At 53.7% G+C, this 493,030-nt stretch overlaps 144 protein-coding genes across 144 annotated transcripts; 80 read left to right on the forward strand and 64 right to left on the reverse strand.

The window, feature by feature from the left end:
* Window positions 1-2,618: 2,618 nt before the first annotated feature.
* Window positions 2,619-5,066, forward strand: NECHADRAFT_38204 (uncharacterized protein; the record flags this gene model as incomplete). Its single annotated transcript, XM_003051480.1, has 1 exon — window positions 2,619-5,066. One exon carries the CDS (start codon window positions 2,619-2,621, stop codon window positions 5,064-5,066), a length of 2,448 nt encoding a protein of 815 aa, XP_003051526.1.
* Window positions 5,067-5,843: 777 nt separating this feature from the next.
* On the forward strand, window positions 5,844-9,531 carry NECHADRAFT_122473 (uncharacterized protein; the record flags this gene model as incomplete). Its single annotated transcript, XM_003051481.1, has 2 exons — window positions 5,844-6,015; window positions 6,164-9,531. 2 exons carry the CDS (start codon window positions 5,844-5,846, stop codon window positions 9,529-9,531), a joined length of 3,540 nt encoding a protein of 1,179 aa, XP_003051527.1.
* Window positions 9,532-10,424: 893 nt separating this feature from the next.
* On the forward strand, window positions 10,425-12,506 carry NECHADRAFT_99917 (uncharacterized protein). The gene is made up of 6 exons (XM_003051482.1): window positions 10,425-10,561; window positions 10,626-10,720; window positions 10,773-10,794; window positions 10,855-11,091; window positions 11,138-12,137; window positions 12,189-12,506. Exons 1-6 carry the CDS (start codon window positions 10,520-10,522, stop codon window positions 12,431-12,433), a joined length of 1,641 nt encoding a protein of 546 aa, XP_003051528.1. The 5' UTR covers window positions 10,425-10,519; the 3' UTR covers window positions 12,434-12,506.
* Window positions 12,507-12,671: 165 nt separating this feature from the next.
* On the forward strand, window positions 12,672-13,936 carry NECHADRAFT_38692 (uncharacterized protein; the record flags this gene model as incomplete). Its single annotated transcript, XM_003051483.1, has 2 exons — window positions 12,672-12,791; window positions 12,854-13,936. 2 exons carry the CDS (start codon window positions 12,672-12,674, stop codon window positions 13,934-13,936), a joined length of 1,203 nt encoding a protein of 400 aa, XP_003051529.1.
* A 94-nt stretch (window positions 13,937-14,030) lies between these two features.
* Window positions 14,031-15,236, reverse strand: NECHADRAFT_59834 (uncharacterized protein). Its single transcript, XM_003051936.1, has 2 exons — window positions 14,990-15,236; window positions 14,031-14,789 (listed from the first exon to the last, which is right to left on the reverse strand). The coding sequence occupies exons 1-2, from the start codon at window positions 15,151-15,153 to the stop codon at window positions 14,255-14,257; spliced, it is 699 nt and encodes a 232-aa protein (XP_003051982.1). The 5' UTR covers window positions 15,154-15,236; the 3' UTR covers window positions 14,031-14,254.
* Window positions 15,237-15,487: 251 nt separating this feature from the next.
* Window positions 15,488-18,225, forward strand: NECHADRAFT_37641 (uncharacterized protein; the record flags this gene model as incomplete). Its single annotated transcript, XM_003051484.1, has 3 exons — window positions 15,488-16,141; window positions 16,188-16,550; window positions 16,606-18,225. 3 exons carry the CDS (start codon window positions 15,488-15,490, stop codon window positions 18,223-18,225), a joined length of 2,637 nt encoding a protein of 878 aa, XP_003051530.1.
* Window positions 18,226-19,222: 997 nt separating this feature from the next.
* On the forward strand, window positions 19,223-21,872 carry NECHADRAFT_104001 (uncharacterized protein; the record flags this gene model as incomplete). The annotated part of the gene is made up of 5 exons (XM_003051485.1): window positions 19,223-19,452; window positions 19,543-20,180; window positions 20,228-20,796; window positions 20,849-21,025; window positions 21,075-21,872. 5 exons carry the CDS (start codon window positions 19,223-19,225, stop codon window positions 21,693-21,695), a joined length of 2,235 nt encoding a protein of 744 aa, XP_003051531.1. The 3' UTR covers window positions 21,696-21,872.
* Window positions 21,873-22,012: 140 nt separating this feature from the next.
* On the reverse strand, window positions 22,013-22,395 carry NECHADRAFT_38673 (uncharacterized protein; the record flags this gene model as incomplete). The annotated part of the gene is made up of 2 exons (XM_003051937.1): window positions 22,013-22,206; window positions 22,311-22,395. 2 exons carry the CDS (start codon window positions 22,393-22,395, stop codon window positions 22,013-22,015), a joined length of 279 nt encoding a protein of 92 aa, XP_003051983.1.
* Window positions 22,396-22,842: 447 nt separating this feature from the next.
* Window positions 22,843-23,854, forward strand: NECHADRAFT_39118 (uncharacterized protein; the record flags this gene model as incomplete). The annotated part of the gene is made up of 3 exons (XM_003051486.1): window positions 22,843-22,925; window positions 22,978-23,147; window positions 23,193-23,854. 3 exons carry the CDS (start codon window positions 22,843-22,845, stop codon window positions 23,852-23,854), a joined length of 915 nt encoding a protein of 304 aa, XP_003051532.1.
* Window positions 23,855-23,991: 137 nt separating this feature from the next.
* Window positions 23,992-24,938, reverse strand: NECHADRAFT_39130 (uncharacterized protein; the record flags this gene model as incomplete). Its single annotated transcript, XM_003051938.1, has 2 exons — window positions 23,992-24,459; window positions 24,516-24,938. The coding sequence occupies 2 exons, from the start codon at window positions 24,936-24,938 to the stop codon at window positions 23,992-23,994; spliced, it is 891 nt and encodes a 296-aa protein (XP_003051984.1).
* A 272-nt stretch (window positions 24,939-25,210) lies between these two features.
* Window positions 25,211-25,948, forward strand: NECHADRAFT_38279 (uncharacterized protein; the record flags this gene model as incomplete). Its single annotated transcript, XM_003051487.1, has 1 exon — window positions 25,211-25,948. The coding sequence occupies one exon, from the start codon at window positions 25,211-25,213 to the stop codon at window positions 25,946-25,948; it is 738 nt and encodes a 245-aa protein (XP_003051533.1).
* A 140-nt stretch (window positions 25,949-26,088) lies between these two features.
* On the reverse strand, window positions 26,089-30,415 carry NECHADRAFT_92487 (uncharacterized protein; the record flags this gene model as incomplete). The annotated part of the gene is made up of 2 exons (XM_003051939.1): window positions 26,089-30,235; window positions 30,297-30,415. 2 exons carry the CDS (start codon window positions 30,413-30,415, stop codon window positions 26,089-26,091), a joined length of 4,266 nt encoding a protein of 1,421 aa, XP_003051985.1.
* Window positions 30,416-30,953: 538 nt separating this feature from the next.
* NECHADRAFT_68087 (uncharacterized protein) lies at window positions 30,954-36,724 on the reverse strand (the record flags this gene model as incomplete). Its single annotated transcript, XM_003051940.1, has 3 exons — window positions 30,954-31,321; window positions 31,372-35,099; window positions 35,150-36,724. The coding sequence occupies 3 exons, from the start codon at window positions 36,722-36,724 to the stop codon at window positions 31,201-31,203; spliced, it is 5,424 nt and encodes a 1,807-aa protein (XP_003051986.1). The 3' UTR covers window positions 30,954-31,200.
* A 1,428-nt stretch (window positions 36,725-38,152) lies between these two features.
* NECHADRAFT_39138 (glycoside hydrolase family 5) lies at window positions 38,153-40,468 on the reverse strand (the record flags this gene model as incomplete). The annotated part of the gene is made up of 2 exons (XM_003051941.1): window positions 38,153-38,276; window positions 38,319-40,468. 2 exons carry the CDS (start codon window positions 40,466-40,468, stop codon window positions 38,153-38,155), a joined length of 2,274 nt encoding a protein of 757 aa, XP_003051987.1.
* A 1,624-nt stretch (window positions 40,469-42,092) lies between these two features.
* Window positions 42,093-43,583, forward strand: NECHADRAFT_38606 (uncharacterized protein; the record flags this gene model as incomplete). The annotated part of the gene is made up of 2 exons (XM_003051488.1): window positions 42,093-42,248; window positions 42,324-43,583. Coding segments are annotated over 2 exons (1,416 nt in total), but the record flags the coding sequence as incomplete, so codon positions are not given.
* Window positions 43,584-43,722: 139 nt separating this feature from the next.
* On the reverse strand, window positions 43,723-44,283 carry NECHADRAFT_78710 (uncharacterized protein; the record flags this gene model as incomplete). The annotated part of the gene is made up of 1 exon (XM_003051942.1): window positions 43,723-44,283. One exon carries the CDS (start codon window positions 44,281-44,283, stop codon window positions 43,723-43,725), a length of 561 nt encoding a protein of 186 aa, XP_003051988.1.
* Window positions 44,284-46,854: 2,571 nt separating this feature from the next.
* NECHADRAFT_92490 (uncharacterized protein) lies at window positions 46,855-48,916 on the reverse strand (the record flags this gene model as incomplete). The annotated part of the gene is made up of 8 exons (XM_003051943.1): window positions 46,855-46,967; window positions 47,025-47,937; window positions 47,990-48,116; window positions 48,176-48,455; window positions 48,507-48,537; window positions 48,595-48,623; window positions 48,676-48,807; window positions 48,850-48,916. The coding sequence occupies 8 exons, from the start codon at window positions 48,914-48,916 to the stop codon at window positions 46,855-46,857; spliced, it is 1,692 nt and encodes a 563-aa protein (XP_003051989.1).
* Window positions 48,917-52,435: 3,519 nt separating this feature from the next.
* Window positions 52,436-55,758, forward strand: NECHADRAFT_106029 (uncharacterized protein; the record flags this gene model as incomplete). The annotated part of the gene is made up of 4 exons (XM_003051489.1): window positions 52,436-54,166; window positions 54,215-54,718; window positions 54,938-55,404; window positions 55,461-55,758. 4 exons carry the CDS (start codon window positions 52,436-52,438, stop codon window positions 55,756-55,758), a joined length of 3,000 nt encoding a protein of 999 aa, XP_003051535.1.
* A 294-nt stretch (window positions 55,759-56,052) lies between these two features.
* On the reverse strand, window positions 56,053-58,140 carry NECHADRAFT_38229 (uncharacterized protein; the record flags this gene model as incomplete). The annotated part of the gene is made up of 7 exons (XM_003051944.1): window positions 56,053-56,309; window positions 56,364-56,505; window positions 56,560-56,904; window positions 56,952-57,054; window positions 57,154-57,311; window positions 57,355-58,037; window positions 58,086-58,140. 7 exons carry the CDS (start codon window positions 58,138-58,140, stop codon window positions 56,053-56,055), a joined length of 1,743 nt encoding a protein of 580 aa, XP_003051990.1.
* Window positions 58,141-59,117: 977 nt separating this feature from the next.
* Window positions 59,118-60,146, forward strand: NECHADRAFT_25359 (uncharacterized protein; the record flags this gene model as incomplete). Its single annotated transcript, XM_003051490.1, has 2 exons — window positions 59,118-59,682; window positions 59,761-60,146. Coding segments are annotated over 2 exons (951 nt in total), but the record flags the coding sequence as incomplete, so codon positions are not given.
* A 2,622-nt stretch (window positions 60,147-62,768) lies between these two features.
* Window positions 62,769-64,423, forward strand: NECHADRAFT_78715 (uncharacterized protein; the record flags this gene model as incomplete). The annotated part of the gene is made up of 2 exons (XM_003051491.1): window positions 62,769-63,288; window positions 63,339-64,423. The coding sequence occupies 2 exons, from the start codon at window positions 62,769-62,771 to the stop codon at window positions 64,421-64,423; spliced, it is 1,605 nt and encodes a 534-aa protein (XP_003051537.1).
* A 1,040-nt stretch (window positions 64,424-65,463) lies between these two features.
* Window positions 65,464-66,325, reverse strand: NECHADRAFT_38852 (uncharacterized protein; the record flags this gene model as incomplete). The annotated part of the gene is made up of 3 exons (XM_003051945.1): window positions 65,464-65,833; window positions 65,886-66,213; window positions 66,247-66,325. Coding segments are annotated over 3 exons (777 nt in total), but the record flags the coding sequence as incomplete, so codon positions are not given.
* Window positions 66,326-68,579: 2,254 nt separating this feature from the next.
* NECHADRAFT_78717 (uncharacterized protein) lies at window positions 68,580-71,026 on the forward strand (the record flags this gene model as incomplete). The annotated part of the gene is made up of 3 exons (XM_003051492.1): window positions 68,580-70,172; window positions 70,218-70,503; window positions 70,551-71,026. The coding sequence occupies 3 exons, from the start codon at window positions 68,580-68,582 to the stop codon at window positions 71,024-71,026; spliced, it is 2,355 nt and encodes a 784-aa protein (XP_003051538.1).
* Window positions 71,027-71,080: 54 nt separating this feature from the next.
* NECHADRAFT_59843 (uncharacterized protein) lies at window positions 71,081-72,439 on the reverse strand. Its single transcript, XM_003051946.1, has 2 exons — window positions 72,301-72,439; window positions 71,081-72,169 (listed from the first exon to the last, which is right to left on the reverse strand). The coding sequence occupies exons 1-2, from the start codon at window positions 72,401-72,403 to the stop codon at window positions 71,373-71,375; spliced, it is 900 nt and encodes a 299-aa protein (XP_003051992.1). The 5' UTR covers window positions 72,404-72,439; the 3' UTR covers window positions 71,081-71,372.
* A 641-nt stretch (window positions 72,440-73,080) lies between these two features.
* On the reverse strand, window positions 73,081-75,668 carry NECHADRAFT_104004 (uncharacterized protein; the record flags this gene model as incomplete). The annotated part of the gene is made up of 5 exons (XM_003051947.1): window positions 73,081-73,751; window positions 73,800-74,741; window positions 74,790-75,129; window positions 75,182-75,486; window positions 75,552-75,668. The coding sequence occupies 5 exons, from the start codon at window positions 75,666-75,668 to the stop codon at window positions 73,167-73,169; spliced, it is 2,289 nt and encodes a 762-aa protein (XP_003051993.1). The 3' UTR covers window positions 73,081-73,166.
* A 412-nt stretch (window positions 75,669-76,080) lies between these two features.
* Window positions 76,081-77,877, forward strand: NECHADRAFT_37767 (uncharacterized protein; the record flags this gene model as incomplete). The annotated part of the gene is made up of 1 exon (XM_003051493.1): window positions 76,081-77,877. The coding sequence occupies one exon, from the start codon at window positions 76,081-76,083 to the stop codon at window positions 77,875-77,877; it is 1,797 nt and encodes a 598-aa protein (XP_003051539.1).
* Window positions 77,878-79,624: 1,747 nt separating this feature from the next.
* On the forward strand, window positions 79,625-81,122 carry NECHADRAFT_37929 (uncharacterized protein; the record flags this gene model as incomplete). The annotated part of the gene is made up of 2 exons (XM_003051494.1): window positions 79,625-80,015; window positions 80,068-81,122. The coding sequence occupies 2 exons, from the start codon at window positions 79,625-79,627 to the stop codon at window positions 81,120-81,122; spliced, it is 1,446 nt and encodes a 481-aa protein (XP_003051540.1).
* A 6,106-nt stretch (window positions 81,123-87,228) lies between these two features.
* NECHADRAFT_38211 (uncharacterized protein) lies at window positions 87,229-90,277 on the reverse strand (the record flags this gene model as incomplete). Its single annotated transcript, XM_003051948.1, has 3 exons — window positions 87,229-88,779; window positions 88,924-90,150; window positions 90,206-90,277. 3 exons carry the CDS (start codon window positions 90,275-90,277, stop codon window positions 87,229-87,231), a joined length of 2,850 nt encoding a protein of 949 aa, XP_003051994.1.
* A 499-nt stretch (window positions 90,278-90,776) lies between these two features.
* NECHADRAFT_78724 (uncharacterized protein) lies at window positions 90,777-91,712 on the reverse strand (the record flags this gene model as incomplete). The annotated part of the gene is made up of 6 exons (XM_003051949.1): window positions 90,777-90,890; window positions 90,954-91,079; window positions 91,131-91,235; window positions 91,278-91,389; window positions 91,497-91,622; window positions 91,681-91,712. The coding sequence occupies 6 exons, from the start codon at window positions 91,710-91,712 to the stop codon at window positions 90,777-90,779; spliced, it is 615 nt and encodes a 204-aa protein (XP_003051995.1).
* A 716-nt stretch (window positions 91,713-92,428) lies between these two features.
* NECHADRAFT_78725 (uncharacterized protein) lies at window positions 92,429-93,162 on the reverse strand (the record flags this gene model as incomplete). Its single annotated transcript, XM_003051950.1, has 2 exons — window positions 92,429-93,018; window positions 93,138-93,162. 2 exons carry the CDS (start codon window positions 93,160-93,162, stop codon window positions 92,429-92,431), a joined length of 615 nt encoding a protein of 204 aa, XP_003051996.1.
* Window positions 93,163-94,585: 1,423 nt separating this feature from the next.
* On the forward strand, window positions 94,586-99,136 carry BRD2101 (SAGA complex protein; the record flags this gene model as incomplete). The annotated part of the gene is made up of 3 exons (XM_003051495.1): window positions 94,586-95,630; window positions 95,679-96,835; window positions 96,884-99,136. The coding sequence occupies 3 exons, from the start codon at window positions 94,586-94,588 to the stop codon at window positions 98,066-98,068; spliced, it is 3,387 nt and encodes a 1,128-aa protein (XP_003051541.1). The 3' UTR covers window positions 98,069-99,136.
* A 473-nt stretch (window positions 99,137-99,609) lies between these two features.
* On the reverse strand, window positions 99,610-101,133 carry NECHADRAFT_38396 (uncharacterized protein; the record flags this gene model as incomplete). Its single annotated transcript, XM_003051951.1, has 3 exons — window positions 99,610-100,600; window positions 100,659-101,023; window positions 101,083-101,133. 3 exons carry the CDS (start codon window positions 101,131-101,133, stop codon window positions 99,610-99,612), a joined length of 1,407 nt encoding a protein of 468 aa, XP_003051997.1.
* Window positions 101,134-109,845: 8,712 nt separating this feature from the next.
* On the forward strand, window positions 109,846-112,805 carry NECHADRAFT_99925 (uncharacterized protein; the record flags this gene model as incomplete). The annotated part of the gene is made up of 7 exons (XM_003051496.1): window positions 109,846-110,008; window positions 110,060-110,263; window positions 110,314-110,396; window positions 110,457-110,729; window positions 110,782-110,938; window positions 110,992-111,236; window positions 111,288-112,805. 7 exons carry the CDS (start codon window positions 109,846-109,848, stop codon window positions 112,803-112,805), a joined length of 2,643 nt encoding a protein of 880 aa, XP_003051542.1.
* Window positions 112,806-113,561: 756 nt separating this feature from the next.
* Window positions 113,562-115,201, forward strand: NECHADRAFT_59858 (60S ribosomal protein L3). The gene is made up of 5 exons (XM_003051497.1): window positions 113,562-113,617; window positions 113,682-113,767; window positions 113,854-114,010; window positions 114,063-114,736; window positions 114,789-115,201. Exons 1-5 carry the CDS (start codon window positions 113,612-113,614, stop codon window positions 115,039-115,041), a joined length of 1,176 nt encoding a protein of 391 aa, XP_003051543.1. The 5' UTR covers window positions 113,562-113,611; the 3' UTR covers window positions 115,042-115,201.
* A 182-nt stretch (window positions 115,202-115,383) lies between these two features.
* Window positions 115,384-116,283, forward strand: NECHADRAFT_102521 (uncharacterized protein). The gene is made up of 2 exons (XM_003051498.1): window positions 115,384-115,797; window positions 115,851-116,283. The coding sequence occupies exons 1-2, from the start codon at window positions 115,419-115,421 to the stop codon at window positions 116,093-116,095; spliced, it is 624 nt and encodes a 207-aa protein (XP_003051544.1). The 5' UTR covers window positions 115,384-115,418; the 3' UTR covers window positions 116,096-116,283.
* Window positions 116,284-116,749: 466 nt separating this feature from the next.
* Window positions 116,750-118,252, reverse strand: NECHADRAFT_38392 (uncharacterized protein; the record flags this gene model as incomplete). The annotated part of the gene is made up of 1 exon (XM_003051952.1): window positions 116,750-118,252. One exon carries the CDS (start codon window positions 118,250-118,252, stop codon window positions 116,750-116,752), a length of 1,503 nt encoding a protein of 500 aa, XP_003051998.1.
* Window positions 118,253-120,431: 2,179 nt separating this feature from the next.
* Window positions 120,432-122,220, forward strand: NECHADRAFT_92505 (uncharacterized protein; the record flags this gene model as incomplete). Its single annotated transcript, XM_003051499.1, has 3 exons — window positions 120,432-120,494; window positions 120,527-120,824; window positions 120,887-122,220. 3 exons carry the CDS (start codon window positions 120,432-120,434, stop codon window positions 122,218-122,220), a joined length of 1,695 nt encoding a protein of 564 aa, XP_003051545.1.
* A 1,643-nt stretch (window positions 122,221-123,863) lies between these two features.
* Window positions 123,864-125,930, forward strand: NECHADRAFT_38994 (uncharacterized protein; the record flags this gene model as incomplete). The annotated part of the gene is made up of 3 exons (XM_003051500.1): window positions 123,864-124,338; window positions 124,507-125,334; window positions 125,365-125,930. 3 exons carry the CDS (start codon window positions 123,864-123,866, stop codon window positions 125,928-125,930), a joined length of 1,869 nt encoding a protein of 622 aa, XP_003051546.1.
* Window positions 125,931-126,841: 911 nt separating this feature from the next.
* Window positions 126,842-130,460, reverse strand: NECHADRAFT_38476 (uncharacterized protein; the record flags this gene model as incomplete). Its single annotated transcript, XM_003051953.1, has 3 exons — window positions 126,842-127,287; window positions 127,354-129,717; window positions 129,809-130,460. The coding sequence occupies 3 exons, from the start codon at window positions 130,458-130,460 to the stop codon at window positions 126,842-126,844; spliced, it is 3,462 nt and encodes a 1,153-aa protein (XP_003051999.1).
* A 6,210-nt stretch (window positions 130,461-136,670) lies between these two features.
* On the reverse strand, window positions 136,671-140,459 carry NECHADRAFT_37787 (uncharacterized protein; the record flags this gene model as incomplete). The annotated part of the gene is made up of 10 exons (XM_003051954.1): window positions 136,671-137,565; window positions 137,642-137,738; window positions 138,477-138,694; window positions 138,768-139,127; window positions 139,179-139,387; window positions 139,439-139,603; window positions 139,651-139,703; window positions 139,759-139,780; window positions 139,934-140,181; window positions 140,258-140,459. 10 exons carry the CDS (start codon window positions 140,457-140,459, stop codon window positions 136,671-136,673), a joined length of 2,469 nt encoding a protein of 822 aa, XP_003052000.1.
* Window positions 140,460-141,404: 945 nt separating this feature from the next.
* Window positions 141,405-142,513, forward strand: NECHADRAFT_59861 (uncharacterized protein). The gene is made up of 2 exons (XM_003051501.1): window positions 141,405-142,173; window positions 142,227-142,513. Exons 1-2 carry the CDS (start codon window positions 141,416-141,418, stop codon window positions 142,405-142,407), a joined length of 939 nt encoding a protein of 312 aa, XP_003051547.1. The 5' UTR covers window positions 141,405-141,415; the 3' UTR covers window positions 142,408-142,513.
* NECHADRAFT_59863 (uncharacterized protein) lies at window positions 142,464-143,735 on the reverse strand (the record flags this gene model as incomplete). Its single annotated transcript, XM_003051955.1, has 4 exons — window positions 142,464-142,616; window positions 142,665-143,352; window positions 143,406-143,522; window positions 143,574-143,735. 4 exons carry the CDS (start codon window positions 143,733-143,735, stop codon window positions 142,576-142,578), a joined length of 1,008 nt encoding a protein of 335 aa, XP_003052001.1. The 3' UTR covers window positions 142,464-142,575.
* Window positions 143,736-144,975: 1,240 nt separating this feature from the next.
* On the forward strand, window positions 144,976-147,739 carry NECHADRAFT_37937 (uncharacterized protein; the record flags this gene model as incomplete). The annotated part of the gene is made up of 3 exons (XM_003051502.1): window positions 144,976-145,705; window positions 145,815-146,777; window positions 146,916-147,739. 3 exons carry the CDS (start codon window positions 144,976-144,978, stop codon window positions 147,737-147,739), a joined length of 2,517 nt encoding a protein of 838 aa, XP_003051548.1.
* Window positions 147,740-148,817: 1,078 nt separating this feature from the next.
* Window positions 148,818-150,827, reverse strand: NECHADRAFT_92512 (uncharacterized protein; the record flags this gene model as incomplete). The annotated part of the gene is made up of 2 exons (XM_003051956.1): window positions 148,818-149,950; window positions 150,008-150,827. 2 exons carry the CDS (start codon window positions 150,825-150,827, stop codon window positions 148,818-148,820), a joined length of 1,953 nt encoding a protein of 650 aa, XP_003052002.1.
* Window positions 150,828-152,762: 1,935 nt separating this feature from the next.
* On the forward strand, window positions 152,763-154,929 carry NECHADRAFT_92513 (uncharacterized protein; the record flags this gene model as incomplete). The annotated part of the gene is made up of 7 exons (XM_003051503.1): window positions 152,763-152,994; window positions 153,042-153,081; window positions 153,244-153,263; window positions 153,315-153,462; window positions 153,513-153,586; window positions 153,644-153,775; window positions 153,827-154,929. 7 exons carry the CDS (start codon window positions 152,763-152,765, stop codon window positions 154,927-154,929), a joined length of 1,749 nt encoding a protein of 582 aa, XP_003051549.1.
* A 700-nt stretch (window positions 154,930-155,629) lies between these two features.
* On the reverse strand, window positions 155,630-156,475 carry NECHADRAFT_92514 (uncharacterized protein; the record flags this gene model as incomplete). The annotated part of the gene is made up of 3 exons (XM_003051957.1): window positions 155,630-156,044; window positions 156,093-156,399; window positions 156,463-156,475. 3 exons carry the CDS (start codon window positions 156,473-156,475, stop codon window positions 155,630-155,632), a joined length of 735 nt encoding a protein of 244 aa, XP_003052003.1.
* Window positions 156,476-157,022: 547 nt separating this feature from the next.
* Window positions 157,023-157,751, forward strand: NECHADRAFT_102522 (uncharacterized protein). The gene has a single exon (XM_003051504.1). The coding sequence runs from the start codon at window positions 157,107-157,109 to the stop codon at window positions 157,689-157,691; it is 585 nt and encodes a 194-aa protein (XP_003051550.1). The 5' UTR covers window positions 157,023-157,106; the 3' UTR covers window positions 157,692-157,751.
* Window positions 157,752-157,832: 81 nt separating this feature from the next.
* NECHADRAFT_73562 (uncharacterized protein) lies at window positions 157,833-158,451 on the reverse strand (the record flags this gene model as incomplete). The annotated part of the gene is given in 3 exon segments (XM_003051958.1): window positions 157,833-157,963; window positions 157,980-158,187; window positions 158,242-158,451. Coding segments are annotated over 2 exon segments (383 nt in total), but the record flags the coding sequence as incomplete, so codon positions are not given.
* A 386-nt stretch (window positions 158,452-158,837) lies between these two features.
* On the reverse strand, window positions 158,838-161,091 carry NECHADRAFT_37842 (uncharacterized protein; the record flags this gene model as incomplete). Its single annotated transcript, XM_003051959.1, has 2 exons — window positions 158,838-160,519; window positions 160,572-161,091. 2 exons carry the CDS (start codon window positions 161,089-161,091, stop codon window positions 158,838-158,840), a joined length of 2,202 nt encoding a protein of 733 aa, XP_003052005.1.
* A 297-nt stretch (window positions 161,092-161,388) lies between these two features.
* Window positions 161,389-162,165, forward strand: NECHADRAFT_78744 (uncharacterized protein; the record flags this gene model as incomplete). Its single annotated transcript, XM_003051505.1, has 3 exons — window positions 161,389-161,427; window positions 161,544-161,647; window positions 161,700-162,165. 3 exons carry the CDS (start codon window positions 161,389-161,391, stop codon window positions 162,163-162,165), a joined length of 609 nt encoding a protein of 202 aa, XP_003051551.1.
* Window positions 162,166-162,563: 398 nt separating this feature from the next.
* On the reverse strand, window positions 162,564-166,315 carry NECHADRAFT_38788 (uncharacterized protein; the record flags this gene model as incomplete). The annotated part of the gene is made up of 4 exons (XM_003051960.1): window positions 162,564-163,486; window positions 163,537-164,991; window positions 165,058-165,636; window positions 165,685-166,315. 4 exons carry the CDS (start codon window positions 166,313-166,315, stop codon window positions 162,564-162,566), a joined length of 3,588 nt encoding a protein of 1,195 aa, XP_003052006.1.
* A 1,882-nt stretch (window positions 166,316-168,197) lies between these two features.
* Window positions 168,198-169,526, reverse strand: NECHADRAFT_99932 (uncharacterized protein). Its single transcript, XM_003051961.1, has 2 exons — window positions 169,107-169,526; window positions 168,198-169,054 (listed from the first exon to the last, which is right to left on the reverse strand). The coding sequence occupies exons 1-2, from the start codon at window positions 169,295-169,297 to the stop codon at window positions 168,370-168,372; spliced, it is 876 nt and encodes a 291-aa protein (XP_003052007.1). The 5' UTR covers window positions 169,298-169,526; the 3' UTR covers window positions 168,198-168,369.
* Window positions 169,527-170,438: 912 nt separating this feature from the next.
* NECHADRAFT_78747 (uncharacterized protein) lies at window positions 170,439-172,251 on the reverse strand (the record flags this gene model as incomplete). The annotated part of the gene is made up of 8 exons (XM_003051962.1): window positions 170,439-170,821; window positions 170,875-171,054; window positions 171,104-171,287; window positions 171,340-171,543; window positions 171,594-171,698; window positions 171,759-171,842; window positions 171,981-172,071; window positions 172,217-172,251. 8 exons carry the CDS (start codon window positions 172,249-172,251, stop codon window positions 170,439-170,441), a joined length of 1,266 nt encoding a protein of 421 aa, XP_003052008.1.
* A 2,763-nt stretch (window positions 172,252-175,014) lies between these two features.
* NECHADRAFT_38065 (uncharacterized protein) lies at window positions 175,015-175,579 on the reverse strand (the record flags this gene model as incomplete). Its single annotated transcript, XM_003051963.1, has 2 exons — window positions 175,015-175,431; window positions 175,541-175,579. 2 exons carry the CDS (start codon window positions 175,577-175,579, stop codon window positions 175,015-175,017), a joined length of 456 nt encoding a protein of 151 aa, XP_003052009.1.
* Window positions 175,580-175,844: 265 nt separating this feature from the next.
* Window positions 175,845-176,945, forward strand: NECHADRAFT_59871 (uncharacterized protein). The gene has a single exon (XM_003051506.1). It carries the CDS (start codon window positions 175,914-175,916, stop codon window positions 176,757-176,759), a length of 846 nt encoding a protein of 281 aa, XP_003051552.1. The 5' UTR covers window positions 175,845-175,913; the 3' UTR covers window positions 176,760-176,945.
* Window positions 176,946-177,000: 55 nt separating this feature from the next.
* On the reverse strand, window positions 177,001-177,818 carry NECHADRAFT_73563 (uncharacterized protein). The gene is made up of 4 exons (XM_003051964.1): window positions 177,670-177,818; window positions 177,339-177,452; window positions 177,213-177,276; window positions 177,001-177,156 (listed from the first exon to the last, which is right to left on the reverse strand). The coding sequence occupies exons 1-4, from the start codon at window positions 177,721-177,723 to the stop codon at window positions 177,122-177,124; spliced, it is 267 nt and encodes an 88-aa protein (XP_003052010.1). The 5' UTR covers window positions 177,724-177,818; the 3' UTR covers window positions 177,001-177,121.
* An 892-nt stretch (window positions 177,819-178,710) lies between these two features.
* NECHADRAFT_99935 (uncharacterized protein) lies at window positions 178,711-179,419 on the reverse strand. The gene is made up of 2 exons (XM_003051965.1): window positions 179,041-179,419; window positions 178,711-178,990 (listed from the first exon to the last, which is right to left on the reverse strand). Exons 1-2 carry the CDS (start codon window positions 179,359-179,361, stop codon window positions 178,856-178,858), a joined length of 456 nt encoding a protein of 151 aa, XP_003052011.1. The 5' UTR covers window positions 179,362-179,419; the 3' UTR covers window positions 178,711-178,855.
* Window positions 179,420-180,371: 952 nt separating this feature from the next.
* Window positions 180,372-184,487, forward strand: NECHADRAFT_68119 (uncharacterized protein; the record flags this gene model as incomplete). The annotated part of the gene is made up of 4 exons (XM_003051507.1): window positions 180,372-180,580; window positions 180,635-183,628; window positions 183,674-184,223; window positions 184,274-184,487. The coding sequence occupies 4 exons, from the start codon at window positions 180,372-180,374 to the stop codon at window positions 184,316-184,318; spliced, it is 3,798 nt and encodes a 1,265-aa protein (XP_003051553.1). The 3' UTR covers window positions 184,319-184,487.
* Window positions 184,488-184,893: 406 nt separating this feature from the next.
* Window positions 184,894-186,047, forward strand: NECHADRAFT_99937 (uncharacterized protein; the record flags this gene model as incomplete). The annotated part of the gene is made up of 2 exons (XM_003051508.1): window positions 184,894-185,047; window positions 185,106-186,047. 2 exons carry the CDS (start codon window positions 184,894-184,896, stop codon window positions 185,954-185,956), a joined length of 1,005 nt encoding a protein of 334 aa, XP_003051554.1. The 3' UTR covers window positions 185,957-186,047.
* Window positions 186,048-186,099: 52 nt separating this feature from the next.
* NECHADRAFT_68123 (uncharacterized protein) lies at window positions 186,100-187,939 on the reverse strand (the record flags this gene model as incomplete). The annotated part of the gene is made up of 4 exons (XM_003051966.1): window positions 186,100-187,066; window positions 187,120-187,378; window positions 187,432-187,493; window positions 187,634-187,939. The coding sequence occupies 4 exons, from the start codon at window positions 187,937-187,939 to the stop codon at window positions 186,218-186,220; spliced, it is 1,476 nt and encodes a 491-aa protein (XP_003052012.1). The 3' UTR covers window positions 186,100-186,217.
* Window positions 187,940-191,595: 3,656 nt separating this feature from the next.
* Window positions 191,596-193,037, forward strand: NECHADRAFT_37658 (uncharacterized protein; the record flags this gene model as incomplete). The annotated part of the gene is made up of 2 exons (XM_003051509.1): window positions 191,596-191,641; window positions 191,737-193,037. The coding sequence occupies 2 exons, from the start codon at window positions 191,596-191,598 to the stop codon at window positions 193,035-193,037; spliced, it is 1,347 nt and encodes a 448-aa protein (XP_003051555.1).
* Window positions 193,038-194,225: 1,188 nt separating this feature from the next.
* On the forward strand, window positions 194,226-195,278 carry NECHADRAFT_102527 (uncharacterized protein). The gene is made up of 2 exons (XM_003051510.1): window positions 194,226-194,901; window positions 194,950-195,278. Exons 1-2 carry the CDS (start codon window positions 194,275-194,277, stop codon window positions 195,121-195,123), a joined length of 801 nt encoding a protein of 266 aa, XP_003051556.1. The 5' UTR covers window positions 194,226-194,274; the 3' UTR covers window positions 195,124-195,278.
* Window positions 195,279-196,565: 1,287 nt separating this feature from the next.
* NECHADRAFT_78755 (uncharacterized protein) lies at window positions 196,566-198,206 on the forward strand (the record flags this gene model as incomplete). Its single annotated transcript, XM_003051511.1, has 3 exons — window positions 196,566-196,568; window positions 196,622-197,843; window positions 197,893-198,206. The coding sequence occupies 3 exons, from the start codon at window positions 196,566-196,568 to the stop codon at window positions 198,204-198,206; spliced, it is 1,539 nt and encodes a 512-aa protein (XP_003051557.1).
* Window positions 198,207-198,560: 354 nt separating this feature from the next.
* Window positions 198,561-200,021, reverse strand: RUVBL2102 (TBP-interacting protein; the record flags this gene model as incomplete). Its single annotated transcript, XM_003051967.1, has 2 exons — window positions 198,561-199,752; window positions 199,801-200,021. 2 exons carry the CDS (start codon window positions 200,019-200,021, stop codon window positions 198,561-198,563), a joined length of 1,413 nt encoding a protein of 470 aa, XP_003052013.1.
* A 1,498-nt stretch (window positions 200,022-201,519) lies between these two features.
* On the forward strand, window positions 201,520-203,805 carry NECHADRAFT_99940 (uncharacterized protein; the record flags this gene model as incomplete). Its single annotated transcript, XM_003051512.1, has 2 exons — window positions 201,520-201,534; window positions 201,710-203,805. The coding sequence occupies 2 exons, from the start codon at window positions 201,520-201,522 to the stop codon at window positions 203,588-203,590; spliced, it is 1,896 nt and encodes a 631-aa protein (XP_003051558.1). The 3' UTR covers window positions 203,591-203,805.
* Window positions 203,806-205,644: 1,839 nt separating this feature from the next.
* On the forward strand, window positions 205,645-208,049 carry NECHADRAFT_92522 (uncharacterized protein; the record flags this gene model as incomplete). Its single annotated transcript, XM_003051513.1, has 2 exons — window positions 205,645-206,156; window positions 206,237-208,049. 2 exons carry the CDS (start codon window positions 205,645-205,647, stop codon window positions 208,047-208,049), a joined length of 2,325 nt encoding a protein of 774 aa, XP_003051559.1.
* A 1,038-nt stretch (window positions 208,050-209,087) lies between these two features.
* gpd1 (glyceraldehyde-3-phosphate dehydrogenase) lies at window positions 209,088-211,084 on the reverse strand. The gene is made up of 4 exons (XM_003051968.1): window positions 211,058-211,084; window positions 210,346-210,499; window positions 209,600-210,284; window positions 209,088-209,543 (listed from the first exon to the last, which is right to left on the reverse strand). The coding sequence occupies exons 2-4, from the start codon at window positions 210,472-210,474 to the stop codon at window positions 209,341-209,343; spliced, it is 1,017 nt and encodes a 338-aa protein (XP_003052014.1). The 5' UTR covers window positions 210,475-210,499; window positions 211,058-211,084; the 3' UTR covers window positions 209,088-209,340.
* Window positions 211,085-214,902: 3,818 nt separating this feature from the next.
* NECHADRAFT_38236 (uncharacterized protein) lies at window positions 214,903-216,321 on the reverse strand (the record flags this gene model as incomplete). The annotated part of the gene is made up of 1 exon (XM_003051969.1): window positions 214,903-216,321. The coding sequence occupies one exon, from the start codon at window positions 216,319-216,321 to the stop codon at window positions 214,903-214,905; it is 1,419 nt and encodes a 472-aa protein (XP_003052015.1).
* Window positions 216,322-217,259: 938 nt separating this feature from the next.
* On the forward strand, window positions 217,260-218,536 carry NECHADRAFT_78761 (uncharacterized protein; the record flags this gene model as incomplete). The annotated part of the gene is made up of 3 exons (XM_003051514.1): window positions 217,260-217,262; window positions 217,318-217,641; window positions 217,697-218,536. 3 exons carry the CDS (start codon window positions 217,260-217,262, stop codon window positions 218,534-218,536), a joined length of 1,167 nt encoding a protein of 388 aa, XP_003051560.1.
* A 443-nt stretch (window positions 218,537-218,979) lies between these two features.
* Window positions 218,980-219,638, reverse strand: NECHADRAFT_78762 (uncharacterized protein; the record flags this gene model as incomplete). The annotated part of the gene is made up of 3 exons (XM_003051970.1): window positions 218,980-219,049; window positions 219,103-219,384; window positions 219,478-219,638. 3 exons carry the CDS (start codon window positions 219,636-219,638, stop codon window positions 218,980-218,982), a joined length of 513 nt encoding a protein of 170 aa, XP_003052016.1.
* Window positions 219,639-220,697: 1,059 nt separating this feature from the next.
* NECHADRAFT_99942 (uncharacterized protein) lies at window positions 220,698-224,244 on the reverse strand (the record flags this gene model as incomplete). Its single annotated transcript, XM_003051971.1, has 7 exons — window positions 223,971-224,244; window positions 222,834-223,691; window positions 222,059-222,385; window positions 221,559-221,836; window positions 221,143-221,521; window positions 220,806-221,075; window positions 220,698-220,749 (listed from the first exon to the last, which is right to left on the reverse strand). Exons 1-7 carry the CDS (start codon window positions 224,123-224,125, stop codon window positions 220,698-220,700), a joined length of 2,319 nt encoding a protein of 772 aa, XP_003052017.1. The 5' UTR covers window positions 224,126-224,244.
* Window positions 224,245-226,391: 2,147 nt separating this feature from the next.
* On the forward strand, window positions 226,392-228,128 carry NECHADRAFT_99943 (uncharacterized protein). Its single transcript, XM_003051515.1, has 2 exons — window positions 226,392-227,076; window positions 227,132-228,128. The coding sequence occupies exons 1-2, from the start codon at window positions 227,005-227,007 to the stop codon at window positions 227,792-227,794; spliced, it is 735 nt and encodes a 244-aa protein (XP_003051561.1). The 5' UTR covers window positions 226,392-227,004; the 3' UTR covers window positions 227,795-228,128.
* Window positions 228,129-228,712: 584 nt separating this feature from the next.
* Window positions 228,713-229,232, forward strand: NECHADRAFT_78765 (uncharacterized protein; the record flags this gene model as incomplete). The annotated part of the gene is made up of 2 exons (XM_003051516.1): window positions 228,713-228,853; window positions 228,951-229,232. 2 exons carry the CDS (start codon window positions 228,713-228,715, stop codon window positions 229,230-229,232), a joined length of 423 nt encoding a protein of 140 aa, XP_003051562.1.
* Window positions 229,233-230,094: 862 nt separating this feature from the next.
* On the forward strand, window positions 230,095-230,505 carry NECHADRAFT_78766 (uncharacterized protein; the record flags this gene model as incomplete). Its single annotated transcript, XM_003051517.1, has 1 exon — window positions 230,095-230,505. One exon carries the CDS (start codon window positions 230,095-230,097, stop codon window positions 230,503-230,505), a length of 411 nt encoding a protein of 136 aa, XP_003051563.1.
* A 1,088-nt stretch (window positions 230,506-231,593) lies between these two features.
* NECHADRAFT_78767 (uncharacterized protein) lies at window positions 231,594-232,200 on the forward strand (the record flags this gene model as incomplete). Its single annotated transcript, XM_003051518.1, has 4 exons — window positions 231,594-231,665; window positions 231,714-231,766; window positions 231,827-232,116; window positions 232,166-232,200. 4 exons carry the CDS (start codon window positions 231,594-231,596, stop codon window positions 232,198-232,200), a joined length of 450 nt encoding a protein of 149 aa, XP_003051564.1.
* Window positions 232,201-233,108: 908 nt separating this feature from the next.
* Window positions 233,109-234,263, forward strand: NECHADRAFT_78768 (uncharacterized protein; the record flags this gene model as incomplete). Its single annotated transcript, XM_003051519.1, has 1 exon — window positions 233,109-234,263. One exon carries the CDS (start codon window positions 233,109-233,111, stop codon window positions 234,261-234,263), a length of 1,155 nt encoding a protein of 384 aa, XP_003051565.1.
* Window positions 234,264-235,082: 819 nt separating this feature from the next.
* NECHADRAFT_78769 (uncharacterized protein) lies at window positions 235,083-236,811 on the forward strand (the record flags this gene model as incomplete). Its single annotated transcript, XM_003051520.1, has 3 exons — window positions 235,083-235,263; window positions 235,316-236,685; window positions 236,743-236,811. 3 exons carry the CDS (start codon window positions 235,083-235,085, stop codon window positions 236,809-236,811), a joined length of 1,620 nt encoding a protein of 539 aa, XP_003051566.1.
* A 2,107-nt stretch (window positions 236,812-238,918) lies between these two features.
* NECHADRAFT_68129 (uncharacterized protein) lies at window positions 238,919-241,067 on the forward strand (the record flags this gene model as incomplete). The annotated part of the gene is made up of 3 exons (XM_003051521.1): window positions 238,919-239,023; window positions 239,084-239,225; window positions 239,278-241,067. The coding sequence occupies 3 exons, from the start codon at window positions 238,919-238,921 to the stop codon at window positions 240,792-240,794; spliced, it is 1,764 nt and encodes a 587-aa protein (XP_003051567.1). The 3' UTR covers window positions 240,795-241,067.
* A 706-nt stretch (window positions 241,068-241,773) lies between these two features.
* Window positions 241,774-242,637, forward strand: NECHADRAFT_78771 (uncharacterized protein; the record flags this gene model as incomplete). Its single annotated transcript, XM_003051522.1, has 6 exons — window positions 241,774-241,776; window positions 241,833-241,843; window positions 242,028-242,211; window positions 242,268-242,341; window positions 242,390-242,438; window positions 242,497-242,637. The coding sequence occupies 6 exons, from the start codon at window positions 241,774-241,776 to the stop codon at window positions 242,635-242,637; spliced, it is 462 nt and encodes a 153-aa protein (XP_003051568.1).
* A 260-nt stretch (window positions 242,638-242,897) lies between these two features.
* Window positions 242,898-243,726, reverse strand: NECHADRAFT_102529 (uncharacterized protein). The gene is made up of 2 exons (XM_003051972.1): window positions 243,515-243,726; window positions 242,898-243,466 (listed from the first exon to the last, which is right to left on the reverse strand). The coding sequence occupies exons 1-2, from the start codon at window positions 243,623-243,625 to the stop codon at window positions 242,966-242,968; spliced, it is 612 nt and encodes a 203-aa protein (XP_003052018.1). The 5' UTR covers window positions 243,626-243,726; the 3' UTR covers window positions 242,898-242,965.
* A 308-nt stretch (window positions 243,727-244,034) lies between these two features.
* On the forward strand, window positions 244,035-246,056 carry NECHADRAFT_38896 (S-adenosylmethionine-dependent methyltransferase superfamily domain-containing protein; the record flags this gene model as incomplete). The annotated part of the gene is made up of 1 exon (XM_003051523.1): window positions 244,035-246,056. One exon carries the CDS (start codon window positions 244,035-244,037, stop codon window positions 246,054-246,056), a length of 2,022 nt encoding a protein of 673 aa, XP_003051569.1.
* A 2,661-nt stretch (window positions 246,057-248,717) lies between these two features.
* On the reverse strand, window positions 248,718-251,420 carry NECHADRAFT_37789 (uncharacterized protein; the record flags this gene model as incomplete). The annotated part of the gene is made up of 1 exon (XM_003051973.1): window positions 248,718-251,420. One exon carries the CDS (start codon window positions 251,418-251,420, stop codon window positions 248,718-248,720), a length of 2,703 nt encoding a protein of 900 aa, XP_003052019.1.
* Window positions 251,421-254,012: 2,592 nt separating this feature from the next.
* On the forward strand, window positions 254,013-255,232 carry NECHADRAFT_78775 (uncharacterized protein; the record flags this gene model as incomplete). The annotated part of the gene is made up of 3 exons (XM_003051524.1): window positions 254,013-254,200; window positions 254,256-254,424; window positions 254,477-255,232. The coding sequence occupies 3 exons, from the start codon at window positions 254,013-254,015 to the stop codon at window positions 255,230-255,232; spliced, it is 1,113 nt and encodes a 370-aa protein (XP_003051570.1).
* Window positions 255,233-255,244: 12 nt separating this feature from the next.
* Window positions 255,245-256,535, reverse strand: NECHADRAFT_68132 (uncharacterized protein). The gene is made up of 3 exons (XM_003051974.1): window positions 256,353-256,535; window positions 256,139-256,262; window positions 255,245-256,091 (listed from the first exon to the last, which is right to left on the reverse strand). Exons 1-3 carry the CDS (start codon window positions 256,410-256,412, stop codon window positions 255,382-255,384), a joined length of 894 nt encoding a protein of 297 aa, XP_003052020.1. The 5' UTR covers window positions 256,413-256,535; the 3' UTR covers window positions 255,245-255,381.
* Window positions 256,536-257,607: 1,072 nt separating this feature from the next.
* NECHADRAFT_68134 (uncharacterized protein) lies at window positions 257,608-259,623 on the forward strand (the record flags this gene model as incomplete). Its single annotated transcript, XM_003051525.1, has 2 exons — window positions 257,608-258,606; window positions 258,660-259,623. The coding sequence occupies 2 exons, from the start codon at window positions 257,608-257,610 to the stop codon at window positions 259,584-259,586; spliced, it is 1,926 nt and encodes a 641-aa protein (XP_003051571.1). The 3' UTR covers window positions 259,587-259,623.
* Window positions 259,624-260,047: 424 nt separating this feature from the next.
* On the forward strand, window positions 260,048-262,794 carry NECHADRAFT_68136 (uncharacterized protein). Its single transcript, XM_003051526.1, has 6 exons — window positions 260,048-260,219; window positions 260,279-260,302; window positions 260,355-260,406; window positions 260,458-260,472; window positions 260,526-262,430; window positions 262,488-262,794. The coding sequence occupies exons 1-6, from the start codon at window positions 260,105-260,107 to the stop codon at window positions 262,603-262,605; spliced, it is 2,229 nt and encodes a 742-aa protein (XP_003051572.1). The 5' UTR covers window positions 260,048-260,104; the 3' UTR covers window positions 262,606-262,794.
* Window positions 262,795-262,930: 136 nt separating this feature from the next.
* Window positions 262,931-263,533, reverse strand: NECHADRAFT_78779 (uncharacterized protein; the record flags this gene model as incomplete). The annotated part of the gene is made up of 1 exon (XM_003051975.1): window positions 262,931-263,533. The coding sequence occupies one exon, from the start codon at window positions 263,531-263,533 to the stop codon at window positions 262,931-262,933; it is 603 nt and encodes a 200-aa protein (XP_003052021.1).
* Window positions 263,534-264,223: 690 nt separating this feature from the next.
* On the reverse strand, window positions 264,224-265,300 carry NECHADRAFT_92531 (uncharacterized protein; the record flags this gene model as incomplete). The annotated part of the gene is made up of 3 exons (XM_003051976.1): window positions 264,224-264,818; window positions 264,877-265,174; window positions 265,285-265,300. 3 exons carry the CDS (start codon window positions 265,298-265,300, stop codon window positions 264,224-264,226), a joined length of 909 nt encoding a protein of 302 aa, XP_003052022.1.
* A 1,242-nt stretch (window positions 265,301-266,542) lies between these two features.
* On the reverse strand, window positions 266,543-267,505 carry NECHADRAFT_78781 (uncharacterized protein; the record flags this gene model as incomplete). Its single annotated transcript, XM_003051977.1, has 1 exon — window positions 266,543-267,505. The coding sequence occupies one exon, from the start codon at window positions 267,503-267,505 to the stop codon at window positions 266,543-266,545; it is 963 nt and encodes a 320-aa protein (XP_003052023.1).
* A 272-nt stretch (window positions 267,506-267,777) lies between these two features.
* Window positions 267,778-268,253, forward strand: NECHADRAFT_78782 (mitochondrial 37S ribosomal protein RSM27; the record flags this gene model as incomplete). The annotated part of the gene is made up of 4 exons (XM_003051527.1): window positions 267,778-267,816; window positions 267,866-268,071; window positions 268,131-268,180; window positions 268,231-268,253. The coding sequence occupies 4 exons, from the start codon at window positions 267,778-267,780 to the stop codon at window positions 268,251-268,253; spliced, it is 318 nt and encodes a 105-aa protein (XP_003051573.1).
* A 1,475-nt stretch (window positions 268,254-269,728) lies between these two features.
* NECHADRAFT_92532 (uncharacterized protein) lies at window positions 269,729-272,044 on the forward strand (the record flags this gene model as incomplete). The annotated part of the gene is made up of 3 exons (XM_003051528.1): window positions 269,729-269,788; window positions 269,838-271,466; window positions 271,517-272,044. The coding sequence occupies 3 exons, from the start codon at window positions 269,729-269,731 to the stop codon at window positions 272,042-272,044; spliced, it is 2,217 nt and encodes a 738-aa protein (XP_003051574.1).
* Window positions 272,045-272,836: 792 nt separating this feature from the next.
* Window positions 272,837-273,653, reverse strand: NECHADRAFT_78784 (uncharacterized protein; the record flags this gene model as incomplete). Its single annotated transcript, XM_003051978.1, has 3 exons — window positions 272,837-272,998; window positions 273,054-273,470; window positions 273,525-273,653. 3 exons carry the CDS (start codon window positions 273,651-273,653, stop codon window positions 272,837-272,839), a joined length of 708 nt encoding a protein of 235 aa, XP_003052024.1.
* An 884-nt stretch (window positions 273,654-274,537) lies between these two features.
* NECHADRAFT_38804 (uncharacterized protein) lies at window positions 274,538-276,447 on the forward strand (the record flags this gene model as incomplete). The annotated part of the gene is made up of 3 exons (XM_003051529.1): window positions 274,538-275,208; window positions 275,280-276,287; window positions 276,339-276,447. The coding sequence occupies 3 exons, from the start codon at window positions 274,538-274,540 to the stop codon at window positions 276,445-276,447; spliced, it is 1,788 nt and encodes a 595-aa protein (XP_003051575.1).
* A 112-nt stretch (window positions 276,448-276,559) lies between these two features.
* On the reverse strand, window positions 276,560-278,903 carry NECHADRAFT_78786 (uncharacterized protein; the record flags this gene model as incomplete). Its single annotated transcript, XM_003051979.1, has 11 exons — window positions 276,560-276,647; window positions 276,872-277,032; window positions 277,084-277,313; window positions 277,362-277,404; window positions 277,454-277,712; window positions 277,780-277,929; window positions 277,982-277,989; window positions 278,048-278,217; window positions 278,260-278,317; window positions 278,371-278,470; window positions 278,707-278,903. The coding sequence occupies 11 exons, from the start codon at window positions 278,901-278,903 to the stop codon at window positions 276,560-276,562; spliced, it is 1,464 nt and encodes a 487-aa protein (XP_003052025.1).
* A 1,233-nt stretch (window positions 278,904-280,136) lies between these two features.
* Window positions 280,137-281,017, forward strand: NECHADRAFT_78787 (uncharacterized protein; the record flags this gene model as incomplete). The annotated part of the gene is made up of 2 exons (XM_003051530.1): window positions 280,137-280,391; window positions 280,454-281,017. 2 exons carry the CDS (start codon window positions 280,137-280,139, stop codon window positions 281,015-281,017), a joined length of 819 nt encoding a protein of 272 aa, XP_003051576.1.
* A 1,251-nt stretch (window positions 281,018-282,268) lies between these two features.
* On the forward strand, window positions 282,269-286,273 carry NECHADRAFT_59892 (uncharacterized protein; the record flags this gene model as incomplete). Its single annotated transcript, XM_003051531.1, has 4 exons — window positions 282,269-282,427; window positions 282,496-284,613; window positions 284,758-285,666; window positions 285,726-286,273. The coding sequence occupies 4 exons, from the start codon at window positions 282,269-282,271 to the stop codon at window positions 285,816-285,818; spliced, it is 3,279 nt and encodes a 1,092-aa protein (XP_003051577.1). The 3' UTR covers window positions 285,819-286,273.
* A 2,092-nt stretch (window positions 286,274-288,365) lies between these two features.
* On the reverse strand, window positions 288,366-290,309 carry NECHADRAFT_38663 (uncharacterized protein; the record flags this gene model as incomplete). Its single annotated transcript, XM_003051980.1, has 1 exon — window positions 288,366-290,309. One exon carries the CDS (start codon window positions 290,307-290,309, stop codon window positions 288,366-288,368), a length of 1,944 nt encoding a protein of 647 aa, XP_003052026.1.
* A 7,260-nt stretch (window positions 290,310-297,569) lies between these two features.
* On the reverse strand, window positions 297,570-298,221 carry NECHADRAFT_102531 (uncharacterized protein). Its single transcript, XM_003051981.1, has 4 exons — window positions 298,100-298,221; window positions 297,939-298,048; window positions 297,804-297,885; window positions 297,570-297,744 (listed from the first exon to the last, which is right to left on the reverse strand). Exons 1-4 carry the CDS (start codon window positions 298,100-298,102, stop codon window positions 297,724-297,726), a joined length of 216 nt encoding a protein of 71 aa, XP_003052027.1. The 5' UTR covers window positions 298,103-298,221; the 3' UTR covers window positions 297,570-297,723.
* A 272-nt stretch (window positions 298,222-298,493) lies between these two features.
* NECHADRAFT_78790 (uncharacterized protein) lies at window positions 298,494-299,041 on the forward strand (the record flags this gene model as incomplete). Its single annotated transcript, XM_003051532.1, has 2 exons — window positions 298,494-298,554; window positions 298,617-299,041. The coding sequence occupies 2 exons, from the start codon at window positions 298,494-298,496 to the stop codon at window positions 299,039-299,041; spliced, it is 486 nt and encodes a 161-aa protein (XP_003051578.1).
* Window positions 299,042-299,995: 954 nt separating this feature from the next.
* Window positions 299,996-301,639, forward strand: NECHADRAFT_92536 (uncharacterized protein; the record flags this gene model as incomplete). The annotated part of the gene is made up of 2 exons (XM_003051533.1): window positions 299,996-300,003; window positions 300,265-301,639. 2 exons carry the CDS (start codon window positions 299,996-299,998, stop codon window positions 301,637-301,639), a joined length of 1,383 nt encoding a protein of 460 aa, XP_003051579.1.
* Window positions 301,640-302,575: 936 nt separating this feature from the next.
* Window positions 302,576-304,170, forward strand: RUVBL2101 (TBP-interacting protein; the record flags this gene model as incomplete). Its single annotated transcript, XM_003051534.1, has 4 exons — window positions 302,576-302,719; window positions 302,778-303,545; window positions 303,620-303,951; window positions 304,038-304,170. The coding sequence occupies 4 exons, from the start codon at window positions 302,576-302,578 to the stop codon at window positions 304,168-304,170; spliced, it is 1,377 nt and encodes a 458-aa protein (XP_003051580.1).
* Window positions 304,171-306,076: 1,906 nt separating this feature from the next.
* Window positions 306,077-308,200, forward strand: HMGB2103 (uncharacterized protein; the record flags this gene model as incomplete). The annotated part of the gene is made up of 2 exons (XM_003051535.1): window positions 306,077-306,392; window positions 306,522-308,200. The coding sequence occupies 2 exons, from the start codon at window positions 306,077-306,079 to the stop codon at window positions 308,198-308,200; spliced, it is 1,995 nt and encodes a 664-aa protein (XP_003051581.1).
* A 683-nt stretch (window positions 308,201-308,883) lies between these two features.
* NECHADRAFT_92539 (uncharacterized protein) lies at window positions 308,884-312,938 on the forward strand (the record flags this gene model as incomplete). Its single annotated transcript, XM_003051536.1, has 2 exons — window positions 308,884-309,276; window positions 309,327-312,938. The coding sequence occupies 2 exons, from the start codon at window positions 308,884-308,886 to the stop codon at window positions 312,936-312,938; spliced, it is 4,005 nt and encodes a 1,334-aa protein (XP_003051582.1).
* Window positions 312,939-313,057: 119 nt separating this feature from the next.
* On the reverse strand, window positions 313,058-314,226 carry NECHADRAFT_68145 (uncharacterized protein). The gene has a single exon (XM_003051982.1). It carries the CDS (start codon window positions 314,055-314,057, stop codon window positions 313,224-313,226), a length of 834 nt encoding a protein of 277 aa, XP_003052028.1. The 5' UTR covers window positions 314,058-314,226; the 3' UTR covers window positions 313,058-313,223.
* A 587-nt stretch (window positions 314,227-314,813) lies between these two features.
* NECHADRAFT_92541 (uncharacterized protein) lies at window positions 314,814-316,670 on the reverse strand (the record flags this gene model as incomplete). Its single annotated transcript, XM_003051983.1, has 6 exons — window positions 314,814-314,921; window positions 314,975-315,657; window positions 315,802-316,096; window positions 316,150-316,197; window positions 316,251-316,439; window positions 316,584-316,670. 6 exons carry the CDS (start codon window positions 316,668-316,670, stop codon window positions 314,814-314,816), a joined length of 1,410 nt encoding a protein of 469 aa, XP_003052029.1.
* Window positions 316,671-318,765: 2,095 nt separating this feature from the next.
* Window positions 318,766-321,073, reverse strand: NECHADRAFT_92542 (uncharacterized protein; the record flags this gene model as incomplete). Its single annotated transcript, XM_003051984.1, has 3 exons — window positions 318,766-320,058; window positions 320,121-320,912; window positions 320,978-321,073. The coding sequence occupies 3 exons, from the start codon at window positions 321,071-321,073 to the stop codon at window positions 318,766-318,768; spliced, it is 2,181 nt and encodes a 726-aa protein (XP_003052030.1).
* A 396-nt stretch (window positions 321,074-321,469) lies between these two features.
* NECHADRAFT_99952 (uncharacterized protein) lies at window positions 321,470-323,306 on the reverse strand. Its single transcript, XM_003051985.1, has one exon. The coding sequence runs from the start codon at window positions 322,772-322,774 to the stop codon at window positions 321,674-321,676; it is 1,101 nt and encodes a 366-aa protein (XP_003052031.1). The 5' UTR covers window positions 322,775-323,306; the 3' UTR covers window positions 321,470-321,673.
* Window positions 323,307-327,580: 4,274 nt separating this feature from the next.
* Window positions 327,581-329,405, forward strand: NECHADRAFT_104023 (uncharacterized protein). The gene is made up of 3 exons (XM_003051537.1): window positions 327,581-327,948; window positions 328,008-328,384; window positions 328,442-329,405. The coding sequence occupies exons 1-3, from the start codon at window positions 327,765-327,767 to the stop codon at window positions 328,829-328,831; spliced, it is 951 nt and encodes a 316-aa protein (XP_003051583.1). The 5' UTR covers window positions 327,581-327,764; the 3' UTR covers window positions 328,832-329,405.
* A 311-nt stretch (window positions 329,406-329,716) lies between these two features.
* Window positions 329,717-331,814, reverse strand: NECHADRAFT_38678 (uncharacterized protein; the record flags this gene model as incomplete). The annotated part of the gene is made up of 5 exons (XM_003051986.1): window positions 329,717-329,939; window positions 330,008-330,233; window positions 330,287-330,863; window positions 330,917-331,411; window positions 331,467-331,814. 5 exons carry the CDS (start codon window positions 331,812-331,814, stop codon window positions 329,717-329,719), a joined length of 1,869 nt encoding a protein of 622 aa, XP_003052032.1.
* A 3,164-nt stretch (window positions 331,815-334,978) lies between these two features.
* Window positions 334,979-336,214, forward strand: NECHADRAFT_92545 (uncharacterized protein; the record flags this gene model as incomplete). Its single annotated transcript, XM_003051538.1, has 4 exons — window positions 334,979-335,134; window positions 335,190-335,563; window positions 335,665-335,878; window positions 335,930-336,214. The coding sequence occupies 4 exons, from the start codon at window positions 334,979-334,981 to the stop codon at window positions 336,212-336,214; spliced, it is 1,029 nt and encodes a 342-aa protein (XP_003051584.1).
* A 142-nt stretch (window positions 336,215-336,356) lies between these two features.
* NECHADRAFT_92546 (uncharacterized protein) lies at window positions 336,357-337,836 on the reverse strand (the record flags this gene model as incomplete). The annotated part of the gene is made up of 2 exons (XM_003051987.1): window positions 336,357-336,949; window positions 337,008-337,836. The coding sequence occupies 2 exons, from the start codon at window positions 337,834-337,836 to the stop codon at window positions 336,357-336,359; spliced, it is 1,422 nt and encodes a 473-aa protein (XP_003052033.1).
* An 812-nt stretch (window positions 337,837-338,648) lies between these two features.
* NECHADRAFT_38764 (uncharacterized protein) lies at window positions 338,649-340,628 on the forward strand (the record flags this gene model as incomplete). The annotated part of the gene is made up of 1 exon (XM_003051539.1): window positions 338,649-340,628. One exon carries the CDS (start codon window positions 338,649-338,651, stop codon window positions 340,626-340,628), a length of 1,980 nt encoding a protein of 659 aa, XP_003051585.1.
* A 300-nt stretch (window positions 340,629-340,928) lies between these two features.
* Window positions 340,929-343,731, reverse strand: NECHADRAFT_99954 (uncharacterized protein; the record flags this gene model as incomplete). The annotated part of the gene is made up of 5 exons (XM_003051988.1): window positions 340,929-341,943; window positions 342,001-343,250; window positions 343,304-343,464; window positions 343,524-343,551; window positions 343,615-343,731. 5 exons carry the CDS (start codon window positions 343,729-343,731, stop codon window positions 341,157-341,159), a joined length of 2,343 nt encoding a protein of 780 aa, XP_003052034.1. The 3' UTR covers window positions 340,929-341,156.
* A 1,772-nt stretch (window positions 343,732-345,503) lies between these two features.
* On the forward strand, window positions 345,504-347,212 carry NECHADRAFT_68157 (uncharacterized protein). Its single transcript, XM_003051540.1, has 2 exons — window positions 345,504-346,485; window positions 346,539-347,212. The coding sequence occupies exons 1-2, from the start codon at window positions 345,710-345,712 to the stop codon at window positions 346,930-346,932; spliced, it is 1,170 nt and encodes a 389-aa protein (XP_003051586.1). The 5' UTR covers window positions 345,504-345,709; the 3' UTR covers window positions 346,933-347,212.
* A 334-nt stretch (window positions 347,213-347,546) lies between these two features.
* On the forward strand, window positions 347,547-349,391 carry NECHADRAFT_68161 (uncharacterized protein; the record flags this gene model as incomplete). The annotated part of the gene is made up of 4 exons (XM_003051541.1): window positions 347,547-348,205; window positions 348,260-348,568; window positions 348,616-349,083; window positions 349,133-349,391. The coding sequence occupies 4 exons, from the start codon at window positions 347,547-347,549 to the stop codon at window positions 349,389-349,391; spliced, it is 1,695 nt and encodes a 564-aa protein (XP_003051587.1).
* A 1,921-nt stretch (window positions 349,392-351,312) lies between these two features.
* Window positions 351,313-353,560, forward strand: NECHADRAFT_92551 (uncharacterized protein; the record flags this gene model as incomplete). Its single annotated transcript, XM_003051542.1, has 4 exons — window positions 351,313-351,390; window positions 351,451-351,903; window positions 351,953-353,057; window positions 353,106-353,560. The coding sequence occupies 4 exons, from the start codon at window positions 351,313-351,315 to the stop codon at window positions 353,558-353,560; spliced, it is 2,091 nt and encodes a 696-aa protein (XP_003051588.1).
* A 979-nt stretch (window positions 353,561-354,539) lies between these two features.
* On the reverse strand, window positions 354,540-355,571 carry NECHADRAFT_92552 (uncharacterized protein; the record flags this gene model as incomplete). The annotated part of the gene is made up of 2 exons (XM_003051989.1): window positions 354,540-355,372; window positions 355,439-355,571. 2 exons carry the CDS (start codon window positions 355,569-355,571, stop codon window positions 354,540-354,542), a joined length of 966 nt encoding a protein of 321 aa, XP_003052035.1.
* A 3,785-nt stretch (window positions 355,572-359,356) lies between these two features.
* NECHADRAFT_39020 (uncharacterized protein) lies at window positions 359,357-361,512 on the forward strand (the record flags this gene model as incomplete). Its single annotated transcript, XM_003051543.1, has 7 exons — window positions 359,357-359,453; window positions 359,947-360,422; window positions 360,482-360,845; window positions 360,902-360,914; window positions 360,968-361,091; window positions 361,144-361,223; window positions 361,278-361,512. The coding sequence occupies 7 exons, from the start codon at window positions 359,357-359,359 to the stop codon at window positions 361,510-361,512; spliced, it is 1,389 nt and encodes a 462-aa protein (XP_003051589.1).
* Window positions 361,513-362,825: 1,313 nt separating this feature from the next.
* On the forward strand, window positions 362,826-363,140 carry NECHADRAFT_78810 (uncharacterized protein; the record flags this gene model as incomplete). The annotated part of the gene is made up of 1 exon (XM_003051544.1): window positions 362,826-363,140. The coding sequence occupies one exon, from the start codon at window positions 362,826-362,828 to the stop codon at window positions 363,138-363,140; it is 315 nt and encodes a 104-aa protein (XP_003051590.1).
* A 182-nt stretch (window positions 363,141-363,322) lies between these two features.
* NECHADRAFT_99958 (uncharacterized protein) lies at window positions 363,323-365,657 on the reverse strand. Its single transcript, XM_003051990.1, has 2 exons — window positions 365,098-365,657; window positions 363,323-364,336 (listed from the first exon to the last, which is right to left on the reverse strand). The coding sequence occupies exons 1-2, from the start codon at window positions 365,384-365,386 to the stop codon at window positions 363,771-363,773; spliced, it is 855 nt and encodes a 284-aa protein (XP_003052036.1). The 5' UTR covers window positions 365,387-365,657; the 3' UTR covers window positions 363,323-363,770.
* A 3,275-nt stretch (window positions 365,658-368,932) lies between these two features.
* On the forward strand, window positions 368,933-370,459 carry NECHADRAFT_92554 (uncharacterized protein; the record flags this gene model as incomplete). The annotated part of the gene is made up of 2 exons (XM_003051545.1): window positions 368,933-370,315; window positions 370,346-370,459. The coding sequence occupies 2 exons, from the start codon at window positions 368,933-368,935 to the stop codon at window positions 370,457-370,459; spliced, it is 1,497 nt and encodes a 498-aa protein (XP_003051591.1).
* Window positions 370,460-370,559: 100 nt separating this feature from the next.
* NECHADRAFT_78813 (uncharacterized protein) lies at window positions 370,560-371,880 on the reverse strand (the record flags this gene model as incomplete). Its single annotated transcript, XM_003051991.1, has 3 exons — window positions 370,560-371,497; window positions 371,552-371,729; window positions 371,815-371,880. 3 exons carry the CDS (start codon window positions 371,878-371,880, stop codon window positions 370,560-370,562), a joined length of 1,182 nt encoding a protein of 393 aa, XP_003052037.1.
* A 1,013-nt stretch (window positions 371,881-372,893) lies between these two features.
* On the forward strand, window positions 372,894-375,725 carry NECHADRAFT_78814 (uncharacterized protein; the record flags this gene model as incomplete). Its single annotated transcript, XM_003051546.1, has 4 exons — window positions 372,894-372,912; window positions 372,954-373,126; window positions 373,180-375,625; window positions 375,682-375,725. The coding sequence occupies 4 exons, from the start codon at window positions 372,894-372,896 to the stop codon at window positions 375,723-375,725; spliced, it is 2,682 nt and encodes an 893-aa protein (XP_003051592.1).
* A 4,019-nt stretch (window positions 375,726-379,744) lies between these two features.
* Window positions 379,745-382,067, forward strand: NECHADRAFT_99959 (uncharacterized protein). Its single transcript, XM_003051547.1, has 5 exons — window positions 379,745-379,867; window positions 380,319-380,442; window positions 380,495-380,678; window positions 380,728-381,470; window positions 381,522-382,067. Exons 2-5 carry the CDS (start codon window positions 380,362-380,364, stop codon window positions 381,591-381,593), a joined length of 1,080 nt encoding a protein of 359 aa, XP_003051593.1. The 5' UTR covers window positions 379,745-379,867; window positions 380,319-380,361; the 3' UTR covers window positions 381,594-382,067.
* Window positions 382,068-382,185: 118 nt separating this feature from the next.
* On the reverse strand, window positions 382,186-383,529 carry NECHADRAFT_68167 (uncharacterized protein; the record flags this gene model as incomplete). The annotated part of the gene is made up of 2 exons (XM_003051992.1): window positions 382,186-383,122; window positions 383,174-383,529. The coding sequence occupies 2 exons, from the start codon at window positions 383,527-383,529 to the stop codon at window positions 382,387-382,389; spliced, it is 1,092 nt and encodes a 363-aa protein (XP_003052038.1). The 3' UTR covers window positions 382,186-382,386.
* A 1,288-nt stretch (window positions 383,530-384,817) lies between these two features.
* Window positions 384,818-385,528, reverse strand: NECHADRAFT_78817 (uncharacterized protein; the record flags this gene model as incomplete). Its single annotated transcript, XM_003051993.1, has 1 exon — window positions 384,818-385,528. The coding sequence occupies one exon, from the start codon at window positions 385,526-385,528 to the stop codon at window positions 384,818-384,820; it is 711 nt and encodes a 236-aa protein (XP_003052039.1).
* A 4,558-nt stretch (window positions 385,529-390,086) lies between these two features.
* On the forward strand, window positions 390,087-391,661 carry NECHADRAFT_102532 (uncharacterized protein). Its single transcript, XM_003051548.1, has 2 exons — window positions 390,087-390,397; window positions 390,463-391,661. The coding sequence occupies exons 1-2, from the start codon at window positions 390,341-390,343 to the stop codon at window positions 390,952-390,954; spliced, it is 549 nt and encodes a 182-aa protein (XP_003051594.1). The 5' UTR covers window positions 390,087-390,340; the 3' UTR covers window positions 390,955-391,661.
* Window positions 391,662-392,897: 1,236 nt separating this feature from the next.
* NECHADRAFT_78819 (uncharacterized protein) lies at window positions 392,898-393,539 on the forward strand (the record flags this gene model as incomplete). Its single annotated transcript, XM_003051549.1, has 1 exon — window positions 392,898-393,539. One exon carries the CDS (start codon window positions 392,898-392,900, stop codon window positions 393,537-393,539), a length of 642 nt encoding a protein of 213 aa, XP_003051595.1.
* Window positions 393,540-399,379: 5,840 nt separating this feature from the next.
* On the forward strand, window positions 399,380-402,118 carry NECHADRAFT_38535 (uncharacterized protein; the record flags this gene model as incomplete). Its single annotated transcript, XM_003051550.1, has 2 exons — window positions 399,380-399,772; window positions 399,836-402,118. 2 exons carry the CDS (start codon window positions 399,380-399,382, stop codon window positions 402,116-402,118), a joined length of 2,676 nt encoding a protein of 891 aa, XP_003051596.1.
* A 672-nt stretch (window positions 402,119-402,790) lies between these two features.
* Window positions 402,791-404,083, forward strand: NECHADRAFT_78821 (uncharacterized protein; the record flags this gene model as incomplete). Its single annotated transcript, XM_003051551.1, has 1 exon — window positions 402,791-404,083. The coding sequence occupies one exon, from the start codon at window positions 402,791-402,793 to the stop codon at window positions 404,081-404,083; it is 1,293 nt and encodes a 430-aa protein (XP_003051597.1).
* Window positions 404,084-404,345: 262 nt separating this feature from the next.
* NECHADRAFT_104028 (uncharacterized protein) lies at window positions 404,346-406,947 on the forward strand. The gene has a single exon (XM_003051552.1). It carries the CDS (start codon window positions 404,534-404,536, stop codon window positions 406,790-406,792), a length of 2,259 nt encoding a protein of 752 aa, XP_003051598.1. The 5' UTR covers window positions 404,346-404,533; the 3' UTR covers window positions 406,793-406,947.
* Window positions 406,948-407,384: 437 nt separating this feature from the next.
* Window positions 407,385-411,286, reverse strand: NECHADRAFT_38874 (uncharacterized protein; the record flags this gene model as incomplete). The annotated part of the gene is made up of 4 exons (XM_003051994.1): window positions 407,385-407,414; window positions 407,468-408,101; window positions 408,154-411,059; window positions 411,128-411,286. Coding segments are annotated over 4 exons (3,729 nt in total), but the record flags the coding sequence as incomplete, so codon positions are not given.
* A 1,984-nt stretch (window positions 411,287-413,270) lies between these two features.
* Window positions 413,271-414,738, forward strand: NECHADRAFT_92562 (uncharacterized protein; the record flags this gene model as incomplete). Its single annotated transcript, XM_003051553.1, has 2 exons — window positions 413,271-413,419; window positions 413,478-414,738. 2 exons carry the CDS (start codon window positions 413,271-413,273, stop codon window positions 414,736-414,738), a joined length of 1,410 nt encoding a protein of 469 aa, XP_003051599.1.
* Window positions 414,739-427,897: 13,159 nt separating this feature from the next.
* NECHADRAFT_102533 (uncharacterized protein) lies at window positions 427,898-429,323 on the forward strand. Its single transcript, XM_003051554.1, has one exon. It carries the CDS (start codon window positions 428,207-428,209, stop codon window positions 428,672-428,674), a length of 468 nt encoding a protein of 155 aa, XP_003051600.1. The 5' UTR covers window positions 427,898-428,206; the 3' UTR covers window positions 428,675-429,323.
* Window positions 429,324-437,015: 7,692 nt separating this feature from the next.
* Window positions 437,016-438,713, reverse strand: NECHADRAFT_78826 (uncharacterized protein; the record flags this gene model as incomplete). Its single annotated transcript, XM_003051995.1, has 2 exons — window positions 437,016-438,041; window positions 438,084-438,713. The coding sequence occupies 2 exons, from the start codon at window positions 438,711-438,713 to the stop codon at window positions 437,016-437,018; spliced, it is 1,656 nt and encodes a 551-aa protein (XP_003052041.1).
* A 2,752-nt stretch (window positions 438,714-441,465) lies between these two features.
* On the forward strand, window positions 441,466-443,555 carry NECHADRAFT_78827 (uncharacterized protein; the record flags this gene model as incomplete). The annotated part of the gene is made up of 4 exons (XM_003051555.1): window positions 441,466-442,226; window positions 442,287-442,664; window positions 442,724-442,871; window positions 442,911-443,555. 4 exons carry the CDS (start codon window positions 441,466-441,468, stop codon window positions 443,553-443,555), a joined length of 1,932 nt encoding a protein of 643 aa, XP_003051601.1.
* A 399-nt stretch (window positions 443,556-443,954) lies between these two features.
* Window positions 443,955-444,416, reverse strand: NECHADRAFT_78828 (uncharacterized protein; the record flags this gene model as incomplete). Its single annotated transcript, XM_003051996.1, has 1 exon — window positions 443,955-444,416. The coding sequence occupies one exon, from the start codon at window positions 444,414-444,416 to the stop codon at window positions 443,955-443,957; it is 462 nt and encodes a 153-aa protein (XP_003052042.1).
* A 666-nt stretch (window positions 444,417-445,082) lies between these two features.
* On the forward strand, window positions 445,083-447,236 carry NECHADRAFT_99966 (uncharacterized protein; the record flags this gene model as incomplete). The annotated part of the gene is made up of 6 exons (XM_003051556.1): window positions 445,083-445,107; window positions 445,161-445,227; window positions 445,287-445,495; window positions 445,548-446,138; window positions 446,191-446,828; window positions 446,883-447,236. 6 exons carry the CDS (start codon window positions 445,083-445,085, stop codon window positions 446,967-446,969), a joined length of 1,617 nt encoding a protein of 538 aa, XP_003051602.1. The 3' UTR covers window positions 446,970-447,236.
* A 145-nt stretch (window positions 447,237-447,381) lies between these two features.
* NECHADRAFT_78830 (uncharacterized protein) lies at window positions 447,382-448,020 on the reverse strand (the record flags this gene model as incomplete). The annotated part of the gene is made up of 1 exon (XM_003051997.1): window positions 447,382-448,020. The coding sequence occupies one exon, from the start codon at window positions 448,018-448,020 to the stop codon at window positions 447,382-447,384; it is 639 nt and encodes a 212-aa protein (XP_003052043.1).
* Window positions 448,021-450,879: 2,859 nt separating this feature from the next.
* Window positions 450,880-452,451, forward strand: NECHADRAFT_78831 (uncharacterized protein; the record flags this gene model as incomplete). Its single annotated transcript, XM_003051557.1, has 3 exons — window positions 450,880-450,934; window positions 450,996-451,451; window positions 451,514-452,451. The coding sequence occupies 3 exons, from the start codon at window positions 450,880-450,882 to the stop codon at window positions 452,449-452,451; spliced, it is 1,449 nt and encodes a 482-aa protein (XP_003051603.1).
* A 14,438-nt stretch (window positions 452,452-466,889) lies between these two features.
* On the reverse strand, window positions 466,890-468,195 carry NECHADRAFT_99968 (uncharacterized protein). Its single transcript, XM_003051998.1, has 2 exons — window positions 467,808-468,195; window positions 466,890-467,745 (listed from the first exon to the last, which is right to left on the reverse strand). The coding sequence occupies exons 1-2, from the start codon at window positions 467,953-467,955 to the stop codon at window positions 467,132-467,134; spliced, it is 762 nt and encodes a 253-aa protein (XP_003052044.1). The 5' UTR covers window positions 467,956-468,195; the 3' UTR covers window positions 466,890-467,131.
* An 897-nt stretch (window positions 468,196-469,092) lies between these two features.
* On the forward strand, window positions 469,093-473,426 carry NECHADRAFT_68183 (uncharacterized protein; the record flags this gene model as incomplete). The annotated part of the gene is made up of 7 exons (XM_003051558.1): window positions 469,093-469,195; window positions 469,253-469,968; window positions 470,023-470,226; window positions 470,549-470,927; window positions 471,031-471,407; window positions 471,458-471,859; window positions 471,915-473,426. The coding sequence occupies 7 exons, from the start codon at window positions 469,093-469,095 to the stop codon at window positions 473,424-473,426; spliced, it is 3,693 nt and encodes a 1,230-aa protein (XP_003051604.1).
* Window positions 473,427-478,203: 4,777 nt separating this feature from the next.
* On the forward strand, window positions 478,204-481,539 carry NECHADRAFT_99970 (uncharacterized protein; the record flags this gene model as incomplete). Its single annotated transcript, XM_003051559.1, has 3 exons — window positions 478,204-479,948; window positions 480,025-481,108; window positions 481,165-481,539. The coding sequence occupies 3 exons, from the start codon at window positions 478,204-478,206 to the stop codon at window positions 481,534-481,536; spliced, it is 3,201 nt and encodes a 1,066-aa protein (XP_003051605.1). The 3' UTR covers window positions 481,537-481,539.
* A 3,325-nt stretch (window positions 481,540-484,864) lies between these two features.
* NECHADRAFT_122482 (uncharacterized protein) lies at window positions 484,865-486,161 on the reverse strand (the record flags this gene model as incomplete). Its single annotated transcript, XM_003051999.1, has 3 exons — window positions 484,865-485,053; window positions 485,117-485,332; window positions 485,364-486,161. 3 exons carry the CDS (start codon window positions 486,159-486,161, stop codon window positions 484,865-484,867), a joined length of 1,203 nt encoding a protein of 400 aa, XP_003052045.1.
* Between the last annotated feature and the right edge of the window lie 6,869 nt (window positions 486,162-493,030).

Genomic DNA, 493,030 nt, shown 5'->3' on the forward strand with positions numbered 1-493,030 from the left:
GGTGCCAGGTTCAGGAAGAGGACTCAGACGGCACTATTGTCATACGTCGTATACGTCGTGCGGGTCATCACAACATGATGGTAATTTTCTTTTATTTGTTCCAGCCTCAATATGGTCCAGTAAAGTCTCTTATGCGAACTTTCAAGTAGTGTTTTCCAAGTAGCATCTCTCGTCTACCTGGGTAGCGAGAATGTCAGAAGCATCCATGCGGAACCTCTCATTCTGACATAAGCCAACCGCAATACTACAACATCAAAACCTCGATAACAACAGACTATAAACAGATGTCTTGAAGAGGTATAAACTTTCAAAGACAATTTTGTCAACCTCTTCCCGTATTACAACCGCATAAGGGCAAAAAACGTCTTCATGGCAATAAGGCAGTCAGTGGGGGTTATGAGAGAATTAAAGACGCCTCGCTCCCAGGCGGACTTGTTGCTGCCTAGGATTGCCGAGTGTTGATATCGAGCTGCGTGAGGCTCAGCGAGATGAGGAATGTTGCCGAGACCGATACACACCAAGTCCCAAGCCACCTCCTATCATCTAAGCCAGACGCTCAAGAGCACTCAATAAAAACAATCGGAAGCAGCCCCGAGATCGTGTCTCCCTAAATACGACAGATGTAATGAACAATGGGTTTCTAAGCCCTACTCAGTATACCGTAGCGAGTAACTTGAGACACGGGTGTCAAGATGGATCCAGCCAACGTAAGAATACCAGAGAGTCAACGTCCTCGGCCTTCTACCGCTCATTGATGCTCCCATCATCTACCAAAACCAGCAAAGAGAGTCATACGGCGGTGAAAAACCGCACATGGATATAGATATAGATATCTTCCCAGTCAATCATGTGACTATCAACGGCATCGCCGGCATCAACCGAAATATGGCTCGGCAGTGACTTTTACATGAGATCCACAAACTCGTTGCCGAATCCCCACGCTACCTGAAGAGAGGAGACAGTTTCCCAGGCAGTAGCGGAAGCTCGGGAAGGGAAAAATATGACGAAAGCTAAGTTTAGTATCAAGGGTTTCCGAGCTGTTGTCGAATTAGAGCTTTATCCACATACCAAGCTGGGGCGGTGTGTGGAAAAGAAAGTAAACAAAACTGGCATGGCATCTCGGAGAGTAAATACAATCTAGAACCGACAGTTCTTGATGATGATGTAAGATACATTTCACAAAAATACATAGAACACGTGCGAGAACGTGTGGCACATATCTGTTTCGTATACATAGGCGGGCGATTATCTTCAACACCCAGCAACACTCTCCGTCCATTAGCGTTCAGCCAACTCGGGCGAGAACAAGACGTCAGGTTTCAGCTAGGCGCATCGCCAAGAGATGGAAACCCAGACAACGAGTTCAGGCGGGCAGTACCCGTCCAACGTGGATATGGAATGCAGGTGGCAGGCCTCTGGACAGCAACATCCTTGCCCACCATGCGAGATTGCCTGGCATGCAACAAGAGGGGCTCCCGCAGCTGAGACACCCTGACTAGGTAGCGATGACGAGCCTGAAACAAGTCGTCACGATGTAAGAGGGATGCAAGGATTCGTGGATGCCTCTTGGGAGCGGCACTGGAATGTTGTCTCCTCACGGGGCAGGGCAGGGTAGGACATCTTCAGCAAGCGCCGTGTCATGGGGGACGGCGCTTGGATGAGCGGTCGAGCGGGCTATTATGGCTGCCGCAGACGAAAAGCGTCTGGGGTTTCAAGGTGGCCAGCTGAGCTTTGGTAGATGCCATAGGATAAATGATTGTGATGAGGGTTCCATTCACTTTTAGCGCAGTAAAGAGATCCCTGCTTCCCGTGCCCGTTAGTTACCTACTGAATAGCGCCAACATCGGACCTCGGTGTTGAGCGCCACACACGCGCTTGGGAGCTTCCCGCCCGTCGTCAGAGCTCGAGTCTTTGTGCGATGAAGAAAGAGCCTTGGTACTCCCTTTGATGCAGATAAAGTGAGTGCTATACTCCGTACTGTGCATGTAGATGTTCTCCTCAAGTTTATACATGAAAGTGCTCCAGTCTTGATCTCCATTACAAGGGTCCTCAGCTGCACAAATCCACTACAGCACAAGTTGGACAAGGCTCCTGATTGGTCACTCCTGTCTCACAGCTTCCATGTTGGGCTACCAATGGATCCCTGCTGACAGTAGGTCGTCCGATGGACTTGTTACCGTGGAAACCGTCAAAACATTCAACATGGTCTCTTATCCCTCCCAGAGCTTCCTGGCCTACTACTCTGGCCTACGAACCCACTCTTGCTCTCCATCTCCATCTCTAGCATCACAGCTACCACTTTGAAGGAAGCAAAGCTTCTCATCATATCAAACAAGAGCAAAGAGAGATCCATCTACAAACAAACAATCCATCGCCTGAAAACGGTGTTGCAACGCATTTCATCGATATACAAGTCGACCGAGGCTATTCACTCGACCGAGCACGACCAAACGCTTTCCCAAGCTCGGCATTCATTGCTTGCTTGCGTGAAGTAAAGTAAGTTGCAGAGGGAACTCAAAAGGGATTATCTAACATTGCCCAGCTTCGAACCTCCAGGTTCCCAACGGACACGTTCCGACCAACGAGATCATTGATCCGAATCCATTCCTTTCGACAATATGCGGTCCGATCACTCGGCGTGTCACGCCCAGATAAGGCAGCACCGTCGTCAAAACTCAACGCCCAGCGGCTTCGAAGGCGCCAACGTTCCAAACAGACTCCCGCGAAACGTTCGACAAGCAGCCCAAGGCCACCGACGGGGCCTCAGCCTCGATATCCGAGGACATCACAACATGGCATCGCCAGCAACACGGCAAGCCTACGTGAGTAATACTAACAATGCAGGACTAGTGAACTATACTCAAGAACAGTTCCGAGCCCGCGCCGGCTCCCATCAGAACCCCTACACAAATCTGACAGCAGCAGCAAATGCAAGTGAAAGTTACCTCACCTCGCAGCAGGCCCAGTCGTTTGAACCGTTTGACCCCAGCTCCATGTCCTTCCAGTCCTATAACCCAGAACTAGATGCGCTACTGGGCAGGGGCCAAGCAGCCTACGCCGACAACATGTCAGCAGGTAAGGGTTTTGATGTCTTTGACAATAGCAGTGCCTTTTCCACTCCCACCTTTGCCAACTTTGCCGAAAGCCCCTCGGCCCCGGGCTGGGTCTCAGAGGGAGACACCTCGAGCACGCGGAGGAACTCGAGGCGCATGAGCAATGACCTCATGGACCGCGCCGACAGGTTCGACCTGAACGTAGATGGCCTCCCTCGGCCCATGACTCCCCCGAACCAGAACCTACAGAGTCAGTCTCTCGGCTGGTCGATGCCACTGCGCAACGAGGCTGACATGGAGGAAGGCTACCTCCCCCCGACACCGATCGAAACCCCCCAGGACCCGACCGTCAAGGACGAGCCCCGCCCCAACCGCTTCGCCAACGGCTATGATGAGTCGATGGAGGAGACGGTCAAGCCCGTGAGGAATCGAGGAGCGAACCCCAGAGTCCAGAACATCTTCCAGGACATAAGACAACAGTCTGAGCAGACTCCGTCTCGTTCGGCACAGCCGAACTCCATGTCCGGGGCTGATTCCTTCTCGATTCCTCTCAACTCTCGCGACTTGATGAGCATGAGCAACTTCAATGACGAGTTCTTGAAGATTGAGGCTTCGTTCGATAGGGATGCGCCCAACGGCCTCCCCGTGGACCAGCAGTTCCCCCAGCGAACCACCCCCAGCACTCCCCAGACGACACACTTTATGCCATTTGACAACACGTCTCTTGACAACAAGCCTGAGTTGCGACCCTACCCTCTAAACGCTCACACTCTCTCCGCCATCCCCATGCAGACGCCATCCCGCCGCCAATCCCCTCATCATCGCCGAACAGACTCCGTGGCAAGCCAAGCAAGCGCTGCCAGCATCGCCAGTATCAACATTGAGGATACCAAGACTGAGACGGGAGTCAGCCAAGAAGAAATCACCCAGTACATCAGCGGCCCCGACGCCAAGAATGGCCGATGGTTCTGTCTGTTTGAGGGATGCGGCAAGGACTTTGGTCGCAAGGAGAACATCAAGTCACACGTCCAGACTCATCTCAACGATCGCCAATACCAGTGCCCGACTTGCAAGAAGTGCTTCGTTCGTCAGCACGATCTCAAGCGGCACGCCAAAATTCACACGGGCATCAAGCCCTACCCTTGCGAGTGCGGCAACACCTTTGCTCGCCACGACGCCCTGACTCGACATCGCCAACGAGGCATGTGCATTGGTGCCTTCGATGGCATCGTGCGAAAGAGCGCCAAGCGAGGCAGGCCCCCAAAGAACCGCCGCCCAGATATGGAGACCCGTATCGAGAAGTCGACTCGCACTCGCAAGAAGAACATGTCCATTAGCTCAACATCGTCATTCTCGGCGTACTCCGACAGCTCCGTTGTCAACTCACCCGAGAACGACCTGGACATGCTTGACGACGCCATGATGGACATTGGAATGGCATCGCAAACCCAGACCCTTGCTCACATGTCGTCTGCTTCCATGTCCTCAGCCCCCATGTCCTCCCTCCCCTCCGCGTCGTTGAACGACTATGCCTCTTCTCCCTCGGCCGTCAGCGCACACTCTTACGTCTCCCCTGAAGCCCTGATGGAAAACACCCCCCCGAACAACTACGTCTCCCCTGGAGAAGTCATGGAGAGCACCCCAGCGAACGGAGGATCTCCTACCAAGAGCAACGCAAGCCGATCCAACACACCCCCCGCACTATCGCAGTCGTCATCACCGCCTCTGCAGCCGCAGAGCTTCTTTGATGTCGACAACACCCTTAACACGGATGACCTGTCCACACTCTCCGGAACCAGCACTTTGATGACATCAGCTGCCATGGCCGGTACCCTTCCCCTAGTCATGAGCGAGCAGGACCACGATGCGCTCCTTCAGTTCTCCAACGACGATAACGACTGTGTGTCGCTATACCGCGACCCGGAGATGCTGATGATGAGCAAGCTTGAAGAAGACCTTGACAACAACGACCTGTTTATGAACAATGGCGATGACTTCTTTGGCACTTCATAACCTGTCTTGTCATGTGTGTTTTCTCTTCTTCTCAAGCCAATTAGCCTTGTACTTTTCACATTTTATCTACACCATGTGTTGACGACGCTCATGTACCGGTCCGGTCATCATATCTAGGGTTCATCACGGGAGAACATAAAAACGGAGTTTTTGGACATGGCCTACGTGCCTCTTGTACACTACCTAAGGAGGAGTAATCTGAACGGAGGAGGAGGACGAGGAGAAGGAGAAGGAACAAGGTATAGAAATGGGAGGACGGATGGAGTTTAATTGGATGTCATGGGAATCATTGGGTTTCAAAGGGAAAATATGGTCTCGACACGGCCGAGAATGGAGTTGATTGGTGAATGCTCTTTGGTAAATGGCATTTGAATGGAACATTTTTGACGACAATGATTCGAGTTGAGTTGATTTGAACAAGTGAAGACTTGGTTATAGTTCAAGAGACGCGTCATTCTGATATTCATATTTCGTCAACTGCATATGTAAATGTGAATACTTTGTGATAATTCGGAGCCATCATTAATTGCTAGCATGCAAACAACTCACTGCTTGTCCTCGTTTCGTTAAAACCGGACATTTGTTCGTCTGTTTGCTCTGATATGCAATGCGTGTTGTCGTTGTTCATGCTTACTAGTAACCTACACTTCTCCACTGTGAGGCAGCTTTGAAAGCCTCTCTCCACAACAACAACTACCACGCATAGAATCATCTTGCACACCCCATCTTCAGCTTCCTTTTCCGATTGGCATGGCAGGAATCTGAGAAGCATCCATCATGCTGACTCCTACCGTCGCCAACAAAATCGGCTTCTTTTACGCCGCTGGCAACACCCCAGCAACCAGCCTGACAAGATGTGTGCCGCAAGGCCAAGATGCCACCATCTTATCCTTAGGCTGTGGTGACTTGCGCAACATCTTGTATACCGCATACACCGAGAAAGGGCTTCGTGAGTATTATTCGAGATTCATGATACCCTGGCCATACTGATGGAAGCTAGCATCGAGAAAACTCGACTTCACCTGTTGTGACTATGATGAGAAGATCGTCGGTGAGTTGGCTACCCTGTATCATGACACATGGCAACCGTTGACAAGACACAGCTCGCAATGTCTTTCTTCTCTCCTTTCTCCTTGACGGGGATTGCAAATTGAGCAGTGATAAGCTATGGGATGTGTATTATCATCTCTTCGTGGATAGTGAGACGGCTGCTGCTGTGCTCCAGCAAGCCACCAAGTTGGTCTCCATGTCCAAGAACCTCGAGGACTGGAACAAGAACATCTACGGCCGAGCCATCAAGTTTTGCGATGCAGACACCCTCAGAGATGTCCGTCGCGTATGGATCGTCATCAAAGACGCCGCGGAGAAGTGCCAGGCTGGCACCCACTGGAAGGCGTTTGAAGAGAACGTTCAGCCCTCTCGGGACTGCCGCTCTGCGATGCTCGGTGAGGAAGGCATAAACATCACCGCCATGCGTTCTGCTGCTCCTCTGTCTCTACAGGCTGGACCCAAGCTGTGGGAGATGTCTCAGCAGTATTGGAAGGACGGCACTGTGACGCCCAAGGGAGCTGATGAGAGTACCCCGAACCCGCTGCTTGCCTCCCTTCTTTCCGAGGACCAGCTCTTGCATTACGGGACTGACCCCATCCTGGGATTTCACCTAGCTACAGGCTATGCTCCTCTTACCGAGTCATCGCCGCTGAAGCCCCAGAACCCTGTTGAAGGGTTCCCTGCTACGGCTGCTGCTCGAACCCAGTTCAACGACTGGATCGCCGCGTTCAAGTCTGACTTTAAGAAGAACGTTGTTATCCGCTTTGCTATCTCGGATGCTCTGACTCTCTGCCATAGCTTGCAGACTGTAGCTGCAACAGGAAAGTCGGCCAACCTCTACCGACGAGTCTGGGACGCCCGTCCGTTGATTTTGGATGTCAAGGAGTATGGCAAAGCCGGCTCTGGACCGAAGACTTTCGATATGATCGACACCTCAAACCTGAGTGACCACATTGGTGCCCTGAATCTTCTCATTGCAGCGGGCCCTCTGCTCAAGGATGAGCCGTGGGCCTCCCTGTTTACCGAGTTGTTGATCAAGCGACAAGGGACTCTTCAAAACGCCTTTGAGCAGCTCATCTGCGGACACGCACCCACCATCTCGCTTCTGCTTGGCTTCAGCCCGGTTCAGTACTGGACCAACGCCAAGGCCGAATCGCATGTCGACGAGATATTCTTGGGTCTCATGAACAAGGGGGCCCAGAGGGATACCCAGGTCCGAAGTCGACTTGCTTGGAAGCGTGATACCCAGTTCTCTGGCCAGGTGCGTCATGGAAAGCTGCACATCGAAGCGAAGCAGCTTGTCAAGCTCCTGTCACCGCTGTACGACTACATGTTTGAGGCCGAGAACACCTCCAAGGCTCTAGAGAACGCCCAGACTCGGATCAGTACCTACACACACTTCATTCGCACAAGCTTTGCTGCATTTATCAAGGTTGTAATGAACCGAGTTGCAACGGACTGGCCGACCATGTGTTCAACTTTGGTCGACACGATTGCTCAGGATCACAGATTCTTAATGGCCAGCAACGGCATGCAGGATCTTTGTCTTCAGCTTCATCTTCACGGAGTCAACACCGAGCCCTGGTTGCTGCAGGAAAACAGAAAGCTGCCAGAGAACGGAACATTCAATCTCTGGAAGTCTCTGCCCCCCGCTGTTGCCGTCACCGTGGTGGTTCCTAGAAGCCAAATTGCTCGGCTGTATAAGCATGATAACGAACAGCTCAGACTCGCGTCGCCGCCGCTTGTCGGATCGGTTAGGTCGAGTCACGATGCGACAGAAGCATGGCAGAACATCTTTGGAGACATTCAGATTGTGTTTGGAAACCTCAAGACATCCAAGTTACCGAACGAGGATGACTTCCAGGTTACAGTTGAACCAGACAAGGATGGTTGGGCGGGCGACTCCCCTTTGATCGCATCGTTTTACGTACCCACGTCGACTCTGCAGAATGAGCCCAACACAGCCTTGGCTGGCGTCTGTGTTCCACCGACCGGTCAGAACTCCGTGATCTTTGGACCGATCCTCGGCATGAACATGACTGTCTTTGAGACACAGTTGGATGATAGGTCTCAAGTCTTTGTGACAAAGTACCTGCCTGGACAAACAGGTTACCCCTTGATTTGCGGTGCTCTCAAGCCTCTTGACAAGGAAACGAACTCGGGCCAGAACGACAAGACGACGAAGCTGATGGTTAATGTTGCACCTTCCGAGTCCAAGATCACCACCATCACTGGTCACTTGGACATCACATCGACCAAGGGTAAGGCGCTCCTAAAGGAAAAGGCTCCTATTGAGCTGCGCCAGGAGAACCCCTTTGTCATCGACATTGTCTTTGGGAAGAACAAGCTGGTGTGCCCTGTCAAGTTCCCAGTGCCTGTAACCAAGACGGGTATTAGGTCACGCGTGGCTCGAACCACGGGCTACATCGAAGTGATTGCACCATTGGCTGAGCCTGCGGTATCTGAAGAGCTCTTTGATCTTGTCTACCCGGTGGAAATCTCTTCCTCTGGTGTCCCAGCTACGCTCAACACACCGCATTTCAACCTCGACAATCTCCCAATCATTGATCTGCAGAAAAAGGACAAGACACGTTGGATGACCACGCTCACCTCTTTGCAATTCTCAACCCGAGAGAAGCATCTGCGCGAGGTTAGGGATGACAGCGGAATCTCGGATAACCCAGTCGTCAACCTGAAGGAGTCCATCTTTACCATGTTCATGCTCGCCTCGGGTCTTCAGGGAGGTCAGACAGGCCTGTTTGCAATCACCCATCCCGATCGAGGAGGCATTCACATGCTTGTGTTTGCGTCCGCTATTAGGCTTGATGGAGACGCTGCTTCGGTAGTCCTTGATGCTGCCATCATTCCCTTTACCATGGACCTCGTCGAGTCTGGTCGAATGGAAGCCTTCCTCTTGATACTCCGAACGCTTGAGTGTGCCTCAATCACTGTGAACGACGCCGAGCTGGCCCTTTGGAAGAAAGTTCTCCCTTCGTTCGTGGAGCGATGCCGAACTTGGCCCCACGGCCGCAAGTGTGAGTACAAGGGAAAGGGGGCTACTATCCCGTTGAGTCTGAAGGATGGCGAACAAGTCATCTGCTCGTGTGGCAATGGCCGTCTCCCCAAGGACTTTATGTCACTCCCCGAGTGGGACAGCGCGGCTCCCAATGCTGTCCGTGTTGCAATCAGCCCAACGTATGCGGTTCCTTTCGTTGAAGAGGTCATCGATGCTTCCGAAATGCCCAGCATGGAACAAGTGACTTCGCCAAAGGACCGATGCAGAAACTGCGGAAAGCCCGAGAGTGATAGTGTGACGCTGAAGAAGTGTATGCGCTGTCAGAGGGCCAAGTATTGTTCAGGAGAGTGCCAGAAGAAGGACTGGAGGAAGCATCGTGGGGAGTGTGACGAGTCTTAGGAGTTGCGGTGGTTCTGAAATGGTGTTGAGTAGGGGGTACTATGATGAGATCTGATGTGAAAAGCATGGAGTATGGGGGCGATATTGTGTCAAGATGATGGGGGCGATTGGAATGAAGTGTGAATAAGTAGTTGGTGTATTGGACACGAGCCTCTTGATGCCTCCATTTCCACGACATGTACCTTTGAGTTTAACATCTGCCACTGCCACAACCGTTGATGTGTGCTGCAGCCCGAAAAGCTTGATTTTTCTGCGTATATAAGCTCCACGTTTCTCAAGCCTTTGTTCTTTCTTTTTCTCCTCCTTCATTCCCATCTGAGCGGGCAGCTTGTTCTTTTCATTTGTACACGAAAACAGTCGCGCCAATGATGAACCCATAAAATGAAGCTATCCAGCAGGATGGCACTAGTGTCTCCAAAGCTGCCTGCTCGAATAATGGGTGCTGAGGTCCAGAACTATTTTATGCCGTGTTGCCGTTGTTTGCCATGCCTGGACACGCGGAAGAGATGCGGCAGCTCACCCACCTCAGGCATCAGCCATGAGCTTCGCTAGAGAGTAGGTAGTTGGTGTGTTAAACACGAGTTGCACACTTGATGTCAACACTGATGAACAAAGCTGATTATAAAAGACGGTAATTAAATATCAAGATGTGAAATAAAGAGACAAAGAAGAGTATGGACTCCCATGTTAACAAGTGCAATGATCTTATACGTTCTTATACATTCGGTGAGTCCAGAGCAAGCCAAATGCTCCTTTATGATTGGCCCCTCACCGAGCCCATACCCCTCGGTGCCCTCACCTTACACCGCCTTCACCCTCTGGAGGGGCAGAAAAAATGTCCAGCCTAGCACGCACAGGCAATAGCACAGCTGCTCGCTCCAGCTTGTGGGATTACGAAATCGCAAACCTCCCACTATCTCAACCTCTCCCCCCGACCTCATACCACTCGACATAGTATCCGCGTGTATCGAGCGCCCCGATCTCAACTATGTCGGCTGCGCAGCTTCTCAACCCCAAGGCCGAGTCCCGAGTGCGTCCCTGTTATACCCCCCGCAGACAAGTGGCCTCGCCGCCTGCTAACCCCGTTGTCGCAGAGGAGGGGCGAAGCTCTCAAGGTCAACATCAGTGCCGGTGAAGGTCTTCAAGATGTCCTCAAGTCTAACCTGGGCCCCCGAGGCACCATCAAGATGTGAGCGCCACTCATGTCACTTTTTTCTGCGCTCTGGCTGACCCCTTTGCAGGCTTGTCGACGGTGCGGGACAGGTACCGTTGCCTATCCAAGTGCCCCTCAAAAACGACCCCTTTACTCACCGATAACTACAGATCAAGCTGACCAAGGATGGCAACGTTCTTCTCCGAGAGATGCAAATACAAAACCCCACCGCCGTCATGATTGCCCGAGCAGCGACTGCGCAGGACGACATTTGCGGTGACGGAACCACCTCGGTCGTCATGTTGGTGGGCGAGCTCCTGAAGCAGGCAGACCGATACATCTCTGAGGGACTGCACCCTCGTATTATTACCGATGGTTTCGAGGTTGCCAAGATCGAGGCCTTGAAGGTAAGTCCTGCGATCACACCCTCAAGACCGTAGCTCAACGTCGCAGTTCCTCGATTCTTTCAAGCTCCCCAAGGAGGTTGACCGAGAACTCCTCATCAACGTCGCGCGAACATCGCTTGCCACCAAGCTCAACGCCACCCTGGCCGCCAAGCTCACTCCCGATATCGTCGACGCCGTCCTCGCCATCTACCAGGAGCCCGCGAAGCCCGATCTGCACATGGTTGAGATTATGAAGATGCAGCACCGAACAGCCTCCGACACCCGGCTGATCCGTGGATTGGCCCTCGACCACGGTGCTCGACACCCCGATATGCCGAAGCGACTCGAGAACTGCTACATCCTGACCCTCAACGTCAGCCTGGAGTACGAAAAGTCGGAGATTAACTCTGGATTCTTCTACTCGAGCGCCGAGCAGCGCGACAAGCTTGTCGAGAGTGAGCGCCGATTCGTCGATGCTAAGCTGAAGAAGATTGTCGAGCTCAAGCAGGAGCTGTGCGGTACCGACGGCTCAAAGAACTTTGTCGTTATCAACCAGAAGGGTATCGACCCCCTGTCTCTCGATGTCCTCGCCAAGAACAACATTCTTGCTCTCCGACGAGCCAAGCGAAGGAACATGGAGCGTCTTCAGCTTGTTTGCGGTGGTGTTGCTCAGAACAGCGTTGACGACCTGTCTGAGGATGTTCTGGGCTGGGCCGGCCTCGTCTACGAGCAGACTCTCGGAGAGGAGAAGTACACCTTTGTCGAGGAGGTCAAGGATCCCAAGTCGGTGACCCTCATGATCAAGGGTCCCAACCAGCACACCATCGCCCAGGTGACAGACGCCGTGAGAGATGGTCTGCGAAGTGTTTACAACATGATTGTCGACAAGTCGGTTGTTCCCGGAGCTGGTGCCTTCCAGGTCGCCTGCGCCGCCCACCTGAAGAGCGATGCCTTTGGCAAGACAGTCAAGGGCAAGGCCAAGTGGGGAGTTGAGGCTTTCGCCGATGCCCTCCTTATTATTCCCAAGACCCTGGCTGCCAACGCCGGTCTTGACATTCAGGATGCTCGTAAGTGCTTGTCTTTTATCGAGGCATGAACAGTGGCTAATGATATTACAGTTGCGGATATGCAGGACGAGCACGCTGACGGCGCCGTCGTTGGCCTGGACCTTGAGACTGGAGCGCCCATGGACCCCGAGCTGGCCGGCGTCTTTGACTCCTACCGAGTCCTCCGAAACTGCATCGCCTCCAGCTCGAGTATCGCATCTAACCTTCTTCTGTGCGACGAGTTGTTGAAGGCTCGACAGATGGGCAGAGCAGGCGGACCGGGGCCTGGCATGGATGGACCTAACGATCACATGTAGGAGATACCACGTTAAAAAGAGGCTAGACAAAAGGCTCTGGGGCGTAATTTACATGATTACGACTTGTATCCTTAATATTTCAACTGCTGTGATCCAATATCTTTTGCCAGAGTGCGTGTATGTCTGTTATCAGGGGTTGTAGGTACACCACGCTAAGCCCCGCATTCAACGTCAACTCCAAGAAAAAAAAAATCTTGACCCCGCCATCACAGCCCAGCAACAACCCAATATCACAACCATGGCTTCATACGATTCTGATTCCTCGGACGGCGGCGAGTTTGAGGAGACGAATGTTCTTCTGGGGTATGCCTCGAAAGACGCCGAGGAAGACACCATCAGCAAACTCGGTGGCCATCCTGTACGTACTTAGGCGCCGTGTAAGAGATGTGTATATCTTTCGCCAGACTAACTGGTAGCTAGGAATGGCTAGATTCCGAGAGCGCACCCAGCGCAGCTTATGCACGATGCAAAGTCTGCAAGGATCTCATGGCCTTGATCCTTCAGCTTAACGGCGAACTACCTGAACGATTCCCCGAGCACGAGCGACGTCTTTATGTCTTTGCCTGCCGTCGAGAGACTTGTCGGCGCAAGGAGGGCAGCATTCGCGCCTTGCGTGGTGTGAGAGTATGGAAGGAGGAAGCACCTAAGGAAGAGCCCAAGGAGGAGAAGAAGGAAGAGACAAAGGAACCAGAGAACAAGGGCCCCGGTCTGGGAGAGACGCTGTTTGGAGCCAAGGGTCTTGGAAGTGCTTCTGGCGCAAACCCCTTCTCCAGCGGCGGTGCGAATCCCTTCAGCTCCTCAAGCAACCCCTTCAGTTCCGGGGCACCAGCGAACCCTTTCTCCTCCTCTCCACAGCCCGCAAAGCCTGCATCACCAGAACCAGCTACCGCCACACTCACAAAGACCTTTGCCGAATCCCTCAACATCAAGGACACACCAGCAACACCTCCTCCCGCCGCTGAACCCTGGCCCGCGCTGGATGCCCGAACAAAGCCTTATCCTACCCTCTACCTCGCCGACGCAGACTACGAGACGCTCGACCCCACGCCTAGCAAGGTGCCGACCAACGCTCGACTCGAGGACGCTGATGCTGCGGAGCCCTCTGTGCTGGATCGCGAGGCCTTCGAGTCCGCCATGGACGCCACCTTTCAGAAGTTTGCGGACCGTCTGGCGCAGAACCCGGATCAGGTTATTCGTTATGAGTTTGCGGGCACGCCGCTGCTGTACTCCAAGAAGGACGCTGTTGGTGAGGCCCTGACCAAGGGCGCTATTCCTCGTTGCAGCAACTGTACTGCCAGGAGGGTGTTTGAGGTCCAGCTGACACCAAATGCCATTGCTGAGCTGGAGGCAGATGATTTGAGCCTTGAGGGTATGGAATGGGGGACTATTATCGTGGGCGTGTGCGAGAAGGATTGCTCGCCGCGTGGAACACCAGTGGGAGAGCCTGGATATGTAGAAGAGTGGGCTGGCGTACAGTGGGAGGAGTTGTCCAAGGGCAAGTAAATGTTTAGATATGCCAGTGAATAAGTCAAGGGATCAAAAGCACAATAGACGGCGGTAGCCACTTTCGTTTCGTAAGTGAACCCGACCAAGGGTATTCCAACAGATCGCAAAGTTCTATGGATGCTCTAGATCCTTGGATGCTTAGCAATAACATGTTCATGTCCGATTAAACGCCTAGATTTTGTAACCCCCTCCATGCTGCCATGCTAGCCTAGCCAAGCCATTCCTGCCATCCCGCATCATGAAGTCGTCAGTTCATGCCAGGTCCATCGACGAGGAGGTGCGCAGGAACCCTTTCACACGCTACAACAAAAACCCTTAAACGGTGTCTTCCCATGACCGCCGGAGCACCCTGGAGAACTGCTCCACGGACACGTCCTCGCGGATCTCAGCCTTCTTGGCTTCGTTGTCAGGGTTCGAGGGCACCTTGACGGTATCGTCGTCCTCAACAGACCAGCCAGCAACCTCGGTGACGAACTTCTTTGTCGCCTCCTCGTTGTCGAGACCCAACCACGACTCGAGGTGGCTGAGCTTGAGCTCGCGGAAGGCTTGTGAGACGAGGAGGGCGATGCGGTGGCGGATGAGGTCCTCAAAGTCGGGGATATCGGCGATCAGGTCGGCAACCATGTCGTCGTCGAGGTCGGCCCAGAAGCGGGCGTACTGAGCACCTTCAAGCTCGCCGTTGAGGGAGCGGAGCTTGGTGATGGCCTCGCCGAGGTCGCCAGTGGCGACGGATGAGGGGTTGATGAGATGGAGGGCGAGGGAGAACTGCGACGAAGGGAACTGGGTCATGGTCTTGACCAGGATGTTGGTGATGACCTCATCCTTGATGCGGTCGGGGTTGAGCTGGTAGCTGAGAGGGAAGTTAGCCTCATTCGGCAGGGGTGACAGTGACAGCTAGGGATGAGGCGTTGGATATCTCAGATACACTATAGGTGACTTCATTTGTGGCCAAGTTGATTCAACCCGCCACAAGTCAGGTAATAGGAAACGTTGACAAAGCAGTCATCATATAACCCAGAGCAAGCACATATCAAAAAGTCGGGCACTCACAGCTTCAGCAGCGTCCGGTTGGCATTGCAGTCAGTGAACTTTCCCTCGCATTGGTCCTGCAGGTACGTCTCGAGAGCGCCGACAGCCTCGGGGTTGTATCGCTCGAGGCCGTTGATGATGTCGGCGATCTCGTTGGGTCGCTCAGGCGGGTCTTCTCCGTTCATGATGGGCGAGTGGTGTCGTTAAAGAGGGGGAGGGATGTCGGGGAGGAAGGTTCTCGCGATGGTGGGGCAGAGGAAAGATTTCGATGGTTTGTGTGAGGGACTCGTTTGTGGGTGCCAAAAGGGTTTAGCGTCGAGTCGCGGGGCTGGTTCCTGAGATTCGAGGAGCGGGAGTCGGCATCACGTGGCTTCGCGTGCGCCGTCGTCATAGAGGTGCGCGTGCCTGGCGTTGGAGTTGATGGACGTGAATGGATGCATCCTGGACGACTTTGGCTGTTTTGTCTGCCCTTTAAGACATTTACGGTTTAACCTTTAATATTGAGCGGTGATAATCACCATGCCGAGTCCGACCAAGAAGCGCAAACTGAACAATGGCACTCAGTCAGCTGCGCCTACACGAGGGCTGGAATACTTCTTTTCCAAGCAAAGACAGCATGGTTCTGCTTCCAATAAAACCCCAGAGACCGAGACTAAAAATGAGACAACGAGAGATGCCCCGGAGAATCTCACAGACGAGGAACTGGCCAGAAAACTCCAAGCTGAATGGGATCAAGAAGTTGCGAATGAACGACAGGCTAACCAGACCGGAACTCGTTCAACGCCAAGCGAACAGAATGAATCAAAATCCAGAGACGAAAGTCCTGCTGCTTCAGAGTTGAAGCCACCAAAAGCACTTCCGACAATGCCCAAACCCAGCGCATCCGGAGACCCGAAGAAACCTACACTCGGTCTACAGTCTGCTGGCATGGCTGAAGATACAATTTCAACATCAATACCCCTAGACGAGTCCCCTCTAACTTTTGAGCCATCCAAGTATATCCCCCAGCTCAAAGAACATTGGGCATCAGAAGGCGGCAACGCCTCCTACGCCCTCCTTACTCGCTGCTTCGTCTTGATTAGCGGAACAACAAGCCGCATAAAGATCGTGGACACGCTGGTCAACTGTTTAAGAGTGTTGATAGAAGGGGATCCGACAAGCCTATTACCAGCGGTAAGTTCAAACAGCCCTCATCTTAGGATTCTGCTCACTCCCATAGGTCTGGTTGGCGACTAATTCAATATCGCCTCCATACATTTCCCTAGAGCTGGGCCTGGGCGGATCCGCCATATCGAAAGCGTTGCGAAACGTTTGCGGACTTGACAGCAAATCTCTAAAAGCCATCTACGACAAACACGGCGACGCCGGAGACGTGGCTTTCGAAGCAAAGAGGAAACAGAGTTTCACTCTAAGGAAGCCAAAGCCTTTAACAATCAAGGCTGTGTATCAGTCTCTGGTCAAGATCGCCAATAGTCAAGGACAAGGGAGCGGAGAAGCAAAGCAAAGACTGGTGGATCGACTACTCCAGGATGCCCGTGGCGGAGAGGAGAGCCGATTCATTGTGCGAACTCTGTGTCAGCATGTAAGAACACGAAATCGGAGCTATCAGCATTCTGTGGTTGTTAATGAGACTCTAGTTGCGTATCGGGGCAGTCAAAACAACAATGCTCATCGCCCTCTCGAGGGCTTTTTTGCTTTCACGCCCACCGGAAGCAGATTTCCCCATCAGATCAGCATCTGAGTTGTCCAAACTAAAAAAGGAGGAATTGGCTGAGATCTGGGGCCGAGGCGAAGAGCTCGTCAAGGCTTGCTTCGCTAGGCGTCCTAACTACGATGACCTGGTTCCAGTTCTCCTCGAGATTGGCATCTCAGAAGAGCTATTGATTCGCTGTGGCATTGCTCTACACATCCCACTCAGACCTATGTTGGGAAGCATCACCCGGGATCTGGCCGAGATGCTTACAAAACTACAGGGAAGAGACTTTGCTTGTGAGTACAAGTATGATGGACAGCGTGCTCAGATCCACTGCGACGAACATGGAAAATCCACAATTTTCTCTCGGCATCTTGAACTAATGACAGACAAGTACCCCGACTTGGTTGAGTTGATGCCAAAGATCCGCGGTGAGGGCGTCGATAGCTTCATTATGGAGGGCGAAGTGGTGGCTGTCGATCAAGCGACCGGGGAGCTCAAGAATTTCCAGACGCTCACCAACCGAGCCAGGAAGGATGTCGCCATTGGGAGCATCACTATTGATGTCTGCCTGTTTTCGTTTGACCTGATGTATTTGAACGGCCAACCTTTGCTGGACCGCCCATTCCGAGAAAGACGGGAGCTTCTGCGGTCACTCTTCAAAGAGGTTCCTCACCACTTTACTTGGGTAAAGAGCCTTGATGCTACGTCAGCAGACTCGGAATCTGTCTTGGATTTCTTCAAATCTGCAACGGAGAACAAGTGTGAGGGAATAATGGTCAAGATTTTGGATAACCTGCCTGCACTGCCATATGTTGGAGATGCTGAGGAGCAGGAGCCCGAAAAAGCCGAGAAGCCGGCACCAAAAGCCAAAGCGAAGGGCAAGGCCAAATCAAAGAACACTCCTGGTGAGAACGGAGGGGAAACAAAGACCAAATCTCGTCGAAAGCCGTTGCTGGCGACATACGAACCAGACAAGCGACTTGATTCGTGGCTCAAGGTCAAGAAGGACTACAGTTCCAGTTTTGATACTCTGGACCTCATCCCCGTTGCTGCTTGGCATGGACAGGGTCGTAAATCGAAGTGGTGGTCGCCTATTCTCATGGCTTGCCGCAATGAGGAGACTGGGGCCTTGGAAGCCGTATGCAAGTGCATGTCTGGTTTCACGGATGCCTTTTACAAGGCCAACAGGGAGTTCTATGATGACGGAGAGGAGAGCGAGGAGCCCAAGAACACAAGATCACAACAGCCGAGTTTTGTGGAGTACTCAGGCCCAAGACCAGATGTTTGGTTTGAGCCTCAGGAGGTATGGGAAATGGCGTTTGCAGATATTACGCTCAGTCCGACTTATACGGCAGCGATTGGTCTAGTCAGTGAGGAGAGAGGGCTGAGTCTGCGGTTTCCGAGGTTCTTGAAGAAGAGAGAGGACAAAAGTCTGGAGGAGGCGAGCACAAACGATGTCTTGGCTGGACTGTTTCGGAAGCAAGAGGCAAAGGCGTCGTCAACGAAAGAGAATAAGAACGGAGGCGAGGAAGTGGAAGAGGCAGACGAGGTTGAGGAGTGAGCGGCAAAGAAGTCTTGAATTAACCATGATGCCTGACCCAACCGGACAATTTTTGTTACACCTCGACGAGTGTCATATGTAAGGCTATTTGCCAGCATTCAGCTTTTGAGCAATCAGACTAAAGATGGCGACTGATCCCATGAAGAGGACAGCATTGTAGAACTGTTTATGTGAGTGTCTTGCCATCGGAATTTCCAGCTCAACTCACCGCCTTTCGAGAGATTTCTCTCTCCTCATCATCAGTTCGAGCCTCAATGAAGAGGCGACGGAGGTTTGGTAAACTGGCCTACTGAGCTGTGAGAGGTGCAAGTTGGAGTGTGAATAGAGCTTGCTCACCATTTTAGGGGGTATGTTGCTTCAGGGCATCTGCATCTTCTCGGGCAGAACTGAAGTAAACTCGACACCGTTACAAAGAGATAGAAAAGGCCGTTAAATATTCTATCAGCACATAGAGAGCCCAGCCAAGGGTCTCTTGTGATGATATAGATACTGTATTCTCGAGTTGGCGATGTCGGGAGGTGACTAAGCCATGTGCGGCTAAAAATAATTGTTAGCGATTGAAGCCACGCTGCACGGGAACGGAAATCAGGCGGCAATTTAGAGTTAGGGGGAACCTGAGTTGGCAGTGCCACTATGTCCACTGAGCGGCAGGGCCCAGGCTGCGACTTCAGTGGGTGGCAGCCCGTCCACATCCTCGTGGCCTTGGCGTCCATCTTCAGTGACAGCTGCGTCTGCCTCAACCACACCCGGTCATCGAACTCCTTTCTTACGTCGCCTTTTCTCGACGACGACGCCTCCCATCTTTTACGCATCCTCCGATAAGCAGAATCATCGGCGGATGCGGCCTTTTGCGCTTCCGGACAGCTAAAAGGAAACACTCGCCTTATCGAATTCGACCCCCGTTGTCACCGCCGCCTTCTGGACGTCACAATCCCCGTCCTCCTTCAGCTATCTCTTCCGCCACGTGCCCCTCGACGATCCTTGAACTCCCTCGACGATGGCGGTGAATCGCATCCGCGGCGCCTTTGCCGTGCCTCGCAAGGGCGAGACCTTTGAGCTGCGCGCCGGCCTGGTCTCGCAGTATGCCTACGAGCGCAAGGAGTCGATCCAAAAGACCATCATGGCCATGACGCTTGGCAAGGATGTTTCGGCTCTCTTCCCCGACGTGCTCAAGAACATTGCAACGGGCGACCTCGACCAGAAGAAGCTTGTATATCTCTATTTGATGTAGGTGGATGAATCTGTACAGCTGCTGGGCCTTGCTTGAGCTTGGTTGGGATTGTGTTCGTGAGGTCAGGAGCTAACAAGAGGACGTAGGAACTACGCCAAGTCGCATCCCGACCTATGCATTCTCGCCGTTAATACCTTTGTCCAAGACTCTGAAGATCCGAATCCACTGATACGAGCATTGGCGATCCGAACAATGGGATGCATCAGAGTAGACAAGATGGTGGATTACATGGAGGAGCCCCTGAGGAAGACCCTACGGGACGAATCACCATACGTGCGCAAGACGGCCGCCATCTGCGTCGCCAAGCTCTTCGATCTTAACCCGCAGATGTGCATCGAAAACGGCTTTTTGGAGATGCTCCAGGAGCTGATTGGTGACCCCAACCCCATGGTCGTCGCAAACTCGGTGACGGCCCTGTCTGAGATCACCGAGACGGCGCCTGAGACGAGGGCATTGATTGTTACACCTGTGACCCTGAAGAAGCTCCTCATGGCCCTTAACGAATGTACCGAATGGGGACGAGTTACCATCCTGACTACTCTGGCCAACTACGGCGCGACGGACCAGAAGGAGTCAGAGCATATCTGTGAGCGTGTGGCACCTCAGTTCCAGCATGTCAACCCTAGTGTGGTTCTTGCTGCGGTCAAGGTTGTTTTCATCCACATGCAGGCGCTTAACCCTGAGCTCGTGAGGTCATACCTCAAGAAGATGGCCCCTCCACTGGGTATGTCTACCACAGTGCCTTGTTGGAATTTTGACTGACATGTATAGTTACCCTGGTTGCTTCGGCACCCGAGGTTCAGTATGTCGCTCTGCGAAATATTGATCTCCTCCTCCAAGCCAAGCCCGATATCCTGAGCAAGGAGATGCGAGTCTTCTTCTGCAAGTACACTGACCCACCATATGTCAAGCTTCAGAAGCTGGAGATTATGGTGAGGATAGCAAACGAGAGTAACTACGAGCAGCTGCTTGCTGAGTTGAAGGAGTATGCTCTGGAAGTTGACATGGACTTTGTCCGAAGAGCCGTCAAGGCTATCGGTCAGGTGGCCATCAAGATTGAGAGCGCTAGCGACAAGTGCGTGGCCGCTCTCGAGGACCTCATCTCCACCAAGGTCAACTATGTGGTTCAGGAGGTGATCGTCGTCATCAAGGATATCCTGCGCAAGTACCCTGGCTACGAGGGTGTCATTCCCACTCTGTGTCAGCACATTGATGAGCTGGATGAGCCCAACGCCCGCGGTTCGCTGATCTGGATTGTTGGTGAATATGCTGAGAAGATCAACAATGCCGACGAGATCCTAGAGAGCTTTGTCGAGTCGTTCATGGAAGAGTTCACACAGGTGAGTAAGATTCACTATAAAGCCTAGAGACAAACGCTGACTGAGCACGCAGACACAACTTCAAATATTGACAGCTGTGGTCAAGCTCTTCCTGAAGAAGCCTGGCAGCAGCCAAGGCCTTGTGCAAAAGGTGCTCCAGGCGGCTACAGCGGAGAACGATAACCCCGATATCCGCGACAGAGCGTATGTGTACTGGCGTCTGCTGTCCTCGGACCCAGAGATTGCCAAGGTAAGGGACTTTAGAGTGAAGAGTTGATGCAATTGCTAATAGCTTTCAGAACATCGTTTTGTCTCAGAAGCCTACAATCACAACCACCATGACTACCCTCCCCCCTGCTCTGTTGGAGCAGCTCCTTACTGAGCTATCGACTCTCGCCTCAGTATACCACAAGCCTCCCGAGTCGTTTGTTGGCAAGGGTCGTTTCGGTGCCGACGAAATCCAGCGGGCTGCCATCCAGGAGCAACGGCAAAACGCCGCCGAAAACCCCATCGCGGCATCCGTTGCTGCAGCCAATGGCTCTGGTAGCGGTTCATCCCAGAACAACATTGAGAACCTACTGGATATCGATTTTGATGGTGCGGCCCCTGCATCTCAGGAGCAGAACAGCGCATCTGCAACCCCTGATCGCGTGGCAAGCCCAGCATCTGGTGGCCCCTCTGGTGCTATGGCAGACATGATGAGCATGTTTGATGCGCCGGCGGCTTCAAGCAGTGGCGCCGCACCTGCTGCTGGACCGAGCAGCGGTATGAACGACCTGATGAATGGATTCGAAGGCTTGAACTTTGGAGGTGCCAACACCAGCGAGCCTCTTCCAGCGGCGATGCAGCTACAGCAGGCTCACGGCGGGGCGCTGCAGCAGCCTAAGAAGGACAGTGATGATTTGCTAGGCCTCCTGTAGAAGCGCAGTATGCCGGAGATGTCTGTCTGTTAGTTCATAAAGGAGTTGGAGAAGCCCTTGGGTGGGAAAAGAACATTGACACATGGTGCTGGCGCAAAAGAGATGAGATGGATGACCAGCCAAATCGTCTTGTTATCGCGTTGAACGCTTGCCAAATAAAGAGCCTCTAATTATCAAGTCGATGAATTTGTTCCTCCTCGTAGTGTGTACGGCGGCATGCCTTGAGCCGGCCCCTGTACGGATATCTCGTTACCCCAACCTCGTGATTCATGCGTGTCGCGTGCCCATTTTTTCGTAAAGCCCAAGCCTATTTTCTATCACTGCATCTCGACGTCGTTGGCCTCGTTGGCCTTGGCGTACTCGTCCGGGGTCTGACACTTTGCGGTCCAGGCGTGGATGTTGGCGATCTCGTCCTTGAGGGCGGCGTTGACGAGGCGATGGCGCTTGAGGGAGTTGAGGCCCTGGAACTGGGAGGAGACGATGAGGGAGTTGAAGGCTTGTCCGCAGCCGCCTTGGCGGTGAAAAGTTAGCGACGAAATCCTTTCCGGGATCGGGGAGAGGCTGGGGCGTGGAGGGGTAAAACCATGGAGGGGTTGCTCAGGCAGGTTTACTAACCAGACATGTCTGTGACTTCAACGTGAACAGCACCGAGACGCTCCTTGATAGCCTCGCGCATAGTCTCGTCTGTGATTTGTGACATGGTTTGTGTATGTGGTCAAGAGTTGCAGAGTAAAAAAAGGAGCGTGTGGGAAAGGGAGTCAGAGTTGGCGATGAAAGATTGATTGATTAGATATCATCGTGGGGTAAAGGTAGAGTTTCTCGGCAGGTGCACCGACCATTTGATCGGACAGTGTGTGTTTCTCTCAAATTGACACGGTATGAGCTCATTGGACCCTTTGCTTTTTTGGTGCAAGCTGCATATGAGGTAGGAGGTGATACACTGACCAGTCAACACCTTCTCTCACGGGCTTGTTCTACTATGAAAGGCTCTGTTCTGAGATTGAACCGTCAATTTATTCTTCGTTCAACTTCTTCTGCATCTGCTAGATCCATATTCTCAACTCGGTTTACGCCTCTGAGCAGATCCTGCTCCTCTTGTCGTGGTCCAACTTCATCTCAACCACACCTTAACTCATCCTCACCCAAAATGCCCGACTCTGGAGCTTGGGGTGCTTGGCAGGTTGAGCCATCCACCTTTACCAAGCTTGTAGTGGATTCCATGCAGAAGCTGTACAGCCCCTCTCTTCACCGTCAAAGTTCAACATATACTGACAGATATCAGGTACCCCGAAGAGCTAGCTGACGGAGCTTGGGACAATGTCGGCCTACTTGTTGGCAACTCGGAGACGGACGCTAGGAAAAGGAGTCCTCGTGTCTTGGTGACAAACGACTTGACCTTTCAGGTTGCCGTTGATGCCATTGCCCAGAGCGTGAGCGTCATTGTCAGCTACCGTATGCTACCTCTTCATGTTTCTGAACCTGGTTAACACTCCGTAGATCCCTTCATTTTCGGTGGTCTCAAGTCCATCACCAACAACGACCCTCAGCAGGCAACCCTTCTTCATCTGGCCAAGGCTGGTATCGCCGTCTACTGCCCCCACACGGCAGTTGATGCCGCTCCCGAGGGCCTCAACACCTGGCTCGCTAATATCGTCGCTGGGTCACACAAGTCGGAGCGGTCCGTTGCCATCCCCTGCAAGACTGCGCCCCAGACCCATCAGGGCGCGGGTTACGGTGCCATCGGCCGTTTTGAGGAGGAGGTTGCCCTCCCCGAGATCCTCATCCGTCTTGCCGATAAGCTCGGTGGTCTCCAGCACTTGATGGTGGCCTCGCCAGTGGGTGCAGAAGTCAAGACCACAAAGGTCAAGAGTTTCGGCGTTTGCGCCGGTAGCGGTTACGACGTTCTAAAGAAGGCCAACGTTGACCTGCTGGTGACGGGCGAGACGAGCCATCACTCTGCCCTACGGGCCATCCAGCAAGGCCGCACTCTCGTCCAAGTGTTTCACAGCAATTCCGAGCGCGGATACCTTAAGGAGGTACTTGGACCCTTGCTGGAGGAGCAGTTGAAGAAATCAGTGCCCGAAGCTGAAGTGGTGACAAGCGAGTATGACAAGGACCCATTTACCATTCTGGACGTGCACGATCTTGAATCAAAGTGATGCAAGGGGCGGTCTATCAAGATACCATGCGTTGTGTCATTATAGGCGAGGCGGTTGGAGTTGACATCTCATGGTTGGGCGTTGGGTGATGAGAAGATTACTATTAAAAGCATTGGGTATATTCGATCCGTCATATATCACCGTTCATCCCTGGATACTCGACTGTCCCTCGATAGTCGTCCGTCCCTAGATAGACGCTCGTCTCTTGATATCCTCGGACTCGGTGTGCTGCTCTTGAGCTCTGGCTGCTTCAAGGCCTCGTCGCCTTCTTGGATGCACTCGTCGACGTCGCTCCCGCCGATGCCCTTTTCTTTCCACGACTCTAGCAACTTCCTCGGCATGATCCATTCTCTCCGCGCTTGCGCAATCTTGCCCTCCTTGACTAGATTTCGTATCCTCTCTGGCGTCGCTAGGACCTGTGCTGCCAGCTCCCTTGTACGCTGCTGCCTCGCCTCTGTCTCACGTTTCTTGCCTTGGTCCGAATCTGGTGCTGGGACCGTCTTGCGGAGGGCATCTCGTATAGAAGATGCTTGGCTGTAGATCTGGGCGATGGCGGGGTCGAGAGTAGAGGCCATTGGGTTTAAGGGGTCCATATTCGCTCGCATCTAAGGGGTTCAAGTCAGCATGTCTATAGTATCGCAATGGTAACAAGGAGATGTACCTTGCGGATAGTCTCAGTCGCCGTAATCAGCTTGCTGTAATTATCATAGACCAGGGCCTTCTTCTCCGCATCGAGCGCCCGCACTTCGCCTACGACGCGCGTGTACAGCCTCAGCAGCTCCTCGAGACTGCTCTCTGCGACAACCTTGCTGACATGTTCCTCGGGATCAAAATTAGGTCCGTCGAGTTCGCTGGCTGGCACCTCCGAGTCTGGTATCTCGATTCTTGGGGCCTGTGCTCTTAAATTGTAGTACTCTCTAAGGGCGGCTCGGTTGGAGGACGTCTTGCGCGGTTGAGGAGTGAACGCGGGCGCTTGGCCGAGGACGGGAGATGCGATGGCCGACCGGGTTGTCTCGAAGGATGGACGTGTAGATGATGTTGGCGTCCTACGGGGAGGTTCGCGAGGAGAAGCGATAGTAGACATTGTAGCTGACGGTGAATGAATTCGATAGTTGGCGATGCCCTCACTTTGAAGCTGTCTAGATCCAAACGGTCGAGGGGGGATGTACGGGACAAGGCTGAGGCTGGGGGGACACGGTGGAGGCCTTCAGTGGATGATGCAGGGGGTCGAGGCGCTAAGTTATAGGGGCGGGTCCACTTTCAGCCGCCTGGAACGTCATTGTTCAGCGAGGCTGCAAAAACACCAACAAATTAAACTTGGTGATGGTGCAACCTCGAGTCACGACAGCTTTAAAAATGGACCTCAACGGGCAGCTTAGAGCTTCTATACTAGCTCATCATCTCCCATATCCATCTACAACTTTTTTAAACTCTCTCATCACGGCGAGGTCTCCTCCACCTCCACTGCCTTCTCTTGTAGCAACGGCAAAGGCCCGCCTCCTAGCAGCAGACATCACCAACAGCACCCTCATAAACACAGCCTCACTACAAAGTCTACCACCAGATGCAGACTCGCCTGAATCTCGCGAGCGCCGTCTCCCGAGGCCTGTACACGTGCAGGTTCTAGACGTGGAAAACATCTCGCTGAGTCGATGGGAGCAAGTCGAGGAGATGGAGGCTGTTGCGAGGGGAGAGACGACGCGTGGGAGAGAAGTTGTCCGCGTCACGGCAGAAGACGACGATAATCCTGAAACGCAACAGACTCAGCGTCCAACGACAGCAGCAGCAGCCAACGCGAGGACAGCGAGCAAGAAGGCAACGCATAGACTCGTGGTGCAGGATTGCAAGGGCGTCAAGCTCTACGCCCTAGAACTAAAGCGTATCGACGGCATCGGCGTTGGAAAGACACAAATTGGCGAAAAGATGCTCCTTAAAGCTGGAACGGTACTCGCCCGTGGAATTATCCTGCTAGAGCCCGAGAAATGCGTCTTGCTGGGCGGCAAGATCGAAGCATGGCAAAAGACGTGGGCGGATGGTAGATTGGCAAGGTTGAAGGAGGAGATTAGACAAAATGAGCAGCAACAGGCATCATGAAAGTAAGGTCTTGGGCTGATGTGTTTGGCGTTATACAGGTAGATACCCCCTTTTCTACATGATAAGACATGATTCTTTTTCCCGCTATCCATGACATAGTTCATGATCGTTTCTTCATACAACAAGACCAACTACTTTCTTTAGATCCCTTCAGTTGCGATGGCCAATGAGTTCCATCCACTTTGCTCCCAAGGCGCCAGCACCGCCGCTGTCTGAGCATCACCAGCAGTTTCAGTTCCAGCATACGCCTCGGCCAAATCTTGGGCCTCGAGTAGACCCCATGGAGGAATACCCCTTGCTGCAACCTTGAGCGCCATCTGCGCTGCGTGTTCATCTCCCGCAGACTCTGCCATAGCAGCCCAACCGTGTGGCAGATCAGGATACAGCATAATGTCCGTCTGGATCTGAGTCTTCATGTCGTCTTCTGTCTTGCCTTCTCCAAGCGTGGCAATCGCACGTAGTACTTGACCAATCTTGGATTGCTCTGAAGCCGTCACCTTGTCGTTTGTGCGGAGGCCGTGTAGTTCCTCCACAACTGCCTCGAGACTATCCTCGTCATTGTCGAGCAGGGCAATGACACCAAGTAGGAGCACCGACTGAACATGATCAGGCCTGCTCTCAATCACCTCAAACAATGCTTCCCGTGCCCTATCCCGCGAAGCCTCGGATCCTTGGGCCCAGAGAACCTGGGCCAAGAGGCAAACTGCATCTGGGTTTCCATCTGACTCTTCCAGAGCAGACTCGAAGCACAAGACAGCCTCATCGAACTGACTATCAAAGTACTGCGCGAGACCAACAGTCAAGTGAGCAGAAAGTCGTGCCTTTTTACGCTGCTCACTGGAAAGCTCGTTCTCTGCCTCCTCGCTGCTAAGACCCAGCGCTAGCTCACCACACTCAATAGCCTTTTCATAAGACCCGGCCGCAAGGTAGGCTCTAGCTAGATCCGTCTTGGCCAGGGCAAACTTGGCAAGGCTCTCAGATGACTCGGTGCTCTCATAGTCAGCCTCGATTGTCGACGAGATCTTCTCAAGTGTATCGACAGCCCGTCCGCTCTCGTGTGTACGTTCCTGAAGAAGAGTTGCCAAGTGTCCAAAGGCCAAGTCCTGTGGCTTGAGACTCTGGAACTGATTGAGTGCAAAGAGGGGTTGGATGAGGTTCGCCACGTTGAGGTCGTTGGGAGTCACCGTGAGGATGTGGTCAAACATGGAGCTCGAGTAGTGTCGTCGAGTCGGTTCAGAGGATGAGTCTGCAATCTCCATGGCATGAGTGAATAGTCCTCGGGCTTCCTTTGCATCACCATGCAGAAGAGCCACGAATCCCTGTCCCAGCCAAGCATGTGCGTAGTCGGGATCGGTTGACTGAGCTCGCGTAAAGACCTCGTTGGCTAGTTGAATATCCCCAGACAAGAGGGCGAGAGTTCCCAGGTTTGTCCAGGCCGCAGGGCTCCTCTCATTGAGGTAGAGACTTCTCGCAAAGGCGTGCTGAGACACCGAAGGGTTGATCTCGCTCGTCACAACACCCAGAGCGTTCCAGAACTCCGAGTTTCCAGCCTCCAATTCGATGGCACGCTTGAAGCACCTCACCGCAGCTTTGACGTAGTTGCTCGACTTCTTCCTAAGTTCTGAGGGGAGGCAGACGTGAGCACGGTGCTCTGCCCATCCCAAGTTGTAGTAGGCCACCGCCTGAGCGTGACGGTCGTTAGCCGAGATGTGCACTCCTTGCTTGTGGCACAAGATTGTAGCATGGATGCATCGAGTGAGGTCAACACCTGGCTGCTCATCGTCTGCGTACAGCCCCTTGGCAAACACCACCTCAGTGCCCACCTTGTCCACGCTCGCAAAGATCTCATAGGCCACTTGCGAGCTGCCTTCAAGCAGTTCTCGGATAGACTGAGTGGGAAAGTCCTTGGTACGACTCTGTACCAACGAAAAGACCGAGCAAGCATCAGCCACGGCCTTCCAAAAGTTGAACGTCTCGAGCACGCCGCCGTTGGTCGCCTTGGCAAACTCGATTGTGTCAACAGCAAGCTGAGCTGCCTTTCCAAACAAACCCTTCTCAACAGACGTAAGGGCACTGTCCACCATTGTCTGCATCAGAGCGATAATGACGCCTTCCTCGTCGGGATGTGTCTCTACAACCGCCTTGTACAGAGAGACGGACTCGTCGTATTCACCGAGTTCTCGCTTAATGTTGGCAAGCATGTACTTGGTGAACCATGTGTCTCCTGAGATGTCTGCCTCAGTCTCCTCCTCGAGCCTCTGGGCGTTCAGAATAGCCTTGGTGGCAGCGATATGCCGGCCAGAGTTGTGATAACTCTCTCCGAGACCAACCCAAGAGTGGTAGTCCTCGGGGGTTATACGAAGCGCCGCCTGGAATGACACAATGGCCTTGTGAAAGTCTTGCTTGTTGAGCTCGGCGACTCCCAGCGCTGCAAATGGCCAACTGATACCCTTTCTCTTAGATCCAGGCGGTGGCTTCACCTTGCCCGATTCAACAATGCGGCGAGCGACCAGCTCAACTCTATCCCAGTCTCCGTCATTCGCAAAGGATCGGGCCAGCCGTTCGGCTGCAACCACCTCGGCGTGTGACAACTCCAGTGCCTTTTGGAAACATCTTCGCGATCTGTTCTTGTCTTTGGCGTAGTCGGCGTAAAAGACACCGAGGTATGTGTATGATGGCGCGTGGTTGAGGTTATTGTTGAGTGCACTCAGCCAGTAGGCGTAAGCACACTCTCCCTTGCGCTGTTTCCGCGCGGCCTTGCTTGGGTCGATGTTCCAGACACAAACTCCCAGACGATGCTGAGTCTCGCCCAGCAACTCCTTTGAGGCCGCTCCTTGCTTCTCTAGGGGCTCAAGGCACTCTTGAAGCTCTTCTTTCGCTGTTTGCCAATCTCCCTTGAGTGCCTTGACCCAAGCGGCTTCCGACTTGACTCGGATGTTGGCTTCATCGCGTTTCAATGCCCGGCTAAGGAAGTCAATGGCCTGGTCGTATTCCTCCTCTTCTTCGTAAATGAGACCAACGCCAATCAGGGCAGAAGTAGAAGTAGTATCTCGCTCAAGAACCTTGTCGAAGAGGTTCTTTGCTTCCTGGTGATGTCGCGGGGATTGGTAGTACACCAAGGCTGTACCAAGGGAGAGGTAATAGGCATCTTCAGTGTGAGTGAATGATATGCCTGTCTTCTTGCGCTCCTTGACAAGGAGGATAAGTGCCTTTCGCATCAGTTCGACAGTGGTCTCATACTCTCCAACGTGAAGCAAATACTGGCCCACCAGTCGATAGGCAAAAACAGAGTCGGCAGTGGTGATACCTTCTGTCATCATGTTCAGACGATCCTCGTCGGTCAGGGGAACAACAAGGGTAGGCACTCCACCATCCTCGTCATCTTCGCTCTCATCAGACCCGGTACCATCTGGTGTTGCTTTCTCTTGGGGCTTTTCTGGAGGAAAGGGTGAAATCGGACTCGTTAGGAAGCTCGTGATAACCTTGTAAAGATCACTCTCAGGGAAGAATGAGCAATACGCCCTCAGAATGTCAACATCCCACTCCTTGGTCTCCTTCTTGTCCTGCCACTCTATTGCGATATCCCAGGCAAGTCTGTAAGGATGCTTGATGGCAACCATGCCATTGGCAATATCAAGCACCTTCTCGCGCTCTTGGCCCTTTTCAGCACCAGCTGGCGCAACGAGAAGTCGGTCGTAGCAAAGCTGCAAGAGCTTCTCCTCATACGTCCTTCTGAGATCATCGTCGCTTGTCCAGTTGATAAGCTGCCGGTAGACGTGTTCAAGCTTGCTTTGGCTGTAGACCTCTCGCTTGGCCTCGATGGTGACCTCGGATAGCTTTGCGCCCAGTTTTGTCCGGCGCTCTCCAATGAGGGTGTTTATCCGATGCTTCTCAAACTTTTCGATCAGGTGCGCAATGCGCTCGTAGGACTTTGCGGGATGCGGGAATCGGCCCTCGAGGATGGGGTAGAGGGGGCTCTCGGGAAGCTGTATCCAGAGAGCGTCGGCGTACTGTAGCTCGTCGCCGTGAACACGAGCAAAGTCGACAAACTTGTCTACCACGTCTTGGGCCTTGTACAGATCCTCGGCAGCGTGGTAGATCTGGGCTAGGTTGACGACAGCTTGCTGGTAATCAACCAACTTCTTGGCGTTTTGCTTCTCAAATAGCTTGATCAGACCCTGCCAAGCTTGTGCCTCCTGGGGACGAAGCCATGTCGCAGAGCGATAGGTCTCTTGAGCCTCATCGAGTCTGTCCTTCTTGTCCAAAGCAAATGCCAGGAAGATGTGCCTTGAAATAGATGTCAGTGTGGGTTACTCATGGCGGGGTAAGCTACCAGGCCCTCACTCACCCTTGGTAATTCTTTGAGTCCTTCTCTATAAGCTCTCGGGCCTTGCTCACTGCATCGTCAAACTTTTGCTGGCGAATAGCATCGTTGATGGCTTTGAGAGCTGCCTTGGTTCCCGACATGATTGCCCAGGCTGTGTTGTTTGTGGGAGTAACCCCACCACGGGCAGTCGATTCGTGAGGTTCAGGGTGTGATGATCAGGCAGGCGGGCTTTTTCCAGTGATGAGTCTTGAAGGCGATATCCCGAGAGGGTCTAATATGCTTTATAACAGTTTGTAAGAGAGGTTGAAGGGAGAGACTGAAAGTGAAAAGGTAGAATATGAGATGCTGTTGTAGGTAGGCAACGGTTGGCATCGCCCTACAGCTGAGAGTATTATGTCATTTTGCTGCATATCGATAACCGAAGATACACCGTCTCAAGCCAGCTCCACCCCCACCAGCACAACCACAAACACCATCAACCTCTGTCACAGGTATCACAAGACAAATAAATTTACCTTGAATACGAACTCACATTGGCTTGTACCTTATTTAAGTCTCCGCCATGCATAGATTACGAAAGCAAGCAATGAATTCACGTTGGATCTCATAAAGCAAATTCACCTTCTCGTCACAAAGTGACTACAGGAGACTCGAAATAGCTTCAATATCATGACAAGTCCTACAATCAATTCATTTCATTACCCCCAGTTGTAGCTATCTTGACAAAATAAACAACGCCACCGGTCGGAGTTCAAGCCCATTTCCCCATGTATGCGCCGTCGCTCTCTTGAAAAGCGTGCAATCAATCCAATTCCACCGCCAAACATGTACATACAATGCAAAAAGCAGTAGCAGCAGGAAACAACCAATGCTTTAAGACTGACGAAAACCCATCTTTGAAACAGGCTGGCAGTCTATGGCTAGCTCACTTGAATGACTTGATCTTGGCATACAACACCGTATCGTAGAAATTGTAGTTGGGATCCAGTTCGCAGAAGGGATGTTGAGATAGAAGCACATCCGCTGTAGGACGGTCGAAAGGATTTCTAGCAAAATTGTTAGTCGACGCTTCCTGTATCTGCCAGGGAGAACTCACACTTGGAAACAATCCATCATGAATGCCACGGCCAACGGGCCAAGAGTATCCTGAATGTCCTCGGGAATTGGTGGCCTCTCGCCGTTGGCAAGCTTGTAAATGGCACCAACCGCCTCTTCTTTGGCCCATGGCCGCTTGCCAGCAAACATCTCCAACACCACACAGCCCAGACTCCAAATGTCAACCTTGGCGCTGTAGCCCTCGCCTTGAGACTGGATCACCTCGGGTGCCATCCAAAAGACTGAGCCCTGCATGTTGTTTGTCTTGTCGTTGCCGTAGATATTGTCCGTCTTTTTGGAGATACCAAAGTCACTGATCTTGCACGTTCCGTCCAGGTCTAGCAAGATGTTGTCGGCCTTCAAATCGCGATGCAAAATACCTTCGCGATGCAGATATGCCAGACCAGACAGTGTCTGCCGCGTCAGTGAAGACACAACAGACTCCTCAAACTTGCCGTGCTTTCGAAGACATGATCCAATGCTGCCACCGGAAATATACTCAAGGAAGATGCTGATGCTTGTCTCCTTGCGCTCGCAGCCAAGATACTGCACAATGTTGACGTGATCCAGATGTTGCATAGTGTCGATTTCCTGGTCCAGAGCTGCGACAAGCTCCTTCATCCTGTTCTTGTCTCCTGCAGCGGCCTTGGGATTCACCTCAACTTCCTTGACAGCCAAGAACTCTCCAGTGGTGGCATTCATACCGAGGTACACACGACCATAGGTACCCTTTCCAATAAGCTGACCCTTGAACCACCTAAACGTTGTTTGTCGCTTTGGTGCCGTCTCCTGGGGGATCTGTGGCATGATTACGCTGCCGCGCCTGTCTGGTCGAATTTGCACAATGTTGGCGTTGAACATCTTTGTACTCTTTCGGCGCATAATGTTGCCTGATGCTTGTCCCAGGTTTGTCGAGTTGGACCTCTTGTTAGCTTCGTGAGCTCCACGAGCTACTTCTCGGATAGACTTCATGCGGCCGAGACCACCAGACCGTCGAAGACTCCTCTGCGCCACCGATGTAGGTCGCTGCTGGTCCAGAGCCTTGAGGGTTGATTCATCAGAACCCAACGTGTCGTTGTCGTTGTATAGGGATGGCTGTCGGGCCGGGGGTATGGCAGGCGGTGGTTGTGTTGGGGGTGCTGGTGCTCCTGACAGCGGAGCTTGTGCTGTCCCTGTGTCACTACTCTCAGTTCCCTCAGCGATAGGCGACGGAGGCATCCCTCCCTCGGCGCCATCCTCCAATACGGGTTGATCGAGATCAAGGTTGGGGAAGAAGTCGTCGAGGTTGTTGATAAGGGCATCCGTCGGAGGGCGGTTAGCCCAGACGTCCTTCTCAATGAACGACTTCCGCCGACCAAGTTTGCTTTCCTTCTCCTCAGATTCCCAGCCCTCGGATCGAGGGGTTGTGGGCTTGCGGCCACGGTCCTCGCTGCCCTCTGATGTCGGGCCGTAAGAGACTGTGGGGGACAAAATGGTCACAGACCGGTGCTTCTTTGCACGCGATGTTTCCACGGTTAGACTAGGCTTCTGGCTATGGCCGTTTACAGCGCCATTGCCAGCAGGCTTGCCCTTATTTCTGCTGGCCAGAGGGATCGCAAAGAGACCATCATCAGAGTCGTCTCCGCTGTCGTCATCAGCCGGTGGTGGCGGCGCTGCAGGCTTGGAGAATTGAACGTCCGAGTCCTCAAACTCAGTGTCAGGGCCATGCGATGGGCGCCGCTGTGGCTGCTGCGGCTGCGGCGGTGACCTCTGGGGGAATGTCGTCCTCGTCCGCATCGAGCTGGGGCTCATCTCCGCCGGGGATGATGCCCTTGGCACTGTTTCATATAACTTAGCTTCTGATACACCTGCTGGCTTATCGCCGGGCGGGGGCGTTTCGCTGGGTGAGTAGTCTGGTACGACAAAAGGCAAGTTCCCCTTGCTCCAGGTTACAGAACCTGGTGTCGCTACCGAACCACGACTGCTTCGACCCATGTTGTGCTGAAAGAAATCAACGCTAGAGTTGTTATCCTTACCTCCGGGGATTGGCTGCGTCGACATCCGGTTGGGGGATACACCACGATTATTCTTGACATTGGACTGTCCAATCGCGCTCAGGTTCCTTCCCATACCTGCGAGCGCCGCTCCAATGCCAATGCCGCTGGCTTGGGGCACAAGCTTGGCCTTCTTGCCCTTCTCCGTCATCTCGCTCTCTCCAGTGACCATCGGCGGGTGTCTAGGCGTAGGATAGCCCTCGAGGCTGCTGCTGGATGATCGTAGGCCCTGGCCTGACTTCTTACTCAATGAATTGGCCTTGATCAATGTGGCAGATGGGTCGCTGGGCGGTGCGGGGGGTTTTCTCTGAGGGAAGAGTTGATCAGGGCGCTTGTCTTCGTAAGGCGATTCTCGAGGTTGGTCAAAATCGACATTTCTGCCGACAATACCAGGGCCAATCGACTCAGATGGGCTGCTCTTTGCAGCCTGCTTCCTCTTGGCAAGATACTCGCGTTGCTTCCTCTCCATCTCGGCCCTGTAGGTGCTTGCCTCTTGTGCAAGAGTCTTCTCAGTCTTCTCGTCAATCTTGTCATCTGTCAGCGTGTTGGACCGAGACGTCGGCGGCGATGAGCTAGATCGCTGCCTGCTATTTCGTTGCGTGTCATCGGGTGATGTTCCTGGGGCAAGGTAGCCAGGGGCCAGCGAGGCTGGAACATCTGCGGCCACAGTCAGGCTGTTAGCAGGGGGTACTCCAGGCGGAGTAACGAAAAACTTTAGTGTTCCAAGAGGATCACCCTTGACTCTCTTGACCGTCAGAAGACTCTGATCGTCCAGAGGATCCATGTGGTCAAACTTTCCAACTTCAGTGAGATAGATATAAGAGTTCTCAAAGTCACCCAGACCCAGATGCATGCAGATGACTTGTCGGACCTCTGCAGGAGACTCCGCCTCAGTAATGTCGCACATTCTGAAGTTCCAATAGTCCATGGTAGCCAGAACATAGGTTCTGACTGGGTTAATTCGTCTTGGTCGTTGATGTACCATGTGGGCGTTTCTGTCATCAGGCCCAAAGCCCGTTCCTGGATGATCTAGGCTGGGGTCACTGCCGTTCATTCCTCGTACCCCTAGTCCCATAGGCTTCATGGTACCTTGCGGCGAAGTTGGAGAGTCCATCTCTTCTGGATTCTGCCTCTTCTTTCTTGACAGGAAACTGAGGAAGCTCTTGGAGTCTTTGGCCGAAGCTGGTGTCTCGCCGCCCGCTGACCTCTCTCCTGCTTCAAGGGGAGACTGACGGGACCGAATGTCGTGACTTCGACCACTATGAACCATATCTCCCAAATTCATGCCTCGGCTAAGCATGGTTGCAGCATCGGGGGGAACTCCAGATCCATAAATGGCGGCACTCGATGAGACCGAATCCAGACTGCTCCGCGATCGATGTCCACCTTTGATTGTGTTGGGGGACTGTGAGAGTACAGGTGTAGTTGAAGATGTGAATAGCGCTGGCGGAATGCCAGGACTGCCATTGGGGCTCGCTGATCGTGCGGCAGCTGAACGGAATGTCGCTCCCTCGCCCGACTCGCTGACGTTGGGGCTGTGGCGACGAGCACCGTCTGTATCGACATGCTTTAGAATATTTCGATGATTTGAATCTGCGGCGATATTGGTGCTGCTAATGCTGTTAGGCATTGTCGTCGCCCTCGTCTGCGAGAAGCGCCGAGTGCTAAAGCCAGGGCCAGGTGCCGTAAGAGGCGTCTGCAAAGAAGTCAGCAAGCAACATTTAAAAGCTAATCAGGGGAACAAACGTTGGGCGAGTCCATGGGGTCAGTTCCAGCACTTGGTAAGTTGTTCCCATGTCCGCCATTGAGGGACTCCTTGTGGCCGTGAGAGCTCGAGATCTTTGACGCATCAGCTGGTCGGCCAGTCACAATGCTCCTGATGAGCCGTCGCATTCTCTTGCCCTCCTCGCGCTCACGGGGCTGGTCCCAGCCGGTGCCGCTGTTGGTGCACTCCTGGGCGAGTCTAGGATATACTTGCTGATGCATCATGCCAAAGTTTCCGCGGCCGCCGTGACCGCTGCCGAGCTCAAGGAATTGTGTCCCCTGCAAGTTGAGGGCCTTGAAGGTCTCCTGCCAATCCTTGGAGAACTGGTTCTTGGCCAGCCAGATCAAGACGGTATCGAGGGGCCACTGGGAAGCAACCTCCGGTGGAATGGCAGTCGCGTTGGACGAGTTGGAAGCACCTCGCAGCTGAGTGTTAGTAGCCGAGTGCAGGCCGTCCATAGGAGTAGTGGCATTTGTGTCAGTTCCGCTTTGAGGCGTCGTGACTGGCCATGATGTCTGCGAGTTGGCAGTCAGGGTTCCGTCTTCCAGACCAAAGGCGGGGATACCAACGCCCTCTCCGTACGTGTCGCCTTGCGGTATGTAGGTCGCACTCATGGCCTCAGTCGGCGGGGGCGGAGGAGGGATAGAAACCGTCTGCCCAGCGGCGATCTGGGCGTGCAACTTGGGGTTGTACGGCTGGTGCTGGCCGGGCGGCGGCGGCGGGATGTTGAAGCCAGGCCGCCCGTCGTACATGCGCCCAAATGCGCCGTGCCACGGAGGCTGCTGGCCGAGGGCACTCGCCGGAGGCGGACCGGGAGGTGGGGGGATCATTACGCCGGAGGCGCCTGGCGCGGCGGGATATCGAGGCGGCGGAGGCGGCAGGTTCATCATGGTTCCCATCTGGCCGGCATTCGGACCTCCCATGGGCGGCGGCGGCGGAGGGACCTGGAATGGCCTCGTGGGATCGGCGCCCGAGACATGTCTCTGGCCAGCCGGATACATGTTGGGCGGCGCGGGGGGCAGCCCGCCTCGAGGAACAAAATGGGCAGAGATCTGAGGATCAAAGAGGGACGGCGACGTGAGAATTCGTGGCAGAGACGGAGGCGTGTGCAAGGAGGAGGAAGCGCTGGCGGTCGACGCTCGGGGACGTAAGCTCGAGGCAGATGAGACGGGGTGGAGGAAGTGGGCGGGTGCGGAGGTCGTCGGCAGGTCGGAGGAGGATGAGCCCAGCGGCCGGGGGGGCGAGCTCACGGCCGGGGCGACAGCGGGAGGGTACGAGAAGGAGGACGGAGCCGTCGAAGAGAGGGCATAGGCGGGAGCGTGGTCGGTGGAGGAGCCGTCGACGAGGGCGAGGTCCTGAAGGCTGGGCCGCGAGAAGGACTGGAGTCTGGCCTTTGCCAGAGCCTGGTGAGACGCCGCTGCTGTTGCTGGTGGTGTCGTCGTCGTTGTCGCTAGAGGTTGAGGATGAAGGGCCTGTGCCTGAGCCTTACCCGGAGCCAGTGGCAGGTCGAAATTGGCAGCGGGACGGGAAACCCGTCGCAAGCTATCGCTATTCATGGCTTGTGCCTGCGGTGGAGTAACATGGCGTGGAGTTGAGTGGGTCGGATGGACAAGGATACCGGGGCTGGGCCGGGCCTGGCCAGGATGGGCGCTGGAGGAGTGGATTGAGGATTGTTGTTTTTTGTTGTTGATTGAGTCGGGTGTTGATGGTGTGTTGGTGTTGCTCGGCGGACGGGGAGAAGGATCAGATAGAGATGGATGGATGCCTTACTTTTACCTACCGCACAGTAGCAGCAGATCTGCGGCCGGCCTGCTTATCCTCCGAGTCACCACGTGTAATGGCTCAGATATGAGTCGCAAACTCAAGAGCCCAATGTGTTGTACCACCGATAGATTGGAGGGCGAGGGCGCTCGGCCCCGTGGCATTGGCGACTCTTTCAAGCCCTTATCCTCCAACTCACGTCCCCTCAAAGCAAAGGAACCCAGCCACTGCTCCGTCTCGCTCGCCCGCAGGCGCCTGGCGCTTGGCGACAGTTGGGATGGTGCGCGGACAGGGTGTGATAGAGAGCACTCGCGGACGTGTGCTAGCTGTGCGACCTGGTGGAGGGGGGTACCCTGGCGAATCGGGTCCGTCCAACTGGCTCTGAGAGGGGTGCCGCCAGTTGTACGGCCGTTTGCTGACGGGGGTGCTCAAGGTTGAGAGGCATACAGCAGATGTGATCGTTAGGTGCCTCGCAGGAGAGGAATGCACGCAAGCAAGCAAAGCCTCGGGGGTGACGTTTTAACTATCAACTCAACCTCGCCATTCATTGTCCGACTCCGACACAGCCTCCGTAGTAGATAAGGCAGCGAGCCCCTTGTCTCCGCGTCGCCTCCAACAGTTCTCAGCCCTGGCTCGGCTCAGCCTTTGACCCTTAACTGACGCAAGCCCCCCTGGATCGGTTCCAGGGCACAAAGTCAAGCCAGACAAATACGAGGGGCCGCTGACCCAGATTTAAAGTCGTCTCAAAGCCGGAGGGCCACTATTCAACCCAAGACATTGGGTCCTGGCCTTCTCCACAGACCATGACCATGCCATTGCCCGCCGGCCGAGCAATTGGTTTGCAAGTCGTGGTGGCGTCACACTAGGAGGTCCGCAACATCAGCAGGGAGTCTACCGAAGGCCAAGTTCGTGATGAAGACCGAGATACAGACTGTAGTGGGCTGGCTACAGCACTTCAGACCTTGCTGGCGCCCTCCGTCGTTAACCCATGGATCGGCAGCTCTCTTCGTATCCGGTCTTGAAATCGTATCGCTAATTTCCCAATGTCTTAGTGGATTGCATGTGCGGACCAGTATCTCTAACGTTGCTTTATCAACCTGTGTAGTCGTGTAATTCCACCTCTTGTTCAAACCCAAACTCCATACGCATCTCAAGATGCTATCAATCACCAATACCCAAACGTGAATTGCAGTAACCAAGCCTTTACCCCTCCTCTTAAAGCGTTACATGACGCTGCAGCTGCCAAAATTGTATCCATAGCCCTGCTGGCACTGTTCCAGATACCCTGCCTCCTCATCAGAGCCCACTGGAACATTGTGCTTTCGCACCAGGCCCGAGATCTTGAGGCTCTGCTCTCCCTCCGCGTGCCACCACTTGAGCCTCTGTAACGTTGTTCCTTCGTCATCATCCGTGCTCAACTCCCACTTGCCAGATGACACAGCCACCTCACATTGGTCCTTGGGGAAGTGATACTCCGGCAGGAACACAACAGTGGGCGCCTCGTCGGGCGCATCCTTTGGTGCCTTCAACTTGAGCTCATATGTGCCTTGTCGCAGATTGAACCCAGACGAGAGAACATCGCCATAAACTACTGTAGGGGTAGGCCGAACAAAAGCTTCAGCGGCACGGTATCCGGGGGCATTGGTCAGCTGGGGATCCTTTGTAGATGGCGCCGAGCTGATGGATGGATTTGTGATTGTTCGCTTAAGGTTATTAGGTGTAACAGTCCGATCGTCAGCCACGTCTTTGCTGGCATTGTTGGTGGCGTTTGTGGTTGCCGTCTTGACGAGGTTCAACGATGACTGACCGAAGTCTGGCACAGGTGATTCCGGCAGAGGTTTGTCGTCTAGCGACAGGATCGACAAGTCCTCGCCGTTCCAGAAATCTCCTCGCTGGTGTTCGTTCCTCGCACAGTACACCCATAGGCAATGGCCCTCAAGTCCTGCCCCCTCAACGGCAAAGTAGTTGGCATCAAGAGCTGCTGACTGGCTAGAGTAGTCACCAGTCTTGTATGCCTTCTTGTCATCCATGTCATAGGGAATGCCAAACTCTGTCAACACACAAGGATGCTTTCCGGTGCGGTCAAGGCCCTCTTTCCTGAGTGTTGCAAGCTGTTCCTTGAGACAATTGCGAATTGCCGTCTCTCCAATTCTGATAGCCAGTGCTGGATGCCAGTATTTGCCTCGCAACACACCCACCACGTCGACGTTCCATGTGCTATTCCAATGTTTCGTCATCAGGGTGATACCATCGTAATAGTGAGGAGTAAAGGCCATTCTCGGGTCGTCGTCCTCGGTTCCCTTGATCTCGGGCGGTAGCTCCAGTGTGGGGAACTGCATGAGCATGATGCAGTCCTTGTGGATTCCTCGGCATGTCTTGACATATTTGCGCCAACAGTCCATAAAGTAGGTGTTGGTAAACTCGGGATAGTCAATGGCCTTGCCGGTACGTGGGTTCTTGGCGAAGTAATCTTTCCGGAGAAGCGTATCTGTCTCCATGTCCCAAACACCATGCTGTGCCCAGATACACTCGCCGAGTTTCCAGCCTGGATCACGCTTCCATCCGTATCTTGAGTCGTCATAGTCGACGGGCAGCCAGGCAATCTCGCCGTGGGGGTCAACGAGCTTGGTTCCAGTCTTGTAAGGGCCAAGTCCTCCCATGTCCCATGTGTCAACCTCGCAAGCACGGCCCATGCCAGTTAGGAGGGTTTGCCACATTGTTGGGCAAGTGCCCTTCTTCAATGGATGCTCCTTGGGGATCACGCTGAGATCTTTATAGCCCGTCATGCCCTTGTTAGGCTCGTTCATGCTCTCCCAACCAATGACAACATCATTCTCAAGGTCACCAGCCTCGTGTATCCGTTGTGCCAGATGGCCACAGGCATTCATGAAATGGTTCTGGAGATAATCCTGGATGTTGACGCCATCAATGATGCACTTCGGGGCAAAGTCTTTGCCAGCAAAGTACAATGTGAAGATGGTGCCGGCAGCAAGTCGATAGTAGTTTGTCGACCAAATCATCTTGGGAAACTCGTCGGGGTTGGGATAGGTGTTTTGAACGATGGCCGCCTCTGTCGCAGCAAAGCTCTGGGGGTTGAGTCCGCAAGCGTACAGAGTCCACAAAGGAGCGCCGGAACCGCCTGTAAATCGAGACCAGACATCTTGATGGGGGTCCATGAATATGTAGAACCCATACTCCTTGGCTATCCTCAGGATATCAATCGTGTGCTGAATGAACTCCTCATCGTAGTGTCCAGGCCCAGCCGCTTCGATCGCCTCCCACGTGAAGATGTAGCGAATAGTATTGAAGCCGTAGCGCTTCAGTCGCGCAAAATGCATTCGCGCGTCTTCCTTTGGAAACGGCCGCTGGTGAAAGGTGACATTATCGCCGTCGAAAAAGTCGGTGCCGACGTGAGATGGTTGATCGGGTTCGCTAGGGAGTTTCGAATCGCCAGCAACGTTGATGCCGCGAAGCACGACTTGACGCCCATAGCTATCGCGGAACTGACCGTCCTCGATGAGTAACCGGAACGTAGACATGGCTTGTCCAGTATCGACCGCTTTGTCGAGAGCGTGAGAGGGAGGTTGGGCGAGTCGAAGGGGGGGATTTGGGGGACAAGCCAAGCTAGCTGGGGCAATGCTCGATGACGTTCAAGGCGCTGTGAGCATTTAGTTTAGATGAAAGACAGGGATGCTTGGATCCTTGTTAGTCAGCCGGATATAGGTCCAACCTAATAACTGATGCAGTATTTCTGCACAAAAATCTATGATAAGAACAGTCGGATCTACGTGAGTCTCAAGAGTTGGGAGAATGAGAAGACAACTGCCACTCCAAGTTGTTTAGGTACCTTCTCTAACCAAGGTCATGAGGGCTCGATGAGCGGTCTCGTCTCAACTCCCCCACCTTCCGGAGCCCGGGGTTTCCCAAGAACCCGAACATCAGCCGATGCGGTCCATGGTTCCGAATTCGAATGCGAGAGCGACATGCCATTCGAGAGGGTGACAGAATGAAATTGAGCTCTGATCTGTTTAGGTGTCATGCGGAATGGTAGAGATGTCTAACCGATCGCAGACAGTTTGAGTTGAAGAATCATGTTAACAAGAGCAGCGGGGAGCCGGAGCCGAGAACACGCAAAAAGAGTTCATAACGTATTCGAGCCGGACTCCGAGGCTCCAAACCCAAGGGGAAAATAACCTCAAGACGAAAAAAAAACGAGTGTCGGAGAATTAATAAGAATATTCGTCATGCGATGGGGCTTTGTTAGATGAATCTGGCGCTAACATGCAGTTCACCGTTAGTCAGCGGTAATTGGTGTGTAAGCATTCTTGACCTCGAGTTCTAAAATAGATGGGATAGTCGTCTTCGTCTTGCGGAATCAGGGGCAGTCGTCATTTATAGGTACGGGGGAAAATAGGGTCGTGATTTACACGACGACGGTCGGAAGCGGAAAACAAGCAGCTTGCGAATCGCTTCGTAAGCTCATTTAAACCCCACAACCCTCGTCGCGTGCTTGCAGCCCATCATCGGCTTCCATCTCACTGGTATCGTCGTAGCCGTCGCTGAATGAGGATTAGTGGCTTCCCGTCGCAAATCGGACATTTTTCGCTCCAGCAAATCCGAAAAACCCACGCCCGTTAACTCCGCCGACTTAGCACTCCCCTCGCTCAACCAATCCCCATTTCATTTCACTTTCACATAAACCGACCAGCCTCATAACTTGACAAGAGCCTGTCTCGTCTTCTCTACGCTTGCCCTTGATAGGATCTGCATGAAGCTGTCTTATAGATCTCGCAAGATCATCAATATCTGACCCACACCTTCGGTCTTTGTTCTGGAATACCCGAGGTGCCGGTCGTGGCTGAACTAACAGACAGACAACCCGACCATCCCCTGCATCTCACGACGCCCATCTTCGGCACTCTGATCCCGAGTCTTGAGTTGTCAGTATCATCCCAGGGCCAAAAGATATCGACTCTTTGTCTTGATCTCTCGGGGTCGCCAAGGTGAAGCAGTCCGGCGCTTCCGCCGGGCACCTCTAAGACATCCCCGGCTTCTCGGGAAGATACTCACATCACGAAATCTGGCCAAACAGCATACCAGAGGGCCGGTGTATCAGCATCAGGCATCTCGGTGGCCTTGGCTGCATCTCCTGAAGCTATCATTCACCGATACATCCTTCAGGGTGTCGCGCGGGAGCCCATGACGCCTCAACCGTCTGGTCCCGAGAGCCTCTCCTCTGCAAGGGTCTCTAAGTTGGCTCGAAGACCTCACCGCAAGTCGAGAAATGGCTGCTTCAACTGTAAGAGGAGGAAAGTAAAGGTTCGTCTCCTTCGGTTTGGCAACCACCCACGACTTCCGAGCCATCCAACTACAGTCCGGTGCTGACCAAGCCAGTGCGACGAGGTGAAGCCTGCTTGCGCCAACTGCGTGCGCTTCGGGATTCCCTGCGATTTCGCTCCCTTGCCACCAACCGGCGAGGACCCGTCATCGTCAAGGTCGCCTCCTGACTCCAGTGCTGTCCAAGGAGAGCCCTCCACGACGCCGCGCCGTGGTCCGGGCCGGCCACGAAAAGATTGGGCCGCCTTGACGAGACCGCTCCCGCATCAACCGGAGCGAGCCGAGACTTCTCCGCCATCCGCCGCCGCTACTCCGGCGTCTTCTTCAACAGCTTCAACATCAATAGCTTGTCCTTTGAACGTTGCCGATGCTGAATTCCTATTCCATTTCATTACCCAAACCGCTGGGACGCTGCACGACTCTGATGATCCTCGAAAGAGCATTGCGGTTTTCTGGGCACGAAATGTTCCCGAGATCGGATTATCATACCATTTTGTCCTCCATCTTGCGTATTCTCTAGCCGGATACCACCTTGGTTATCTAGAACCCAAGGGGACAGAACGCCATGCTCGAAATCGCACCCTCGCCGCGCAACACGCGGAGCTGGGATTGACCGAGCTCAACAAGACATTGACCAACCTAAACGAGACAAACTGCGGTGCCCTATATGTCGCTTCCGTACTTGTCTGTTATTGTACCTTTGCAGCAGGACCTACTGGTCCTGAAGACCTCCTCCTCTGCAGCGTGGGAGACGTCGCTGCGCAGCGGTGGTTACCACTAATACACGGCGTGAGATTGATTCGACAATCCATTGAGCCTGCGACATTATTCACGGGGCTTATGTCTCCCCTTGGTGGTGGCGCCGATCCAGAACCGGAGGACCCGAGGCCCGAGTATCTTGTCAAAGGATTCCCTCGCCTCCAGTGGATTGAGCCTCTCGAGAAGCTGCGGGCATGGATTGCATCCAACGAAACACCGGATACCGTGTTATTTCTGAGAGCTCACAAGTCACTCTGCGAGATTTACGAAGCCAACTATGGTGATGTGGACGGAGTTTACAACGGCCCAATGACAAATAAGCTTGTCTTTGGGTGGTTCTACCGCCTGCAGGATCTCTTTGTTGGATGTCTCCAGCGGAAAGCACCGCCGGCTCTTCTCTTATTGGCGTACTACGTCCCTTTGTTTAATACGATGACACGATCATGGTACATGGATGGGTGGGCGGCGCATCTTCTCGATGCAATAAGGGGATTACTCAGTCCAGACTTGTTGGGGTGGCTAGAATGGCCTCTAGAAGTGTCCAAGCAAAGGGCATGAAGACACGTAATCATTGGAGTTTCGCACCAGCGTATAAACAAGTTAAACAGAACAGACTTAAAATATCAGGATTCCACTTCTGCTTATGTCTTGGCTCGTCCCCTGCAACTTCTTGCGCCCCTATCACCATGGTCCAATATCACACTTTGGCATATGATGGCGGATCAAGTGCCACTTTCGCATCCTTCTCTTTGGTGACATTCCCTTCATCGTTGAGGTTCTTCTTCTCGGCAATATCCACCTCTTCCATGGCTTCCTCGGCTGTGGGTTGTTTCTGCTTCTTTCGTCCACAGCACCAGCAAGCTTCCACGGCTGAAGCCAGCCAGAGGGCCAAGTTGATACCATCAATCGCCACAGCAGCTTTAATTCTATTGATGGAGAACTTTTGGTCCATATCCGTGCTGTTGGATATGTTTTGGGCAAACACTGCGACAGTGACAAGCCAAAGGAGGCTGATAACACAATCCCAGACCACAGCTCCAGGGCGGGGAAGGGCGAGCCACCATTGAGCTATTGAGCTCAGGGCAGCTAGAACTGCGGTAACTTCGGCATAGATCCAGCTTGCGTTGGCATGTGTATTGGTTGTGGACCAGTTGGCGACGTCGGCGCCGTAGAGTGCTGCGCTGATGACGGCGAAGATGAATTGGAGGCCGCGGAGGGTGACTTGAGCGACTGCTCTGGGATGCCATTGGCGGGCCATGTTTGTGATTGACAATACAATGATAAGCAAGGTTTTTATGAAACAAGTTATTAATGTTGTGAGATGAGAGAGGAGTCTTGTTTGCCTTGATGTCCAGCTTATATGAGAGGTCAAACAGACAAGGGGTAGGTTCATTATATACCCGTCAACCCTCCAACCCACCATCGCCTCTTCCGTCATGACGCGCAACCTTTCTATTTTAAAAGTCTCTTCTTTTTCTAGAAGCTAACACCTCCAACCAACAAGAAGATCGTCGTTCCGAAAACTTATCCTGAATACGAAAAACCCCTTGAGGGGTTCCACCCTAGCCATGTGGGCCGGCTGCATGAGGAATGATTCAGGGACTTTTGATGTTTTGAGTTGATGCCGATCTTTTCTAGAAATATCGTATGAGAAAAGCCAGTTGATCCTTCGTAGGACTCGGGTGCTCCTAGTTTATCCCAGTGGCATGATACTTTTGAAGAACTGGTCCAAGGTCCAACAAGGTAAGCTCGACAGGTTGAAGCAGTGGTTGATGTCATCGTGCATTCAAGCAGCTCTAATCAACCTGTTCCGACAACTTTTCAACAATCTGACCGCCCCATAGAAGGCTCTCCGTGGCAGACTTGCCTCTCTCGAATCCCTGACAGACCAAGGCGCAACAGAATGCCCAGAAACGACCACCTGGGTTCTCAATAACCGATACCAGTTCACCAAGGTCAAGATCTCGATCGCGGCGAATGATGCACATCCCATAGTGACTTGTCTTGCGAATGACGGAACCACACATCGGTGGTGGTTTTCCAATCGAAGAAAACCAAATCTCTTTCGAGTATCCAGACTTGGGCGCCTTTTCAATCATGGTGATAGAAATGGGGAACCAAACCTTGTAGACGGGAGGTATCTCCCGGTTGACTCTCTTCCATCCATTAATTGAGGGGGGTTCGGCTGGCGGATCTATCCAGCTCTGTTGACGGACAAAACTCCCATACCCAGGGATCTCGACCTGGGACTTTATAGAGAGCAGCTTGAGGGAACCTTGGATTCTCACAAACTCGGCTTCGTTGCTTCGGTTGTAGAACTCGGTGTCCCTTTGCTTTTGGTGGTTACAGCAGTTACATGTTTTGAGACTGTCGCATGTAATCCGACGGCTACTTCGTGAGCGGTCTAGGAGCTTGATGAGTTCGGTATAGGCGATGTACTTGGCCCATTGTCGAACGGAAGCTCCAAAGCTTTGAGTAAAACAGATCTCGGGAGGATAGGTTGTCAAAGGTCTTTCGGCGTGCCGCCATTCGGCCCATGAATGGAACAGTTGGGCCTCACAGACTGGATCATGAGCCTCGATGTCGTTGTCAAGAAACAATCCGCGTGAAACGTAAGAACAAGGCATAATGTCTAGTTTGAGCAATCCAAAAAGAGCAGTCGTATCAGTAGTTGCGATGGGAATATGCTGTGGTTGTTTCTGAAGTTGGCCTCAAAATGAGAGGTTGAAGTACTGAGCACAAAGTAAACAATGGCAACCGTCCATCAGTTTATATCAGTCCCTCTTAGACTTTCCAGCAGATAAACAGACGGAAAAGTTCACCTCCCATGACTTACACATAAGCTTTAGGCGGGCACATGTTGAACAGGGATGCGAAATGAGAGTTTAACCCTACCAGTAAAATTTCAATACCAATTCCGGTGCCGATTTCCATAGGGACATGGCAGTAACACTTAAAAAAGGAGTAAGTTCATCACGGATTGTATCCAAGAGTCCGTCCCAGTGAAGCCTTGAGAGTAAGCACACAAAATTCAGGGCACCAATTAACCACTGCAAAAGTCAATCTCGCGCTATGTTTGAAGAGTCTATTGCTTTCCTAAGACAGTGTTGTTATTAATATGTTTCGCAAGCTTTCGAGGCCTTTGCTTACCAACAGTAGTCAGTCAGTGAACACCAATATTACCTGTTCGAGTCTTGCTCTTGCTATGAGGCCATTTTCAGCCAATACAGGTCAGTATCAACTTATTCAAGTGACTTAAAAGTCACGACTAAACTCAATTAACTGAACTTGATCTTCGGTAGATCCATCGTTCACCAGTTGAGGGCTTACCACGAGTCCAGTGGGGCGTGAGGGCATCTGCACCAAGCAGAGAGCACAAAAAGAATGTCCACTAAATCCACCCAGCGCAACTGAATATTGTGTCCTAGATCAATGGTCGCGGAAGGGAGCACAGGAGCAGCTTGGATGAATGAGCACATAAACACTTCGTATCGCCATGCAAAAAGATGATTTGAGCCCATGTGCTCCCCCGGGAAGGCTCGAACTTCCGATCTCCCGATTGTCTGCAAGTAACAGTCGGACGCTTTAGCCAACTAAGCCACAGGGGATTAAGCCAATTCTGTGATCTCATTGGTTGGGATGCAGCCGTGAAGATGCATCCTATGGTGGTTTAGCGGACACGAAACCCGAGGTCGACGAAGTCTAAGCCTCACTCGTACTACGAGAATCTGATACCATGGTATTGTCATGGGCTTGGTAGGTTTTCAGAGCTGAAATGTGCTCATCAGTTAGAAGCAAAGTGAACTCTCCCACGAGTGCGCAGATCAGATCACAATCTCTTCGGCAGAGGACAACACCACAATGGTGGAAAATGGTTCATTGCCCGACCAAGGCAATCAAGCTTCAAAGGACTAGACATGGCCAGGACCGATGCCATGCTATCTCATGCAACAAGTGACAGCCGCACATATTATGTCTGTTTCTCCTTGTCACACTCACCAACCTCGTTTGCCCTCTCGATTTCAGCCCTTGCTCCAATCCACTTCTTCCGCTTCCCGTCAAAGAGTCTCCATGCTGCTGCTGTCTGTGGTCCGTCCATTAGCATCTTCCAGAGAGGTCTTTCCCTCCACCAGAACAACCATCCCTTCCATCCCCATCCAAGATGCTCCTCCACACCCATTCCAGCTGTTCGGTCAGCCCAAACTAGCCACTCCCGTGCAGGCACTGAGGCTGGGATAACTGTCCCTCGTTGTGCGAGTCTACTGATACGCTGTTCTTGTTGGTCCATCCAGCGATTCATTTCAGGCTGTGGAGGTAACTTGGAGTGTCCTGCCCATACCTGAGCAATACACATGCTCGTCAAGTCAGCCAGACAGAATGCGCTTGTGATGAACCAAGCACAGCCAAGGAAAGCGAGAGAGTCCGGTTGTTTGAGGGAGAAGACGTTCTGGTACAGGCGCGGCAAAGGACGATCCTTGGATCCCCAAGCCTTGAGCCAGGCTATGGATGGCTTGGCTGAGGGGTCTACTTGAGGATCCAGAATGTTGAAGCCAGCCTTATATCCCGTGCAGCAAATTATGGCATCGGCTTCCACCACTTGCCCATCTGTCAGCTCCAACTGGGTTGGGCCTGTGACCTTCTTGATCCCAGGAATTGTTTTGATGTCCCCAGCACGTAGTCTATGGATCAATGTGTCCGAGACCACCGGGTTTGTCACTTTGACGGAGGGTGCTGGGTCTAATCTCCACGCTGGATCGACGTCCCCAAAGGCTTTGCTCATAATTGACTTGGCCTTTCTGTTGAAGAGGGTTTCAGAAAGGGATGGGCACCACCTCTCGAGAAAGCCGATAATAATTGAGAATCGATGAGTGAAGCCTTTGGATCCGGTGACCTTGTCGATATCACGGGGAAGCTTGGCAGTGTGTAAGAGCAGAGCTTGAGGAATGAAGTAGTAGAGAACTTACGACAATGGCGCCGTGGTTATGGGAGATGCATATGCTCGAGGCGTGTCCAACCAATATGTCAGCAATATCGCTTCCCGTGTTGCCAAGTCCCAAAACAACGACTTTCTTTCCAGTAAATGCTTCTGGCCTACGAGCTATTAGACATCGAGGTTTTACAACACTGAAAATTGATGAATTTATGCTTACCGCTTGAACGATTTTGAGTGGATAATCCTCCCAGAGAATAAGCTCGATTCGTTGATCTCAGGCATGACAGGGCTCAGATGCGGCCCTGTGGCAATGACGACTTTGTCGAAGTACTCTGAGGGCGCAAGTTCAAAGTCCAATCGCCATCTGTTAGATTCTTCTTCTCTTGCCACGTGCTTGACTACAGTGTTCAGCCGTAGGTGAGGCCGTAAGTTGAAGTGGTCGGCATAATTCTCGAGATACTCATTGACCTGTTTTGCAGGACAGAAGGGGGGTGTTCCTAGAAAGGTCAGCACACCGGAATCTTATGTACATGCGTATCAATACATACCCTTTTGAAAGGGAAAATCTGTATAGCAACCCTGGGCATTATAAGATATTTGCTTGGCCTACAACAAGAAACGAGTGGTGCTACTAACCCGAGCGATAGAGACGTTTACAACAGTTGCTAGAATCCTTCAGAACCACCACCACAACATGCAATTGGGTAGTAAACTTACATTCAAGCACGCTCAGAGTGTCTTCATCCTCAGTAAAGTGCCAAAGCCCTCCAACATAGTCATTGCGGTCGAAGCCCGTGACGTTGAACCCTTCCTCTAGCAGATTCTTGACAGCGACGATCCCCATGGCCCCTGGGAAGCGAGAACTCAAAAATCAGTGGGGGTTCGACAAACCTGGCGATCTGTACGCACCAAGGCCAATGACTGCAATCCTCTGCTCCTGAGGGCTCGAAGTTGCCATGGCTCAAGCTGACTTCAAGAGGACGACAGCGCTACCGAAATTGACGAGGCAGTTGATAAGGGCGGAAAAGAGGAATAATTCGGAAAAAGAAAGTGACATGATAATGGATCTGGGTGCTAACTACAGGGTGACATTAAAACCACCAGCAGATTCCCATGGGCCACGCAATTCGGCAATCCTTCCGGATCGAAGGTCAACAGGGGGTTATATCCGATAGCGTGTGCGCCATGTCTCCATGTCACCATTTTAGCACTCAGCTCAGCTCAGCTTTTGTCAGTTTCAGCCAGCCAGATCAGAGGCGGGCCCAAATGTGTGGATAATCTTTTATCATTGTATAAGCAAATCAAGCAGTAATACGATTCTCCTTTCCTGGCTATCTGGCACGTCTCTTTAATCACAGCTCTCTGCATGATCCCTAAGCGATTGTTTCTTAGCTTGGCATGCAGAGAAACGTTACAATTGCCAGCTCCGCTCTCGCAGATCCGGTGATCATCTCAATTTGGTCAACAGAGCGAACCAGCCATGACCGTAACGAAACAACTGGACTCTCATTTGTGGATACGCAAACGGATTCAGTAGCATCGTATGAGTTGATCTGACTAAAGCAGAACTCTCCGGCACTATTGAGTTCTGATCAAGCCCAATAGCGATGTTAATGGAACAAAGTTAGTTCACCAATCGCCCACACAGCTTGAGAGTTTATGAAATGATTTTATGCCTTGAATAATGCATGATCCACTGCAGAAGGGTTCGTATGAGTTGCGGTCAGATCGCCCTCTCTCCCCACACACACATCATAGCCCCTGGTAACTCACCATCATCCAACAACAAGTAAAGCTTCTCCCCGATGGCGCAATTGGCTAGCGCGTCTGACTGTTAATCAGGAGGTTGGTGGTTCGAGCCCACCTCGGGGAGTTGATTTTTGCAGTTCTTGCGGACTGATCTCTTTTTGCCAGAGACAGTCTGGTTCACTTTTTTCGTACATTATAGAGACGCAGTCTGGTTCTTGTTTACACAGTGGCCCTCCACAATTGCCATAGCCGAGAGCATGAGGTCTTGCGATGCAGCTTGGTTGTCGTGCTGAGTTTGCTCGGAAAGACAACAAGCTGTGTCAATCAAGTTAGGTAATTGATCAAACTAACAACAAGCAAGCTTTGAGCAGATCAAATGATCTCGGTTTATTAGAAAGTGTTTAACTGCAAACAACATGAGTTTGACTTGTCGCCTAAGCCCTGCCAACGCAGCCAGTTCAACAACACCTTATCTTGCTCGTGATCAAGTCAATCCCATAGCGACACGAGGAACAGTTACATTCCCTTTCATATGGTCAGGACATTCGTTCCTGCCACTTCTAGGTGAATTTCAGTCTATATGTAGTAGACATTTAGGCTCAGAGTATCGCTTCCGCTTCAACCAAGCATGCATCGAGTCACCCCGATAACAATCTCCCGTGACTTAAAGAAAGCTAGCCCGATTCTGAACACTACGGCAGTATGTTTACTTTCATCCACTTCATGTCGTTATGGTGTTTGTATGCAGTATGATGTCCTGCTCCTGGGCGATCGAACCTCTAGTTGCTAATGTCATCTCAACTCTGCGATCGACTACTTGTCCTGCCAAACACCACTACAAATTTTAGCCAGCCCCCGACAAGGACAATACCCAGCATGATACGATCGGCTCCTTTATTCTATGGGCTGATATATCGAAATGCAATGAGGCCGTGTTTCAGTATAGGGTACCCAACACCACCATGACGAACGCATGCCAACAACAGCTTAACTAGGCGACATAGATCCATGTCCACACTGGCCAAGCTAACGGCCAAGCGTGCCAGACTAGAGCAAAAGTGTAGACTTGCCAATTGCCTAGTGCTGGCTCGTGCAAGTCCTGGTGATGGTGGGTAGTGTCTGGAAGCTTAGGACACAACACCAAAAATAGTGGCCATCCTCAAAAAATCAACTTGAGCTGAATAGCTCCCCCGGGAAGGCTCGAACTTCCGATCTCCCGATTGTCTGGTAATAACAGTCGGACGCTTTAGCCAACTAAGCCACAGGGGAGATGATTTAGGCTGTTGTTGTTGAGGTCCGAGGTCCACTAGTACAGAGCTATGTTACAAGCGGTGGAGCAGCAAGGAGAGGAGTGCTCCGTTTTGTTGTATTATTTCCTGGGCTATATGTAGTAGTCATGTTGTGTCAAAGATCATATGAATTTCATAGACTGATTTGAAGCAGTGATCCTTCTGGGCTTGGCAGAGGGAGTTGAGTCTTAGACATTTGCATCGGTTATGGGATGGATGTATTTATTGGCCAAGATCGGATGAAAGCATTCTCCCCTTGCGGCATACAAGTCTTTAATAGGTTGCGAGGGCTCCTATATCTCAGCCTCTTAAGCCACACGGGGAGCTCGACAATTGTCTCGGTTTACCGGCACATGTTCATTCGGAACCTTCAACAGCATCTTCAACAGAGGCACGTGCCAAGAACTGCGCGGCAATGGCGTTGACAAAGAGGCACGAGCCAGATGGTGGTAATTCCCGTTTAGGCATCGCTTCAGGGCCAGAGATTCAGACCCCCTGGATTGTTGGCAGCGAGTGGAGTTTGAGGTCCAAGTTGACGTCGGGAATAGGGGACTTCGGTGCTTGAGAGTGGAGAGGTTGCGCGTCTGCAGGAACATGATGCGTTTGTAGACGATAATATGGAGTCGAGGCGGTTGTGAATAAACTATGAAGCACCTAGAGGAAACAGAAACACAAAGGCCCGTTTATTCACTTCATTGTTTATTGTTTGGCCAACACATTGACCTCTGGTGTTCCTTGGTGTAACACAAAATACTCGAGTCCTGTGCACGTGTGCTACTTGCAAGTATCATAACCGGATCAAATACTTGTCAATTATCCGCGTACCTGGCTGCAACATCATTCCTTTCAAATAACCATAACAGCGGAATACCACCTCTAAATTTATCCTTTTGCTAGGTTTAGCGTTTCTTCTGCCGCTGCAAAAACGTTGCTGATCCATCCGCGACCCCCCCTAAACGTCCCAGGCACGGGAAGTCCCTGCTAGAGGATGCTAATGTTAGCGCAGGAATAGGGGGCTGCTTCGGGCCATTCAACCAACCAGCGCCTGCAAAAAGACGTCCCTCTTTTGCCAAGAATCAACTGCCTTCCCTCGTTGGCTCTAGATCCAATCTGACTTAACCGTCTTGCAGCAGACCTACGCGACCACTCTCCCTCTCTGTGTCCCTTGCGCCGTTCCTTCATCTTCGCTTTAGCCTCTTCCTGTCATCATTCTTTCGAGGTCAACCGTTAGCCTCTGTCTTGTTGCATCTTTGCTTGCTTATAGTACAGGGGGGAAGCGTATTGAAGATCTATAGCTACGGCATGCTGCTCCCAGTGTAATACGAACTTCCGACCAACGAACCCCTTCTCTACTCTCGAGACACTCCATCTCGACTCACATCTCCCACGTCGATACAAGCCTCGAAAAGCCTCGCCTCGGCGAGCCGCGATCCGCCGCAATGCTTCCGCTACGTCGACGTGGTCGCTTCTACACCATAATCTCCGTCTTTCTGGTGTTCATCCTCTACCGATACCTCCAGAACTCATGGGCACAATCGGCCGAATACAATGCGATACAACAGCCTCCAGTACCGCCTCCAGTCGCTCAGCCCCCACCGGTTATTGAAGGCTCTAAGGAAGCCTTTGAGCCCGCCGTTGTACCGCCGGTGCTAGAGCTGCCAAATTCTGAAGGCAAGGACTCGGATTCCATCCCGAGGCCCGCCGTACCCCAGGGAGACAGCAACTTGCCTGAAAAGGTTGAGATCAGCGAGGACAAGACTCTTCCAGAGAGCAATGAGGCTATCAACGAAAAGGTCGAGACTGCTGGCGAGACTCTTCCCGATCCCGAGAAGCCTGCCCAAGAAAACGCCCAAGCTCAAGCCAATGCCGGCACCGAAGGAGTCAAGAAGCCCGAGGAACAGACCTCTCCCGAGACACCTCCCCTACAGGTCAAGGATCCGCCCGTTACAGCCGATAACCCAGATCAGCCTCGCGTCAACGTTGATGGTTCCAAGATTCACTGGACCAAGCCCAAGGAGAACTTCCCTCTCCCCGCCGAGTCCATCATCCCCATCCCAACTGGCACAGCCCCCGACATGAATAGAATCCAATTTGACTTCCAACTCGAGGATGAAGGAACCAGGAAGGTCCGCCTTGAGCGAAGGCAGCGTGTCAAGGCGGAACTGGTACGTGCTTGGGCTGGTTATCGCAAGTATGCCTTTATGCATGATGAGCTCTTGCCTCTGTCCATGGGGTTCCGCGAGACCTTTGGTGGCTGGGGTGCAACTCTCGTTGACTCGCTTGATACACTCTGGATCGCCGATATGAAGGAAGAGTTTGATGAGGCTGCCAACGCTGTTGCCAAGATTGACTTCACTTTTACCGATCGCAACGATATCCCCGTTTTCGAGACCACAATTCGTTATTTAGGAGGACTTATCGGCGCCTACGATGTCAGTGGCGGTCCAAACGGCAAGTACAAGATCTTGCTTGACAAGGCCGTTGAGCTTGCCGAGATTCTCATGGGAGCCTTTGACACGCCTAACCGCATGCCTCTTCTCTATTACCGGTGGCGCGCTCCTTACTCGTCTCAGCCTCACCGCGCCAGCGTTGTCAGCATTGCAGAGCTTGCATCACTCTCGATGGAGTTCACACATCTCGCCCAACTCACGGGCGAGGCCAAGTACTATGATGCCGTTGCCCGCATTACCAACGCCCTCGTCAAGATGCAAGAGGACGGCACCGAGATTCCGGGTCTTTTCCCTGAGAAAATCAATGCTTCGGGATGCAACAAGACAGCGGCTACTCTCAAGCAGTCACTTAGCAAGGAGGCGCAGGGACAGGTTGAAGGTGCCGACCTGACCAAGCAACCTCAAGGCTTCATCCCTGGGGGTGACAAGCAGCAGGCTGATGCAGTAACCCCTGCACAAATGCCTCAGGCGGATAGCCGCTGGGAAGATAAGCTGCGTCGCCGTGATGCGCCTCCGGCGCTCCCTGTGCTTAACGAGCCATACAAGGTTGAAGAGCAGGAAGAGTCCAAGCCTGTTACTAACCAGCCCCCGCCTCTCGCTGCCGACGGGACTTCATTGAACTGGGAGTGCGAGCCTCAAGGTCTTGTTCCTGGTTCCTATGCATATGGCCAATTTCACATGGGAGGCGCACAGGACTCGGCGTACGAGTATTTCGCCAAGGTAAGCGGCATGTTTGAGCTGTAACAAACATAAGCTGACTGGAAATAGCAATACCTTCTCCTGAATGGTCTCGAGCCTAAGTACCGCAAGCTCTACGAGGATACTATTGATGCAATCAACGAGTGGCTGCTCTACCGCCCTATGGTCAAGGAGGATGGCTGGGACGTCTTTTTCACCGGAAAGATGACCACTTCCAAGAAGGGCGACAGCGAATGGTCCAAGTCATATGAAATGACGCATCTTACATGCTTCATCGGTGGCATGTACGGACTGGGTGGCAAGATTTTTGGACGTGACGGCGACATCGACAAGGCAAAGAAGCTAACTGATGGCTGCGTGTGGGCTTACCAGTCTACTCCTACTGGCCTCATGCCCGAGTACGCTCACCTGGTTGCATGCCCCGCCCTAGAGAAGTGTCCATTCAATGAATCGACATGGTATGAGGACCTTGACCCGTCCTTGGAATGGCGCCAGAACCAACTCTCCAAGTGGAAGGAGGGTGAGGAGCAGCAAAAGCTTGTTGAGAAGGCTGCCCCTGAAGTTGCTAAAGAGGTTGCCCCCGAGCCCCTGATCCCAGGCAAGGCTGCACCCGGGGTTGCCAGAGCAGCTGACTCCGAGGCCGTGGCCCCCAAGGCCAATGCAGCTGAGGAGGTTGACCTCAGCATTGGAGCTGAGCCCTTGATTCCTAAGCCTAAGGAAGTCAAGAAGGCTTCTGACCCCCTGGTTCCCCAGCCCAAGGAGAATACGGCAGCTGAAAAGCCGGCGGAGCAGCCGCACAGGCCTGATGACCTGAGCACTGGCTCTGAGCCCGTTGTCAAGGCTGAGGGTGCTCCAGCTGCTGGAGAGGGACTCTCGAAGCCTGTCAAGCGAGCTGGTATCCCTATGCCTGAGCTGGACCGATCAATGGAGGAGGACGACTCGGAGTTTGGATCAGAGCTTCCTGACTCTCTTAAGGCGAAGTTGGGTCTGAACAAGGACGAGACTGAAAAGACTGAATCGAGCGAGGCCGAATCGGACAAGAAGCCGGCAGCTGCGCAAGAAGGAACCAGCACCAGTGGCGGACAAGTCCCTGCCGTGCCGGACAGCTTTGCGAACAAGCATGCCGAGCAAGTCGCAGCTCCTAACAACCAGCCACCAGAGAAGCCCCTGTCTCATGAGGAGTTTGTCAAGGCCAAGCTTGAGAGGGAAAATCTTCCCCCAGGATACACCGACATTATCAACAAGTCGTATATCCTCCGGTAAGTTATAGTTTGCTTTCGGTTGCTTTATTGAACTTTGACTAACATGGATGCAGACCTGAGGCAATTGAGTCTGTTTGGTACATGTACCGTATTACAGGCGACACTACGTGGATGGACAAGGGTTGGAAGATGTTCCAGGCCACGGTCACGGCGACTCGGACAGAGTTTGCCAACAGTGCTATTAACGACGTGCTGAACAACGCAGAGCCTGGCTTGAAGGATGAGATGGAGAGCTTCTGGATTGCCGAGACTCTCAAGTACTATCTCCTCCTCTTCTCCGAGCCCAGTCTCATCAGCCTTGACGAGTGGGTGCTCAACACCGAGGCACACCCTTTCAAAAGGCCATCCTAAGCGCTCGATGCGTGTTTTGGAAACAGGTTGGGAGGAATGAATGCCATGTTTTGGAGGTGTTGCCGTTATGATTGCGAGGAAGGGGAGTGCTGACAAGTTGTACTAATTACTGGGAAAGGTACCATATGACCAAGCACCACGGCGTTTAGGAAAATGGATGGGATGTTATAGTATGGTTAGAAAGGTAACCGAACTGGGTATAGTAATGTCATTTATTCCAAGGCAGCTGGGGAGTGTCGTGTCAGCAACCTGTCTATCATTGATGGGAATGACCTCTCTGTGCCTGTTACAGTTTCAACTGCTCGACATTTGCTCCCCTGCAGCGTTCCACTGGACAGCGATGGGCTGATGATTGCCTGAGAACTTTGTACCGCCAAACCATAGCTCGAACCTGAGATCTGCTGGGGCTACGATGACACGGACGTCGAAACGGCAGATGTAGAACTTGACACCACGACGGAAGCAAGTTCCTCGCTTCTCCTTGAGAACGAGCTGGTGCTGTTGAATACCGGCGAGGTTACTCTTTACTGAGCAGAGCTTCATTGCACCGGCTGTGCATGTCAGTTAAAGATGGACCCGGAACTATCGACTAAGAATCAACGTACCTTGCCTGAGGCTTCGTGGCAGCCAGTCTGATTCGTTGTTGGAGACAACGATCTCGGCGTCCCAGGCTCTTGTCGTATCTCCCTCCTTCAACCTGATCTCGAAGCTGTGGACTATGGGAGCATCAGGACTGACTTTGTCCCCCTGATATATGTCAACATGCCTAGTCTTGGGAGTCGTCGAACAGACTACACTTACCTTCTTGATCAACCACTGGATCTGATTCGTTGCCCACTTCTTGCCCGCTTCGAATGGATCTACCCGGACGTCCTCGTCAAAGTGCTTGGCTGGCGAGTACACCTCTTGGACTATGACGCCGTAACTTGCGCGGGCAATCCAATCTGTGAGGACCGACTTGTTTCCTGACTCCATCATCTGCCTCTTGTTCTCTAGAACGCCGCGGGCGACGACGAGTTGTGGCTCTTGTGAGGGAATTACAACAATGTTGCGAGCGTTCGGGTGTTGGAGACTTGTTAGATGCTGCTGAAGCATCTCGCGTACGTATGCCGAGCTCCCTAGGCCTCCCGAGAGGATGATATACTCCTATCATGGTGTCAAATATGGCGGAGAGCCAAACAGATGGGCCTTACCACTTGTTCCCTATGCCCCTTTTCTGCAAGCCAGTCGAGCCGGTCTCTTATCCGCCTGGTGATGGCTTCTATTTGGACGTCAAACAGGGCCTGGATTTCTTGTCTGGTTCGTATTAGCCACCAATTCATCCCTCACCGGAAAGAGAACTGACAAGGAAAATAGCATCCGTCCATTCTCGATTTGGAGTCCAGCATGGTTGACGTCGTATCCCACACCTTCCATGAGTATCCTGTATACTTGCTGCATATACACTCGCTCGCCAAACTTGTGCTTGACACTCTTGAAGCCAGGGCTTCGCGCCATCCGTGCCGGAAAGTCGATGGGTAGTTTGAAGTCTGGGTTTGTAGCCAGCCGCTGAGCTACGAGCCTGGCAAAGGCGCGGTCGATGAGGGATGAGCCTACACCTACACCACTGACAGCAGCAACTGGGGACATTTGCGGGAAGCTGGCATCTGTCGAAGTGACGCGCATGAGGGCCAAGTCTGTTGTTCCACCACCTGCGTCTACGGTTAGGAAGATGTTGTTTATTTTGAGGTCGATGGCGCCGGCCTTGAGAGTCGCAACGGCTGCGGCTTCGGATTCTGTGAGATCTACAAGAGCCGAGTGTCGCGGGCCTTCGATACCGAAGCCGGCGTCGTGGATGGCGCCCTTGAAGACATTGGCGATGGCCATGCTCGTCCAAGTGGTCGGGACACTGAACAGAAATGTCACAGCCATTGACTTCCAACCGCCAACATGTTTGATACCCATTCGCATCTCAATGCTGTCTTTGAGATGAGAGTATACCTTTCGAAGGTAGTCGCTGACGAATTGACGAGCTTCGTCGACGCTGCGAGGCGCGTTGGACAGGCCCTGCTGCTGAGCGCCAGCGAGCATATCCGGATCGAGGAAGATCTTGAAGAAGTCGCGACGTGTCTTGGTCGGCGAAGTGTCGTCGTCGTCGGCGCACATGAAGCCCCAGGAAGATATGCTCCCGTCGGCGTTGTATATCAGCGTCGTTGGAACCTTGCGGTCACCTCGGTCGTCGCTACCGGGCCAGTCGCTGACGATCTGGACGGGAGCTCCTCGCCTCATCCAGGCAACACCTCGGACAGTGAGCTTGAGTTGATCTCATGGAGACATTGGGTTGTTACCTGTAAAGGTGGTTCCCAGATCAACCGAGATGGCCAAGTCTGGTTGCTCCTCCATCTTTGCTCGACAATCTTGTCTGTTCGTCCTGACAGAAGACAGAAAGAGTATAGAGGAGAAGCTCACTGCCGAGTTTCTTGACGAGAAGCCTAACGAGGCTGGCGGACCTTGTCACACACTCACACTCACACTCACACCCCCTCCTGCAGGCTGGCTTGGCAGTGACCAGGTGCATTATCATGGTGAGACAACCCATGCTCAGCCTGGTGTCGAGACTCGCTTTGCATTTGGATGCCGGTGCGGTGGCTTACAAGGGGGGTTTTCAGCTCCAGGAGGAGACGGGGCAGAGTTTGGATTTGTCCGTGAGGGCTGCCTGTTGCTGCTTGTTAAGATTGGCATAGACCCAGGCTGTCTTTAATTTCTGTCGATTCCTCTCTGCTTTCTTGCTTCCATCATCTTCAAGCATCCCCTTTAGGTGGACAGAGGCTTTCTATCCACTCACTGCCTATTGGTTTCAACACGGCTCTCATTTCTCCGTCCTCTGTTCTTGGACACGTCTCCATCCCTTCTTGCTCTGAATTCCGGCTTAGCGAGCCAGTTCCTCCTCAGCAATGGTTTCCTCAGCGGATGAAAAGGCCAAGAAGACTCCAGAAATTGGCGACCTCTGGACTACCGGTGGAGTGGTCTGGGGTTATAACTCGGTGCTCCCGGGACAGGCAGCACAAGCGAGGAACGACACGGACAACAAGATAGTCAGTACGACTCTTGCAGCAACTGACACAGCAGAATACTTGTGGGTATTCGTCTCTAGCGCCCCACCAGAGACTTCGGCGGCAGCAACCCAAAGCGATGCAGGCTCGAAAGTGTCGTCCGTCACCCAAAATGAAGGTTCTTCCATAGCGGAATCGTGGACAGCTGCAGCATCTTCAGAACCTGATGGCGACGGACTTCCGTCTGAGACGAACCCGGAAACGAATTCCGCGAGTGATCCAACATCAACATCGACATCGGCCTCAGCGGAAGGCGAGACAAAGTACAGAGGACTCACCGACGGAGCAGTTGCTGGCGTTGCGATTGCCTGTATCCTCGCTGGCCTCGCTCTTGGTGCCGTTGCCGTGTTTCTCCTCTTCCGACGACGCCGAAGACAGCCCCAGACAAACTTTCACCCTGTCAGCAATGGAGGCATTGAGCCCAAGAACGACGTGATGGTGACAGTCACGCCCTCCAAGAGCGACGTCGACCTCAACCAGTTCCTCCTGGATACAATCCCCGACAAGCAGATTGCGGGAGAACTCCACGCCCTGTCAGAACTCCTCTACCAGCACGTCGAAAGCCACTATCATCGCTCCCCAGTTCATCTCGACGCACAAACACTGGCTCAAAGCCTCGCCCACGTCGGTTACTCCCCAGCCGCCTCGGGTCTCGACGCAATGACCGTTGTTGCGCTCTGTCTGGAGCCTAGCAGCCGCCCGGTCGCTATACGCCATGTTCTATCACATGTCATCTTCAGCAGCCTCGACTTCAGCTCGGGAAGCAACATGGCGATGCTCCCACCAGTCGTAAGAGAATTCCTCAGCACGATCCCCTCAGCCGACAGCAACAGTACAGCTCTAGGTAAGAATAAACCCCCTCCCTTTGACGTGATCTGCAGCAAGTGGCTGACGCATTGTCTTCCTTCAGCGACATCCCTCGCGCTGTCCAAATGGCGCAGCCTGTCAACCTTGCTCCTTCATCCTACCCCAGCAGACCGGACGCCTCTCCCCGTGCCGGTGGCGGAGGCTTCACAGCAGGCTGGCGGTCTGGCCAATGAGCTCAACTCCTTGCTGCGTTTCTTTGCGCCCCAGGACGCCGCGGGGAGCCAGGAGCAGACAAGTCATCTGCAGGCTGTGATTTTAGAATGCACCAAGCTCGGGTACATCTTGGTGTCTCAGCCTAGTGACTGGAGGTTTGTCTTTAGTGACAAGCAGAGCCGCAGGGTTGTGGTGTGTCCTGGGCTGGAGAAGCTGAGTCACAGTGATGGGACCAGGTACAGGTCTCCAAGGGAGGTTGTTGCAGTTGTTACCATGCCTGTCTGAGAAGGGTAACCCTTGACTTGTTTCCAGATTGTTGCAGGGCTTTGTATGTACCTAACTAATACTGTCTTTCCTAATGTGGGAATTGTGATTTGGTGATAACTTCAGCATCAACCAATGAGCTGAGCAGTCACAACTGCACACTGTGGAAAAAAGCCTAGCCGTGTAACCCAGACGCCCAATGAGTTATCCCGTGTTGTCTCGACTGATGTTGTCTTGGCCTTTTTCAGCCCTGGGCGCCATCCCATGTATGCATACCTACCTGACCCCCGCCCCAATGCCTATCCATGTACTCTACATAGACAAAGTCAAGTAGGGTGACTCGGCTGCAGAAATACTACATTAGTCTCGAGAGCTTGTCCTCGAGCTGAGCTACAGAATCACTCGTGTCGGGTGAGTCTCCCCGATCCCCCGAGCCTGATTTTTATTTCTAGGATATACATGTACATACATTATGCAACTCAGCCACCGCCTTGTTTCTTTTCTTGTATTGGATGGTAAATGTGCAAGTATCGCTTTTTTTTCACGTACTAGTCCATTCCCCCCTCCCGCTGTAGTCTTTACAGTTCTCATGGTGGAAATGGGAGAGCGTAGACTAGATGCTTGCGTCTGTCAAGCATAAGCACTCAAATCAGATATAACGTACTTGATAAGCAAGTGAGCCAGTCAAGCAAGTGTGCCACTTTCCCCTCCCCCTCTAGATAGAAATCGCAATAAAAACACCATAAACCATTTAATCAATTAAAACTACTCACTATACCCTTCCCCAGATGTCTCAATCACTACCTGACAGGTCCTTGCATTATGGCCGGGCTTGCCGCATACACCACAGCGCCGAACACCCGGTCCGACCGACCTTCCTCGACCACCACTCCTCGACGATTCGGCCACTACCTGCGCATCCACATCCATTTGATCAATTACTTGCCTTCCTTCTTCTACCGTCATTACCCCTCTTTTCTGCAGTCTAGTCCTTTTTGCCCTCCGCCGCCGGCTTAGTATCTTATTTGCCTCTCGAAGGTCTTTGTTCTCAGCGGTCAATAAGGCAACCCGATGCATAACAGCCTTTGTTCCCTTCGCAAGAGACTGTAGAGCCTCTAAAATTGACTCTGGGGAGCTACTTTGATGCCTTCTGATCCGCCTTTCGAGGTATTCAGACTGAGATCCGGCCTCAATCACGGTCTTTGGGGTCCTTGAAGCCCAAGGGGTCGACGGCTCAGCTGCCTCCTCAACCGGCGTTGGCGTCCGTAGCTGAACATCAAGCTTTGAGATCACAGTTTCTGGGTCAAGAGGAACAAGCCCAGCTCCTTTGAAAGCCCCCCTGATATTTCTTTCCGTCATAGTGGCCTTGTGTGCGGCGTGGAAGGCCGGAAAGAACTCCGTCTTTGAAACGTGGGTTATAGAACATCTGATCAGATGCTCTATTTCTCGACCATAAGCCTTCTTCAGCACGCTAAAGCACCCGACGTCAAGGGGCTGGAGCAGATGAGAGGAATGAGGTGGCATACAAAGCCGGATGATCTTCTTTTCCTCACAATATCTCTCGAATTCGATGGAGTGGTGACTTTCGTGGCCATCAAGGATTAAGAGACGATAGCGACTATTTGATCGCTTAGCTGTACACCGGTCAAAGTGCTTTAGCCACTCTAGACCAGTCTCATTATCGGTCCAGCCATTTTGGGTCGTCGCAATGGCCCAATCGCCCGGGAGGTTGCTTTCTCGGTACCAGTTGGCGAGGTGATATTGGCCCGCACCGATGATGAACGGCTGGATCGCCTGGCCTTCCGCATTAATCGCTTGAATGACTGTAATCCATTCCCGGTTTCCAGGCTGCACTGATTTCGGCTTTGAACGCCTTTCTGCACCTGTGACAACCATTCCGCTTGCAATCATGCCCATAAGAAAGCCAGTCTCATCAAAGTTATAGAGATCATCTGATCGGATGCCGTACTTCGCGATTGTATTCGCCACAAGCCGAAACCAATCGCGGATAATGGTTGGATCTTCGCATTTGGCTCTCTGATAGTCGTATTTACGAAAGAAACGCGTCTTAAGGTCTGGGTGTCGCTTGACGAAGTTATGAGCCCAACGCGTGCCAACCGGTGACGCGTCGCGGTCGGCAAGCAGTTGATCAGCCATATCTTTAACAGCACGTAGCCGGGGAGGAAATCCTCGCGAATCTAGGTCGAGAATAAAGTGAATAATGATCTCTTCCTCTAGATTAGATAGCCGACGTGATTTCTGGATAGTATCGCGTCGAGATTGAATGCCGTGCTGTCGGCGACGTAATGTCATTCGATTAACCTCATATGTATCTGCGGCGCGTCGGAGGCTTAGTTTTGGGTTATTTTGAAGGGCCCGAAGGGCAAGAAGCATTCTAGCCTCACAATTAGACTGTGACATGCTGGGTGGTTGAGAATTAATTGATCAAATGGAGAGGATGTAGGTTGAGGGATTTTTGGCACACTTGCTTGACTGGCTCACTTGCTTATCAAGTACGTTACTCGAATCTTTGAAAGTGACAATACTCTTCACCTCAATACCTGTTTCAAATCACACCAGACAATTAAAACACAAACCTAACAAGGGGTTATCCCCCTAGCTTTAAACATAACAATGCCGAACCCCTTCCACGCAACATACAACTTTGTCGCCTGGACCCTCGACCAAGGTCAAGTCCCCAGCGACGTCCGTCGAAGCCTCGAGCTCGTTCGAACCTGTGACAAAGACCTCCAACACCTCATCGAGCTACGAAACGAATGCCTTCCCCGTCTAGAGCGTCGTCCCCTCGTCCTCGCCCGCGTCCACTCCATCATCGAAGCCGCCCAGGCGGGGCTCGAGGAGGCATGCGCCATCGTCGAGAGGTGCAGACCTGAAGCTCACAGCGGAAAGACACCGTTTGCGAGTCGTGTTGCGTGGTTGCTTGTCGACTCGGGCGAGTTTAGGAATTTGGAACCTATTGTTAGTCGGCATCATGATGCTGTGCTTGCGGAGCTCAACTTTTTGAGGAATATTGCCATGCTTGCTCCTGTTCCTGAAGTTTCAAAGGAAGAGGGGAGATGTGTTGTACAGAAGGAGGCTCCTGTTTTTGACAATATTGCACTCTTGGGGGATATACTGGGAGATATATCAGTTGGTGAGTTGAAGGCGGAAGCACTACGAACGACTCAATCTAACTCGCGACAGAAGCAAAACCTCTACCTCCGATTCCTTCAAGTCTAACTCCAGCACCGGTCTCGCCGCCCCCCGTGCCTATCAACCAGCACCAAGGCTATCCAACTGAGCCGTCGAGTTCACACATGCCTTCACCACACATGGTTGGTCTGTCCCCTGACTCTTCAGCGCCAGAGATTCTCCCCATGGGTATGAACCATTCGACTACGTCAAGACCGCAGCAAATCCCGGGCCCGGGATTTATCTCTGAGGACATGACCGGCTTGGCAAACCTCCTCAGAGACACACTAGTCTCTCCCGATATAACATCTCCTCAATATCCTTACACTGCTCTGCCTAATCGGCCAGTGACAACATCTTCCAACCCCATGGACAGACCAACACGCCCAGGGGCGATCACACCTGTACAAACCGGGTCGAACCATCGTCCTTCGTTCTACAACACAAACGATGGCATATCAGACATGGGCCCTGATCGTAGCCAACGGGCAAGCATCGGCTACACACCTTCAGTTTCCTCATTTGCCTCTCAAAGCTCACCACCGCCTTTGAACAATAGAGCATCATCATCTACGCTCCCAGTGTACACCTACGGCATGACACAGCACCAAAACACATCCTCAACAACCCTCCCAGCACGTTTCACATGGGCCAACTCTTCCTCAGTGACCGTGTCCTCCCTCCCTCAGACGTTCACAAGATCCACCATGTTCATGGACGGCACCGGCTGGGGACAGCAGCCCATAGCTGAGCTGGACAGTTCGCCGTATCAGATGGTACCTGTCGTCAGGCTCGCAAGCGACGCAGGTTACCCAGGGAGCGACAGCAAGAATCCAGTTGTCCAGTTTGTGAAGCAGCTAAATACGATACCCATTGAGCTCTCGGCAGCTACAGACTTGTTTCCCAAGACATCTCTGCAAAGACAATCTGCACTATCTGAGGGTAGACATGGTCGAACGGTCAATCAGCCGGAGGGACTGCCCTCGGAACAGTTTAAAGAACAACCCATGGAACAACCCAGAGGATTCGACCGAGAAGCAACAAATGTTAGCCAGCCTATTAGGACAAACAATTCCTTTCCGATAGAACGACCTTGATGGTGGTTAATGAAAGGGGAGGCGTTCAGGAAAGACAGTCAATCTTTTTGTTTTAACTCGTACTGGGGATCTAGCAAGAGCTGTTAGATCTCGAGGATGCATCACGAATGAAATGCTATATGGATAAGCTTGAGAGCTGCTGGTGTAAGTATCAAGAGGTTGTGGGTGGTTACATGATTTCATGTCACGACGAAATAATGACAATGTGGTAGTCCTTTTACAAGTTGAATACCTATATTGATGAATGCTTTGACAATTTGGAGCTATTTATTATCTAAGAACTTGATTCAACTTGACTCTTCATCCCATTAACCCTCTTGAATACCTTCAACACAACATCACATTAAGACATCACCAGATCTTCACACTAAATCATCAAAGGAACCAAAATCATCAAATCAGACCCAAATCTCAATTTCTCACGCGCGTCAAAAACTTCTTGATAATACATGCTTATGAACGTTTCCCTTCCTCCTGTCCTGGCGCGTCGAGATACATGTCTCTTGTTGATTCGTGTCGCATCTTTGCCTTGTCGTGGTCCCCGATAGTTGAAAATTTCTCATGGCGCGTTCATCTCCGTCGTCTCTTGTCTCCAAGATCCTTCCTTCTTCTCTGTATGGTGCGGTCTATATGCGAACAAAAATCCATGTCTCGTTCGCTTCGTCTGCTCGGAGGACAGGTACAAAATGACAAGCCTCGGGAATAGGGCTCTTGTTTTCAAGAGCCATCCTTCGATTAATCCAAGAGCAAGTCCCTGCCAACCAAGCAAAGCGTCATGGTGCGGTGTCGTGTATATACCGCCCAAGCCGAGGTTGAAAGGCCAAATATTACCACCGATCGCTTATCATTTTCGAAAACAAATCATTTCCTGAAACGCCGATGCCGATGCCGTTCGCCCGTTTACCCGTCTTTGATCTTACCGTGGGTAGTCGTGCCAGATGATGTACTGTCGACTTATGTACATTCCTTCGTTCTTTCGTTCCTCTTTCGGTCACTCAATCCTCAATTGTTCGCGTTGATTCCACACTATGCGATGTATCCTATACCATCGAACTCAGGACGCTGATACTGAGGATCATGATGAGTAGACCGATTGTTACCACGATGAGGAGTGCGAATGAGAACCAGCCCAGTACCATGGCACTGGTTCCAACGCCACTCTTCACCGCGCCGTTACCAAAGTCTTGTGCGATGACTGATGCGGCGACGGATGCTGTGTGCTGCCATAGCACGGAAACGAGGACGAAGATGGCGGCAATGAAGATCAAAGCGAGCGCAATCTGCGAGACGGGGCGAGACGGGAAGGGCTTGACTTCGCGGTCAGAACCCTCGGAGTCGACCTCCTCATGCCAGCCGGGAAAGGTGGCGAGGAGCAGGAGGCAGACAAAGGCGAAGATGATGGCAATAATACTGAGAACCAGTTAGTTTACAGCTCCCAAAGAATACTGAATCAGAAACTCACATCAGGTAGGGAAAGACAATCATGTCCTTGAACTGAGCAGCCAGCCAGATAAGGTTAAGAGGGTCTTGGTCGACATCGACCTCCTTCGCAAGAGCAGTCGCATTGTTGCTGCACAGCCATGAACCACCATCGGGGTTGATGCAGATACCAAAGTAGCCAACTCGCGCTTGGAGTCGGGCGTCACCGGCGATGTTCTCGATAGCTGTGTGCACGTTGTAGTCGACTTGAGCTGTGTCGGGCTTTGCGGTATAGGACTTGTAGTAAATGGATAGTAGGAAGATGTCAGGGATGAGCGGAGACGATGATGAACAGCCGGCGAGTAGTAGTGCTATCTACGGTTAGTCTTGTCTTGGATTCTGACGCTGCTGAGACTCACATAGTAGGATAATGGCGATGGCGATGAGGATCATCAACACATGATGGTAACCGAGAAATGGCAGGGCACCTAGTGAGGTTCAGTTAGCCATGTGCTTGCGAGACACCGACATTCCAGCTGAGCTGGTGCCTGTCTGGGATGGAAATCACTCACTGTACCAGCCAACTCGCACCTTGGGCGGCGCCGAGGACGAGCTGGTGCTCGTCTCGCTGGAGCCCATTTTTTGTGATGATGTACCGTTCCTCCCTCAAGATGTTGTGTCTTGCAAGTCAAAACGGAGATAACTCTTCGTCCCCGACCAGGGACTGGTGTTGAAGTCGCGCAAGAGGCCGCCTTTCAGCGAGAGAATCTGAGGTCCCTATGATTTCCTTGCTCTTTCTACCAGGACAGTTTGCCGCTGGTCCTCTATTCCGTCAACTTCCTCCACTGGGTCAGTACCGGCAAAGTTCGAGCTGTCTCGGGAGAGCAGGCGAAATGCTGTCAATGGTGGAATGCGGGAGCGACGGGTCGATGTCTTTCGGAGTCGACGCTGGAATGCGCGAGAGGGCTGAGACGACGATGGAAGAAACAACGAGCGAAAGTCAGGCCCTAGAAGTGAGACGTTCGTTGGGAGAGAGTAAGTTTTTGTTAAAAAAGAGAGTTGCCTTTCGGTGAGCAACGCAATAAGAGCCTTGAGATCAGTTCACACTTTCTGCAAACGAGGGTTAATACTTGGAAGTAAGTTTCTTAATCCTCTCCAAAGTCGATGTGATTCCTTTGGGGCAAAAGGGAGAAAGAAAGGAGAGTCAGTCAGTTAGTTCCAGTCCTAGTCAGTATGGTATGGTACCGAGGAATTGGGCGAATATGCGATGGCTGGGAGAGAGGAATTGGGTGAGGTTGGGTATGCAGTAGGTTTTGACCAACCTCTTGACTTTTTGGGGAAGTCGACGAGTCAGATGGGAGCTCTTTCCCGCCACGTATTTACGGGCCCTCGTTGGCAGGGTGACGTGACGTCGCGACGAGGTGGGGCCATTTCCAGGTCCGTGCGGACATCTACGGGCACCGGGCAACCCGCACACCGGCGCCGTAGAGGCCGGGGTCATGCTGCTTCAGGCAAGGCTTCACGTTTTTTTAGTCCCCGAGACCCTGGAGCTTCCGGAGTCAGAAGCTGGACCTGCAGAAGCCTGCTGAGCTTGCCCCCCTCCCAAGCTCGGTCTTGAATCAATGGCGTTCGTCCCTGCCTGGGGCGCTGCGCTTCGCTTCGTCCCTGGATGGAGGCTTGATCCCTGAACCCCTTACCATCTCTGATCTTACGTAGTCGCTTCGATTCGTCTACCGCCTTGTTTGCTTCTTGGCCCCCCTGGAGGTCCTGGCCGCCCAGCTTCCTTCCTATGTTGGCCAAGGATTACGGCCAGCAGCAGCGGGTCTTGATCTCTATGCGGTTGTCATGACGATTTGGCGCCGTTTCGGGCCTGGCTGGCGAGCTCTGCCTCACCCGTGTAATTAATTCATTCTGTATCCTGTAGCTGAGCTGCAGACTCTCTCTCAATACGGGGAGAGAGGGGAGGGCCTCATGCACCCGGTGTCGACGTGCGTGCTGAGCATTGATTCGCTGTCTGTTTCCTCTTGGGCCTCCCTGCGCCTGTATATCTACCTCGGCACTCCGTATCCCTTGCCAATGTCAATGTGCCTGATTCATTTGCCCCGTTTCCTCCAAGTAAGCGAGGCTTGAAAAATCTCCGCCGTAGCAGTCTAGTAGCTTTGGCTGCTACTTGGCTGCTGCCTCCCGAAGCCCCGAAGCCGCGAAGCCGTTGACGAGATGACGAGTCCTTCATGGCGGCTCCTTTTCCAGACCGCCTTCAGATATTGGAGGTCTATCCGTGATGACCTTGTGTTATAGAAAATAGACAAGATCGACAGGATGTGCAACTCTTTTTCTCCGGCTCAACCGGTCCAAGATCGAGTCCTTGAGTGAACTGAGATGCAAGTCATCATGACAGCTCTCATGGCACAAGGCCCCAGCCACCAAGTAAAAAGTCTATTAGCCACGTCCCGATCTCGCAATCTACTTGCTTCCACGTCATTACCCGATTTCGACGAGTGAAACCAGTTGATTTCCACATCGATCTCCATTGCATCGAATCAATTGTTCATCCCTTCCTTTTAAAATTGAAACAGTTCATGCTGGTTGATTGACAGCTTTCACAAGAAACAAGATGCATTTATCCGCCACATGTAGTTATCCGGTACCGCGGGGCTAGCTCTCCCCACGTCATCCTCTGTAGTAGCAACGTCGCGCGATGAATGAGCTTCATGAACACGACACATGCATGATCAAAATGGCCACCGCAGCTGCAAATAACCAGGGCACGTCGCTCGACATACGAGTCGAGGACTTTCTGGACGACAAACTTCAGTCGACCACGGACCTGGAAAACCTCGATACACTACTGGCCAACGTGGAGCTCCAACGCAACCAGTTGCAATCCCAGCTTGACACCGCCGTTAAGGAGCTTGAGGAAACTCGACGCACAGCCGATGACCGTCAGGGCTCACTCCTCGCCCGCATAGAAGAGTTTCAACAGCTTCAGGACAGCATCGATGTCCGTGTCAAGATCACCGCTGCCTCGGATGCTCCGAATCAGGCTATTGGCCGGCTTCAAGCGCCCATGAAGAAGCTTCAGATGGTTGAGCTGGCACAGAAGTATCTTTACCTCCTCCAAGATGTCGAAAAGTTCCGCTCCGAGGCACGGTCTCATCTGCCTCAAAGTCCCAAGGCTGCGTTGGAGCCATACGTCAACCTAAAACAGCTTGCGCACAAGCTGCGAGGCCTGCCTGGTCAGGAGGGGTTACACCTCGTCGACTATGTCGAAAAGGTAACCGAATCTCTCTGGAACGAGATGAAGAGCACCATGTCGGCAGAGCTCGAGGCTATCCTGAAACAGAGGAAATGGCCCAAGGTTGACCCCCAGTCCGAGATGGACGATGAGTGGATCAACTGCTTCGAGAAGCTCCTGGATCTTCAGCTTCCCGAGATTGAGTATAGCAAGGGTCTTGTGTCGCTATTGCCGTTCGATACCATGACATCCATCTTTGTCTCCGAGTTTCGTTTCCACTTTCTCAGCGACAAGGCGACGAGTAGCCCCCAGGCGTTTGGCACGCACGCCCTACCTTGGTTCCTCGCCCTCATTGAGAAGTGGGAAGACTTTTTCCGGGACAATCTTGGATATCTACTCACGGCCAAGTTTCAGGATACTTCGCTGGCCACCAACCTGGCCTACATCGATCCTGTTTCTGCACTCATTACATCGGTGCTGCCCGTGTTGAAGGAAAAGACATCTGCAGTGGCAGCCGAGGCCGTCAAAAGCCCGGCCTTTTTGAGCAGCTTCATATCCCAATTGATGAACTTTGACGACACCGTTCGCTCCAAGTTCAACTATGACGGTGGTGATGCTGAGAACGGTTGGCCTGGCCTATCGGCGCACATCTTGGATGAACATTTTGACACCTGGTTCAATGCCGAGAAGGAGTTTGCTCTGGAACGATTCCACACTATCATGGAATCACAAGATGCCCGAAATATTGACTACGACTATGCGGTTCAAGGGAAGATGAAGCCAACCTACGCTTCTGTGCAAGTCACGGACCTTTTGCGATCCGTGACAAGTCAGTATGAGAGGGTACGCAGCTTCAAGCACAAGATCCGCTTCTTGATTGGCATACAGCTTGAAATCCTAGACGGTTACCATAGCCGTCTCCGGGACGCTCTTCAGGCATACCAGACCATGTCTTCGACGCTTGGCCGAACCCTGGGCGGAAACAAGGAGGACCTTGCTGTTCTTGAGGGAACAGGTAGTTTCGAGGTGTTGTGCAAGGTGATCGGCAGTGCTGACCACATTGTCAACACATTGAAAGACTGGAGCAATGAAGAGGTATGTAATTCTGCTCTTACTGCTTGATGATTCTAACAAGTTTAGTTCTTCGTCTCACTGTGGGATGAACTGCAGACTCGCGCAGCTCAACGGAAGAGCAACATCACAAGTACAATGAGCTATGAAGATGTCAAGGACCGCACCTCTACGGCTGTAGGACAGAATAATGAGGACGGAGCCCTGTTCGACGAGACAGTTGCAGCGTATAGCATGCGCCGCAAGGCTGCTGAGGAACTTCTCGTCGGCGCTCTGGCCGAATCTCATGGGAAGGCCTTCCGGGCCTACACAACCCGTGTTCAATGGACAACCGTTGGTGAGGCGGCTATTCTTGGTATGTCTCTCTTAATCTCGCTTTGAAGCTCATCTAACATGGCATAGACGAGATGTCCATTACCCAAGAACTCGACGAACCACTTCGTATCCTCCAACGCAACTTGGACTTCTTAGCTAAGCCCCTCTCTGCTGCTGCTTTCCGCCGCGTTTGGCGTGACGCCCTCCACAAAATCCAAGACCATCTTTGGCAAAGTGTCCTTCTTCGACAGAATTTCACCACCTACGGAGCAACCCAGTTCCGTCGCGATGGCGATGCCCTGGTTGCCGTTGTTGAGCGATACATTCCCGGTGGTTCATCTACGCTCGACAGCTTGACTGAGGGAATGAAGCTTTTGAGTCTCCCTGTTGAGGCTGGCGAAGGAGGCGGTCTTACGCTCAAAGAAGCCAGCGATCGCGTCTTCACGGATAGTGATGAGGCACGCAAGGTGCTTGAAGAACTTGGGCTCAACGAGTTGACACCTCACAACGCAAGAAACATCCTACAGCGGCGCGTTGAAAACAATGAGAATGTAGGATGGTGATGAGAATAGATTAATTGGGTATAAGAGACGACACCGATTCTTCAATAGATTCTTAAAGAGTCATCATGCTAGACTTGTCATTATATCTTTATCCCAGATATCGAAAGTCAATCTACCCGCTCCATACAACTTCCTCAAAGCGTTGAAACAAAAGCAAAGGCTTGAACCCCGTTTGCATAGGTCATCATCTACCGTTCCGTATCGCCAACTGGTCATGTTGAAAACCCTCTATGATATCTCTCACCAGCGCTCGTCAATGTTGATCTAATCGCCGTTTCCAGTCCCATTTTGTCGCATTAAAATTCACCAAGCAGAATCCCACTCCTTTTTTTATACATCTCCTTTTTTAGTTCAGAGCCCGCATGGTCATCTCGACAACAGCAAAGGTACCAGCGCTCACAGGCATGGCCCTCAGCAGGGTAGGGCCAATACCCTTCCAGAAACCGCGAGCACCCTCGGCACGCCATGTCTTGGAGAAGCAGTCGCGCATGGTGGTGTAGCGCTGGTTAGGACCGAAGCCGTCGGTCTGCATCTTGCTCTTGATCACATCGAAGGGGTAGCTCGCGAGCCAGAGGACCTCACCGGCGAGACCACCGTAGAAGGCGATCTTGTAGGCGGGAATGTCCTTGCGGTCGATCTTGTTGCGGGCGGCGTCCTTGTTCATCATGTACTCAAAGGCAGTGAACCAAGCGCCGTAGGCAAAGGCCTCTCGCCAGATGGTCACAGCCTGGCCGCGGTAGATGCCGCGCAGGATACCGTCGTGGGCGCCGACCTTTCGGATACAGTCGCCAGGGCCATCGTACAGGCGAGCAGCTCCGTGGGGCTGGCTCTGAAGACGAATACGAATATGCTCGATAGGGCCCGAGAGGACCGAGTTCGCAACACCGGCAAAAGCACCCGCAGCGCCGTACTGGCCGTAGGAAAGGTCAGCGCCGCCGTTGCGCTCCTGGAGGAAGCGCTTGGCGCCGTTGAAGGCTCCGAACTGGACCGACACGCAGGCGCCGATACCGATGAGCGGGGTCAACGTGCCCTTGTAGAAGGCGAGGGCGCCCTCATTGCGGTAGATGGAGGTTGCGGCGTTGAGGGCGGACGAGTACTGGGTTGTGGTTTGGAGTCGGACCTTGACAATGTCAAAGGGCTGGCCTGTTTGCCGTATCTGTTAGCGATTGAACTTGACAATGCATCTTAGATCGCATCTCTCGCTCGAGCCAGCTTCTGGTCCTTGTTGTGCGCAGTTCGCAGCATGTTCGCAGCAGCATTGATAAGAAACTTACCGATCAAGACTTGCGCAATTCCTCCCACGGCTCCAGAGAACAGATCCTTGGCCGTCTGAATGCCGCTGCTCTGCTTGGCCACCTCCAACTCGAGGGCGTCCATCTTTGCGGTCGAACACGGAGAAGAAGAAAAAGAAACAACTCCGGCCTCAAATGCCGACCTCTTTGCGCAGGGACTTTTCTCGAAAGCAATTGGCAATCGCAACAAGGCAATTCAATCGCAAGGGGGTAGAAAAGGACAGTAAGCTGAAGGACCCTGAAAAGATTGCGAAAAAGGAGGAGAAAAGATAGCGAGCAGAAGGCGCTGATAGCGACGGGACACAATCTGGGGTTGTTGCGGAGGGCGCCCGGCAAATGACGTGCTAGGATTACAAAGCCCCGTTACCGGCGCCCGGACTATCGGTCCCCGAGTTGATGTAGTTTCGGCGACCAGATACCGTGGTACAAGCAGATCTCGGAGCGAGGCCGTGGTCTAGAACAATTTCTTGCCTCTTTCTACACTCTATCGGTGTCTGCTCCGGGATGCATCCAGTTCATTGGCGCCCGCGTTTGAAGTACCTCTCTATCTTTTCTTCTTCCAGTTGGAGATGGCGGGGAAGGAGGTCTGGAAGTCGGCAAACTGGCGAATTAGGAAGGTGGTCCCGAAATCGGGGTTTAACACCGGATCTCGGGGCCTTATCTTGACAGAGCCGCATGCAGCCGGGATGGCTCCGTTGCAAGCCGTTGCACTGAGAATATCACGGAGCTCTTCTCTATAATTCGAGGTCTTCGAGTTTGATCCTCCATGAAACCCGATACATTGCTGGTCTAGATTCGTAGAATAAGCAGCATTCGCTTCTATGCTAATCACAACTCCCCCATCTCTTTTAGTACCGTCTCACACCCTGCTTCTCATCTCTCACATCATTCTGCGCCTGCGCATGCTGCTCAATCGCCTCCATCAGCTTGCCCACCACCTCTGGCTGATTGCTGAATGCCGTCTGGAGGATGTTTTCCAGCTCAGTCTCCACCTTGGCGATCGGCTTGACTCCAGGTTTCCGGTTCTGTGAGTCGCTCATCAAAGTACCCCAGCGTTGTGTGAAGGCGTAGATCGAATGTCGCAACAGTTCATCCAGCTGCTCGTTCATGTCTTCGGCTGTCAATGTCTTGGCTGTTACCGAGGGAGTGCCCCGTGACCACAGACCACCACCGATAATGTTTGAAATGAATCCAACCCAATTTTGAGGGCTGAGTGTGTCCCAGATATGGGTAAAGTGCTGCATAGAGGAAGCGTTGTTCCTGATATCGCCAATCTCTAGAGAAACAAGTTCATTCTTTATAATGAGCAAGTTCTTGACCATGAAAAGGTCAGGATCAGTGCCTGCCTTTAAAGATTTTATCCTGGTCTCTGCGCGTTGCAGTACCTGGATCGTCTCCCGTACAATCTTGAAGACAACTGAGCTGTTCTTAGCCTATAGCATTGTTAGTCTGGTCCAAGAGGTATCAGCTGGAAGACATACTGCTCTCTCCTTAGGCATGCAATGCTCATACATGCCAAGAAGCTTAATAGCCTGCTTCACCAAGGGGTGGGCATTTGAAGACGCTACACCACCCACCACAGGGCCAATCTTTAGCGAGGCATCCTGAACTGGTGCCCTTGTGATTGATTTTGTAACCTCCGCCTCAAAAGCATTGTCTGTTAATGTCCAGAGATGATGCGCCAGGAGTTGCGAAGTGTACTGTTTGCATTTGATGAAGTACGGAGATTCAATATCATCCAGATCGGCTCCAAAGTATTCATTAGCAAGCAACCCAACCACATTGCAGGTAGTCTCCAGTGGTGCTGTATGTAGCACTGTTTGAAGATTGGTCACCAACGGCGTCAAATTGCCTGGATGCATGATGGATGTGTTGGTGGTCTTGATAGACTGGAAAACCGAGTCCGTCGCCTGGTTCCACATGGGTTCCACGTCAAAGAGCTTCATAAACAGACTCTCCTCGTTGTACATGCGCTCAAAGCATTGCTTGATGAAGTTGCGTGATGCCGTCTCAGCTGAGAGGTCCTTGACCTCTTTGTGAAACTCTGCAATATCAGACTGCGCCATTGCCTTGAGGTCGCGGTCTCTGGTCATCAGGTGCGTATAGAATATGTTGTTGGCAGTATTCGCGTACGTCTCAAAATGGGTGCAAGACTCGTTCCGCTGGCCGTAGATATCGTATGCGCGCCGCACAATTTGTCGCACATTGGGGATCAAGCCATAAGAATCGAGCATCATCTCTTGGAAACGACCATATGCGAGAGCATGGCGAGCGGACTCGGATTTTGTGCCAGTAATTTGGCGACCAATCTCAGATGAGACTCTTTCCAATGTGTTCTTGTAGCCGTGTTCAAGCAGGTGAAGTGCCTTTGTGAGAAGCGCAGTGTATCGAGCAAGGTAGGTATCGCGGTCACGGTATGTCTCCTGAAGGGTGTTAGTTCCGGTGATCCTACTCATATATAGAGCCCTTACATGTTTCTCCATAAAGACAATGCACGCGTCAATGTTCTCAACCATCTCACCAAACGAAACATCATCCACCAGCCGACTGGCGCCGGGGGCATTGAGACGCCTTGTCGCATCATCGAGGTAGGCATAGTAATGCAAATCGGTTCCAACTTCATCAGCCAATTCCTCCAACCTTCGTTGTTCATTGAGGAGATCTTCGCATTGTGCTTGGAACGTTGATGTTTGAGCCTCGACAGATCCAAACGAGTTCGAAAGGGAGGTAAGGAGCTTGAGTGTCGCATTGGCATCTTCGATGAGTCCGTCCAAGTGGCGTTCCGTCAAGGTAAGCTGATCGCGATATAACCTAAGCGCAGTCAGGTCTAGGTCAAGGTGCGGCCGTAGAGCAATGTTCATACAGGTATTCTTGTTGGCTGGCGTCGAGTAATTGTTCATCGTACGACTCGAGACCTTTTGGCTCATGCAATTCTGTCTCAACACCAGAGTCGGGGAGCAGCAAGGCTTCCCATGATCGATTATTCTTATCCGTCTTCCTGTGTCGTGGCCTTCCGTCCTTGGACAGTTGTTCTTGCGCCACTCGATATAAGTCCGAGTACGAGCTCGCTCGACGGATGACGGTAGGTTCAGGGGGCGTGTTGGTATTCTCGATCTCTTCGTAAACGTTGGGCATTGGCGCTACGACCTCGGATATCTGTCCAGGTTCCTGTGACCATCTTGTGAGCTTCACCAACATGGTGGGGGTGCGAATCCAATACGAGGGAGACCTACATTGGGCTGCTGGAGCAGCGACTCCTTTCGACGATGTCCATGACTCTGACTGTGGCTACTCGAATGGCCCCGACTGCCCAAGTCGGGCATGATACTGTACCACGAATCCTCGTACATGATGTCGATAGAGCTCCCTTGAGCTCAAACGTCGAGATTCGCTGGGGTCTTCTAGAAGCCACGCAGCAGGCGTTGGAGTTCAAGTCGGAGGCGTGAGCTCCGAGGCGCCGATGGCATGGCATGGCGGGACGGCGTGGGGATGTCCGTGCGCCCCGCTAGTCCCTGCAGTGGCGCGTGCTTGAATCTGTGGCTGAAGCCCTTTGTGGCTTTCATGACATCGACCTGCCACAGTCCACAGAATTTTGCTGACCTCCAGTACGGTTAGAGCTTCAGCTCTATGACCTCACAACCTTTTTTTCCTTTTGATTAGCAGTCGACTTCACTGACGACAATTTCAATGCAACTTGTCCCTTTCATGAAAAAAGCTTCCGAGTTGCATTGAGTTGATTGTCTATTGTTAAGCGTTCACAACATGAACGCTTCTCAAACTGCTCTTCGGCGAGCTGCCCTTCGCCCCCAGTTCATCGCCACGACTCAGCACCAATGGGTTCGTCACGCCAGCAATGTCCCCCGGGGTCCTCGGCGCCGCGGAGGTAAATTTGTTGGATTCGCAGCCATCTTTGGCGCAGCAGCTGCTGGAGCTTACTACTATCCCACGCTCAAGGAACAATTTGCTTCGCCTCCCGAGACTCCGGCTAAAAAGGTTCCCTCCAAAGCCGATGTCGAGTTTGAGAAGCCTCGCAAGAAGGCACGTTCCAAGGAAGAGAACCGAGATCTTATTAGCTCGCAGCATCTCCAAGTCAAGCATAGCTGGGAACATCCTGGCGTCTACGCATGGGGTTCCAATATCGGCAAGGTTATCGACCCCAAGTCGAATGATAAATATGTGAAGCTACCTCACCGAATTGCCTATTTCGATGACCAAGTACTTCGAGACCTGAAGCTCACATCAGTTTTCGGCGCTGCTGTCACAGAGAAGGGTGATCTAGTTCAATGGGGACTCGGCTACAACAAAGAGGACCCCTCTCCCGTTGCTACCCTCACAGGAAAGGACCTTGTCAAGATCGACGTCTCTTTGGATCGAATCATTGCCCTGTCTCGCAACGGCAAGGTTTACTCTATTCCCTCTTCTCGAGATGACCAAGAAGGCGGTCTCAAGGAGGAACAGCAGAAAAGTTCTTGGTCCATCTGGGGATCCGGTGGTGGAAAGGAGAGAATCAACTTTCGAAACCTGACACCATCTGGTCTTTCTTACGGAGAGTCTGTGACCGACATCAGCAGCGGTCTGGAGCACTGCCTCATGCTCACATCCAAGGGCCGTGTCTTCTCTGCTGCGTCCAGTGCTCTGGAGTTTCCTTCCAAAGGTCAGATGGGTGTCCCTGGGTTGAGCTGGAGCAACCGACCCAAGGGCCCATATGATCAACCCCATGAAGTTATCACTCTGAGAGGTTTTGATGTGGCTCAGGTTGCCACTGGCGATTACCATTCGGTCATTCTGGACAAACTTGGACGCATCTTCACATTTGGTGACAACTCCTTTGGGCAGCTTGGAATCGATACCGACCATGGACTCTTGACTTCTGACACACCAGTCATGATGCCTGTCAACACACTTTACAGCAGCAGTGGACTTGTTCCAACAGTCAAGACTATCGCTGCAGGCGGAAACAACACCTTCTTCACTGTGGATGCAAAGGCAACAGAGACGCCTACCAACTTGAAAGCCCTTGCCCCGAGCAAGAGGCTCCCTTTGTTGACTGCAGACCTGTGGGCTTGTGGCCAGGGAGTTTATGGCACATTAGGTACGGGGCGGTGGTCGCATGTCTCAGCCAAGCCGACCAAGGTCAAGAGTCTCTCGTCCTTGTTCGAATTTGACGAGAAGACGAACAAGATGAGCCCCATCAAGCTCAAGTCTCTATCTGTGGGCTCTACGCACTGTTCAGTCATCATGGACAACGTCACCGAGACGTCCGTTTCAGGCTCAGCGAGTGCCAACGCAACCAACTGGGGATCCGACGTCATGTTCTGGGGCGGAAACGAACACTATCAGCTGGGCACGGGCAAGCGAACCAATTTGAATGCACCCGCGTATATCGGGGCGTTGGACAGCGCGCTAGAGGCACGCAAGGACAACAGCGCTGACTTTCACCGGCTATGCGTAACACCTCGAACAACGATTCGCCTGGATGGAGGCAAGGGCCGCAAGGTGTCTCTTGAGCAGAAGATTGAGTGTGGCAAGTATGTGACTGGTGTATACTCTTCTGTCTAAGAAAGCAAAGCAGTCTGTGGCGAGGAGGCTACGAGATCCTGCAGACGAGAAGGATCGATATGTTGTATTTTAAGACATCTAATCATGTACTTGTAAGTCCCGGTTGGAGGACACGAATGGGGCGTTGGGGACGGATTTTGCAACGATCCAACTCTTCTGTACAAAACTTGGCACAAGATGCCTTGAAAATTGACACACCAACTCATCTGAGTATGGATATTGTACATTCGTGATGCACGCATGTTGAAGGAATGGTCACGAGGCACCTGTTGACATGTCTCACCATAGATGGACCTGATACGTGGTGGACACTACGAACCTATCAAGGGAATGCAGCCAGCACGAATGAAAGAGAACGCCATCGAGGATCCAGATCGATAGGATTCCGCACGTCTGCACCTATTTTTGATCACCCCGCGCACGCAACCTCTGAAACTGCCGCGAGAGCCAGCGAACCGAAAGTTAAACAGGGGGGGATCCGACGTTTCCAAGAAAGGGAACTTGGGCCAACACGAGTCTCACTGGCCGCGCAAGCACGAGTGGCCAAGTTCAGGTGGACGTGATGTGCATGTGGCGACGAGATCGCTAATATCATGTAATCGGCAAGAAAGGAGAGGCGCAAGGAGTAGAATCGTTTTGTAAGAGGCCACTTGTTGAATGTTGAATATCCACGTTAATAAGAATCGGAAATGATGAGAAAGGGTCCCCAGCCTAAAATAGAACTACTTTTAGACAGCTCGCGCCTAAAATTATCCCCGGCCCTGCCCTACGGTGGTGGTACAGCAGTAAAACAGGCAAGCAGGAGCCACAAATAATTCTACCAACGTGCCTTCGGTATTTCATGCCTATCCCAATTCCCGAAGACGGCTTCGGAAGGAGCTCTTGCCTCTCATCATGTTGGTCTGGTCTGCATGATCAAACAAGTCGTGCCTGCCCAGAACCACGGGATCGGGGGGCATGAGCACGTGCCGCGAGACATAGTAGTACGCAGGACAATAAACAGGAAGCCATTTTCTGCAGAACACATCATTTACAGGCCCAACCTTACCCATGACCAGATTCACCCGGTAAACCTGGTCTCCACAAGAGGCGAGGATCGGATGCATGTATTCTTGGAACAGGCGCAGGGACGGGTGTAGGCAAAGGCAAAGGCACAGACGACTCTTTCCACATTCACGGTCGCGGCCACGGTCACGTTTCTGTTGCAGCTGTTACCGCCGCCGTGACTGTGACTGTTGCTGCTGCTGTTCGTGGGCCCGTCTTCGTTGGCGCCGCATCGGGCAGTGAGAATCTCGACCACCATCGCGACTCACCTCGTCCGTTCCGCCGTCATTCTTGTTCTTCTTTTTCTTCCCTTTCTTCTCCTCTCCTTCTTCTTCCTCTTCTCCCCCCTCTTGTTTCCTCCCTTGCCCTTCCTCTCCGTTCCTTAATCACGTTTGATTCTCTTCTCACCCACCTCCGTTTCGCCGACGATTACGCCACTATCAAACGTTCGGCCCAAGTTCAAGATTACTCAAGCACCGTCTCTGCCCCCTCCTCATTGACGCGGATCCGATCCCTGCCCGACCTCCACCGGCGAGAGGGACCCGACGCTTTTCCCCTTCTTGCGCGCAAATCTCCTTCTCCTTTGCTCCCGGCAACTCGATCATCCCGACCCCGATTCGCGACATTGTCAAGTCCTGCTCCTGGCGTCTTGCGCACCTTTTCATCAAGGACGTCGCATCCGTCTGCTCCGACTTTCGGCGCCATGGACAGGATTCCCAAGTTCCGGCGCAAACCCAAGAACCCCACGATCGAGACTGCCGTCGAGCGCTCAAGCAGCGACACCGTCGATAGTATCGCCAGTTCCGAGCTTCAGGCCGCAAACCTTCAGCTGCAACAGCAGGGACTACAGATTCAGACCCAGAAACCCCCTGCGAAGCTCTCCAAGAGGGCTGCCTTCCGAAATTTCCGTCTGCGCGGCTCGACCAAGCGAGCCCGCGATAGTCCTCCTGTCGAGTTGCCTTCTAGTCCTCCTCCGGCCGTCGTCACCCACGACGGCATAAAGAGTCGGCCCGCCACGGCGGAAGGTGTTGCGCTGAGCAGGCAGGATGGCACCGGTCCCCGGATTCCTGCCTTCTTGGACTCTTCGATGCAGGGTATGTGATTTTTGGTGTTATACGCATTGATACAAGTACTGAACCTCATCAGATATCGATTTCAAGTTCCAGGAATTGACGTGGGCCGAACGTGATCGAGTACTTGAAGGCAGCAGAAACGAAGCAGACGAAGACTTCAAATGGGGACACTTCAAGCAACTCGATGTGGAAGAGAAGGGTGTCATGGACCGTTACATCAACATCAAACCATGGAATCACAACCGTATTAGGTTGCAAGTTCCTACGAACGAACTCGACTACGTCAATGCTTCCGAGATCGTCCTCACCTCGCCCTCGGACCCGAGCCGGGAGCCACTCCGCTATATCGCCATGCAGGGTCCGACCCCGCCATCCATCGAATATGTCTGGCGTATGATCGCTGAGCAGATGGCGTCGCCTGCCGTGATCGTGCAGCTGACCACCATGTGTGAAGGCGGAGTCATCAAGTGTCACCCATACTTTCCCGACAACGAAGACCAGCCAACATTGATTCTGAATGAGCATGATGCATGGGGCGATGACTGGCAGGGCGAAGTTACGTACGACTCATATGAAGAGCTTGCGGATGGTGCTATTGAGAAGCGCAAGCTACTCTTACAGCTGAAGGACGAAGATGAGCCCCGAGTCGTGTGGCACCTGCTCTACCGGTTATGGCCTGACTTTGGCGTACCCGAACTTGAAGATCTCGATGGCTTCTTTGAGCTCATGCGACTATCTCGGGAGCTCAGCGCACCCACCAACCCACGCATTATTCATTGCAGTGCTGGTGTGGGCCGAACCGGTACTTTCATCACCCTCGAACACCTCATGCGCGAACTCGAACTGGGCACGTTTCAAAATTACGATGAGCCCACTGAAGGGCCCGATCTAGTTTATGAAACGGTCGATAGCCTCCGAGAACAGCGTGTAGGAATGGTTCAGGGCAAGCCTCAGTTCTTATTCATCTATCAGGTCATGCGGAAGCTATGGCAGGACAAATATGGCGTTGATGATGAGGGCAATGAGCCCGCAGCTAAGAGGCTCGAGGTAGGCGATCCGTTCATCGATGATTCACTACCGGACCCCAAGCAAAGCAGCACGAACCTGGCGATTGGGGTTGCCAAGTAGCTGAAGGGTGGCCAAACTTGGTTTCGAGGGCGGCAGGCGTTATACGGTCTGGGGGTTTATTGCAGTAATTAGCAGGAGTTGTGGGATGGATGATCCAGGTTGAGCTGGGCTGGTCTTTGAATCATGATATCTTCGGTGTTGCATGCTTGGGAGGTCTCTGGTCTTATTTTAACATATACATATGTTTCGTAGCGGGCGCAACGGTTTCCCATCTGCGCTTATAGAAGAAGGCCTCTTCTGGGAAGAGGTGATGGGTTTATTTTGTAGGACTAGGCGAGGAGATTGTAAAGGAACCGAGGTTCACGGGTTCATGATGATTAGCATAGAATTACCATCTCGTACTGAAAGGTTTCCATGATGCAAAGATTGGAATCAAACATGTTTTACTCTTTAATGTCACCTTGGTACTAACAAAGAACGGGTTGTGAACAGGTCAAAGAAATCTATTAAGCTGTTTTGCGATGTGATCAAGAATTCTAGTCGATGCTATTTTTTCTTCGCTTCCTTTGCAGAGTAAAGGTACAAACTAATTATTTTCAGCTTCGGAAGGAATAGACTGATATGTTTTTTGAAGATTGTTTTCTTGTTCTTGTTCAATATTTCAAAAACCTCCTCAATTATACAAAGAACCAAACCTAAAGCCCGCTGAGATATATATCAAAACATTTACAACTTCAACTTCATTACCACAATACCTAGGAGAGAAAACAATCTTCCAGAGATTGTTGCCACTCTTCTATGCGCTAATCACCAGCGTCACCGTCTCCTTCTCGGTGACCGTGGCAGTAGGCTGGTCCTTTTCCGTCACCGTCACGGTAAAGTACACGGACACGGTGGGGACGCCGTCGACCATGATGGTGGTGGCGTGGGCGTCGTCGCCGGTCCTGGTGATGGCCACCTTTTCCTGGCCCTTCTCGGGGCTCTTGGTGGTGGTCTTGTCCTTGTCCTTCTCTTGGGAATCGCCGGCATTAGCTGCTTCCGTGGCCGCCGGGGCCGGAGCTGCGCTACTTTCCAGGCCGTCGATGGGGATGAGTTCGATGGGCGTGGGCTCATCGCTGGAGGGGGCAGAGGTTGGCTGGGTGTCGCCGGGCTCCTTGATAGACTTTGTGAGAGTTGTGCCGGGTAAGGGGGCGGCAGTGGGCTGCTCAACAACGGGAGCGGATGTAGGTGGTTGTTCTTGAGCGGGTTGAGAAGGCTGCTCAGCAACGGGTTGGGTAGGCTGAACTGGTTGTTCCTGAGTTGGCTGAGTAGGTTGAACTGGCTGCTCCTGGGCCGGCTGAGTAGGCTGTTCAGCAGCTGGTTGGGTGGGTTGAACAGGCTGTTCCTGAGCAGGTTGAGTTGGCTGAGACGGCTGAGCGGGCTGTTCTTGAGCTGGCTGGGAAGGCTGCTCAGCTACGGGTTGTGTTGGCTGTTGAACAGGTTGCTCTTGAGTCGGCTGGGTAGGCTGAACCGGGGCGGGTTGAGTTGGTTGCTCGGGGATAGGCTGAGAAGGCTGCTCTGCAACAGGTTGCGAGGGCTGTTCCGCAACGGGTTGTGTGGGTTGAACGGGCTGTTCCTGGGCAGGCTGAGTTGGCTGTTCCGGAACAGGTTGGGCCGGCTGGGTCGGTTGCTCTGCAACAGGTTGAGTGGGCTGCTGAGAGACAGGCTGTTCTTGAGCTGGCTGACTCGGTTGCTCAGGGGCTGGCTGAGACGGCTGCTCAGCGGCGGGTTGAGTGGGTTGAACCGGCTGTTCCTGGGCAGGTTGTGTAGGTTGTTGAGAGACAGGCTGCTCTTGAGCGGGCTGGCTAGGCTGTTCCTGAGCAGGTTGAGTTGGCTGAGCAGGCTGCTCCTGAACAGGCTGGCTTGACACATGGTTGATAGGAAACTCCGTCTGCACGGGAGCAGGCTGAGCAGGCTGCTCGCTGGCCGGCTGGCTTGGCTGTTCCTGAGCGGGCTGAGAAGGCTGCTGGGCGGCAGGCTCAGTGGTCGGCTGAGGAGCGCCATCGTCGATAGTGACGATAGTAGTGACAGTCACCACGGGAGGGTTAGGCTTATGCTGAGCCACCGATGTAGTTGCGGGCAGGCCCTCGTCATTTCCATTGCTCGGTTGGCCGTTCTCACTGTTACCGCCACCACTGCTGGGGCTTCCACCCAGGATCTTAGCCGCCGTCGTTGGGTCCTCACAGGCGATTCGAACACCTTCAGGGACATTGGACATAGGTAGAGCAAAGCACTTCTCTTCAGCGTTCCCGCAGGCCCGGAGGTCGTAGGCACCGGCGCTGTTGCAGACGGCGATCTGACCGCTGATGCAAGCAGCCTGGCCAGCCATGCAGGCGGACTCAGGGGTTAGACCGGCGAAGTTCTCATTGTACTCTCGTGCCTTGACCACGTTACTCGCGTAGGCAGCGGCGGGGATGGTACTGGTTCCCGTGGGAATACCACCGGGGTTGACAGTCGGCACAGCTGGGTCAGGCTCTCCAGTGGGAACAATCTTATTCGCCGATGAGGTCTCAGGGGAGGATGGGTCCGAGACAGCGATGGTGCTGGTGGGAGGAGCAGCGGCGGGCTTGGTGTTGGAGTCAGGAACTGAAGGCTGAGCGGCCGCAGAGGATGTAGCCGGAGCATCAGGTTGCTCCTGAGCAGCAGAGGTGGTAACCGGAGCACTGGGCTGTTGAGCCTCAGAGGTCGGGGCAGGATTCTCGGGCTGTGCTGGCTGCGAGCTCGGGGCCGGAGTATCAGGCTGCTGAACCACCGAGGTCTCAGCCGGAGCAGTTGAAGCCTTGGCCTCAGAAGTTGGGACAGGGTTGTTGGGTTCCGCCGGCTGAGACGTGGGGGCTTGGCTGTCGGGCTGGGCTGCTTCAGAAGTCGTAGCAGGTGTTTCGGGCTGAGCTGGAGCGGCAGATGAAGTTGGGACACCGGGCTCGTTGGGCTCAACCACGGAAACAACACTAGTAGTAGCAGTAGCAGGCTCAGACACAACTGCTGAGCCTCCAGGGGGCACGACCGTGGAGAAGGCAGGGGCGGGCTCGCTGGGCTTGGCGATGGACTCAGTAGACACGGCAGCAGTGGAGCTAGGAGGATAAGCCTGAGATGTCTCAGCAGCAGAAGTTGCCTGCTCAGGAGGAGGCATCGTGTTGAACTGCGGCTCCGATTGGGTTTGCTCCTCGGCTGGCGCGCTCGAGGTAGCAGGAGCGGAAGGCGCCTCAGGGGCTGTGGTCTTTTCAGCTGGAGCAGACTCGGTCTTGACTTCAGACGAAGGCTTCATGTCGCCGAGGTCAACACTAGACTGAAGGCTCTCTGTGCCTGTAGCCTCTGGCTTCTGAGCAGACATGGTGGGAACCTCTGCGGCGGCGGTGGTCTCACCCACAGCGGGCTCAGAACCAGGAGCCATCTGACTGGAAGTCTCAACCTTGCTCGTCGTCTCATTCTCGACGGGGGCAGATGTAGTATAATTAGGCTCCTCGGCAGAAGAGGACGCGGGCTGAGTGTTGACGGGCTCCTTGGGCACGATCGAGGTTGTCAAGATGGGGACAGAAGAAGCTTGTGTGTTAGACACAGGCTCCTCAGGCGCCACTGAAGTCGTCTCGGCGGGAGCGGAAGGCTGCTGAGATTCAGACTCGGGCTGCTTGGGAACAATAGAGGTTGTTACGATCGCAGGAGAAGACTCTTGCGTGTTGCCAGCCGGCTCCTCAGCTACGGCTGAGGAAGTCACAGCTGGGGCAGAAGACTCTTGTGAGTCGGATGCAGGCTCCTGAGGTACAATAGAAGTCGTCAGAATCGCTGGAGAAGATTCCTGCGCGCTGCTGGCGGGTTCCTCAGGCGCAGCGGAAGACGTTACGGCCGGAGCATAAGACGTCTGAGGATCGGATGCGGGCTCCTTGGGGACAATAGAAGTCGTTACGATAGCCTCGGAGGGGTTCTGAGTAAAAGCAGGTTGCTCCACAGACTTTTCTGAAGTCTCCTCGGCAACTGTCGTCGGCGCGGGAGCATCGGTGGTCTGGTCGATGGGGATAACCTCGACAGGTTCTGCAGGGCCCTCAGCATCCTTCTCGCCGTTCGGAGACTGAGAGACGAAGGATTGAGGGATGTTTATGTCTGAGTCCAGAGTCGAGAAAATGGGTCGCGGGGTCGACTCGCTGTCTTGGCCTGAGCCATCGGACCTAGAAACCTCGTGTAAGTCATGATGCTTCACACTTTCGCAGCAATGAATACATACCCATGGTCAGCCGCAGTAGGGGCAACTTGTGTGTTTTCATTTCGAATATCTAGAAAAGCTCCAGGAGCTCTTCGGGCTCTGCCGATACAGTTAGAAACGCCGTGTTCTCAGTCACCGAGTTCCCACGTACATTCTGCCAGTCCAGATAGGGCCAGCCTGGGCGGACTGAGCAGCTAGAAGAAAGGACAGGGCTACAACGAGCCCATTCCTGTTGTACCGCATTTCGGAAAGTATTATACGGACAGTCGAAGGGAAAATATGAGAGAGGGTAAAAAAAAAGAAAGGAACGTGTTGGTCAAATCGACAAAAAGGTTCGGCCGTGTAGTTCGTTCGTTCGTCGGGTTAAATTTCGTTTCGTTTCGAAAGGTATAAGATCCAAGATTCGTAAGTGACACCAAAGGTCTTTTTCGACCTCTTTTCGCTTTCGCCTTCCCCAGAGCCAATTAAGTGTAAAACGGACTTGTTCTCGAATCGATCAAAGGAGGTTCGCGTCAATGAGTCAATGTTCAACAACAAAAGAACTCCTTGGTAGGGAATAGAGGACGACTTTGTCACAGCGGATGACAAAGGGAGCTGATACACTAAAGAAATGAAACCTTTTTTGAAACAGCCGTGAAAGAGAGATTGGTGATGTCAACGTGTCGTGAAAGAGAGATGTTGAACAAGAGATAGATGAAAGAGAGTTGCACAGATAGATAGGAAATAATGAGACAAAAGGAAACAGAGGGAAAAGAATATTGAGAGGAAACCATTCAGAGAATATCTCGAGGTGTTAGTGAGGTATGTATGCCCGCTCTGCTGCGCTGTGACCTGACCCTTGACCCCCCGGGGCCAAGACACATCGCCCAGCATCACGACAACGGCGGCAGCAAAACTCGTCTCATGGGGCGTCGGATACCATCTCATCGTATCGTGCAGCGAGAAGCTTCACCCATGCCACCTGGTGGCCAGTCCATCTCGCCTTGTCCAGTCGCCAGTCTCACGAGGCGCCCAACCCAAAACAGAGCCTGGGGTTCCTAGGGACCCAGCAATGAAACTGTCGGACAGCTCTGGACCAATCACGTGTCGGGCTCCTGCCTTGAAAGCTTAAGCGCGCTGTTTCGCAACTTCCATGACCCCACACGCGCGGCTCGCTATAATTGGCACCCCTGCCGCTAGCGTGGGTTTTACCCAGGTTCTAGGGTACCTACATTAGGGCCCCTCCGGTAGCGGCCAGCATTTGGCGTGCTCTGTCGGCCAATCATGCCTTCCCCACTGTACCTGCGTTACGGGCGGCTCTGCACAACCCCAGCCCAATCGATTACTCCCACCTGTCGCATGCCTGATGATGCCCTCACCCCGAGCAGATACGATGGCTGGGCCCCCTCAAACATTAGCCGGAAAAGAACAAAGGTCAGGCCTTATTCGGGCCAGTCGACCCATTTGTGGCTCTGTGGCTAACACGCTGGCCTGCGCGGTCTGGACCGGATCAACCCAATCAATTCCCCTTTTGGTTCCCTGATCCCGGATGCATATCCTGAATGGTTACGGATGTCGAGCTTGTCGTCCCCCGAAAAGCTTGGCCTGACTCCATCCTTCGCCGCAAACTGTCATAGCCGCCCAAGGCCCTTCACCGTAGACCCAAACTACCCAGTCGAGGCTGAGTCTTTTTAGCATTGAAGCTACTAAAGACACGAACATGTCGTTTCTTCTTCTGCTCTGCCGTTGTTTCAGCCCTTGCTTGGTTCCATTCCATGGATGCTTTGCCTGCTTTCCTCATGCTCATTTCAGTTCATTTCGTACAGTATTTTTACGCGTCAGGAACGCCACCCGCGTCTATATGCCACCGTTCAGATGCTCCCAGCGTACAGTTCTCCAGGTATTCTAGTAACAGCCACACCGTCTATACCAATTGCGCCTCCACCATGTCGCCTAATCAGACCTATAAGCCTTTTTCCCAAGGTCTTTCAGGTGTTGTGGATCCAGAGCCTCTCGCTTGGTCTCTGTCCAGTCCACCTCTAGGTCGCCAATGTCCATGGCCCAGCCCTCATTCTCTGCCCGTCGCGTCGTCCTTCTTCGCCGTATCCATCGGAGAACCTCGCTCAGCTCCCGATTAGAGTTACTGTGATGCCGTCCGTCTAGGTACCCTTCCACCGTTACATCGTCGGGCCACTCCCAATACACCCCGTGTGTGTTAAAGTCGGTTAGTACCTCGTCTAGCTTCGTCTGTGTTATCATGGGCTCCGCAAACGCGCGGAACACACACAGCGTCTCAAGCATGTCCAGATCGCGGGGCATCTCGTTCAGATCTTCCATTTCCTCCCGCAGCCTTGTAGGGCTCCATTCTCGGATGAGCCATTTCATCACCTCGGCCATCTCCTCAAACTCTCCCGCAAAGGCCAGCGCCAGCATCAGATCGTGAGCGTGTGGTGCCATCACGGGATCTCGACGTGCTCTCATGCCATCGAGAAGCGACACATCGGTAATCTCCCCCTGCCGCACCCTGTCTTGCTCCTGGAGCACTAGGCCGTAAAAGAAGGCCTTTATTCGTGAACCAGCCGACCTGATCAGGGACAGTGCCGAGTCATCCCACACCGGGCTCACCTTTCTAGGCGCAACACCCGCCTCCTCAGCGCCAATGTCGTATAGAACGGCGAGCGCGCTCAGGTCAGCACTATTTGTTTCCACAGCCGCCGACAGCTTCTCCACCTCCCGTCGCAAGATCTTGCGCAGGGTTAGTGTGAACCGGTTGAACAGGAGAAGCGTCATGCCATGTGTAGATTCAATGCGATCCACAAGGTGCAGCAGCAATCGAAGCTGGGCTTCGAGGCTAAGCTTCAGGCCATAGTGATGCTGACCCAGGTTCTTTAGGATTGGGGCCCAAATATACGAGGCCCAATTCTGGTTTTTTCGGCTGAGACGGGCCTCGGCCAACCTAATGGCACGTAGCATATTCCGACCTCTGTAGCTGGCATTTTTGGAGCAGACATCAATATATGCCGAGAAGACAGGGAGAGGAATGGTCTTGAGTGCATCAGCTATCGGGCTGGGTGATGTCAGGTTCGCATAGTTCTGCTGTTGAGTGCTAGCATCAAGCAGATACTCGTGGGCCTCATCGAGACTGTGAGCATTCGCCACCAGAATCGTGAGGCACTGTTCGTCTGGCCTGAGCTTCTGACGTCTCATCATCCCGTAAAGCTCCGCCGGTGTCGGGGGTTGCAGCCGAGACTTTTCGAGCTCCGTCAGGTTGGCCTCCTCTTGCGTGGGATAGTTGAGCGTAGTGTCTCCTGGTAGACTGCCTGAATCAGGGTCGGCTTCGCGAGCAAAGAGCCTTTGAAACATGGCAGCATATTCGTCCAGACCTGGTTTCATATCAGGCTTTGGGGGGTGCCTGAACCTCTCCCATGCTTCATGAGCGTTTCGTGTTGCCTTGATAGAGGCCGCCCAAGCAGCGAGGTCGCGATCTGGGCCAAGCTGCCTCCGCTGCTGGATTGTAGGTGTCCCATCATGGGCCATACCTTGCAGAGCATCGAGTGCAAAGTCAACTTCGCCTTTAGGAAAACCAGCTTCCTGCATCATCATTCCTGCCCGAACCACCCGGGTCCAGCTGTCGTCTGGCTCCATAACCTCGTCCATACCGTCTCCCGGTTGTAGATAAGGCGGCCAAGTCTGTGAATGGCGTCTTGCGCTATGGATCTCGTCCCTGTTCTTGGGCATTCCGGCCAGCACCGCTCTGATTGCCTTGAATCCGGTCCTGTCCACCAACAGCGCCGTCGGAAGGCCCCCGGACATGCCCAATAGAATCCGCTGGGCCTCCCAAATGTAAGCGTAGGGTATTGACTTGCGCTGTGGTCCAGAGCCCGTACGTCCAGCCACAGCATTGAGCGCAGTGTTGAAAAACTTGCATTGAGCGTGATACGTCTCTTTGGAATTTCCAGACTTGGCTTCATAACGCATGATGAAATCCGCCGCGGCATCGGCCAATTCCATCAACCGCCTCGGCTCTATTCGTCGACAGTGAAAAGCCAACCTTTCCATAATCTGTGTGAAGTCCTCTGGTGCAAACTTCCTCATGGCTGTCGCTGCCCGACCAGCGTACTTGTTCACAGCAGATGTGGGCTCAACCTTGTCGGTTGTGTCTCGTAGTCGCTCCTTGACGTATTGAATAATGCCGTCCAGAGTCGAAATTTCAGTGAAAGAGGAGCTCAGCCTCAAGAGATAACTGAGGATAAAGGTGGGCTTCGGCTGATCATCCTCCAAGAATAGCCGGCACCTCTCTTCATCAGTTTCGGCAAAGAGAATGTTCATGTACTTGTTCAGATTCTCTTCTGTGTGCCCGTTGTGATGAAGGACGCTCATCAATTTGTCCCATTGTTCCTTCGGAGGGAGTAAGTCGGCGATGTCCTCGTTATTCTCTGGATCGGCCTCGACATGTTGATACAGGTTCATCTGAATCAGGACAATCGGTAGGCGCATGCTGCGGATAGCGGCGATTTGTCGTTGCATGCTCCGGTTCGGTCGTTCGGTAGCAAGATACTGGCGGAGGAGAACAGCTGGACTCTGATCGCTCCATCCTTTCTGCATCTTCAGTCTCCGTTCGACTTTGTGGCGCAGGTAGTTCTGCTCGAATACCGGTCCGGTTCGACGAGTCTTCTGCACTCGGTTCGATTCATGGCGCTCCTGGTCTTCCAGTTGATCGATAACTTCGCGCTTCTTCTCGGCGGCGAGCTGTTGCCTCAACCCAGGGATGGGGCGGTGGTCCCAGGTTCGGCGGCCGCTGAGTATCTCAGACTCGATGCTGTCCGACGTCGACGCATATCGGCAGGTTTCGTATGGGTGTAGGGAACAAGCAATCTACGAACAATTGCTGTCAGCGCAATGCTCTGCCGAGCAAGGATCTCGAACGTACCTTGGCATGGATTGTCACATTTTGCGACACCTGCCACCCTCGCCTCAACTCCCGAGTGGCGCTTCTCAGCATTTCTCCCTCATGTCTCCGAAGCCGGAAATTTTGTATCGGAGGGGATAGGGCGAGCGAGACTGGGCTGTCCGTTCGTGTAATCCGGGATCTATTGATGGAAACAACTCGACCGCGGGACGTTGAACAATTTGCATGCGCCAATCGGGGTTATTGGATTACCAGGTCCCAACTTTAATTGACAGCCAATCCTGACGATGGAAGTCAAGCTCCATCACTCGGCTTCACGAGACGGTACTCGGCCGAGAAGGATGAAACAGAGAATAGGTAGAGTCCCTTTATTGGGGTTTTCAGGTTCCATGTCCATTTATGCGTTGGTTTCATATAGATTCACCAGAAATCTGCCTTTTCATTCGCAGACCTCTTCCGATTCATCTCATAGCTCCCAAGTCCAAAAGAAAACAAGGTAAAGTCACTTTTCCTTTTCCTTTTTTACTTCTACTTTTGTATGATATGGCTTTCCGTAGATACACCAGGAACCAGCCTTGAGTGTTTTTCTCTCTCAGTCATCTTGTGACTCCTTGTTCTTCTTGCTCTCCTTTTCCTCCTCGACCTTGTCCTTTCGCTTCTGGACCACCTCCCAGTTGTATACTCTAGCAATAGCGACCTCCATGGTCTACAAGTACTTGATTAGCAACTATACTGTGGAACATGGGCGTACATGTGTGAGTATACATACCGTGATCTGTTCACGAAGAAAGTCCAAGTCCTCCTCGCAGTTCGACAAGCTCAGCTTCGCCGTCGACAGCTTCGAGCCTAACAGCGTCTCGGCCTCATCTATAGGATATGACAGCATCACGTTGGCCTAAACCGAGTCAGCTTCATACACATGAACGTGTCACGTGTGTGACTGTACCCCAAGCCAGATGTAGACCTCCTCAGTCGCGGGGATATTCGCCTTCGAATACAGCGTGTCGTTAAGCTCAAACGTCGTCTCTATCGGCTTATCGTCCTCCTGCGCCTGTCAGTCATGGGTATCTTGAAGCAGTTGCACAGTCCCAACCTTTCTTAGCTTGAGGAATTTGACCGAGTCGAGGGTCTTCTGAATGTCGGGAATCTTCTCCTTGAGGCCCCCCATCCGCTTCTGCAGGTTCATCTCCATAAACTGGTACTTGCTGCCCGCCATCCGTCGTCAGCACCTATCCCATCTCCGCGCCTGGGTCCCCCAAGACCTGCGAGTGCCCTCTGGCTTCTGTGTCCGTCCGGATCGTCGAGAACTTACGAGATCATTTCTTGGAAGCTTCGCAGGGTAGGTTCGACATCTTCTCGGGTGGTGACGTAGTCCTCGACCTTGTCGACGAACGGGGCGTAGGGGATGCCCCGCGGATTGGTGGGCGTAGCATCTTTACTATTCAGAGTCAGCGGTTGCAGGGGAATCGAGACATGCAGCTCCTTTGTGCGCTCACCTCGACGCCGCCGCCTTGCCTTGTGTCGCCATGTTGCTTGTATGGACCCGTCGAGAAGGGCGAGGTATGGAAAGCTGTTGTTGGGCGAGTACAGGTGGGTTTTGCGACAAGGTGACATTTCGTCAGTGGGGGGTTGACCGAGGTGGGGTTCACCGAGGTGAGCGGTGAGGAGGGGTATTCTCATGGAGCTCAAGAGTCTACCTATTTCCAGGTGCCTGCTTGTAGCTACACTCTACTCGTATTCTATTCTTCTGTCTTAAAATTTAATTGTTTAATTTTGGGATCGAGAACATCAGAGGATCTACTCAACATCCTCAATACCACATAGTAAGGCGACTACGCCAAATGCCCGCTCTCGTGCCCCAGCTGGGAATGGAAAACAGCTTCACTTCATGGGATGGGCTATTGGGAAACGATTCAGCAGACTTGGAGCAGCAATTGTCAAGCCTACAGTCTCCGAGAGGAGATTTTCCACCCCTCTCTCTAGAGTAGTCTTCCAAATATTCTTAGCCAAATGAATCAATGTTGGTAACAGTATATGAATGCAATGAAGCTCCATTCTCAACCCAATCCCCTAACCGAAAATAAACCCGCTATTTCTCGTGAGCTACCACCAACGCCTGTCAAGAAAGTCTTCAAACAAGCAGATGACGTGCGACCCAATCGGCATAAACTCGTGTAGCATGATCCAGCGCAATCGTGAGTAAAAGCGCATCCACCAGGACTAAATCACCAAGGAAGAACCACCTTAGTCCGTCCGCTTCTTCCCTTCTCCCAAGTCGCCAGTTTCAGCACTTTTATCACCACCTTGGGCCGCAGTATGGGCCTCGGGGCTCTCCTCCTCGTCCCAGTCATCATCAATATGGTTCTCATCCCAGTTGTCAACCTCCTCCTCCAAAGTTCGAGACCGGCTAGGGGCCTCAACGACGCCAGTCTCCTGGCCCTCCCCAAGCTCGACATCACCCTCGTCCTCGCCCGGGACGGCAGTGTACCGTCTGCGTTGTCTCTTTCGCTCGAGCATGCGCTTGTGGTACCAGGTGCAAAGACCAAGACCAGCAAAGCTTCCAAAGATATTTGCAACAATATCATACAAGTCGAAGTCCCGGCCATTGTCAAGGAAACCCTGCACAAATTCGGAGCCGACGCCGAGCACGAGGGTGCACACGACCAGAGTCATGTTCAAGGTACGCCGGCGGCTGGTGTCGACAACCCAGTAGAAGACGGTCGTGAGGACGAATAGAGTGAAAAAATGGAGCACTTTGTCGTTGACATATTGACCGAGTTGAACCGTTGTCAAGCCGGCGTAGGCGGCGATAAGTAATAGTAGCACGAATGCGCCTAGGTGACTGTCAGTTCCATACAAGCCATTCCTAGTCCATGCTTGATTCACGATCGGTAGAGGACAATCGAGCCCAACCCCAGCAGAGAATCAGCGCGAACATGTGGTGATGACGTACCTGCAAAGGGAAGTCGTATTCTCATGGTGGATAACTGGAGCTGAACAAGGTAGAGTTTGAGCAAAGCCGGGGCGTGACGTTGAAGCACGTCAGTCTTGTGCACTGAAAAGTGTTCTGATTGAAGTTGACGCCTGAACGGATAGGTAGCGTGTGGTTGACTGGAGCAACTCTTCAAGAATGAAGGTGGAGGGACGTGAGGGCGAGGTTACGACAGCTATTCCGGCGGAGAGGCTGGGATAGAGCTGTGGCCAGGCACAGAACAAGGGAGCTGCCACATTGCATCTGTGGCTTGCATCAGGCCATGTGGCGGTGCAGGTCCAGAACGACAGGGATTGCACCAAAGGTACCAATTGAAAGGTAACAAATGGGGTCGATAACGCGGGAATTCGATGCAAGCCGTGGCAGCCCCAGGCGCAGTAGCTCCGTTTTTACTTGGCAATTTGGTGCCTTTTCATACTGGTGCTGGTGATCTCATGGACCCCATCCCACTGCAAGGCACTTCCCCATGTTCCCAATCTCGTGTGTGACTGGTTGAAGTTGATCTGGGGTGGAAGAAAGCTGGCTTTGTTCTTTGGGGTCAAGCTGCTGCGTTTGTATGCTGCATCCGGGGGAAAGACGTTAAGAATCGGGCATTATTGATTGTTTGAGGAAGCATCAATGAGGAAAATAGGCAGCGGTGAACCCAAATTATCCAGGATAGGATAAATAGATGCTGGGCAACCCAAGCAGTCAACATCAATACCAACAAGGTGCTGGAGGTGCAGATCCTGTGTGCGTCTCACGTGACTGTTCCAATGACCAAGATGACAAAGATAGCGGAGGTCCTTGTACATCATCGGCCCCGAAACGGAGCCCCAGTCACGGAGTACGGAGTACGTCCCGGACAAACGACCTGAGGGGAGACCGTGCCGAGTGTCGTTTAAACGCGTCAAGAAACAGGTACGGAGCAGTGATTCAACAGGCCGAGGACTGTTTTCACAGCGTCAATCGCCCTACAGCACCTCACTGTGCCTTGGCAGGCGTCCTCCTGAGTCGGCCTCTCCAGGTCCTCGGTACCAGTACCTTTCCCCCGCGAGCCCCCGCGAAAGTCAGCACAACCGCCCTGGAAGACCGCCTGAAGAGGCCTAGCAGGCTCCCAGTCCAGCGCGCGCCAGCGGCCAGCTCAGTCAAGGAAAAGTCTCCGCTTCGGGAAAGGTGCAAGCCTCCCCCCAAATCCTCAACCTCACCTCTTGAACAGACGACAAAACGGCCCATCGCGATTCATCAAAACAACGCCTTCCCCTTGGCTATTCGTCGCGAAACTCGGCCCGCCATCTCTGTCGATGTCGCTCTTTTGTCCCATGCAGTCTTGATCCTCCCAATCGCCCTCGGTCCGGCCGCACGCGAGCGCATCTCGTTGCGCATGGCGACTCGCGCCCCGTCGTCGCTTCCATCGCCCCGGGCCCATCATGTCGCTCCCCAACGGCCAGTCCGTCTGGCATCCTCCCTCCTTACAGCATGCAAACAGCAATAGAAGTTTACCGCATCTCGATGATGTTCCTGCGCGCACGCAGACCCCCGTCGATAACTCGGTCACATTGATGCCTGAGGCACCACTTGATATCGAGGAAGAGAATCGACGCGCCCTCTTCGCCGATCTGTATCGCAAGACCGAGGACAAGGTCGCGCTGCTCTTTGGCGAGGATGGCACATACAACTATGCCGCGATCAACGCTCTCCGCCGCCTGCCGGCCCCCTCCGCCACCATTATCCCTCCCGCGACCGATCACGAGCCCATCAAGGAGCCTCCGCTCAAGAAAGCAAAGCGAGCCATCGATGAGGATGACTACGACGACGATGACGAAGAAGATGATGAGCCCGCGCAACCTGCGCCCAAACCGCAGTCTTCCGCCGCCGCCGCCAACACTCTACTCTCCCCCTCGAAATCAGGGAGCTCGCCAGTTCACTCGGTGACATCACCCGGCAAGCAGGGCGACAAGTCCAAAGACAAGCCCGGCGAAGATGCCATCAAGAAACTGGAAGAGGCTCGCACAGCTACCGAAGAAGCAGCGCGGAGGAGCTTCCACACCATATTCCATACTCTCGAAAATGACCGTGCGGCTATGCTTGAGCAGCAGCAACTGGAAGACTCCGAGAAGCAACTCCAAGCCGAAATGGATCACAACCATCACCCAAATCACAGCCACAACCATGCCCCGAATCAAGGTTCCCTCAGCAGCGCGAATCTCGGCGCTTCAAGTCTCACCCTGAAGCATCTCATCGCCCGGATAGACATGAAGCGAGACCAAGTTCGCGCCTCTGATGCAGAATTGAGACTTCTCATGAATGAGGTCCGCAAGAATCGGAGTAAATGGGCTAGCGAGGAGAATGTGAACCAGGAAGAGCTCTACGAGGCCCTAGAAAAGGTCTTGACGGAGCTCAAGGCGCATACCGAATACTCAACTCCCTTCCTGAACAGGGTCAACAAGCGAGATGCCCCGAACTACTACAACTGTGAGGCACCAAGCCTGGCCACGTCCCCGCGCCGCTAACATTTCCCAGTCATCAAGAACCCCATGGACCTCGGAACCATGACAAAGAAGTTGAAGAGTCTAACATACAAGTCCAAGGCCGAATTCGTCGTGGATCTTAACCTGATCTGGGACAACTGCCTCAAGTTCAATCAGGACATGAACCACCCGCTACGACGTATGGCGAATGGGATGAGAAAGGAGGCAGAGAAGCTCATCCCCCTAATTCCCGACCTCGTCATCCGCTCCCGGGCTGAAGTTGAAGCCGAGGAGCGGCGAAAACAGAACGGCGGCGATGATGACGGCGGAGACGACTCTGACGATGAACCCATCATGTCGTCACGCGGCCGCAAAGCCGGCTCAAAGGGGACAACCAAAGCCCGAAAAGCACATAACGAGAAGGAAGATACACCAGCCATTGATCAAAAACCCATATTACAGGTCAACGGTCTTCTCGGAAAGGTCAGGGAGGGCTCTGAAGTAGATGGGAGCAACGGGTTCGCCACTCCAATCGCTGGATCAATCACACCAGGCGGTGTCAACGGCCACTCGGGAATCGCAAGCAACGCCGATGCCATGGATATTGATGGACCGAGCCTCAACGGAATGGCTTTGAACTCGGCGTTTGGAGAGGCTGCTGAGCAAGCATTCGAGGACGAAGAGTACAAGGTCTGGAAACAAACGACTAAGAAAGACCGGGCTCTGGTGGCCAAGGAGCGATACCAGCTCTTCAAGGACAACAAGTTCAACGTCGAGGCTCCTGCATTGGTCCGTACCAAGAACGGGATGCGACGGTTCTTGAAGCGCCAGAGGGAGGCAGAGGCACAAGGCATCATCACGAATGCCCAAGCAAACTCAGCCGCCGTGGCCACAAAGGACGGGGCGACAAAACCAACCGAGACCCTGGCTGAGGAGATTGAGGAGGAGGCGGAGAAGGTGATCCCTGACTATTACGATGCCCAAAGCAACATCCCCGACATCCACCCAAAGCTCCAGTGGATCGAGGATGGAGAAGGGCAAGTCATTAATCAACACGAGGACTTCCTCCGTCTGGTTCCCGCTGGGGGTTTCGTTGCGCCGCAGGGTCGCTTAACCAAGAAGATGGACGAAAACATCCACCAAATCCAGGAAACAAGAAAACTCGCAACAAGGATTTCGGTGATCAAGCAGATGCAAGTTCAGACTCAGGTAAGATTCTTTTGACTTGCAACAATGGGCTCTACTAATGACGCTTAGGTGTACACGAACCAATTCCCCAAGTCCAACTCGGACCCCTTTGTTGAGCAGGACATTGAACCGCATTTCATATCTGATGATGGTCCTGTAATGGCGCCCGAGGTCTGCCAGAATGCACTCAAGCGTTCCATTGCCAAGATTCTTTATCACACTGGCTTTGAGGAACTTCAGCCTTCTGCCATTGACACCTTCACTGGGGTCGCATCTGATTACTTCCAAAAGTTGATCCGAACATTCAACGTCTACAACCAGTCAGAGAAGAAGGCAGCATCGGCCGCAGAAGGGTCCAAATTCCAGCCTCGGTTCACCCCAGAGGAGGTAATCCTGCACACGTTGGATGAGAACGGCCACGACATCGCCTCCTTGGAAGCGTACGCCCGGGATGATATTGACAGGCTCAGCTCCAAGCTAGGCGGTCTTCACGAGAGGATGAAGATTCACCTCACAGATCTACTCCGTCCCGCTCTATCTCAGGATGCGGGCGCTGACGGAGTAGGTGCCTTCAAGGATGGCAGCGACCAATTCGTTAGTGGCGACTTTGCTGAAGATCTGGGCGAGGACTTCTTTGGTTTCCGAGCCCTGGGTCTGGACAAGGAGATGGGACTCGACATGATCTCTGTGCCCCTGCATCTATTGCAGACCCGGGTGCGCAACCAGTACCAGATGCAAACCCAGACGACTGGCGAGGCAACAACCGATCTCTTTGATCCCTTGTCGGCTTCAGACCCAGTTACCAAGGAGAACATTCAGGACCAGATCGGACTGGTCAAGAACTTCTTCCTGGCTAAGCTGCACGCTAATGGCGATCAGCCTCTCGTTGAGGATGAAGACCTTCCAACCAAGCAGAAGAAGCCCCGCCCTCGTCTGGGTGCAAGTGGAAAGATTGTCACGGCTCAGAAGCGATCTCCTAAGGAGCAGATGGCGCTCGCCAAGAAGAAGAAGAAGATGGAGGCGGCAGCAGCCGAGGCCAAGGCCAATGCCTCGCCCGACAAAGGAGCAGCCTCCAATACTCCCGGCAAGAAGAAGTCGATGACGGCGACAACCGGCACAGCGCCCAACCCTGCGGTGCTCGCCCTCGCCCCCAGCATGGAAAGGCGGGACAGCACTCAGAGCCAGGGCAACGCCAGCCAGACGGACAAGGACGACACCATCGGCATGATGAGCCCGGAGAGCATTGCACAGTAGGCCAAGCAGAGCTTCCGGTAATTCGCATCGTGGAGGAGAGAGGGCGTTTGTTTACCAAGACACTGTTGCTCGCAACCTTGAATACGATGTGTGCTCAGTTTAGTCCATCCATCTTTGTGAGAAGATGGATGCGGCAGGCCATGTTTACTATTACGCTCAGTTCAGACCATGTTATCTGACAGCGAAACCAACAAGACAAGAGAGCGTGCAAACCCCATCGAGCTTCTCTTTGATTCACAATAATCATGTATTATTTTCCCCTGCATCTATTTACTCTCAAACATTTCTCATGCCTCCAAATATGGTGGCTGTCATTCGAAAGCTGGCATTGTCGCCTCTCTCCTTGCCTATTATCTCAGTCGACTCATACCACACATGCGTTCGCGGCCTTTATTTCATCTTCAGAAGGCTTTGGTAAACAAGCAGTATCTACACGACACAGGGAAGATGAGCAAACCCTTTGAACGACTACAACAGCACCAAGCGAGACGGACTTATTCGAGATGGCCTCTTTACCCCCTTTTTTTCTTTGCTCTTTTTTCTCTCTCGACATAGGCCATTTGGACAAGACAAAAGCAAAACGTGGAGGTGGTCGGTTTGGCATTCTTTTCCACAACTGCCCGGCGCACGGAAAGGCTCACGCCAGATGGAAGAAGTGAAGCGAGGCTCTCCGATGTTTTTTTTTGTTGTTGTTGTCCGACAACACCCCCTTTTTATTTGTTTTTTTGGACTTTGATGAGACCCAGGTGGGCTCTTGCATTTTGTTATATACGACGAATGGGTGTGTCTTTTTTGTTTCTCGTTTGCTAGAAGGAAACTGGATAGCCTGGCTAAAGAAAGGTCGGGCTAGGATGGAATGGACGAATGAAATCGTGATGGAATGGATCGGATTTGATTGATGTAACGCACGGCTGGGAGATTCAACGAACAAGATGATGGATACCTTGAGGAGGGGGATGGAGATGGACGGCCGTGCGGGTTTGAAAGCTGTTGTTAAAGGCAGCGCGTTCCAGAGGCTGCTTGCTTGCTTTCTTGATTAGAATAGGTAGGCAACTAATAAGCCTTGAAACAAACAACACGATTCATATGTTTGGTGATGTGAAGTCAGTACATCACGCTCATGATTGGACACAAGAGGGCACAGAGTTGCTGAAGATTGTTGTATTCAGCTTCAACTGCTTCATTAAGAAACAGTATGACTTGGTCCATCCGAGTCCCTTGCAAAAAGGGAAGCCTCAGACGAACTGATTTGAGAAGATCAAGACAATCCTCCTTGATATCAATAACTTGTTAAAAGAAACCCAACTCCCACCACCTGTTTTTCCAGCCAAATCCATTTTTTGTTGAAGGATTCCCTCTTTTGATATCCCGACCCTTAAAGACCATATACGAAAAGCAAACTAAGGTATTGCGCCGTGATGAAATGCATGCTGTTGAAAACGTTTCGCCGTTTGCCTCATCCATGTTAAATGCGTACGTGTGTGTGTGTGTTGAATTAGACACCCATCATCCCAGGGTCATCTTGATTGACTCGAGACATCTTAGATGCCGGCATCCAGACGCCAGCCCTCAACGGGGAGGGGGAAGGCGTTGCACCAGGCGGCAATCTCCTTCTTGAGCTCGTTGATCTTCTCAACCTCGCCGCTGGCGACCTTGGCCTTGAAGTCCTTGAGCTTGTTGGCCTCCTTGGGCAGGGCACCCTGGACCTCCTTGCAGATCTTGATGGCCTCGTCAATGTACTTGGCGACGCGCTCAAACTCCTTCTCGCCGAAGCCACGCGAGGTCATGGCGGGGGTACCGATGCGGATACCGCAGGGGGTGAGGGCGCTCTTGTCGCCGGGGATCGAGTTCTTGTTGCAGGCAATGTTGATCTGCTCAAGGACGGCCTCGACACGGGCACCGTCGAGGCTGTGCTGGCGGAGGTCGACCAGGACCATGTGGCTGTCAGTGCCGTCAGAGACGAGCTTGTGGCCGAGGGTCTTGAAGGTGTTCTCCAGGGTCTTGGCGTTGGAGACGACCTTCTCCTGGTAGGCCTTGAAGTCGGGGCTGGCAGCCTGCTTCAGGGCAACGGCCAGGGCAGTGATGGTGTGGTTGTGGGGGCCACCCTGGTGACCGGGGAAGACGGAGAAGTTGATGGGGTTCTCGAGGTCGTAGAGGGTCTCCTTGCCGGTCTTGGCGTCGACGGAGCGGACACCCTTGCGGAAGAAGATCATGGCACCACGGGGACCACGGAGGGACTTGTGGGTGGTGGTGGTGACAATGTCGGCGTACTTGAAGGGGGTGGGGATGACCTCGGCGGCGATGAGACCGGAGATGTGGGCCATGTCGACAACGAGGTAGGCACCGACAGAGTCGGCGATCTTGCGCATACGCTCGTAGTCAATGAGACGGCAGTAAGCAGAGGTACCGGCAACCAGAACCTTGGGGCGGTAGAGGATGGCGTTCTTCTGGAGGGTATCGTAGTCAATGATACCGGTCTCGAGGTCGACACGGTAGGGCATGGTCTCGAAGTAGGTAGAGACAGCGGAGATCCTGAATATCATCATGTTAGTCCAAGCTCAACTGTCCAATTGAGTCTGCCGTCACTCACTTTCGCTGGGGAGTCTGGTAACCGTGGCTCAGATGGCCACCGTGGGGGAGGTCAAGACCCATGAGACGGCCGTGAGGGGGCATGATGGCCTGGTAGACCTGGAGGTTGGCGGGGGATCCAGAGAGGCACTGGACGTTGACACCCCACTTCTCAGAGTCGAGGTGGAAGGCCTCGAGGGCACGGCGCTGACAGAGCAGCTCGATCTGGTCAATGTGCTGGTTGCCACCATAGTAACGAGCACCGGGGTAACCCTCGGAGTACTTGTTGGACATGGGGGAACCAAGAGCGTCGAAGACGGCGCGGGAGGTGATGTTCTCGGAGGCGATGAGAACGATGGACTCGCGCTGGCGCTGGATCTCATCCTTCTACGGGGGGTGTAAGCCATTGTCGCCGTGTCAATCAATGCCAATGGGTCAAGACGTACCATGATGGAGGCGACCTCGGGGTCGGAGTCGAGGAGAGACTTCTCGAGCATCTGGACAGAGGTGAGTCAGTCATTCGATATATTTGGAGGGGCAATGGAGGGGCAGGTGTAGCTTACCTTCTTGTGCGACTCGGAGAGCGCATAGTCGGCAGTAAGAGGAGCCATTGTGATGGATTGAGAGATCGAAGCTGTCAAGATGTTTCTTGAGAGTGTGGTAGAATGGGATGAAGAGAGGATGAGAGGGGAGGACAAAAAGGTGTGGGAGAGACGAAGGTAAAAGTAGTAGCTCGAGGAAAAATTTCGTTACGGCTCCCGAGCGAATGCGGCCACACAGAGACCGCACACGGTAGAAAACCGAACGGGAGCGGCGGGGTTACTTGGAGGTGCGGGGTCTTTTTTATTGGCGGGGCCTCCGATGGGCGGCCAGGATGATTCACAGGCGAGGGTAGCTACCCTGTAGGCTAACGGTTTGTTAGCTGTTTGGATTGTTTGTTGATATGACGCTGATGTTTTCTACTGTTTTCGTCTTGTATAATATTCATTTACTGGTGTATGTTTCGAACTTGTGCCGTGTCTTTTTCCAACTGCCAACCGCTGACTGTGTGTAAAGCTTACCATCACGGGTGCTGACTTCATCATCTTCCACCCTCACTCAACCTCAACAACAACCGCCATGCATCACTGCACATGCCGAACCACACCAATCCATCACTCCAACACAACATCCCAATGACACGTCGAGCAAAGCAAACGCCGAACTACGAAGTTTGTCCGCATCGATTTAACGACTTGACCCGAAGCTGTTGCAGCTCAACGGCGTGCCATCCCGCAAAGACCGATCACGTTTCTCCAACATGAAGCACCCCGCGTTGAGCTGAGCAACGTCCACACCGACGAGCCTCCCTCAGCCCAGCCATTGGAAATCCACATTTCTCACCCCAGCCAGAGCTCCAGACACTAAACATCTGCGCCCTTCTTGAGCATCATTGTCTGGCTCCCAGTCATCCGAATAGGGCCTAGTCCCCATTCAGCCTTAGTCGGTGTGGCTCAGTTGGTTAGAGCGTTGGTCTCATAATATGACTTGACCTCAGGTCAGGGACATCCAAAGGTCGAGAGTTCGAGCCTCTCCACCGACAAACCTTTTGCCGATGGCCCGTATGGGGTCGTTTCCCTTTTTCGTAGGGTTGTCAACTCGCTCCCATTCTTGAGAGCGTTCCCGAGAGCCGCTCCCCACAAGCACCAGGTTCAACAACCAAGTGCCCAGTCGGTGTGGCTCAGTTGGTTAGAGCGTTGGTCTCATAGTATGATTTGACCCCAGGTCAGAGTAATCCAAAGGTCGAGAGTTCGAGCCTCTCCACCGACAGAAACAAGCTTGTCTACGCGACAAGCGTCCCTTTTTGTCGTTGCGAGCGACTGAGTGAGTGACCCTGCATCTTGTAGCGAGAGACACCATCTCTCGGCAACCGCTGTCGGGACCACTGGCATCAAACCAAATGCCAGTCTCAGCTAGTAGACGGGTCGATGGCCATGTCTCACTCCGTCTCTCTTTTTTGTTCCCCTGGCCCCAAAATCATCACACCTCTCTGTTCCACAACTGTATCATTACACAAGCCAAAAGGACAAGGAGGCTTCGGGCAAAGGTGAGACAGGTAGAGATGTGCAGCATGTACCGTGCGGTACAGCGCGAGGCAAGGGAGCTGGGGCTGCTCTGTGGCTGTCAGAGCCGTGGATCTAGATTCAAGGGATGTGTACGGCAGCCCTTCTTTATCAGTTTCGGACCAACCGCCCCAGTGGCGGTCTGTTGTCTGGTTCCTGGTGCATGACAAGATGGCTTTTTGGCGCCGGAATGTGATTTCCAAAAGCCATCACCGCCCCAACGCACGGGAGATGTAGCCGCGGAAAAAAGCAAGCCACCAAGAGTGCGTCAGGTGCTGCCAATCCGGCCAGTTTCAGAGTGTGCCGTTTTTAACAGAGTTCAGCCAGTCCAAGTTTATCCAGAGGCAGTTGTCCCTGAGTAATTGACATCGAGACTCTGAGCGCGTTGACTGAACTGTCGAAAGAGAGGTTGGCCTCCCTGTTACCATGCCGACTTCAAAGTGGCGGCGGCTGATCTGAGACTCTGACGAACATGATTCTAGAAAGACTGGGGTCGTCGTGAGAGAATAAAACACCATATTCACTAGCCATTACTCAGGTTAGAGTTCCCGAGGCATAGGGGGATTGGCATGCCAGTGCCCAAGGGGCCCTTGGCTATCAATGGGCAGCAACATTTGCGTGTCTGAGGAGATCCCGAGACCTAACCCAGATTCACTGAAGGGGGGAAGGGGGGCAAGAAGAAAATAAAAGAAGAGAAAAATGATGAAAGCCTATCTGACTCAATAGACATAGAGTCCAATGGCACAACAGTTGAGAACTCCGGAATATAGTTGACATTGGTCGACAGGCATCTAGTCACATGACTGTGTGACAATGAGGAGACAGCCTCTTCGATGCTGAGGATGAGGTGCTTCTAGGCGATTACGCTAGCACACATGAACAGCTGTGCACAGTTAGTGGGCCGGTAGTTGTCAGAGACGGCCTCCAGGCGTGCGTTAGCGGACCCCTCGGGTCTTTGGGGTAGGTCGGTAATGAACGGAGCCGTTCAGGGACTCGGAGGCGATGACGGAGCAAGCTGTCCAAGGACCGTCTCATCTCGAGTCGACCAATCCGACCTCTCGACTCTCGAGGAACAGACTGGTCCTGGCGCAGGCTGCTCGCTGCGTTCGGACTCCATGGGTACCTACCGTCCGTCCCAAGCGTGGAGAGACCAAGCATGGAGGCTGGGGGCAGGGGACCCAAACGGCTCTGCTGACCCGTTGCCGGTACGGTACGTAGCCTGCCTGTCGAGACGGCAGCCCAAGCAAGCAAGAGAGCTGGCGCGATCTGTCGGGTGGAGAGATCCCTGGTGATGAATGTCTCCCCCATGTCCTGCAGGGCCCAGGCAGGTCCAGTACGTAAACGTTGGGCCCTGGCCAGATTGGCAGATCACCTCCCATCGGATAATTAAGCCGTACAGGCCGAGGCGAAGGATGATGATGAGGGTGTCGCCTACCAGGGCCAGGTGAGGCTCCCGGGACTTGGCTTCATTAGAGTGCCAAAAACCTCATCGAAGCCAGCAAGAGACGGGCATCTGTTAGGATAGCTGCGTTGCCGTCCGCACAGCTGCGTCGAACCGCGCCGAACACGTGTGACTCCCCCATCCCCGTCTGCTCGTGAATCCACTTTTTGCTGATTTCCATGGTGGTGGCCACGCCCACCAGGGCTGGGCTGGCTGGCTGGCTGGCTGGCTGGCTTTTGCTGTTGGATCACCTGGGGAGGCCCGGGCCGGGGCGACTTCCCCCATCTGGTCTTGTCGACTTCTGGCGCCTCTGGCCTATCCCATTGCAGAGCCAGACGGGGGAGAGAAGACAGCAGAACCAACCGAACGAGGAACCAAGCCTAGTGGGCGGGCATGAACTGGAAATGCAAGAGAGAATAGTGGGTGTCGAATCTGACACAGGCAATGACGGAGAGGGTAGCCCTCCTTGTTGGGGCGTCCCCTGAGCGAATGGGATGGGATCGCCGGGGCTTGCAAAACACGAAGCGCAGACAAGATGAGGAAGAAGAAAAAAAGCAAAGTTCGCATGGGAGGGACGTGGGATGGATGGTGGTGGTGTCGTGCGTGCGGCACAGGCCAATTTTATCAGCTAGCACATTTACAGCACTGGCCGTTGGGCAGTCAGTTCCTGGGCACGCTGAAACGAGCACAGCTCGTGGGGAAAGAACCGAGGTGAATGGCCAGGGCGATATCTTGCGCCGGGATGGAAATGACCGAGCAGATGCAGTATCGATGCCAGAGTTAGATTCATCGTAACGTGAGGAGCGAGGACTTGGCTGTTGTGCGCCATAGGTGGTACTATGTAACGTTCACGGAACGGCCACGGAAGCCGACTGCAGACATCCAGGGAGCCTTATTTGGTGGATAGAGTTGACAACGCCAATACGGCCCAGTCGCTCCAATATATGTGTGTTCAACTCTTTGCAAAAGAATAAACATAGTTTCGACATGTATGTTCTAGGGTAGTTTCACCACTCGGGCCCATGTAGTTGTTTTCGTGAAAACCGAGAAAAACGCGAGCCGTAAATATCTCTGGGTGAACTACGGGTAAAAAATCGTGGGGAAAGGCAGAGAGAGGCTGGAGCATCCATACCCAGGTAAGCTGTACCACCACAACATCCACATGCAGACACGCTCAAGCTCCAGCAGCTGTGCGTTGTACCGCCGATGTGAAATGTCCCCCGCGCAATGTGGGATCTGGCGGTTTACCTCTACGTACGTACGTACATATTTTCAAAGCAAAAATGGCTACGTGGTTGCGACTAGCCTGCAGTTACACCTGCACACCTGCGCTGCATCGCGCCGCGGTGCACACTGCACTGCTGCACTCTGCATACTGCACGCTGCTGCGGCAGCAGGAGACTTGCAACCGATGGAGAGACAGGGCCTGGCCAGCGGTCGGGAAGGGGGTGGAACGTCCATCCGTTCGATAAACGACGACGACGTGCTCGCGCAGCAGCTTTTTTCAGGCATCGGGTGTTTGTGCTTCTTTGGCCCAAACACTATCGTCGTCCAGTCCATCCGTTAGTCCCACCCAAAGATCACCTCCACTCATTTATCCATCCTTGCAAGGCCGGTACGTACCAGAGGAAGGTATCGGCGGGCAGCCAGCCGCCGCCCGCAGTCCTGCATCAGCCATGGATGGATCCATGGATGGCAGCGTGGGCAGCCCCCCCGGCCCAGACAGACAGAAAAATATGCATGTCCACACCTACCACCGGCATCATCATCATCATCTCTCCTTCCCCACCCTTTCTTCCCCACTACACAGCTCTGCGTTCCCACAGCTTTGTCCAGCGGCCCCTGTTCAGAAGGAGCCACCCCTAGCTGCCTTAGTCTCTCTTGTTCACACGCCCCCTCCTCCCCCCCAAGCGTCCTTTTCCCACCCTCGGCCCACTTTGTCACCTCCCGTCCATCTCTATCCATCGCATCGCATCGTCACCTCCATCCTGTCTGTCTGCCTGTCTGCCTCTCACCTCTGATTGCTGCCGTGGCTACCCATCCCCATCCCATCCCCATCAGCGAGCAACGAGCCTCACCTTTGCCCGTGACCAACCCTGGTATCCACCCATCCGGCATCCATCCACCCGTCCACACGAATCGACCTCGCACACCACACCTTTGTCCATTTTTCGCCCTTGCACCCCTTGTCCCCCTTGGTCCCCTGTGGCCCGGTTTGCCCTTGATCCATGGGGCTCGTTGCAGCCCTGGCTCCCTTATTAGCTTCCCGGCGGCTGCGGTCACAGTAGCGACGCCGACTTCGAGGCTCTCGAGACCTTGCTGCTGTTCATCCAGGCGTTGCTAGCGCCCGGGGTTTCTTTGCAGAACACATGCATAGGGCACGCTTCTGTTGAGTTGACCTTATCCAGGAACCAGCCATACGACATTTTGCATCCATATTTCATACACGACTCGAGGTTAAAGTTGGAGCAGCCACGACACGATGCAATTGCCTTGTCGTTAAACCTTGCTTCATCCAACAAGCGCACTGCCGCCACGGCGCCTCACCTCAACCGACTGACGGCATCACACCTGGAGCGAAAAGCTTGTCTGCCCTTTGAGGCACGCCGGTCAGCCAGTGTTCGCCTCTGCTGTTAGAACCCTCCTGTCAGCGAAACCTGCGCGCTGAATTGCGGCTGAATCATGACTTGTCCACTGATCACCTTGTCATCTCCTTGCTTGCGCGGGACTGCCATTATGTACTGAGCTGGGATCTAGACCAATTATGATAAGTCTCTTCCTAGGCTCACCAAAATTAAGATAAGAAATTAACATATTCTTGTATGATTTTTATAGAGGTTCAGATAGTGCTCTAATAGTGGAGATGGGTACGCTCTGGCAGTCCTCGCGCAAGCAAGGAGATTCGCGGATCCCGTCATGTCGCGCTGTGAATCTCTACGGCTCCGCTCATTACGACGCGGCTCTTGTGAGCGCGATCCAATCTCTTCTGATCCCAGAACGATGCGCGCTTGCGGTTGAGATTCATTGTGGCTTTTCTCGAATTCCCGAATCGAATTACAAGCATCAATTCGATATTCGAGACCTTTGGTGCTGAAGGACACTTGTGCGATAAGTTGTCGACATCGCCCAGCGACGACGATCTCCTCGCACAATGCGTCTCTCCTCGTTTGCTTGATGACTACGCGACGCAAACTGTGCGGCTATGTACTCATCAAGTAGGTTTTACCAGCGCGGCATCCGCATTCAACGGGGACGTGCTGTCCTTGGTAAATATATCGAGGCACGGGTCCTGCTCGTACGTTGTAGCATCCTCGTCATTGTCACTTGACAGGGCCATGGCGCTACCTTGGGCCCGGGAACCCCCTTTTTACTCCCGCTCGTTTGTTTCCCTGGTCAATCTGATTCTCCCCCAGCCCTCCAAAACCAAAACAAGCCGAGGCCATGCTCCGAACGGCTTACGAGAGAGATGGCCCGAAACACGTGGGTGACTTCCGGAACAGCTTAGCGGCGACCCCGGGAAGCGGTGAAAAGATTGGCCATTCCCCTTCCTGCGTGCCCGAAGCCACCACCGCCTCGATCCGGCTGTGGCCATCCAGCCTCCCCAAAGCGTGCTGCAGTCCACCATCATCCTCATCGTCGTTGATGGTCGCACAGCTCGTTTGTTTGCCGGGTACCGTTCTGCCGCTATCATCGCCATCGCCTCTCATGGTGCTTTCTGGAAGCCTGTGCTGGTGCTCGCCTTCGCGTCTTGGTAGTCCGTTAACTATGGATATATGGTTGGAATTTCCAAAGTCTGAATGTGCATTCGGTCACATCAGGCCCCGGAGGATGCAAGAGAGTTGCTCTGATCAAACGATGAACAACATCTCGTTGCGCCACGCTATCTGCGACAAGATACGCAGCACAACAGTGCCTCTCCCTGCCAAAGCGCACAGATAAAGCGTCCCTGTTGCTCTCTACCTCTGCCGTTGTCTCGCCTCCCTGTCCTGCCTGACTTTGACAGGGCAGCGGTACGTACCTGTCTCCAAGGGTTCTTGGCATTTTCAGATGCGCCACGCAGAGCTTGGACGTGCATCTTGGCCGGGTTTAATCGCCCAGCGGTGCGGTGCTGTTTCGCTTGGCACCGAGAGATGAACACCACAGGGCGGCCAGGGCATCGATGCGCGACTTTATGCCTTCATAAACTCGACAGCCTTCCACTCGCTCGCTTCACCATTGCATCTGCGGGAGAGCATATGTACGACGCGCATTGGACGTTGTATGTTATGAGATACCAGCATCGATGCTAGTCTTGTTTGACTCCGTAAAATGCCCGAATTTTCTCAATCGTCAGCGCCCTCCCCTGACGAGCGGAGATCTCCCCAAAATGGATGGATCAACGACTCATTTAGCCAGCCGCTGGACGTTTCTTTGTTTGGCCCAGTCTGGATAGGTATCCCATGGAGGAGCGTCGAATGTCTGTCTTGAAAGTGCAAAGGGATAGAAAGAAAAAGCAGCGAGCTGCCTGAGCAGGCCCGAGATTGTCACGGCTTACCCGCCGATCACTCCGCTGCAGACTCCTCGAGTCCTCACAATGTCTCTTGTGATGGAGAGTTGTGTGTGTCTGTGTCTGTGTGTCAGCCGCCTCCAGTGTGTCCTGGAGCCTCAGCGATGGGCCTAGGGGCCCCCAGGTGCCGAACGCGCCACTGACCCGTCGCAGGCGAGACAGGACCCGAGAGCTGCTCACATTATCTCATACCTGCGAGGTACGGAGGTACTTGGGATGCCGCCGCCACCACTCTCGGCCGCTGCACCTGGCGCTGGCTCTGGCGCTGCCACAAGGACGATTTGCGGGTACAGCTGGGCCAAGGCCGGTCCCGCTAGGCCATCCTTCTGGGGAGGGCATCGGGAAGTGAGCGACCTTAGCTTGCGGGCTGGAACTCTGTGTGAGAGCGTGCGTTGAGAGGACGGGGAGGGTGTGTGGGTGGGCGCGTGCGAGAGCTCCAAGGTTGCCCCAGTACGTATCTCCGCATGGTTCTGTTGACGGGTCCAGTGTGGCACTCCCAGGAGGGCATGCCCAAGGGCCGTAAATAAAGTAAAATCATGGGTTATCCTGGGTGGGGCCTCTTGCCTAGACCCCTCACGCCGGCGTGCGTCTAAATTTGCCCGTTCCTTCCTTTTCATTCATGGGTTAGGGGAGTTTGCGAGGCCAGCGCAGGTCCTTCCTCCACCATCCTGTGCCTCTTCCCAACTCCTCACTTTCTTCCTCTCCCACCCATTCCGTCGCCTGCGAACGGCTTCATCGGTGACCTTTCATTCTTCTCCGCCAGCGCCCTGGTATGGTCTACGCTCCATCGTACTCGACTTTGACTTCCTTCTTGTAGCCACTTGCGTCTCCATTGGTGGTAGTTTTTTCCCTTAACCTTTCGCACCTGTTCACAGACATAGCCGCGCCGCTTAATACCGGTGTCGCTTTGACCTGACTTTGTCACTCACATACACCTTCGAGGCATTGACGAAGGTTGTTGGGCATCACAACCATCGCGCATCCCCCACAAGTATCGCAAGGTGCCTGATTCACGATCGAGTCAGAGCACTTGGCTTCGTATTAATACTGCTAGCTGTCGCACGTCGACTTGCTGCCCCTTGCAAGCTGTATCGTCACCGCTGCTATCACCACCAACGAGATGGCGAACCATCACGCGTCGCCAACCCTGATGCAGATGCAACAGCATCAGGGCCAGGTGCCCCCTCCTCCCCCTCCTCCTCCTCAGTCTGGCGTCCAACCCGGCCCCTATACGCCTTCACCTGGCATCGCGGGCATGAATGAGCTCGTCTGGATGCAAATAGGTTTGTCGTCGCGTCGCGTACCACTCGACACACTTGCTCACATCTATACAGGCAGCTTTTCCGAATTGCTGCGCGTTCCCGATGAAGCCATGCAGGCGTATGAGCGCGCTCTCACCGCAAACCCGAACTCGATTCCTGCCATGAACGCTATAGGAATGCTACTCAAAGGGCGCGAAGCCTTCGACAAGGCGCTCGAGTTCTTCCGTGCCATCACCCAGATCGACCAGAACAGCGGCGAGGCATGGGGAAACCTAGGTTTGTTGTGTGCTCCTAGTGTGACGGCGCAAAACTGACTGGCGCGACAGGTCACTGCTACCTGATGACTGAAAATCTTCAGAAAGCGTACGATGCCTATCAGCAGGCCCTTGTCCATCTTAGAGACCCGAAGGTATGATGATTCACTGTGACATTCTGTCGCGCTTTGCACCAGAAGCTAAACGTTGTCTAGGATCCCATGCTGTGGTACGGTATTGGTATACTATACGACCGATATGGCAGCTATGACTACGCCGAGGAAGCCTTCTCCCAGGTCATGCATATCCAACCAGATTTCGAAAAGGCGAACGAGATTTACTTTCGGTTGGGTATAATATACAAACAACAGTCAAAGTATTCTCAGAGTCTTGATTGCTTCAAGTATATCGTCAACTCTCCCCCAGGACCGTTGACCCAGGAAGACATCTGGTTCCAAATTGGACATGTTCATGAACAGCAGAAGGACGTAAGTGCATATTTATAATCGCACACGCAACGACAGAACTGACATTTCATAGTTCGACAATGCCAAGGCTGCTTACCAGCGAGTTTTGGACCAATCTCCAAACCACGCCAAGGTCCTCCAGCAACTTGGTTGGCTGCATCACCAGCAGAGCAACACGTACGAGAGCCAAGATCGTGCAATTCAGTATCTTGAGAAGTCGGTTAACGCAGGTATGATCATCTTGATGCCATTATGATTCCGAGTCAATGCTGACATGATATAGACAACCAAGATGCCCAGAGCTGGTACCTGCTCGGCCGTTGCTACATGTCGCAGCAGAAGTACCCCAAGGCGTATGAAGCATACCAGCAAGCTGTCTATCGCGACGGAAAGAACCCTACCTTCTGGTGCTCGATTGGTGTTCTCTATTACCAGATCAACCAGTACAGAGATGCACTGGACGCTTACTCTCGAGCCATTCGCTTGAACCCTTACATCTCTGAGGTTTGGTATGACCTTGGCACTTTGGTATGCTTCACCCTTCTATCTTTCAAGAAGCGCAGACTAACACAGGCGTAGTACGAGAGCTGCAACAACCAGATCACTGATGCTCTGGACGCATACCAGCGTGCTGCAGAGCTTGACCCTGGCAACCCTCACATCAAGGCTCGCCTCCAGCTTCTCCGCTCTGGTGGTACCAACGGTGGCCCGCCTCCTTCTGCTCCTCAGCCGGCCGATGTCCACCCGCAGGCTTATCAGGCCGCAGGCCCTGCCGGACCTCCTCAGTGGGGAGGCTCTGCTCAGCAGGCACCAGCTTCTGGTCCTCCCCCCATCACTGCCAACCCTGGAGACCCCTGGGTAGGCAGGCTCTCCAACATTAACCCTCCACCTCAACCTCCCAACCCCTACGAGGCTCGTGGAGAGCCCTTCCGTGGAGGCCCTGCTCCTCCTCTGCAACGCCAGCCCAGCCCCCAGCAGGAGCAGCAGATGCGCCAGCCGTACAACGACCCGACCCGGAATGGGCCTCGTCGTGGCCAAACTCCTCCTCCTCCTCCTCCTCCAAGCCATCAGTACTCTCAGGGACCTCACCCCGCTCCCCCGCAGTCTCAACCGCCGGCCCCGGCCTCTGAGCGCCGAGTTGCCAACCCCAACTGGGGTGGAGCGACACCTTCGGCATCGGCCCCCCCTTCCAGCAATGTCAACGGCCCTAATGGCCCGAACGGCATGGCTCCCTTCCGCCCAACTAACAGCCCTCGTCCCGACGGACGCCCTGTTCACGACAACCGCATGCCTTCGCCCAAGTCAGCGTACCCTCAGCACCAGGCCCCACCCCTGTATCCTCCTCATCCCGAGATGTCTGGCCAAGGACCTCCTGAGAATGGACCACCCGGACCCCCGGGACCACCTGGACCACCCCCTCCTGCTGTGGCCGAGGCTGCCATGCAGCGAATGGACGAGCGACCTCCCTCGGTGGGACCTAAGCGCATGCGGGAATGGGAAGAGGAATCTGCCGCTAAAAAGCAGGCCAACGAGGAGAACCGGGTTCGTCTGGATGACATGCGACACCGAAGACCCTCCACTCCCCCCCGTGATGCCTATCGCCGCAATTCGTCAGAGGCGCGACGTGTGGAAGACCAGCGCCGAGTGGATGAGCCTCGTCGTGCAGAGGAGCCACGACGACCGGAGGAATCTTCTCGTCACCCCAGCGACAACTACCATCCCTCTGATGCTGCTCATCACCCCCCAAGCCACGCGTCGGGCCCGAACCATCTTCCGCCGATGCAGCAGGGCCACAGCCCCATGTCTGGAGTTGTGCATGAGAAGTCTCAATCTGGGCCAGTCCCTAAGGAGGAGCGTCCACCAAGCCTTGAGCATGCTCCCCCTGCCCGCGCAGCACCCCCGGCGTCTGAGCCTGAAAGGGCGGCAAGGAAGATGGAAGTTGACGAGAACTACGATGACAGCGGCGAGGATGAGAAGAAGACTGGTATCGTTACTAACGGCTCCGGTCCCGGCTCGGCTGCGGGGGATGTTAAGACATCAACGCCGGCCAACGCCAATGTCAACGGTGTGTCGGGGCCCACCCCAAAAGTTGAATGATTGATTGGGAGCTTTGATCTTGCCCGAGTTACGAGTTGAAGAGTCCTTTCACAGTCGATTAGTTCTGTCATTTTTCATGTATACCACCACTTTCTTATGGGGGCGCGGTTTCATTTGTGTGGGCAAAGCGAGGAGGCCAGGGACAGAACTATCAAACCCGGGGTTACACGGTCTTTTCTTGGCTACATTTCACTGGCGAACAATATCATTACACATATCAATCTCGTTGGTTGGTGGCTCCGTAGTAACTATTCAATTCAAAAAGTCGTACCTAAACAGTGCCCATGCTCATAAAAGTCGTGATCACAGACACTCACACGATTAGGAAAACTTGAGAGTCGAGGTTTGGAAGTGGGAAGAGAATGTTCACGTGACCTTCTGTTCCTGATCAGGGTTAGGCCATCACCTCGGTGAGGGAGGTCTTTTTGGTGGAAGATGGAAGGCTTAGCAGGCCAGACTGTGCCATTGAACGCCCGCGAGGATTGAGATATGTGGGAGCGTGATGTATATGTCCTGTGAGAATATGAACCTCAGCTAATACATATCCTTGGTATTCCTGTCTCAACGTCGCTCAGGTCGTCTCCCACCTTTCTTCGCAGTTTCTCGGTGACCTCTCGGTGAAGCATTTTGTGGGGCTCAGGTCAGAAAGCCCAGTGATGCACGGGCCACCCACTGTTTTTTTCCAAGCGTGCTCGCTTAAAATTTCGCCCACACTTTTTATTTGAACCCTCTTGCCTTTTCTCTTCACGCAGGCTTCGTCAACTCAGGTTCCTACTAACCCCCTCAAACCACACAGCCCGCCCAAGATGAGTGTAAGTTTGACGACGACGACGGCGACAATGGCATCGTGAACAGAGACTGACGATAGATGAATAGCACCGCAAGTTTGAGGCTCCCCGCCACGGCTCCCTGGCTTACCTGCCTCGGAAGCGCGCTGCCCGCCACCGTGGAAAGGTCAAGTCGTGAGTATTACTGAATATTTTTTCTTCTTGCGATACCTTTCAGGATCCCAAGAAACAATGCAGTGGCTAACGCATTGGCGCAACAGCTTCCCCAAGGATGACCCCAAGAAGCCCGTCCACCTGACCGCCGCCATGGGCTACAAGGCCGGTATGACCACCATCGTCCGCGACCTCGACCGACCTGGCGCCAAGGCCAACAAGAAGGAGATTGTTGAGGCGGTTACCATCGTGGATACCCCACCTGTACGAACAATGCAGCCCGCTTGGCTATGTGCCTATGGCTAACATCTTTTAGATGATCGTTGTTGGTCTTGTGGGCTACATCGAGACTCCCCGCGGCCTTCGATCCCTCACCACCGTCTGGGCCGAGCATCTGAGCGACGAGGTCAAGCGCCGCTTCTACAAGAACTGGTACAAGAGCAAGAAGAAGGCCTTCACCAAGTACGCCAAGAAGCACTCCGAGAACAACGGTGCCTCCATCACCCGCGAGCTCGAGCGCATCAAGAAGTACTGCACCATCGTCCGTGTCCTCGCCCACACTCAGATCCGAAAGACCCCCCTCAAGCAGAAGAAGGCCCACCTCATGGAGATCCAGGTCAACGGTGGCTCCGTTGCCGACAAGGTCGCTTTCGGCCAGGAGCTCTTTGAGAAGCCCGTAGACATCTCCTCCATCTTTGAGCAGGATGAGATGATTGATGTCATTGCCGTCACCAAGGGTCACGGTTTCAACGGTGTTACCGCTCGATGGGGCACCAAGAAGCTTCCTCGCAAGACTCACAAGGGTCTCCGAAAGGTTGCTTGTATCGGTGCTTGGCATCCTTCCCACGTCCAGTGGACTGTTGCCCGTGCTGGTCAGATGGGTTACCACCACCGAACCTCGGTCAACCACAAGATCTACCGCATTGGCAAGGGCGATGCCGAGGACAACGCCGCCACCGAGATCGACGTTACCAAGAAGACGATCACCCCGTATGTTTTCCTGTTACTGACACATATAAAAGACATGCTAACAAGTACTCAGTCTGGGTGGTTTCGTCCGCTATGGCGAGGTCAAGAACGACTTTGTCATGCTCAAGGGTTCCATCCCTGGTGTCAAGAAGCGTGTCATGACCCTGCGAAAGACCATGTTCCCCCAGACCTCGCGGAGGGCTCTGGAGAAGGTCAGCCTCAAGTGGATCGACACCTCGTCCGAGTTCGGACACGGTGCTTTCCAGACCCCTGCGGAGAAGAAGCAGTACCAGGGTACCCTCAAGAAGGATCTTGCCTCCGCCTAAAGCGGTGGCTCGTTTCCTTTTCTGTCTTGACCATTTGCACGGTGTCGAGGGTTGGTTCGTTCGCCTTGCGTTTGGGGCTGGGTTAGGTTAACTGGCATGAACGTAAAAAGTCCAGCTAGAGGGACGGATGCAAAAAATTCTAACGAGATTCCCAATGTTAACCATGCTGTCCTTGGTCAGTGACTTGTAGTTGCTTGATTGTACTGTTGTGCGTGTATGTCGTAGTGCCCATGGACCCATTTGCATGATGTCGTTGTCTGTTGTGGCTGGTTCTTTACTCATCGTCGCCTGACGTCACCCCCACTTGAAACTTGTACATGCATCATCCTCTTGTCCCACTACCTCAGCTCCCGCGCGACGCCTCCAATTCCTCCCTCATGTCCCTCAAAACCTGCTCTCGGCGCTTGTTGAAACTTCACACAACCTCCCTACCTCTCTGCACGCAGTTTCGCTCTCAGTTCCTCATCCAAAACACCATCTACCGAGCTCACACAAGACCCCTCAGCGGAACTAGATCCTTCAACATGTCCAACGACGACGACTACATGGCCTTCCTCAACAAGGCGAACCAGGATACAGGCACCGACGCGACTACACAGCAAAAGTCTTCCGTGTTCAAGGCCAAGGATACGGGTAGCGAGGTACCCAAGGAGATCCGCAACGTGTGCAAGAGCGCCGTCTACGTCTCGGACGCCGACGAGCCATTCGAAGAGGTCTCGCTCAAGTGGGAGGGCAAGAACGGACTACCAACTGAATGTGAGAGAACCTCTTCTCGATACTACACATACCTAAGACTGACCTCGTTCTAGCCGAGTTTGCCAAGCTCATCAACCACTCCTCCCCCGACTCTGTAGAAATCAAGATCCTCGACCCCCTCAACTGGGACTCGCAAGGCCAGTACACCAACGTCATCGAGGCGGTGCGCGAAGCGTCCAAGGGAAACGACGTGCGTGTATACCAGATCGTCCGGGATGCCACGAGGGTCGAGTACTGGGTTGTCTCGCACGCCGATGGCAGGCTCATCGGCGCCAAGGCACTGTCGGTTGAGAGCTGAGATGGAGTTGTATCGCTTGGGATGGATATGGGAGCCTCGGGATATTGATTTTTGCAAACGCTGATTGTGCATATGAGGTTGCTGGCCTTGCCGGGCTGGTTGCCTGCTCTCTCGTTACCTACTGGCATTCTAAACCTTAATGGAATGCACATCTTGGACGAGATTCACGAATAAATGATTGAAACATGAGAAAGAACTTTGCTATCCCAAGAGTGAATTTCTTCCGAGTAGATATCGATCTGGCTGACAGGATGCAAATGGCGACCGAGACCACGGCCGTGTGTTGAAACATGCCTAACAGAACCTGTGCAATAATCAGTCACATCTCATTTATTGGCTCGTCGACAGTAGCCTCGGCGTGAAATAGGAGGCGGGTCGGCAGCTACGAGTCTTCTCTGTCTCGTGAAACAATGGGCACATCCTGCTGATGTTCAAGTTTGATGCTAGAGAAAGTAATTTCATTTATCGTATTGCTCATTTGATTTCCTGCCGCCGCCACCCAAGGTATCTACAGTCATTACCAAAACATCCCTAAAATATGAATAACCAACGCCAGATACCATACGTCCTGAGACCGTTGGTAATATGAACATGCGTGTATATGCTTAACCCCGCCTGATGTACATAGCCTTCCCTCTCCCATAGATGCTTCATCTACTGGCGAGCAAGTCCAAGGCCGGATGCAATATCCACATCCAATAACTCTGAAGGTATGGGTGTATCGTCCCTCTTCCCATCAAGGCTCAATAAGTCTGATGGGATGGGCGTATCTCTCTTCCCGCTTGCGTTCAACAACTCTGCGGGAATAGGTGTATCATCTCTGCCTCCCTCAACATTTAGTAAATCCGCCGGCACCGGAGTGTCCCTCTTGTTGTCGACATTGCTGGACGGCTTCTGGGGAGCAGTTGGAGTCTTGAGATCCACGTCCATGTTGGCATCATACTCGTCTGGCACTGAGAGACAGCTACTCGTGTCAGACATCTCCACATCGTGATCAAAGCTCTCGCTTTCGGAATCGGCGCTTTCGATGCTTGGTGTTGGCATGGTGGAGTATGTGATTTGCGGGATTTTGATGGCAGTGAGAGGAGTCTTGACCTCTTCAGCTGTCTTGGGCTTTGCAGCTTCTGCTCTGAGTGCGGCGATAGAACCTCCAACATGCTCATCGTCTTCCTCATCTTGGCCAATGGTCCAGACCCAGCGACGCTTCTTTTCCTTTCTCTTGCGCTTCAACACACCCTTTGGTCCTGCTCCTGCCGGCGAAGTCCCTTGTGGTGAGGGTGATGTGCCGGTGATCAACATGCCCAAGCGGCGTTTTGTGTCTGTAAAGGGTCCAGGTGTCTGTCCGCCGTCCTGTATTTCGTTGGGAGTGAACGCCAAGGCGAGATCCACTGCATTCTGGGGCATAGGGGGTAAGCATGGGGGAGAGTGCGGTGACGCCTCTTCGACGAGAAGGTCAATGTGGGACTTTGTGTATTTGTTGGTGATGATCTCCTGAGTGAGAGGCTTGCTGTAGCCGACTCTCCTGTTTGCCTTTTCTTGCAAACGCCGAGATTGTCGTCGAGGAGAGAAGGGAGGGATGGCGGTAGGCGGAGGAAGAGGTGAGTTGCGCAGGATGCTGTGAAGTGATCGAGGATGAGTGTACGGAGCCTGTAGAGCCACGTCGGCAAGGCTCTGTTGCCGAAGAGGAGAGAGTGTCTCGGATCGTGAAGTAACCTCTTGCCCATCTGTTGCTGAAGTGTCGGCAGCCGAGAAGCTGAAGGGCCTGGATGTGTGTGAGTCGACTGGGCCAGCGGATAGAGGAGGCGTGGCCGTCATGGTGCTTGGGTAGTTGATCTCGAGACGGGTTGGTGAGGGGGCATTCTCTGACGAAGGAGTCTCCGGGTATGAAGCAACGTAAGGTGTGACAACTCTGTGCTTGGCGTCCATGGGTGTTGTGAGGCTGAATGCCTCGAGTGTGTTGATGGCGGTCATGGGCTCAGTCTGAACTGGCGTCGACCTCTCAATAGTGGTAACGTAGACATTGGAAAGCGTGTTGAAGGCAGTTGGGTCCTTGGGGTCCACGGCGTAGCTCCTCGATGACCTTGTGGTCGGGCTACATGATGTCTTGATCTGAAGAGAGAGCCGAGGCCTCTTGGATGGTGCTTGTGTAGAAGCCATGGCCGGATGTAACGGGGGACGAATAAGTTGGTATACGCCAAGTCGACAGAGACATCCAAGAAATGAAAAGAGCAGATTCTGTCGGAAGTGGCTGAGACTATACAACCAACAGACCAGCACTTGTACCCGAGAGACTGGAACCGCCAGGGATCACAAGCAACAACGGGATGTCAAAACGGCAGAAACAACACGAGCAAACGGCGAGAAACGAGGGCCTTGCGTCTATATAAGACGGCATTGATCAAAGCGCACATCTCACTGGGCCGGCCGCGGAAACGAGAGGGGGGTCAGGGCGCCCATGCTCTCCTCCACCAGCCCCGACACAAAGACAAGCGCCCCTAGCCATGCATGCAGTGTGATATTTCACTCAAACTAAACGCGGAAGGCGAAAGTTGAGAAGGATTCAGCCCTGGGGCCTCTGGCTTGCCAAGAGCGAGGTGAAAGTGACGGGGGTGTTGCATTGGCGTCTCCTCTGGTTGGCTCGTTGAAGCCTCGAGGGGGGGAGCGTTGAAGGCGCAAGCGCCCTGGTTGAAGAGTCACCCTTGTTGAGTTCTAAACAAGGCCCAATCACGCGGCTATCAGGTCGGCTCTTTTCACTCCCACTGGCGTCTATTCCCCTCTTGCAACCCTCCCCTCCCTTAGGCGACATGGTGGCTTGGCCTTGAGGGGACTGACAGAGTGACTGGTCGTCTGCTGCCTCTGATCGAGTCTTCCAGCGTCTTCTGTGGTGGATTTTCACCTTCGATTGTTGGAGCCAAAACCGGACGAGTTTCAGTAAGCCATGAGCAAGGAGAGGAGATCTGACGGTGCATTTGGCGAGCAGATGACGGTGGGGTCAACCTCTGCTCAGCCTACTGACACGATGATCCAAGCCATGATCCGGCAGGGCTTTCCCATGTCTTGAGTACGCCAGACCTTTTTTTGTAAAATTACGGATGGTCTAGGGCTGACTGGTAGACGTAATCTGTATTTTTGCGACTGTGGCTGCGTGTCCTTGAGCGAGTGCCGACGTACACGGATATCGATCAATAGGGCAGACTTGAGAAACAAAAACTGGGTGGTGGGAAAGTCAAAATGCGGTGGGCACGTCTGTCTGTCTTGCTCAACTGCAAGACCAGCGACATTGCAGCCGATGGGTCCAACTAGACGTCTCTGTGCATCTTGGGCGTCAGGTCGGCGGCTACAGCGCAATCGTGGATGGTCGAAACGACCCAGCAACATGTAGTGGGTGCTTGGCTTTTTTTCTTTCGCGTGCAAGGGTCAAGAGCGGGGACAAGACCGAGACCGAGACATTGACTTCGGAAGCGAGCCGGGGAAGGAGGGTGACTGGAGAGTCTTTGCCAGACATGGCATCGCATCGCATCGCGTCTATCGTATCTGTCTGACCCTGCTGCACTAATGACTGGCATCAACATGGAGGTTGGCGTCGACATCTGACCTGCTGCTCCATGTCTTTGCTGGGTCATGTCTCAGATGACACTAGAGGCCATTCCCTCGCAGCTATCTCGCATCCGTCTGGCGGGTTCATCCTGCAGCTCGTCGATCACGATTGAAACACATGTTGGGCGCGCTTGTTGAGACGTTGGAGGTTTGGCGCGCTTGGGGGCGGTGACTTGGCTCTAGGATAGTCTTGGTGACAGGCAGGGGCCATCACCGCCAGTTGAAATACAGATGAACGTGTTTTGGATTAAAATCCCATCATGTTTGGAGTAAAGAGATTGATGGAGCATCGCCAAGATCAAGGTCTATCCGTGTATGGGATGAAGCTGCACGACTCTCCTTGGACGCTGAGTGGTCGGGGCCTCAGGCACAGGCAGCTGCAGCGGCCCGAACGGGCAGGCGCAGGCTGGACCTCTGCCAGTGGCTCTGGGCAACAACGGGTACGGGTACGGGAGGTACCGTGAATTGAGAGATGATGGATGCTTCACCAATTACAATCAACTCTGTCTATCTTCATTATAAGTGTTTGCTGATGTGAATGTATTCACATACAAAACCAACATTCTGTTTGGCGGTCAGAGTCAAGTTATTGGATCCTTACCAATCTCTCCCCGTCTCCTGTAACCTCTCCCGCGCAAGACAAATCTCGCGGTGCACGCATCCCGTCTGCATGGCCCCCATCTCTTCAACTCGATGAATCCCGGTCAACCATGGAGACTCCGAATAAAAAAAGGCCTCGATGGAACAACGACCGAGTCATTTTACAATTCGTGCGTCTCACCTCCGATCCGTCGCAGCCCCCGTCGGCCGCTCGTGCTTACACATCAGCCATAGGATTACGACTGCTTCTACGCCCAGGTCTTTGAGAACAAGAACCCGGCACTCAAGAAGCTACCGGTGGGCGTCAAGCAGAAGAATTGCCTGTCAACATGCAACTACAATGCTCGTGCTCTTGGCCTCAAGAAGCTCATGTCGGTTTCCGAGGCCAAGCGCTTGTGTCCGGAGCTTGTCCTGATGGATGGTGAGGATCTCACGCCATTCCGCGATACGAGCAAAATTCTCTTCAACTATTTCAAGACCTTTTCGTGGAATCACAAGGTTGAGCGCCTTGGGTTTGATGAGGTCTTTATGGGTATGTTGTCTCGCCAGGCTTGCTTAAAATAGGTAGTCTCAACTAAGGCCACGACCCGCCAGATGTCACAGATATCGTCGAATACAACCTGCTTTGCCTCAACAAGGCATCCCTGGCAGACTCGTTCTTTTGCCTTTCGAAACAAGATCCGGAGCGGGGCTTTCAGTGCGATCTGACTAGCATCGCGGGCTGTGTCCAGGACACAGCCTCCCAGGACCTTGACACTGAGAGTCCCGCTTACCTGCGCCTCCTCCTTGGCTCGCATTTTGCCCAATTCTTGCGTCTCCAAATAGAAGAGAAATTTGGGTTTACGTCAACTTGCGGCATAGCAACCAACAAGATGCTCAGCAAGCTCGTGGGTGGCAATAACAAACCGAGGAACCAGACGACGCTGCTGGCCTTGACCCAGGACGAAGCTATCGCGTTTCTGGATGACCATAAACTTAGAAAGATACCTGGTCTGGGCTTCAAAATAGTCGAGGTTCTCGGGGGTCATGTGGGTGCTGACATGAGTGCGGCCATGCCAGAAATGCCAGAAATGAGAGACGTGCCCGTGACTGTAGGCCAAGTCCGGCTTCATCCCAACATCTCACCTGGGATAATAGAGACTCTACTCATGGGTCCTGGTGCTGAAAAGGGTGTAGGGTCTAGAATATGGGGTCTACTTCACGGCGTCGACCCGACTGAGGTCAAGGAGGCTAGCGACATGCCAAGCCAGATCAGTATCGAGGACACCTATAAAGGCTTGGAAACTGTCCCGCAGATTACAGAAGAGCTCCACAAACTGTCTTGCTCGTTGGTTAGGAGAATGAGGGTGGACCTGCTGGTTCCCGATCAGAACTCTGACGTTCCAGGTTCTCAAAGATGGATCGCCCGGCCAAAGACGTTGCGTCTCTCGGTCAGGTCTTGGGCACAACTACAATCAGCCCAAAGCCACAATTCCGGACGGGTTTCTAGATCAGCACCCCTTCCAAACTTCGTCTTTGATGTTAAAGATGACATTGATCGCATCGCAGAGCGGCTCGTTTCGGAGTCGTTGCTCCCACTTCTGCGGCGCCTTTCGCCCGAAAAGGGGCACCGGTGGAACTTGCAGATGCTCAACATTTGTGTGGCGAATATGGTGGCCGGTGCAGCGGATGACAAGACGGGAGCAGGCAGGGACATATCTGCCATGTTCAGGCGTCAGGATGAAGTGCTGAGGCCGTTCCAGGTAATTCCAGATCAGGAGGATGAGGTAGAGGAGCCTGCGAGATCGGAGGATGAGTGTGACGATGGCGATGAGGAGGCGACGGGTTGGAGCATGGAGGAGAATGTTTCATGTCCTATCTGTGGACATGCGATCCCCCCGTTTGCTGTAGCGGCGCACCAGAGATACCACGAAATGGGAGAAGAATGAAGTTGTCGTGACTTTGTGCCATGTGTTCGGTCTGCCGCATGGCCATGACAAGGACCAGCCAACATCGTGTACGCACTCATTCAACCGAATCAAATCGAGAATGATGTCAGGCACGTCAAGATCGGATACCGGTCTTTCTTTTTTCTCATGGGCAACGGCAGGCGAGTCGATTCGATTCGGGGCAGGCCCTCTTCCGTCCGGTGTCGTGCTCACCGATGCTTCTACCGAAATTTGGTTACACAACACCATGATTGCTTGGGTGAGCTGGCACCTCGACTTTTCACGACGTACGGAAAACAAGACCGAAGCCTCCTGCGTCACTAATGGGTGTCGTGGTGCTATGGGAGTTTGGGTCGAGCTGAGTGTTGAGGGAGCTCGTAGTTGAGATTCGAGCTCAGCAAGGCTGGTTAGAGCTATACGTAAAGCTATTGACATTTACTATGTATTTACAAGGCCTATGTAGTCTTCTTTATCCCTCGCTTAGCCAATGGCCGAACTGAACAAGCTCCGTTCCCTAGTCGCACAAGTTGCGGAGATACAAGCCCCCTATCTCGCCACTTGCTTGTCAGTAGACTAGTCAAAGAGCCGTGACGAGTATCGACAAGCATGAATGAAACCACGAACAGACATTGTAGCAAACAAATTCACGCCCAGAGTTTCACTGGCGGAAGAGAGTTGGGTGCAAGTGACTCGGTCTTTGATGACTCTGACCAAGCAATGCTATCTCTTACACTTCACAGATCAAAGCATTGAATGAATGACGACCTTGGATGCATCGTACATTGTGAAACTCCCTTATCCGCGTTTGTCCCGTAGAGAGGCAGCAGAAGAGAGTACCAGAGAGCCGGCAGCATCATGTGGTCACATCCGGCAGCCAGCTGGCAGCACTGGCAGACAGCCGGCAACGCAACGCCAGCCCCAGCCAAGGAAAAGGACCAGAGAGCTGGTGAAGCATCAAAGGTGCACCGCATCGCCCCGATATTCTCTCCTCTTCCACTCACCTCGTCTCCCTCCTTCCGATCCTTCCCTTTCACCTGTCACTCGCGGCTTCTGGCATACCCAACCAGATATTGGGGCAACCACCCACCCACCACCATCGCATCGCACCTTCCATCATTTGATGTGCGGTCGTGCCTGCCTTTACCTGCTTTTACTCTCTGTCTTCTCTCCCCTTTCTCTCCTCTCCTTCTCTTTATTCTCCCTTGTACCTTCTGTTTATCGGCGAGTCCGTTGCTTCCTTCCTGTTTGCGTTCTCCTCCCATTGTCTCCTTCTTTCATTCATTCATCCCAACGGAGAGAGACCCTCTCCTCCTTGTTTACGTCTTCTGTCCGACCCTCTTCAATCTCGTGAATGAGATGACTTCTATTGGCAGCAACTCGGTTTGCAGGAGAAAGAAGTACTGGCTGCTTTTCATCTGATGATGCAGCTTCTGCTTCTCCCTGGACTTCCAAAGCTCGACCTTTAGCAACTTGTTCGCCCTTGGTCATCGAGGTTCTCGCGATAACATCATCTTGATCACTCAGAGTCCTTCCGTTATTTGCCTACAAGAGTCTACAGACGATCGGTCGTCTCCATCAGTTCAGGCTCTCGCATCTCCTATCTTTGCTCAGCACTACACCAACTCTCCTACGACGGCGGCATCATGGGTCGAGGCGGTCGAGGAAGTCCGGCTCCTCGCCGTCCCGTTGACGTGACCGGAGCTATCTCACCTGTTGAGAGAAATGATTTGGTTACGCTGATCAATGCTATAACCGAGAAGCTTCACAACGACATCAGTATCATCTTCGATTCTCCTCCCGTTACCCCCATTCTTGGGGATCAGGACATTGGCCATCACCAATTATTGGCCCTGTCACTCCGCAACACAAAGGAGAATGCCAACCCCAAGCTTTCGTCCCAAGTCAAGAGAGCAACGCAGGTGCCTCAGCCAAGTCCCAAGGTAACCGAGTCTGGAGAGAAGGGAGATGCAGAGATCACGCCTCAACTCAGGGAGCTCAAGAAAGAGGCTCTCCTCTTCTACCGAAAGTGGCAGACGATCACCATGCAGCGTTTCCGGGACTTGAGTGTCATGGAAGCCAATGCTCCTCAAACTAATATTCGTGGGCGTGGGCGTGGCAGTACTCGAGGTGTAAGAGGTGGTCGCGCTGGCCGCGGTGGCAGAGGCGGTCGTGGAGGGCTTACAGTGACAACTGGCAAGTCGGAAAATGAAACTACTGGTTCGTATACATTCTACTATTTCTTGGTTCCAACTATACTTATAAGTCATGGAAACTAACGCGTGTTAGGCCCTCTCAAAACCCCCTCAAATCACATCGACCGTGACCTATCTCGTCGATTCCCACCAATCCCGACCTCGCTCTGGACACTTCCCGTTGAGAAACGAAAGCTTTTGCTTCATATTTCGCTTCTCATGGTACTTTCACTCCAAGAGTACAGCGCCTACGCCCGTCTCCTTCTTCTCAACCTCACTTCTTCTCTGAACCTTCCGTTGAAGTTCCTTCAGGAGGAAGAAAAACGCATTGCGCAGGGATTGAGTCAGCTTGCTGTCGACGTGGCCGCCGAGCAGGCCACTGAACAAAAGCAAGATGAGACCAAGCCTGTTGGGAAAACCAAGGCGCGCTTGGCTTCTATGACCGGACCCTTTCGACTCGGAGCGCAGCTCATTGCTGCAGGTATTGGGACTACCCACGGCGGTCATGGGCTAAGACTGCCTGCGGCTGCGGGCTTGTTGGGGCCCATGTCTGACAATGGCATTGCTGCAGGCTCGTTGTTTGGAATCTATGGAACGAGACCGACTGGCAAGATGATCGAGTCATTCTCTCGTGAGATCCAGGACTTTGGCATTGTTCCCATCCGAGGCACGCCCGAGGACTACGTGGACGCCAAAGCCATCCCAGCCAAGAGCCGACGACTCCGAGTGATCATCGCGGTAAACGGTTGGGTCACCGAGAAAGAAGACATTGCTCGACCCTGGAAGTACCTCGGTGACCATGCAGAGGTTTACGTCCTGCGGTGGGAAATGAGTGCTCTTCAGAGTCTGGGAGGTGCGCTTGAGACTGTTGTCCGAAGCTCAGCGTGGGCAGTAGCAAAGAAGGCCGTCACTTCGCGAACCAGTAAGTCATAACCTCAGAAGTACGAGCAAGCCGGTCCTAACATTACTATAGTATTCACGAGTCTCATTGAGGCATCTTGGCCTGCAGAGCTTATGAAAGTCAGCAAGATAATCGACAACCCCTGGAGCATCGGCATGGTTCGCGCTGAAAAGGCGGGTGTGGTGCTTGCAGACGCCATCATGCGCAGCAAGATCCAAGGTGATCGTCCCGTGTCTCTGATGGGTTATAGTCTGGCGGCTCGGGCCATCTATGTCTGTCTGATGGTCCTAGCTGAGCGCCGTCAGTTTGGCATCGTCGATTCGGTCGTGTTGATGGGCACACCTGCGCCCTCCGAGAGCCGAGTTTGGTTGACGCTGAAGAGCGTCGTGTCTGGCCGCCTGGTCAATGTCTACTCGGAGAGTGACTATCTTCTTGGCTTTTTGTATCGCACTTCGAACATCCACTTTGGTGTGGCGGGCCTTCAGCAAATCCAGGGCGCGGATGGTGTTGAGAACCACAATGTTAGCGACCTTGTGAAGGGACACTTGCGCTATTCGACCCTGACTGGCAAGATACTCAAGGATATTGGCTGGGAGGACTTGAGCATGGACGCCTAGAAGGCGGACAAGCCACGCAGGACCGCTTAGAATGAGGTAAGTGCTGGCCGTCATGCGAGGTCCCAACGGGGAGGTATCATTGCTCGGGGGTAGGCAGTTGGGGAAGAGGAAGAGTAGCCTTTTAGTTTGATGCGAGGATGAAGCTTTGTGTAAGATTAACAGTTAGCCAGGACATTCTAGGTATGCGTCCGTATGGCTCAAGCACAGATATAAACGTCTTATGTAAAAACCAGTCAAGCCCAACCCAGAGTGCACAGCACCACCGCCCCCTCGCTCCTTGTATGCTCGCTCATGCTGATGGATACCATATGCTTACTCCAGTGTATGCCTCTCTTTCTCCCCCTCTCTTCTGTATGCTCCAGACAAGAAATGCGAACCAAGCAAGGCTTCGGGCCAGATTGAAACAGCCCGGGGAATCCAAAACACGTGTCTATCGGGGGCGCAATGTCCTCTTTTTTTCTCTCTCTCTCTTTCTTTGCTCTGCTCCATCTTTCTTCGAACAGGCTCACCCTTCAATCTACCTCTTCTTTCCCTTGGGTGGCTTCTGTTTGTTTGTCCCTTCTCGTCGACATCCCTTCCCTTCCCTTCCCTTTGATCTTGTCGACTCCATCTCGTGGCCGGCCAGCTATACACCACTTTTCGTTGCTGAGGTGGTCGTCATCCTAAATTACAAACGTGGTATCGTACATGGTGATTTCTCCCTTTATTTTCCATTCTTCATCTTTGTCATTGGATCACCCCCCCTTCAAGGCTACCTTTGAGCGAAAAAGGGGGAGGTGTCACACCATTATGTGTATGGGTTTCAGCATCACCGACGGAAGGGGGCTGCTGGTTGGATGATCGGCTCCGAGCTCCCGGGCTCTTTGCTTCCATCAATAAAAGAAATGTTCTCCTGTCGCACATTCTATGTCTCAAGTTGGAGGGGTGGTGCCAAGCATGCTGGGAACCTGCTTTCGGATCAGGCCACGGGCGCCTCGTGGCTCGACACGGGGCATTCCCTGGATGGAACGGGGTTCCCGCATGAGAGACCGGTCGAGGCGGGCGGGAATACGGGTCACCACAGATCGGTACTCGCCCGGGAAGTTGCCCTTGGGCAGTGGCACTGAGGCTGTCCGCCAAATGTGGTCGGATGTGTCGCCAAGGAAATGCGGCACCTTGCCGCCGCGGTTGGGAGGAGCAAAGCTGCCGGCGTGCAGAGAGGCACCGTGAGAGGCTCGGATGGTGGAGAGACGGGAGAGACCTGTCGACAGACCGGTCCTGCCTCGGGCTCTCTTGGCCATGATGATTTCGTCGAATAGACGGATCGCCGATGCATTGGCGGGGTGGATCTCTCGGTCATGAATAAACTCGTTGAAGCCTTTTTAGTTCCAGATTAGCATCAGACCGTCCAAAGGTTAAACATATGTGACGTGGCTTGACTTACACTGTGTTTCTCGCATCATGACAGCGTAGTCGTGCTGCTCGTACGGGAGACTCTTCATGAAACCCTCCATATCAAAGGCGTACAGCTGGCCATTGCTCTTTTGCTGACGCGAGGGCCGTCCAAGATATTTGCGGTATGTGTACAACAAGCTCGCCTGGCATCGGACAAACGCCGCCCGGACGCGGTCTGCATGGAAGGCCTCGGGACAGACAACGGAGACGTGGCCGAGGCATCTGCCGTGGGAACAGGTCTTGCAGGCATTGCACATGTAGATGCCATCTCCCTCGGCGTGTTCGTTGCAGATGGTGCAGATGGATGTGTTGTCCCTGGGGATCCAGTTGAAGCAGTGGCCCTCAACCCAGACAGTTGTCTCCGTGTTCCGCACAGGCTGGATCTGCATGCTGGGCATGATGGTTGACGCGGCCAGTGTCGACTGTGCGTACGTCGAGGGAGCGTAGCCGCCGCCGCCGCCGCCGCCATATCCACTTCCGCCGTATCCGCCTCCATAGCCTCCTCCGAACGATGTCTGGGAGTCCACAGAGATGGCCGAGATGGACAGGTTGGCCTGGTGGCCATTGAGGAACGGGAGGCTCGGTTTATGGAATGGCTGGTGCTTATCCAGGCCAAAAGACGAGCTGCGTCGCATCTTCTCTTCTCCGAAATGTCCTGATCGCTTCTCTCGGAGGGTGGCTGCAAGCGCAAACCCGGAGTCGCTTCGGGACACTGGAGTTGAAGGCATGGGAGGGAAGTTCATCGAGACTGGAGACACCGAGGACTGCGGGCTGGTCTTGCCAGACTTGCTAGTGCTGGGTCTGTCCGATCTGCCATTTTCCACCAAGGCGGTAGCAAAAGCATTGAAGACTGGCGGCTGGATCTCGTTTGTCAGATCCGCCTCTCCAAAGCCCGAAGAGTTCTGAGACACCCACTTGCCCAAGGTGCTCTTGGAAGTTGGTGACCTGAAAAGGGCGCCATTCTCACTGGAGAACGCATCGTAGGGGAATGACTCCATGGCATATGGAGGAGGTCCTGTCGTGACACCATATCGAAGCTTGTGTGGCGCCGCAACCTGCAGCAGGGACATGAGTTTCCTGCGGGCTTGACGTGGGAGGCGGACCGGCTGCGAGGTGGCATCGATGGTATCCTTGTCCAGGTCGACCAGGACATAGTCATCCTCGGGCAGCTCGATCTTGTCGTATCGTCGCTCAATGCCTACAATATAGGGGCAAGGCGCCTCGAGGGCCGACAAGAGTCGTGCGGGAAGAACAGGGATGAAGATGCTCGCCCACTTGAGTGGATAGAGCAGATTAGCCAAGGCATGACATGCAAGGTGCAGCATGCTCGTGTGAGACGAGAGAAAGATGATGCGGGATTCCGACATGGCGTACTCGAACAGCGCAACAATGTTCTCCAGCGACAGACACCTGAACAGAGCATAGAGATCAATGGTTCGTGAGCCCGGGAGCTCGTTCTCGGCCTCCTTTCGAGCATAGAGCCGTAGCTCTCGAACACCCAGCTCAACCTGGGTCTTGGATCCCAGGGGGTTGAACGCCTCGGTGCACAGGTTGACAACGTACCGCTCCAGGGGCTGCCAGCGCCCAACCTTGGGCGAGCTCGGGGGTATTCTCAGCACACCGCCGTCTGTCATGGGCGTGACAATGGCCTTGAGCCATTCCTTCCAGAACGACATGTTGGCCGGGTCTCGTCCCAGAATACCGTAAGCACGAGGTGTCCAGAGTCCGCTCTCGCCGGTGGTGAGGCCCTCAATCTTGGATGCAGCACCATGTCTCAGGGGCCGAAGCATATCCGTCATGAGGGTGATCTTTTCCTCCACCGTGCTGATCTCGTCTTCAAGCCTCTCACGCGCTGGAGAGCCTGATGGGATCGTGGGCAGCTTGGCGAGAAGCTGCGAGAGGTGTGTCCGCTCACCAGCCAGTCGAACTCCCAGGCTCGCTGCTAGCTCTCGCTCCTCTTCAGACATGTGGCTCTGTCGCCATTGCTCGCACCTTTGTTCCACCTCCTCGGCGACGTCGGCAGTCAGAGCAGTCCAGATGATGATGGTAATACCGTACAGCTTGCTGTTATCGTCAGAGGTCATGGTGAAGCCGTGCCATGTCGATCGTGGCCGATCATCCGAGGACACAATCTGAATGTCGTTGGGAAAGGCAAACATCGGCACGTAGTCGGGGAATTTTCCACGCCTGGAAATCTCATCCATAGCCTCCTGGGGAGGATATCGGTCAAGTAGAACAGGCTCATATCGTCGCTTGAGGGGGTGCATATCAGGATCGGTGTTGAGGGGCTCGGGCGGTGGGATCACAGAATTATAGTTGCTGAGACGCTTCGCGGTACGGATCGAGGCTGCATCTGCAAGTTAGCCAAAGTTACAATACAAAGGATGGGGCGCACAAACAGGAGCGCCGAGAAGATGTAAAAGACGAACCTGCTCGGCTTGCACTCGCTCTGGTGCTGGGTTGCTTGCGCAAGCTGTTCATGTCCCTAAAACTCATCTTGCGGCGGATGCTACCCTTAATGCTTCTGAGAGGACTCAGTCTGCCGCTATCGCTCTCCTCTGCTTTGATCCTCTCGGCTCTAGGGTTCACCATCGGTGCCCGAGCCTGGACTTTTGCGCCAGCACTGAAGGTCAGATCCTCGAGAAAGACCTCGCGCTCGGCCGCAAATTTGACAAGGGCCTTATCAAAATCAAAGTCGCCCATGAGCATGGAACCTTCGCCCAGGATGCCGCTGGGGGTACCGGTGGAATTGGCCCCTCCATTGGTTGCACCGAAGTTGGGGGGATTCACAGGGCGAATAGTGGCGCTACTGCGGTTGCTCTTGGTGTTGCCGTCGTTCTCCTCGAGTGTGTGCACAGAGAATCGGTCGGTGAGAGATATCCTGGAGAGTCGGTTGGAGGAACTGTGCCGCGAGTGTCGTGCGTTGACCCTGGCCTGGGAGCCGTTGGCATAATCATCTTCAGGCTCGCCATCCTCGGCGATGGTGGACTCGACAGGAACGACGGGGACTGGCTGCGACGCGGGGTCGTGGATGGACACCGACTCTACGCCGGCGATCCAGAAATAGTCGGCGAGAGGGGTCGAAGAGTTCTCCATGACATGTCAATTGTCGCTATTAGGCCGCAAATGGGCAAGGTTGGAGTAATCGGGGGTCGTGAGGGCGGAGAGCGGCGGGGGAGCAGTCGTCGACTGTGCTGCTCGTCTCGCTCTGCTCTGGTTGGGGTGTGAAGAGGTCCGCGACCGACAAATTTCAGGTTGCTGGGGTTTCGGTTAGGCCATGGACGACAAGACCAGCAGCGAAAGACGGATTATCGAGCGAGGGCGGCAACGGCGGCGGTAGGCGGTAAGGTAAATTCAAGCTTGAGCGACTTACTCTAGGCGACGGGAAGCTCTATGCTAAGTCTGGCTGGCAGAAAGAACTCGACTCGATGCGGACGTGGACGAGGAGGGGCCAAGGTCGAGAAACTGGCGAGGTGAGCCAGTCGCCCAGCGCCGTTCGTTCGTTCGTGAGCGAGCCAAAAGTTGGGTCTGGGGCGAAGGGTTCAGGTTCGAATGATGCAACCCAAACAACAGCAACAGCCCAAGTGAGAATAAGGCACGACACGATTAACACCGGGAATCCGAGCCGAGTGAATAGGGAAAGGAAAAGAAGAAAGAAAGAAAAAAAGAGAAGTTGATGATGATGGGAGAATGAGATGAGCCCGGGCGGATAGAACAGGAGAGAGAGCGAGAGAGACGACGAGGATTTGGCGTCGATCCGTCAGTCAGTGCCAGTGCTGGGCCTGCTGGCTGGTGCTTGGTACCTGCTTGGTACTGGTTATAGGTACCTACTGCCTGAGCTCGACCCGGACGAGGCCTGGCTGGGACGTGGACGCCCGTGGATAGCAGATGGATGGGTACGGGGTACTTGGTGGCAGCGGTATCCGATACATCCACGTCCAATCCACCCAAGGCGAACAAGCAAGCCTGGGCCATCAGAAAAACGACCGGGGTGTCTGACGCAGGGTGCCTTCTTTAGTCGTAAAATGGCGGATTGTAGGGTCCAGTTCCGTCACCTCTTGGACGCCTTCGGCCTCTGGGGCTGGAGCAACGGCAGCCCGGGCATTTAGGCGACTGATAGTCCAGGGGCTTCCCGGGAGGGCTTCTAGGGGCAACCACCCACCAAGAGCGTCCATACCAAGTAGGGCTGCAGTGTGGTAGGGGGACCGATTTTAGGGGACCACTGAGAAATGCGCCTGGCACCAGTCCATTGAGGGCGTGATAACCTCCTGGAGTGAGCTTCCCGTCACCCACCATCCATCATCAGTTAGGGCCAACCACTGATGAGACTCACCGCTGGGTTCGGGCTCTGGGCACGGCAGCATCACCACCACCACCACCCACCACCACCACACCTAAACACAGCGCATACCTGACAAGGGGCCAATGCCTTTACACCATCTGCATCCGAGTCAGCAGCAATGGCCGTCTCGTTCCCGTCGCCGTAAACCCTGAATGAAATGGTACAGTGTCGGAATGTATCCGTGCCTTTTCTGACGGTTTGATATCCGTAGGCGGCCGCAACCAAGAAAATGGGCGTCGATCTTCAGAAACACGCCGTCCCTACGCACCTTTCGATGATGCATCCATCCAGATCACATCTGCCCATCCAAACAGTGCAGCCCAGCACTTCCGCTTACCAACAACGTACAGTACCGACCGTTCTGCTGTGCGGTGCCGCCTGCGCCCGGCATCAGGTAACCCCCCAAACCAGCTCGATCCAGGTACCATCAGCCTCAGGGGGCCAAGCCAAGCAAGCAAACCTTTGCGCCAGCGGCTCCACGGGCCATGATGGATTTCTGTGGTGCTCCGTTGGTGCATGCATTGGTTCTCACGGCCGGGGTCAGTCATGTACCATGGTCCATGGCTTGTATCTCTCGTGTGGGCGCTTCTCCCCCACCAACCCGTTCAGTTCGAGGTACCTGCAGAGTCGCGCGTTTATCGTGCGGCAGAGGAGGTACCTCATTCTGTCTCGTCCCAGTCTGACCTCCATGTCTTGTCTTTCCCCCATGGACGAATCCCACTTGGTCTCCGTCTCGGCTCCATCAGCTAAGGCAAAGGTGCTCCGTGAGCTGAGCGAGGTGAGCCAACATAGCCAGAGGTCATGACGAAGTTGGTTGGGCGATGGAGTTGGTTGGCCGTTGGATATGGACATATAAGCCCCAAGTTTGACCCTCTGAGATATGCTTGATCGTGACCATGAGACCATGCAACGGATACTACTCTGCGGATGATATGAGCGTCAACCGCTAGTGGGTGCACCTACGACTGTTTCCGCCTCTGCCTCTACTTCTGCATCAGCGACACTAGGAACATGCATGCTTTGGGCAGTAAGTCGGCGAGACGGCACCCATCACGGCTCGATGGCTCTCTCAACCGATGAGTTGTTCGTCCTGGGCTATGACTCCCTCGCGCCCGATACGGCCCTGCTTGGATTATGGTCAGCACAAAAATAGGTGTGGTGTGGTGCGCTGTCGTTTCGAGGCAAAGCCACACAGCACAGCACAACACACAGGTTTGCTTGTGGTTCCGGATCACTGATGAGAAACTCCCTGCTTTCACTGGGATCCAATAAGTGATTAGTCGACCGACAGCACTACGATGCAGTTGTGGTTGCAGCGCCGGGTGCAGTAGCAGAATCAGGAGCTCGTACAGGACCCATATTTCCGGGTCCGGGCCCGGGCTTGAGTCCCAGTTTCTGCTCCCGTTGCAGGCAGGCAGATCTGAAGTGAATGGAAAGGGCAGGCAATATCACCCCGGAACCACGGTTGGCGCGACGGCTAATGCGGTGCAGTGCATTAAAGTATTGAATAAGGCGTCGTTTGTGCTCCTTTGGGAAATACAACAAGAAATGGATGCATGATTATGAGCCGGATGCTGAAACCCGGGGTGGGAGATGTGCAGTGCAGTGAGTGACTGTTGTTGAACCAAGTCTGGGTCTGGGTCTGGGCATGCCCTGTCGTGCCTGTGCCTGTCCAACGCTCCTTCCTGCCTGCCTAGGAAATCGACTTGCCAATAAAAACCCGATTGGAGCTGGCTGAGCGCCTCGGCTGGCTAAGTGCGCAGGTGGGCACGCAAGGCGCTCCTTCCCCCATCTCAATCCCACCCTCACCGTTCTTGTGCAGATGGGGACGCCCCAAACGCTCCGTCGACATCAAAGACTGTGTCTGTCTGGCTGGCTATGGATTTGCAGCTTGTGCTTGCATGGTCGTCCTTTCCTCTTTCGCTTCTGTAATATTTGCTTTTTTTTTTCTTACTGTGCTTTCGCTTCCTTCCTCCATTTCGCCTCCTTTTCGCTATTTTCACCTTCTTTGCTTCTTCTTTGGAACAAACTGTTGAAGGCAGCTGGGCCTACGTCAGTTCTAGTCTAACGAGGCTAACAGCCGACCCCCAACCTAGCGCGGTGGGTTGATGATGGCGTCCTTTTTTCATACCGCCCCTCGACTCTCTGGCTCCCTCTCCGCAATGACAGAGATGACCCAGGCAGCCAAAAGCAGATAAAGGAAGTGAAAGTACACAGTACTTGGGCTTCATCCCGCGGATGTGAGGCAGTAACTTGCTTGTTAGCTTCATCTGCTAAGCAAGGATAAAGATGAACTGAATTGGGCTTTCTGCACGTGCGTGCGTGGGCAACCATGACTGACATCCATCCCAAATCCCTGATCGACGTGAAGTTGCACGAGGGAGGCAGGTACGTCGTGGGATAGTCGCGCTCGAGGGACCCAAAGTCGATAAAACCCTGCAGATCACTTCGAATTCGGGCATCTCCTGCCTCTTACACGACGCCTGCTTGAGGCACAGCGATGATTGGCCAGTCTTGTCAGATACTGATTTACAGAGCAGGTGCTGCTGAGCTTCTCTGTCTACGGAGCATCCACGGAACCTCAACTCTTGTTGCATCCGATGTTGCTCTTCAATACGAGCCCTTCTCCTTTCTTTCTGACGCCGCCCCTGTTATCTCCCTTCTCCCATAATCCACCTCATGTGCGACCTCGAGACCGTGGATAAATCGGGCACAGAATCGTTTGAGGGGCCGCCGCCGCCGCCGCCGCCGCCGCCCTCGTCGGTCCTAGTCCAGGGGCTACCTGCACCCAAGACAGCCCGCCCAGCCCAAAGAGCGCGCCAACGCCAGGTCGCCCTAAGCAATGCGCCCCTGACGGGCCCTGGTGGGAATACGAAAGCACGAGCCAGGCTCTGATGCAGGTACGGAAGACGCCAGAGACGCAGCGCAGCGCAGCGAGACACGCGAGAACGAGACCGACTCTCTCCACCCATGGAAGGATGATTTGTTTGTGTACATGGTTCGTGTTGTCGGCCAATCTGATCCCCTCGTCGGCCTAGGTCCGGCCAAGGAAACAGTATGGATATCGGGAACAGAAACAACAGCCTGGGGACATCAAGACGAACAACTCCCTTGTCCCGATGCGATGGTCCAGGCTCTCTCCCACTGCCATCCCGTCCGTCACCTTGACGCCTCAATTGGCCTCGGCCTCGTGGAGTCACAGGCACGCACACGCCTCCTATTCATCTTTAGACGCCAGTCGGTAATCGGATTGGCCGCCTACCAAGCGCGCCATGGTGTTGTTTGAAAGATTGGATTCTCTGCCATGGCAGCCAGACCCGACCAGATAGCTGACCAGGCCATTCTCTCCAGGTTGAGTGAGCCACGTCTCCTGGCCTTCTATCTCTAGTGCTGATAAGTCAGTGTATTTTGGACACTGACAACTCATCCTGCACCAAGAGGACCACCACACATGGTCCACCAAGCTGTGTGTCTTGCTGGATCAACCACGTGGTTTTTGTCCCTTGAGCATTCTTTTTGATTCCTTGTGCTTCACCCAAAACTGCTCATCCTGCTGCATCTGCGCTAATCAAGGCACTCTGTTCGCCCGTCTGGGTAATCATGCTCATGCACGTCTCCGCATGAGGTGCGCTCAAGCACACTTTGTTCAACCTCTGTCTACCTGACACAAGACGGCGCGCCTCAAGATCGTGGCTGCGCCCAAGTTTCCGATCATGGCAAACCACTACCTATGCATATCTCTGGTCTGGTCGCTGATCGGCGTCGGATATCCATCGCGTCGTCTTGTTTCAGGTCGCTCTCCACGTTGGACCGTGTGTTACCCTTTGGTTCCCTTCCCTTGCGGGTATCAGAGATCTTAGTGTGAGGCCCTGTTTCGCTTGGTGTTTGCTCACCCCTGGTAGATCGCCGCCGCACCGTTGGAGGCGAGTCAGTGCCCTTACGGATATCCCAGTCTCCGACTCTCGAGTTGTGCACTTTCTTGCTCAAGGTTGAAACAATGTTGTCAGCGGAGAGAAGAGGATCTACAGGCAGACAAACATTGTCTCCCACCATGGCCATGACCGCCAGAACCCCTGCTCAGTGTTCCTACTACATCCCTTTTGGGAAACCCGGTCCAGAGACGTGGGATCAAGCTTGAGACGGGACGCACGACAGGTCGCATAATATCTGTTGTAATATTATTCTATTCTTGGCCACCTATGGAGTAGATTGTTAAGCATGGCATGGCATGGCCTTGTCTTCTGCAGTCCCCAGATTCCCATGCTGCTTGCTGCACGCGTCATGGCTTGTCTATTTCGTATCATATCACCCAATACCAGCAGCCGGTGGTTTGGGACGGGCTGACGAGGGTGAACCCGGCAGTGGGCTCACCACTGCCTTCAACTCCCGTCGTCGACGTACCATCCATCCCCAGTTATTCTGGCTCGACATCAGTCATCCATCCATCCATACCTTTTATATGCCCACGTACAACTGACAGAAACCCCGAGAGAGACCATGTCCTTGACGTTGAAACTCGGACCCAAGCAAGACTTACAAGTCCCCAAAAAAAGAAAGAGAGAACGCCCCATGTCTCGCACCAACTGGCCTTGTGAACCCTGTGTCCACTCCCCCATCTCTCGGCCGTGACGTTACCCCTGTCGTTTCCTTTCCCTTGTCTTCCCTGCTCGAGCCTCGAGTTAAGGTTCGAGACAGGTCAATATGCCACTGAGACCGAGTTGTCGGAAACTGGTTGGTGCTCTGCCTTTACTGTGCATCCTTCAATATCCCTACACCCTCTCTCTCCTAGCGGTTGTGCTATTCTTGTGCCGTGTTGCTGACAGTCCGAGACCTGAATGTCGCAGTGCGTGAACCCGTCTGCGCCGCGGCACAGCTCGCAGGCAGTAGAACGAGATCACGGGATTGTCCTGATGGTTCCAAGTTGAGAGGCCCGGGTCAAGGTTTGTGTCTCTGCCGTGTCGCCTTCACCGTGCCACTCGCGTGCCCAGCTTGCCGGTTGACAGGAATCCTCGGTTACCCATCTCGCCCCTCCAGCCAATGCCCAGTGACCCAAATATGATCCTCCCGTCGGGTGTCACTTCAACGTCGCCTCCCGGCGTCCCGGTGCCGCTGCTGTCCTCCACCACGAAACACACCTGCTCCACCTCGCCCGGGTGCAGCACCGGCTTGGTGCTCCCGCTCGCCTCCCAGTTGCAGTCGCGGTACCGCAGTCCGGGCTCTGTATCCAGCACCACCTTTTCCAGCTGCACCACGTCCTCGCTGCAGTTCTCCAGCTGTGCTTCAAGCGCCCACCGCCGCGGCTGTCCGTCGCCGGCCGCAGCCTTGAGAGGTCCGACCTTTGTGCGCACAATCAGTGACGCCTTGCAGATGAACTGATAGAGCTTGCGGAACGTCCTTGTGCGCCCACTCGTCTCAGTCGCCTCGTAGTAGCTGACCGTCACCGCCAGAACGTGGTTGCCCTCCTCCTTGAGGTCGAATGAGACGACCCTCTGCAGTGTGCCGCCAGAGTCAAGGTCCGCCTCGGGTTTGTCGGTGGGCGGACCGAGCTCGAGGCGCTGGACGGCACCTAGGCCGGGCGTCTTCATCTCGGCATCAATGCGCACATCGCGGATGTTCTTGGGTACGTCCGGCAGGAGGTCATTGTTGGCGCAAAGCGTGCAGCTAAACGTCTCGCCAACGTATGCCGAGCCGAACGACACGGGGAGGTTGACGATGGGGCTGAGGAGGAACGGTGATGGGTTCGATGTAGTTTCGGAGCGGTAAGCAAGCGATGCCGGAGCTGGGGCTGGCTTGATGGTCGCGCCTATCGAGGAGGGAGGGTCTATGGGATACTGAGTGACGAGCGAAGGGCGTGATAGTCTTGAGCAGCACCATTGCGAGTTAGACCCGAGGCATTCACATGGAGCCGCGTAAGATAGACAGGAGCATAGCTCACCGGAGGACCTTGAGGGAGATGGAATGAGGTTCCTTGACGGGATCGTGGGAGGGGTATCGCTGATGGCTCATCTTGCCATGTTGCAGCTCTAAAGCGACTATAGGGACGGCACAGAGTTGTGGTCTTCGTGTGTTATGATGATAATCTTGTCCTGATCAAAAGAGGTTGGAGTTGCGATGGTGCTCATGCGACCAAAGGTTGATCTTATCGATAAGACCTGCCCCTCACCAGCCACACTCCTTCAATCATACCGAGCTACATGCGAACAGTCCGAAGCGCTTCTCATGAAGTCTACAGATTCACTACGAGTACTAGAATGATATTAAGCAGATTAACCGTCCTAGGTCGTCATAGTTTGATGACCCCTCAATTGGGTCAAGTTGATACGGCCAGGATAGATAGATAGTCTCAACCTGTAATAGTTATTTCAAAAAACAATCTTTTGCAACCTACTAGAGAGCAAAGCGATCGGTGCGTGCTAGCTTGCACGGCGGCATCCATTCCAAACGACGCGCCGAGACTGTTCCCTAAGTACCGAGCAACTAGAATTCGCATACGAGAACCTGAATCAACGCCCTCTTTTTTCGTAATGCAAGCCGGAGCGTTTACGTACAGAACCAAGGCATTCCAACACCAGCAAGCAAGTCTTTCTTTTCTTCAAACGAGGGCCGTGGCCGTTTCTGTGAGGGGGGAGGGAGGGGGCCTGGGGGCGTACCCTTCAGAGGCCTGGAGGAGGGGGAACCTGCAAGGAGATGTTAGTCAGTTGCTGCACGCGGCACAAGATGCATTCAAGCTGCTCGAGAGTGGACGGAGTCCCACTCTCTCGGGGTTCCACATACCGCGCCGTAGCTCCCTCCAGCCGCAGGGGGAGACCCGGAGGGTGGAGGTGGTGGAGGCGCCGAGCTGGGCGGCGGAGGCGGCGGAGGAGCTGCCTCACTCGGGGGCGGAGGAGGCGGTGAAGCCGATTGCCCAGGAGCGCCTGCAGGAGAGCCCTGGCCCTGTGTTTGGGCTTGTGCCTGGGCTCCATAGTACTGCTGATACATGGCGACATAGCTGCAGAACTTGGTTAGCATCGGTCAACCGGAGTGTTGAGTCAACACCAGGGGTTTGAAAGAGGGGTACTCACTTAGCATATCCGCCATAGGCTGCATAGGGGTCTGCTCCTCCATAGTACTGGGCGTACTGAGCAGCGTAATCGGCGGCATTGGTAGGGCTGTTGACACCAGGAGGTGCCGGGCTATTGTTGGAAGCACCGCCAGAGCCAGAGCCGTAACCACCATAGCCGCCGCTGCCACCATGAGAGCCGCCATAGGAGTTATGGGAACCTCCGTGAGAGCCGCCATGAGAATGATTACGATCACCTCCATAGCGGTCACCTCCATAGCGAGGGGGGCGGGTCTTGAATTCTTCATACTGCTCCTTGACGTTGGCGATCAGATCCTCGCAGAGCTCCTTAGCCTTTTCAACCATGTTGGCATCAGGTCCGCTGATAACATGTTAGCCGACTGTGTTGATATATCCATGGAGATTCTCTTACGTGACGTGGAGGAACATGTCCTCGTCACTTTCTCTATTCGTGGCTGCTTCCAAGTAGCCGGATCCTCGGCCCTTGATCTGCACACGACAACCAGTCTCTTGCTGGATGTGCTTGACATAGGCACCGCCATGTCCAACAACCTGAGCGCGAAGGTTGAATCCATGAACGGGCTCTAGGGTGATGGGGATCTTCTCCTCGGGCCATTTGCGCTGTGGTATATGTCAGTTTGTCCATCTTACATAGTGTCTGTAGTTTCTCACTCGTCCAAATTCGTCTCGTTCGACTTGCTCCTGGTCTCGTCGGCGGAAACGTCGCTCATCGACGAGCTGGGGTAGTTCCTGCTGAATTAGCTCATTGATTTTGGCGACAGCAGACTCCAAGCCTTGCTTGGATGTGCTTGTGACGTGGAGGTAAAGCGGAGGGTTCTATGGAACTGTCAGCGGCATGTCTCTTAGAGTGAAAGCACACTTACAGCAGCTGTGGCCATGCTCTTATTAGGATAGTAATTGCCGCGAGTGGTGACATCTTGCAAAGTCAACATGAAATCCTACAACGACAGTGAAAGGAATTAATTGCGTACCAGCGCCGGTGTCGTCTTTAATCTAAATCAAGCGGGAGTCAGCAGGAGCAACGAAGGGGGTGTCGAAGCGAGCTATCAAGCTGTGTAAGCATGATATCCTCGATTCGAGTGAAGTGCAAGAGGTAATCCGACATGGCGAGTCTGGGAGGATCAGTGGATTTCAAAGAGTATTTACCATTTTCTGCGTAGACCCCTTGGTGAGGAGGTAGCGGTTCCTCAAGTCGTTCACTTCAATATCCTGGATATAGTCGCCATCTGCGACATACATCTCCCCGTTGAGCGCAGGGGCTGTCTTTGAGGAGCTTTGCGAAGTCGGCGCGGGAGCAGCAGGGGAGGATTCGGCGGGCTTGATCGGAGGGACATCGACGTGTTGGATTCCTTTGCGAGCTTGGAGCTGCGCATTGATTCTAGCCGCAGCGGCAGCTGGGGACAGGTTAGACAAAAGTTTGGAGAAAGAAGCGGTCGCGAGAGTGGCCGCGAAGCACAACAACACACGTACCAGCAGCGGCGGCGGCATCGCCAGGTGACTTTTTAGGATCAGAACCTCCATCATTTCCGAGGGGACTACGGTCCCTGCCGGGCTCAGTTCGACGCGCCGGAGGAGATCGAGAGCGACGGTCGAATCGCGAGGCCCTCTTGGGTTCTGGTTCGGTCTGGTCGAAGCGCGAGCGCTTCACCGTTCGGCGTTCGGTATCATCCATGGCGCGCGAAGCACGTGTGTGCTCAGTACGAGATTTGGCCGTCTGTCACGAGTCGTGTCTGCCCTTGTAGATCTCTAGAAAAAGATTCTATGACGAAGTATCCGCGTCGGCGTGTAATGATGCGATTCTTCGAGAGTCTGCGTAAAAAATCGGTAACCGAAGCGCTCGTGTATCGAAGTGGAGCTGTTCTCGTAGATGCGAAAAGAAAGGTTGGTTGGTTTGGTTTGATTTGGTTGGTGAGGGTCTTTCCCCAGCGCCAAAGCCAAAGCCTCACAAAGGTTGTCGTCTCATGCACGGACCTCCCGCCAGCCTTCCGCCACACGTGGCTGGTGCGAGACATGCGTCGGCGCGAAACCGGCGCCCTCGAAAGCGGGCAGCAGTTTTGAGGCCGAGATTGAGCACAGGCTTCAGTGTAAAAGGTGAGCAACAAATGCGTCCTCATTGGACAGTTTGTGTTGCTGTGGCGCAGCCTTGCATGGGTTCGTGGACAGATCTGGGGAATCTGATGGCAGTTGGATTGAGAGCTGCACATTTGTGCGACCAGACAGCAGCAGCCATTGTGTGGTCACATGGACAGCGTCACCTCTAAAAATTTGATTTTTCAAAGTTCAGAAACCCGTTAGATTGCCTCTATCAACCCTTAAACAGCCTTCTCACCAGCTAAAAGCTCCGTCCATCCGCTGGACTTCAGCACTTTCGCGGGGCTGAGATAACAAGCTCCAGCGGAACCCCCCTGCTGAGCTGATCCGTGCCCGCAAACCCCGACCGTCTACCCCATCCACACCTCCTCCGGTCACCGGCCTATCGGTGGCCCATTGATTTTTTCGGCCTTTCCCTTTCCTCCCCTTGAGTCACGATCTCTATCCATCCTTTGCCGGTCCAATTGCTATTTCTACCGCCTCTGGGAAGCATCTTGTTCTGGCTAGAGAACCATACCGTTCTCCTGTCTCTTCAAGATGGCCTCTCTACGGCCCTTGGCCGCGTCCCTATGCAGGGCAGTCTCCACGAGGGGTGTCGCCTCTGTGCGGCATAGCTCCTCTTCGACCTCTGCCATCGCCTACAAGGCCCTTCGCCGTCGCTCTGCGCCTCTGCCCGTGAGCGACAGCCCTCCAGTCTGGTCTGCTCAGGCCGCCGTCTCCAACATCCTCTACGAGACCCCGGTCCCTTCTACCGCTCCTCCCAAGCGCCACATCCTCAACTGTCTGGTCCAGAACGAGCCCGGTGTCCTGTCCCGTGTCTCTGGTATTCTGGCTGCCCGTGGCTTCAACATTGACTCTCTTGTTGTGTGCAACACCGAGGTCAAGGACCTGTCCCGCATGACCATTGTCCTCACTGGCCAGGACGGTGTTGTCGAGCAGGCCCGCCGACAACTTGAGGATCTCGTTCCCGTCTGGGCTGTTCTCGACTACACCAACGCTGCCCTCGTCCAGCGTGAGCTTCTGCTCTGCAAGATCAACATTCTTGGTCCCGAGTACTTCGAGGAGCTCCAGGCCCACCACCGCGAGATCGCTGCTGGTGACCTCGACGTCGACTACGCCCACGAGGCCATCGAGCGCAGCCTGTCGGATATCGCCAAGGACTTCCACCCCAGCAAGCTGGCCATCAGCCAGGCTCTCCGACACAAGCACGAGCATCTCAAGTCCATCACCTACTTTGCTCACCAGTTCGGTGGCAAGGTTCTCGATATCAGCACTAACAGCTGCATTGTTGAGATGTGCGTCATCCACCCCTTGCTCTACCTTTTCCATATACTGACATTCTCTGTAGTTCCGCCAAGCAGTCCCGTATCGACTCTTTCCTCAAGCTGATTGCCCCCTTCGGCATTCTCGAGTCTGCCCGCACTGGTCTTATGGCCCTGCCCCGATCACCCCTGACTGAGGCTCCTGAGGAGGCCATCATCAAGGAGGCTGACGAGGTTGTCGACGCCAGCCAGCTCCCCCCTGGTTAAGTCACGATATCATGGATGGTGGCCCGGCCCCATGGCGTCCGGCGAGGAAAGGATTTGGTTTAGTTGATTTAATTCCAATGACTATTTTGTTGTTCGTACGCCAATGCTCCGCCTCCAACCCAGTGTAGAAACAAAAAAAAAGACACCAGACATGTATACATTTTCCGTTTAGAACTTGCCCTTGTTCACGACAAAGCCCTCAAGAGCGGCTGAATATTGTCAGTTTGAGCCTGATAAAGATTGTGATAAAAACTTACAAACAGCGGCCCAGAGACGGTTCTCGGCCTCGGGGAACACCAGAGATCGGGGGCTGTAGAAGACCTCATCAGCGACCTCCTCGGGGTGTCGAGGAAGGCAGTGCATGAACTTCCAGTCCTCCTTGGCACCTCCTCGCTTGGCAAGGTCGTTGGTGATCTGGAAACCGGCAAAGTCCTTGAGTCGCTTCTGGGTATCGGCCTCCTGACCCATAGACACCCAGGTATCAGTGACCAGCACGTTGGCGTCCTTGACAGCCTCCTCAGGCACGTTGGTCTCGAGGAGCTTGCCAGGGGAGATGACGCCCTCAGCAGCAGAGTTGATGAGCTGCCTCATGTTATCAGGGATCTCATATCCCTTGGGAGCGGCAACCGAAATGTCGACACCCATCTTGACGCAGCCAATAGCCAGGTCGAAGAGGACATTGTTGGCATCACCAACCCAGGCGACCTTGAGGCCATTCAGATCAAGGCTAGCTCCCGTGCTGTTGCTAGCCGGGAATGTCTCATGCAGAGTGAGGAAGTCGGCAATGGTCTGGAGAGGGTGAAAGTCATCGGAGAGGGCGTTGATAACAGGCACGCTCGAGTGCTTGGCAAGAGTAGCGACATCGGAGTGAGGTCCAACTCGAGCAACCATGCACGAGGTCATGGAAGAAATGACAACAGATGTGTCATAGAGGGATTCGTTCACCTTATCGAGTGTTAGCACTAAGTCACGTTGATGGTCACAATTAAACCACTCACACCAAGTTGAATATCATCCTTGCCCAGGAACATAGGGTGACCACCAAGCATAGTTACAGCAGCTTCAGTAGAAACTCGGGTACGAGTGCTACGCTTGCTGAACATCATGGCAACAGCCTTGCCAGCGAGGCCACCGCTGAGCATGCTATGAGGAGCTCCGCCCTTGACAGCAATCTTTCGGGTGTTGGCATCACGGACCAAGTTGGCAAACTCGGTAGGGGTCAGATCAGCAATGGTCATGAGATGCCTCGGGGTAGTGGCCTGTGAGTAGGCTCGCTTCTGAAGGCCATTGACGGCACCTCGAGCGATTCGGAAAGCAGTGGACTTCATGGTGAGGGGACGGACTGGCGGGGTCAGTGAGAGGCTTATATGATCTCTAGGAGTATGAGACTTGCAGATCAGATGTCTAGATGTATCAATGAAAAGAATTGAAAGAGTTTATGCGAGATCGAGTGACGAAGTTTTATTGAGCCAACAGCTGGAGGAGTCATGCTGCATGCAGAGAGCAAGCTCCCGGACCGCGGATTGGCGTCTGCCCAATGAAGAGCCCTAAGAGCTATCAAGACCCATTTTTATCTTTTACTCACGTACTCCGTACAAATCTCTGTAATATTTTATCACAGCTGTTTTATAATCGTAGAGCTCTCCCTAGCTTTTTAAGGCATATACGGCATCTTGAAGATATTACAATTCTCATATTCAAATGCACTTTTTACTTGAAGTCGATATACAGAGCCATCACCGAGAAGCCGGATTTCCAATGGCGATGGCCCTGTTGGTCCACTAACCTGCACGCTAATGTGGTGACAAGGGCGCGCCTTCTGCAGCGCAGTGACAATGAGGTCCCTGTTTGTTGGCGGTGAGACGTTGCAGGGAAGGGTGAGAAGCATGAGCTGAGATTTTGGGGAGTTTCTGAAAAGTGAGTTCATGAAGATCATTATTGGTGTATGAAGAATGGAGAGCTCAACATATTCAGTCATCCCATCTCCCGTGTCACGTGCCCGCTGACGTCAGAAACCCTAAAATAACTTGAGTGCTGGGCTACTACACACCAGAGATGGCATGGGTTTTGAAGCATAGGATCACTCCTCTCAACTAAATACCTACTATACCTTTTCGTCTAATATTTGCAACACTCACCATATGACGTCCTCACATGAGAGGGTCTTGAGGGAGGGTCACCGAGCTCGGAACAGGCCCCAACCCCGATCTCCAGGGCCAATCGCCACGCGAACTTTCCTCTTTGGGCTTGGTGTGGGGCGCGGTTCCTGGCGCGGGCCATTGCGAACCAATCATACCCCGTACCTCCCCACATCCTTATCAATCCATTCCCACCCTGCAACTTCACCATCGATGACGAGTCGCCCGTGCTAACTTGCCTCCATCAACTGTCTTACACCATCACGTTGTTGCTCATCATCTTCCATTCTCTCTTCTGTGGTGTTTGTGACACTTCATCCTCACATCTATCGGGTTACCTCATAGCCGCGACCACTTCAACGACTTACGCGCCTTGTGCGCACCTCAGCCCCATCACATTAGGCGGCCTCACCACCGACAACAGCCCACCATGACCGCCCCCGACGAAACCGAGCCTCTCCTCTCGCCAACGCAGGAGGAGCAGCCCACCGAGAATTCTCCTCTCCTTGGGGATCGCGATGATCGACATAGCGAGGTTGACGAGCATGAAGAACCCTCGACCGAGCCTCAGGCTCAGGACGCTAAGAGCACCCGGTCATCATGGCGATGGCCTTCGATTATCGCCATGGCCTTCCTCGGCATCCTTGTCATTCTCATTATAATCCTCGGCTTCCTTGTTCCTCCCGCCGTCAAAGAGTATGCCGAGAAAGCCGCCGTCCTCGAACCGACAAACTTGTCCATCGAGAATATCACGACCGATGGAATCCGAGCACGAATCCGTGCAAATGTCTATCTCGACGGCTCACGTGTCGACAACCTGAACTCTCGTCGCATAGGAAAGGCCGTTACCGGTATTATGCGAAAGCTTGAGACCAAGGAGACGACCGTCCGAGTTTACCTCCCCGACTACGCCGAAGCTCTTGCCGGCACCGCCGTTATCCCACCTTTGGTTGTCGATGTTGTGAATGGACACACTAATGAGTTGGACTTTGTGGCCGAGGTCAGCCCCGGCAAGGCCGAAGACATCCGAAAGATCGCAAACGACTGGTTGGATGGCAAGTTGAAGCAGCTCAAGGTGGTGGGCAAGACCCAGGTTCACCTCAAGTCGGGCATCCTCCCTCTTGGAGCCCACGATGTGGCTGAGACCATGGTTTTTGAAGGTCAATCTCTCTACCGTTCCTTTGCCTCTTTGTACTTGGGCCAGAAAACCCTACTTTAATCAAATCAAAAGTGCTTCCCTTGTTCAGAACTCGACTAATATCCTCACAGCCAACAAGATTCCGTCCATGCCCGACTACAAGATAGAACGTCTCGATCTCCATGATCGCCCGGTAGACGGTCACGGACGGAAAGTAATTGAGGCAGACGTATCCTTGACTGTGCACAATGACTACCCAGTGTCATTTGAAGTCCCGACTCTCGGATTTGAGGTCCTAGTTCCCAACTGCGACTCGTCACTGCCCTCTATCAGTGTTGCAGACGCCATTACCGACCCCATTCACATTCGCGCCAAGGAGGACGTCAAGGCAGATGCCAGGGGAGTCATCCGTGATATACCAGAGTCCCTTACACGGGCGTGCCCTCATACCAAGACCTCTCCCTTGGACCACTTTATGGATCGCTATCTTCATGGCGAGGAAGCCCAGGTCTTTGTGCGAGGAAAGAAGCTCAATGATTCAGATACTCCAGAATGGATCTCGAATATCCTTGAGAGCATCACTGTTCCCGTCGAGTTTCCTGGGCGATCATTCGACAACTTTATCCGCAACTTCTCACTAACAGATGTCGACTTTAAACTACCAGACCCTTTCGCTGATGCCAACGACCCCAACAGCCAACCTCGGGTTTCTGGAACGACACAAGTGTTGGCAGCTCTTCCGCCTGAGCTGAACGTTGATCTGGCGGTCGAGAAACTCCGCGCCAATGCGGACTTGTTCTACGAGAAGCGCAAGCTCGGCGAGCTCAACCTGCGTCACTGGGAAAAGGCCAACTCTACAAAGATCCAAGACGACGCGAACGATGAAGTCCTACTCAACATCACCTCAAGAGTAGTCGACGTACCCTTGACAATCACCGACGGCGACGTATTCAGCGAAGTGATGCAGAAGCTACTCTTCGGCGACGAGGATCTCATCCTCGATATCAAGGCCGAAGTCGACGTCCAAGTCTTGACCGTCCTCGGAATCTTGACGGTCAAGAAGGTTCCCGCAGAGGGCAAGATTCCAGTAAAACGTTCGTCTTCGTTGTGGTAATCTCTTGCACCCCCCTCGAGGATCACAGTCCTCCATCACACACACACACACACACGCTGAAGTATTTCCTTGACGTGCCTCGCAACTCTGTCGATAGCCACCGCTGACCAGGCTGTAGGAGTTCCTGGAGACACGCTCAGCAAGCTCAATCCTCAGGTTGGAGAGATTGAGATTGTCGAGACCTCGGAGACGGGCGTTCAGATGAAGGGTCTTGTCAACATCACCAACCCTACGCCCTACACAGCCGTGGTCCCCTATTTCAACATACATATTCTCCATGATGGTCAAGTACTCGGAGAGGCTATATCCAGGAACGTCGATTTCGGTCAGGGCGTAAACACAAACATTCTCGTCCACGCAACTTGGGATCCAGCCCGGTTTGGAGGAGACAAGGCACATGAAGTTGGCCGGAAGCTACTATCAGACTACGTCTCTGGCAAGAATACGACTCTCACAGCAAGGACGCATAAGGGAAGTATCCCCAGTCTGCCTCTTATTGGAGACGCTCTCTCCAAGATCAACGTCACTCTTCCTACACCACGGATAAGAATTCCAGGCGAGGATGAGAACGAAAAGCCACGGTTCATCGCCGATGCCACCTTTCACATCCTATCATCTACAGCCACTTTTACTCTGCTCTCTCCTTTGCAGTACAACACTCTTTATATCGAACACATCAACGCCACCGCATTCTACAACCACACCGAACCAGTCGGTCAGATAATCCACGACTCTCCCTTCCCAGCAACACCAGGACGCTCCCAAACTCCGCGTCTCCCTGTGGAATGGTCCCCTGGAAGCGTGGGCTACGGCAAGCTCAAGGAGGCACTGGGCGGAACGCTCAAGCTCGACGCCGTAGCCAACGTGACCGTCAGGCTCGGGAGCTGGACCGAGAGTCTACATTACCGGGGCAAGGGCATCGGAGCAAAAGTCAGCCTGTAAATGTGTGACTGCGACTATCTCGAAATTGTTTTGGAGTTGGCGGCTCTTTGTCTTTGGAGTTTGGGTAACTATTGATCCACGATGGGTTAGCGTTTTTAGGATGAGTGTGTAAACACGGCTCGACAGAACATCGAGATTCAAGAACTTGTTTTTTTCTTTTCTTTATAGTAATTGCTACCATTATAGACTCATACTGTTTTCGCTATCCATGGAAATCAGCATCAGAGACTTCCGATTGGGGCTCAAGAGTTTGTTCATATATCAACAGCTTGTTCATAGCTACGAGTTCAAGCCTGAGCTTCAGCACAGACCTTCGTTCAGTCATTGGTTCAGAGCTATTCACATGTATACCAAAATACAATAGTTAAAGGGATGGACAATGGCCTGCCTCATGCTATCCTTCTACCAAGGGTATAAGAAGGGCACAGTGCCAGTACAGTGAGATGGGTTTGACTATTCGTTTACGCATCATCTTGGACACAGCACAAGCATTCTATACATCAAATCCACACTCAAGCATCCAACACAAAGTCATGCCTTCAACCACAAACAGCCAAAGCTGCTTTCACGCTTGCAAGACAGCCGGGGAGGTGTCGAGCAAGGGTGAGAGCCAGCGTGGAAAGAAGGGCGACGAGACAGCAGCTATGCAAGAGGAGCTGGAGGCTATGTTATTGGCGGCGGATGATCTAGGACAAGAGATGGACGAGGATCAGGACGAGATACTCGAATACTGGATCTCGGAAAGGTAAGAGTCTAGCTCTGGCTGTGTTGTTGACAACCATCAAGTGATGAGTGGAATGGAGTAAACAGGAGAGAACAACCTGTTGGTGGTAGAAAGTAGAAAGCATGTCGTGGTTAAGAACTCTGGACATTCACGCAATAGACCTAGACACAGTGGTTAGGTAGATAATCAAGACGGCACACATACCTGGAGCTATCTTCACATGGTGTCAGCAGGAAATAACAAACTCAGTGAGCACATGAAATAAGGGTAAAGGCACCTTTTTGATCTGAAACTGTCCATTGCCCGGTATTACTATTCCCAATAATCCTGTGTCGTCATAACCGATACTCTTTTTTACGCAAGTCGAACACCTGCTTCCCGACGCTTCTTGAGTTGCTGCTGTGCCGCCAAGCTCATGCCGGCAGACTGGCTCGCGTCAAACATGCTCTGGGCTTCGCGTCGCTTCTCGTCCTCGATCTTCTTGAGGCGCTTCTCCGTCTTGCCCTTTCCGCTTCCCTTGCCGTGGAACTGGTGGCTGAGATGCTTGAATGCCTCCTTCTGGTCGAGGGCTCGTCCGTGCTCGTCCGTGTACTTGAGCTCGACGTTGGGCTTATATCCGGATGAGAACAGCTCGGCCATGCGTCGTGATTGTTGCTGATCGCGCCATGTGTTTTGCTGCCGAGCCCATTCCTCGCGATCACGTACTGACATCCTGTCGAGTTTACCGCTCATACGGTCACGCTCACGCTGGTGGCGTGCCTGATCATCCAGCTCTTCCTCCAGACGTCGCTTCCTGGCCAGGAACTCTTCTCGGTCTCGCAAGTTGCTGTACTCGGTATCACCACGTGCATCTTCGACGAGACCACGCTCTCTTAGCAGCGCTAGAGCGGCGCCCATTCCCTCTCCAACAGCCTTTTCTTCTTCAACACCAGTCTCGTCCACTTCGTCGAGCGCCGACGTTGCTGGCTTCTCATCTTCAGGCTCATGTGCGTTGTCCTCCATGGGATGATCCTCGTCGGGTTCTGGTGATTTTGATACTGTTTTTGGCTTGCGAGGTTTACGCTCTTCGTTCTCGCCAGGCTTGCTTAGTCCAGCCACAAACTCCGATACCTCGCCCAGAACAAGTCCTCCCTCCTCTTGCTCAGCGTGTTCCGGCTCATCTTCTTGTTCCTTGAGCTGCTTGGCGATGTCCTCTGGTCTGGTCTTCTTCCGCTTCTTCAAGGCTTTCTTTCGTTGAATTGCGAGCGATGCCTGAAGATCATCGTCGTCCACAAAAGTATCGTCTCCTGTCTTTCGCTTCTTGCTAGCTGCGCCGTTACTGGAATCGACATCCATGGCATTGCTGTCAGCAGGCGCTGTATCTATAGGAAAGATGTCATCCTCATCAACAGGCTTTTGTCTTGTTCCCTTGTTCTTCTTGCTCTTCTTGGGCTTCTTGACCTTGATCTTTGAAGGATCCAGGTAGTCTGAAGAAACAGGGGCATCACCTGTGGGTTGACACGTTAGTTCTAGATTTAGATATTCATGGTTTGAGAAAAACTTACCAACAATGTCATCAAGACTGACACTCTGGATCTTCCGCGCCTTTTCAGTCGGCTTATCCAGAATGTCTGAGAGCTCTGCGATGGCACCATCCATGTCGAGGGTGAACTTCTTGGTTTTCTTGCCACCGATTTCATCGTCGTATTGCGCAAGAATACTCCGTTCACCTTCCTCTTCATCATCATGAGGGTTGTAACCAGGCTTCTTCTTCTTCAGGTCAAGCCTCTCGGAGAGCTTTTCGGCCTCTCGCATGTTCAAGTTCTCCAGCTCATCGCCTTCGGCTTCATTCTCCTCGATCGTGGTATCCTTGAGCGTAAGGATCTGGTCGTCTCCGTCCAGGAAATCAGCCGTGTCGTGCGCAACCTTGATGCCCGCAAGGTCCTTGGAGGTGTACTGGACTGCAGCCGCAGCAGCAGCTTCGGCCGCGGCCAACTCCTCTTCGAGCTTCCTGGTCTTGGCAATCTTCTTCTGTCGCTTCTTCTGGCCCATGAGCCAGTCCTTTGCGCTCACATCGCCACCCTCTTCAGCTTCTCCGAAACCTTTGCCTTCAATAACAGCATGGAGTTGGGCCTGGTCTCGCGCTTTCCGGATGGCGGCAGCCTTCTCTTCGCGTTTGCGCTTCGCATTCTCAGCCTCCATGGCCTTGTTGTAGTTGTCGTAGGCCTGAGCCTGGCGGCTCTCGAGCGTGCTGGCCACTTCGCCATCGCTGTCGGCGTCATTGGACTCTTGCTTATTCGATGTGTCAGCTCCCGGGACAGGCAAGGGCTTCATGCCCAGGGAGATTCGAATGCGGTTCGTCTCTTCAATCGTCGCGGCGTCCATCGTTGCTATCGTTACCCTACGCGAAGGCGACTTTCGGTTTTGATCAAGGATATGAATGCATTACGATAAAGAAATGACGGGATGGAGCAGGCAGACGCGCTTGAAGTTGGCACGGACCACTTTGCGGCTGCGAAAGCGGATCGGGCATCACGTGATATGCTTCCAGAATTTCCTTTATCAAGGCCGCGATGAAATTTTCTTTCCCTTCTCTTTTCCTTCTACAATCACGGATCTGTGCCCAGCGATCCTCTTCTCTTCGGAGTTAGGGTCGATTGCTGTGCAGCTCGATAATTCTAGGGAGCCATCAACTTGCTATGGTGTCAATCATCCTATCGACAGGTCCAAGAGTAAACGGGTGCTTCTGGCTGCTTCATTCGCTGTCGCAAGACGGCTTGAGTGATTTGGCTGCTGCATCCGAGACGCTATATTCCACCCCCCTTTTCCGAGGCCGTCGGTCGGTGAGGTTGGGGAAAACCATGGTCTGCCTACATATTTAGACTTTTACACCCATTTTTACGTGATGTCAGTGTTCTGCCACAACGAGAGATGTTCAACTCTTGGCAGGCAAAGGTCTAGCCTCGTCCATGGGCAATGTCAAGCTGGGTCTCCGACTGGTCACTGTCAAAACGCCGTTGTTCCGGCCTGCCGGTTGCGTTCAACCCCAGACGATGCTGATCACTTCGTCGGACCGACGCTTGGTGATGATGCATGGCTTCGGGTCTTGGCCTGAATCTGGGGACAATGTCACCTCGGCAGGAGTAGAAACAAGCACTTTCCACGATCTACGGCCCGTCTTCGGTGCTGAGACCCCAGATGTGACTAGGTTGCATTTAGTTGAAGTCGGAGTCTCCTGTGAAGGGTTTGTCATGAGCACGTTTTTGGGAGTTATTGGATGGAACCTGCGACCCCTGTTGAACGGCTTGCATGCATAGGGTAGCTCGTCTAAGCTGTCAGTGAAGCTTAACATCGAGTCTAACGATCCCTCCACGCGGGTCAAGGGAAAAAGAGACACCAGTACAAACATGTTGGCTTGTCCTCTTCTCAAGATGATCAATAGAGTATAAGAAGAGTAGATAAAACAGATCTAAGACACTACCTTTATCACGATTGATTTTAATCATTTTGTTGGATCTTCTACAAATTCACTCATTATACTTGAACGGAGCTTCGGAACTTACCTTGATGTTCTCGTGTCTTGCTTTTTCTTGTCCTGCCTGCCCCCGTGCCTTGCTGGTGTGTGTTACACTCGGCCATTTGAAGCCGAGCAATATTTCATCCGTCCACTCACGCTTGCTTGTCCTGTCAATATTCCAAGTTGAATATGAATATCATGAGATCGTGCAGATTTGGTCGGCGGCATGTGAAGGAGGGCGGGTACCCCACACTCCTCCACAGCTGCCGAGCTCTGGCCCTCTCACATCCATCACCTGAACATCACTGGAACATTTCGTCACATGGTCTCTGGCTGTAGACAATGTCTCAGTGTTATCCGCCGCAAGACAGTCAGATGAGACGTTTTGGGACAAGCTGTGAGCTTCCATGGCTTGAAGAGAAAAAAACCACCACGGGTCGATGTTGACGATGGTTTCTCACTCTGCAGCATACCCCAGGTGAAGACGACTATAGCACAAGTTTCCACTTCCATAACGGCTGGGGATCGTATGCACCGTTTACTCGGCCTCATTCTAAACATTCGGCCCTTTGAACCACACCTCGCTATCCCGCAACGGCTCACGATCACTCCCCCATGGGCGCCTCCGCATCTCCCCATTCGCATTCCGCATCTAACCAACTTGGACGTGGAGAGATTCCGTATTCAACCCCCTGGCCGACATGCCCGCCGTCTATAAGATGCTCACGATGGACCTCATCGATGTTGACGAGGCAGTCTCAAGCCTATCCGTCAACACAACAGCTTCTCTGATACAGCCCTTCATGTATATCCTGTCTTCTACTTTCCTCCTCGGCTCCCTCGCTCTTCAGAGCGTCTTGGGTAGACCGGCGGATAAGATCCAAGTGAGACAATCTGGCATCGAGGACTTTATCAAGTCCGAGAGTCCGATTGCCATCGAGCAACTTCTGTGCAACATTGGTTCCGAAGGTTGCCATGCCAAGAATGTTCCCGCTGGAATCGTCATTGCTTCACCAGACACACAAGATCCTGACTGTGAGTCCCGTGATCCGAAATGTATAACCTCAACTAACAGCTGTCAGACTTTTATACCTGGACTCGAGATGCTGCTCTTGTCTTCAAGTATATTGTCGACAGGTTTATTCACCAGTACGATGCTACTCTCCAGAAGCGCATTCAGGAGTACATTGCCTCTCAAGCCAAGCTTCAGGGCGTCTCCAACCCCTCTGGATCCCTCTCGGATGGCTCTGGCCTTGGTGAAGCCAAGTACTATGTCAACCTAAGCCCCTACACTGGTGGCTGGGGTGAGTTGACACACGAATGCTGTGACTTACACAAGTACTGACAGACTCTAGGTCGACCTCAACGTGACGGTCCCGCCCTTCGAGCCACTGCCATGATCACTTATGCCAACTGGCTGATCTCCAACGGCTACACTTCTACGGCTAATGACATTGTGTGGCCTGTTATCCGCAACGATCTTAACTACGTTGCTCAGTACTGGTAAGCAAACCCGCTTATCCATTCATTACTACAAAGACTAACCTCCATAGGACTCAAACTGGCTTTGACTTGTGGGAAGAGGTCAGGGGCAGCTCATTCTTCACGACTGCTGCTCAATACCGAGGTTGGCTCTAGCCATGCCAAGTCTTACTCTTAGTCGCGATGCTAATCCATATCACAGCTCTCGTCGAAGGTAGTGCCCTTGCCAAGGCGCTCGGCAAGTCTGGCGACACCTATTCCAACATCGCGCCCCAAACACTCTGCTTCTTGCAGACCTACTGGGTCTCGAACGGTAAATATGTCGACTCCAACAGTAAGTTGTACCCCCAGAGACTTTACTACGTTGTTTACTCACAACTCCCAGTCAACGTGAATGATGGCCGCACCGGCAAGGACGCCAACAGCATCCTCGCATCTATCCACAACTTTGACCCCAGCATTGGCTGTGATGCTGCAACATTCCAACCCTGCAGTGACAAGGCTCTCGCCAACCACAAGGCGGTCACCGACACTTTCCGTTCCTACAACCTCAACAAGGGCATCGCACAGGGAACTGCTGTAGCTATCGGAAGATACATCGAAGATGTCTACTACAACGGCAACCCCTGGTATCTCACCACACTCGCCGCGGCTGAGCAGCTGTACGATGCCGTCTACGTCTGGAAGCAGAAGGGATCCATCACTGTGACTGATACATCTCTGTCGTTCTTCAAGGACCTGGTGTCGAGTGTCTCTACTGGTACATATGCCAGCGGTTCGACCACTTTCCAGCAGATTATCGATGCCGTCTCGACTTACGCCGACGGATACGTTGGCATTGTTCGAAAGTACGTGGGTCCAAACGGTGCCCTCGCTGAGCAGTTCTCCAAGGACAATGGAACACCCATGTCTGCCGACGATCTGACCTGGTCATATGCTGCTTTCCTCTCGGCAACTGAACGCCGAGCTGGAATTGTTCCTCCCACTTGGCAAAAGAGTTCTCCTTCGGTTCCCAACAGCTGTGGATCAAGCACAGTCGCTGGATCATACACATCGGCCACGCAGACCTCGTTCCCTCCTTCGCAAACCCCCCAGGACGGCGTGCCAACTCCCACCGGGCCAACCCCCACCGACGGAGGACCTACTTCCTCCCCCACAAGCTGCGCCATCGCCACATCCGTCGACGTCACCTTTGAGGAGGTGGTCAAGACCGAGTACGGCGACACCATCAAGATTGTCGGCAGCATCGCCGCCCTGGGCAGCTGGGACACCACGAAGGCCATCTCCCTGAGCGCCTCCGAGTACACGGCGTCGAACCCCCTGTGGAAGACGACGATCTCCCTCACGGCTGGCCAGGCTTTCGAGTACAAGTACATCAACGTCAAGAAGGACGGCTCGCTGGTGTGGGAGCGTGACCCCAACCGTTCTTACACTGTCCCCAAGACTTGTGAGACTAAGGCTACCAAGTCGGATCAGTGGCAAGGATAAACTTGGGGAGTGATCCGGGACCGAATCTAAACCTGCTTTAACGCCGATAGAAAGGAGTAAGGGAAATATCTCTATCCCTTCTACAGCGAGAGAGATGGTGGTCGAGTCTTGGACAACATAACCGCACTATGTCATGACACAAAAACACGTTCTGACGACGCAACAAAATTTCAACATACTGCACAAAGATCCCATCCATTCGTGTATATAGTCCTCCTTTTTCTGCCCCCCTGGAACGTGTTGTCGGCTCAGGTCGACCAGGCCCCTATTCCACGACTCGCAAGAAACGTCGCTACGAGTTGGCTGTTAGGGACCTCAATAGGGAGACAGGATACTTTCTTCACCCGTTCATAGTTATTACTGAATGTCTATTTATGTCCCCTTTCAAGTTATTTGCTGTTTCGAGTTTGTGAATATTCGGCGGTTTTGTTGGGAATAGGGGCTTTCATCTCTCAGATTGACAATCACCCATTCGCAACTTTCAAAAATGTTGATAGTTTCTTCTTGACATGAATTCATTTGATGTGTCTATGCCTGACTTGCTGCCTCCCTCCAAAACGCATGATAATCGTTGACACATACAAGTCCCATCTCCCCTCCTCCTTGGATAACAATCCCGACGGGTTTGCTCCATGTGATATATCCCAGTCCATTTGGCCCGTTTGTCCCTCGTTCCGTGTTGTCCTCCATCTCTTATCCTCTACGCAAACTCATCGTCCGCCTCCTCGATAGAGTTCTTGATGCGCACCAGGATAGTCGTCTTCCACTTGTCGAGCTTGCTGATCTGGTCAAACTGGAACAGGCGGTCGGTGAACTGCTCCTGGCTCTTGGCCTCGATGGCCTCGCAAAGGTCCGTCAGGAGCTGGTGCTCGCGCTGGGCGGCGAACGAGGGGTCCATGTCGCGGTACTTTTCCAGGGCGCGCTGGGCCGCCACCAGGTCGCCGCTGGCCAGGTGGCAGATGCCCGCCTTGAGGAGGTAGTCCTTGACGCTGTACTTCATGAGGTTGTTGTTGATGGACTGCTCCGCCACGCGCTCGTACTTTTCGATGGCCTTGTAGTAGTCGCCCTCGATGGCGGCCACGTCGGCAACCTTGAGCCAGAGCTTGTTGGCAAGACTTGGGATGTTAATAGGTACCCATGAACAAAAGTGTATATTAACTTACGCCGTGGCATTATCACCCTCGTACCAACTAGCAGCCAGCTCGTAGCACTCGAGCGCGCTCTTTGCGTCGCCGAGATCCACCTCGTACAGCTCACCCAGGTTCTCCTTGTGAGAGGCAGCGCGGCGGAAGTTACCCTTGGCGCAGTATCGGTCGACGGCCACGTTCAGACACCTGGCGGCGGCTTGGGGATCGTCCTTGCGGTAGGCCTTGAAGGCATCGACGAGGGTGTTTGCGGCGTCATCGGGCTCCTTGAGCTTCTCGGTCTGGATCTGTGCGGCCTGCTCAAAAGCCTTTCCGGCTTCGACATCTTTTCAAGTTGCCTAATCAGCTTGCGTTCGGTGTGTATCGGCTAAAGGTAGCAAGGACGCACTCTGCTGCTGCATCTTGAAGGCGTTGGCAGCCTGGGTAAAGAGGTCGGCGGCATCTTGGTACTTTTCCTCTCGTCCACCAAAGAAGCTGAAGCCGCTACCTGCGCCCTGCAGGGTCTTTTGGGCCTGTGAACAGAAAACGTGGTCAGTATTCGTTGCGACTCGTGTGCTTATGGCGTGTCGGGTGTTGGGGTCGGAGACAATGGCGGGGGAGGGGTTACGGAACCTTTTGGAGGAGGGCTCGAGGATCTTGGGCCATGGCTGTGAGGATTCGCTATCTGGGTATCAAATGAAGTATGTCAAAGTAGAAGAGGAAAAAGAATGAGCCACGTTAGGGTAAGTTTGGCTTTGGGGATGGGCGATTGAAGACGTAGGTATCGAGGTAGAGTTGAGGCTGAGCTATGACGACGGGGTCGCCTGAGCCACATTTGGTTTGGCACAAGTGTCAGAGCCCGGTTAGTGGGGGTTGGGTCTGCCTTTACCGGCGCATAAAATAGCCGCCGCCGATCCCTTCAAAGATTGGAATTGGTATCACGAGAGATTGATAACTCAACGATACACTCTCAATCACGATTAGAAACTCTGATGAACCGACGACATTCAGAGAACGCATTGGAGTTCGACAATTGGCCTACGATCAACCACAATGGCACTCTGCTCATCCTGCCGTCTCGCCCTCCGGCGCTCCATCACCACACGATCTATAAACTCAGCGACAACTCGCACCTTGACGACAAATTCAAGCTCGAAATCGACTGCCGCCTCCATCCTTGAGAAGCCCACCTGGTCCGTCCGCAGTCTTCTCCCCTCATCACCCTTATCGGCACCGGCAGAGACCATCACACCCGCCCAGCTCCACCATCTCCTCCGTCTATCGGCCCTCCCTCTACCTCCAACACCAGCCGACGAAGCTGCCATGATCAATACGCTACAAAACCAGCTGCAATTCGTTCGCGCTGTGCAGAGGGTTGACACCAGTGGTGTAGAGCCTCTACGGGCCATCCGCGACGAGACAGACGCAGCCCACAGCGAAGTCACCATAGGACTCGCCGACCTGGATGAGGCATTGAGCAGTGAGGTTCTCGTGGGTCATTATCAGCGCGCGAGGAGGGTTAGGGATAAGGTCGAGTCGGAAGCTGAGAAATGGGATGCTTTGAGTACCGCGGGTAGGACTGCGGGAAGTTATTTTGTTGTCGAGAGTGGGAAGAAGGATGTTGAGGGGATAGAATGATAAAACACAAGTTGCAGATATGATACCCATTTGGACAACAAAAAAAGCATTGGCATAATTATATCATTCGCCATGTAATTGCACGCTCTTGAATCTAGAGCATCCGCCCTCCACCGAAATACCCTTCTAATACCGTGTGTGGTGTGTATGAACCCAGAAATCTATACTTCATATCATCATGGCCGCTCACCACCATCCTTCCCCTTCCCCTCAGACCGCCCGCCATCCTATGAAGACGTACCCTCGGGTCCATCCTTTGGTTTCGGCTTGGGCACCTTTTCGTACGCGTTGGGACTCGGCGCCCTCTTCTCTTTACCCTTCCCGCTCTTACGCCCCCGCCGTCCGTGGTCGTGTCCGTGTCCGCAGCTCTGTCGCTTGCCGCCCGCCGGTCGCGCGCCTTCGGGTTCCGAGTCCGAGTCTGAACCGGAGGACGAGTCGGAGGAGGATTCGTCGCTGGATTCGTCGACGGGCTTGGGTTTGTGATAGATGCAGCACACTAGAGAGACAAGATGTTAGCACGTACTCGAGAATATCCGTAATCAGAACATACCCTTGGAACTCTTCCGCCCGAGACCCTCGTTGTCCACAACGTCCTCTGCCCACTGCACCGACCGTCCATTGGAAGTATGTGCGCCTCGAAGTCTCAGGATCCGCGGCGCTGACTCGCCAGTCTCGGGCTCTTTGGGGGTCTCGGTCTGTGTCTGCGCAGGGGCCGGCGCATTGCTCTGTTGCTGCTGTCGTTGTGACATGATGTATTTGCTCATGTGATGGTATTCAAGAGTAGAGAAGGAGAAGAAAAAAGAGCGTGGGATGAGTTGGACGAAATATTTGTTTGCAAAAGACCTTGTCACGCGCTGGTTATGGAAGCGGATGGCAAAGGAATGAATCGTCGTCGGTCATGGAGGGGCTGAGCCCAAAGAAAAAATCCGGGGTTCGCCCCCACGTCATCTCCTGTCAATGAGGTGATGTTTAAGCCACTCACTCATAAAGTGCATATCCTTTTCTTTGAATGCCTTGTTTTCTTTTAGGTGTGTTATACAAATACTACTACAGTCTATGCTTTCATGCAAATAGTATACATGTGACATTATACAGCGTCAAATCTTACACTCGTCGTCATTCATCATGACTTCCTCAGTCGTGCTCTCATTCAGAGTTCATCTGGGCTCCTCTCCTCTCCGCCTTGGCCTTCTTCTTCTGCCCCTTCATGCTCCTTCGTGGCCGGCCTCTCTTGTGCTCCGCAAGCACTCGTGGTTTGTTGTTCATCCATCCGTTGATGGGTCGACGAGATCCAACGAATCGACCTTCAGGGCTGTAAACGTCGACGGCTGGCCAGTCCGGCTCCGGCCCCAGCTGTGGCTCAGGTTCCCTGGTTCTCACAGGTTTCACGGGTTTCACCACAACTGGTTTGGTATCCCTCCTTTTCGCCGCAAGAGCCAGGAAAGGATCAGAAAATTCCCCCTTCTGTGTCGCTCGCTCTGCAGGTGGTGGTGGTGGCTCTTGGGGCGGGGTGATCAAGGGCCTAGCGACGTCTTGAGCCCGTACCTGAGCCACCAACTCAACGTAGCCAACACCCTCGATGAGGATATCAGTCGAAACCACTCGGAACGGTAACCGATCAACCGTCAGTCCGACTGCGTTCTTCCTTGTCAGGGGACCCGCTCGTATCTTGGTAACGTCGTGAGACAACTTGAAGGTTCCAGCATGTCGCATCTTGTCTCCAACACCAGGGAGCATAATACTCGGGACGCCAATAGACTCGCGCGTCTGCTCCTGGAAGGCAATCGCCTTGTCAGTCTGTGTGAGATGCTCCTCCAAGGGTGTAAAGTTGTAGGCGAGGAACACCGTGTTGGGGTTTTTGGGTGTAATGCGAATAAGTCCTCCTCCGAGGATAAGCGACTTCCCTGGCTTCATAGAGATCTGCTCAGGGACGATCCGTTTCTTCATGATCATGGATTGTCGGCACTCCTCCTTGACAAACAAGTCCAGGTCGCTTCGTGCCAGACCCGGCAGATCAATCAGCTCGCCCTTTCCGTTTCCAAATGGTACTCGAATCGGCGATGCGGTCGTTCCAGGGAGTGACGAAACCAGTGGCATATCGGGATAGTTCTTGGCGGGCTGCGCCGGGGGCAGCAAATCTCCAACGTCCACGTCTTCCCAGTCGCCTTCTCCGTCTTCATCGACAGCAATTGACTCTGTGTTGACGGCCTCCCGAGGATATGTCGATACCGATGCCCGCTCCGCATCTTTGCCCAAGTTCATCCTACCCTTGGGGTAGACAGCTTCAAAGAGCTGACTCTTACCCACGTTGACCTTTCCAACCATCCAGCCCGCACCACCACGACGCCAGATATCTTCCTTGACATCGTTGGTCCACCATGCTCGTCGCGCACTAACACACTTGACGTTGCCCAGTCGCACACGGCCTCCAAGCCGACCCAAAGCGTCTCGTAGCGTCTCACGCAGGTAGGGCATCATTGAATCAACAATCTCCTTGGTAGGTCCCAGCAAGTCTCCACGAGTGATGATGAAGCTTAGTTCTGTTTGCCGATCCTTCTGGTACTTGCCCGATCGTGATCGTCTGTTGCGAGTCCTTATGGGGATGTCTCCAAGCAAAACATTGAGTCGTGGGATCAGTGACATGGGAAAGTCAGCGGCGTCGATAACGTGGTAAATGTGGTTGTATTTGTGCGGTGACTCTTCGATCGTTTCGCGCAGCGACTCAACCGTAGGATGGTACATGGTGACTTTGGCAGTATCGCTCGTAGTGCTATAGTGCTGCAAATTGTGGCATCGGTCGCATACAGGTTGCTTGTCCTGAGGAGGTGCTTCTACCATATATTAGTTTCAATTGCATCAATGGACAGGAAATATACCCACTGGGAGCAGCATCGCCCTCTGTCTCTGCCCCAGACATCATGAGGGACGGTTTCAAGCCAAGCGCCTCCAGCTGGCTCTGATCCAACGTCTTGAGCACATCATCCACAACTCCATCCTCTTCGCTCGCCGTGCGCTTTGGCTCATATGCTTCTGGGTTCAACCACTTCTTGACTCTTTTGCTATTCAAGTCAAAGTACCCCAGCAGCTGAGGATCAGCCGTTTGCGAAAAGGCGCCACATCCTGTACAATTCAACGGAAGTCGTCTCCGAGGCTCTGCGGGAGCTTCTTTTGGGGGCAATTCGGTTTCGGTAGCGGGGGCATCTTGAACAACCGCCTCGGTATGGTTGAATCGTCGAGAATATAGTGTCGTGGTTGTTGAAGACGGCGCAGCTCTGGGCGTTCTGATATAACGAGCTGATCCCACCGCAGGACACAAGAAAAGAGGAACACTCGATGAAGCAGATGCTTCACCGATGCTGAGTGCCCGATTAAGCCATCGGGCCGACAATGCTCTGTGCATTGCGTTTCCAAACAGCTTCAAGGTTGAAGATGATCGCAAACCAAAAAAAAAACTCCCGACTTGGAAGAAATCCGCATCCAAAAAATTCCATCCCACTACGAAGATCCTTGGCACGCGACATGTGCGGCGGCCCCACTTGAACATTTCCCATCCCGGGTCAATGCTCGGCCCGCACTTTGTCGAAACGCAGCAGGGTCTGGTCGATTTTACTGTCGACTTTTCGAAGCCATCGCGAAAGCCTCTGGATCTCGGAAAGAACATTAGCGCATTTCCAATCGAGGGTTTGCGTGGTTCAAGATGAGGTCTCTCGGCGAACGTCTCAACACACTTCGTAGGGTAAGTCAATTGTGCACAATGCCTTGAAGAATAGACCGCTGACAAGCTTTACAGAAGGTAGATATATCTCGCCATTGAACGACCGAAAGACGACCCAATGCTTACACCGTGTACAGCTAATCAACATAAAATGCGGTCCCGGCGCTGCAGTCCTCCCCCCGGAGGTAACTAGAATACACATGGACTTTGCCAAGAGCCTCAAGGGTCATATGGGAGCCAAGTTGGTCACTCGGTCTACACAAGCATATCATATCTAACGTCCCTTCCAACAGAAAGTTCTGGCGAGAGAACCTCCCCCGGCTAAAGTACCACAACCCCTCGGTCCCCATGATCGTCAACCGCCACGCCCAAAGCGAGAACAAGCCCACCCTCTCCATCTATCTCCGCAAACCCGACGCATCCTCTCCACCCCCCGCGACTCGCAACCAGCCCGCCTCCTCGCGCGACAACCTATCCAAGGCCGCTCCCCCTGACGCCGATGAGAGGGTCGTGACCATCGACATGAGCGAGAAGCACTCGTCGCACATCCTCGAATACGTCCTGGCCGAGACCCGTGCCGTCGTCATCCAGCCCACCAAGGAGGAGATCCGAGAGCTGCAGGAGATTGAAGCCATGCGCAAGCAGGCCGAGGTCGACAGGGATCGCATGAGGGAACTCCGGGAGGAGAAGAAGCGCGAGGAGGACATGCTGAAGAGAGCCCGGGCAGCTGGTGGCGTTGGCGAGGAGGAGGAGTCATGAACATGAATGACGACGGACCAGAAAAGATGGATATGACGCTGTACAATAAATGTATTACTCGACGCCTTGAATCTGGCGGGTGTACAAGTTGGGGATATAAAAAATACCACCAATGTTTGTTTGATCTGTTAAGAATGGGTTGATGTTGAAGCATGATGAGAAAATGATCAAATTTTACCTATTGGGTTTTACCTTTGGAGTGATATTTCACAACATATTTCATATCTGCGTTTTAGTGTATTCAGGGCACTTGTAATGGCTTGAATTCATGTTCTAAACACCACATCATGGCGTTGATGTAGTTCGGTATAGTCTATATATGCGTTCCCAGTTGAAAACCCTCCCAAACTCCATAGATGAAACGGAATGCCAATTCATAATTTCGTCAAGTGTATACTTTACTTTAGTCCAAAGCCCTCACTCTCACGGACCGCCGTCCACAGCAACTTTTCCAGCCTCTCCTTGGACTCGTACCGTGAGAGGGACAGCATGTTGAAGCATGTTCTGGCAATGGGGTACCTGCCCTCATCTTCTCCGAGGCAGGAAATCTTGATCGGTAGGACAGCGGCACCCATGGCAGGGATTCGGTCACTACCAGTAATGAACAGCAACAATTTGCGCTGGTCTTCAGGCGAGGCCGCTTTGAATGTCTCCCAGAACCAGTCGATAACAGGCTCGGAACCATCTGGCTTCTTGCTGCCCCAATTGTCGTACTCGGCAACACCCCGTAGGGAATCAATATCGAGGGCCTCATCTGACCCTCGCACAAGAAGCTCAATCTCTTCCGGTCGGAACAGAGACAGAGCATTACCTCCGCATACAGTGTAAAAGCCCCTCTTGAAAGGCTCAAACTGCCTCGTCACGGACACATCGATGATGTACCGCACGTAAAGGTCCACATATTCTCGCCGATTATTGTTTGTGACGGGAATGCGTTCACCTCCTGGACAAAGAGGAACCTCGACGGTAGTGCCATATTTCTCCGTCTCGATGACAAAATCGAGAGCAAAGGTTTCCTCCACATTACCCTCATACTCGAGCAGTTGTCGAAGTCCCCGAGCCAGTCCAGGTCGATATTCGGCAAGATCCTCGAGAGTATATCGCATAGGTGGCCTGGGGTGGGAAGAGGCTCCTGTACCCTGAGTTGGAGCCGATGCAATGAGTTTCCGGAAAGCAAAAGGTGGAAGAGCCAGGTCCAGAATAGTCGAGTTGTAGATAGCCAAGCCCATGACAACACCAACCAAGAAGAACTGATCTGACGTCTCGAACGAGTTGGGGTTGAAATAGCAATGCTGAGAGTCCTCGTCATAGATAAACATCCCTGGAACAATGTTAGCTTGATTTAGCGACAGAGAACGCAGTTCCTCTCACCATGGTCGGGATTGAAAACTTCTCTGACGAGGAGCAAAAACCATTCCTTGCGCAAGCCGCCAGCATCAACTCCCTCCTCGCCCTTGAAAGTAATGCGAAGGCCTTTCTTGATGTCCTCGCTCCCGCTTCCAATGACCTCACTGACAGCCTTTAGACTGTCGTCGACCAAGCAATCTCGTCGTACGTTGAGTTCGAGGAACTGATTGATGGCCTTGCGACTCATGATGCTATCAAAGAAGGCGTCTCGGGCTTTGCTCTGCATCTGACGACGAGCATCATGCTCAAGGATGTGGTTCTTGGCCCAGATGCTAAGGAGGAATGGATACTGGCAGAAGGAGAATTTACCTCTCCGAGCTTCCCAGTTCTCAAAGTCGGCGATCAGATCAGTATAATCAATCATGGAGTTATAAAAGTCGCTCGTCGGCAGCACCTGTCCGTGAGAATAAACAGTATCTCGACTCGATCCGGTGCCGTTCTTGCCAGTGATCGGCGGTGCGTCTTCACTCCGCCTCCCATGAGAGAGGTTGTTGGCAGCAAATAGGAGAGCCAGAACTCGTGAAGAGGCCTTTATCTGCCAATCGTCGCTGTACACAATCTTCTTTTCAGGCTCCTTGGTCTTCTTTGAGGAGCCAGAGCGGTTGATTTCGTCATAGAGATAGGCCCCCGAGCGTCCTTCTTGCATCTGTGGGATCAGGCCAGCCGTAATGTCAACTCTGACTTCTCGCTTCTTATCCCTTTGGCGCAGCATGCGATATGTGAGGAAGCCAGAAGCCAGCTCCTTCGTCCTTGTAAATCGAGAGGGGTGATGTCTCGCGAACCAAGTGATCAATTGGTTGTGGCATTCAAGCGACGAATTAGAGATCAGCCCAACGATGCGTTTGATGATTCCAGAATGTTGGCCAGAAAGGAGGCCACTTTCAGGAGTGCCCGTTTTCCCAGCTCGTGTGTCTTTTGCTGCTGGTGGCTTGGGATCTGGCTGGAGGATGCCGCCAAATGATTGATGGTCTTCGTAAAGGAGTGGGTTCTCAAGCAGTATGAGAAGAAACCGCAGCTCTGCAGGGTCCTTCAGGGGCCTTCCGGGTCGCTTAAGGAGCATTTCAGTTGCTTTTAGTAGCACACGTCGAGCATGCTCTTGGCCCTGCAAAAGATCTCGCTCGAAAGACTGCAGCTCTCGTGTAGTAGGCGTCTGGAAGTCATCAGCCCCAGAGAACTCTTCATATACAACGAACCAGCCAGCGGCAGTATTGACGACAGCGCTGTACCAGCCCATCAAATCGCCCCAATTCATCTGTGGGGTCTTGGTAATTGCTGGAACGCTTGAAAAGCTACGCTCGTTTCGATGTGTTGGTGGTCTCCGAGATCGCGTCTCCTCCTGGCTGCCAGTCCACCACGTTCCATTCTCTGCAAAGTCGCCCAGTAGAAGCAGTTTCGGATCAAGATCAAACGTTCCATCGTCTCCTTGGGGATTACTTCGTTCCTCTCGCTGTTCGCGCGCTTGCCGATTTTCTGAAGGTTCCCGACGATGCTCTCGTTTCTCTCGAGGCTCGTGTTGTGCTACAGGCCTCCAGCGGGTTGATTCGCTTCCACCTCTTGGGGGATGGCGATGATGATGGGTCATGAATGACGAGTTGATGCATTCGAATGAGCCGAAACAGGCAACCAAGTAGTCTTCTAGCGGCTTGAATATTCGCTTGGGATCGCTGTCGTCTGTCATTGAGGGTGGAGTGTGGTCCTTGGACCCATCGCCTGACAATATGTTCTGTACTGGGGTTTTTTCTGTGTACGAAGACGAGTAAGATCGAGCAATAGGCGCAGAATTCGTGCGCTGAGCGCTGGCTCGTAGGGTCGGCTCCTCATCGAATGTATAATGCGACACATGTATAGTGGGAGATTTAGAGGGAGCCGATACCTCCCGTCTTGAATCTATCACCACGGGTTTATGGCCAGCAGCTTGCATTCGGCTGCTAAACGATAGTCTATTCTTCGAATGATTTTGAGCATCGTGTGCGGGTTTAGGAACTCGATGTAGTTTCTTGGACAAGTACGAACGAATGCATTGCTGAACAAGTCGTCTCGTTTGTTCGATCGAGATATGCGGGACTGCATCGCTATCAGCAATTGATCCAACCCGTTTCCGCGAACGCCTACCTCTTGCCGGAGAGGGTTGGGGTGCGCCAGGGGGGCCTTGGCTTGCATCGCGGCGCGTTCTCGAGGTGACATTGTCCGCACTTAGCGGCTCCAGGTCATTGACAGTGGTACAGATGGTGCACTTGAAAACCTTGAGGTCCCTCGGCCACCGCACTAGGGAACCACAGGTCATGCAGTTTCCCGTCGCAAAGTCTCTGCTCCCTGCAGGACCCCCTCGAGTATGGGACGCATTCCGGCCGTGGTTCTTGGGTGCTTGTCGAGGCATTGCGGCGTCATCATCTGCAAAGCCCAAGTCGGGCGGAGGCGCGCCGACGGAGTTCTGCCTCTTCTTCTTGCTGCTAAAGAGAGAAGGGAAGGGCTGGCTCATAGAGCGCGTGTGCTGGGGTCGGCGAGCAGGCTTGGACGGTGGTCGCGAGGGGTGAAAGTCGGATTCGTCGGAGCTCGAGTCGGCGTTGGCATTGGAGATGGACAGGTCGAAGTTGCGACCGTTCGGTGTCGGTGGCAGCGCTGTCGAATAGACTGCGTTGAGAGTCGTGGGCGTGTGTAGGGCGGTGTTGTGGATTCGACTGATGAGGTCACCAGAAGAGTTGTTGTTGGGTTGAGACCCACGACGAGTCGACCAGGGAGCCATTTCCAGGGAAGCCGCCGAGGATCAAGGGAGCTGGTGTGATGGTCACGGGACGATCGTCTAGTTGGGGGGAGAGCCCTTGAGCTCGAATTTGCCGACGGTGACGGGAAAGAGAAAGATGATGACTTTGGAAAGAAAAAGAAGAGTGTTTCTTCTCCCTCAAGAAAGCATCATCAAAAGTCTGAGAGTCCAAAATTGGAAGCAAGCCTCGTCGACGCCAGGTACGCCAGGATGTCAGGGGAACCGGGCATAAGCAACGTCGAGGGATACGGTACACAGACGTTCAGTTCAGCTTTGTCCCCTTCGAGTTCCAGGGATGGATGCAAAGAAAAGGTCAACATTCAGGCGAAGGAGTAGTGAACCGATATCGTTAAACAATCCCGCGGATGCGGTTGGTGAAACAATGGACAAAAGCCAGCTCAGTACAAGAATAGCTTGCTCGACGTGGTGATGATACAGTGGGCTACAGTACAAGTAAGGCGGCCGACCGGCTTCCGGCTTATCAACTGCGACCAAGATATCCTGGCTTCTGGTGAACGAATTCGTCCTGAGCGTCTTGCGCGTTCCGCCGTATCCGTCATTCACAGGCATGAGAATCCAATCGAGGGTCGGGTTTAAACGCCCAGAAGCAGGGGGTCAAGAGGAACCGCGACGAATACGGACGGGCATTGCCAAGGGGACGTGGAGTTCCAAGCGGCCGCTCAGGAATGAAGTGGACAAGCAAGATAAAAATGCAGGATTGACATTTGCTTATCCGAGCTTGGACGGAGACGCACCATGGGACGGGCTCCTCCTTGGCTGCTACCGGGGAATGCGCTTATACACGATCTCGAGTGCAGCGTTGGACCTCGTATTCTCCCATTTTCGCTTCATTTATAGTCTCGCCCAATGAGCGTGAGAGTTGTCACCGCATCTGGACTTGCTACTACAAGGGTAGTATCACGACAGTTTCAATGATAGTTGCCCGCTCATGACATCAACTGCACACTCCCTAAAGGGAAACTACTCGGAGTAATCTCCAGGAGATGCTGACCTGCAAACATGGACCAGATTCAAATCCCGGATCCGAAAAAAAGAGACGAGATGAAACGAGATGCAGGGGCTTTGTTAAGCCATTGACGATCCCCGCAAAATTACCCCTGGCGGCGGATGTTTGTGGCGGCCGAGGGACGGGCCCGTCAGCCAGTGGGCGCCAGCGAAGCGGCCGAAGCCGGCAGCCGGCCGGGTCTTGAAGGTTGTTGTCTATCACCTCACGATTCGTGTCTAATCAGTGATTCACCATTTCGTATTCTTCCTTGTCGTTTATTTGGACGCAAATGATATGGTGCCTTCTTGACGAGTTACCTGACACGCTCGTCTCAACGGATTAGCCGAGGACAGATTAATCTCCATGTTGGTAACCGGCTTTCGGTTGCGTAAAGTATGACGGCCATAACCTACCACTAGCGGTTCAACTCCCAAGCATACAGCATCTTTGCAAACGTAATCTTGGAACACTGTGGCGTGGTAACGTGATACTTCAGAGTCCAATCGGCGATTTATCCTCTGAGTTGATGAATCAACACGTAGAACAGGGGTTAATCTTGACACAACAGGACAACATCAACCCCAGTAGGCCGCAGGGAATTATACGGGCTGCGCATACGGATAGTGACTGGATAACTCTAACCCATCGACAGGATTCTATTCGGATATCCACAAACACCAGATAAGCTGAGTTTCTAGTTAACCTTAACTCAACTGGAGCTTCACAACACGAGAAACTACCCTAGAGACTGGGCCCAAACACACAAGTCCGTGCAGTTTTCATGCAAGGATTCAATCTATGTTTGTGGAATCACTGTAGGCTTTTGCTCTCGTGCATTCAATTGCCTTGTAACCGAATGGCTGTGATCGCTTGGTATTCATGCTAATAGATATATCCAGAGTGTGTCCAACTCACCGTCGTCAAAACCAGTCCCTTGTTATCCAAGCCTACACCGCAACGCCAAATGAACGCTCAAACAGTTCCGCCCGTGCCGGTCATGACGCGACATGTTTCCCGAGATCATGTCATTTCAATGCTGGAGCAGCTCCGCAAACTCCGGTTTCAACCCAAAGATAACATCAATCTCCTTGATCGTCTCGCTGCACCACGAGCTCCCCTCCACACCGACTCCCACCAGCCTAGCCATATCTGATGGTGCCACCCCAGGTCGCGTCGTGCCATGCAGCGTGTAGTCGGCCTGCCCCCGGACAATGTTCAGATCGCCCCTCAGCTCTGCCATGGTTTCGCCTCGGGTGTTGCGCAGTTCAAAGATGCAGCGACCGTGATCGATCTCCATAGGGCTCAGATTATCTAGGCGAAAGGTCGCCACAATGCCATTATCACTGGAGCGTGATAGCTTCTTGAGCTCCATTTGCGGCCCGTTCATACACTTTAGTGGGATATCGAGACACATTTCGCAGCCCGATGAGGTACCCAAAGCTCCGACAGTGCACCAGCCATTATCGAGCTGGAAACTGCTATCGCTGTCGAGCATGAGGCTTCGGATGAATGTTCGAAAGGCTGTCATATCGGTAATGTCGATGCGCTGTTCCTTGACTAGGACCTTGGTACCCCAGAAGCTCGTCTGGACTTCAGGCAACTCTACCGTGCCAAAGCTGAAGCCATTGAAGGAAAGTTCGACGTCCATAGCGCCGATGATACTGGAAATGGCACCAGAATCGACAAGGCGGCTCTCGATGGCAAGGCAGAAGGAGCTGGCACACGAGTCAACTAATGCCATAAACTGCTCACAGTGACAATGCTCACCTTTCAGAAGCATTACTGATCTTGATCTTGGTAACTTCGAGGCTCGCGCGGTCCAACAAATACTGCATCACTGTGTCCATGATGCCAAACGGGGAGAAGCGTGCTCTCTGACGACGAGGCCTCGGATCAAGTCTTGAGTCGAGGATCGGCCGGGCGTAGGCCTTAAACAGCGGCGAGTCGGCGATGTTCATGGCGGTTGAACTGATGACTCGTTCAAATGCAGTCTCGTGCTTTGGTATCTGAACTCAAGACCGGAATCCCCGGGTTCAGCAGGAGAGGAGAGGTTGGTCTGGCGCGACTCGGTCTAGTCAAGTATGATGATTGAAGGCGTTGGTCAAGTTGGAATATGCGTGCGTGAAGAACCGCAAGAAAGCAAACACCAGGACGGATTGATTCTGGGCAGTGCAGAGTAGACAGCCTGGAAGTGCGAGACAGGTGCAAACAATGAGCTGAGAGTATGAACCAGCGTCAACCTACATATGAATGTCCACGACCCAGCCATCCATCCAACATTATCAGCTGTCCTCCTGCATAGCCCATCGCTCATCGCGCAAGACATCGACAAGGGGCATCCCACTCAACCCGGAGGCTCCCGCTGTCTCTATACACGTACAGCCATGCATCCATGCTCTGAGGTTGGGATACTATCAATGCGCCCTGCAGTTGAACCAACAGGCGCAGAAAAGCTTCAGCATGCAGTCAAAGTGGCCTAGCGGGACTAGGATTCACCACCAGATGTTCACTCTTGTGGCTATGACAGCTTAAAAGGAAGGCCAAGTCATTTAATCTGATCTCATGTCAGCTTGAGAATTGGGTTCCAAGCTGCGCTCACCATGTTTCCGCATCTTATTGGGTGGTTCGGGCCTATTTCTAAATCTGATAGGATCCTATAAGCGGCCATCTCACAACTGAGTTGCCAAAAGGAGCAAAAAGAAGACAAGAAGAGCCAAGGTATTCACCGCTCTCGTTCAGCCCCTTCAGCTCAGAACATGGCCTGACTTGCACAGCATGGATCTGGTCTTGAAATCATGCCAAGTAGCTCCACCGCAGACATACATGCAGATAGATGCAGCTGTCTTGCGGGGAAGCATCCGTCAAAAGAAAAGACGAAAAGAGGATCCTGAGTCTATTTGAGAATGCATGAAGAAATACAAGTGCTAATGATAAAAGGCGTCTCTGGCAGCCTAGGCACCTGCAGGTATTATCTGTATCCGATCCCACTTGCTCCGTTAAATCATCGTGCAGATTCCCCCCTCTTACATGAACTGGAACCATCTCGGAAGGAACAACCCGGAGAACAAAAGTCAAACGACAAAGAATCAAGAACGCCGCTTACGAGGATGTCTCGGGCTTCTTTTCCTCTTCTTCGGGCTTCTTCTCTTCAACCTCGGGCTTTTCGCTTGCCTCTGTCTTCTCCTCAGCCTTCTCCTCGACCTCGGGCTTCTCGACCTTCTCCTCTTCGGGCTTCTCAGCCTCGACGGGCTCGGGCTCAACAGCCTCAGGCTCGTCACCAGCCTCAGCCTTTGTGGACTCGGCAACCTCGACCTCCTCGGGGGTGACCTCGGGCTCCTCATCGTCAAAGACGATGGCAGCCTTGATGGCGGACTTGTTCTTGATGCTCTCAAGAGCCTCACCGAACTGCTCGAGCTTAAAGGTCTTGTTGACGATGCCCTTTGTCTTTACCTTGCCAGAGTCGAGGTAGTCAATGGTGGCGGCTGTAACCGGGAGTCAGCAAACAACAGAGAACAGGAATCGAGGCATGACTTACGGAACATGTAGGTCTCGGAGAACGAGCCCAGAATTGTGATCTCATCACCAAAGATCTTGGATGGGGGCCAAGAGACACGGTCGGCGTTGGCGTACACGCCGTAGACGACCAGAGTACCACCACGTCGGACATAGTTGATGGAGTCCTCGAGGATTCTGACGGAGCCGGTAGCCTCAACAACTATACAAATGTTAGTTCCGGAGTGACTGTCTACCCAAAACAGACCTACCGATGTCAAAGCCATAGGGGTTCTCCTTCTTGAGCTGAGCAAACTGCTCATCAGGATTGGATCGCGAAAGCTCGATGTACTGGTCAGCAGCCTCGAGGCTCTTGGCCAGTTCCATCTTCAAACCACCGGGCGCAGCAACGGTGACCTTGCAGCCACCGTTTTGTCGGAGAAGCTGAGCAAGCATCTATAACGTCATTAGCCTTCGAATGGCGACGACTGTTGAAACTGCAACCTACCAGACCAGTAGGGCCAGCACCGAACATGAGAACGTGGGAGCCCAGCTTAGGTCGGATCTTCTCAAGACCGTGGCAAGCACAGGAGGCGGGCTCAAGAAGAGTAGCATCGACCCAGGAGAGGTTATGAATCTTGAAGACCTTGGCCGCGGGATAGGCACAGTACTCGGCGAAGCCACCGTTCATTGTTACACCGTGGGCGTTGAACTGCATGTCGTTAGTATTGTCATTGGTTGTGAGTTTCCATTATTACTGACGTTCTCGCAGAGAAGAGGCTGGCCTCTTCGGCAGTAGAAGCACTCATTGCAAAGCTCACTGTTGTCGGCAGCGACACGGTCGCCAATAGCGAATCCATTGACGTTCTAGGTAATGCGGGTTAGCGAGATCTGCCAGACAAGGTCTATCGAGATCGAAACACGAACCTTGCCAACGGCGGCGACGACACCGACGGTCTCGTGACCAGGAATCAAGGGGAACTTGGCAATGAATTCACCCTCATGGATATGCTAGTGTGATTGTCAGCCCCTGTTTGACGATCATGTTCAGTGCCGTGAGTTGGGGTAATCACCAAATCTAAGATCCGAGGTCAGCTGCTACATATCCCCTGTACGAAGCGGTAGTATCGACTTACCAGTTCCACACACACCGCAGGCCTTGACTTGAACGAGGACGTCATTGTCCCGCATTTCAGGGAGCGGGACGGTCACGATGGAGAAATCTTCGGGCTTCTCATATCTATATTCAGGGTGGAGATCGATGTTAGTCAAGGGGATGTTGGAGTCCAAGCTGTCGAGCTAATGGCAAGCGAAAGGATGACCTTGATGGTCTCCATGGTGGGTATATAAAGCTACGAGTGCCTGTGTCTAGGGTCTTGACATACCTGAGAGCCTTCATTTCTGTGGGAAGAGTCGCCATTTTGACTGAAGAGGGGTTGGACGAGGTGGGATGGAGGTGAGTGAAGTGATCAAAGGCGTTAATATCGGGACAGGTGCTGACGACGAGGTGTTAAGGACAAGTCAAGTGTCTAGGGATATGTGTATCCCTGAGCTTGCTGAGTTGAGAGAAGAAGAGGAAGCTTGTTGACTGAGCCAGATATGAGATCGAAGCGAGGAAAGGCGGGTTTTTGTTGACGAGAGATAAAGACAAGATGGGGAGATTATCGAAGGACAACGGGTATTTCAACAACCGGGATACGCTCATTCCCGAGGGGAAAGGGAAGAGGACGAGGCCCAGAAGTCGCCAGGAGTCGCAAGGTATCGTCGGGACTCGCAAGGAGTCGGCCAGGAGCCCATGATTCCAGGGGTATCTCGCTCTGCCCACCTCCACGATGCCCGGCGAGACACCGAGCCACCGAGCCAGACATCAGGAAATGCCAGGAAGCCATGGCCCAACATGGTGAAAGCATCGATCTGCCTCCCACCCAAGCGAGTGGTTCGTGCTGCTCCGCACCAGTAGCAGTGCGGCCATGTTGGAGGGCGCCCAATCTCGACCAGCATGGTGGGCGCTGAGTGTGGAAGAGTCACCTCATGGTGAAAGCTCGAGCCCGTTTTCCCCAGTCCAACATCCCCTGATCCTGTCAAAGCCCTCGGTCCTTTCGACCGTATCGTCATGACGCCTCCAAAAGGGGGAGATATCGGGAAAACAAGGAAGGGAAAATGGCTGCAGCGTGCCTCTTTGAGTGGTTTCCACTGCAACAAGCTCAAGTCAGCGTTGTCATGGCAGAAGTTTATCATACGGGGTCGTCTCTTTCAGGTCTGTATACTTACACGGACAACTCGACTCCAACGCCTCCTAAGCTCGGGCCAGCAACAACGACAATTGTCACGGCTGGGTACCTGCTTTCAACAGGCTTACCTAGGTAAGCAAGTATGAACTGCAGGCATATGCACCTCATCGCCCATGGGGAAGCTCCCTGGCTCGGTTTCACCGAGACACAAACATGGCGATACATGCATGATACAACAGCCAGGTCCAGACCGGCGCAGCCTCTCAATGCAAGGCAAGGCGACACAGGGCTGGGCGCGAAGACGCATGGCGACCCAAGGTAAAGGCAAGGTCAGAAAGGCAAGGGAAACCCAGGACACTCAGCCGAGCGGCCGTTGGTAGTAAACGGGCGTTGGACGGTGGTCTGTTTTCTATAAGCCGTTGCCGTTGCTCTAGACGCCGTGAGTGGCCCGGACCATGGTGCCGGTATCCGGTGAGGCCGTGAAACCCTCCGGTGAGGTGAGAAGGTGAGCCGTGGGCAACGGTATCGTACCGTTTTGTATCTTGTTTACCGATTTCACTTCGTGATGTGGATTGTCATATCAACGACGTAACCCTCGGCGCAGCAGCATTCTGGCTTCTGGTTGGGTGCTAGCCTGGACAGGGGGAGAATATGCCTCTCACCGAGGATGAGAGATGAGCCCGTGGCAGCATGCGGAAGGCGATGCCTGCAAGTGGTGAGGCCTGCAAGCGGCACATACCCCTTTTGCATGATTTGCGGAGGTGAGCATGTCGATGTGAATGATTGAGGGCATTCCCACGTATGACCCGCCCCAACGTCCAACTCCCCCAGACTCTCACCACTTATACACCCTGGTAAGTGGCGGAGATGCTGTTTTGGGACTTTGCGCCTCCATCTTCACCAACACACACACCTTGGCTCATGTGGAGAGAACATGTAAAGCTTCGACTCGGAGCCGCAGAGCAAGTTCCATTTTCAGCTCTACTTCCATAGAATAATGCGGAGAAGACGCATGGAATAATCTGGATGCTCCTGATGTGTCCCTTTCCCCAGGATTTCACCTACCATTCGCGGCTCCGCATGTTCGAATCTCACCTTACTCGCCGCCACAGCCTCGAAGCAACACAGCTCGGTGGTGTGTTCAAGGTGACGGCCAAGGTGTCCTTGAGGTGTAGGCCTCACGAGAAGAACGTGTTTAAACGGAGCATCTGACGTAAGAGTCAACCCACCGTCCGACACTTGCACTCTACCCCGAATAATTAGCTACGATTACCCCGAGCGCAATGCCAGCTGCTGCTCTTGTCTTGTCGTGTCAAGCACGTCTCGGACGCACAAACGAGTCCTCGCCGTTCAGCCGAGAATGCTTCTAGACGTTGCCTTTCCAGTGAGTCCCGAGCTTCCTTACCACACTCATCGAGGCACGTACCGATCAAGGATCAAGGGTGAGTTCACGGTCAGGTCACTCAGCGGACACACCTTTCTCGCAAAGAACAGCGGGACGGATCGTTCCCCTCGGACAGTGTCCGGTCTAGCAGGCAGGTAGGCGACAGAGGTAAGGTAGGTAGGTGATATTCGTATCGTTCTTCACATGGATCACTTTAAAGATTTGACGTCTTCACGTTTATCTCCCGAGCAATTATCTCGTTTTGACGGCGGCAGCAATCGACCCTGATGCAAATGATTTCCGAGGTTCTAAACCCTCAAACTCCCATGGTGTCTGTCTGTCTCCCACGCAACCTGTCACACGAGCCAAACCCATGGTGAAAATTGCCCTCCATTTTTATGAGTACATGCCGATACCGTTTGCCATGCAGCCCATTTGTTCACCATCGCAAGGAAATTGGGTTCATTTAAGAGGGGGGAGCAGCGCCACGGCCACGGCCGTAACCACCACGGCTGTAGAGTATTGTTAGCCAATTGCGCTGTCATTCATGTCCGATTGTTTAGGAAACTCACAACTGAGGAGCGAACTCGCCGGGAGCACCGCCCTCCTTGCCCTCGCCAGCATCCCTTCGTCGGTATCCGCCCTCACGGTCGCCTCGGTCGCCACCACGGCCACGGCCAAAGGGTCTTCGCTCGCGCTCGCCCTCGCCGAGCATGCCACGGGGAGGAGCGTGGGATCGTTGTTGCTTGATGTGGGTAGCAGGAACGATCTCAGCGGGGAGGTGAAGCCATTCGCGCAGGTAGTCGAGACCCTCGGGGGTCAGGGTGTAGTAGTAGTACTGCCACGAGAACTGGGTCTTGACGTAGCCGCGGGAGTTGAGGGACTGAAGAGCCTTGATAACGAACAGGTTCTTGGTGTCGATATCGGGGTGCTTGGGAAGGTTGAAGTCCTTCTGGGCGACGAGGACACCCTCTCGGAAGAGGTACTGACGGAATTGTTAGTCTTGGGTTGTTTTCTTGTGCATTTGCCAATTCGCGGCTCATTCTCTCGCGGGCGGGAGCTGCTTGCGGCGGCGCCGGGTGAGTCTGTATTACCTCGTGGATCTTCTTGCGGTCGGCCTTGGGAATCAACATCGTGGCGGTATTGCTGCTCGTCGAAGGGGTCGATGTTGGAAGGTGGCAGGTTTCGGAGGGACGAAGGCAGATCTCAAATTGGATAACTTTTGTGGGCGGAAACCCTACTCTGAAATTCGACGTAGCGAAGTGGGGGTTTGCTGTGTGCCCGTGGCTGGTGGGTTTGTCACGTGCCGATGAGGTTATCGATGTGGCTGGTGAGGTGGCACCTAGAATCGCCATCGGCCTAGTAGCTTTGTCAACCCAGTGTTTTTCTGGTCAACATCAGGCAAATACTTACAACACCCTCCGATTCTCCTCTTGTCGACTTTTCACGATCCATACAAGCGCTAGAATGTCGTCGCGAAACCTCAACGTGCTGGTTACCAGCTTTGCCGGTCTCGACTTGCCACCAACACTTGTCCTGCCTCTTCCTTCATCAACTACCGTTACAGAACTGCGAGATCGCATCGATGAGCGACTGCCAACAACTCAGTCCAGACTCATCCTCACAACTCTTTCAAACAAGCAACTACCATCAGCTTCGGAATCGCCAATCTCTGAATACCTCTCGACAAGCGAAGATGAGTTCTTGTCGTTGCGACTGGCAGTGCCGCTCTGCGGTGGCAAGGGTGGTTTTGGATCACAGCTGAGAGCTGCGGGTGGTCGCATGTCTTCTCGGAAGAAGAAGAACCAAGAAGACCACGGTTCTAGCCGTAATTTGGATGGCCGACGGCTGCGCACGGTGAACGAGGCCAAGGCTCTGGCTGAGTACCTCGCCATCAAACCCGAGATGGAGAAGAAGGAGAAAGAGAAGCGCCGCGAGCGCTGGGAGCAGATTGTCCAGCTGTCTGAACAGAAGGAGGCCGAGATCAAGTCGGGCAGCAAGAGCCGGCTTGACGGCAAATGGGTTGAGGACAAGGAGGAGAGCAGCGAGCGTACCCGAGATGCTGTCCTGGCTGCCATGAAGGCCGGCAACTACAAGGACAACCTACTCAGCACCTCTCACGAGTCAAACTCTACACAGACGAGCAATGAGCAATCCGGCTCGGATGAGGAAAAGGGTGCCTCGTCTCAGGGATCAACACCGCCCCCAGTGGAACAAACTAAGCTTGAGAAGGAAAAGGCGAGGACATTCTTTGGATTTGACGAGGATGATGAGTTTATGAGCTCCGACGATGAAGAGGCCGAGGGAAAGTGATATTTACACCCTTTTCATGAGTTTGGTCTCTGGTTGCTATGGCCGGATGGGGCCGGCCAATGACAACCGGGATTAATGGGATTACGGCGCATGGGGACCCTTGGTGTTTTTTGGGATTTGAATTGCCAGCGCTTCCGGTTGAAGTTTGATAGTTCACATGATACCAATAATAGTCCACTCAATGGCATGAGTCAGCAAAACGTCACGATATCCATGTCATTGATTCAAGGGATGAAGGATTCGGACAAAAGTCAGCGTTTACGAGGATTTTATACAGCAGGCAGCTTCACAAATGATACAATTGCAGTGTGTCTGCTCTGTCTCTTCTAAACCATCCACTACTCCAAGACTACATGTCCAACTTAAGCGTCCAGCTTGACGGGGAAGTTTCCGGCCTCTGTATGATTCGTTAGTATGCCTTAAGGGAGTCGAGTTGTCCAAGGGGGAGCGTACCGCGCTGCTCATCCCATCGGTTGTACCAGCCGGAGGGGCAGAGGGATCGGTAAGAGAGCCAGAACTAGGGGCCAATTAGTAACCGGGAGCTTCGAATAGGTTCTCGTAGTGTTCGGCGATGCGTACCTGGCGGCAGGGCGCAAAGTCCTCACCCTTGGCGAGGATGCACTTGTGGTAGTCGACGTAGTTTTGCCAGCAGTGCTTGGTCTGGTTCTGGTTGGGAAAACGGGCGTCGGTGCCTAGGAGGTCATCATGTCAGATCTGGTGTAGTTGAAGCCATTGGCGATAGTGCAATTGAGTATCGATCGCGCGTCGGGTCGTCGTCGATGGTCGTCGGTCGTGGAAGGGATTGATTGTTGCTTACCAGCTGCGCGGAATTATTAGCCTCGGGATCGAATCAGGTCATTTTTTCGAGGGCGGCGCTGGCAGCCGCCCCAGCGGGATTATTAGGGAACGTACCAGTGACAAACTTGAAGGGCTTGGTGACAAGCTCCTGACCGTCTTCCGCCATTGTGAATTGGTTTCGAGAGGAATTGACTTGGGGAAAAGGAGGGGAGATTTGTCTAAGGTCAATGCCGGATGGAGCTCGGTGCGGGCGGTTTTGGATGGAGAGAGGTTGATGCGTCGACGTTGTCCGGCTCGAATCAGGTGGTTCGATTTCCCGGGAGAGAGCTTGGGTTTGTGCCTCAGGCCGTCACGGGCCAATGGCGTAAGGCACCCAACCCGGATTTGGTGGGTCCCGCTGGCTGGCAATTGCTTGCACATCAGATGTTCGTTCGGCCAACTCCAAACACTCCCTCCCAAGGCCGATAATTTCCAATTGAATCACCTCCTCTGGACCTCTCACAGACCCTCCCCACTCATCAAGATGCGTTCCACCGCTGTTCTCCGGATGTTCAGGCAGACGCCTCGCATGCTGCGACCCGTTCCCGTGAGTGCAATGGATGGAATCTTCGGTTATGACATCAATCAGTGCTGACCATGTTTCCGTCTCGCAGAAGGAGGACCAGGCCGGTACGTGAAACTAGGGAGCTCCCGCCGAGCCTCTCTCGGACCGCTCGAGACTCGAATACCGACTCGAAACTTGTTCAATGGGCTGGGAACTAACCGAATCTATAAAGGCCACACCGTCTCTCAGCGACTCCGAAAGCTCAAGCAGATCCCTCCTGAGCTGTACCCCCTCGGTAAAGCCATATCTTGCCCCATTGAGTCCTTTTTCCATGCCCTAACAACCCGTACCAGCCGTCGTCGTTGGCTTCGCCCTCAGCGCTGCCACCTACTCCATCAGCCGCAAGTTCATCGTCGACAAGAACCTCCGCCTGTCGCGACAGGGCCCCGGTTCGCGCGCCGAGCACCACGGCGAGGCCCACGGCGAGGAGGAGAAGCAGGAGCACTAAGCCCTTACTGAAAGACTGGGGAGCCTGCCGGGGAATTGGAAATGATTACTCGCCAACGGGGGGCAGTACTGTACATGTCGGGAGAATGGTAGCAGTGAATTCCATCAGGCATAAATCTTGAATATTCTCGGTGATGATATATATCTCATGCCCTTCCAACCTGTAACCTGTGAATCCAATGCCTCAAAACGCCCTCGCTATGCTAGCCGTAGAGTCAACACCAAACCGAATTTTCCCTTATCTCTTTCATTCAGGTTTCGGCCCTGCAACGTCGAGTCCCTCCAACCCTTGCATGGGGTCAGGGCCAGAATCTGGCACTACCTTTGCATCATCTCCAAGCCTGTCATTCTCATCCGCCGCATGCTCGGCCAGCCATCCTTCCTGCACGCTCAGTCAGCATCGAATGAGTGAGAGGGGATATTCAAACATACCTTTTCCCAGATAGCAGTCTTACTACCCAGTCCTTCGTCGGCGCTCTTGGGTGCCTTGGCCTGTGAGACCTTGAGGATCCTTCCGAAAAACTCCGACTGATCCATATTGTCGATTGCCTCCTTCGCATCGGCGGCGTCCTCATACTCGACATACGCGAATCCCCTGTGGGCTTCTCCAGAGTTTGGTGCTTCGGGCTTTGGCAACTTGCAGTCGACAATCTCTCCAAACGGGATGAAGGCGTCAAGGATGTGACCTGTGGTGACAATCTGGGAGAGTCCACCAACGTAGACGGTTGCCTTCCATCGAGCTGCGTCTGACATTGTCGTTTTATATGAGATTTGGAGACGATGAATATGAGGAGTCGTGGTGAAGATCGTGTAAAGCTGTCGTCGTGAATCTCATACAGCTCTGCTGGCGGCTCAGAGCAACGGTTACTTGGTTGTGGTAAGCTCCGTGCTCGTCACGTGATGTGTAGCTTGAGACTCAAAGAAACAGCTTTCAGTTTCAAAGTCAATTGTCCATCAAGGGCAGTTTAGAAGAAGCATTCTTGCAGGGCATCAATGTAGAATCAATTTAAAAACTCCAGATATAATCCAGAAATGCCCATGAAGAAGAAGGCTGGGCTTGTTGGATCCTCTTAAGGGCTGCATATCATCAAGTCAACCTCTTACAAGTGCTCCCTACCCTACTACGTACATATCACCCACCACCTAATAGCGTATAAGAGAAAACCCTGGCTAGCAAATAGTCTCATCAAGGCAGGTTGCAAAGAGCGTCAAGAAAGTCAGTTCTGTGGCTGCAATATCGACGGTATGAGCCGACGATCGCTCGGGTACCCCTCTAGCCTGTATGGGCGTTGACCCTGAAGCGCCATGACAATGGACAAGGAACAAACAATAAGCTCTGCTATCATCCAACTTACATCTGACCTTTCCCATTTCTTCACTGCTTCCAAAGATGCCACGGTCACAAGAATTAAAGCCCCTAAAGATAGCTCCCAGCTGAGTCATCACGTGATAGCTGGCCCACCTCGAGGACAGCCGACTACTCAGGGGCACGGACGTGTCCGCTGTTAGGAGCTCCTGAGCATGGAGGGCAGCCTGCAATCTGGCATCATACCTCCCAATTAAAGACAACCGACAGCCCAACCTCGCCCTGCTTCGATCAACCTCGAAGCTATACTCGCGGGCAGAGGCAACAACTTCTTTAATACCGCCTGGCCCTTGTCTAGCCAGAATTGTTTGGTTTTTGTCTTTATAACATTGACCGCCACCTCTAAACGTCATCCTGAGCTGGTCCTTCGTCGCATTAGTCCCCCGCCATCACCATCATGGTGCGCCTTCGAGAGATACCCCGAACGGCCGCCTTCGCCTGGTCGCCAGGTGCCGGCAAGCCTGTCTTGGTCACCGGTACTCGTGCCGGCGCTGTCGATGCCGATTTTTCTGACGAGAGCAAGCTGGAGCTCTGGGATCTTGCTCTGGACGACCATGAGCAAGGCCTCGAGTTGCAACCTGTCGCTAGCATCACCACCGACGCTAGGTAGAATTATGCCATAGAAGCTGCAGGGAAATACAACATGCTGATCTAATCCAGGTTCTACGATGTTGCATGGGGTCCCGCCAACGATGATCACCCCAAGGGTATCATTGCAGGTGCTCTCGAGAACGGCTCATTGGATCTTTGGGACGCCGAGAAGCTCATTGCTGGGGACTCAGATGCCCTGATCTCACAAACCTCCAAGCACACCGGCCCAATCAAGACAATACAATTCAACCCCCTGAAGCCGCAGATCCTGGCCACGGCTGGCGCCAAGGGCGAGCTCTTCATCTACGATGTGAACGACATCGCAAACCCCTTCAGGCTAGGAAACACGGCCGCCCGATCCGACGATATCGAATGCCTTGCATGGAACCAGAAGGTCTCTCACATTCTTGCAACTGGCGGTAACGGTGGTTTCGTGACCGTGTGGGACTTGAAGACCAAGAAAGCTTCATTGACTCTTAACAACAGCCGAAAGGCCGTCAGTTCCATCGCCTGGGACCCCAACCACTCCACAAAGCTCTTGACGGCGACTCCAGATGACAACACACCCGTCATTCTGATGTGGGATCTCCGAAACTCCAATGCTCCCGAGAGAACACTCCAGGGTCACGAGTCAGGTGTCCTTTCGTTGTCATGGTGCTCACAAGATAGCGACCTGCTACTCTCTTCAGGCAAGGATAACCGCACCATTGTCTGGAACCCCAACACCGGCGAGCGTTATGGCGAGCTGCCTGAAGTGACAAACTGGACTTTCCTCACTCGATTCAACCCTCATAACCCCAACCTCTCGGCGACTGCCAGCTTCGACGGCAAGATCACGGTGCAGACACTACAAAACACCAACCCCGACACATCCAAGGCCGCGGCCGAGAAGAACCTGGATGACGAAGACTTTTTCCGCGCCGCTCAAGACCAACCCCAGGAGGCATCCTGGACCCTGGCCAAGGCTCCCAACTGGTTCGAGAGACCCATTGGCGCCTCGTTCGGTTTCGGAGGCAAGGTTGTGGTGTTCAAGGCCAACCCTGTCCAGGCTGGGCAAAAGCGATCTTCCAAGGTCGTGATTACCAACTTCTCAATCGATTCCGATGTGTCCTCTGCCACCGAGAAGTTCCAAGAGGCCATCGCTTCTGGTGATATCTCTTCGATTTGCGCCGATCGCATTGAGCAGGCCAAGTCTGAGGAGGAAAAGGCCGATTGGCAGGTGATGGAGACTCTCGTAGGCGATAACCCTCGCAGCAAGATTGTCGATTATCTCGGCTTTAATGAGGAGGAGCTTGCCAACGGCAGTGTTAAGGAGGAAGCGGGAGAGGCTGATGATGATGCTGAGGCCGAGACCAAGGAAGATGCCGAAGACAAGAAGAAGAAGCGTGTTTCTAGCTTCTTTGAAGGCGGCGAGGCCGAGGACGACGATTTCCTGTCCAACCTTGCTGCTACCAAGGACGCCAAGACTGACAACCCCTTCCAACTATTCAACGAGTCTGATAGCCCAGTTGAGAAGGATATCACTAGAGCTCTGATGCTGGGCAACTTTGCCAAGGCTACTGAGCGTTGCTTGAAGGAGGAGCGCTTCGCTGATGCATTCTTGATCGCCAACTGTGGCGGCCAAGAGCTCGTTGACAAGGTCCAGTCTGCTTATCTGGCTCGCAAGAGCGGCCAACCTAGCTATATGCGCCTCCTTGGCTCTGTCATTTCCAAGAACCTTTGGGATGTCGTTTACAATGCCGACCTTGAGGACTGGCAGGAGACCATGGCCATCATCTGCACTTTCTCTGACCCCGCCGAATTCTCGGATCTCTGCGAGGCGCTGGGAGACAGGATCAACGAGGATGGTTCCCGAAAGGATGCTTCGTTCTGCTACTTGGTTGGCTCCAAGCTCGAGAAGGTCGTGTCGATCTGGGCTGCCGAGTTGGACGAGGCAGAGCAGGCTGGCTTGAAGGAGGCATCTGGAGATTCTACCTTCTCCGTTCATGCCAAGTCACTGCAAAACTTCATCGAGAAGGTCACCGTCTTCCGCCATGTCACCAAGTTCCAGGATGGCGAGAAGGGACTGAGCGCGGACTGGAAGCTCGCCACGCTGTACGACAAGTATACTGAGTATGCTGATATCCTGGCTGGCCATGGTCAGCTTGAGACTGCTCAGAAGTATCTCGACCTTCTCCCATCCAACTATCCCGCTGCGGAACTGGCCAGGAACCGTGTACGACTTGCCACCAAGAAGCCTGCTGCTCAACCCGCCGCCAGAGTACCAGCATCGTCGAGCCGCACTTCGTCCAGAATCCAGCCCGCCATGGGCTATCAGCCTCCCCAGCCCGTGTCGGCTCCGGCTCCTGCTCAGACTGCGGCCAACCCCTATAGCAGCATCGCCCAGAACCCGGCTCCTCGGTCAACTGGATCACCAGCCCAGCAGTACATGCCCCCGACAAACGCCTATCAGCCTCAAGGTGGCAATGCCTATCAGCCTCAGGGTGGTTACGCACCACCTGCTCAGACTGGTTATGGAGCCCCTGGTGGCTACCAGCCGCCCGCTCAGCATGGATACGGTGCTCCTCCGCCCATGGCCGGACCTCCTCGAAACACGACACCTTCTTCCTCTGTGCCACCTCCTTCTAAGGCTAAGAACATGGACAACTGGAACGATGTTCCTTTGGTCACTAAGGCACCACCAGCACGCAGGACTACTCCGAGTGTCGGACCTCTGACCTCGCCTTTCCCTGGACAACAGGCCTCTCACCCTCCTCCTCCCCCAGGAGGCCCAACCCCTTACGGACAGCGAGCCGGAGCCACTCCTCCTCCACCTCCTCCTAAGGGACCAGCTCCTCCTCGAGTCACGTCGCCCCTGGCCGCCCCTCCTCAGAACTTCCAGCCTCCTCCCCCGGCTGCCAGCGCTCACAACCCGTACGCGCCTCCCCCTCCAGCTGCGGGTGCGATCCCGTCGCCAATGCCCCATGTCGTCCCTCGAACGGCGTCTCCCTACAACGCCCCTCCTGCCGCAGCACCTCCTTCCAACCGGTATGCCCCTACTCCGGTAGCGCAGCAGCAGCAGCAGTTCAGCCACCCCCCAGGCTCGGTGCCGCCTCCAGGTGCTGCTAGCCGTCCCCCGCCAGCTGGCTCGTTTGGAGCGCCTCCTCAGCAGTCGACTCCCCACAACCAGTACGCACCCTCTCCTTATGGCGCTCCTCCAAGCCAGTCCTACGGTGCTCCCCCGCCCCAGCCTTCCGCACCTCCAACCGGGCCTCCTCCCACTGGACCTCCTCCTATGAACCGACCTGGCCCTCCCGCTGCCTCTTCTCCTAAGCCAACTCCTCCACCTCAGCCCGCCGCGCCGCCCAAGGCCCGACACCCTGCAGGTGACCGATCACATATCCCTCCCAGCGCGCAGCGTCTGGTGGACATTCTGAGTCAGGATATGCAGCGAGTTGCTGTCAAGGCCCCCGCCAACTTCGCCCCCCAGGTCAAGGATACGCAGAAGCGACTCAATATTCTGTTCGACCACCTCAACAATGAGGAGCTGCTTCAGCCCAGCACGATCGATCAGCTTACAGAGCTTGCACAAGCCCTTGAGGCCAAGAACTACGATGTGGCCCACAAGCTGCAGGTTGAGGTTCAGCGAGACAAGACGGAGGAGTGTGGTAACTGGATGGTAAGTTTATATGGTCCCGTGAATTGTACAGAAGCTAACTCGAATACTAGGTTGGTGTCAAGCGCCTTATCAGCATGAGCAGGGCTACGCCGTGAGTAAGTGTTGGAATACACGACATGTCTTAATGTAACTTGCTTGTGGACAATCACAAAGGATGTTGGTGAGGGGGTCGGATGGTTTAGCGGAGGTGTATGATTGGGAATGACATTCACGACGACACCTAGGCTGGACTCTTTAGATTTAGAAAAGTATATGATGAATGCGGTGCCTTTATGTAATGTGTTGATGAGCGTGGTGTCTTGATTTGCTGTTGTGTCCTCTCTCTTGTACAGACGCTGATGTGTGATACTATATAGCCCGTTGAGCTGTTACTTTTTTGGATTATCGTGAGTCTCCTATGTGAGAAGCAGTGAGACGCCACACAAACCAACTACTAGAAACCTATTCTTTAAGTAAAGGTAGGCATTCAAGGGAATTCTCGGTTTCCGTTGAAATTAATTTAGTGAGACTCTCATCTAGGGTAAGTCGGTATCCTCCACCGCCAGCTGTCACCTGGTCCCACTAAAGCTCCCACCTCCGCCAAGAAGTACACACCACATCATCGCCCTCCACATCTTGACCACCACAAGCTCTACTCCTCCTCCAAGAGCTCTCACAAATTACCGCCATCATGTCCGATACGGCACAAAGCCCCGAAGATGCCGCCGCAAAGAGGGCGGCCGAGCAGGCGCGTCTGCGCAAGGAGCGACGAGAAGCCAAGATCAAGGCTGGTGGCTCTGCGAGACTGAACAGGATTACTGGTCTTGGAGGTCGTCTTCCAGGAGGTGAGTGACGGTTCGAGAGTTGAAAGAAGAAGAATCGCCGCTGACACCAATGTTGTAGAGCCGGAGCCTGATACTGCGACCACGACCGCCACAGACTCTCCCGAAGCTCCTACAGCAACACCCGCAGCCGCTACAACCACTGCATCTTCTGCTCCAGCAGACCACGCCGACCCTGAAGAGGTTGACATCTCTGAGCACTACTACGAGCCCAAGCGCACTGTTTCCGCCCGCGATGCATCCCCGACGCCGGAGCCTACCATCTCCGAGGAACAGCTCCGACAGATGATGCTCGGCTTTGAGCGTGGCAATGGCACTCCCGCCCCGGGCACCCCTGGTGGTCTCGATGAAGACCCTATGATGAAGATGATGTCCCAGCTTATGGCCGGCGCCGGTTTCCCACCGGGCTCGGCGCCTCCCTTCCCCGGTATGCCGGGCGCCGTACCTCAGCCTCCTCAACCTGCTGCCCCTGTCCGGAGCACGTCCACAAACCTCTGGCGTCTCCTCCACGCACTCGTCGCTCTCGGCCTTGGTCTCTACATCGTAATCCTCACTCCTTTCACTGGAACAAAGGTCGAGCGTGAGCGTGCTGCTCTCGCCGGCACAACTCCCGCCGACCCCCTGACCGCCGCCGCGGAGCCTGAGCTCGAGACAGAGCTTGAACACCGCAAGCAGCTATTCTTCTGGACGTTTGCCACGGCAGAGACGGTACTCCTCACGACACGCTTCTTCCTCGACAAGCGGGGTACACCTCCGGCGGGCATCGTGGGAACTGTTGTGGGATTCTTGCCGCAGCCGGCAAAGGGGTATATTGAGATTGCGTTGCGGTATGCACAGATCTTTTCGACTGTGAGAGGGGACATTTTGGCGTGCATCTTTGTGCTGGGGGCTGTATCTTGGCTCAAGGGATAACTTGATGCTTCATGAGGAATAAGACGTCATATTTTTGCATGGTTTATGGAGTTATGAATGTGCTTTGAGAGTCATCATGGGCTCAACTCTTATTGTCTTACTACGTGAATGTGATGTGCCTCAGTGCTATCTTGCCATGAAAACGTAAGCACAATAATAAATTACATATTACAAGACTATATGACTATGTAGACAGACCCCTTTTTACATCCTCCCACGCCGGGTATACCCAAGGAAACCAAGAAAGAAAGGTACAACCCCCTATTTCGCGAGCACCGTCTTCAGCAACTTGCCAAAGACGCCCCGAACTCGATCGGGGTTTTCCATAACACAAGTAAATACAATAGCGTTGCTGGCTGCAAAGACAAGAGTCTCCCTCCACTGCTTATCCAACGGATAGCGCCTTGGCAGCACCGTAGCCATAGCACGCGGGGCGACAAACAGAGCAATATCCTTGCGTCTGCTGGCTGTCTCGATTAGAATGCTCCAGCCGCACAAGAGGCAGCCGGTGCCAACACAAATACCCCCATCCATCTTCTGGCGTCGCTCGATGGTTGTGCCACCGGGGAGGCGGGGTCCTACACGCGTGCGGCTGAGACAAACTCCGTAGTAGAAGAGAGCGATGAAGGTTGCGAGGAAGCTGGACGAACGGCAAGAAGAGATGAGGGCTCGGCGGAAGGCCTTGTGAGACGGATTCCGGAGCGCAAGGGCGAGTGTCAGGGGCAGGTATGTAGCCATAGACCACTTCCAGGCTCGAAAGAAGCGGCTGACAGCGTGGTATTCGCACGAAGGGCCAGAAGCCATGTGCACCATCTGGCAGGGGATGGGCACAACCACTGCAGGATCTCCCCAGGCAAGCGGCCACTCGTAGTCGACACACATCCCCTGTAGTAGGGATGACTGGCCCGTCTCCTTGCCATACTGGAACTCGCCCGTGTGGCAACGGCGAAGAGCCTCGATCAACCGTAAATCGACAGATGCAGCCGAGGTGATCCATTTGTTGTAACTGCGGGGAAGACGTTTGGGATGGTAGAACCAAGCCCACATGACAAGACCCGACGACGCGGCAAACACGAGGGGGTCAACGAATTTCGACACGAAACGTTCGGCCTAAGGGAGTCAGAGGGATGACATACTACAGCCAGACGGAGTTCAGGGGTTACCTTTGACCACTTCTTGGAAGCCACGCGGCAGGCCTTGTGCCTCGACCATAGATCGCCGATCACAACGTCAAGAGCGCGAGTGACGGCGAACAACGTTAGGTCCAAGGTTCGACCAGCGAACTTGACCTTTTGAGGTTCATCACCAGGGGAAGAATCTCCCTTTGCAGGCACAGTCTCTTCATATGCTCGACTTTCGTAACAGTGTAGTAGGCGAAGGCCAAACCAGCCAGCAAGGAACGTGGATAGCCATCTTGCTAGCCTGGAGAAGTGAATGTCAGACCAGAGTTAGAACGCCAAGAACTATGTTCTCACCTTGAACGAGCTCCTTCAGTGAGACCCTTGGCAGCTTTTTCCAAGATGCTCTTGATAGGTTCCTGTTGACCGGTTAGTATCAGATGAGTTGGATAAAGGCAGGCTTCTAGTGAGTCAAAGCTGCAAGGCACCACTTCTTCGGCACAGAGAAGGACCCGTCTTACATGTGAAGACTTTGAAGGATCAGAAAGGGGTCAGTTACCTGCAAGAGAGTGCCACCACCAACCAACACGGCACAAAACGTTGGAAAGCGCTGGAGGTTGAACCCTGTTTTCACAATGTGAGTTGCAGACTTGACAAAGGAGCTGTCATCTGAGTCTAGAGACAGTTGGTTGGCTGCTTTTCGTCTCCTCTTGGCAACATGTTGTAGCACTAACGTCAACAGCCGAGGAGCCACGGCAGACGCATAGCCCAGGAGATAAGCGCGGATCAGAGGCCGGAGGATCTCGGGGACGGGATCGAGCCTCAGGGGACCTTTGCGAGCAGGGCGCACATCAAGGGAAGCCATACTCCCCCCGCATACAACAGCAGACCGAAGCAGGACTACGGGACCTGCAGCCGGTGGGATTGATGAGGCGAGGCTAGTATGCGGAGGTGGCACTCAGGAGGTGGGTTCCTGAGAAGACGTTGGCGGGGTTTCTGGATACGGATGAGCGGTCAATTCAAAGACCCCTGTCGAGTGTAATGAGGATGGAGAAGAAGAGGGTGTGAAAAGGAGGTTGACAAGAGGATTAAGGACTTGGAGTGACGGCGGAATACAACCGCATCATGCACTGGGCAATCTGGACCTCAGGGCTTGAGACAATGGTTGCAGAAGTCTGAGATTGTTTAAATCAAACAATGAAAGATCAGGAGTTTGATCAAGAGAACTTCCTCTAAGGGCTGTGGAGTTGTGGAGACGAGTTGCAAGGCCGTTGATCATGAGCCTCGGCTCAACACCGAGGCTGCGTGTGAAAGTGGACAATCATGACAAGAGGATTCGATTCCAACGCGGCATGCTCGGAACAAATACAGGGGAGCTGAACTCTCGGTACTCGGGAGTAAAAGGCCTTGCCACTGCGGGTATGAGATCGTAGGCCCCTGGCAAGGCTGGAGGCGACAGGCTGGCATGGAGTCGCGAATCGGAGGGGGGAGGTATAGGAGTGTGGATACTGCGACTAACCTGGGGAATGGTGTTTTGAGGGGTAGGCCTCGACTATGAGCCGTACAGATGAAACGATCGCCGCAGGAAGGAATATGAACTCGGCGATGGTGTCAAAGACACGAAGAATCAAACGGATGATGGCCGAGCTGGAGGTGTGATGATGCCAGGAGGGGCGTGAGAGCCAGGTAGATCAGGGGACCGTTTAGAATCTGATAGGACACGAGGATTTCGTGTGTATGGATGACAACGCAAGGCACAGGTCAAGTCAAACTGTAAATGGCGTGGAGGCGGCGGAGGAGAGCTTGCTGCCAGTGCAAAGACGGGATGGAAGTTGGATGTAGGTGGTTCTGAGAGCTGAGATCATCACCGGCCATGCAGAGATGCATGTGGCCTGAGTTCCGCTTTGGTCACAGGCACGACGGGTACCTGCCCAGAGGCTCTGGGGTAATGAGGTGTGACGGTTAAAACGGGTAAAGAGCATGTGTATATTGTGAGACTGGCACGTGTATTTTGGTTATTGATGAACACATTGGTGCTCTCTATCTAATTTGAAGCTATTCCAACGTCCAAATACTTCATGTCCTTTTTACTCTGCCAATTTCAAATACCTAACAGTATTACCATACCCTGCTTATGCAGTGTTACACCCCGTACTTTGACATCCCCATTCAGCTAAGCCGACGCATGAAAAATTCGCACCCAATTCCGTGTATGTGGGGGAACCAGCAGGCACGAAATCATCCAGAAGCACCTCGACGAACAGGGGAAGCCAGCCCCACGACGAATTTCGGCCCTTGGACGGTTTTCGGCTCTTCTTCCTTGCCTGGATGCCCCGTTCCCGTTACAGAATGGTTCAGGTCATTCCGTACCAGGGAGGAGGTCTTGCTCCCCTACTCCCCGAGATGTCATGGAGGTGGTCCAAGTGGGAGCCATTCCCCTGCTGGCTGTCGCCGGTGTCATGCTGGCACGGCCCGATCATGGTCATGGGCTGGTCACGAGACGATGCAGCAAGCCATCAGACCAGGCCCATCTAGCCAGCTTTGACTGACGGGCGGCAGAGGCGTGTATGGAAATTGAGAGTTGGTTCTTTGGGTGATGCTTATTCAGACGGGATGGCATAACCTTTGTCTATCTGCCGGCAGACGATAGTCCCGGGTCAAGTGACCAGACATCTACCGCGTTCTCTGCCTATCATCAATGCTACTGTACACCAAAGATGACTCGACCTTCTCCAACCTCTTTATCGGCAAGTAAGAAGCCCGCCCGCCTGAGGAGGTCGTCAATAAAAGGTGGCGGAGTCGCCCGAGAGCTTAAAGAGCTGTAGCCAACGCCTGGTTTGCTACTGGAGCTGAGTCGTGAGAGAGCTGTTGTTGGCACTTGGGAAGCATGTGATTGTCCCCTAGATGCATATTCAAGCCAAGCACACATCAGTACAGTAGGTACGTCATGGCAAAGCTTCACTCCATGTTTCGGCTGTGTCGGGGGACATGTTGACGAATTCGGCTGCTGCAGTTTAACGATATCGACTCCGCTCATAAATCTTGTTTCGTTCTCTCGTAATGAATCCTTTTTGTTAGATGAATAAAGATTGATCAGAACTCGGCGAGACTCTTAACAAGGGCCAACAACTTGGAGACCAGAGATTTTTAGTCGACGTCGAATGTGGAACTTGGTGGGAGATGCAGGTGACCTCGCGACCCAGGGAGGGGGAACATGCTCTGTCAGGATGCAGCGCCAGGTTGGAGTCCATGTAGATGGTACTTTTTCAACAATCCTCTCCCAAGTTCCGAGGCTGCTCCACACGGCTGAGTCTTCAAAGAACCTGCCCAATTCGGATCCAAACTGACCAATTGACCCGCCGCAGGGGTCTAGGTCGCCCCTTCCCCAATATGTCCGGTACGCACCGACCAAGTATTAGGTACCAGTAACCTTGCAAGCCCTGCCACTTGCCCATAACGCTCCCGTCGACACAGCAGGTGCAGGTGGGCTTTTCGCCTTCCACCCTTGCTTGTCCTTGTCCTTGTCCAGGCCTTTCCTTCCTCTACCCACTCCTCCTCCACCTGCACCACCACCACTACCACCACCACCAGCTCCATCCATCCCCATCCCTCCATCATCCTCACCTGGACGCTCGCTGCCACCCGCTCCTCACACAGCCCTTTCTCCAGCCTTTTCCGGCGAAAAGCGCTTCGTTGTTCTAAGCATTTGAGCAAGAGTAACATCAGGCTCCAGTCCCGACTTCTTGTCTGGGACAGTGGAGGTGATGTGATGCATTGGTGTAGGTCCTAGCACATGCGCCATCCCTTCTGTTCCTGTTGCTCTCTAGTCGCTCTTCATCCTCACTAGATCTGCATATACCATCTTCCACGTTTCTTCTCTCCCACAACCGCAAACCGACGCTCCTTCTTCCTCTACTCTGCCTACATAGTTGTCGTACTCCTGGAAACCTCGTCCATACCTGCATCATCAACTACTTCGCTCCTCGCCGCAAGCCCACCACTGCATCTGGATCAAGAAGTCTAGCTCAAGCCTCCCCAGTCGCCAAGCACCCAAGACTACCCCACGAACCGCGTCCTGCCGCAGACGAGTTCACCTGATCAGCCTGATCACCTTCCGCGCCTCTGCCTCTGCGACTTCAAGTTTCCAAGCTCCTGGCTGATTTTCGACTCTCGCCCAAGTTGCCTCGCCCTGCGCTTTGCCTGAGGCGACTTTCAGTTTTGTGTGCCTTCTCGTTTTGAAGGCACCTGCCACTTCCGTCGTCGCGCTTGTATCATGTGTTAGGCACTTACTCGTAACTCGATCTTTCCTGGCACTTGCACGCTTCATGTTGGACGACGAACCACGTTCTTTCTGCTATCGAATTCAGCATCTCTGGCAGCCATCGCCCATCGCCATCCCGATTCAGCAACCGTACCTCTCCCACCGACTCTGGCCGCTGGCATCCACCCCAGCTCAGCACATCGCAAGAACCCCGATACTACAAAGACGCACCCATGCTCGCCGTACAGCAAGCTCCGAGGATGGGTTCGTCGCAGCCGCCCTCAGATCCTTTTCTGCCTTTTGGCTGTACGTCAACTAACTACTCGCCCCCATACCCAGCATTGTCTTGTTGCTTCTCGGAGAATATGCGAACTGTTTGCTAACTTGGAATGCGACTTTAGACACCCTCGACTCGACTCAAGATCCTCCTCTCCCCGATCCGCCCGAGCCCGCGCCCGGCGATCCGCTCCTAACAGACAATGACAACAGACTCCTGGACTCGTTCTTTCAGGACATCAATGCTGATCACTACAACATGCCCTCGTTTGGCGAGGGACTCAACTTCAGTGACACTTGGCTTGATCTACCACCACAGTTTATGGGGACTTCAACTACTTTCGGCCATCACCCAGGTTCTTCCCTCCCTGAACCAACAGGCCAAGGGCTTCCCAATAACCTGGGCGACTTCCACGGCATGATGCCTATGGAACCAAACATGATGCCGCCGCCTCCCCCACCGCCACCTCAGTCACAGCACCAACTAGACCACCAACTAGATCATCGACATACGCCCGACGACGTTCTTCATGCCGCCGCGACGCTGCTTCATAATGGATCCGCCCAACGGCAAGCTTCTAACGGAGTTGATGCATCCCTGCAACGACGGATGACAGCCCCCATAGTGGGACACCTTCAACATCAACCACTAGAAGAGTTTCGTGAAGAGCATCGACGCAGTGTAGCGGCCAGCGAGCAAGAGCACTACCCAGACTGGATGTCGGGACCACAGGAAAGGCGTCAACATCGAGCACCACCGGCTGAGTATCAGTGGGGATCTGACGCGAATTTCAGTCGAGTCCAAGGGTACATGCCAAATTCAGAAAAGGAAACGGCGGAATCTTTGACCAAGGAGCAGCTCAAGTACCTCGAGTGTTTTGAGCCGAGCCAGAGTGCCGATAATACGCGACCCAGCAGCCCGGTCCATACCAAGATGGCACCCCCTCAAAATAGGTTGGCACAGGCCGTAAAGCCACTGCCAGAGACAGACGCGCCACCGCGCAAAAGGCGGAAGAGCCGGAATAGCAAGGAAGGACCGGACGAGGATGCACAAGACGAGACAACCGCACCAAAGTCGAATAGGAGACGAAAGTCCAAGTTGGAACGGCTGGGCTCAACATCTTCTGGACCGACAGATGAAGTCTCAACAGGCAAACGTCGAAAATCCATGGCTAATGGGGCCAAGGCAGCGCGGGAGAACCTTACAGAGGAACAAAAACGAGAAAACCATATACGAAGCGAGCAGAAACGACGAACACTCATTAAGGAGGGATTTGAGGACCTCTGTGACCTTGTGCCTGGGCTTCGTGGAGGTGGATTTAGTAAAAGCACAATGCTGACAATGGCAGCAGAATGGCTGGACGATCTGCTCAAAGGAAACGAGGTGCTGTCAGCTCAACTGGCGGCTTTGGAAGGAGGAAAATAAAGTCGGTGATGCCGGGTGTGGTGGCTCTGGCTCAACGACAGTGATGAAATATTTTGGACTGGGGGATGGAATAGGCTGGAATGGACTAAACGGAATGGCAATTCCGGAACGGATATGGCGTTGATGAATGGGACTGATGAAATTTCTATATGGCGGGGGGCTCGTGTCTTAGTCGAGGGGTTCGGCTGTGGACATTACCTATTGTATACCCAAGGTGAGAGGTGGGCACGGTGTAATGGCGGTAATCATTCGTCTTGAGGGTAGAGAGGCTGGCTCAAATGCCGTGTTAAGGGGAGATGATGGAGTACACAATTATATGGCATGGCATGGATTCATGATAAGGGCGAGAATGAAAGCTGGAAGTTCAATTACGAAGGACCTAGAGTCTAGATGGCAATGATATGAGATACTCTCCCGTCGACACATGACGGTTACCTACCTAGCTGTCTGTCTGTCTGTCTGTTTAGTTGCTTGCTTAATGAAGGATTGCCAAGGGGGATGGTGAAGCGAGCCTGGGCAATCCTTCAGTTGATGGATGGATGCAATATGGCGATTCGTGGGCTTGGGAGGCTGAATTAAGCTCGCATAGTAGGTGCAGAAACCTGGGGCAAGGCTTGCAGGCATGGATTTCTCCGATGGTTGAACGGATCATGATTTATGCAGCTGACTCGATTTTGCTAGTTTGTGAGTGAGACTCTGCGTGGTGTTGAGTAACATCAAGAGCGATTGGTGTTGTTGAGAGCTCAACATCTGAGCATGTTGGCTTCAACATAATTGTCAAACGAAGGTCAGAGGATAGTTTAAGGAATACACAAGTAAATGCAGCGTGTATTGAGCCGGTTACAGCCCATGTTTGTCGCAGAATCATCCTCTTTCGCGCGCGGTAAGACAAGGTAGCTTAACGGGCCTAGTGTTTGATCGACACTATACCCGAGTTGAAGGATCTGGACTGTAATTAACCTCTGGTCTAGGGAGCAAAGGACGATTGGTTCTTAAGATGTCTTGTACGACGGAGGAAATAATTGTTTCTGTTTGCGATGCACGAAGGATGGAGATTGGTAAGCCTTGAGGATGGATGCGAGGTTTTGAGAAGGTTTTCTTTGACAGGGGATGGAGGTGAGACATGAGCATTTATCAAGGTATATATTATCTAGATTGTACTCTCTCTAATAGTCAAACAAACAATCAGGTCTCTACTCTTTCTGTTCTCCATTGACGCTGGTTGTCATTCATCGCCATGAAGTTCTTGTCCACTCTCGCTGGCGCCCTCGCCTTCACGACCACTTCGGCCTCGGCCATCGCGCACCGCAACACGGAGCGAACATGTATCACACCCGGCGCCATCCCCGACCTCAAGGGCTCCGACATCCGTAATGTTGGAGTCGTGCTCTTCCAGGCTCTCGACATGATCGACGTGTTCGGGCCCCTGGATCCCCTGCAGCTCGTCTCGCTCAGCGTCCAGCAGCTCAACCTGCACCTCATCGCCGAGACGCTTGACCCCGTCTCAACAGCGCCCGTCGCCATGAACAAGTTCAACTCGAGCTTCTGGCCAACTATTCCTCCCACGAAGACGTTTGCCGACGATCTTGACCTCGACCTGCTCATCGTCCCTGGCGGACCGGGAGCCCGGAACCCGAACCTCGGAGCCGTCACCGATTACATTGCCAAGATGGCGCCAAAGGTCAAGATCCTCATGACCATCTGCACGGGTTCGGGCATCGCGGCGAGGGCGGGCGTGTTGGATGGACACTTGGCTGCTACCAACAAGAATGCGTGGGCGACGATGAAGGCAATGGGGCCCAAGGTGAACTGGGTGTCGCCGGCGCGATTCGTGATTGACGGCAAGATCTGGTCCTCATCGGGTGTAAGTCTTTTCCTTTCTGGACTGAGTAAAGTGTGTTAACGTTAGCAGGTCACTTCTGGCTTGGACCTCATCTTTGCCTTTATCGAGACTTTCTGGGGCGCTCAGCAGTCGCAGCGAATCGCAAGCATCATTGAGCATGTTCCCCGAGCTGCGACGGATGATCCATTCTCACAGCACTTCAACATTACACCCACCGAGGCTCAGCCATGTCCCAAGGCATGAGTTTCTCATACTGGGTGGTGTATAGCTGAAAGGTGTTGACCACCTAAAAGTGTCTTCAATGTAAATATTTTGCCGAGGGCTTTAAAACCTAGACGGGATAGAATTAAAATAGAAAATAGAAATATGGCTTGTTCATAGTAAAGAATTATCGGAAAGTTCGGGCTTGGTGTCGCATCTCGTGGTCGTCTCTTGTATCATGGAATGTGGGCCATGGCGTACTCAGCCTCAGTCCAAGGATGGGCGATTACGTAGCTCCGTGCTTTGAGACAGGTGACAAATTGATGAGATGATGGGCAGGGGGGCGAGATAGAGTGCTTAGTGGCGAGTGTATCGTTTGATTCTTAACAGTTGACGGAATTAGAATTGTTTGTGGTGTAACTGTGGTTGAAGAGTTATCTTGACTGTTGTCAAAATGGAGACGATGTTGATGAGTGCTCATCTAAAAGTCAACAAGCTTTAATTACATTACCAACCCTTTTAAAATGCCTCAATCTCCAGGTATAGATGCCTAACAAAGAGCGGATGAACTGCACCTCATTAAACAATCTCGTGTCGAGCTAAAGAAGAGAAGGGATCCCAGTTGAGCTGAGCATCAAAGCACACACTAAAAGCCTCTCTACTCTAACCTTGTTATCCAATAACCAATCGATGGAGACGCAACCGGGGGAAAAGTGACGTTTTTCTTAATTCCCCCGCGCTAACCTTGTTCCTGCCACACCTTAATTCGAGCACATCCGACTCTTCTTTTTTAAATCGTATCCCCAAATAGAGTCAAGACAGGAACAATAAGTTTTTATACAGTTACAGAAATGGTATTGTGATCATCTCGCATGTCGCATTCACGGCACTTCTCTGAGCTGAAGCCTTGTCTTGCCTGGGATGAAATGACCCGCCTCGCCAAGACAGGGTCGTCGTGGCCTTGAGAGGGATCGTCACACCACCAGAATCCTTCGGATCGAAGATATGGAGACAGCAGATGGGTCCTGAAACATCCTCTCTGCATGTTTTCTGCTAGAGCAAAGCCCTTCTGGGCGGAACTGTCCCCTCTGCTAAGCTTCCTTCGCTTGCCAAGTTCCCCAAGACCAAGTTGCGAGGAAGCCAAGTCCAGAGCCAAGCAAACGAGTACGTATGCTCGGGCTGGCTCCAGCCATACACATTCGACCGCCCAGAGGGCTGTGTAGATCTACCAGGGGGTGCACTGGTCCTCTCGACTAACACTGTCACTACCCACCCGCGGTATCAAGGTTTCCATGGAAAGCCCCCGCAAGTTTTTTATTAAAAATGTCACCCGTAGCCCGTCTACTTGAGTCCGGCAGACGTTGTAAATGGTGATCTCTAATGGGGCAGGATAATACCCAATTCCTCGGTCTTTACCTGCTTGAGAATAGGTTTGCTCGTACACTGTTGCACAACGAGTTTGTTCTGTGACACTCGAATCAAACATGGTATATCTGTCGTTATCTATACTCTTTTAATACTCAAACTAACCGTGGCTCAGCGCGACGATGAGAGATATCCCACAGTGGTCGACCCACCTCCGGATCACTCTCTACCAGAAGTGGTCACTGGTACTCAAGTCGACCCTCATGGCCGCGACAAGGTCGTGAGCGACATACAAGACCCCGGGATGATTCCAACATATGACGACGCGCAAAAGGAAGTTGCCGGAGGAGACAAGGAAACCAAAGACATGGCCGGCGCTGCCGGTGTAGGAACCAGGGGCGGAGAGGCAGCAGAGTCTATCGAAGAAAAGGGCCCTCGTAGAATCTTTGGCATGAAGAGGCGCAAGTTTTTGATTGTGCTTGCTGCAATCATGTTCATGTTGGTTGCTGCCACCGTCGGTGGTGCAGTAGGTGGCACCCAGGCCAACAAGGGTGACGACAATGGTAAAGAGGATGGAGGTGGTGGAGGAGGAGGAGGAGATGGAGATGGAGGAGACGGCAATGACGATTCAGCACCGACTACTACAGACACTGGTCCTGTTCCTCGAAAGACGGGCCCGATTGATGCCGACGAGCGTTTCCTGACTGCTGTTATCGCGGCAGACGACGATGACGAGAACTTTCAGGTGTTCTACAACGACCTCAACACAACAAACATTCTCTACCGCCGCATGCACGACGACGTTGGAGGCGCCGAACACACTCTTGACCTGGATATCGAGCCCAACTATGGCACACCTCTTGCGGCTACTCTCAGACTCGCTTCGTCCATCATGACTACTCAGCTGTTCTACGTGACGACGGAGGATAATGAAACGCAGATTGCACAGGTTACTCTCAACTGCGGAAACCTGAATGTTGATGATGATGGAGATGATGACAACGACGATGACGGCGAAGACGGCGATGATGATGATGATCAAGCTGGAGGGACTACGAATAGTGGCACAGCAGCCTGCGCAGTCACATCCAACTCCATCATCTCGGCAAACCTCACTAACGGCGTCCACCCAGACTCCAAGCTAGCAGCGCTACGTCTAAGCAACGACTCGACCCGCGTCTACTTCCAAGCCAGCGGGACAAACATCTGGGCTCTCAACGGCGACGACGCTGACGCTGAAGGATGGGTCGGGTCTAACCTTATGGGCGGTGTCAGGGCTGGTTCTTCTATTGCGGCGACGAGGTCTAATGCGACTGATGTACACGTCTTTTTTGTTGCTAACTCGACGGGATTCATGAGGACATTCAACCATGCTGATGCCCTTGACTCCGATGATTGTAAGTCATCTGCGTATAAGATACATAACTCATTGCTTACCTCTTCTAGCACAAGTCGTCGACGATGAGCCCGCCTCCTCCTGGCGAGCATCAGCATTCTTCGACGCAACCTACATCCCATCCCTAAACTCGTACCGCGTCTTCTACACGAACCCCTCATCCGGGTCTATCGTTTCATACTCTCGAAGCGGAGCACAGACAGGCTGGACGTCAAACAGTGACAATGCATGGGGTCGTCCGGCAAGTGGCATCACGGCTGTAGGATGGGAGGATAATGTTCGTCTGTTCTACTACCAGAGCAGTAGCTTGACCATGTCAGTCAACGACGGCGATGATTGGGATGATGCAGAACCTGTACTGTGAGGTTTCGAATGAGGAGAGGGATATGTTGAGTAAAAAACATGTACGAAGGGCGTTCTTGGGGGAGTTATACCAGATAATCAGGGGCAAGGAGGAGCAACATGATGTGCCCTTTAATGACACCACGAGATATGAAAACATGTATTTTTGATATCCCATAGAAGAATGACAACCTTCTTTCTTTCTTGAACTCTCTTTTTTTTATAGCTTTAGACGCGCGGGTCCCATTCTACGCCAGATCAGTATGGTACAATTATCCCTGACACTTCACACACGCCCTTTGACCACTCCGCGCACGCACGCACGCGTCCACGTCCCAATTTCCCTTAAACGCCAGGCTCTACTCGCCGACAAAATTTAACTGAGATCCATCTTCTCGCCGTTGCCTGCGGCCGGTGCCGCGCCAGTAGCCGAAAAGTCCACAGCGCCCGTGTTGCCAATCAGCCGCTTCTCCGACTCGCTCACAAACTTGACACTGCGCGCTGGGTCGTAAAAGAGCTGGAAGCTGCGCTGCACATCGCCAATCTCAACCTGCTTGGCCCTCCGCTTGGCTGACACGAGTTGCGACGTGGTGATGAGGTTGCTGGCATATCGGAGGCCTGCCTCTTGGCCGATCTTGGTCAGAAGCGCAAGCGCGTCGGGGTGAACGTCAACCTCCTCTTCTTGTGCTCGGATAGAGAGAATCTGCTTAATCTCCTCGGGGTTGTACATGTGTGTGTTGATGATGACCACTCGGTCGAGGAAGTCCAGAGGCAGACCGTGAGGGCTGCGGTAATCAGTGCCACGGATGCGTGAGTTGCCCCGGTTGCTGGCCATGATCACCACAGGCGCCAGGTCGTCCTCCAGGGCTCGGTTGATGTATGAGAAGCACTCAATATCGAGCATGTGAACTTCGTCCATGAACAGAACACCGGGGACGATCTCGGCCTTGCCCTCCTCCTTCCACTCGCCGACCTTGGTGTTGATCTGGTCTCGGATCTCGCTGCGGATCTCTCCTGTGTCGCCTGAAAAGAGGGCCAGGAAGCCTTGTGTCCTCGAATTGATAACATCAATCTCGTGCAATGTAACAGTGTGCACCACCTCCTTGCGCTTCTGAATCTCGCCATCAGGGCACTGCAGGAACTTGGTGTCGACACCCATAGCATCGTAGTCGCGTGACCGAGCGTAAGATCGGCCGAGCTTAGTGATCTTTCCAGAAGACTTGTCGATCGAGATGATGTCGCCGGCCATAACGCGCTCCTTGGTCATCGCATCAATCATCTTGCTGCCCATGTCGTAAACAGCCTCCATGTCGGTCGTCTTGATAGTCAGCTTTCCCTGCTTGGCGCTGCCCGTAACACTACGGTCAATCTGAATCTCCACGACCTCTCCCTCCATGATCTCACTCTCCTCCTTTATCCGGACGCCGATCGACTTGCGGAAGGCTTGGGTGAGGGCTTCGGTCTTGGACATCTCGAGGGAGAAGATCTCTGACGATGCGAGGGTTGTAAAAGGGACATCGGGGCCGAGGGACTGCGCCATTCCCATTGCAATGGCCGTCTTTCCGGTGCTTGAAGCATGTCAGCGCGCGTCGCAAAAACAATGACGCTGAACCAACCTGGGAGGACCGGCGATGAGAACTGCGCGGCCAGCAATCTTGCCTTCTTTGATCATCTGGAGGATAACGGCAGCAGCCTTCCGCGCCTTCTCCTGTCCAACAAGACCCTGAGAGGCAGCTCTAGGTTCCAGGGTTGTAGCATCGACGCCGAGGCCGCGAATGTGGGAATGGGCTGCGATGAGGTTCAGACCTCGAAGGTCCTTAGACTCTGACACGGTCATCACGGGCTGTCGTATGCATCGTCAGCGATCAATCGCATATTAAAACAAGTCGCAATACTCACAGCAGCCATCTTGTCGCGTGTTTTGCGCAAAAAATGTCTGGGATTATGAAGTGTTGTAGTGCAAGGCTATGGCAATGACAGAGGAAGCCAGCAGGATGAGGCTGGAAGCTCGCGAGCTCCTGTTGCACCTGGGAAAAAAAGGCATGCACGCGGCTCGCGCCTAGCTGCGCCACATTCCTAGCGCGCACCGCCACATCTCCAAAGCTCCAATGTCTCTTACCTACGGGATACCTAAGTCAGTGACAAGAGCACTGTGTACGGAAAAGCGTGGTACCCCATCTGGCTTTTCGGATGGAATAGAGACCTCTTGTGAAACCTTGGGGCTTCCATCTGTTGGAGAAACAAAAACGCCATGCGCTGTTTGTTCCACAGACCGGAGTCCAACATGCAGCTTGCCTGTGCAAGGGTCTCTAGGCTCGTTTACAAAGTCACTATTGTAATAGTACGTACTGCGGAACGCAGTTCAACGGAATGGAACTACCTGGACCTACAGTAAAGGCTAGCCGAATTAGATTGCACAGCAACCTATTCGAAACCTCATTAACCGGCAATGACAAGCTTAGATGCACCTTCCCGCTCTCTCGTTGCTCTCATACGATTCCTACAAGCAGCCCGCCGCAGCTTCCTCCATGATTCCATGACGGCTAGGGGAGGGGGGGCCAGCTGGATGGATGCCGGCAGGTGCGAGGGACCGCACTGGCAGTGGCGGCCAGTTGGCGCCTGCCTCGCTCCCCAACTCGCAAACCGTCCACCTCCACTGAACAACGCTTCCCACCTTTCTTTGTCTTATGTTTGCTCTTCTCCCTTTTCTCTCTCCCATCCCATCACCATCCATCTAATTTCCTCCGTACTCTGATGATCTCCTTGCGATCATAAGCAGATCCTTCCTACATTCTGGACTCTTTCTTTTATAAACTTTCTCCACAGCGCGACGCGTTTATCGTTGCTCGAGCTACGCCCACAGTCTAGCGCGCATCTAATCCTTATCCCTCCCCCACTGTATCAAAGTTCCTGAGATATTGCCCCAAATATTCATTATTGCGCTACCAATCTCCCTACCCTTTTCTTTCTTCATCTGCGCCTTCATCCTCATTACTTCGCCGGATGTTGGCGTCCCCAATACACTGTCAGTGCCACGATGGCAGGCGTATATAGGCGACTAGATAATCACGATCGCCGAAGATCCTCGGATTACTACGACCGCCGCGACGACCGTGAACGAACATCCAGAGACGTCGATTACCGCGATCGAACCTCGGATCGATTCCACCGCTCCCCACCAGAACCTTCCTCAAGACGTGGCTCATACGAACGAGACGAATCGGTGCGCTCACGAGACAGGGATAGAGATAGGGATTCAGAAAGGGACAACAAAACGGCCCATGAATATTCTGTCATATCTCCTGTCGAGAGGTCTCTCTCTCGAAACTCCAGCAATGCCTTTGACCAAGGTCAGTACACATTGATGTCGGAACAAGGACACAACAAGGCCATGCTAACTCGTGCCTGGCAGGGTCGAGAACACCGTCGTCCGCGGCAGGTGGCACATCTGGGCAGCGCTCACACGCCTCTGATGCAAAGCCATTAGCAGAGCTTCTGACCGAGAGTGTCCACTGTCGTATGCAGTTGCATCGCGTAGAGACGAGACTCAAGCAGGTCAAAGCTGACCTAGACCGCGCGCCTTCTAGGCCTTCAGACTTTGCATCAGCAGACGAGGTGCTCCGGAAAGAAGTGACCAGCTATGAGACTAGTCGAAACAAGTATAAGCATCAGACTGAGAAGGCCGACCATAGATTGCAGTCAGCTCTCGATGCCTACTTGAAGAAGCCACAGGCCGCCAGCCCCAACAGTCAAGCAGGTGCACAGTCGCCACAAATTGGCACGTTCCCTGGCCTCGATGCGCGACTCATGGAACTACAAAGGTCGACCTCTACGTTGTTTAACACACAGTTGACCACCGAAATTGGCAAAGTCAAGGAGTCCATCAAGGCACAGAATGAAACCAACGGGTCTGAGGTTCAGGACTTGAAGAAGAATCTCGACGAGGAGAAGCGCAAGAATCAGGTCTTGGAGGAAAGGCTCGATAGGCTCGAGCGCAGACTCGAGGGCATCAACACAGGCCAGGGTATCCGCATCACAGCAATCGATGAGAAGTTCGAGAAGAGGATATCATCCGATGAACAGGCATTACAGAAATTCCAGGAATCGACCGAGAATCATTTCAAACAACTGGCAGGCCTGGGACCTTCTGCTTCATCTGTTGCAAATGCCGACATCTCAGATCAGGTCAAGACAGCTGTTACAGAACAAGACAGTAAAATCTCAACTCTTCAAAGTCAACTTGAGCCCGTCCTTGAGAGCATTAAGCGACTGGAGGACAAGTCAGAAAGCCAGTCCTCTCAGTACTTCACGACCAAGGACGCAGATGAGGTTGTGGCCAAGGTGGAAAACCTGAAGCAGATGCTTGAGGACCAGGCCACAATCGCAGGGGAATACCAGCAAAAACAAAATTCTCTAGCCGAGGATGTCTCCTCATTGCAATCCACTATCAAGGAACAAGGGGGGAAGCAAGAGTCTCTTGATGGCATTGCCTCCTCTCTGGGGTCCACTATCAAGGAGCAAAGTGAGAAGCAAGAATCCTTAGCAGCGGACGTTGCCTCGCTACGCACTATCACATCGGAATGGCCGAGTGAGGAACTAAAGCAGCTTCTGGCAGAATTGCCATCAGCTAAGGATTTAAGGGGACTTCTCGAAGACCCGCCAGTGCCCAGAGACTTGAAACGTCTTGTCGAGGAGATGCCACCTGCTGAGGACTTAAGGAAACTTGTTGCAGAGGTTCCTAAGATAAGGGAGTCGCAGACACGTGCGAGCCCTAGGTCTTCTGAGACACCTATGGCAGAGGAGAAAGTATTGCAAATTATAGAGACCAGGGTCCAGGGAGTGGAGGGCATATTAAGGAAGGCGTTCTTTGCGAAACTCGGGGAGTTGGCCAATGGATTTGGGGAGGTCATTGATGGAGAGCGCAACAGGGTGAAGGGGCTTGAGACAGGTATCAAGAAGTTGGACGAAAGGGTCTCGACACTCGAACGGGCTGTGGAGTCGGACAACTCGGGAGAGTCGAGCAAGAGGGGAGTTGAGGAACTCTCGGGCCGTCTGGATAAGAAGTTTCAGGAGCAAGCTGTCGAGATAAACTCAATCCGGGGCAACATCGCCGGGCTGGGTCGAGAACTCGAGACAGTGCGCGGCGCTTCCAAAGGAGGGCTCGATGACGTGCAGATGCAGTTGACGCATCTCAGCGACTGGGCCAACAACCTAAGCACAAAGAACTGGTATAGGGAGGTTGTGCAGCAGATCCAGGCTCATGTACCGACGCACGTCCATGGTCAGCTTGACAACATCTCTTCGCGGGTGGAGGCGATTGAGAGACGGTTCAACGACCCTGACGGCTCCAACAAGAAGCGCAAGGTGACTAACGGAAGCCCGGTAGTGGTTAACGGCAACCATTGAGGTCGGGTGGCTTTTTTTGTTGGAGACGTGTGAGTGTGGCGGCGATATATGTGTGAGTGAAGCCTCGAGCTGGCGTTCCCATGGTAGCTTATGGTTGCTTTGTCTTTTTGGAAGAGGCTGAGGAGGAAATTGGGAAAAGGAAGGATATCGGCGGAAAGGCATATACCCTCATCATGAACACGGCGTCGCGTTAATATTCAAGCATTGTCGACTGTAGGACAAACCAAGTGTATGTATGTTTCTGTGTCATGTTTCTTGCTGTCTCGAGCAGCTGCGTAGTGATGCAAGTGAGACTCTGAACGCGGGGGACGTGAGATGAGGTTGGAATTGAGCGGGTCCGATGGCGGCTCTGGCTCGGAGCCGAATGATGCGCATTAGGATGCCGGGGAAGCGCCGACGGGAGAAGGCGTAGCAGGATAAGGCTGATCAATGAGTTGATAGAGGTGGAATTGTGCACATAAGGTTCTTCTGATGCCGTCTTTGTTCGGACCCTGGTGCAAGATGTTAGCCCGTTTCTTTGATGAATGCAAGCGCAGACCTGACAGGGCACGTGAGCAGATAAGCTCTTCTACCAAGACAATGGATGCATGGGCGAGTGCCGCTGCATGTGTGGTTCGAGGAGAGACGGTGGTGGGTGATGTGGAAGGTGAGACGATCGGTGCGATTGTGTCAGAGGTGGAAGGCGCAAAAACTCAATGGGGATAATAATAGGGCATCGGACGATGTGAAAGAGTACCATTTTTGGGATAGAACCACAGTGTTTCGTCTCTTTTGATCCTTTATTGTCAACGTACCCTCTGCTTCAAACGGAACATTGCCGCTGCGTTTACAGTGTAAATGCCCGCGCGCGTTGTGCCTGACCAAACAAACGACGAGTCAGCCATTTCTCGTGCTGCGTACACCCGAGCCTTTCTCTCCTTCCGTGTATTTCACCAACTTCACTCAACCCTAACTTTGATTGATCCATCAACACATAAAACAACAAAAACATCGTCATCGTCATTCAATCCCAGCACTTTTCGTCTCAGATTGTCTGTCTGTTATCACAGGGTAAGTTACTCGACTGACGTGCTTACCCCAAGCGCGCCCTGTCATGGCTCACGCCAATGCCGTCAATAGCCCGCTAAGAAAACGTGAGAGACAGAGACAGCCGGCACGGCACCCCCTGGTCTCCCCCCTCAGCCACACACGGGACCTGCCCAGACTGAGGGAGCCACAAAAAGTCCACGTCCATCCATCACTGGCTGACACTGACACTACTACCGCCATCTACCGCTACCACTGCCGCTACAACTCCATCAGCTACAGGGCCTGGCCTGGGCACTCAGCACCTGCACCTCCACGCCCCCTTGTCTCTCCTGCCGTCGGGTTCCTGTTTCCACCTTGACGCCCTCGCCCTTCTCTGGATCCGATCCGGGGGAAACAAAGCGACCGCCCTCAACAGACGAGGCCAGACCGAGACCACTTCTTCCAGGTACAGCACAGGGTGACTGACCTTGTTCATCTCCATCGCGAGCCGCATCAACGTCGCTCGCTACCTGCATATTTTCCCTTCTTCCTCATCCCCCTGTGCAATCGCTCTCTTTGTCTTTGTCCAATCCCATACCATTGTCGGCCCCTACACGGAGCTTCTGGGCTCTGATCCACTGCGCCGTCCTTCCCCAGCGCGCCATCATCTTGCGACTGGACTCGTCCATCGCTCGGCCCCGGTCTGCTGTGTGTTTGGTTTGGTTTGGTTCGTGCCGCCCCGTCAGGTCCGCCATCACCACCAGCATCATCATCACCATCGCGACGACCGGCGAATTAACGCCCGCCATCGCTCAACCGAGGCACTCTCCGACTTTCGTGTTTCGCGTCTCGTCGACCTAGATCATCGCATCCACACTCCCTCGTCACCTTCGCATCCACCGCCCTCGCTGCTATCGTCGCGTTCTCGGTCTCCCTGCGGCTCCCACGCCCACGCCCACGTCCCCCCGCGCGTCACTTGCGATCGCCCACCTTGACTCTTCGCACCGCCCGTCTTCGTCCTCCCGGCATGCCCACGTCCACGAACAATGGAAGCCGCGGCGAAGACGGTTCAGCAGCTCACCCAGCGCATCCTGCCCGAGAAACCTCACCACCTCTCCTACTCCCCCGACTGGCGATACCACATCCCCGCCAACGAATCCAGACAGAAGAACCCTGAGGAATGGGAAAACACCCGTCTGCAGTATTCGACCCTCGTGTCGGAAGCCGACCGCGGTGTCCTCCTCACAAGATCATACTACGACATGCGTGTCGAACCCCAGAAGCCGCCCCCTCGCGACGTGAGTATCCTCGCAAAGGGCGGCGGCGAGAAGAAGAAGTTGTCGCTCAGCGACTATAAGAATAAAAAGACTTCGGGTGTTGCCTCTGACACCTCCACCCCAGAGCCACCCAGCGCCCGAAAGCGAGATGTCGAGCGCGCACATGCAGACTCCAAGTCTATTCACGAGATCAGGAAATCGGATTCCCATCGCACAAGGGATTCTCATCCTTCTCTCGATACTAAACCACAAAAACACAGAGAAAACATTGTTGACATGAGGTAAGACGACATATTTGATACAGCTCCGTGCCTGGATTGAATTCGGCGCCCCGAGGGCTCATGTACTGATGTCCTTGCAGACTACCTCCGAAACCGCCAACGCTTCCGCCTCGGCCCGTATCACCAGACAGCAGAAAGCGTTCCGCCAACATTGACGACGACCACCGTTTACAGAAACGGCACAGGCCAGACCTGCCTCGTGCAGCCGAAGATCGGCCGCGACCTTCCCGCGACGAACCCCCACGCCGCAAGGAGCGTGATTCTCTGGCGCCTTCCGATTACCCTTCTCGAGACGGCAAACCAGCCAGCTCTTCATCGCTCACTAATGGACGTAGTCTACTCAAAAGCTCCAATGCGTCTGCCGCAGCTCGCAATCCCTCGCCAGCTGGGCGCGCACGGGGTGACTCAGTCAACGGCGTCCGACCCAACGTCTCAGGAAGCACAAAGAACACGCCAAACAAGAATGACCAATCTTCGCGATCGTCGGTACCCCCTCTGCTGTCGCCACTTCACTTGAGCTGGGACAGCCAGAAGGCGGCCGATAAGGGAGAGAAGAAGAGGGCTCGAGAAGACGCCGTAGATGGCACACGACCGACAAAACCCAAGAAACCCGAACCACCACCTCCTCTGAAGGCAAAGAACGACGCCAACAAAGACAAATCCCCTCTTCGACTACCTGCGCTACTGTCCCCAACCCTACCAAGCGCCCTGGAAGCAGAGCTTTCCCGAAGAAAGGTTTCTGCCAAGGTATCAGATGTGAAGGCGCAAGATGACAGAGACAAGGATGAGCGAGTTGAGAAGCGGAGCGAAGAGAGACCGAAGTCGACGACGGCCAGAAAGGCGCCTGTCGAGCCAGAAGAAGAAGCCTCGGGCAGCAAAGAGAAGAAGCGGTTGATTGTGACTTTGCGGATATCCAAACGCATGCGCCAGACACTAAAACGAATCCTAGCCCTCCCAACCGGCAAACGTGAACGCTCGGTCAGCACTGAGGCGCCACCTGCTCAGGCCAAGAAGCGTCCCATCACATCTGAGAACACGGGTGACACAATAGCTGTCAAACGACCCCGTATGCCGTCCGTCTCGAGTCTCCCACCGCCGCCTTCAACACCGTCCAAGAAGGGCACGACTGCCATGTCCCGTGTCAGCTCGAGCAACTCACAAGCTCATACCCCTGGCGAGATAACCAACGCAACACCTGTTCCCCCCGGATCGTCAGATCGTCCAACCACCAACGGTACCGATGCCCCTCGAGGCGAGAAAGCCGACCCCCGGATGACATTTGACAAACATGTTCGCTTCTCAGACTTGGGTCGGCGACTTAAGCATGAAGGCGATGTCGCGAACAAGCATAGCATGAAGCTTGCTGCCGGTGACGCGCGGGCTAGTGAGTCGAACCGCAAGAAGTACTTTGCCCTCGCGGTAGAGAGCACCATTGCCTTTATGACCAGTTTCCACCTCCTCAACGTCAGTCGCAACCTACAGAGCAAGCCGTGTGATCCAAGCGGCTGGTCCAGCTTGATCAAGATGGTCGACTACCTCTCGAAGGAGATACGTCGGGACTCGCGGCGATACCCACCGATATTTGCCCTTGTCCTGATACTACAGGCTGTGGCGGCGGACGAGTTCATCAAGTCATTCAGCAACTTCGAGCATATCACCAAAGAGGAGATTTATCAGCACCAAGCCACTCGCTTCCGCAACTGGCCCACGGTGCGCGAGGTCTACGACACAGTTGACAGTTCCAACCTGCGAGCGGACATCACCCCTTGGTCTACCGTCGACGAAGTCTGCCAGGCATCGATGCGTGTCATTCGGCAGTGGTGTGTTGACGAGAATGTTGATTGGACTCCCGAGTTTAATCCCAGGGAGGCCAGCATCAGAGTCAGCCGATGACCAGATACACCGGGCTTTACATACCCTCGCGCAGAGCATACACTACAGTTATTCTACGACCAAGACTTGATTACATGTATTATGACCACAATTACAACATCCATCTGCTCCTCGTAGCAGACATACACCGAGGGCTTTCCCGGAAGAGGGCTTATCACCAGCCTTGACTTGATCGACAGCGCAGCAACCAAACACTGGTATTGCAGTAGCGAGCGAAGCAGCATACACAGCGCATCGACAGCATTGAGAGTACGTCATTACCCATATGGCTAGCTCTTGTCGCATGGTTATGATTCTCAACTCGCAGGGCTGGAATTTTGTTGAGATTTTGTTGCATTCTCGCTGGACCTCTGACGGTCAACGTCCCTCATGAGAAGCAAGACTTTTTGATTTGTACAATGATATCCCCCGGATCAAAACGGAAAGCGATCTATTTATTTCATCACACTCACGGGAACACGGGAATTCAGTGTCTGTGTGTTTCACCACGGACTTTTATTTGTTTTTGGCAAGGGGAGGAGGGTGCCAGTGGAGTTGAGGATCAAAAAGGAGGCTCGAGGAGTCAGGAGATAAACGATCCACGGCAACGAGAGAGGCAGAGGGAGGGAGGTACGCATGGAAGGCATCTCAGGAGGAACTTGATATCATGGAACACGCAGGCAGGCATGTAATCCGCATGGGCTGCGGAGATGGAGGGATACGACACGAAGAGTATCCTCTTGGCTTGGTGGAGGAATCAAGGGTTGGCAATGTATTGGTAGTGAAACCAAGGCCAAGATTATGAAAAAAAGATCTCGAAAATCTCGAAAAGTCTCTGAAATTATGCGGTGACAGTATGTACAAGTTAAGTTGGAGTTGGTCATGACCGGGGACTTCTTTGATCAACTGAAGTTGCCTACCCCCTTGTCCCTGATCGAGTGGGGCTGACATGTGACGCGATCTCCAACGTCGCTCAGAGGTGGGGTAGCAAAAAAGTTAGGACGAGAAACAGCATCACTCAGATAGACAATCATCACGGAATTGCAAAGGGAAACATCATCTCAATGGGAGGGATGGATCTATTTTTTTCTGTCCACGGCTATACTAAGAACACTCTGCCTAGTAAGGGACTTGAGCCGATGCCAACATCTTGGTTACACCCCCTCCGATATTTCTCCCAGGATCGAGTTTTTGGTATTTTTTTACTTTCTTCGTCTCTTTGAGTCATTAACACACGCGGCAGGCGCGGGTGGCCGGCCAGCCACGGCGAATTAGGTTTGGTTTTGCTTCCAGCCCCTTGAGCGATCTACGCTTACTTGGAGGCATCGACCTTGGCGACGTAGGCGAGGAGGTCGAGGACACGGCGGGAGTAACCCCACTCGTTGTCGTACCAGGAGACCAGCTTGACAAAGTTGTCGTTGAGGGAGATACCGGCCTTGGCATCGAAGATGGAGGAGTTGGTGTTGCCGTTAAGGTCAGAGGAGACAACATCGTCCTCAGTGTAAGCGAGAACGCCTGTAAAGTCATGGTTAGCTCTTCGTTGCATCATGTCACATGAGTGGAAAACATACCCTTGAGCTCGTTCTCGGAAGACTCCTTGATGGCCTTCTTGATCTCGTCGTAAGAAGCACCCTTCTCGAGGCGGACAGTCAGGTCGACAACGGAGACGTTGGCGGTGGGGACACGCATGGACATGCCGGTGAGCTTGCCGTTGAGCTCAGGGATGACCTTGCCGACAGCCTTGGCGGCACCAGTGCTGGAGGGGATGATGTTCTGGGCAGCGCCACGGCCACCTCGCCAGTCCTTGGCGGAGGGACCATCGACAGTCTTCTGGGTGGCAGTGTAGGAGTGGACAGTGGTCATGAGACCCTCAACGATACCGAACTTGTCGTTGATGACCTTGGCGAGGGGAGCCAGGCAGTTGGTGGTGCAAGAAGCGTTGGAGATGATGTCGGCGGAGCCGTCGTACTTCTCGTGGTTGACACCGACGACGTACATGGGGGCATCGGCAGAGGGGGCAGAGATGACAACCTTCTTGGCGCCACCGACAAGATGGGCCTTGGCCTTCTCGGTGGTGGTGAAGACACCGGTGGACTCGACAACGTACTCGGCGCCGGTCTCAGCCCAGGGGATGTTGGCGGGGTCACGCTCAGAGTAGAACTTGACAGTCTTGCCGTTGACGACGAGGTCGTTGCCGTCGTTGCCGACCTCACCCTTGAAGATGCCGTGGGAGGAGTCGTACTTGAGCATGTAGACCTGCAGAGAAGGTTGGTCAGCTTGGCTGATGATTATATTGCGTTCGTCGGGAATGACTTACGGCGTAGTGAGGCTCAATGAAGGGGTCGTTGACAGCAACAACCTCGATATCGGGGTGCTCGACGGCGTTGCGGAAGACGATACGGCCGATACGACCGAAACCGTTGATGCCGACCTTGATAGGAGCCATTTTGAGTAGTGTAGAGATGATGTTTCTGTAGAAAAGACGGTTAGATTGACCAGTTGAGAAGATGGTTTGTGTGAAGCTTGGGTGAGGTGAGGTGAGGGGGCGGGGTAATTTATATTGTATGACGCTAGCCGGGCAACGCTCGCCACAGACCAGGCTCTGAAAGAGCTCTGCCAGGGGAGGGAAGATGCCTGCTGGGGTCCACGTCTGGTGGAGGGGGCAGACGTCGCCGGAAAGAGGGGCAGAGTGCAATTGGCTGGGGGCAGCTAAACAGGAGCTAGAGCTCTCATGTTTTCTGCTTGTCCAGGCCCGACATCCCGTCCCCCGATTGACGTGTCGTTGTATCGTTGTCGCGTCGGTCTTTCGGAGGGGAGGAAGCGGGTGAGTAGCCAGCAGGATCCCGCCGGAAGCGGGGGTTGATCATCAAGGTGATGGGTAGGAAAAATGATATGACGGTTCAAGGTGGTGTTGGGAAAGGCAGGGTAGGTAGGTAGACATCATGTTATGATGCCCATGTCGACTGAGATGTGATGGAGGTGCAGGCAGGGTAGGAGAGGACACATGAGGTGAGGTAAGGTTCACATACTTGAGGTTGTTGTTGATTGAAGGTGATGAGTATGGAGAGAAGAGAAGGAAAGAAAAAAGAGTCGAGTCTGAGGAGGAGGAGGGGACTAGAAGTACAAATATGAATTCCGGGCTCCGGATTATCAGTTGCGGCCATTCGCCCGTCCAGACGGTCTGGTCTGGTCTGTCCACACCTCACCTCTAACGAGGCACCACCACATCATCTCATCCATCCCACGAACACACACAGACCAGACAAAGCGACAACACGACACGACGCATTCCCCTTGCTCCCACGCCCCCCGTTACTCTCCGTCCCTCCCGTCCGTCGTTCAGAGGGGGAGGGGGCGGGGAGGGGCGTGGGCTGTGTCAGAGCAAGATGGGCATGGGAGGGGCAGCAACAGCAGCAATAGCAACATCCATACCTAGCAGGGGGCCCCATATTCCCAATATCGGGTGAGAGGGAGGGTGTGAGGGACTTGAGGTAAGAAGGTGAGAGGTGCTAACTCCAGATGAGGCATCATGACCAATTCCCAGCCCAGCCTTATTACGGTGCTAACCAAGCTGTCTAGTGCGCCCTTTGCATTGAGCAGCACTGGAGGTTGATTGCCGCGACTAGTTTCGATGGTATTACCCCGATGTTTGTGTCATTTTCCATTTCTCCATGAAATATTTTTTTACTCAACTTATTCTATATCCGTAGCGTGAACGCTTTTCTTTCCCATCGCCCATGATTACAACAAAAAAAAAAGACCCCGCCAGAGCTCGAGGTACCCAGCAATTGGCGTCACTGACTGGTGGGGTGATGCGTCCAGAGGGGTACCTCCCAACACGAGGCGGGCTGGGCAGGAACTCAAGTACCTTTTCTGCCCCTCTATGGATCTTGGGCGTTTGGAGGTGCCGCCACCTCACTCCATCATTTTCAGGATGAGCAAGCAAGCGACAAGGATCCATCACACATCCCATTCCCTCGCATCCATCCATCCATCCATCAACGGATCCTTGAATGTCTCGATATTTGCCGCCCACTTCAGTACTCACCGTATAGGCACAGGCCTTTTGCGTCCGGGAGTTGACAACGACGCCGCCGCACGCACCGAGAAGACGACGACGACAACCGCCAACGTGCATTTCGCCCAGGGGGAGGCCCCGGAACCTTCGCCGAATGGGCAGACGACGTCGTCCGATATGTAGGTATTACGCCTTGCGTTCGACGATGAGATCTCATCGTCCCTCTCCCTGGCCCCGGCTTTTGCCCTTCTTGCCTGATTTTCCCTATGATCCCTCCACCTTTGTCTGTGCTTTACTGTTTCCTCTGCCTTTTACCGCCTAAATATCCCCAATCCCAGTATCCATCCTTATGCGAATGTGCTTCCCTCCCGTAATGCAGCCCGGCATCCAATCCTCACAAACGGCCGCACTCCCCGGCGCCTACCGCCGCCGCAGCACGCACCCACGTTTTCTTCTCTCTCGCCTCCCGAAAGCTCGGGGCGCCCTGTTCACCGCGCCGGCGTTGTCGTACGGTTTGTCCCAGTATTCCTCCTGGGATATCATATTCCGCCTCACCCTTTTTGCCCTCTATCTGGTCAACTCGACTGGTGTTCGACGTGTTTCCATCTCTGTCTGTCGTGGTTATTACGTTTTTTCGCCCTTGCCCACTTATACCGGAGAACTGAGCTAGAAAGTTCACCACTGAGACGGCTTGGCCCCAAAGAGGGTTTAGTACCTGATCTTCGCTCGACTCCAGCTGCGGGCTTTACCATCATGTTGCGTCTTTTTACGCAATGCGGCGGGGCGACAGCATGTTCTGGGTCGCGGGGGGTGTTGAGAGCTATTATTGAGACACAGGTCTTGGTCAACTTGTTTACAATCGCCATGGTTGCGTACGGTTGCAGTCCATGATGCCGCCTATTGCAGCTAATGCGGCCACAGGTGTAGCAACAAGATATCTGCTCGGTGGCGGCAAGACAAGACATGAACCACCCTGTTGTCCCGTCAAGGTGAGGCCTCTAGGGCCTCAATCATGACTCCCGTCTGTATGCTCCCTCAGACATGCCATGGGTCCATGCCCTCAAATTGTTGAGCTCTACAATGAGCCTGGCTATCAGAAATTACATCCATCATGGACAAACAGCTCACCGAGACGGGCCTGTGTCGGGCCGTTGATAGGCCACGGGCCTTGACGGACCGACTGCATTCGCAGTTCTGCCATGGATCGAAACGCCGTATCAATTCCCTCTCACCCTGGTCTTTTTTGTCAGTCCATCTGTCAATTCAATCGCCAAAAGCCCACCGCCTCACCTCATGCCGCTTATCTGTGACAACCTTTCTCTTGGAGACACCCAGGGGGGCGTACCGATCCCCAAGAACAAAACCCCCCATCAGAGACGAGGCTGGCTACGTTTGCACGGTCCTCGCTGTCTGTGGACGTGGTCTCATTCTTTCCAAATCTCTAATCTCACCGAGGATCCTCACCTGAGATCGACCTGGCCTGACCGAACCCCTGTCCCTTTTTGGACAGACGGCGCTCGCCTCCACAGAGCCTCCTGTTCGATCCCTCCACTCTAATCCTAGGCGCATCTAGCTTGAATCTGGGCTAGACCACAGATAGCTTGTCGTCGATGCCAACATCAGTTCATGAATTGCTTCACCTTGCTCACCGGAAGAATTATCTTTTTGCTTTTACTTTTGAGGCCCTGCTCGGTGCCTACCAAGGCACCCACATGGTAACGTCCGATGCTACACAGACACCTTGACCAAGGCGCCGAGAATCAGTGATCACTGTCTAGAGTCTATTCCGATCATCAAACACCACTTACATGCATGCATACGTGCAACTTACTACCAAATATCCCTGCTCCCTCCGACTCAGCCCGTTTGCCGCCGGCCGCTCCCCCCTTCCAGCCCTTTCCCACGGTAACCGCTCGGCTACGGCCTACCTTACGGCTGCGGCCCCGGCTTCCGCTCCACGCGCCGGAGCATCACGGGATCACGGGTTTGGGTCGGCTCAAGCCTCGCCTATGAAGTCGCCAACTTCCCCCGTCCAACCCCATTCAAGCTCCATCCAACCTCACCTTGGCCCCCCGGCTTCTCCATCGTTCATACTCCACGCTGGGACCTGCCCCGGCTTCTCAGCCTCCTCAGCCCTCGTGCCCCCCTCAAGATCCCACTCGCCCGGCCTCACCCGCCCCCCGGCCGCGCATCGGGATCCCCAGGAACCCAGCTGCCAGTCCTTGCCCAACGTCAGCCCTTTCCAGCACCTTGGAGGCCGTCTCGGCTCTTAGCCTCCCCCTCCTTCGTCATCGTCCCGCGGCATCCATCATGCACCATCATGCCAATTGACCATTGACCGTCATGAATCCAGGACCCCGGCTAACGGCCACGCCTCTCCGGGGGCCCGCATGCTCGTCGTCGCATGTCCGTCGCAGATGCCACTCCTTCAAGGTGCCGCCCGCCGTCCATCCAACGTGGCTCTCCCCGGCCCCAAACCAATGGCCACAACGTCGCAGCCGTCCGTCTGGTGTCATGCATTCATGTCTCTTCAGTGGGCTCTCGAGTTCTCGACGCGAAACGGGCTCCACAAGCCATCATGGCGTCGCGTCTCCAGAACGGTCCATCTCCATGTACACACATGCACTTGGTTGGCCGAGCACCCACATGCTAACAAGAAGAGCCGGTTGGTGTCCATCTTTGGAACATGTTGGAAGCCCGTTGCACCTTTTTAACCTGGAACTTGCCCGTCGCCCCAGCCCAGCTGTCTCGCGGCAAATCAGACAGGCGCCTGGTGCACCAAAGTGCCTGCTTCGCCCGCACTAACACGGCATATCGATATTCAGTGCCTCGGCTGACCTCTCGTGGCAATCTTGTTCATTCAAAAGCCTTGACCCGCGATCTCCATTCCCGGCCCTCCTCCACAACTCGGAACTCGACCGCGTCTTCTGGGAAGTATCCGGCATCCTGCCACGCCTTCATCGTAGCTCCGTCGTACGGTCCTTGACTGGCGCCTCCGTCTCGTCCATCTACCCATCGGAACTCCCACATCGTCCCCGGCTTCACCGCCGTCTCCTGCCCCTCCCCCTCCCCCTCCTGATCCCGGTCAGCCTCTACTGCTTCCGGCTCCACCCAATCCTCGCCAGTCTCTCTGCGATATTCTCGTATGAGGAGCTCCCGTTCCTGATCGTAAATCTCCTCGTGGTCCCGGCTTAGCAGCTTGTCTGCAGCATCCGTGATGGCATTGATTGATGCCTTTATCCGCTGCTGCTCTGCATCTTGGCTGTCAGCACCGCCGTCCACGTCCATGCCTTCAGCGCCCTTGTTCATCTTCTTGAGCTTCCACTTTGGAATCTTCTTGGGCTTTGTTTGCTTCTTGCCAAGTCTGGCCAGTGCCTCGAGTGGCGTTTCTGTTCGATCCAGGTTGAGAATCAGAGTCTTGAGGAGGTCTGACACGAGAACCTCATCTTCGTCCAGACGTCTTTTTCGGGCTTCGGCCTCCCGCTTCTCATGGGCTGCCGCAGCCTTCTTCATCTCCTTCTTGCTAAGACCCTCGAGCCAGCTGTCATGAACGGCGTCGGGGTCGCCGCCTTTGCGGACGTAGTTGCCGTCTTGATCAAACTGACCCTCTTCCATCTCTTGCTTTAGGTTGAACGCCTCGACCTTGGGAGCATTTTTCTTGAGCCCTCCTGCGCCAACCTCTTCGTCGACGCCCTCCTCCTGGATAGCCAGATCCACGTCTTCCTCGTCGTCGCTACTTGCTTCGTTGTCGATCCGAATCTGGTCCTTGTCCCTGCTTGCTTGTTCTTGGCCGAGGATTTGATCATCGTCGAGGAAACGGACCTTGTTCTTCTTGCGACCGTTCTTGTCAAAGTCGCCGTCCTCGGGAGCTTCCTTTGGTTCATCGTCGTCGGCAGCAAACATATCATCGTCATCGTCGTCACCGGCAGCAGCACCCGGAGCTGGGCCGGAACTGGTGGCATCGTAGTTGTCAAGCTGCTCTAGAATATTGACATTGCCTCGTTTGCGACTCTCAGCTCGGGCGTTAAAGGTTTCATTGTCCGAGTCACTGTCATAACCGTCGAGGTTGACAGCACCTCGCTTCGTAGCAGCAGAGCCACCAATGACATCGGCATCGAGGATCGCGTCGTCTTCGCGGGCATCGGGAGCCAGAGTCGAGGGGTTTCGGACGTCAAACTTGACCCGTTTGGAGTCGGAGCCATCTTCGTTGTGATGAGTTCGCGCAAAGTTCTCGCCGTCGCGCTTTGGTCGCGCAGCTGAGTAGCGTGACGCCATTGTCGCTGTGGGAGAGACGGTATGTGAATAAGCTGCTTCCTGGAAATGCGAATGTGGCAGGGAAAGAAAATGGATGATTCGGGGCGAAGGCGCAAAGTGAATGTGATAAAGTTGGAAAGCTTGAAGGAGCTTGGACGTTGTCGCCTGTAGGCTCTGGTGGGTAACAAACGCGCTATGCTGGTTGGAGCAGTGACAGCCATCCAACCTGCCAGCTACAGGGTGGGGATTCTATAATGTCGACAAAGAAACGAGATCAGAAACACAGAGGCTTCCAGGTCCGATGTTCTGTATTTGTCACTTTATTGGATTATCCCCTACAAGCCATGATCTTCTCATTTCTTTTTGTACTCTTTGAGCCGAAATATTTGCAATCAATGTGGTACATGGTTGGAATGTCCATTGCCTCATTGCAACTTAGGCCTGTTCCCATTTTCACAGTACCTCTTTACAATGCAGAAGACAGCCTAGAAATCTGCGTCACCTGCATGGGTGACATTAATAACTGGGCATGGAAATAGTGAAACCCCCATAAAGACGCTGGCTTATTTCTGCAACCAATTACCAGCGTGTATCCTTTTTTTGTCAGCCTGCCGCAACTGCGTCATCCAAGAGCTGCCTCTGCCGTTTCGGTAGCCTCCACCCCCCCACGCGGCAGGAGCCTGTGCCTGTGCCTACCGTGAGTGATGGTGGTCCTTGAGACACCTCCAGCTGCGACCACCATCAAGAAGCTCTTTCTTACTTAACCTTGAATCCCACAACCCAACGCAACCACAGACCGACACTCTCCCTTCACCTTTGCTGGTCCAGAGAGAGTAACCGTCCGATATATTCGAGCCTGGCACACTCTCGATCGATCCTGCTTTGACCGCTCCCGCATACCTCGAACCTGGCCCCGCCACATCACCAAACCATCGGTCCACGAGCAAGAAGCCGTCGCCATGGTATGCCTCTCAGACTTCCCGTATCGGTACTGAATAGCTTCTAACAAGACCACAGTACTCAGGCCTTGGCCGCGGGTATGATCCCGCTAATCCGGATCACCTCTACAACATGGCTCGCCATGGACGACGTCCCATCGTGCAACGCTTCGACGAATACTATCGATGCTATCCTCTCATCATGGCTCCCGGAGCCGAACGACCGGAGCTCAACTATGGATCCAAGATCATCCTCCCTCCCTCGGCCCTTGACAAGGTGTCCAAGCTCCACGTTCAGTGGCCGCTGCTGATGGAGCTGATCAACGGCGAGAAGGGAAAGCACTCGCATGCGGGTGTGTTGGAGTTTATCGCAGAGGAGGGTCGAGCATACATTCCGCAATGGGTACTATTCTCCTTCGCATGCTTTCCGGAGAGAGCTGGAAACTGACCTGGTACAGATGATGGAAACACTGGGCATGGACGTTGGTGATATGATTCAGATCCGGACCACATCCCTGGAACTGGCCAAGATGGTCAAGCTGCAGCCGCAGTCTGTTAGCTTTCTTGAGATCAGCGACCCCAAGGCTGTTCTGGAGAAGGCCTTCCGCAACTTTGCTACCCTAACAAAGGGCGATGTTTTCAACTTTTCATACAACGACGAAGTGTACGAGGTCGCTGTCCTCGACGTGAAGCCCGAGACGGACAAGATGGGTGTCAGTATGATCGAGACAGACGTGTCGGTAGAGTTTGCTCCTCCTGTCGGATACGTCGAGCCCGAGCGCCAGAGTGGCACAAGCACCCCGAGGAGCACAAGCACCCCGAGGAGCACACGAGGCGGCGGCGTTCCTGCTGGAGGCCTGTTACACAGCCAGGGCACCATGGCCCAAGCCATCAACTACAGCGCCATGGCCCCATCAGTAACCAGCAACATCACCAACTTCCTGGGAGAGGGTCAGAAGTTGGCCAAGAAAGGCAGCAAGAATCCGACCCCTAAGCCGGCGACTCCTGTGCCTGCTTCAGTAGACATTCCGGGACTGCCCAAGCGACGCGATGGCGCCCCGGCAGCTCTCCGTCTGCCACCCAACAAGCTTTTCTTTGGATATGAGATTAAGCCGGTCAAGACGGAAGCAGACAAGGAGCAAGAGAAGGAGAATGCCAACAGGCCTCACTTTGCCGGCCAGGGCCAGACCCTCCGAGGCGCAGTTAAGAGAAAGGGCGAAGGAGATGACAAGTCCAAGGCGCCTGAAAAGAAGGGCACAAGTGAGGGGAACCGACTTGATGGTCGACGACCCAGATAACCTGACACTTTCGGTATTTTGAGCGGCGTTTTGGAGGGTATCGGACACGGCTGTCATCTTTGGGATGGGGACTTGTGTATGTAGCTTCAAGGATCCTGGCCGGAAGTTTACGAATTCCGCGACAATATGAATGACGGAGATTGGCATTTGATATTTGGGTAATGGTGAGACAATGTTGGTGGTGGTTGACATATTGGCAGCAGACGGACGTCTGTCTCGTCACTCGTGGCTCACTACTTTAACTTATAGGAGACACGATGATACAGCACACACGAAAGAACAATCATGAATCGTTTTCCATTTAATAGAGGCCTTAAGTATCTTCCTGCCCAGCCCTTTCAAGGCTACAATTTTGCTGAAATCCCCAAAGTCATGACCCCTCAAATACACAAACCAGCTGGCTCAATGACGAGCTAGAAATGCCTGTACCTCGCAGTGAGAGCCTAGGCCTCCTCCTGCTTGCCAGCCTCAAGCCAAGCCTCGAATCTGGCCTCATGGCTGGCGGCAGTGGCACTGTCTCAAGTTAGTCTCTGGTGGTACTGCACAGAAGAAAGGCGAAAACATACCTGCGCTCACGCTTGCGGTCACCAAGGTCATCGGGCTTGACGTCCTTCTCGTCCTCTTGCATCCGCTTCACCTTCTTGGCGAGGGGAGAGTCGGCGAAGGGGTCGTTGGTCTCGTCGTCGTCGTCCTCCTCGGAGGCGGCCTTTCTCTTGCGGCCCTTGGCGGGAGTTGCGCGCTTTCGGGTCGCCTTCTTGGGGACAGAGGTAGGAGTGGAAGCACTACCGTTGTTGGCGTCGCCGTGGCGGGCCTTGAAGTCGCGCATAATGGACTTGCTAAAGTGCTGGCTATCGCAACAGATGGTTAGTACGGACCTTGTTGTTGTGATGGGGGTTTGAAAGAGGCGGGGAGGAGGAAGAGAGAAGATGAAAGAGACTTACGAGATGGCATCCTTGGTGAAGGAGTAGCCAAGTGCTTCCATGGCGCTGTGAACCTTGGGCCAGTTGTAGCGCATGCGATCACCATCCTGGGCGCCCATGATGACGGCGACGCAGAGGTCGCGCTCAGCGTTGGCGTCCCACTTCTTCTCGGCGGGAGGCATGATGAAGAGGGAGGGAGTTGATGTTGTTTGTTGGTGGAGAGAGAGTTGTGTGAGGTGAGAGGTAAAGGACGAATAGTGTTGGTGAAGAGGAGGAGGGAAGGTTTTAAAGAAGAATGTGAGGATTTTAGAGGAGAGTGAGATGGAAGAGAGGGAGAGTAGAAGTCAAAGGATGTGAGGATAATTGGTGAATGAGGTAAATGGGAAGAGAGCTCGGCTGCCTATTGTCAGTGACAGTTATGGCAGTATACTCGCTATTAGTGCCAATTCTGTCAAGCCTGATATTTGAACACCAGCTTGATTATTTGGGAATGATCCAAAACTGTTTTATTGGAGAACCATATACTCAATAAATACCCGTTGTGATATTTCAAGTGATAACATAGCCAGGGTCAAGGAATGGTTCCGATTTGGAGAAAAGGGTTCCAGGCAGAGTGATATCACCTCTCACCTCACCATTGTGGGTGCATCTGGTTCTCATTATGGATGTTAAATGTCCATTGTCGAATCCACTCAATTTCAACGTGTGCTCATATATGCTCTGAATGAGTGACAGGAGTTTCTACGCAGTCTACAACAGATTTGGCGCCCATCTCGTGGGAATTAGAATACCCCTTTTCCAGTCTTGGGGAATCAAGTACAGGGCTCTCATCCAAGATAACAGCCCTACGCCGAGTCAGACATCACAAATTGCAAGTTCATCCATGGTTGTCTTTCGTGTCATCAATTCGTGATAGTAATCTCGTAATATCGCCTCATATGGCAATCCTGTCATTACATCCAGAGGCGTATGCCTGTGCCATCATCATGTTTTCTCGTGCTTTCGTTCATAGGCCTAGAAGCCTGCCATCCATCCATCCATAAAAAGAATATACTCAAGGGTGAGGCGTGTCCTGTGAAGTCCCTGCTGATCCGAGGATGATGAGGGAGACAAAGACCCAAGCAAGAGTCTTGGATTGTTCCATGTGTCTCTCTCCACTACCAATCTGCGAGGAAGTCAGTGGTGGTGTATTTCGAGAAGAGGAGGAGTAAACTTACATGATAGCGACACAAGGAAGAGAATTAGATCTCTCCTTCGATCTCTGCCTCGGGCTCTTCCTCCTTAGGCTCAGGCCTGCCAGGTGGTCAGCAAGTAGACAAAAGATGAAGCGGACACCTGTCCAAACTTACTTGGGAGTTCTCTTGGCGCGCTTCATGGGAGAAGGAGAGACGAGTTCATCACCTCCATCGTCGTCATTCTCCTGCTTGAGCTTCATCTTTTCGTCCTCGGCGTCGTCCTCCTCGACAGCCGTGGTCTTGGCGTTCTTGCGCTTGCGGGGAGTGGCAGTGGCCTTCTTGCGAGGGGTGCCCGTGGCCGAGCCGGCGCCGGCAGCCTGGATGGCAGTGAGGGCGTTGCTGGCGTTGGTGTCGCGGGTCTTGCGAAGCTTCTGGACGTGCTGGCTGTTGACATGTTAGCTTGGTGTCGGAGAGAGGTGTGCTTGGCGACAAGAGAAACAGGGTGCGGTACTTGATGGCATCAAAGGAGTACGTGTAGCCCTTCTCGCGCATCCGCTCGGAAACACTGGTGAGGATGGCTCGAGAGGGCTTGATCTCCTCCAGCAAGGTCAAGAGGAGGTCCTCGTGGGAGTTGGCATCCCAACCGCGCGATGGCTTTCCAGACATGACGATGATTGATGAAGAGGGAGCAGGGTTGGGATGATAGTGGAGGTGGTTGATGAGAGAGGAATGAGAGATGAGTTGTGGTGGAGGAAGAGATGTGGGAAGTGAAGATTGGAGGTCAAGTTTGGAAGAGGGGTGGTTGGTGGGAAAGGTGAATGTGAATAGAGTGAGAGGAAGTAGAGCAAGGAAAAAAAGGTAGACAGCAAAACATGGAGGAGCAAAAGAAACTGCACAGAAACCAAGCCAATTCATACCGAAGAGCACTTTCAGTAAATGTATACCCCAGCTTCTGCAACTCGGCCATGACACTGGTCCACTCCTCGTTGTTCAGCTTGAGGTGCTGAAACATGCAGATGAGAATGTCCTCATGGACGTTGGCATCCCACTGCATGGTCTGACGCTTGGCCATTGTGTATATCGACAAAGAGTAGATGCGTTTGGGAGGGTAACAAGAGGTGGTGGTGAGGAGGGAAAGTGGTGCAGCCCAGGGTTGATGGAGAATGTATGAGGAGATGAGATGCATGAGATGAGAGAGGAGAAGACTTGTCACCTCCTCAGGTCCTGAGATTTAGGCACCCAAGTCCAAGTGCAGCTCGAAGCTCTGTGAATCATGCGGAGGGGAATGTGCACTCGAATTGGAGGGAAATGTGTTCAGCCTCGAGTTACTGCTGAGAGCGAGTGTTTGCCCCGACCAAGCAGCAATCTCGACAGCCAACTCGGCGCTCAAGTTTGAAATCCAGAGAAAGAAAAAAGTGATCACCTACCGAACTGCGTCAAAAGAAGTCTTCCAGCCGCGCTCCTTGAGATAAGCCTCGACGGCTTCCTTGACGGGCACGGGGAGCGCCTTGTTGGCCTGCGCAGCCGTGAAGAGCGCGATCCCGAGATCCATCGGGAACTCGGGGCTATCCCAGTCACTGGTGTTGGGCATCTTGGTCTTTGTTGTGAGGGTTGTTTTTGGTGTGTTGGGAGGCGGTGTTGTGAGTTGAGGAGGTTGTTGCAAAGTGAGGATGTGAGGGAGAAGAGGAACAAGTCTAGGCTGCCCCTCGAGGTCAGAATTTATACCCAGAAGGGCCAAGGCCTGGTGAATCAACCTAGCACATGTTTAGGATACCTTCCTACCAGTCACAATCATCAACGTCACTGGCAAAGCCAACTCGTTCGTTCGTTGAACCCATGATAGCTGCCATAGGTAATCTACACCTCCCAGCAACTTCACCGCTCCTAGCAAAGTAGACAGGCATGTATGTAACCGTACATGTATCCGCCATCAAACTCCAAACAATCGAGGCTCGTTCCATGTATGTAGTAGTAGTACCCTGCGACGTCGTGTGCGCCGCGCAAAAAGACCCAGTTCCCGCTTAAACCTATTGATTCCTGACAACAAGAGACCAAGTTCGAGCAACTCCCGATTTCTACCGATTTCTAACGCCTGTGCCCATGGTATCACTGTTGCAAATTGCTAGCTTTCATGCCTCTCCGTACGTAGCGAAACTGCAAAGGTTAGCATCTTGAACCACGAAGAGACTGGCAGGGACTTACTCAGAAGGGAATGGGTCACCAGGGCCGCTGTGAGCTGCAAGCGCCAGAACAGCCTCATCGTCCATCACCTCCTTGGACGGATCTGGTGAGACTAGTCGTGGTCGCTTGGCAGCAGGTTCGTCAAGGTCGGCATCAGCATCAGCATCGCCATCGGCATCCACGTCGGCGACAGGATCCACCACGTCGGCATCAGCATCAGCGTCAACATCTTCGTTCACTTCCTCAAGGTGTTCCGACGGTCCCACAGATTCTGAAGGCGGCTGATGATTGGGTTCCACAGTTGGAGGTTGAGAGGTTGAACTTGTGTTGGTGCCTTCTCTGAGATCTCGGGGAGGTTCTTGTCGGGGCTCCTGATTTTGCGCTCCATGCTGAAGAGGGTGTAGATGTGGGGGATTTTGGGGAAGCTCAGGGGCACGCGGCGGGCTGGGAAATGTCGCATGAGATACCAACTGATCAGTGGGAGGTGCAGCAGATGGTCCAGCAGTAACGGGAGCAGGAGGACCAGGCACAGTAGCCGCAGTAGGAGCTGGAGCCGGAGCCGGAGCCGGAATAGGACCGGGAACAGCTGCCGTGGTTGGCATTGGCTGAGGGAGTATGGCTTGACCAGGAGCAACACCATAGGCTTGGACGGGCTGAGCGTGAGGTCCTGGAGCAACAAGGCCCATGGCTTGGTTGGGAATACCCTCCCCAGGGACACCAGCGACGGGGACAGGAGGCTGCTTCCTAGGTCGACCTCGACCGGGACCTGGACGACGAGTAATCGGGTTCATAGTCGGATCAACCTTGCGTGAGTTCTCGTTGAGACCACCATTGGACTCTGCCTTGTTCTGGGCTCGTCGGAGACCTTGGAAATGTTGACTGCACCGGTGTTAGTGGCATGTTTAGCAGTATCATGAAGAACATGTTAAATGAAAGAATGAGATGTCTGGGTTGAGTATCTTGGTTGGCCTCGGTCGATCGACATGTCTCATAGATGAGGCAAGTACATGTACGCCAACAGCGCGTGTAAGGTACCCAGGAGAAGCGCAGCAACACTCATCCATCATAAAGAATCAACACGGAACACGATCAGACGATGAATCATCACGTGTTTCAACCCCAATGACACTTTGATAAGAAGAGATCACGATAACTTACCGACATCCTTCGTTAGTGAAGCCATAACCAAGGCCTCTCATGTGATTGCCAATGGTGGTCCATTCCGCGCCGCTTATGACACCAATGTTCTTGACAGACAGTATAGTAAAGAACAGGTCCTTATCTGCTCTGTCGTTCCAATTCTTGTTGTTCATGACGATGGACAGTAACAGACACCGGGGCAAGCAGGACGGAACACAAAAGTGTGATGGACGACAAGACGACTCGAGGTGGTTAGATGCTGTTAAGGCAACGGCTGGATCAATGGGAAAATTGATAGTGAGAAATTGCTAAGGGAGCCACTGAGGCGGGAGGTTGGGGGACCTTGGAAGGCATGTGGCCCGGGCGTCGCCTTGGCATGGGGTAGTGGCGGAGCGGATCAATGTTATTCCCGAAGGCTGGTGTTGCACGACATTGCTTTTGTAGGGAAAATTGTAAATCCATGAGGGATTGAGACGGTTTACGGTCGACGAGGGTGGTCATCACGACAAGGACTCGTTGAATTGCAATTCGCCAGGACAAAAGTCAAATCTCATCCTGATGACGAGACTCGATGATGCTTCTGTCATTTAGATGATCTGGCTTAACCGAGGGTATACCATGGTTTAGCCGGGCGCACGAGAGGAGGTTACGAGTCAAGGGCGGTCCGAACAGACAAAAACGTTTCAGCGACGGTCTAGACATTCAAGACGGAGAAACGGTTCGGAAACGGATCATTGACGGAGTGGCAACGGTCGACCCCGTCAGCCAGGCGTCAATTCGCGTCAGCTCCTGCAAGGGGGAAAGAAAAAAGGACGCGGGTGGATCCCAAGGAGAAGACAATTTACGAGGTGTCAGGGGCTCACGTGCTTTCGTGGTGACTTGGCGAGGAGCCAGGCAGCACAGTGTCCCACCAGATTCGCGCCCGTCGCGTTTCCCATCCCACTTCATCCCATGCCCTCCAAGATGAAGGCCGTCTCCTCGGGGCACATGCGTGACCATAGATGAGGCCGTTTGCCCTCGAGATGCATTTTTCAAACTGGATTATCCCCTCTGCGAATTTTCCAGACTCTTAGAGCTCGTCTGGCGGTGGAATTGCTGCTCGTCGTGTTGCTCGTCACCGCTTGCGACGCTGGCCGGCAGAGCACCATCCTCCAGCTTTTCCAGGCCACACCCCTCAGCCGAGCGTCAGAAAAGGGCAAAGCAAACCTGGATGGATCGGCTGCATGGCGTAATCATTTCTTTCTCATTCTCAAGGCTGTCTGGGTTTGTCATAGGGGGTGGAGGTCTGTACTCTGTTCAGCTTGCCTTTTTTAAGCTTCCTTGCGATTCAGGCAATTTTGCTCATGCATTGAATGATCAACTCTTTGTTTCCTTGCACACCACAAGCTCCAGCTCAATTCAAATTCCCGAGCCAATTGTAGAATAGATATAGACACCATCGGTAGACTCGAAGCCACGAGGCCCGTCCAAGCTACTGTATCGCCATGGGATAAACCAGGTCGCCCAAACCATGTCCACCCCATATCGTTGCCCCCCCTGCGCTCTTACATGTCGGATGCTTGATGTGCCAAAGATAATTCGTCGGTGGCCCGCGGAATGAGTCACACGTTGTGGTTTCACTCCATTCCAGGCTTTGACATCCCTGTCCAAGCCCGCTTTAGCTTGCCTTTTGTCGATTGAGATCCGGACCAAAAACTTGTCTTCCGTTTGTCGTGGCGCAATTGAGCGATAGGAGTCGGCACAGGTTCCCGGCGGAGCTGACAAGGTTTGTACATGTCGCATATGAGTCGCAATGGAAAAAACTTCATTCATTCCATAATTAAAAAGCCCCCGTAGAGAGCGTGAAGTTTGCTGTCTCAATTGTCGAATCTGTCTCTCACGAACCGAATCTGGATGCAAATTGCTGGGACCTGCGGCGAGCCGCTGTAGGTAGTGGTTGCAGCAGACTTAGCCCCGGCGGCAGGGGACATGGGGGGGGGGGGGGGGCGGTCTTAGACTCTGATTTAGTGGGTTTTAGCGGGGGGTGGGCAACCACTTTACGCGGTGCTCGCGGCCGTCACAGCCCCTCGTCGCGAGCGCCCCCATTTACTTTCCTCCCATCAGCAGCAGCGGAAGGGATCATCTCGAGCCAACAAGGAAAAAAAAGTCGTAGCACCAGGCAACTATGGGGCATCATGACCGCCATCTCAGACATTTTCGGCCCTAGATGGGCTTGCGCATTACAGTGCGATTACACAGGCCCCTCCCATGGATCCCATGTGTGCCTGGATGTGGATGGATCCCCTGGGCTGCCTGCGCTGCGTATTCGCTGTTCCCCCACAGAACAAAGATGGTGGCATCGAAGAGAGCGGGAGTCTTGGTGTACATACATAATGCAAGCATCTGCCGCCCCCTTTCAGCAGAGGCTCTTTCCATTCTGTTCCTCTTCCTCCCTCCTCTGCGCCTCTACCTGTTCCCTCTGCAGTTCACGCTTCCTCAGGCTTCAACTCCTTACATGATCACATCTGCTACTGCTACGCTACACATGCACACCAGCTCCAACAAGTCAAATTCTCCCTAGCACAGCTCAGCTGACACCCCCCCGACGGGTTTCCCGCCGAGAGGCCCTGCCCGGCCCGTTATCCCCTCCGCCTCGTCCATCTACTGGTTCTCCTGTTGGCCAGAAAACCCTCAACTCCTCCTGCAAGCTTCCTATCACACGCCTTTGCCTGTAACGCCTTGCAACCAGTCGATCGCACTTGGGAGTGCTTCAGCCTTGCTGTCGAACCTTGCAACCTTGAGTTCACGGCATCGAGAATCTCGGTGATAGCCACTTGTGACTCAGTTCAACCCACAACTTTGCATTCGGGCCGCTACTAGATCCCGATTCCAAAAATTTCACGCTCCCGTTGAGGCAACTACAACCACAGCTGCCTAATACATGTTCTGATTTATATACTCGCCATCGTCCTTTCTATTCTGCCTGCTTCCGCAGCCTCGTTCTCGCTGCACGTCGCCAATATCATCCTTGCTTCGTCCTCGACAATACTATCTATACTCTACTCTATTCATAATGACTCCCAACAGCGAGAACGCCATGGCTCGGTTCCTTCTGGCCATCCTCAACCAGAAGAACCTTAAAGACGTAAGTCCCTCAGCTGCGGATAACCCCCGACATTCCCACTTACCATCCTGGACAGATCGACTGGAACCAAGTCGCCGCGGATCCCGTCCTCCTTCAGCCCATCACAAACGGACACGCTGCGAGGATGCGTTTTGCTCGGTTTCGTGCCACCGTCAACGGACATGAGCCGCAAAAGAGGAACCGCACTGCCGACAAGTCCCGAGTGACCAAGTCGAAGAAGACACAACCGGCTAAGAGAGAGAGCCTCATCAAGGCTGAGACGGGCGTGAACCTTTCGTCGTATGCCCAAGTTCGCCCGAGTCCCAAGATCAAGCAGGAACCTAGTCAACCTGGGTATCTTGCCCAGTTCTCTCCCGCGTCGACTTCATCACCTTACCTCACCGACAACCGAGACGACATGAACCCTCGATTCCTCACCCCCTGCAGCGATGACATGACCCATAGTCTTGCCATTAACCCTGCATCCCTCGAGGACCTCAGACTGCGCAACGGCTTTGGTCCCTCGATGGACTGTCCCCAGGACATCATGGCACCGCCTTCCCATGACTTTACCCTGGGGCAGTCAACCTTTGATACGTTTGATGCCGCCTACGATCTGACGGCTTACAAGACTGCCGTCGGCGGCGGCCAGAGCCCCGTGAATATCGACTTCGGTGCTGCCTCTCTGGCAGATTGCAGCCCCGAGTGGACTGATCACTTCAACGACCATCACTTTTGATACCCACGGAAAAGAAAAAACACTGCGGATAGAGGACGAGACATGTACAAAACTGGAGATATGGTAGAATGATTTTTGCCTTTGCTTTTCATGATTAATGACAATGATTACTTTGAGATGGAGACCTTCTCTTTGGTGCTTGTTTGTGTTTGATATTTGTTTCTGTAATGGCTTGCTTTTGAAACATCTCTACTACAACATGATCCCAAGATGGAATCGAAATATGGAATGGCTGCCGTGTTTGGGTTGCTGGATTTTGCCTGCTTGGTATTGAAGTTGTATACTAGCATCCCATAGGTGCAGTCTGAAATTGAGCGTTCTGGTGTTGCAGCAGCCTGCCTTGCATATGTTTCTACTCATCGCGTGTTGATGCTCTCATTTTCCAAGAACTCCTTGATACAACCAACTGACTTGGTGTTTAGCAGGATCGTCTCCCATGTATCTATTCATTAGCGACAAGACAAATATGGAGAATGTTTTCACACTAACTTGGAAAATGGCCTTTTCTTCCACTGAAAAATGTCCCCATTCGTCGGCATTATCTCGAGTATTTGCATCGCCAACCCAGATTGGTTAATTCTGAAACTGGGCACCTGACTGGCCTATTCACCACCTTTTCTACAAACCTCGTCTAAGAAACAGCACAGGCCTGTCACTGTGATTGCAGAATTTCTCCCCGTTTGTTTTCACCTTCTGCCTAAGCCTGAAAACGAAAACAATCTCTCCTCCTCTGGTGAAATAGAACTTCCCCTCTTCCAAAAACACCTTTGCATTCTTCGCATCTTCCCACCACAACCACATCGCAAGGCGACTCATATTCTTTTACCAAACGTGAGTTTTAATGCCTTTGTTCTCGTTTGGCTTTTGATCATCGTTTGAACTGACCTTGTTGATTAGACCCGACGTTGAACCAACATCATGTCCGACACAAAGAAGGAACCCACTGCCGCCGAGGCCATGCTCTTCTTCAGCATCGTCAAGCACACCCGAAACAAGGCTGATGTCGACTGGGATTCTGTCGCCCTTGAGGCTGGATTCAAGAATGCCGATGTTGCCAAGGTGAGCACACTTCCTGCCCTACCCACCGCCCACCGCCACCCTCTATTGTCGCTTGAACAACTTCACTCGATATCACCTACTGACATTTAAATCTAAGGTCCGCTTCGGCCAGGTAAAGCGCAAGCTTGGTATCTCTACCGACACTGGCGTCGCCCCTCGCGCTCCCACCACCCCTACCAAGAAGGGCGCCTTCAGAGTGGCCAAGACTCCCCGCAGCACCACCAAGGGCAAGGGCCGTAGCCGAGTCAAGAAGGAAGAGGAGAAGCCTGCCGAGGCTGAAGAGGACGAGGACCAGAAGATGGAGATGGAGCAGCCCATCGTCAAGGACGAGCAGCAGGATGAGCTCTCCGCTGACAACACCAAGGCTGATCCTTTCTAATCTGCCCTTCTGCAACATGGTCCCGACCAAGTGTTGATCTCGGATGATGGACTACGATATGATGGTGGATGATTTTGGAATGATTCACTGAACCAGGATGGACGTGTGATCTGGAGGTAGATGATATAGCTGAAGTGGCTGTACTATACCACAAGATACGACATCATGAGGAATTAAACCGATGATCTAGGTACACGAAAGCAATTGCCTAGCAAAAACCACTTGATATCATTGCTTTCACTTTTCGTGGGCGTAAATTGCAAACATGACCAAACAGTGCCAGTCGAGCGAAGGCCGTGGCCGAAACGCAACTCCGCACCGGTTTTGGTGATATTGCCATACTCTACTGAGCGATGCTCTGCTCTCTGATGAAGCACCCCAATGGAAAGCCCTAATTACCTCTTCTGTGCCCGTAAACAGGCACTCGATCTCTTTTTCTCCCGTTTTGACCGATCTCAGCTCCATGACCCCTTTCCCCGCCTCATATTCTGCCCCTCTCGGTTTCACGGCCGACCTGACACTGCAAGCTAATATCCCCCAGCACGGATACAGAAGAACAATAGCTATTGAATTCCATTTTACAGTGGCTGCAACTCGCTATTGTCTCTGTTTTCTGGTCATTCTTCCACCTCCTCCCAGGCTATAAAATCTCTCCTCCCAAACATTCACCTCCAAACACTTTCCATCCCACAAACACACTCCCGCAAACAACCCTTCAGAACATCTGAGGATACCAACTGGGTTCTCTCCAAGCTTCGTCTTTCTTCAAGAAACTTTTCATCACAGTAAGTCTTTCATTTGAGCACCTCTCCTCCCAAGTTCACAGCTGACCATGTCGCAGACCCCAAACACATCAACAAAGATGCCTCCCAAGAAGACCACCACCGAGGACGGTTCCCCCACTGGTCTCACCGACGGTGAACTTCGCTTCATCAAGGCCATCTTCGACAACATGACCCAGAAGCCCGACGCCGACTGGGACGCCGTCGCCACCACCCTCGGTCTCAAGGATGCCAAGTGCGCCAAAGAGCGCTTCCGCCAGATGTCTGTCCGTCACGGCTGGCGCGACCAGTCTAGCGGCGGTGCGGCTGCTAGCCCCCGCAAGGCTGCCGCCGGCGACAAGGTCACCAAGAAGCGCGCCACTCCTCGCAAGAAGGCTGCTGCCAAGAAGGCCGAGAAGGATGAGGAGGACGAGGAGGCCAAGGAGGAAGTCAAGGCTGAGGACAAGAAGGAGGTTGTCAAGTCGGAGGATGCTGACGATGACACTGAGTGAACTTCTTCATCGGAATGAGATTCGTTGGCGGGTGTGTTGATATGTGGTGTCGCAAGCATGATGGCGGTATGGCCGCATCCTTGGGGTTCATGATATATCCACTCAAGTAGCTGTCGATCTTTTCGAGATGTGACACTAAGGTGAAATGGAGGCATTCAGACATGACTCTACGTTGTTTCTGCACTTTGACTTTCTTGACTTGCGGTTGTGGTGCCTGTGATCCAATTGGCGCCACACGCTTGGAGGCGAGGTGACTACCTGCGAACAACATTCGGCCTTTGCGCGCAGCTGCATCGAGCGTTTTTTGTAATATCAAACGAAATGGTCACCTGGCTGTGCACTCTTGAGTTAGGGCTTGTCACATTTTCATTTTACTGCCCGTAGGCGCTGATACCAGCGATGCGACTTAGCCCCTGAATCTACGGCGCACTGGCATCCTGTAGACAGATATGGGTTGAAGGTTCATGTCACAGCCGGAGGACTTGAGGTCGCGGGTTGGAATATCTATGACCTTATTTGATCGCATCTCTTGAGGCTCGAACCTGTTGCCCAAGTTCACAGCACCGTAAGGCAATGAGCTGGCGCCTAGAGGCAGCTCGTCGCCCCGGAGACTGCACTGCAAAGACCTTGATGAGTGCCAAACTGCCCTGTAAACCCGTCTCTCAGCGCATCTAAACCTGGTGTCCGTTCATTGGCTGTTAAGACTTATCGTGGACGTCGTCTGTTTGGTTAATCGTCGCCTGGCCTCATCTGGTGCTCAGATTCACCTTCACCACTGCCAGACCACTGCCTGTCGTAATCTTCCCTTTCGAGCAGACACGACGCGTTTGTTTTTCGACATAAATTGTCCCTCGACTCTTTGCGTCTCCTCCCTCTCTCTTTTTCTTTTCCACCATCCGCAACTTTGTTGTTCGCCACGCACATTCTCGCCTCGCAACACAGCGCAACACTCAATCACCACACCTCCTTCAACCATCGTGAGTTTCCTCTTCGCTTTCATTTTGCTTTGTCTTATCTTGCACATTTGTCTTGTCGAGTTTGAGTTTTCGGTTTATCCTGACGCGCTTGCAGTTCAAACAATCGTCACCATGTCCAAGCAAGACCCCGCCGATCAGGTCAAGTTCCTCGTCTCCTGCATTGGACACACGTCCAACGGCCGAGTAAGTTCAACTCTTTTCGCATGCCTTCGCATTAGCTGACATGTATAGCCCGACTTCCAGGCCGTCGCCGATGAGCTTTCCATCGTTTCCAAGGCCGCTGCGTAAGTACCACTCCTCCTCACCCTCCTCGCCCACGCAGACACTGACACAAACACCAACAGTCAGAAGCGATATGAGCGAATGCTGAAGGCTCATGGAATCAGCCGCCCCGGCGTTCTCGCTGGCGGCGACAGCGTTCCCACCACTCCTACCAAGCGCAAGGCCAAGGGCGAGGGTGCTGGCAGCGCCAAGAAGAAGCCCGCTCGCGGAAAGGCCAAGAAGGAGTCTGACGAGGACGAGGAGGCTGAGGCTAAGCCTAAGCCCAAGGCCAAGCGTGGCAAGCAGGCGGACAAGGTCAAGAAGGAGGAGGAGGAGAGTGACTCTGGCGAGTCTCGTGGCTCTTCTCTCACCGGTACGTTCAAGTGTCTTGTCGTTTCTGCTCATCAACTAACATCTGGCAGAGCCTCCCGCCGCCTCTGAGGAGGGCAGCTCCTAGAGCAAAGCGACAACCGCATGATCATCTGATGGAGGGTCTTTTTGGAACAAAAAACATGGACTTCGTACACCTATTCCGAGATCTCTGTTGCAACTACCTAGTTATCTAGATGTGACAGTCGGAGTAGCAGCGTCGTCGAGGACATGGTCGGGGATGAAGGAAGTAATGACAATGATATGAACTTAGTATCAGTGGGCAATGTTCCATAGTTGAAGCATTTTATCTTTTGAATTTGTGTGTTCTCCAGTGAATATTTATTGTCTTGTGATGTTCCAAACTGTGCGGACTGTCAACACCAAGTGATCCCCCTCTGTACAAACTGTCAGGTAACACTCTTTGATTTCTCTACGACTTGTCAAGGTCATGCATTAGTTTGCGTCCAGACCGTGGGTTACGTGTTTATGTATCTACCAGGCAACACGCGACAAGCTATTGAATAATTCGAGGCGTGGGTGAAGGTCGTTTCTGAGCCACATCCGCCATCCCCCATCTCCACCGCATTGGTCTCGATTGATCCCCATTGCTGGCTTTTATTCTAGTGTTTTTTCTTCCCTTCGTGGTCGTGCGAGGCCATGTTTTCTCTATTGTCTCTCTTTTCGGCACTCACCTTTATCCATTCATCCTGCATTCAGATCTTGGCTCCCGCCGCGTCCCTCGTTTGAACATGTGCAGCAACATTTCCTTCTCTTGATTCTCTCGAGGCATATTTCTATTACGCAAAAGCTGCTCTACACTCTTTATCCCAGTTGAGCATCAAGACTTCTATTACTTCACATCTTGTGAGCATCTCCCCATCCCTTGTCGCGCCGCCATGCTAACCTGTCAAGGCACATCTACTGCTTCACCAAACACACCAACAAACCCACGCTCCCTTATCACCCTTTGGCTCTGCCCAAGAAGACCTCCTCATGTCGCCACCTTCCAATATCCCATCGTCGACCTCTCAGCTGCAGAGATTCAAATCGCAGCTGAATGATCTCGTGGCCCGCGAGAGAGCCCACACCCAAGCTACTGCCGCCGTCATTCCCGAGTCGCCCATCGAGGCGTTCCTCCAAAAGCCCGAGACCCCCAAGGAGAACAACAACTTCATGGCGTCGACACGGGGATGCAGCACCTATCCAACTGATCAGCTGCAGATGATGGCATCGCAGCTAGCAGAGGCGAGACGCAATGGAGAGTTTCCTACCACCAAGGCGTCTCCCATGGATGTTGATGCAACCATCGAGGACTACCAGGCTCTGACACGGCTTCGGCAGCTTCGTGGTAACCCCATGTGCCCTGCCCCTGAGGCTTACAACCACCTTCGCATCGAAATCACCCGCCGTATCAGAGAACGTGATGCACTGAGCGGGGATGATGAGACCGAGGGTGCAGCAGCTCGTCGGGTCGACACATATCTTCAGGCTGTTCAGCATGAGAACCGTTACTTTGCTGCTGCGAACAAGCCTATGCCCCAACGCCGTGTACAAACCGCCAACAAAGGCAACAACGGTTGCAATGGTCAGATCACTAAGAGCAACGCGAATGGGTCTGACGAGAAGATGCGTTCCATGGTCGAGCAGACTATCGAGCAAGGCATCGCTGATGCCACTGGCCCTCTTCGCATGAACGTGGGCAAGCTTGACGCTCAAGCAAGCACACTTCGACGCCAGAGTGACACCATGGGCCAGCAGATCGAGATGCAGCAGCAAACCGTCTCGGCCCTGCAGACCATGATCCAGCCCCAGGCCTTCAACATCCAAGCCACCACCCAGAACCTCGCCATGACCCACGGGCTCGCCAACCAACTCTCACAGATCGCCAATGATCTTCCCCAATCCATCAACCAAGCCGTCAACTCGGCTTTACAGGAGCACACTCAAGCTTCACTCAACGGCCTCCTCGAGGCCCAGCGACAAGCCATCCACGACATCGAGATGCGCACTCAGCGTCTGAACGAGCTGAACCGCGAGGCCGAGGCCCGAGACAGCACCACGCGCAGCAGAACAAACTCGACCGCGAGTGCCAGAGACCGTTCCAAGATCCAGAGCTTCTTTCAGAAGACGTTTGGACGTACGAACTAGGGTGCTTATGCTGGGTGGGTTCGGACATGGATGCGAGCAGGTGCGGGTTGAGGCATCCTCATGTATGTAACCAAGATCTGTCACCATAATGAGGAGAGTTCTCTTTGAGAAAGAGGAGTATCTACGACAATTCTTCAACTACGCAATACAGTGACTGCAAATCAACGTGCAAACGTCTTCATTTGGGTCAACTTGATAGTGACACCCATGCGCGACACTCTGCACAAACAGAACGACCGTTTGGAATTATGGCCCCAGAATATCTTATCTTTGAATGTTATCATCTCAATTCAACTACAGATATCATCATCCCAGAAATGTCGGTGCGGTGGTGTTCCAAAATGCCAATATCAAATGCGACCACCAAGCATCGCGACCAGCCTCACCACCGCGGTCCTCTCCGTCAGGGCCACCCTCCACGATGCGCGCAGCCCTTCAATTTCGACTCAATTCTCCAATTCAGGTTGTGCGCTTTCCAATCAGGTGATTTTCAGGCGATGGCGAAAACGATTGGGTTGACGGCCGTCGAGATATGCGACTCCGCCTCGACGGCCGTCTGGCAGCTGTCAGCCGTCCGGCGATAGCTTCACTCAGGGCACGCCTCAGCACTGGCAGCTTCAGAGATTTTACCATAAGAGATTTCATCTCATTCTCTCCTCCTCCCTCTCTTCTTCTTCTTCACCAGAATTTGAATCCAAGAGATCTTCACACTCAACTCAATCTTCGATTCGAATTCATCATTCACTCAGCTCATCGTTCAAGTCGCTTGTCACGTTTACTTACTTCTACTTCACTTACGTCTTCAAGTCACTTTTCACGATGTCTTCTTACGGTCACACCAAGTCTGCTTCCTCATCTTCCTCTGCTTCCGCGCCGACCCCTTCCCGTCGCCGTGACAAGAAGTCTCAGCAAGCCTGGACTCACACTCATCAACTCCCTACCGCTGAACAACGCTCTCTCAACGGCCGCAAGAAGGATCGCAACTTGATTTCGTGGACCCGTAAGTACTCTAACTTGATTGACTCTTTGCCTCAATTCTAACACTGTTTTAGGACCTCGAATGTCTGACAAGCTACTTCAAGTTCTTGTGTATGAATGCAACAGAGCCAAGATCAGATTGCCTTGGGACCAAGTTGCTCATCGACTCAATCCTGGTTCAAGTGGCAGTTCAATCATTCAGTGGCTTGGCCGAAACCGCAACGATCTCATCGCTGAAGGTCACATCGTCCCTCCTCCACTTTCTCCTCGCGCCGACAGGACTGTTCGTGGCGTCATGCGTGCCGACCTTGACGGCGATGATACCAGCACCACTCGTGAAGTTCTTTTCACCGAGCCACTCTATCACCCCGAGTACAGCCTAGATGGTGCTCCCGAGATCAAAGACCCTTTCACTTCTCAGATGGAGGCTGCCATTGGCGCCCCTGAAGCACACACCTTCTCTGATGCTCATCTTCCCGTCACCCCAACTCCTGTCTCTCGTCGTCGACGCCGCCGTCACCACACTCCTCAGCCTTCCGTCGAAGAGTCTGTTGCCGCTTCTTCTCCTTCTTCTCTCCCTTCTCTTCCTGGCTCCGAAGTGTCTTGCCCTTCTCCCCTCCCAGCATCCGCAGAGTCCAACGAGTTTGAGTCTCCTGGCCTGTACCTGCCTGAGCTTACCGACGACTATCTTTCCGACCTTCCTGCCGACTACGGCAACGAGTCTCCCAGCGCATACCTCGATGAGCCTGAGGCTGACTCTTCCGTCAACAACGCGGCAACCTTCTCTGACGGGGCCACCCCTGAATACCAGGTGGTGTTTACTTCTCCCATCACAGCCTCCAACGCCCACTTCATGATCGAGCCAGTCTCGCCGGACTCGGACTCGGACACTGAAGACTTCGATGGCTACCCGTTCGTCGAGCTAGACGAGCGGGGGCTTGAAAAGTCTTCAGTGTCCGAGGAAGAGAAGACTGAGCCCGTTCCCGTTGCTGCTGCCGCTTCTGTTCCCGTCGCCGCCCCCGTTGTCGCCCCCATCCCCTTCGCCGACAACGCCGTCCAGAACTTTGCCGGCCCAGGTTCGGTCGCAGCTTTTGCTGCGCCAGCCTTTGGGTCGGAAGTTCCGTTCGACGCAGAGGCCATCGCCGCCTCCCTCCCTCCCCCTCCCCCATTCGATGTCAACGACATCACCGACTGGTCCTGGTTCCCTGCCGCCGCTCAAGCGGCGGCAGAGGAGATCAACCAGACCGACCTGTTGGCGGGACTCGACTTCCCGCAGGACATCCTCGGCAGCGGGACTGGGGTCGCCGGCTTCACAGCTGGTGACCAAGGTTATGGTTTCGACCTAACCTACCAGTTCCCTGTCGCAGGCTCTGTCGCCGACGACGTCTTCTTCGGGGCGGGTGGCCAAGGCCAGCCCGCCTTTTCACAAAACCTGAAGAGGATGGTAAGTTTTACCTTGAACACTTGACATGAATGAACAACAGCTAACATCAGTCTACAGCGGGGAGAGGGTGAGGGAGAGGAATCTCCTTCGAAGAGGGGTTGCCCTGGGTGGTTTATCCCCCAGTGAAGAAAAAAAAAAAAGGAGGGAGAGAGAGAGAGGAGGTCGCCGGTTGTTGTTGTTGTTTCGCTTCGTTCCCCAAGAGGGAACCGGTTGGGCTCTAGACTTTGTAATTTTGTTATTTCTTTTTTTATTTTGGCCATATAGAGGAATACCGACTCGGAGTCACCTGCCCATGGCAGAGTGTATTATGATTATATTGCATGACCTTGCCAAGTACTGCCGTGACGTGAATTACCTTTGCCAAGTATTGAATCTTTTGATGCCAATGATGCTTCTCTAGATATATTCTACTCCCATGGGATATCCGACATGTGTGTAGACTTAAGTTAGTAAGGTATAGTGCTGAACTATTTTGCAATACTTAGATCGAACGCAGTTTTCTATGAGGGCAACGCGCATATCTACCGCCGCGGCCTTTGCTTCAGAGTCTGAGGGGGAGGGCGTGCTGGTTCTTTGCCACTGCTGAAACTCAAACTCGCTTTCCCCTGGGAGATGGATGCGAAATAGGATGCTAGAGAGGCTCGGTTTCTCTGGCTCGCTCATGTAAATAGACGGGCCAGAACACCACCCCACCCGTTCTAGAGTATCACCGAGGGTGAACCGCTACAAACTATCATTACATAAGTCTTGTTTCTAGATTCAAGATGAGCTTGTCGGACTCCGCAGAGAGTTTCTCTCACCGTGCCGAGCTGGATGATCGAGGCATCCCGAATCACGGCGCGGTACACAGTTTCCACAACCTCTTTCCCTTAGTCCCGGAACAAGTCGCCCAACGATTCAATCCTCGAGGCCCCCATCACTTCAAAGATAATGTTGCTTGGCACGACCTGATGGTATGAGCCGATGCCAAAGGTAAGGTGTGTTACATCATGTTGGGTGGACCAGGGATATGCTCTTGAATCACTTATCAAAACATTTATCACCTAGAGTCCCTGATGTTCATCAGCAATGCGTAGGGTTGGAGATACTAACTACGGCGGCAGTGACTATCCAAGTGGTAGTTTAATTAAGGTGAGCTGCAGGCTTTTCTTGGTGGCTGGAGCCGAGGTCCCTGTTCTTGGAGGTTAGACTAGCTCAACATTTGTTAGTGGGTGTCTGTTCACACCAAGTAATGAGTATTCGGTGACTTGGCTGGCGGATTCACCAGTTCATTATCCAGATCATGAGCCCTACTCAATATTCAATGTTGCCATCTTTGCTTCTCGTTGCTTCTTGTTCCTGTCCCTAGCCTCCCTCTCCAGCCAATGCTTACTTCCTACTATTGCCTCGATATTTTTGTCCAACCACCAGTTATGCTCGGTTCGCACCTTGCAGACTGCAGGGAGTGGGCCTATGCAGCATATTCCTTTGGCACAAGAGGTGAACAAACTACTACGTGGAGCCGGAGCTGGGCATCTTGTGGCTGGGCTTCGAGGTGAAGAATTGGAAGAGAAGAGTTCCATTGAACAGAGGCAGAGGGTTAGAGTAGGTCTTGGTTTGGGATTGAAGTGACAGAGTAAATAAATCAGTCGTAACCAATGCGTCAATGACCATCTCCTTCTCCTCGGCCTCCTTCACTCATGGACGGCACATTCAACGATCATTCTGCATCTACCAAAGAATAGCGCAAGCATGGTCACTCCGACCCCCAGAGAACAAGAGCGAACCCCAGCCAACACATTTGTCATGATGGAGTCGTTGGTGGAGCCGTTCGCTGGACATTGAAAGCCGCTCGTGACCCGTCAAAAGGCGCCAAAGGGCTCACAGCGGTCTGTCCCCTCGGCTATGGCTCCGGTAATATGAGTTCCAGGGCCCAAAAGCCGCCTCTTGGAGGGGGTTAGCGACCTTGTCCAGCGAGTTTCACGGACGTCGTTGGAAAGGTGTGGAAAGCAGCCGGCGATGGCGCTAGGCTGTTTCTGGATTAGACTCGCTTCTGGGTGGATGTTTTGCCGACGCTCCGAGCGACGATTTTTTTGGACCTCGAGCTCTTCTCCAGTTTTGCCATCATATCAACCTCTTGTCTCCCCGTCTCGCTCTGCTCGTCCGTCCTCGTCTCAAGGTCGAATTCCTCCCGAGCGTTCTTCCTCCTCTTCCCTTTCTTTCAAGTCACATTATACCCCCTAATTCACACATCATGCAGCGCGCATTGAGCACTCGGGCAAGGGCCTCTGTCCTGTCCTCAGCAGCCACCAAGTACCGAGCGGGCGGTCTTAGCCAGCAGGTCCGATTTGCTCACAAGGTAAGAAGATGATGAATTGATACCTTGGGCATTCGAATTGGGTCACTGACATGTCTACAGGAGCTCAAGTTTGGTGTTGAGGGCCGCGCTGCTCTTCTCGCCGGTGTCGACACCCTCGCCAAGGCCGTTGCTACCACCCTCGGACCCAAGGGCCGAAATGTCCTCATTGAGTCCAGCTTCGGCTCTCCCAAGATCACCAAGGGTTCGTACAAGCAGTCTATTCGTCTTCATCGGCATCTAACTAACTTCAACAGATGGTGTGACCGTTGCCCGCGCTGTCAGCCTCAAGGACAAGTTCGAGAACCTCGGCGCCAAGCTGCTCCAGGATGTTGCCTCCAAGACCAACGAGGTCGCCGGTGACGGTACCACCACCGCCACTGTCCTCGCCCGCGCCATCTTCTCCGAGACTGTCAAGAACGTTGCTGCCGGCTGCAACCCCATGGATCTCCGCCGCGGTATCCAGGCTGCCGTCGAGGCCGTTGTCGAGTTCCTCCAGAAGAACAAGCGGGACATCACCACCAGCGCCGAGATCGCTCAGGTCGCCACCATCTCCGCCAACGGTGATATCCACATTGGTCAGATGATTGCCAACGCCATGGAGAAGGTTGGTAAGGAGGGTGTCATCACCGTCAAGGAGGGCAAGACTGTCCAGGATGAGCTTGAGGTCACCGAGGGTATGCGATTCGACCGTGGTTTCGTCTCCCCTTACTTCATCACCGACACAAAGTCCCAGAAGGTCGAGTTTGAGAACCCCCTCATCCTCCTCTCCGAGAAGAAGATCTCTGCTGTCCAGGACATCATCCCTGCTCTCGAGGTCTCCACCCAGCAGCGACGACCTCTCGTCATCATTGCTGAGGACATTGAGGGTGAGGCTCTCGCTGTCTGCATTCTCAACAAGCTCCGTGGCCAGCTCCAGGTCGCTGCTGTCAAGGCTCCCGGCTTCGGTGACAACCGCAAGTCAATCCTCGGCGATCTCGCCATCCTGACCGACGGTACCGTCTTCACTGACGAGCTCGACGTCAAGCTTGAGAAGGCCACCCCCGACATGCTCGGCTCCACTGGTTCCATCACCATCACCAAGGAGGACACCATCCTCCTCAACGGCAACGGTGCCAAGGACAGCATCGCTCAGCGATGCGAGCAGATCCGTGGTGTCATGGCTGACCCCACCACCTCCGAGTACGAGAAGGAGAAGCTCCAGGAGCGTCTCGCCAAGCTCTCTGGCGGTGTCGCCGTCATCAAGGTCGGCGGTTCCTCCGAGGTTGAGGTCGGTGAGAAGAAGGACCGCTTCGTCGATGCCCTGAACGCTACCCGCGCCGCCGTTGAGGAGGGTATCCTGCCCGGTGGTGGTACTGCCCTCATCAAGGCCTCTGCCCACGCCCTCAGCGAGGTCAAGACTGCCAACTTTGACCAGCAGCTCGGTGTCAGCATCGTCAAGAACGCCATCACCCGCCCTGCCCGCACTATCATTGAGAACGCCGGCCTTGAAGGTTCTGTCGTCATTGGCAAGCTCACCGATGAGCACGCCAACGACTTCAACAAGGGCTTCGACAGCGCCAAGGGCGAGTACGTCGACATGATCGCCGCCGGTATCCTTGATCCCTTCAAGGTCGTCCGCACTGGTCTCATTGATGCCAGCGGTGTTGCCTCTCTGCTAGGCACCACCGAGGTCGCCATCGTCGATGCTCCCGAAGAGAAGGGCCCTGCTGGTCCTCCTATGGGTGGTATGGGCGGTATGGGCGGCATGGGTGGCATGGGAGGCATGATGTAAGAGACGGAATAATGTGATTGGGATGACATGATGTACAACAAAAAAGCTGGACGGACGGCGCACATGGTTTGCGTGTTATCATGGGACAGTGGCCTTGCAATCTCCCCTCTCTCTACTCTACCTACCTTTTCTCAACCACCACCACGACGGCCATGTCCTCATACCCCCTGCAGATTTTCAGGCCACATTTGAGCCCTGTATACTAGCATTGACTGTGTAGCACTAGCATGAAAAGACATGAGATCAAGAAAGAATAAAAAAATCTATAAACATACTTAGTCTCTGGTTGCCTGGGCTGTGTTTCGTAAGGGAATGATTGGAAGCTGATGCCTCGTTTAGGCTTCACCGAAACGAGGCCGGGCTCGGCGGGCGGGACAACAGGCAGGGGTGTGTAGCATTGATGAGATGATGATGGGTTGCTGAGGCCGTCGTCAACGACAACGAGACAGCACAGACAGCAGCACGGCCTCACCTCGCCATTGCCATGGATAGCTCTCCATAGGAGGGACGAGATGATAAGCTGACGAGCCACAATTGACACGCACGCCAGGGGAGTCACGTGGAAGGCCTCCTCCTCCTCATGGTGGTGGGGGAGAAGGTAGCCAGGCCAGGTGGTGTTTTTCTCCCGCAAGACGCAAGACCTGTCCTGGCCCCGCCTTTCTATGGGACAAGTCCCAGTCCGTTCCCCTACCGCCTAAATCCGCCCAACCCCCAAGATACAAACGACCCTCCCTACAACGCCCATTTCCATCTTGTTTCTTCATCTTGAACCTCGACTACTTTTAACCTCGATCTTCTTCCTCTCCCGGTACGCCAACAAAGCCTCCCCACTTGGTCCTGCACCTGCATCTTCCCCTTCTGCACCTCTGCTGCAACTCATCCTCTCTGCTCTGTCCTGATAGCTAATTCGAAAGCTCCCGCCAGCCCGTCCGCCCCTCATTCCCAAGATCTCGACCGTCTCCTGACGTAGACCGCAACCATGGTAAGCTCACCGACGTCTCCTCTAACAAGATCTTCTATCTAACTATGATTTTTCAGTCTCAATCCGGGTTCGTCCTCTCGTTCTCCTCGCTCCATTTTATTCGCGCGCCGTTTCCCCCCCGCGCCTGATGCTCCCCCTCCCCCTCGACCATGACGCCGCCGCCGCGGGGCAACACAACACAGCACAACAAAACACACGCAGCTTCAAACCTTTGAGACAACCGCGCTAACCTCGCCGCCTCCGTGTTCCAGAGCCACCGTTTCCCAGGAGTGCATAACTGCCTACAATGACTTGAAGCTCAACAAGAAGTACAAGTACATCGTCTACAAGCTCTCGGACGACTACAAGGAGATTGTTGTCGAGCACGCCTCCGACGACAAGGACTGGGAGGAGTTCCGTGAGAAGCTCATCAACGCTACCGCCAAGAGCCGAACCGTACGTCCCGCTCATGAACTGACGAGGAATCCGGGCAAGAATCTGACAGGTTGCAGGGCGCTGTCGGCAAGGGTCCCCGATACGCCGTCTACGACTTTGAGTACAGCCTGGCCTCTGGCGACGGTATCCGGTGCGTTTAAACAGTCAACTGGAAACACATGTCCTAACAATTTTTCAGAAACAAGCTCGCCTTCATTGCCTGGTCTCCCGATGATGCCGGCATCCAGGTCAGTAACCCCTGTCTGTCCTCGCCTCGCTGCGAACCATGAACTGACACCCCACCAGCCCAAGATGATCTACGCCTCCTCCAAAGAGGCTCTGAAGCGATCACTTACCGGCATTGCGGTCGAGCTCCAGGCCAACGACACTGATGATATCGAATACGACACCATCATCAAGACCGTCAGCAAGGGTCTTGCTGGTTAAGCGCGCTGTCACGAATCAACCCACTGGCCGCCCCGCACTCTATAGAAGCGGTGCCGGCATAACTGAGCATATCTAGGGTCGTTTCAAGCGTTGAGAGACCAAAACAACCATGATGTAGGAGTGCAGCTGTGGATGGAAGCACGGGGATGGTGGACGTCCTTCAGGGACGTGAGCCATCGAGTTTACTTCTGGGCGGATACGTAAATTCTCAGATTTGCCAGCCCTGACCATGTACCGTACCACGGGAATAAACTCGCATGCTGGTATGTGGAATTATTGCCATTTTTCATCTATCGTGTCGTCTATCATGTCTGCGCTCCGAGAGATATCATGGACTTGCTTGGCTAGACTGCCAACTCGATTTAAAGAGACCGGATAGCTCCTCTGCCTGAGCCTCATCCTTTAGTCGCTGCATCAAGAATCCCTTGAGGTCGCTCCAGAACTCTTCCGTTTCCAATGCGTCCTTGCCTGTAGGCAGCACCTCAGGAGCGGCCTCGGGCTCCTCAGGGGGGATGGCAGCGGCTCCACCAATGACCATGACCGTAAACTCGATAGACATGTCCGTATCCCCTAGGAGGTCCTTGAGGATCTTGCTATCCGGCACGGGCTTCTTGTTGTGTAGCAACTTCATCTTTGCGACGGGTATCCTGGTCTGCTTCTGGACACTGCTCTTAATGTCCAGGACCGACGTGTCGAGGGGCTGCGAGGTGAGCTTGATGCTCAGAGGAGGGTTGCGCAAGGACTTGAGGGAGACGGTGACGCTTCGCTCGGAGCCGGGAGCGAGGTGGGTGGGCTTGCTCATGGCCTTGGGCATGCGGGGGATGATGTACTATCGCCGTTAGAACAGTCGCGGGTGCGGTAGATGCTGGGTTCGTACAGGTGGCCGAGCCGGGAAGGTCTTGGGATCTTCGACATGGTCGGCAGAGAGTCGGAGAGGTCGCGACTGGAGCGACCCGAGGAAGGTCTGGGCAAAGGCGGTTTCAGACATGGTGAGCTCGCGATGGAGGTGAGCTTGAGGTGGGGTTAAGCTAGTAGGAGGTGTAGGAGGCGGTGGAGTTAAAGATGATGGTAGAAGATACTCTCAAGTCCTAATAAAGCTCCTCGGGGAGATTTAAGCAAAATACCGAGACTCGAGTCCAAGTAAGAATGTTGACCGTGTCCAGATCATCGTCATTGAGCATCGCCTTGGGCTTGGGGAGTGGTGTAGCTCCACCACAGCGTGGATCACGTGGAGATTACCATCTTATCGGACCCTTGCTATCGTTGCGCAAAGAAAAAAGTTTCGGCGGGGACTGCCTTTTTCTTTGGTAGCCAAAAAAAGACAAGACGACCTCTCGCGTCTCGTCTCAATCTTTTCTCCAACAACTCCCACAATCGATTGATAACACTCTTTCAAGATGGGTGTCGGACGTCGCATGAAGAAGCAGGGCCCGCCCCAACCCCTGTCGGAAGAGCACTTTGCAAAGCTCAAGCGCAAGGCCGGTCTGCCTGCCGATCCCGTCGTCGAGGCCCCCGAGAAGAAGAAGCGGAAAACCAGCAAGGCTGTCGAGCCCAAGAGCAATGGGGTCGCCAAGAAGGACTCTGCTAAGAAGGATGCTGTCAAGAAGAAGGGAGCCAAGGCTGTGAAGGCTGCGCCGCCCGCGCCCAAGGCGAATGGCAAGAGCAAGAAGAGCAAGGCCCCTGCGCCGGCATTGGAGGACCTTTCTGATGAGGAGATGGGTGATGAGTTTGACCTTGATGATCTGGAGGATGGATCTTCAGACGCTGGTGTTGGATTGAAGGACGACTTCCTCGCCTCTGGGTCTGACGACGACTCTGTGTTCGACTCAGAAGAGGAAGGCGGCGCTTCAAAGGCCATGTGGTCCGAGGATGAGGACGAGTCGGACGCCGAGGAGAAGCTCACAGCCGCCAACATTGAGGGTCTCTCAAGGAAACTGGACGCTCAAATGGCGGAGGAGGCTGCCGAGGCCGAGGCCGAGATGGCTGAGGACGCTCTGCAGACCAACATCCACGGCGACAAGCCTCACATTCTACAAGACGATGACGAGGACGAGGACGAGGACGAGCTCACAAAGACCAAAGCCCTTCTGGCGCCCGACCTGCAGCTCCTGCGAACGAGAATCACCGAAACTATCCGCGTCCTCGACGACTTTGCCAACCTGTCCGAGGACGGCCGCTCGAGAGTCGAGTACACGACACAGCTCATTAAGGATATCTGCGCATACTACGGTTACTCCGAGTACCTAGCTGAGAAGCTCTTCAACCTCTTTACACCCCGCGAGGCCTTTGCCTTTTTCGAGGCCAACGAGTCAGCTAGACCTGTCGTTATCCGCACAAACACCCTACGCACCCACCGCCGTGACCTCGCCCAGGCCCTCATCAACCGTGGCGTCACTTTGGAGCCTGTTGGCAAGTGGTCCAAGGTCGGTCTCCAGGTCTTTGAGAGCAACGTTCCCCTTGGTGCTACCCCTGAGTACCTCGCCGGTCACTACATCCTCCAAGCTGCTTCATCTTTCCTGCCCTGCATGGCTCTCGAGCCCCAGGAGAATGAGCGTGTACTGGATATGGCCGCTGCTCCCGGTGGAAAGACGACTTACATGGCTGCCATGATGAAGAACACCGGTGTCATCGTGGCCAACGATCCCAACAAGGCCCGAGCCAAGGGTCTCATCGGAAACATCCACCGTCTCGGCACGCGCAACGTTGTCGTCTCCAACTATGATGCCCGAGAGTTCCCCAAGCCCATGGGCGGCTTCGACCGTGTCCTGCTCGATGCCCCCTGTTCTGGTACCGGTGTTATTGCAAAGGATCCTAGTGTGAAGACCAACAAGACGGAGCGTGACTTTATGCAGCTGCCTCACATCCAGAAGCAGCTTGTCCTCGCCGCCATTGACTCTGTCAACCACGCCTCCAAGACTGGTGGTTACATCGTCTACTCTACCTGTTCCGTCACCGTTGAGGAGAACGAGCAGGTCGTCCAGTACGCCCTCTCTCGTCGTCCCAACGTCCGCCTCGTGGAGTCCGGCCTCCCCTTTGGAAAGGAGGGCTTCACGAGCTACATGGGCAAGAAGTTTGATCCTTCAATGCGCCACACACGCCGATACTATCCCCACACTTACAACGTCGACGGTTTCTTCGTCGCCAAGTTCCACAAGATTGGTCCTACACCTCTCAAGTCGTCTGCACCCCGCGACCGCTCCTCGGGCCCTGCGGACGAGGAGGAAGAGGTCATCGACAGGACGCCCATCCCCACCGACGACGACGAGGAGCCCAAGTCCAAGGCCAACGACGACTTTGGAGGCTGGGACGAGGACGAGGACAAGGAGTACATGGAGAAAGGCAAGAGGAACGCCATGCGCAGGAGAGGTCTGGATCCCAAGAGTATCAGCAAAAAGGCCAAGAAGCAAAGCAAAAAGTAGATATACCAAACCAACCGTTGGAGCGGGCGTTTATTTGTCCAAAAAAGGGGGTCTGGGTGTAAACTGTTTCTATATCTTAGAGTTGTGCTACTTTTCAATCTCATGGCTGGAATAATACAAGTGATGTCTTTTAAACGGTTGAATATTCTGCCCATCATTATCTATACTTGTGGTGAGAATAAGTCAAGTCTATATGATAGAAGTGGAAGATGGGCATAAAAGAGCAGACATCTCCGATTCTTCTGACCATTTCCATAATCATGCTATACATGAAGCTGTTTAACCTCGTTCACATATCCAGAAGGCGGACCGACGCAACCCAGTAAGAGAAACATATTTATCAACACAATTAAGTCATCATGCTCAATGCTTCTCATCGCAAGAGTGGATATCAGCTAAGCTCTGCAAAGCCTCATGCTATAAGAGACCCAAGACCAAGATAGTGAGCATCTCTGAGCATCTTATAAATGCTACTGTCTTGTCATTACTTATAGATCTTTTAACGGGCAAAACATTTGCTGTTAGGGACATTCAAGGTTAAACCTGCCTGGCCAGAGTGCTCAGGCTCAGGGGCCAAAGTCGATAATCTCAACCTCTATCCTCGCCTCCTGGGGTACGACATGGAGTTTTCATCAGATCAACCTCACCCCCATGGAATAGTTGATTTCTCACTAGGCATGCTGAAGCGGAGAGGCCTGGGTGGAATTCTGCCCCTCTGGTTCATACCAAACTTTTCCTACCGTCTCAGCCTCATCAATGCTGCCCCTGACGGACCTCGAATGGCCCAAACCAGCGGTGTACCAATCTTGACGAGACACAAGTATCACAGCTCTAGGTAGCTGCCGGTGGAAAAGCCGGGCTCATTAGTGGAGATGTTGTATATGACAGTGTCTTAAGGAAGAAGGCGGTCTGCGTTTCTAGACAACATTCAACTCAAGTCTCACTATATGGGCGAGACCATCAGAGGGTTAACCCCCTCGGTCCAGATTTAGTACTAATCACGCCTATGGAATTCCCTCCCCCTGGCACAAATATCAAGTAGTTTCTGTCTTTCATATCGAAACCACTCCTGATGGTCTCGGCCCCTGTAAAAAAAACACTCAAGTAGACGCCTACTTTCAAAGAACAACGGCCACGGAGCAAATATCCAGTCTATCCGGTGTCATCTCAGCTCGCAATGAGCTTCGAATGGAATCGGGGTAAGCATCATCGACTCTTTGGGTGACATGAGGTAGATATCATCCTGCCAATAAGTCCCGAGTTTGACAGCTCTTGTGGTCGAAACTTGACTACCCATCCCCAATGTCTTCACATATCCATCTCCACCAAAAGGATGGGTTACGTATCTTTAGCGGCATCAACACTATCCGTAGGGCCGGCCTCGGAACCCCCCCCAGCGTGGACATATAGGGGTCAAGGGCGGAATCTAAGTCAAAGTCAGCCTTTTAAGGATGAAGGGAATGTTTCAGTGGGCTCTGAGACAGTACGATCGCCCATCTCTAGGGAGGGACCCTTGTTTCGATCTAGACCCTTGAAATCGCCGAGGAAGATTATTCTATAGCCGCAGGAAGCGATAATACCAGTATCACTTTGTGAGATGGTGAAAGAGGTGGAGGACGGAGGTTCCAATCGCGGTGGTGGGTGGAGGTTATAATTGGCAATTGCGAGCGTTTTAATCATCGATTGGTTTCGTGGTCTAACGGCTATGACTGCGGATTCTGATTCCGCCAGCGAGGGTTCGACTCCCTCCGAGACCTTTCTTTTTAATGTCTGAGACAAAGTCGTAAACTGGCTTATAACAACCTTGGATGTCTTCTTTTTGTCTTGTCCATTGTAATCTTGGCTTCATGGCACTACCTAATGGCATACGTTGCTATCACCTCAAGTCAAAGCATCTGTACGGAGTACATCAGAACATCAAGCCAGTAAAAGAGGGACCACAACGCCAGCAAGACCAACCTCTTGGTTTTCACTGTTCCACTTGTTGTCTCGGTAACACTGAGAAGAGGGTGTTAGTCAGGGCGTGCCAGCCACCGAACTTTCACCTCGCACACCATGACGCCTCGTGGTACTCCTGACGCCTCTAAACAAATGAGAGTAAATTAAAGGAATGAACAAAAAGTAGGTACTGTAGGTAGGTAGGTATCCTGCAATTAAAACAAAGTCATCAAGTTCGTCTCGTCATTAGATCCCCCACTCCCAGATCGTAGGGGTTTTCCACATCCATCCCATCCCGTCCCGCCCACCGTTTTTTGTCTATCATGACAGCCGAACCGAACCAAAAGCCAGCCCAACCATCCTGAGTGATTCCCATAGAGTACATGGTCATATCGTCCATCAACAGCCCTTCCCTTCTTGGGGCGCTGGCATCAAAACATTAAATCCATCAAAATGACAAAGCAAAGCAAACAGAATCTCCGTTGCCGTGTCATCAACACACAAACAAACTCAGTCAAACCAAACCACCCAGGGTATCCAGCCATAATGCCTCCGTGACAACCGGTACTCGTTTCCGACATGTCTAACGTACTGTACTGTACTGTAGTGTACTGTGATGTGCTGTGTATCCACAAAGATCCGGCATGGTGATTGTGTGTGGTGTTACAAGTGTTGCTGAAACAGGAAATTCGGGAAAGAATGAAGGCCCGAGGGCTTGAACTCTCACATGGCCAAGTCGTCGAATTGAGAGACGAGTTCTCGGATCGTCCATCGCCAGGCTTCACGATCTCTCGTGCCTCGGCCGATCCATCTCTCACACTTCTTCCGCCACCGCTCTTCTTCTTCGCGCTGTCGTCTGATGAACTCGGGTCCAACATCAAACTCTTCACCCACGAGCCAGTCATCTTTGATGTCGCTGACACGGCCCTGGACACCCTCGTCATCGGCAGTGTTGTCTTCGAGATCGGGAATATCCTTAAAAACGTCCTCGTCGTCAAGGGCATCGAAACCGTCCATGGGGTCGCTGAGCTCGGAGCTTGGCTTTGTGGGCTGGTCAAGTTTGAGCCAGCACATGTTTTGGGGGTCAAAGACCATGCCACCGACGACCTGGACACCCTTGGTCGCGCTAATGTTGGTGATCAGCGCGGGCCGAGGTGTCGGCGCCTCCTTTTCGCGTGTGTTGCTTGCGACCTGAGTCGGCGTTTGTACCGGCGGGTCAAAGACATGCAGAGCATTCTCGTTACCTTCCCACCGGTATGTGTCCGCATTATAATACATCCCGTTCACCACTGTGGCTTGGTTAGCACTAGTTCCGAAAGGACTAGGTATCATCAACTTACTCTTCGACTCCTTTCCGCTATTCAGGTTCGAGATGAGATGGGGTTTTGTCTGCTGGTGTCTCTTGTGCTTCTTGGACCGGACAGTCGACTGAGGAAGAGAAGGGTTAAGATTGCTGGCCCTCGTATTGAGCTGGGTAGCACGTTGGGTGCCTAAAGGAGTCAACGAGCCGCTGCTAGGGACTCGTTGGGCCAGAGCAGTCTCCCTCGCGATCCTACTCGCAGCCGTGTCACGAGCAAAGTGAGGCGTAAAAGAAGGTCGCGGCGTCTGCGGTATTGAGGGAGATATCGTCGTGGTCCTGTCCGGAAGAACGTTGTGATAAAGCTTGTTTCGCATAGCAGCCTTAGGTCCAGATGTCGTAGGCTGCTTCAAGTATTTGGTCTCGGTCTCCCTGGAGGTGGGTAGATCGTCAAAGGCGTCCAGCTCATGCCCGTCGCCAAAGTTTTTCTTGTTCTTTGGCTTGCTCAGTCGCTCCCACGTATCAGCAGCGACTCGGTAACGGTGATTTGGACTGGGAGACCGCATCGTTGACCTAGATATTGTGCGAGAGTTGGGTCGAAGTTCAATCGAGTTGTCAGAGTCGTGACGACGGAAGCTACGCATGTTCTTTGATGAAGCGTGCTGTGACTGTGACTGGGAGGCTCCGGCAGGCAAGAATGGCATTTGAGACTTGCGAGTGGTTGCAGGGCTCTCCGAGGCACTCTGTCGTTGGCGTTCCACGGGTGTCTTGGGACGGACCCCAGACGATGGCCGGTTGCTCTCCGACCTCGATGGCGGCCGTTCATTGCGGAAGGTGGGTGGCTTAATCGACGAGTTCGAAGCCCTAATAGCTGGCAGGGAACGCTTTTGCTTAAGAAGCTGAGCACTGGTCGTAGTTGGCTCAGTTCGGAGCGAACTCGTCGATGTTCTGAGACCAAGCTCCCTTCTTCGAGGGGTCGGTGGCAAACCCTGGGGTGAAGTTGTTGTAGGTGTTGGAAGGCTGGCGACGGAAGATTGTGAAGAGTGGCCCAGCCTAGAATGGGAGTGACGGCTTCGTTGGGGGGCAGGACCACCACTCTCGTACACGGGCTCCAGAGCTGTCGAGTGTGCCCGCTCATGATGGTTCAGCCGAGGTATCCGAGTGTTGACAGGCTTGTTGGTGAATGTCAGAGACACTGCCGCCTTGGGCCGAGCGGGACTCGCAGGCCGCGTCTCCTTGACTCTAACATTCTTGTGGAGAGTGAGCTTGCTTGAGTCAAATACATCGCCATCACCAAGGTCCAGACCATCCAGGAAGTCAGGCCTATCAGCTTCAGCTGCAGACGCCTTCTTTGGAGGTACAATGGGTTCCTCGGAAATTCGCTGTGGAGACCGGCTCTTCCGGCGCTGCTGCAGCCTTTCCGTCCAGTTGACAGGTCCGGGGGGGAGGACCAGGCCATCGAAAGTCTCATCCTCGCTTTCAGCGGTGATCGAACTAGACACGCTGGGGCTAAGAGCCGATGCTGACGAGCTTCGGGCAGATCGTGCATCCCGTCGGGTCCCACCGTATCGAGTCCCGAGACTGCTTTCTCCCCAATCCAGATCCTCGGACTGGTTGAGGGGGGTTTTGGGGATATCTTTTCTTGTGGAGAGCTTGAGCTTTCCATCTGATGGGAGCTCGAGGTCCATTTCAAAATCGTCCTCGGCATCTGTGGGCTTTGTTTCCTTCTGGGGGGTAGGTGGTGTAATGAAGGAAACAGGTTTAGGTTGACGACTCTTGGAGACCCTAATAGTGTCTCCGCCGTCTCCGAAGAAGTCGTCATCCTCTTCGGCATCTTTAAACCTGTCCAGGTTTATGGCGGCGGACAAGTTGCTTGTGGCAGACTGGATAGACTCTCTCCGATCATCCTTGTCAAGGGCGGAGGCCATCCTGATGACGTTACCAGGGCTGGTCTGTGTAGAAGAGGAGCCGATGCTAACTTGCCGCAGGCTCTCAGGGAAGGCAGACTGGTCCAACTTCTTGATCTTGAATCCTTGAGATGGGTCGGGCAGCTCCATGTCGTTCTCCCAGTCATCCTGAATAATCTTTCGTATTTTTCTTCCACCCAGACGTTTGATAGTGCCGCCCATCAAGGCGGAGGATGGGACATTTGATGGTAGTGGGATGCCGGCATTTTGAGCAGCGGTGATGGCATCTCGGGTTGATTTCTCGTCGTCTCCAGGAATGTGGACGTGCTTCTCTTCCTCGCCCTCTAACTCAGATCGGAAAGAAAAGTGCGACGAGCCAGAGTCCCGACGTCTAGAAGAAGATGGTCGGGAGGGGACGTTTGTGGCGGTAGACGGGCTCCGGAAAGTCAAGTCGTCGCCGTCAACGACAAAGTCGTCATCGTCCCAGTCCTCGATGTCGGCCTCCACTGGTTGTCGGGGTTTAAGTCGTAGTGGTTCCATGGTAGCGAGTGTTGTATGTGTTTGGTGCGCAATCTATTGCAAAAGTCCAAGAAATAGCAGGAATCGCAGCTGAGAAGACTGTTGGGACGCGATGTCAATTGCGCACAGTCATTCTTGTCAACGGCGACAGTTCCCCGCATACAGCAGCATCTCCCCCAGGCGTGATAGTGGCGTGGACGATGAGGCTTCCAAAGTTGAGTTTGAGCAATAGAGAAAAATCGAAAAAGTGTGGGAAGCTATTTTCTCGGTTCCGCAGTTGAGGGGGCTGGTTCTCTGCGGTGCGTCTCGGCGGTGATAAAGAAGCTCGGTGTGCGGAGAAGCGACTGTAGATGATTTGTTTGCTTGCGGGCGGGCGATACGGGCCTCAGAACGCACCGTCGCAGTGCGGTCTCGTGGAAAAGAACGGCCACAGACGAAGGACAAGGGAAAGCAAGACGGGCAAAAGAGTTTCGCGAAACAGGGGGATTGGTTTTGATAGCTGAGGATTTTTTCGATGGTCGTGAGGGTGACGTGCGAGACAGATGTGAAGGTCAGGAATGTGGTCGCTCGGCGTGCTCAAAGGTCGGTGGATGGTGGGTTGTGTTGTAAAGAGAAAGGCTGGGGGGTCGCAGTGGGCGTGGCTGGAGGACCCAGGTTCCCGCTAACTCATAAGGGACGTGCCTTCCCACGATGGGGTTACGTCCACTGAGGCCACCGGATTCTGGGCGCTGAGGTCACTAAAGATGGCAACAGGTTCTGACCCATCCAGGTTGGTCACTGCGCTACCCAGGGCTACAGGGGACGCTACACCAAACTGGGCTCCCCGGAGGGAAAGAAAAAATTGAAAATTCGGAGGCAGCACGTGATCAGTTCTCGCGGAAACAAAGAGAGTCTTCTTCCAACGCTCAGGTGGCTTGTTTCAGGGGACTTGTCCGATTGGTCCCCGAGTCAAAATACCGCGCCGTCTCGTCTCTCACGCGTCATGGTCGCGACAAGGAACGAGCCCAAGCCCATGCCCAAGCAAGCCAGCCAAGCCAAGCTTGATGGGACAACGCTCAGGTTGCGAGCCGGACGTCAGGTCAGCTCCTGTTAAGCGGGGACTCGGGGAGGCTGGATCATCAGCTTTCTAGGCTTTGTGCCTCCATTCTTTGTTCCTGGACTATCCTAACCGAGGAACCCGGGGGCGCTCATTATTAGCTGACTTGCGGTCTTCTCTTTGTCCCATCACTGGAAAAACTCTGCCTTGGTCATCTCCAGAATAGATTAACTACCCTCCCTTCTGGAAGAAATGTGGTCGCATTGTTCATGCGACTGTCATGCCGGCACTCAACTCCACCAGGACGCGGGCACGATCTCGAGGCCAGTTGCCAGGTCCTCCCTAGACCAGGACCAGGCCCAGGCCTCTAGGGGTCTTGGGAGGGCAGCCTCTTGATCCAGATCAGCTTATCCGGGGGCCAAGGTCCCCTATTCCCCACCGCGAATCTTTCACTTGGACCTACACGGGGATGGGCTCTCTCCAGCGGCGGGAGGTGCCTGGAGTGGGCAGCCATGTGGCCCGGAGATGCCCTGGACTAAAGACGGCCTGCAGGCTGCAGCCGCCCGCTCTACCTGCCTACATACAGACAGCTGCGCAGGCCAATAATGCAAGATCCCTAGACACAGCTGCCTAGCAGTGTTGATCCTTTCAAGATCGAATCACCTTCATTTAAGAACGACGCCTCTTGTCATCAAACTCGCCGCTTGATTCTGTCAGCAGAAACAGAATCAGCAACAAGAACAATTTGTCTTCATTCCCACCAGCAATTGCCCCTCTCCCTCGCCCTCGCTCGCTCAACTCCCCTGTCTGAATCTTGCGCCCGGGCGCTCGCCTCATATCCTAGACTCTGCGGATCAGCCGAAGGTCCAAGCACCACCAACAACAACAGATCATCACCAACTAGCAGCAGGCGTTCACGATCGAGTTTGCTAACACCTATCCTCACGCCCCCCTCCCTCTTTGTCTCTCCCGTCTGTTTGCTCTGGGTGGCCACAGATCCGAGAGCTACGACATCCAGAAACATCATTCCTCAAACAAGCCCAGGTTCCCACGCGCCCATCTCGTCGGCCCGTGTCTCGCTCACCTCTAAGACACAGCAAGGGCTCAAACGGCTTCCGTCTTTCCGCCCGAGATCATTCCCGCTACGCCGTCATCTGTCATCATTCCACCCTGCTCAATCTAAACCCTTCGTATCATCCAAATCACGAGAATCCTTCTGGCCCAAGTGACATCAGCACTGATCAGTCCCTCCCCCACTCATGGCGCAGACTCGCATCCTCAGATTCGCTCGCAGCGATGACAAGTCCGCCTTTGTCCTCGTCCAGGTCACCCCAAAGGGCTCAAAGCCGTTGGATCTCAAGCTGGTGGGCACTGAGGGGGAGGCGCCATATGTCGCATCATGCAAGTCATTCCATTCCCCTCCATTGCATCGCAATCTACAACCCTGGTCCGCAATTTCCAGCACTGACGTAAACTGACTTCTTGTTAGTGAAACACGATAGGGTTGTGTCTCTCCGTGTGAAGAATTGTCCAGCTTCAGAGGACGAATGGCAGAGCATCCTCGAGGCCTTGTTTCAGCAGGAGCCGGTTCCGGACATCCAGGCCACAGCCACAGTTCAGAATGACAAGAACATCTCAATCACCATTCGAAAAGAGATACAGGGCATCACTGTGGGTCTATGATGCCATCTCTGAAACTCGAATGAGGCACTAACCAGTCTAGCAACGCCTTGGCGCAGTCACCCTCAACTATGATCCGGATGAGGCCATCGAGCTGTTTGAATGGTGCGGTGCAGCCGTTGAGAGCTCCGCCGCCAGTAAGCAAGCCGTGGCTGACTTGACAGTCAAATCGGCCGATTCGGAGGCTGCCGTAACTCAGCTTCAGTCCCAGCTGGAGGAACTGCTCCGAGCCAAGGATGAGGATGAGACAGCCTTGCTAAGGAAGTTCAGAGACCTGTTAAACGAGAAGAAGGTCAAGATCCGTGAGCAGCAACAGGTCTTGGCATCGACGACTTTCAACGCCAGTATGCCGGGTCAATCACAACGAGCTGAGTCTGTTGAGGTGAAGGTCGAGGAATCAGAAGTCAAGCAACCAAAGAAACCCGTTCGTAAAGCAGGCAAGTCAAGGGCATCAAAACGAAAGGCTCCGGCTTCAAAGCCGGTAGAAGAGTCGGAAGAAGAGGATGTCCAACCGATGGAGGTCGACATCAAGCAAGAACCCGAGGACACTGATCCCGGAAACACAACGGAAGCAACTGCATCGGTTTCTGGTGACGATGAAGATGACGACGCCGGAGTGCTTTCCAGCTCCTCTCAGCAGAGGGCTGTTTCGGAATCAGCTGCTCCTCAAGAGGAAGCTCCAACACAAGTCTCACAGCCTCCGCCACGAAGGGAACTTCCTTTTGCACTCAGAAAGAAATCTGCCAAGCCTGCTCCCCCACCTGCAGGAAGTGATACAGATTCTGATGACGAATTATGAGTTATGAGTTATGAGAGGTACAAAGCCTTGCATAGATATGTCTCTCAAGTAGTCATTGTATAAATCAACTTTACGCGGACTCAGTGTCCACTTATAGCAATCGACTGCTATTTCTATCATGACACATTACAACGTGAATCTCCAGCAACTTAGGATCGATCGTTCTCATCAAACTTGTTCTTCCAGAATCCGCGGAAGTGCTTTTGGCTTCCCAGTCTGGAGATCTCGGCAATCTCCTCAGGTGTCAACTTGAACTTGGGAAGCCTGGACAGGTAGCCCTCGAGTCTCTCCACCTTGTTGCTCGTTGTGAGCGCAATGATGTCTTGATCGATCACCCATCGGAGACCAATCTCAGACTCTGTGACATCATACTTCTTGGCCAATTCAGTGTAAAGACTGTCGACGGGACCACCCTTGGCTGTGACGAGAGGGGTAAGGGGACCGTAGGAGGACACAGCAATGCCGTGCTTCTTGTGGAAGGCAACGAGATCACCGTGCTGGAGATAAGGGTGGTACTCGATCTGGTTGATGGCGGGCTTGACCTTGGCCGTCTTGAGGATGGCCTCGAGGTGCACCTGCAGGAAGTTGGACACGCCGATGGACTTGACACGACCAGACGCCTGGAGCTGCTCGAGCTCAGCCCAGCGCTTCTGCAGGTCCTCGTCGGTCTCGGCGAACCAGGGGCCGTGGATGAGATACAAATCGACGTACTCAAGGCCGAGCTTCTTAAGGGAGACGTCAAACGAGTCAATGGCGGAACCCTTCTTCTCGGCGGGGATCTTGGTGGTGACATAGAGCTGCTCCCTGGGAACGCCACCCGCCTTGATGGCCTGGCCAAGCTCCTCCTCGTTGCCGTAAACTAGAAATGATCAGTAGTGTTCAATATTAACCTGGAATTGGACTGACCTTCGGCACCGTCGAGATGGCGATAGCCGACCCCAATGGCCTTGGTGGTGATGTCAATCACATGAGCATCGAGGCCGCTGTTGGGGTCGTTCTTGTACTGAGCAGTTCCCAGACCAAAAGCAAGCTACAACGTGTAAGCTGGTGCTGTTCCGCAGATGGAATCAAGTTCCTGAGTTGTGTGTCCGGAATAGTGACTCTTGGAGGATAAACGTACAACCGGGATCTCATTGCCGTCATTGAGCTTGTAGTGGGGGATATCCAGTGGAGCGCCCATCTTGAATGATTCTCTTCTCACAGGGTGAATAGTCGTTTAGAAAAGTACTTGGTTCTGATCCAGCAGGAGGTGTTTAGTAGAGTTTCAATTGAGGTTCAAGAGTTGCAGCCGCAAGCGGGAAGCTGCGTCGTTTAAGAAGTCTCCCCTCCCTCCCCCACCAACGCATTAACACGGCAGCGATATCCACGGGAATGGCGATCGAGAGTGGGACAATGCCGTGATCTTCGGCCGAGCGACCTCGGCGGACAAGCTAGAAAAGCAACCAGGGCATGTACTTGCGGGGTCTTTGCACATTTGCTGTCGAAATGGCGCCCTGTGCTGTAAGGCGTGAGATGGATGCGTCACGTCTTTCTTGCAGGGACTAGTCCTCCAATTGTTGCAGTAACTGAACAAGGAGTATGACGATGACGATAGATGTAGCATGTGTTGATACAATTGAAACTAATGCCTACCTCGAGTTGCTACTTCTTCCCCATTCTTGTGTCATGAGCAATTGCCTGATGGTAACCCGGAAATAACTATCCGGATAGGATGTAGGGCGAGATCGGAAAACATCATAGATGCAGTAGTATTAGAAATCAATATTAGAGACGGCATATCGGACCGGCAGACATTGCCTCAGCGTCAATGTCAATGCGTCCTACCATATATATAGATATAACTATCAGTGGCATTGGCATTGGCGTTGGCGTTGGCGTTGCTTTTATAGCACCAAGTTCACCCGGCATTGATAGGCTAACAGCACATTCACCAACACCGATCAAGTGACCGGCGATAATTCCGTCCATCTCATAACCCGTCGATTTCCCCCGTACCTCGCATGCAAGTCGTCGGCATCACCAATTCCGACGTAGAAACGCGGCCCGGTTCCGTCTTACATGCGTCCGAGCAGCCGGGGGTTAATCGGAGCTGACAATGTGGGGGGGAGCCCGAAGCCCCGGAGATGTGATGTCAGTGGGCGACGGTAAGCGTACCTCGAGTCGCCACACCTTTTTTGTCAGCGAAACACCATAGGTCGGCGGCAGATGCTACCGTTAGCAGGCATCCATTGTCACTATTGCCGCTCTCGTAAATAATTCCAAATCAAATTCCAAATCAATATTCGACCTGCGCGGTATAAATCCCTCCATTGATGCTCTGTCGCAACGCCCTCCGCAGAGTTACCCCTCGGTCACCTTTGCAGAGAATCAACAAGATGGCAGCCCATCTCTCCAACGGTGCGGCGACGCCCAATTCGAATTACCCCGGCGCATCCCTCGAGGATCTTCCCAAGTCATGGCACTTTACCGAATCGCTACCCGCCGATGCCGTCTTCCCTACGCCCGCCGATTCGCACAAGACCCCACGAGATCAGATAACACCCCGACAAGTCCAAAAAGCCATCTTCACATGGGTGCGCCCAGCTGAGCAGAAGGACCCCGAGCTTCTTGCCGTTAGTCCAGCTGCGTTGCGAGATCTGGGTATCAAGGCTGGGGAGGAAAAGACGGAAGACTTCAGACAATTGGTTGCCGGCAATAAGCTCTACGGCTGGGATGAAGAAAAGCTTGAGGGAGGATATCCGTGGGCTCAATGCTATGGTGGTTTCCAGTTTGGACAATGGGCTGGTCAACTCGGCGATGGCAGAGCTATCTCCCTCTTCGAGACAACCAATCCAGCCTCTGGTGAGCGGTACGAGCTTCAGCTCAAGGGCGCCGGTCTGACACCCTACTCCCGCTTCGCCGATGGAAAAGCCGTTCTCCGATCGAGTATCCGGGAGTTTGTCGTTTCAGAGGCACTCAATGCGCTCAAGATTCCCACCACTAGAGCATTGTCGCTTACCCTGTTGCCAGACTCCAAGGTCCTTCGGGAGAGGGTTGAACCGGGAGCTATTGTGCTGCGGTTCGCCCAGTCTTGGTTGCGTCTGGGCAACTTTGATATCCTCCGTGCCAGGGGAGACCGCGACTTGATCAGAAAGCTGTCTACGTATATTGCTGAAGACGTCTTTGGTGGTTGGGATGAACTACCTGCTCGATTGGAGAACCCAGACGAGCCGAAGACTTCGCCGCCGCCGAAGCGTGGAGTTGCAAAAGATACCATTGAAGGACCTGAAGACGGTGAGGAAAACCGGTTCACGAGGCTTTATCGAGAAGTTGTCAGACGCAATGCAACAACAGTGGCCAACTGGCAAGCATACGGGTTCATGAATGGAGTGCTGGTAAGTTATCAGATTATGAATCTGAAGTAAGACTGCTTACTGACAGCATGAAGAACACAGACAATACCTCCATCTATGGACTCTCGATAGACTTTGGTCCGTTTGCCTTTATGGACAACTTTGATCCGACATACACACCAAATCACGATGACTACGCCCTGCGATACAGCTACAGAAACCAGCCCACCATCATCTGGTGGAATCTCGTCCGCTTCGGCGAGGCAATTGGCGAGATGATGGGAATGGGGGCCAAGGTGGACGACCCAACCTTTGTTGAAAAGGGTGTTACAGAAGGGGAGGAGGCAGCAGTTGTAGCCAGGGCCGAGAAGCTCATCACACAGGCCGGCGAGGAGTTCAAGATTGTCTTCCTTAATGAGTACAAGAGACTCATGACTGCCCGGCTTGGTCTAAAGACACACAAAGACTCTGACTTTGACGTGCTCTTCAGCGAAGCCTTGGATACCCTGGAAGCCTTGGAACTGGACTTTCACCATTTCTTCCGTCGCCTCAGCAACCTCAAGCTGCAAGATCTGGCCACCGAAGAGGGTCGAAAGGAGAAGGCATCCACTTTCTTCCACAAGGAAGGCCCGCCGACGACTGGCACAGAAGATGGGGCCAGGGAGCGCATTGCAAAATGGCTGGCCAGCTGGCGAGAACGTATTGTCGAAGACTGGAAGGATGAGGGCGACAACGTGCCAGAAGAGAAGGACAACGAGAGGATCAAGGCCATGAAGAAGGTCAACCCCAACTTTGTCCCTCGCGGCTGGATCCTCGACGAGGTTATCAAGCGCGTCGAAAAGGACGGTGAGAGGGATGTACTCGACCGCATCATGCAAATGGCTCTTCACCCATTCGAAGACGCCTGGGATGGACAGACCTTCGAGGGGCAGACATTCCAAGGCGACAAGGACGAGGAGACTCGGTGGATTGCCGACCCTCCCAAGACTGAGAGAGCCATCCAATGTAGCTGTAGCTCATAGATATAGACAACAGCGTACAGCCTTTCGAATCATCTCCAAGGTCACGTCTACAACTATTCAAATTGGTTCAAACTGGTGGTATGTAACGACCGGCGGTAAGAGGCAGCGGTCATGGAGATTGGTTACTCTCCCATGCTTCCATAAACGGCGTGATATTTCTCTTGAGCACAAGATAGAGGAAGACTCGACTGATGCAACAGTTCTGCAGAAGCAGTCCTGTTGCGCAAGCTCACCTACAATAAAATGTGCCCGTGTACAATTTGTTTGGTGAAGAAGAAAGAAAAATTCCAAAATAGCGGCCGAAGATGGAGACAATGAGGTGATGGGTTCTGCCTTATGGCCTCAGGCATCAGATATTTGGTGCTGACCAATGAGCATCTACGTAAATTAATCGCGGACTAGCGCCACTAAATCCATCACCCGAACAGCAGTTCCCTTCGAGAGACGTCAACGACTGAGCACATATTCGCCGCAACGGCCTGCAACGTTCATCTCCTTCACCCCGTCAAGGCGACACGATGCTCCGACATACCATAGCTCGTTCGGCTTGGCGGACCAGCCGGCGGGCGGCCAATGTCTCGCGAGCCTTCGCGACGACAAGCCAGCGTCCAGCCGAGGTGGAGCTGACGATTGGTGAGCATCTTTGTGTCCCGAGCCATTGACCGTCCGAGGATAGCTAACAGTGCTGGTAGATGGAAAGAAGGTCTCGATTGAAGGTACGCTTGGATGTATGGCCGGCGTTGGGGTCTTGTTCTGACGAAATTGTAGCCGGTTCGGCCCTTATCCAGGCCTGCGAGAAGGCGGGTGTGACAGTCCCGAGGTAAGTTGACACAGCAATGACGACTTGAGTGGCCTGGCTGACATTGTCTAGATACTGCTACCATGAGTACGATCCCTCCGAGCGTTCGTCCGACCGATATAGAGCTGACAATGCTTCAGGAAGCTTATGATTGCCGGCAACTGCCGAATGTGCCTGGTGGAGGTTGAGAGGGCCCCGAAGCCCGTCGCCTCTTGTGCCTGGCCCGTACAACCCGGAATGGTCGTCAAGACCAACTCTCCTCTTACCCACAAGGCCCGCGAGGGTGTCATGGAGTTCCTGCTCGCCAACCACCCCCTCGACTGCCCCATCTGTGATCAGGGTGGTGAGTGCGATCTCCAGGACCAGTCCATGCGTTACGGAGCCGACCGAGGCCGATTCCACGAGATTGGCGGCAAGCGAGCCGTCGAAGACAAGAACATTGGCCCCCTGATCAAGACGTCCATGAACCGATGCATTCACTGCACCCGATGTGTCCGTTTCGCCAACGATATCGCCGGAGCTCCGGAGCTTGGCTCCACCGGCCGTGGTAACGACCTCCAGATTGGCACCTACCTTGAGAAGAACCTGGACTCTGAGATGTCCGGCAACGTTATCGACCTCTGCCCCGTTGGTGCCCTCACCTCCAAGCCCTACGCCTTCCGAGCTCGTCCCTGGGAGCTGAAGCACACCGAGTCGATCGACGTCCTTGACGGCCTTGGGTCCAACATCCGAGTTGACTCCCGTGGTCTCGAGGTTATGCGTATCCTCCCCCGATTGAACGACGACGTGAACGAGGAGTGGATTAACGACAAGACTCGATTCGCCTGTGACGGTCTCAAGACTCAGCGTCTGACCATGCCTTTGGTCCGCCGTGAGGGTCGCTTCGAGGCCGCCGACTGGGAGGAGGCTCTGTCCGAGGTTGCCCGAGCCTGGCAGATTAAGAACCCCCAGGGCAACGAGTTCAAGGTTATTGCTGGTGCTCTTACTGAGGTCGAGTCTCTTGTTGTTGCCAAGGATATGGCCAACAAGCTCGGCTCCGAGAACCTCGCCCTGGATACCCCCACTGGCAGCCAGCCCATTGCCCACGGTGTCGACGTCCGATCCAACTTCCTCTTCAACTCCCAGATCTGGGGTATCGAGGAGGCTGATGCCATCCTGATTGTTGGCAGCAACCCCCGACATGAGGCTGCTGTCCTCAACGCCCGTATCCGAAAGCAGTGGCTCCGATCCGACCTTGAGATTGGTGTTGTTGGTGAGACCTGGGACTCCACCTTTGAGTTTGAGCACTTGGGCAACGACCACGCTGCTCTCAAGCAGGCTCTTGCCGGACCCTTCGGGGCCAAGCTCAAGGCTGCCAAGCGACCCATGATCATCGTGGGCTCTGGTGTTACTGACCACGCTGATGCCAAGGCTTACTACGAGACCGTCGGCGCCTTTGTTGAGAAGTACGCTGACAACTTCCGAACTGAGGAGTGGCAGGGTTACAACGTTCTCCAGCGTGAGGCCTCGCGTGCCGGTGCTTTCGAGGTTGGCTTCACTACCCCCTCTGCCGAGGTTGCCGAGACCAAGCCCAAGTTTGTCTGGCTCCTGGGTGCCGATGAGGTCAACGAGGCCGACATCCCCAAGGATGCTTTCGTTGTCTACCAGGGCCACCACGGTGACAAGGGCGCTCAGATCGCCGATATCATCCTCCCCGGTGCTGCCTACACTGAGAAGGCTGGTACTTACATCAACACCGAGGGCCGAGTCCAGATGACCCGTGCTGCCACCTCTCTGCCTGGCGCTGCCCGAACTGACTGGAAGATCCTCCGAGCTGTCAGCGAGTTCCTGGGTGCTCCCCTTCCCTACGATGACGTCGCCATGGTTCGGGACCGCATGGTTGAGATCAGCCCTGCCCTGGCCGCCTACGATGTCGTTGAGCCCGTCGCTCTCCCTGCTCTGAGCAAGGTTCAACTTGTGGACCAGAACAAGGGTGCCGCTGCTAGCGGTTCTCCTCTCAAGAAGGTTATCGACAACTTCTATTTCACAGATGTTATCTCACGAAGGTATGATACATGTCTCTGCTCGACTAGCAAAACCCCCCTGCTGACTCTTTTACCTAGCTCGCCAACAATGGCACGCTGCTCGGCAGCCAAGGCTACGGGTGACCCCCGGACAAACTTTATGGCTCCCGGAATGGAGGAGGATAGGCCCATGGGTCAGGTCGAGTATGGGGCATAAGGGGGCGGAAGCTGTAAAAGAATAGAAAGATTTTTTGCTGTTTTTGCGTCTCGGAAGTTAGTAACTAGTGTTTGTACATATAGGACGTCGGGCTTGAGGGCAGAGAGAGGTAAATGAGTTGAGATTACCTGTTTCCCTCGCCGCGACGTAGAAGGTTCAAGACACATTTTCTATGTTACTTCTTCCTCTTCCGGTTGGGATTTGGCAGAAACATGTCCTGGTACTTTTTCTTCGTAGGCGTGATGTTGGGCGACGTCTTCACATTGACGTCCCCTGCCTTTGTAGGTGTAGTATCCTTTGGAAGCCCAGACTTGTGAGTCGATTCCTACTCGGCCGCACGCGCCTGGCTTTCTCTTGCCTGCTCGGCCTTTATCTCTGCCTTGAGCTCTTCACGTCGCTTGGCAAGGTCGGCCTCTCGCGTCTCTGCCAACTCTGCCGCGAAACCCGCAAAGTCGAGGAGCTGTATGGCTTGGCGCTCGCGTATCGGCCGGTTCTGGTTCATGAATTGGGGCTTGGGGATGCTCTTGATCTCGACGTCGGCACCGGGGAGTGGCTTAGCCTCCATGTTGGCGATCATGTCGTGGAGAATCCCAGGGCGAGGAGCATCTGGAGTTACTTGACCCGTCCTTTGCCCATGGGCCTCGAGACGACGGCCCTCTTGCTTGATGCGCTCACGCTCACGAACGCAGAGGTCGAGAAAGTTGTCGCGGTTAGCCGCAACGTGAGCATCCATAGCCTGGAGCTTCCTCTGCAAGCCATCGTGCTTTGTGGCGTCGGCGGGGTCGACAAAGGTCTCGGACTCGGGGATGGGGGCAAAGAGCCCCGCGGTGAAGTTGCCCAGGTTCGGGATGATGGGGTGACCCTTTGGATCTGGGACGTCGTCGAGCTCCGAGGCGCTAGGATCGGGGCGCTGAGGCTGAGCAGCCATTGTTTGCTTCGCTTTTGTTTCTGGTGGGATCGGTCGGATGGGAGGGTGTAGACCCCGCGTTATGGTCGAGGTTGCTCGGCGCGACCAAGCGCTGTGTAGCGTTGCAGTTTGTGCATGTGATGGTGTAGGACTGGTGATGTGGGAGTTGAGAGGTACCTGCATAAGCTCTTTGAAGTGATGAGGCTGAGCAAGTCCAGGCAGGTCTTTAGGTAAGGACATATATACTGCAATAAACCAATGGATTAGTGCCTGCGGGCACAGAAGTGGGCGCTGCACTATGGATGGTATAACAGCTAAGTAGCCCTCTTGGCTTAAGTTTTTGAATGTTCAACTTTTTGACAGATCAAGATACATGTTCGAATCCGCCGTTATTTTTTGTCTTTTGCATTGCGTCATGTTCTCTCTATCGCCTTGCAAGCCCTGCATCGCCTCTATTCCAAGAGAGATGCTCGAATCTCTGACTTAACCCGGAGCCTTTCTTCTATATTAACCCCATTCGAGCATCAACGGCGCCACCATTCACCGACCGCATTGACAATTAGATGTAGGTACTTGACAGAAAGCAGGTATACATGTTCCAATCATGCTGGTTCCAAGCTTCTCTTGCCAATTAGGGGGTTAGAAACCTCGATATCCAAGATCTGAGGAGGCATCAAGCACCTATCCTCTGTATCGACTTCAGTCCGCTCTTCAAGGGCCGGAGCCTGGTAGACTCGCAGGTTGGCCACGACTTGGTAGGACTTTCCGGACGTATTCCCTCGCAAGCCTCAGAGCTGCCCTCACCAAATCCTCTAACCGTCGGTCCTTGCGCTTCCTCATCCATAGTAATACGATGGCCAAGATGACGAAATCTGCAGACAGATGCTTCACCACTAGCCAAGCGAACCACTTGGCCCACGCCGGGAAGCTGCGCTGCTTCTTTGCTCGCCACTCCCGGCCCGTCGTTATCTGCTCCCGTAGCGCGGCCACCTCGGCTGACATGGTCGTTAGGGCTCGTTCCACCCTTCGTTGCCACCGGCCTCCACGTTGACTGCCTTCTTGTCCTTCTTCCATCTCGTCCTCGAGGTCGAGCTGCCGCTGCGATCGCAATTCCGCCTCGTCGTATTCGCTCATTGGGCTAATCATCTTCATGGGGCCTTCGGCTTCGCTCGGGGGGTCGGCATAGTGTTGTTGGGATGCGCCGCCTGATCGGTTCGCTCTCGGTGATGACATGGACGAGCTCGGGCTGTTGTGTTTGATTTGATTCCAGACGAATTCGAGCTCCGCGACGAGTTCCTTGGCGTCTCTGGAAGGGTGTCAGTGAATTCGGCTCTTCTGCAGGTCGTGCCGAAGGGGTCTCTTACGGTGTCGTCGCATAGCGATGCATCGTATCTATCAAGGCCTCGACATATCTCCTCTTAGACTCTGTCCGGCTCAGGCCCTTCTGTAGATTCCACGCATCCCACTTGTCCTTCTCGCGCTGCAGGTCGTCAGGAGCCATCCCTGAGGCAGCATTCGGGCGCTCCATAACGCCGTCCACGTCGCCCTCCATAGCTTGCTTGTAGAGTCCATAGAGCCGTAGCCGATCGTTCGGTGGCGGCCGTGACGCGCCCGTCTTGGGTATCTTCTTTACTGTGTTGAGGGCGTGCACAAACACGCGATCTGTAGCCATCACGTCAGCCATCGCGAACCATCAACCTCGGCGCCATCGGTGCCCCGGATTTCGGAGAGGCAAAAAAGCAACCCCAGGAATTAGCACAGCAATGACGTACCCACTGAATCCGCCATCTTCTTTATAGAAGGCGGCTCACAGCTCGCCAACTGCGACCTTGTGAAAGCGTGACAAGGTGTCGAGGGCCGAGGTCTGGATATCCTTTATCGGGGTCTGAGCCGTCCGGACCGCGGCTTGCTGGCCGAGATAAAGCAATGGAACCCCACTGACGCCAAATAAAGTCGCGGGTGGCCAGGGGAAGTAGTAGTGGCGTGGATTCAGGAACGAGGGGAGATATTAACAGCTTTGAAAAAAGATAAATACAGAATTAAAAAGAGAAACAAGCAATGAGGCGAAAGAGTAACCTAATACGCCGGATCCTATGACTCCATTGGGAAAAAAAGAAGAAGAGGGCCCTTTTTTTGGAGGAGGAGAAGGGGTAAAGGGGGACCAGGCTAATGCTTGACGGGTGATCAGAAGCGAGCGATGATGATGCTGGATCTGAATTGCGGAGGCCGTTTATCGGCAAATGGACTGGACTTTGACCTCGGCGCGGGCACCTCAGGCTCACGACTCGCGACGGACGGAGCCTGTGGACGGGACTCGGGGATGCGGTTACAAGGGCCGTCCCCACTGAAGCGCGTGAGCTTCTAGGGGGGTTCCAAGAGACGTCAATCAATCAACGGGCAGCCCCAGACGGATGGGATCTGGGGCAATTGAACTTGACTGGATCCATTCATCGCGCCGCCTGTGAGATGGATGGATGTCGTCGGGGTCGGGGTTGTTCACCCATGGCAGTGTTTTGCAGTTTGGGCCGAGACACGTGAAAGGTAGGGCGAGGTAGCATTGATGAACATGCTCAACTTGCGCTAGCTGGATTACTTTTTGCATTAATCATGGCTTATTTGATATTAAACCCAATGCTGCTTGGATGAGTTCATTCCATCTTGTCATGCGGAGGTGATGGTTGACTTCATGTAGTAGATCCGATCTCTTGTCGCCAACTCACACTTGTTGAGCACTCTCAGTCAAGACATGGAACCCAAGGAAAATATGAGACACGAGAACGAGTATGATAATTAATTCTCCTCTAAATATATTTAATAAATTATAATAAAAATATATAAAAAATCTCCTTATTATTTTACAATTTTATTGTATTCCTTATTAATTAATAACTTATATTTATAAGGAGTTAGGTAAGTCTCTTCAAACTGTCGCGTCTCTTTTATTTCTTTTCCCGCGTACCACTGTACCTAAGGTGGGTAATCTTGTTGTTTCCACCGGGAGTTATGGACTTGATGATAAACGACTTCTACCTACCCTCTTGCACTCAAAAACGCCTGCTTCTTGTCCCCAAGCAGCTTCATCAGCTTCCGGTTCTCCAACGCCGCGCTCGCCGCCTTCGCACCCGCTTCCGTCTTCTTCAACGCAGTTCCAACGCCCAACAGCTTGTTTGTCTCCCCCCAGCCGTCCAAATAGACACCTATCGCGTATAGAGGAAGCCCTAGGTTCTTATCCTTCTTGTTACATGGCATGTCCTCATACCGAATTTTGACACCCTTGACGACGAGAATCTGGGCAAGGCGCTCCTTTGGCGTGGGCTCCTTCGGTGGTCTTGCTTCGCCTTCGGCAGGTTGATCGACTTGAATCTTGGGTGCAGAGGCGTCTGCCCTCTCTACCTTTATGATCTGGTCTTTGATAGTACGGCTCCAGAGTGCCTTGAGCCAGGCCGCAGCGTTTGTCCGCCCTTGCACGGGGTCTGCTCGTATAATTGCTCCGACATATGCTTCGAAAATATCTCCTTGAATCTTGATGACATCCCTGTCTCTCGGCTTCGTGCGCATCAACTGCTCCATGGTCCCCATATCGGCCGGGAGCTGAGTTCTCTTGTGAAATTCATACTGTCGGTAGTATTCTGCCAATGTGACGTTGCGCACAAGCTGCTCGCGAAGTTGAGACAGACGTCCCACTGTGAGGTGATTCTCAAAGGTTTGCATGACAAGGTCTGTGGAGATGGTCTCGAGGGCAGCGTCACCGAACCACTCGAGGATTTCATAGTTGGGTCCATATCCAATTCCGGGGTGTCTGAAAACTGCCGTCTCGAGCTCTGACTTTGCTATGGGTGGTAGAGGTGGGAGCTCTTTCGGAATGTCCGAAGAAGTCCAGGGTGTGATGCCCGCGATGATTGAACCGACTGTGTTGACTGTGTTGGGTGTAAGATGCGGGCGCTTTCGAAGCCCTTCATCCTCGAGGGTTTCTGAGTTCCGTCGTTTACTCATTTGGCCGTGAACAACAGTGAAGATTAAATAAATATGAAGTATACACAGCTTCGAGAGGGTCTAAAAATTGTACGACGTTGTGTTTTCATGGAGGTTGAATAAACTGAATCTTTGAGGTGAAGGCAGGAGGACCCTTGGATCCCGCGAAGCCCCACCAGAGGTTTCTTCAGCCAATCAGTACCCCTCGTTCCACTTCGGCTCAGATGCTTCTCAACGTCAATTCGACTTCGAAAAAAGTTGACTGGAACACATTTCATGTCATCCACGCCAAGATGAGTATCCCACGAGCGCGGATATTGGATTTGATCAAGGTAAGAAGCCCAATTCTGGCTCTGTAACACTGTTGCTGACTTTCCCCAGGCGCAATGCCAGGTCTTCGCGACCACCTTCAACCCTGAGGGTGTTCGCATGGGCAACAAGGTCCTCCGACAGCGACTCAAGGGCCCGGCCGTGGCCGCCTACTACCCTCGAAAGACAGCTACGATCAAGGACCTGAAGCGCGAGTTCGGCCCGACCCTGGCGACCTGGGATGAGGCGGAGGAGGATCGATTCGAGTACATCGACGAGTAAGCGCGGACACGAACATATTTGCCGAGGATGAGGTATACTGACGGTTGGATTCTAGACTCAAGCTCCGTGGAAAGAGTGCGCCCAAGAAGAAGAGGGGACCCCCAGGTACGAGCAGCAATGCACACGATGGAGACCAATGGCTAACGAATCTTCAGCTCCCACCGGCAAGAAGCGATAAACTGAACGAAACCCACCATGACGCCTCCGATGTCGATGATGGTGGCCCAGAAGGATCCTCCCGCACGCCGCAAGAGCCGAATGTTTGGATATATGCACGACTCCTTGCGCGCAGCAGAGGGGAGGACGGGGCCGGGAAAGTCTTGATGTTTCCCTTGTGGTTTTTCATCCAAGTATGTAAAACTATTTGTACCATTAACCAAAATACATCTGCATATGACCTAAATGCCAAAACTTTGCGACATCATTGATATGTGTGCGGGCAAATTCGTGACGGAAAGACTACCATGCTCCTGGATGAGCCATCTGCCAGAGGTTCCTGGGGCTGAGTTGGCCCTCTCCCTGATCTGTGGACTGGATTTCATCTGCGATTGTAATACTGGAAAGCATCAATGCCTACTTAGGTAGGAATACTTCCCAAGGGGCCTAATCTTGGCTACCTATGATGCCCTGAATCCGTCCATGTAAGCTGCATCAAGCGCCCCTCAACATAGACCTCTTCTGCCCCAAGGCTCCTACCAAGTATCTTGTCACTTGTGCGCTTTCGATCCATGATAGATCTATATCTAATCTCTAGTGGCAGGAACTCCAGCTCAACGCTTGTCGAGCTCCGCCCGTGATCAATGTTTCGCTTGACGTCGCCTCGCATCACAAGCTACGTGCCTCCCTATCTAGGCAACCAGGAGTCGACATTTGAGTTCTACGCGTTTAAAGCGCCGACACCTTATTCATTTAGAAGGTCATTCGGGGCCTCCTCTACAAATTCAGTCGGGCCGTCTTGGTGTTTTTGCCCGTTTTATGAAAATGCCCACCAAGCTACAGTGCAAACCCCCTGAGGACCGTCCGTGACTGCCAGCTGCAATCGACATCTTACACTGGCAGGAGCGACCACGTTCGTGGCAATGACTGTCGGCTGCTGCCACTTGCCGCGCCTACGCTCCTTCCCTTCGTCTTTCCTCCGCCTTGGCCCTGCTCAAATACTTGGTCAGTGAATAACCGTCCTCTTCTCCACCGTCTTCTCCTCTTCTCTTCGACTCTCCCCATTCACTTTTCTCTTCTCTTCACTCCCACAACCCTTCTTGGCCACGGCGTTCTGCACATTCACTCTCGTTCTTCTTTCTCCGTCACTCCTTTCTTCGTCTTCACAATCTCGGCCGCTATCATTTTACTACACTTCGATTTCTGCCTCTGCTGCATCGGCTCTCGACGCCTCAACCGAGTCCTGCAGCCTCATGTCATCCCCAAAACCTTCCTTGTCCCCACCACAGGCGACCTCTCGCATGCCTCCTGGTGTCGTGCATGCGGGTGACTCAGTGTCTCCCTCCGTCTCTGCCAGCGTACGTCTTACCTCGGTTTCCTACCCCCCTCCGCATGCACACTTCTCGCTGGCATCGTCCGCTCGAATGCTTTGCTGCACTACGCATTTTGATAATGGTGCTGATCAATCTTCTACAGGACCTTAGTCTGGGTACCTCGATGAAGAAGAATGTTACGGCTCTTTCTACTTCGAAGCTTGCCAACCAAGGTGTCCCAAAGGTGATTTCAGCTACTTGTCATGATATCTACCGATTGCTGACCATGATAGAAGATGAAGATAAGCCACGATACCTCGCCCGTCGAGGAGTCTTACCCAATGGACAAGCTTCTGGCTAAGCTCTCGGAGCAGCAAGCTGTCTTGTGCCAGCAGAATGAAGCCCTCAAAGCCAGCGAGGATGGCGGTGCGTATCCGAGAGGCCTGGATCATGCCTCTTCCAGCAACTCTCTCCCCATCACTCCTGCTACCGATGCTTTCCCAAGCACTGCTCCTACCACTCGCCCAGCAAGCGCCGCTCTTGAAGATGCCCGTGGCGACACCGAGGAGATCATGCGTCTGAAGCTGCAGCTTGCGCAGGCCAAGAGTGAAATCTCCAAGCTTGACCAGGAGCTGGCCGAGACCCGTTCGCTGAAGCAAGAACCCGATATCTCAGCTTTCGGTCTTCGAGGCCCGCCTACCTACGCTCCTCGTGAGGGTGCCTGGGGAACCCCAGAGGACGCGCATTCTGATACTAGTGATGCCATGTCCACCACTACCTTCAGCCGCACTCGAGGAATCTGGGGCCATCCAAAGGGCTCTTTTGCCAACAACACTCTCCAGGCTCCAGTTTCCGAGCCTTCCCCGGGAAACTGGCTCGGAGGTCGTGGTTTCAATGCCCCTTACCCAGATCCGACTGGCAACCCTTACCCCGGTGTGGAGGCTCATCGAGGTGACCGCCTGACCCCGGACTCCGAGATGATGCGTTCCAACAACGGCCGTCGCAATAACCGTTTCGAAGGCCGATTCAACTCGCCTCAGCCATTTGGACCTGGCTACGGAGGGGGTTACAGCAGCCCCGCCAGCCATACTGATTACACGGGTAGCCCAGTGCCCGGAGCGCCCATGAATGTCCCCCAGGGACTTGGCCCCATGGGGATTTTTCCACCTTACCCAGGCCAGCCGGTTGGTACTCCCTTATCCCCACATGCATCAGAGTTCACTTCTAAGGGTGGTTGGAAGAATGAGGTCGGTAAATCCTCCAAACCCACGCCATGGGCACTAACCTGGGTACAGGTTGTGTCTCCCGAGGACCAAACATATCTCCCGCCTACAGAGCCACTCAACTACCGTCGTCTGCTAGACCGAAACGTTAACTGCAACTGGAAGTATATCGTCGACAAGATCGTTTGCAACAATGATCAGCAGGCTTCCATCTTCTTGCAACAGAAGCTCAAGGTCGGTACCCCTGAGCAGAAGTTCGAGATTGTCGAGGCTATCGTGGCTCAAGCCTATCCTCTCATGGTCAACCGCTTTGGCAACTTTCTTGTGCAGCGTTGCTTTGAGCACGGAACGCCTGAACAGGTCGTCAACATTGCCGAGTCGATTCGAGGCAACACCCTGAACCTCTCGATGGATCCTTTCGGGTGTCATGTTGTTCAAAAGGCTTTCGATTCTGTTCCTGAAAACTTCAAGGCTATCATGGTTCACGAGCTTTTGCGCCGGATCCCGGAGACGGTCATCCACCGCTACGCTTGTCATGTCTGGCAGAAGCTTTTTGAGCTTCGGTGGACTGAGTCCCCCCCTCAGATCATGAAGTATGTCAATGAGTCTCTTATGGGCATGTGGCATGAGGTAGCTCTGGGTGAAACCGGCAGCCTCGTCGTCCAGAACATCTTTGAAAATTGCCTCGAAGAGGACAAGGTACATGGCCCCTCTCCACGATTTAGATGTTTTGCTAACGTGTTCTATAGCGCCCCTGTATCGAGGAGGTCCTCGCCAACATTGACATTGTTGCCCATGGCCAGTTCGGAAACTGGTGCATCCAGCACATCTGCGAGCACGGCGCTCCTCCCGACCGTAGCCGGGCAATCGACCATGTCATTCGCTACGCTGCCGAGTACAGCACCGACCAGTTCGCCTCGAAGGTGGTTGAGAAGTGCCTCAAGATTGGTGGTGCTGAGTTCCTTGGCCGCTACCTTGACCGAGTTTGCGAAGGACGTCGCGATCGCACCCGCATCCCCTTGATTGACATCGCGAGCGATCAGTATGGAAACTACCTCATCCAGTGGATCCTGAACAATTCCTCTCCTCAGCATCGCGAAATCGTTGCTGCTCACATCCGGAAGCACATGGTCTCCCTTCGCGGATCCAAGTTTGGTTCCCGAGTCGGAATGCTCTGCACCAACCATGCGGTTACCACCCGTCCCGGTCCTGGTGCCGGCCCAGGAATGACTGGACGCATGGGAGCTGGGCCACGCTACAGCGGTGGCTATCGTTGAAGGTCCTTGATCTTTTTGACGACGTCGCCTTTGCTAGCGGCCTTTCCTGCTGAGACAGGCGAAACCCTCTCGACGCCTGTCTTTCATCCTTTGTCACCACCCATGTCACGGAGTCCCTATCTGAATTCGCCATTCGTTCCACTCGTCAAGATCACGCAGAACAGCCCAGAATATGTCGACCTTTCTTAAGAAACATCTTCCCACGCAAAAATTTACAGCTCACACGTCATCCTACGCTCAGCAGGCTACTGCTTGCTTGGGTGCATTGGACACATTATGGTTATGGATTTTGCAATATGCAGGAGATGGCAGATGCTAATCACCGCAGCCGCCCTCGAAGGGCCACAGTTTGCATCTCACCGCTCGCCCTCTACATGATACGAAGCCAGTGAGGGGGAGCGCCCTTTCCAAGATGCCAGAACCATACTTCAGTCAGCCTATGAGTAGCAGGGATGGTGATCTAGGAGGACGCCCTTGGAGGGCGGAACGAACTGAGTTCACATGAGAAATTGTATGCTGTTTTTCGATGCGGATGCCGGCTGGGTTCGGTGCCCCTTAAATGAGTTGTTATGGTAGTTACTAAACACCTTTAATACACTTGCTTCTCTTATCCAGACTCCTTGCTTGAAGTTTGTGATGTATGACGCCCGAATTTGTGCGCCATGTTGACTTTTCTTGGTGCTTTCTTTGCGAAAGCAACTAAAGGTACAGAAACAAGCACGATATTGGCGTTAGGGCCGGCTGTGACAGTTGATGTTACCCGGTAGAAATGGCATTGACTTGTGTCTTTTTTTAGGCAGTGGCAACATTCGCAGAGGCAGGGACATCATCGTCAACTGGTGGAAACTCGGTGTCCAGAGCCTTTGGGAGATCTGGGAGAGTTGGGGGGTCGGCGGCCGCGTCTTTCTCCCATGGCTTCCTTGGGACAGCCCTGGCCCCTACAGGCTTGACAGACTAACAAAACATCAGTGCTGTTTTATGCTATGCTGGCTTTTTTGAGTACACTTACAGGATCTCGAGCAATGGTGTTGGGGATCTGGCGGATTCCAGGCACGGGTTTGCCCTCCTTCAAAAGCTTAATCATCTCAGCAAAGCCCATGGGGTAATTAGGCTGATCCTCTGAGCCTGCTTGTGCAGCCGCAGCCTTACGATCGATGTACAAATCAGCTTTGGGGGCGGCTTTTTGCCAGTCCAAGACTGGTGGCGGAGATGCATTGGGTCCATCACGGCGGTGATACTCCTCTGGGAGGACGTCAGGGGGGCTGTGGTCGGGGTTGCTAGCGAGCCAAGCCTTGTAGGCGGTAAAATCAATCATAACGCCGATTCGTTGGGAATAGTAGAAGACGCGGGCATGGATGGCCATGTCTACAAGGGAGGCTTGAGGGTTTTGCTGGCCAGGTTCACCGAGGATGGCGTAGAGGCCGGACTGGGGAAAGGAGTAAGTAAAGGAGATTAAGCATGGATAAGGTTGAGGTGTTACCATAAACATCTTGTCTTTTGTCCAGGGGTAAGAGTCAAAAGCAGTGAAGATGGCATTGTCGTCTTTGAGGGCTCGGATGCTGTCGGCTCCGGCGAGGGGCCGTTGGGCAGAGGATTGTTGTTGTTCCATGATGAGGTACTTTCACTGTGGGTAGATCCAATTAGATCCAAGAAGGAACCGGCTGTTGAATAAAAATCAGATATTCATCCGTAGATAGAATTTTGTAAGTGATGGCAATAGAGGCTAATGAAATGGATGGAAGGGTGTATCCGTATGTGAGGTGTGAACGGAGCCTAACTAACATGTGAGAATCCGGGGTCGGCAAGACGGAGCTCACAGGCCAAGGATGAACCCCGAGGTCGGCACCTACTACGAACAAAGTAGGATCACCTAAGATGCCTGGATGAGTATGGCCGGCAGAAGTCGGTCTGAGACAAAACACACGCTCACACAAAGAATAACAAGCAACAACTGGGAAACCAGGTTCAGAGAATGTCGGGTGCTTGTTCCGTTGGCTCACGTGCAGCTGAGAAGGCGACGCAGGCGGGACAGTGTTGGATCAAGTGAGCGAGGGTGTGACCTTGAGGGCATGCGAGAGCTCGGGATATTTCGCGACGGGGAGTTGGTCAGGCAGATATTCTTTTCGTCTGCAACAACTGCAGTCTTTGCCTGGAAGAGATCAGATGAAAAGGTCGATAGGTTCGCAATGGTAAAGTCTTTGATCCTCGACGTCGTTCAACTTTACAGTTAATACCAGAAGGGAAAGGTCGAGATAAGATAGCGCAATCGGGGACCCACCACGGAGCAGCTGTCGCCGCCTGCATCTGGGTCCGCCTCGATTCATCACGGCCTCCTCTTCTATCGCTTCCCCTTCTCTCATCTCATCGCTGTTGCCGAGTCTTTGACCGACAATATCCTAACCTATTTCTTGGGTTACAGCTTTATCCATTAATTCTTTCTTCGCCCTCTTCTTACATCTCAGGCCAAGCTTACCACAAGCTCCAGCCGCCCAGATGAATCGAGTCGCCGTTCGAGCCATTCGGACGACGTCTCTCTCTGCCGTCCGCACCCTCTCCCACACGCCGCGCCGAGGCTTCTCCATCTCGTCGCTCTCGCTCGCTCAGGCCAGGTCCACCGCCAGCGCCCACGCTCGCCGCGCCCGTCGCAACCCAGCAAATACCACGCCGTTGAGGTCCTCCATGTACTTCCGCCGCCTGCCCCTCGCTCTCGTATCCAGTCTCGTCGTCGGATACGGTGCATGGTACTCCTACAACGACTCTAACGCTGCACCAAGTTCGGCCACCGCCTCCAGGAACGTCCTCACTTCGACTCAGACAGCTGATGCGCTGCCCACCCGAACCGTCCTCGTAGTGGGCGCCGACGAGCTCCGACAGGGTACTATTGTTGGCGAGGGTCCCATTTCCAAGGCCACACGTGACGACGGTCGTCGCATCGTCGAGATGCTCACCCCGGAGCAGGCCACCGATAAGCTGCGACGTCTTGAGCAATCCTTCTCCGTCAACCGAGGCCACGGTGTCACCCGCTACGATGTGGTTCAGCTACCCAGCAACGACCCTATTGAGGACGACCATGCCGAGAAGATCGTGGAGGTTCCCAACAGGTCCGCGGGTGCTGAGACTGACAGCAGTGACTGGATGTTCTGGGGTGTCTTTGATGGTCACTCGTGAGTTTCAACATGACAATTGACATTGCGCAAGGCTTTGAAAGCATGACTATATACTTACACTCATTTAGAGGATGGACTACGTCGGCGACTCTGAGAGAAAGCCTGATCAACTATGTTGCGCGGGAGCTCAATGACACATATAAGAAGGCTGCTGGAGACCTTCCCTCGGAGGATGCGGTTAGCCTGGCCATCAAGACTGGTTTCACCAACCTGGACAACGAGATCGTTCACAAGAGTGTCGAGAAGGTTTTCAAGGCTAGTTCCAAAACCGTCGCCGCCGAATTGTTGCAACCTGCACTGTCCGGATCGTGCGCCTTGCTTTCGTTCTACGACAGCCGCAGCAACCTTCTTCGGGTTGCTTGCACTGGTGATTCACGAGCCGTCTTGGGTCGTCGGTCAGATAATGGAAAGTGGACTGCTACGGCCCTGTCGGAGGACCAGACGGGCAGCAACCCCGAAGAGGTTGCTCGCATGCGCAAGGAGCACCCTGGAGAGGAAAACGTGATCCGCAATGGCCGTGTCCTCGGCGGCCTCGAGCCCTCTCGTGCCTTTGGTGATGCCGTCTACAAGTGGAGCAGAGATGTGGCCTGGAAGTTGCGTGAGAACTTCTTTGGACGTAGTCCGTCGCCTCTTCTGAAGACTCCCCCTTACGTCACAGCCGAGCCTATCGTCACCACCACCAAGGTTAATCCCGAAAAGGGCGACTTCCTCGTCTTGGCCACCGATGGTCTCTGGGAGATGCTGACCAACGAGGAGGTTGTTGGTCTTGTGGGCAAGTGGATTGAGACCCAGGGACAGGCTTCATCCAGCACCCAGTTCGACGCTGCTTGGAACAAGATCTTTGGCTCATCAAAGGCCCCGCTACCCGTTGAGGAGAGCAAGACCGCAGGCCCCGACGGCAACAAGACGCCGATACGCCTCCAGCAGTGGGGTATCGACCCTGATGCCAAGGATCGGTTTGTGGTCAAGGACAAGAACGTGGCAACGCATCTTATCAGGAATGCCCTTGGCGGCACCAACGATGAGCAGGTCTGTGCCTTGCTCACATTGCCTTCTCCCTTTTCACGACGATATCGGTAAGTTGTATCTGTTACCTATACTGAGGTATCATGACTGACGGTTCCCAGTGACGACCTGACTGTTCAGGTCATCTTCTTTGGCCACGGCGAGAAGACGGGCGAGGTCACCGTGAATCTGGACGCATCTACTGGCGAGAGTATGCGAGCGAAGTTGTAGAGATGATCGCATCGCAGGCCCTAGTCCTCTATTGGATGACAGCGCAAATATTATCATGGAGTTGCAAGGCGTTTTAAGGATTTCCATGGGAGCGGATCGCATCCATTTCATTTCAGGTCTTGGCTTGTAAGAATAGAAGAGCGGCAGCGGTAAAGACCAGATATACATGGTTGATAGCGTTAGAGGGGATTACTCGTAGTCTGTTGTGGGATAGAGACCAATGCATTGGTTACACGCCATCTATTAAGGATCGAATCAAGAACCATCCCTCATTAACCCTCCTTTTGCATGATTCCCCTGAACGCCATGTGACTGTTGTCATGGGCCACCGCTTGGGAAGCCAAAATCTAATTCTACAAGGTCACAGAAGATCCAAGTAGAAGTATTAAAAATAGTACAGAGAATTAAAACCCTTGAGACTTACGTCTCATTCTTAGGCCAGAGGAGTCGCTTCTCCTTTAGACACCACACCATTCTCCCAAAGACGACAGCCCATACAATTACAATAGCGATGGTCATGACGCATGCAAAGATATGCAGACCATCGCTATGAAAGATGTTTCCCATGACGCTAGTGGCCGTGACCTACAAAAGGGGTCAGTGATGCGTAACAATGATCAATGATAGGGGACACACGAGAGCAGTGTTTGGAAAGACAAAGGACCACCAGGATATTTGGAACGGCATGCTACTACCAGCACGAACATATTTCCACAGTGCGCCGACACAGACAAGGAAGAACCACATGGCTAGGCCCCAGAGCCAGAGGCTGACGAGGATGCAAACGACCTTGATGATTGGGGCAACTTGTGGAGTGTCCAGGAAGTCAGGCGGTAGAAGTGATTCTGCTTGGTTTCCCAGTTGGGCTAGAAGAATTAGAGTGTTTCTATGGTGAGGGCCAATGCTTAACTCACCTATACCGGCGGCGGTGAAACCGTACGGACCAATAGACATGAACTAGCAAAAAGTTAGACAACTTCAAACAAGTCGGGTTGAGGGCGCTTACAATGCCGGGCCTTTGCGTATCCCGCGGGAGCTTCTGCGTCATGAGACGGTAGATGAAGGCAGAAGAGATCATGAATGCGATCAAGCATCCAGTTCCCTGGATCGCAGCAGCACCGAGAGCCATTGCCGTGGTGTTAGTCGACAAGGCATGGCCAGATGCATGCGCGGCAGCTATGAGGTTTGCTGCAAAGGGAGCATTGAGGAGTAGGGGATACGCGGGAAAGACCCATGTTGGTGTCATCGTATGGACCGGGAAGACTCTGGAACTTCTGTCAGTGTGCCCATCATGGCAGTGACGAGGTTTGGACTATTGTTAGGAGCACATACAACGTCGACCAGAGGATGAGGTACAGCAACGCGCTGACACCGACGCTCAGGGCGGCGTAGATCCAAAACATGAGCTCCATAGTGCGGAGGAGCCATATGCCGGTATTGGGGATGCCATATTGACATGTGTTGATGAGTATCACTGCGATGCTGAGGGCGTTAGAGGGTACACGTGAGTCCAATATATGTTTAGTTGTCTTACGAGACTACCTATCACGAACAGATCAGTGTCGATCCAAGTGAAACGAGAAAGAGTGGGAAATCTTACAGATGCCGGGATAAATAGCGATTCAACCTGGTCGGTGAACGAATGGGTGAAGCTCCCTGGACGGATATGGAACCGAATGGACAGGAGGATGAGATTGGTGACGAAGAGAATAAGGTTAAGGATAAAGAAGAAGAGACCGATGCCGCGGATCCAGGGTGTGTCCCATTTGACTAGTGAGGATCAGCAAGCTGACGTGTAAGTGATACTTGTACCGTTTGGTGTGGGTTTACGTGAGTGAAGGATGTTGGCAACGCCACCGGTGGACATGGTCTTGAAAGTGTAAGCTTTGGTAAGATTATAAGCACTTGAGGGAGGAGGCGTACCATGGTGAAGTAGGTCCATCTATGACACGCAATGCGATCTCGGATGCCGACCTTTGGCGTAACCGGCGACTTTTCCGCAATGGCCATGACATGATTCAAGCTGTTGGAGGTTGGAGTAGAGGCGTTATTCAACATGCGAGTGGGATTCCGGCGGTGGTCATCCGGAGCAGCAGCGGCGATATACGACGGCCGCTGGACAAGGGGAGGCCGCGTCACGGCGACGGGACGGTCATTCGGAACCGGGGTAGCATGGCCGGGGCCGGCGATGAAGGGCGGGTTCTCCTCCGAGGGGGACTCGTAGCCCGTGGCCAACAGGAACGAGGGGTCGGAGTTTACCATTGGATGACGGGAGGGGGCCATTCCGGAGGCGGACCGTCAATGTCGTCGGCGCGGCGGGCGAGCAGCTTTGAGACGCAGTAGAGGACCACGAGGGCGCTGGGCTCCATGTGGGCAAAGGCGATGTGGAAGTAGGCCAGGTGGGCGACGAAGACGAGGTGGTGGAGGACCAGGGTACCAAAGTTGGCGAGCGGCATTTTTTCCCCTTCTTTTTTTTTTCTATTTATTTTCCAGTTTTTTTAGGGGTCGGATCGGCGGATGTCAAGAAAAAGAGACAAGACAATGCCGCGTGAGCCGCTCTGGTGGAGGGAGGGTTGGTGCCGGTGTGGCCGTCTTGTGTTGATGGGGGGAGGGTGTTGAGTGCGACTGTGTGAAAAAAGAGGGGATTTAGAGTTGGTTGACAGATGCTATGCTACCTTGAGTTTTTGTGCCTGCATCTTGAGCCCCTGCTTAACCGTTTCTTCGTTTAGTAGAGTTGTTGAGGAAAATGGCAGCTTCAACGGAGCATCATTAAACAAAGATGATGAGCTTCCCCCCGTCGCTTGGCTTCGAGCGCCGAGTCAGGATAGCCTAGACGCGGGTTGGCCTGGTCCCAAGTCGCTTGTGCATGTGCGTGACGTTGTAGCGCCAAGGATTACGTCGATGGCCGGCTCTAGGGTCCAGGGTAGGTTATCCGAGTTATCTCCAGGAAGAGTCTTAAACCGAATGCAGCGGTAATGATTTGTCAATGACCTATTTCAAATGATGATTCCTTCAGTAGTTTCTTTGATGGTGTATGTTTGTAGTTGACTTGGAATAATCCCGACTTGTTCTGTCATCGCTACACAACAGCGCGCCACTCCCAATAAGGAAGAAAGTCAGCACTATTCACCACTTAGAATCATGGACCTACCAGGGCACAAGATCCAATACCACGACATCCCCCGCCAACCCTCTTTCTGATTATCCTATCAAACTTGCCTTTTTAGGACATGTCATATTGCAAAGCCACATTGGACGAACTGGCTGGATAACTAGGGTTCATGTAAGTTTTCCTGCTATACTAGCGCTTGAGATGATTCCATCCAACTCCTAACCTCTCCTTTGACACTACCGCCATCAATGACACAAAGTCCATTCCAACCCAACTCAAGCCCGCCTCCGGCTCTCAACCCCGGGGCTGGCGGAGCTGTCAACCGGCATGAAGGCGGGGCTTCGGTGTCAGACCCACAATTACCCGGACCAAGCTGCACGTGATCGATAGATGCCACCTTTCGCACCCACCTAGCTTCACACGTAGCTGCATTTACTTGAACCCGCGAAAGCTAGCTTTCAACTTTGTCCTGGAGAAACGACATTGCGCTTCCTCCGGGACCTCCCCGACAACCCAACCTCTTGCGACAGCATGAACCCTTAACCATTCGAAACACCAGTAGCCCTGCGTGCCAGCAATGTCCTTTACTAACGCTCCCGTGACCCGGCTTGGGGTGCTCTGCCTCATCGCTGGCTCCATCCTCGCCAGCGTCCTCGACGTCAAGCACTACTTCTACATCATCATCGACACACACATATGGCGCTACCGCCAGCTCTGGAGGCTACTGGCCTATCAGCTATGCTACACCAATTCGACCGAGGTCCTATTCGCAGCCATGTCTCTGTATAATTTGCGTATCGTCGAGCGCATGTGGGGTTCTCGCAAGTTTGCCGTCAGTTTTCGCCTCCTCGTATTCTTTCCCGGTGAAATGACAGCTAACATTCTTGTGACCAGTCCTTCTTGATAGTCACGTTCCTCCTCACCACATTGCTCCCGCCCCTCGTCTCAATCGTCTTGCGACCTCTTACCGCGGGGTGGTTCAACTACATGCCGGCTGGCCCGACACCCATCATCTTTGCCATCCTGGCCCAATATCATGCTATGGTCCCGCACATGTACAAATACCGTGTTGCTACGTCCGAGGCGCCACCCACTGACGAGCCCTTTGTCGGCCTTACATTCTCGGACAAGTCATACAAGTATGCTATCACATTGCACCTCGCTTTGTTGCAATGGCCGGGATCACTCTTGGGGGCTGTCATTGGCTGGGTCCTGGGGTACTCGTGGCGGGAGGGACTCCTTCCGGCTGCCCTCGTGCGCTGGCGGGTGCCGGGCTGGGTGGTGGGGCTGAGCACGCAGAGGCGGAGTGCCGAGTTTGAAGGTCTGCGACGTCGGCTCGAGGGCGAGACGACGACATCGGCCGTCGCAACTGGTGCCCAAGGTGCGGCAGAGGGTCAGGCGGAGAGGCGAAGGACGATGGGGCAGCAGATTATGGATCAGGTCCGAGAGGTGCTGTAGGATCCAAAAAGTTGGCATTGATACCATGACGAGATGCAACATGATTTGGCCTGGCAACCATCTAAAGCTCCGTACATATAATGCTCCGTGAAATCGCGGGACGTGCGGTGCGGGCATGCATGTCCAAGCGCGTGCCTGTTGTGCAATGTCTCAGCCCAACGTGCGTATGACATTTTGAGTGTCTGGGAGCCGTCACTGGAGCTTGTAGATGGTGTTCAGCCGTCCACAGATCTGGATCTAGGCCCGACGGACTACCGTTCCCTGCAATCAATCCGTGGGAAGAGGCTGTCATGGGGGGAATAGCCATGGCGTCGTCAGCCACCGCCAAATAACCTGTCAGCATCCATACATTGCATAGCAAAGATTGGCGACACACACAGCCATGATGGCGCTGGTAGTCGATCGGGGAGCGGTGACGGCTAAAAATAAAAATTGTCCACGAGAAGGATGTGAGGGCATTCGCGCAGGATGAAACTAGAGAACAACTCAGCCACGGGATGGGATTCACGCATGGAAAACTCGTGGTCCGTACGTTTGTGTTGGATGCCATCATGGTCCATTAAACGCAGCGAGACGTGCACCTCATCATTATACCTATTTCCGAATACAGAATAGCACGTAAATTAGGACCCGCATGCCTGTGTCCAATGCGGCAATGCCCCATGCCCAAGAACGCGGGTGCGCCCCCCGGCACCTTCCCAGCCGCCCTGGTGGACGCTGGGGTGTAAAAGTACGTACCCAACTGCGGCTCGTCAGAACCTAGCTCCAAGCGCTGCAATTCAGCTTCCAGGTCCCTTCTGGAGGGTCCCGGGTCCACTAGCCAAAAGGACGGCGATGGGCCTCCTTTTTCCTGGGCTGGACTCAAGTGGACAACCCCCCGACCTCTCCTTTTCTCTCCCCCAGTATCTGCATTGTTCCTGCGTCTTTTCTGCGAACGCTTGACCGATATCTATCGAGAGTTTCTGAAAGTATCATTCTCGAGTTTCTGCGGTTGTCCAGACCAAGAGGCGTCCCAGCGCAAACGCCCCTTTGTTACATCCATCCGACCTCATCAACCCCCCCGTCCAGTCAAGTCCCAAGCGAGCCCGGCGGCCGGTCAACCACTGACGAGTCCGAACGAACTCTTTTTATTTCGACCAGCCACTCAATCCCCATGGCCGCTGTTACCATCGCCTAGTCCTATAAACCGCCTTGTTTCCTCCCTCATGTTTTGCTGACCGAGACGACGACGCGACATTGAGCCTTGCAACCATGAATGCGTACGCGCCAGAGGCTCCCCGGAGCCCTTACGGGTACGGCCCTTCCAGGCTGTCGCCTCCGGCCCCGAGCCCCAGCGGCAAGACTCTTGTGGAAGGATATCGTAAAGACATCCTCACTGGTTTTGAGAAGGAGCACCCTCGTTATAATCCAGTATGTGATTCGACACGTGGAACCACGCCAATTCTCGACTTGACCACTTACACATTCACTCCCTGCAGATGAACCCAGATCGCCCCCAGAGCTCCGTTCTAGTCGACCTCAAAGACCCGATCCAAGTACATCTCCTCACCGAGACGGCCCTCTCCGACAGCAAGAAATTCGAGATCCTGTCGCAGGAGGAGGTGGACGACCTGAAGAAGCAATGTCAATCCCTGACCCAGCGAGTTGAGTCGACGAGACAGAACTTGACCATCCAATCGAAATACCGCGATGCTGCCATCTCCATGGCGAGGCTATACTCCCCTGGGAAAATAGAAGGGAGACGGAGGAGCTTGTTGGGCCGGAATAGTGGTGGCGACCATGCTCGTGCTAAGGAGGCCGAGGCTGAACGACAGGCGAGCGAGCGGAAATGTGAAGAACTGGCTGCCGAGCTGTTCAATCTCGAAAAACGACTGATGGAACCTCAACGGCGTCTCCTGGAACACACGGCCGGTATCCTCCAGTTGACGCACAAGGTTTCCAAGAAGAAGGGCCAAACACCACCGAACCAACCTGTGAACGGCATGCCTGGGAGCCCAGAGAGCCTATATACTTATACCCGAAACAGCATGGACCATCCCGCCGACGACAATTATTTCAACGACAACTATGGTTTTGGTCAAATGGACGAGTTTTCAAGGGGACAACCTCGCCAGAATGCTATTGAGATCCCCCTCAAGTCGCCAATCAGGGAACAGAACCAGCTCAAGGAAGAGATGGAGAAGATGCGAGATGAGAACACACAATTAAGGGGCCAAACGGACACTTTGGTCAGATCGATATCTGATATGGAGACACGGTTGGAGAACCTCAATGGTTCATTGCGGGACGCCATCGTTCGCTTCAACCCCTCCAAGAACGACGAGTATCTGGAGCCGCCGTTTGGAGTTCCAGGAATGGAGCCTGGAGAGATGCTCAGGAATCAGATGGATTACCTGGAGATGGGTCTTGTTGCTATTGAAGCTGAGCAAGACTCGACGGATGAGCATGGGAAGGTGGACGAAAAGATTGAACAACGGATCGAGGCGTTGATCAAGCAAGTGCGAGAACTTCTCCTGACGGTGGATCCCGACTACCCCATGGCGCCTCGGTCAGCCAAGGGTGATACCGATGCGCAGTTCGCCTATCTCGAGGATGCCTTGCGAGCTGCCGACTCGGAGCTGGAACGAGCTGTGCGGGCAGCTTCAGCTGTCATGCCACCTGGTCAGGACAATGACCAAGTAGAAAGGGTCTTGATGGGTCTATGGGAGATGATGCAATCCGGCTTTGCCAAGATTAAGAAGGAAAAGGAGGAACGGCGGAGAGCTCGCATGGACAAGGGTTACCAAGACGAAGAGATTTCCGACGACGAGTTCGATGTGGATGAGCCCTTCACCATTTCTGGCTTCTCGAACCGTGTTCAATGGCTCTATTCCCAGGCCACCACGCTCAAGGACCAGAAGTCGGTGCTCAAGCGACAAATCAAGCAGCAGCGTGAGCTCAACAACAAGTCTGACGCTGAGAAGGACGAGGAGATCCAGAGGAGACAGGAGGAGCTAGAAGAGACCCAGGTTCTACTCGCCCGCGCCGAGAGAGACGCCATGACCGCCCAGACGATGCTCTCTGAGGCACTGGAGGAACTCGAGAACGCTCGCATGCTTTCCACCAACAATATCGGCCGTGGGCCCGAGTCTGAGGAGGACAGCAAGAAGGTTGCAGCTCTTGAGGCTGATGTAAAGCGGCTCCAGACTGACTTGGCTGGAGCGGCTGGCGCAGCTGGTGCAGCGCACGCTCAGGTTGAAGAGCGCGACGAGAAGATTGCGGACCTGGAAGCAGATCTCAAGCGGCTTCAGGCCGATCTTGCTGGTGCCGCGGCGGCTGCAGGTGCTGCTCAGTCCCAGATCGAGGACCGTGAAAGCAAGATTGCTGCGCTTGAATCTGAACTGGAATACCTCGAGACCGCCAACGCCCAGATTGAGGAGCGCAACCAGAAGATTGCCGCACTCCAGACTGAGACCCAACAACTCAACACTCTGCGAGACGAAGTCGAGGAGCGTAACGCCAAAATCGCCACTCTGGAAGCAGAGATCCAGAAGGCTAATCTCCTCCGAGATCAGCTTGACGAGCGCAACGCCAAGATTACTATCCTGGAAGCCGAAGTTGAGCATCTCAACGCTCTTCAAGAAGAGGTCCAGGAGCGTAATGCCAAGATCGCTATCCTCGAGGCCGAAACCCAGCAGACCAACGCTCTCCGAGGACAGACCGAAGAGCATAATGCCAAGATTGCCGCCCTTGAAGCTGAGCTACAGAAGGCTAGTGATGCACAGGCTCGACTCGAGGAGCGCAATGCTAGGGTCGCCCACCTCGAGTCTGATATGGAGCTTCTCCAGTCTGACTTGGCTGGAGCCGCTGGAGCCGCCGGAGCTGCCCAGGCCCAGATTGAGGAACGCAACCAGAAGATTGCGGCCCTTGAGGCTGAGTTGAAGCAGGTCGAGGCAAACCTCCTTGTTGCCGAGTCTTCGAGCAAAACTACCAGCAACCAGTTGACTAGCGTGGATTCTGTAATCGATGCGCTCAACGCACAGCTCGACGAGACGAACAGGCTGAAGAACAATGCGGAAGAGTCTGCCCGTTCCTTGAAGCAGCAAGTGAGCACACAGAAAGAGGATATTGCAGCGAAGAAGAAGGCGCTCAAGGTCAAGGAGGACGAACTCGAGCTTCTTAACATGAACCTCGTCGAGATGAAGACGGAACTCACCATTGCCCAGGCCGAGCTGGACGGCGCCTACGGATCACGCGCGGAACGTGCCGCTGACGTTGCCGCCATCAAGACCAGCGGAGAGGTGATGAAGCTCCAGAATCAGCTCACAAGACTCAAGAACGAGCTCACTGGAACCGTGCAGGAGCTAGAGGAAGTGACAAAGGAGACGCTGAGTGCCGAGCGCGAGAAGATTGTGCTTGAGAACAAGCTTGAAGACGTCCTGTCGACAAAGTCTGGCCTTGAAACTGAGTTGATGAAGCTGCGTGGGCGACTCGAGTCTGAAATGGAAAAGGCAAACGAGCAGATCAGCAAGCTCCAGGAGGAGTTGGATAGCGAACGTCTGAAGGCGATACCCCCTACGGGCGGAACTGGCCGAGGAGCGTCTATGCTGAGCGAGCAGTTCCGAGCCACGATGAGGGAAGAGAGGAAGAAGTTCCAGGAGAACATGAAGGTACGTGTTGTCCTCGCTGCATGATGCCGTTTGCCATGGTTGACTAACAATGTGTGTAGGAGGAGCGTGCGAGATACCGCCAGCTTGAAGAAGAGCTCGCAAAGCTAAAGCGTACCCCGGGGTCTGACAAGAACTCACTGAGCCCACCATGAGTACATGGTCAACCAGAGAAGCTCAGTCCCTGAGGACGCCGTCGAGCCAGGCGATGGCCCTCATTGTACAACACTGTCTTGTCTTGTGTGCGCCATGGATGTCGTGATCGTTATGGGCCATCGTCGGCCCCATTTCTGTCGTTCTGTTTCTTGTAACATTATCCTCAACGGATGAGGAGTCGGATTTGTTGTCTTGGAGATATGGCGTGGCTGGGAGTAAATGCTGAAGCTCGATGGGGGAGGTTTACATACATACAGATTATACTGGGAGTTATTATATGGGGGATGAATCAATGACCAAAAAAACCTGGGCGGGAAGTAGTCGATACGAGCTTCCTCTAGGATGATGGGAGAAGGAGGTTTGGTGTTTTTTTTTTTTTTTTATTCGGGTCTGAGCTGGAGATAGTCAACAGCCCAAGAGATAGATGACGAACCATGGATGCATTTAAGTTGTCATGTCTTTTTTAAACTCGGATATTTCGACAAGTATCAGTGACGTTGGTCGGGGGCGTGTCTTGAAGTAATTGTCTGTTTTTGAGATCGACTTGACTTTGGAGGCTGCACACGTTAAGGCAGAGTCATTGCAAAGTTTGGAACAAGGAATCGTAGAGAAAACGACAGAATTTGAAGCACCATCCCCAGCAATGACTGTGTTGTTCACTCTTGCATGCATTTGACAGCCTGTTGTTGACTGGAAGCAACTCTTTGGGTTGGTGAGACGCTATCCCAAAAAAGGGGTCATAGTTTGACATGCGCGCACCGAGACTTTAGAAAGGTTCTGCAAGCAAGTGCATGCAACTCGGAGAGGTTAATATGAACAAAATCACTCAGCTCAGGAGAATCATGGTGGAGTTTCTGCAGAACAAAAGTTGTGTGGTTGGATAAAGCAAGCGATTGAGATTGCTTATAGAAGTATACAAGTTGGCAACTCATGCGATGGCCAATCAGAGACTACCATAGGTCTTTCACTACTACTGCTTAAAAAACCCGTCTCGTTCTTACCAAAGAAACACGAGACAGGCTTTATAAAGATTAATAAAAATAAAAAAGGTTTCAGATAAACATCATGGGCCCTTTGTTCGAGAGACCGTTGAGATTCTGGGGAATAAAAGGTTTAAAATCTCAGTCCCAGTGTCTGCGCAACTCAAATCTCGTGGCTTGTGGTGACACAATCGTAACAGCTTTCCTTCTAGAACAAACCGATACAGGCCTCTTCTTCCTCGTATTTTACCAGGGAATTTCTTACAAGACCAATTGAGCCAGTAGAGTGCTTCTAGTACTCCTCTCTGATAACATTTTCCCCAGAGCACCCACCGTATATAAGCTCCACTCCTTTCACGCATCTTTCTCAAGAGGATAATGCTGACCTCAGAGTATGAGGAGTCTGCAAAACAAACTGCGTCGTCTTCTTCATGTAAATGCGTAAACTAAAATTAACTTTCGGTCTATACATGTAGCCCGCAAAATATTTCTGCACCCGCCAAAACCCGAGCACATGGCTCTTCAGGGGGGGCCTCTTGATTTGGTCACGGTTCGAAATGCAGGTTGGCAGAATGGCTCTTTGGCGTGTGGCTTTTGGTGGGAAGCATCACTTGCATGCCAGTCTCTTCACGTGGCTCCCTTCTGATGACCAAAGGTCCAGGCCACCCCTTTGGGCACTCAACAGGAGCAACATTTAACCTGCGACAACACTCGATGATGCAACTGAGGCCTTTAGCCTGTGGCCAGCTTGCCATTATCATCTCAACACATTAAACCAATCAACCGACATGGAAACATGAAGAATCACATAATTCTCAAGCTACATGGTCTCCAGGAGGTCCCAGACATATCACCTATACCGATATAAAGTCCAATCCTATCACTGATTATGTGTGACCGCATCGAGATTAACAAAGTTGTATGCTTCAATTCCAGTTCAAACCCTTGTCTAGTCTAATGCCAGAAGGCGCCTCGTATATGTACAGAAGGGATATCAAGTAAACGAGCTTGTGTAAACGAGTCTGATCTAAATGCGAGTGAGGGTGGTACAAGTGCTTGCGTAAAAAAAGGCTGATTCTGATCCCCAGTGCGTGGGCGGCTTCTGCCGTACATGTAGAGAATGCAGGGCCAACACAGTGTAATGACGAGACGAATTTCAATGCAACGACCGCCCAGGCGCCGTGTATCAGGGGAGCTCCATTCTCCTGCCGTCCCCCTTATCCGTCCGCCCAACCAACCATCCGTCCCTAACGCCGAGGAAAAAGGGGCAAAACAAAGTGCCGAGCAAAGTGTAAAGACCCCGGCCACCATTGAAAAGCAAAAACAAAATCTAACATTCCCGCCCTTTGTTTGAATACACCATTACCCCTCCCTGAGATAGGTAGGTTCGCAGGGGACAACAGCCAAGAGGTTGTGATTCGGTCCAGCCGGGCTGGGTGTGGCTCGGGACCCAGTGAGAGACGAGAAAAAAGGGGTATTGTGCAGAGTGCGAAATGTCGCCATTAAAAAGGTGATAAGCGTGATATAGTGGTTCAACAACCAACAGTCGAGGTGAGGGAGGGGAGATTAGTCCATCGACATGTCGTCTTCGTCAATGTAGGCCATCCGGGACCAGATCCTCCAGTGAACAACGCCGACATGAGCGATGCGCGTAGCAATGTCCTCGATGCCTCCCTCCTGCTGACCCATGCGGATGGCCGCATCTAGTTCTCGGTCTCGTCCAGCGTCAAGGCTGCGGCTGCTGACTGGTACCCGGTTGCCCGTAGCAATCGAGAACAGGCAAACACCTGAGAGTGCCTTGAAGTAGCGGACCCGAGTAGCCAGCTCAGACAAGAGTCGGCTGCGGTAGGCCTCTTCCATCTCTTGATACATGGGAGAAGACATGTTGCAAACGTTCTCTGTCAGCTTGTCTTCGAACGAAGGGAGCATCTCCATAGGTGCCTTGGTAAATCGGAAGATCTGGAGGGCCAGCGAGGGGGCCATGTTTCGCCACTTCTCATGGTAGTGGGTATCATGGGGCGCCTGCTGGAGCAGAGCAACCAGCGACTCGCGGACATTTCGGGCCTTGGTCTTGCTCTCGTTGGTATCCAATGCAAGGTACGAAGGGAGGACCAAGGAAGATCGCGGTGATGACGCAGCCGAACCAGCCGAGCTAAGAGCAACGCTTGCAGGTCGCGAGATGGAGGGGGGAGTGTTGAAGTTGAACTCGTGACCGTCCTTGCTCAAGGACATGGGCAGGTCGTCATCTGACCCGAGGCTGGCAAAGGCGGGGGCCAGATTGCATCGTGCAACCCGATCAAGATCATCAAACATGCGCATGCACACGTCGAGGTTGATTGCGTCGAGGATGTCGGACCGAACCCTGCCTAGTCGATCCTCGTCGAAGAAGAAAGTTCCTGGCAGCGGCTTCTCGCCGGCAGAAGGAAGCATTGATCGGGAGAGTCCTTCAAAGAAGACACCCATGTCGCCGAAATGAGACGACATGGATCCAGCTCCAGCTGGGTACGTCTGAGCTGCCTCCTGGTACCAAGGCTTCGCATCGCCAATATCCATCTTGCGGTTTCTGAGCTTCTTCATCAGGAACTTTTGCTCAAAGGCTGTCGTCTCCTCAATGAGGGCCGGTCGAAGGCAGCGGATCTGGTGGTTTGCAACATCCAGCTTCATTGCCTCAAGAACGCTGAGTAGACTTCGCATGCCATTGACAAGCTCATCCACGTCATTGTTTCGGTTTCCGTTGCTGAGTTGCTTGTGCATCGAGTCGACCCAGTCATCCCGCATAGGTGCGCAGTGTGACTTGAGGACCCGTGAGAGCCACCCGGCGAGCTTCTCAAGATCAGCAATGCCTCGGTGAAATTGTTGCATCAAGAGATCAACGTTGAGGCCCTCATCCAGAAACTGGCGGTCCCGCTGTGGTACCAAAGTTTGAATGATTTCCTTGACCGACTTCAGAAGCTTTGGCAAGCACCAATCGTCTCCCGTTCCGTACTTTTCATAAAAGCTTGGGCGATCCACAATGAACTCGACCAGTTGTTCCTTCAGATTCGTCCAGAAAACACTTGCGCGGTCGTGTTTCCTTCGCCCCTTGTCGCCTTCCACATTGGGTCTAAAGTGTAGCTCAGGGTCAAAATTGATATCGTGCCTTAGCTTTGGGTTGTTGATGATTTTTGAGACCTCGAGCTCGCTCAGACTTGTCTTGGTAACTGGGGGCTCGAGGGGTTGATAAGGAGATCTCCGGCTTTCGGGGGTCGGACTTGATGATGCTGTTGAGGTCTCGGATGGGTTCCGCGAGAGCGGCGCCGCCACTGGGGATGCTGTATGTGAAGGGTCGGTGTACCGTCGTGGTGAGACTTGTGATGATTGCGTGACCTCAACCTTCTCGTCCTTCGCTGGCTTCCTCGTTGTCTCCTTCTCAGGTCTGGCTTCGCCTTCGCCATTGGGCCCGGGAGCCGAGGTCGAAAGATTCTCCCTCGTCCGCCCAAATTGGCGTCCATACCCCTGATCCGCCGTCATGGTTGGTGATGGTGTTCCTTTTCGGTTTGCCCAGGGATCCTTCCGATGACAACAATTCGTCTCAGAAGTGATTCTTTGTTGTCGCTAAGAAAGAGATTTGAACTGGTGAGATCAAAAGCGACTCTTGTCAAAAATTATCGCTTTGTGTGGGCTCGGGAAATACTAGAAGCGACAGCTGGTCAGCACTGTAAAGGGGCCGAAAACATGAGGGCGCGGATTGAACGCGAGGTGCGTGCCCGAACAGTCACGAGCCAAACGGCCAGCTGCAGATGCAGACGGCTAATGACTGTCGAGCTGACCAGGCGTTGTGCTCCGAGGACAAGGTAGTCGACGGATTGGCCCCTTGAACAAGTTGTGGAAGGGGAGAGGCTGTCGAGATTGTGCGGCTGACTCTGACTTACATGGGAGGGTGCAAGTGCCCGAATAGGTGGTGAATCAATGGTCTGGGGTATATGAATCGTTGTTGGATGGATCTCAATGTCGAATTGCCCGGCTTGAGTGCTGAGAGTCGGGATGTCGAGAAGAACTCGTTGGCTGGTCGTCGAGGCCCGGGTCGGACGGGTGTTTGTTTGCCTGCAGGAGGCTATGCTTGGTATTGCGTTGTGTAACAGAGGCTGATTGTGCCCTCTTCTTATTTCAGAACGTCCTGTCGGTGCGTCGCCTCGCAGTTCGTTTCGGTCGTGGTGTCGTCTTTCTTGTTTTGTCTAGGTACTCTATCGATCCAAGGTGGCCATGTAAGATGGAAGCAGTAGGCGTCGGTTTATGGTACTGGTCTATAGTTTCCGGAAAGAGCGAAGAATATTCAGAACAAGAAGCAAGAGCTAGCAGTAGAAAGAATTCCAGAATGGGAAGACAGAAATAGGAAAGGAGGAAGAAAGGGAAGGGAGAAAGAAGAAAGAAGGGACGGAAAGGGGTGCAGACGGGGATATTGATATGGATGGATGGATGGGGATGGATACAACGCAGGGTGCCACTTGGGTTGGGATTTAGACTCCTCCACCTTCGAGCTTGATCTTGAGACAGACTCATGGGCAGAACCATCCATGATTCGAGTCAAGAAAGGTCTTTTCCACCAAGCCAGAAAAAATAGGGAGGCCGACGGCGGAGAGCCATGGTATGGCATGACAGCCCGATGGGTAAGGTGTGGTGGTGGGCCAGTGACTTGAGAGTGACAGAGCAGGGGCAAGCGATCCCCGGAGGAGGCAAAAATAAACGGAAAGATCTGTCTATGCCCGTCACTACAATATTCCTGTGTTTTCTTGGACCCCCTAGTCATTCCAGTCGATGCGCAGTATCCACATGTACTTGTCGACCCTGACGCTCATGTTTGCAGGGTTCGCGCCAGTGCGGGCAGTCCTGGGCCAATTCTAGGGGGGGGGGGTGGCCGTGTTTGATGGTGTGTTTAGCTGTTTCTGGCCCGGGTACGGGGTGCGCGTACTCCGTACAGTGTACCTGTGCCCCTAGGGAGGTGTGGTGTAGGTTAAAAGGCGTTGCATCGACTGGCACTAACAACCTGGGAACAGCAGTGGAAGTCTCCGCCAACCGCCTCCTGAATCCACGCCAAAGGCCTGTCACTGGCCCAGGGCCGTGAAGCAATAGTGGACGGGCTCGTACTGTGCTATACCTGCTAGCCACCACCTGCACCGACAGTGTCCAGGTCAGGGCAAGACGGCTAGGCCTAGGGCAGGACCGCCAGCGCCAGCCGAGCCGAGGACGGGATATGAGCTGGAGCGGTCGAGGTTCCTCTCACTGGGAGAAAAAGTCGGTAGCCACCGCCACCGGAGGACGGGACCCAGCTGGAGCCCTGGTGCAGGTGCGCTGCGCAAGCGTCGGGTGCGTGGGCAAGGCCGACGAGGGTTGTAGCGCAATCTAACACTGCAGCGACAGCGTGACCCTCCCGATATTTGGATCTGAGCCATCTTGCTGCTATCGTCTCGGCCTCCCGTCTTTGTTAGATGAGAAGAAATCAAAGGTCAGGCGCTACTTGAGTCAGTCCAGGGTGGACCACGAGGACATAGGGATAGCTGACCCTATCTTGCCGTCTCGCAACAATTCTCGTTTGCCTGTCAGCAGTGCGTAGGTAGGTAATATCGAATGGTAGACACGAAGTCGAGTGTCAGCATGGTCATGACGATGGCGACGATGGCAATGTATGTACAGTCTGACTCCACAGGCAGTGGAGGCCATTCAGCGATGGATGGGTCCGCGGGATGATGAACGTGGGATTGATCCATGGAGGTAGGAGGAAGTCGTAAAAGGAAGGAACGGACTGTGCATGACACGGGAAAACTCTGGCGCGTCTGAGGTCTGCGACAGAAAAGCCACATCACGCACGCACACATTGAGCACGATTGGAGGTGAAGAGCACCCTCGACATTCTGCGTGCATTTCCTTGCTTCAGGATGAAAGGAATCTCAACAAGACGATGATACCCATGATCCATCCGACCAACACATGCATCTTGGAACGACAGGGTAGGGAACCTCTAAGCTGCCAAAGGAGGGTCAAGTCCCAGGAACATCGACCGAAACGGACCCAGGGATTGGCCTGGCCCGCCTTTTCCTCCAGGGGCATCACAGTCACTCGGGACCGCTCCTATTGAACCGTCCTCGGGGTGCCACTGGACGCTCGCCCCAGGAAGACTTTTCCAGGGCTCTCTGGATCACCAGGTCGCGCTAGCTCAGTTCGAGGGGCCACTGAAAGATCCATCCGCCGCCGCCGCTGATCTAGAAGCGGGCCAGAAGCGTGCAGATACTGTACAGTGGACGGCGGAGTCGCTGGCGACTAATGAGCCGCCCCAGCTGCGTTGCTTCGGCCGCTACGAGTCGTTCTGCAACTCTCGCTGGCCAGCAGAGCAGCCAGTTGGTTGAGAGTGAGGTCACTTCACCCTCAAATCCGAGGAGACGTGCTGACGGAAGAGTCGGGCTCTTGACTCTTGTTGGAGTGAGGCCCGGAGGCACTGCCCCTTCACTACGTCAATTCAGCGCCCGCGATGCGGCAACTCTGGCTTCGGCTCCGACACCGACACTCCTTCAGCAGCAGTGGCATCCCCCTCATGCCGTCCTCCGCCACCACCACATCTGCTTGCTCTCATAATCAACTTCGCCGTCGCCTCCTCCGCCTACAGCCTGCGCATGTAAACACCATCGTCAGCGGCCCTCCTTCCCCACGGAACGGTTGCGCTTCGCCACGACGGGAAAACACCGCTATCACTGTAATCTTCCGATGAGGGCAGGGGTGCGTGCGAGGTGCGATGGTGGATGGGGAGGGCAGCAAAGTATCCAAGGTTGACACAGACCGTCGTGCCATTTTCCTCATCGCCAGATAATGCGACTTCATCGAGGCCTTCACGGGTGGATATGTCATCACACCTCCAGAACCTCTCCAGGACTCGATTCAGCAAGGCGACACAATCGATAGGGTTCGGTGTCGCCAATTGGACAGCGCCGCAGGTAGCGCATCCCAGCGTAGTGGTACTGGGACCTGGCTCTGGTCTATCTAATCTCTTCCTACCTAGCGCTCCGTCCACTGCAAGGTGAAGGCCGGCATGTTCCATGCGCGGGAAGGTGTAGGGAGCACCTCGGCACCGCCCAAGGGACATTGTTGTGTTGGATTGGTGGAGGTTCACTTTGATGGTGTTGTCGGGACGTAGAAATAGCGTCCCGGATGGGGAGCGATATTCAGGGCGGGCGAGCAAGTCAGGGTTCACCCACGTTTCGGCCACAAAGAGGGTTACCAGCAATGACTAGCAACACTTGTCGACGGGTACAGGCCGCTGTGTCGGTCGGACGGTGGTGGTGCGTTGTGGTGTGGTTTGGCGCTGGGCTCTGGGGGCTGCCCTCGTCAAGTCTCCTGGTCTTCCCTGTTGGAGCAGGGAGGATGCATAAGTTCAACACCAGGCCAGCGAAGAGACCACCGGTTCATTCTTGTCAGAGTCGAGCCTGTGAGAGAGTCGGTCTGGCTCTGGCTGGCGTCTGTTTGATGTGCGTGTTGTCGGGCGCCCAGCTGGCTAACACTCTGTTGGATGTCTGACCGACAACTTTGGGCTCTTTCTTTGTCTTTGTTGTCACCCACACTCATCACTCGGTCCCTCGAGGCCCCCTTGCTATGAGTCAAGGACCTACGCAAGAGACAGCACAGGTCCATTCGCAACAAGACAAAACACCATCCGTGTGGAGCCCACATCGCATCGCCATCCACCAGGACACGAAGTGGCCAACGCATCGATGCACCTTTGTCTGGGCCGTCCGTGGCTCAGAACTTGCTGGTGCTGCAATGCTGCAATGCCCAAGACGACGCGAGGCCATAAAAATGGATGCCATGGCCGCGGTAGCCGCAGCCGCATCGACACCTCATGCGATGGATGAGTCGTGGCTGAGATGGTGGTGGTCTCCCAGCGCCCACCCAACGGCGCTGTCTGGGTAATATCGGCAGCACAAAGCGGCAGCAGCGACAAAGGCCTCGATTTGCAAGAATGGCTGGCCTCTGATAAGTTTCACGATGCCTGAGATGCTCGACTAAGAGTCTCAACACCAAATCTTAGGTCTGACATGGGCTGTATCTTTTTTGCCTGCCCCTCGTGACAAGCAGCAACATCCACGTCCAATGCACCCAAAGTTCCAAGATCGTCAGCCGCCTCACCACTTCGCTCGCTCACACCCATGTCCAGCTCGTCTCGTCAAGCTGGCGGGGACGTGTTAACCCCCTCCCCCATGTCTAGAGGTAGCCACACGCACTTCAGAAACGAAACCGTCTCGGACATGACGAGGCTGCACTGTCTCTACACTTGCAATCAAACCTGAAGCCCCGAGGAATTTTCTGAACCTTGAGGTTCTTCCCACTGTTAGTAACCTAGACCCGCAGGGATACAAGCCACTCCATCTATCCCTTGCAACCGCAACAAAAAGTTGAGGCACTACTGCGCAGATAGGCGCTGAGCAAAAGGACGGCACGGTCACGCGGCCAAAGAGCGAGGGCCGGAAACTGACAGAAAAGGCTGCTCATCTGGCCGTCCCTGGCTTTAGCAAAAGCCAAAACACTCAACTCTGCTTCCGGCCAGGGCGGAATAGTCGATAGCGCCATGCAAGACTCCCAATACGAAAAGGGTTTTCCCAATCTCGAAGCCAACAACTCTGCTTACATGCTCGACTGGTATGCTCTAGAGTCGGCATGTTGGCCTTTGAGCCATGGAGTCAGAAGCAAACGCAGGGCGAAAAGTCCAGAAGACGGTGTGCTACAGTAGAATCAAGGGACAATGTCGCCACCCCGACTTTCTGGTGGTCGTGGGCGCCTGGTCCCTGTTGCCCCGAAGGCGAGTCCGATTCCTTGAGCGAGATACTCCCTCCAGGAGCAGTGTCTTACTGGGTAGTATCGCCGTCTCGAATCGCCTAGAACTCGCGCCTTGCATACACGCACCGCTTGCATCCATCCGTCCAGCTCAGCTTGCGTATGTAGCCGTACAGTAAGTATCACACATACGGCGTTGCTTTTGCGCCTTCCACACCCAGCATCCTTTCCGCAAAGTCCGATCAACTCTGGCAAATCTCGGCTGCCTCCTTTGCGCAAATCGGCCACACCAGGAGGCGCTTAGCTTCAACTTTCGATGCCCGCTTCAAAGGAAGCCTTCCCTTGCTGACCCTCCCATCCATCACGATGTTCAATTTCACGCATTGAAGCACCTTTGCAGTGGTAGTGTAGCAGCGAGTCAGAATTGGGGGGCACCTCAAACTTCAGGCCGAGCTCGGGGCGATAAAGCTCGGGGCCGGGATCCACGGGGCCGCCAAGGAACCAGGCGCGGAAGGCCGCAGACTCGGTCCCTGGCGGGCTTGTCAACTTGCGGCGCAGGGCAATACTCTCGGTCAGCATAGCACACCACTTGCTTCGTACCTAGGTATTCTCATGGTGCGGGATGTGAACAGCCGCGTCCGGTGAGCAACTTATCTAGCGAACGAGAATGCCCATGGTGGTGATTTGTGTGTTGCACTCTCGTATATGACGGCGTCTGACTGTCTGGGCCATGGCTCCTTCATGCGCTTTATGTGGCTGGCTACGTCTGCTGCTTGGGCTTGAAGTCACATAACTGCTGGCTGTTGTTTCTTCTCATCTCAGCCTCTTGGGAGTTACGGCAGCTCTCTGTCATCCCTTCAGCCGCCCACAACCAGCTCGTGCCGTCCGAGGCGTGGGGTCTGACTGGCAAATGTGCAATGCGGCTGAAGCGGTCCCAACAAAAGGGGACTCAGGGCCATCATCTCCGCAACAACTCCATCCTCCTTATCCGATCTTGGGCAGTTCGCCCCCCATGTCTCCCTAGTCGATCGCCCCGGATTCCCCTCTTGAATGGAGCACGTTCGGAGAATCTTGGTTTCCTTTCTTTTTCCCACACCTCGCAGTCTGCGGCAATGTTCCGTTACACCAATCCAATTGTGAATCTGCTTCCTCATGCCATGACCCAAGCAATGTGATTGTGGTCAGCTCACAACGCCTCGTCCTGCAATCTCATCACGTTTTGTACAACAAGTTCGTTGATGTGTAAATAAAGGGGAGATGGGGTTTCTACTATGTTACCTACCCCTCCGGATGAACTCTTTTCTCTGCGGCCCAACAACAGTGTGCCTTTGCCGCACCACTACTGCTACTGTACCCTTAGGTACCCAGTGTGTTGGCGTGAGGCGCGAGCCATGGCTTGGATTATGTTCAGCCTTGACGCCTTGCCGTGGATGAGGCACGGCAGAGGCATGGAAAAGGGCCAATTTTTGAAACCGTCTTCAATCGCGAGTCATTGTGCCGTCCGGTCAGACATGGCAATATTCTGCGCAATGCGCCAGACGAAACCATTCACTATGCGCTTGGACGAGCCAATCCGACTCTGTGCTCACTCTTTTCACATCTGAGAGCCGAGTTGTCGAAATGACAAGAAGGCACTGCGTCGTCTGTGCGACAAGCAAAGTTCCGCACGCCTTGTCCGATTCACTGAGATTGTTACTCCAGTCCCACGCACGCACGCACTCATGCACATACGCAGGCGCCTTGCGGCAATCAAGTGCATCAATTGGTTAATTAGCCTTATCAGGCGAGGTAACCACGGCACACCCATTGAGCAGGATCCAGATTGTGTTGGGATTCCAGACCCGGCTTCTGGCCTGGCGGCTCGCGGGAATCTCGATGTAACGCAAACTCGCTGAATGGTGAGTCTCACTGGCGGCGTTCTGAAGTTTGTATGAGGAAGCCAGCCACAGACTTCACAACATGTTCTGTTCTTGGTGAATAGGAAGATCGTAATCGTAAATTTGCAGATTTGTACACATGGAAGCCGGAAGACCGCCCATTAGCGTGTTATGCTTCGCCCCAGCCCAACTCCTAGCCCATCGTAATCATGGTAAAACAGAAACGTCCCGTCGGTAGGTAAACATGAGATCTAGTTGAGGAGGATGGAGCACTAGACGAACAGGTTAGCCAGGAGCCAGAGAGTGGTTCTAACGGTATATCTGGACATACAGCCATGAGGACACAGCATATGCTTATGTATGGACTCAATCGTTCTCCTATCCTTGCGCATTTCCAGAAGATGCCCATGAACCTAGCTGGTGTCAGCTCATCGCCTCGTGTGTCAAGAGTCGTCGCATATCGTACCCGTTCTTATTCCTGTCCATGATACTCGGGGTGAAGTGGTGGACATACGCGCTCGTGCAAATGAGCAGTAGGAGGACGAGGAGGAGGGACTGGAAGTTGAAGAGGGCGGACTATGGCAACGTTAGCAGGGTTTAACCGAGGCAAAAGAGCATCGCGCATACCATTTTTGCGACTGCTGATTAGGTCTCTTTCGAAAACAACGACGGAGATTACTTAAAACACGCGGGGAACAAGTCGTCGTCGAGAATCGCCAACGTCGCTCGAATCAATCGCTTCAGCCTTCTCACATGCGCAATGTGTGCTTAGGGGTAAAGATTCGCCGAGCCGTGTCCTCTTGCCAGGGGTGACGTCTACTGAACCCCACATATTTCCGGCCCCACCAAAGCCCCCGTTGCAAAGCTGGCCGAGCGCATCTCTCCCAGCTTCCGACTACATCTCTACGACGAGGCTGCGAATAGTTGACCTCCAATCACGGCCTTGAAGTCCTCGGTGATCCTACTCCTCGTACCTGTGTATCGCTTGGGGAACGCTACGGCGTGATACAACACTTTCACCATGGAGCCTCGAGCGCGAGCCGGCAAGAATGTCGGAAAGATGAACTTTAGCCATGCGGAGCGTATGTTCACCTTGCTCTCTACAACGTCCCCTTCATATCTAACGTTTTCTTCTCGAATACAGTGGCGCAGCTGCTCTACGCTCATGGCGACGTTCAAAATCCCCTCCCCGAGACGGTCCGAGTGCTCGACGAGATCCTCACAGACTTTATGCAATCCATCGCGTTCGAGGCGACGCGGGCGGCAAACTACTCGGGCAGGCAAAAGATCAAGTACGAGGATTTCGAGTTTGCATTCCGGAAGAATCCCGTGTTCCTCGGAAAGGTGCAGGAGGTGTTTGAGAAGCAAAAGGAGATCAAGAAGGCACGAGAGATTCTGCGCGACGGTGAGGACGAGATCATGAAAGATGCCGCAAATGAGGAAAAGCAGAGGGAAAAGACGGACGCGAAGGGAGCCGCTGCGTCGGCTGCCGCAAAGGCGGAGGAGGAACTGGGCGAAGCAGACGACGATGCCGAGGCGGAAGCGGATGCGCTTGGTAAGAAGCGCTGAGGCGGGTCTCTGGATATTTCAGCATCTTCTTTGGGCGTTCTACAAGCGAGACCATGGGCTTGGGATTTTGGTATTTGGGATTCTTGCGGCCCACCGGAGTTATTGGAAATTGCATCAACATTGCACATTGTCACGAACTATCACGCAAGCGTTGGTTTCTGGGGAGTTTGGTGAAAAAAGAAGACCAACAGGACTTTGGCCCCCACGTTTTCTATCGCAATTGCTATCACAATTACAGGGTGCTTTTTGGGGTTGTATTTTACATATGCGGTCCAAGATTGGAAGTTGACTGAGATACTGCACTGAGAGCCTGATAAGCAGAATTCCCCAACACACACACTTCAGCGGTCAGCACTTTTTCTCACGCCCACGCCCACACCATCTCTTCTCCAGCAACCAGCCAGGGCTTCACTAGTCAGGGCCGATCGGCAAGACTCCGTCCCCTCGTGGGAAGTTGGGGAATAGCACGGAGGTTGTATCCCGGGGGGTTCCACACCCGACCCGACTCCGGAGCGAAGCCGGGGGTGTGCTGCTGCGTCTTTTTGGTTGCAGAGCCAAGAGCCATGATGGATGCAACCGCCTGGTTCTGGTCACATCCATTCCCAACCCACCACCTTTTTTTTTTTTTTTTTTTTTTTTTTTTCTCTCTCCCTTTCTCGAGACGCCTATTCGCCACTCAACACCGCCTCGTCGCTCTGCTTTTCTGGCCTCCGTCAGCAATCTCTGCACCTGATCTGAATGGATCCCCCAGCTGATCCGCGACGGCCCGGCCGATAGCGGCACCGAGAAGTGCTGATGACTCGTTCCTGCGCTGCAGCTGTTTTGTTTCGCCTTGTCATGAACGGGGGGCATTTCCAGACAAGTCCCACCCCCCACTTTGTCATCCTCTTTGCACATTCGTCGGGCTGTGCTGCGCTGCGAGAGAAGAGGAGAAAAGAGGATCCCCATCCCATGATGGGATCGTTGGTCCGCCTGCCGGTCGGCTTCCGCTGCGGGGTCTTGGATCGCTCATGGGTGGTTGGGTCTTGACGTTTCTCGGTCGTTGATCTAGGCCTGGTTTGAGATTTCTCCCATTGGTAAACTCTGCGTTGACTTCACTGTGACTCTTGGTCGTCTACTCGTCTCCTCTGTGCTGCCCATCCGTCGTCGCCGTGTCAAGCAAGCCCTCACGACGACAGTGATAGCTTCTTTCGTCTATCCGGCACCATGGATCAGGACTCCAGGGTCCCACCGCCTTATGAAGAAATTCCCCAGACTCCCGGCGCCAAGCTGGCGCCTGGGAATGTGGGACAATCAGATCGTCATCTATTACCAGTGCCTTCACCATCCCCCAGCTTAATGGGAACCAAGCTTGACGACTCGAATTACGACGAATTCCGCCGGTTGTCGCTAAGTCCCTCTCCGTGTCCATCTCCCATCCCCATGGGACGCCTTCCACACAATGGCACCGAGTTGCAAGGCGACGCAACACCCACCCGATGGCAGGTATTCTGGACCAGGAACAAGCCTGCTGCCCTTGTCGCTCTGTCCCAGTTCTTTGGTGCCTTGATGAACCTCAGTGCCCGTCTGGTTGAACTCGAAGGCAACGGCATGCACCCGGTCCAGGTGCTCCTCATGAGACAGTTCATGACGGCGTGTTGCTGCTCAGCGTACATGTGGTGGAGCAAGACGCCCGACTTTCCGTTTGGTAAAAGGGAGATTCGATGGTTGCTGTGGCTGCGTGGGTTGTCTGGATACTGGGGTATATACGGCATGTGGTATTCTATGATGTATCTCCCACTCGCAGATGCTACCGTTATCACCTTTCTGGCCCCTGGAGTTGCTGGTTTCATATGTTGGTTTGCACTCCGTGAGCCCTTTACTCGAATCGAGCAGCTCGCGACCCTGGTGGCCCTCCTGGGTGTGGTGTTGATCGCTCGTCCCACTTCACTCTTCTCCCATTCTGGCGAGGATCAAGATCCCTCGACGACTGAGCCGCCAGAGGGCGGAATTCCCGGCGCAGATCACGAGGCTACATCCGAGGAGCGACTAGTAGCTGTTGGTGTTGCCCTTGTGGGCGTCCTAGGGGCGGCTGGTGCCTTCACGACCCTGCGAACGATTGGAAAGCGAGCTCATCCCCTGATCTCTGTCAACTACTTCGGCGCCATCTCCACCATCATCTCAGCCCTGTTTCTGATTTTCGCACCTATCCTTGACGTCGCTCAACCAGGTCTGCGTTGGGTCACCCCATCTACCGCCAAGCAGTGGCTGTTGCTGCTCCCTCTGGGCATCCTGGGCTTCATCATGCAATATCTTTTGACATCGGGTCTCGGAGCGGACAAGTCGAATCGTGCCAACGCCATGGTCTACACGCACATGCTCTTTGCGGCGAGCTTCGACCGATGGGTATTCGGCCACCGCATGGGCTTGATGAGCGGCGCAGGATGTACCTTGATTCTTGGAAGCGCTATTGGAGTCGTTTTGATCAAGAAGTCGCCGCCTCCCAAGGTGCCTGCAGATGATATTGAGAGGCATGGGAACTTGGTCGGCGAGGCGGAGGGTTCTCCCATGTTGTTACCCGACTCAGGTACGTCTGAGGAGATGAGGATTTCCCGATAGATTGGCGGTGCGAAGGGTACAGCCCAAATAAGGGTTGTCAGTGGCCAGGGACATAAAATTTTGATATAGAAGTAGATTGAATGAACAATATCAAGAATGAACATTTATATGTGTGTGTTTCTGATGCTAATTTTGACTGGTATCTAATCATAGTATGGGGGCACCATTGTCATCAGCTTCACAAGTCCGCGCTTGGTGCCCTAAAGGGCTCCGGCCACATTATTTTATATTTGCCCTCTAGTAATACAGTTTGTTTTGTTCCTTGTTCTCTATATTTTCCTTTGTATTTAGGTCTCTATGTTGTTCTACGTTTACACTTTTTAAATCATGTCTTATATGAGCTTAGAAGCTGGGTAGCAACTTGGTCTACCCATATAAATAATTGATAGAGACTATATCCTAGGCGTATTTCTGCGAAGCCATACCCTAGACTAAAATCAAGGTTTGTCATGTTTTACCTCATGCCAGTTGTAGTTGTTTATGAAAGAGTATCTTGGTCGCACTTCAAGTCCATATCATCGATATAGGTACTCCGATGCACGTGAGTGGAGGTTCTCAAAGTCCAACTACTTGGTCAAGCTGGCATCTTGGATAACTCGGGCCTAACCAAGTCCCAAGAAACTTGACAAAGGTAGAATAAAGCCAACTATGAAATGATGAATCTTTCATGAATTCAACACAGGGATTTCTCACGGGGTGTATAGGGTGAGGGCGTGCTTGGGTATCACGTGACCATCATGTCGCGAAGACGCGCCTGGACTAGGAGCAACTAAGCTTCGATCGCAAATCTTTGGAGCTTCAGGCTGCTACATCAACAATCACTTGACATCACCACCAACCACGAGACCTCATCCCAATTCGAACAGAATCGTCGCTTCGATAAGATAGTTTGCAGAATACCGGAAATTTCAACAGAACTCGGCGCCCACCGACATCATGGTCCAGATCAGCGAGGTGAAGGGGAACAAGCGAGACAATCGCACGGCCGCCCATACTCACATCAAGGGCTTGGGCTTGAAGTCAGATGGATACGCAGAGAAGCAGGCCGCTGGGTTTGTTGGCCAAGCCAGCGCCCGTGAGGTGAGCTTCCAAAGGTACACAAAGGCTCATCAATAGTTTGCTGACCCATCCGGAACAGTCTTGCGGCGTCGTGGTGGACTTGATTCGAGCCCAGAAGATGGCTGGCCGAGGTGTCTTGTTGGCAGGAGGTCCTGGAACTGGAAAGACGGCACTCGCGCTCGCCATCAGCCAAGAGCTGGGCACCAAAATCCCTTTCTGCCCCATCGTGGGTAGCGAAATCTACTCGACCGAAGTTAAGAAGACCGAAATGTTGATGGAAAACTTCCGAAGAGCGATTGGCCTCAAGGTCCGAGAGACAAAGGAGGTGTACGAGGGAGAGGTTACAGAACTGACCCCCGAGGAGGCCGAGAACCCTCTGGGTGGCTACGGCAAGACCATCAGCACACTGCTCATCGGCCTGAAGAGCGCAAAGGGACAGAAGAAGCTTCGCCTCGACCCCAGCATCTATGAGGCTATCCAGAAGGAGCGTGTCACAGTGGGAGACGTCATCTACATCGAGGCGAACACGGGCGCATGCAAACGAGTTGGCCGATCGGACGCCTATGCCACAGAATTCGACCTCGAGGCGGAGGAGTACGTGCCCATCCCCAAGGGCGAGGTGCACAAGAAGAAGGAGATTGTGCAAGATGTCACGTTGCACGATCTGGACGTGGCCAACGCGCGACCCCAGGGCGGACAGGACATTATGAGCATGATGGGTCAACTGATGAAGCCCAAGATGACTGAGATCACCGACAAGCTGCGCGGCGAGATCAACAAAGTGGTCAGCAAGTATATCGACCAGGGTGTGGCTGAACTTGTGCCAGGCGTTTTGTTCATTGACGAGGTAAGGTCCCCCCAATGTCCCCCGTCTCATGTCGGGACGGGAACCTATGGCTAACCGACGGGATCGTTTCATAGGCGCATATGCTTGATGTGGAGTGCTTCACCTACCTGAACCGAGCCTTGGAATCGCCCATCTCGCCCATCGTGGTCTTGGCCTCCAACCGGGGAATGTGCACCATCAGAGGCACCGATGATATTGTCGCAGCCCACGGAATCCCCGCTGACTTCCTGACTCGGCTCCTCATCATTCCCACAACGCCATACGAGGCGGACGAGATCAAGCGCATCGTGCGGATACGTGCCTCAACCGAGGGCGTCTCGGTCTCGGACGCCGCCATCGACAAAATCGCGGAACACGGTGTCCGCATCAGCATGCGGTACTGCCTGCAGCTGCTGACTCCCGCAAGGTAAGCCAAGCCCACTTTGGTGAAAGGGGTTGAACCTCCCCCTTGGGATGCACCGAGACATGGTTTGACTGACGGTGAACAAACAGCATTCTTGCCAAGGCCAACGGCCGTTCGCAGATCGACATCCAGGATGTTGCGGAGTGCGAGGACCTGTTCCTTGACGCCCGTCGCAGCGCGGCGCTCCTCAGCAGCGAAGCCGGAGCAGGCTTCCTGGCGTAAACGGGGGACGACTGTAAGGCTCGGGGTTTTATTTAGGTCTAGACGGCGCTGGGAAGGAAGGGGAGAAGTGTTATGCATAATTACTGTTAAACTGAACAGGGTCACAGGATTTCAAGAGGATTTTCCGAGGCGATACGAAAATACCTGCTTCCTGGCTGACCCGTTGTGTACTTGATAGGGAGCCATGGATGGAAAATACTTGCAAACAAGAGGTTCGGCGTCGGGCTGGGTCACATCGAATGACCATGATCATCAGAATGCCATTTGCGAATACCTAGAGTCAACCTGAGTTCCCTTCCCCCTGGGGGGGATCTCTCCCTTGTTATGTTCCCATTATGCTAATTCTAGACCAAACAACAAAGGGGCCCCTCACCCCCTCCCACAAGTCCTTTGATGACTGACTCACCCAAGCTAATGGGGAAACTGGGGAGGATGGCTGGATGCGGATGGATGCCAACGATGAAAGGCCATTTCGACAGCCGTCTCAGACCAGGATTGGATTGCTGACCCGCCCTGTTGGATTCAGTTTACTCTGTCTTTCAAAGGGAAATCAGGTTTGTCCATCACGTGCACAAGACCTATCCCATGCCAATTTCGGCGCGGACATTGTCTTTGTCTCAGAGCTCGCCAAGCATCCCATTCCAGCCCCAAGACACGGTCTACGTACATTCCGGCATTGCATTGTCGCCGTTGGATGAGGCTGGACGAAGAGGAAGTAGGGGGAAGGGGCAAGCGTTTCGCTCGGGCCAGCTGACGACCGGCATTCACTTCCATTGCACGACTACAAAGGAGGGCGGAGACAAAAGCAGCAATGCTGGGCTTGCCCTGGAGAGGCAGGGCAGGGGAGAAGCGCCGCGTACCTGGGGGAGAAAGATGATATATCATGGCAAAGTCCGTGGACCTTCCTTTGTGTGTGTGCGCGCCCTTCTCTTCGCCTCCGTTTTGTTGGGTCCAGCGGATGAGTCTGTTTCTTTTTCAAGAGCACCCACACCACACACACACATATTGGCCACACACACACGCCATCACGCATACACACATACACACCCTGGTTCATTCACGCTGTTAGTACCACCGGAGCCTGAGGCATCTGCCTTGTCCTGTCTGCGGCTGCTGTATGCTCCCTAGTGGTTGCTACGGACAGACGGGACAGTCTACGGGGGGCAAACGCGAACAAAGCAGGGCAGGCTGATGGGGTTGCTGCTACTCTCTCACCAACCAGAGCAAGGCTGGGGCATGTTCCCCGCCGTTCACTCTAGTTACCCCGGGACTAGGACGTTTTAATCTATCTACCCGTTGTCGGAGAGGGTAGACGCAGAGAGGGAGTTGACGCGTGAGAGAGATACAGACTGAAGAGACAGGGCTGCCGTTGGTGGAAGAGTTTGGGATACTGCAGAGGAGGCGAAAAAGAGAGAAAGAGAAGACTTGAAAGAGCATCCGATAATGGAATCACGCCTCATGTCCTGCTCCAGGCACTGATTGACCGACTGGGCCCCAGTTTCATTGTCCTCTTGCTCAGGCACACAAAGACTTTGGCCAGCACAGACTGGCCCCGACACACGAGCACCGGCGACGCTCTTTGAACCAAAAAAAGACTTGGTTGGAACTCAGAAACGCCTTCTTTCTGTCGAGGTTTCACCTTATTACCTCTTGTTCTTGCCGGGTTTCTCAGAGGTTGTTGTTGTTGCCGTCGATACAACTCTTCTCGACTACACTCTCAACCTTCTCGCTCAAACATATCCAACTCCACCTTCAGCCCGCTACGCTACGTTCAGGGTACAAGGTTGTGTGGTTGCCAAAAAGTTGGCGCTTCCCGCTCTGGCCCAACCCGCCGCCGCCGCTCACAGCGTCTCGCATTCGTTCGTTTGCCAGGCAGCCCAGCCCAGCCCAGCCGCCTCTCTCCAAAATGACACAGGTCATCTCCATGGTTGCTGCCGCTCCCAAGCAGGCCATGACCCCTGCTCACTCCCCCATGGACGCCGTCGACGAGTATGACCACCGGCCGCCGCGTGCCTTTCGTGTCGTCCCTGACACCCCCGACTCTCCCAGCCCTCGCACTGCCGGCCTGGCTCGAAAACGTGCCGCTTCCATCAACACGGCCGACGCCAACTATGGGAGGCTCGAGAAGCTCCAGCTCAGCACCCCTAGCAGCATGAATAGCGAAGGCCCCAGAGACATCTGTCTCTGCACTCCTGCCCCAAAGATCCCCAGACCTCGAAACGGTGAGTCTAGTCAGGTTCCTTTGTTGAAGTCCGCCTTGAGCGTCGAGACTGTGTGAGCAGTAACATCTCCACGCTGACAACCCCTTTTTGCCTAAGCAGGGTTCTTTGTCACGGCTAACTCGTGTATAGCTTTCATCCTATATCGTCAGCATCATCAGGCTCAAGTTGTTGCCCGGAACCCCCATCTTTCCAATCCTGACATCTCCAAGATTATCGGAGAGCAGTGGAAGGACGAGTCTGAGGATGTAAAGATCAACTGGAAGAGCCTAGCCGATGAGGAGAAGCAGCGCCATCAGCGCCAGTATCCTGACTATCGATACCAGCCACGACGCGGCAACAAAGCTCAGGGGGCCCGTACAGGTTCGTCCCCGACTGATGACTCTGGACGCTGCACCAAGTGCAACGGGCGGTCCATTGCGACTCCTCGTACCCCTTCTACTCCATTTTCCGCGCCTTCCACGGCGAAGCCTCCAACCCCGTATAACCCTACTGTGCGAGACGACCTGGATCTGGCTCGCCGTGGAAGTTACAGCAGCTCGCCCAGCTCGAGGCTGCGCTACCCCCCACAGCGACCTGGATACCGAGAAGTTGATGACTTGAATCCTGAGTCTCCAGAGGCGAAGAGACGTCGCCGCAACCAGGCTGGGGGCTATCACGCCGTTTCATCGCCTCACCAGGGAGTACGAGCGTTGTCGATGGGGGCTCCAGCTCTCATGCGATCGTTCCCCGCGACTCCTTTGCCTGAGCCGGGCTTTCCGAGATCCAAATCTGGTCCGATGGGCCCTCCTCCACGACCAGGGCCATGGCCTGAGCAGAGCCATGGTCGATACACATACGATGAGTCCCTTCGACTGCCTCCTCTGCAGACGTCTGTTCCTATGTCGCCAAGTGTGGCGACAGAAGTCGACGTCCGACACCTCAACACACCCGTCACTGGCCTCGGAATAACCGGTGCTCGAGATCCCCAGGCTCGAAGCGTCGAAGCCATGGTCATGTCCATTCCGTTCACTCGAAAATTGTCAGTCTTGGCTCGAATCAATCACACACCCATCACTGCTCTTGACCCCAGCAGTCAGGGGTTGGCGAATCGCGGGGCGGTCATCGCAGTCGAAGGACCTAAGCCGAGAATGCTCAAGCAAGTCGGCCAGCTGGTAGAGAAGGCCATCCTAGCATCCAACGAAGTACATCTCAAGACATGGGGAAGGGAGTCGGAGGAACCGAATAACACCGAAAGACGGGACTCTCCGAGTGAGAGTGTATCCGCGGACGAAAAAGACACGTTCAAGTCATGCTTCGAGACCATGATTCACTGGCACAGGAATTCCAGAGAAATCGTGAAGCATATCACTAAGGACGACTCGACTTCAGATTCGAACCAGGAGGACACTGGATCTCAGGGCTCGCGGCGAGGCTCCGCTGAAGAGAGCGTGGCAGAGCCACAGGAGAAAGGACCAGCTCCCAAAGTGCCGGTGGCACTCATCAAGGAGGGATTCAGCCTCACCTTGTCGGACGCTTTTGCGTGTACCGTACCCATCGCCGACTCGTACGCGCCGATTGATCACTGGCAGTGGATGGCAACTCTCTGGCGCGGCACCATCGCTCCCGATCTGGTGGTCTATGTCAAGCCAAGCGTGGATGAGGAGATTACAAAGTTTGGGGCTGTCGAGTTCCACAAGCACCCAGGCCTTATGATCGTTCGGATTGCTGTCGGAAAGGACCTGGACGAAGCAACTGAACGACGAGTCGCGTTTGAAGTGGTTGAGTGGGTACGAGGAGGGTCCTTCCGGGAGGAAGCCTCCAAGGCTTGAAAGGATACAAACCATTGCATATTGAGAAAGGTGTAAGTTGAACTGGATTTGAGACGGTACAAGGCGGGCATTGCTTCGAGTATCTGGTGTCATGTTTGGGATTTGAAGCATACGAAATACTCTGGAAGCATAACGTCGATCGAGCATGGGTCTAATTCTTTTCGAATACATAGAAACGAACGAACAGAGTTTGAGTAGGTAGCGAGATTACTGTCAAGCAAGCAACAGACAAAGCCCACGACATGAAGGGAGATTTGTCGGGCTGGAATAGACAAACAAACATTTGAGTTTCGGATCTTGACGAATGATTTGAGTAGGATGAGAGATGAATAGTTATGTTAGCCAATCAATTACGTGAAAATGATGATTTGTTGTTCCAGAGTTGAATTTCTTTGTTGAGATGAAGGGCGTACAAGTGAAGTTGAGGTTGTTTGATGACCCACTTTGGTACGTACCCACACTAGCCGCCGGGAGTGGATTGCCGCCGTCGCGTTTATCCGAAAGTAGACAGACGCGTCTACTGTGCACTTCAGGGATGAATGTCAATGGATGGATCCTCAACATCATAGACCCTCTCTCTAAGCGATCCTACTCAGGAGACAGCTCTCGAACAGCTACGACGACGACGACAATCAAAACCACGCCCGGCACGATGCCCAAAGACCCCGAATAAACTGCCCACAATGCCGGATTTCAAACCTGGGCAGATCGTCCAGCTCTCGGACGGCCGCAAGGGCACCGTCCGCTTCGCTGGCCCTACCCACTTCCAGGTCGGCGAGTGGGTGGGTGTCGAGCTCGAGGAGAAGACGGGCAAGAACGATGGCAGTGTCCAGGGCGAGCGGTACTTTGACTGCCCCATGGGTTACGGCATGTTTGTCAAGCCCATGATGGCTACCATCATCGCCCAGGCCCCCGCCCCTAGGCCCGCGCGCAAGCCTTCCCGCCCGAGCAGCTTCAACCCGGCCGCGGGGAGGACGTCGAGCGCGGGGGATCCTGGACTCGGTAGGAGGAAGAGTCTGAATGCCCCGAGCCCGAGCCCGGTACCTAGAGTGGCTAGGCCGACCAGCATTGCAAGAGTGGGTGTTGCGGTGTACTCTCCCCAGGTTGAATGCTGACCTTTGTCTAGTCTCCCACGAAATCGCCTACTAAGCAGTTGAGTGCTTCTTCAAGTGCTGCCGTATCTCGAACAGGAACACCTTCGAATCCCCGTGTGCCATCCGCAGGATCCAAGTCTCGCCCGTCAGTTGGAGGATCGCGAACCTCTATGGGACCACCGCCACCCCCTGCCACTCGGACGACAAGACAGGCTTCTACATCTTCAGTTTCATCACGAGCAGGAGGACCTATTCCAAGAACTGCAAGCGGTCGCTTGTCCTTGAGCGGACCAAGAGCGGTATCGCGACCAAGCTCACGACCAAGCTCCGTGACAAGACGGACATCAGTGGATTCTCTGGCAGGGAGGGATCATGGCTCATCTGACAGAGACAGTATTGCCTCCCCTGTGAAGGATAACGGGGACATACTATCGCCGCAGCCCAGAAGCCCCGTTCAGGCGAGAACAAAGGCCTTGGAGAAGCTCACAGGAGGGACCTCATCACGAACATCAACACCACCTGTATCAAGGAAACCCGCACCTGCAGCTCGACCAGCTGGGAGTACTGCTGCTAGCCGGGAAATTGAGGACCTCAAGGCGAAGCTGAAGGTCTTGGAACGCAAGCGGGCTGAGGACCGGGATAAGTTGAAGCAGCTCGAAAAGGTTCAGGGCGAGAGAGACAAGTTTGAGAGCGTCATTCAGATGCTGCAGCAAAAGTATCAACCACAACAACAGGAGAACAATGAGTTGAAGAAGTTATTGAAAGAGGCGGAGATGAGGTTAGAATCCATTGAGGAGATTCAGGCCGAGCACGACAGCATATTGGAATTGGCCACACTCGACCGAGAGATGGCTGAAGAGACAGCCGAAGTTCTCAAGGTTGAGCTAGACGCCCTGAAGGAGAAGGCCGAAGAGATGGAGCTTGAGGTCGAGATTCTCCGAGAAGAAAACGAGGAATACAGCAAGGGCATGACCCCCGAGGAGCGATCCAGCACTGGATGGCTGCAGATGGAACGCACAAACGAGCGATTACGAGAAGCTCTTTTGCGATTACGCGACTTGACGCAAGCGTCAGAGGAGGAGCTTAAGGATCAGATCGCAGGATTGGAGGAGGACCTGAAGGAGTTTAATACTATGAAGGAAGAGTACGGCGTGTGCCGAGAAAAGCTCGAGCAGTCCCAGTCGGCTGTTGAGGACCTTCGACAACAACTGGACAATGCACTTGGTGCTGAGGATATGATCGAAGACCTTACGGAACGCAACATGAGCATGGCCGAGCAGATTGAGGAGCTCAAGGCCGTGATTGACGACCTTGAAAGTCTCAAGGAGATTAACGATGAGCTGGAAATCAACCACGTCCAAAACGAGAAGGAGATGCAAGAGGAACTCGACTTCAAGGACAGTGTCATTACCGAGCAGGCTCGACGGGCCGTCCAGCAAGAAGAGTCACTGGAGGATATGGAGTATACCCTGTCGCGATTCCGCGAGCTGGTGACGAGCTTGCAAAGCGACTTGGACGATATGAGAGCCTCGCAGGCTGTCACCGAGGGCGAGTCGGAGAAACTCAATGATCGATCCCGAGCTATGATGGACCTCAACATGAAGCTTCAGATCTCGGCGGCCAAGGCTCAAGTCAAGACGATCGACCTGGAGCTGCGACGACTGGAGGCCCAAGAGGCAGAGCAACACCTGGAGATTGTCAAGCTTTTCTTGCCTGATACCTATAAGGAGGATCAGGACTCTGTGCTCGCTCTGCTCCGCTTCCGTCGTCTGACCTTCAAGGCCAACCTCCTCAATGGCTTCATCCGGGAGCGACTCAACGGACAACCTCATCCTGGACACGAGGACGACGTATTTGCTGGCTGTGACGCTTCGGACAAGCTGGTTTGGGTGTCCAACATGTGCGACCGCTTCGTCAATGATATCAGCCATTGCTCTATCGAGCAGTTCTCTAGATACCAGAACGCGCTGCACGAGCTGGAGCCTGTTGAGCGTGCTCTGAACGTCTGGATCGACGGTCTGCGAAGAGATGAGCTGAAGGAGCAGAAGTGCGCCGACGAGTTGCACCGTACTATTGCCCTCCTCTCTCATCTTGGAGAGGTGCACATCTCGAACAATCTGGCCAACTATGCCGATGACGCTCACATGAAGGCCATGCTGATGCAGAGCCATCTCGACTCTGCGGCTGTTTCTTTCAACACTCTTCGAAACCTAGTCAACCGTGTGGTCCCGGCTGAGGGTGAAGAGGAGGAGCTGGCGCAGCACTTTGCCAAGAAGTCCGAGGCTGTCATTACTCAGACCCGCGGCGCCAAGGTCATTGCTGGCAAGGCTGTGCGAGCTCTTCAGGACCTTCGAACTAGGTCTCTGTCTCTGCTGCCGGATACGACCGAGGCATTTGAGCAGTGCTGTGAGGCAACCCAGGAGCTTGCTGACCTTGCACGCCAAATCGGTCTCGGCCTTCACGAGCTTCTTACCTCGGATGAGACAAGGACCGAGCCGTTTACATATGTTGAGGTGCAGTCGGCAGTTCACAAGACTGTGCTCGCTGTTAGCACCTCAAGCGAGTCGGATCTCTTCTCCAGCTACCTGGCTAAGCTCCGAACCGTCACAACACAAATCACAGACCTGGCTTCGTTGGCCACTGACCTAGACCAAGTTCAGGAGTTTGATGTGGCCCCCGCCCCCTGGCGGCTGCGGTCCCAGGAGCTCAAGGCTCTCAAGACCATCCCTGTTGACGCCGAGGAGGAGCTTCGTCGCCTTAAGGAGGAGCATAGCGAGGCTCGCCGCACCATTGCGCAGCGCGACGAACACCTTAGCACAGCCGTGCTCAAGATTGAGACTCTCGAGTCGAGAATGCGGGATGCTCAGGCTAATATTGAGCGCATCTCGAACCTGCAGAGCGAGCTTGAAGCTTCGGGTCAGCAGATTGGCAGCCTCAAGGAGGATATCGAGAAGCAGGACCGTGAGCTCAAGAACCTCGAGTCGGAGCGCGACAAGTGGAAGAAGATTGCCAGCGACAGCCGTGCCTTTGCTGATGGCGCTGATGCTGCTGGTGCCAAGGCTGGCCAGGAGCGTGCCGTTGCCACCGCCCGCGAGATGGACGCCCTCAAGAAGGATATCGAGAGCCTGCAGTCGGCCGTCCGGTACCTGCGTGACGACAACCGTCGGGCTCGCACTTCGGAGCAGCAGAGGTACGACTGGCTGGCCGAGCCCCTTCAAAAACCAAAGACCGTTACCGAGCAGCGCCGCGGTCTCATCGCCGCCGAGGGCAGGGACGTCCTCAGCGAACTCGTCAAGATGGCCTCTTCAGCCTCCTTGTACAACTTCTCGGCCTTGCCCGAGGACAAGCTCGCCTGGAAGCCCGCCAGGTCCACGCCTCAGTACCACGCCGCCAAGCAGCAAGAGGACTACGCCGCCTGGACCGCCTGGGAGGACTCGGTCCTGCACAAGGCCCACGTGCTCCAGGGCCAGACGGCCAAGGTCGAGCGGAGGAAGGCCGCGGCGGCCCCAGGCCGGAACCCGGCGGCCCGGCTACGCATCAAGCTCCCCGGCGCCGACGGAAAAGTGGTGCCCGGGTCCGGACGGGACGTGCAGATTGTGGGATCGCGTGAGTGGGAGGCTCTACAAGGACGAATCGCTGTATGATGGGAAAGCGTGTGGACATACCCCCTTTTTTAGTTTCTATTCATCTTTGACTTTTTTCAATATTTGGTGTCAATGTGTATCAGGCTAGTATCATGATACCGCCTTAGAATCAAGTTTTTATCTTTCAAAACATCATTCCCCTTTTGATTAGGGGACTTCTGAAGCATTCTTCATCTTTTTCTCGTTTTAAAAAAATGTGTAGTCATGCCCCATCCCTGGTATCTCTTAACATTTCCCAGAACTTGATTCATGTGTCATTCCCTCTACATCTTTGTAAGAGTCCCTCTATGCTCGACCTTTGCCCTTCTTATCCTTCTTCTTCTTGCCGCCTCCACTGCTGCTCTCGTCACCACCCGCTTGCGCACCCATCAGAGCCGACATGGGATCTCCACCACCTTGCATCTCCTTCATCATATCCTTGAACAGGTTCTCTGACACACCACCTCCCGTCATGGCAGGGCTCAGGTAGGGCAGCAGCTCACCCATCTTCCAGCCTCGCGGCACAGCAGGCTTGGGGTAGGGCTTCCCAGGCTCTGGCTGCAGCTGACCTCCAATCCTGACACGTAGACCGGCGCTGTCCTCGGTGGTGGGGTTATCCTTGAGATGCTCGGCGATGAGGCGGTACAGGTGGTGCTTGTTCTGCACGGGGTGTCCGGGTGTCTTCTTGAGTCCGACCTTGACGCGGCCAGGGTTGGCCCAGTCCTTGGGGTGCACCTTCTCGGGCTCGAAGAGGGTCGGGAGGCGCAGTCGCGAGCAGGCGTTTGCGATCTCGCGCGCGAGGGGGTCCTTGACAGCGAGGTCGGCGTTGACACGACGACCCTCGGCGCGGGATCGCGAGGCGTCAAAGTAGACGGGGTAAACGCACTGGAACTCGGCGTAGGCGGAGCGATCTGTGTTTGCTGGGAGGGTGCTGCCCATGGGTGCTCCAGCGGGGACGATGTGCGGCATCTGCTGGCTGGCTGCTGCGGGTGCTTGTTGAGGAACGGATGATGTCGTTGTGGAGGACTTGGGTTCGACGCGGCGCATGATATCCGAGTCGGCAAAGTCATCAATGTCGCCCTCGGCTGGGTCAGAGTCAAAGTCGCTGTCCGAGACTTCTTCTATCCTTGGGTGGGACATTTTTGCGGCTGGTGGGCGAAGGAGGGGGGAGACGTTCGTAGGTAGGTAAGTCGTACGTAGCGTCAACTCCAAGAGGGTATCTTAGAGGAGCGAAAAGTATAAAGAGTCGAGGTGGAATTGAGGGCGACGTTGGAGTCGAGAGTCGTCCTGGGGTAGAAGTGGGAATGGGATGGGAAGGAAGGTGGCACTTTCCATTTGACACCACCACAAGGTGGGCAGTCAAATCGAAGGTCAAGGTGTGGGCGGGGCTTAATGTGGGGTAAACAAGTACCCCTTCACCGAGCTCACCGAGCTCACCTTGGACTTACATGATGAGGGTCAGGTTTCAACTTCACTTGTTCGACACACGACATGAAATTTGATCCCATGATACGTTGAAAATGGTTATCTAGGAAAAGAAAAGAAAGAATTTGCATTCATAGAGAACGAAAATTAAAATCATCTCTCAATTTGTTAAAACATCAAGCAATCCTTCCCAGCGAGCGAAACCCTCTGGAGGCCATGAGCTCTGTTATTTAGCCCGACCACCTGGTGCTTGGAGAAAAGCCAAAACTGAAAAAAAGATCTCGTGGAGGATCACTGATCCCCCGAAATCCTATATAATAATATTAAAAAACCTTGTGATCGGATATCAAGAATCGATCCTAGTATACATAGAAACGAAGCTCAGAGATTGGTTGGTACTCGATCATATCATAGTGTAGTTGCCCTCGACCTCAGCCGAGTGACAACAGCCCGTGCAGAAAAGCACGTGGCTTAGTTATCGTGGATGTTCTTGTTGGTAAACTTGGTGCCAGGCGGATGGCTCTCCACCTTGAACCTGCAATATTGTCGCGTGCACATCCCGTTGCTGACATTGGGACACTAAAGACAAACCACGTTAGCCACGAAGGCTCAAGTAAAAGAGCGTAACTTACATGATGGCCATAGATGCAATCTTCGACATCGCAATCTTGGCCGCGCGTGCAGGGGTTCTGTCGTGACAACATTGCAAGAGCGCGGAGCTCCTCCTGAGTGGGCTTGTAGGTATGGACAAAGGGACAGACGTCAATCCTGGTGCATGGTCCGCGGAGGAAGTGGTTGTTGCACAGTTTATCATTGCCCGCCCGTCGCTTGATGCTTTCCATAGCCTGCTGACCCACTGTGATGGGTTGATCAAGTCCTCGAGGACCAGGATTCCAGGATGGCTGAGGCGGGGTCTTATTTCGATTGCTGTTGGCGCTCTGCTTGGGCGGCAGAGGCATTGTGAGCTGTGGAGGTGGACTAGCACACTTGGTGATCTTGGCATAGCTAGCAGCCGGAGGCGACATGGACGCAGTGCTCGTTGCAGGCGTCAACACCGCTTGAGTAGGAAGAACGACTGTTGGCGAGACTTGGTGCGCGGTTCCATTGGGCTGAGGCACGACAGGCTTCTCGATGGGCGTCTTGTCGGTAAGCTTCGTTGTGCGGAAAATTTGGTCGAACGAGATCACGTTCATCTTAAGAGACTCTAGTTCGCGGACCAAGGGTGTCGATTTGAGCAGAGAAACGAGGTTTCGTGCTGTGTCATCCTGGAGTACTTCGTCAAGGAAAGGCGCATATCCAGCATCATGTCCAATTCCTAAGAGAACATGTTTGCAATTATGGCTTCGTAAATGCCAGCGGGCGGTTTCTTAACCCCATGTTAGTCAGTTTCTCGTCAATTGGACATGATCTGTGTCGCTGTGGCTGCATATCATAGGCTGCTGTGCTCTTTTCAACGTACCTCGGATCTTTGAGTCGGCTCTCTCCTTGCCATAACCAACATCGATAAAATCAAACGACGCTTTGGCCTGGGTAAAGCCCAGTGTAAACTCCTTAAACATGCTGGGGTCGTCGATGCTGCCATCGCGACAAAGGGCCTTGCTCAGGCCGCCAACATTGGCTACGACGCGGCAAACAATCTCTATCCCATTGAATCGTTCCTGGCTCTGGTTGCACAGGTCTGCCACAGCAGAGCGTATAGCGTATGCTGCCCTCTTTCCGCCCTCGAGGCCTTGTTGGACGTATTCATCTTGGAACTGTTGTGCAGTTAGCAGCTGGTCCCCCCAGCACCAGGTCCTGTCCAACATACAATAAGACCATCTCCGTCGATCAACAGCAAAAGGTAAGGAGCATCATTCTGTCGCTTTTAGCCATTGTATCCCCTGCGCATCAACCCATGATGCTATGTACCTTGAGCTCTTCGTTCTGATCCGTCACCCATTTTATTTGGGTCTCGGCTTGTGATAGGCTGTGTTGTAGATCTCGTCGGGACTTTGTCGCGGCGTGTAGGTCGAGCTCGGCTTCGTGCAATCGGATCTTGAGCTGCTGGTTCTCTTGGTGTAGACTCTCTTCGATGCCTTGGCAGTAAAGTAGTAGATCCTATCGAGCGGAAAAGGTTAGCGACGTCTGCGACAAGATCACAAGGTCGCGGCGTTGGGGTGCTCAAGCTCCCGAGGCGGGCGAAGGGAATGGCATGCGGGAGCGCATGTGGGTGTCGCGCAGACGGAAAGATGGCGCGCATACCTGAAGCAATTTGTCTCTTGTGTTTTCATACGCTTGAACGGCCTGATACCGCTGGACAAAGTCTGTTAAAGCGCCGGCAGCGGCCATGGTGAAATGCGTGGAGCTTCTGGCGAAGCTTTCAAAGTTGGTGATGTTGTAGGTTCGAAGCGAAATTTCCAGACCAGGATGTCAAGGTTCGATCCGAGGTAGGATTCGAGATGCCGGGGAGGAGGGCAATAGGTTTTCGGATGGAGAAGGAAGATGAAAGAGGAAGAGAGGGCAAAAAAAAGAAAATGTAAACGAGGAGAGCCCTGGAATATTGATTGGGCGAGCGGGTAGGTCGAGTTATATCAACGGTAGCAAGCGAGAGGAGACGAGACGAGACGAGAGAGGCGCGCGCCAACGGGAACACTGACAGGCAGACGGACGATGCGATGGCTTGCCGATGGCTGATTTTCGCTTCCTTCTCTCCTTCACAGCCTGGTCTGGTCTTGGCTCCGTGCCGGGTTATGACGGCGGTTGCGCGCAAAAGCGATCAGCTCGGCCGGCCGTTGTTGGGCCTTTGTCTGCTTGCGGCCACACACCCTTTTTTATTTTTTGCGACAGTCGGCGCAAGGGGATTGGATGAGGGTGTGAGGGAGAGGTGCACGTTTTGGAGATGAGACAGGGAAGAGAGAGAAGAAAAAAAAAACCACCTTGAGCAAAGTGATTGCTATCCTTGCTTGTGCTTGCTTCTTGCTTGCTTGAGGATGACAGTCAAGCTCTTCTTGTTCCTCTTTTCTCTTGATCTTGAGAGAAGAAGAGAAGGAAATACGAGAGCAATTCAAGGTTTGTTAAAGATCAAAACGTGGTGGGTTGATTTTCTGCCAAACTTTTTTTTTTCTCTTCCGGTCCTTGCCTTCATACAACATTTAAAAAAAAAAAAAGTCAGGTCGCTCCTTCCCTTGAGTGATCAAGGTGCATCAGCGCAGGGGGCAGGATCAGCCCATGCAACTGCCGGCCCATCGACCCACAGTGGAGACGCGCCAGAAGGAAAAGACCCTACAGGGGATCGATCTGACGGGGACTGAGAGAGTGAAGGGGTTCTGGACTCTCTCAACTTCTTCTTCTCTCTGTAAGACAAAGAAGGATGAGGCGATGGGAGGAGGACGAGGAGAGGCAGGTACGAGGGGATACAAATGTCAGATGCGTACAGTATTGCATCTGAAAGCCGTTGTGGTCCTTTTTTTTTATTTTTAATTATGGACTGCTAAATATAAACCCGGTCTAACTTTGGCACTGTAACGCTTTTGGACAAACAGGGCTTCAGCTCAACACTCACTTGCTTTAAAACACCTTCCGTGATGGGTCCCATCAACAGATCAAATGCAAGTGTTAATTATAACTGCATGACAACTCTACACACGCACAGAGGGACTCGACGACGACGGCAACAGTGATTCATCCACGCATTCTCGAAACCATCATGTCGAATGACAAAAAACACAAGCAAGAGTGCAACGCTGCATCACTGAGGCCACCAACATCTTCCCAAGTCTACCTATCCCGAACCCTCACGGCTTCCTGTCCTCTCACGCCCTGAGGCCGTGCAATCTGCACGTCGGCGTGTCAAAGCATTTCCTCTTTTTTTGCCTCGCACCCCCAATCATCCAATCACCCTTGAGAAATCTCCCAAAGTGCAACGCCTAGAACGCCTCGCCGTGAGATAAAATGCTACCAGAGCACCCGCCCCCCGTTGTGGTTTCACAACGCGCGGGGGGAGGGCAGCAATCACAGGCCCAACGGGCGGCCACTCGCATAACGGGACGGCTTTGCCGTTGCTCTTTTCAGCTCGCCGCTTACTGCGTTGTTGTAGTTAGTCTGCCTTGTGGCTTGGAAACCTGCCCCGGCTTGGTTTGGTATTAGGCAGCAAATCAGGCTCTCGGAAACAAGCAGCAGGCTCTCAGGAATACTACGCAGTATAACAGATAGAAGCAAGCGCCTTGTTATTTGGTCAAAGGCGACCGCATCATGCAGAGTATATGCAATGGAATAGTAGGTATGCAATTGTTCAAGGTGTATGCTTGCTTGTTGGATAGAGTCCTAGACATAGACTCACAGCCAATCTCACAGCCTCCACCACCATGTTCCAGTCTGAATAACGCCTGCTAATCAACCCACGAGGCTTTGTATATTTGCTTTTTATCAAGTCCAAAAATCCAACTCAAACGGCGGGCCCACCGTCTCCCGTCGCCGGAAACTGATTCAGCATCTGCCAGACCGTGTCGTCACCCCAGTCGCCCCCAAACTGCCACAGTAAATCATCCCCTCCAATCTCCCCCTCTGTTGATCCCAATGGCAGCATCATGCCGTCCGGACCCGCCGTGAGGTCGTTGTAGATTAAGTCCCCCGTGGGGAAGAACGGCGCCATCGTCGCCAGGCTGTCTGCTGGTGGTGTCCTCCACGCGTTTTCCGCTGCGGGCTGAGACTGTGTCAGACCGGCAACGTCACCCGTGCCGAGCGATGAACTTCCTGGTGTGGAAGTTGGTGCCAAGCCACTTGAACCGGTTGTTGATCTGTTTTCCGTGGAAGAGAGCGAGGTACTCTCTGCTTTTGCGACCGCCCTCTTGAACCGCACAACGATGGCTCTGAGAACACCCTGTGCCGATTTTGCGAGTGGATTACGCTCCTGCATGGCTGAGAACCGCTCGATAGTCCACTGAAAGTGCTCCAGGATCTTACTGGTGAGTTCAGCGTACTCTTGCGGGAAGATGATGTATACAGAGGCGATGAGCACGATGGCGTCGAAGCTGCTGAAGAAGAGCATGAAATTCCTCCACGAGTCTGGTGGTAGACCCTCAAACGTCATCTTTTGAATCTCGAGCGTCCTGAGGCTGGAGTTGATGGCCTCCACCCTACTCTCCTTGCGGTTGAAGACGTACGGCCGGTGCAGCGCTGTCTTGCTGAACTGGTGCAGGTGGGCAAAGTAATATCGATTCGCCTGATACCAGTGTGTCTCGGGGCGATCATCCCACCGTGTGTCGGGATTTTCCAGTCGAAAAGCAGGTGGCATTTTCTTGTCGAGATCGAGAATGCTCTGGTGAACCTGATCAACTTTGCTAAAATCAACCGGATATGCACCTTCGTTTTCGAGGTTCATGATTGCTCGTAGTGGCCCGCAAAGCTGGTAGTTCCAAAGAAGCCGAGTTATCGGCGTAGGAGGATCATCTTCACCACGAGGAACTATGGGCGACTTGTCACCATTCTCCGGTAAGATGGCGTCCACTGGCGGCGTGGGGAGAAGTTGATTCCAGTCTATCGTCCCAGGGCGTCCGAGCACCATAGCACAGTTGAGGTCCCATACGGCGAGCAGAGAATACATCCTCCTTCTCCGTTGTATCACCCATTGGTTCTCAAGAACGCTTTCAATGCTCGAGTCTTTGGGTTTAGGGTCCAAACTGTCGCGATGTAAGCCCAGCTCCTGCGCATCGCGGGTAGCCATGGCGATGGTGTGCCACTGCTGAGTGTTAGGATGGGTTCATTCTATAAAATTGACTTGATACTTGCCGCTTCAGTGACCTTGGCTGTAAACTTGAAAAAAGATGCCCTCAGGAATTGCGCCTGAACCGTCACCAGTGACAGGTGCTTCTTCCCTAGGAGATCCACAACCGCCTGACCAGAGTCGCTGTAATCAACCGCGAGATCCTCAAACCGCATACTCCCAGCATACTTGAGCGAGTCAAACACCGGGTCAGGCCGTTCTGGCAATAGCAGAAGTGCTGTTGCGATGACCTGGAACACCAGGGCCGGGAACGCACGCAGCTCGGGGCTTAACCCCCGTGGGCCAACTGTCGATAGTGTGGAAAAGGGGAGGTTGTTCCATTGCTCGAGCTGCGCATAAAAGACCACTGGGTCGATGGCAAAGTACTGCCAGTTGAAGCCGCGCATGTACATCTCGACAAGCTTGTCGATGTAGTTCCTCGCAGGCAGCTGACGGATGATGCCCTTGTACTTTTCCCTCAGGGCAAGGTCCTCTTCCGGTGAGCCGACCGAGAATTCGTGAGATCTACCCGCAGATGAAGGTGAGCCATGTTCGCCGTCAGTCGCTGTCTCAATCTGCTTCAAGAGTCCCATTGTTGACGCGCCGTTCTGTGCGTAGCCCCAGTCAGCCGCCTTGGATGACAGAAGTTCATCAAAGCCATCTTCGGTTGAGTCGCTGGATTGTGCTGGAGATGGCTCTAAAGCCTTTTCCGTTTGTTGATGCTGGCGTTTTGGTCGACTCTCCTTGGCCGTTGGCGCGCCAGTCTCATAAATACAGGCCGACTCCTTATTCCTTGACCTGCAGTTCCCACATGGCAGTTCTCGATCACACTGTGATATGATTAGCAGTGATCCATTGCTGGGTTATTCCTCCAAGATTTCAATGATTCACAAACCCTTTGTTTTCTGCGATGACATTCAGTGCAGCTGATGACGATGCGACGTCTCTTTCTCACTCGTTGACCATCGCCTTCTCCATGGGGCGGTGTCATGACGGCTTATGGATGATGGTGTCTGACCTCAGGGAGAGAATGGATCCTTCACATGATTGGTCGCTTGATTTAGTACGCGTATACTGTACTGAGACCGTCTCTGCGCTTCAAAGAAACAAAACATTCCTCTCAATCCGAGGCTGCTTCATCTCAGTTGACTTCCACGGTGAGATGAGATGAGACCGGACCAAGATTCTGGCGTCACCGAGTGGGGGCTCCGGAGTAATCGGCTTTAACGCAACCCACCACCGCAAAACTCAACCCTGGATTTCAGCCCTGTCAAAACTGTGGAGATGAAGCGCCGAGCTCACACGTCAAACAAAAAGGCAAGGTCAGAGCTGTGCGCTCGGACAGAGACGCTATAGCAGCAGCGGCAGTGATAGTCATACGGTAGTGCTTGGATATCGTATCGTCCCTAGCCAGGGCTCATTGTTCTCCATTGAAAGCGACTACTATGTAAATACTTCCGCAGTTGCTCCAGTACAGTCATGATGATATTGATATTGCAATTCCCGCTTAATAGTTCGCCAACCTCTGAGATGCTCATCCCTTCTTCCATAATGACCCATGCCCGCGTCAAATCCGCCTCCAGCTCCGTCTTCAACGAACCCGTTCCGTGTAAGCCTTCCAGGCTGCCGATCGGTATCGCTCAGCTTCTCCCTCGGGGTCGTTGGCCTTGATGATGCCCCGACCGACAATAGCAATGTCGGCACCGGCAACGCCGATGATCTTCTGTGGCGTATTGTACTGCTGACCCTTGCCGTCTCCCTTGATGGCGGCGTTCTCGTCCTCACCCTCGGGGGGCAGTTGGCAGCCAGGTGTCATGTGAATGAAGGCATCGTCGGGTTGTGAGTTGAGACATTCCTGTGAGACGAATCCTATGACAAAGCTCTTGTGTTCCCTTGCGGCCTCGACGCAGGCTTGCGTGTACTCCTTGTTCATAAAGTTGCCCTGGCTGGACATTTGTGCCAGGATAAGCAGACCCCTCTCGATCGGCGCCTCCTCGATACCGGGAAATACTGCCTCGTCGCCTTCGGGGATCGTCTTGACAAGACGTGGTGAATCGGCCGACTCGTACTGCTGCGTGACCGTCGTGGTCGAGACGATACTACCCTTACGACCGTTGTCGGCTCGAGGCGGTTCCGGGTGGTCATTTTGGTTCTCGGCATCTGAGCGTTCGCTGTCCTCGTCCAACTGGCTAGCCGTGGGAGTTCCGATGCTGATCGACGTCTTGACCTCGTAGTGGTATCGCTCGAGCCATCTGGCGGCAGCGTTGGACAAGGAAGTGACTGAAGCCTTACCGGGGACCATGTTGACGTTGACGATGTGCGCCCACTCGATGATGCGCGCGGCACCGCTGGTGTATTGCAGCTCGACCGTGTTACCAATGTCGCCAAACTTGCGATCCTCAAAGATAAGGAAACCGTGCTTGCGAGCCAGAGCGGCGAGCCTCGCGCCGGTTCCCGTCTTGGGGTCAAAGTCCCAACCGGAGACCATGTCATGATGAGTCTTGAGGACGACGATGGAGGGGCCAATCTTGTCGGCAAAGTAGAGGAGCTCGCGGGCGGTTGCGACATCGGCGCTGAGGCAGAGATTCGAGGCCTTGAGGTCCATGAGCTTGAAGAGGTGTCGGTTGAGAGGATGAGTGGCCGTCTCAGACCGGCTGGCGAAGGTCGCCTTGAGCGACGGATGCGACGACATGATGCGACGGTACGTGTGATGCGAGTAGAGGATATTGAAGAGTGAGGTGTGCAGAGGAGACGGGGAAAAGACAGAGCAAAGACAAGCTGCACCCGAGGATATACACTATTTCGGCCTCGAAATTGCAACTACTCGCTTGGCCTTGACCTCGCGCAACTCGGACGGATGACCTAGACGGACAATCTGGCGCAAGTGGCGGAATTTGTGGAGGGGAAACTGGGGAGTTTGGACACGAAGACGAGAAGCCACAGATAGAAACAAGGGGAGTAGATCTAATTGGCTTTTGTCCGAGAGTTGTTGTATGAGAATCACGATCGGTGTGAGGGATCGACCGATAGAGTCGGGGAGAAGGAAGAGCAGGAAGAAGAAGAAGAGAGGAGAAGAGGAGAGGAGAGGTGAAGATAAAGTGGAAGGTGAAGGATTTATGAGAAGGAAAGGTCAAGGCCAGGACAAGTCAAGTCAGGTCAAGTCGAGGACGGAGCAAGTCGAGAGAAGAGAAGGAGCGACAAGACAAGGCGGCAGGACGGACGGGAACGACGCTGGTGAAAAGTGAAAAGTGACGATCCACAGCTCCAAGGGACCGGCCGGCTACGAGAGGCGACAAGGCTAGAGACTAGACAGGTAGAGGCTAGCTAGCCGGAGAGCTGGAGGGCCAGAAAGAGGCTAAGGAGAGAAACTGCCCGGCAAGCCAAAGTCCCCGCCGAGAAGCAAGTCGCCCCGAGGCTCAAACGCATGTACTGTACAGTCCAGTACGTAGCGCGCTGCGTCCCTAATGTAGGACCAGGGATTCGATTCGAGGTGGTGGAGGGCAGGGGTTGCGGTTTTAGAGCTTGTGTGCCTTAAAAAGAGGCGGACGAATATGGGCTAGGCGCAGGGACCGGGGGTTGACAGAGGCGAGCGAAACGAAGGATGGAGGGGGGGGAGAAGAGCCCAAGAAATGATGAATCGGGGCTTGAGGATTCTGTTTGGGGTGGCTTGCGGTGCTGCGATGGATGCGTTGTGCTGTGTTGTGCTTGTGCGAAGCTTGGCTTGGCTTGCTTGCTGGCTGCTGCTGCTGGCTTGCTGCGAGGTTGTATGGTCCGAGGGGCAAAGAGGCGGCGATCCCAGAATCTGAAGCCAGGGGAATGAGCCACAGTCGTAGCGTGGATATACTAGCCCGGGACCTGGGGATACTACGTCGTGAGGGTAGGTCAAGGAGGGTTGTCTAGGGTCTAGAGAATGAGCCGGAAGTCGTCTGGTGTAAGAGAGAGGAACAGTAGCGAGGAAATTGCTCCGAGACGAGAGCGAAATGAACAGGTTGCTGGCGTTGCTGGCATGGTACTTTGTATCAGTCAGTTCTCTAGATGTGACCAAAACTGCCGAAACCAACAAAAAAATTTCAAAAGCCCTAACGTAGGTCGTTGACCGTGTCTGTTTATTGCTTTGCCTCCTGCGTTATGCCCCTCCATGCTCCATAATGGTCCATCATGCCCGCAGAACAAAGACCCTGCCCACCAGTGACGTGTGTCGTGGGGCGGCAACCCAAGTCGACCTAGGTGAACAAGAGGTGCCGAGTTTTTCTGGAGGCGGGAAGCTTGTTGATGGCACTGGGGAAGGTTAAGCCGAGTTGAGCTGAAGTCCATCTCATGATGCGCCTCGAGGGGGAGGCTTGAGCCAAGGAGGAGATTGAGCTACCTCCTGGTCGAGCATGATGGGATCAAGCTCCCATAGATCCTTGGTTAATGGAGGGGGATCAGCACCAGAGACAAGAGGGGCTACGGGATATCCACAGAGGCGTCTATCAGCAGGTCAAGGGCCCTTCATCCACAACGGGCCTATCCACTGAGGCAACTCTGGGCAGCTGGGGAGCCCCAGAGGGCTTTTGAGTGGTGGCATCTGAATATCCAGTTGGGTAACACGGCATCTCCTCACCAATCCAAACGGGACGAGACAGAGTCTGAATCGAGTGTCAGCCCGAGACAAGCTCCTCTCAGGTCGAGACTGAGACGCCTAAAAGAACCACCCGGGGGGGTTCCACTGAAGTGAAGCCAGCCGCCGACATGACACAACAGGGGCCTGACCATCCTTGGACGCGCGCTCCCTCGCTCGCTCGCTGCCGGTCAAGTAGCCCTGAGAGCGGAGCCCTGACCACGGCGGCACCATCCCAAGCCATCTTTGACCACCCGGACGAGATGAGACGACGGAGACGGGACGAGACCGGCCAATGCCCATATCCTCGGGCTTGGTACTGCCACTAGCGGGGCCGGCAACGTAGCACTGCGACTCCAATTATAGGACAGGGGAAACACTTCTGCGGACGAGAGGATATCTATTAAGGATCACTTAACAAAAAAAAAAAAAAATCTTTTTGACCTCTTGTTCGTAGTCGTCGCCTCGAGTTGTAAAGAGTTTGGAGACGGAGCAGCCGGCAGAACAAGCTGCAGCACATCCCAAGCCAGGGAAAACTAGCGCCGCCGGTGACATTCCCTGATGCAAGGCACAAAGGCCGCGGCCAACAACCTTTAACCAAATAGCAAGCACCCTTTTTTTCCTCCTCGCGGGGAGGGGGGAACAAGTTGTGGCTGTTAGCATTGGAGGTTCAAACGGCCTTAGCCTTCCCCGGGGCCAACCACCACCACCACCACCAATCTTGCCTAGGATATCACGCCACGGGTATGAGCTCGACGAAGCTCCGGACTGTTAATACTAATGCTATCCGCTGCGGGCGGGCTTGGGCTTGTTGAGAGATCGTCGCCCGGGTTCCGGATCCGCCATCCCCAGACTTTCTTGTTTCCTCTCTTGACCCTTGTTGATTACCTGAGACACAAGAGAAGCGGTTCACCGGCGACATGATTGACCCTGGTTCAAGAGATATGCAAGTCTTAATCAGGTCATGGCTAGAAAAGAGCTGTTTGGATAATAAGGGGTCCTACCTTTCAGACCTACCCTTTCTAAATGTCACCATCCCATTGCGAAAGCTTGTCTTGTCGGCTATCCCGCAAAATCCCTCTCCACTCCCCGGCGCCCCCGAGTTGGAGGTTAGCTCTGTTCAAGGGGTGTCATGTCATGTAGGTAGTCGAGGAAGAACTACGGATACCTTGTCTAGATCCGGCTGCATTCGCTTATATGTATAGGCTCTCGCTTGCTTGCCTGTCCGCGCGTTCAACTTGCGCGTCAAAATAGCTTCCGTGTAAATGACTTGGGACTTGGCGGCTTACACACACTTGCCGAAGTAACCAGCCGGGACTTGACGATGCCGAGAGATGTCATCGGCTGATATAGTCTAGCTACTTAGTAGCTTCATCGTCTCGATACCAGATTAGCCCTTGACCTCTGCTAGTTGATCGATCTGCCTGCTTAGCTGGGGCACTTTACGCGGGATATCGAGCCCGTGGTGAGGGGCAGCAAGGCAAGGGAAAGGTCATGGGAGTGGCTTGAATTGAGTTTGCGCGAACGAGGGTGCTAAAGACGGCAAACCCCACGACAGGTCAGGCTTTCGTCCTTTTGATATTGCATTCATCAAGTTGGTTATCTCCCGTGGTTTGTCCGGGGCAGGCAAGCGAGGGATGTGATGAATGAGTTGGTGCACCAGGCTTGGCTTGGACGGTGAGGACGGCATCTTATTGAGGGAGCCAAGCCATGGTAATCTCGCGGATGACGTACATGTCATCCTATGGCTTTGGTGGAGGGCAGCAACAACTGTTCTCAGGTACTTGATTCGATGATTTCTCAAGAATGTGTATATGAACTTAGATCTTGGTATCCGAGTTGTGTGTAGAAACTTTGTCGTTGCCTCGAGACTGGATGTCGTTTCGAAGTTTGTTCCATCCAATGAGACAGGCCCGCAGAATGTACCAACAAACCCAACATGGAAGTCCCTCGGAGACAGACTCAAACAGTACATAAAACGGGTACGAAATTCTGTCCTTTTATTGATGAACTGTCCGCACTCACCTTACGTGTCCCGTAAATTGCGTACATGATCGGACATGCTCCAGACCATGCGCGCAATCTGTGACACCGAGGTCTATAGTTTTATCATCCCATCGCGGCTACTGCGTCGCGTTGCATGAGAGCGCAGAGGAGTCATGATAGCCTCCTCTTATCTCCTACCAGAATGGCCGCTAATGCACATCAAGCGGATGATCAGCCTCTTGTGTCTCCCTATCTCTCACCAGCCAGCACAAATGCAACGTCAGGACTAGCCTACCAGCTAAGCGGCCCAGACCCGTTGGTTGACCAAGTCACGGCGCGGAGCTTGGCAACGTGTGTTGTCAAGTTTGAAACTGCGAAACTGCCCGCTTTGTCATCAGATCAGAACCTCGGCGGCCCGTCTCTCGACCGCCAGTGCAAATCGTACGTGCTAGAGCGTGAGGTGATGAGAGTGAGGTGCACGCTGGCATCTTGACAGAAATCAGCCTCCATGGTGGAGAAGGCCGCGCTGGCCCTGTCTGACAATTTGCCTCGAGCGGATCAATTCAGGGGATATCATGGTTGAGCGGGTGCTGAATTTGACCTGACTCAAAGTTTGATGCCGCATTAAATTATCACCAGTTTCAACAAAATCCACACACTCTACAGCTCTAAACGGCCCGCTAGCGTGCCCGAGCCTACCGAAAAACCCCCCCTGCCACTCTTGGCAGAAGCATCCCATTCCATCAATCCATCCAATCCATCCAGTGGGAAAAAGGGACCTCTAGAGGAACGAGTACCTACCGCCTTCCGCTGTCATCACTCTAGAACTTTTTTTTTTTTGTCTCCCTCTTCTGATTTTGAACTTCTCATCCACTCCTTTGCTCCTCAACGAGTCTTTGACCCTTCACCACGCGCTACTTCCCTATATCTCGAAGGCCCTGACGATAGCTTCAACAGCGCCAAGCTACCCCTGCCCCCTTTCGCAAACCAGTCTCACCACTATCCGTATCTCGACAAAAGGTGGTCGTCAGGGGACGATAAGCCACAACCGTTATCGCGACTCCTCCAAACATCCTCCGCGCAGACTTCAGGCATCATGAGCCCACGAACCCGACGACAGGCCGCCAAGGCTGGCAGCTCTTCTTCATCTGACTCGGAACGCGATGTCAAGGCCAACGGCTCCAGCAACACCAACGGCAACGGTGCCGCTCACGGCGCCTCGGATGCCTCGGACAGTGCCCCTCGCGAGAACATCTTCCTCTTCTGGCCCAACCTGATCGGTATGACAAGCTGTGATGTCGCTCAAGGTTTCTTCTCATCGCTGACACAACCCCTCCAGGCTACGCGCGAATCGTCCTCGCTATCGCATCTCTCTACTACATGCCCCTCCATCCTCGCACGTGCTCGTTCCTCTACAGTGTCTCGTGTCTCCTCGACGCCCTCGATGGCTACGTCGCGCGCATCTACGAACAGTCGACTCGCTTCGGCGCCGTCCTCGACATGGTGACGGATCGATGCACCACGGCCTGTCTCATTGTCTTCCTGTCTTCCGCCTTCCCCCGATGGGCCATCGTCTTCCAGGGTCTGATTGCCCTTGATCTCGCCAGCCACTACATGCACATGTATGCTACCCTTGTTGTCTCGGGCACCGATTCGAGCCACAAGAACATCGATGCCAGCCAGAACTGGCTGCTCAGCCTCTACTACACCAACAAGGTGCGCCAACCCCTCACTCGTCCTCAATTCTCCCACGAGGTCGCTAACATATTTTAGAACGTCCTCTTTGCTCTTTGCGCCCTCAACGAGCTGTTCTTCATTGCGCTCTACCTCCTCTGCTTCTCGTCTCCTCTCGTCTCTCCCTACCTGATCAAGCCCGTCAAGGAGGTCGGCGCCGAGCTCCAGGCCGGTGCCCAGGTCAACACGTCGATTCTGGAGCAGATCTTCCCTGATCCCTTCAGCCCCGCCGCTCTCGAACTGGCCCGAGCCAACAAGATGGATTCCACCGTCCCCTGGATCATTGCTGGCGTCAGCTTCCCTTTCATGTTCATCAAGCAATTCATCAACATTGTTCAGCTCGTCAACGCGAGCCAAGGACTGGCCGAGATCGATATCAAGACCCGTAAGGAGAAGGGTCTTCCTCGACCCAAGGCCAAGAAGGCTTAAATTCGACAAAACTTTCTATAGTCCCTCGGGATAACTGTTTTAATGATTTTGGCCACGGCCTTCGACTGGGATGGTGAACTCAGTCCCTTGCTGGCGACCTTTCGACCTTTCTCACTATCTATCAACTTCTGGCTGACGGAAACTGGCTTATCGGCCTATTTTCTCAGCCATTTCAACAACGTCTCGTCTCGACAAGGCGCAATCTCTAGGGAAGACTTATGGGGGACATTATACGATCCCCCCGGACCTGCATGACTCGGCGTAAGAGGTACGGATATTGATGATTCCAACCTCGGAAGGGAGGTGAATTACTGGGTTAAGGGGAAAATGCAGTGTCCTCCATAAAGGAGGAGGAGGAGAAGGTAAAATCGCTGATTGATTGTTGGAGGAGATAATCAAGGAAATCTTACTGGGATTTAGCGGGTGCACGTTTAGACTTCGTTGTACACATACCTTTTTTTTTTCTCTTGAAGGTATTCCCTTTTCTTTGTTTTGTTTCTTTTTCTATACCTTCTTAATTGTAGACGGATGTCGGATACACACTCGCTGGAATTGAACGAGATTTATAACTTCATTCTTGGAAGCCTCTGAATAAGCTCGAATAGAGAATAGGGGATGGAGGCGTGACAGGCGATCATGAAACCACCCGTAAACGTGTAAAGACATGGGCTTAGCTTCGCAGCCTAGCTTCAGGTAACTTGGATATTCGAGACATCACACTTAATGAACAGGCATTGCCAAGATAGCGAAGGATTAAATTGACGGTATGGTCTAGCCAAAGTGAAAGAATCAACAAGATGGTATATTCAAACTCAAATCATGACATCTAACTCTCGTGGTAGCAATTCCAGTCGCTCCCACGAATTTTCCTCAACCAGTCATCGGTCAATTCCCTGCTGAGGCGCTCGCTGTGGCAGTGGCTCCTTGAGGACCCTTCTGCACGGGACGCGAGTCACCAGAGTCGCTAACGTCGACAATGCCTGCACCGAGTGTGCCAGGAGTATCATCTTGAGGGACCTTGGCGAAACCGTACCAGGCGACGACGGCCACACCGAGGATACCGCAGAGGCAGCTGAAAACGAGGGCGACGATGCCGCGGGGGGTGAAGCTGCGATTACGTGTTAATAGAATGTCTCTTACAATATGAAGATCGAGAATAGGGGTCAGGAAACTTACCCAGAGGGAAGTGGTCTGGAAGGCTTGTTCTCGCCAGTGAGGTCAAGGTAATCGGCTGTGTTGGCAGCAGCGTTGCCCTCGGTGGCCATGTTGGCGGCAGCGCAGGCGTCGAGGTGGTTCTTGGGGATCTCAATGGTCTTCTGGAGGGTAAGGGGGTCCTCGACAAAGGTGGCGATGAGACCGGAGATGACGTGCCACTCGATGTGGCAATGGAAGAGCCAGACGCCTGATAGAAATTGGTTAGAAATTGATCTCTCATATGACTGTGGAGGTTCTCACCTGGGTTGTCGGCCTTGAAGCGCATGACAATGTTGCCATTGGGGTAGATGACGAGGGTATCACGGCGCATGGGAGTGTTAGGAAGCTTATTGTCGGCGACCTTGGTGTCTGCCCAGATACCAGCCTCTTCCTCAGAGCGGAAGACGGCCTGGAAGGCGTGTCCGTGGAGATGGAAGGGGTGGCGGCCCGAGTCGAGGTTGTTGACGACGAGCTGGACAATCTCGTTCTTCTTGAGGACCACGGAGTTGGTGTAGCTGCCATAGATGGCGGGGTTGGTGGCATCTTCGCCCGCGTTAAGGACCGTGTACAGTGTGGGAACCTTGGCGCCGGTGTAGGTGATGTTGTTGAAGAAGGCGTAGTTCTTGCCGTCACGAAGGTTATCCATCATGACATCGAGGGTCACCTCGTGGTCGGGCTCTCCGAGAAGATCCATCTTGTCGTAGGGGACGAGAGTCATGTCGTCAAAGGGATCGAGGGTGTCGACGGTGGCAGCCTCAGGCTTGTCCTTGGAGTCATCATACACGAGCCAGCCAGTGGAATTGTAGTTGAGGTCGTCGGGCAGGACATCAAAGAGGGTCTGAGAGAGAATGAGTTTTTGCTCGATGAAAATGCGGGTTCTAGTCCACTTACGGTATCCATGCTTGCGACGATGGGAAAGTTCTTGGAGGTGTCCTTCTTGGTGGTGAGGAGGAAGCTCACACGCTGGGCAGCAGAAATGTAGATCATCTCAGCCTCAGCAGCCTCGGTGTAGATACCATCGACCTCAACAATGCGCATCTTGTGGCCCTCGAACCAGAGGTATTGACCAGCAAAGGCACCCATGTTGATGGTTCGGAACAGGTAGGTTGTTTCGGGCTTGACGGACAGGGTGTAGTTCATGGTCTCGTTCATGAGGGCGTTCTGAGGAACGGGCTCGGCACCGGAAGGGTTGGACTTGGACATGAACTGGGGAATGAGGGTCTGCATCTCCTCGTGATACCAGTCAGAGAGGGTGAAGATGAGCTCCTCATCATAGTCATCCTTGAAGGGGAACTCCTTGTCATGGACAATGAAGGGAGCGCGCAGACCGTCGGGGTATTGAGCGCTGGTGTGCGAGTGGTACCAGTAGGTTCCAGGCTGGTCAACCTTTGGCAGCTGTTAGTAGATTGAATGAAGGAATTGGTTGAAGGAGTTCTCTTACTGTAAAGTTGTATGTAAAGGTTGTGCCAGGGGTAATGGGGCATTGAACCACACCAGCAGGGCCATCCATGTGGTTGGTTCCGTTCATGTAGAGGCCGTGGAAATGCAGCGAAGTGGACTGGTTGCCCAGGTTGTTGTGGGCGTTGATGATGACCCTGTCACCAATGTCGACCTCGATGGTAGGAATAGGCCACTTGCCGTTGATTCCAATAACTGGACGCTCAAAGGCACCGTCAGGGTTTCCTCTGACCCAGCCAATGTCAAAGTCATATTTCCTCGTGGCAGCGGCAGCCAGCTGAGGGAGTGCAAGCAGCGAGGCCGCTGCGTAGGGGAGAGAGTTGAAGAGCATTGTGAAGGAATGGAGAGTAACGCACGTTACCTCGAGCTCATCAACACACAAGGAGGGAAGAGGGTATCAAGGATAGGAAGATGGGATGAAGGGAGGAGGAGGGTGAAGAGGAGATAAGCTCAAGAATGCAGTTATTAGAGCTTGCAGACGGGAGGCAACACAAGATGGTGTCCCACAGTTCGTCCGTCCACCGTGGATCGGAACTTTGAGGCAAGCAACGTACAAGGCGGAATGGATTAGATGGGGGTCGCGGAATAAGAGGACGACGATGGGATGATCAGCTCACGAGCATGGGGAAACGGATGTGGCATCCCATCAATGATGCAGAGAATGCGTGGGTGATGTTGTACCGGGCACACGAGAAGGAGAGATTGATAAATAATAATAGCAGACGCCGAGTCAAGCGCCAAATTGAGCTGTCTGCGGTGCGGCAAGGTGATCCATCCCTCCCCTCCATCCATGTCTGAGGAGATATACCCACGCGTGGGTGGGCGTACGCGAACGAGTTAGAGCGACAGGGAAGCGATGCCGGAAGCAAAGCAGAATTGGAGCGGCGCATGATGGATTCAAACTGAGAAAGGCGATGGGCCGGCCGTGGACCATGAGCCGATCGAGAGCTTCAAGACAGAACCACGGCGGCGGAATCGAGAGCTAGCCCAGTCTAGGCTGACTCAACTGGGCTGACCCCCATTAGCCTCGAGATGGATAAGATGAGCAGCTGTTGGTCCATTGTGGCTTGGGAGAGCCATGCATTCGACGGTGTAAGTGGTTGGTGTTTTTTGTTGGAGGAGCTGAAGTTTTCGGTAAGTCGGCTAGGCCCAGTTGTGCTGTAGTTTAGAACCTGCCTAGTCCTAAACGGTCAAGGTGGTCACACCTTCCGCTTCTTCATCTTATCAATCGCAACCCTTTTTTTTTCCCCCTCGTGCTTCTTTACTAACTTGATGGGCTAGTTCGAGACTCGTTGATCAGAGTTGAAAAAAGGTCCGCTTGCCTTGGGTCTTGCCAGGCGTGGTGCCACCCTTTACCGGCACCGACGTAGAAACTTGCATGGATTCTCGCATGGGCGCCAAACGAAAAGAAGCTTGGGCTGAAGCTTGTCCAGACCCTGGCCCATGATCATTGATGCTAATCCTCGTCGATGGAGCTGTCTCTGCCGTGGGGACCCTGCAGTCCGCCTCAAGTATCCCGTGCCAAGACGGCTCACCCGCAATCATTCAACGTGCAGAGTCTCGGCGATCGGGTCTCGGCCGTGGGTTTCTGTTACCTACTCATGAGGATAGATGGATCGACAGGCGGCATTGACGAAGGGGGGGACTCTTTTCGAGACTCATCGTAACGAAACCAATTCCGCACTTTGAGATAGATCCAAGAAGCGTCTGAAAAAAGAGGGTCTCACGGCACGTCAAAGCCGAGCTGGACACACCTCATCCCCGTCCCTGCCCAGCCACAAGTTCGTGCATTCGATAAACGACCCTGTGTGGACCCCCATCAACGGTCGAGAAGCCAATCCATGGGCGTCTAGAGGGATGGAGTGGTCTGACAGACGAGACCTGCTGCGTATGTCCGAGACAGAGAAGGACAAGTCCTACAGCCTGGTCTTCTGGCGTTCTCGATCGTGCTTCGATGGCGGCGGAATGTTTGATGTTTGATCATCAGGTCTAGATCAGATAATCGCAGAGATAATCAGTATCTGATGATCTGATAACCTTGATTTCGAAAGCTTTGATCTTGACCACAAGAGGCGAAAAAAACCATCACCATCATCACCACAGCCTCGGCGGAAGACGCCCGTAAATGATGTCTGCCTGTCGGCCTGTCGGCCGCCCGTGTCTCCATCTGGCCGGGATCCTCCTGTGATGCAGCTGAACTGCCGCCAACACCAACAACCGCCCACGGATTCATCTTGTTTGACGTAACCGCAAGAACCGCAACATCATCAATCCCATATTTGCCTCTTTTCATGATGCATACGAGATGCTTCATTAGGAAAGAGGATCAAGAAAGAAAGAAAAGACAACATCAAACCCCCATCTTGCCAGAACCCCAAACTAAATTAGAGGCACCGCTAGACTTGCACGCACGAGGATGGATATCCCTTCATTCCCTCTCTCGCCCGATGAAGCCAGCCACGCATTGTGGGGTAGGAGGGCTTCCTCTGCCCAGGGTCCTCTAGTCAATTGGACGCCCATCCACGGTTTCAACATTGTCGTATGACTTTGCTGCCATCCATCACACCTCGTGCCATGCCTCTATTCACCATCCTTGTCTGTTTGAGCTTCGACCGAGCGACTCCGAGAAGATCTGATATCAATCAATCTATGAAAATGAACCCGAGAATAGAAAAGTAAGCTCACAATTTAATGCCCAGCGGTTCGCTACGAAATGTGTCGGAACTGTAAGCGAAAATCACCTGTCTTGTGCATCTCCACAGGCCACAGTCGAGATGCCTCACCTACTCAACCGCCAACACCAACACCAACACCAACTGAATAAACTGCAACGCCATCTGCGGGAAATCTTGGACATCTACTTACATCCTATCAGTATCAATCGAATTAAACACACGCCCCCCTGCCTCTGCAAAAAGAAACATCCCACGACACGGCAATTCCTTGCCGAACCTCGACCTGCTAGCAACAAGCCACAGACCCCCAACTGAGACTTTTAATCGCCCGTTTTTACACCCCAAAAATTACATGGATCGAGTTGAGAGGGGGGGGGGGGGCGGCGACCCGGACTTCGGGGATCCGAAGTAACGGAGCCCTTTTCGCTTCTCTCGTTTCTTGTCCTAGCCATGTGGCTCTCAAAAGATTTACAAACTTACCGTATTAGCTAGCGTAGCCTATGAGTAAAATACCACGGTCCGTGGCTCTTCTTTCTTACTCGGTTTCCTTTTCACCCCCTCCCTTACTTTAGGACGAACCGATCCCAGGTTTATCTGATCCGTCCCCATCAGCCGTGAATACAGTCCATGACCCTTTATCAGATCAAGCTCGCCGCTACCTCGTGCCGCTAGTTCCAAGCCCTCACACCCAAAAAGGACCAGGTGTAACCCATTGCCACACCTCGTTGCTCTCTTCTTATCGTCCTTTCAAACCCTCCTCCCCTCTGAGCTGGACTCTCCCCTCACCCTGACTCTATAATCCTCAGAAAAATCCATCATCATGGCTGTCGACGTCTTTGCGGTTCCCGTCTTCCTCGTCATCTTCCGAGAGACTCTCGAGACTGTCATCATCGTCTCGGTCTTGCTTGCTTTCCTCAAGCAGACTCTTGATGGTCCCAATGGCGATATCAAGGTGTACAAGCAGCTTAGACGCCAGGTAAGCCACCACTCCTCCACCCTTCCACAACTCACGATGCTAACACAGCTCATAGGTCTGGCTCGGTACCGGTATAGGCTTCTTCATCTGCATGATCGTTGCCGCCGCCCTCATCGGCGTCTTCTACACCGTTGGCAGCAACTCGTGGGCCAAGAACGAGTACTATTACGAGGGTGCCTTTTCCCTCTTCGCCGCCATCATCATCTCCATCATGGGTGCTGCTCTGCTTCGTGTGGGTAAGATGCAGGCCAAGTGGCGCGTCAAGCTCGCCAAGGCCCTTGAGTCTCCCCTCAAGGCCGGTTCCAAGGGCTGGTTCAAGAAGTCGCTCGAGAAGTACGCCATGTTCGTCCTTCCCTTCATCACCGTCCTGCGTGAGGGTATCGAGGCTGTCGTCTTCGTTGCTGGTGTGTCCTTCTCCGCCTCGGCCAAGTCCATTCCCCTGCCCACCATCGTCGGCCTTATTGCTGGCTCCCTCGTTGGTTACGTTCTGTACAAGTAAGTTTGCTTCCCAATCTTCAGCCGCCTTCAAGTGCTGACTGCTTCAGGGGTGGTTCGAGCACCAAGCTCCAGCTCTTCCTTGTCGCCTCGACCTGCCTTCTGTATCTCGTCGGTGCTGGTCTCTTCTCTCGCTCCGTCTGGGCCTTCGAGTTGGCCAAGTGGAACGAGTACATTGGCGGCGAGGCTGACGAGTTTGGCAATGGCCCTGGCTCATATGATATTGACCAGAGCGTCTGGCACGTCAATGTAAGATAACCCTTCTTCCACCTTGACTCTCTCCCTTCTGACTCCTTCAAGTGCTGTGCCTCTACCGATACCATCCAGAACGGCTGGAGCATCTTCAACGCCATCCTGGGCTGGACCAACTCGGCCACTTATGGCTCCGTCATCTCGTACAACCTGTACTGGATCTGCGTCATGATCGGTTTCATCATCATGCGGTTCCACGAGACCCACGGCCGATGGCCCTTGATGAAGGCCAAGGCCCCTGCTGCCGCTGTCAACGATACCGAGAGCCATGACAGCTCTACCGTTCCCAAGAACATCCCCACCGAGAAGACCACCACCGTTGGATCGGCGTAAGGAGGAAGACGAAAGTGACAAATTGAAGCACATCTAGCGTGTAATCATGTGCGATTCGGTTCGCCTTCTCTATTCTTCATGAGTTCATCTCAGTCTATTTACCAAAACACGCAACAACAAGCAAGTCTTGTTTTCCTCTTAATCAACTCTCAGGGGTCCAGTCCCACTCTTCAGCCGTGAACATGGCCTTGGCCATACGGTCCACGTAGAATGCTCCCTCGTGTCGTAGTCTTTGATCGTTTGCAATGGCCCTCGTGAATGCAAATCGTTTGGCTGGTGCGTCGTTGTTGGAAACTTGGTCCTGCAGGGGCACCCACGAGGTTTCGGCTCGCTGCTTCTTCCAACTTGCATAGGATATTGGAACGACGTTGGCCGATAACATTGAGCGCAAGTATCCCACGATGGGCTCGAGTCGTACCCGCAGCCCGCAGTTAGTGTGGTGCTTGTCGACTTGGTAACTGGGACACTGCTGCAGCGCTGATAACAGTTCCTCGACTTCGACCATGGCTGTGTCGGGAACTGTATTCAGCGATGCTGGACTGTAGTCAACCAAGAATAGCAAGTTCTTGCCAACGAAGAACTTGAGCATCTGGCCAAGCTGGAACGAGTCACATGCTGCGCTGGAATCATATCCAAGCTTGCACTGCCTCTCGCGAGATGAAAACAATGTAAGAAAGTGACGTTGAACAGAAGCGATGGTGTTGAGTATGCACTCCCGCCGGAATCGAAGCTCCTCTACTCACAATCAGTCCTTTACTCTCTGTAACCCTGTTCCACCCAGTCCGAGGCTTACCTTCTATACCATCTGGCAAGTTCCACCAAGCAGCAGGCAGATCTGCGTCAGGGTCATGAAATTCGCTCCATAGAGTTGATCCCCGCATAATCAGTTCTCGGGTTGACTGCTGCAGGCGCATCGGCTGTCCCAACAGCCAGGCGACAAGAATCTTCTGGCGAAGCACTTGCTCCGTGTCTGTAGACTTCCCGTCCTCTGTCCGTAGAGGCTTGTTGGACGTCAGAGGCCACTTGAACTTGAGTTCTGTGTTCAAAACGCGGGCCACGGCTGCCACACAGTCGAACCGATCAGCAACGATGGCCAAGGTCGTGACATATGACATAGTTCCGCGTGAAGTTTTCGGGGGCTTCTGGTGAATAATGTTCAAGATGTCCTCCATGGCATTCTCCCGACCTGCCGCTTGAGTGGCATCGTCATCATCCGTGATGGGAATCCAGGGTAGATCCTGGATGTCTGCCTCCCCTGGCTTGATCTTCAACTGCGCAAGCTTCTCATGGGCATCCGATATAATCCTGGCTTCTCGGAACTGAGAATTCGAGAGCAGGTTGGAAAAGTACTTGGAGTGCTTCTTCAGGACCGCCAGGCTGACACGATATGCCACCCGAACCTTTGACTTCAGATCCGAAGGCTTGGGAGGTTGAGTCCCAGCCTTTCTGCTAGCGGCAACGGCAGCCTTGCGAGATTTTTTGAGAGTGCTGATAGAAGTCTCAAAGGTCACATCCAGAACAATGTCTCCGGCAGCATCGACATCAACTGTCCGAGGAAGATCTCTCTTAGAAGCTTCTGACCCGTCCGCCTCGGCGGGTGCTGCAGTGCCGGACTCGCCCATTTGACAGGTGATGGGTATTTTTCGACATGAGAGATGTCAGCCTGTTTAGAGGCGTGGGAGTGTATAGACCGGAGGGCACAACGGCTGTAGCTGAACGAAGCCTCGTCGTGATAAAACTGATGAAATTGATAAAGATGCTGGCGGTCGAATGACGTTTCTTCACTCTGCCAGGCGGTACGTATCCGTTGTACCTACCTACCGCCTTTCCAACGCCAGGGGATCGGAGCCTACAGTGACGCACTAAAGTCAAAGACTGTGCGCCCGCAAGTCGTTAATTTTAGCGATTGCAACGGGGTATCGGCCCCTGAAATCCCGACGTGGCCCCTGCCAAATTGGCCTGGAGCATGGCAACCGTGTCCTCTGGTTGGTCAGATGTTATATACCGAGGAGCGATCCCGGCCGGGACGGCTCCACCCTGGAAATCGTTGTCCATCCATCATCGTCACTTTTCAACAACCAACAAACAGGGCTGAGCCAGATCTTGCACCTTTTCTTTACCAACTCGTCTGTGCAACGACGGGTGCCTCGACGAAGCTCTTGCGATTCACTCAAGAGCAGAAAAGACCAACGCCATCATTGCCAACAAGGCACCTCTACCCCGAACTAAAACTGGCACCCTGTCCATGCCCTCTCAACAACCTCCGTCCTGAGCCGCCGATATCCTCTCGTCACCCCCTGTTCCCTCCGCTAAGGCAGCCCGAAGCTCAGCAACTCGCCCCATGGCTCTGCAGACAGCAACCTGCACAGCGCTCCGGTTTTCCAAGGGACCCTGATGATCGAGGACTGGCAATTCTAGGCACTCTTCTTCGACAATGGCTCCATTTACACATCCCGCCTCGACTCCCGCGATCCGGCTTCTTAGGTCCACGTCGACTGGCCACTCTCCGAATTGCGTCAATATCCGACTGTTCAGCTGCAATGGCAGGACCAACGCGCTGCGCCGGTTACACAACCTGTCTGGAAAGAGCAATTGCTCGCGATTCTCTGCGGCATATTCGACGTGGGCGACTTCATCCGAGGAATCACGACATCTCCGGTCTAAGCGCCCGAAACTACACGCAGGCCGAATATCCCCGTCGTTCGCCGAGATAGAATCGCGACGAGAATTCCATACATACTTCGTAACACATCTCCCTTCCTCATCGGTTCATCCCGACTCTCGCATCCGAGGGCCTGGTCACAAGCTACCTCGCGATGCCTCGACCCCTCACACTCCGAGCCCCGGATCGGCCCCCGCCGTCTCCCCGCCTTATATCCCGTCAACCCGAGACTTGACTGTGGTGCGCATTCCAATGCGCCGAGCGAAACATCACTTGGGAGTTGCAACAGCTCGAGGAAGCCGTCCATATAATGAGGATAGAGACCAGGCTGGCACCATCAGCCTTCCAGCATTTGCCAAGAGGGCGCCTAGGAGTGTCCAGCAGAAGCCTGGAGAAGCAACAGCAGCCGACAGTGCTTGGGGAGACCCTCAGATCTTCTACTTTGGCGTATTTGACGGTCATGGAGGATTTCAATGCGCTGATTTTGTCCGCGACGAACTACCCGGCTATATCGAGAGGGCGTCGGAGGAATTCGGCTTGCAGAGCAGTTTGCGCAAGAAGAAGCCAGGTCGGGAGAACACCATTCACAACCACCACCATGACCATAAGCATAAGATGCGATTATCAAAACCTCCAGCAACCAAGAAGGAGGCTCTCGATGCGGTTCACATGAAAGGACCCGAGGAAGTCAAAAAAGATGTCAAGATGACCGATCCCCAGTATGATAGTGTTTCTGACAAACCCATACATGGAGAACCAATGCACAGCGCAACTTCGCCGCCTGCTGAGGTCTCGGATCTTTCCAAAGCCATTCGAATGGAGAAGAACCTGGTCAAGGAGTACAGGGATACCATTGGCGGCTACTTTAGGCGCTTTCACCCTGAACACTTTGTTCTGTCGAAGGAAAATCCAGGGGAAGGGCATAAGATCACGATAGAGTCAGTTCTTACCTACGCTTTCTTGCGAGCCGACCTCGACTTTGTGTCAGCTCAGGCGCAAAAGGCAGACCCCGATGATTCGAGGGTGGGAGACACACCTTTGAACAACGACGAGGTCTTTGGTAGCCCTGCGACACCGACTGGACATGATATTGGGGGTCCTACACGCTTCAAGGGGGGTTCTACAGCCTCGATCGCTCTCATCTCTACACCTACTCCTGCTCCCTTCTGGCATCCTGCTGCACAGTCTACACTCCTCTGTGCCCACGTGGGTGACAGCCGTATCTTGCTCTGCGATACTGCTACCGGCCTCGCCCAGCCCCTGACGTCGGATCATCATCCTAGCAGCCCAACAGAGAGTCGCAGGTTACGACGTTATGCGCCGGCCGGGTCGATGGTCTCGGGCGATAGCTTCGGCGAGGAACGTATCGCCGGCTTGGCCAACAGCCGCGCCTTCGGTGACATGAAGAGCAAACGGATCGGTGTTTCGGCTGAGCCCGAGCTCACTCGCGTCGAGATGGGACCGGCTCAGTACTCGTTCCTCGTCCTAATGACAGACGGTATCTCGGGCACGCTTAGTGACCAGGAGATCGTCGACGTGGTCAAGGAGGCTCGCACGCCCGAGGAGGGTGCCCAAAACATTGTCGCGTATGCCACCGAGGTTTCCTCTGACGGCGACAACGCTACCTGCCAGGTTGTCCGTCTCGGCGGCTGGGAGCGTCGATCCGAAGGCGGTCTCGGCAGTCTGGGCACCAAGGAGATTCGCGACGCGCGCATTGCAGAGGCCCAAGACCCACGGAGAGTCAGGAAGTAATGACGGTCTCGAAACTGGCCAATACCAAGTGAATTATCCGTGCTGGTGCAACGGTTGAGGAAATATCTGGGCAGATGAGCATCTATCTAGCATGTCTTGTATCTCCAGCACTTACTGTACTTTTTTGCTTTTCTTATTTGCAATCGCATGGGACTAGGAGTTGAGGGGCTACATCATAGCGAAAGAGCAAGCGCTTGCTTGGGGAGGGAGAAATCATCAGCGTCACTTGATCATATCTGACTTTTGAAAGACCCCCTGGCTGGTGGTCAGAGTTTACAGCATCGTATCCACGGTCATGTGTGATCTTTGTGTCTTTATATTCACTAGACAAGAATACCTACTTGAATACCCTCCTCTACGACAAACCATCTCTCTTTCTTTTGGTATTGGATATCACAACGGCCGTATACAAATCATTCCTGCCTGAACCCGATCCAATCCCAGTCCCCATTGACCCACGCCAACCACGCGATCTTCATGTATCATATCGCTATGCACTGTTAATTTTCCGTTGGGGGTAGTTGTTGTCTAGTATCCGTGATTCTGACCAGGGTACTGACCCCAAGATGGCGGGGGTTGCTGGCCGGGAGGTCCATCATAGCCACCCTGTTGACCGTAAGGGGGATATTGAGAACCTCCGTAACCCGGGCCTCCGTATTGCTGAGGAGGAGGTGCTCCGTACTGTCCAGGGGGAGGGCCACCATATTGTCCGGGAGGTGGACCGCCGTACTGGCCTGGAGGCGGAGCGCCGTATCCTTGGGGCGGAGTAGGGCCTCCATAGCCACCATAAGATGGCTGAGGCGGAGCGTTGTAGCCGCCGGGAGGACCCTGTTGGTAACCGGTGTCCGATCCCCCGTAACTGGGGTTCTGGCCATAGTCAAATGAGGTCTGGCTGGGCGGCGCCGGCGAGGTAGACATATAGTTCTTTCCTGGATCACCATCCTTGCCCTCCATGGCATCGAGATCACGGGTCTTAACGTGTGACCACAAGGAGCCCGCGACCTTGCCGTGGCCAAGGTTGGACATATCGCCAAAGGTACCATGGTTGCAGCCAGCACCTCCACTACCACCACCGCGGTGCGCGCTCTGGTTAAGGATATGGTTCTTGTGGTTCTTAACAGACTCGGAAGAAAGGAGGTGGGCAAGCTCGTGGCGTCGAGGATGTTCATCTGCCCACTTCTTCACTGTCCTGTACATGTCACGTTGGATCTCAACGTGCTCGTCGCGGGCGGCAGGATGGTGGAATGCACGAAGCACATCGTTGCAGATCTCGTCGACGGAGACACGGGGGTTCTCCCAGGCATAGAGAACGCGCCTGTAGCTGGTTAGTATACTGCTCAGGGTTGTGGGTAACAGCTCAGATGTTACTTACGGGACAGTGTACTGCAGAATAGTAGCGGCGATACGACCAGCGCATGAGTTAAGGATGTTGGTAAAGTGATCCTTGGACAACATGGAATGAGTGGGGTCATCGCATCGAGGGTTGTCCCAAGGCTCATATTGAGAATTGGCGCTGGCAGTGATGACACCAGACGAGCCATCCTTGAGGACCTTGGAGACCTGGTTGATAATAGGTCGGATGAAGGGGGCGAGGAGGCCCAAAATAAAGGCAGTCAAAGTCTCGCTGATCTTCTCGAGCAGCTTCTCAAGGCCAGGAACCTTGGCGATTCCACGGCTGATAGCCTTGACAACCTTGTCTCTGAATTCGAGAATGGGGTAGATCTGGCCGGCAACCTTGACGGGATCAAAGTTGGGGCTCATACCGGGAACTTGGTTAGCGTTGTCCCGGGACAAGTCGCCTCGAGTTCCCTGATAACTCCTGTTCTGCCTCTCCTGGGCCTCAGAGTTGGCCTGGAGGTCTCTGGCTTGAGAAGCAAAGCCGTCACCGACACCGGGAAGCTTCGATACCAGACCGACGAAGTCGGTTGGTGTAGAGGAGATTCCAAGGAAGCCACCAAACAGGGACCTCTCGCTGCTGCCGCCGTTTCCGCCGCTTTTAGTTCCCTCGGCGTTCTTGAGAGCAATGTCGACTTCGTCGACCTCAGACTGGGTAAAGTGATCCGAAGCTTCTCCAATAACGGAGTGAAGGAAGTCGACAGCTCCAAAGGTACCAGTAACAAGGGGGTAGACGCGCTTGCCGTGGAGGTTGATTTCGGTTCCCGCACCGCAGTGAGGGAAGACGGAGTGGTAGCCAAGCTCACGGAGGGCAAGCTCGCAGTAGTTGCTGTGGGCGCTGAAATCCTCCATGGTGTGCAGAGCCTGGCCCAGACATCGGAGGGCCTCGCAAAGGTCCTCCTCTCTTCCCTTCTTGGCACCATTGGTGTAGAGGCGGCCGAAATGGATGCTGCGCGCAAAGCTGAATCGCAGATAAGCCGCGCTGGTCGCCCAGTTGCCGTTCTCGTTCGCGATATAATTCTTCATGCCAGTGCGAGGGTCTATCTGCGTCTCTATCTTTTCGACAGGTCCGCGCAACCGTTTATCGAAAGTGCGAGCGTCGACGCCATCTCCGTAGCCAAGAGGGTTGTCGATGTGTTCCTCTGGGCGATAGACACCAAGACGGTCTGCGGTCACCTCGAACTCTTCAGTGGCATAGCCGTGAGCCATGAAAGACAGTACCCAAACCTGCCGAGGTTAGACGATAAATATTGTTGGGCGCATCTAGCGCGGGTCCGTACCAGAATGCGAATCGTCTCTGCGTTAACGCCCTTCAAGCTGCCGATATCGACGGCCTGGGAATAGTCACGCAGCCAATTTCCAAAGTAAGTACGCTTGATAAGCATCGAAGTCCATTTCTTTCCGTTAAGAAAGGCGATCGTCTCGAGCATATCCTCAATGTCTAGACGTGGTGTAAGCAACATGTGACGAAACAGGTGCTTGGAGGGGTAGCTTGCTCACCTCCATGACGCCAATTGTGTCCTTCGACCTAGATGGCGAATGCGCGCGTTAATAAAGACCTCGGCGACAGCTGCCAAGGATCAGTACAAACCTGAGCGATTGAGGGAATGTTTCCAGCTCCAAAGGCGTTGGCTTTGCCGGGTAACAGGATGAGGCAGACCGCGAAGAGTAGCAGCCACGAGCCCCGCGGCAAGGAAAATGACGGCATGGTGGTAACGCAGCCCTACAGCGCGGGGTTATAGAATACAAGGGTCGCGATAGAGGGGAGATAGGAGTATCGTATCGGTTCGTCAGAGGAGCAGGAGGGGAAATCAGAAGAAGAGAAGAGGGGAGAAGAGGTTTAAGAGCTGACTTGAGTGCAAAGGGAAGAGGCGGCGCACAAGCTAAAGGGCAGAAGGTGACGATAAGTGGTTGCCACTTGATGACGGATTTGCTGTGGCTGGTTGCTATGCGCAAGAGTCCGAGGTGCCCTGCCGAGACGCTCTTCGGGCTTGGCTGCTACAGTACAGCTCACTTTGGGCGGCCATGGATTTCCACTCTCAGGTGTCTTTGCGCCAGGCCCCATGATCATCCTGTCGTCCTCACCTCAGCCTTGGCAGCCTGCGTTAGCTGTACCAGGCTGCGGCCTCTGAGTGGCTTGAGAGGCCTCTCGCGACCCAAGACTTGAGCTTGCGAGTCCACAGCCTGTGGCTTTGCGACGTTGTCAGAGGCCCAGCCAAGACAATCCGACCCGCTGACTGCCGTCTCAGCCGTTCACAGTATCACCAACTGAATGTTCATTGTTTTCAGTGCGACCGCTTTTTTTTATATTAATGATGCCCAAGCTATTTCTATTTCTATTTCGCTAGAGCCCGTGTTTCGTTTGTCACTCGTAGCCGACGATAGGCGATTCACTACCAATCACTAACACAAGAAGGAACTTGACCTGAATACTGAACAGAAGAGAAAGCTTCCACCATCAGTTCGTCCTTGCCCATATCAACTACATTTTTGTCGCATTCAGTGTGCCCTAATCACCACCCCGTCCGAAACGAGTCCGTCACTGGCCACCGCTTACTCGTTCGATACATGCCTCGGTTGCGAATAAGAATAAGCATCTTCCCAAGGAGCTGACGAGCATGATTGTGGACTCGTCAGCAAAAGCTCAACCTCGACATGCAAGTCGATCTGCGCCATGCATGAGCTAACACGCTTGTGGCTGAGGGAGGTGACACGCGGAATTGGAGGAGGGAGCTGATGGCATGGATGTCAATGCCTCAGCCAGAGACAAACTTCCTTAACATTGAATCAGAAACAAGAGGTAAACAGTTATGAAAAGAAGTGGAGGCAGCTCTGATTCTATCCATCCTCAACGACTAGAGGCAGATCCGGATCGTTCGGAAAATACCCCCTGACATTAGTTCGAGAATTGGAGCTGCAAGACACGGTTTTCATCTCGGAGCCATCACCAAATATCCCCTGCTCGGACGATTCGGAAGTTCAAGACTCCGATGCGCGCGTCGTCAGGGCTGTCTGCTTGTCTGTCCGCCTCTTCCAGCGTCCCGGTCGAGGCAGTCAATAACAAGAGCGAGGCATCGTGATACCTGATCAATACTGATTGATTGCGATAGATCTTTAATTTCCTGGATAGGAAATTCAGCCTCTCTCACGCTAGCCAGCTTACAGTATCACCATCTTGGATAGCTCCGATGAGCTGTGATCAACTTGAACGCATCATGAGCCACCTCCACTCCCATGAGGCCAATCGCCCACCGCTCATTAGGTAGGATACTAATCACGCCGAGCTCGTCGTTCCGGCAAATAATCTGAGTCCCAAGTCTTTACCCCGTGGCACCCGTCAATGTGGCCTTATTTGCGGTCATTGTAGCGCCACTCCGCTGCTAACACGGATGGGGATCCTCATTAAAAAAACCACCCTGGACCCCTGCGACTCCAACTTTGCCGCCCTTCCATTCCGTTCAGCAATTGCTGCCTCGATATAAACTCCCCCATCCGTTCCTTTACGTTTCAATCGCAATTGCTTTGCCCCCCTTTCGCTTCTCGTCCTCGTGCTTCACCCATTCTTGGCTGGCACCGCGAGGATAGTCTCCTAGTTGAGCGCCATTTGATCACATCGATCTTCAATTGTAGTCTCGACTTTCACTCATTCGTTCCCACCTGTTTGTTATCTCCACCGCCGCTTCAACATGCCGTCGCGAACCCTTCCAACCTTTACCCGTGCCGAGGTCGAAGCACACAACTCCAAGACTTCCTGCTACGTCTCCATTGGCAACAAGGTCTATGATGTGACCGATTTCGCCGATGATCACCCCGGCGGCGCTGATCTTGTCCTCGACTACGCCGGCCGCGATATCAAAGAGATCCTCGAGGATCCGGATTCCCACGAACACTCCGAAGCCGCCTACGACGTCCTCGACGACTCTCTTGTCGGCTTCCTCATTTCCGAAAAGTCCGCCAATGGTCATGCTAATGTCCATGCCAATGGAAATGGAAATGCCAACGGCAATGGAGTTGCCAAGGTGGCCAACGGCGATGCCACTACCAACGGCGAGACTTATGTCCACCCTCGAACCGGAATGTCCTGCGCCGAGGACTTGAGCAAGGATACGGACTTCGACAACGATTACAAGAGGCACAAGTTCCTTGATCTGAGCAGGCCCCTCTTCCCTCAAATCTGGTTCGGTGGCTTCTCGAAGGAGTTCTACCTTGACCAGGTTCATCGCCCACGCCACTATAAGGGCGGCCAGTCTGCGCCTCTGTTCGGAAACTTCCTCGAGCCTCTCTCCAAGACCCCTTGGTGGGTGATTCCCACCGTCTGGGGACCTTGCGTCATGTATGCCGTCTACCTGGCTTCCCAGGGCTATGACAACCAGCTCTACACTGCCGGGTACTTTGCGTTTGGATTCTGGTTCTGGTCTATTATCGAATACGTCCTGCACCGATTCCTGTTCCACCTCGACTAGTAAGTGCCTATGACTTCAGATATCATATGATTTCGTGCTGACTTGGCTTTAGCTATCTGCCCGACAACCGTGTTGGCATTACGCTGCACTTCTTGCTCCATGGCATTCATCACTACCTCCCCATGGACAAGTATCGCCTTGTCATGCCTCCCACGCTCTTTGTGGTCTTGGCTTACCCTTTCTGGCATTTCGCACATGCCGTCTTTTCGTACAGCTGGCATGCTGCTACCGGAGCTTTTGCCGGTGGTCTCTTTGGCTACATCTGCTACGATTTGACGCACTACTTCCTTCACCACCAGAACCTCCCTCTTTGGTACAAGGAACTCAAGAAGTACCATCTTGCTCATCACTTCCTCGACTACGAACTCGGTTTCGGCGTCACGAGCAAGTTCTGGGACTCCATTTTTGGCACTGAGCTCATCTACAATGTCAAAAAGACAAACTAAGTTGATTCATCTTGCATATGCCTTTACTGCCCAGCTTTAGAAAATCAGTTTCTGGGCAGAGTAAATATTGTCTGACTACAAAGTATGGGGTTCTGATTGATGGGAGTTTGGGAGTCAGACGAAAGCAATCATGATTGAGGGACGGTAACGAGCTTTGCCAGGAGCAGGGCATTTTACGACGGCAAAGATTTCTTATGGATAGTTTTAATGCTCGGGACTGTACGCTTGATGGTAAAGCTAGTATTGGAGAAACAAATAATAATCGATCGTTATTCACACCATCTATCACTTGTCACATACATCTCGTTTACTTGCGTTGAGGCCGCTGAGGCCTGATCTCTAGTCTGGCCCGGCGTGGCCGACGTGGAGATTGCGGTGAGTGCCACGTGGCAGATCACGTGAAAAAGTTTGCTCTTGAAGCTGTGGCTCGGCCCAAAAGCTTGATTCATGGGTCTTTTCAGGCATCCTTTCCCCCAACATTTCAGGGACGCATCGACGACAAATACCGACCACTCGCAGGAGAAATCAATCATCTCTCTGTCACTATCAAGAAACTTGGGGAGTCTTGATCTTGAGCATCTACCAACCCACCTGACACCACAACATTAGACACCATGGCTACCTTGGACGTGGAGGCACTCCTCGACGCCACCGCGAAGGATTCGGCCGAGCAGAAGAACAAGAGCCCCGTTGAGGATAGAACGCGAGACGAGGCCCCTAGCCGCCGTGATCGAGACCGAGAACGCGACCGTGGCCGTGATCGAGATGGAAGCAGAAGCCGCGACCATGGCCGACGCAGGGACCGTAGAGACAGCCAGACTCGAAGTCGCAGAGGCACTCCTGATGTAGGAACACCACGAAGCGACGCAGGCAGCCACAAGAGTAGGAGGAGAAGCCGAAGCCGCGATGATGATCGCCGTCACTCACGCCGAAACAGAGACGGCGATTATTACAGAGGAGGGCGACGCTCACGATCACGATCACGCTCGCCCTACCGCCACTACCGCCCTCGCGACGACCGGGACCACCGTGACAGGCGAGACCGCGACCGACGCCCTCGTGAATTTGGACGCGGCCGGGATGATGATCGACGGGAGCCCAAGCGTGACGGCACGCCACAGCTTACGGAGGACGAGCGGGATCGTCGCACTGTGTTTGTCCAGCAGCTTGCCGCTCGTCTGCGCACCCGTGAGCTGAAGGAGTTCTTTGAAAAGGTGGGACCTGTTAATGAGGCCCAAATTGTCAAAGATCGTATCAGCCAAAGATCCAAGGGGTGAGTTGAATCATGATTATGTTTCACAAAGAACAATTGCTGACATGATTACAGAGTGGGTTATGTCGAATTCAAAAACGAAGAATCCGTTACCCAGGCCCTTCAACTTACTGGACAAAAACTCCTAGGAATTCCTGTCATCGTTCAGGTGACAGAGGCCGAGAAGAACCGCCAGGCTCGCAACCCTGAAGCGTCGGGACCCCATCCCAACTCCATCCCCTTCCACCGTCTCTACGTTGGCAACATCCACTTCAACGTCACCGAGCAAGATTTGCAAGCGGTTTTTGAGCCTTTTGGTGAGCTCGAGTTTGTCCAACTCCAAAAGGACGAGAATGGCCGCAGCCGCGGCTATGGCTTTGTCCAGTATGTTGAATCCCCAATTACCACTGTTCTCTGCTAACATTAAATAGATTCCGCGATGCTGGTCAGGCACGAGAGGCGTTGGAGAAGATGAACGGCTTTGACCTGGCTGGTCGTCCCATCCGCGTCGGTCTCGGAAACGATAAGTTTACCCCTGAGAGTACTGCCAACATGCTGCAGAGATTTTCCGGCCAGAACCAGTCCTTCCAGGGCTCGGCATTTTCAGGTGCAGGTGGACGTGGCCCTCAATCCTCGACATTTGATCGAGCTGGCGGCCGTGACAGTGAGAAGACTGGAGGTTCCAGCGCCCTGGACGACACGGATGTGGCGGGAGTCAACTTTAACAACTATAGTCGCGATGCATTGATGAGGAAGCTTGCCAGAACCGACGATACCAACACCAATGGCAATGACGAGCGACAGGTCCTGAAGCCCAAGATGGAGACAAAACCCCTGCCTATGAATGTGAACATGGCTAGTCGCTGTGTTGTTCTTCATAACATGTTTGACCCTGAAGAGTAAGTGTTGCCTCAGATTCCTTTGAACAGATGACTGACGCGTATACAGGGAAGAGGGTGACGATTGGGTCAAGGAACTCGAGGACGATGTTCGTCAAGAGGCCGAGAGTCGGTACGGACACGTTGTCCACATCTCGGTTGACCCCAACTCAAAGGGCGATATCTATCTCAAATTTGACAAAGTCCAGGGCGGCGAGAATGCCATCAAGGGCCTCAACGGCCGGTACTTCGGCGGACGGATGATCGACGCGTCCCCTGTTGTAGATGCCGTCTACAGCAGTTTGTTCTCTCGTACTCGGGCAATCTGAAGCTAATGTTGGCCTGTCAACAAAGCTCTCTAGGACTCTTGCAGGTTAGCAGAGTTCACACCAATCACTTGGCACAGGAGCGTCACTAAGACTTTTTGGTGATCAACAGACATCAAGTCTCTTTTTTCTTCCGGAAGCCTGTCTGCCGTTGCAGCAGGCTGTATGTATACAACTCGACGTCCCAAGCAACATCGACGACCGCCCACCCACCATCACCTATCGAAAACAGCAAAATCCCGTCTCATATTTCATGCATCAAGGTTCACAAGTTCAAGGCGTCACCTCCTCTTTAACTATATCATGTCACGATGTCGCAGGTTTTCTCACTTCAACTCGACCCAAAAATCCCTATCTGGACCCCGACGCACACCCTTCTCCTCTCCGGATCGGCATCGATGTATCCCAGGTTCAGCGCTCGCTTAGTCGCAAGGTCCAATGCTGATGTCTTGTAACCCTAGGATGGCCCTCCTCCTTCGATCAAGAAGGAGTAGCTCCCCAGACCTCCGTCGTTTGTTGTCAGTGTAGTGTAGTTTGGTGCAAAATATAGATTGTGTTTACTTGTAACTTTGGTGTCATGGAGTGATGTGACTGCAGTGATGCGGTGTGTGATAAAGGTATGACATGATCCATATGGTATGTCTTGCTAATGAGCTCAGGGTTGATGTTTGTGACGTTGTATTGTCTACTGGTAGGTTCTTGGGTCTTCTAGCTGGGTCATCTCGCGTTTCATACATAGCTATTTGCGAGCTCGTCCAAAGTAGTGGCACTACCAGAGAGTGATATCCATGTAGTGTTCTGGCAACTGGAGCCAGTCGATATTCCTGGAGTTGTCTACGTTCAAGGATGGATATATGCCTTTGGGGGCAACCAGCCTGTGGGCTACATCACAGAGCAGTCTTTGGGCGTGAAGCAAACGGCCCCGAGTCCTTCTCTGGCCCATTGTATTTCGTTTGCTCAAATCTGAGGTGCTGTTGATTTCGAGGCACCTGATCATGCGGTAGTGGACCTCTATAGGTAATCTGAGGCACTCCGATCTTGAACTCCTCAACTCTCCTCTCTTCTTCCCCTCACACTCTCTTCTACTCTTCAATTCATCTTGTCACACTCCTCCGCAAGAAACATCTCTCAGGGCCGTTTCTTTTCAGAAAACCAGTACTCAAGGCAGGCTGCTTGTATCATCACGACCCAGCCCCTGATTTCATCTGGTGTTCTGTCATACACAGTCGAGGTTTGTTTTTCTCCCATTTTCTCTCTTTATTTGGGCTCTGATTTCCGTCCAAAGCTTTCTGTGCGTTCTGGCTTGCCCTGTGTCCCTCTCGAGGTTGTTGTTTGCGGAGTTTGGCCATCACCGTCTGCCAGCTGGCAGCAACTGGCGAGAACCGTCGCCACCGACAGCTCTCAACAGCCCAAGATCAAGCACTGAGGAGCATATTCTCTTCAGTCCCTTTCCCTTACACCAAGATCGGGGTGCTTTTACGTGATTCTCTTGGTGCTGCTCGACTGACCCCGAGTTCATCTCTTCCTCTTCCCCCTCGAGTCCAAGCCCTGACTTTTCTCCCACGCCCTCAGTTTGACAAACAGAACGCGCACAAGAAAACTAACCTGCGTGGTAGAAATCAGGAACGGGCACCCGCACAGGAAAACTTGATTCCCCCCCCCCTCTCTCTCTCTCTCTCCTCATTCACCCTCCTCCCCTCAACCACAACCACTTTTCCTCCCACCCCCCTCTCCCATCCTTCTTCATCGTCAGCTATTACGCTGTATCTTCCCCGATCGCCATCAGATCGGCTTTCTTCCCTTCGGTCTTATAATGACCTTCAATCTTCTCGCGAGTTCTCAGAGTTCCTCTCGAGAATCCCAGGTCGCGTCCCGGTGGTCCTCCAGCAGCGGAAGCCGTACAGAGCCAAAGCCCTCGGGAAAGATGTTGTCCATCAACTTTTCGACCCCCCTCGCCGGGGCTGCTCGTTCTGAAAGGATCAAGCAGATGACCAACAATCACGTAAGTTCCTTTCTTTCATCTCAACCCTGACATCGTCGCACAAGGTGCTAACCTCTGCAGCCTGCCTTTGCAAAGGCCCGCGCCTCTCAGGAGATTCTCGTCAAGATCCAGACGTCTCTTCGTCGCATGCCTGGCGTCTCCTCCAAGGAGTCCAACGAGATCGTGTCGCAGCTCCAGGAAGTTGGACAGATCGTCAGCACTGAGACGAGCCAGCTTGTCGATGCGCTCATGAACCTGACGCTCGACGCTGAGGACACGGACAAGGCCATCGCGCGCATGAGCATCGAGGCCAACCTCGCAAAGGCTGAGGCCGATGACCAGAACCACACCATCAGCAACCTCCGCGTTGAGCTGGCCAACGAGAAGGGTAAGCGCCAGGAGGCTGAGGCCGAGGTTGCCAAGGTCATGGAGGACTTGCAGAACCTCACTCGTGAGTTCAAGTCATTCAAGGAAAAGGAGGGCGGCTCCGAGGACTCCAAGTCCAAGTCTCCCGACCGTGATGGAATGATCAAGGTACTTTGTCCATGTTTTCAACTCACACCAGAGTCTAACTCTTCTGCAGCAGCTTGAAGATACCATCAAGCATCTCGAGGATCAAGTCAACAGCCGACGATCCCTCTGGGTCATGAAGAACCCCAGCCCCGACTCTGTGGCCCGCGTCATCGAGACCATCGCCGACGCCTGTCCAAACAAGGACGTCGTCCACAAGTCCATCATGTCGCTGCGCCCCGAGGGTCGTGACGAGGCTGACTCGCGAGACACCAAGGATCTCTCCCACGTCTTTGGCGACCTCTCGATGCAGCCTCATCGTCCTCCTACCGGCTTCCAGCCTGGCCGCCCTTCTTCTGTGGCTCCTCCTCGATTTGGACCTCATGGACTGCCTCCCCGTCCTACATCTACCATGCCCAACGAGCGTCGATACGGCCAGTGGGCTCCCCCGACCCCAGCCCAGTCTCGCTTTGGGCCTTCTCCTATGAACCCCATGAACCCTATGAACGGCCCCGGTCCTATGCCTGGCCCTATTCAGCCTCCCAACTTTAACCGGGCTCCCTCTCGACGAGGCTTCAGCAATGGCACTTATCGCCCCAATGCTCCCGAGTTCTACCCTCAGTCGTACACTCACCCTGACAAGAGCTTCCCTCGTCACGATGCTGGTCCCTATGGCCATGGCCAGCGCCGCGACTTCTTCCCTCCTACTCCCTCCAACACGCGCAACAAGTACAGCCGCTTCCGCGATCCCATCTCGCCCGACTTCACGGCTCCTCCTGGTGCGCTGACCACCCGGCCTCCTTTCCCTGGTCCTCTCATCCACATCACCGAGATGACCATCGCGGCCTGGAACGATCAGATGATGGAGCTGTACACTGTTATCCGTAACTTTGTCGAGAACAATGCCAACCTACCCACTTACATCAAGCCAACTGACCTCTCTCAGACCCGAGTCTGGCCTGTCCTTCTGGCCACCTACCACCCTCTGATGGAGCAAGAGGCTGTCTCTTACCTCGAGTACCATCTCAAGGAAGAGAGTTCCAAGTCGTGCCTCGTCACTCGTGTTGTCGTCGACTACATTGTCAACCGCGTCTGGGTTCCCCGTGCTTGGGCTGGTGCCGACAATGATGCCACCTACGGCCTCCTCGAGGTTGAGAAGGATCTCGAGCGAACTCAGGGTAAGTGTCTCTTTCTCTCTGCCTCAGCACCTGCTAACAACTATTTAGGCCAGCCAGCTGCTCATCGTCAGCCTATCCTCGACCGCCAGGCCAGCCTGATCGACTCTGTCCTCAAGCTGGACCAGTACCCCCAGTTCAGCAAGGTCCGCTGCGACGAGATTGCCGACATGCTCATCAGCATGGTCCAGCCTCTCCTCAACCCCGGTGTCAACCCGGCTACCACCTACCGCGACCTCGAGGCTGTTGCCGCCTCCGCCTGGGCCCTGTCGAGCCGCATCCTCAGCAGTCGCCTGACATTTGACTTCCGGTTCCCCGAGGTTGGTAGCCGCTTCTCGTGCCAGTCCATGGTGCCCATCTGGCCCAACATGGACCCCATGGAGCTTCAGGCCAAGCACTGGCGTGTGGCCCTCGTTACCACGCCTGTCATCACCTGCCGCAACGATACTGGCGCCAACATCTCGGCTCACTCGGTCTCACTGGCTGATGTGGTCTGCATGCAGTAAGAGGTTATCCTGCTGCATCTACCCCTGAGTCATGGACAAACACCAAGACTCACCCAAGAGCTCATCTCCACCTGATGGGATCTTTCAGTGATAGTGACAAACACTACACATCGCCTCTCAACTCGAGCGGCTTTCCTTTTTGACGACTTTTCTTTACGACTAATCACGATATCCCGGTCATCATGAGAAGACACATGCCTCTTCTCCTTACGGCGTAACACAGAGCGCCAAGACCAGAGCAGAGCCAGGCGTTCAGCGTTCATGGTCATTTACTTTTTTTTAGATTCCCGGGCCATGAATTCACTTCCCACCGTTATTACCCCCGATACAGTTCTTATCTCACAAAAGGATAGCAAGAACTTGACTCCCTTACCCCAATACTAATATCAACGTTTTCGACCAGAGTTCGTTTTCTGTCATTGCCGGGAGGGGTATTACTGGGGCTTTTGGTGGTTGAGAGTAACAGAAATTCTATCAGGGGAGGAACTACAACGGGAGGGGAAATTACCAAGCAGTCACTGGGGGGGAACTACTTTATCGACAGCTCGCCAACTTCGAATGGGGGGGTATATCTAAGGCGGACTGAGGCACTGGGGATCAGGAGTGATGCGGATTATACTGTTGTGTTTTGTTTTTAATTCTATCTTAATAAAAAAAACTCGACAAAAGAAAAACAGCAAACTGTGATTGTAGTGATTGAGTTGCTCCCGCGAGGGAGGACTGAGCCGGTACCGTTGAACCTGACACTGTCTTACCATCTATCCGGTGTCCGTCTATGAACTCTGCGGGTATCGTGAAATGAAGTTGCCACCCAACCGTTGATAAAAGTACAAGGTAAAAAGTATGAACTCGAAGAGAAGAAAGCAAAAGCACACCACCGTGTCTATGTCTAGTGGATCGAAATCCCCCCTTGAACTCCCTGAAAGTGCAAAATGACTGAGGCAAACAAGAGCCTTGGGTGTTGAACGAAAAAGCTCGCTTATTGGCGGCGGCTGTCCACAGAGTTGCGGATAGACTGACGATCCAGGCGTCGTACTACGGCGCCGAGAACAACCTTGAGGATGCCATCGGCCTTCAAGCCGTTGGTACTCCAAGTGGCCGTGTCGACCATGTCGCGAATACCCTGCTCTGCCAGATCATCGTCCAGCTGTCGTAGAGCGGCGGCAGCACCGTACTCGTTGCCAACCTGGAAGAACTGGATGCCCACCTGGTGAGGAGGCGCCTCGAGGGTGTCGAGCTTTCGGGCATTGTGCACGATGATGGACTCAGGGTCATCCGAAGCAGCCCCGTCGGTGATGACGATGACATTAACCGGCTTGGTCGTGTCCATGCTGTCAGGTCGACGGGACAGGCTGGCGATGTATGGCTTAAGAATGCTCTGCAGACGGTTTCCCGTGGGGGTGGCGCCTGATGGGCGGACGGAGTTGAAAAGGCACTCTACCTGTTGAACGTCGCGGAGGTTGTAGTATCCGCCGGGAGCCTGGCCTTCGGATCCGGAGCCGTGGGAGCGGTGGTTCAGAAAGTAGACGTCGATTCCATCTGGGTCGTGGGCTGTGCAGATTGGTGTGATGGCGGCGAGGGCATCACGAGTCTCTCGCCACGAGCGACCAGACATGGAGCCAGAGTCATCGATGACAAAGATGGTGTCAAAGGTGGAGAGGAAGGCATACTTGTCCTCGGCGCTGGTGATACTGGCAAGGCTGGGAGATGGCGAAGCGCCGCGACGGCCGGCCCCGACGTTGAGATGCGTAGGCTTTCTAGACCTAGCTCTGCTTTCATCCACGGGGGAGTAAGCGGGAGGCGCGTCGACGACTGTGATTTCAGGTGTCAGTTCTGGGCGGGGCTTGTCATCGTTGTACAGAGGCGAGGACGGCTCACAGTTGTCGGCAAATGGGTTGTTTGAGTTCATGTTCTGACCTGTGCAGGTGATTCGCTTGCTAGAGAACTTGTCCTTGATGCGGTTGAACATGGTTGATGACGATGTTGATCGGCTGTGTTGGATGGGAGCCATTTTGACGGAGAGGAAGGAAGGAGTCTCTTTTAATATTCGAATAAGACGCCTGTGAAAGCTTGTTTCAAAGCAATGTGAATCGCAATCCTTTGAGTGATGAACAACGCCTAAAGTCTAAAACAAACAATGACTGTTTGCGTACTCGGTAGGTATGTTCAGATATTCTTTGTGGCTTGTTGAGTTCGTGAAGATGTGCACGCTGCTGGCGGTGATGGTGATAATGATGAGCTGTTGAATGTTAAATGCTCTTGCTCTATATACTACATGTTCACATGGTCTGGGTTGCTCGAGTTAAAAGCCTATCGATCTGCCTTAAGTCATGTGTGAAAAAAATGTGTATTGAAGGGAATGGTTTAGAGATTGAAGGAGGAGGCGAAATGAACACAGCCCTATTAGTGTAGCTTTCACTGAAAGCGCCTACCTATGGCTCTACATGGAGGAGCAGTGTTCTCTACGCGCGCGGCGCATTCTGGTCTCATTGTGCGAACTGCGCCCTGGGAGCAGTAAGGCAAACCAGTCGAATGGTTCGCCTTCCGACTTCCCAGGGAAGACAAAAATATAGCAGAATCAATCCCTTATTTTCTGCGGGTTTTCTGTCTCGGTATTTTTGTTCCCCCACGTTGGGCTGTCAGCACAGCCTCCACAAGGCAACCATAGCCACAGCGAAACATTGGAACGTTACCCCTGGGTACCTGACTGTCGGGACATTCCAGAAGACAAAGAATCGACAAGAGGGAGACAATCGGAGATCGGGGCAAGTCGCCACCTTCTTATATCGCCTCAGTGCGATTGCACTTTTGTCCATGTTGCCTCTCATGTACTTATTGCCTGCATCTCGATGCCTGATTTCGGAGTTGCAATCCAAGCCGGCCTTGGCTCGGCTTATTCCCGCCCCCCTGGTGACACTCACTGCCCCAGCCTGGTTGATCCATCCAATCGATGGCGTGCATGAGACCCATGATCTTCGCAGCCTCTCAGGCACTCCTTAAGGCATTCAGGCACAGTCTCATCTGCGTCTCATGGCTAACCTGAAGCATTCGCTCCAATACCCCAGAAACCGGCCGCGGCCAGCGTAAACAGAGCCGCAGTCTAGCCGCCAGACGTGCCAACAGAGCCGCAAGGAAGACAACATGCAATGTATCTGTAGCAACAGAGCCCCTCTCTCAGGTAGTCAGCATTGGCGTGCAATGTCGTGGCATATCCAACACGTCTGTCAAAATGACAATGCTCCGTCCAAGGCATTGAAACCACGGGGCAGGCTCGGTGAGGCTTCTGAGGAGGTCATCCCCACTGCCAAGTAAGCGGCCAAAGGGGTCAGAGAGGCTCAGATAACACGGCGTGATGTCTGTCTGAGCCCAAGGTGGATCGACGTCTTCTCTCAAGGACCAAAAGACATCCCATGCCCTAATTTCAACCCTAGTAAGAGAGCGAAAAAGAAAGAGAGTTTTGCGCGAATAATCAAACACTCAACTCCCTGACATGGTCACCTTTGACCGTGATACGGCGAGACCGTTCCCGCCTCGGGCCTAGTTGAGGGCTTTTCGAGGTGAGCACGGTGAGCAAAGCAGTCCCCTTGTCAAACACTCCAAAACATTCCACCGCAACGTGTTCTGACGCCATGACAACCCGAGCCGAAGGACCTCAGCGCCCGCCTGTCTCGTGATTTCCTGGTGCAAGTGTCAGCGAGTTTTCGGGGCGGCCCTTGGACCCTCGTTTGGCCCGCGACCATCGGGTCCAACCGGACGGCCATCATGCCTCCATTCCGAACCCTACACCGTGGTGATGCTGCTTCTGGTTCTTCTAGCGAGCTTCTAGGGCCATTCCAGCCCGTGCTCCCCTCACCCTGTCACCTCTCCACACCGGGAGGTGAGCCAGCTTTGCCCACACGAGACGCTTCGATAACCGGTTCCCAGGCCTCCCCATTTGCTGGTCACTACCAGGGCACCCCCAGCCAGATCCAGGGGGTAAACAGAGGAGGCCTCGCGTCCGCCGAAGAATTCAAGGGTTCAAGGGTTTGAGGCTGCCAAGGATTCCGTATTGATTCGCGGAGGACGCTGAGTGTGAATCTTGGTGATAATGAATCAAGAGAAATGCTAATGCTCAAGCGGGTCAAGGGGGACCGGGTCGGCAGCTGAGATCCGGGCGAGTCTCGTTCAGTCTTTGGGTCCTTGGTCCCGATTCATGCGAGCTAAGATCATTGTGGGATTGGTCCACCGGGGAAGGGACCAGAGTGCCCGTTCCAGCAGGGTAACGATTTAGTAACGATTTCGATGCGTGCACCTGTAAGATCACCAAGATGCCGCTGTTGGGCGGGACGTTGAGACGGGGGTTACGTTGGGTCGAGATTGGGCTGGAGGATGGATAAAAGAAGTTTACTCCCGAGGTTGGGAATTGCGATGTGCGGTTTTTCTGAGAGAAGATGCAATGTTTTCTCTGTTGCTTGGACTAACACCATGGCTGCCAAGATGTTCTAGGTGTCAAAGGGTTACAGGATGGGATCGAGGTCAGCTCTTCCCTGCTAATTGCATTGTTGCTCCAGCCCGGCATCTCCGCGTAAGCAGGGCAAGCCCAGTACGTCACTCTGCCGCTATTCCCACCGAGCGTGCAGAGCATCAGGAAGTCTCGGCACCGGTGAAAGGGTGCATCGCTGTTTTACGAAATAATGTACTAGCCGCCGCCGCAAGTCGGGGGAAGGAAATGGTTGGACGAGGTGTTAAAAGTGTGGCGGTGTTGGTGCGGGTAGGGAATAGGTGCCTTGATAGTCTGGGCTTCTACTCCTTCAAGAGAAGCGTCTCGACCGCCACCCGCGCCCGCGAACGGCCTGACAAGTCGTATCAGATGGCCGGAAGGGGAACGTTTACCCCAGGATTGCCGTTGCAATGGGACGTCAACTACTGGAAGGTTCTGAATAGTGGCATGCTCCATCATCTAAATCTGGTTGGGAACGGACGTGTCATGGATCCATAGCCAGCATGTAAGTGCAGTGAAGCAGGTACTGTATGTACTCTCGTAACATGAGACATATCCTCTGTCACTGTTTGGTAAGTTATTGGCAAGCCTGTTGCCGCTGCCGCTGCTCATGATCTAATGCATACATCCCATCCATCCATCCTGTTTGGCCGGCATCTCCAGCCCAGCCCAAGCCAAGCTCAGTCCAATTGCAGCCCAGAAAACGATGCCCATCACCACTAGAACCTCTCACTGTCCATGTGTCGAGCGTCAGTGCTCCCGCACCTACCTCCCCGCCGCTCTTCTCACTGCAGAAACGCTCACAGACCAGCCCCAAGGTGGACAGTGACCGAAGAACCTGGTTCCAGGTGACGCTGTCAGTCTCTACGAATGGCTTCTCCAGTTTGGACACACTGAGTGGCACTTGACGGAGCAACGTGAGGTAGGTACCAAAACGTAGCCTGCCTCAAACTCGCGCCGCCGTCCCCGGCCGCCGGACCCCCGTCCCACCCCCGAATTTTTTTGGTGTGCGACCCGACGCCATTTTGCACTTATATCCAATCCCCCTTTCAACATCCCCATCGTGTTTTCTCCTCTCTTCTTTTTCTTCTTCCTTGAGCTCATCCCCTTCACCGTCTCTCCTCCGCTTACTTTCTCCATCTTTTTCCCTCCCCGGCAAGAAATTCATCTCTTGTCTGCATGCCTGAACCAGCTGCTTCCCAACCGTGCAAGCACCACTTTATCTAAAGAGCATCTCTGGCACTCGAGATACGCGAGACCAGATTTCAATACATACACCAAACCCTCTCTCCTCCACATCTTGATCTATCGCCATCATGTCTTTCGGTGGTCGCAAGTTCTCTATTAACCGCCATACTGGCGCTCCCAAACCCCTCGCTCGTCGCTTTAGCATGGGCGAGCCGTCGACAAACGGTACGCTTGCTTGCTTTGCCTTGTCTCTTGTTGTCGGTGTGGCTTTTCGCCGCCTCTTTCCCCCGCACGAGAGCTTCCCCTCTCTTGTGAAGCTCTCAGTTTGCCCCTCCAAGCCCTTCTGACCGACTTGAACGGTTGCGCGTCGTGACTACCCGGGCTTTACGACTCCATCGCATGAGCTCAGCTTTCGCGTGTCGTCAAAACCCTCACCGTTTTCTCTCACCTCCCTCACCTCACCACCTTCACCGTCCCGCCTTTTCAGGCTGGGCGCCACCTTTGCTGGGGCGTTACCTTCCCCCTCCCTCATACCCCTGCACCTTCCAACCCTAGCAAGGCCCGCTCTGCGAACCCCTCCAAGCTCCGCCCTACCCAGCTGCACCACTGAGCTTGGCTGCAGCGGGAGCTATCCTCACAACGTCATTGTCAGACCCTGAAGTTGACAGACAACGACAACAACAAGACTATATCCAATTCAAATACTGACCTTTTGCAGAGTTCCAGTCCAAGGTTCATCGTCAGTTCCGTAATGCCCACGAGGGTCACATGCCCCATGCCGGCCTCGACGCTAGCCGATCATCCACCGGTGTCATCTGGTGCACAGAGCGAGCCTCCGAGTATGGCTACCTCGAGGAGCCCGAGCTCTGGGCCAACCTCGGTCAAGGTGCCCCTGAGGTCGAGGATGACATCCAGGGCTGCTTCCCCCGACCCGAGACCATTAGCATCTCCATGGCCGGCCGAGAGTACGGTCCCACAGCGGGTATCAAGCCCCTGAGAGAAGCTGTCGCCAAGCTCTACAACCACATGCACCGTCAGGGCAAGGAGAGTCAGTACACCTGGGAGAACGTCGCCATCGTTCCCGGTGGCCGTGCTGGTCTCATCCGAATTGCCGCTGTCCTCGGAAACTCGTACCTTTCCTTCTTCTTGCCTGACTACACGGCCTACAATGAGATGCTGAGTCTCTTCAAGAACGTGAGTTCATTCGGGCCTACCAAACAGCACAGAGCCGCAATCTGACTGATCATGTCTAGTTCGCTTCCATCCCTGTCCCTCTGTCTGAAGAGGATGGATATCATATCCACCCCGATAAGATCGCTGAGGAAATTGCCCGTGGTACCTCGGTCATCCTGACCTCCAACCCTCGCAACCCTACCGGCCGTGTCGTTGCCAACCCCGAGCTTGCCGAGATTCAGGACATTTGCCGTGACCGTGCCACCTTTATCAGCGACGAGTTCTACTCGGGTTACAACTACACCAGCAACTGTGATGGTACCACCATCTCTGCTGCCGAGAACGTTGAGGATGTCGACGAGGATGATGTTCTCATCATTGATGGTCTCACCAAGCGCTTCCGACTTCCCGGATGGCGAATTGCCTGGATCCTGGGCCCCAAGGGTGAGTTTCATGTGCAACTAGAAGAGTCATGATCCAGTACTAACTTGGCCTCGCAGAGTACATCAACGCGTATGTTACGAATACATCTACATTTGAGGCTGCTGATTACTAACATTGTTTAGCATCGGCTCTTGCGGTAGCTACCTCGATGGTGGTGCCAGCCACCCCTTCCAAGAGGCGGCCATTCCCATGCTCGAGCCCGAGGTCGTGCAGAACGAGATGGTTCACCTGCAGGCTCACTTCCGAGTAAGTTTAGGTGGCAACCAGCGTGAACTGCACCTCGCTAACTATTGTCTAGGACAAGCGTGACTACGTTGTGCGACGCCTCCGTGAGATGGGTTTCGTCATCAAGTACGTGCCCGACTCGACCTTTTACCTGTAAGTTGTCCTGTCTTTGCTGGTGTTGTTCAAGTGGGACTAAGTGTCGGTTAGCTGGCTTAACCTGGAGGGTCTCCCCGAGTCGATTGCGGACGGCCTCAACTTCTTCCAGGCGTGTCTGGAGGAGAAGGTGATTGTGGTTCCTGGTATCTTCTTCGACCTGAACCCCTCGCGCCGCCGTGACCTGTTTGACAGCCCTTGCCACCACTTTGTGCGTCTGTCGTATGGTCCTAGAATGGACGTGCTCAAGATGGGTATGGATGCTATTGAGCGTGTTGTGCACAAGTAAGTTGCTGCCGTCTGATGTATGTTTCATGAGACAATAACTGACCAACTACGCAGGCACCGCAAGTCTACTTAGACGGTGTGTCATGGATGGAGTGCATCATGGAGTGGCCATTGTGTGTGACATTTGAGGCGGTTGTGCTTTGGTGTCACTGCCAATGAGTCAAAGCTGGGTGCACAAGGAGGAGAGGAAGGGAAGTCTTTTTATAGACAAATTCTGGAGTGACCCCATAGGAAAGCTACACTCAGGCTTGCCCTGTGGATTGGCATTTTCACTTACCTACCTGCTATGCCGGGATTGGGCAGTCGGACCGTCACATTACATTAGCTGACGGTGCTTGTTTCAGTGTTGGGTGGCGTTTGCATAGCAAGCCCTGTAGAGGCCTGGATTTGATGAATTTGAACCGACAATTTCCATTGCTACTGTATCCTCTGGATACTTGTCCCTATCCATTACCATCATGACATCCCACGCCGAGGCCATACGTGCGGATATTCCACCGCATATCTGCATCTATCACGTCTTACTTCACCCCAGGTTTACATCTCGTCATCGCCCCTGCTCCCGCAGATGCCTGCCTCAAATCCCCAACACGACGACCTGTACCTATCACGACCCTCGACGAACCCCCAGGGTCTCGATGGCATCATCGGATCCCGCGGCGGAGATCTGCCCACCCGCCCTCCTTCTCCAACGCTGCAGTTCCGATCTCACCTTGGGAAGAAGCAAGAACCTGCCTCTTTGGTCTCTATGTGGTTACTGCTCCATTCCTCATTCCGCATCCCCCGCATGATGAAATCTCTAATAGACAAGGATACTCTAAAAATGTTACAAGGAGATCGGTTGTTGGTGTTGTTGTAATCGCCCTCTTGTTCCCTTTTAGTTAGCGGGCCGCCAGACCGTGACTTGTGAGTGGCTGGTTTCAAGACTCCATCTCTCGTTTTTCTTCACCTTTCCACAAAGCTCCGCCGCAATTGCTACTACAACTTTGACCTTCTCTGCCAAGGTTGGATATTTTTTACGCCTTGTTTTCAAAAGTGCGAGGCTACACCAAAGAGGCAAGGGGTGCTGTGTTGTCTCTTTAAGTTTTTTCAGCTATACAGCCGACTTGTTGATCACACTTGAAGTCGGCAGTTTGAGGCTTACCGCGCCTATTTGTGATCAGCAATCTTGAAGAACACCATATACAACTACAACTACATTCGCAAGCCATGCTCAGGCGGCTGCCACGCCTTGCTTTCACACGCCTCTACAGCACTGTTATTCCACCATCATCTTCAAAGCCTTCTTCACAGGCGTCTTCTGCAGCAGGCAACATGTCCGAGTCCACCGCCGCCGCGGAGGACAAGAAGCAGCAGCCCCTTCCACTCCCGGCGCCCGAGCAAGACACCGCCGCCGCCGTCAGGGGCGATGGCGTGACGGCGCTACGCGTGGGTGAGTCCGTCCGGCTCGACGCGCTGGGCCCGCTCGTGGTCAACGCCGACGGGTCGATGGGGAGGGTTGGTAATTGGGCTGGCATGACCGAGGGGGAGAGGGAGGCTACGCTGAGGCTGCTGGGGAGGAGGAATAAGCAGCGTCTGGAGGCTCTCAGGGCGAAGAAGGTCGAGGAGGAGAAGCAGAATGGGGAGTAGAAGGGGAACAGGAGGTTGGGGAGATAAGGGGAGGGATAGAGTTTGGCGACGAGCCGAATGTACACTACGAGAGCCTGACACGGCAAAGGGAGACGGCAATGGAAATGAAGAGGATAAAATGGATAACATGATTCACAAACACCACGAAGATGCAATTGGAAAGTCTAGACGTGTTGAACAGGTTAAAAGAAAAGTGTACGGATCGAAATTATCGTATACCCGTTGATATCATTGCAGACAAAACAAAATGTCCTCCCAGGTTGTCTCCTGTCATCCCAAACCAGGACCTGTTTCTAGCCAGCTGCTTTCATCACAGCCGTATTGTCCATTCATCCACTGAACCATCTCAACCCCTTACCAAACCTCACATGTTTTTTATCTTGTATGTCGTCTGTCTTGGGCAGCCTTCATGGCCAACCTCTGGCAACCTCCACGCACAATATACTCCTTATAGATTCCCCAGACCAGGTCTCGCAATATTCAAATCAAACGCCACCACCCCGTCCACTTGATGCAACCCAGACAGAAGAACGCCGCCGGCCTCCCGAGATCCGCATCACACATGTTTCCCGTAAGCTGTCGTTGCGCCGCACCGAGAGTTGTGTGTCGCTTGTTTGGTTGAAGATCGGATTACCTTGTCTCCTCCTTGACGGGGGAGTCGGATTTTGACTCGGGCTTGTTCTTGTCGCCGCCAGTCTTGGAGGCGGCAAACTCCTTCCACAGGGTGACGATCTCGTCGTTGCCCTCGTTCTTCTCGACGAGGAGGTTCTTGAGCCACTTGTTCTCCATCTCGAGCTGCTGCACCTTGCTCTCGAGGGAGGTGACCTTCTCCGACATCTCCTTGGCAGACTTCTCGAGGGCCTGCTCACGCTGCTTCTTCTTGATGCGGAAGCGGGCGCTGGCGGCCGTGTTGCGCCTCCTCTTGTCCTCCTCGGCAGCCTGGCGGGAGGCTTCCTCAAAGTTCATGGAGCGGCCCGCGCCGGGACCACTCTCAGACTTGCGCTTCTCAGCGGACTGGGGGACGGGTTGCTGGCCATAGTGGGCAGGCTGTTGCTGCTGCTGCTGCTGCTGGGGGACGGGCTGATAGGCGGCAGAAGGGTTGGGCTGCATGGCCTGGAAGTTCTGAGCACCATCCGCGAAGCCGTTCAGGGGGGTCGACGGATAGGCGCTGGTAAACTCGGGGAAGCTAAATTCACCTGCCATCGTTCGGTGGTCAGTCCAAGTGGGAACAAATAGTCAAATGTCATGACCAGAGGCAGAGGAGAAGAAGATAGTAGGTAGACATGGACGATTGAAGAATAGTTGATGTTGAAGCAGAGGCCATGAGGCCTGGGGAAGAGGCCTTGCCAACTTGGGAAGGGACGGGTGAGGTGCAGGGGTGAGAGGCGATGTCGTGATCGGTGTCGGCAGATCACGAGATATTGCACCATAGACACCATCGCCCGCCCAGCCACTGAGATCAAGCTTCACCCCCCGAGGCGGGCCACCCTCGAGCAGGCCTGCATCTGGAGGAGACAACTATGTCCCAATGACAAAAGGGCGCCATGCACACAAGGCGACAGGGTAGATTCAGAGGAGGTGGGGGTTTGGCCGGTTAGTGAAGCGGTCGAGGCGCTGCTCGTTGCCCATCAGGGACCAGCATTGACATGTATCATTCTCGCCCGTCCGCTTGGATCGTGGCCATGCAATCTTACCGCGGGGAGAGAGGAGAGTTGCAGATTTGAGATGAGAGAACGGGGAAACGCGCGGGTTTCTGGTCAGATCATTCTCATTTCAGTTGCAGAAATATTGAAACGACAATATCTCTGCTAACCTTGATGAAAATGATGTCCACAACTCGCTCGCTGTGCCTCACTCTCACCCCCAGCCTGACAACCTCTCACTCCCCTCCCTCGGCAGTTGTCCCCAATCCTCCGGGAATTGAATCTCGACATAAAACGTAGACGGTAAAACTCACCCTGGATGAAATCAAAGTTGGAGAGGTCGCCCACGACAGAGGGAGCCGGGGTCATGCCATCGGAAGGCGAAGTGCTCGGGGGAGCCTCCATGTCAGCCTTGACGGGATGGGCCTGGTAGTCGGTGTTCTGGCCAGTCTCAAAGTCGAAGAACTGGGTGTTGGTGAACAGAGCAAGATCCTCCTCCATGTTGAAGGGCTCGTCGTTGGAAGACTCCTGGCGGTTGATGGCATTGAGGTCGCGGAGATACTGCGACACATTGGGGCCGCGGCGGCCGTTGTAGTTGGACATTTTGACAGAGGTGGCCGGTTGAACCTTGGAATAAATAGAAGAAAAAAAGATGCCTCCTCTTGCTCAGGTAGTTGGCGTCGAGTTGTTGTCCCAAGATTCGATGCCCGAAAGCGGCTCACTCACTCAAATAAAAAATAGCGAGGGAGCGGGGTTTGTGCGGGCTTGCGGGACAAATTTTTGGTGACTCAATGAATATCGCGGCGACAAAGGGCAAGTCTTGGTGTCGGCGTCGAGTGTCGTCGTCGTCCTGGTCGTCGGCGGCGTCAAAAAGTCAATTCTTCGCTGGGCGTCTGTCTCCTTCGAGGTCAAAAGAAGAAGGAGAAGTCAGTCTCGAATGTTGGGGGAGGAAGTGGAGGAAGAAGGAAACGTCGACGAACGGAACGAGTGCTTTGGCCTGGGGCGGGCAAGGTTGGTTTTGCTCAAAGTGGACGCCTCTGGCGAGGCCGATTGCCGCCGAAGCCACCTACTGCACCAGGTGCCAGTGGGTTTAGCGGATGGAGTGGGCAGAGTGGGTAGTGGGCAGTGAGCAGCCGGCGGCGACTGGACAGTGAGGGAACAGTATGTGGGATGGGCGGCCACGGTGGTGCGCCTGGAGAGGTCTAGCGGCCCATTGTAGCGAGGTGGCCCTGTAATTGACTCTCTCATCTAGGTTCCGCGTGGGCAGCCTGGGCCTTGGCAATCCTGGCAATCCAATGGACCGCCATCCATCCAACATCCTTGGATCCAGGGAAAGGGCTGGATCCCAGACACCTGGGATGCCATCTCTTGTCCATCTCGTGTTGTTCACTCACTCACTCTTTCATCTTTGCATCTATAGACTCAAAGTTTTCTTCAATGACGGTTCAATGCGTTTTCCCTTTCATACCTCAATACCCCTCAGCGCAACAAAGGCACAGTTGCAGCCGCTGCTTACAAACCCGAGTACCTGGGCTTGCTTAACAATCACGCATAAGAGCGCCGTCATGGATTTCCCCTCTCAGAGACTCACAATGGATCCCCCCCACGTCAACGGCACCACACCCAACCCAAACCCATGAACAACCGGGACCCTGCGTTGGGATGCTCACACACGCCGACTCACTTGAACTCCCCGCCCCCTGTCGCTTGTCTGCAGATTTTGATGCCGTCCTGGATCTGGAGAGTGGGCGCGCGTGGGCGCGCGTGGGTTCTCTTTTCTCTTTATTTCACGGGTAACGTCTCCGTCATGCTGGGGATCCAGACTTGTCACCATAATATGCACCAATCTCTCGATTCGTATGAGTGATTATCCCGTGCGAGGTCATGCCAGGTCACTCCAACCTGGTCTCTGCCCGTTCGTCCTCGGCGTTCGTCCGTGGTTTGGGACAGACGACGACACTCCACTCACCTCATACTACTAACACGTACGTACAGCAGTAGCACGCTGTCAGAGGAGAACATCCCAGCATTTACAACCGCGCAGAGCTCGGCACAGCAGCATGGGAAACAAAACTCGGCAAAGCGTTCAGGGTCGCGTGAAGCTAGCGTAGCCACGCGGAAAGTGGGAGCACAGGCACATTCAGCCATCCAGCCAGCCAACGCTCTCAGCCAACAGCCTCCTCCCTTCAGCTCTCCCAGCACAGTGGCAAAACCGGGCGCCTTCGGGGAGTTCGTTCATGTCCAAGGCGAGTCAACCATGTTGCTTCTAACTGTATTATTCCAAGTATGGTGCCCAAGACATCCTAGTGTCCGGCACCGGGAGTCTCCAAGTCGGTGAAGATTATCGCGCACACAACTTTGATTTTCCTGCTCCCTGCACAGAAAAACTCTGCCCGGACCGAAAACTCATGGCGTAAGAAGGCATACGCAAACATCCCACGACACTTCAATGTCAAAGACAAAGTAGTTCTAGGATCTGCATCCCTTCCAGACTGGCATCAACTGGGGACATCCACCACATCGGGTGCAACATGACACGGTACCGTTCGCCGTTCAAGAGACTCCCCGAAGATTCACTCTCACTCACAGCTGCGTCCCACTCAGTGAATCCATAATTAACGGCTTTTGGTCATTCCAACGGATCCCACGCCGTCTGTTCGTGACACTCTGAGACATCCGTCAACGAAGCCCCTGTCCTGTCGCTCCATGCGCATACGATCCAGCCTCAGAGACACCCTCGTGCGCTTTTGCGGCTGATCTTAGCCCATTGGGCTAGGCACAGTGGAGGTCATTCCCTGTGTGCGCGTGGGGAGTCTGCCAGCCGCAGGGGCCCTGTTCATCTTGGTTGCTTGCCGTCTGGAGCCTCTGGAGGTGATGAAGAGACGACATTATCAAACAAGTCTCCACGAGCCAATCCCCGTCCTCATCACCCACGAGTCCCGCCCATTTTCCGAACTCCCCGTCAAATTGGGGCCCCAGCATCTCACCTGTGGAATCATTCTCCAGAAGCAAGTCTCCCCGGTGTCTCGCTTGTCTACAACCCCAGCTCCTTGGAATTTGCCATGACACATCTCATCATAGAGCCATGGCATGGAGCTTGACCTCCGCTTCCTACGTATGGACCGTGTGTCGTTCCGAGGCACACGCTCACACAGCTTCAATAGCTCCCACAGCTTTCCACCCACACACACTTTATTCTTGAGCCTGCAAATGCGACCCTTTGCCCTTGATGGTCCTCGCGCATCTGCCGGTCGGATCTGCAACCTCGACGAGGAAACGTCATACCCCCTGCCTCTGTGCTACGTGGGGGCTTTAGAGGGAATCCTGACTTGCACGCGGAAATCAATTCCCTCCATGGCCTGCCGTGTCGTCAATAGTTTGCCTCACCACCTCGGGATCATCATGAGTGGCATCGTAGGGTTTCTGGACCCTGAGGCCCAAGCGCCCTCCTCTTAAGCTTTCCGTCCCTTGTCCAGTTGGGCTCGGCCAGTCTCGTGCTTTTCAATTCATACAGGCTAGTCTGGGAATGCCATCCCTTGACGGTGGGGTTGGAACAAAGCTGGGAGTCTCGAAGAGCAAGGCACGGGAGGTCCTGGACCAATCGAAGGAGGATGGCCGCATCTCCGAGTCAGCCCATGCCCACGTCCGAGTCGACCCATCGTTAGAGCCGAGATGGCTTTGTCTCCTTTTGAGAGGTTGCAATTCCGATGGCAAGCGGAGTACAACCTCCATGGAATCGTACATCGGTGTCAGTCCATTGGTTGGGCTCCCGATGAGGCACATGAATGGCCTTACTGTAGAACTTCCAGATGCTGTTCCCAGCTTCGGGGAGTTCGCTGGGGTTGCAAAGGCACGTGAATAATCACATGATTTGGTTCCAATCATTCCCCTTTGAGACGCCAGATGGCCCGTGCTCACGAGTTGGCCATCTTGGCAGGCCTTGCGACGCGACAGAGTGAATGTGTCGCGACTCATCAAAGCATCGATATTTGTTCATTTGCAGGATCTTGGAAATTAACTCACGTCTGATCTTCAGTCTGGGCTAGCAGGGCAGCCTTGCTGTTTTGCTCAACCTCTCAACATTGCTTGCGCCGCATTGTGGTTGTTCATGCTTGTCAAGTAACCGGGCCTCTAAAACAACAAACAACAATGGCCCGGTTCTCAGTCCCAACAACGGCCAGACTGCCATCATCTCTTCGCGTCGATGCTTCAAATCCGGCTGTTTTGAAGAGTCTTAATCGCCTATCACGAGAGTCACTCATATCTCTTGCCCTGGACTGGCTCGACGATGGGAGTCTTGCTAATGCCATTCCCTACATCGAGAGGAGGGACGATGAGGATGATGAGGAGACCGACGACATCTACCCCCCTTGCCAGTCTGTCGATGAACTGCAACAGCTTTATCTGGATATGCAACAACAAAAGGGGTCAAAACGCGATGTGATTAACCGAATCCTGGAAGGAGACTGGAGGTTAGGTCTCACGCTATATCAGCTGGCAATGGCGGATCTGGCCTTCTTTGAGCAGAATCCTACTTCTCAGAAATGGTCAGCCTATCAGATTCTACCTCTCAGACAACCCTCACAGAACGCCGACGAGGAGGAGGTTCTCAAAGTTGATCGGGAAAGCCTCACAATTCCTCGATTTCACCCTTCGACATTTCTACAGAACCTTCAATCCCAGGTACTACCCGACGTGAAAGCGCATTATCACTTTCATCGGCCTAGAGATCTGCCAGTCTTACTCTTACGGATTTTCGTCATTGATTCCCCCTACAACACCGACTTTGCCTTGTCGAGTCAGAACTCTTCAGGGACGGCCGCCAATTTCGACTCTTCCAGGACTGTGTACATTGCCTTCCCGGATGGATCTCCTGCGCTGTACATAACAAAGTCCCAGGCTACTGGTCCCATTGGATTTGGAGAGTCCAAGAGCTTGCAGAGCTTAATCGTGGATGGAGTCCCCAAAGCGCTCTCGCGACCTCGCGAACGATACACGCTCAAGGCTGGCAACCTGACAAGCAAGAACTTGAATGCTCTCTTAGAGAAGAAGGGGTCTGGACGCACCAATGCTGCGGGAGGCGGCTGGAGCATCTATGCCGATGAGTCCAACAAAATATCTCCTTTGGATACCGTTCTTCCAACTCCTCCACTTTCCAGGGAATCATCATCTTCCAGCCTAAGCCAGAAACGAGGAGCTCAATTAACAGAATCTCAACGGGCTGCGAAAAGAGCAAAGTTGACGGCCAAGGCACGGTTTGGCGATTCAGGCATCGTAACGGACGGCAAGGGCGTGGAGAGAGTGGATATTGTGATACAGGATCCATTCCCTTCAACAAGTACGGACCTGGATGAGCCCATGAATGAGGAAGGGGAGGATGGCGATGCGGCGACAGGGGCCGCAAGCCGTCGACGAAGCAAGATTGATGCCGTTATTCGGGAGGCCAACGCCGGCGACGATGACGCGAGAAAAGATGGGGGAAACTCGGATCGATGGACTCCGACTGTCAAGATAACGTTTAACGGCTCCCACGTGTGGGCTGGTGTACGGCAACTGGTCGAGGCGGGGATAGTGGATGGCGAAAGAATGCCGGGGTGGATGACGGGAGAAGAAGGCGTGACGACAGGGCTTGTAAGGCATGGTAGGATACGGGGGCACAAGGGCTCGGGTATGTGACGAATGGACGGGAGGGAAGGTTTTGGATCTATAACGGCGCATGGTCTATGTCTTTTTCTATCGTTGATACCCCGCGACGGAACAGGCTCCCGTCTAATTCCTAGTTGTCTTCAAGTCCGAATACTGTCACGGTGTTTCGCCAGGCGGCTTCGCAAACCTCCTCGACACTGGCCTCCTTGATACCAGCAATAATCTTGGCAATGCGCTCGATGGTACAGGGCTCGTTTCGTCCCTTGACCATAGCGCCCTCTTCCCACTTCTCCTTCTTGACGACCTTGAAGCGTTCGGGTACTTCAGGCGCCTTCTTCTGGTTCTTCTTATTCTGTTTCTGAGGCTTTTGAGCCGGGTCCGGGGCAACAGAAGCACCATTCTGCTCATTCTCGACGGCAGGCTTCTTTTCGATCAAGTATTTCCATCCCTCGTGGCTCGGTCGAACCTCACACCAGGGTCCATCCGTCTCGATCATGAGACGGTCAAGGTGGACTTCCTTGACAACAGCGCAGTTCTCGACAGTCTTGAAGCTGCAGCCGTTGATGCCAATATACAGCCCAAGGTCCATGAGCTCTCGCATCTCCTCTGTTGTGCCGGTAAAGCTGTGCACCACACCACCCTTCTCCAGTCTTTCGAGCTTCTCTCCAAAGGCATCCTTCAACAGACGCACAAAGTCAGCATGAGCAGCGCGTGAGTGCAGGAACAGCGGGAGCTGTGGTGTTATCGATGCAGCCACCTTGAGCTGGGCGGCAAAGGAGTGAAGCTGGATGGTCTTGGAGCAATAGTGCAGACGGTCATAGTCGAGGCCAAACTCGCCCATGGCGACGAGGCTCTTCTTGCCCGAAGCTTGGGCTTCTGTCACGAGTGACGTCAGGTCGGCAACGAGCTTCTCCGTCTTTGTTGAGCAGGGAGGATGCTCCTCCGAGACTGGGGCTGAGGGGTCAGGGTTGCATGGCAGCGTATGCTCGGACTCGTGGGAGGGACCGGCTTCACTGAAGACTGCGCTGCTGCAAGGATGGATACCTGCAGTTCCATAAACGGAACCCGCTGCAGGTTATGGTTAGATCTGTTCTGTACATCACGAGGTTGAAGGGGACTCACGATATGCTTCAGCGAGTTTGAGAGCATCTCGGGAGTTACCCAAGTCTGAACCAGTAACTATGAGTTTCGTGCAGCCAACTTCATGAGCTCTGCCAATAACAGCGGTGAGATCATCAGGATGTCGCTCCTTGCCATGATATCGTCCACGAAAAATGGGATCGGTGAGATTGATACCGATCTACTAGACAGTTGCCATGTGTCAGTGATATCTCGGATTCGGAAATATCTCAGTGGGGTCGGATATAGGTGCAGAGCACACATACATCGATGTATCTGGGCTTGTAGCCGGAGCCGTTCACGGGCTCAGGCGGTGAAGCTGCTGAAGCCATGGTGCGAAACCTTGACGACGAAAAGGCGGAGGAAGCAAATGTCTTGGACAGAGGTTGAAAACGTGGAAGAATGCGTCTCGATATCATGGACTCGAACGTAGTCTTTGACTCTGAAAGTTGAGTCACTCGAAACCCTGCAATCGTAACCTCAGGTATTCTTCTGTCTTTCCTTTCCAGGACGTGAAAAAAGGCACAGCTGTTGCCTGGTTCCAGGGCACGACGGACGTTTATTGGCTGCTTGACCTTGACTCTAACGCTTTCGTCCCAAGGTCTCACTCATCCTCCCGTCAACCTGTTGGCGGCGTCCGAGCTCAGTCACGGCTTACGAGAGGTTAACGCGCTTCAATTGCCCCACTCTTATACAATTAATAATGTGCATATCCCCACGTGACTTCGCGCGCCAGTGTCTTACCCCCCATCGGAACCCCACCACCACTCCGGCAACGCGCAGGGGAACCAGGGTGGCATTTCAGGTCCCGCGACATCGGAGAGCCATGATGGATAGCTCATGCTTCCAAGACGTAAAAATGCATGAAATAGTGGGATAATACAGGCTTCACCGTCTCAGCTGCCGCCGGATGAGCCCGATTGATCCCTGTTTTGAACGAAAATCGGCGGACTTAATCGGGCGTCTCGGGCTGTCGCAGGCGTCCTTTGACTGGGGCGTTGCCTGAGGTTGCAGGGCGGGGCGTGCTTAATAGGTTGCTGCCGTTCATTCATTCATTGTTTGTCGCGCTAAGAAAAGTTGGTGTCGCGTCCGGGCAGTCTCCAAGACGCGACTTGCCTTAAAACCTCCCTCGACCTCCACGTCAATTTTGCATCCCCCATTTCCTCGACATACCACAGCAACCGCCAGACTCTGGATAATTCTTTCATCTCTCCTTCAAGCGTCACACAATCTTTGGACGCTGCTCTCTCTTGTAGCTGCTCCTATAAGCAGGGAAGAGCCTTGCATTAGCTTTGCATCCGATTCATCCCGCCCTCACCCTCCTCCCCCCTCACCCACCGCCATCATGTTTGTCAGAAAGCGCGGTATGTTTTGACTTGACTCTGATCATGATGTATCATGACAGCTGATAATCTCTCAGATGGACGCCAGGAGCGCGTCCAGTTCGACAAGATCACCGCCCGTGTCTCGAGGCTCTGTTACGGCCTTGACATGGACCACGTTGACCCTGTTGCCATTACCCAGAAGGTCATCTCGGGTGTCTACGGTGGTGTCACAACTGTCCAATTGGACGATCTCGTAAGTCCTCTCCATCATGATTGCTTCTGCAGCCAGCTGACCCGACCTCACAGGCTGCCGAGACTGCGGCGTACATGACCGTCACCCACCCCGACTACGCCATCCTGGCGGCCCGTATCGCCGTCTCCAACCTCCACAAGCAGACCAAGAAGCAATGGTCCGCTGTCGTGAGCGACCTCTACCACTATGTCAACCCCAAGAACGACCGGGCGTCGCCCATGATCTCCCAAGAAACATATGAGTGCGTCATGCGACACAAGGAGGAGCTAGACTCCGCCATTGTCTATGACCGTGACTTCCAATACCAATACTTTGGCTTCAAGACTCTTGAGCGATCCTACCTCCTGAAGATTGATGGCAAGATTGTTGAGCGCCCCCAGCACATGATCATGCGTGTGGCTGTCGGCATCTGGGGTGACAATATTGAGCGTGTCCTCGAGACTTACAACCTCATGTCGAGCAAGTTCTTCACTCATGCCTCCCCCACCCTCTTCAACGCGGGTACTCCCCAGCCTCAGCTCTCCTCATGCTTCCTTGTCGACATGAAGGAGGACAGTATTGAGGGTATTTATGATACTCTCAAGACTTGTGCCATGATTTCCAAGATGGCTGGTGGTATTGGCCTGAACGTGCACCGAATCCGTGCCACTGGTTCTTACATCGCCGGTACCAACGGTACCTCCAACGGTGTTACCCCCATGCTCCGTGTCTTCAACAACACTGCCCGATACGTCGATCAGGGTGGCAACAAGCGACCTGGTGCCTTTGCCATCTACCTTGAGCCCTGGCACGCAGATGTCTTTGAGTTCCTTGATCTGCGCAAGAACCACGGCAAGGAGGAGGTCCGCGCTCGCGACCTGTTCCTGGCTCTCTGGATTCCCGATCTCTTCATGAAACGTGTCGAGAAGAACGGTGACTGGACTCTCATGTGTCCCAACGAGTGTCCCGGCCTCGCCGACTGCTACGGTGAGGAGTTCGAGGCTCTGTACGAGAAGTATGAGAAGGCCGGTAAGGGTCGCAAGACCATGAAGGCTCAGAAGCTCTGGTATGCCATCCTCGAGGCTCAGACCGAGACTGGTAACCCCTTCATGCTCTACAAGGATCACTGCAACCGCAAGAGCAACCAGAAGAACCTGGGTACCATTCGCAGCTCCAACCTGTGCACTGAGATCATCGAGTACTGTGCCCCTGATGAGGTTGCTGTCTGCAACCTTGCCTCCCTCGCCCTTCCCTCTTTCATCAACTACGACGAGGCGTGCTATGACTTCCAGAAGCTGCACGAGGTCACACAGACTGTCGTTCGCAACCTGAACAGGATCATCGATGTGAACCACTACCCCGTTCCTGAAGCTCGCAACAGCAACATGCGACACCGACCCATTGGTGTCGGTGTCCAAGGTCTTGCCGATGCTTTCCTTGCTCTGCGCATGCCTTTCGAGTCTCCTGAGGCTCGAGAGCTGAACAAGCAGATCTTTGAGACCATCTACCATGCTGCCCTTACTGCTTCCGTGCAGCTCGCCAAGGAGGAGGGTCCCTACTCTACCTTCAAGGGCTCTCCTGCCTCTGAGGGTATTCTCCAGTTCGACATGTGGAACGTGAAGCCCTCTGACCTCTGGGACTGGGAGTCTCTCAGGGAGCAGGTCAAGGAGCATGGTACCCGCAACAGTCTGCTGCTTGCCCCCATGCCCACTGCCAGCACTTCGCAGATCCTGGGTAACAACGAGTGCTTCGAGCCTTACACCTCCAACATCTACCAGCGTCGTGTCCTCGCTGGCGAGTTCCAGGTCGTTAACCCCTGGTTGCTCAAGGATCTCGTCGATATGGGCCTGTGGTCGGATTCCATGAAGAACCGAATCATTGCTGAGAACGGTTCCATCCAGAACATCCCCAATATCCCCGCTGAGGTCAAGGCTCTCTACAAGACCGTTTGGGAGATTTCCCAGCGCCAGGTCGTCCAGATGGCGGCCGACCGAGGTGCCTTCATTGATCAGTCCCAGTCTCTCAACATCCACATGAAGGACCCCACCATGGGCAAGATCACCAGCATGCACTTTGCCGGCTGGAAGCTCGGTCTGAAGACGGGCATGTACTACCTGCGAACGCAGGCTGCCGCTGCTCCCATTCAGTTCACTGTCGATCAGCAAGCTCTCAAGGTTGCCGACGCCAACTCGGCCCAGATCCGACCTCTGAAGAAGCGCGCTCCTCCCGCCGGCTCCAGCTATCTGATTTCGTCGCCCTCGTCCTTTTCTGGGGCCTCTCTGAACGGAGGCAGGCCCGCCGCCTCTGGCAACCCCCGAGGCCAGGCTACTATTCCCGGCCGGGCACCTTCCATCAAGGCTGACCCCGAGGAGGGTGACAGCCCCAAGGCCCTCCCTACCGAGCCTGCTGAAAAGATCAAGGAGGAGGAACTGAGCCTCAAGAAGAGCGAGCAGTCCGAGGATCAGGACAAGGATAGCGAGGAACGTGAGCGGGACATCTACTCTGATGCCGTCCTACAGTGTAAGTGACATGATGCCTTGTTTGATGAATGACAACGCTAATCCTATGGTTTACAGGTAGCATTGAGAACCCCGAGTCCTGCATCATGTGCAGTGGCTGAACAACACGGACTGCTGGCGGAATGTGTGTGTGTTAATGACAATCGATGAGATGAAAACGAAGGCATGGTTGGAAGCATGACATGATGGACAGAGAAATGTAATGGATCGGCACTGGGTATTTGCTTGAGTAGGTTGCATAGGTTATGTTGCGAGTTGGACTGGGTCGGCTCGTTCTGGTATTTGTTGTAGTAATGCTTGATTCGCGTCTAGATAGTGAGTATTGATGCTTGCGCGTCACCAAAAAAAGATACCATTAAATCTCTCTGGGCATGATTGTGACATGGTGACTGCGGCTGGCCGACTGGTATGGCATATCGCTGATGCCAGCTGTCCAGCAAAGGCAGGGCTTCGTCAATATCCACGGATATCTTTCGTTGATCGTAGGGTAGGTACGGAGTAGCAGCGCGGAAGTGGGATATGAAGGTCTGGGGTAAGGCATCCATTATTTCTCATGGCTTTTCACCCAGACCACACGTTAGGGCTCAGACAATATCTTTAGCGCTTGCCCCGTGACAGGTATGGATGAGGGTCAAATAGAATATGGCATCGAATACCATCTGCTTCCTCGACAATATCTCTGAGCAACAAACAATAAATGAGACTAGCTAGCCTACATTGGAGAGGCATCGGGATCACCGCCGAATGGGTATGGGCAATTTGCTAGCTATCAAAATTGAGAGAAAAAAGTGAGACAAGCGTCTGTTAGTATCCAGGGATGCTGGAAGCGATGGTCTCGGCCAGGCCCATCAACGCAAGGTGGATCAAGGCCAATGGTGGTTGCCGGCACCTTTCGAGGTTGGTGCAGAGACGGACTGTGCAAGCTCAGCTGAAGAGGGTGGTGATCCACCACAGCCTAGCCTTGTGAGTCCCAAGGGCGACCACGGCCCCTTACCTTAGTCCTCCCTTTGGACGCGGACTCTCACGCTCGGATTTTTTGTCTAAGACGCTGGGCAGGCACAGGGTCGGCGATGCAGACGGACAGTCGACTTGAGCTCAGATCAAGGGGCTCATCACAGCGATCGCAGCTGTGTACCAGGAGTCGAGATGAAAAAGGCCTGCAAGCTGCACACACTAGTGGACCACGAGGTGGCACGGGTCGCGCAGCTGTAGCGTGGGTTGGCTGCACTCAATTTGTGCGACTTTGGAAATGATTGCTTGTTTCAAGAAGCGTACAGTACCAACCTCGCCATCTCAGAGACCACAGAGGGGCAATCTCTGATGCTGTGAGGGAGGCTTGAGTATGCATCTCTTGCAAGGAGCGGGTAAAGAAGGGAGATCGCGAGACAACAGAGACTCAGCCACATCGATTACCTGTGTCAGTTGTCCAACTGTCTTGGCACTCATGCCTTGATCTCTCGATTTTGGAGGAGCGGTCTAGGATCAGGCGCAGCGACCTGTTCATCCTCTCTTGAAGGCCCTGTCAGTCCAAATGGTGACCCCCAGAACACATAGATGAAACGAGTGAGCTGTAATCAGGCATCGTCCGTTGGCTTACAGGACGGCGCTGCCGGTCCTCAGACCGTCATCGTGACGGTATGGTAGCATTGTAGATCGAAATCTGGGGTGGTCAGTGACGTTGGATGGAGGCTCGCCTGCTCCAGCTCGACAGGGCCACGTCGGGCTTGGCTTTGGGCGGTCGCAAAACCGATCATGGTCCGATCAATGACATCAAGTCGCACCGGTTAGCCGGACCCCCTGACTCGCTTGGCCTGTGGCTTGAGTGGCTTGAGAGGTGGAGTGGCTAGGTCACTCCAGAGCCACCCGCAGCCAGCTGAACAAGGGAGGGAACTCAAGGCATTGATTGAGTTTTGATGTTGACGAGTGGGACGGTGCGGGCAGACGAGGAGTTGTGTGGGGTTATCGTTTGATTGATTCGAGCGGAAAATCACCGCAACTTTCTTGGCTTCGGGGGAATGATGCTGTAGACTTTGCTAGAAACCTGATGGAAGGACGAAAGCGAAAATGACCGGAGACGGAATAATTGGCAGACCTGGCAAATACGTGTTGACACCCGAAAATCAGGTTCGGTGTGCATCCTGCTGTACCTTGCTTCCTACATGTGTACATTAGACATGGGGACACACCACCTCATGAACGAGAATCTTGAATCGAACAAAAAAGTTCCCCGCGAAAAGATGATTCCGCTTTCCGGTTGCCAGGGAATCAGAGGCTGGTTGGTGACCTCAACTTGGTGGCTGCGGTGGGCTAGCCAGGGTGGTTGGAGCAGGGGTGATTGACCAATCGGACGTGGCCGTAGGTCCATCGGCCGACGACAACTGACCTCATTGTCGAGGGTTGGACACTTGGAAGGATGGCGCTGGTTTGCTTTTTTCCCTGGTACTGCGAGAAATATGCCATATCACACGTGTTATGGGTGGTTGATGGAGGTGAAAGCCGGGATAGGGTCTAGATTTGAAACGGTACCACTTGATCGTGATTGCTTGCTTCTTTCCTGATGCTGTGAGTGGTTGCCGTGGCAGATTGTTTCGTTGCTGGGTGGCAGGGCAGGAGCATGCTGTCGACCACTTCACTTCAGGTTCTCGTGCGAGGGGACGAGGGGACGAGGGGCAGTGGTCATCATGTCCGCCGACCTTTCTCTTAGCTGTGGCCGTCTTCCGGCTGGGCGTATGGGGTCCTGCCTTGATCAGAGGTTTCTGTCGAGAGCTTCGTCATTGGGTTTGCCCGAGCGGATCAGCCAGCCAGCCTCTCCAGACAGACATTCGTGATCTTGTCTCTGCTGAGACTCGCAACATCGGCCAAATTGGAGGCTACCCGAAGCTTGTCGGTCGGCACTTTTTGAACAGAATTTTCCCGCTTGTTCCAGCTGTGCTGGGGACTACAGACGAAACCGGTAAATGGGGGCTTGGGGGGCTTCCGTTGCGGCGTCGAGAGCTAGAGATCCGTTTTAGCGTCCGGCCGAGAGAATCGTCGGGCTGTGGCCTGTCCATGGCTCCAGCTCCCAATCCCTGGCAGGCGTGATGTGGGTGCCGATGTGGGTGGTGGGCGGGCGATCTTAGCGTGGCAGCCCGGGCAGCGGGCTGCGAGAAAGGCTGCATCCCAGCCTGCCTGCCACGCCTTCCCTCCAACCTTCTTTCTTTTGCGCGGCCTGCCAGCTCGCTCGCTTGCTCCCTCCTTCTTCAGTCTGGCTGCAGCTTGCTTCCTCGACAACGGGTGCCATTGACGATCTGGTGTCTGCTCCCCGCTGTATTGCCGTAACAGATTGGATCCCGCTTCTACCTGTCAAAAGTCAAACGTCCCAGCCTCCAAGCAGAAAAGCTCTTGGGCATGATAATGCACTGTACGAATACATTGACTGGGCACCTAATGTAAAACAAACAACGGGACTTACACCACCTGACGTGGATGAGTTGTTATCTGGTACCTAGCCTGTTTGGTGGGGCCGTGAATGCTGGCAGGGGTCACCCTCGCCTGCCGGCCATGGTCTGACCTCATTGTATCGCTCGCAGACGACAGCAGCAAGCTCTGTCGAACCCATTCTTGCTTGATGTTGCCCTGGCTTTTAGTTTGCACAGCAACACGAATTAGGCAGATGCCATTGCTTGGCTCATTGATTCACTCTCGTCATTGACAAGAATCCCCGCAGAAAAACCACATCCGAGTCAACATGGGGGGCCTCCCGTCGAGCTTGTCTACACAGGCCGGCCGGCTTGTGGAGTTGAGGTACCTCTAGCTCCAGCAGCTGGAGCTTGCTACTAGCGTGGCCACTCCCGGCCGCCTCCTCGAGATAGGTGCCCACTTTGTGACGAGCTTCGAGACTGAGGTGCATCTGTGCAAGCTCAAGCCGTGCCTTCCTTCCTGCCAGTTCCAAGTAGACCGCCAGTGCCAACCCGGGAACCCCAGTTCACTAGGCCGGTTGGCACTTTCCTCGCAGCTGGCAAGCACTGCATGCAAGTGCCCGCCAAGATTCTGGTTGCTGCGCTCCCTCCCTCCTTCCCGTCTTTAAAACAACGGCTCCTCCTCGCCCTTCCTCTTGTTCCACCTCTCATCACCAGCCTCGAGAACTTTCTCATTCCTACACCTCCACATCCTCTCACACGCTTCTCCCTTGAGTTCAGCTCTCGCACTCTCTCGAGTCCAACGCCTTCGTTTGTGCCCCAGTCACATATCAGTTACCATCACGGTAAGTCGCTACCCTACCGCCTCGTCTCTGCTCAGCTCAGCTCCGCCTTTGGTGCTGCTGGCATTGTTCCCTTCCCGTCATTCTTGCCTCATTTCGGTTTGGTCCTTGTGCTCTCGAGCTGGGGCATCGAGATTGTAGATTGCATTACATGGTGTTCCCACGCCCCAGGCTACCCAATTCTCGCTCTCGTTCTTCTCGGCACTTCCATACGTCGTGTGGTACGGATCCCCTGGCCTTGTCTCACGCAAACACCGTGTGTGTTGTCAGGAGCAGGCCTCCGGTCCGCTTGGTTTTCCAAGTGTAAAGCTGTTTGCACTGCCGCAGTGATTCACTCATCCCACGTTTATATCCCATGGCCCAGCCCATGTTCACATCTCCCTCACACCCACCTTCGTTCACGTCATCTCTCTCGTTAACAAGGCTTCCCCGAACTCAACTAACTCGCCGGCAGACCTCGATTTTCCATCGACTTGTCAACAAGCACATTCGTCAAGATGAAGTCCACGATCCTCTCCGTCTTCGGCCTTGCCGCCACCGTTGTTGCTCAGAGCGCTGGTGACCTGCCCCAGTGTGGTGTAAGTTTTGTTTGAGCAGCTGAAAGTCTGGACATTAGTTGACCTTTGATAGCAAACTTGTGCTGGCAACATGATCGGTGCTGAGAAGTCTTCGGAGCTTGGCTGTGACACTGGTGATCTTCAGTGCCTTTGCACTAACCAGAACTTCATCTACGGTCTCCGTGACTGCTCTCGTGCTATTTGCAACGAGGAGCAGGCCGCTCAGGTTCTGGAGTACGGTCTCTCGGTCTGCCGACGTAAGTTTATCGCCTCTCTTGACATATATGCATCTAACATTCTTCACAGAGGCTGGTGTTGCCATCACCACTGGCGCTTCTGGCACCGTTTCCGCCACACCCACTGTTTCTGGCATTGTCCGAACCGTCCTCAGCACCATTGTTTCTGGTGACTCCACCATCGTTTCTGCCGTTTCTACCATCAGCGCTGCCGCTAGTGACACCGAGGATGATGAGACCGTTTCTACCTACACCAGCGTCTTCACCAACTCTGATGGTGATGTTGTCACCACCACTGGAGAGACCACCATCGGTGCCGCTGGTGCCCAGGTTACCACTTTCACCTCTGACGGTACCGAGATCGTCCGAACCCTGGAGACTGAGACTGCCACCGACGACGAGGACGAGAACGTTACCACCTTCACCTCTGGCGGCACCAAGATTGTCAGCACTCTGGTGACCAAGACTGCTACTGATGATGAGGAGACCGTGTCCACCTACACCAGCGTTTTCACCAACTCTGATGGTGATGTTGTTACCACCACCGGCGAGACCACCATCGGTGCCGCTAGTGCCCAGGTTACCACCCTCACTTCTGACGGCACTGAGATCGTCCGAACTTTGACCACTAAGACTGTCAAGACCGGTTCCGAGACCGGTTCCGCCACCGAGACCGTTAGTGACGCCTCTACCGCCACCGAGACTGAGGGTTCCACCGAGACTGAGGGTTCCACCGAGACCGGCGAGTCGAGCGAGACTGGAACTGCCACTGGCACTGGTGAGGCCAGCGAGACCACTAGCACTGGCAACGCTGTACGTATTCCCATTTCACTGCTCTGATATCAATCACTAACCAAATCATAGGCTGTTCCCCAGATGACCGCTGCCCCTGCTGGCATGCTTGCCGCCGCCGGTCTTGCTATGCTCCTTCTGTAAATGAGGGATGCTGTTGTCTAATGCTTGATGTTTTTCACGTTGCACATGTTTGATACATAATTCCCGTCTGTACTTCGATCTTTGGGACCCCGTAACATATTTCCTCGATGCAGGAATTCGACTTCGGGACGATCTTCGGAAAGGAGAAATGAAAACGAGGTGAATGAACATGACGGTTCGGTTTTTGGGAGGTTTTAATGACGCATACGGCTTATCTTTCGTTGTAATGGAATGACGAAATGCTAGAGGGAAGGGATCTCGATGTTGAGTGTGACGATGAGGAAGGGGCGTTGACTTGGGAGATGACGACGGGAGACGGCAGACGTTGTGATGCCGTCGCGCAAGACGTGTCATCTCTCAGAGCAACACATGGGTTCAGGGGAGCGTGATACCCGGCCTACGGCCTGACTTCGGTGGAGGATTTTTCTTCTCGCATTCATTGAGAAACATTAATAGATAATCTTTTTGACCACGATGATTTCCTGATGCCGTGAGATGTGACTGGTGTGACATGTGAAGGGTTGGATCTTGAGCTGGATAACCCTAATTAGGAGTGGGTCTATGCCTAGGACATGAACAGGCACATGGTTGTTTAGAAATGATGCATTTAGATATTCAAGTAGATTCTTATTTAAATACTAACAGGTTTTCGTGAGCCCGCTGCTCTTCAGTTCAGATGCTCGCAGCTTCCCATGATATCAAAAACAAGTAAAGACCGATAATTTTAACCGTGCACCAACAACGCCTATGCCTGTCCCTGTGGTGGGAACTTGTCGGCCTTTCAAAGGCCAGTCTAGTGCAACATGGACTTTCCAATCTCGCTCTCCCAATCCTTTGCTCGCTCGAAACCGTTGGAGTGTGTTTGGTAATCGAACAGGGCCTTGGCTACCTCCTCCTTGGAGGTCAAGACAAAGGGACCGTACTGAACGACAGGCTGGTCGAGAGGGGTGCCAGCAACAAGAGCCAGTCGTGCAGGCTTGGTCGCGCCAGCGTCAACCTCGAAGTGGACGACGTCGCCCTGGGGCTCAAAGACGATGTTGTGAAACTGCTCAACGACTCGGCGCTGGTCATCCTTTCCAACAATCACGTCGCCCTCGAGGGTGTAGGCAAAGGCGTTCCAGTTCTGGGGAAGAGGTTGAGTGATCTTTCCACCAGGGCGGATCTCAATGTCGAGGATCCAGACAGGGGTGTAGGCGAGGTCCTTGACAGAGTCGATGCCGTGGCTCTGGCCGGAGATGACCTTGACGGTCACTCGGTCGTCGTCGACCTTGGCGATGGGGATCTCGGAGGCGCGGAGATCGCGGTAGCGAGGCTCGCAGGCCTTGAGGTTGCTGGGCAGATCGACCCACAGCTGGAGACCAACATTGGTGTCAAAGTTCTGGGCGGGCATCTCGCTGTGGACGATTCCCTTGCCGGCAGTCATGAACTGAAGGTCGCCGGCATGGATGGTTCCCTTGTTACCGGCGAAATCTTCATGATCAACGCCGCCCTCGAGGAGATAGGTGATGGTCTCCTGGCCTCGGTGGGGACTTTGGGGGTGTTAGTGATGAGACGGGAAGTGGGGTTAGAGGAACACATACTGATCAGGGAAACCAGCGCCGGGCTTGATGGAGAAGTGGTCGAGCATAAGAAAGGGTGAGAAGTTTCGCAGCTGAGGAGTTCCGATTGAGCGTCGGACGCGGGCACCAGCGCCCTCGGACTGCTCAATGGCGAGGAAGACCTTGCGGATGGTTCGAGAGACAGACATTTCTGTAGCGTAAAGGTGATGGTCTGTGTTTGTTTTGTTGTTGGAGATGAAAAAGGCAGCGGGTGTCAGTGTCTTTATAAACTCAAAGGCGACAGTTGTTGTGTCTTGGATACGATGCTGGAAGAGTACAATGGCAGTGAGAGCAACCAAGAGTGAGATGATTGTGATGATGTTTCGAAAGAGGGTCATGTCCAAGAATGGCGGCCGACGAGGGGGACTTAAATAGATGTGAGAGGGGTAAAAACGATGAGAATATGCTTTCCCAAGCAAAGACAAATGCGACAACGATGGGTTAGAAGTACATCGAAGCAGCTCCAATTGTCCAATTGCCCATGGCGATTCAGCCGGTGGGGACAAAAAAGTTGGGAGGTTTGTCACTTTTACATCAGCAGAGGCATAACGCTTGTGGATTTGGTGGGTTTGGTAAGGCTGACCCAATCGTCGGCTAAAGAGGCGCGATTACTAAGGGTGACGAGATGGTTGGTGGGCTTCTTTCATTCCACAAGAACTCACTTCTATTGATGATGATTTTGAAGTTTATTAGTTTTCGGGGTTTATAGATTTTCATTTCTGCTCTCTACTTTGAATCTAATCAATGGCAATGGGGTGCTTCGTGTTACATCAGGGACCACACTCGAGTCACCAGAAACGAACATCACCAACATGAGCCAAATAGCATGACTATCAAGTCTGAAAGTCCCAAATACAAGTAAATTGGCACATACCCCATGTAAACCCAATCGTTGATCAAGTATCCGAGCGATAAAACCGAGGTTGCATCTACGCCAACAGTCACATCATGACAACAGTGGATACCTCCCTACCCATGATGGGTGGGCTCTTAGCAAACGGCCCAGCATCGAACCTGGCCATAAGAAACGGCGTGTCTAGTGCATCATGCATCATGATCTGATATCTCGGAAGCTAATTGATAAGCGGCAGATGAGTTGCATGCAGGTCCATCATGACAGCTAATATGTGACCATCATGCGCTGGTCAGCTTACGTCTTGTGCATGGGTACTGAAGTCATGACACTCTTTTGTCAAATCTTGTCAGTGACTCGTACTGTCGGTAGCTTAGTGTGTTGTCAAGAGACCTTTGATGTAAATCGCAGCTATCAGTTCAAGACTCTTACACAGCATGGCCCTGGCTGGTCAATTGGAGAGCAGTGCCTCTCCCGGTTTCGGACTTTGTCAAGATCAAGGCACAGGGACTGATAAGACTTGACGAATGAGCGCAGCTTGTCCCATATGTATCTCCGCCTCTTGCAGAGAATACCACGGCAGATAGACACAGGGTTTATGCCACAATGCCGGCAGAGTAAAAGCCAGTGCCACATAACGCCGCAGTGCTGGACCCGGAGGCCAGTCGCAAGTCCACGTCAATGATTACACGTAAGAAAAGGCCATGGCTAATATCAAAGAAGGACCGCATCCTCGAATAACCATTACTTCCTCCCTCTTGAACAGATCCTGACTACAGCTCCTCCACCTCATCCCCTAGATAACCCATCTCATGGAACAGTCGCAGAGTCTTGGGCGACTGCGGATCACAGAGTACCACTCCATGCCCAACAAGATGCTCAGTGACCATCCGATACATGTACTCAGCCTCGTCTTCATATACAGACATCTCAATCTCCATCAGGTGCAACGTCCCAGCCACAACATCATCCAGCTTAGCCTTGCGACCCAAGATCTCTACCTTCCACTTGCCATCAGGGAACGGTCCATACGGAACAAGTCCGTCCCAGTTAATCTCATGATACGTCTCTGCAAAACGAACCTGCTCGGCGCTCCAGATCCTGCGTTTCTCCCCGCTAAGGGAGTATCGCTCGCCACAGGTATACAGCACACGATCACCGTAGCGATCCCACACGCACTCAGCCGTCGGCGGCGTATAGAGCGGCTTCTCGTTAAAGCGCACCTTTATAACAGAAAATGGCGAACCTTTGTTTATCTTTGTGCGAAACATGACGCCTTGCTGGGCATGTGACGGGGGCAGAGTGTCAAAGTAGGTGATGGGGTTCCGTTTATATGGGGGGCGAACATGATCGCCCAGCTTCTCGAGCACCGTCTCTGGATCGCGATCGCATATCGACCACTGGAGATGAGTCTTGTTTCCGGATGTTTGACTGAGCGAGGGGGAGGCGAGAAGTATCCAAGTGAGGGGTGTGTGGAACTTCATTTTCTCCCAAGTATCATGGTGCAAGTTGTAAGGGAACTATTGCACAGGACGATGAACGAAAAGATAGTCGGGTTCAAGTTTATATATATACAAATCGAGCGTGAAAAGGGGCTTGGCTTTGTACATGCGATGATCAATGTCTCACCCGCCAGCCTCGTTTTTTTTCTTCTTCTTTTGTGGCGGACAAGCCTAGTGATTACACGGCGATGAAGCCATCATGTCCTCATGACAGGCAGGACAAACTAGGGTCTGGTGTTTAAAAAAGAATGTCAGCGAACAGCCACGCGCCCAATCACGCCACCGAATTGACACTCCAACATCCGCGATCTTTTGTTTTGCTCCGGAGATCGAGTAGCAGGCGAACTTATCTTGGGAGGAGCATGTGAGCACGGAACCTAGGCGCCTGGTGTGCCAGCCATGAAACTCAGCGGGAGGTTGAGACAATGTATGCTTATCAGTTTCTCGTTAATGTGATTGTTTCTAGGGTGGTCTAGCGTTGGGTTAGGAGCAGATATGGCTTCTCTCTAGGCTGTTGTGTAATTCCTCGATATGCTGTTCAACGTAGTAGATCCGATATCACGACAACAAACAAGCCGTCAAAATGAATACCGCCGAGGGAACACAAACATGACTTCCACGTAACCCTCAAAACACGATAACAAATCCCAACTCTAACACATCTACCTCTTCATAGAGGACGTGACTCACGTGCTTGTGCTTGATGGGTTGCTTCGCCACCGAGTCTAATATCTAGGTATAGGGTAGCTAGTTTATACTTGAATACTTCAAGATGATACTCACAACCTGATATATACAGAGTTTCAGGGCTGAATGATCACACATGCCAAGGAAATGATACACCTTGATCTGGAAGTCGGCATCTTTCAATTCCTCACTCCTTGATGCCAAAAACATGTGCAAACCATATGCTCATGAACCTCTCCCGATGCCACTAGTTCCCATGGTTGATCAACCCGAGGCCTGAAACCCAGCCAATCATGAAGCAAAGTCCGGGGAGTGCTCGTCAATGATCATCTTAGATCCATGGCAGCCAGAGTTTGGCGGCTCGTCAAAAACTCTTCTCTTGACTGTCAGCAATGCGTTGGCGAGGCGTTCTCATGGCTTGCGCCGCGTCCATGCAGAACGAACTTGGGCTCGCTTATGTTCGGGAGAACCGCCAGCCATGAACTGCAGAGCTCGGAAACCTGCCGACTCAAGGGGCTTTTGTATCCCGGGGATCCTCACCAACCAGAGAGATAACAGCTAGATCTACAACGCCTACATAGGGCTATCTCTTAGCCCAATGCAGGGAGTGACCGGTCAGCCTCTGCCCCACACCAGCTCGCCTTGATCATCCTGGGGTTGAGCCATCGCGACAGGACATGATTTTCACTCAACGACAACATCAACATCGAATCCTGCATCTGTCCAAGAAGGACTCAGCCACGTGCCGTCCCAGCGCCCGACTGTGCATGCAGTGTCGAGTATCGTTACCAACCATCGGAGCATGCATGTTGCTTAGTTGACCGTTGACATGTCGGACCAGATTTGCGTTTTATGGCACACACATCACAGACAAGTCAGCAGGCTCTCCTCAATCCTCACCAAGATGGGAAAAGAAACGCGACCAAAGCCTGGCATGATACCAGGAAAAAGAAAAAGAAACCAACAGAGCAGGGTATAGCATCCAAAAGTCCACGCCGGACTCATCGGAAACCATACAATCAATCACCTTGGCCCTTAAGGTTTCTGCAGTCAGCCCTCATTGGAAATTGGTCGAGCGGCGCTGTTGATGTTGCACGTAGCGCTTGTCACCCCTCCTTCCAAAATCTGCATCGCCCGCCCAAGAGGAATGATGGCGTGTCTGTGTCCTCACTTGCCAAGTCGATCGCGGAAGATTGCCCCGGGAAGACTTGACCGACACGGTTACCCGACATGCCCAGGCTGGCTCTGCTCTGTCGAGGACGCGCCGAGAAATGAAAGCTGGAGAGTGTAAACTTGGAGATGCGGGATCTAAGATGGTCGGTCTCGGATAATGCCCCTCCTACCTAGAAGGAGGGTAAGTTAAGTTGGACATGGGGTAAACTCCACGGGGAAGGGACCCTTTGTCCCGACATGCATCGCCTCATTGCGACTTCGTTTGCGTGTAGCGAAACCATCTGTAGCGAACCTCACAGAAGCGATCCAATGCGCGAGCAAACACACACATCGAGGACGGGATGGACGAGCGGATGAGGTGACGGCCTGTCGTCGAACATGCCATTATCAGCACTGGTCGGTGCTCCGAGCCAGGTCCGTTATTCGAGACTCATGATTGAGGCCGATGCATCAGGAACCGGGACCGGCTGTCGGAGGGTTACACAACAAGGGACGGACGGCCGGTCCCATTGGCCTGCTTTTTTTTCGTATGAAGCTTCCGGGGACATGTTTGAATCCCTTGCCTGGCCTGGCCGTGTCTCGCATCGCAGTCGCAATATTTGATCAACTTTTGACATGTGAATGTGGCTGCCAGTGGGCCGTGGGGCATCGCATCGCGGGACTGACGACTTCAACGACAGGGGAACGCCGGAGGTGCATGCCACGCAGCAGGGGGTTCAGTCCGGATTACAAGGGTTCCGTGGGGCCCTTGGTCGGTCGATAAGGCATTGGCGATGCCATCAACGTGATGCGGCAAAGGAGAAGAGGTTGAAATAGGAAGCGAATTCGTGACCACGGGACTAAGCGACCGAGAACAGGGCCGCTTTTCTAGAATCAACCTCGACCACCTGGCTTGGCACCCGAGGCCATTCATCAAGCTCGTGCCTGATATCGTCGTGTAGCCGCGGCAGCAGCTGGAACGAATCCCGCCAAGTTGGGCATGGGGGCGGGACGTCCCTTATCAATTTCTCTGTTTTCGCCTCGACGCAGCAATCCAGAAGACTCGAGCCAAGCCAGACGACACCGTATCCGGCTTGTTTTCGCGCGGGTGCGTCTGGACATGTCGTAGTAGTGAGTAATTGAGCATGCTTGGGCTCAAACTCTCCAATGCAGAGAGCGGTTGGCCTGGTTGGATCCAATGCTTCCATGATATCTGTGCGCCATGTCTAACAGGGCAAATCTGTTGACGGAGAGCCAATCGCTGTGCCATTCCACGCCGAGCACGAGGGAGGAGGGAGACGAATGAAGAGATAAGACGCGGATGGAGATTGGAGGCGCGCCTTGACGACAGCCACTGACCAAGCGCTTGTGCGCCAACACAGACTCGGATGGGATCCGGTTGAAACGCAATCATGACGAGGAATGAGGTTGTAGTGTAGTGTAGCTGCAGGCGCTTCCACAACTTCTCACATTTGGCTCTCGGATTCTCGTGTATACAGATCCCGGTTGGAGAAGACGTGAGGTCAAAATGCTCCAATTCACAAGCCGGCAGAAAGCCCTGGATCAGGATCAGGATCAGGATCACCGATCCGTTTGATCCATCCCAACGCCAAGTCCCGTCCGAATTACCAGAACGAGCACATCTCACCCGTCGCGGCTAGGCGCAATCTGTGATCAACGCCAAGGGTTACGTGGCGTTGAATGTTGGCGAATGTCATAGCTGCAGGATATGGAAGGGCAAAGTACTCGGCAGATGGCTTTTGCTTTGTTGGGAGAGCGAGCGAACGGGTTGATTCATGAAACTGAGAGTGGATGGTGAAAAAAAGGTCTCTTACTCTGTGTCTTGTCTTGGTGGAGGGGAAGGAGGAGCCACTTTCACATGCCAGATCAACAGGGGGCATGAGCAAGCGCAAGAGCAGGCAAAGAGCAAACAAGAGCCTCGACAGGGATGGAGGAAGAGCACAGCAGCTTAAGCCCAGCAAAAGGAATGGGGCTTCAGAGTGTGCGGCTGAGTGGAACCACTCTCTGCTCCAGCACCGATGGTGTCACGGCGGCCCAACAGCACCCCACCACGCGCAATACTGTACCTTGTGAGGTTTTTGATCTGATTGTCACAGGCCGTCAAGACGTGCGTGTGGCTTTGTAGGAAGCAGGGACTGAAACACCAGCTCGAGACAATCAGCGGAAAAATAAGAGCAATGAGGATCAAATGCCATATCAAAAGGGAGACTCAACAACGCCCCAGGAACATATGAGAGACAGCTGACGGAACCAGGGACCAGCCACAGGTACAAGCTTGAGGCGAACCAAAAGGTACCCCACCCACCAAGAATAGCTGGAATCGATACCCGGTAGAGTACCAGCACATGCTCACCCGCATGCGCGCATGCACATGCTAACGCTGCCATGGATGGGTGGATGAGGTAGCTCGCGATGGCAAAAAGCTACCATCTACACGCCTAGTGGACGGCCTCTCCAGTGGTTGAGGTACATCCTCCCTTACCTTGCTATACCCCCAATTCCCTGATACGGACATCAACTTAATTGCTACCTTCCTACACTCTACCTACGTTCGCGGCCGGAACCTGGCCTGCTTGTGGCGTCCCACCATCCATACCTCCTCTTACATATCCATATCACTGCCCTCCCGCTCGGAGCTGTTTTGTCTCTCCCTCGTCTCCTTTTTAGCCTCCGCTGGACCCCTTCCACTGCTGCATCTTGTCTTCTCATCATCTCCTCATCCTTTTCCGTCAGCTAAAAGCCGTCGCCTATCCTGTCCCTCTTGCTCAGGGTTTCCCTTGCTATCTTGCGGTACTTCGTCACCTTGTCGTCATATCAGTCCGACACCTGCCGCGACTCGATCGACCGAGCCCATTTGGCTTATCTATTCCCCAACCATAAATCAGTTCCCGCTTATACCGGCTCCTCGCCCAGCACACTCACAAACTCATCACAATGTCTTCTCCTCAGGTCAACGGTGATGTGAGCGCTGCTCACTCGGCGTTCATCCAGGTATGCGTCATTGGTCTGGTCCTATCACATGCTTTGACTTCGCGACTAACATCAAGGCGCGATAGCATCTCCTCGCCTACCCCGTCATTAGCGACGGCGTCCACACTTTCAAGGCCAACGAATACGGCCAGAAGTCTATCCAGCTCAGCGACGCCGCTTACCAGACCTTTGCCGCTCCCGTTATTCCCTGGTTTCAAAGGCCCTACCAGTATGTCTCGCCTTACGTCCAGAAGGTCGACTCCCTCGGCGACAAGACCCTCGACCGCATCGACGAGCGATTCCCCGTTGTCATGAAGCCCACCGAGGAGCTTTACAACAATACCAAGGGCCTCATCCTTCTCCCCTACCACAAGGGCCTCGAGGGTCGGGACCACGTCTTTGAGGTGTACAGCTCGGAATACAAGAAGAACGAGCAACCGGGCCTCGTCGCTCACGGAAAGGCCGCCGTTATCACTGCGCTCGTCGTTAGCAACGAGACGCTCTCTTGGATCAGCTCCTTCCTGCACCAGAAGAAGGCCGAGGCAACCAACGCTGTCAACGAAAAGATCAACCAGTAGAAAACGGTCGCCAGCAGCCTGATCGCGCTTATACCCTCCCTTTTTCCGTTTTTCTTTTGGATTTGCCTTTGAAACATGAGGCATCTCCCAGTGTACTCCTCTTATAGTTTCGTTCTGGGGTTCTCAGTCTTGCGACAAGAGTGGAAAGCCAGCCCGCCTGTTCCAAGAGCTGGCACATTTACAACTTGAATCTTTTCGGGGTTTTCTCTTGCGTCTTATCCGCCTAGTCCTTCGCCCATCATCCCCAAAGGTTCTTTATCGCTCCCGCCGAGCACTCTAATAACGCCGATTCCGATGCTGTAGGCATACGTCCTCGTCATGACGCCAGGGAGGGGTCGGCAGCGTCCTACTTGGGAACGCAAATGTGCAGCCAGACGCGCCCGGGGTAGTACTTGACGTTTGTTGACGATGGATGTTACGATTATGTGCTATTGGTTCTCAAGCTTATGATACTTCGGATGTGTCGATTACCGGTGGGAGCTGAGATTGCCAGACTGATGCGGACATGGAAAGACCTCAAAATCGAGAGTTAATAGATTTCTTACATTTTATTTTGAATGGAATGCGTGTATTTCTCTGGGAATATGTCTCCTTCCTCTTGCGGTCTCACTTGTTGGGTGAGTTTGACATGTCTTGAGCCCAGAGCAGTCTAATAATGGGTTTCGAGCAGAACCAACAATACCTATTAATCTATCCCAATCACTCAGTAAAATATACATCTGTATCCATAGCCACCGTTAGGTAAGTCTGCTGCGCTAGATGAGTTTCCTCTTAGGCGCGCGTGTTGGTGGTTAGCTTGTTCAAGCCCAGGAATTCCTTGTACACGGCCTCGGTGTGCTCAAAGAGCTCAAGGTCGGCGAGATTTCTACAATGATAGATATTTTTCTCCGAAACTCTTAGCTTGAAGCGCAAAATATTATGCGAGCTTTAACTTGCTTGTCACAAACTTGCTGCAAAATCCGCTTATCCTAAGGCACTCTTACACGTTCTGTGCTTGGGGTCACATCTGGGCGGATGAAGTGAGCCACCAGTTATGTGCTTTTTTTTACTTGGAGGTAGCATCTATCCCAGAAATTGTGATATTGTGCTGGTATTCCCCTTTTCTTATTTCAACTTGGGTCCAGTTCGGTAAAGGGGGTGTGCAGAGCCCTATCTTTATCAAGACTTCTCTCCCTACCACACAATCATCCGCAAGTGCCATTTCAACGCCAAGATAAAGGCTGAAGAATATCATCAAGTGTATCACCAAAGAGTATTTCACAGGTATCATGTACGAAATTAAGACCTAGTCGGCGTTTAGCCTGCATGTATAAAAAGCTCGTCCACCAGAGCAGACCTGAAGGGCGAGGAGGTGTGCGAGGAGGGACAACCACAACTGAGTACATGTAACGGGAACTGGGTAATGAACAGATTGAACTCAGTCTGAGAACAAAGAAAGAATGTTGATTCAAATAAGTTACAAAGACACTTACTCAGAAAGAAAACCCACCTCTTTGTATAGGTGTCCACCAGTATGATTGATTGATACAACCTCCACCATGCGGTCAAGTTGCCGAACTGCCGTTTCTAGCCATTTAGGAATATGGTATCATCAAGAATTCTGCCAGATTATAAAGTCATGGCTATTCTATTGAAGCATGATTAACTTTTCTGCCGCTCCTTCCGCGTGACGTCTAAGTTTTTCAGAGTGCACAAATGCAACGTTTGGATACATCACTTTAAAGATGACTTTGGCGTTTGCACATTTCTGACTCATTGTCACCTGCTACGGGTACATAAAGACTACTTCTGAGCCCGTTCTGACGTGATGCCTCGTTTTATCCATCATCATCACATTACCCTTGCTTAAACTCATGCCTCCGACCTTCTAAGCTTACCAACCGCAGTCCTCGTCTTATTGACAACCACACAACACGTCACAAGGAGAATTTCCAAGAGTCAGCATGGTCATTGATAAAATCGAGAAAGTAACTCCAGCTGGAGTCTCCCCGCGGGGCAAAGTTGTCGTCCTAAATGGCTTCCCTGGCACAGGGAAACTGACCATTCTCAACAGCCTGCAGTCGAGGCTGGCAGGTCAGGACACTCTTATCATTGACAATCACTTCATAATCGACCCGGTACAGAAGATATACCCTGATCGGGGTCTGAATCACTACTACCTACGGCAGCAACTGCGCCAGGTCATCTTTAAGGAGATCCGAAAGATGGTAGACCGAGGGTGTGTCGTTTTGATGACGGCTTGTCTGGGAAACAACGAAGGGGACCGCAAGGTTTTGGATGAGCACCTTGATATTGTCCGCGGGACCGATATGCCCATGTTTTGGATCAACGTCGGCTGTGATCAGCGCACCCTGGAGGAACGCCTGACAAGGCCAGAGCGAGTTAAGGGCAACAAGGCCAAGCTTACCAACGTCGAGATACTACGAGGCATGACCAAGCACAGCCGGATCATTATGCCTTCAGGGACGCGGCACAGACTGGAGGACATCAACCTCGTAACCGCCAGTTTGGACGTGGGCGGAAGCATTGAGGAGGCTGTGAATAAGGTCTACAGGGTTGTGGAGGGAAAACACTCGAAGCTGTAGCATGAAGCAGCTGGGTCATTTTGGCACGAGGGCGTTTGGTTTGAACAAAATACGATACCCATGCCTTTGCTTTGGCTCGCTTGGTCGAGATTGTTTGAGAGGCGTTTTGGAGAAGAAAGGCATACTCCCGCCCTGCTGTTTGTATTTGTTGCTTTGATTCGTTGAATATATGTCAAAACGGCCTTTAACACCCATGTTAGTAGAAACATTATTGCTGTCGGCATGCATTGATTACCAGGCCGCTATTGCCTTACTATTGAACCACTCTGTGTCCTCCCATAGACACTCGTTGGCCAGTTCTATTCTATCCTTCTATTCTAACGAGGAACGATGCCCTAATCTCGCGGCCAATGTTGGCCATGGCTGAGATGGTTTATGATCTTTTTAGGTCGAGTAGACACCAAGTGTCATCGTTTGGGACCTCGGAGCAAGATTTTCATGTCATCATACCTCATTTCGCCAGTAAATTGGCACGAGTTGATCCCTTGATTCATTCAAGGTCGTATTTCCAGCAAATCGGTTAGGCGAGGCGGTTGAGATTATACCTGGCCTGTTACCTGGAAGATGCCTGCTCAGTGTCAACATGTTGTCATACCTAATCTTGAGCGGTTCGGTGATGAGGTTACTCGCACCTGTGTGCTAAATGTTTGGCTGGCGTGTATATACGGTTGACAATCCTATTCATGGCATAAATATACTGATGGGTTGTTACAGTCTCTAAATGCTGTCTCAGTGGTGACAGAAAGAAACAAGGAGAGTGCCAGCCAGAGACAACCTCAACAACAGCCTTGCTCCACGCGTCTACAAACATTCACTTACTACTCCGGGCCAAATGAGATGTAAGCACTATAATGTATGATCGCAGTCGACATCCATGAAATGTAACCAAACTACCAGATTGCTGGTCCAAGATAATACCAGTGCTGAACGCAACCGCCATAGCATTAACAATGTTACCCTAGACGGGCACAATGACATCGGCAAATCACTCAATGACCCTAATGCTAAAGAGCTGCTGAAATAGTACCGCATACTAGTATCGGCGGAACCGAAATCAACTGGTCCCAATACTGCGGTTGACCGTTGGTACAGGTAGGCGAACGCCGGGGCATATCTGCAAGACGCGAAACATTTGACCTCATGGTGATTTAGGCTATTAGCACAATATGCGTGTCACTGACGGATAGCTATTTCAAGGACAAGACGGAGAAACAAATTTGAGATTACCAAACAATGTACGGGCGCAAGAGTCGAAATGGGAGTAAGCCCCGATGTCTTCCCACGGGACTGGTGACGATCCCCGGCAAGCGATGACGGTGGGAGTGGAAAAAATGCAATGACGATTCGGCCTTGGACGGGCAAACTCCTGAGGCAGTACCGAAAGGAGGATCGACAAGAGTCCAGGGCTCCAAGCGAGGGCTTCTAGATAGGGACGGGAGGACAAGCCCAAAGGAGTCCAAGGCGACTGGGAAGAGAAGAGAAGGGAACTCTTCGGCGTTAGGATTTTGACAGGCAGGGAAGTTCTACGAGCTCGGAGTGCGCGTGGGTATGTGCGCAACGCGACAGAGAATGGGACGTTGACCCCGGGCATGGACATGGCTGTTTGATTAGACGCGGATCATGGGACGTGAGAGGGAGAACAAGGGCCGGCCGCGAGGAGGAGGGTTTCTCCTCTGCGGTGTTTTTCTTCAGCACATTAATTAGCAATGAGGCCTTGCCATGTACTACATGGTCGCGGCATATACGAGCAGAGGGCAAACGACAGGTCTCATCGACAGACATGTTAGGTTGACTGCCGAATCTGAGCTCCGTCGGAAGTCTAAGGGGGGGAACACACACATTTTGGTGAAACTGAGGCGTCCCCCCGTGTGGCTTGACATCCTCGGGGGGAAGTCTTAAGTGAGTGAATAAACTGTTGGACGAGTCAAAAAAAAAAAAAGGAACAAGAGAGAGCCGTTGGTTAAAGGCCGTTTGTCATTGTTGATGGACGCGAGGAAGTGGGGGAACCCGTCTGTGATAGATGAGTGACGGACGGGCGCCATCTCATACTTGAAACGCGCCGAGGCCATGGGGAAATCGAAGAGGATGCAGAGTGCATAGAGTAGCACTCATGGTGGGCCTCGTGCTAAGTGATAGCAGAGGTCCCCGATAGGATGGCCTCGATGAACTACGCACAGATGCTCACGGAGCTGTGTATCGTATCGCCAGTGGAAGAGGAGCACGTCCATGGCTTGTTCTCGTGTACCGAGGGTATGGGAGATGCATCTCCGTAACATCCTATGTACAGCCCAGTACCAGACAATGCAGGGCCACTAGCTGAACCTTTTCCCTGAATTAATGACATGCACAGACTGTATAATATCGCGGGGACCAAACGTCCCGGATTGCAACGTTGTCGCCACGAACATGTGGCGTCGACGTTGAACACACGAGAGACATGAGTAAATGGCGTCAGGCTTGACATTGCTCGGACAAGGCCTGTGCTACCTCCCGGCTATATATCGATCGAATATTGGTTGTATAAATGAAAAAGATTAGCAGCCGCCGCCGATGGCACTGATGGCGGTTGGGCCTCCTGTCCCGTCACTCCACTGACACTTGGGGACCCCCGGGGGATGATGCTTTATCTGTAACATATCTTACTCGTGGAAGTATTGCTCGGGCCTGTCATCTGATTTATGATGGCATCTCCTAATTAAGGGTTGATGGATGGCGCGCGCCCCTCATGTGAAGTCAAAAGTCAGGCAACAGATGAATCAATCAATTGAGCCCAACTCGAAACGTGTTGCTGTGATTACCCTTGAGGTTTGTAGTCTCTGTGCCGCTTACTTGTGAATGACATACATAAATAGATACATCGCTTGTGCAATGCTGATCCGCACAGGCAATCGACAGTGGGAAATGCCGTGCTGACAGCCTTTTGAGTGCATGCAGCACGCAACTCCGCATGCACCCTGTTCCCTTTCGCGAGAGAAGCCATTAGCACAGCAGCCGGACTTGCTCGCTTGAGCAGAGAATGAAGCCAGAGGACGCGCAGCCTTCCCGTTTCGTTTCTCTGCTCCAGGGGGACCCTTGTCGATCGTTTCCGCGCCTGGGCATGCTGCCCGTCGTTAGGCTGGTCTGGAACAAAGCTTTCGCATGTCGAATTCAGGCACAGCAACAGGAACAGGAAACAATGGCAGTGACAGTATGGGAGAGATGGTGTGGAGGGACGGTTGATGGTGGGTGGGATGGATGGAAACGAAGTGTGATGTGATGGAGGGGTTGAGTTGAGGGGACTTGACTTTGTGAATGGATCTATCTATGCTGGAGATGGGCAGGTTGTGTCGGTGTCTGTGCTTGCTTGTACGAGATATCCCGAGATTCATTGTTTCTTTTTCCTTGCCTTCCTTGCATTGCCTTGTCACGGCCAACCCGACTTGTTGGACTGAGTGAAACCAGCTCTGGCCACCTACCCAGATGTGTGAAATATTTCTGTAACAGCTCGCCGTAGCCCGCCGCTCAACGACGAACAGTTCCACTGCGAGTGTTGCTTTTTCGTTTCTGCCCATCTTGCACAAAGAAGCGCCATCCAGAACCTCTCGCCCGTAGTCGGTACAGATAATTTCCCACGTTGGAGACCACAACTCTCTCCCCCCGATTGCGATTGGTCAAGCCATGCGTGCTTCTGAAGCCGGGGGTTCGCGGACGTGGGAGCGACCCCCGCTCTCAAACAAGGGTTGAGGGTCCAGGTGGAGATGCCACTCTCGATCCCTGTTGGTGGCCACGCGCAACAGGTGAGACAGAGGACGAGACTCGAGAGAAACAGAGGCATCGAGACGTAGAATGGAAGGAATTTTGAGACTTATTAGATCATTTAGGGTCTTTCGGTTTTGGAGACGAGAAGGAATGTAAGTCTCCAAGTAAACAACAACATCTCTAATTGCTTGTGATAGTCACTCTGGAAACTGCCTGCAAACGATGACAAGATTGACTGGTAACAAGGCCTGTAGCCCCGGTAATAGAGCCGACTATACCGGCTCCCCGCCTGTTCACAGCTCTACAGCAAGAAAACAATGAATTGTGCAAAGTTGTCAACCAACAGCTCAGAGAGAAGAAAGAACAGTGAGTGGATTCATTCCCTCCCTCCCGTCCCTTTGCCGAAACTCTCAAGGCGATAGATGGACGGGCAGTGTGGAGCCCCCAACACGCAACGGGCGGGCTTCCGTCGGGTACGGTACTGGAGACTGAACAAGGAGCTGGTTCAGCTGCGCCGTAGCCTTGTACCAGATACTTTGAGTGATGCAGTGCTTTTGAGTTTTTCCCCTGAAAACCGCCTGGGGACAGTTAAAGGAGTGTCCGCCTTTGCCCACTCTCCAGCTGGAGCTCTCCACTCAATGGATCCTCCTGCAGCTCGCAGTTTGACCTGAACTGACAACAGAGAGCTGACAAAGAAAGAACTGGCTGGCTCTCAGTGTCTAGTGTACGGCTGTGCCCGTGTAACAAAAAAGCAATCATACCAAGTAGGTTGCATTAATTAATGGTCTCTTTGCTGCAATGAACGCAAAGACGGTTAGTTCACACAACGTCGGCAGTAGCGTCCAAAACAAAAGCTCATTCCAGCCAGCCTAGGACAAGCCATCCCACACCATCCATCACATCCACTTTCAAGCAACTGGGAAGCGTAGCGTCCATCAATTCCGCCGCCGTCGCCGCCGCAAGCAAGCCATGTACCTCCCGTACCCAAGACCCAAGGGCCCATGACCCCTGCACAAGCGTGCAGTGTGCCCCTTATGGCCCCTGGTATCTCAGCCCCTCCCCTTGGAGGAGGCATGGGTCCGGTAGCTCCTAATCAAGCCCCTAATGTAGGTACCTGCGCAGCCGATCCCTTACGTTGGGTCGTCTTCTTGTCTCCCGTCAGTTTCCTCTCGGTTCGGTTGTGCTGTGAGGGGAGAGTCTGTTACGGATACCGATAGTCTGGGCTTCCCCGTTGAGAGAGCATGATGGAGAGAACATGAATGACATATTCCTGATTCACTGACCGAGCCTGACATCTCGTACATTCAAAAGACCTCTCTACTCTGCCTGTGACCCCCTAATAATTCCCCGGCCGTGACCAAGCAAGCCGGCCCAGTGAGGAGGCCAAGATCCCAGCTCGAACCCAGAGAAGCAGGGAACAAGGCCCCTGGCCCCCATCCTTCCTTTTTCTGCATATCCCGCCGTCCGTCTCACCTTTTCGCCCGCCGAGCCTGTCCCTTTGGCGCTCACTCGAGTATCTACAGGTATCTTCTCAACTGAAAGGGTACGTACTCCTCTCTTGAAGCTGCAGAATTGGTGGTGCTTTTTCTCCATTCCTTCCTTGACTGGCGTCGCAGCTTGTCTCGCTTGGTTGCTTCCTTTTGGCTCTTACCAGGAGCTGCCTTGCTGCCGCCGCTATTGCTCTACCTCTACTTCTCCACTCTGCCCCCCAAACTTGACGCTTTCCACCTTCTCTTCAGTCTTCCCCCTTCACTTTATTCCTTCTTCTTTCTTCTTCCCCTCATTCTTGACTTTGACTCTTTGTCCCTCCCTCTTCTCTTCCCTTGCTCACTCGTTCAAGGCCGGTTGAGTCGCGTCTTGAATGACCACTTGAGAGGAGTGAAGCCTCGAGCGAGAGCATACGACCTACACCCGGGAAGACGCAAACGGGTACATCAACGGAAACGGAGGAACTGACCTGACCAAGCCAGCAAGTCAGTCAGCTGCATACGAGAGAACTGCATATTCATCAGTAGTTCATTTCTCTTCGACGACGACGACGATTTTTTTCTTAACCCGAACCGACCGCGAAGAACGAGGCCTAGATCCTCTCAGCCACAGCCATGCCTCCCTCCCTAAGCACCCATCCCTCCTTTACCCGTCCTCGGACTAGCGACCGCGATGGCAGGCCCAGCACCCGCGACCAGGGCGCTGATCAGAACCTCCTGATTCCCAGCCGGACATCCTCGCTGCACTCGCGCATCACGCAGCCTATTCCTTCCACCCTCAACATGAAGCCCCAGCAGCGCACTCCCAAGACACTCACTCATGCCTACATGGTATGTGGTGTTGGCCGCGAGCCCTCTCAATGGGTCAAGGCTCCCGCGCCCGCCCAGGGCAAGATCGGCCACATGAAGGGTGCTGTCGGCCAGTTCTGGCTACCAGAGATTTTGGGTAGCAGCCCGCGCCTTGAGCAGGATAACGAGATTGCGCGTGCCCTGCACGCCGCCATGAGGGTACGTATTTCTAGCTCCCGCTTGGAAACGATATTTGCTAACCATGGACTCCCTGTTCAATAGGCCTGCTTCCCTCACGATGTCGAGATTTGCACAGGCCGAAGCCAGCCTCACTGCGTTCATCATGCCTTCGTTCTCCAGCAAGATTCTTCTCACACACTCTACGGAATCTGCCTGCGAGTGTGGTCGCGAGCCGACGAGAAGAGAGCCGAGACCATCCGCGACCTTCGCAAGAGGACCGAGAGCGACTACTACGACAACCCCGATGAGACCTACTGGATCCCTTACTGTTTGTCTTTCTTGTCGCGTTATCCTCTCTACAACCTCCTTGGAGACTATCTTCGAGGCATGTGGATTCACTGGAATAAGGCCACCAATCTGTTCCATGCCGAGGAGGTCTCGCGCATCCTGAGCTTCCCAGCTCCCCGCCTCAACGATCTTGTGCGCATCGACATGAAGGACTATGCCCTTTGTTACCAGTTCCCTTCTTCTCCCACAGGATTCCAGAACTTCGCCATGTGGCCCCTGTTCAACTGTCTGTCGATTCCCAACATCGTCGGTGTCATTGAGGCTGCCATCTCTCCCACTCGCCGAATCATCTTTGTCAGCCACTACCCTGCCATGCTCACCATGGCCGCCGAGACTGTTCGATACTGCGTTCGAGTTTACGAGTGGAGCGGTCTCTACGTTCCCGTTGTTCACGCCCGCCATGCCAAGGAGCTTGTTCAGGAGCCTGGTCCCTACATCCTTGGTATCACCGTTGAGTGCCGCTCTCTCTTCACGGCGCCCACCGATGCCCTGGTTGTTGATCTTGATCGCAACTTTGTTCTTACTTCCAGCCCACCCACTGCCCTGACTCCCGGTCAGCGCAACAAGTTCGTCACCCGACTCACCCAGGCCCTGAACGGCGACGTCACTCCTTCCGGCGTTCCCCAACACCTTCGATCTGCCTACGGTGGCGGCAAGCTTGTCCCTGCCGGCCAGATCATTGTCATGCGCGGCGAGGTTGAGTCTATCCAGGACCCTGAGTGGTGGAACCAGGATGCAGTCATGGCTGTCATGGACCATGTCTGCGAGAAGCTTGGTCGCAACACTGGTCTCAAGGCCGTGTTTGGCGGATCTGTCAAGAAGCCCCTCATGACCAAGGTTTCGATGCGTCATCTCAACGAGATTGTCCGTGAGAGGAACCAGTACTCTCGGGATGCTCTCGAGGCCTGGCAGGACTTCATCAACCTCAAGGGTCGCATGGACACCGAGCTCAACAAGGTCACTAAGCGCAACAACTACCTCGTGGAGGAGCTCGAGAGCTGGAAGCAGCAGTTCCTCAAGTTCCAGGCCTTTGCTGAGCAGCTCACCAAGGAGACCCAGGATCTCAAGGTCAAGATTGAGACCCACAAGAGGGAGAACCGCCGTCTTGCCAGTCTCATTGACCAGCAGAAGGATGACAACGCCCGCTTGTCTGTCCGTCTTACTGGTACCGAGAAGCAGCGTGACGATGCTCTCGAGGCTCTTGTCCTTCAGCAAGAGATTGCTGAGGAGCTTGAGCGTGAGCGCAAACGAAACAAGAAGGAGCTGTCTCAGCTCCAGCACACCAACGTCACCATCCTCCGACAGCGGGATGAGGCTCGTCGCGTTGTCCTGCACCTTCGCAGCCTCATTGGTGGTCAGAGCCACCACATGGAGCATCTCATCCAGTCTCTCACCAAGCCGGATGACCTGGCTCAGGAGATTGAGGAGGGCTATGATGAGGCCGAAGAGGAGGAGGGCGAGCCCAACCGCCTGTCTGTCAGCCCCGCCCCTCGATCCAAGCGATACTCTACATCCAGCTTCTCCGACGTGGCAGACCGTCACCTCAAGGACAAGACCGACGCCATCGCGCACATTGTGCGCAACATTGCCGAGCAGTGTCAAGCTGCTGTTGAGGGTCTCCAGTTAGCACACGACGCGGAGTTAGGGAGTAGTAGTAGAAGGAATTCTAGCCTCTCTACCACCCAGAGCGATGACGGCCACTCCGCCGCCACGTCCGAAACAGGGGATGACTCCCTCCTCCAGCCGTCGGGCAGGGCGTCCAGTATCCCTCCCACCCCGGATCTCATTCCCAACCGGAGCAGCACAGCCATGTCCTTTGCCTCTACGGCTACGACTCCGGAGCGAGCGTCCCAACAGTATAACCTTCGAGACGAAATCCCCACCAAGATTGTTGAGGATGACGAGGAGGACTTCGAAGAATCTCGAAGCAACGCAGGAAGCGTCTCCCACGAGACAGGAGTCGTCTCCAAGCACGCCGAGTCCCTGATGCACAGGCCTTCGGGGGCCAGGATCAGCGCTCTTGGTGGCACGCGCTAAGTGTCTCAGACAGCGTCTGACCCTTGTTAGATTGCATGTCATTCCTGATGAAGTGAAGCCGGCAGCGGCAAGCCTTTCTTCATTGCAACGTTGTGGCTGTTGAAGCGGTCATGACGGTCATGTTTTGCGCGCACGTCACCCAAGTGCTGCCAATTTCTTAGCATTTCTTTATTGATCTACCTATTATTTACCTATTTGCTTTTGGCGGTTGGCTTGGATCAAAATCTGCGGACTATGGCGTTGGATGTTATCCCTTTTGTTTTTCTTGATATAACCATTCCATTGTTGTTTTTAGTTATTTGGTGGGCGGGCTCGCTCATGTACTCGCGTCAAGCCTGGCGGTCCTTTTACATTTTGCTAGAGTATTATCCTGAGATGGAAGCGGTGGTGTTTCAATTCACGTCGCTCCTTTGCCTGGCTTGAAGAGCAGCCAAACAATGAAAAGAATTCCTCAACAATAAATGAAGTCGTTTCCCTTGGTCATGTGATGTCGTTTGATAGTTCTACCACTACAGCGCAAGAAGTCCCCAAGTCTGAACATCTCTCTCTGATAAGATAAGCCATTGCTGGCCCCACAAAAAAGTTTGGAAGTAGACCTCTGTTAGTGGCATCCTCGCAAATCCATCTTCCTTCCATTAACATCGTCCAACCTCGTTCGTCCCGTGTTACACAATGGCTGATCCTTTGTTGACTTCTTTGTGCGCCATTTGCCACGTTTCAACTCCAAAATACAAATGTCCACGATGTAGCATCCGAACGTGCTCTCTCGCCTGCATCAAGAAGCACAAGGCGTGGTCAGAATGCACAGGCGAACGCGACGCAACAGCCTACATCCCTCCTGCGAAGCTGCGCACACCCGCCGGTGTCGATCACGATTATAACTTCCTACACGGCATCGAGCGATCCGTCGAACGCGCTGAAAAGCTCCTTGTCGAAGAGCGCTCTCTGGTTCAAGAGGAGGAACTGCGACCGATGACGGTCCAGGAGGTCAAATGGAAGCCGGGTCGAGATGGGCGCAAGCGCAAGGTGCTCGTGACACGAGTTCTGCGCGAAGCCAAGGGCCGTGTTTTTGAGCGATTCCTGGCGCAGAGGTTGAAGAAGCTGAACATCAACATCATGTGCGCTCCAATGGGCATGGCGAGGCAGAAAGAGAACCATACCACACTCAATCGAAGGACTGGTCGCATCAATTGGCAGGTCGAGTGGATGACATTTGAGGATGTTGAAGAAGAAGAACCGAAGAAGACGCGCATTCTTTCCAAGGTGATGGACGATGTGTCGCTATTCCAGGCATACCACACGGTGCTAGAGGAGCAGCAGAGAGCGAATGGCCAGTTGGTAAAGAGGACATTACGAGCGGGCCAGGATGGGCAATCCCAAGACCCCTCCCGTGCGACATGGTCTCCAGGTTCATTCGCGCTGCAAGATCCTTTTACAGGCCCATGGTCAACCCACCACGACACTGATCCCGTTATGTGGCCATCAGAAGAACTCCAGGCTCAAAAACGGCGATTCCAATACTTCCTTGCCAAGCCACGATCACGGTCAGACCAGCCCACTGTCTGGACAAAGCTCGAGGTGGAAGGATGCCTTCGCGATATTCTCAGCAACACGCGCGTTCTCGAGTTTCCAACTATCTATGTTCTCAAAGAGGACCAAACTCTACCCACAGGCTTCGTGCTGGGTCCCAAAGACACGATATCACCACTAGGAGGCAACAAGAGGAAGAATCCCCCTGGGAAGAAGGGGCCTAATAAACCGAACAAGAAGAGAAGACAGGGTGGAAAGGAGGTGGAGGAAGGAGAGGTCAGAAGTGACGATGAGATGGAAGGAAACGATGAGTCTGGATCCAGAGGAGTTGCACTTGAGGCAGGCGACGTAATTGCGGAGCAGAGCTTGGGTGAAGAGGATGATGAGGACGACGATGATGATACGAGTAGCTCGGGGAGCGACAGCGATGATTAAGGGGTGAATCTTGGCCAATTGAGCTATAATATGTGTATAATATCATGAAGATACCCAAAATTTGAACAAATAGAGACATTGGTCAAGTAACGATGAAACAAATGAATATCTTGAGTGCTTATGTTGGCGATGATCTTGTGGTGTTGAAGGGGCGACTAGAGTGGCTGTGCTTGGATGCTGCGTCAGCCACATGATGGACCTCGCTTTAGCTCAGGTACCGAGTACGTAGCTCCCCGCGACTCGACATACCACCCAGCCGCACACATTAACCACCTACCTAACCACCACGCTCGCTTCAACTCCCATCACAATAGGTCCAACTCTATAGCATCAACCGTCCAACGATAAGACCCCTCCCCCGGCCGAACGACGACATCCGAGTCCCCCACGCATCATGGTTTGATTGGCGTGTCCGCCCCCCCTTCGCATGGTTCACGATCCGCCGCCACAATGGACGACACACCCGCGCCTAAGCTCTCGGAGCTGCTGCGGCACCCAGAGGATCTAGACAAGATCCCGGCGCTCAAGCTCGAGTTCTCGCGCAAGAAGGGCGCCGTCGATGGGCAACTGCGCAGCGGGCTGCGCGAGCAGCTCGAGACGACCCAGTCGGGCATGACGGGCCTGACGGACGGGCAGAAGACGGTGCAGATGATCAAGGAGGAGATGATGAAGATTGACAAGCTGTGCTCAGAGTCTCAGAACATGATCAAGGACTTTGCCAGCATCAACCTCGTGTCGCAGGCCCACCGTAACTTTGGCGCCGTAGAGACGATGCGCCGCAACCTCGAGACCTTTAACGACAGGCTGTCTGTCGTGGAGCAGATGCTGCGAGAGGATGATGAGGACGGCGACAACATGCCCAACCTGCTGCCATGCCACTACGAGCTCACGCAACTTCGAAACATCCGAGACGACGCCATGGAGCAGATACAGAGGGCCGAGGACACGAGTCTCCAGTCGACGCTAGCCGACTACTTTGCGCGGCTCGACGATACCATCGACTGGTTCGACGAGCACGTCGGCATCATCGCCCTCAACCTCATCAACCTGGTGGTGCAGGACAACAACGGCCTCGTGGTGAGGTTCGCCATAGTGATGGAGGCCGAGGAGAAGAGCGACCAGCGGGTGCTGGCGCTGCAAGAGGCGCTCAAGGACCACAAGGAGATGGCAACGAGGTTCCAGAGCATCACCGACGGCGCCAAAAAGGTGCGTGGCTACAAGGACAAGTTCATCCAGGCGATCCGGCTCAGTGCTGAGCAGCAGTTTGACGGCGCCAAGGAAGAGTTTCTCGAAGACCCGAGCAAGCTGGAGAAGATTATGAAGTGGTATTTCAATGACCTGAATGTGGTCAAGGTGGGGATGTCGCATCTGATGCCCAAGAAGTGGCATATTGTCAAGACGTACGCCGACGTCTACCACCAGCTTATGCACGACTTTTTGATAGGCATGGTGGACGGCAACGAGGCTTCATCAGCACACACGCTCGAGATTGTGGGCTTCCCAGAAAAGTACTATCGCAAGATGACCAAGCTGGGACTGCGTCAAGAAGAGCTAGTGCCTCATGTGGTGGACAACCGCGAGGCGGAACTTGTCCGCGACTTTCGTGAGCTCATCATCAAGTTCCTGGACGAGTGGATCGAGCGTATCTTTGCACAGGAACAACGCGACCTGGCCGAGCGAAACGTCGAGGGCTCCAACCTGGACCAGGACGAGTATGGCTACTTCCGGACAAAGAACCTGGTGGCCCTCTGGAGGATGCTCCGCGAGCAGGTGGACGCCGCTGCCAACTCGCAGCGTGCTGATGTGGTCGAGGGTGTAATCGATGCCATGTTTGCTCGTCTACGGTCTCGTCAGCAGTCGTGGCAGACCATGCTCGATGCTGAAGCTACGAGATACGAGGAGGGTAGAGTGCCTGATCTCGAGGGCTTCCAGGCTCTACAGGACTGGCTTGTTGCTACAGCCAACGATCAAATCGCCTGTATCGACGACAACGAGGAGGAGAACCGTCTGGCCTACCTATCAAGCTTCCGTCGCCTTGTCGAGCAGCACGTCACCCCAGCCTACCTAGAACGCATCGAGACCGAGGTCAACACTATACGCGACGGCTACGTCGATTTTAGCACGTGGTGCATCAACCGCTTCGCCCAGCTCATCTTCTCGGTCGACTTTGGCGCCGTCATGCCCGACTTCTTCACCCCCAAGTGGTACACGAGCACCGCCATGAAGCAGATGGTGGTGACGTTTGAGGAGTACGTCAACGACTACCGACAGGTCCTCCACCACTCGCTCGTCGACATCTTTGTCGAGATCTTTGCCGAGGAGCTGCTTGTGCGCTACCTCAGCGCCGTCCGCAACAAGGGCGCCAAGTTTCGCCGCACCGACCCCTTCCAGGACAAGCTCTTCAACGATATTGCCACTGCCTTTGAGTTGTTTGGCAGCTTGCCGTCGCCGGATATTGGAGCATCCATCAAGGAGACGTGGCGTGTCACGGAGCATTTCCTGCGTCTTTTGACTTGTGATCGTGACTCTGTCGTGGAGACATACGCGACCTTCAAGATGGCCTACTGGGATCTCAACCCTTCATGGGTAGAGGCCGTGTTGAGGACGAGGGATGACTTTGAGAGGGGTATGGCTACTGCTGTAAAGAACAAGGCTGCGAATATCACGGTTGAGCGTGGCGCAGAGACCATCATGAGCAGAGTCAAGTAAGCGGGAAGAAAGGACACTTTATATATATGCATATGCATATGCTTATGGGAAAAGACGGAAAATGGACATGTAGAGCATGTTTGTATGAAGGGCATGATTTGTGCCACCTTTAGCGATGAGATGTTGTTTTGATAAGAAATCTTTGTACACCCTTCAACTTTCATTTACACATAATGACTCCTCACTTCAACATTCTCACATATACAATATACACACCGAGACAAGACTAAGACTGAAAGCAGTCAACGCAACAAGGAATTATCATGATCTACAAAATGGGGAACCTATTACCCATGACAAGGAGAACAAGAACTAACCCCCCATAACGATGAGATGGAGACGAAAACGACGGAAAAGAAGAAGAAAAGAAGCGTTTCGCTGCCCGACAAGGAACTAGTTATTCAACAAGAGGGGGATCATGAGGATGATGACGACGACGATGATGATGGTGATGGAGACAAGGGGACAAGGGGACAATGAAAAGGAAACAAGATATGTAATGTAGCAGTGGTAGCTGTTGTTTGCGGTTGTTATTAAAGCCTTTCCTCCAGTAGACAGACACCCTCCAATTCGACCTTATAGTTGCTGATTATTATGACCGGCTAGCCAGGTAGTTTGCGGCCTGTTCAAGAGTTAGCATCCATGACTGTAACATAAACATCTTTTAAATCATACCTTGTCCAGGTCGTAGTCAAACTTCTCCAGGGCAGCCAGAGCATCAGTGCGCTGGTAACCCATGCCAGTCAGGCTCTTGAGGATGGGGTCGTCTTGCTCAGACTCTGTGCGGTTCAGGGGCTGCTGGCCAGGACGAGACGCATCACCGCCAGCTGGCTTGTCGGCAGCAGGAGCAGTAGCGGGAGTTGCTGCAGCAGCGCTGGGTGACTCGAGACCGGAGAAGATGGCATCCCAGTCGTGGGCCTCAGGGGGCTTCTGCTGGCCACCTGCAGGGGGTTGGGCTGGACCAGCCTGGCTGGCAGAGATAAAGTCGAAGCTCTCGTTGCCGAACGCGGTAGACTCGGTCTTAGTCTGGCTACCGGGCGGGCTGCTGTCGAAGACGGGGTTAAAGTCGTCCAGACCAGAGCGGGAGATGTTGGCGAAATCTTCCTCTCCGGAGCCTTCCTTAGCATCCTCCAGGCCCTCAAACTCGTCTTCCAGATCCTCAAAACCACTCTTGGCTGGAGGGTTGGGCGGGGCCGCCTGATTCGGGGCAGGGGCAGGTCCTGTCGCACTCGTGCCGAAGATGTCGTCGACAGATGAGTTCTGGGCCTTGGTCTCGGTCACTGTCGCGGGTGACGATGGGAGCTCGGGGCTGATCGATGTTAGCGTCTGTTAACAGAAGTTTGGTTAGTTGAGTGCCTTACCTCGTCACCTTGGTCTCAGGAGATGCAGTCTCAGGGGCCGGAGTTGGGCCCAAGGGAGCACCTCCAGACGATTCTCCGCTCGCAGGCTTATCCCCAAATCGCTTGCTAGGAGGCGAAGCGGGTGCAAAGTCATCCTCGAAGCCGCCTCGGTCGCTGCTAGAGTCCGAGTCGTCATCACGCTCAAGTTCCGAGATAGGGGGGAACTCGGAATCGAAAGCAGAGGTAGACTTGTTGGTCTCCTGTGCAGGCTTGGTCTGGCTCTTGGCAGTTGTAAAGGCGGCAAAGGCGTTCTCAAAGTCAGCCTTGGCCTTGGCCTCATCCGCGCCACCGAAAGGATCCGCGCCCTTTGGTGCGCTCTCGTTGGCGGGCTCACGTGCCGTGTCAGCGGGGACAGATGGAGTTCCCTTACGCTCGACACTGTCAGTCTCGTCGCCGGGGAAAGCTCCTGGTACACTGCCAACACTATCGGATGCCTTCAGGTCGCCAGGGATAGGGGTAACCGAGCCATGGAGAGGGTCATCGATCCGGGAAGCAGGGGGTGAAACCTGACGCGAGGATGAGAGGGACTCGTTATGGTCAATGAAAGGTAGGAAGCTAGAGCTGATCTGTCTCGACTCCGGAGGCGCAGGAGGGTCGACAGCCAGAGTAGGCTGACGGCTCATGACAGGAGACGAAGCAGGGGGGGTGTTGTATGATCCAACACTGGCGGTCGAGGTACCAGTATGCTGGGGCTTGAACGAAGTCTGAGGAGGAGGAGGAGGAGTACCAGAAGCGCTAGGTGGGAACGGTCCAAAGACATCGTCAAAAGACTTGTCAGAGACGTTCTTGGCGGGGGGGGAGGCAAATGCACCCATGATATCAGTGCTTGCCGTCCGACGGAAGAAGGGGTTGTTTGCACTAGAGGTAGATGCCGCTGGGCTAGCAATCTGGGCCGGGGCAGACGCAGGAGAACCTGTGTTGGCTTGACGCAGCTCCTCGATGCTCTTAGTGAGATCCTCAGCTTCAGCCTTGAGCTTGTCGCGCTCGCCTTCAGTGGTGGACAGTTGCTTCTTGTTGATGGCAACCAGTCCCTTTTGCTGACGAGCGTCAGACTTGAGCTTCTCGATCTGGGGCTTGATCTGGGCAATCTCTCCATTGACAACCCGGATACGCTCCCTGAGGTTAGTGTTCTCCTGCTGATCAGCCTGGAGAGCTGCTGTAACCTGCTGGTGCTGAGCCTGGATATCACGGTAAGTCCCCTCAAGGCTCATGCACTCGGCCTGCAGCTTCGATGTCTCCTTGCGAGCCGTGTTGAGCTGCTCCTCGAGGGCACGGGTATCTTGCGCCTCCTTCTCATAAGCGGTGCGCAGCTGAGCAAGTCGCTGCTCAAAGTTCGCCTTCTGAGCAGTGGCTTGATTCAGCTCGTTCTGAGTTGTTGTCCTCTTGCCCTGAACATCCTGCATCTGCTTGGACAGTGATGAGATCTGGTTTGAGAGGTTCGCAAGCTCGGTGGTCTCTCCAGAAATCTTGCTGGCCTCTGGATCATTGTCTGCCAGGAGATCCTCGGACGCGGAAGGCATGGAAGGCTTAGAGCCTGAACCAGCCGAGCCTCCTGTAGGCTGTTGCGTCAAGCCTCTGCCAAACGAAGATGAAGGAACGAATGGCTTAAAGGTTGAGCTTCCAGTGCCAGTGAGAGACGCCTTAAGAGGAGAGGACGGTGTCAGCACGTTAGAGCCGGTACCGAACGGATCGTTGGCATTGGATCCCCCAGTTGACATAGGAGCCTGGGTTGGAGCCGGAGCAGGGCTCGGGGAGGTCGATTCGAGGCCAAAGAGGTCGTCGAGAGCTGACTTGGGCTGAGGAGGTGGTGGCTGGGCCACCACGGGAGGAGGAGGAGGGTCAAAAGCAGATGTGGCAGTTGGTGGACGAACTTGAGTGCGAAGGCTAGGAGGAACCAGATTAGCAGGTAGAGTGGTAGGCAGGGGCCCACGGCCAGTCCTCTGTTGTCGGATGAGGTACATGGCGACTGCAAACTGGTCGCGCGAGAGCTGTCCCTGGGAGTTTGAGTCTGCCAGGTCCCAAATCTGAGCCAGGGAATCCTCGGGAAGATTGGACTGGCTAAAGAAGGTAACCGCCTCCTCTCCAGTAATAAAGCCCTTGTTCGTCTTGTCGAGGTCGGCATACAACTGATCGAATCGGGCCTTGTCGGCGGGAGTCACGGCCCAATCACTTGCAACCGCACTCGTACCCTGGGGAGAGAGGGGAGGACGTCCGAGAGGGCTGTTTGCGCGCACTTGAGCAGTTCCACTCAGTTGTCGGGGGATGGCGGAGATGCCGGGTGCGGAAGACGACGGACGTGAGGGGCCACGGCGCGCGGCAGCTTCATAGAGACCAGCTGGGAGGATGTTGGGGAGAGATCGAAGAGCTCCCGTCTTCATCGAGGTGAGCAGATGCATAGCAATGATAAACTCGGTGAGAACGAGAGCGCCGCGCTGCTCGGTATCGGCGAGCTGCCATATCCTACCCAGCACCTCATTGGGAAGCCCAGACTTCTCAAAGATGGATTTGGCCTGGTCACCTGGCAACTGACCACCAACCTGAAGAGGTTGGCGCTCAAAGAGACCAGTATACTGTGCCACCTTCTCGGGAGTCAAGGGAGGGATGCGAATCGGTCCGCCGGTCGACTGAGCCTGGAGAGCAGCTGGAGGAGGAGGCGAGCTCACAGGCACGGGCGGAGGAGGGGGAATGCCTCCAACAGGGCCGGCTTGCGGGACGAAGCCATCGAATCGAGGAAGAGGAGCTTGTTGGAGAGCGATCTCGGGAGTAGGTTCGCGGCCGGCCTGGGCGTGTCCGATGAGTCGTAGGGCGATGCCGAAGCCAGCTGGTGTGAGGAAACCCCGATTCTCCTTATCCGCAATCTGCCAGATCTATCACGAGAGTAAAACATTTAGCGGAACGTCGGGCGGGCAGCGAAACGCGGGGATCGCAGACATACCTCGCCCAGGATTCGAGAGTCTAGACCAGTCTTGTGGAAGAACTTGACAGCGATCTCGCCAACAACGACGCCAACGCTGTCGGAATCGGCTTGTCGGAAGAGTTGGCCATATGTTCGCTTCTCTTCGGGGGAGAGGTTCAGGTTCGGCGCAGCTGCCGGGAAGTCAGCATTTCAGTAGATGGCGAGGCGATCACGAGGGAGGAGTTAAGTACCACTGTCATCGGCCGCCATTGTCGCGCATACGAGCTACGCGGAGCTCGAGACGGAAAAGACGGACGATTAAGGCACGAGGCGTCAAAGGGGTGGGAAGATTAGCGATTCGAAGCTTGCTGTGTAGCAGTGTGAATCAGCTACGGCGATAGGAAAGTCCGGATAGCTTCGGAGACGAGTCGGGCCTGATAAGGCAGAAAGACAGGTTGGATAGTTTGAAGGGCTATGAGATGAGGTCTGGTATCAAGATGGAGATCGTCAGCCCGGTGTTTGGACCATTTTGGGGGGGGTTGGTTTTGGTGTTGTCACCTCGGGCAAGCAAATGAGCCAACCAGGAGCTAGGGGCGGGACGGGCAGGGGGGGGGCTGCAGAACGGCGTCCAGAGGCTGGAGCTCCAGACAGAAGCAATTATCCGCTGGAGGGACACTAGAGAACCCCTGTGGCCGCGTAAAGCTGTAGGGTAGTCTGTAATTTTGTGTGATTGAGGCCAGCTGCGGTACGTGGAAGGGTTCCTGTGGTTCCTGTAGGTTGCCTCTCAGACCAGACAAGCCACAGCCACAAGGCAGCTTAACAGCTTCCAAGTTGAGTAAGCTCCACAGCTTGACTCTCATGGGATCCATGTCAACGTCATGGCCTTTCTTGGTAGCTTAGGTATCTAGACAATATTTTATGAAGATTCCAATGTCAGTTTAACCAGCAAGGCTTTGGTCATACCGACCGAGGCTTGATAGCAATGTATCAGCCGAGTAAACCGAAAGACGCAAGCCATGTGAACCAGGGTTGGTCGTTTCATTATATAAGCCACCCTCAGCCCGCTCAAGCCACCATGACGATGACGGCATTGCATCTGTATTGGAATCTCGGGATAAAAAAAAATCAAGGGTTGTTAACACGTCTAGACAAATTATCTAGTACCTCATCCAACTCGTATAATTTATTCCAAATACCAACTCGAATCAAAGACACTCTAGTCCCTTCTATGCGTGCTAACTGCATACAGTACCCACGTGGAAGCTGCATATCGGGAACAGTGCATCATCTGCAGTCGTCATGAGGTGACTGATTCCGATGGCCTCGCCTCGCGTATATCAAGAGGGTACTAACCTAATGAATTTTTACCGCACAACTGTTGTCTGGAGTTTCTCTACACTGAGAGAGAGAGCCCTGTTCAGCACAGTAGCCAAATGTCTAGTCTTCCGTGCCGCGATAGAGCATTCCAAATACTATCCTGACACAACAACTCATCAGCGAATGTGTAAGCAGCCCGCATGGGACCAATTCAAGATGGATGGCAGCCAACTCGGGAGTAAAAGGACATGAGACAAAACAAGGCTCAAAGATGGAATTTGGAATTGAGTAATTACACCTGAAAATCATGATTCCACACGAGTCAATATAATATTCCGCGGCACGGCATCCGGGCTTCTTACGTTGATCGCCGAACCGCCCACTAACGGAGGGGCAGGACCGAAAAAACCTCCATCGCCAAGGGTGGATTTCAAATCGTTCCAGGAGCATCAATCGATTACCTTTTGCCCTGCAGCTCAAGCTCAAGCTCACCAATCCTGTCTGTCCATCTGCCAGCCATCTCGCCATACCCAATTGCTTACCCAATCACCCCAATCCCTACCTCCCTTCCGATCCTACCAATCTGCTTCCGTCCCGCCCTCCTAGACCCCCGCCATTTTGCTATCGCCGCAGACGGAGTGAAATAGGTAGCTGCTCTCATCATCAACTCTCGGCCCTTAAAAAGACGTCATCCCCCTCCCCTTTCTCCCTTCTTTTATAACTTAAGGTTGATCCCCCGAGACGGCCTTTGTCCATGCAAGCTCTCGCCCACTCTCTGCGCTCATCCACCCTGTCTTCGTCCTCGAGAACGACCCCGCTGCGAATAGCTTCACTCGCCCGGCACCTGTCCGCATCTGCGCGCACCATGGCTCCCATCACCAAGGAGACCGATTACCTCGTCATTGGCGGCGGTAGCGGAGGCCTTGCCTCTGCGCGCATGGCCAGCAACAAGTTTGGCATCAAGGCCACCATTGTCGAGAGCAAGCGACTTGGAGGAACCTGCGTCAACGTTGGGTGAGTTCTTTGGACATATATACAAGGGATCAAACACTGACAGTCTTTCCCTTTCTAGTTGTGTACCCAAAAAGGTGACTTACAACGCCGCCGCCCTCGCCGAGGCCATCCACGACTCCAAGTCCTACGGCTTCTCCGTCGAGGAGACAGCCCCCTTCGACTGGTCCACATTCAAGACCAAGCGCGATGCCTACGTCAAGCGTCTCAATGGCATCTACGAGCGAAACCTCAACAACGACAAGGTCGACTACGTGCACGGATGGGCCCGCCTTGTCTCCAAGAACCAGGCCGAAGTTACTCTTGACGACCAGTCCAAGGTTCTCATCAACGCCAAGAAGATCCTCGTCGCTGTTGGTGGCAAGCCCACTCCTCCTCCTAGCATTCCCGGCGCCGAGCACGGTATCAACAGCGATGGCTTCTTCGAGATTGCCACTCAACCCAAGAAGGTCGCCATTGTCGGTGCCGGATATATCGCCGTCGAGTTCGCCGGCATGTTCAACGCCCTCGGCACGGAGACTCATCTGTTCATCCGCCACAACACCTTCCTCCGAAGCTTCGATCCCATGATCCAGGAGGCTGTCACCAACGAGTACGAGAGGCTCGGCGTGAAGCTTCACAGGAGTTCGCAGGCCACCAAGGTTGAGAAGGACGCCAATGGCAAGCTCACCGTCACCTACAAGGACGACGCGGGCAACGAGACTGTTCTCAGCGACGTCGACCACCTTATCTGGGCTATTGGTCGCACCCCCGAGACTCACGGCATCGGTCTGGAGGAGGCTGGCGTCAAGCTTGGCGAGAAGGGACACATCCTCGTCGACGAGTACCAAAACACCGCTGTCGACAACATCTACGCCCTCGGTGATGTTACCGGCGAGGTCGAGCTGACTCCTGTGGCCATTGCTGCCGGCCGCCGTCTCGCCCACCGCCTCTTCGGCGGCCCTGAGTTTTCCAACCTCAAGCTCGACTACAAGAACGTGCCCTCAGTCGTCTTCTCACACCCCGAGGTCGGCAGCATTGGCCTGACAGAACCCCAAGCCATCGAAAAGTACGGCAAGGACAACATCAAGGTCTACAAGACGGGCTTCACGGCCATGTACTACGCCATGATGGACCCTGAGCAAAAGGGCCCTACCAACTACAAGCTCATCGTGACGGGACCCGAGGAGAAGGTGGTTGGCCTTCACATCATGGGCATCGGCAGCGGCGAGATGCTCCAGGGCTTTGGCGTCGCCGTCAAGATGGGCGCCACAAAGGCCGACTTTGACAGCTGTGTTGCTATCCATCCTACCAGCGCTGAGGAGTTGGTGACGTTGAAATAAATAAATGGGAATAGAGAAGAAAGAAAGAACTAAATGTTGATAAAGAGATTTCAGATAGAAGGAGTTAAATAATGATCAAAGTACATGAAGCACCCGTTGTTCATCAGTTGAGTGATACACTTCCTTGAGTTTTCCCCTTTTCCCTTGAAGCATATGCCGTGCCATCTCAACATTGACCCGTGATATCATGCCTTTTGACCTCTATATCTCGCCATTGATCTCCTTATAGGGCAATTCTCTGGTTTGGTCACATTCATGTCAAGACTTCTTGCCCTGCTCATGTTGACAAACTACCCTTCCTGCTTGCTGTCTCTAATACTGCTCAGTTACTCCCTCGCACTCGTATACCTACCACCATGTCCTTCCTGGTAGTAGTCGTCACCGTCATACGGCATCTTGCACCACAACAGCCATACTCACGAGATCACATTACCCAGTTCCCTGTCTGCACCCGCCCGCTCCGGTGTGATGCGGCTATCCGCACCGGTGCGGAAGCGTGCAGCCAAGGGAAAGACAGATACGCTCCATCGGTGCCGAAGATGCAAGTCTCGGGTCGATGCGCATCTGTATATTAGGGCGTGTGGTAAAGCTGCTTGGGATGCCGGTTTTGGACGTTGGCAGCGTAACACAGACGTGTAGGTTTCTGTGTTGTCTTCCAAATATGGCCAGGCACGCGGCGTTGTGCAAGTCTTGGGATACTATCTTGGTGGAGGATGGCCAAGTGTTTTTTTTTTTTTTGCCTTTGCTAATGGGGTGGGAAACGTGATATGGTTCATGTAGCAAGTGTCTATACAGACTTGTTGATGTATGGTCAGGGGTGACGGTTTGATCAGTACAACTCTTCATTCAGTACCTCCCAAGTCCTTGGTCATGAGCTTGCTACTCATCGAGTCCTCTTGATTTCCAATCTCGTATCAACGTGAGCTCGGTTTACTCATCTTGGCCAGGTCGTTGACCACAAGTCATGATCATCACGTTGAACCTGAAAAGATCCTTGTCTCGTATCACAAACACAGACATTATTTCAACAGTGGCACGAGGGGGGAGTGAAAGGACTCATCCCTGAGATCTCATGTCGAGTGACGAGAGAACCTCCGACATAGCCGCAGAGAAGAGGCTGGGGAACAGAGTAGTTCATGCGGCTTACAGAGTCCCAAAGCATGGAGAACGTCCTAGCTACAACGAGAGTTCACGTCCGAGTGCTCCGGGATTTCGATTCGAGACATCAAAGTCATGAGTTCAAGGGAATGATTTGAAATGCTCAAGAAGGACAGGGGGGGCCCGCTGCTATCTCGGACTTACCCTCGAGTAAGACTTTAAACCATGAACCTCGATATTACTATATGCTCACCGTCCATCCTCTCACCGTGCCGTGTCCCGATGCCATTCAGAGGGACTCCGTAGGTCATACCGTAACGATAGGGGTTGTATCTGGGTCTTGATGGTACCGCAGGATGATACTCTGGAGCAACTTGCTGGATTGATCGTAGACGGTTGTGTCCGTGCTGTGGTAATAACGCATCGGAGTATTCAAGGACGATCATCGTACGGTTGTAGTTCCAGACCAGGGATGTTAAATCAAGTTTATCTATAGTTGATCGAACTTGGTCAATATCACCGGCATCTTAACAACCCAGTTCCTGGTTCAACCACGGTATAGCAGAGGGCAATATTGCACCATCCCTACCAACGGTCTCCAGTTTCTCCTGAATCACTGCAACGAGGGGAAAGCAACCCATCTGACTCGACCAGTAGACAAAATGGAGCAATCCCTCCGTGAATCCTACCCTAGACAGAAAACTCAACTCTCCAAAATGCCCCCCCACCCCTTGGGAATTCGCAATCTCGAGAGGAGGTCATCACCAAGGTCTCGTGAGCATCACCACACCCTCTCGCCGTCAGCTCCAGACCAGACGTGAAAAGGCGGCGCGCCCTTGTCAAGGCATGTCATCGACGGCTACATCATAGGCTGAGAGGCAAAACCCCTCCTTTTCCCATTCTTCCAAGGGTCTCACGAGTTCCTGCAGCAGCACAGAAGCCAATCCCACCCTTTTGCTGCAAAGAGGAGAGGTCACATGGCGCGGCGCGTGCCCATTTCGCCGAGACATTAGCCACGCGCGTGAACCAAGACGCCACCTCCGCATTCTCTCTTCCTCGAGATGTTCCACGGAAATCTCTCTCAAACTCCAAAAGGTCGATCTGAAGAGGGGTATTTCACCCACTAACCGCAGTCGTAATCACCAAAAGAGCGCTAAGAGATAAGCTGGCGTGGCAGAGGTTGGCACATCCAACGTCTGAAGTTGGTCACGGGAGAGGTGGTGTGACCGTCCACCCCCAGAGACTCGAGGGCCTTTGAGATTCCAGACTCGAGAGAGAGATAGCACGGATGGCCTTTTTCGGGATGGGCGCAGGCAGGCAGCATGAGGGTAATACCCGTCCTGCAGCACAGCGCAGCGCAGCGCAGCGACAAGCAGCTTGAAACGGGATAACCGCATGGGATGGCACTGCATCGCTCTCCTCTCAGCCTGTTGCATGTCGTCACAGGTGCTGCGCTTGCTTCCCCAAGGCCCAGGCAGTCGGATCCATCCTCCACAGCCGTCCGTCCCGCTGTAAATCAACCAAAAGGGCCATCTCTTTGTCCTGCTGTTGGTGGCTTGCAGCGCCCTTCCCAAGCTGACGACTTGTTAGTGACGGCACGGTGCAGAATAGGCGCCCCCCGATGATGGGATGCGGACCAGGCGGAATCCGAAGCAGCGGACCTGGAATCGCCCCGAGGACCCTTTGTTCGTGGTGAAGCACGCCCCCTTAGCCAAGAAAGCAAACAAACAAACAGACAAAGACAGAAGAACCTACGCAACGGCGCGAGGACACGGCGTAGCCGCTAACACGGGGACATTTGTTTCGTGCCAAGCGGCCGACGGGAAGGAAAATGCCACCGCGCCGAGATGGAGAAATCCGGGGAAGACGGGGGCCCGCACAAAGCCCCGTCTTCAACGGAGACCCAGCAGCAGCCCCGGGAAGCCCGTACAGAGCAGAGCGCGTACCGTGACAGACAATTACAGGGGGACTGAGAGCAAGCGATATGCGACCTGTAGAGAGTGACGTGAATTCCATGACCAAGAATGGCACGTTGGACAAGCCCCCTTGCTCCAGCAAAAGAGGCATCTGCACGACAGAGGAGAGGAGCAACAGACGACTTCCCATTTCCCCAACCGTCCAACGTTGAATATTGGGTTCCACTTGGAGGCGCAGTCCGGGGTCGACGGTCGTGATTGGCCCATGTTCTGAAATTGAAGCGCACCATCAAGACCAGACAGGGCGTGGCGAGACAGAAGAGACATGGGAGACTGGCGAGGGGAAGAGGGGGAGATGGACTTCTCAACTGGACAGTCGCTGGCGTTGCAGTGGGCTGAATCCAAAGGCCAAGACGGACGGGACAGACCTGAGAGACAGCCCAAGAATAGGACCTCTCATCTCTTGGACAGAGAAATTGGACGCCTGCGATGCAACAGCAACTCAATACCAGTGTGCTGTACTTCGAGGCATGTAGGCCCAGCTGCTGGCCCCTTGAAATTATTCGCCCGTTTCTGTTTGTCTTGGTCTCGCCATGCACACACGTCTCCCCCGCGGGAGGGTGGAGGGATGGTTGCTCCCTAAGGACTCCTCTTGTGCAACACAACAAGTCTCGATTACTCGTCGAGACGCCCTCAACTTGGAGACGGTTGCAGCAACATCCAGAGCATGGACCAACTCCTGCCCTGCCCTGCCTTGCCTGTTGCTGCGCTGTGCATGCCGTCTTTGAGCCGCCAGCACCCGGCACGAGCCAGAGCCACCATCTCGAGCTGAACCCCCGTCGAGGGCTCGTAGCGAGGCCGAAGCCATCCTCGATAGTCCACACACAACCCGATCAAAGTGGTAGACGGGGTCGAGATCCCTGACGGCCATGATGGTGTCCTGTCTTTGCCTCCATTCCCGGCCAGGAGCGCAAGCGATCATGATGGCAGCGGCAGTATCGATGGATCAGTGACGCCCCCCTAAACCCTCGTAAGCCACGACGGCAAGGCAAAGCTCTTGCTGCCCCAGAAGCGTGCAGCTGCAGCAAACAATTGCAGTTCCCCCCGGTCCTTGACCTCCGCACAGACATAGCAGCTCGACTATCGAGAGCCCAATGACCCATCTTGCCGCCGCTCGTCAGGATATTACGGCTGGGCAACTGTGCCTGTGGGCGGCAGCACATTACACTATTCCCTGTGTTGAAAAACGGATTTTCGTTTGTCAAAACCTGAGCTCAGCATCCATCCGCAACCCCCCCGCCTTCACTTGAAGGAGCAAGGTTTATTAGCTGGCAGAACCATATCACCACTAGGCACCGCTAAGAGGCTCCCGTCCTTGCTGGCTGCGGCAGAACCTGCAGTAATCAGGACGTAGCGTGGCACGAAGGGATGGGGGCCCTGAAAGGACTTCCGGTCCCCCAATATGCACTCTGCACCATGTCCTCAGTGGCTCTCTCGCTGGCCAGCAGGCGAGCACTCTGGCAGAGTGCCCCAGCATGTCCCCAGCCTGCCGCACAGAATGCGGGGGAAGACCATCCTTTTGTGACTTGTCAGATCGCCTAACCAAGACAGCCGTCTTCCGCGGGTGGGAAATGGCACGATGCAACGCTGCGCCAGGACAAAACAGGCCAGCGAGGCGAAAGGACAGGGACAAATTTTTTGATAAGGAGGCAAAGGAAAAAAAAAAAAAAAAAAAAAGCCCTTGCTGAATACTGGGGACGCCATGTGGTCCCTGCTTTCAATGTCTTTGAAAAACGTGTCAGCGTCGAAGACCCAAGGCAAGGGGTAGATAGAACCCGGTCGTCGTGTTGTTGTTGTCCAAGTCCATTTGGAGAAGGCCATCGTCTTGTCCTTGAAGCATCCAATTGACCAACGCATTTCGCTTATTCCAGAGGCGTAGATCAGCTCAGATCCAACTCGCAAGGTCAGGGTTAAGCGGCTCACTGCAGCACAACCCAAGCTGTCGCATTCGGAACAAGGGGGCTGATGCTGATGCTCATGATGCTGGACCATGATGTTGGGGTTGGTTGGTTCGCCCGACTGCCTTGCCGTCGTCTGCCTCTGCCTTGCTTGATTGCATGCTTGCCTGCCGCTGAAGCGAGATGCTGCCTCCCGATGTTACTCTATCGTGCGGCTCAGGGGTTGGTCTTGTCGCCCGTCTCTGTCAGCTTGGCCACCGTTATCAGTCAATTAGGAATGTGACGGTCACAAAACACACCAGACTACCAAACACCGGATGAACATGACTGGTTGGTTGGTTGGCTGGCGTAGTTTTTGCATGCCTGCCGCGAGGCAGCCGTTGGATGCTGTCTCTGTCTCTGTCTCTCTGTCTGGCCTTGGGAACCCCTTCGAGGCTAAACTCTGAGACCTTCTGGATTATTCTCGTGACTCAACCATTCAGCCCCCGTCAGCAGTCAGACTCAGACTTACAGTCAGCCGGAACCACGAGGAACTGTCCAGAAGCTAGCAGTGGTGCCTGTCTACCAGAAAACTGGGAACGGGAACCAAGAAAAGAAGCTCGATGAAAATTCTTTTTGCTCATCAAGCGTGGCTCGTCCGTCAGTCGTGTCGTCGTTCGTGTCTTTGCGACCAATCCTCGTACGACACGGCACTTCAAGCGGCCTGTGAACCAATCAATAGCCCATGCGCACGCCCTTGGCGGGAGCCATGAGCGGCTTGCTCGGGGCGACGCGGCTGCTGCTGCTTCTGTTGCTTGCTGCTAGTGAGAGATGCATGCGCTGCGTCAGAGAAGTCAGACACTACTAGACCTTCTCGAGACTGTCTGTCCGTGTCCGTGACGCTGTCAGGGATGCAAGGCACGAAACGGCACGCACCAGCTCTCGAAACGTGCCCATGCCATCGTCGATCCAAACAGGTAGTCTTTCAATCAATCGCAGACATAGTCAAGTCTCGTCTTGTAGACCCATAACCAATTGTCGTGATCCTCTGGAATCTGATCTGATGACCCTCTCATGGCGGCGCTGCCCCTGTGTCAACCATTGGACCATGACCACAAGAGATGGCGATATCAAGGAAACTCTAGCATCAAATTTTCAGTCCCAACCCAATGACCAATATCTCCATCAATTGTCACGATGGTGCAAGCTCGTGCCTGAATGTCCCCACTCGAGGCGAGTTCCATCTCATTGCACAACCCAATCTCACGATGGCATCACCTCACGAGGGCTGAGCCTCAAGCCCTTACTCATCCACCTGGAATCCACCTGGTCGCTTGACTTCTCCACTGCCAACACTGCCGACGACAAAGAAAAAAAAAATGTCGTCACTGGCACCGCAGTCGGCCGATTCGCTCATGCCAGCCCGGAATCAAGCTTGGCTTTTGACGACGCCTTTACACTTTGGGATAAGCCTCTCTCCAGCTAACAATGAATGAGAAAAAGAAACAAGAGCTGCAGACAGGCTTGACGGGGAAGTCGGCGAGTGGAAAAGGTCTCCATAAGGCGTCATGCAGAGGGCGTGTCGTTAGACTTGGATCCCTCTAACCTGAGACGGAATAGACCAATAGGCTATTGTCGATCATGCCCAACTTGGCAGCCGAGCTATTCCTGTCAAGGACCTCTTGTCCAACAAGCCTGATCCCCCAAGACCATTAACCAGTCAAGGAACACTCTGGGGATATCTCTTGGCACCGTCGATAATGTCCAAGGATCAGATGTTTGGATGGTGGAGCCGCTGAGCAAGGTCTGGCAAGGCAAGCCAAGGCAAGGCCACCACGGCCACCAAGGCCACCATCACGGAGGATTTCTTTAGCGGCCACCACTGAGAGAGGGCGGTTGTGAAAAAAGAAACGAAAATTTTGCTCTCTCAATCTCAACCTGTCAGATCATGGTGGTTGCCCAACGAATGAAGTTGCTCACCTTGCCACAGGGCAGAGGTCAGCATCAAGGCCACCACACCATCACATCTCTCTAGTCAAGATGCTGTGCCATGCTTTCTTCTTCTTCAGTCAGACTGTCAGCCAATTCCTGACGGCGGCTGGCTGAGTTGGCTCCCTCTTTGGCAACCCTCGACCTCGACCTCGAGGTTGACCTGCATGAGCATCCCAGCCTCATGGATGGTTCGCCCGCTCATTGCTGCAAGGTACAAAGTACACCTGCAATGTACTCACTCTCTCAGACAGGCGCCTCCAACCGCTGTAAGCCGACGTATCTCGGGGATAGAGACCATCTTTTGCCTTGTTGAGACGTTGCGAATAGTAATCTTGTTGGCACTAAACGTCCGACCTTGACTGCTAGTCTCTGTCTCCATCTGCGCTTGATGTGATGAGCACTGACTGTCACGATGCCGGCGTCATCCAAAACGATCTGCCGCCCCTTTCTTTTTCATCGGCATTTTTCCATCGCCATATTTCTTTAGCGGCTTCTGCGCCTGAGCGCCATCACCACTGTGACTAAATATGGCAGTCTTACTATGTCAATGCCTAGCGTCTCGGACAGTTCGCGAGTCCCTGTATGGCGTCCCTCGAGGCCTGTCTGGGCCTTTGCTCATCTTCACCTCAGAGCCGCCACTGGGCTGCCGCACGGGCGTCGTCACGAATAGGGGCTTGGTCCAAGTCCACGAGTCCCCTCCAAGATGGCTTGGCCGGGTTGGTTGGAGGGTGAGGTGATCGATAAGCCCACCATCAAGAGTCCACCAGACCACCAGTGTTTCTCACTCAAGTCACAGCCCACCAGATTGGCCCCGCATCCCATGTCCTGTCCTGCGGCAGCTCGAACACCCCTGGCGGCGATGGTTCATCCTGTTCCAGGTGATGCACCTAACATAGTGTCCATGTTGGTGAGTGAGTGTCCAATGTGACTCTTCAGGTGCCTGCTTCATCGGACAGGCCGGTTGCCTTGCAGAGAAAATTCTGAAAAAATACGAGCAACCTGTAGCTGAACAACCTTCGCTTTGGCATCCATGGTTGAGGCGCCACGACACCCAACAAGGAAAAAATCTGCTCTGAAGGCTTGCGTCTTCATCTCGTTTGGGATTGTTCACCTGCCGGCTTGGGCGAATTGAGCTGCTGAATGCCAGCTGGTGAGGCGAGCTCGCTCATCTTGGTTTATCCCCAGTTGCAGCTCGCTTACACGCACGGGTGTTGCAATCGACGTGATTGTCGGCCGCGACGTGAGATTGACAGGGCACTTGCCCGTGGTTCATACCGACCTGCTATTCCCGTAGCAAAATTTGCCCAACAGTCCCCGCTGTTCTGCGAACGAGTACGCAAACGAATGAACTCCTGAATGACAAGAAAGGAATGAAACCCTCGAGGGTTCGTGTCCTAGGGCTAGCCGACGAGGGAGCTCCCTGGTTCCCGCGTGGCCAGTGCATCGAGCCTCGGCCCCCTGCATGGCGCTCTAATCTTCGCTGTGGCTTTTGATGCCATTGCATAGATCTAGCCAACAAGAGCGGCAAGGTCTCGTCAAAGAAGAGACTGCTCGGTGTAAGCGGTCTTCACCCAGCACACCGGTGAGAATCGCAGTCTCAATTCAGACAAGCCCACCGTTCTAGGCTCAAGCCCACTGGATAGAGTTCACGTCACAGCGGCTGGTACCGGATCGTGGACCAAACAGCTGCCAGCTCCCATGGCACCACTTCCTCTTTCGTCGTCTTGTCCGACAAGGCGCTGTGCTATTGACGGCTGACGATGGACAAATCTGGCAAGCCTGCTGAGCTGACCACGAACCGTGGGGGAATATTGTCTTGCCTTTCGGCCGCCCGAGTTATCTCCTGGGTAGCGTTATCCGTCGTATCTTTGCCGGAGTTGCTGCGGGCGTTGATGTTGCAACACATTTGGGGGTCATCCATTAAACGAATTGATCGAGTGGGGGGCGTAATCTATAGTAGCACCAGGGCACCTCGGCCGTTGTGTGTTAGCTTCATGTCAGCGGCGTCTCGGCTTTAGGTTTGACATACATTGGACGATCAATTGTTTAGCTTCCATCATCACATTGGGATCACCAGTACGTCGAGGACACATTGTAGGATCAGCGTTGTGGTGTAATGCCGTGGGTGAGCGAGACTTGAGTTCGTCTCCTGTTGCTGCACTCAGCCTGTCATGATTGTTGATAATCGAATCGACCCCTCATTAACGCGGGCAGCCAACCATTCGCTGAAAAATCGTGGGAGATGCGGCAGTGTCTCCGGATAGGAATCTGTTCTCCCACGTTTTGACGTCGAGAACGGCCCAGGTGAAACCCGTTGTAACAGCCGCCAAAGCCGGCGACAACCACATGATTGGCGAATCAGAGCAGCCCATTGTCTGCCGTTTGGCAATTGAGCCGGCTGCCCCTCTTCTCGATACACCTCGCTGCAACTGTAAGACCATATGCTGCGTGAGTTGCGTTCCAGATGGCGTCTTACAGTATTGTCTTGTCTTGATATGCTCGGCGGCACGGCACAGTCATGATCTTACACGTCGTGCTCAAGCGTCGAATGGTGTTACTCGTGGACTGTCACCCTAGAGAGCATGACTCTGAGTCGCATCCAGTTACAACAATGGCCTCGACGAGCGACATGTCAAGTCGAGAAACGGTCCTTGTGTTTCTGCCACCTTGAGCCTCGAGGCCCGCAAGCTCCACATGAATCCGGGGAAAAAAAGACGCCTGCCCGTCAAAGGTGCTGTAGCGTGATGCATCATATTGACTTGATTGACGCCTCCTATCGTTCCTGGGGTAGAAACAGCGTAGCAAAGATACGCCCCGGCAGGCACCTTATTCCCATACCTGCCTGTCGACAAGCTAACGTTAGAGATACAATTAGGAGGACCGAAAATGGTCTCCTACAGCGTCCCGGGTTGCTCTGCGGAGGAGGTTGGAATAAGTGGTCAGGTGGCTGTATCAAGACGGGACGCGGTTGGATGGGGTAGACAACGAGAACAACCATGATTCGCTGTCGACCCCTTGTCATCCCCGCCTCCAGAAGCAGGAAATATCGAAAATGGAATGGCCAACTTGGCGACGACCATGGAAGCAAGCACCAAATGGCTCTGCGTGCTTGTTAGCCGGTGATCATGATAGAGGATCACTGTCAATCTCCTCTCGACCACGCAATCCTGGCGAACCTGGGGTAGGATGCACAGACTGGTCATATCGTAGCGCCGAGTCTTGAGACTATTGATAGTCAAACTGACACAAGAGCAAGGTGACAGACTGGGTTGTTCGCACGCTCTCGAGCACAAGAAGGGCGCGGTGCAGCAGGTGATAGACATACAGATGCAAGAACCGAGTGCCTGGCGGTTGGTCTCTTTGATAGCTGCAGGGCGTACATCGTAGTCGCGTCTCAACTTGATACGCCTCTGCCACATCTTGGGCTCAAATGAGTCCATGAGTTATCAGTACTCGTAACTCATCCACTGCAAGCTTGCAAAACTTCACACCATCCGCCTGACAACCTAAACATGGGTAGACGTTGAACATCCCGTCGTGTTAACTCGAGGGGACGATTCGCGGCAGATTGTGGCGATCAGATAGAGTTTTTTTCCTTGCTTCGCAAATTTCCGCAGAAAAATCCAGGGTCCAGTCCCTGAAATTTTTTCTCTGCCTGATCTCCCCCATTGCTGATCCCGCTTAGGTTGTCAAGCCGTATCTGGTGGCGAGGATGGTGGTTGATACAACCCTGGTGGACAGTGGTGGTTGACCCTCGCCGTCTCGACGTGCAACGGTCGCCTCCCAAAGGTATTGTGGCTGGCGAGCAGAAGACCTTTGTGGGAAGGCTGCTGGGAGGGCATTGGCTTCGTAGGTTTAAGGTGCAAGACAGTGACCAATGGTGTGATGCACCTAGCGCAGGACAGGAGAAGCCTCTAGAGTGGCCGACAAGAGGGTGGTACTGCGTCTACTAGGCGGTTTGATCTTGTTCTCTTTCGGAATACCCTTCTGGGGAGGTCCACCTAGAACCCCGGACGGGGTCTTTGTAGACATGACATGCAATTCGGCGTCGCATTTGCGAATGATGGCGTCACTGCAACGTCGAGCGCTTCGAGCGTCTCACAAGTCGATTGCGCGTCTGCTTGAGAAGAGGTTGATGGTCAACGACACGGCAGCAGAGCGGCAGGGGAACTCCAGCGTCATGTCTGCGTCTGGCCATGGACCCGGTCGAGACAGGAATGGGATTGCCGCATTGAGCGAGGAACCCATGGCTCAAGCAGAATAGATGAGCAAATATGCCGTGTCTGAATGGTTTATTTCTCGTATTGCCTTGGCTCGTCTGCTCCGTGCAGCAAGTGCTCGACGTGTTGGAAAACTCTTCGCGTCAGTTACAAGACGAGATGAGGATGCTAAAGGGTGATCTGGGGCGATAACAGCACATGATATTCACAATCGTCTTGTAAGTCACTGACAGTGACAAAGGTATCTTGGCCCTGGAACTGAGAGCAGCGGACGGCCAGCACGTTGACAGTCCAAGTGGATTTTGCGTGCTCCAGGTGGAGAAGCAACTGAAGCAGCAGAGGCCAAAAAGGTGGAGAGGGGTGTGGGAAGGTGAGGAGTAGCGACCATGCCTGGAATGGACTAGACGCCTCCAGCTAATCCTAATGCGGGCTTCCTGCGGCCGCAGCTCTGCTGTGCTGCTCTCCCAGGCTCCCCTCCAGCGACCAGTCATCAGCGGCAGACGCCTTCCATTGTCCATTCCTGGGCTGGCCTTGGGCCGCACTGAAGACAGAGGCGAGAAGCGCCTGGCGAATGGGCAAGGCGAGAGGCACAGTGAAGAAGGCAGACAGCCAGAGGAGCTTGGGCAACGCTGCAGCAGCACCAGCAGCAATAACTCTCACAGCAGAGACGAGCAGAATATGAGAGAAATCGACCCAGGGCGTGCGTCGTTGTCGCTGTTCGCCGGCAACCCCCTCCCCAGGCTCAGAAACTCAACCCTAGGTCGACGACACCCATTGACCAGTCAGCAGTGTGGTCACTGGGTCAAACGGCAGAGTAGAATGCCGGCAAGAGAATCCCATGAGGGGCCAGAGTTTGCGATGGGACACGGAGAAAGCAGGCCATCGGCGAGCCGGCCTCACACCACGGAGAGCGGAGGCACGGGGTTGACGGAGGCAGCTTGGACACCACTCTGGAGCAGAGCAACCTCTGGGCAGCGGGGGGACACTGGGCACTCCGGCGGCCAGCGGGCAGAACCGTGCAGAATTGCACGGCGAGGAGGCGAAATATCATCCCACCGATGTCGCTGTGGTGCTCAATCAGCCCAGGCCCCAGCCAAGAATCTCGGCTGATGCCCTCGCGGCGGGACCCTCAAGTCCCGTTCGCACCCGCCTGAGTCACCTCATCGAAGCTCAACATGGGCGATAGCTGTCGTGGACGTGGACTGAGCACTGACACAGAGCAAAAGATGGGAAAAATTTTCTGCACTCATTGCAATTTCGTAGTATCCGTAGCCTCAGCTAGGCTAGGCAGGACAGACAGGGCACAGCCAGCCAGCCATGTCTCCAAGAAAATCACACGCCAGTGTCTGGTGTCTGAATGTCTTGGGTCCTTTGTCAGGCTTGTCTCTGGATGGGCGAGAGATGGTTGTGCATTGAGTGCTGGGGGACAGCGTTGCGCTCCCTGTGCTGTGCTGCTAATACTGGGCTACGATAGCGACAGCAGAGCTCTCCTCCGCTGGAGTCTTGCACCTTCAGGCCCACACTCCTCGTCATTGCTCTCACGCCCGTGGCACACTCCCCCATCAAGGTTGAGACACCCAGGCGTCGGCATGACACACCCCTCCTCGTCCTCTGGCTCGCCCACCCACGCCGGGCGGGCGTCCATGAGCATCCAGAGGGCGTGGGCGTGAAGGCGTCAGGCAGGGCGTGAAGCCCACTCTGTCGAGGAGAGGAGTGGGGGTACGTACTTCACCAATTGGATCCCTGCCTGCGCTAGCATCTGCTGCAGGGCATTCGGGTGGGGATACTGAGGAGCTATGCTGTTTTGAGCGGAGCAATGGTGTGTGCCTGTACCCTCCTCCACATTTTCTTAGGCAATGTACCTCTAGCGCCAGGCTTTGTCGTGCAACTGAGGTGATCATCCACCAGGCACAGCCCGGGAGAGCAGAATAGTACATATGTTGGAGTCCCCCTCGAACCTCTCCCATCCTTCTCCGCTATCACTCTCGACTCTCATCTGCAATCTCTCCAATTGCTTCTACTTCTTTCATTTGAGCTGCTGGCCTGACTGGATCTGACACTGCCATCACTCTTCATCTCTATCTACCCTTACTCGCTTGTAATCCTTGACTCGTCCCCCAACTCTACTTGACTTCGACTCATCCTCTCCAACCCATCCGACTGACTACGCTCTATCGGCTGGCTTCACCAAGAGACAAGACTACAAATTGAGACGCTAGACACTCGTCAACGTCTCGATCTATCTTCCTGGGCACACCACCCTCAACTCATCCACCACTCACACACACCACACAACACCGACGCCATGGACTTCGACTCCTGGTCTCACTCCTTCTGCCTCGCTTGCGACAAGCAGGTTCAAACCTCGACCGACGCCTACTGCTCCGAATCTTGCAGGCTGGCCGACTTTGAGAAGACCTCGACAACATCCTCGCAAGCCAGCTCACCTGGCTTCGCTCCTCCTTCCTACCCTTGGACGTCGAAAGCCTCCAGCCCAGGCTTCTACCTGTCTCCCGCCTACGACTTCTCCAACGCGAAGCCCTACGGCGCTCGACACATGAGCCAACCAAACTGCAAGCCCTACGGCACCGAGCAGTCTACCGCCAACGTCCGATCCCTGACTCCCTCAAGCTCCCACAGCAGCCTCTGCTCCATGCAGAGCACCTCGACAACGGGCGAGTCAACTCAGCTGTCTGACAAGGCGAGGAAAGAGCTCCGAGCGTACGCTGTCTCATTCGAGCAAGTGAGGATGCAGCGACGACGATCATACTAGACAACACAACACAACACATCACGCATACACGACATTACACTCAAACGACCCTCGCTGCTTTTGAATCAAAGACAACGCAACTCATTCCAACAACTACAACTGCATAAGCACGAACACTACAACACTTCACACCTCACGCATTTTTTTTTTCTTCTCTCAAGAATTTGTTTGTACCAAAGAAGGGCATTACACCGGAGCACTGCATCAAAAAAAGTTTGTTTTCACATCGACCCAAACACGATTTCTCTATCTCGACCTGCTTTGGGCGGGATCATCTGGGCGGCTTTATTGTCCATGGGTTTACGGGATACGGGAGCCATGACGGGCACCTTGTACCAAATAAAGGGCGGAGTTGACATCGCATGGATTATGGGAGCACTTGGGATCCACGGGAGGTTATCATGATACTGGGACACGACGGCGTCTGCTACCCGCCAGAGAGCGGCCGGGATGCAACAACGGATGGGGACATTTTTGGGTCAGGCGTACAGGACCGACCAGGCACACGAGCCGGTCGATGGTTGTCATATCGGGAGGGTTGCTGCACTTTTGACCAAGGGGTTACTGGCCATTCACAGGAACTGCGGAAGACTGCACAGCATAGCATAGCATAGCATACTATAGCCAAAGAACGGATTTTTCTCCCTCCATACACGCGTCCACACATGGCATCCCTGTGTTCAGACTGATCCATACAAACCAGACCATGCATAGTACCAGGCGGCAGAGGCCGAAGCCAGCCCAGTCTTCTCCACAATTCTCCATCTCCGTCCCCAGCTCTTCTCGGTGTCACCCTCCTGATGGACAGTGTTAGTGGTGATGGCTAGTGGGCAGAATTGCTTTTCTCGGGGCTTTTGCAGAGAGTCGCCGGCACTTGATGGGCGTCTCTCCAAGGATTGCCCGAGTTCAACTACGGTAAATAATGGACTGGGATGATTTCATTAACTGCAGTGACTCGGCAACTGTTTACACTTTGACGGGGCTGATGACATGGTTGGCAGCATTTGTCAAAGACTCTGGGCCGGTTCTGAGCAAACAAAACAGTCATCGACCCCCTAGCGCCTCCTCGTAGGTGAGTGTGAGCGGAGGGTGAGAAGTGTGACTAAGCCAAGCAACCAACAAGAAACTTGGAGGGAGCGAGTTTCGCAATGGCATCTCCAGATTGAGGCAAAACGACGAGGGCGCTAGCAAAAGCTCGACGGGTCATGCTTCATGAGAGCTCCATCTCAGCTCCGTTCCCCAGACTCGATTGACTTTGGCGTGAACAGCTCTATTGGTGTGAGAGCAGTCAGTACAGTCATTCAAGCCTCCGATGTCCGGCGACACTCTGAGCCATCATCTTGTTTTGTATTACCGATGAATGGCGCCATGATGAATCCATTGTCGAGGCCAGCTAACACCATCACCAGCAACCCGAAACGTGCTCGTCGATGGGCATGATGCCACCCGGCCGAGATGGAGTGAGACGATAACTCAATTCACCAGAGACAGTTTCAATGCTACCTATCATGCATAATCACCCCTGGTGTGCCTAGCTCTTTTTTTTTTCTTTTTTTCTTTCTCACTCGACAAAGACAAGGACAGCACAACTCTGCCAACTGGGGACGCCGGCGTGCAATCCCTGGTTCACGATAGCACGCTGAAAAAGTCTTTTCGCACTCAATTTTAGCTCTCTGGCCACCCCCAAACTTCGGGTCCCCCCTCTACAAGATTTTTAGCCCCCCTCGGGAGCTCGTCTCGCCCGTTTCCGCCTTGGATGATGGGGAGCCCCATCCATTGATTTGCAAGGTTTGAAACGTTGGAGCTCTTTTTTTTGCTTGGGGTTCTGCCAACGCATCGTTACCTTCGGAATCGGCGATGCTGACTGAGATTGATGATCTGAGCTACTGGCTAGACGATTCACTGGGCTGGCTTAGCTGGCTTGACGCTTGGAAGATGAAAAATAGTGGATAACTTTTTCCCTTGCCCTTTGTCTTGCTCACTTGCAAACTTGCCAGGGGAACGATAGTTGTTCTGGCCAGGGCGGCTTCCGAAACAGCGATTAAGAAAATTTTTCTTTGGCTCTCACGGGCTACGCATTGCAATGGGATTGGATTGGATATCCAGCGAGATTGAGGGCTTGTTAGCGACGCTCCCTTTGATGACGCTGTCGTCGAACCAGGAGCCCCTACAAATGCCAAATGCGTCTTCTATCCAAGGCTGTGGCGCTCCCAGTTTCATGCCCTTTTCACCTTGAGTCGGCCGAGATCTACATCATCGTCGGCAGGGTCCGCCGGGTCGCCTGTTGACGGAACAAGAGACCGAACTCTCTCATTGCCCCCGGACGCTTCGGCGCTAACAACCCGGAAGAAAGAGACCTACCCTTATCATGCCTCGATTATCCGAAGCTGGACTTATTGTCTCACGCCCATGAGCCGTTATTTCCCTCTTATTGCTTTCCATCTCGGCAGATGGACGAGGAGTTCATTCGCTTCGCCGGCAGTGAGACCTTGCATTTGGAACATTATGGAGCAAATGTGGGCTGTTTCGGCGGGAGGGGGCATTGTCATGCTTGCCTTGCCTCCGGAGCATCTTGGAAGGACGGGACGGATCCATGGATCGAGATGAAGAGATCCATTGCTTCTTTCTCGGTCGGTCAATACTACAGTACCGTACCTACGTGGCCGGCCGTCTGTTGTTCCCTTCTGTTCTGTACCCTGCTCGGAGCCCCTGGAACCTTCCTTGATCGCCGGGGGGTCGGCCCGGACGTTGCGGAAGCTCTTCCTCTTCCTCGCGAGAAAGCAAGGACCGCTGGGTGACGTCGGCGAGAAAATCCTCGGCCTGCTCCGCTTCATGGGCGTGTAGGTCAAGACTTTGAATGATGGACAAATGTGTGCATCATGGGTTCTACGACGGCAGCATTTTGCACAACTTCAAAAAATTTTGTTGCCTTTTTTGTTTTTCCATTTGTCTCAACCAGGAAAAGCCATCACTGACCGGTCTTTACTAGCCCCCACTCCGCCTTTTTTCTCTTTCATTGCGAATGTGGGTGCCTTTTTTGACTCTGAGGCTCTTCAGGGCGGATACGACCTCGTCATGAGAGGGTAATATTGGAGTTGACAGAAAAACAATGCAAGACCATTTTTTTCCCTCATTCGTCCCCATGTTAGGTTTTGCATTCCAGGTACAGCCCGCCACTTTCATCAAACGTCTCACCACCGAATTGATGAACGAGTTCGGGATAAGAGTTTTCATCCAATGTCGTCCGTCCTCGTTCTGCCGCTTGGCTGCGCTTGGCTTCGGGTGCCCGTGGCATCGACGAGGATGGCGATGTCTCCATGCTGTGCAACGTCTTACACATGCCGCTCGACAAAGACGCATGTGAATGAACAGGGAAGAGGTCTCGCTGTAAGGGAATGGCTCCTCCTCCCCGAACGTTGACGGGATGTTTTCGAAACACATGCACACACACACGACACCTCGGGGATCCCTGGGGGCCAAAAAGCCTTGCTCCCATCCATCCCCATCCCTTCCCGCGTCCTGGCAGACGGAGACTGGCTCCCTGCATGCTGCGAGGGAGAGAATTCGGGTCTCTGGTGTGGTTTCACCACGTGGGATCATCCATCCATCCAGGCTGCGGCTCAAAGGCCGAATGGACGCCTCTCGAGGTTCAGAGGCGAGCCGAAGGAAGGAGGAGGGGTTCTTCTTCACAGCCACGAGATTTCTAGAGGTTCGCCTTGTTTAATGCCTCTGGCATGACTTGGATGGCTCGCCGACGTCAAATCGATAGGCTGGTGGGTTGACACATCGACTGTCGTTTCAGAACGTGGGATCCTCGCCTAGTTTTCCATGCCTTATGCCTATGCCTATCCTATGCCGTGGCGGCTCTTACATACGCGCATCACGTACAGGCGTCATCTTTTCTCGACGACATGTCATGCTGCCCTTTCTGACAGGCAGTCCGGATGAGCACATTTCGGCTATTGGGTTCAATTGTCATGAATCGACAACGTCTGGCATTGTCGCATTTTGCAAAACGGCAATGGTATTCGTGAGATGAAGGGCCCCGCTCCAAACTTGGCAATCTGCCTCACCACCTACGCAACAACACCCTCTACTCCCGCCGCCATTGCGCAATGCAAGGTGCGACAATCATGTTGCACTTCGGAAGGTTGTCAATATAGGGTAAAAAAAGGAGTGTCGAACAAAGACAAGGTCCCAGGATTGCGGCTCGCTCGCCTATGTGCGGGAATTCGTCGTTCCAAGTGCGGACCGACGGTTTCTTGTCTGTCAGTCAAACAAGAGTCAATGTCTCTGAGGGAGGACAGAGGGGGGGTGCAACCATTTCATCAGCCCAATGTCCCTCCAGACCACGCAGAGTCCATGTTCCATTGTGTTCGCGACCGCAAGCCATGAATTCCTCTGCAGGAAGCCTCTGATGCGCTGCGCCTTGGGGGCACACACTTGCGTATGGGTTATGGGTCTCCCCTCTTTTTGCTATCCGTGAAGCTGGGAACCTGGGCAAGGAAGGGCACGTCAGCCCAGGACGCCCTCCTTCGCTAGCTCGGGCATGCCCACGTTGGTATTCATGCAGAAGTCGGCGTCCAAGGTGCAGCAGCCTCAGATGTGCTTCCAATTGACGCAAGCCCTTGATGTTGATGGCGTTGGTGGGCGAGTGTCAATGGGTTTATCCACTGCCCTCTTATGCACTCACGTCTTCTCACAGGCGTCTTACCCTATCCGGTACGTGTATTGTTTACTTTTTGCACCCAATGGCTGTAGAAGTCGATCGCCAGCCGCTCGTGTTGACCATCAAGTTGGTCCACGATGTGGGCTTGCTTGTTGAACCCCGTCTACGAGCATGGACTTAACAACTCGCCCGCTTGGTGCTACGTGATCTAGAACAATTGCAAATGATGAGGCTTGCTGTGCTCGTAGATCGCGTAGCACGTCAAAACCACTGCAAAACACCAATGCCTAGGGGAACCCGGCACACGATAGCTATTGTCTTGGAGGCTTGCTTGGCTTGGTGTCACTATCTCGTGCAGATATGGCGACGAAACTCGAGCATATCTGAGAAGCAAGAAAAAAAGGCAACAAAAGCGCAGCCAAAAACCATTGATTCATAAAAGTTCAGCTCTCTGCAAGTTCGCCTCATCTTTTCTTCCAGCTGAACAGCTCTTTGTCTCAACAGCTTTCCCACCGGGGAAGCCGTGCCGTGCATGAGGCTGGCTCAAAGGCGGCTGGGCCGTGTCTGTGACTGGAGAGCTTCGAGAAAGATACGGGAATGTAGGCCAGACGAATCGAGTAAAAAAGAAAGCATGGAAACAACATGGGGAATTGCTTTTTCACGCTCTTTTTGACGCCTGCCTATTTGCTTTTTCTTCCTTCTTTTGTCTCGCATGCGTTGTGACGTGCCAATGTATGTAGGTCCCGCTATTTGTCTCTGAGACTTGTGGAACGCAAGACAGAAATAGACAAGTCAAAGTGTCAAGCCAGTAACCGGGGAGCAGGACGTCTTTGCGATCTAGACGGAGTCTTTAGGACTATCACTATTTCGAAAGAGTAGAAGCTCTGCAGAGGAAATGCCTGTTAGCTTCATGGGTCCTGGCTGGAACTTGGGCGTTTCGACTCAATAAGACGGCCTGGGATAAATTGGGCACCTGAGACAGCTTCACTTTCAGAGGATGGAATGTAGCGCCGCTGTCACACCAGCAGCAGCCAATTGCGACATGTCTCTGCCAGGGCCGAACTTTTTTCCCTTGTCACCTCACCTCACCTCAGTTCACTTTGACTTAACCGCCGGCCGGACGGTGCCGACGGCTCTGCTCAGCGGATAAAGACGGGGGAGAGGGGGGCCGGTCCCACGATAGATCCATGAGAGCAGCTCAGCTCCGTGACAACTGCCGTTTGCTGTGATGGCTCGAATCGAACCTCATCTTATCCATTGAGGCGAATTGAGGCGTTTCAACGCGGGGGTCTCTCCAGACTGGGGGCGTCTCTTGATTCATTCACCTCGAGGGCGTCTAGAGAGTCGAGTGGGCTGTTGATACGAAAACGCCCTCACGAAGTTGAGCTTGAAAGAGAGAATCTCTCAGGTCCAGGTCCCGAGAGGCGAACTTGGTAGGGTGACATCCGCTTTCAGGATGGACGAAATTGACTTTGTGCTTTTCCCATTTTCCTCTCTGGCAGCGTAGCATTCATACTCCCTCAAGGGAAAAAAAGCTTGAGGGGAGGCTTTCACCCAAGCGGCAAACCTTGGAGCGCACTGACAGGAGGGCATCAAGGTACGGTGCGTGCGGTAGAGCCAGTAACGACGGGCCGCGAACCACCTAGCTCTCCGTTGGGATCGGGGAGGCGAAAAGGCCAACAAGCACCGGCTCAAACTTTAACTCAGAATCAGGCGAGAAGACCTGGGCGAGACATTGAGGGCACGGGGGGACGAGGCGGGACGCTTGCAGGATCTATCATCTCTGAAGGAGGGGGGGGATCTGGGGTTCAAGTTGGTACAAGGTTTCGACTATTAGATTTCCCGACGATCTAGTCCCGTAGCCTCCGTACTATGCTTGCGAATGCGAACCATGGCTCTGGGAAGAGATGTGGTGGTGGTTGCAACTAGCCACCAACAACTCTCAGACTCTTTCTCTGTCTCTCCCAGAAATGCCAAACGCAGAACAACGCTAGAGGAAATCGTTAAACGAGGCCTTTTTTCTTCTCGGGGAGCGATCGATCTGCGCCTTTGACAGCCTGCATGTAAGATTTGAAACCCTTGCCTTTTGTCTGTCCCCGCGCGCACGGGTTGCCTCCTTCGTTTATCGGCGACGATGCCCAACGTCCCGGGACCGACTAGCAGAGCGGAGGAAGCTAAGGCAAGCACGAAACTTGGTAGAGAAAGAAGTCCGAGATAACGTAATGTGCGGTCCTGCATTGCCCTTTGTCTTGTTTCGTAGTGAGTCTCCGAGATGCTGACTTATGGGGCTTCAACAAGATACGCCCGCAGAATTCAGGGCAGGGAAATACCCTCGAGGAAATAGACCAAGAACCCAGGCACGGCAGATTTTTCACCATCTTGACACCGGCTCAGGGACCAGGCCAGGCACCGAAAAGAGTCGAGATTCAGAATATCAAGTAGCCCCACGGCTTCGTGCTCCGCTGACGTGGACATGACGATGTTCTGTACCAAGCCTTTGATGCTGACGATTGGCCGCCCTGCAGATTTTTTTTTTTGCGAGCCCGACATTTGAGTTGTCAGCCTGTCATTTGACGTTTCTGGGATGAAAGACATGTTCCGTTACCAGGGGATCCAGTTTGTGCCTGAGAAGAAAATCTCTTCACCGTTGACAACCAATGAAGCTCCGTATCCGCCCATCCGTGAGGGTAAACCGTTTCTTTCCTGCCAGGATCATCATGTTGATAGATAGGACAACACCAAGGCAGAGAGGGGGCGGAGAGGTCCGGTCCCTCCGGATTCCGATTGGCGGTCCCCCGGCTAGCGGACGCGGACGGGATCTACCCGTTAGCGGACCAGTCCGCCCAGACATGTCAGGACCGGAGACGGGGACAGGAGAGGATCCTTTCTTGTGTGACCAACAGCGGCCCAACACACCTCGTCCAGGCATATCCTGTGTTGGGCTTGCTGCGGCGAGATGGAGAAGTAAGTACGAGATGGAGTCAAAATCTGTCAAGTTCACGGTCAGCAAGCGAGTGTGCCCCTTGGGGCGTGTATCCTTTTTTACTTTTGCCAAGTCATGAAAAACAATCGGAGTGACATCCGAACTCCGAATGTTTTCAGGAGTAAAGTAAACATCGCTTAGACCAAAGGTCCGGACTGAAACGACCGGTGGTGCCTTGTTGGGTAGCACCGTAGTTCCATTGGCGCCGCTGATGTTTTTTCTGCTGTGAATCGATTCCTCAGCATGTGGGAGTATGCCTAGGGAATGTGATTTGGGTCAGATTGAATTTACAATATCGTCATCTCGGGCTCTTGGGGCGGATGGTGTCGGGTTACACCTCTTGATGCTGCTGGGCTGGTATTATTGAGCCATTGGTAGGTCTATTGTCAAATCTCACGCCCCTAAAAGGCCTTTGAGAGTCGTGAGTTTGAGGGCAACTACTGCAGCACCGCTGGTATAGCTACTATCACTGCTTTCTTTCAGTTGGTCGGGCCCTGTAGGCTGGTGGCTCGAGTAGTTCACTCGTGATGAAATCAACAATATATTTACATTGAACATCTATGAAGACCAACTACACTCCCTAACCAAGAAGGGGTGTATAAATCTTGTAAACTACACGACGGGCTGATAGACTCATTGCCCGTCAAAGTAAGGTACTAGATAGTCCTTCCAGTGTAGACATCTTTTGCTTAGTACCACTTTGAAGACGCCTTGAGAATCTTGTTTGCGGCATGAGCAGCAGCAACCATGATAGAAGCCTGAGTGTTGCCAGTAGGAACCTCAGGATGCATGCTGCCATCAACGACAAACAAGTTCTTTGTGCCCCAAACTCGAGTATCAGGGCCTACCACGCTACGTCCATCATTCTTAGCACCCATGTTTGCAGAGCCGAGATGGTGGTTTCCGCTGTACGAAACCTCAAGGATCGTCTCGGCGGTGAGGTTGCTGGGCACGGTCAAGATGCTGCCAGGCTTGCGGGCGTAGTCCAGAAGCTCGTCGACAAACGTCGCGAGGGCCTCGCGGTCGCCTTCGGTGTTGAGGAAGGGCTTTTGGGTGATGTTGGTCCTGCCGTCGGCCGTGATCTCGAGGGTGCCCACAGACGTCAAACCGTGGGTGAGGTACACCTTGGCCTCGATGGTGTTGTTGGAGGGAGCGTTGACGGTGCCCTGCACGTAACGGGTCACGCCGTCGCTGCCTTCCACACTCTTCCAGAAGTTGAGACGTTGTCCAGACTGGGCGAGGAGACCGCTTCCCTGGGCAAACAGGTCGACGGACTCCTGGGTTGGCTCAGTCCAAGCCGTCTTGGGAAGAGCTGTAAGTCCCTCCTTGGTCTGGAACTGAACGAGAACAATGGGGTGGTCCTGTAGATGCTGTCCAACTGGAAGTTGGATCCACTGAGAGCGCGGAGGGAGGGTGATGTTTGTTGATCCTGAAGCAACGATCTGAAGCTGCTTCTTGGGTCCAATGCCAGAGTTGAAGAGGACTCGGGGAGTCGAGTGAGCGCCGGAGGCGAGCACAACAGAACCACCCTTGTTCAACTTGATGATCTCTCGAGAGCCATCCTTGTGCTCAACTTCGACACCAGTGACGACAGGTCCCTTGCGGACGGCACGGAGGACCATGGCGTTGAGCTGAAGACTAAAGTTGGGGAGGGCTTCTGCATCAGGGAGGATATCCCGAACAGGACCACCTCGAAGTCCATCGCTGATCTGATTCTGTCAGTTTGATTCAACATCTGTTTGTTTAGGAGAACTTACCAGCCACGGGGGGTGGGTAAAGACCTTGTCCTTTGATTCGGCATTGTGGAGGGCGTCGACTTCATCCCAACCGTTGCTCTCAAGGAACTCGGACATGATCTCGAATGCACCGTCATCGTAGCGCTTGCCATTAGCAGAAGGAAGAATGCTTCCGGGCATACGCTTGAAGACACTCTCGGCAGCATCGGCTACGCCGTCTTCCCACCTCCATCCCTTGGGCCAGGCCTCAAAGTCAGCAGCTCGAGGTCTGATGTACATCAGAGCGTTGAGCACGGTAGAACCACCGAGCAGACATCCCGCCGAGGCGGCTATGTCTCTACACCACTGGATGGTCGGCGAAGTATCGGTATGAAAAGCCATGCCGGGAACGTCATAAGCCGTGACGGTCTCGTTCCACTTCATCAAGTCATCGCGGTTGCCCGTAGCATAGTACGAGGGACCACCTCGCTCGATGAGAAGCACACTATGGCCAGCATCGGCGAGACGCTCAGCAACGACCAGGCCGGAAGCTCCAGCTCCAGAGATGATGTAGTCGTAGGTGGTGTTTCGAGTAGAGGCGGATGATTGCTTAGCCGTGACCGTAGAGGCCAGGCCAAGCAATGCTGAGCTTGAGAGTATAGCCAACTTCATCTCGTCAGTATACTAGGAGACAAGCTACGAGAGAACCGTAGTCAAACTTACATGACGACTTTTCACGGCCTATAAGTACCTACCTGGGTGCCTATACGTGATGGAGATTAGATGAGATTGATAACCTCCACCATCACGACCCACTCGCGGAGGCTGCTTGATAGAGAACAACTACCGAAGCAGAGTGGATTTGATGGTGGATAGAGTATCATCGTGAGCATAAACAAGGCAATGGCAACTGCCGATCCCATTCTTTGGATCAGGGGGATTTAACCATAAAAAAAGTCTCAAATGCCTCATAATGGGAGATGGAGGGCTTGACAGTGAGGATAGTAAAGTATAGCAAGCTGTATACTTGGAAATAATTGTCAATGATGGATGGAAGCTTTTTATTCACTATTACTTAGATATCTAGCAACAGTGGGTGAAAGGGATCCTGAACAAGGAAACTTCTTTCTCGTGGACTCCTCGGAATTCAAACATCGGCGTTGATTCCGAAGCCATCAGGGGATTTACGAGATTGACATGCCATTTGCACGTATTCAGAAGGTCAAAATGGATACAATGGAGCTCTATTCTTGTCGTTGAAACCCTAGCCCATAAGACTATCCTCCACTTCTGCCAAGTCCAGTCCTTGGCAGAATGTTTTTCCTTTTGTTCTTGGAGGACATTCGCCATCTTTATGGTGCCATTTGCAAGCCGTCATCTCTTATGTAGCGTTGTGGAATAGTTAGTCTTTCAAGTCGATGTACTTGAAGTAAAGGGCCCACGAACTACTCCGGAGCACCCGGCACCGAGTTCTACATACAAATCATGATTTAGTAGTCACAGTCCAAGTCTCAGTTATGAAAGTATCTAAAACAAGTTATGCAGTTACCACGGTAGACGCGGCTCTTTCAAAGGCTGCATCGTGACACTACCCAAAGTACAGGAAGGCCACCAACATTGGTTCACTCCCCTAGACACAAGTGCCTTGATTCAAAGCCGACTTGAAGTGGATATACCTGCAAGGGGTTCCTGACGACTTTTGCGTATGTACCTGAGGCAATCCAGAACCGCGGTGAGCGCTAGGTCCTACCGCCATAGCCTTCCTGGACCCGGCGTGGGGGTAACAGCCTTGGCGGTCATGAGGCTCCATACTCAAGATCCAAGGCGATTCTTTGCCTCTCCATGCAATTCGAGATAGATACACCCTCTTGGGCTTGATGCACCAAGGCCTGAGGGAATGGAGCCAGATCGAGCAGCAGCAGCATCTTCAGGTGGCTCTCATGAGCACGGGCTAGCCTGGACATTAGAGTCAAGAAGTTGGCTCAAGGTGCATGATGCTCCGATCCCGGCCATCTCACCGAGACCGCCGCGTAGGGCTTCTTTCTTGGCAGGGATATCAACACGGACCTCTAGATGAACCGTCAACTGTTTGCCTGTGGAGAATTTGTACACGCAGCTAAGGGACTGGGTGGTTGAAAGAAGATGTCGATTGAGTAATAGAACTGGTGAGACATTGCTAGAATACTCGGTGATCCTCTCAGGGAATCCTCCTTGATCCTGGCACTTGCGCTTAGATCAGGTAGCTATTTCATGTAAGGCCAACTACTTTCAGCCCTCTACAGCCTGCATCTGCAACCAAACGCCCGGTCTTTCTGCCTGTAGGCAGACAAGGTCAAGGGGTGGACATGGGGATGGGCTGAGGCATCTGAGTGAGGGAGTGTGTTTATTAGACGCTTTGTTTCTTTCTCAAGGATGCCTATTCTAAATGTGTGAATCGGTGAGAGATCGGATCAGCGTAAGGCTTGACCGACTTTGACGGGAAAATGTGCAGTTGTGGCGACGAGGTATCCTTGATCTGCACTTTTCACCGATGCTTCAACTCGGCGAGATTCTGCCGGTGTCATCTTCTCCATTTTTCTTTCTTTTTATCTCAGATGCACAGCAGACATAATCCCCACAGAGGGTTTCATCTGTAGGTTGAAAGACAAGGCTGAGCGGTGACTGTCTGAGCACTGTAGTCTAAGTGCAACAACACGAGGCCTATCAGTCACTTTCGCACAGTTGCAGGGAAGACATGTTGATAGGCGGAGTAGTGTAACTCTGCTCTGCGTTTATGTCATGATTTTGGAGTTTTTGGACTGACACTATTGGATGTCTTGCTGCCTGTCAACTTGTCGGGTCCTGCTTGAGTGACCACTCACGTCTGAAGATTGCACGTGTGCGTGAGAGCATGTATATATCCGTCCTTGGCGATGCATCGTTAATGGACACTTCTTTAATCGACGCAAAGAATTGAATGTGCTATTTACCATATTCACATGTCGAATTTGCATGTTACGCCTTTGTTGAACTGTCTTTATTCGTTGGATGACAGCAATAGATAAAACAATAGACTGCAAACAACAGCCGCGATAACTCAGCTATTGAAGATTCAATTCTCCCAGTTGGGAAAAATAAACTCACTCAGCACCTCCTCAGCAAATTTGGCTGTGGCAGAAAATTTACAGTGATTAACAATGCCCCCTCTTCCTAAAGGGTAAATGATGCTGCCTGCATCTCATCTCGATTCGCCTCATTCTCACATCCTCACTTTCGGATCAGATCAACTACACCATTAGGATCGGCTCCACCACCACATTTGAACCCCAAAGCGGGCATCATACCCTACACGGTATTATACTCGAGCTCAATACAGAGCTCTTCTATTGTGCCCGTATCCACGCTATTTAACACGCTTCTTGGGCTTCTCCCCTCCCCTTTCGCCATGTCACATCTCGACAAAGAGGTCAAGCGGATGCTTAGTCCTCAACTCGATCAACTCAACACCAAGAGACTTCGATCAGTTTACGTCGTCCAAGAGTCTCCTGGAGGAACCATGAGAGAGATGGATCCCGCCGATAGCCACCCGCCAGTTCCTGGCTCTTCTGCCTCTGGCTATGCTGACAACCTCCAGGCTGAAGCTGGCCCTTCTACCCCAACTCCTGTTTTTGAGTCTTCCAGCTCCGGCTCTTCTGGAAACGAGACTCTCGGCTCCAACGACTCGACTCCCAAGGCAAAGGTCGTCATTGACAACTCTGCCACGCCCCGCGCTGGCCCTTTCAACTTTAGTAAGAAGGCCTCGCCCAAGATCGCTGACCAAGCTCTCCCTTCGCACCCCCATCCTCGCGTTGCGCCCAACTATGACCTATCCGAGGAGCATCTCAAGACGCTCACGGTCCGTGAGAAGCTCAGAAAGGGCATCGCCATGAACTTTGCCCAGAGTCTGTCCCTGGGCGAAGCCCTCCGAGAGAAGGCCAAGACCGAGGGTGGCCTCGAGAGCGCCGTCACCATCACCGGCATGATGCAGAGACTTGACATGGAGAAGAACATGGACCCCGAGTTGTCTCACTCTCACTTCCTGCGCCGCGGCCTCAACGAAGTCGACATGGTTAACCGGGCCTTGACCAACAAGAGACCTGGAGCGGGTGATCCCGACAACCATCGGGACCTGAGAACGCAGCACTACTTTAGCCGCCTTCCCTCTGTGTAAGCTTATACAACTCTTCTTCTGCTTTCACCAGGACAAGTCAGCTAACATGGTGCCAGGGTCGCTGCCAGTGAGAGACTCCAGGCCATTACCGGGACTGCCAACTATCATCGCTTCGAGCCGGGCCCCATGCCTGGTCGTCCTTTTGGCCAGATCATGCTGGTTGAGGACTTTGATCCCGCCAAGGATCTCCCCCAGGTCGGCAAGACTTCTGATGCCACGTCTGGCTTGATGGCTCACCTGTGGTCGGGATGTGCCAAGTACGGCTACAAGAAGCTCGAACTCGACAGCCTCGTCTTCAAGCAGAACATCAGAGAGAGCCGACTTGTCAAGCGCAGCGTGCCCGGCAGCGAGTGGAACTCTCCTGATCTTGACCCTCACACCATCATGAGCCTCGACGCTCAGAAGGGCAGTATCACCATGTACCAGTCCCTCATGTAAGTTTCCATTCCCTTAACATCTGCAGACCGCAGCAAGACTGACCCGTGATGTACAGTGCTCTCTCCGATGGAAGACTCCAGAACTGGACCTGGTTCAGAATCCGCAAGCCCATCGTCGACATCGATGGCGCTGTCCCCTCTGCGCTGGTCGACATGCACCACTCGGTCCTGGTGTTTGCTACCCCTTCGTCTCAGATTGAGAAGGTCAAGGAAGAGTAGAACCCACCCTTGACCACTCCCCAGACTGGAAACAAGGACGAGAACGAGAAGCCCCAGGCGGCGAAGAAGGTCCCCAGCCTCGGTGACTTTAGTCAGCTCAAGTTGACTCCTTACACCAAGACGCCTGGTCGCCAGCTGACCCTCGAGTGGAAGTTCACCAAGGACGGCCTCCCCAGCTTTGCCATCTCGCCTCTTCCCAACCACATCCGGGCTCGTGGCTTCCCGCCCGACTTCCTCTGGGTTGACTGTGCCCCTCACTACGACGGCCGAGACATCTGGTGGAAGACTGTTCGTGACCTGGCCAAGAACGACCGTGGCCACTGGGACTTTATCCAGCAGCAGATGGCGAGCAACCTGTGCTTCGTCGAAGTCAAGTCCAAGCATGGCGCCGAATGGACCACCATGTATCCCGAGTCCCGAGACAAGGTAACCAGCAACACCACTGTCGATGTCAAGGGCAAGGGCAAGGCCGTCGACAATGGCAACGCCAACATCAACCAGGCCAATGCCAACATGAACACCAACGTCGCCGCTACCGCTCGTGCTGGTCCCAGTGCCAACAAAGGCATTGCTGGTTCCACCATGCCCTCCACTTCGGGTCCCGGTGTCCGCCGCCGTGGCAAGAAGGTGCGCGCTTCCGGGCTGCGCAACGAGGTCCGCCAGGACTGAGACCTTTTACGTGAAGGTCTACCATTGTGTCAATCAAGACACACCGACACTTTTTTGATCGACTATCGCAGAGGCTGCCGGAATGAGCGACATGGATGTCAGCTCTAGAGTATTAGCCAACAAGAACCCTACCCACGCACAACATGACGATGATGAAAAAAGGAGTGAGGTGTGATGTGAGGATAGGGTCAAGTAAACCAGGCACGGGGAGATTGCCTGAGGAATCAGATCTTTTTGGGAGCATTTCGACCGGTTGCGGAACCATGGGAACATATCGTAGCTGAGAGTTCACTAGGTAGTCCAATGCGGATATGAATGTTAATAGGCCCGACCGACTCGTGATGCCAAGGCGCGAAGTGACGTATGTCACGATGATAGATCTGGTGTTGATTCAGATGCTCACTTCTTCTTCTTCTTCCCTTTCGTCTTGCCTTCCTTTTCCTTTCCCTCAGCCATACCGGCCCGCACAAATGCGTCCCTCGCCACCGCCGTGATCAGCCTGAATCTCTTGGACCCCAACTGCACACCACCATACCACCGCGTGACGACGACGGCCGCGTCCCAGAGGTCCATAGCCTGCATCAGCTGCATCAGCCGGGCTGCGGCCGCCGTTTCGCCATCATCGTCGGCGTGCTGGATGCCTGAGCCACCGTCTCTTATACGCCACGCCGTGATGTTGTGCGTCGCGTTACGGATGCGCTTGTCCGAGTCGAGTAGCGACTGCACGCACAGCTGGGCCTGGGAGGGACTCGTCACAGGGGCGACGTGAGCGACAAACGTTGACTTGGACTCTGTGATGGGCTTAGAGGGTGTCCATTGAGATTTAGGCAGAACTGTCTGCGCCAGTCGCTTTGAGGACATGTTGGCCTCGGTCTGACACTTGAGGGCCCGAGTATGTCTCTCATAGAATCAATGATATTCGAGTATCATTGAGGCTCTTGTAGATAATTACACCCACAATTAACATGGCTGAAAAAGTAACGAATTGATTCACTTGCTTCAACTGCTTCTAGAAGTCTCCAAGCTTTCGAGGCTGAAAAATACAGGGACGGACCCTTTATCAACTGTGGAGAGCTCCCCGAGCTTAGCCGTCCCTCGATTGGCTGGCTTGGACGGAGGGGTACAGGGCGGGGCGGGTTAACATTCCACCATGAGCAGCCCGGGCTGGGTAGGTGCCAGCAAACAGGAAGGAGCAGGGCACCACTCCCAATCCCATATTGGAGCCTCCCCGCCAAAAATCAACATCCACCACTGAAAGTTTTCTGGTCCATGTGCGCGCCCCTCTCAACAAACTGCTAATCTCCTCCCTCCTTCTTCCACTTTGCCCTCATCGACGTCTGAACTGAACCTCCGAGTAGCGGCTAGAGCTGCTGCCCCCATCTCCAAGACGAAGACGAAGATTCCTCGTTCCTGCAGCTCTTCTCGTCGTTGAGCCGCCTGCGCTGTTGCCAGCCCTGGGAGCAACGTTGCCCCTTCCTCCCCCACCTACTCAACGACTGTACAAACTATAGAAGGAAGACAGTCATCATGCAGGCTCCCGTAGTGGTTATGAGTGCGTCCAAACTCTCCTTGTACTGAACTCCAACGCTGACTATCAAACCCCAGACACCAACAGTGGTGAGAGGCAGACTGGCCGCAAAGCTCAGCTGTCCAACATCGCCGCTGCCAAGACGTGCGTTCCCGCCATTGTCCCCTTCCGAGTCGCATGCCCGATCCTAACAATCTAGACAGTGTCGCCGATATTATTCGATCATGCCTGGGCCCCAAGGCCATGCTCAAGATGCTGCTCGACCCCATGGGCGGCATCGTCCTCACAAACGACGGCCATGCTATCCTCCGAGAGATCGAGGTCTCCCACCCCGCCGCCAAGAGCATGATCGAGCTCAGCCGGACACAAGATGAGGAGGTCGGCGACGGAACTACAACCGTCATCATCCTGGGTAAGAAGGTATAGAGCTGCCTGATCAAGCAAAGTACTGACACCCCTGCCAGCCGGTGAGATCCTGGCACAAGCTCTGCCCCAGCTCGACCGCAACATCCACCCCGTCGTCATCATTTCCGCCTTCAAGCGCGCCCTAAAAGATGCCCTCGAGATCATCGAGGAGATCTCCCTGCCAATCGACGTCGACGACGACAAGGCCATGTACCAGCTCATCTCGTCTTCGATCGGTACCAAGTTCGTTTCGCGATGGATGGACCTGATGTGTGACCTCGCCCTCAAGGCGGTCCGGACGGTGACGTGGGAGGCTGGCAATGGCAAGACAGAGGTCGACATCAAGCGATATGCCCGAGTTGAAAAGGTTCCCGGCGGTGAGATTGAGGACAGCAAGGTCCTCGACGGTCTCATGCTCAACAAGGACATCACACACCCCAAGATGCGCCGGCGCATTGAGAACCCCCGAATCGTTCTCCTCGACTGCCCCCTCGAGTACAAGAAGGGCGAGTCCCAGACCAACATTGAGATCACCAAGGAGGACGACTGGAACCGCATTCTGCAGATCGAGGAGGAGCAGGTCAAGGCCATGTGCGAGGCCATTATCTCTGTCAGCCCTGATCTCGTCATCACTGAGAAGGGAGTGTCTGGTGCGTCTCCAACTCCCTTGATATATGAGATGACATTACTAATCCAGCGCAGACCTTGCTCAGCACTACTTCATGAAGGCCAACATCACAGCTCTCCGCCGAGTCCGAAAGACCGACAACAACAGAATAGCTCGTGCCACCGGTGCCACAATCGTTAACCGAGTAGAGGATCTCCAGGATTCGGATGTCGGTACCCGATGCGGCCTGTTTGAGATTGAGAAGATTGGCGACGAGTACTTTACCTTCCTCACCAAGTGCGAGGACCCCAAGGCCTGCACCATCCTTCTCCGCGGCCCCTCCAAGGACGTGCTCAACGAGATTGAGCGAAACCTGCAAGATGCCATGGGTGTTGCACGCAACGTCATGTTCCACCCTCGGTTATCGCCGGGTGGTGGCGCCACAGAGATGGCTGTCTCTGTGAGGTTGGGCCAGCTGGCCAAGAGCATCGAGGGTGTGCAGCAGTGGCCCTACAAGGCCGTGGCAGATGCCCTCGAGGTTATTCCTCGAACTCTGGTGCAGAACGCTGGCAAGAGCCCCGTCCGCGTGTTGACGGATCTGCGAGCTAAGCAGGCCGAGGGCAAGAGCTCTTGGGGTGTCAACGGCGACACTGGTGCCATTGCGGATATGAAGGAGTATGGAGTCTGGGAGCCCCAGGCCATCAAGCTGCAGAGCCTCAAGACCGCCATTGAGGTATGTATATGTGTTTTGAGTGTTTCAGGTTGCAGGATGCTGACAATTATCTAGGCTGCCTGCCTTCTCCTCCGAGTAGACGATATCTGCAGTGCCAAGAAGGCCCAGCAGGTTGGCGCTCCCGGAGGTGGCGAGGAGTAGAGCGGGGACGACAATGTGAGGTGAGGTTATTGTGATATACACCCGACTCAGGTCAGAAAGGGAGGTGTGGATGCAATTCGGGCTTGTTAGATGTCTGTTTGGACTGGTCATACCCCCCTTGTACTAGCCGAAAGAGCAAGATAGACAAAACAACGGAGAGGAGAGCTGGGGCGTATATGCAACGGCGAATGCTCCGGCGACTCATCCGCCAGGATGAAGGAAATGGGTATCACATGAATTACCTGGCGAACCAATATTGTCGCTCCTACGTACAGGTTCTCGCGAACCATTCCTCCGCCTACGATCTCGATCTCGATCTCGATCCTGTGCTTTTAAAGTGCCCTGCCTCTCCCATAACCGTGTGTATGTGTGGTGTAACTATTACTGAAATTTGTGTTTTGCTGTGTCTTGTTCAGTCATCGTCATGAATGACTAGGCCGACAGGTGCCGCAGCGGGTGTTGACTCTTCCTCCTCGTTTTGCTTCTTAGTTGCAGCAGAGCCAGCGGCGTCATCTTTGCCGTCCTTCTCCGTGCGCGGAGAGTCACCGTCTGGCTGCGTCGTCGTCGTCGATGCTTTCTTGTCAGCTCCTGACTTGGCGGTTAGGCCTTTACCCTTCTTTGCCTTTCGGGCCTTCATCTTCTCCCTCTTCTCGCGATTCTTGCGCGTGCGCTCCTCGTCCTTGCGATCGCGCTCAGTCTTGTCCTTGTCAAACTCCACCTTATCCTTCTCGCGTCGCAGCTCCTCATCCATCTCGCGGAGGCGCTCATACTCGCGCCGGCGGCTGGCCTTGTAAACGTGGAACTCTCCCGAGCCAGCTCCGGCGCTGGAACCCTGAACGTTGGTAACGATCTCTGGAGGCGCAGAGCGAGAGGCACCGCCAGAAGACGAGGATAGGAGGCCGGGGATTTGAATGTTCTGGTCGGGCTTTGCGAAGAGGGCGTCGACAGAGGCGGCCTGCGCGGAGACTGGGGTGAGAGCGCGCTTCTTGGTGGGACGGTGGGAGCGGGGATCGGCCGAGGTTGGGACGGACTCGGGGCCGGGGGCGGACATGATTGTGCGAGGAGGGGGTCGTGGTAGCTGATAGCTTCTGCGTTGATTCTTGTGCTGTAGGTGTAGGGTCCTGCTGGTGCTGCTGGGATGAGGATGGGCCGAGTGAACGCGTGAGCGTCAACGTCAGAGGGCGCGATAGGCGATCCCGGGGATCGTCGGCGCGTGATGGCTAAAGTGAAGTTGAGGGGGGAAAGATGCACAGTTATGTAATTCAAACAAGGACCATGGAATAGAGCGGTCAGCTGTCGATGCGATGCGACCCGACACGTGAAAAAGGTGATGCGGGTAGATGGGTTAAGATGGACGGGATGGGATGGAGGGGACGGGAGGAAGAAAAAGCGTTAGCAGCTGAAACCCGCTTATATCGCCTCTAATCGGGAACCAACTCTAAGCCCCAGGCAACCTTGTCTAACCCATGCCTAACCATAATTTTGGTCTGAATTTCTTGACTTTTTCAAGAGCAGAATTGCAATAGTCACTTGGCCAGCTGTAGCTTGGGCATAGCTACCTAGCTACCCGGGCAGCTACGCGAGCTTCTCTCTCGGAACTGATCAGGAATATCGGCATTGTCGGTAGACACCCAACCTGAAAGATAACGATATCCAATTCCAGGCGGGGATCTGATGAGGGTGGCGGATCATGCTGCCAAGGTCAGTGGACAGCTGCAGCGGGTCACGCCGGTCAAGAAATAAACGAGACACCAGAACGGCAGGGAGCATTGACTAACTCATCTAAGATTTAGTAAATAATCTTGTATGAATGTACTAAAATTCTTAGAAATATATTATAATAATAGTAATATTTTAGAGTTTTCCTATAGAGTTTTCTTCCCTTTCCTGATTATGTTTAGAGGAGGATAAGCAAACATGTCTGTATTAGTGTCTCGTTTTTTCCTTGACCTCCACTAGGTGCGGGTGTGCCTGGGGGGCCATGTAATGGAGGGTCATCAGGACCTCTGAAAAAAAAAATCCCAAGCTGTCACTGAGCTGAGAGACAGGGGACGGGTAAGCGCGCGGTAGTTGACTCAATGGTGCCAGGCACAAGGCACAGCAAGGCACAGCTTACATACCTAGGTATTAGTATTGTGTAGCACCTTTGCCCAGCAGCGCCAAGCCGCAGCTGGAGCTGGAGGGCATCCAGGTGATCAAGACATCAGACTCCCAAGAGGAAGAACGGGTAATAGTAGATGCTTAAAATAGCCTCTCGTAGCATTCAATACAGCCTATGTTGGCTGTAAGCGGCTAATGGCGCTTCCCGTACACGAACCGTCTCACCATTCCGCCATTATCCTCCCAATGAGGCTCAACTACGTAACTCGGATTGATGCAGATGGGCAATGCCGAAACCAAACAAACAAGGGGAGGGTTGCAGCACGAGATTGAGGGATGCGGCGGAAACGAAACACCGAGAGATAATGGAGGGCAGGCAGGCCAGTAGGGGGAAAAAAGTCCCAGAGACACGAGAGACGAGTCGACAGCAAGGGCATGGCAGGTGTCAACATCCAGATGATCAGATCCATTCAACAAAAACAGGCCAAGTTACTTGATCTGGCGTTGCAGGACCCCAGGATTGGCCAAGACCCCTCCCAGATTCTCATGATCTTTCTTCCAGGAAGTTAGCACGCAAGGACCAGCCAAGCTCCGAGCGGACGGGTCGGGCAAGACAAAATCATATGATGTCTGGCCGGACATCGTACATGACGATGCAAGAGCACATGCTGCTCAGCGGATATTCTCCGCCGCCGCCCTGGGCATGGCCGGAGATATGCTTAGGTGCTGCACATCGCTCGAACCGGGGGGGACGCTAAAGAGTCCGGGCTCTTTGTTGGGCTGGACAAGAGGAAAGGATATCTGACCGTTTGCGGGACCTGCCCTTTCCCCCATGCACCCAGATCGCGCCATGGAACCTGAATTCCTTTTTCCCCCTCGTGTCTCACCCGATGGGATCATGCATAGGGCCGGGGTGCGGGTTCGCTAGCTCCGTCTTCGGGGTCTTCCATGGGCTGTTTGGGCTGTTTTGCCTGTTTTCAAAAACACCCGGGAGGCTCGTCTTTTGTGACTCTTTCACATTTCGGCGGTGACGGAGGGACGGGATTGGCCGACGGCGGCGGAACGCCATGTGTGCTTGGAGGGTTGCCAATGGACGATTCACAGATGCGAGAACGGTTTGAAGGAATGCGAGCTCGAAAGTGACGGGAGAGTGGACAGATGGCGGGGCGGCTCCGGCCCAGGGGACCTGGCTGGAAAGGTACGTCCTTGCCCTTTTGAGCTCCTCATGTCTGGGAAGGTGCGTGCCTTCCTGCCCTGGTGGGGATTTCCCGGGATTCACAGACACTGGAGACTGGCTAATGGAAGGTATGGCCAACGTTAGCGGGGCAGGTTCGGAAACATGGTTGCAGTTGCCCTGTGCTTGTGCTTGTGTGCGCTGTAAGAACCTAGGAAGGCCATGTCAATCAATGAATGGATGGATGGCAAGAGCGCCTGTCTCAGGACCCTCGTGAGCCAACGAGCGGCGACTGGATTACACAAGCCTCACTAAAAACCACTTGCACTTAGTTTTCTTCTTGCATCTTCCACTTTCTTTTTCCTACTTCTTCTTATATCCCCACGATAGACCCGATCTCATCTACTTCTTCTTCCCCATTCATATCCATCCAGAGTGAATTGCATCACCAACACCAACCAACCCGACATCATCACCACTTACAATTCAGCCTCTGACCGCCCGATTGTACCCGCCCTCCACCACCGACAGCTTCACATACCATACTCGCTCCCCAACGTCTCGTCAGCTCTCTCTGCTTAATAGCAGCGTCCCCAATTAGCTTCCCATTGCCACCGGGCATCACACACACACATCATGGCCAAGCCAAGATTAATCATCCTTGTTCGCCACGGTCAATCTGAGGGCAACAGTACGTTCCCCTCCCTCCATAACCCGCCTCTATCCATGCACCTTGCTTACAACTCCTCCAGAGAACCGTGATATTCACCAGACCGTGCCCGATCACCGAGTAAAGCTCACACAAGAGGGCTGGAACCAAGCCCACGATGCTGGTCGCCGTCTTCGTGAACTGCTCCGCCCCGACGACACCCTCCACTTCTTCACATCCCCCTACCGCCGAACCCGGGAGACAACAGAAGGCATTCTCGAGAGCTTGACTTCAGACAACCCCGACCCGTCTCCTTTTCGCCGATCTAACATCAAGGTGTATGAGGAGCCCCGGTTGCGTGAGCAGGACTTTGGCAACTTCCAGCCATGCAGCGCCGAGATGGAACGCATGTGGCAGGAGAGGGCCGACTACGGCCACTTCTTCTACCGCATCCCCAACGGAGAGAGTGCCGCCGATGCCTACGATCGAATTAGTGGTTTCAACGAGAGTCTTTGGAGGCAATTTGGCGAGGACGACTTTGCTAGTGTCTGCGTTCTCGGTACGAGATTTCTGCCCCATGATCTATACTCTTGTCTTGCATACTAACAAACCTGCCACCAGTCACACACGGACTCATGTCCCGTGTCTTTCTTATGAAATGGTACCATTTCACTGTCGAGTACTTTGAGGATCTCCGCAACATCAACCACTGCGAGTTCCTCATCATGCGCAAACAGGAGGATAACGGCAAATACCTTCTTGAGAACAACCTTCGCACTTGGTCTGAATTGCGACGCGAGCGCAAAGACAAGGAAAACAACGATAGGGAGAAGGACAGCACCAAGCTTCAGCGCACCAAGACCTTTGTCGTCACCCGTCGCTGGGGTGGGTGTCCTAACGGCTGCGATCATAGCCGTCACTATGTCAAGCGCGACGACCTCGAGATTATGCGCAAAAAGGATCATGAGAATGGAGGCCCGACTCCCTATGGAGAGGCTAACAGCCCGGGCGGCGCTTTGACGGGAGGTCGGAAACAAAAATCTCAGCTTGCCTTGACTATCGCCGCCAGCAGCAGTGAGAAGGCCACCGCCGACGCTACAGATGATGCCGGCCCGGAGATCGACATCACAGCGAACCACGAGGGCAAGTCGGTTTCTGATCTTATGGACACACCCTCGATAATATCATCCGAAGATCACGTTCAATCTCCCTACCTGCACGTTGGCCGTGATGGTGGCGGTACCTACTCAGGCCATACATCGGCTGCTGAAACCGACGACTCATCTGAAGATGAAAACACAAGTCTGCAGCGCATCGCATCTCTCAACGCTCACCTCAAGACCTTGGCAGATAAGAACTCCAACAACGGGGCGCCTCCCAAAGCCGGCCCTGAGCGTTTGACATATGCCACTGATAAGAATGGCCCAGCAGAGTTTCCCCGGTCTAACCGCCTGGGTGATGCCTCCCCTGAGTCATCTTCAGAGGGCGAGGGTGAGCGTCTTGAGGACCTGGACCATGCTGAACACGAGGACCGCAGCATTCACGGCAGCGTCTACTAAGCAAGTCAATGAACGACTTGACTTCTCTTTCACTATCTACTTACGACCGCTATGTAATGGAAAATGATGGGTGCCAGCTCGCGGATACAGCTCGAGCACGGGACGGGGCGTGTTTCTTGGCGATACTCTTGCTTCTCACTCGGTAATGACGAAATTGGAATTGGAATTTGGTTGACAGGAGCATGGGGGAAATAATGGGAGGAGATGACTATGCAGGCATGGTTTTCCACCTTTTTTTTTAAGCATTTGGGGGCATCAAGCAAGATAGCATTTGTTCATGATTAGCATCCATCTCCATACCCATGAAAAGCAGGTTTGATTCAATACATGCTTCAGGCATCAACATCACAATGTATCAAGTGTAACGAAAACTCTTGTTTGAACTTTTGTTTTGTCTTGTTTTTATCCTTTTGAACTGGATTATAACAGCCACCCACACTCATGGATGTGAAAAAAATGCCATTTCCTTTCCTCCACCGCATCTCTCGCGGGGTCTAACTAAACATGAAGAAGGGGGGATCAAGATGAATAATTCCGCCCATGCAAAGCATCTCGGTCCCATTTCCCCCAGTACAGTACCAAGCCGTTGCCATGCCATGCCACGCCATTCATTGCCCTTTCCCCAATGCCATAAACAACAAACAGTCATAGAAGATAAACACAGGCTTGGACCTCCCTCCCTCATTCTCCATTTACATCCATCCATTCATTCAGGCCCTGCCAGGTCCTCCTATCCTCACATATTCCTCTCTACCCCAGCCAGAAATAATACCTTTGGTGTGAGAAGAAAAAAGATGCTAAAAATCCAGGCCCTTGGCTTGAAAAGTCCAACGGAACGAGGCAGACACAGTAAAATATAACTCCTTGACGCCATCTCCCATCTTCGGAACCCCCCTAAAAATACCCATATCTTCCAGAAGTGCAACACAATAAGACAAATGCTCAGAAAAATATAGGCCACGGGCATAGAATTACTCCTCCAAGCCACACATGCGCCTCCAGGAGGCCAGTGATGCTATAGTGATGCCCCGTGTTATGCAAAATGCCAGTAACCCGACCAAAGCGGGAAACTCGCCCCGAGTATGAAGGATAACCATGAAAGGTAGAGGACTTCAACATGTAGAAGAACAGAATGCCCGGCATTGGGCAAGGCGAGAGATGAGCGTCGACTGGCCACGAGCGCCCGAGAGCGTGAAATACACCTCCCCATCAGACCAACCCCTTATCCGTTCTTGGGTCTATTCTAACAAGGCAACAGTCCACGTAGGGACCTTGCCGCGAGTAACATTGGGTATGAGACTGAACAAGTCGTAAGCCGTAAAAAGTGTAAAACATGGAGAGGAAGTGCGCATGTGCTGATGCCTCGTAACAGCATCCACAGTCGGCGAGAGCATCATGATCAAAAGAACCTGGACATGGCCCTACTGAGATCGATGAAGTCGACCGGTTTCGTGACGTAGTCACTAAATCCCGCCGCGACACATTTGTCCTGTACATCCGACATGACGTTGGCTGACAGGGCGATGATGGGCATGCTGGGATGGCCACTTGATGTCTCCCACTGACGAATCTCACGGCACGCCTGGTAACCGTCCTTGCGAGGCATGTGAAGATCACACTACACACACGGTTAGTTAGTCACTAAGGTTCAAGGGATGAGTAGGAAACATACCAAGATGAGAGAGTAGTGGCTATGCGGCTTGGAGAGGACCATTGTAGTGCATTCGACACCGTCAACGGCGATCTCGACATCCACGCCAATCTTGTTGAGGTACTTCATGAGCACCTTCTGGTTGACAGGGTTATCCTCGACCAGCAACACCTTGTAGCCTTTGTTGCCCATGCGTCGCTCAATCTCTTGGTAGCTAGCCTTCTGGTTCTCAACCATCTGCTGCGCCGTCGAGCGGTTTCGGTCTATGCTCAGGTCGCGCATCTTGTTGGGGTCAAAGATGACGGCGAATCGGGATGGCTTGACGGGCTTGTAGATGAAGGTCACCAGGTTCTCTGAGAGGAGCTGCTCATACTTGGTGTTGGCTGCCAGCTTCATCACTGCCTGCCGCTGCACTGAGTCAGACAGGACGAGGATGGTCGTCTTATCGATCGTCTGTGACTTCGTTATGTCATCCATAAGTGCAATTATGGCTTCTGCTGAAGGAAGGTTGATGACAATATGTGTAAACTTGATGGGATCCTCGCCGCCAATCAATGTCTGCGCCTCCTCGACAGTCGACAGGGCTGTGATTTGGTGAGGAACATCCTTGGGCAGAGTCATCTCGATGTGTTGTGTCGTGGCTTCGCGGCTGTGAAACTGAGGGCAGATGATAAGAATCGAGTACATGGGCGGGCGGAAATCCTCAGGCGTGCCACTGCCGTGTGCCGGATGTGTCCCAGGAGAGCTACGTCCTGAAGGCATCTCGAGCTTCATCTGGGACAAGTCTTGGCCACTGGCCTTGGCTGCTTCACTGAAGCGAGCCAGTCCAGTGGTGACAGATGTTGCCGATGATCGATCGGTGATGTGTGACTTTCCAGAGCGGACGGATGGGTTTGAGCTGCCAACAGAAACATCCCCAGGTGAAGTAAACTCGGAATTCGTCCCTCCAGTGCTGGTACCTTCAATTGCGCGCAGATGCCGGGGTGGGGGCAGGGGCTTGATACTGCCAGGAACGCTGTCCACTACCTCTGGTCTCGGGGTAAAGGCTCCCGTTGGCGGGGGACTATCGGGCAGATTTGGATGGTCATCGGCTGTGGGAAGGCCGAACCGAGCAGTGAATGTAAAGGTAGAGCCTTTGCCAGGAGTAGCCCTGCCTGTCATCGTGCCTCCGTGCAGCTCAGCTAGCTGTCTCGAGATGACAAGTCCCAGACCACTACCGCCATGTTGACGAGTGCTGCTTCCATCAATTTGACTGAAAGGTTTGAAGATCAGGTCGGCCTCTTCCTTAGAGAAGCCACGTCCAGTATCGGTGACGGAAAACTCGAGCATTATCTCGTTCTCGTCCACATCAGAGCCCTTGGCTGTGTACACACGACACCGACTGAAGACCTCACCCTCGGAAGTGAACTTGATGGCATTGCCAGTCACGTTCAGCAGGACTTGACGAATCCGTACCTTGTCACCCTTGACCCACGCAGGTACGTCGGCCTCGACAAGGTAGTTCAGCTCGAGACGCTTGGCAATCGCCATTGTTGAAACAAGTTCGTTGACATCCTCAATAAGAGACCGGGTGTGGAACCACTCGTATTTCAGCTTCATCATACCAGCATCGACCTTGGAGAGATCCAAAATGTCGTTGATGATCATGATCAAGCTGTTGGCGCTTGTCTGGATCGTGTTGGTGTAATCGAGCTGCTCTTCGTTCAAAGTAGTATCCTGCAAGAAGCTGACCATTCCCGAGATACCAATTAGAGGCGTTCGGATCTCATGGGACATGTTGCTGAGGAATCTGCCCTTGCTCTCCATGGCTTCCTTGAGCTTGGTTTCGAGGAGTTTGTGGTCATTGATGTCGGTAGCAGAACCGAAGTAGGAGCTGGCACCACTGCCAAAGTCGATAGTATCAATTTCGACACATCGGATCAGATGCCATCGGTATTCTCCAGTCTTGGACAAAAGTCGGACCTCAGTTGTGTACGAAACTCGACCGGCACTGTCAGTCGCAACCTTGATGATACCTTTACGAGCAAGCTCAGTCAAGTCAGCAGAAGGCCATTCGTAAACGGAACTGCTGCTCGAACTGTCATGTCGAGATAGGGGCTGCTGCAGGTTGCGATGAGGTGAGTCCTGTGGCGTTTGCGGTGTTTGTGTCTTGAGTGCTTGGATCGTGCTCGTCGAGGTGGCTTCGGAGTGTATCGACCCTTGCTGGTACACTTTGTTCTCCTCCTCACGCTTCCGCCCACTGGGTGTAGAAGGCTGGGTTGACGGAATGCGACATTTGGCCAGATCGTCTGGGTGCACAAAGTCCATGAAACCAAGACCGAGCGAATCTGAGAAGCTTTGACCGGTGTAGGACAGCCACTGCTCGTTGGCAAATGTAATGCCCTCGTCTTCAGTGGCCGTAAAGATGATCTGTGGAATCAAATTTGCGAGTAGTCGATGCTTAGCCTCAGAGGCTTCAATCTCCTCCTGGCGTGCCGCTTTCAACTCGGCGATGTGCTGATCATGGATATCCATGTAGGATCCGAGGAACTGCATGATGACCCCCCTCTTATCCTTGGAAGCGACTGCTCTGGCATAAAACCATCGGTAGGCGCCATCAAATCGTTTGATTCGAACAGTCCTAGAAAACTGCTCTCCTGTCCGAACCGAATGGCCCCAGGACTTCAGGTACTCATCTCGGTCGTCAGGATGGAGACTCCCCCAGGGATCTGCAGCAAGGTCGGTGGCTGTCTGTCCTCGATAGGAGAGATATCGACTGTTCACCCAGACAATCTCCCCAGTTTGCGGAAGAGCGACGAAAACATGGGCCGGTAGTGAATCGAGAATAAGTCCCTTCAGCCTGTCAGACGGTGGAGGCATATCGGCTGCTGCAGAATTTATTGAGCCACTTCGAGAGGGAGCAGCAATGGGTGTCGGTCTGGCCGAAAGTGTAGAGCTTGGCGGAAGAGATTGAAAGGTCGAGGCAAAATCAGCACCGTATGAGTGCAACATGCTGTGTCCTTGGCGAGTGCCACGTCCAGTCTTTACAGCGTCAGCCAAATTCTCTGCCGAGTTGTCGCTGCCCACGACATCTGAGGCCTCTATACTGACAGCCCGCGTATCTGTCTGCGTCGATCGCTTCGTCGCAGAGGTCGTCGATTCGTCGGATGAGGTACGGACTGTCTTATTATCAACAGAAACAACTGGATCTAGTGCTTCCTGCGAGGATGGTGGCCCGCTAAGACGAGAATTCCGCTTCTCTGATGGTGAGCTGTCCTTTGATGCTGTCCTCGCTCGGGGGGTGCCTGAGCTAACAAGATTCTCATGCCTTGCAGGGGCTGTCCGCTGCCTGGCACTAAAGTATCCATCTCCCTGGGGTGTTGCGACAGGACTTGAAGTCGGTGGTGGTCGCTTGTCGGCGAGGAAGCCAACAGTCCCTTGGTCCCAGCTAGGCGTTCCGAGAGGAGATCCAGTGGCGCTCTTGGACACTCCAGAGTAGTCACTTGGGCTCGTCATGCTTCCAGCCAAGGATTGATGGGGGAGCATGTCGTCTGCTGCAAGATACGCCATGCCGTCCAGGGGTCGTCCGTCGTGCGCAACCGCGCCAAATCCAGCAGTCTGTGGTCGTTTACGTTGCAAGCCTGCAAGTTCAGTCTCGAGATTGCTGTAGTGCCGACACAAGGAGAAAGTAGTAGCCATATGGGGCGCAAGATGTTCGAGGGAGTGTCGAAGATTGGAAGGGTACGGAATAACGGAGCTCAGTATAGAGAGGATGGCGATAGGGGCGGGCTTGTCTTTCCTGAGGCTATCAGGTGTGCTTCGACCGGCTTCATCGCCGGCGATGGATGCATTAGCAGCAGATTCGCTCTTGGCTCGAGAATGGGATCTTTGTTCCATAAGGGTGGTGTCGAGTTTGAAAGTTCGTGTCGGTTTCGACAGGAGAACATGAGATAAGGGGATGTGGAGCACTGTCCAAGAGTTATCGACACCAATAGCCTCTGGCGGGCGTATTCCAGTATAGTCAGCTGTGCCAGTGTCTGGGTTAAAGGAGTCTTCGTCCACCATGGCGTCTGTAAAGAAGGGATTCTCCTTGGGGTCGGATCGAACCGCGGGTGAGGGAGCTGGAGATTGTGACCATGGCGAGGGTGGCGCTTGTTCGAATTCCTCGTACTTGGGAGTTGGGGGACGCGGCCTGTCTTCCTCCAGTCGCCCTTCGAGTCGTGATGCTGTAGTCTTTGCTCGATCGCTGCTGGAAAGGGGCTTACTTCGGATTGATGGCCGGGAGGTGCTAGTGCCACTAAATATTGACGACAGTTTCGGGAATGAATCGGAACGAGGCCTGCCAGATGTCTTCCTGCCTTGGGGATCAGATGTCCCTTCTTGAGCAGTTGTCTTTGACTGCTTTGAAGGCTCGACAGAGGCCTCATTGGCGAGATAGGGGTAACTTCTCGTCAGTGCAATAGCCCTTCCACGCTCAAGCACTCGCATCACACCACTATGGTCGATGAGGGGATCTGCCTCATAGTCGAGAGCTTGCAGGACAGGCAAAACACGGCCCTGTCCTTCCTTCTCCCCCATGAGCGGGGCCTCCCAGCTCGGAATTTGCTGCTCAATGGCGTCGTGCTCATCGAGAGCCGACTTGTTAAGCTTGGCGTAGTCCTCTTGGGTTTCCCGAGGGGTGCGGGTGGCGGGGTAATTGCTTTGGCTTCTTGCCAAGTAAGCAGGCCGTCGAGGGTTTGCCGGTGAGCGAGATTGGGTCCTCTCCTTGTTCTCCTCATAGGTGGTGAATGAGTGTCGACTCAAAAGGCCAGGTCGGACAGCGGCAGAACTGACGCGGAGCGTATCATCAGGAGTCGATGTCGCAGCGTTGGACCCAGCTGCAGATCGATCATTGTCGCTGGGGCTCAAAATCATACTGCTGGCCTCCCTTGCAGCCATATATCCAAGGCTCAAGTCATCTTCCTTGTGCTGGTTGAAAGTGGCTTTCTGACCCCATGGGACATTTTCGATGTCTGTTGAGTCAGCTGGAATAGCTAATGTCACCCGCTCAGCTTTATACACATCTCTCATGATCTGAACAACAGTATTCCACCAAGCATCCAGGCCAGGCTCAGCCGCCAGCATCAGAGAGAGGTCATATAGGTTAGGGTTGGGAAAGTCGAGATTTTCAGGTTGAGGGGACATGACGGAAGGGTTAAAAGTGAAGTTGGAGGCGGGTGTCGAGTTCCCCGAAAGAACCTTGTCGTGGGCAGCCATGCCCAAGGCCTCGAAGGAACCGAAGTTGGAGGAACGAGGGGCACCAGTCGGAGACAGGGCGGTAAAAGGCCTATGCAGGTACGAAGGCACAAAGCCGGCGGGTGCCATCCGAGGGAATGGGTAGGATGGGGTACCCGCGATGGGTCCTGGGGTGGGAGCACCTCGAACAGTAGCGCCAGACTCGGTAGAAGTTGTTGTTAGGGTTGATGTCTGAAGCGGTGAACTCGACAGCCCCTCCTCAGGGATGGGAGAGACTCGGGTCTTGTCGTTTGGGCTCGCCATCAGACCTCTAGCCGACAATTCTCGGCGCTCAAGGTCGCGTGCAAGCTTTTCTCGATATTCGTTAAGCTGCTGTTGTGAAGAGGCCTGGCTAGGTGAGGAAGCAGTAACACCAAGAGCTGAGCGCCGGGGGCTCGTTGGGCTGGTGCCAGTGGAAATGGACAATGGTTCGGGGCCGAGAACCGGTCCCTTGGCTACAGAAACAGTGCTTTCGTCAGTAGAATCTCCTGCCATGTTGTTGCTGGCGAGGGCCTGCTTCGCCGGAGCATCAAGAGGGGATGATGGGGGCTGGCTCGAGTGGCGATCCGTCGTCATTGCGTCACGCGCGGTTGGTGTTGCGGTCGCATTTGCAGTCAAATCCGAGATCGATATCGGCATCACTCGTCCATCTCTTGTTGGGTTCGAGGACGGCCTCTCGGTGAGCGGGGATGGCAACTCGATCAAGGACGAGAAGGTGCGGATCGGCAGGTCGAATTCACGCGAAGGGAATCCAGGTGAAAAGATTTCGTCGCCCGTTGGCGAGTTAGGCCTCGGCATGCCTCGTGGCCCAATTCCTATCCTTTCCCTCAACGGCAGGAGAAAGGGTTGTCGAGTGTAGTCGCGTAGGAAAGCCGATATATCAAGCGAGAGTCGAAGGTCGAACAGTGGAACAAGCTTTGTCCCCCTCTAGCCCCAAGCCAACACTGGCAGCGACAACAACAGCAGCAAAGGCGAGAGTCTGAAACGACTGTGAATGTACGTTTTGTCGATCGTATGTAGGTCAAGATGGGTTGGACCCAGAGACTCGAGAGGGTCGGAAGCGGTTCGGGCGACGGGGCAACGAGCAACAGAGGAGGTTTGAAGTGGAAAATTGGGGGCTCAATCACACACCGGTCCCAGAGTGTGGTGTGTCTCTCTGTCTTCCGCGCTCTCTCGTCTCTGGTGTCTAGGTAGGGCGGAGAATGAAAGGTGGTGGTGGTGGTGGTGGACTGGCCCGGCCTGGCTAGCAGAGGACTGGAGACCCAGAGAGAGCGCTGGTGAAGGTGGGCGAAAGTTGGCGTGGGCTTCCCAGCACGTACATGACGACTCCTTTCTTGTACCTGCTAGCCAGATCTGGGAGGCGAACTACTTGCGGGTACAAGGTGCTTGGTCGACCCATATTATTTACGCACAGAACGGGGGTAAAACCAACCCTGTCCGATGACGTAGGGAAAGAGCCCCCCCCGGCCAAGAAGCAAAACTTAGACAGTACGTACCTGGGAGAAGAGCCCCAGATCAGGGCAGCCACGATGGGAGCATGTCACCTTGGGTCACTCACTCGCGCTTCAGGAGTAGATTTCTCACAACAGCCGCCAACCCAAAGCCATTTCTCTCTCATCCATCATCTGGCATCTCCTCTTCCTGAAGCTCATTGTACCGCACGGACTTTGCAGTAACAACGGTGGTCCTAATAATAAGCGACGACAAATCAATTATGCATTCAAGGGATTGGCTGGTCGGTGCTCCTCGCCGCAGATTACATCGAGAGACCACTGACTACAAAAGTGGGCGGCGGCGGCAGCATCACCATCGTCATCATCAATTATCCCTGGCAGCCCGCCAAGCCAAGCCCCAGCCGGCGTTTTCTCCGCCGAACGCTGCCATCCTACCAGCTGCGACTACTCGGGGTTACAGTCCGCACACAGAAAAACTCCACTGGGGGAGCTTCCCGAACGACACATCGTCCGCCCTATTGCCAGCATCCAATCCAATCGTGTCAAATAATTAGGCACACAACCTCTGCGTGCCCTTGTCCTGATGCCTCTTGTGCCTCGCCTTGTGGTTGGTACAGACTATCTTCATAGGTAGGTATCTATCCCGTGTCCAGTTTCTGATATCCGTCTCCACCGACCACACCAGTGCTGCCGTTACAAGGGAGCGAGCCCTCCGTTGCACTAACAGAGTCGTGTTGCCAGATCTACTTCGACAACAGAGCATGCAGCCTTTACCTAGGCACATTGATCGGCAGCGTTGGCTCCAATTCTCCATCATTGTTCCCCTCCACCCTCCAACAAGTTCGGAGCCGAGTTTCCAAAGTGCCATTATCAACGGAGCACGATATTCCCTCGCCTTTCCAGCTGCGTTCACTACTTGTTAAATAGACGCACCCTGGCTCCTCCAGTATCATTGTTCTAAAGGCTTCATCACCACGTTCCATACGGAACCGTACAAGTGCTCGAGCCACCAACAAGGTCCATGCTCATCCATGAGGGATGGCCATTTCCGACTCGGCCTTCTGCTCTCCCTTCAGATCGCCGATCTCCCCATAAACTCGCCCGCTATCCGTACTCTGGCGGAAACTACCAGGACAAGCAACTTCACCAGCTTGTCTAGAACGACGCTCTTCCTGTTCTTGGATCTCCTCCACTCCCACCGCAAAGGCCGCAACTGAAGATTTTGATGGGCGGGCAACCACCGCCTGCAGATCGACTAGGGCGCATCGCAATTTTTGTTTTAGCCCTTCCTTTCCCCTTTTTACATACTATTCTTATCTAACCCGGTCGACTTTTTGTTAGGCGACCCAGCTGCCATATCACTGCATCCTGCCAGCCCGTCATGAGTTGCATCAAACTGACTCCCTCTAGCTCCCCTATTCGTCGTCGGCGCCGCCAAGCGCATCGGGCCACACTCGACGCCCAATTGACATCACACTGACTGCCTCTCCAGGGCTGGTCGCTCCCCTTTGCGTTGCCATTCGTTGAACCGTCCCGCTTCACCAGAAATGACAATTGACTTTTTCTGCTGGGCTTGAGCACCCAGCCCAGCGGCCTTGCAGCCCACCAGCCAGCCTTCCATAGACACCATGAGAATTCCTCGTGCCTCGCGCACCTCTCACCGACATGCAAGACAGCATGCCGCAATTTGGAGGGGACCTCGGGTGACGGAGCACATCTCACCAGTGGGGAGCCTTGCCTAGGCCCTGGGGTCAGCCCTCAATTTCAAATTTCCTAGTCGACCAGATTGGGAGGCTCGGCATGCCACGCGGGCTGTGGGCAGGCGGAATGCAGCCGGAGAAGCGAGAAAAAAACAATTACCACCAAGACAGTGGAGGAGAGACTGGTTTGGTGCTTGCTAAAAACGTCGACGGGCAATCTTCTCCCCTGCACTGGCGAATGGAACATTGCTGGGGTTATCTATTTGACATGGCCTTGACTGAGCATCTGGATGAATCCACCACCTGTGTTCCCGCAAGGCGTGAGACGGACCGCGACGATGGGCTTGCCAAGCGCCCAAGATAACCGCGTGGTGAGCATCCGTTTCCGCGACGGCCAGCTACGGCCTCTTTTCGCGGCGCGAGAAGAGGAGCTCCCCACTTGGTAGCAGCTCATGGAGCGACAGTTCCCGTCACGAGAAGAGAAGCAGGCAGACGTTTTGAAGCCAGGTTTTCTTTTCTTTTCTGTTTGTACTCAGTCCCGTATAGGGCTACATACTGTACGTGTGTACTGCCTGCATCTTGCGACTCGTGCGCTTGAACGAGGAGCGCTGCTGACGGCAAAGCACGCACTCTGATGCTGATGGACCCGAGATTCGTCTGTTATCTGGAATGGGCATCTATCCCGTGTTGTTTCACGACCGCTCAGCTGCTGGCTCGTGCCTGTCGTTGCCGTTGCACATCATGGCCATGTGCCACATAACTCTCTCTTTTCAACCCATTTTGCTGCTTGTCTCAGAGTCTCGTGCGCCCACCGTCGCCTGAAGCAGCAGCCGGTTTGAGAGGCGCTTTCGCATGACGTCTGCGTGTCGAGGAGGCACTCTGACGTCAAGTGGAGCGCCACCAAAGATCCGGCCGATCCAAGCTGGGGGACGACCATTCCTGGCGACGACGTGTCCGACCCCCAAGGCACGGGCAGGGCGGACGGGTGACCTGACAGAGCCTTTGCTCTCAATCTCAATGGTTCAGGGTAGTCCAAGCCCGTCGAATCATGTCTGCCCGTTATAGACAGGGCCCGGGAATAGCTCCGCTCTGCAGGTCTTCCGTCGATGCCTCATTGGACCAAGCAGGGATTGGCTCCCGTTCGTCATTCTACTTCCAGCTTCTCTGGGCCTGGCGCCCCGAGTTTCCGGGTTCTTGGGCTACAGCCTTTTTCTTCGCCTAATGGCCATGGCGGCATGGATGGACCGTTGACAAGCACTCCCATGTCGTCTCTGCAACTTTGAGGAGGAACTCAGGGCCGTATGACTATAACAGGCAAGATACCCGACGAAACTTCGTATTGGTGAACTTGAATCAAGTGCCGATAACCTTATTTTTATATACTCGTCAGGAACTTCACTCACTTTCAATGGTACTACGTATACTCGGACTGAGGTTGACATGACAGTTCTTTCAAGACATGCGATATTTGTCCTTGCCATGGCATATGTCGAACCAAAGCGACCTATTCGCACTAGATCGATAAATGGCGCCGTTCAAGCCGATTTTTGATTCAGCTGGCTAACACTATGGCTAGGTCTACCGGTCTACATTAGGTTCCATGCATATAGCGCCAACATAGGTACCATTGATACTTCCTGGAAGTGGAAAATGAGTTGCGTCTTCTCATCTCGGTTCTCCATGGCAGGTTGTCAGGGAAGCAAAGACTGATCTCTGGTTGGTTAAAGCAAGTTTCGACGACGAGTCAACGTGGATGCTGAACTTGAGGGACTCGGGGGTAATCTCCACAGCCGCACCGCAGCACAACAGGCGAACAAGCATCGTCCCCGGGACTAAAGACCAGAAACCTGGTTCTAGAAAGCGGGCGGGGCATGTCAAGAATCACACTAGACCATGCTTTCTTTGCTTCCATCACCAACGGGGACAAGGATACAGGGCCTTGCCTTGTTCCTCGATGCATTGGCGATGGTAGCCAGCCTCTCAGGCCCACGGGAATCGGAAAATACTTCTAGAATCCCATCTTGTCTCTCTGCGGGACAACTTACCCCTTGCTTGACTTCTTCAGCCACCACCGCCCTCACCCTCGCTTGGCCTCGCGTGTGGTGGAAGGGAGCACGCGGACGCGGACGCGGACAGCCGCACCGACCTTGGTGACGGTTTTACCATCCAACGCTTCCTTGTTCGCACGCTATGGGAACTCATGTGGGTTATCGACTGACTGGACCATCACCGTGCATCAAGAAAAAAACGGTCAGCATGGAATCCTACTGTTCGGGGAAGCGAGGGCCAACGGATCTCTCCTCCGCCTCGCTTCTCTGCCGTGAGCGCTTTTCCCTCGTCTTTTGATTTCCCCCGCGATCAAGAGTCACAGACCACCAGACGACGTCAGGTTCCTATATGCGGCTGAACCCTGAATTATATGGACTTGACCCGCCGACGTCAACGCCCACAGTGCTCTGCGAGGAACGCTTCGGTTCTGCTTGCCCATAGCACAGCACGCATATCAAAGACTTCATATGTACCGAAGTGGGTATAAGTGAATCACCCACGGAACGTCATGTTTCTCGTGTAGCATTCCTCATGGAAAGAGTTGATAATAACTCAAGATTTAAGCGTTCATAACGCCTCGTCTAAGCAGTATACATATTGGTCATGATATTTAAGCCCACCGTCAAAGTTGGATGGCTAGGGTGAATATCATACTGCCAATATAGCGTTTAGTTGTCTGTAGCGCTCGTCTCTCCCTCATACCTCTTGGTCACTACCTCCTGGTGACCCTTGAATCCAATTGCTTGTACCCTGGATCATATTGGCCAGATCTAAAACCCTGAGTTCAAGGTCATTGCCTTGATATTTGCTTCCCACCTGATCTCTCATTGATGCTGGAGAAGCTACCGTACCTACACTAGGTATGATCGTATCCTTTCCTCCCTCTGCATCTCCTTCATAGCATTTTCTGTCCGCATCATCTTTCATCATTTACGCCTCGTAACATCTGCTGAGAGCTCATCCATACATAAGGAGAGACTAACATGAGATGACGGCATCCATAGACAAGCTTGGAATCTTTGTATGGAGTTCGCTGCCGAACCCCTCATGGGGGCTTCCAATTTCTTGACGAGACCTCTGATACTCTCAGTACATCCCCACCTTCTCATCTTAATAGCCAAAATAAAGACTGTTATTGACCCTTAAAGTCATCAGATGGAGCTTATGCGGTAGGTATCTCTACGGCTCAACCTGGCCTTATTCGTGGTAGAATCCCGCGTCTCTCCCATGAGCCTCAGAGTAGTAAAGCTCCTCAACGACCTATCGAGTTGAAGATTTCTGCCCTGTAATTATTCTGTATCCAGTTACGGACTGCGGCGCATATTCTTGAAGTACCATATGTCAATATTATGGCCGCAGAGCTGCCGCATCCTGGTGCAGTGTACGGAAGTATGAGACTCCCTGGCAGGTCTACAACAACTTGACAGGTCAACTAGCCCAGTGAAAAGCTCATGGGTTTGGAAAACCTCAGTCTGGTATAGATCTACATTACTTGCGAGTAAAAGCTTGGTTGCATTCTTTATGTGTTGGCATGTCGGAGCTGCGGTGAGCTCCAGATATCCACGACAACTGATCATATATGACTTGTCTGTTTTTCGTCAAGTCTCAAGAAGGAAGGGCCGAGAAGGAAGGGCTCTGTACGGAGAATCGTCTGAAAATCTTGCTGGACACCCTGGAGAAACCTGTCAATACTGTTGCATGGAGCTTCGGTAGACAGTCCTCCAGCCACCAAAACTACCACGATCCCCAAGAGTAGGCGTAGCAGACACGCGTTGACGAAGTAGAAGTTGCGAGTCAGTGACTGTCTTGATATTCAGTAACAGTTTTACTCGACTATTCTCACTGTTTTGGTTCAACTGAAGGTTTAACTCGCCTTCCCTGGGGTAGATGATCGTTTTTACGTGAAGAGAGCAAGTCTGTAGGATACTTTTCGGTTCGGCAGGTATTTCATTTCCGTCCGCCTCGTGATGAAGGACAGGAAGGGCCTGTGACTCTTCTCTGAGGCCCAACAATAGTGAAGCTCATAGAGTACTCACAATATCGAACCTGTGTGGCTAGAGGATGACTCGCGAGTCCTGAACCACTCAAGATACTTCCTGTCCCGTATGATTTGCCATAGCCTACATTTGTCTTTGTACCCAAACCATTCGTAGTTATTAAACTGTGGTGAACAATGGATGGCTAGTCTATCTTAGGCCGTGAAAGCAAAGGTGGCATTGAGCCCAGTCCTCACATACCAACTTCGTAGAGAAAGGCGGTGACAAAATCGAGCTACAGAGTCTTAAGAAGTGATCATAAAAACAAAGCACTCTCGGCACAACGGATCAAAGATGAGTGAAACGAGCATCGAATGATGATATGATATGGGGTCGTACAATCTTGTCTATCTCGCCCAGACAAATCAAAAACTTCGCCAAAGCCGAGGAAACCAATGTATAGGCCATTACACAACCAATAATCTTCCAACGCCAAATAAAGAATAAAAATCCCACCGCATTCCAACCTTTGTTTCTAAGGTGTGTTCATCCTATCAATGCCAGCCTGCTTCTCTTGGTACAACTCAAACCCTCGAATCAATCCTGGTTTGGAGCCTTGAAGCCAAGCTTCTGCTTCTGGATCCGAGGCAAAATACCAATCAGCGTCAGGGCAGCCAAGAGAATGGTAGCCCAAAGCTTGAGCTTGAGGACATTCTTGTTGTAGTCTGTTTCGACGGCGGTGACGACGGTGACAAGGAGCAGGGTGAAGATGGCATAGCCGCTCCAGCGGTGATACTTCCAGATGGACTTGGCCTTGTGTTCGCCGCCGTAGAGCTGGGGAGTCGCCCACATGGTGAAGCCCACGGCGTACTGGAGCAGCAGGACAATGGAGGTGATGACGCCCAGGTAGCCGTGAGCCGAGTGGAAGTGAGGGCCATTGTTTGCGAACTTGTTGTACTCGATGATGGTGACACCCGCCACCAGGAGGAGGAAGGCAACTAGGTTGAGGATAGCGTGAATGCGCTGGCCGATGCGCTTCTGCTCGGCCGTGTGCGTGGGTTGCAGGCTCAGGACGGACTGGGCCAGCGTGAGGATCGCGAGGGACTGTAGAAGCGGGTGCGCTGAGAACAGGATCAATGGCTTGGTGAGGACGCTGGCCCAGATGAGCGCAACCAGCAGCACGATGCCGAGCTGGGCAAGGATGCCGGTACCTGGCGAAACAGCATGATTAGCTCTAGAAGAGGATGTAGCTGAAGGGATGGTGATGACCTACCGAGGACCAGATTTCTAATCATTGGGACGCCGTCTTCTTGCGCAGCATCGCCAGGTCGACCGAGGAGCGGTTCAGTCTCGCGAGCTGCGGCGCCGTTGACTTCGGCGTCCGAAGGGAATCGCTCCGGTATACCTGTGGCACTCGCCATCTTTTTAAGCTGCTGCGCGTATCCAGAGAGGTGTCGGGCCGTGTCGTCAACGTGTCTTTTTTAACGTTTGGTGATGCTCAAGGTTCTCGGCAGGACGGCGCAGGCGGAACCAGAAAGAAGAGAAATAGCTAAAAGAGCTGTCTTGTCAAAGCTTGAAGAGTTAATACGGTTCACTTCGAAGCCATTTGCTGCCTGCGGTTGAGAGCAAGACGCGGATGTCCTGACGTAGATGAAGGGGGGAAAAGGACAGGTCTAGATTGATTACGAGTGCACAATGTCTCTGTGCCGACAAAGAGGCTGTTGCTACCTGCCTTACATGGCTGATTACAAGATTGACGTTGACGTCAGTGAATGGCTGTCTCGAGTCTGACCTATCAGAAGCCGCCTTTTTATAAACACTCACGAACCGCGCGGGGTAGTCATGCTTTTCAGTGATAAAGACGGCAATTCCACCATGTAGCCTTGTAATCGCGTCAGGGGATAGCGAGAAGAAAAAAATCTCGTTATCCCGGGGGATATAAAAAGTGCCGAAGCTGGGGTTACGCGGGGAGGAGAAGGAGGGGGAATTAGAATCTATTACTCGATATGATCGAGCAAAAGAGCTCCATCTCTCACCGACCCTTGGCTATCGATAAGAGCTTTATCCGTTCCCCCCAACCTGGACCCGCGCATAGGAGCTTCTCTGGTTGGCTGTTAGCTCCGAGAACTCGCCGGCCAAGCCCGCCCCTCCACTCGGCCGTGGCCCGGCCGGCCGGACTATCGCCGCGAAAGGAGCTCAGAGCTGCCAGCGCTGGGCCGCCGGCGGGCAAGCACCTCTTTGCGTCTAACCGTTTGCCGCTCTGGGCCCAGACGCGCACAACGGGAATCTGTCATCGATCAGAACATTTGCCGTGGCGCCCAATAGAAAGAACTCGGAGGAGCAGCAGGCAACGAGCAGTTAGCCCATCATCAAGATTGGCCTGATTTTCCTCGTCCCGCAGTGACAGTGGGCGCATCGGAACTGGCCGCTCCAACGAGGCTAGGTGAGAGTTAAATAGATAGGACGATCCCTCTGTTTCCCGACGAATCTCACTCACTTCCCGAGTCAGAGCATCTGCATCATATCATCATACCTTTCCTTTCTTTTCACAACCCACCATGACTTCCATTGCTGACGAGATCGAGTACAAGCTCGATACTGTCGAGACGCAGTCCGTTGCCGCCAATGACATTGACAAGACCTTCCGCACGACATGCATTGGTGAGACTCTCGTGATATGTCGCACCGCTTAATCTTTCATGCTAAACGTGAATCCAGACCTCATCTCCAGTGCCCTCGGTGGCAAGGTCCTCGGCTTCTCAGACCAATGGTTCTGCGAAGCCACCAACCTCTTGAACCCAAAGGCCCCCATCCGGCAGCAGGGCAAGATGGTCTTCACAGGTGCCTGGTACGATGGCTGGGAGACCCGGAGACACAACTCGGAGCCTTTCGACTACGTCGTTATCAGACTGGGCGTCGCCTCGGGCACCATTGAGGGTATCGAGGTCGACACGGCCTTCTTCAACGGCAACCACGCCCCCGCCATCTCGGTCGAGGGATGCTTCAGCCAGGACGACGAGGAGGTTGCATCGTGGAAGGGTGGCCGGGGCAAATGGGAGACCATCCTCGGCGTGCAAGAGTGCGGTCCCTCGGAGCGGTTCTGCTGGAAGCTCAAGACGCCCACGCAGAAGCAGTACACTCACGTGAGGCTCAACATGTACCCCGATGGCGGCATTGCGCGATTCCGACTCTTCGGCCACGCTGTCCCCGTCTTCCCCGACGACAAAGATGTCATCTTCGACCTCGCGGCGGCTCAGAACGGTGGTCTCGCCGTGTCGTGCAGCGACCAGCACTTTGGCAACAAGGACAACCTCCTGCTGCCCGGCCGCGGTAAGGACATGGGTGACGGCTGGGAAACGGCTCGATCGCGGGCCAAGGGCCACACCGACTTTGCCATCATCAAGCTCGGAGCTCCGGGCTACATCGAGAGGTTCGTAGTAGACACGGCGCACTTCAGGGGCAACTACCCTCAAAAGGTGGCCATTGAGGGCTGCGAGTGGACCGGCCACGGAGACCCGGTGGCCGACGCCGTAGCTTGGCGGGAGTTTGTGCCTCCGAGCAAGACGGGGCCGGATCAGGAGCACGAGTTCAAGAGCGCCGACGGGGAGAAGGACCGTCTGGTTACCCATGTCAAGCTTATCATGATCCCCGACGGCGGAGTGAAGCGATTGCGCGCATTTGGCAAGCGTGCTGTCTAGGGTACCTAACTAAGACGTGGGAGCCCAACTTGTATAGAGATCAATGCAAACACAGTTAAACAAGTGTCGACGATGAAAATTAAATGAATATTTGTTATGATGTTATGCAGTGAGAAGACTACTCAATCTCAAACAATTCATGTCTGCAAAAGTAATCTTGTTGACACAAGGAGAATTTTCCAGTGTCGTTCAGTGGGTAAGTCCCATATTGGGGCCACCTAGAGTCAAAGTACCCCGACCGTCTGTGGCTGTGTCCGTGGAGCAACTGCCCCCCCGGGACGGATGACGGTTTCTCCAGAGCTTCCAGTCTCATCAGGGACAAGTGGGTAGGTTGCCCTCCACGACACCTCGCACGATATCAACACAACCACAAGGCATCAGTTCGCAGCGCCCAACGACATCTCCCCGCCCAACAGTGGCAACTCGGTTCAAACACGCAGCGCAGACTTATTCACACACCGTATGCGAAATATATCCTCCGAAGCGACTCCCTCCAAATTCCCATGAGCCATCTGCGGCATCTGGCTCTGCCCCTCCCTCCGCCATGGATCTAGGGGACTCTCTCGGCCCCGACGGCCTGCCCGACAACAAGCCTCGAGCCCTCCCCTCTGACCTCCCCAGGTCCCTCGACGACAGGCGACATGTGCCAAACGAGCATCTCGTCACCGAGACCGAGATGTACGATGGCTGGCAAGGTCCGTCGCATCACCATCACCATCGCCACCCGCGCACCTGACTGAACCCGCGCGGGCTGGGCTCCCTCCATTGCCCAACACGTCACTGACGACGCCGCAACAGGCCAGTCCCAGTTCCTCACCACGCCAGCCCTGGCGAAGCCCCTAAACTTTGGAAACCTGTCGCTCAACGACCCCGACTACGACGACAATGTCACAAAGGGTCCCAAGGACAGCGACACGCGACTCATGGAGATGCTGGCCGCCCAAGCCGCCCACCAGTCTGGTTCAGGGTTTGAAGACGAGGATGAGATTGTGAATGACGAGAAGCTACCAGACTCCGAGAAGAAGGTGAAACTTCAAAAAGCCCTCAACATGGCTGCCAGCAACGGTGATGTCGAGAGGATCGGGAAGTTATTGAATGGCAAGGCAAAAGAGTACATCGATATAAACGCCGAGGACGAAGACGGAACACCGCCGCTCATCTATGCGAGCTGCTTTGTTGGTATCCCCGAATATCCTGGACCTCAGGTCGCTAACATGACGAACAGGGCCATGAACCCGTAGTGCAGGCACTGATCGGGGCGGGCGCCGACGTCAACAAGCAGGATCGTAATCAATGGACAGCTCTCATGTGGGCCATGACAAATCGACACAAGGGCATCGCGAAACTCCTCCTCGACAACAATGCCTCCTCAGACCAAAAGACGTCATCCGGTCGAACAGCATTCGACTTTGTCCCCCCAGACAGCGAGATGTCGTATTACCTCCACGACAATGGCTACAACATCGGAAGTGCTGGCGTCACAGATGACTTTTACAGCCCTGGCTTTACGCAGGATCGGTTCGAGGAGGAGATGGCCGAGAATGAGATGCGAAGGCGGTTGATGATGGAGAGTGCTCGAGATCTTGAAGTTGACCTGGGAAACGTGGGCATGGATGACCAGCCCGAGGTGAGAACCAGCCCTGCAAATTGCCTACACAAATTTACTGACCGCAATTCTTCAGCCGGTCGACGAATTCGAGGAGGAACAGCAGGAGTTTGATTGGAACCGCTGTCTCCATGACCAAATGTTCGTCTTCCAGGAGCACGAACTCGACCGGATACTCGATATAATCATCACCAAGATGACGCCTCAGAGATCGCCGTCGCAAAAACCTGTTCCGGCAAACATGATATTCTTGAGCGCCCGATATGCCCATTACCATTCGAGCCGGGAGCTGCTTGAACGGCTCCTCGTCTCGGCCATGGACTATATCAATGACGTCGTTGAGAGGTGTCAGTGGGATATGACCATTCTGGCATTCTGGATCTCTAACGCTACCCTCCTGCTTCACTACCTCAAAAAGGATGCTGGCCTCTTCCATGCGACGGCCGAGTTCCAAGCCCAGCTCGCTGAGCTCATCAATGAGATCTTCATTCTCATCGTGCGAGATGCCGAGAGGCGTCTGGACAAGGTATTGGATGTGGCCATGTTGGATCATGAAACCATTCCTGGATTTGAGGACATCACATTCCAGAATGAGTGGAAGATATTCAAGCGAAAGGCTCAGGTCAAGGAAGAGCCCATCGAGAAGCGTTTCCGGCCTCCCTCACCCAAGCAGCGGGCGAAGCCAGCTCCCAGAAACGTCACTTCTCTACTCTCATCGACTCTCTTTGTGCTCGACCTTTACGACATCCACTCGGTCATCTCGGCTCAGATCATCTCGCAATTGCTCTACTGGATCGGAGCAGAGCTTTTCAATCGCATCATGTCGAACCGCAAGTATCTGGCCAGAACAAAAGCCATGCAGATCCGCATGAATATTTCAATATTGGAGGATTGGGCACGGACAAATAACAGGCAAGCAGACCACTACGAGGGAAGCGACATGCGTTCGTCTGGAGAGACCACGATTGACGCGGCCCGGAGACACCTGGCACCTGTGATCCAGCTGCTGCAGTGGCTCCAGTGCTTCTCGTCGCTCGACGCCGATGACCTGGAGGCGCTGGTGGGTACACTCCAGCAGCTCAAGCGGCTCAGTCCACAACAGCTCATCCATGCAGCCAATCACTACAGGCCAGAGGTGGGCGAAAAGGGGCTGCCCAAGAGCGCCATGAAGTATCTCATCGCCATCCAAAAGGAGGCAGCACTTAAGCGAGAGCGGCGACGCAGTGGAATGGCGTCACCGCAGCGGTCGGGCCAGGACAGCAGCCCGGTGACACCCGTCAAGAATCGGTCAAACGGCAATCATCTAGAGACTCCTGGGAGCCCTCCCGAGGACGAATGGTCCGACGACGATGACGACGCGCCTGAGCACTTGCTTCTGGATCCTGCCCTGATGTTGCCCTTTACGCTGCCCTCAGTGACCGACATGCTCGTGACATATGGCGCTGGATTTGGAGGAGTGAACCGTGAGCGGGAGCGCAAATACATTCCAACGGTGCCGCCCGAGTTCCTGGAAAAGCTGGAGGTGAGCGGGGGCACTCGCAAGGGTCCCATGTTTGGAGAGGCGGACTGGGAGAATGAGGAAGTCTGAAAGGAAGACATGGGCCACGGTCATTATAGGCTCAAGGGGCCATCCAGCGAGACGCTCGAGGACCTAAAGGGGACCGCCGGGGTTCTACTGGCCTGCACCAAGGGAGAGTTCTTGGGCACTGTTCCTCGACACCGAGTCGAGATAGGAGAAGCGAAAGAGCAGGGTCTACGAAGCAGAAACCCCCACACGAGCCAGCGTGCGAGTATTAGGTCCCCCGGCGATTCGACTCGATGAGGATGAAAATTTGCGATGCAAGCTGCAAGGGACAAGAGGAGCGTTGGCAGCGGGGGAGAAGCTTGGCCAGCCATCCCGAGGTGGCGGGCACACACCACACACACATATGCGGCCATGTTGTCGAGGTGGCCAGGACCACGGGGGGGGAAACAAGAGCGCCAATATCCGGGGGCATTGGACAAGACGACCGGGAAAGGCAGACGAGCGAGGCGAGAGGGGAGAAGAAGCGAGGTAGAGTTAGCGCGAGATTGTATAGCTCGGCTCAGGCGTATGGAGTTGTCGAGGTGGAAATCTGAAAATCCCCATGTTTCAATTGCCCGTTTTCATCCCGTGTCGCAGAGCATTGACAAGCCAAGCTGGCTCCTTGGCTCTGTCCGCCTCAAACCCCCCATTGATACTATTCCTAGATTGCTTCTGGCCCGCGCCAGCTAGGCCAAGCTTGAGGCGGAAAGGAGTCGACGGACACAGCAATTGAGCAACAACCTTGGGGCAACCAAGCTCAAGCTCAGTGGGCCTGGGATGCCCTAGCAAGGATCGCGTATCCACCAGAAAGACGCGGTGTCGACTAGTTGCTGCATGCACTCAACAGTTGGCACGCCGTGTGCGGCCGGAGTAAACTTTTTTCTTGTCTCCCCCTTTGCCCCGTGTCCCAACGGCCGCGGTGCAGATGCTAGTTTTCCGCCTCCCGCAGCGTGCCATTGTGCGTTGTTCGTGCCCTACATCTGTACACACAAGGGAGCCGATGCACTGGTCTTCCCTGGTCCTTGCTCGACAGACCTGATCCGTTTGTTCCCGGGGGGGAAGCAATAGAAGGACTGAAGGAAGATCTCACCGCCGTCATCCCAACTCCGGGCATTGGGGTCTCCACTACCACGCGATGAAAAGAAGGAGACGAACGCGGAGGAGGATGCAAAAAAGGGTGAAAGCAGCAGGGGGGGAGGCTCAACGGGCTGGGCTCCGGGTGGATGTCGGGATGAGTTGGCACACCAGGGCCGGGGGCGGAAGGGAGGGTCCCGGCATGGTCTGTGGGAAACGTGGACTGCGGGAGCCCAACGGAGGGAGACAGAGAGGCATGGGTGGCCACGCGAGAAGTGGCCGGCCGCGGGTTTTCCCCATCCTTAGTGATTTGTGCTCTCCTTTTCCTGTGGCTCAAGTGTGGCCAACCTGCCATGGATAGACCCCTTCTCGAGGATGGGCCTTTGTTCCTTCAGAGTTTCATTCATTTCGTCCATTTCACTTTTACTGTGTTTTCGGTGCCCTCCGTCCATACCTAGCTAAGCTGACCAGGGCAGATAATGATCCTGGTTTGGATCCTAGCAGGGAAGCTTCGCTAGGTTCGGGAGACGGGTAGATCAACCAGGGCATACGCGGATGCTCGCCAACCATCAGTCCCGTTGTGGGAATGGCTGAGACAGGCATGCGAGGCCAGACTGCCCGTGTCTCGGCTTTCTCTGCCGGGACCAGATCTCTCTGATCTGATATCGGTGAAAGAAAAAAAGAGAGTTCAGGTCTGTTGAGTAGGAGGGGGAGCAGTCCTTTAAGGTTTGCTCGAGGTGGGCGCTGATCAAAGTGATACATGATTAGACCAGTTCAGCTGGTTAGGGGATATCGTTGAGGACAAAGGAATTAGTTAGTGAGGGTGGCGTAATAGAAGGTTTTGTTTCGAGATTGAAAAAGTGACAAGATGATGACGGACTCTGGCATCAAGATCGGTCCGAGAAGAGGCATCCGAAGCAGCCACAAAGAACCGGGCAGGACGCAGTCAGCATCGCGCCTCGACAATCATGGAAAGACGCGGCGCAGGATGACGGGCGAGTTGTTGATGAACCACGTCTCGGGAAAAACAAAGTTTGATCCGGGTCGTATTGTCCAAGATTAGGTCTACATCCGGACTTGACGGAAGGAAACTGATTCAATGGTGGCGGGAGCGTTATCCCAAGTCCCCGAGAAGGCGGCTTTCCTGAGTCGCATCGTATCGTATCGTATCGTGTTTGCGTGGTTTTCTTGAGATGCTGCTTTTAGTAAGCCATCCTGAGCCGCAAGTAGACTTTCTGTATGGTGAGGTGGCTGATGACGGATGCTGGCCGGTGAGCATGGATGAATAGAGAGAGAGTCTAGAAGGATTTGTTTTGAATAAGGGGTTCGGATCGTGGAAATGCGCGCAAACAATGCGAGCGTGGTGAGATGGCAATCCAGTTCAGTCCATCAGCTCAGCCCAGGGCAGGGCAGGGAAGGGCAGGGCAGCCCAACCCAGCACTGTTTTTGATTGTCGAGATGCTGGTTGGTGTCTCATGGCCGGGTGTCCCTGAGCCCTGCCCTGTCCTGCCCTGAAGTGTCTGTCCTGTCTCTGGCTGAGCCCGTGTCTGCGTCTGTCTTGGTCGCGGGTACCTTGCAGACCCATGCCCTACCTAGCCAACCTAGGTTCGCTCCCCTGCATGTGTGTCCCGCCCTGCCCTACGTGGTCGCAAAGAGGCATGGCCCTATCGTCCAGAACCCCTGTCGGTATCTGGGATGGTCCACACATTGGCGATTGGCTGAGTGTGATAGGTCACAAAACTCTCCCAGGCCCGTCCCGTCCACCAGTCAGAGGCCGTTGTGTTCGACGGCAAGACTTGTCAACTTGTCAAAGAACAGGCTTCTGAGCCCGGCTTGCCTTGGCCTTGGATGACCAAGCCAAGGCCGGGGAGCCCTAGGCCGAGGCGGACATCCAAGCTCCACCCTGTCAGGCTTCGAGAGGTTCTTCTTGTTGTCTTTGTTCTCGTCTTGGTCACCCCCTTGCATCCAGGAATGCAACAAGCTTTGGCAAAAGCCTTGCCTGGCTGAATGAATGACACTGGGCTGGGTAACGGTGTGTGTCTCACCAGATCCGATTGAGATGAGGAAAAGGAAACAGGATGGAAAATCCCTCCATCATCTGAAAGCCTCTTAACTCTATCTGTCCGGGGAACGGATGGAGGCAGCCTGGGGAGGCTATCGACTGGTCCGTTACCGACGACGCTCACCCGCACCCAAACAGCCTTCTTAGCTGCATTATTGCGCAGGAAGGGTTGCAATGCGTTTGGCCGATGGTATGCCTCACGTAGATTGTAGAGAGAGTCGGTATTCCTCAGAATGTCCACTGAGAGGCCATAGTACCTGAACCCAAGTCTGGCCTGACCTCGGCCCCGGCCCTGGTGCGTGCGCGTGATGCGTCAGGTACAGTACAAGACCAGACCGACCGTACGTGCGTGACGAGACGTTGATGAGTTGTTAGGCGTCCTATCCTCGGGCCAGCGTCGTCGTCGTCTTGGATGAGGAGCCCTGGATGAGGAGCCCTGGCTGGCCTAGTGCGGGTGCAGGCTGCCAGCTGCGTTGCGGTGTGGATAGCGGCCATCCAGATCGAGCCAGAGGGTTTTCACCGTCTCGCCGCCTCGTGCGTCTTTTGCATCCTCGCTTCCACTTCCGATCCTGCTGGGCCGGCCCACCTGGATCTATGGAGTAACGGGGACGTGCCTCGACCAACGAGAGGCCGGTGGATGATGTGGCTGTCGCTGGATGGGTAAAAAATTATGTCGTTTTTTTTCTCACTCACTGTGAGTCTGCGTGCGTTTGACCGGCCTGCTCGGTCACTTGGTGGCCCTGGACGTAAATCCCGAGCTAAAAAAGATGTAGATGCGTGTGTGCGTGTTTGTGCGTTTGTTAGGTTGGTAGTTATATGTATAAGGAACGCACGGCGACCGCGCGCTTTGGGTTGTCCGTCTTCTTGAGTCTCACCTCACTCAACCTCGTGCCTTCCTCTTCAACCTCGACCCGGCCCTCACACTCTTGGCCTCAGCTCAGACCGACTCGACCTTTGGATCCCGTGTCTCGCTTCCATCTTCACTTCCAGTCTCATCCTGGAAAGCAATCTAGCGGTCGAGTGTTTAGTATCGTTCAATGTTTTGCCCGCCTTTCGACACACCACTACCGCCGCTATTATCAACCAATTCTTGGCTCTTGCCCAACACACCTGAATCTCTGCACGGGGCTGCTTCGCTTGTTCGGATCTGCGAGATTGCCCTGTCTCATCCCATTCCGCCAAAGTCTGAGACTTGGGGACTTTGCCCTTGGTCGAGACTACCAGCTTGGGACCCCAGCGATTTTTGAGAGTCGACAGTCTCAGTGTGGAGGGGGATTTTCTTCTCCCTTGACAAGGCGTCATCGACGTCAGAGACACTCGAAGCCTCTCCCTTGGATTCCTTCTTGGATTCCGAACGCCTGGTCCAGAGAACGACCTGTCCGTTGTTCCTCTATAACATCCGCCGTTGGCCCTCCCCCTTTGCCCAGGTTCCTCTCCTGGTCTTTCTGCCCCAGCTCCATCACTTACCCCAAGCTTCGGGCTTTGGTGTTTGTGTTCCCCGGCATAGCACTGCTCCCTTGCATCTGCTTCTCTCACTCGACCTCCCTCACAGCCGGGGTCTCACTGACAAACATCACACAATAAGAAAAAAGGTTGCCGCCTCGTTGACGGCCGACAGCCACACACAGACACTTGGCTATTGTCAAACTCGACCAAAGAAACGCCATGTTGCCGCCCAAATTTGGAAATGCGCGGTCCCCCACGGAGCGCCGAGCCAGCTTGAGATACGACGCAAGCCTAGTGGGCATGCGATACGAGAAGACTGTACCGGCAGAGCCTCCGATCCCAATCATCTCGCGGAATCCCGCTCGGCCTTCGCGTCGGCCTTCATCTTCGTCGGCCTCGTCCCACAGCTCCTTCCACAGCTCCTACCACCGTCCTGTGGTTGTGCCGCCTCCCGGCAGCATCGCTCCGCCGACCGAGGAGCACCCGGCTCTACGCGGCACGTCTTCATCTTCACCGTCTCCCCGGACGTCCCCCGTCTCGGCATCGGAAGAGTGGAAACGGGACTCGGGAGTTGCCAGGGCTAATTCCACCTCGACCATCCACGAAGAGGAGGACGAGGACGACTTTCCGGACTCGCTGTGCGAGCAGACTTGCGGTAGCATCGCTGTGGTGCCATCTTCAGTTTCGTCTATGGCGGCGTCGGTTGTGTCGCGGCCCAGTACGACTGTGCGGCACATGGATGATCCATTTGTGGACCAGAATAGCATCACCGCTCCTCTAGAATCGGTGTCCAGCGCCGCATCGTCTGTCGTGTCCAACGCTGGCTGCACCACGCCGCCTCCTCCACCGCTGGCGTCCCACTCGCATCCTGCAACACCCACTCGGGCCAGCAGGGCTCTTCCTATCCCCATTCCCTTCTCCAAGACAGCCAAAATCCCTTCTTCCCCGTCGTGCCCTGCCCCGGCTGCTACCTCGAGCTCCTATCCTCCTGCTCCCCCTCCTCCTTCGACTTCATCCTCACCGCGTTCTTCTTTTTCCACTTCTCCCCGCAAATTCGTCAAGAGCCTCAGTTTGCGGTCAGGGCAGCGTCTTGGCAAGAAGAGCCTATCACAGATGCTCAGCACGCCAATGCAGCCCCTGTGGCGGGGCTCCTCCACCCCGGCCTCCAGCACCTCCAGCGACTCGAGCACCCCGACCGGCACCACCACGTCCACCGCCGCCGCTGCCCCTGGCACTACGGCCAGCGCTACCGCCAACGCTACAGCCACTGCTACTGCTACCGCTATGGCTGGGCCCAAGCAGGCGCCATCCACATCCACATCGTGGTCCCCCAAGGGCTCTTCCCGTTTTTGGCACAGATCCCGGTCCTCCACTAATAGCACTACCACCTCGGCGGGGACCATTTCATCTGATTGCGATCTCCCCTTCCTCCCCCTCGACGTCTCCATCCCCTGTGATAGTCTTCTTGATGATGGCTTCATGAACTCTGTCACCTTCTCCAACCGCGGTAGCATCATGTTTGGTGCTCAGGATATTATCGCCCTCGACGGCGCTGCCGCCGACCAAGACAACAAGTCACTTGATCCCTCCCCCGCGACCACAAAAACTGCTATCGACAACGATGGACGCGCCACTCCCACAACACCAACCGCTCCCTCGCTCACTTCTCCCACAACGCCGACTCGGGTTGCCACTCCTACGACGCCCGTGTCGCAGTCTCTTCCTCGACCCAGCGACGAGTCCAACGACATGAATAAATCGGATAGGAGGGGTTCCCCTCAGGGCCAGATGTCGCCCCCCGACATTCGCGTCTTGGCCGCCGACGTGGAGAAGGAATCTCAAAAGGTGAGATCGCTCTATACTGTTGGCGATGGTTCCCGCGGTGAGCCCGGCAAGAGGCGCTCGTACTGCGAGCGTCTTGAACCGACTCCCGAGGTCCCGTCCGAGGAGAATGAACTTGACCCGTATGGTTTTCCTTTGACGTCCCAGCTTTGTTCATCTCGGACTGTAGCAATGCTAACTCGCCTCCCCATTGTGTAGTGTTCGCGGTCGCCTTTCTCCAGCCTGGCAAATGCCCGCGTCTGGAAGTACTTTTTCCCCACGCTTTGAGACGCCTGGTGGACTCGAGGATTGGGATGATCTTGAGGGCGCCCACGTTGACCGATACGGATTCATTACTGTGCCGCCACCAAGAATCGGCACCCCGACAGAGACTAGATCTGCATCCGGCTCGCCTAGAAGACGTAACGTGTTACTAAAGCGAGATGCATATGGTTTATCGTCATCACTCAGCGGTCGGCGTACCCCAACTAGAAAGGTCTCTGCCAGGTCGCTCAACACACAGACATCCGAACTATCACTGTCAACGTCGCTTCGGTCGTCCCGATCCGTCATTCGTCAGGCCAGCAACCTGTTGCCTCATAACCGCGACAGGCGATGGATGGACGAAGCGGGGGATATGCTAAACCAAACGCCAAGCCTCCAAGATATTGTCGACGAGATTCAGGCCGAGAAGTTGACGGAGGTGATGAAGCGCAAGGAATGGGAGAGGTCAGAAAAGTGGAGGAGAATGGCCAAGGTCGTCCGCAAAGGCAGCGAAGGCCAAGGCATGGAGTTTGAGTTTGACTCCAAGAACCCGAAACTCATCGAGAGAACGTGGAAGGGTATCCCCGATCGATGGCGGGGAGCGGCGTGGTGGTCCTTCATGGCTACCAGCGCCAGGGAACACCAAGATTCGACCGCAGAGGATCGGATCGTGGCCGAGTTTCATCGGTTACAGCTACGGAGCTCGCCGGACGATGTCCAGATTGACCTGGACGTGCCTCGGACAATCAGCCGCCATATCATGTTTCGACGGCGTTACCGAGGCGGTCAACGACTGCTATTCCGTGTCCTTCACGCCATCTCGATATATTTCCCCGAGACGGGCTACGTACAGGGCATGGCATCTCTGGCGGCGACGCTGCTGTGTTACTTTGATGAAGAGAAGTGCTTTGTCATGCTGGTGCGAATGTGGCAGCTGCGTGGACTTGCACGTCTCTACCGCCCTGGCTTTGAGGAGCTCATGGCTGCGATGAGCGACTTCAGTACCAATTGGCTTAACAAAGAAGTCGCAAGTAAGCTGGTGAGTAGAGTCTATTGCTTCTTGATGACGCCGTTGGCCGGCGCTAACGATTTCAGGTCGAGCTCTGCATCGATACCACGGCATACGGTACGCGCTGGTACCTTACTCTATTTAACCTTTCCGTCCCTTTCCCAGCGCAGCTGCGAGTATGGGATGTCTTTCTCCTATTGGGCGACGACACGTCTGCATCAAGCGACTCGACGGTGCCCCGAAAGCCGGGAACCAACCCTCCCTCATCAGGCGAATACGATGTCTTGCACGCTACAAGTGCGGCATTGGCTCAAGCCTTACGGGAGGTTCTGCTAGACGCGGAATTCGAGAACGCCATGAAGGCGTTGACGTCATCTATACCCATCAAGGATGAAGACTTGCTCATGAAAGTGGTCAAGGCGGAATACAAACAACACCACGGCAAAAAGAAGGCGTAGCTTGCCTTGCTGCCATGACTCTGGTCCAACGAGGACTCTCTCCTTTGTCATAACCCTTCTTCCCTTTGTTCTTTGAGCTTTATCCCCTTTGTAATTTGCACGGAGCGGTGTCACGATACCCAGCAGGGTGCTTTTTTGTCTGCTTTGCGAGCCGCTCGATACCCCTCCTCAAGCTCCGGCCTCTGAGGAACCACATGCCTAGACGAGGCCCAACCTTTCCTTTGTACGCTGGTCCATGGCATATGAAACGTCATGGATACAGAAAAGAAGAAGGAGTTATCTGTTTTGGTGGTCGATAGCGTTTGGAGCCATGGAAGCTAATTCTATATACCCCCTCCTGGCACTGCTTTGCTTTGATGTCTGCTTTGAGGGTTATGAGGCTTGGGATGGGATGGGATGGGACAGGATGGGATCGTATGCTACGGGATGGGATGATACATGGACACGCCGACATGTGCATCAATGCACGTCGGAAAGAATTGAGGAAATGCATGATCAATTGGGGAAGAAGAGTGAGGGGCAAAGTCAGAGGTTGCGAAACGAGATACGAGGAAGAACAAAGAGCGATGGCGGGCTAGAGCTTGATGTAAGCCCAGCGCCTGTCTCGTTCGTCCTATTGGAGTAAATACAGCACAAAACAGCCATGAGCCATTGGAGCTGTGGCTTGTCTCATCATGTTGTCTCATCATATCATCGATTGTCATGCTCGTCGTCTGCTTTGGTGACATGGGCTCTCAGCCTTTTCTGCAGCCCGGTAGCATCGACCAAGGCAATCGTTGAGCTCAACTCGAGGCGAGACGAGACGCGCCAATCTGCGATGCATCCATTGCATGCGCATTAATACGCTCGCTAATCAACAATAACAATAACAAAGCTGCAAGCCCACGCTCCGTTTTGGTTAGGATGCATGCAAAAGCCCGAAGCGAGAAGGGGGGGATGGATGGAGGGGGGGTAAGAGTAAAGTAGGAGGAAAAGAGTCTGTGCTTCTCTCTCCCGCCCACCCATCTCTTTGTCTCGTCTCGTCTTGTCGTGTGCCTTGCCTTCGCTTACCTGCCGTGACGATTACCTCTTTTGGTCTTTACCTCCGAGGCGCGTCCCGGGGCCGGGGCCGGGGCCGGGGAACACGGAGGGCCCAGCAGGTCGGAAGCGGGCTCGGCGAAGTGGGGGTGTCAGGTGAAGGAAGTACCTATATCGAGACTCTTATGACAGTTTACATATCACTCCTTTTTTTTTTTTTTTTAACCCTTCTTCTATCTCTTTATTATCATCCTTGATCTTATTCCCCTGTCATCATTTTTTTTCTTTTACTGTTGAGGAGCCGACATACTCTTTAAAGCCCCAACTCCCGAAAAGAAGCGGGGGGGTGTAAGAGAGTAGATACCAACATATGCAATGCAACGGCTTGGCGATGGAGTGGGCGATATGTGACCAAAAACATACAACACATGCAGAAGAGGAGAAAAATAAGTGTTAAAAGAGAAAGAAGAAAAAAGGACCTGCGGGAATGACGATAACTGAGATATGCAATAGTTGACCCGTGTTATAGGAAAGAAATGCCACTTTTCTTTTCTTTTTTCGGTCGTTTCCAGCCCGCCACTTTTCGCTTCTCTCACCCCTTTGTCACAACATGTATCAGATCATCACCTAATCCATGGATCTCTCAATCGCATCTCAATCGCTCATCCCACGCGCCGTATTTTATCTCGCCTACGCAAGCCACACCGATTTCTCTCTTGCTCGGCCAAAACTGAAAAATTGGGACTAAAAAAGACAAAAAAGGTAAAAACAGGGTTTGAAACACCTTGAACCACTCGCTTCAGGTCTACGCACATGTGTGTTGTGTGTGTGTGGCTTTTCCTGCTAGGTTCCCTTTCTGGGGAGGGCTGAGGAAGAGTGGCTGGGCTTCTTTCGTATTCTTTTTCCCATCGTGTGGTTGCAGTTACAAAAAGTGGCATCTAGATTTCAGGCCTGCTTTTGACTTTTTCCCCTGATTACGAATTTGTGGCTTCTCTTGCAGGAACAGAGAAACTACCGACCACCACTGGACAGCACCCGGCAGTCGTTGAATCCGATAAGCTTTGTCCCATGTGCTTCCATCTTACTTGGTTAATTCAGACAAAGAGCATCACCAACTCGTTTAGCTCTCGTACTCACACCTTGAGGGTTTAACGTGGCCCATCGACAGGCTCCGTTGGTCAGTAGCAGCCATCCAACATCAAGCAAGACCCAAACCATCGTGAATATTCGCCTTGAATACTGTCATGCATTCCTCGAAGCCGCGAAACTTCATCTTCCTGTCCGGGCCATCCCCGCAGGGTATCTATAGTGTCCGTATGATCCATAGTCGTCATCCCCTTCTCCCATGTCCATGTCCATGTCCATGTCCTTTTCGACCCCAAGCAAGCAAGCTAAGCTCCATGCACCAAACAATATGCGTACAATCCCAATCAAGACAGACTCCTTCCTCCACCATGTTGATATGGATTCATGCTGAGAACTCCGCTTCCTTCGAGTCGAGTCCGCCCATTCTTTAACCTGCCTTGTTTTTCCTTGGCCTCCCTGTTCCTGTCCTATCCTTTTCTTTCCTACCAGAGTCATACCAACAGAAATATGCAATTAAAACATGTAGTTCCTAGAGTTGCGCCTTGAACCTCTAGCAGTAATAAAACAGAGCCAACAACCCATTGTTTGAGCTCGGAATCGAATTTTGATAGTAGTAATCGTCGTGATAATGGGGTGATTGTTTGCCCGGCTGTAGTTGAACAGCGTCTTGTCCACGACTATTGATGGTCTGGAATGCTGCTCTTCATTCCAGTCGTGGTGGATCCCAGGTGCGTTGCCCAGCCGAGGCAAACACAACTCTCCCAGTGTCGTGAATAATTTTGATAATATCCTTATTCAAGGTCGAGTAAATATCCATCGAGAATGATCGACTCCATCTGCGAAAAAATCGATATTGGCGCGTGGCGCGCAAGCGTGAGGGTCGATCGACATGGACGCGCCAAAAGGAAATTAATCAATCACCCTTGCGCTCCTTCGCCCTCCCCTGTGCCTTCACGCCTCGACATTTCCTCAACACTAGTCTGCGGCTTTGTTTCAACTGGAGACGCTTGCTGATGCCCGCGTTCCACCTCCTCTACCGGACGAGGGATGCCCGAGTGCTGTGACAGTGGTCGGGGCTCTTCCGAGAGCAGAGACGATACCGATTGCTTTTGAGATTCGCTGCGTTCGCTTCCCACTCGGTCTTGTGAGGGCCCCGGTGAGCTACGTATCGGCGACATTCGGCGGAGCGGTCCTCCAAAGCTTTCTCTTCGTGATCGTCCTGGCCCTACGCTTCGAAACGGCGACATGTCGCTTCTTTGCCGTGTATGCCCCCGTCTTCCTCCCCGAGATGTCGGATTAACAAAGCTGCTCTGAGAAAAGGGGGGCGGCGGGGATCGAAGTCGTTGCTCGATACGGGTGGGAGATGGAGCAGGTTGGTGCTGCCCCGTGGCCTTGCGCTTTCTGGGAGTCTCCCCTATGGTCACAGAAGCTGCGTTAGTCTACAGAGAATCTTGCTTCCTCTTAGGCTTTGACGAACCGGAAGGGCTTCCGGGCCGGTTCGAGCCGCCGCTGGCTTGCGATGTCGGCGGTTGCCAGTGATGGAAGTATATCGAGGGGCTCGACTGAGACTCGTGCTGCTGCTGCTGCTGCTGCTGCTGTTGTTGTTGGGCTTGGTGCATGTGCGGGTGCGAGTGCATCCCCGGAGGAGGACCATGCGCGGGCTGAGGAACGTTTGTGTTGAGGCTCGGTAATGCTCCCATGGGCCTTCCTATGACGCCGCTCACCGTCTGGCCTCTCTGCCTCGTTGGTGACCCTGGATACGCATATCCAGTGGCCGGTGGTGCCGGGGCGGGAGGGAGACCATGATGCTGTGCGTGAGCCTGCTGTGCCTGTGCGTGCGCCTGGGATTCTCGCTGGTGCTCAGGAGAAACAGGCCACCCAGCAGGCATTATCTGAGCCCTAGGGACTTGTGAGGGTGGCATAAACTGCTGAGCCCACTCCAGAGCAGCCTGTGGCATAATACCTCCGCTGGCCATCCCGGTAAAGACGAGGGGGACCATTGGTGGAGGGATGCCGCCCGAGAGAGAGGTCCTCAACATGTCCATCTCGACTTTTCGCTGCTCCAGACGCAGACTCTCTTGCCTCGTCCGCTCCTCCTCTTGCCTTCTCTTGTCCTCCTCAGCTCTTGCCTGCAGCCAATGCTTCATGGACTCCTCGGCTCCTTGCCATTGCTGAGGCGGAGCGGGTAGCTGGCCCCAACTATCCCTCTGCTGGTGACTTGGAGGAGCCAGAGCAGGAGGTGGCGGGGGTGGTGGTGGAGGTGCATGATGTGCAGGTGGAGGAGCAACACCGGCTGGAGGCTGCTGAGGAGGAAGAGTCATGGCCGCCGGGGGAGGCAGGCCACGGTGAGGAGCCGACATGGGCTGGGATGGTGGGCTGTGGCTCCGGTGAGCGACCGGCAAGGACTTGGTTGCTGGCTCTTGATATATCAAGGGGGGAGAAGGTCGAGAGGTTGATGGCGGAGTCGGCAGGTCATGGACGGACTTGTAGCCGTAGGTTGGTGGCTGCTTGACGGTAAGCATCGTTGTGTGGCAGCTGGGCTACGCCAGTGGGGGCATGTGTGCGTGCGTGGGCGTTTCGGGGGCTGGGACTATGTTGCTATTGACTTTTGCAAAGGGGATGCAGAAGTCAAAATGACACAGGTGAGACCGGAAACATTGGAGAGAGGGGGGAGGAGGAGGAGAAGACGAGAGAAAGATGAGCCGAGGGGAGTTAGGGATGGAGGGAGTTTTGTGTTGGTGTTGTTGAGGCGGAGAGGGCCGATATGAAGAGGAAGGAGAAACAAAACAAGGTACGATGGAAATAATAGGGAAACAATGGAAAAGAGGACAAGAGTAAAAAGAAGGAGGGCATACGATGTGGATGCGGATGCACGCTTTGTATAAGGCGGCCGAGATGGCGATGGCGGCGGCGGGAGCGGGCGGCGGGCGAGCTGGAGATGACGGCCAGCTTCAGAACTGTGGTGGCGGTCGAAACGGGCGGGGCGGATGAAACCAGTTGACAAGGGCCAAGCTCATTTGGAACCGGTCATGGATGGTTCTTCCACATGGCACACATGGGGGGCACGCGCAGAAAGAAACAGAAAGCCAATGCTGATGCTGCCAATGGATGGATGTTGGTGGTGGAGGGGGGACCCAGAGGAAGAGACGGACTGAGAAGAGGCTCCAGCCAACGCCAACAGGTGGAGTCGACAACAGAACAACAAGTCAGAGAAGGAAAGTCCCGGACAGACTCTCGAGACAGAGCCAGCTCCAACTTCAGCTGAGAAGAAATCGAAGAGAAGGCCAGAAGGAGAGAATGATAACCCAGATAGGTACCTAGGCAAAGACGACGACAGACGGATACACGGGCTGCCAACACGGACACGGACGCAGGTACCAGCCGGCGTAATATGTTAGTTGGTCCTGTGTTAACCAACAGACAGTCTGTGTGGTTGTCGATGGTTTGAGAAACCCGTCCAGAACTGTCCTTGCAATAGAAAGGAATGACAAGCTGAGGACCGGACCTCCTTGACAATGCAATGCAGCCCAGGCCTAGGATCTGGCTTGTCTGGCTCGTCCTTTGGCTTGTCCACAAACCGGCCTTTCCACTGACAACTCTGCCGCGACGGGGACGAGGGTAGCTCGCAAGCTTACAGAAGATCAGAGAGCTAGGGAACAAGGACAACGGCTCAGGAACAGAAGGAACGAATAAGGATTGAGAATTTGAGATCGAGGTGGAGGGAGGGAGGGAGGATGAGGAGGATGATCTTCATTCCGCGATGGATGAGAGGGAAGGGAAGAGGAAAAAAAGAGGGCTGAGCGAAGGTAGCGAGTGAGGATCGAAGTAGGTGGAGAGAGGTGGTGAAAAGAGAATGGAGCACACCCGTACACGCACACTCCCACACACTCCCACACACGCCCACCACCCGCTTATACGCACATCATCAAGCGCTGGCTGCCGAAACGTCTCGTCTCTGGCGTATCCTCCTCCGACCTGCGTCTCGGCTTGCTCGCTCGCTAGCTGGCTGGCTGGCTAGATTCGCAATCAAAGAGATTCCCGGAGCTTTCGAAGGGGGAGAAAGCCTTGGTGAAAGCCCTCCCCGGCAAGCCAGGGGATGAGACCGGGGAGTGTCAGTCTAAGAGGGTCGAAAGTCAGAGCCAAGGGCTCTCGAACAAGATGGCCTTGACAGCCAGCCAGCGGGCAATGGGCCAAAACGCCAGCAATTACAACCGGGTCACGCCCATCAACGACAATCAGGGCAAGGTCCGAGGCGGAAATCGTGCCAGTGTGGAGAAGCGAGCGTGCCTGGATTATTTTACTAAAGCAAGGCCAGGCAAGGTTACCTTGGAGGTTTGGGATAGAAGCGTGTATCAGAAAGAGATTTGACAGATTAGGCACATGGTAGGGACTTGACTTGGTGTCGGCCACAGAGCACTCACTGGGATGAGGATGGGGACGGGGACTGGGACAGGGGTCAATGCCAGTGGTGGCAGTGGGTGGCAGAAGAGCAAGGAAAAGTGGCTGAGGCGACTCTTGGAGCTGAGGTAGGAATAAGAGCCCAGTTCGGTTGCCAGAGTCAAGTGTGGATGGTTTTAGAACTCCGAGAGCCAACAACAAGGCTTGTGGGACGGACGAGGGTAAGGATGGATGAATGGATCAAGTCCAAGTGGAGGGCATCGGGAGCCAGGGAGGGGCGTGCGCCATCAACCTTGTGTAGGAGTGTGTGAAGCGGAGCGAGAGCGTGAACAAGTTGCCTGGCCCATCTCCCATGTTCTGCTGTAATGGGTGCATGTAAGTGAAGCTGCTGGGTCGGCATCCGTGGGTATTCGCTCATCGAGGCTAGATTGAGCAACTACTTCGTCGAGTCTTGTGTTGGTGCAGCTCCGGAGTTGACATTGAAAGAGATGGGCAAAAGTAAAACCAGACAGGTGAGACGGGATGGCTGCACAACCTGTGTCTTGTTAAGCTTTCGTTCGTGCTTAGCCCTACCTACCTTGTAGCTCTCGAGAGCAAAAGGCCATGAGGTAGAGGGCCATGAGGCAAAACCCTATTGTGAGCACCTTTGTCCAGCCAAGCACTCTTCCCGTCTCGAGTTAACTCGTAGCGGGGAGTGTGAGACAGGTTGCAAGCACCTCCGGTAGATGAGCGGCAATTCAGGAAATCGTCAATGGCGTCGTTGCTCGTAATCATGGAGGGCTGAAAAAAGCCCTGTCGGCGCCTAGGATTTCGATCCAGTGCAGCAGATAGAGGACCGTTCTGGCGTATGACGGACGATTTGCGAGCATTTGGTTGGGCAAAGTGTTCTGGTTGTGTCGGGTTGGGTGCCTCAGCGGCCACGTTTTTCCCGTCTGTTTCTCGTATTAACCTGCCGTTGGTCAGTTGCGGGTTTTCTTTTTCTCTTCTCGAATCCAAGCTCTGCAAGGGTTTTGTCAAGTTGCCCAACCAGTCCGGGGTGCTGGTGAGGTTAGCGATTTAGACTGAGTTGAGCTGTAGAGGGTGCCAGCTAGCAGTGCGGTTGCATAGCATACCAATTTTGGATGCCGGCCAACCATACATAACTATGAAGCCATTAATACGGTACAGCATCTCCAAGGGAGGGAGGGAGGTGAGAATTTGGGTCCCAAGAAGAAGCTCGACCAGTTCGTGTTGTGCCATGTACTACAAGGATTGGGCACGACTTTAATCGAGGCACGGGAAGTGGGCAAGTGATGGATCTCAGCAAGTGGCCCTCGAGCGGGCTGCGAGAGACGGTTCCACCAAGCGCGCTTCCCATCGTGGGTTAGCAGCCGGGTTTAAGCTGCTTGTGGAGATGCGGAAGAGGGAGGGGCGTGCGAGTCTACGCCTGTGTCTTTCGGTGCCAGGGCCTGTGGCTGTGGTCTATTGTTTCGGGTGCGACGGGGGTCCATGACAGAAGAGAAATTGGGCAAGATGAGCGGGAATATGAAGTTGAAGCCATCGTGAAATGGTGTTTTCCGGTCTTTGGTCTGGTTCTGGCTCTTGGAGATGGTCGGTTGGTACCTGTTCAAGGAGACGTGGCTGAGGTCCTTTCCTTCGTGCCTGCCTAGGTACCAACCCAGGGAGGTGCCTCGTCTAGCAGGTGCCGTCGGCATACTGCTTCGATCTGTTCTTCCTTCCTCACCTCTGCACCAACTCGACCAGCTTACCCAGGAAGGTAGGTTATGAGCAAGTTTCCTCAGCCGCCCTTTCCGTCCAACAGTGGCGCCTGGGATGGAAGTCAAGGTATCCATCCACATTCATCGAGGAATTCATCAGCCTCGTCGTTGTTTTGCCCTCTTCATCTCTTGGCATCGTTTACCGAGTCTCCGCCACGCTCTCACACTTCTCTACTCGGTGTGGGCATGTTGGCAAATCCACCCGCGGAGCCCAACTTGGCGACTTACACCAGCAACGGACTCACACCTCATGTCAGAGTCGATCAGGCACCCAGGACAGGCAATCGCCAATCGACAGCCTTCAACATTGTCGATTCATGGCCCTTGGCTAGGGAAAAGTCTATTCACGGACCACTGGGAACGGCGACGTTGCGGCTTCTGTCTGGTGAATCTCGAGTGGCAACATCATCCATCGTCATCCTCAACGGTCAAGCGCTTGCAGATCCCTTCTGGCTCTACCGCTTGCCCTTTTGCGCCCTCAATTCCTCGGGGCAGCCTGGTCTGGCCAGCTGGCTAGTCAGCTTCACCTCCATTCTCGATTAATGATGCCTAGGTTGGTCATGATGCATTGGCCGAGCTGCTGCCTCTTACTGTGGCCATCTAGCGCAGTCAGAGACAAGCTCTAGACGGCGGAGAGCAATCCAGATTCGCCAGCCACCGTCACCATCGCCAGGATGCTCTCGAGCGATGGGCGGGACCTTACCCAAGTTGATGGTTGAACCTACCGCCACACAGCCACAGGCGCCAGGTCCGTCTAGGGCACGATGGAGCATGGCGCTCTAAGTGGTGCTCTCTGTGCCCCGCGAAGGCCATCCGTTCATTTACATACCTGGTAGAGAACGTCCTATCGCCTGTGATCGCAACCACAACAAAGAGACAACCCAACAACAACAGCTTGGAATTCCTCCCACCCCGTCGATTTGTGGATGAGAAAAGGCCGCTAACAACCCTCACCATCCCTTCAAATCTCCCTGCTTCAATCTCTGCACTTGAAGCATCCAAACATGTCTGATCTGATGGTCATCGCCCGCATCTCGTCATCTCTTCATGTTGACTTTGAACCCTTGTCATCGTCATCACAGGGCAAAGATGAGCAAGGTCAGTGGCGCCCCACTCTCAGACCCCACCCTCTCTAAACGGTTACCGCCCCTCTTGCGCCGTTAGAATTCGCCGGCTGCCGGGAGTGCGCCACGATCCAGGTCAAGGTTAGAGTCGCGGGGCTGACGACGATCAACAGGGCCTCGATTTGCTCGAGGATGGATGTGCCTCTTTCATCAGCCCTCAAGACCAAATCTCGTCGGAAATAGCGCCCCCTCAAGCCCACGTTGGACCATCGGCAAGGATGATCATTCTGTGTAGTATCCGTATTACGCAGGGTCCCATCAGCCAGTGAACTTGGGCCGTCCAGATCAGACAAGGCGCCGCGGCACCGATGAGTACGATTGTCCGGAGAAAATCAGACGACTGGATGTCTTGGATATCGACTCAGGCTCTTGGTCTTGTCTGTTTCGTCCAGAGACAACAGGGGTTCGTTCTCGTCGAATCCATTTGCCCTGGTTGCCGTTGGGAGTCGAGTCACAATCCGTGACGACGTGGCCGTCATTATTCAAGACCAACATTCCAGGGATGGAGATCCTCATGCTTGCGCTCGCGGGCACTACCGGTTACGTCTTGGGACACTGGAGAGCCGGGGCGAATGCAACGCTGAGTGATGCATCGACAAGTGCATATCCTGTCGACTCGAGCAGGGTTCCTAACATCGAAAGCGTGAGGGTGCAGGCTCCAGCACCAAACCCTGACGAAACTACAGAGTGAGAAGCAATACGATATCTTGGGTGCCGGTTCCGGACTAACACTCAAAAGCTTCATAGCTTTTTGCAGTCACACCAAGACCTCAAAGGCTTTGAGACTACCACTCAGTGTATCACCGTGTTACAATAGCCTCTTACATCCAAACGTCAAATCCTCTAGCTTCCTCTAAGAACAGGTGGTACGGAGAATAAGCTGTACCTATCCAGCCGTCCAATTTGTGCCAGGTAAGTAAGTATCCGATGCTGAAGCTGACTGTTTTGCTTACCAGGCTGGTAATCAGTACGAGGCGAATGGAACTCGTGACCAAGCTCCCTACCTGGTCGCATGGGCGCCCGGTTGAGCCTCTAGCGGAAATCGGCATGTCATTTTGGGTATACCCAGCGCTTGAAGAACCCTTGTCGCCATCGTTGTGACCATCGCCATGGTACGTCGGCACACTTACCGTGGCTAAGAGGATTCGCTTCCTTTTACTGTTCTCTATTTCCGAGCCATGGAATTTATCCGCAGATGAGCGCACGGTCCATGACTTCACGACAAAGCGTGGAAGCGTCCGGTGTAAGTGAGGCTCCAGACGGGACGCTGCGAACTTGGCTACCTGGCTAACGAGGCTCGAGGTCGACAGGCTTGGTCAACAACCGAAATCATTCTGTGATAGATATCTAGTTGACGCAGCAGCGCCGGGGTTCTCTTCGGATCACCAGACCAGGCCAGGCCAGGCTCACGACGACTGTAATTACAGCGGACTGAATTCCATGCCGGAGGTGCTCTTATGGTGTGCAGCCGCAAGCCTCGGGGCGTGTGCATGGGGCAAAACCAGTCAGAGAAGGCCATGGAGGCTACCAATCAGCGAGATCAGAACCAGCCTCTCTTCCAGCTCTGCAAAGCCACAGATGCACCCAACCCTGGATAGCGGCCGGCTAAGGACCAGGGTCCCGGCGTTGCCAGAGCTTGGGCAACCAATCAAAGGCTGAACAGGCAGGTCGGGTCCGAGACGCACCTGCCGGTTGGAAACCCCTTGTCAAAACAGGACATCTGAAACACGATGCCACCCCCCTCCTTCCCCTCGTGGGCGTTGCTTCTTTGTGCCTCTCTTCTTTTCCTTCATCCATGCTCTATCCATGTCAAGGATGACATCTGTATCCGTACACACACGAGCGTGGATGCGATGCTTTCTTTTTCTCGCTCTCGCCTGTTTTCTTCTTCATTTGCTTTGATTCCTCCTGCCATCCATTGATTCAGTCTCCTCTTATTGCGCCTCCCCCACCCTGTCACCTTTACTTTCTTTCCAGCCCCATGCTTGCATAGAATCCTGGATTCAGACGAACCACAAGGAAACGGCACACGCCAAATCCCACCGAGTTCCCACTCTTGGTCTTCAGCTCAGCTCTTTTAGCTTCTCGGTTTCGCCTTTGGTTAGTCTCGTT

The sequence above is a fragment of the Fusarium vanettenii genome (assembly GCF_000151355.1).
Source record: "Fusarium vanettenii 77-13-4 chromosome 4 genomic scaffold NECHAsca_3_chr4_2_0, whole genome shotgun sequence".
In the NCBI taxonomy this organism is placed as follows: Eukaryota; Fungi; Ascomycota; class Sordariomycetes; order Hypocreales; family Nectriaceae; genus Fusarium; species Fusarium vanettenii.

Excerpts from the sequence above, each read along its gene's own strand:
- NECHADRAFT_99959 (XM_003051547.1), top strand. The coding sequence starts at position 380,362 with ATGAAGTCCACGATCCTCTCCGTCTTCGGCCTTGCCGCCACCGTTGTT. Across the intron at positions 380,443-380,494 it reads GTGACCTGCCCCAGTGTGGT|CAAACTTGTGCTGGCAACAT; the intron begins GTAAGTTTTGTT and ends GACCTTTGATAG. Across the intron at positions 381,471-381,521 it reads CCACTAGCACTGGCAACGCT|GCTGTTCCCCAGATGACCGC; the intron begins GTACGTATTCCC and ends ACCAAATCATAG.
- NECHADRAFT_99917 (XM_003051482.1), top strand. The coding sequence starts at position 10,520 with ATGTCGGCTGCGCAGCTTCTCAACCCCAAGGCCGAGTCCCGA. Across the intron at positions 10,562-10,625 it reads ACCCCAAGGCCGAGTCCCGA|AGGAGGGGCGAAGCTCTCAA; the intron begins GTGCGTCCCTGT and ends CCGTTGTCGCAG. Across the intron at positions 10,795-10,854 it reads TTGTCGACGGTGCGGGACAG|ATCAAGCTGACCAAGGATGG; the intron begins GTACCGTTGCCT and ends CGATAACTACAG.
- NECHADRAFT_59843 (XM_003051946.1), bottom strand. The coding sequence starts at position 72,403 with ATGGACGCCCTCGAGTTGGAGGTGGCCAAGCAGAGCAGCGGCATTCAG. Across the intron at positions 72,170-72,300 it reads AATTGCGCAAGTCTTGATCG|GCCAGCCCTTTGACATTGTC; the intron begins GTAAGTTTCTTA and ends TACGGCAAACAG.
- NECHADRAFT_102533 (XM_003051554.1), top strand. The coding sequence starts at position 428,207 with ATGGACTTCGACTCCTGGTCTCACTCCTTCTGCCTCGCTTGCGACAAG.
- NECHADRAFT_68157 (XM_003051540.1), top strand. The coding sequence starts at position 345,710 with ATGCCGTCGCGAACCCTTCCAACCTTTACCCGTGCCGAGGTCGAAGCA. Across the intron at positions 346,486-346,538 it reads TTCCTGTTCCACCTCGACTA|CTATCTGCCCGACAACCGTG; the intron begins GTAAGTGCCTAT and ends ACTTGGCTTTAG.
- NECHADRAFT_99958 (XM_003051990.1), bottom strand. The coding sequence starts at position 365,386 with ATGTCCAACTACAACGGCCGCCGCGGCCCCAATGTGTCGCAGTATCTC. Across the intron at positions 364,337-365,097 it reads CAACTTTGATTTCATCCAGG|GTGAATTTAGCTTCCCCGAG; the intron begins GTGAGTTTTACC and ends GAACGATGGCAG.
- NECHADRAFT_102521 (XM_003051498.1), top strand. The coding sequence starts at position 115,419 with ATGTCCCTCAAAACCTGCTCTCGGCGCTTGTTGAAACTTCACACAACC. Across the intron at positions 115,798-115,850 it reads GAACGGACTACCAACTGAAT|CCGAGTTTGCCAAGCTCATC; the intron begins GTGAGAGAACCT and ends ACCTCGTTCTAG.
- NECHADRAFT_68145 (XM_003051982.1), bottom strand. The coding sequence starts at position 314,057 with ATGTCCCACCCAAGGATAGAAGAAGTCTCGGACAGCGACTTTGACTCT.
- NECHADRAFT_59858 (XM_003051497.1), top strand. Across the intron at positions 113,768-113,853 it reads CACCGTGGAAAGGTCAAGTC|CTTCCCCAAGGATGACCCCA; the intron begins GTGAGTATTACT and ends TTGGCGCAACAG. Across the intron at positions 114,737-114,788 it reads ACCAAGAAGACGATCACCCC|TCTGGGTGGTTTCGTCCGCT; the intron begins GTATGTTTTCCT and ends ACAAGTACTCAG.
- NECHADRAFT_99935 (XM_003051965.1), bottom strand. The coding sequence starts at position 179,361 with ATGTCAGACGCAGCTCGATGGAAGGCAACCGTCTACGTTGGTGGACTC. Across the intron at positions 178,991-179,040 it reads AGACTGCTATCTGGGAAAAG|GAAGGATGGCTGGCCGAGCA; the intron begins GTATGTTTGAAT and ends CTGAGCGTGCAG.
- NECHADRAFT_59834 (XM_003051936.1), bottom strand. The coding sequence starts at position 15,153 with ATGAACGGAGAAGACCCGCCTGAGCGACCCAACGAGATCGCCGACATC. Across the intron at positions 14,790-14,989 it reads AACCGGACGCTGCTGAAGCT|CTACCAGCTCAACCCCGACC; the intron begins GTGAGTGCCCGA and ends CTTCCCTCTCAG.
- NECHADRAFT_99932 (XM_003051961.1), bottom strand. The coding sequence starts at position 169,297 with ATGAACATCGCCGACTCGCCGCTGTTTAAGGCCTACGCCCGGCCGATC. Across the intron at positions 169,055-169,106 it reads ATCAGTAATGCTTCTGAAAG|CTCCTTCTGCCTTGCCATCG; the intron begins GTGAGCATTGTC and ends CTCGTGTGCCAG.
- NECHADRAFT_102529 (XM_003051972.1), bottom strand. The coding sequence starts at position 243,625 with ATGTCTGAAACCGCCTTTGCCCAGACCTTCCTCGGGTCGCTCCAGTCG. Across the intron at positions 243,467-243,514 it reads CCTTCCCGGCTCGGCCACCT|TACATCATCCCCCGCATGCC; the intron begins GTACGAACCCAG and ends TAACGGCGATAG.
- NECHADRAFT_104023 (XM_003051537.1), top strand. The coding sequence starts at position 327,765 with ATGAGCCCACGAACCCGACGACAGGCCGCCAAGGCTGGCAGCTCTTCT. Across the intron at positions 327,949-328,007 it reads CTTCTGGCCCAACCTGATCG|GCTACGCGCGAATCGTCCTC; the intron begins GTATGACAAGCT and ends CAACCCCTCCAG. Across the intron at positions 328,385-328,441 it reads GCCTCTACTACACCAACAAG|AACGTCCTCTTTGCTCTTTG; the intron begins GTGCGCCAACCC and ends AACATATTTTAG.
- NECHADRAFT_102531 (XM_003051981.1), bottom strand. Across the intron at positions 297,886-297,938 it reads ATGGACAGGAATAAGAACGG|GTTCATGGGCATCTTCTGGA; the intron begins GTACGATATGCG and ends GACACCAGCTAG. Across the intron at positions 297,745-297,803 it reads TATGCTGTGTCCTCATGGCT|TGCTCCATCCTCCTCAACTA; the intron begins GTATGTCCAGAT and ends CTGTTCGTCTAG.
- NECHADRAFT_99952 (XM_003051985.1), bottom strand. The coding sequence starts at position 322,774 with ATGTCGTCGCATCCGTCGCTCAAGGCGACCTTCGCCAGCCGGTCTGAG.
- NECHADRAFT_102527 (XM_003051510.1), top strand. The coding sequence starts at position 194,275 with ATGAAGTTCTTGTCCACTCTCGCTGGCGCCCTCGCCTTCACGACCACT. Across the intron at positions 194,902-194,949 it reads AGATCTGGTCCTCATCGGGT|GTCACTTCTGGCTTGGACCT; the intron begins GTAAGTCTTTTC and ends TAACGTTAGCAG.
- NECHADRAFT_73563 (XM_003051964.1), bottom strand. The coding sequence starts at position 177,723 with ATGGCGGAAGACGGTCAGGAGCTTGTCACCAAGCCCTTCAAGTTTGTC. Across the intron at positions 177,453-177,669 it reads CCTTCAAGTTTGTCACTGGT|GGCACCGACGCCCGTTTTCC; the intron begins ACGTTCCCTAAT and ends GATGACCTCCTA. Across the intron at positions 177,277-177,338 it reads ACTTTGCGCCCTGCCGCCAG|TTCTGGCTCTCTTACCGATC; the intron begins GTACGCATCGCC and ends ATTGGCCCCTAG.
- NECHADRAFT_102522 (XM_003051504.1), top strand. The coding sequence starts at position 157,107 with ATGGCACTCTGCTCATCCTGCCGTCTCGCCCTCCGGCGCTCCATCACC.
- NECHADRAFT_104028 (XM_003051552.1), top strand. The coding sequence starts at position 404,534 with ATGGACGACACACCCGCGCCTAAGCTCTCGGAGCTGCTGCGGCACCCA.
- NECHADRAFT_68136 (XM_003051526.1), top strand. The coding sequence starts at position 260,105 with ATGCTCCGACATACCATAGCTCGTTCGGCTTGGCGGACCAGCCGGCGG. Across the intron at positions 260,303-260,354 it reads AAAGAAGGTCTCGATTGAAG|CCGGTTCGGCCCTTATCCAG; the intron begins GTACGCTTGGAT and ends ACGAAATTGTAG. Across the intron at positions 262,431-262,487 it reads ACAGATGTTATCTCACGAAG|CTCGCCAACAATGGCACGCT; the intron begins GTATGATACATG and ends TCTTTTACCTAG.
- NECHADRAFT_102532 (XM_003051548.1), top strand. The coding sequence starts at position 390,341 with ATGTCTTCTCCTCAGGTCAACGGTGATGTGAGCGCTGCTCACTCGGCG. Across the intron at positions 390,398-390,462 it reads CTCACTCGGCGTTCATCCAG|CATCTCCTCGCCTACCCCGT; the intron begins GTATGCGTCATT and ends AAGGCGCGATAG.
- NECHADRAFT_68132 (XM_003051974.1), bottom strand. The coding sequence starts at position 256,412 with ATGGGCGCTCCACTGGATATCCCCCACTACAAGCTCAATGACGGCAAT. Across the intron at positions 256,263-256,352 it reads ACGGCAATGAGATCCCGGTT|CTTGCTTTTGGTCTGGGAAC; the intron begins GTACGTTTATCC and ends TACACGTTGTAG. Across the intron at positions 256,092-256,138 it reads CCATCTCGACGGTGCCGAAG|TTTACGGCAACGAGGAGGAG; the intron begins GTCAGTCCAATT and ends GATCATTTCTAG.
- NECHADRAFT_99968 (XM_003051998.1), bottom strand. The coding sequence starts at position 467,955 with ATGGCGAGTGCCACAGGTATACCGGAGCGATTCCCTTCGGACGCCGAA. Across the intron at positions 467,746-467,807 it reads GATTAGAAATCTGGTCCTCG|GTACCGGCATCCTTGCCCAG; the intron begins GTAGGTCATCAC and ends CTGTTTCGCCAG.
- gpd1 (XM_003051968.1), bottom strand. The coding sequence starts at position 210,474 with ATGGCTCCTATCAAGGTCGGCATCAACGGTTTCGGTCGTATCGGCCGT. Across the intron at positions 210,285-210,345 it reads TCATTGAGCCTCACTACGCC|GTCTACATGCTCAAGTACGA; the intron begins GTAAGTCATTCC and ends CCTTCTCTGCAG. Across the intron at positions 209,544-209,599 it reads TTCCGAGAACGAGCTCAAGG|GCGTTCTCGCTTACACTGAG; the intron begins GTATGTTTTCCA and ends ATGACTTTACAG.
- NECHADRAFT_99943 (XM_003051515.1), top strand. The coding sequence starts at position 227,005 with ATGACTCCCAACAGCGAGAACGCCATGGCTCGGTTCCTTCTGGCCATC. Across the intron at positions 227,077-227,131 it reads ACCAGAAGAACCTTAAAGAC|ATCGACTGGAACCAAGTCGC; the intron begins GTAAGTCCCTCA and ends CATCCTGGACAG.
- NECHADRAFT_59871 (XM_003051506.1), top strand. The coding sequence starts at position 175,914 with ATGTCGTCGCGAAACCTCAACGTGCTGGTTACCAGCTTTGCCGGTCTC.
- NECHADRAFT_59861 (XM_003051501.1), top strand. The coding sequence starts at position 141,416 with ATGGCCTCTCTACGGCCCTTGGCCGCGTCCCTATGCAGGGCAGTCTCC. Across the intron at positions 142,174-142,226 it reads AACAGCTGCATTGTTGAGAT|TTCCGCCAAGCAGTCCCGTA; the intron begins GTGCGTCATCCA and ends CATTCTCTGTAG.